This window comes from Apis mellifera, linkage group LG13 (assembly GCF_003254395.2).
Source record: "Apis mellifera strain DH4 linkage group LG13, Amel_HAv3.1, whole genome shotgun sequence".
Lineage (NCBI taxonomy): Eukaryota > Metazoa > Arthropoda > Insecta > Hymenoptera > Apidae > Apis > Apis mellifera.
The window spans coordinates 1,671,169-2,247,073 of NC_037650.1; the positions used below are offsets into that span (position 1 = coordinate 1,671,169).

Genomic DNA, 575,905 nt, shown 5'->3' on the forward strand with positions numbered 1-575,905 from the left:
GTTATATGTTATATATTATTTTATTACAAATAAATTATATCTAACTTTATTATTTGTGATTAAAATCTATATCAAAGTATCTTATAATACAACATTCTTCGTGAAAAAATAAATTCAAAAAAATAGAATAAAATTTTTTCGTTTTTCTAAAATTTCATTTTTAAGTAAATAATATTTGAAAATTTTTCAATATACTTTTAAATATATATGTATAATTTATCAGTTTTGTTGATAAACTGGGAAATTCTATTTTCTTTTATCTCATGGTGAAATCATACTTTCTCCTTTTTTGTGAATTCTTTTCATTTTAATTTTCAACATTATATATTATAATGAATATTTTCACATTAAAGAGTTGCATTTCATGAAATATAAATCGAAATATTTCTCATTTCGCACTAACAATCTATGCAAAATAATATTAAAATATTTATATTTCATATTTGATTCGCATATTTATGAAATAAATCGTGGTAATTATTTATAAAAAGGAGCCTCAATTTCAATTTTATTAAATTTTGAATATATTATAAAATGAGAATAACATGCATTTTGATCTAAAGCGTTGAATGATTATGATTCAAAAATTTGAGTAAAAAGAGAATGAAATTAATTTGTAAAGTGATCATATAGTCAAGTTAGATTAGGTTTTTCAAGACACAATTTTCTAATTATATGAACAAAAAAAAATCGAACGAATAAACTTTCATTTTGATTAATCAATTATATTATATATAATTAAGAAAAATTTAAATTATTTATTTAAAAATTCAATCTAACTTAATTTTATTATAATTATAATTATAATTTTATGCAAATATATATGCAATTCTATTTTCAAACATTTATATTTAAATAGAAAATATTAAATATTCAAGTAACATAAGAAATATTCTTTTTGCTACAACTTTTAAAGTCATCTCATGTTTTGAACAAAGTACATATTACGCATTTAACTCTTCCTTTTATAACATATCTAAAATTTAATAAAATGTTTCATTTTATAATTTTTAAAATAATATATTTATAATAATATAAATATATAATATCACAATATAATTTAATAAATAATAAAATGTTTTATTTTATAATTTTTAAAATAATATTTAAATATATAATATTTCAATAAAATAATATTAGATTTAAAATAATTTGTTTAAAAAAATTTTTTTTATTATTTGCAAGGTTTTGATTATCATGATTTAAGAAATATATTTGATCTGATTTATTTTTCACTAATATTAAAATACACATATTCTACTTATTAAATATTTTCTTGCAAAATTTATTAATTAATAAGAATAAAAAATTAATAAATTGATTATATTATAAATTACTGTTTTAAAATTATAATGAATATTAAAATATTATAATGAATGAAATAAAATAATCAAATAACTTGACAATTTTTTAATAGAAAAAAGTAATTTTTCTGATTATAATAGAAATCATTTCAATTATTTTTCAAATATTTTAATCAAAGTTAATATTTTGTAAAATATTAGAATAATAAATATTTTAAAGAAATAGAACTTTGACACTAGGATATATTTATTTAATATTAAAATATAATTGTAAATATAATCAAGTTCGATCACTATTAAAAAAAAATGAAAACTTTAAAAAAAAAAATATAGGATTTTTACTATTAATAAAAAATAAAATGAATTTTTAGAATAATTTAAAATTTTAATAATAATGTCATTTCAACTATGTCTAACTATAGATTGATATGAAATATATATATGAAATCAATCCTAAATTGTATATGTATAACTATATTCGCTTCATTTAATCATGTTATTGAAGAATTAATTATATTTTCTTTGCATCCACATATGAAAATTAAAAAAAATACTTTTATCACTTTAAAGCAGTTATATATTTATAAATAAATTATTCGATAAAAAAGATAAAAATGTAGAAAATTTTAAATCTTTATATTTAAAGTTAAATTTAAATATTTAAAATAAAAGTTTAATAATTGATCGTATGACAACTCATTCATGCGATCATATTCATTTTGTTTTCATTTATCGAACGAAGTAAGTGCTTAAATTATTTCAAAGAAATTGGATGAAGTATAAAATGTCATGAAGAATATATACACTTCGAATAATTATTAGCTACTAACTTTACATATTTAATTTAAACAGAGACAAAAATCATTAATTATTATGATTGACCTACTTATTTGCTGTATAATCGATTGTTTTTACATATATTGGAAATTTACTAAATAAATTATTATCATAATGCTTCCGATATATTCTTTGAATAAAATATATATCATCGAAACACGATTTTGATACTTACCTTGATGATTATACAAATTTGTTTCATTTTCAAAATGATAAATATAAATCAGAATGATTTTGCATACAAAACTAAGGTAAAAAAAAAAAAATCTTTTCGACTAAATTAATACAAGTAATGTTTATTAATTTCTTTCATTATAATGATATACAGATTGTTTTGTAAGATGATTATAATAATTAAATAAAATGTTAACATGAAAAAATAAGTCAAAAACAAATAAAATTTTTTTCATTGCAAACTTTATTTTTGAATGAAAAGTTTAAAAAAATTTTAACTACAAATAAATTAAATACAACTAAATATTTCTCGATTATAAATACAAATGAATTAAATTATTCTATGTAAAAATAAATAAAAAAATATAAAATGAAATTATATTGTTCAAGTTCTTTTTAAGAAAATCGAGATTGAATGTATACAATTAGAAGAATTATATATAATCAGCGAATTTTGAAATTCAAATTTATTTTTAAATGAAAAAAATTTATTCTATATTTTTTGCTTATTTTTATTTAAATTATCATTAATTCATTCTAATCAAGAAATAATTAATTTTAGTTGAAATTTGAAAAATTTTTTAACTTGTTTTATTCAAAAACGACGTTTCAAATGAAAAAATTTTATTCTATATTTTCGATTTATCTTTTCATATAGAATCTGTTTGATTATATTACCAATTAAAGAATTTCGTATATTTATTAATATATTTGAACATCTTTAAAAGATTAATTGCCAAAACAAACACATAAATGAATAAAAAAAATACAATACAATACAATAAAATATCAACAAAAATATCAACTAATGTTTTTATTAAATTATATAAATAATTTAGTTAGAAAAAATCAGATATATATAGAAACACCAGAGACACCATTTTATCTTTCTTACATTATCATTTCACTTCGATTCCTTCTTCTTTTAACTTAAATTCACCTAATTTAAATTGTTAATAATTTAATAAATAAGTTTCGAATGATATTTTTTTATAACAAATTTTGTTTGTTTTGATTTTTAGAATCAATTCTTCAAAAATACCTTACGAATATATTAATAATTTATAAAAAATATTTAATTGAAATGTAATAAATAAAATTGAAATAATAATTTTTTAAAATTAAAAATAATTATTTGAAGCAATATTTGATATAATATTGATGAATTCGCATTAATAATTATATTAAAAATGATTTTTACAATTATTACTTAATAAAGAAAATAAGTAAAAAAATATAGAAAAAGAAATATATTCAAAAAATAAATTTTTTATATTTATTGATTAATGAACTTAGATAAATATTAATCAATAGCTCACTCTATGATATGTAAACACAAATTGTAAGATATAATTGCAATTGCTTAGTGGATATGAAAATAACATTCAAATATTTTATTGCATGCACAATAAAATAAAATATATATTTTAATTAATTATTTCAAATTCATATTTAAGAAATATAATTTTAAATATAAATTTAAATATAAATATAAATTTAAATAAAATGTAAATATAAATTAAAATATTAAAATATTAAATATATTTATATATTTTAAATAATATTAATTAAAATATTTACTTATAATATATAATTAAAATATTTATATATAAAATGAAATAAATAATTTTAATAATATTTTATTTTGAATAAGAACAATTTATCTTTTCAATATAATCATATCTGTTTAACAAATATATACTTCTATTTCTTATTTTAAGTATTATTAAGAACTGATTATAATATGTAATTTATCTGCAACATTAAATCACGTAATATTATAGTGGAATGTACACTGTTGATATCATATGATTCATGGAGCAGCATAAATTAACTTGTTTTACTCATTTTTAGTTAACAGATTAATAAGTATAACATGTATATAATTATTAGATAATGATAAAAATATGAAAAAGCAGCCAAAAAAATAAATTGCATGTGCAGAAATATACAGACTATTAATTTTCAGTACTTTCTTTTTTTTTTTTGTAAATTGTATTTCAGAAAATAATGAAAAAGAAAATGTTTTATTGATTCATATATACAATACGATGAATACAATACGATTAAATTTTTTTTAAATTTACGATGAAATTACAATGATTTTCACACATTGATAGATATTATATTTTTTAATATTATACTTTATTATTTATGATTGTTCAACAAATTTAATATCATATAGAAAACAATATACTTTTTTCCATTTTTCTTTAAAATCTATTATTTACAAAAAGTATATTGAAAAATAAAAATCTAAATATTCATCATAAATAATCATCATTATAGAGACTATATTTATTTGTTTATAAAATATTTGTTTCTAATATATATTCATTGTATAATCAAAATATTTATTTTTTAATATATAATAAAACTGTCATTATAATAAATAAAAGTATATTATAAATTTTATTTATTTAATATATAATTTTTTTTAATAAATGATAAATGAAATAATAGTGAAAATTAACATTATAAAAATATTCAGATAATAAACAAATTAAATAAATTTTATAGTTATTTTTTAATATTATTTATAAATATTATATATTAGTAATAAAATAAATAAAATAATGATTTATTAATAATAAGTAAATAATTATTGTGTAAATTTTTGAGATGTTAAATTTCATCATTATTTATTATTTAATATATAAAAATCTATATCCATTTGTATTTTTACTAAAACGAATGTTTTTACGAATATATTATAAAATAACAATATAAAAAAGAAATATATTATAATATAAAATAATCTGTTGTACATTATGATATAATATAATGTCACTATATATATATCAAAAACAAAGTAATACATTTCGATATCCAAGTGGATTAAATCATATCAAATATCAATCAATGATTAAATTATATCAGTCGTTACTTTAATGTTATATTATCGTTATTTTAATGTATACATCGAGATATACATTAAAGATTCCAAGAAAAATAAATCAACAAAAAACAGTGGCATATACCGATTTGCGTCATAATCGATTACTAATGACTAGTAATGAGTGAATGACTCTGTAGAATCTATCATGTTGCGAAGAAATTGTCTTGGAGTGCGTTCAAGTAAATAAGAAAGAAACTGAAATAAAATGATGGATAGATAATGCTAGATAACCAGTGAGAATAAATAAACGCCAGATATCTTTGGAATTGCCAAACGAATCTTATCAACTACATGTAACGATTGCACAGTTTTATTGTTTTTACCGTAAAAACTTAACACTTCAAAGATTATTGATGATTTGCGAAAACAATACAGTTGCGTTATTAGAACAAATTACGATTATTATTTCTTTAGAAAGTAATACGATTGTATTTATATCTCAATAATTATTATATATTATTGGATATATATATGTGTGTATATATATATATATATATATATATATATATATATCAATACTATTGGATCTATTTATTTTCTATACACATTTGAAAATTATTTGAAATATTTGTGATTTTATCATAGTTCCATAAAATATAAATATTTATATTATTTATGATCTTCATTAGATTATATATGATTAAATATGTATAGTTGATAAGATAAAGTAATAAATATATTACTTATTCTTGTAATGCTATTCCTAAGCATTAATAAATAGAATATCGTCAAAACTACGCAATTTATATTAAATCAATCTAATAGCGTGTCGTGAATAATATTCTGCTTATTGTTCCTTTATATGAGACGTCAATGAAACATATTTAATGCTATATTATTTATGAATAAAACAAGATAATATTTTTTAATGATTCATTTCTTTATTTAATACAAATTTCTTTTTTTATTCATAAAACATAATAATTGAAATAAAAAATGACTTTTAATAAAATCTATTGAAACTAAAAAGATCTACTATAAAACTTTACCTATACTGTTATTCTAACTATAAAAAAAAATTTAATAACACGTTTAATTTACTATTTATATAACAATCATTAAAAAATAAAAATAAAAATAAAAATTAACTTTTATAAGAATATTACGACAAAGACAATTTATAGAAATTTTTTAGAAATATTTTTTACTAAAAATTAATATATCTATAAACAAACGATTTGTATGTACATAATATAATATAATGTACGTAAGTTTTGATTGATTGATTATGAATTGTCATATATCAATATTTCCCAATCGACACATTTCAAAACTAGTTATGTTTTGCCATTATAATTTTTAAGGTAAAAAATTTTATTTATTTAAAATGATAACATTTAAAATACAAATTTTGAAATTTGTTATAGTTTATCATTTATTTAAAAAGAATATTTTCAAAATATAACTACAAAATATAAAGTTTATAATATCAATCAAAGATTTAAATATTTAACTAATATTATTAAAGATAATAAACTTAACTAATAATATATAACTTAAAAAATTGATCGATTTGTCAATGAATCATATTTTTAATTAATTACAAATATTAATAAATATTAAGAAAAATTTTAATAGAATTTTAATAAAATTCTTGTAAACACGTAAGACACTTTTGTAATACACTAATATATCAGTTAACAAACATTCGTATTAAATTAAATATAATTTAAAGAAATCTATAAGAAACATTTTAAAACTATATACTATATAATATACTGATATAAATATATATATATATATATATATATATATCATATACTGATATGTTATAAATAATAAACAATATAATTAATATTATTAATCTATATAATAATATTTATGATAATATATATACTAAATTAAAGATAATTTAAAAAAAATCTATTTTAAAAAAATATATTTCACTAAAAGTAAATATAATATTTATAAATCATTATAGAATATAGAACGAATGTCATTATTAAAATTGAATTAATAAATTATTATAGATATAAATATAAAGATTATAATGAAATAAAAATTATAATAAAATGATAGTTTGTTATTTACAATAATTTTTTGTTATGAAATAATTGAAAGAATATGCTTCAACAGAAACACACTTTTTATACAATATATGATGAATAATATACATATATTTAATATAATATTTTTATTTTTAAGATATTTTTAATTTATGTATGTTAGATGTAAATGAACAAGTAACACATAATAAATATATATAGTATTTCAAAATTTTTATGCATATATATATAAAATTATTCTATTTTTTATTATATAAATTCTATTTTTAAATTTATTATTAATAAAATACAATATAAAATAAAATGTTTATTTATATAATTATATAAATTAATATGCCAGTATAGCATTAATAATGATTTATTTCAAAGATAATATATAAAAAAATGATAAAAAAATATATAAAAAATGCAAGCTAGAAATATAAATTCTTTTTAATTATAATAAAAAGAAAAATGACAAAAATTAATCTAAAAAATTCATTAAATAAATTTCACAATGATAATCGAGAAATACACAGGATAGTATATGTTGTCATTCGATTCGTATGTTTTTTATTTTTATTAATATTTTATTAATATTATTAATATTTATTAATATTTTAATATTTCAATATTAAATAAATATTAAATATTAAATATTTAATAATATTAAATAAATATTTTAATATTTATTTAATATTTAATTTATTAATATTTTATTAATTATTAATATTTATTTAATATTTATTATCTTATTTATAAGATTTATTTAAAAACAAAATAAAAGAATTTTTTATTTTTTAATGAAATTATCATAATAATTTCAAAATCATAAATCATTTTATGATCAAATATTAGAATATTTCTCTATAAAATATATAAAAAAATAATATAAGTATATAAATAAATCTATTAATTAATAATAAATATTTATAAAAATATCGTATTATTGAAAATATTGAATTTTAAACTAAACCAATAAATGAATTATAAATTTTAAATATTAAAACAAGTATTATATATGTAGTAAATAACGAAAAATAATGCAACAATGGAAAGCAAATATTTTTTTCTATTTAAAATACTTTATTATTTTAATTATTTTTTTAGAATTTTAATAAATTTGTTGAAGATATATTTTACATATCTAAATACTTATATATAATTTAGAAAAGATTTGAGAATGAATGGAATTTATTTTAAATTAGAATAATAACTAGTTAAATAAAATATTAATTATAAAATTAAAAATACAAAAATACAAAATTAAAAATTAACAAGTATAATTTATTATGAAATTTCTAGAAAATACGAAGTACTTAGTTACATTCTAGATGTACTTACATCATATGTGTAATATATATTTATGTAATGTCAATCTGAAGAAAAAAATATTAACATTCATTCGATTATCTATTAGAAAAAGATTTTTATAATGTAGTTAATTTAATTAAGATTAAATCATTAATGTAGTATACATTAATAATTTAACTTTATTCTAAACATATGTTTATTGTATTTTTGAACATTTATTAATTTTATATATTAATAAATATAATATACATCAGATTAATTACATAATATTAGCCTATGTATATATTAGCCATATATTAGCCTATTCAGATTTCATTTTACAATTAAAAAAAAAAATTTAACTTACGTATTTTTATATATAATTTAGTTTTTTTAGTTTCATTTTTAACTATTATTTATAAATTTCAAAATAATCTTATAATTGAATCTAAAAATTAAAATAAAAAAAACAGTATTCTTAATTTCATTAAACTGAATATCAATATAAATATAAATAAAATAAATTTTTTCATAATGTCAAATAATATATTTTCCATCTTTTTAAAAATATTCCATTTAATATAAACGTTTGACAAAATGTTTCAAATTATTTATTTTTAATTTAATAGATCCATAAATTTATTGAATATAATACCAACTTGAATAAAATGAAGATAACGATATTTATTATAATTACATGATTGCAATTTAAAGCAGATCTATGAATTACTATTTTCATTTCCAATAAAACGTCTCATTTCAAATAAATTATTCCTGAATAAATTATTATTAACAAATTTAGTTTAATATTCTATGACAATTTGAAAATTTCATATATATCGAACTTCTTCATAATTTCCATCGATTAATTAATTAATCGAAAATAAAAGAGCAAGGCTGAAGACAAACGTATCGAGATGTATTCGCAGTTATGCCGCATTCACACTATAGTTCGAAGAATTGATTACAATTATTCACGAATTGTTTAAAGATTCTATTTTCAGAACTATTATCAAAAGTATTGTATTTATATTAAAATTGACAAACAATTGTAATCAATACATAATAAATGAATCTAATACATAAGCAGTATTAGATTCATTGAAATTTTTATACCGCAACTCTATTGTAATTCACGAACGTTTGATTACAGTTATTGGTTATTCACGAATTGTTTGGAAGTAATTTTTAAATAGAAAAAGTATTGTATTCACTTCTATTCTTTGATAATAATTCCTAAACATAATCAAATATAGCCAATTATTCGTGAATTACAATATAAATACGATATAAGAATTTTATTAAATCTAATATGGATATGCACTAAAACTGTTGGCAAATTTTAATGAATACAATATTTCGCAAATAATTCTTAAATACAGTTGTAACCAAATATTTGTGAATTGCAATATAAACACAAGTATAAAGATTTCAACGAATTTAATGCTGCATCTACATTGACTAGAATTTTAATGTAAACACAATATTTCTATTGTTTAATTAAATTAAAAACAATTCTAATTAATGCATATGCAACTAGTTTTGTTAAAATTCTTATGTCACATTCATTACAATTTACAACAATTCGTGAATTTGCAGATTAGTTTAGATTACTGCGAACAAATAGACAATATTAAATATATCAAATAATTTTTTTAAGCTCAAATTGTATGTGAACGTATTATTTTATTTTTAACAAATTTTTTAACAATCACATTGTTGTCAGCAAACAAACTAATAGTTTGCAACTACTTGTTCGTAAACTTTTATGAATACAATATTTCTGTATTGGCAAACTGTTTGTGAATAACTCGGATTAGCTAATATGGACACGGCATTATGGAACGTATCTCTATCTTCGTTTTGTCTCGTTGGCAACGCGATAACGCATCTGTGTGACGAATGCTCGTGATCGTTCTGGAGAATCCTCTTCGTGACCTTACCGCTGTTTTGCAAGTAAAAATCTTCAAAATAATTTCATATACTTATATACACATATGTATATTAATTTAGTAACATTCATTCAGAATTTTTCAAAATCAACTATGATTTTATAAAGTTATAATTTAAAATAATAAATTCAATAAAAATATGTAAAATTCATATGTTACATAAATTAAATGTTAAAGGGTAATAACAGGTAATATTAATGTATTTGATTTGTTAATTTAATTATCAAAAATTTAACTTAAAAGTTAAAATTAATATTATATGCATTAATATATGCATATTCTGTTAAAAAATTAGTCAATGCACTTATTGATAAAAATTAATAAAAAAATTAATGTGAAATTTTATATATATTTTATGCATAATATTATTATATTGTTACAATATATTTTGATATATTTCTTTTAAAAAAGAATATTCTATTGGAGCTTTGTATTTATATTATACAATAATATAATATATATTTATAATATATAATATATATTTATATTATATATTAATTGTATTTATATTATATTTGTAAAATTTTTATTGTTTGTAAAATTTATCATTGTTTATTATTCAACAAGAAATAAATTAATAAATTACTTAATTGTTTATTTAATGCAATGATAGATCTATGTAATTCATTTTTTTATTTTCTATGAAAACCTATTAAAAGTATTTACGTTGAAAATTGACTGGTTTAAAAAATATTTTAACTTTAATTATGTATTTTTTTATCGTTTTTCATATCTTTCATATGCTAAAATGTGCAAATTTAGAATTTGTTAAGCTAATTAATACATATATTTGTTAAGCTAATCAATTTTTAATATAAATATATTTTCAGAAAACAAAAAAATAAATCGATTAGCGTGTAAGCGATTTTTATTACTGAATCAAACATATAACTCAATCAATGCCTCATGAAATTTTATTTTATTTTAAAATATAATTTTTATTTAAATATAATTCTCAATTTAAATTTTTAATAAATATTTTTAATTTTCTATCATTTAAAATTTACTAAACTATATGAGAACCTCTGTATATATAACTACTTATTTGGCTTATAGAGAAATATAGTTGACATAATCTTATACGAAACATAAAATCATAGTATAAATACAAAAAATGTTTATACTTTGTTTTTATTATTTTATCCTTCTGAATTAATTTTTTATCATCTGATAATATATTAATTTATAAAAAATTATAGGAAATTGCTTTTGAAAAATAAAATTTAAACGTTAACAAGTAAAAAAGTAAAAAAGTTAATTTATAAACACAAGTATATATAAATGTTTGCTTATATGTTACGTAATGCAATTCTTTATCGATATTTGTTTTATTTCATATGAAAGAATTGTATCCTTGTTTCAACTATTTTCTTGTATAAATTAGCTATATAAAAAAGAAAATAAATCCCGAAATCGATTCAAATTTTTAACGAAAAATATAAATATAAAAATGAAAATCCATTTAAAAATTTTTATTTTTAAAAATTATTAAACTTTCAAGCTTCCGAAAATTATTTCTTTCCAGTTGATACTCTCCACTAGTTATTCTCATTATAGTGTTCACTTGCGAAAAATATTTTTGAAATTTTTACTTTTAAATATATTTGCATCTATAGATGTGTTTTTTCAAATTCATTTAAAGAATAAAACTTTCAGAAATTATTCTTTTTTAATATATATTATATTAAAAATGAAAGTCACTATCAATCACATTTCATTACAGAATTTATTTGTGAAAGATACTCTTGAGAGATTTTTATTTTAAAATATTATTCGATGTGTTTCATACGCAAAACTGAACAGTTGACTTTCGTGGAATTCGTTCGATAATAGAGGCGTGAGATTCGTGTGCAATACGACGTATCGTATCGAAGGTTCTTGCGAATTTAAACTGTGTGTTGACTCGTGCACGGCGAACGTGTGTTTTCGCCTGACTCATCGCGAACACATGGGCGAGTAAAATATTTGGTACGTAGGCACTCGAATTGGAGAGGAAAAAAGATGCGAAAAACGTGATTCACTGACCGCATAATATACTATATGGTATATAGATATTGAAAACCGTCGAAACGTTAAGAACGCAGCAAATAAAAAAGTATACTTCAAACTTATCGCCGCGAAATACTTTGCCAACTTTTCTTTCCTTTATAACAACAATTTGTTATATATTTTTGATTGAACGATTATTTTTTTATTATTGATCTTTAACTTATATAACAACTTATTTAGTTTAGTAATAATATAAATTTATATTATTCTGATTAATATACTATTAAAAAAACATCATTAAAAACATGTGTGACATGCAAGTATAACACATTAAATAATTATTTTTTTATTATTAATATGCATATATTTTTATTATCAATTTTATTTTTTATTTTTATAAAATTTTATAAATAATTTATAATTATTAAGAATATTAAAAATATTTCATTTAAAATATTTTTTAATTAAGATAGAAGATAAGAAATAATTATTTAATAGAATTTTACTGAATCACTAAATAAAAAATAAAATTCTAGAAAATATACTAATATATTTTAAATTGACATAAATTAAACTAAATTAATTTGAAATAAATATTTAAATAAGATAAATAAGATAGATTTTGAAATTATTATTAAAAATAATAATTTTTATTAAAATAATTAGAAATATATAAGTTCAGATATTTATAATAGATTTTAATTTACAATATAAATAATAATAAAATTTTTTGATAAAAATTATTTATTAAGAAAAGATATGTAAGATATTGAATAATTATAGTTATAAGTTATAAATGTAAATTTATTAATTATTTTTAAATAATCAATTTAAATATGATTCAAAAATAGTTCATTTAAAGTTATCAAATTGAATAATATTTATTTAATTATTATTTATCTTCTAATATTTTTATCATATTTATCATATTTTTATATATATACATATATAATATTTAAACATATATATAGATGTCAACATTCATATTTTTTTCTTAAACTTTTGTTTTTAATAATAATAATATAAATTAATAATATTTAATTTAATAAAATTAATAATATAACTATATAACTATAATATACTTCAAAAAACCATGTTGTTAAAAAAAATTAATATTAAAAAATGCATACATATATATTTATATATATATATATAATAAATATTTATATATAAATAATAAAGGATGTAAAAATTGAATTATTCAGATGAGAAAATGTCCAAGAATCTTAATAATTGATCACAAAATAATTTAAGATTGAATCATTTACAAGATAAATTCTGTTCTACAACTTTAAAATATCTGATAACATAGCAGTTACACAGCAATGATACATACTGGTATTTGTTACATAATAAACAATAATTGAAGTTTTATACAATACTATATTAATTGAGATGGGGAAAAAGATTTTTGAAATAAATAAATAGAAATAAATATTTTTATTTAATATTTAATTATTTATTACATTTTTATTTTTTTATTAATTTTTATTTTTCTTTATTTAATTTTTGATTAAATTTAATTATCTATTATATTTTTATTCTTATTTATTCGAATGATATAAGATTTTACAAATAAAATTTTTTTCAAAATAATAATCAAATATACATTAAAAAATAGTATTTCAAATATATTTTTTAATATCAATTTATAAAAATATTTTTATTATTTTAAAATAAATATTTATTAAAATGTAAAGAAATAATATTTTAAATAATAATAAAAACAGTTACAAATATAACTAAATATAATTTTTTTTATTATTTTTTACATCATTATAATTTATTGAAGTGATTGTTAAAGATGTTATTGTATAATTATATTTATATATAATTATTTATATTGTTATAATTATATATAATTATATTGAATATTGTGTATTCTATGTATTGAAGATTATTGTATTGTATATTCTGCATATATAATATAATAAAAAAAATTTTCAATAATAACTCAAATTAATAATCAATTTTCAACATGTAAAAAAATAAAAAATAGGTAATAAAGAATATAATTATTAATATAAAGGATATAATTATTTTTGATATATATTGTGTTTTAATTAAATGAAAATAAATATTTTATTTACATTTAATCCGAATGTAAATAATAAATAGTATTTCCATGATTTCAACATTAGATGAAATAGTATTTTCAAATAATATTTACTTAGTAAAAATATTTTAGTTTTCTATTTGTTTTAACTTATTTTATCTAACTTTGAGATTAATCAATTTCATGTAAAATATTAATTTAATTGTTCCAATTTTTGTATAAAAATTTAACTATAAATGTAAATATTAATATAAATATTAATTTTAATTTGTTCCAATTTTATTATAATAATTATATATTGATTTTCATTTTAATATTATATAGATATCTGAAGAAAATTAAATTTTTAAAATTATTTAGTTTTATAATTTATATACTTAAATAATAGATATTCATTATCCAAACAATATAATTAAAATATAGCTATATGTGTAATAATTAATTATTTTTAATAATTTTAAATTTAATATAAAAAACAATCATAATCATTCGATTATTTAAAAGATTAAATTATCCAATTTTTTTAATACTAATTAGTTCAATTAATAGACTTTCTGTATTTTGTAAATAAATTGTAAAATAATTATTTTGACATTTATTTTCACATAAATGAATTTTATATTATTAATACTAAAACGAATTAATTTTCTTATGTTTATTATTCTAATTAGACAACTACTATTATAAATACCCAAATCTAATATACATTGCATATTTCAAATAACTAATCAAATAACTAAATTAAATGTAAATTAAACCTAAAAATAATTTTTTATATATTTTTTATATTAAAATTATAATATATTTCTTTAACATAAATAAATTTATAATATTAACATTGTTTTAAATAGACAAATACATATTATTATAAAGTTATGAACATTTAAATTTGATTAAAATAAATAATTTTTATATTAACATCAAATAAAAACAAAATCCTTAAAACTTAAATTATAGAAATATATTATATATTATATATTATATATTATATATATAATATATATAATATATATATATATATATATATATATATATATATATATATATAAATATATATATATATTTATATTTCTAATATATAAATATATTATATATTAGAAATATAAATATATATTAAAATGAAGGCATCGATATATTTTCAACCAATAGAGTAAGTAAGTATTTCATATCCAATCAATCGATTAGATGTCCAATTTTATCGATAAGTGTCTCATGCGTATTTCAAACCTTTATTTGAGGTTATAAAGCAGGTAATTCCCTGAAGAAGGATAGAAGAGAGACAGGTGTAGAAAAGGTATGAAAGAATCCGTTTCACCTGCGGTTTCCACGCTTCAAGGTCCCTTCTCTGCTGGAGCATAGGTGGTTGATCGCCAGTTAGTTCAATATAACATATAACAGGTAGCAGTGTTAATTGACGAGTATTCGATATACTTATGTAAGCAATAAAAAGTGAGAAGAAATTCGATTTTATCTTTGATATATCTTCAAATAATGGCTGTCGAAAATCGAAATATACGAATACGTGGAAAATTCGAACATTTAATAAGAGCATTCCTTGGGAAATGGGAATGCTGTAAATGTCTTTATTCTTGATTCCAAGCAAACAACTTTTGTAATCATTAGATCATCGACAGTAGGTCAGAATTTTTCAACTATGCTCTTTTCCACAAAGAGGGTGTTACGTATTCAGAGCACGATGTTGAATGTGATAGTGCGATTTTAAATCGAATTTCAGACAGAGCAAGATAGTGGAATCTATTATCGGTTGAAATTCTCCTTAGAAAGATGCTCAGATGCTTAAAGAGGCGTTTATGAAAAATAAAGTAAAAAAAGTTAAAATGGAATTGAAAAAGAAAAAAATATTCTACGATGAATTATTTCAAATTTTTGAATAAATATATTTATATTTATATTTTTTAATATCTTGTTTTATCTTCGAAATATTTAAAAATTTTATCATGATGTATTATTTATACATACAAATATATATGTAATATTTATATATGTATATATATCTAATTATATTTTTCATTAAAATTTAATTTTTTAATTATCATAAAATACATATCTTTATGTGTATTTTATGATAAAATTAAAAAAATTAATAATCAATTTCTTGATAAATTTTTTTTCTTGATTAATGATTGATTAATATAAATTTATATAAAAATTTTTATTGATATATATTTAGTACATAAATTATTGTTTAACATTAACAAAACAAAAAAAAATTATCATTAAACATTAAAAAAAAAATAAAAAAAAATTTTACAAAATATGTTACAAAATATGATTTATATTCAAAATAAGAAATTATTTATAATACAATTTTTGCAAAAGTATTTTTTATTTGATATCCCTATATTTTGATATTTATGTAAAATATTTTAATTTGATATATTAAATTAGATTAGTACTTAAAATACTTAAAGTACTTTTTATTAATAAACGAAATTACTTTTTATTATTTTTTTTTTTAGAATATTTTATCATTTCTTTTTAATTATTTTTAATTATATTTTTTTTCATTTTGTTATGATATAATATAACTATAATATTATAGTTATTATTTTTTATTTAAATAAATAAATAGTTTATATTTTTGTTCATTCTTTTTATGATGTGATTATGTGAAACTATGAAATTAATAAGAAATTGGAATAAGTTAAATATAAAATAATAAATTTCTTTAAAGATACTACAAAGAAAAAATTATTAATTAATTTATATTTAAAATAATAATATAAATAAAAATATTTGTTATATTAACATATTTTTATATTTTTTATGATGACAAATATGAATACATCAAAATAAATTACTACGATGAAATTAATATTATATATATTATATATATTATATTATTATTATAATAATATTATTATAATTAATATTAAAGTATTTAACGAAAGAAAATAAAATTATCGAGCCGAAGTTGAGAGTGAAAAAAGAAGAAAATGGACGAGAAAATCCGGCGAAAAAGCAGAACGAAAGTTCGGGAAAGTAGATAGAACGAGAAAAGTTGATGGAAAAGTGGAAAGCCATCGTGAGAAATCATTGTGAAAAGAGGACGAAAGAGCGAAGAGAAAGCAGGTGATAAACGTGGAAAAAAAAATGATAAAAGAAGTATGCGTAAAAAGATAGAGAAAGAAAGAAAGAGCATAAAAACAGGAATCAGGATATGATGGAGAGAAGTGGAAAGAAAAGAAAGGACAAAGAAGAAAGGATGGTTGAAGATGAGAAGGGGAAGAGAAAAACTGGTCGCTGTACTACCTATATATATGTGTATGTGTGAAAAAGAGAGAAAGAGAGAGATATTATACTACGTGAAAAAAAAGAAAGAAAAAGAAGAGACGAAGGAAGACCTCGACCGATGATTGTCGAGCCGACGTAAACTGAACCGTGAAACGTATACGTATAGAAGTCGAGTAGACTTGTGTAAAGGCACGTAACCAACCAGCTAACCAACCAGTCAAGCCAGAGACGTGGGTCTGTACTTGATCGGAGTTCCGGAGGAGTCCGACTGTTGTTCGTCCGAGACGCTAGGACATTCCACGAAATGCCCTGCTGTTCTACTCCTCCCTGCACTTTCCCCCTCCTTTGCTTTTTCCTTTACGCCTCTCCTGATTTCCACTCGCTGCTCCAACGTCCTACGATCCGTAAGGAATACTTACTCTACTCCAGTAGTGTAGTGATGGGATCGATCCGTTATAATAATACCATTAGATATTTTTTGAAAAATATTTGTTTAATAATTTAACATTCTATTGCGTTTTATTATCTTTTTCGAATTCGATAATGTTTTAAATTCATTTTTTAGATCATTTAAACACGATATAATTGTAAAAGAATTTTATTAATGTTGATAATTTTATTTCTATATTAAATAAAATTGATTAAAATATATATGTATATGTTAGAAGATTCGCAGAATCTGATATAAATTATATTTAAATTAATATATTGTAAACGTTAAATAATTAAAATGTTAAATATTGCGTGATTAAAAAAAATAAAAATAAAAAAGAATTAAAAAATGATATATATTAATAAATAAAGATTCATATGCTATAAACATTAAACGATAATATTATTGTTGTTTAATTCAAAAAGAATCAATAAATGTTCAAAAAAATTCGATTGCAAATTGATTTCATCGCTACATAAAGCGTGCACGATCTGTGCATCATATGGCAGTTACTTTTATACATGTGGATCTTCTACATACGCATACAAATTCTTTGCAACTGAACGTAGCTTTCTTCATATTCTACTACTACAAATGCATACTGCTTATTGTTTCTTTTACAGGCCCGTACACTCATCGTTGTTTACATCAAAAAATTGTGAAAGTTGCCCTTTCATTTTTCACGAAAACAGATATAGTTTTTTGTATTAGCTATTTACAAAATTAATTAGTATTACATTATATATAAAAATATTTTCTATTAATTTATATATAAAACAGTTTTTATTAATTAAAAATCAATTAAAAATAATTTATATAATTATTATTTATTCTTTTTATCTTGTTAAATTTTTCAAATATCTGTTTCAATTAGCAATAAATATTTATCGAATTTATATTTTTGAAACTTGCAACTTTTTATATAATTAAGATAATATTCAAATTATTATAATTTAATATACTAAATTTCAAATATTTCATTAAAAACATATATAATGATATATAAATGTATAATATTTACATACATGTATATATAATTTGTTTTTAATGTTTTTGATAAGAAAATTTTCAAAAAATTTCAAAAGAATAATTTTATTATGTTAATAAAATAAAAAAAATAAATAAAAGAAAATAATAATTTCTTCTTAAATTATTCTAAATTATTATATCTAGCAATTTATTTGTTAAAATAAATTTCATCAAAAATCTATATATTATTTGTGAAAAAGATTTTAAAAAATACATATATAAAATTCCAAAAAAATTATAAAAGCAAATGAACAATTGAAAAGAATATAATTTGTGTATTTGTATAAATATAATTTCTATATACTAATAAAGTTTGTATGCATATGTAGTCAAAGAACAATATATTTCAATATCAAGTATTTACAATATTAATAATTTAAAAAATAAAAATTAATAAATAATGCTATGGAATAAGAAAATACATCGAATAATTTTTTTCATGTTAATTTTTATATTTATTAAACTTTTCAGTACAACATATTAGATATTTTTGTGATAATATAATTAAAAACTACATAATACAATTAGCAGTTAAAATATCATTATTAACACTTTTACAAATTTTATTAACAATTTTAATAATTAAACAAAAAATAGTATAATTAATTATATCACATAATCATAGATAAATTTTCAGTTATATATATTTATTATATATATATATATACAAAGTATTAAAAAAATAGCTTATAATATTCATCAAAAGCAAAAAATATTCAATCAACATAGATTTTGCAATCAATTTTTTTGACATAAAATCGATTATCATTAACGAACATTTAATATCATGAATGATTTTATTTGCAATACAATATACGTAAACAGAGCGATACATTTAAAAGTTTACTAGTTTAAATTCAAAATTGTCAATTATTAATTAATATTACTAATATTAATTAATATTAACAGAAATCACTTCATACAAACAAAAACAAAAATTATTCATTAAAACATCTTATAAAATTTCAAAATTAAAATACTAAAATGTTTAAATTTTGCACATTGTTATGTATTATTATTCGGCACCTATATTTAACACTATTACTATTTAATATCTTGTTTATTTAAATTAAACTTCATATACTTTCCGTATACATAACTGTATACAATTATAATTTTCATTATTTATTACAATTAGCATTATTTATTATTCAAATATTATTAATTTCAATTCACTTCATTAATAAGTTAATTCATTTTGTTAATAAATTATCATCATAAATAAAATACAGCAACATTAGAAAGTCTTATCGTTTATCTTTTCCATTTCCTGCTCACTTTCATGATTAGTATTTTCTTCCGATCATTCTTTCCGAGAAACGGATGCTTCGTAGAGGTCAACTCCCTGAAGGCCGTCCTTCCGGGACTGGCAGACGCGTGAGAAGAAGGTTGTATGTATTTGTTAGATAGCAGCTACTCCCTGTACAAGTCTCGAACAGGGACGATGAAACATAGTTGAAGCGACACCTTAGAAGACTGCGTTTGTCCTTGGCTTTACCGATCCGAAATAGATAAGGTAGATTATCACAAAGATTTTCTATTTGCCAGTTATTCTCTCTTCTCATATTAGTATTTATAGCGACGTATTTGAATATATTTTATATGTATTTGAATACAATGTCAGAGAATTTTTTCATTTCTTTCTCATATTTTTTGCGTTATTATGAAAATATAGAATTAAAATAAGAATAGAACAGGATATTAGTAAATTTATCGAAATATCACTTTCTCACGAATTTCAACTAAAATTTTTTATGATGTATATATAATGAAAAAATAAACAAATTTGTTATTGAATTACAATGATTTTAAAAAAAATTTTTAAAGAAATTTGATATGATATAATCCATTGATTTAATCCAGATAATATAATAAAAAACAAAATTACGCTGGCACAAATTTTTTCTATATTTCTTTTACAGTTATTGAAAAGCAAACTTTTTGATTTATTTTTTTATATTGAATTTTAAATTATTTTATATATTTTTTATATTATATTTTATATATTATAGCAAAGTGGTTAAAAAAAATTCTATTTGAATTCATAAAAGCGTAAACTGTTTAATAAGTTTTTTCATTTTTCTTTTTAAAGTCATTTGTCATATTTTTTTTATTTTTTTCGTTGTACATATGTATATAACAAAGTATTTAAAAAAGTCCATTCATGATGGAAGTAATATTTTAATAAATTCATTGTATATATAATATATATTATAACAAAAACGTGTATAATAAAAATTGTATTTATTTTTCAATAGAAATTTATAAAAATATAATTTTTTATGATTAAAAATATAAATTATTATAAATATTTTCATTAAAATTAGTAGCTGATAAAAGATTAATAGAATAATATAATGTATTAGAATAATATAATATAATTAATAGAATAATAGATTGATGAATAACTTTTAAAATTTAAAAATTTAAATAATTAATAATATTATTTTAATATTAAAAAAATTTGATTATTTAAATAATCGATTATTTATACATATGATAAATATTTAATTATAAATATATATTTGCATTCTGGAATAATATTTAATAACGATTAATTTGTTTTTTATAATTTTCTTACTAATTATATATTTCTTTATATAATAAGCATTCATATTTAAAAATTGTTTAATTTCTAATTGTCTTATAACAATTCAGTAAATTTGATTTTTCCTAATTGATTATTTGTTGATTATTTGAAAAACTATTTGTTTAATCAAATTTGTCTTCGAATAATTCGAATAATTAACGTTCTATACAATAATTTAATATTATATAAATAAATTAATCACAAATCTCATTTATAATCTTAAATCTCATATAATTTACGCAATAACGCCAAAAAAATTTAATGACATGTAAAAATATGTATGAAATTGAAGTATTTTCTTGATTTTTCATTTAGTATATAAATCTATAATTAAAAGTCTCATTAACGTTTTCGAATATGAAATATAGATCAGAGAGAGTATATAGACTGCGTTCCTAAAGATTTTAACTTATATATCCGTAACTGCTTCTCCGAAGACTTTCTGATGCTGGTCAGTGTTAATGTCTATCCACATATTTTTTCCACGTTTTATTACAATACAAAAGAATGAAATTTCAGATATTATGAAATATATTGCGTAACGCATAGTTTAAAGTAACGCATAATAAATTAAAAAAAAAACCGCTTAAAATTTAGTATTTAACTCTATAATTAAAATAAATTATGAATTATATAAAATTAAAGTACATAAATGTTTAATATTATAACTCAAGTAAATAAATAATTATTAACGAATCTTTAAATAATAAAACAAAATATAAATATTGTCGAAATTTGAGGAGAATATTATTTATAAAGATATTATTGTATTTTTTAATAAATTACAATTTCTTTATATAACATTTAAATTGTTATAAAAATATTATATAATAATTATAAAAATATTATATTATAATTAATTATAAAGTATATTTTTCTCAGTATAATTATCACAATATTTATATATGTATATATTTATAATATATAATTATTAATTATTAATTATAAATATATTATTATATATTTTAAAATTAACGAAAGATAAACATATAATAAAAATTTATTAATTATTTAAAATACACATTAAAATATAAATTATATCTGAAATATTAAAAATTATAAGTAATTGACTACATTTTCAAATTGGCATTTTTCTGAATGTAATTGCATATTACTAAACAGCTGTAAATCTGAGAAATCGACTGAAAAGTTCGAACGTGGAGTATTAACCTATCGCAGAAAACCCGTTATAACTCACGAACAGTATACATATATACATATACATATACTGAGAGCATTTCGAAAGAGTGAATGCGTGTGGATAGGACTTTATGCTCGTCTGAACGTCGAATCCGTCCCCTGTCGTCCCACCAGGATCCCCCACTCTGATGGTTTGAGTCCATCCCTTCAGTGGCTCGGCAGTGCGCGTTCGATACACGGAATCGCCTCGTGGTTCTCGGAAGGCAGTAGACTGTCGTCAGCCACGCCAGACGGCGCACTGCTCGCACGCTCATTGCTCTCTCGTCAGAGATACTCGCCCACTGGTTCACCCACGGCTGCTGTTACCTCGCTCTCGCGACCTCCCTCTCTCTCTCTTTCTCTCTCTGTTGCTGGCAGCAGCACACTCGACTTAGCGGGCCGCCAGTTACGCAATAATAACAACGCCGTCAGGAGGTGTAGCATGCGCTGTGCCACCTATACGCCGACGAACGACCCTGGAACGATGAGCTGCCGGTCCGTCGTCGTCGCCGCCGCTTCTGCTATTACTGCTGCTGCGATCACTTGTTGAAAACCCAATAGGAGAGCGCGCATCCGTATTGCAAAGCAGTCGTACTATACGAGCATCTTTGTTTAGGTGGGAAGAGATTGTGGTGATAGTAGTAGTAGTGGTGGTAGTGGTGGTGGTGTCGACCAACAAGAGCGTGGAAAGTGCGTGTAGTGTTATTGAACAGGAATTATCTTACAGGAAGAGTGATGAGTAGTAACGTAGTAGACACGGCAGAAAGCGGATTGATTCTGTGCCGAGTGAGTGGCGCGGATCAAATGTTCGATACGCGACACGCGCTTCGAGATCCTACCTTACGGTGGATCGAATCAATTTCGTGCCGTTTGAATCAAGGATGAATAAACGAGGAATCGCAATGCTTATAGTGTATCACAATTATTCGCTCAAAGCATCATTGTCTTTGTTATCTGTTGAGCGAAGATTCGTCGAAACGCAGAAATTGACTTCTATAAGTCTCTACCACAAAAAATTCATGTGAAAAAGAAAAAGAAAATTCCGTGATGGATACTTGTTGAATCATTGACTGAAATCGTATCGTTATATTCTTGGGACCCATGTGACAAAAGGAAGAGGAATGACATAAGAAAGATATATCGTTGGAGAAAAACACGAGGTGCACGTTCGAGAGAAGTACACGAAGTGGTAAGTACACGAAATATGTCGCGATTAGGCGCCAATGACGTCAGACAAGAGTCGTGGAGCCGTGTAAGTCGTAAGAGGAATTCGTTTGTGGAGTTTGCGGTGCGTTTACCGACACGTTCACGTCGATGTGTTCGTTATATTACTGCTGGCGATAGTAATCGTAGTAGTAACGACAACAGTATCTGTCAGAATAGTATTGGTGCTGGTAAGAGTTGTGTAGTGGTTTCGGTATCAGTGTTGCCGAACAGAAGAGTGGTGGGGCTAAAGGAGAACCCGTGTGGAATTGCTGCGTGGTCCGTCGTGGTAGCCAATTATATTTTCTACGTGTGTGCTACGCGGGCAATGACTAACTGCTCGCCGTTAAGTGTGTTAGTAGGAGATATCGTCGACGGACTCGTTTCTGCGTTGGTGTTACCGTCTACGTCAGCACCGGTCGGACGGGATTTGCATAGCAAACAGATTGACGCGCTAGTAAGTGGATAACGAGAGAGGAGTCGCGACTTTGTGTCCCACCGCGTACCAAAGAGAAAAGGATAGTGCATGTCTCTCTGTGCTGCTCTCATGTTTCTGTAAGAAAGAAAGAGCGAGGAGAGTAGAGCCGCAGTAGAGACGCAGACGACGGGGCAAATGTGGAGCTTAAAATAGAAGAGTGACTTCGGCTTAAGTACGCGCCAGGGGGACAGGCAAATAAAGAGTAACCGAAGGGTGTCTTCTTTCCGATTTTCTTCCAAGGAAATCATTACTGTGGTTCTGTGATACGTTACTCTAATATGTTTGGTATTATTGCAATCGTGGTCATATAAGAAGACAAAAGACAGAGATAGTATATTTATATGTACAGAAAGTTTTTCATTTACATCCTGTGTAAAAATAGTAAATGAAGACTAATCTTGAAAAGACGACGATTGGTTATCGTATCAGAAATTTTGGTAGTGAGTGTTCTGTGATAACGTAGTGCGAATTGAAGAATGGAAAAAAGCAAAGTGTGATTCTTCATTCATTTTTGTCAGCCTGACATTTTTAATTTGAGTAAAAACGGATTATCGTAACCGACAAACTGAAGGCGTCTGCATCTCGGTCTCTCCTATAATGGATCGTGACTCGCGTTCGTATTCCTGCGGAGGCTGCGAGAGGACCGAGGTCCGAGCTATGCCGATGGAGTAACAAGTGAGCGGCGAAGCGGCGTTGCCATGACGACAGGTGAACCATGAGCTATACTCCTCTCTCCTATCTCTCGTTCTCTTTCTTTCGCTCTGTTTTTCTCGCTTCTTATCCAGTCTTTCCTTTCCTTCAGTCTTTCCTTTTCTTATCTTGTTTTTCTCTCCTTTTCTCTTCTATACCTGCCCGCGCGCGTGTACGAATCCTTTCCTCTCTTGGAATCTCCTATTTGTTCTCTTTCTTCTTGTCTCTATCTCCATCTCTGTCTTCGTTCGTGTTCCACCTCCCTTGTAACTTCCCGTTTGCCGACCCTCTTAGAATCTATCCCTCTCTTTTTATCCCTTCTCTCTTCCTATCTTTCTTTCTTTCGTTCTTTGGCCGATTCTCGCAATTGTCCCTCTTTTCGTCTCTGACCCCGTATACTTACGAGATACGGCGCGACAACAGTGCCGTCTGTCTTCTTTCTTCTCAGTATAAACCGCATTTATCTACCTGTCTCCGCTTCATGGCCTTTCTTCCCCCTCTTGATTCTCTGTCCTCTTCTCATATTCAAGCTCAGTTTCTTTCTTTTTCCTCAACGGTCTTCCCTCGTACGTATTTCCCACTCCTCGAAGGAACCGTGTAATCTCTCGCGCTCTCTTGCACTCGCTTACGCTTGGTGAGCACTCGGTGAACGCCGTTGTAGCATGCCTAACGCGTAGGCCGCGCGATATTCCAAGTACGCTTGGCTATTTTCATGCTACGCCAGAAAGATACCTAGCGACGCGCCACGCTTGTAGGTGACACGACACCGACGACTGATCGTCGACTGTATAAAATCGAAATCGGACAATTAGAATGACTAACCTAGGAATTATTGAAATTCTTTATTTGTTTAATTAAATAATTTAGGAAAGAATATCAAATTACTCATTATTTTTCCCCTTTTTAATTATTAGTTATTTTTTAATTATTATTTCAATATTTTTTTAACTATATTGCATCTATAAATGTTATATATTAAATCATTACTTAAAAATAAAAAATATTAAGTCATTATACCATTTCAATGAATTATATAAAAATGTTATACATATTTTTTTATATATATACAAGTATATATGAATAATTTATTCGTTGGAGATATTAAATAATATCTTTTTTATAGTATTTATCAATATTTTATATATCTATGAATATTTTATAAAATCTATGAATATTATTTTTTAAATATAAATATATAAAAACTTTTCACTACTTATTTTAACATTGATATTTTCATTTTTAGTTTTTTAGAGCATTTTTTGTTATATTTTAGTTAGAAGATTCATATATAAAATATTTGGAGTAAATTGATTATATTTAATATAAATATATATATATATATATATATACATACATATTTAGTATATACAATAATTTATTAAGTGTTTTAATTACTATAAATATATGCATTTATAAAATATACATATGTATATATATATATATATATATATATATATTTTAGTAAACAAAATTATAAAATATTTTAAAATTTACTAGAAATTTATTATACTTCTTAAATATATATATATATATAAATTAAAACTACTTATTTTTAATATCATAAATTAAACAAATATTAAATAAATTATTGATTTTAATAAAAATGATATATTTTTTTATTTAAATAAAATTATAATATTAATATTAAAAATAAATAAAAAGATAATTAAACGAAAATATCAAATTTTTTTTAATAATATTAATAAAATCGATGGATTTATTTTGAATCAATTTGATCAGACGAATTTTTTTAATATAAATTTTAAGCTTATTCATGCACAAAATTACTGCTTTCAACTTTTAAATATCATTACTTATTATCTTCTGCTAAATTTTTTTCATAAATTCTTTATATTAATCTTATACCTAATTAATATATTTTCAAAATTCAAATAGTTTTTTATTATTCTAATTATATATATATGAAGAACTGCTTTATTATACTGAAAAATGAAAATTATTTTTTAGCTATTTAAGTAGTGAATTTATTCTTCGATTAACGTTTTGACACTTTTTTATTTACATTACAATGGTATTAAAACTACTCTTCTTGTATTTTTTACACTTCTTTTTTAAGTGTATAGTTATTATATTATTCTATATTATTATTATTATTATTATTATTATTATTATTATTATTATTATTATTATTATTATTATTATTATTATTATTATAGTTATTATATTATTTTATATATTAATAAGAATTAAATGAATATTTTACAATTAATTTCATCAATGTATATAAATATTTTCAATATACTATATATCACAAATAGATGTTTATTTGATTCCAGCGAATTATCTTGAACTGTTTAATCTGAGTATACATATTGCTGCACAAAATTATTTTGAGCTTATTACATTTTATAATTATTTTAACTAATAAATAATTATTGAAAATAAATTAAATATTTATTATATATTATAGTGTTGTTTATAGTCTTAGATTATAATAGGATTCTTCTTACAATATAAAAAATAAATATAAAGTAAATATGCAAAAATATTTCAGATTCATTAAATTTAAAGGAATATTATTTTTAAATATTTATTTATTTTTTTTATTATAGAAATAATTCTATTATTATTTAAGATTGTAAATAAAAATATATTATATAATTTGCAATAAATATTTGTAAATTTTTTTTTTTTAATAATTATTCATTGAATAAAATAATTATAAAAGTGAGTTTATAATTTTTGATATATATTACATTAGATTTTTTTATTTTTTTTTTATATTTTTTTTTAATTTTAATGGAAATAATTTCACGTTAAGTTATTTTTAAGGAAAATATTTGCTCAATCAGAATAGTAAAAATATCGTATTATATATAACTGAGAATTTTTATATTTTTATATTTCCAGTTAATGTTATATATTGAGATAATTAATAAAGAATTCAATTGAATTCTTTTGATATTGATCGAAACATCAGAATAATATATTTTATATTAAGCATGAGAATAGATCGAAAGTGTTTAATTAAAACTTAATTTTGCTGGAACATGTCCCATTCAAACAAACAAACAAACTGAGACACATGCCAATATTTAAAACTGGTAACATAAAATTTTTTTCTATATTTCTAAAATGAAAGAAATCAGATTAGAAGTTGAAAAAATGAATATATATACACAATATAAATAAAATTATGAAATGAAACTACTTTTATTTTATTATTTTATTTTATAATATATCATTTTATATTTTCATTGTTAAAATAACATTCTGTGAATGCAAACAATCGTATTTAGTTTTTAGGTATTTGATTTTAAATATTTAAAATATTCATTTATTCATTCAAATATTTAAATCATGAAAGATATGTGATGAAATACTGGGAAATACAATTTATTCATTTTGCGTTTGAATATTTTGCAATTTTTGTCATTTATTTGTATATACGTATTTGATTGACAGTAATGTCAATCATATGTAATTTATAACTTAAATTATTGCACTGAAGTGCGTCATATATTTCATAATAATATACTTTTGGTTTGATATAAATAATGTAATATATATTATTTGAATAATAATAATTTTTTTTACTAAAATTTTATGAAAATTGTCTAATTTTCAGTCATAAAATTATTAAAAAACATTATTAAAAACAAAATTATACAGTAATATACAAATATAAATTTTTCAATTTATATAATATTAATCAATTTATATAATAACAATATCAAAAATTATTATTTATACATATTCAAAATTATAAATACATATCCAAAATATTGTTTTCAATTCTCAATGTAAGATTATGTTGTTAAATCACGAGAAAAGTTTTCTCTCAGCAGTTCAATATTGAAGACGCAAATAATATAATATGTATATGTCGCAGATTTTCTAAGAAGAAATTCCATTGATATTTATAGGTTTGAAAATTTTTTTTATAATGAAAGTTCAATTTTATATAAATTCGAGATAAAATTAATTTAAAATGAAAAAATATTATTAATTTGATGATATTGCGATTTTAACATATAATGAATGATTAAATTATTATGAACACTTCGAAATTACTAATTATTTGAAGTTAATAATGAATTTGAATTGTAATATCTAATATTGTAAAAAGTATTTTTACAATATTTTATGGTAACAGTCTAAATATGAAATACACAAGTAAAATATATTTTATATTTTTTTTATTTGCAATTGTAACCAAAACTATGATTTCAATTAACATTTGACAATGAAAAATTTTTTCATTATCTTTTCACATTTAATCTTGCAAATTGCAATTTATTTAAAATTTTAAAATATTAGATTCGTATTTGATTCTAACAAATTTGCTACTTAAAGTTGCTATAATATGTTAAAAATGAAAATATATTTAATAACAAAAAAAATATTTAGAATTTATATGTTTTTAATTTTATTCTTGATTGAAATTCAAATAAATTGTAATTTTATAGAATTCATAATAATATTATCAATCATTGGTGTGAAGATATTATTATTTCAGAAATTTATGTATTACACATACACAAAATTTATTGATTTATTAAAAAATTTTGATTAATCTTGATTATAATTATTCATTATAGAATCAATTAAATTTAAATCAATTATTAGTAATTTCAATGGAATTTTTGTGATGTTTTTGATGCGTCGTGTTTTTAAGAAATTTAAAAAAAAAAATTCGGGAATGAAATTGGGAAAACAGTTGCGAAATGTTGGCCTAGATTCAAATCTTATTTCACACAGGTACACATATGAATGATTTAAGAAATCTAGTTTTATCTTTAAAATATTATTGAATATATACTATATATACTTAATAAAAGTTTAAAATTTATTTATAATTTAAAAGTAAAATTTGAAAAATTAATTCACTCGTTTTTTTTAGTTATTTTTTTTACTTTTTAAAAGTGAAATTCTAATATTAACAAATTTTTCAATAGAAAATTTTAATTAACCTTTGTTACTTTTTAATTCTAAATAAGTTTAATAGGTTTAATAATTAATATAATGAAAAAATATAATAATAATATTGTTATATTTAGTGTTTTTTATTATAACTTTAACTTTAACTTTGATTAAAATTTATTAAAATATTTTAACAAAATTTTAATTGTTTTTTAAAAATTTAAAAATTATTAAATGAAATAAAATATTGGAATCTAATTAGTAATAGAATATATTACGTAAAAGATAATTAATAGTATTTTTATTCTAATAAAATGTTATAACTGAGGATCTTCTAATAAGAAAAAATCAAATTAATTTTGAACATTATTAAAACTAAGATTACAAAAATTAATAAAATTATTATTTTAGATCAAAAAGAAAATAGTAAATGCTAAAATTAAAGAAATTACTAAATATTAAAATAAGTAAAACTTAAGTGAAAGAAATATATATTTAATATGTAACATTTTAATTTAATATTTATAATATTATATAATAATTAATAGTCATTGAATTAAAAAGTTTTTTCAATTTTGAAATTATTTTTAATTTGCATTGAAATTAACAATTAAAGAAACACAAAATACTGATTTATTGTTTTATTAATAAAAAATTTCATGTTAAATGTAAAAAGATGTAAAAATGTAGAAATTCAAATTTGCATTTGATAAAATGATAAAATAAGGGCAAGTCAAAATTTCTTAACATCTGTATTTAATTTATATATAATGTAGAATTTTTTTTTTAAATGTATTATATAATAATCCAAAAATGTCAAAAATTTCAATCCGCTCTCACTTCAGTTATAAAGTTTTGAATTTTAGCATTAAAAGTTTGAATTTTAGCATTAAAAGTTAAAAGCATAAAAAGTAAGTGCTTCAATTCAATTAAAATGTAAAATGACAGTTATCTTTGACAAGACAATTAAATATATAACTATATTTAATCTGGTGGTCAAATTTGCTTTAATAGCTAGAGTTCCATGTCGAATATCTGGAAAATTTAGTTATGCGAATTGTACATTCGTTCAGTGATACCATAAAGTAGTTACAGCCATATAATAAGCTTAAAAGCACTTGAATGCACTCGCTTTTCTCGTTCAAACTGTATTTTCGATTTTCGATTTTAACTTTGATGGCTTCAATGACATAATTTTTTTTCAATTGATGATTTTTCAATGACGTAATTTTTCAATTAAAAATAATATTAAAATTGCGTTAAAAAAAATATTGCATGTAAAATTGTTTTTCTTCAAAATATAAATTATTACTTTTATCTGTCTTCTTCTCTTATCTTTTACATTATCTTAATGCAAATATTATTTAGCGTATTATATATTCTTATTTCAAAATGATTATTTTACATATATATAAATAATATTATTATATCCACATGTATATAATATTAATATATACACATGTATATTATTATATACGCATATATATTATATTAATATAATAATATAATATAATAATATACACATGTATATTATTATATACACAGATATATATATATGTATATATAATATAACTTATATGTATTTTTCACATAAGAACATTATACATTATAATTATATGCTTATGTGCGTTTAATAAGTTAAATTCTCTTTCTTCAGAAAAAATCACAATGTTTATAAAGAAATCAAGAATATGTACATTTATATATCTTAATTTTTTTTATGTTAATATTACTGTATAATATAAACAAGAATTCAGAAAAAATAATATTATTATTAATAATTATTTATTATTTTAAGTAGATATTAAGAAATAATTTTATGTATTATGTAATAGAGTTTATAAACTAAGGAATTGAATAGAAAGAATGAATCATTAAGATATTTCTCATCATATTCTTATTCTAGTAATAAAATTATTATCTTATCGATAAAATATTAATAAATAAAATTATTATCTTATTTTTAAATCTAATTAAAAAATTATATAATTTTAATTTAGTTATATATAATTCTTCCTAATAAAATATAAATAATTTTAATAAAAAAAATTATATTTTTATTTTATTTTATTTTATTTTATTCACATCAATTGAAAATTAAAAATAAAAATAGGAGGAAAAAATAATGATAATATATAAAAAAAAATTTGTATCACTTTAGTTTTCATTTAATAATTTATTTCATAAAGTATAATTGATATATATTTTGAAATTTTTATGATATTCGTATTTTCTACGAAAATATGTGTTACAAGTAAATATAAAAGAATATAGCGAAATTTTTTGACATAAATTTCTAATTCCTAGCTAAAAAATATATATTAAAAATATGTATTAAAAATTTATAGAATCAATGGAAAATCATACATTGTACTTTAAAGATAACGATATGTTTGTGATATGACATTGTATTTCATTGCAAATCAAGATTAGATTAATCACTGTTATTTGTCACTGCGTAATTTATATTTAAAATCTTAATAAATGAAGAATTATATGAATTATATGAAAAATTTTTATAACTTTTCATTTAAAAAAAATGTTGAAGAAAAAAGCTAATAATCTTAGATTAAAATATTCGTTCAATGGATTGATATTTTGATTAACAAGTTAAAGTTTAATTAAATTTAAAAAGAAATCTCTTTTTTTTCTAACATATTATATCTAATAATTCTTACTTTAATTCCTTCTTTGTAACATATAATAATACTTAATACTTTTAAGATTGAAATATTTAGGATAATTTTACATTGAAATTTATAAATATAAATGATATATTGATTTTATTGATTAAATCAAACAAATTATTTATAAATATATATTAAAAATATTTTTTTTATTTAATTATATTATACTTAATATTTTTTTTAATATAAAAGATATTATCCAAAAAAATAAAAATTATCCAATATTAATACGGAGTTAAAAATAATTGAATAATATTGAAACAAGCATAAGAAAAAAGTTTAGATATGAAAGAATAAATAAGAAAATAATTAATTTTAATATTGTTTGAAATATTTATAATATATAGGAATATGGATGACATTAATATCATGCGATAGTAGAAAAAATAGTTTTTTTTCTTCTTCAATAATTATATATTTATTTCTTCGAATATTGTAATCGATTTTATAAATCATTCTAGTTAATAAAAAGAACAGTTAAAGATGTTTTCCATCATAATAATAATGAATAAACTGTGAGTAAACAATGAATGATTCTTGGTTGTGAATGTCCTACGATATGCTATGCTTAGGACTTGTGACCTAATCACCCATTCACATACATATGTATAGTATTCTATCATTACCGTGCAATGAATGCTATTATGATGAGAAACTAAGAATGCCATGTGAAATTCATTAATAAGAATACAATATTCTATCAGTTTTTAATTTTTAATTTATTTTTTTTTTATAAATATTTTTAGAAATGTAAACTTACAATTACAAAAATATAGTATTCTATATAAATATAATATATAGTATTTCAACATTGAAACGAAATAATAATAAAATGAATAGATGAATGAATAAGTGAAATAAATTTTTGCAAAAAAAATAATCGAATTCTTCACATTCCTATTTACTGAATTATTATAAATTATTAATTTCACACTAATATGAAATAAAAATAAAAATTTTATATAATATTTTTTCATATTTTATTTTTAAATAAAAATAAAAAAATAAGTATTTATTTAAATAATTATTTTTATAATATAAAATATGTGAGAAAGAAATAATAAAATTGTTAGAAGAATCAATAATAGAAATAAAAATATAATATTTATTTATATGTATATATATTATATATATATAAAATTTATGAATTATCGTTATTTTTTATTTCTTTACTTTTATATATTTTTATTGTAATTAATAAAACATTAAAGAATAAGACTAAAATAAAAACAAAAAATATTTAAGAATTTTATTTTATTCAAATATTAAAAATATATAATAAAATAGTGAAATATATAGAAATTATTTATTTATGGCAAAGATACAAAACAAGCAATTCTATTTTTAAGTTGTGCTTTATCTTTGGAGCATCTTCAATGTTCAGTAGCAATCTGCCAGCTTGAGTATTAAGACTGTCAATTATGAATATTTCTTAGTAAAACCACTTACATTATTGTGATATTTACATTCTTAAAAGCACGTAAGTTAGAAAAATTCTCTGCAGTAATATCCATTTTTTATTTATCTTATTATTCTTTTATGACATATTAATTTTCAAAAAGTATTTTCAATTCTTTAGAAACATTGTTTAAACAAAAAGATGCTTTTGTCTTTTTAATTTTATACTGATAAAAATGATATTATTAAGTATTATTAAGTAATTATAAGACATTACTAAAATTTAACGATAATAATAAAATTTAATATTTTAATAAAATTTTTTTTATTTTATTTATTATTATTATTATATCCATTAAATTTATCATTATTAAAAAAAATTATTTCAAAAACAATATTAAATTTAAAAAAATTCCATTTTTCATTCAATTTTCCTAATAATAAAATCAATAAAAATTTGTAATTCATTTAAACTACTTTTAACTAAACTAATTTAGAAAATATGTAAAATAAAATAATTATTTTGAGGAAGAAAAAATTATCATATTATTAATAATATCATATCATATTATTAAATTATCATTAATATTACATTATAATTTGTATAGAGAATAAAACATTCGCAATGAATTATGAAAGTCATGCATTCCAGATTGCGCGATGTGCTCGAAATCGCGACTCGAGAATGCTCGTAATAATAGGTAGCGAAGTGATCCGTAGCTCTTAAAAACAACAGGGGATTCCGTGGACACATGGCCGTGAACGGCCTAGGGCACATAGACGACGTACGGGGTGCGTGACCTAATATCATCCGTTCACCGCTCTATTGGAGCAACGCGGCGCAAGTCGAACCGATGCGAATTTACGCCGAGTTTACTGCTTCTCTTCTTGGAAAGGGATCTATCGGAGAGGGAAACGAGGAGTGAAGAGCGAGAGTGCGAGTGTGGTGAGGTGAGGATCGGGTGGGGAAAAGTTGGGGGTTTCCTCGTGGCTGGCAAGGCGAGCGGAGCCGAGTCAAGTCGAGTATTGTCGACTCACGGAGACACAGCGGGGGAACTGACAACCGTCTCCGAGTATGCTCGGTTGTTGGTAAGACGCTCGCGGGGAGGGTGTTGGCGCTTCGTCTAAACAGCGTTGTGGGATGGTGAGGAGAATGTAGTTGATCAGACCGAGGGACGTGGAAGGACGCTTCGTCAGACAAGCGAGCCCAATCCTATGTGTGACTCACTTGCTTGCGGCGGGAATCTCCCGCTTCTCTACCGATGGCAGCACTATACGAATTACTATCATCACAATTGTCTTGAAATGCTTTATTTTATCGTTACTCTTCAATTATAAAACTTTATTTATACGAATGAAATTTTAATGGATTACACGAACTTTAACTAAATTATCTTATAACTTTATATATATTACTATCTTCCATCATTTCATTAATATGAATGTTTTTGCAACATAATATGATTGCAAATATATTTTATATTTTTTATAAATGAAAAATTAATTCGTTAAACATTAAACAACTATTATATTTGTAAAATTGTTTTCATTTGTAATTTTTGGTATGTTATTATGTATTTTAGAAAAATATTATAACTAATAAGAATACTTACATTTCTATTTATATGACGATAAAACGAATTTATTTGTTTGTTTTCTATTGTACAGTAATGTAAGTATTTAAATTAAAACAATTTATATTACCTTATAAATTAAATATATAATAATAAACAAAATATGTTTAAACATATTTTTTATAAGTTATACAATTTTGTAAAGATATTACAGTATGCCTCAGTAATTAATATAATTTTACATGAAAAATAACTAATATAGTTAAATAGAATATTTAAGTCTTAATTCGACTAAATTATTTGAAGACAAAAAAAAGAATGCTTATCGGTAAGCAGTGATTCATTCCAATGCTTCTCGTCCATAAATAAGTTGCAGACTGCTGTAGCTTATACATATTTTTTCTTAGCTTATGCAGAAACGGAGTAAAAATCTTCCACGTATTTCTAATTTTAATTGGTATGAAAAGTTTTTCAATCCGAACAAAGTTTTTGACACGAATAAATAATTAATGAATTTGATAAAGGTGTTTTTTTTTACTTTTGATTTATTTACATAAATATAATTATTTTATATTGATTTTAATTTTTGATATTATATTTTATAATTCTAAATTAGATATCAGAAATTTCAAGGAAGTATATTTATGAATAAGAAAACATTTGATAAATATTATAAACCAAAAAATAATACTAATAACATGTCAATATTTTCATTTAATTTTATTTTGAATTTTTTATTTATACAGAAAATTTATATTGAAATTATCTTTAAAATATATGAACAAGTATGTCTATAAATAAATATAAATATAACACAATATAAATATATCTATAAATGTTAATAATATGATCCACGAAATATTATTTTTTTTTTATAAGTAACTGAATGGAGAAGTACATTTAAAAAATGGAATAAATTAAAATAATCGTTCTTAAATATATGTATATAATTATATTTCTAAATGTAAATAGTAAATTTAATTAATTTTTCGTTATAATTATATGTCTGTTACGTTTATTATTAAAATTTTATATAAATTAAAAAAAAAAGTATTTCAAAACAATTTTATAAACTTTAATAAGTTGATATTACAAAAATATTAATAAGATATTTCATATAAAAAAATAAAATATAAAAATTGTCTTCTTAATGTTCTAAAGAAAATAAATAAAAAGATTAGAACTATTTCTTTTCTTTTTGATTTTAAAAAATGTTAAAATTAATCTATATTTACGATGATTTCAATTTATAAAAATATAAAAATTACAATTGCAATTTTGAAACGCTTTATAAATTTGTAGTAAAATAAAATTAGAAGATACTATTTAATGAGAAAATTATTTACGAAATATTTTATAAATATATTTTCTATGAATAGATTTTATACTTTCTTATTTTAAAAAAAGAATATTTTTATTTTTAAAATCTAAGAAGCATATAAAATTTATATTTATGCAATTACATTGGTATTTTTTTTATTCAAAATACTTTAGAAAATTATTCCAAATTATAAATTTAAAATGTTCATTTTGATTTCTGATTGATATTTGATTGTCATTGAACTCTTCCAACTTTTATCAACGTCGTCCCTGCGTCCTTATTTATCATTGGTGTGTCCCGCTTTTTTAACCTTTAACCCATTAACGGTTCAACGTCGATGGTAACTGAAGAGATTTTATTCTGTCTGTTACGCTATGTACCAATCAACAGTCAACTTTTGTGGCAATTTAATGATAAGTTGAGTTAGATGGAAATTTTTAGAATACTTTTTAAAATATATCCGAAACTCAAATACAAAAATTTAATTTTTAGATAATAAATAAAATATTATAAAATAATATAATAAATATATAATAAAATATTTTTTTTATTTAATATTAAAAAAAATTTATATAATGTTGTATTTAAATAGCAAAGTATCAAATTTGTTTCTAATTGTTTACAAAATTATGGCTTTTGGAAAAATTTATGACAGAGAAAAATAAGAAAATAATTTTAGAAAATTTTAAATATATTTTGTTTTTATATTATATTATATTATATTACATTTATATAAATATTATTTCTATATTATGCAAATTGTTATATCATTATGTTAAACTTTTTTATTTAATGCATATTCTTTGAATGTATTATATAAGTCACTGAAGTATTCAATATATTTTTGAAAAATTGTGTATGAATAAAAAAATAGCAATTCGATATCAATTTTTGATATTTTATTTTGAAATGATAATTATTTGAGAAAAATTTAATATAATGAATGATAAAAAATCATGTCAAGAATTAAATATAAAATAGAAATTGGATACTTTCTGGACAAATTGTATTATTTATACTATTTAACATATTTAGAAACACATTTGTACTATTTACAGAAAATTAAATATAATAAAATAGTATACATTATAAGTTATAATATTTATAAATAACAATATAAGTATATGGTATTATACATGTATTATTATTACCTACTACATTTATATTAAAATAAAAATAAGAATAAAAATGTTTATTTAAATGATATTAGTTTTCTATGTATTATCATTTATATTTAAATATATTTTATTACAATATAATTATAAATAAAAAAATATATTTATATAATTATAATAGTTATAATAATATATTAATTGTAATATATTATATCTATTATAATATAATAAATAAAACTCGTCTTTCTTGATTTATAAATTTTATAAATTAAATTTTTTTCTTAATTATATTAATATATTTCGTCTAATTATTTGTTTAAATTAAATATTAAATATCAGTTATAGTATAACGACAAAAAATTCTTTTTTTATTTTTTTTTATAAACTTTATATTCTGAATTTCAATTAATTACTTCAAACTTTTTAATAAAATCATCACTTTATCGCTCTAAAAATAACTATTTAAAAGAAAACATCATAACTTTTTATTAGATATATAAATAAAATGTAAATTATAAATAAGATTTTAATCTATTCTAGTTTTATCGAACAATTATTTAAAAGCATGATTCGTCCATATTCTATGCGACCGCGTTTGTAATGATTGATCTTGCAGCCAATAATGACATGGCCGAGTTCTTGGTTTAATCGAAGTTAAAGTCTGATTTGTAACTTATCTGATCTATAGTTATGAATATTTATATATCATCATATATGATATAAATATTTAAATATATTTAATTAATTTTTGATTAGTCAGAAATATTAGAATTATAAGAATAATAAGAATATATTCCTTTGTATAAAAAAATATCAATTCCTTCAATTTTGTTAATCTAATAAAAATAATTATATTAAAAATATATTTTTTAAAGAAATAATACTCATTTAATCATTTGTGATGATTGCATTTTTTTTACAAAAGAAACATTTTTTGCAATGAGATTCGCTATTTCTATATCTCTGAAAGATAAAAAAACATAAGAATTCAATTTTAATTCTAATATATAGACTTTATATTAAAAACTTTATATTATTTGATTTAAGAAAAAAAATTATCGTAAAACATACTAAATCTATTTTTAGTAATTTCAACGAAATTTATATATATTTTATCGTTTATTTTGTGTCGAAAGCATTCACACTCTATCTTTGTAGATTGGTTATGATATATGAATTTGTAAATGCGTAAACTATAATTGTATAATATATAAATTTTCATTTTATCAATATAAATTTTTAATATATATATTTTTATTAACAATATTTTGTGTAATAAAAATATTTAAATTTTTTTTCGAATATAATTTATTATATAATAATTCTGTAATATTTTTTCTCATTAATTTATTATATTTTATTTCTTTTTTGATTGTTATTGTTATTGTTATTGTTATTGTTATTGTTATTGTTATTGTTATTTAATTATATATTCACACAAACAAAAAAAAATCAAAAATAATTTATATATTAATTTTATATTTTAAGTTTATGTATTATATTTTATATTATAAAAAATACAAGTTTTTAATAAAAAAAATATACCTTTGAATGTATATTGATTATTTTCCATTAGAAAATTAATATAATAATAACTAAAGGAAAAAAGATTAATAGATCTGATATGATTGATTCTTGAATTTTATAGTATTATATTTTTTAAATTCGTGTATTTTATAGTATTAAAGAAAATTTACATTTTAAAAATTTAGAGAGATATATATATAAGGACATATATAATAAATAATATAATATAATATAATAAATATAATATAATAAAATAAAAATATTATAAGTAATAAACTTGAAATTGAAATTATCTTTTATAATAAAAAAGTTATTTGCTAATTAATTAATCTCATTTGATAAAAATTTCTGATAAAATTTTTTCAATCAGTTTTTTAAAAAATAATGACTTGATATTTTTATATCATTTTCTAACTAAAATTCATCCTTTCCGAGAATATCCTTCTGTGATAACAATTAAATTTTGAAATAGAACGAATTTAAAAAATTTACAAGAATTATCTTTTTTATTTCTTTATTTTATCAAGTTCTTATAATTGAATTTTAAATCAATTATTCTGTAAATGGTGGTACAGCAATATCGAGATTTTTTAAAAATCTTCTAATTTATGACATGTCTATACATATTGATAATAAATTTAAATATATTTTAAATATATAATAATTTATAATGTATTAATATAATGTATTAATATAATTTATAATTTATAATATATTAACAAATAAATTTTCTAAGATAATAATTCTCATTTTTTTTTTAATTATCAATCGTAATATTCAAATTATTTAAAATTTAAAAATATAATATAGTTTATTGCAACTAGAGAACAATAAATAATGTAATGCATAAATATTTATACAAAAATATAAACAGACTAAAAGAAGACACGAAAAATATTTCTTCTATTCTCTTAAGGCTAAATAAATAAGTGATACAATTAATTATAATTGTATTTTTATAGAAAATAAGAAGCATATTATAAATAAATTAGAAAATTAATAAGATTTAAATTTTTTAAATATTTTGAAAAAGGAATACTTTCAAATAGAAAATTTATGATAAATTCGAATTTTCTATGAATACTTCAGAAAAAAATACTTTCCTAAATCTAATATTAGTCAAAGATTTGAATATTATATATTTTTGATTCTTTTTTTTACTTTTACATATTTTTCATTTATTTAAAATTAATTTTTTTAATTATCTTTAAAAATAATTATTATAATTCTCATGTATGATTTAATTAATAAAAATAAATAAAATAAAATAATATTATTCTATTTATTTTAAAATATTGTAATAATTTTCATATTTTATATTTTATACAAAATTATATTTTAAATCAAATATTATTTTCCAATAATTGTAAATAGAAAAATTAAAATAAAATTTTAGAATTCTGTTTACTACATATCTATATAATTTTTTACAATTTATTATAAAATTCAATGATAGTTTTTTGATTTTCATAATTCAATTATTTATAGAAGATTCGATTCTGAAATTCGAAATCAACTTATGAGAATATTTTGTAAATATTAAAATAAATTATTATTTTTTATTTTATTTTTAGTAAATTTCTTAAAAAAATAATATTTGATTCTTATAAAATCTTTCCATTGGATTTTATATTATTTTTATAATTATATATGGAACTTAATTGTATTATTATTTATTAATATTATATTTAGTTTTATTTTCATATATAAAAAAACAATTTTAATAAATAAAATATTTATTATAATTAATTTTTATGGAATTTTTTAATCCTTTAATTTTAATATTCAAATTTTTTCTTTAACTTTTAATTAAAATGTTAAAATTAAAAATTTTTAATATAATAAATCATATTAATAAAACTAAATACGATATATCATTCAAAAACATATCGATTCATTTTAATACCATATAGCTTTTTTCAGGAAATTTAGAATATAAGTTTTCAAATTTAATTTCAATTGAAAAATAAAAAATAATTATTTGCAAATTTAATTTACAATTAATTGAAGTAGGCTTTCAATTTTATAGTCTCAAATATTTAATTGTATTAATCTAATTCTAATCAGATAAATAAGAAATAATCAGTAGAAATAAGAAATAAATAGTAATAATAAAATATCATAGTAATAATAAAGAAATAATTTCATCTGCATATTAATACTATGATATAAAAGATATAAAAGGTTTTTAAAAATATTTGAAATATAATTATAAAATATAAAGTTAGATTAACATAATCATTTTTTTTGTCTTTCTATGAAATTTCATTTTTCTTATTTTCCCTACATTATATATATTATATGATACAATAAAACATCAATTATCTGAATTAGAAAACAAATTCAGATAATTAATCAGAATAAAATTTATAATTAAAAGGATAAAATTTATATTGATATATTATCAATAAAGTTAGTTTAAAAATAAATAAATTAAAAATTTATTAATAATTAAAATAAACAATGAAAAATTAAATAATTTTTAAATACAAAAGTTTATTATATAAAAGAATATATGTAAGAAGAATGCATTATAAAAAGAAATTGTTTTTAAATAAACTTAAGACGTGTTCCAAATGTATTTGTTTAAATATATATTCATCATTTCAATAATAGATTTTCAAATCAACGTTTTATTATTGAATTTATACAAATCAATGAAAAACATAAATAATTAAATGATATATATATATTTATTTTGGCTATGTATAAGATATGGTCATAAATGTTAAAGAATTAATGAAATACAAAACATTTACAATTTACAATTAGAAGAAGTACTGACATTGTAAAATGCGAAAGAGATTCATGACATCATTGCAATTATCATTTAACACATATTGTTTCTCACATTTATGTTAAAAGAATTGCAAATCATAGTCGATAAATATTTTAATATGTTTTAATATAAAAACAAAATTCTTTCTCATTTTAATTTTTGAAATCTATATTGGATTCTTTTTTATAAATATTAAATTATTTAAAAAATTATAATTCTAGAGAATATAATTAAGAAACATTATAATTTTGGAATTAAAAGGATAAAAGGATTTATTAAATTAATGATTATATATATTATATATAAGTATACATATTGCTATTTCAGTGAAAAAATATAAATTTTGAGATAAATATATTGTTGTTAAAAATACATAATCTTTTTACTATAAAAGTTTCATAATTTTTTTAATATCTTTGGCTATATTATAAAATATTATAAAATATTTTCTTATTTAAAACATATTCTCATTATTTAATTAGAAATTTTTCTAAATGAAATTAGTTTTTTTTTCTCTTAAAAATTCACTTTTTTGAAATTGTATCATTATTAAACAGTTATATATTCATAGTTAATGCCAATAGTTGAATATAATCTATTGCATTATTTAATCTGACGTTTTGCTAATTCATTAGTACAAATATTATTAAAGTACAAGTGTTATAAATTATGAAACATGTGCATAAATTTTTTATCTTATACATTTCTGTTCAGAAGTTTTATAACGTCATCTACTTCTAATCAAACTTCAGCCTTGGTATAACTTCATGAATTTTAATTTTATGCTTTTCTTGGTAAAATTTTGAACGTGTCAACTTTTTCTATTATAAGAAATATTACAATTATTATATTATAAAATATTATTAAAGTATTAAAATTATATAACAGTTATTTTTTTTTTCAGTTTTTAACAAAACATCACAAATATTTTAAAACTTTTAAGCAAAAATATAATTATATAAAATAATTTCAAGATACGTTATAGTATAAAGATAAAGAAAAAATTGTTAAATACAAGTTTTTTATATAAATCTTTAATACTTATTATTTGCAAACAAAAAGTATTGTAAAAGGAAACTTTTATCTCATAACAAGTAATAGATTAGAATAATAAAAATTATTTGAGGAAAATGGCTTTCATTGCCTGTGAAAAATTTAACAAAATTTTATTAAATATACATAAAAAAAAAAAAATGAAAGAAAAAATATAATCTTATCAATTAAATATATTCAAAATATATTACTAATTTTTATAAAAGCGAGAAAAAGTTTAGGAATTGTTAATTTGATGAATGGATATATTATAGAAAAAAGAAATTTCGAATATTTAATTATATTTAAATATTTATGTAACTGTCAAATCATCACAAAACTTTGAGAATCTAATATTAAAGATTATGTTTGTTGGATAAAGATAAATCAGGAAATCATAAATGCTCTTCTTCTTAAAAATCTTCTATTTATTTTCTGTAGAACAAGTATCTTTTCTTATTATAAAACAAATAAAAAATTAACATATCACTTTCAGAAATAAATAATTTTTTTTTATATACATATTTTTGTTTTTTTTTTTCATAAAAATTCTTTTTCAATTAAACTGTGCAAATTAAAGTTTATCGATATAAAATATTAATTATAAAATATTACTATGTTTATCGATATAATTTAAATTGTATTTTTTGAAAAAGAAAATATATTATAATAAAATAATAATATATAATTAGTTAAATATTATTAACATACAAGTTAATACAATTAATTTATTATTAACATATAAAAATTGTGAATAGATTTTTGAAAATTGATATTTAACTTTTAAAGCATTTGCAAATTAAATATTTTTGAATTGTATTCATTATTGTTAATAATCACTTAAATCAATTTTTTTTAGCATACTTTAGCATACTTGATAATAAGAATGGATTTGATAGATATCAATGATTTATGAAAACTTTGGATATATTTTATGTTTTTCCATGAATCTTTTTTGTTACAAACCAAAAATTCTGTTTAACCAATATTATATCTATTTTTTAATTTTTAATATATTTTCTTTTAATTTAATTTTTTTTAAACATATATATATATATTAATTTTATGAACAATTTTTTTCAATTTGTTTGAAATTGATAAAAATAAATTTATATCTTTATAGTAAAATCTTTGTAGTAATTTACTTGTAGTAAATTTTGAGAGAGATATTGTTGCAGCTTTTAACGTATCTAATATGGCATAAAACGATTAACAAATTACAAAGACCGACCATTGGATAACTGTACAATGTACAGTAGTCTGAACAGACTTATTCATGGTTCGTAATTGATCGTTTTGTCATGCGAGTTACGCTTAATTTCTTGAACTGAAACGTTATCTCGACTGCAACCTTCGTGTGTCACTGGTACTCACTATCCAATGACGTGTTTTACTCTCTTATCAATTTCATACTAATTCTGGCGCAGTGATTCCACGCTTGCCGCCAGAATTATTAGATTGGAATAATTGAAAGTTGAATGACTTGTATAATAAACGGTTCCATTATTGATCCAACAATTGAACATTGCTAATTGATCGTGTTTTTATTGTTACAGTTATAATTATTTTACCGAGAATACTACTATATTGCTGACTTTAATATTTTAATTCTTTTATTCAATATTATGATATAATGCTTTAATTACTTATTAAATATTAAATTTTGATAAATTATATTTTTTTTTTTTACAAAAGTATCACAAAAAGTGATACTTCTTTTTTTATTATTAATATAGTTATTAATAAAAAAATAAATATTTGAAAGAATTAAAATTGAAATTATATTATTATTATTTTTGTTATTGGAATCGTTGTTCTGTTAGATTACATATGAAATAATCAATTTCAGAAATCCATAAAACTGTTCAAAAATAAATGATTAAATATATTACATTTCAATTTAAAATTATAATGAATTATTAAAATTTAAAATTTCAATATCAAATTTGAATATTTTATTTAAAATTCATGTAATATGTAAAAAATGCCTAGTATATATTAATAGAATTTTTGAAAAGATTACATTAAAGAATGAAATGATTTTTACTGTTTCCGATTAACAAATATAATTATAAAAAATAAATAAAGGAATTTTTAATAATAATCAATTAAATTAATCATTTTGATTATAATAATTTTAATTTTGATTTTTGATGAACATGTATTGAATTTATTGAGACTTAGATTACTAATATTAAATTTAGTATTAAATTATAATATTATTATTTATTAATATTATTCAATAAATCTATAAATTTTATATTAAGGATTCATGAATGATAAATATGTTTTAAAGATTTTCACGTATTGTGAAAATCATATAAAAAATTTAGAAAAATATACAAATATAATATATTTTTAATATATCTTAATTTTTATAAATAATATTAAAAAATACGAGTTACAAACAAATCAATTAATGTGATAGTAAAAAAATATGATTGCAAAGTATTGATATTAATATTAATATCATTTTGCCAAAATGATATTTATATCAATTAACGATAATTAATTAATTAATATTTATATTAATTTATATTAATTAATTATTTTATATTTAAAAAACTATAATTATTTTGAATAAATTTTGGATATTGATATTTTGATTAAAAAATTTTTATTAGAAATTAATATTGTATATTTTATATTAATATTTATTGATATTATTTAGATTTAAATATCAATTTTTAGATAAGTAATAAATATTTTTATATTTAATAATATATATTTTAAATATTTTTTCATTTTTAAATAAATTTTAAATAAATAATAAACCATAATAAATGTCAAAGTGTGTTATCAGTTTAAGTAAATAAAAATTTTTATTCTAAAAATTATGATATATAAAAATCTAATTAGTTTTAAAATATATTTAAGATATATCGTTAATCCATAAAATCAGGAAAATACTGATAAAAGACATAGTTTAAGTATATAAATATTTTTTATATTTGATATACATAAAAATATACATATAGATAAAAAAAATCATAAAAAAAAATATATCATCAGAGAAAACATAAAAATCATATAATTTATATTATTTTTATTTCTTATACTAAATATAAGATATATAAAATATAAAAATATAAAAATATAAAAAGATATATAAAATATAAAAAATAGAGATTTTTATACGATATTTAATTACAATAATTAATTGTAGTAAATAATTTCATAATCAAAAATGTGCACAAATAAAAAAAAAACAAAAAATTGCTATTACATTATAAAGATATTCTTGTATATGAATGGAAATATCCTTGTTACGAAGTTAAATATAATGTTTCTGATTATTGATAATATTCCAATATGACAAAAGATTTCAAAGAAATATATACAAATTTGATTCAAATTTAATAAGAATATTTAATCAATGATATTATTTTAAAATAAGGACATTGAGAAATATACCAGACAATAAAAAATAATAAAGACAATAAAGACAATTAAACATGAAAAACTATTATATTGCGGATTTACAAGTGCACTAATCAGTTTCTATAGGAAAAATAACATAGTGTTCATTATATACATATATTGTTTCGATTCTAAATTCATATGTATTTTGAATTGTGATTGTAAAATTATTTATTGTTATAATCAATTTTTATAAGATGGAAATAAAATATTTTGTTTAAAAAAAAAATGATTAGAAGAAAATTTTTAGATTTTATTTTCGGAAAAATTGAATTCGATATTTTTTCAAGTACAAACAACAAACGAAATTCGTTAATTCTCGATTGAATACAAATAAATTATCAATAGAAGATTATTTATATATAAAAGTAAATGAAATAAAGAAATATGTAAATTTTTAAATTTTTTGTTTTTGAGAATTCGAGATTGAACATATAACACGAAGCAATTATAAAATCTTATGAACGAATTTTCAAATTCGATTTTCTCAAAAATTTTATTTAAAAGTTTTAAATTAAATAATTTTTTAAATAATTTTTATTTTACATTTTTCAATATAATTAATAATAAATTTTTAAATAAGCTTCGAAAAATACGCAATAATCGAAATCAAAACTTTGTTTCATTTACGAGCATGTGATTCGAAATTTTTAATTTTCAACTTATGACCAGCTCAAATGGCATTGATTTTATTGATTTAACGATAACCACGTATGTCTGACCGATAACATGATAGACATATTCTATGCGACTGAGAACTAGGAATAAAAAGTTTTGCTTCGAGATACTAAAAAATTTTCGAATTACATAAATTTTATTATGATCAATATATCACACTATACAATTAAAATATGTTCAAATTTTTAAATATTTAATTAATATTTAAAATATAAAATTATGTAGACAAGATATATAAATATATTTCTAAAATATTAATATTTTATTTATTATAATATACATAATAATTTTCTTCGTGATTTTCTGTATTGTTTTTTATATATATCTGAAAAAATTAATTATAGGCTAAAATCGGCCGTTTTATCACAAGATATAATGGAATATATATCAATTTATATAGTCATTAAAAATATCGATTGAAACTTATATATTAAATTATAAGTAATTGAAATTAAGATAGCAATTTTATTTTATTTTAATCTCGCTTCATCTAATATAAAGTTCAATTGCTTATAACTTAATAAATAAGTTAATTTCAATTTTTAAACATTAATTTTTTTATTTATTTTAGTTTTTAGAAATTCTCTATCTTCCAAAAGTGTTCTAGTATTAGTATTAATATCTTATATATATATCAAAAATTATATATTTCACATATGTATTTCATATATTGGAAAAAAAATATTTTTTTACAAATATGAATAATCATGAATAATCATATCATCAATGAATAATCATATTACTATTTTTTTATTTTTCCTATTTTTCTTAGTTTAATTTTCTTTATTTTTTTTAATTTCTTATTTTCTTTATTTTCTTTATTTCTTTAATTTTCTTAATTTTTTAAGTTTATTTTATTGTATCAGATTATTGTATATTACATAAAATTTTGAGAATATATTGTTCCTTAAGCACCCTCAAGTGTCAATTGCATTTAATTTAGTGATTGCATCTTATAATATAAACAGACGTAAGCGAAATATATTTCAAATAATCCTATTTATTATGCGATTTTGATAAAAATAATTTTTTTTTTATAGTGTCAAATGTTTATATTACTACTGTTTTTCACAAGATCTAGATAAAATTTATTTCAAACGATAACTTAAAAATTATAAAAATAATTTAATGATTAGTGTTTTAATGATTTTTTTTTTCATTTTTTTAAACATAATTCTGTAATGATGCAAAATATAATACATTTTAAATATAAATTTAATATTACAAAATGCTTAAATTTTAATTTTATTATTTAAAATATTTTCAAATTGTATTCAAAATTCAACAAATAAATTCAATATAGTAGTAATAATTTTTTTATAAATAAAACTTACTAATAAAATTATATTATATATAACAAAAAATTGTTCAAAATCTTATTCTCTATAATATATTTAAAAATCATTATATTTCAAAATCCGAGAACATTACATATAATAAATTTAATCAATATAATATTTTCAAATAATAAAGAATATTTAGAATACCAATTTAAAAATAAAAATAAAAATACTTAGAAGTAAAAATTATTGTTGAAATTGGAAAGAAATAAAATTATATGAATAAAAAAAATTAATAAATTATATTTCAAACTTTAAATAACATTAAAAAATGTAAAATATTTGAAATTTTGGTTTAATTAAAAAATGGCATAAAATAAAAATTTCATTAAGATAAAAATAATTGTAAAAATAATAATTTGGAATAGCATTTCTTTCGCAAATTACTTTCACTCAAAATTAAGTTAAAAATCAATATTTATTAAAATTATTAATAAATAAATCTCTTGCTAAAGTTATTCTATAACATTTTCAAATAATAATATTGGTTTACGAAAATATTTCAATCTTCTAGAATTTTCAACTTATTTTAATATTTCAGCTTTTTTTCTTATTTATCTCTCTCACGTGTTCCTTCTTTTTGTTGCTCCTTAATAGAAGAAATGAAACATGAAAGAACGCTATAAGGAAGCAATGTTTGTAAGAGATGATCGGCTGGAAAGTCTAAGTGGAATGGAGGGACATGAGGTCAGGGAATGAACTATCGAGATAGAGAGCAAACAATAATAACAGCAATACATCAAGAAAATGCTAGCGGCGCTCGTAGAGCATCAACAAACGCTGCATCAAAGCTTTATTCGGTTCAGTGGCCATCTAAGTATGTAGTTGTAAAACGACGTACTCGGTTCATCCTCGGCCATGACTTAAACGAGATTAATCGATGAACGCGCTCGTTTTCACGTTTTCTGTTATAGATAAGATGTTTGATCGAGGAATAGAAGAGATACACAATATATTTCAATGAATAAAATTTAAAAATTCGATGTGTAAAATGAGAAATTTTTATAAATAAAATTTTTATAAATAATATGAAATATTATAATAAATATAATAAATATTATAATGAATAATAATAATAAATTAAAAATATCGATAATAAATATTGGTAAATATTTACAAAAAGCTACCAAGTATCCAATCTTGATGATTTTTTAATATATTGTCATTATACTGAATGTTATGAAATTGTGATTTTATTTGGTAATTGTTGTTTATAAAAACATAGTATTGTTTATTAAAAAGGTATTAACATAATCATAATAAAGATACTAATATAATCCAAATTCAATAAACTAAAAAATCAGAAATTAAATTGTTTATTTGACATCAATTAATTTATACTAATTCTAAGTTCAATAAAAATTTTTAAGCTAAATCAAAATTAATAATTCATTCAACTATTATCTCTTAACTGCATTCACTGTTATCAATTTAATGATTTATATTGATTATTTTAATTTGACTACTGTGAGCCAGTTATATTATAAAATTGCATAAAACCAATTTGATCTAATCTAATCTAATTTTTTAAAAAATTTTTTCTATTAATAATTTTTTAATGAACAATTGTCAAATTTTACAACATAATTAGAATCGTATAAGACTTACGATCTTGATATATTAAAAACATATTAAAATATATTAAACATATTAAAAAATCATCAAGAAATCATCTGAAAGTGCCCTTTTAAGATTATATAATAATTATATAAATATTAATGATAAATAATAAATAAAATATTATTAATAAAATATAATTTGTAATATTATGCAAATAATATTATATAAATGTAATTTTATATTTTATCTTTGATATGTTAATTTCTTGTTACAATTAAATTTATAATAATTTATGATTAATTTTTTTAAATATTAATATAAAAAATAATTACTGCACATTATATAAATAAGAATATTTTAATAAATTTAAGAAAGAATAAAATTACAATATAGATTTTTATATATTATTCACGTTCTGTATTCCAAAATTTTTTCTGGAATATACATAAAAAATAAATTTTTATTTTTTCAAAATAATACTTTTACTTTTTCTTTTAAGAATATTTTCAAGAAAATTCTCAAAATTTTTTATGATTAATATTAATTTTTATTTAAATGGCAAATCATTTATTTAACATATATACATGACATTTCATTTAACTTTAAAGAAATATATGATGATTCTCTGAAAAATTTAAAATTTGATTCACTTAATAACATTTTATAGAAATAAGTTATGAAGTGTTGTTGATTTTTATTATTAGTAAAAAAACTTGTTTTCTAGTACATATTATACTAAGTTTCGAATTATCTATATATAAAATGATTTAATTCTAAACTAAAATTTTTTAAAATTATTTCTGATTTTCATAATTTGATAATAAAATTCTTATCCCTGAGTGATTCAATAACAAATATGTCAAATAAGAATAATTTAGTTAAATTTAAAAATTTTTTAAACAGAAAATAAAAAAAATTTATAAAATAAAAAGATATTTAGTATTAACATAAGGATTAAATAATAACACACAAATATACATAATGATTGATTTAAAATCCATGATGCAAAATCATTTTATGATTCAAAATAAGACAAGTATCGAATATAAATTTTTTTTAAAGAAATCGATTTTGAGGGAATCAATTTTGAAATTTTTTAAATGATAAAAAATCAATCAATACACGTACACGTATCAAGATTTCAAATTTAATTATATTATATTATATAATTATAATAATAGAAATATGTAAAATAAGATAAAAGTAAATATTAGATTATAATATTATATTATTATAATTATATTAATAAATAAATAATAATAATATTATATTATTATATAATAATAATATTAAAATTAAAATTAAAATAAGACATAAAAATAGATATAATAAACAAATAAAATAAAAATAGACATAAAACCTAACGAAATCAGAATGTATATTATTTTAAAATTAACGTGCAGAAAATTGCATAGATTTTTTTTTCTTCTTAATTGTATGAATATTTAATTTTGTACGATATTATATATAATATAATAATATATTTAAGTATGTTATAAATAAATTAATAATCATCATTATCATTAAAGAAAATTTTAGAATCATTTCTTTAAAAAAAATATATATAATATGTAATATATTTATAATTATAGATATATATATATATATTTTTTAAATTAATATTTATATAAAAATTAATACTAATAATAAATAAATTATATTATATTATACAATTAGTATCTATTAAATCTATTTAAAATATCTTTTAAATATCTATTAAATCTATTTAAAATCTATTTAAAATATTTTGATAATTCACAATATTAATTCCATATTAATTTTATATAATTAATTATATAATGAAAAAATTTAAATTAATATAGAATTAATATAAAATATATTTATTTATATATAATATAAATATATATTTATTTTATAGAATACAGTATATATTGTGTGTCTCAAAAATGTTTGGATATCTGTAAAATAGAGATTGAAGAAATTTTAAGCAATTTTTCTTTGCATAAATCTTTATTTATGATTTTAATAAATTAAAAACAAGACTTTAACAATTTGTTAACGAATTATTAACAAAACGATATAACGAACGATATGTCAATCATAGAGCGTGTAACTGTAATCGAATCGTGACAATAGCTTAGATACTTTTAGACTAAATTATCATCATGTTAATTTATATAATATTATCAAGAAAAGATTTAATATAAATAGAACTTTAATAGTAATAAGATTATATATTTTCACTTTTAAAATTAAATATTTTCTTTTTTATCTTATTTTTATTTATCATATTTTGTACTATCATAATATTCACTGTTAAAATAAAAATTTGATAAAAATTAAAGTAATTTAATATTAAAAAATTCTAATTTTTGAAATCATTCCAATTAAATAAAAAAATTAATAAAACTTTAGAGATTGCTTGCCAAGATAAAAAATGTGAAATGAATTTTATAATATTATAAAAAAAAATCTCTTCTTTTGTCTCAAATAAATGATGATACTGATACTAGATTTAAATTTCTTATTTGAAAAAATAAAATCTCTATTCATACAGTGAGATCTTCATCAAACAAAATTTCGTTTAATTTAAATCGTATTGTTTCACGTTTCTGGACTCGACATGAAAAATGTTTGAATGTTTTATACGACAAATTATAGGCCATCGAAACTCGTGGATTGGCGTTTATTTTGAATAAGAACAAAACGAATCGTGACCTAATATTGCCGCGCAGATGCAACTGCGAAAACGCGAGTTGTAATATTTGTGAACGCAAAATGGTAAATGGATTAGACCCCGTTTGGACGATATAACGAATGTATGCTGTAAACCAGGTTGTTATTTTGAAAGATATATCTTAGTACTATAGATAGGTCAAATTTATTTCAGTATATATTTCATGAATTGGATAAGATGATCTTTCGGTTATTTTCGATCAGCTTACTGATACTAGTTGAAAATAATCGAAAGACTATTGATTTTTGGATTCTTAGCTATTGCTTCAAAGATTTCATAAATTTTATATTTGTAAGTTATTATGCTCCTTGATTTGATCTTCAGAGTTCTTGTTAAAATAAATATTTTGTTTACTTTCAATATACTCACAGTATAATTCAATGTTTCTTTATTAATTAGAAATTTTTTTGAAAATGAAATGTTAAATGTAAAACAATTTCAAAAATAATATAATAATAAAAATAATGAAAAATAATAACGAAAAAAAAAGTTTATGTGAATCAATTATTGTAAATTTTAAAAGAAGTATCAAGTACTCAGTACCCAAAATATCAATGTATTCTATGCATTAGATATAATATTGTAAAATAAGGTTTTATTTATTAATTGAAAGATTTTTCACATTTATTATTATTTAATTGATCATTTATTTTTTAATTTTTATTAAATTTAAAGTATTAAATTTATTTCTGAATTAATTAAATATTCAATATTATAAAAATTTATATTAATAATTTTCAATATTCTGAACATTTTATGAAAATAATATATAATTTTCATTTACTAAAATGTAAAAATATCCAATTTTTTGAACTTTTAAATAATTTTTAAGTTTATAAAGATTTACAGAAAAATTTTATCAAAATGAGTATCATAAATTTAATAAATTCTTTTATTAAATAAAAAAAGAAATAAAAAATGAAAATTTTAGTTTAATTAAACAAATTAAAAATTAAATCAATTATTTTATATTAATTATTTTATAATATTACAATTTATTATATAAAAAAGAATAATTGCAATAATCAGTTAAAACTCAATCAATAATCGATATAAATATCTCAAATAAATTAAAATTACCTCTCAATAATATAACGTATAAGAGAAATTTGATTTGAATTTTATTTTTGATTAATATCAATAAATTAGTCATATATTGATTCGAAATTTTCATCTATTTCATTGATTTAAAGATTTCATTAATTTTATGATATACTTGTACAATACAAAATAATTTTTATTTACTTATTTTTAAACTTTGATTATACTTCGAATATTTTAACCCTTTAACCCTTGGCATATCAGTTATAGATCGAATGATCAACATTTATCAAGCAGATCCTTAAATGACCTTAGTTTTTTTTATTTTTATGTTGTAAAATTAATCTATAGAAATCAAGAAAAAATGAAGAAATTCCAATAAGATTCAAACTATAAGCAAGCCATTCTCTAATCTCTATACTCTGCATATACATATTGCTCATAATGAAGAAGAAATTAAGATTATACAAGAATTTTCTAATAATAAAATTCTTAATTTTTAATTTTTCAAATTCAATCTTCAGCAATCTTCATATTTTAAATAAATAAATTAAATAAAATATTACAAATATTTTTCAATAATTTAAATTATTTTTCTAATTATCTAAAAATCAAAAATCTGAACATAGAACATAACAAATAGAATTTATTTTTATGTTAATTTTTTATCATTTTATCATTTTTATCATAGAATTTCTTATCATTTTCATATTTTAAAATTTTTTGGAATGAAAAAATTTTAAATATAAAATTCTTAAGAATTAATCTTAATTAAAAATTTAAGAATTAATCTAATTAATTTAATTAAAATTATATAAAAAATTTATATACTAAATATTATTATGTAATTGAATATAAAAATTATTGTTTATAAGTAGTAAACACATATTGCAAATTTGAATGCATCTCTATTTAATATTATTAAAATTTTAAAAAATTCTTATAATATTTAGAAGAATAATTATTTTCTAAGTTGTGTCATCTAAATTATTTTATTTTGAATTCATTGTATAATGAAAATTCAATTTACCGAATTAATTAGTGTCAAATAAATCGAATAATCGAATGATTAAAATTATGATTAAAATTATTGATAATTGAATTCATATATATGTTTTAATTATTACATATTTATATTTTTTTAATTTTTTTATAGTTCTTTTATATAAATTTTATATAGATTTTCTTTTAGTATTAATAATAATATTTAGTTTTTGGATAATTGAAATTCTATTGTAATTCCATTACAATGTTAAATATAATCTTTGAAAAATGATCATGAAAAATCTTGAAGTATTGAAGTAATTTTTAGATCATATTAATTCACTATCACTTATATTCACTAAAGAAAATTGATCAATATTTCATTTCAATGTCTTTTGTAGATCTCATTTTTACTTCATAAAATTTTTATAACGGAACACGTTGTAATATAAAATTTTATATAAATATTAATAAATAATACGAAAATATCTCATGAAAGATGCTATCATGCACAAATATTTCATGCATTTCATAATAATATTTTCATAATGATAGAGATAATGTTAAAAAAGTATTTATCTGTGAAAGTGTTTAAGATAGAATTCTTAATTTTATTAAATATGTTTTTAACAGATTTTGTTTATTTTAAATTTATCATTTCAATAAAATCATATCATAAAATGAAAATATTTAAAAAAAAAAAGAAAACGTAGATTTAGAAGAATTAGCATTAAAAGTAATAATTTTATATGAACAAATAGATTAATTAATTTTAAATTATTTTTTAAAAAATAATTTTTTGAAATCGATGTTATATATCATTTATGATTTGTATTATTTTAATAAAATTAAAATATATTTTAATAAATTATATATTAATAAATAATTAACAGATATTCGTTTGTTTTAAATATAAAGTAAACAAAAATTTTTTTAATTATTAATTATTATTTTTATAATTTTCGAACTTTAATGAAAAATTTAGTTTATTAACAAAATCAAATCCATTCACATTTGAATTTTATTTACTGATGATCAAAAGTTGATCAAAATTATATTAAGTCTGTGATAAAAAATAATTTATTTCAAATTTACATATAAGTTAAAAATAATTAGTTAAAATGAAAGAATTCTATTTCTACTCTAAATTTTTTCGCATATTTTTATTTGAATTTTTTTTTTAGCTCTTTTTTCTTTTTTTCTATTGTTTTTGTTTTTTATTAAATTTTTATTTCTTGGAATATTATTGATTCTCACCACCTCTTTTTTGAAAAGAAAAAATTTAAATTTGAAATTGAAAAAAAGAAATCTAAATTATATTTAACATATTTTATTTATTATAAAATAAAAAAATAAATTTTATTCTATTTACTGGAAAATTTTCATAATTTGATTTTTACAATATTCTTGGAAATACTTTATCTTCAATTTTTTATTTCCATCTTTTTAATTTTATTTTTTTTTTAAATACAATTGTAAGTACAATATATATTTACCTCAGTCACTTCACTACTACATAACAATGGTATTAGTATAAAGATAATGATTTTCTTAATAATAGTCTTTCATTGAAAAAGTTTCATTGAACAAATATTAGATAGAATATTTTATCCAAATACTTAACTCAAATATATTGATTGACATCGTATTAAATGAATTTAATAGTAAAATTTATAATTTTTTTTAATATATTGTTATTGTTATAGACATTTCTGTTATTATATTGCATTATTTCGTTTTTTTGTTATTTGTTTATAATATGTTACAAAATTATAGACAAATATTCAATGTAATTATAAATATATATATAACAATAGAAAGTGACGAATTAATTTACATTTTCCATTTAAAAAATTAAAATTAGATGCAGATAAAAATTAAAAGATTAAAGAATATAACAAGTCAAAAATTTTTATTTAGATTTTATTATATGCAAAATGATTGATTTCTATAAATAATATCACTTATTAGAGCATCAATAGAAAAGTGTAGATATGTTAATGGTTTTATATAGAAACAACAGAAACTGAAAATAATAAGAAAATAAATTTTCTTTATTATATTTCATTTACATTTAGGAGAATATTATATTGAATAATTTTTGATGATCTATAATAGTATAATTTATTCCATTTCACTATTGATATCATTGGTACTTCTTTAATCTTCGAAGAAATCTATCTTTATAACTGTTTGTACTTCTAAATTTCTGTTTAGCATTTCTTCAACAAATCTGATTATTTGCATTTTAAAATTATTTAATAAAATTTCAAAATTAACAAAGTTATCACTGTGATTGATAAATGAATATAATTTGAATCCGATATCTCTTTAATCGTTCATCACCTAAACTAATTTAACTTAATCTAAACTTAAACGAAATTTCCACAAAAATATGCATATCATTGAATTCATTCTTTCAATAAAAACTTATAAAATCTATCATCTTTTATAAAATGAAATGAAACCGAAATAATTATAAAATTATTATTTTTTTCTAATTTAATATTCAATCTTTGAAATTTGATTTCAGTTTTTGTATAAATGATAAATATATAATTCAATAGAAATTCATTAAAATGAAAAACAAAATGATCTTTTAACTTTCAACAATTCATATAACAAGTCTTTCATTTTTTTTCAATGGGATAAAACCGAGTTTTATTCAATAAAATCAATAGAGGAAGAGAGTTAATGTTTTAAATAGGGACCATAAACAAATGAACATAAAATATCCTGGATGTAATAATTTCCTATTAATATTAGACGTGATTGTAGAAGTGAATTTGTAAGAATGAACCAACTCAACTGATTCTGATATAAGAATGGACTCGTTGTAGTTTCATTCATTTCTCGGGATTTCTTGTCGGACAATCCAATAAAGTTGCGAGCGTTGGATAATTCCAGAGACCGTTTATCTGTTTATAAAGAGGCTTCTGCGTATTCAATGAATCTGTTATCCATACAGTTTGCAAAATTCCACTTATTATTTCCTCTGAAACAGTATTGATCTCCTTATCGCCATTCGTTAAATTTGTTCATCATATATTTATTATTATTTTCTTTTTTAAAATTGATTTTTTTACAAAATTTTACTTCTAATAATTTGCTAAATCTATTATCATAAAAATAAACTTATTAAATTAAATAATTCTCTTTTATTTTATGTGGGAAAAAAAATTTTATTGCACAAATAAAGCACTTTAATTCACCAATAAAAAATATATTCATAACATAGAAATATATATGTACATTAAATAAAAAGAAACATAAAAATTAATAATAATATAAAATGACATTTTATGTGGAAAAAAATAAGAAATATTCATTTATCAAACCCATTTTTTGATTATCTAATTAATATTCAAATATTTACTTTATTCCATATTCATTGTACAATACATATAACTCTATTATTTTATTGCAAATTTACATTAATCGGAAATAAAAAGTGACATTCCTTGTTTCTTATCAATTGAAGGTGAACATTTTCCTGTTTTATGTTTTTTCTTTGTTATTTTTTCTTATCATTTTCCGTCATAAAAATTATTATCTAAAATTTTTATCATATATTTCAATTTTATTCATATATTTTGCTATTTTATTAATTTGCATAATTTAAATATTAATTAACAATTAATTATTTTCTAAGTATTTTTCTTATATATATAAAAATACGATATCAACATATTGTAATAATATTAAAACTATTTATTCGAAATATTATTATTCAATAATATTATTTTTATATTTCAATGATATACGCATTTCAAAATAATATTCGATGAATTAATATTAAAAACAATATATTATAATATATATATTTGAAATTTGCTATATATTCACATGTAACTATTATTCGAAAGAAAATTTGATTTGCCAAATTTTGTATCATTCGAAGAAATATAAGTATTTATCTTTTATTAAAATTTTTAATTTATCTGCTTTTACAAAAATTTGTTTTCCCTAGCTTTTTAAATTCTAAATTTCTCACATTTGTGAAACCATATATGCAACAATATATGTATATGATAATAGTAAAATGATTGGAAATATACTCGTATCAAAGCGCATTTTCTTCTCGTGGAAAATAAAGGGATGATTATTCGATGGAAAATAGATGGAGGACGTAAGAGGTTTGCATCGCAACGAGTTCTCCGCGAAATGCTTCCGGCGACGAAGCAGGTTGGCTCGTCTTTTGCCCAGTCTCTCTTATTCTCTTCTCGAGTTCCCAGTATCGTCCGTTGCCATGTATAAATAGCGTGTTCCAAAATTATCGGGCATTTCAATGATCAGTACCGTGGAAAATGAAGTCGTCGAAGGTAAGTCTCACAGGTCGTAATGTCTCAATTCATGATAGAAACATGCAGAAATAGAAATGAAATTTTTTTCTTCGCATTCCATCCGATCTTTTCGGGTTCTTTCGAATTCTTTCAGGTTATTTCAGATTCTTATTTCGGATCCATACAAATATAGTATATACATATATATATATAGTAGTTATTAACTATTATTAACACACGTATATAAAAAATATATTTATTTTTATCAAAGATAATTGTTTACATTATTTAGTCAGAAATTTATGCAATTTTAAGCAAAAACATAGAAAAGAGATTTTATATAGATCACTTGTATTTGGGAGAAAATTTCAAATAATAATTTCGAAATAAATATTTTAAGTTATGTTAATTATTATTTATATAAAAATAATATATTTCAATTCGATCATTAAATTTATATTTATTTAAATAATTAAATAATTAAAAAACTTTGAGGCAAGGCGAATAATTAACTATTTCAAATAAAATTAATTATTATTTGATAATGTATTTCAATTATATTTTTCATTTGAATAATTAAAAATAATTTAAAACAAAGCAAATATTTAAAATAAAAATAAAAATATTATTTCTTCAAATATTAATTATTCCTTAATCGAAAATTTATCTCTAAAATATTAAGAATGAATATTGAATAATATATAATCATAGTAAACTTATAATAATATTAATAAAAAATTGTAAAATATTTATAGTAAATAATTAATGAATAACAAAATAAATAACTTATTTCATGAAATATTAATTGTAAATATATTAATTTTGTATAAAACATAATTAAAAATATTCTATTATTTCATAGATGATTAAAATTAATATTCATCGAATATCAAATTTTAGTATCTTGTAATAAACTAATATTTGATAGAGTCTAATAATTTATATTTGTATAACAATTCACAAAGATTTTTTTACGACTTAATTTTTCATAAAATCATTATCATTAAAAAATATGATTAAATAATTCCTAAACAAAATGATAAAGATCAAATTTTGTTTTATTTTTTTAATTATTTCGAAATTTGTAAACTTTTTTGTGAGTCATATTGTCTACAAAATTATCATATTAATAATTGATTATATTTTATTTCTTTCAATTCTAACATATACGATGTTTTATTATACAATAACTTCTTCATAATATAAAAAATTAATATATAAGTATTTGTTAATCGATTTAAATTAAAAATGAATATATTTCTATATAAGTAAAAAATGAATATATTTATTTTGATCAGAATAATATTGCAAACTTTGTAAGATTAACCAATTTCGTATAAAACAAATAAATAAATAATTTTGTATAAAGATATTTTTAAAATTCTTGAAATGCAATTTAAAATAAATAAATAACAAATTCTCCTAAAAAATTTATTATATTTATAATTTTTATATTTTTATTTTTTTTTTTATATTATTAATTAAAATAACAGAAATAATATATATAAGTATTAACAATTGATTATAATTGATTCTTTGTAATTAATTCTGTGTAATTATGATCAAATGTTTCTAAAATGTTTGATTTTTAAATTCCAAAAAAGTTACAAAATTTATTTAAAAATGAATATATTCAAAAATTTTTCTTCGAAACAGATTATTGCTACAAATAATTTTGATGATCGGTTGGTCGCAAGCCTAATGTAAACCATTAAATTGGTTAAGAATAAAATGAGTTTTTACTTAATTTTAATTTGAATTAAAATTAAACTTAGAATTAATTAATTGAAACAAAAAATTTTTTAGTTTATATTAAATTAGATTAGGTTAATAGTATTTTAATAAACAACGACTACTTTTAATAAACACTTCATAATAGTATTCAATGTAATGATTTTAATATGTTAAAAATTATTCAGAAATAATATAATAAATTCATATGTTAAAAATCATCCAGATTTTTGGATGAGGATGGTATTTTTTTGTATATTTATTTGTATATTATTTTTTGTATATATATCATACGTCGAAACATAATATAAATCGAATGATAAATTTTTATGTAAATAATCAATTTAAAGATTTCAAATAAATATTAAAACATTACCCATATTGTTTGAATATTATTTTTATCAAGAGAATTATATTAATTCATTAGTATTTCTCTTTTTAAAAAGACAAATTGAAAATTATAAAAACTTAAATTAAATATCGATTATTTGTTTCATTTTATTTGTTTCAGAAGAAACTTCATCTATCCATTTAATCTTTTTAGAAAAATTAAAATATTTTCAAAATAAAAATTATAGAAATTTAAATTTATTTTTATTATTTAATCTGAAAAATTTGAGATATATAAAAAAATTTATTTAAAAAAGAAAACAAGGACGGAAATAAACTTACAATTATTTATTGAAATGATTAATTTCTAAGATTTTCTTATAATAAAAAAATTTTTATATTTTCATTATACTTAATTATACAATCGAATAAAATCATTACATTTTATATTATTGATTAGATTTATAATTTTAATATTTTTTTTAATATAAAAAAAAATCGAATTAATATTTTATAAACTTCGATATATGAAAAATTATTACTCGGAATGTATATTTATTCATTAATAATATAATTTAATATAATTAAATAATTTAATATAATATAATTAAAATAAAAACTATTAAAATAGTTGCAATTAAATATATTATTTATTGAATATACATAAATTTTTATACAATGAACTATAAATTAAATGGCTATATATGATCATTATATAATGATCATATAACTATAAATTTAACATTATACAAATATAAACGAAATAGTTTATTCATAATAGAAAAATAGTAATGAGGTTAATAAATATATTTAATTATATATTTAATATTTAATAAATATATTTAATAAATACAATATATGACATTGAAAAATTTTTTTATTTTTTATTTTTTTTTTCTTTTAAAGTAATTTTCAAACAATTTAATATCTATCTCTCAGTCATATTCACATAAAACTTATAGAAAGACAAAAAACATACGATACTCTATTGTTTTTTTTATCTTTCATATAGTAAATTTTATGAAATTCAAGTTATATCTTGTAAATTAATAATTTTGACATAAGTTAATATCTTAGTACTTTTTTCTTTTTTTCGAAAATAAAAGAAATTATATTATTCTTTTTAAGAAATTAAATTTATTTTTAAAAAAAATTTATCTTCATAATAATATATCACACTGATATGTCAATTTATAAAAAAATTATCAATAATAATATATTACTTATAATAATGTATAATAATCAACAATGCATTTTTTTATACCAAATAATTTTTAAGAATATTTTTTTCATAACATTTCTTTCTTATAATACATTTTATTTGTATTTAGATAAAATAAACATTGTATAGAGATGATAATCTTTCACATAGTTTCTGAATTTTTATTAATATAAGCTATTATGTTTCATCAACAATTATTAATATTATACATTACACGTACGTTAAAATAGTTTTTTATTAATCCAAATAGATTTGAATTTATGAATATTATAATCAACATTGTATAACGAAGTATTATATCATTTTAGCAAATTGTGTTATCTTATCAAAAAAAAAAACTTTAAATTATAATTAATATTGAAAAAGAAAAAGAAAGAAAGACAATACTTTCATAGAATACAGAATATATATTAAATATTCAATATTGGAGGAAAACAGCGTTCTTCTAATTTTAAGAATGACATCGCGATTCAATGTAAGATAATTTGATAATAGTATCGTTAGAAACTGTGAAAACACAAAGCAATAATAATTATCAAATAATAAAAAGATATGAAAAAATCTTTTGACAAGGCAAAAAGAATGCACATAGGATTTCACCTAATCCCAAATAAAATGACGTATAGATAAAATAAATGATGTATAATAAATTGATGCATAATTAATATATGTATATTGTATGCAAATTATTACATCATCATATAAATAATTTAATTTAAAATTTCCGCAGTTTCAATTGCGAAAAATTTATTATTGCGTAAATTATTGAAATAAAATCAAATCATAATACAAATGGAATTTATATTAAATTTAAATGTTAATTAAATGTTGGAACATAACAATCTTGAAGTAAACATTAATAAAATTTAAGAAAGACTTCATTCGTTAAAACGAAATTGGATTATATATAAGAAAAGCAGTATCAAAAATCGTTATTAATATATCATATTATCATACTACATTCTTTTATATCAACGAATCATCATTTTTTATTTTAATCATTTTGTTCAATAAAATTATTTGAATTTTATTTTAATTTATAATTAATTTATAATTTAATATGTAATTAATTAGATAATTTTATTACAATGGCAAAGATAAAATATTTTTTTTAAGAAAGAATTTATAATAGAATCTTTATTATTTAAGTATTTTAATATCAAATGTTTTACTAATCAAAAATTTAAATATTCAAACTTGTATATATCTATTCAACAATATAACCAATTTTCCTTATCACAACAATGAAAATAAAATTTAATTAATTGATATTAATGTTCACATAATATATAAAACATGTGAACTATTGAAGTGAAATCAAAAATTAAAAAGAGGTAAGAGCATTATGGATTTGTAAAAGTATATAATTTGTAAAAGTATATAACATTGAGAAAGCCATAACTATTAGCATTAAAAAATAGAATAACTAAAATGAAAAATTATTTACAAAGTGTATGTTTGAAAATTATATATTAATAAAAATTTGTGTAATTTAACAATTAAAAAGAAATGTAATAGAGATATAATGTTTATTAACATATAATAAATTTTGTTTTATATCATTATCTCAATTTCAATATAAATTAGTTGACTTCATTTTTTATATAAAAAAAATTTTATATAAAGTGATAAATCTTAAAATAATGTATCTTTATATATTCTGCATGAAAAGAATAATCCAATGATACATATGTTTTGGATGGAAATTTCAAATTTGAATTAAATTAGATTAGATGATGAATAGAAAGATATTTTGACGAATAAGGATATTTAAAATTAAAAATATACTTTAAATTATGTTTGTTATTACTAATTCGAATTAATAATTGTGAAAATGATACAAATACTCAGACAATTGAAACTAATTGGAGAGACTTGTTAAATAGAAATTTAAAAATGAAAAAAACCATAGAAAATAAATTTCCTATTGTTGAAGAAGTATAAATCAATGAATAAAATGGAATATATTTATTTAAGTAATTATTATTATATTATTAAACTATCAAAAAACAATATTCTTCTATCTAAACTTAAGTAAAATATAATAAAGAAAATTTTTTTTTTAATTTTCTGTAATTTCCGTTATTTTTTAATATATTTACAATTTATTCTTTATGATATTCTAACAAATGATATCTTATTCATAACAATTGTTTACATATAATGAAATTTAGTTGAATATGTTAGGAAATTTAAATTAACTATCAATAAAAAATACATTTATTTTTATAAAGAAAAATTTCATTAATCTATTCACTTCATTATTGCATTTTTAAGAAAATAAGATGGAAATTATATAAATTTATATTTTTACTTTCTTCCTCTATTTCCTATATGTCCTATAAATCGATCACTTCAGATAATTCATAATAATCAATAATATATATTAAGGGATCGTTTACTTTGTGCATAATGAAATTTAGTTAATAAATATATTATTTTCTTCAAAATATAAAAAAAAAATCGTGATCCGATCAATCCAAATCAAAAAATTCCTTTATTCAAACAAACGATCTTGTCTCTTCACTTCAAATGACGTTCTATTATATTTGGAAAATAAATTATAAATTAAAATTAAACATTAAGTATTATGACTTTTTTTATTGAAATTAACTTTTTAAATATTACTAATGAAATAACCTATTTTATGAAATAACAATAAAAAATAAAATTAAAAAATAATAAATAATAAAAATAATAAAATTTTTATGAAATAATAATAAAAAAGCAAAGAATTAATAATCGAATATCAATCAATTAATATGGATATTAATTAAAATTAAAATAACAGGTATTAATAATAAGATATTAGCAATATTCGATAAGATGATAGTCGTTTGAAAATTGAATAATTCTTAATAGATTTAAAGGCATATAAAAATCTGGTTTAACGAGTTTCGATAAGTTATGAATTGAAATTCCAATGAAGGAAAGTTCTTGAATAAACAAAATTCTGAATTGTTGAACTTGACTTTTTCCATTTTTATAATGCAACAAAATGTATAAATTAATGATGAATGACCTTTCAGGTCTTGAATATTAAGTGAACTGATAATTACGCGTCAAATGCGTTTGCGTATTGTTTTTACTCGAAATAATTAAGACTTATTTCGATAGCAATCGATAATATTCAGGATAAATTTGAGTAAATTTCATTTCAAATTGAAATAAAATATAACAATTTGAGATGATAAACCAATTCAATTCAGTTTTTTTTATTTAAATATGATAATCGAAAAATTAAATAAATAATTTTTAAATTATTTTTTTATTATTGTTAATTATTATTTTCAGATAAAATAATAAATAATTCAGATTTTAATATTAATAATTAAAACTTTATATAGGATAAATAATATAACAATTTTCAAATAATTCATAAATTATTTATTTTATGAAATTTTCATGTGAAAATTATATATTTTAGAAAAGAATATAATACATGTTAAATATTATTAAATATTATTAATTTTTTTACAGTGAATATATGTCAACTATTTCTTTTAAATGGAATCATAAAGTTTTTAATAAATTAATCAATATAGATTATTACAGTATTATTATAAAAACTAATCCAATTATGATAAAAAAAATATTATTTTAACTTGAATTTTTTTTAAAACTTATTATAAAGAAAAAAAACATATAAATATTCCATTGTTTATCTATTGTTTTCCTTGTCTTATATGATAAGTTTATAAACCAATCAAACAGAATTAATTAACAAAATTTAAATAGATAACAGAAAAGAAATAATTAAAATTTTCAAAATATTTTAAATTGAGAAAATTTTGTAAATTGTAATTGATAGATGAATTGTAAGATATTTAAGAAAAACGAATAAGAAGCTCAATAAAATAATAAAGTAATGAAATAATAAAATCGACAGAATTTTTAATATAAATATCAATTTTCTTTTTCTTTATCTTTTTAAGTAAAATTTTATCAGATTTTATTCATAACATTTAGCTAGAATTAATTAAATATGTATTATTATCATTTAATGAATCTTATTTCTAATGCAAAAAAAATAATTATATATTTTTATTTCAATATTAAACTGAATAAATTTCAATAAAAACTTTTGCTTTATTCTTTGCTATAATATTATCGTAAAATAGATTTGTTAACATAAATTCGAATTAAAAAATAATCATAAAGTATCATACATCTATTAAAAATATTCATAAGCAATGAAGCATCGAATGAATATTCTTATCGTGCTTCCACGTTATACGCTTGTTTGTTTCATCGTTTGTTTCATCATTGTATATTTGCGACATATTTTAATGAATACGTCACTGACCAATAATAAATTATAACTATTTATGCGTCCTATTTTTCTACATCGGTATAACTTATATATGTTTCAGATTTAAATATTATATATTTAAATAAAGTATTCGAGATTCATTATTATTATAAATATCATAATAATATAAATTCATAAATATCATTTTTCTTAGTTTATATAATATTATGATATAATAATTTTGAAATAATTACGCAATAATTTATTTGAACGAAAAAATAATATATTTTATTTTAAATTATTTTATACATTTGAATACGAAATAAGATATATTTATTTTTTAATTTTATTTTTCATTTAAATAAATATCTTTAGAAATTTCTGATTTTGTTATCAAATATATTAAAAATATAAATTGAGAATAATTTTTATAAAAAACTACTAGTTTCATTATTCAAAATATATATGTACATTAAATATTTAAAATTGCAAATTATTTGTTATTTCTATCTTAGAGAGAAAAAATGAGAAAGAGAATATTAATAGAAATATAAAGTTATTTAAAAATAATTTAATTATACAAAATAAATTTATTTTTTACACTATTTTACAAAACAATTTAATAAATTATAATTACATCACCAAAAGAATTATTATTTTTATATTGTTATAATTTATCTTCTTTATTTCATTTTCATTTTTTAAAATTATTTACAAATATTCATTTTTGCGTATGAAATTATTTTATTTTTCATAGAATAACAAAATATAAATAAAATTCTATATGTAAAAATATTTTCTAAACATTTGTAAAGAATGTTTTATTGAAAAATGAAACTTAAAAAAAAAAATTAAACTTCGTTCAATATCGTGAAAAACATGCAATATAGTAAGGATTAATAATTTACTGCTGTTTTCAGAATATCATAACAAATTTTTTCTTACATATTTCTTAGAATTTCCTACTCTTCACGTTTGTAAGCTATTAGTCTATTCAACACATATGATTCATTATGATGTTCCTGGTAGAATGATTCTCGGAACAATCTAGTTGATTCGCAGTGCAGTATTGGAAAATAGTTGGGATCTGTTCGTGAATCACGCTTCCCAATGTACAATATTTCTTTGTTTCCGGTTTGCATGTGATTCGCGTAATTCTCTTTGTCATTTCCTCTATTCCTTCTACCATATGAACATTATTATTTCTTTAATAATATTTAATATTTTCTTATTATTTTTAATTTCAAAGATTTTTACATAAGTGTACGAAATTTTTTAGATCGAATATTAATTTGAGACAGTAAAATTTTTGTGTGTTTATATTTTCTTTCTTATGTGTTTTTATATTTTCACATAAAGTGAAAATAATATAAAAATGGCAGTGGTAATTGCCATCAGAATTCAGTAGTTAGAAATAATTTATATGAAATTGTGAATTTTTAGCGATTTTTTGTTAATTATATCGTCATATTGAATTTTTAACTACTAATCTACTTAGTGCACCAAAATCAAATTGTTCTTTGGATAAAGAATTTAATTTTATTATATTATAAAATTGAACCATGTGGTGACGAAAATTAAATATTTGCAATTCAATATTCGCAAGTAACTAAATGCAAAAAAAAAAAAAATAAAACAACGAAGATCTTATATATTGCAATATTGCAATAATTTTTTAATATTAATATTGTATATTAATATTAATATTAGTATTAGTATTGTAATATTAATATTAGTATTGTATTAATTGAATTTGAAATTAAATATTTTAAATAATAAATAATTATATATTGATTTTTTGATTGAAAGATAATTTGAATTTAGCATAATGTTTCTATCTAAATGAATTGAACAAAAGTTCAATATAATGACATTTAAAAATTCTTAAAAATTCGCGAATTCGTATGCAAATAACTTTTGGATATCTGAATTTTGCTCATTAAAATTCATTTTAATATTTTGCAAGTCAAAATCTAAAAAAAAAGAAACATTAAAAAAAAGTTGAAAAATTCCAAATTTAAAATTCAACTTTATTTATACTACTATAGATAAAAAAGTTTGTTTTCTATATAAAATTCTGTTGATAGTATTTTCCATTATTATAGTATTCATGATTTCATTTCTATAATTTTTATGCAATGATAGTTTTTTGAAAAACATACATACATACTTATTTTTAGTTAGATGTTAAAAATATATATGATATTATTATCTCAATAATCTTCAAAATATTTTTTTAATTTGATTCATTCTTCTTTTAAAAGATTACAAAACATCTTATACATAACATATCATTATCATCATTATATTAACACAAAGTATCACAAAACTTGAATAGAGAACGCTATTAATTGCTCAGTCTAATAGAAAAATATTATTGCAATACTGTTAATATCAGAGAAACAAAAATTTCATGAATTCTTTGTGCATAATAGAAGATATGAAAATTAACAATCATTTATGAATCGAAAATGCATTTTTTACCTCAAGAAAAGCAAAAACCAGTTTTTCTAACTAAATACGCATCATTTGCTTTTTCCAGAGACTCACACTGTGGCGATGACAGACCCACAGTTGGCAAATAACAACAATAACAACAACAACAACAATAATAATAATAACAATAACAACAATAACGATGGCGAGCCAAAGTACCTGCACAAGAAGTTCAAAAAAATCGCGACGACTGAGGTTACATCGAGGGTGGAGCCAAAGAAGGACGCTGTGGTCAACAACGGTTCTCCAGAGCCAGCCAAGAGAAAGGACTTGGAGAAAGATTCTAGAGAATCGCCGAAAGACTCGATCAAGATCGAGATCTCCCCAGAACCAGTGGATGGAGAACCGACCGAATCGAGAAAAAATGGCTATGTGTGTCCTTATTGCAGACTATCGTGCGCGAAACCTAGTGTTCTGCAAAAACACATCAGAGCTCACACAAATGAAAGGCCGTACCCTTGTGTGCCTTGCGGATTCGCGTTCAAGACTAAATCGAATCTTTACAAGCACTGTAGATCCCGCGCTCACGCCCTCAAGATGGAAGGTGGTGATGCCAGCAAGGTACTAATTAATTTTCGATTTCACATAACGATCTCATATCGCATTTTTTTAAGTATTCGAGGAATATTAATCTTCTAATTAATTCTATTTTGTTACTTACGAGCAAAGTTATAAACATAATATGAATAGACATTCTTTTTATTATTATTGTAGATGACAATAATTTTTTTCATTGTCACTGCTACATTAAGAAATATATCATATAACTAGGCTTCCAAGATGAGAATTTTGTTTATGAGACTTGATTACTTGACTTGTTAAATTTTAAGAAAAGAATTATTTCCAAAAACATAGTTATAATTTTATAAAAATATTATATTCCTCTTAAAAATAACAATTTTTTTTTTAATTCATTTTTCTTTATTATAATAGTACTGAGACAAATTAAAATGTTCAAATATAATTGAAAGACAATATATATTATATATGTATATAATTGATATTATTATTTATTATATAATGACATAATAGAAATGTTTTATATATTTTATATCAAAAATTATATTAAATATCATTTCGTTCATTGTTCCAAAAGAAACAATTTTCGTTTTATTCATAAATTTTTGATAAATTTGATAAAATTTATTGTATCGGCAAATATGAGGAAAAATCCAAGATAGGTATATTAAAAATATAAAAATAGATATATCAAAAATTTTATAATATAAATTCCTTTCAATATAATTATATGTAGAGTATTATATAATAGATAATATATATAAAATATGTCTAAAATAAATGCACATTCATTATGCATGCAATATAAAAAATTTTTATAAAACTTTTTTTTTTAGTCCAATTTTTATATTTAAATATACAGAAAATAAAATAAAACATTTATCCAATTGCACCATTTTCATAATTTTCATAAATTTCATAAATTTCATAATTCTAATTATTATTTTTATGGAAATATTATTTTTAAAAACTTTAATATTTCTATCATCATCTCTATTAACGCTACTATCATAGCATAACTCGCTTTTGTCCTTGAAACGTTCAGTTACAACAATATGTATCTTGAACTTTGTGAAGTATCTTATACTTAAATGTTATATCATCAGAAAACATCTAATTAATTTCCAAATAATCTAATATAAATAAATATATTCATTAAAATAAAATTTCTGCATAAAAAAAATATACCATTATTTTCTTAGGTATCGGAGGATTCGGATATAAGTTTGTCCGATAGCGCGAGCAACGGTACTGGCACACCACCTCCTCCTCCGTCATCGACACCTACGATGACCGTGACTAATGTGAAAACAATTAAAACCGGAAAAATTTACAAGCCAAAATTTCACACGGCCCTTCAGTGTGCCAATAACGATATCGAAACGTCTTCCCTCTCCTCCACTTCTTCCACGAACAGTTCTTCCTCGACGATAGCTATAACCATGCCGAAACCGAATCCGGAACAAGTCCAGGAACACATCGATAAAATTATCACGGATAATCAGACGATCGTCGTCGCAGTGGATCCGCGATTACACAAACTGGTTCAAAGACAGCAGAGTCTCGTGGAGACAAAACAATCTGTCGATCAACCATTGAATCTCTCCTCCGCAAAGGAATCTTCGAGGAAACGATGCTATAGCGAGAGCTTCGTTCAGGAAAGCAAGGATTGTCCGAATGATTCGGAGGGCAATTCCATAATTAAGGATCTCCTGCTGAAAAATCAAAACTCGTGTCAAGAGAGAACAGCGGAGAACGAAAATTATTTTTGCCCCTCTTGCGACATCCCTTATTCGGGTATCGATGTTCTCGACGTTCATCACAGGTACTATTGGAACGGTAGTGCGAGTCCCCGAAGAGAGTATCAACTGGAGATCGAGAAAGGGGAATCCGATTTCGATTCAAAGTCTTCCGATTATTACAACTTGCAACCTCTTCCTTCTCCTGGTCCCCTTCTGGGTAATACAAGACTAGTCGACACGTACGTGCCACCTGTGAAGAAACAGAGGCCGGAATCCGTACCAACTACATTGCGATCTCTCGAGGAGCTGAGCAAATATCCACGGCCAAACTCGTTACAGATGTTTGGGGGTGAGGTGAGAATACTGGACAACACTGGCGAGACCAAAACGATGAGGATCGAGCCACGTCAAACTAATTCTCCAACAAATGAGCAAGCCGTAAACAGTAAATGCGTCACTTCGGAGACTGCTTCGATCGTGGTCAGATCTGGTCTCCATTCGGGTGGCACGATGGTGTACAAACCACCGGGCACGCCGGCCAGCATCCCGAGTTCCTCCATATCTTTGCCCAACATGCCGAAAATGTTGGCGCCGATCATACCAAACATATCAACTCCGAATATGCCGAGTATACCTTCCGTAGATTTAATCGCGAAAACGGACAAAGTTGAAGCGAAGTTGACAAAAAATGGTGACGTGCCGCTTAAGGAAGAAACAAAACCGAACAAATTTTTGAGACCAACTTCGTTACCGTTGAAACCTGGTACGTTCACGCCTAAGAAGCATCACGGTATCACTCCAACGGCGAATACGCTTCCGCTCATAAGCCCGGAAACCCCGCGGCCGAAGAAATCCTACGGGCAGCTTTACTTGAACGGGCACGCTTATACATATCTTGGCCTGAAATGTTCGACTAGGGTGTTTTATTGCACTCTGAACAGACCCCAGCCGATGTATGTCACGCAACAACACGGTTTATCTATGTACTCGAATTGGGAGATATGCAAAGAAGCGCCACCTGATGTTGATATGGCGCATTACGATTCGAGGCACAGACCGCTTAATTATACAACTGCGTGGAAAAAACAGGAGGATATTTTGACACATTCCTCGCATAGGCCGACCACGCCGACTAGTTCGGACAGTGATATGCAAGATAAAGCGAAGAGAGTGAAGATATTCGATGGGGGCTTCGAAAGCAATGAAGATTATACGTACGTTAGAGGTAGAGGTAAGGGAATCGAAATAATACTTTTTGCACTTGTCTATGAGTTAACATGTAATAATGTGCTTATATTTTTTATTCAAATAATAATTTTAATAATTATTGCAAATACAGTTATCGAAGATGAAACTGATAGTATAATAAATTTTTAGTACGTAACGTTATATTTTTATTTACTAATAAATGAACACTTTATCAAATCTATATAGTTTTCAAGGATATTGCATCTTGAGCATTTTTCCATTTTTTATTGAAGAATGAAATATAATATTAATAATAAAATAAACTGACTTTATGTCTTAATATCTTTGTCTTTTTAACTATTTTTATGGCCTTTAATAAATTCACTTTTCTTTTTTTTTCTATTTGTTTATAATTATTTAAATATTAGCAAATCTAATTATTTTTTTAATTTTATTGATATTATTATATATTTTAGATTTAAATATTTTAAGATTTAAATAATATGACACTGATATGAATTGAATTTAAATATTATTTAATTTTATTTATTATTTAATTATTTAATTTAAATGTCATAAAAACTAAATATAAATTTGAAAGTAGAAACATTTTTTTAATATTGCTGAGATTAAAAATATTAATAATTTATATTAATTTATATTTAATTAAAAAGATTTTTATAATTAAATGATTAATTATATAAATTATAATTAAAAGATTATATGCATGACTAAACATCCACAATTTAATTTAAAATAAAAATTGAAAACATCACAAAAATAATGATTATCAAGATTGTAATATTATTTAAATCAAGTAATCTGTTTCATATTTTAAAGAATGGTCAAAATTAATATTAATATTTGTTAGTATATGTTTATAAACATCAAAATTCAATTATATATAATAATTATATATATTAATTATATAATAAGTAATTATACAAATAAAATAAATACACTTATCATAGTTCTTGACTTTTTTTTTTGATTATAATTAATATTTGATATTTTTTTATTTAATTATTTATTTTTAAATACTTATTAATTAAATATTTGAAAACAATGATTAATTCCAAAAAATATCTATATTTATCTTTTCATTTTTAAAAATTTTCATTTCTTATTCAATGTCTCGATCTGAAATTGGGATAAATCGAAATAGTTTCTTCTTTTATATTTTTAATTTAAAATAACAATATAAATATTTTACGTATACTATATCTGCAATAAATCTTAAATCAAATATAATATTGAAAAATATTGAAAAAATATTGGACCATAAAATATTTAAATAATTTATGCAAATATCAAAAATATTATAAATTAAAATATTAATAAAAACATTAAAATATTAATATTATATTTTATTACAGTTTGAACGAGAAAATTGAACGAAATATTATTATTATATTTTACCATATATAATATTTAATATTTATTGCCATATTCAAAATACCAACGACTGATATTTGCATTTATGTGTGTTCCTACTGCGATATGCATTTATATGTATATTTTATAAGTAATTTTTTTTTTCAAATAACATATCATTATTCCTCATGGTTAAAAGTTTTAACTTATTTTATTATGTAAGGTCGAGGTCGCTATGTTTGTGAAGAATGTGGCATACGTTGTAAAAAACCATCCATGTTAAAGAAACATATCAGAACACATACGGACGTAAGGCCATACACGTGTAAACATTGTGCTTTTAGGTAAGTCATTTTTTTTAAATTTTTCTTTTTTATCTCTTTTTAATTACATTTATATATACTTTAATATATTGAACAGTTAAAATTTTTTTTTATTTTACATATGTATGATAATAATATTAATATAAATTATATTTAATAATGCTCAAATTTTTTTGATTTTTAAATATTTTAATATTTTAAATTACATTTTTTGTAATTATATATTCTTTTTATAATCAAATATGATATGTATCATGTACTTTTTTTATGATATGCAATGAAATATTTAATAATTATATTTTCATTCTTTTAAAATGTTCTAATAAAAAAAATCTAATTTCAGTATTAATTATTTCTATAATTCTATTATTTTAAAAATAAATATTTTTTATAAAATATTAGCAAATATATTTCTAAAAGAAAATTTTTTTTATTTTGAAATTTTAAATTCAAATTTATGTACAGCTATATAAAATTTAAGTTAAATTGATCCAGCAATTTTTTCCTATATATGTATATTTTTTAGAATGATTCTTCGAGAAAAATCTATTTATATATAGTTCTGATAACAAACTTCTAACAAACTTATTTTTTACATTATAATTTCGTTTATTAAGCCTAAATTATCTATGGAATATTTTAAAAATGTTAGTTTTGAATTAAATTAAAGAAAATATTTTTATTTTTTTTTTTTATTTTATGAAATATGTAATTTTTAAAATATATATAGTTATAAATATATATATATTGTATATTTTGAAATATTACATAAAACGAGACATATAAGATGTACAAAAATGTAAAAAAGAATTATCATCTTATAAATATTTTTTATTTTTATTATAATTATAACTTTACGTGTTTCAAAACTATGAAAATTCAGTATAAAATTTTATGTGAAAATAGATAATACAAATACTATAATGTATATGTATTGAAATACAAAATATCACATATAATTATATCGGTTGATAAGTAAAAAAACAAAAGATATTTGTCAAGCGATAATCTTTTATGTATTTGCCATTTTTTAGTAATTTTATCAAATATTTACATGTATAAAGTTATATATATAAAGACATATTGCAGAAAATTCATTTAATAATATTTTAATTCATTATAATTATTTTAATATTATTTGCGATTTTTATTATAAAAAAAAATGTTTATTTTTATCTAAAAAAATCTATTATAAAAAATAAAAATTGATTTTAAAATTTCGAAAAATACAAATATTATAAAAATCAAAAAATTTATTTAAATCAACGATATTCATCTAAATTAATGTTTTCGAATCTTGAAACTTCTGAAGAACAAATTCTTTTTATATAATCAAATAAACTTTAATATATTTTCATAATTATATAAAATAAGAATATTTCCAATGAGAAAAAGCAAATATATATATTATTCATTTTTAGAGATAAATCAAAGAGAATATTAGTGAAATGTTAAAAATAGCAAATATAAGATGTTCAACTTTCGCATGACACAGGTTCATTTTGATCCATTGATATTCGTTATTCTGACTTTTGTTTTAAAATAAAAGTAATCAAAATACATTGCATTTCTTTAACAATTTTTTCAATTAATCTAAAACGAATAACATATATAAGATGAATTTTTATATAATTATAATACATAAATAATAATAGTATAATAATAACATTAGTAATTAATCGAAACATAATGATTTTCATGATAACAGAGAGTGAAAATGAAATATGAAATCTCAATTTCGATAATTCGTACATTCGAAAGATACAGATATTTCATATATAATAAATTGTATTACTAAATGCTTGTGCTAATGCTAAATTTAGCATTTAAGTTATACGAAATATTAAAGTTATCAAAAAAATGTTTTAAGAAAAATAGTTGATTCAAAAGGAATTATTTATTGTATTATATTGTATAAATAATTTTTGAAAAATATTTATAAAAAGATAAATATTTCGATGATTTTTTAATTGTTAAGAAATTACATTGAGTGAAAATTTTAATTAGTTATTAATTTATTTAATCTAATCCAAAATCACAAGTCAGGTTTTAAATAAATTTTTATCTAACATCATCATTTATGTTAATTTTGAGTTTAATTTCATTTCAAATAAAACTTCATTTAATTGTTAGACAATTTAATTATTTATATTGAAATTAGAATATTTTTCTTAATTTTAGACGACTGGTCATCAATTATCTATAACAATAAACTTGATTAAAACTGTGAGTAAAGTGTGACCTAATCTAAAATCTAATTTAAAAAATTAATTTAAACTGTTTCGAAGAAAAGTTTTTATTAATAACTTTTTAATGAACAAATAAAATTTTCATAACTCAGCTTGATGACCTTGATAATATATTAAAAAATCATCAAGATCAAAGGATATTTTTTTTGTAAATAACTCAATTTTTTATTTACAAAATAAATTCTTTCAAATTAATAACATTTCTAAAAAATTAATAAAATCAAATTATGTGTCACTAGCATAATGATTGGATTATATATATAAAAGCAAAAACAAATTGATATTTCTTTATGAAGAATATATAGATAAATTGATTAATATATTCAAAGTGATGATTCTTTTAAAAAAAAAATTGATTTTGAAATCTTTCCTATTATAGTAATATAATTACTTAAATCTTTTACTTATATATCCTTAAAACCTTTTGATCAAATTTTGTGATGTCTTTATTTCTTTGTTTAATTCTTCGTGAAATATTTAATTATAACAAAGTATATATAATTATAAGATATCTTCTATATAAATTTCATTAATAATTAGAATCTGTATCTTTTTAAAAATGTATGAATTTCAAAGTTACGATTTTTTATGTTTATATATGTCCCTGTCTATGACATCCACAAAATTTCATGGATATCTATCGAAATGACATTCATGAATGCTAATAAAATCTGTTCTTCTGTACATTCTTTCATTTTTTCGAATGGAATGCAATATTACTTTTCAATCAATCCATGTATAGTATAATATCTATAGTTCACATATCTTACAAATATTTCTTCTCTTTTTTCACGAACAGCTTTAAAACCAAAGGCAATCTCACGAAGCATATGAAGTCGAAAGCTCATTACAAAAAATGCGTGGAATTAGGCGTTGTCCCAGTACCTACAGCAGTCTGCGATGAAAACATCGATAAAGACGCTATAGCCCGGTTAGCAGCAGGTGGCAATATCGAGGAGTCCTCGGAGGAAGAGGAAGAGAGCGAAGGAGAGGAGAGCGAGGAATCGAGGAGCGAGGAGCAAGAAGCTGCACAGAGTTTGCTAAGTCTGTCGCAACGTAATACGAATAGATATCCAGGATTATTACCATTTGGACGACCTACGACTTATCCTTACACTCTCACCTTCCCGACAACTTCCACATTCGCAAGCGTATCCACCACGATAAGCAACAATACTTGTCTGACTAGCCAATCTGTCACTATGCAAAAAACCACTCTCGTTCGAAACGAATTGTCCCAACGCTACTATTTTTCGAGTCGAATCGGGCCCGAAGACTCGAGGACGAGCGTAATCCAATCATCGAAGAAAGAAGAATGCCCTGATGTCGAAGTGAACGAGATCGTCGATATCGATTCAGCAAATAGTTTGCCGCAGCCCATAGATCTGACAACGAAGCCAGCCTTGCAAACATTGCCCTCTTCCATACCGCAAAGAGCCAGACCAGCAGACATTTTAACTCCCGTTTCGGAACCGGTCTTGTTACAAACGATCGTTCAAACTATGGAAAGACTGCCGATACAGGGGAGAGAGTGGAAACCGGATGCCGAGGGACACATGTTGCAAGCGTATCTCACTGAAAGGCATGTTATGGATAGCAAGATTAAACAACAGTATCGGGTGGGGAACATTAAGAAACAAGTGAAGGAGAGGGATATTTATCCGCAACAAAACTCTCCGAAATCGAGAAGCATTGAATTAATGGAAAGTATTCCAGCAACGACTTATACAGATTCCACCAAGATGCAAATGCAGGCAGTGATAGATTCCAGAATCAAGCATACATCGAAACATACCGCGGAAAATATCGGTTTAACGAGTCCTGTCAATTCGAAATTGAATCACGACATACGTTTGAGCCAAGATATGCCTTCCTCGAATAACATGGAGACTGCCAGACCAGTCAACATAGATAACAGACCTCCGAGCAGAGATATGATTTTATTGTCGGATAACAGACACCATGCCCAATCTCAAGAATCGAGAGTTAATTTTGAAAAGTTGCCATTAATGATGCACGAATCCTCTAAAATACATGAAGTCTCGAGACCGCAGAACATTGATATGAGAAACATGGATCGTATTGAAATGAATCATACGGATATAACGAAACAAAGCATTGCGGAAAGTATTAAACATACAGTTGCGCGGAAAATGGTTGTTGGAGGGCCAGGCTTCAGATCACCCTTTCCTAATGCATCAACCACCAAACCACAAGCTGAATTCTTGCAGCCTTCGAATGGACCTGCCCCTAATTACGTCAGGTGAGTGATATTTCATATATTGATTCGATTATATTTTATTAACTTTACAATAATTTCGATTAATTTTAGAAAGACTATTGCAAACTTATAAACAATAGATAAAAAATAGAGAAAACAAAAAAAATAGAAAAAAATATATTTAATTATTGATTTTTCTATGCGAATTCTAAATTTAAAATTGATAATAATTAATAATTAATAATTTTTTGAGAAAACGTACATTAAACATATTTAAAAGCATATTTAAAAACTGCAAGATCCTTCATTGTATAATACACAATATATAATAATTTAATTAATAATTATAAAATAACAAAAAATTGATTCATTTTTCAGTATTTTTAATAAAAACCAATATATATAATAATATATGATATAATGATCAAAAATTTTTAAATATTTTAAAAATATGAAAAAATATATGCAAATTTAATTTAAAAATTAATTAATCGAAGAAATTCCGATTCATTCACTATTCTTTGATACTATTAACATAGTAATTTACGATGAAAGAACTGAATCTACCGAATGTAGTTACAGTGTGACTGAGGATGGAAGAAGCGTGTGCGGAATTTGTAATAAGGTGTTCAGCAAACCTAGTCAGTTACGGTTGCATATCAACATTCATTACTTCGAGAGACCATTTAGATGTGAAAGTTGCGCTGTCTCTTTTCGAACCAAGGGTCATTTGACAAAACATGAGAGATCTGTTTCTCACCATAATAAGGTAATCAATTTTTTTCATTTGAATATTAATTATTTTATTTATATATAATAATAAATTGTTTTAATTAATTTATATATTTCTTGTAGATTTTTAGCCTATAATTATTAATATGATTAAATTTATGCAATGCTTTGATCATTCATATAATTTTAGAAATAGACGAATATTTTTATTAAAATATTTCAGTATATATATTTATCATTGGATTTGATAACTATTTTAAATCTAATTTATTATTCATTTAATTATCACTTGATGAATGAATTTAAGAATAAAAATAAATATAAAGAAGAAGAAAAAATTATCTTAAAGAAATCTATGCATATATTTATTTATTTATTATGATTCAAAATTATTTTATATTTATCTATATAATACATACTAATTTACATTTGTTTTTATATAATTACTAACTATTATTTTTTGTGATTAATTATATATTAAAAATGATATTGTTATTTTATTGTTCAATAAATACTTAAAATTAATATTTTTGATACAATTAAACTGTTCTTCTTTTTAACAATAAATATTATTAATATTTATTATATCAAATTGATATTTATATTTTTCGAAAGTTTTTTATTAAATTTATTTAGAGATTGTTATATTAAATAAAAAATTAATAATATATAATATTATAATATAATATAATATAATATAATATAATATAATATAATATAATATAATATAATATAATATAATATATATTATATAATATATAATATATAATATATAATATATAATATATAATATATATAAAACATTAATAATAATAATTGATCTCTTATTTAATTAATTTTTTTATTTTTCTTTTTAAATTTTATTAACAATATATTGTTTTAAATGAATATTTTATTCATATATTGTGTCTTAATTTATTGATTAAATTTCAATAAATCGTACTTGGAAAATTATATAAATTTTTAAGAATAATTGATATTAAGATTTAAGATATAATCATCTTCTTATCTTTTTTCTGATTATTTAATAATAAATAATCTCTATTATTTTTATTAACTTCTATTTTTATTTTTATTAATTATAAATTTAATTAACTTTTATATTTTTATTAAAATATTTTACATGAAAAATTTCATAATTATATCTGTTTTCAAAAAATATTATATATATATATAAATTTTAATTTATAAAAATTATAGTAAAAAACAACTGAAAAGATTTCTTCGTCACAATTAAAATTAATTATTTTTTTGCAACTTAATATTGATTTAACAAATATATTATAATATTTTATATAATATTTTATTATAATATTTTTAAATAAAATTAATTGTCTTTACTTTTGAAAATTATATAACATAAACAATTATTTTGATTCTATAGTATTTATAAAAGTAAATAAAAAATATTTAATTAATTGAAAAAGAATTGTTAATTATCGACGAAACAATATTTAATAATAATTTTAATTAAAAAATAAATATAAAATCAAGAAAATAGTAAAATCAAAATAAATATTAGTAACAGCATCTACAAAATAAAATATAATAGAATAAAATAGAATAAACTACAATTTTAATATTAATCGTTATTGCTTCCATATGTACAAGTATATTTTTAAAAATCTAAAATACATTGGATTTTATAATTTGTTTGATTGCATAATTGAATTGTTATAGGTTAGTATGACTTCTACATTCGGAGCTGCAACTACCAGCAATCCTAGACCATTCAAATGTACTGACTGTAAAATAGCATTCAGAATACACGGTCACTTAGCAAAACATCTTCGTAGCAAAATGCATATTATGAAATTAGAATGTTTAGGAAAATTACCGTTCGGAACATATGCTGAAATGGAAAGATCTGGTATCAATTTAAATGATATTGATACTACTGACTGTGATAATAGTCTTACTAGTCTTCAGGTAAGCAAAAAAAAATTTTTTTAAAAATTCTCAAAAATTTTATATTTATGTATAATATTCTATTAAATATAATGAGATATTAATAAAAAATATTATTATTTAAATTCATATTTCGTTGAAAAAATTTTTAGAATAAAAATAAATTATTTTTATTTTAATATAATAATTATAAAAAATTCAAACTTAAAAAATATATATACATATAATATGAAAGATTACTATGAATAATGTTATATTATACTATATTATATAAAAATTATTTTTATTTCGTTATATATAATACTATCAGTTTAATACTATCAATTCTGATATTAATCTCTTTCAACAGATGCTGGCTCAAAGACTTTGTGAAAAAGATCCTACTAAAATTGGACAATGGGATCCTGAAACAATTCCAAGTCAAATGATCAGCGGTGGTGAAACTTCATCGGACGAGGGTGAGCCTGTGCCACAACACATGATGCATCCAGATCCTGTGAAAGTGACAGACGCGGACATGTCTCGATAGTATCATGTGCCAATCTCGAAAGAAGATTCGAAATTTGATATTCGCCATACAAATCTTCAGTTTAGTTAACAGAGACGCGAGTACGGTATGAAAGGCTAAATCAATCTACATTTCTCATGATATGAGAACAGAACGAAATCATGCAATCATACAAGTGCCAACTTTATACGGTGTCTTGCGTATTATGAAAAAGTTAAAAGTACATTTGCTTTGTTGAACATAATATCAAATCAGATTCTAGTACAAATATCCAAGGGAGTAGAAACAAAACTTTGGACAAGTGTAGAGACAAGAAAGAATACTCAAAAAAGAACTATGAAGAAATTTGTAGTCAAGAAAGATTACAAAAAATAATCGAAGACTCATAGTGCCAAAATAATGCAGCGGACAATATAGACAATCTGCGGTGAAATTATTTCAAAAGAACTCGTTGCCGTAATCGATAAAATAGTTATAAATAGTAACAAAATATTATCTCTTTTCGAAGGAAATTTATTAAAAATGTCATTAATTATTAATAGTGTTTATTGATAAAAATTGAAGCAAATGTTTCCAATATGCTAAAAATGCAATTTAAATAAATTAAATATTATGTGATGTACAGCAAATATTATCAAAAAAAATTATTATTATTATTATAATGAAATTCTGATTTATTTAATATTTATTCAATGCGCCAAAGTACATAATAAATGCATATCTTTAAAATGAAAATAAAACAAAATTTTATTATTTTTAACATTCTGATGAATAAATTTTTTCTTTTCACCAAATTATATAATTCAAAAAGTAATATCTAATGATTCAAAAATTTTTAATCGATACTACCTCTTGAAATTTTAACAATTATATTAAATTAAAAAAAAATATTGTTTTTTGATTACTCTTTAGTTTCTAATTAGAAAGTTCTTTCTAAACCTAATTATTATAAAATATATTAATTTGAACTTGTTTAGTTGTAAAAATAAACAGAAAGAATAAATAACATTTGTTTATTTAACGAGCAGGATATTTTCTGTACATTTATATTAAATTGAAGTAAAATTTCATATTTAAGTTAAAATGTTATATTTTAATTATATTTTCTATAAATAGCATTATTCATTTTACTTTGCTTCAATCTCTCAAAAAATTTTTTTAAATGTACATATATAACCAAGTTTTCAATATTTAATATAGTTATATATGTACATAATAATAAATATATATTGTACAGATTTATAACCAATACCACATGTATCACACAGTGTACCAAAATAATGATTTATTTAAATGTCATTCTTAGATTTAAAAAAATATGAAATTAATTTAATTTTATATGAGTTTCAAAAATTTATGAAAAATCATATTATTATATATTCTATTAAAAAAGCAATTATAAATAGAAATTAAATGAAATTGTTTAAATTTTCGATTAGATATAAAATAATAATATATATATAATATATTCGTTTAAAGAAATTATACTAATATATAAATTATTTATATATTTTATATATAATTATTTATATATTTATATATTTATATATTTTAAAATTAAAAAATTTCTGGAATCTGAACATATGTTTATTTATAATATAATTTAATAATTATTTTTTCATTTGTTTAATTTTTTTTCATTATTACAAAAATGAAACAATTCTCTAAAATATATTATAACACCTTTCTTTCATTTATATATATATATTGTTTTTAATACTTTAAATAATTAATTAAAAGAATAATTCTAACTTTTATAATTCTAGCTATTTCTAAAATTCTAACTATATTTTATCTTAAAATATCTCTTAAGAAATATGTGATTCTTTGGAACTCTTATTAATTGAATACAAAATGATTATAAAAATACTTTTATAACATAACTTATCATAAATTAATTAAAAGCAGAAAAGAAATGATTTAAAAGTTAAAAATTTAGTAAATAACTTTTATTTATGAAAATAAACATTTTCATTCAATCTCTAATTATAAACTCTTATGTCTAATATTTCATATTTTTAATTAATATCATACTTTATATTATTAATTAATAAAATAAATACATTTATCATAAAATTGTTCAAAATTCTTAATAAGTATAATAAAAATAATAATGTGCCAAATATTTATTAACATACAATATTATAATTTTAATATTTTATTTAATTATTATGAATATCATTTTTAAATAACAAAATATAAATTATTAAAATTTTATTTGAAAAATTTTGGTACACATGTGAGGAGATACAATTACAGAGTAAAGCGGACATTCTAACTCATTGATAAGGAACATAGGAACAAGTTCTATTTTAGTAAGTGTTGTTTACATTGCTATGATGTTCCAGATAAATAGTCTTTTATTATTGCTTATATTTTTGAAAAAGTAAATTTATACATATTACTGTTATTTCCAACATTTATAACATAAATATTATGCACTACAATTAAAACTATATCCAAATAGTACAATTTGAAAAAAAATAATTCTAAAATATTGTTTTGATTAATTTATTCAAAAAAACATTTACAATTTTTTCAAAAATTTCTTAAAAGTTATTATATAAATATATCATTTATATTGTTTTAAATTGGAAAAATAATTATTTATGTAATCTACTACAAAATATGAAATATAGAAAATAATAATTTATAATTTAATCATTTAAACCTTAAAATTTATTAAATTTGTAACTTAAATATTATGCTATTGAATATTTGTATTTACATAGATATCTATTTTTTTTTATATTATTTTCCTACAATTTACAAATTCATATTTTAATTAAAATAGTTTAATTTATTATTTTCTTTATTTTTGATTTTTATTATTGTATCTAAATAAAAAAACAAATTAAAAATGAAAATAAAAAATTTATCTAAATTTAATTTACTGAAAAAATTGTCAAATGCCAACATTTATGTTTATTCTTGCAGTTTACATTTTAATATAATTTTATTTTATGATAAAATATTTTTTCATTATTATGAAGGAAACTGTCTTTTTCTTCATAATTATATTGTTATAAGACCATAACATATTTATAAACAAAATATACATTTAATTTTAATTTAAAAAACTATAAGAGAAATTTGTAATTTTTTCCTGTTTATCTTTTATAGAAAATTATCAATATGAGATAACCTTCTCAATATCTTGTCCTTAATTATATATTTAATGAATGTGTAAGAGCAAACGTTAATTATATTAATAAATTCAAATAAATAGAATATGATCGTTTATAATGCTCACCTTTTATATATGTATTTTCATGGTTCTTATAACACTATTGAGAGTTAAGATTGTAAAATTATAATTTACATTAATTTAATAAAACTAACAATTATTTATTATTAAAACTTATCCCTTTTTTAAATGGTTATGTTTCAAAGCTAAGATATAAGGAAATCTTGGCTTAAGATCTAATATAATTTCCTTCGAAAATTGATAAAGTATAATTTATAGGAGTATAGTTCATTTAGTAAAAGATAATATTTATATAGTAGTGTTGTATCAATATAAGGTGCAATGGACTGGTATGTGATTCTGTATTTAAAGTGCAACTGTTGCGTTCAACGTTAAAGAGTATTCTAATATTAAAAATTAATATTATATCTAATTATTAATACATGAATCATATATATACATATATTTGTATAATACTAGTATGATCAATTATGAGAATTATTGTTGACATAAGAGAAAAATATGTTTGTATATATTTATGTATAATATAATGAAATCATTTTAGTCTTCATGTTAAGAAGTTCATAATTGGGAACAGAATCGGTTATTCAGATTATTTATAAAACATAATTTTAATGAATCATTATATATGTATATTCTTTATTTTTTTACTTATTTTGAATTTTTTATTTTTAAAACAGAATTAGGTAAAATATATTAAATATATTTAAATCTTCTTAAATACACATTTATTTATTTTTTTATTAATAATTATTATTGTTTTTAATTATATTAATTATATTATATTTTGTATAACAACAAAAATATTATTAATTCAAAAACTGTATTTTAATATGCACAATCAAAATAAAACAATTTATTATCAATATCAACAAAAATTAAATTGAATTTTTATAATATAATAAATAATAATTTAATAATAATTTATTCCTAATTCTGTTTAATAATTGATTAAAAATAATATATTCTTATGTTTAATTCAATTTAATTGTTGATCAGATTATTATCAAACTGAATAACCGATTTTTTGATTTTGCTTAAAATATTTAAGCAGTATATACCTTCCATAAGCGACAGCTATTTACTGTATCTTATAACTATTTACATAATACATAAAGCCCAGTTTTTATACATGTCCCTTATAATATGTCCCTCAAGCACAACTTGTCTTTCCTATTGCATAATCAAATTTTGATTATCACAATTTGTACCTATATGTGCTTGAGACAAAATAGGAAATGAATTGAATGATCGCACAATCATATATATGAGGTCCAGTTGAAATATCGCCAAAAATATCAATATGGTATAGTTTGACATAGTATTTGATGTATATTCATTCTAATACAAACCAATTAAATCATGTATGAATTTTTAAAGTGTGCATGTATGTATGTCCACAATGCCAAGCCAACAATATTTATATTTTGAAGACATAATAAGATAAACAAAATACAACTTTTTCATTAAAAATATAAAATAAATAATATTTAATAAATAATATTAAAAAAAAATTCCATTAAAGAAAGAAATTTTGGAATACAGCTAAAGCCAAATTTCAAATAGTTTAATGTTCATCTTTGAACTATATCTCATGTGATAATTAAGATAGTTCTTTCAAAATATTATTCTCAATATATTTTCGAAATAATTATTTTTTGTAAAAGTATCAAAAATTTTAAGAAGCATATATAACAGAAAATCCTTTACATATCAAATCTATTAATTTAGATCTAAGAAATCATAAATATCTACTTTTTGTCATTTATGTACGTACAGTATAATAAACAATTTGATCTAACAAGAGAAGAATTTTAACTGATCGTCTTCAATTTTATTGCTTTTGTACAATATTATAGATTTTTGATAATTATAATACATGTAAAATATTAGAAATAATTATTCAATAATTTTAAAAATATAAATAATTTTTTACTAAATTTATAATTTTATTTATAATTACGTCATAATTTTAAATTGTAATTATCATATATATATATATATATATTCGGAACATAAGAAATTTCAATACATTATAATAAATAATTGTTTATTATATTTATATTTCTTTCTTTCTTTAATTAATCTAAAAAAATTACTTGATATTGAAAAATATTTTGCAGAATGCTATTCATACAATATCATATTTATATAAATTGGTGATGATGAATTGATAATGGATGGAATGAAATTAAATTAATTCAGCGAATTAATTCATTTGAAAACTTATTTTAAATTTATATTATTAATATTTACATATATTATTATATTAATCTATATACTATTGTACAAAAGCATGTTAAAATCGAAGTTGGGGTTCTTCCCTCGTAAGATAAACTTGTATCCTATTAAAAAACAAACATTGCAAGTATGTTAAATAACATATTTTTTCTATTGTAGTTTGCAAATATTTTTAGATAATTTATACGTAAGTATTATGTAATATACAATTTATGTAAGTTCCCTTTGTGTTAATACACAAACAAGAAATTTTTATAGAATTAATACATGAAATTCAAGTTCGTTATATTATCATTCATACAACTAATCTGATAAAATACAAATCTTATTTTAAAATAAATTAGATTACAAAATACATAAACATAAATCAATAAAGAATTTTAGAATATTTCTGTACATATTTGGTACATATAATATTGTATGCAAAGTATTTATCATTTATAGTAATTAGTGTCATTGAAATTATTATATCAAAAATGTAATTTTTTTTAAAAAAATTTAGCAAATTATCACATTATTAATTTTAAAATCATATTTACAAAAAAAAAATATATATTTAAAAAAAAATTATATATTAAACATTGGTTAAAAAAAATTAAATTAAATCACTACATATTATTAAATATTAACAAATATACAATCCAAATAAAAAAATATTTGACTCAATGTTTGTGCCTAGATATTTTATAAATAATATTATTTATTAAAAATTTCTAAAGAAATAAGAATTTAAAAAAACATTTTGAAAAAAAATAGTTTATTATGTTTTATGTATTAAAAAAAAAAAATTATAAACTAGTTACAAATTTTTCCTATTTTTATATCTATTAAAAAAACAAAAAAAAATTAGCTATTAACTTAATATTAATAAATTATAGTTTGAATGGTATTATTTTTTTTTAAAAACAAACAATAAATTTTTTAAAATTCATTAATTTAACACAAAGAATAAGTTCTTTTATTGTTTGTTTATTTGTTATTACTATGTTTAATAATATATTTTTTAAATAAAGGAAAGGAATACTATAAATGATAAAATGCTTTGTTTTGTATATTATCATTATCGCTATACATTATCGACTAGTCGCAATTTAGAATTTAAAATAATATATTTAGTATAAATTCATATGCACATAATTATAACTATGAACTATTTAATTATTATAATTTTGAAAATATGGACATATTATTGAACATAATGATCAATGAAATATATTAAATGAATTAAATGTATACACGATAAATAACTTTTATCCAAGACTTTTATTCATTTTTAATAAAATGAATTTTGACATATAAATATTTATTTTAAAAACCGAATCTTTTTAAAGATCATTTATAATGTAATATTTTAATAATTATTGCGTCAATCATGATATCTAAAAAAAAAATTCGGTGAATATTTTTTTTATACAATTTTCTTACAATAAAAAATATATCTAATATTTTCTTTCCTTATAGTAATCCTCTCAATAATCTAATATTCATTTGATTCGATAATTTCTGTGATAATAATACTTTTTGATCATTAAGTTTGATCGCCAAATTCGATCTCCTGATTTATCTTTAGTAATCTGATTGGTCGCGACTGCTCGATAATGCAAAATTTATATAACTTTTATAAAAAGTTGGCTTGGCTCCTTCCAAAATCAGTATTAAAAAATCGTAAAACAAACAGGTTTTAAATTTATATATTTTTGATTAGATTATTTTTTTCAACGAGATCTTTCAAAATTATTAAGAAAAAAATGATTTTTATTTTATTTCGAATATATAAAAGAAATTTGTTTATGTTCATAAATGATTTAAATTTTATGAATATTGTTGACAGTAATACTTATAAACAGTTGGTAAACTAATATTTTATGTATATTATTAAGATTTTATAGATACTTTTCCAGGCACATAATTTAAATTATGCTTATATAAAAACTATGTATTATATTTTATAGTTAGAAATGCTACAATAATGAAACATTTTAAATTCAAAAATTTATTAGCAAAAAAGTATTTTAATAGAGGCCAATTAAGCTTCTGCTAGTAAATATCATAATATAATGGGACCGTATTAAAACTTTATACAATATATATAAAAATATGTCGGCTTTTATGAAATGTGAGAATGCTAACATTTTGCTAGTATTGCCATCAGTTTTCTTCCTGATTCTGTGACTCTGTTGAACTACTGATAAAAATGTAATTTATTTATTGTAAATAAAAACATATATTGCTTAAAATGTTTTATATTATGTGATTTGCATTAATATATAATTTATAAAATTTTGGTAAATAAAATAAAAAAATAAATTTCTTAAATTTATCAAGAAAAACTATGAAAAATATTTGAATCAATATATTTCAATCATGGTCATTTTTTAAGATAATATTACAAATTATAATAGTACAATTTTATGAATTCCATGGATTGGGAATAAATATATACTTAATTTACTATAATTGTGTGTATTATTTTATTAAAAACTATTTAATCCTTACATTTATCGTGCATCAAATACAACAACTAAATATTTATTAAGGAAAATTAATTATTATATTTATAATTATACATAAAATTATATATTATAAATAATGTAAATAATATAATATACGAATTTATTACCAACAATATTTAATAATTTTTAATATTTTTTTATTTAGAAAAGGATACGTCTTTTAGTTCGTTTTTTGTACATGATTCTATATCCACATTCTCTGCATCGAATAGGATCTCTTGGTCGTATTTCATTATCATGATGGCATTCTACAAACACAAAAAAAGAGTTAAAAATCATTATTGTAAAAGTATAATTCTTCTTTTAAATTTCATTTTTTTTTTAGGTTTTATAAAATATTTTTAAATAAGTAATAATTAAAATTTGTTCTAATTAAGATTAATTAAAAAGTTTTTTCTGATTTTTTTAATAATATCCAATATTAAAAAAAGGATCAAACATTTTATATATAAAAATTAAATATTCATTAAGATTATTTATATCGATTCGAGTTAAGTTTCAAACCTAATAAAAAAATTATAGTTAATGACAAAAAATTATATCTATAAAAAATAATATTAAATTTATATATAATAATAATTTATCATATAAAAAATAATTATTTTTGGTTTTTTCCTTTTTTCTTCATCCAATATTGTTTATACTGTTTTTGTATTATCATTAATTATTTGCAAATTTTTTGTAATTTTTTATTTATTTTTCTAATTTACCAATTAAATTTTTATTATATTAATATATAGTGTTATTTTTTATTTTTTTATTTTATTTTATCTTTTACATATTTAAAAAATTTCTTTTTCGTTTTTTTCTCCAATTATTTTCATTATTGTATTATTAAATTTAAAAATTTTTTTATTTTCTTTTTCATTTCTATTTTTTCTTTTTTTTTAATTTTGAAATATTTAAATAATAAATTTTTAATATTATTCTATATTATTATTTTATTTTCTATATTATTACATATATTTTGTATATTTCTGATCATTTTTTTATTTATATCTATTTAATTTTTCATTGTGTTCTATCTTTATTTTTTATATATTGAATATATTGAATATAACATATTTTTTAAAATTATTTATTTATATTATATTTTATAATTAATTAAATAATTATTTTAAAAATATAAGAAATGAACAAAATATAATAATAATATAAAAAATTATCTAATGTGTCAAGATAGAAATAAAATACAAAATTTAAGATTAAATAAAAAAATATATAAATTACATAAAATTGATTAAATAATTTCATTTTTTAAATAAAAATAAATTTTCTTAAAATAAAAAATATGTAATGTTATTAAAAATTAAATAATGTTTTATTAATACATATATATATATATATATATATATATATATATATATATATATATATTAATATAATATGCTGTTATCAATATTTGTTTAAATACAATAAAAACTTGATAAATATATACTATATCTTTATTGATATTAAAATTTAATTCAATTATATAAATCATATAGTAAAAAAATAATATTTACATAAAGTTCATATTTATTTTAAAAATTATATATAAAATTATATATTGTTACTTAATTGTTATTTAATTGCAACATATAAAATGTGAGGTTAAAATGTCTATCTATTTGTTTTTACACATACCTCCACAAATATATACCATAGCTTGTTTTGGCGTTGATTCTGACTTGCTAGATTCCATTTTTATAAGCTTTCAATTTGTTCATAAAAAAAGTTTTAATATTTTTGACTACAAATATAATAACATCCTCCTGTACGACATATTCTTATGCGATATACGATTCACTAAACCACGTGACTGTATCTTTCTTTCTGATTGGTAATTTGTTGAGTAAACACGAAACAAGTATAAAAAAGTTATGACAATTTTTCAACATAATAATCAACAGGAGTGTAACTTCTGTAGTATCAAACAAATAATTTAGTAGTAAAATGGATATTATATATAGCAATATTATTGTATTATGACGAATATTTTTACTTGTTTTTTCAATTGAAAACAACAAAACAGATCCAAATTGAAATCCTATGATAAATTTCATCAGCATCGAGCTTTAAGCTCTAGTCGGCAATCCTAGATGTGATCGATTGAGTTCTAAAATAACTGCAAAATATAACAGCAGAAATCAAATTCATTTTTGTTCATATCAAATTTAAATTATTCACTGTAGCGGCAAATATTTTTTATTGATTTTATTTTATTTTTCCAATGATCAATGTCTTTTATATGTGGAATAATTCATTGTTGAATAAAAAAAATTCATTTTTGTCATTTATTTTAGAAGAGAAAATATTACTTTTGTAAGTAATTTTTCTATATATAATTTAAATATTCATTAATTCATAAATGATTTCCAATAAATTTATTATTTGAAAGATAAAATGAATATCTATATATCATATTTTTTAAAAATGAGAAAAATATAAAGAATTTTATATTTTATTGCCAGAATTTTTAAGAAATAGAAATAATTTGATATTTATTTTTGAATGAATATTGAATACTTTAGCAAAATTCTAAAATATTTTAAATACGATATTATATTATATATTATATATTAAAAAGAAATAATATATTATATATTAAAAAGAAATAATATATTATATATTAAAAAGAAATAATATATTTTTATAAATATTTTTATATTTGATTTATAATAAAATAAAGAGAATAAAATAAATAAATAAAAATATGTGAATAGAGTATGTATAAATAAGTTTTTTTTTAATGAAGTAAAAGTTATTAAAAGTTATATATGCTTACATTATAACTTAAAATATAATAGGAATTAGTAAAATAATTAGTAAATTAGTAAAATTAATTTTTCTATGATTTGTTCTATGAAGTTTATTTATTTATTTATTTTTTTAATATTTTCAAATATTTTTTATTTTTTTATAATTCAATATAATTAAACATAGATTTTATTCTAGTAAATCCAATATCTAATTTACCTGAAGTGATTTTATTTCAATTGTTATGTTTAGATTACATATTCAAATGAAATATTGTATTTAGATTGTAATATTATTATTCATTTTATTATAATATATTTTACATTTATTCATATTTATATTAAATAATTATAGGATTAAGAACTGATATAATAAAAATAATGATTTAATAATTTAATGATACAATATAAATGAATTTAATAATACAATATAAATACAATATAAAAAAAATTTTGTTAAAAAAATCACTAATATATGTATTTAAATATATTTATTTTATCAATATGAATATATTTAAATGATCAATATTTTATTTTTTGATCATTAATTTGTAAATCTTTTTTTGACTTTCAATATTTCCCTTCTGTATGAAATTTTTTTTATTTCCTTCTGAATGTTTTATGAAAAATTAATTTTTATATTAATTTTTCTATGATTTGTTCTATGGAATTTATTTTTATTTATTTTTTTTTAGTTTTCTAATAACGATTTGTGATATTTTTGAATATTTGTATATTTTATTCTCATAAATACTCAATTAGATTTAAATTAGATAATTATAAAGCTACTTTAGTATACGTTTGCTTATATTAAATAATATTTATTCTTTTTTATTTGGATTTTTATTATTTTGACTGTATCAAATTCCAAAAATTATGTGTTTGTTCATATAAGTTCTTACAAAATTCTTGCAAAATCATTTTCTTATTTATTAATTTTATTTAATCGTTACCTGGAAAATTAATTTGTAATTTATTTTTAATTCATTAAAAAATATTTCTCCAGCATGCAATTAACTTATTACAGTTGAAGATATGTAATTAATATAAATCTTTAGAATATATTTTTTAAATTTCCATTAAACTCGGATAAAAAAATTTGTAAAAAACAATTTTTACTATTTTCTTTACAATTGTGAGAAATTTCGTTCAAGATTTTTTTAGATATCTCTTTTTATGTTGTGTTTATGTTGCATAATATATTATCTAATAAATATTATCTAATAAACTAATTTTTTTAATATCACAAAATAATTCAATAAATTAAATTTTAAAAAAATTATCATCTTTTAATGTGCCAATATTTTTTGATATCATTATACATAAATTTTGAAATAAATTCGACAATATTCGTTTAAGTTAAAGAAAATTCGTTGCAAAGATATGTAAAAAAAAAGGTCACAAAAATTTAAACTTAAAAGCGGTTTAGAAGCGAACAGTGTTTACATTGAATTTATATAATGTATGTTGATATGAGAAATGACGAACTCAGTTCGTATTAAGACATCGTTTTAATAAGTTTGGTGTGTTAATTATGTTAATTATAATTATTAGAATATAGACAATATATTCAAAAAAATTTTAAACACAAGTGCAAGTGAAAATAAAAATTAAAAGTTTACAAAAAAAAAAAAGAAACTCTTACAAAAAATAGCTAATTTCTTTAATAGAAGTAAAAGAACAATTTAGTATTAAAAAATGGAATAATATAAGAAGTTTTGCAAATATCTTAAAACTCATCCGAGTAAAGATCGAAAAAATAATTATACGTAAAATAAAAATGATTTCAATTATATCAGTTCTAAAACGTGAATTATTATTTGAATTTTACTTGAGAGATATTTTTCAGGATAATAATATTTTATAAGGTGAAACATTTTATAATTTAAAATTTTATTTATCTTATATAAAGTTATATTCAAAAAAAAATGAAAAAATATTGAAACTTTAAACATATTCCAAAAAAAATTGAAAAAAATTGATGCATATATAATCCATTAATATTTACATGTACTAAAAGTTTCATTGAAAATAAAAAAATAAAAGTTTTGTAATATATAGTCCAAATATTTCTATAAAATACATCATCACAAATTAATAATATTAATTCTATTGAATATTTTTTTATTTAAATATTAAAGAAATAAAAAATTAAATAATTATAAATGTAAAATATCATTAAAATAAATAATTGTTAAAATATGAAATATAAACATAAATCATGCAGAAATTAATGTATAAGAAAAGTAGTGTATAATAGAAAACCGTTTTAGAAATTTTAGAAATTTGAAATGTCTTTATTGATTTTCTTTAACTTTAATCAATATTATCGAAGTTTATATATTATATAAATATAAAATGTATTTTATTTAATTTATTTTATTTATTATATTTAAAATTATATTTTACTATAGTTAGTATTATTATTTTAAAAATCAACATATTTTTATTGTTTAATGTTTCGAATATTCAAATATTTCATGAGCCAATAGGTAATAATAATTCGTGAGCTTTTCATATTTTTCTAGTAATTAAAATAATTCACATTTTTTTAAATATCATAGAAAATATTTTGACTTCCATTTCGTCGGATATAATATTCACATTCAGTAAAGAAAAAAAATTTTTTATAACTTTTTTTATTTTTATTATTTACTATTTTTTTCTATTCAAAATCTTTTCGAAATAAATGGATAAAAATCCACTACATCTCAAATTACGAATAGTTTTATCTAACAAAAAAATAAATAATATTCAGTGTAGTAATTTGTAGCAGAAACGGCACAATACAAACAAAATTTTTTGATACAAAACAAAGTATATTGGATAGTTTGAATTTTTTTTTTTTATTTTTTTTATTGGAAAATTAAAATTACATATTCTTATTTCAATACATTAATTATTTAATGTATTCTATTCAAATTACATATTTAAAATATAATAAATATTATATATTATATAATAATATATAATATTATAATATAATTAACATTAATATTATATAATATAATAAATTATTTAAAAAATAATTTATTTATTTACCGATTAATTATTATACTAAATGTTAATATATTTGATCTTTAGAGGATTTAATCTAGAGAAAAACGAATATAAAAATTGATATACAAAAATATTAGATAAAATGAGGAAATAAATAATAAATAATACGATAATAATATAATAAAAACAAAACGATCTTTTTGTTTCGCTTCATCTAATAAAAACTTTTATTAGTTGTAATTTAATAAATAAATCTTAACTAGTATTTTTGTATATTAACTTTTGTGTTTGTTTTTAGAAATTTATCACGTTTGTCTAGATTAAAAGAATGTCTTCGAAAGATGTTCTATATTTAAATCCTTGTATAAAATAACTAAATCAAAATTGAATATTGATTATTTCAATTTTTGTCTATTGTATACTTAAATTATAATTGAACTAATATATGTATATATATAATAAATATATACACTATATATATGTAATAGTATATAATAGATTGTGATATTTTGATATAATTCTTAAACTTTAAAGAATATTGAAATGAAATTTTTATTAAAAAATAATTCGTATTAGAATATATTAAATTCCTTATAAGATAACTAGATCAACATTGAATATTGATTATTTAATTTTTGCAATTCCATTGCATGTTCCAATATTCGAAATATAGTAATACATAGTGATTCAGATTGTAGAATTTAGTGACATTTTGATGGAGAAGAATATTTTGATGTTTAGAAGAAGAATATTTAGATTTTAAAGAATATCGAAATGAAATTTTCATTAAAAAATATTTAAAATAAAAATTATTTTTTGATTATATATAATGTAATATATATGTATATATTTATAATATAGAAATGATAAATATTATATATAATATTATATATATAATTTTGTATATAATATTGTATATGATATAAACGATATGATGTATATGATATTATACATAATCAGAAAATGATTATTTTTTAATATATTTTTTTAATATATATTTATATGATATATATATATATATATATATATATATATATATATATATATATGAAAATAAAAAATAATGCTATTATTGTATTCAATAGGTATTGTTAAATATAAAAAATATTATATATCATTATATTTCAATTATATTATATCATTATATTATATGATTAAATAATGAATTTTTCAATGATAAAATTCAGTATCTTTAGTTAATTTTACTATTAAGAATTCAAAAATTTTCATTTTTTTTTTATATAAATTTATTCTTACTATGAATGAGAGCTTATGAATAAAATCAATTAATAAAATGTATCTTCGTAATTTTTAAAATTTTTTTATTGTTTCTATTTTTAAATTTTTTTAAATTTTTGTTTTTTTTTATTCTTGCGATAATTGTCAAATGGAAAATAATGTACATCTTTTGTTTTAATCATGAAAAGGGAATTTGACATTGTAATAATGATTAATAAAATATCTTATTGTATACCGAGTATATTTTTCGAATTTTTTATAATTAATTTATTTTATAAAAAGGAAAAATTATTAATATTGTGAAACTTTTTAATTGATCAATCCTTGTTATCTTTGTTAAGAATTTTGCATTTTTAAAGAATCACTTAGTAGCATCCTTTGTTAAATGAGCTTCATTTATTTCACAACAATAAAAAAGTTTTTTTTTTTTTAAGTTGTTTTTGAATTCTTAAATTTTTCGAATTTATATTCAATTTGCTTTTTTCTTCCAATTGAATCTTCTTTATTCAAATTTGCATTTTATTTTTTAAAACATGTTACATGATATATATAATTACTGCGGGAAATATGTTGAAATGTACCAAAAATATGATTTTTATTCATGCAAATAAAAATATTTAAGTAATATAGAGTAAATATTAATTACCAGTATATAACTATATATGTAAATATATATTATAATATAAATTATATAGATTACTTATATTTGCTATTTTATTATTATTATTTACATTTACACATACTACAAGATATTATTAATTATTAAATACAGAATGATTTATTAGATACAGACATAAAAATCATTTATATTAATTTAATGTTGAAAATACATTCATAAAATCAATTTTCCTTTTGTAATATCATATCTTTACAGAAGAAAATTATTGCTTCTTTTGTTGCATATCTTGTGATTTATGAACATTTTGTATTTTTTAAAATTTTTAATTTATTAATTAAATAAGAAATATATATCATATGAATGAATCAATAATCTGGAATGAGTTATAATAATTTCAATACAAATACAATTTTCTTCAAATCAAAAAAATTGTACATTTTTAAATTTGTTTGACAATCTTAAAAATTAATTTAAAAAATTTTTTATTGTTCATGTATAATTGAAGCATTAATTTTAAAAATGTCTTATGTATTTTTTGTGTTAATTTTTCTGATTTTAACACAATATAAACACATTTGTATATGTAATTTATTTTTTTTTTTTTTATTAATTGATTATAATATTAATTATAATATTATATTAATATTTCCGATAGATTTTCACATATAGAATATGAAATTTGAAATTTTTTGTTTATAAAGAAAATCTTTTTTTCTTTAATTGTTAATGATTTTTCAAAGATAAATTATACATTTTATTCATTATTTATGTATTTTTAGTTATTTATATTTTTGTAGTTATTATATATTTTGAAGTAAATTACGAATTTCATGAATTTTATCATTTTATGAAACTTTGCTTTTATTGTTCATCAAAATATATAATTTCTTTTTAAAGAGATGTACTTTGTTATCTTTTTTTAATGTGATATTCCTTTTAAATATTGAAAAAAGCTTTAAGTTGCAAAACATTTGATTAATTTTGATTGATTTTAGTCAGAATCCATTGCTGAAGATGACGTGCAGTAACTTGCTAGATATTTAGACGAACTTCTTTAAAACAATAATAAATCCATTGATCAATGATATTTTTTTATCGATATTATCTCTTTTTCTCTAATTTCTAGTGTATCTTTTTAAAAATTTGATATTTTTGATATTGATTGGATCATCATTGAAAATGACGTGATAACTTGCTAGATATTTAAACAAGCTTTTTTGAATTGATTATAAATCCATTAATTAATGATATTTTTTTTTAAAAATCGTCTCTTTTTGTCTAATTTTCTTAATCATTTTTCTTTTTTAAAAATTTAGTACTTTTTGATTAAAAATTATCCAAAGAATAGATGACGAAGAAGAATTTTACATTCTAATGGAATGTTATCTTTGTTAATGTTTTTTTCTTTCTATAGATTCAAATCATTCGTTCTCTATAAAATCTTCGTATGCATGTTTTCATGATTCGTTTCATTACTACCAATAAGATATTCTTTTATAATTATTTTATATTGTATTTATCGAGTATGTCATCAATATTTTCATAAATTTGTTCATTTAACACTATTTTTATTGCAAATATCAGAAATCAGAACAAATGACTTCATCAGCAAGTAAGTTTTCTTTTCAAAGAAATTATTTCGAATAAAATTTTGAAGTATTATTTAATTAAAGTATTTTTATTTACATTAAAGTATCATTTAATTGTTGTTCTTAATAATAACATTATTATTTTATTATATTTTTATAAATTTCATTAAAGTTCATTTAACACTATTTTCAACATCAGAAATCACAACAAATAACTTCATCAGCAAGTAAGTTTTCTTTTCAAAAAAATTGTTTTTTTTTCTGACACATCAAAATATCATTTAATTTGCTTTTCAATAATAGCATTATTGAAAAATTATTTAAAATGGAAATTAAAATTCATTTATATAATATTCATTTGTTAATGATAAATTCTTTTCAAAATATTTTTTATTATACAAGATTTCAAATTGCAAATTTCGAATTTTCGAAATCTTGAATATTATTCTTAATTCCCTATATTATTTATGTTTAAAACATAATAATGCATCAACTTGTGAAAAATTCATTATTGGATATTAGACATATTATCCTGAGACACCATACATTCTTGCAAAAGAAAGCCATTGTCTTCTTTGCATATCTTGCGATTTACGTAACATTTTATACTTTTTTAAACAAATTTTTAATTTATTAATAAAAATACACATTGAATGTGATTATCATATGAATGTGATTATGTGGTTCATCAAATGAACCAATGATTTGGAAATAGCAATAACAATTTCAATGATGCAAATGCAATTTCCTTTATCATTTCAAACAAATCATATATTTTCAAATTTATTTAATCATTCTAAAAATTAATAGGAAAAATTTTTAGTTATTTACATTTTCATAATTTTAATTAATTTTTTTGAATACGATATAAACATTCTATTATATTCTATTCTATTATAATTTCTATTATTTTTTTCTTATCAATTTCTCGAAAATTTTAGATAGATTCTTGCATCCAAGAATATGTAATTGACAATTTATATATTTGAAATTATTATTCCATATTTTGTAAAAGCCTTTAAAAATAATAATTTTTCTTTTTTATTTATAAAGAAAATCTTTTCTCTTTTAGTTATTAATGATTATTCAAAGATAGATTAATAAAAGATAGATAATTAATAAAGATAGATAATATACTATTCGATTTATATTAATTATATAGTTTATATCAAAGTCCGAATGAATTTTATCATTTTATGAAATTTTTCAAGTTTTATTATTTCATCTAAACTTATAAGTTTTTTTTATGAAATGCATTTTATTATCTTCCTTTGAAAAATTCAGAATGCAATACTTTTTTTTTAAAGTATAACATTCTTTGAAAAGAAGTTTTAAATTTAAAATTGTTTGAATGTTAGAATCTGATCAGACTTTACTGCTAACGACATCAGATAGTATTTTATTAAATGTTTAAATGAGTTTCTTTATGATCATAGATCCTTTCATCGTTTTATTTTTTTCAAAATTTTTTTTCTTTCTTCTCTAATTTGCTTTTTTAGAGCATACCACTTTTTCTTTTTTAAAAATTTGATATTTGACTCCAGTAATTAGAATTTTTTTAAAGAATGGATGACATAAATAACAAATTTAATTTTATATCTTAATAGAAGATTATCCAAATAACTTTTTTTTCTGCAAGATCATTGTAGTGTAAAATTTTGTAGTGTAAAATATTTCTTTATGTATTATATGTCTTCATATCCTATTCATTATTATCAATAACATTTTTCATTGATTATTTTATATTTTATATTTTATATTTTATATTTATCGAATATATCATCAATATTTTTTTTAAATATTATGTTTATCCACTATTATATATCAAAAATTATAGCGATTAAATTCATGAAACTTCATTAGCAATTAAATTTTTGTTTTGAAAAATTTTTTTGATCAAAACTGAATCAAAAATCTTCTAATTGTTGTTGAAATTTTTAATAATATAATTATTGTTTCACTGACAACTGAATAAAATAGTGATGACGAATAACAATTATTCGCTAATAAAAATAAGATCTATATATAATATTGTGTAATGTCTGTTTTGTGATTGTATCCATTTTATGCAAGATCATTATACAAAACATATACATAATATTTATATATAATCAGAAATTATCTAGAATGCATGCAAGAAAATCTTAGTTCTAAATCAGATGTAAAAGAAGTTTTCAATTAAAGACTTAATATGATGAAAAAGAAGAAGAGAAAGAAATAAGGCAGCAAAAATAAAAAATAGAAAATTTAGCATATATTAAATGTAATATGACAAAACTGAAAAGAAAAAAATTTATACGAGTTTATTAGAATTAAGAGATCACAAACAAAATTTTCATGAATACTTTATAATGACTTACGTTTATAATTATTTTATATTGTTTTACTCGATGAACATCAGATATTCAAATGATATACTGGAAAACTTCTTTTGTGCGAAAAAAATGATTGAGATTGTTTATGAATAATTTATATTTTTTTTAGAAATTAAAATATATATTATATTTTTTTTATAAAATATAAAAAACATAATTATATTATTATAAAAAATTTTATTTGACAAAATAGATAATAGTTAAATGATAATTAAAAAATGTAATAATAATAATCTATTTAATAACTGCGATTCTGTATTTGATGTTATTATCAATATCATTAACATCGAATCATATGTATAGCATTCACTTTGGTTGTTTAAAAAAATTTACAGATTTACAATTTACAAATTTAAGAAATATTTATCTTATAATTTTATATTATAATTTCATAATATATAAATATATAATATATAATAATAAATTTATAATATATAAATATAAATATATAATATATAAATTTTATAATATAATTTTTAATTTTTATTTGCAAATATTTTATTTTTTGTTATATATAGATAATAGGAAAACAAATTTTTTAATGTTTCATGTATATGATCTAGAATCTTGGATATAGATTTTTTTTTTAAGAATATATTTCATTAATTTTGGAATATCTTTTTCTGATATATTTTAATTGCTGTAAATAAATTTCTTTTTTTTTTCTATTGATGTTGATAAGTTTAGATGTATTTTAATTCACTTGAGATGATTATTAATTTTTAATGGATCATCATCAATTTCTATAATTCTATGCGAATCATCTATTATAATTTAATCATTACTTTCAAAAGTAAGAAAGGTATTAGATATTGTTTTTTTTTTAAATAAGTGAATTTAAATTTCAATAAAAATCATATGTTTCATGTTGTAACGTTGTACTTTATATATAAAAAAATTTGGTATGATTTTTTTTTATATATTTTTATTTATCTTTTTTTTTATATATTCTTAATTTTGTATCTTTGAAATTTTAATTTAAACTTATTGCGAAGTATTTATATAATATTTAATGAAATATAATATTTACACAATAGTTCATTTAATGAGAAATATTTCTTCAACCAGTTGCATCGGTTAAACCTTTGGACATTCTATTTGTATAATTACAATTATAATATTAATACAAATTTCAGTTAATAACTGAATAACTGAAAAACACTTAATAACTGAAATTTGTATTAATGAAACAAAATGAAACAGAAATAGAATAAAATTATTCTGTTTTCATTTCACCATTGTTTATTCTTATTTTGCTTCATCTATTAATGCGAATTTAAATTATTTATAATTTAATAAATAAGCCTTTTCATTTTAATATTTTTGTATAAATATTAATTTTTGTATTTATTTTTATTTTTAGAATCAATCCAAAAATATACCATGAATATATTAATCTTTTGAATGATTCTCAAAAATTTTGTATAAATTGTAAGTCGTTATTAGATCGATTTGATTTTCTTATAGGTTCAATCTGTCTTATGAAGTTTAATTCGTTTTGTCAGAAATATTGCACAATTCTTATTCAATATTGATTTCTTCATTATTAACTATTCTATATTTCTCTAGCATGCTTTACTTCATGTAATTGTAAATATAGTCTTACTTCTCCATATTTCTTGATAAAAAAAAATAAAAAAAAAATAAACAAGAAATTAAGAGTTTATATAATTGTATGAAATATACTCAAATATATAATATATATAATAAAATAAAATATAATAGGAAAAATGATTAAATAGGGCATATTGGAATAAAAATGAATGGAGAAGTTGCCTAAAAGCTGATATAAACTCCTAATTTTCTTTCATATTTTAAGGAATGTAGAATTCAGAAGTGGAAGAACAGTTGTATGTTGCTCCCGAATTGTCAATTCCATAGACAGACATTATGTATTTTCGCCTTTTAATTGAATTGAGTAAATATTTCTTAATTTATAATTTATAATTTTCTACAAAAATTTAATTCGAGTGTTAGCTATGCAGGAATATCTAATTCTTACATTAGGTATGCTTTTTAAGGAAGTTGAAGCATTATGATATAATATAAATATTTTGATAAATATTTTGGATTTCTTTATGTGCAACCAAGTATTATGCATTGCATTAATTTAGTTATGTATTATTATGTATTAAGAATTCCATATACTGTTTTTTAGTATATTTTTAATTTGTACATAAAAATATGATTAAATATGATTAAAGAAATATGATATACATCATATGATTAAATCATTGGCGTATACTTGCAGTATACAAGTGCACAATTTAATGATACAAGTACAATTTTCTTCATTATCGGTAAATTATCGTTAACTATATTTCTAAATTTATTTGACTATTTCAAGAAATGATTAATTAAGAAGAAATTTTTCATTTCAAATTGTTCATATGATTTTGAACACGATATAAATATATTTTCATATTTTAATCTATCTATTTTTTTTCTTGTTAACAGGTTCAAAATTTTCGGATCAAAGATAATTTATTTGTTTTGTATTAATTATTAATTATATATTAACTATTAATTTTATATTAAATTAATAATTAATGAACTTTATTATTGTAGGAAAAATTTCATTTTTTATTTCTTTGTTATTTCATCCAAATTTTCTTGGTGAAGTGTACTTCGTTATTTTTCTTTATTGAATGCTTTTCTTAAGTCTACTGTTCACTGAAAAGAAATTTTAAAATAAAAATTTCAGTTAATATTCAATCAATTATAGATTTATAGATTAATGATGTTTTTCCGAAAGTCATCTTTTTTTTAATTTTTTCTAGTGTATCATTTTTTTTTTTAAATTTGACGCATTTGGATTACACTGATTGTAAGTATCATGATTAATGATAACCAGCATGATTAACGGATTTGATTTTATTGAAATATTTTTTTACATTATATTTTACATTATATATATATTATATTAAAATATTTTTTCTTTTTACAAATTCAAATCATTCGTTTTGTATAGAATCTTCATATATATATACTTTTTAATATATTTTTATGATTCAATTCATTATTGTCACAAAATATTTCTCTATTCATCGAACATATTTTAAAAATTTGTTTGTCGATATTTTTAGAAATTTATTCACTAATTATTATAGAAATCAAATCAGCAGATGATCTCATTAATAATTAAATTTTTATTATGAAAGATCTATTACGAATGTATCAAAGTATTCTTTAATTATTGCTATTGATTTTCAATAGAATTATTCTTTAATTGACAATTACCTGCGAAATATTAAAATCCATTTATATATAATCGAAAACATTTTATCATGTATAAATCAATTTTTACATGAATACAAAACTAAGATTTTATATATAAACAACTTTCTTTTAGAATAATTTATTGTCTAAAATTTTATTTATTTATATTTTAGACAATATTTTATTTATTTATATTTTTCTATAATTTATTAATGAAATTTTCTGATCTTTTGTTAAATATGAAAAAACCCGTAAAAATTTCAGTATTTTAATTGCTATTGCATTGATATCTTTCTTAAAAATGATCTTTCTTTCTTTATATTTTTAATATATATTTAATATATATTTTTAATATATCCATTGGGATTATTTTTCTGAATTATTATGATATGTTGTTATGATAGCAGTTCTTAGCATTCGATACCATCTTTTAGTTAATCTATTCTAAAGTTTGAATTATATTCCATGATGCTAATTTTTAATTTCTAATTTTTTTATTTTTAATTTTATTTATCCTAAAAGTTTCATTAATGACACGAATAAATTTTAAATTGCATAACTTGATCTATGATATTAATAGTGTTTCAAATTTTAAAATTCAATTACTATAAATCAATTGTTATTATTTCAGCTAATTTGTTATAAGAATAGTTTCAGATAATAAATATATTGATATATTTATAAATATATCAAAATTTTTTTGGAGGAAATAAATAATATATAAATGGTCAAATCTTCTTCTATATAATAATATAGAAGAAGATTTGTTCTGTTTTGCCAACATGCGAAACAAGTATTCCTTCTTAAAATTATCGAAAAAAAGTTTTAAATTTAAAATCATTTGATTGATATTGATTCTAACTCTCATTAGAGTCTACTATTAAGGACAACGATCTTATCTTAATAGATATTTAAATGAACAATGAATTAATCATATATTCATTAATTGATGATATATTTTATTTTATTTATTTTTTTTTTTTTTTTTTTGAAAAGTGTCCGTTTTTCTCTAATCATTTTTTTCAGCATATCAAATTATTTTGCTTTTTAAAAATTTAATAATTTTTTGTTTTTGGATCTCGGTGATCATTTGCAAATTTAAAAGACTAAAAGATAATAACGAGTAAAAGTAATCATTTTAATTTTATATATTAATGGAACATTATCCAAATATCTTTTTTTTTTCTACAGATTCAATTTTTCTATAATTTTAATATTTTTCAAAATTCCTCGATTAAAATAACAATTATAAAATAATATATAAATAATTGTATACCTTGTCTTTTTAATCAGATAATGCTGTATTGTTAATCGGTAAAATGAATTGATAGCACGAAATGAAAGTTCTTATATTTTTAAATATATAATATATAGTACAAAATGTTCATACAAAATCAATCTGTCAAAAATCTGAAATTCTTTTCATTCTTATTCATTATTGATAAAACGTTTGTATATTTTTAAATGCTCTAAGATTTTTTGATTTTTTTATAATTAACAATAACAATTTATGATTTTTTTTCTTATAAGCTTTCATGTATTTCATTGAAGATCTACAAGATATTAATATAATATTAAATCTTATTTTTATATGAGTTTGTGATTATGACATATATAAAATATTGTAAACTAAATATTTATTTATTTTTTTTTAATTTTTTCCAGAAATAAGAATGGACTGAACAAAGTCAAAATCATTGTGTTCATATAAAGGCATAAATATATGATAATATATGATTTCAAATATTCTCAATTTCTTTTAATAATATTATAATCTTTTAATAATTTAATAATTTTTTCTTTTAATATTATATAATATAATATTATAATTATAATATAATTATAATATAATTTGATGGATATTTTTTTATAACTTTTTTTTTCTCATGATGATCCTGAGAAAGTGCTCTTCTTAATTAAAATTAAGAGAGAAAATGATTCCTTAATGCACTAAAAAGGCAATGAGCTTATGCTAATGTCTTCAGTATGTTCTAATTTAATTTTTCTTTTCTTCTTTTTGAGTCATCACATCTTTATAGAAGAAATATTATTATGTAACATTTCTTACTTACGCAATTTTGTAATTTTTTAAAACAATTTTAATTTGTCGATTGAATATTATATGATATTCATCTAGAATACATGATCATATGATTGAACCAACCGAAGTTTGCAGATAATAACAATTTTAATGGTACAAATGCCATTTTTTTTATTATTAACAAATAAATTATAATAGATAGTATTTCTAAATTTGATTATTTCAAGAATTGATTAATTGAAAAGAAATTTTTCATTGATGATTTTAGAAATGTTTTATATATATTTTTATATTACTTTATCTGATTTTTAATATGATACAAATATATTTTTATATTTTATTATTAACTCATCTATTTTTTTTTTTGTCAATTGATCCAAAATTTTTGGTAATTTCTCGCATAAAGAGGAATATGCAGAATAATAGTTTATTACAATATTATTATTGTAAACAGAATTCATATGAATAAATCTTTGAAATATTTTTTTTGTTTATATGTTATAACATCCTTCTTTTTTAAAAAGAAATAATGCTTTTGATTGCGACGATTGCAAATTCTCTGAGCAATGAATAATGGAATAACGGATAATAATGGATTGATTTTACATTCTTTATTATACTTCAATAAAACATTATGTAAACATCTTTTTTTTTTTTTGCAAATTCAGATCATTCGTTCACTATAAAATCTTTATATATTATTTACTATATCTTTATAATTCAATACTATCAATAAAATATTTCTTTGTAATTATTGTATATATATATATATATATATATATATATATATATATATATATATATATTGAATATATAATTGAAATTTGTTTATTGATATTTTCACAATTTGTCATTATGTCATTGTTATAATACAACAAATAGGTCCATCAGCAATTAAAGTTTTCGTTTTAAAAGAAATCTTTCGAATATATCAAAACATCTTTTAATTGTTGCTATTTTAATAATAAAAATTATTAAAACTTTTATTATATTATTGATTGTAACATAACAAAGCTTCATCAGCAATTAAAGTTTTTGTTTTAAAAGAACTCTTTCGAACATATCAAAACATGTTTTTGCTATTTTAATAATATATAGAAATTATTAAAATTTTTTATTATATTATTATTGATTGACAATCACTCACGAAATATTAAAATTCATTTATACATATATATTAATTATTTTCAATTAAGGATTAGCTATCAATAATATTTTTGAAAAAAAGAAATGAAACAGTAAAAGAATAAAAGACAACTTACATCTATTATGACGAAATCATAAAAAGAAAAGAATTTTCACTTTACAAATAATTAAGAGATTTCAAACAGCGGATATTCATAATGGAAAATATCTATTTTTGCAAAAAAGCGATTGTCTGCTTATAATACATATAATTTATAAAAAATAGATGCAAATAAAACAATATTTATCATAAAAAATTTTATTTAACAAAATAATAATTTAATCATAATTAGAAAAAAGAATATGACAATAGTAATCGTTTTAATGATTGCGATTCTGAATTTGATGTTGTTAAAAATGTTAATATCAATATATTGCATATATTCATTTGTTAGTTATATTCGAAAATGGAAGAATCTGATAAATGGCTGATTTTGTTGATAATCAGAACAATATTATTTAAAATTAAATAATTTAATTAAATAATCTTTTCGATTGTATGCTCAATATAATATTATTTTTAACTCAAATGTATTTAGATAACGAAGAAAATTTTCTATATTTATTAATTAAATACATAATTTACTAATTAATAAAATTTGATAATAAATTAAAAATTAATATTCATATTTTTATTTATACTTTCTTTTTTTTTTTTAACGATATTAAAATATATATCCAGTTTATATTATTTTTCTATTCTTCTATATTATTCTATATTATTTTTCTATTTTTCTATCTTTTTATATAAATTCTTAAAATTATTTTATCAAACAATAAAATCAGAATTTAAATATTTTTCATATATATTATTTAGAAAACAATTTCACAAAAGAAAGCAATTTGTTGTCTAATTGATGATAAAAAAAACAATATTTTTAAACAATTATTCCATGCCTTAATAACCGATTGAATTTTAAGAAGATGCGATCATTATATTATTTGATTATCAATTGGAATTGTGATTTAAATACAAATATAAATACGTTGTATCTTATAAATACATCTGAAAAAAAATATATAGGATGATTGAAAAAGAGAAAAAGATTTTAATGGATTATAATACTTAGAGAAATAAGAAAATTTATTATTCAATTAATTGTCCTTAAGTCTATTCTTAAATCTTTATCTATTATTTATGAAAAAAACTTTAACATGTTAGCTTTTTCACAACACATTTAATTTAAATATAGAAATTTATTTAGAAATATATTAGCTTAAAATTAGTATAAGATTATTATTAATATCAAAAATTACTTTATAAATATAAAAAAATATAAATTTTTAATATTTATTTAATATCGAATATAGAATGCATCCTTAATTTTTTTAAAACAACAATTGTATTTCTTCTGCAAATGACTAATTTTTATTTTTTAATGATTATTATGATGAAAAATGAAAAAATATTATACAAATATTTTTTCTTTGCATGCCACAGTTAAAATAATATATGTATCAATAGTCTTTTAAAATGGGTTATTTTTATTTCAACAGATTATTAGAGTAAAATTATTTCAATTATATTTTATGAACAAAAAAACAATATATGTATGTATCAAAATGAAATGAATCAATATAGAAAATATTCTATATTATTTTATTTATAAATTATATTTATTTATAAATTATATTTATTTATAAATTATATTTATTTATAAATTAACGTGAAACATAGAGCAACATTCTGATTTACAATATAGTATTGCATTAATTTAATATAAATTGCGTAGTTTTAATAATATTCTTTTTATTAATTTATTAATTTATTAATATTTATTAGTATTATGTATAAAATAGTAGTATACTTATTAGAATAAGTAATATATTTATTATTCCATTTTATAGAAATATTTATATTTTATAGAAAATGTGATAAAATTAAAAAAAATAACTTAAAAATAATTTTGAAATACGTATATGTATAATATATGATATAAGTAAACTCAATAAAATTAAAATAAATTAAAATTATTAAAATATAAATATTCTTAATAATGTTGAAATTTTTATGAAATATAAATATATCCATGGAATATAAATATATCTAATTAAATATTGTTGAATGTAAAAATGTATTTTATGTATTAACTTTGTCAATAAGAAAATCTTTAATCTATAATTTATACGCAGAAAAATATTTCACATTTTAATTTCAAAATTCATCAACGTATATACGAGTTCCATATAATACATATATATGCTAACTTTAGATGATTATAATCTATAATCTATATCTATATCTATATTCTAATTAATAAAGAAGACAATTAGATATTCTTAAAAAAAAATCCAGAAATAAGCATTTGAAATATTTCAAAGATATCATCATTTATTTATTTCTTATTTAATTCTTCATGAATAATTATTATATTCATATCATTTTCAACGAATATAAGCCTAAAATTTCTGAAGAAACTTTTATCAATGATTACTGAATCAAAATAAAAATAGTGAAAGCATACAATTTGGAAGTAGTGTTAATTCACAAATCATTCTCTTGTAACTATAGAGAAAAGCACACATTCTTTAGTACGATGTCTTTTGATGTCTATATTCCTGCTTTTTTTCATCATATTGATTCTTAATTCTTTCTCTCTTCTTTCTTTCTATTTGTATTAAATCTCTCATTTAAAAATTATGAAAAATCTATTGCATTTTAGCATTGAAAGCTTGTTGCAATTTTGTTTCCAAGCATACATTTTTATAGCATCTTTTAGATGCTTTATATTTTTTTGAATAAAAGGTCTTCCTTGAGAATGCTTAATAGGACACTATATCAAAAAAAGAATTCATCGTTGAATATATTTCAATTATATTTATTATTTTCATTAGTTATGATGCTCTCTATTTTTTTTTTAAATCTATATTTTTTTAATAATTTATAAAATGTATCATTTTGAAATTAAGTAGCATTGTTATTGATTATTTAAAAAATTTTTTCTATTATTGAAAATTCGTTATGATAGAAAAATTGATTATTTATTATGAATTACCAATCTTTGCATAGAAATCCTATTTCTTTTTTAAATTGTTTCTATATTCTATATATATATATTGTTTTTTTCATTCCAAATTTTTTTGAAAACATATGTACGTATTGATAATTCATTTTTTAATGTATTTTTAGTTTTTTCTAAGAAAAATGCAAAATATTCTGTAATTGGTAATACAATTAAACGAAAAAAAATTCGAAATGTGAAAAAATAAATTGAAAATATAGAATAAAAATTTTCGATAATAAAATAAGAAAAATTTTTAAATAAAATTAAATTATATATTTATATAAAATATTATTTTCGATTAGATATGAATGAACTATCGATTATTTTACAAAAATAAGCAAAAAAAAAAAATATATAGTATAAAATTTTATTAAATTCTTGTTTTTAAGAAAATTAAGACTGAATATATATAATTAAGAAATAATTGAAATTTTTCAAATAAAAAAAATTTATTTTACATTTTTTGCTTATTTCTACATATTGAATAATCAGTTATCGAAAATTTATCCATATTTAATCAAAAAATAGTTAATTGCATATTTTTGATTTATTTTTTCACTTAAAATTATTTTCTGTCTTGCACTAGTTTGCATTAGTTTTAAATATACAAATATCTTGTATATCTCTGTTCGTCAGATTCAACGTGGCCTAAATAATTGTTAAATATTCCTTTTTCATTTAGAATAATTTACTTCCATGCTTTGACGAATTCATAATGCACATGCAATCTTTATTTTTGCGGATTTCTTATTTTTATCTGGCTTCTATTATATATCTGTTTTGCCCAAGAAAATGAAAGAAATCGTAATTCTCATTGATTAAATTTTTTACCTGTTCAACTTCTTTATTATTAAAATATTTGAAAAATAAAAATTTAGAATTCTTATTAACTCATTTGTTTGCAATGAGACAAATTAGATTTTTTTAGAAGTTAGTTTGATCAGATCTTGATTTTAACGATGGAATAATTGAGATAAAATCTTTGCATATTTATATTGCACATTGCATATCTTTTGCTCTCGCGATGTACCTGAAAGTCATAAAGTCATTATATATCAAAAAGTGTTAATAGCATAATCAATAACTGATTTTGAATAAATGATATATATATTACGGTAGTGAAATTAAAATTTGAGAAGAGAATAATTACATTATCCTAAAAGATATGATTTCACAACTAGGGTAGAAGATAATAGACTTTTTCTGAAGAGATGGAAAAACCAAATATTCCTTCAATTTCAATAGAAAAGAAATCTATCACAAAAAATTTAATCGGTTGCGTTTCATTATAAATTAATGATTATTTTTTTGATTACTTAATCGCTAATAAAATTGTATTTTAATGATGATTCGATAAAATTAAGTTCCTCATTATAAGTTCTATAGATGCAATAAGTTGAGAAGAGACAAAATCAATATGAATCATTACATTTTTTACTCACGCATTAAACTTGCGATTTTCATTTAGAAAATTGTTTGGACACTTTTTGTTTCTTCTTCTTATTACGTTTTAGTTTTGGACAGAAATTCAAATTTTGTTTCCTAGATTGTATTGTAATTATATTTCTTTTTTTTTTTCAAAATTTTTAAATGTTATGATGCGAAGTTTTACAATATGGGCAAAATAATAAGAAATGTTGACACGGAGAATTCACAGAATAGGAGGCAATAATAGATAATCGCATGATTATAATAAAATGATAGTGATCTTCAATAATTGAAATCGGCTATCATCATATCAGCGCTTGACTATTATGTAATTTAATTTTTCTTTTCTTTCAATTTTTTAAAATAAACTTGAATAATTTTTTTCTCGTCATCACAATCTCTATTCACACGATTGAGTATTCATATTTCCTTTTCGTGTTTGAATATACGTGAATTTCTGCGTGAATATGAATATAAATATACAATAATATAAATTTCTAATCTTCTTTCAGAATGAGATGAGAGTATCCAAGAGAAAATTGGCATGTAACTGTTTTAAAGCAAAAAATAAATTTTGATATTTTCTTTTGAGTTTTCTTGGATTCTTTTTCTTTTTTTAAAATTTTAAAAATATTTTTAAATAACTTTTTGAAGTTATATTTATTTCTGATTGGATATTATAAAAAATATAAGAAATTTAATACGAATAAAATGAATTGCTTTTTACTAAGTATATCGAATTTGTTTTGATTAATATTCATTGATGATAAAATTGTACAAAAGTAAAACAGTAATGAACATAAGATAAACTAAAACTAATAGAATCAAAAGCATGAAATATTTTTAATATAATTAATATTTGAATAACAAATGAAGAAATATTGAACACGAAAAATAATTCATGTAACAAATATTCAAACAAATTTTCGTTACCTACTTACCAAATAGAATGAAATTTAATAAAAATATAAAAATATAGATTTAAATGACATAAAAAATGACATTATTTCACTTGTAAATTTAAACGATTTTAATAAATTTAATTATATATAATAAATATAAATATACATAAAATATATAGTAAATACAAATATAAATTAAATAGTAAACATAAATTATATACAACAAAATGAATAAAAAATAAAAATGCTTAAAATATTTTGCTGTTCACTCTCGTACGGTCCTGTATCAACTGAATGTAATTAGAAAAATTTAGTCGAAAGTTTATTTGTGATATAGCATAAACCTTTGAAATATCTATAATCTTAAGAGTTATTTACAAGAGTTTATAAACACTCCTTGATAATGAATGTGACCGATAGAAAATGATTTTTGCATGATTATACAAAAGAAAACATACTGAGAATATTTCAATTTAAAAAACTTTGGCATTATTTAAGATTCAAAAAATATTTCTTTTTCAATCAATTGTTACATTATTGTATACATTATAAATATTACATTAATATAAATAAGTTAAAAGTCATTTTATAATATTTCTTTTTTATAAATCTTTTTTTTTAATCTGTTTTTTTAATCTTTTTTATAAATTTTTTTTTTAATCTGAAAAGGTATTGTTTTTTGTTTTTTCAATTCTCGTATAATATAATATATTATCTACTTTTTCCAATAAAATATTTCTTTTCAGTATTTCAATATATTTATAATATTTCTTCTACAATTGATAAAATTAAAATTCTATTAATCGCTTTTTTAATTAAATTTTGCAATTCATTGAATGATAAAGTAAATATATTATTTTTTCTTATTTATTTATTTATTTTTCATTTTTAGCTCAAAGAAATTCTATTGAATAAAATTATAATAAATATTATAAACAATCTTAATATAAAAAATCCATATAATTCGAAATTTATGTACTATTTATATGTGGTATATTATAGATATTATTTCTAATAAACCGATTTATGAAATTATTTTCTTATAAATCAATCTATTAAATATCGTCTTGATGTATTTCGTTAATGATTCATCTACTTATATACAAAAATATTAAGAATATTATCCACATTGGATATAATATAGAATATAAATATCGATTTAATATAAAATAGAATATATATATATAAAGTTTCCAAATTACAATTTCAGATATAATTTTTTTTTTATATTACGAAAGATAGAAATACTATGTATTTCATCTTTTTTTAATTTTATAAATTTTAACACAATTTTTTTGGAGTGTTTAAGAATATTTATATAATCAATATCATAGTTTTAATATTTGTATCAAAAATGAAAAATCCTATAATAGTAGTAATTATCTATCGGTAAGGAAATTAAGTCTCTTTTAATTTTCATCAATTCAATACAAGTATTTATATTATTTAAATATTGTATTTTTTTATATTTTTACTAAATGATAATAATTTTACTAATATGATAAATATATTTCATGTTTTTTTAAAATATTTTAGTTTTGATAACATTTCATTTATTTATTAGTTTTAGAAGTATTTTAAATTATTCAATTTTTCAAAGTGAATCGCATTGTAATATGCTTCTATTTAATATAACAATGATAGTAAAAATAATGTGATAAAAATGAAGGAATTAACCTATTAACTGATTTGATAATTTCAATTTGTTTAATTCAATTAATTTTATTTTCCTTTGCAAAAACTTTCGTTAATAAAAATATAAAAATATAGATTTAAATGACATAAAAAATGACATAATTTCACTTGTAAATTTAAACGATTTTAATAAATTTAATTATATATAATAAATATAAAAATATTTATAATATTTATTATATATTTTAAATAGAAAAAGATTTTAAGAAGAGGATATTAAGAAAATGAGATATTAATAAAAAAAACATCGGCCAATCACAAAGCGTGTATATAGAGTAGATTATTCGACATGCTGTTGTTAAACAAACAAATTTAAGCAACATGTATCGAAAAAAATATATTGAATGTAAATATTTTTTATCGGAAAAAAAATTATCGAATTTATTCCTTATTCAAAATGATTAATGAAAAATAATATTATAAAATGAATAGAAATTAATAATGAATAAATTATTCATTCTAATAAATGAACAATACATTACATTAGAAAATTATTAAATTAAAAAACAATTCAACGAATAAATAGATAAAATCAATCATTCATTGAAAACTCAAACTTTTGTTTTGGATATTTTTCTTTAACATTAACAAACGAATTAATTTTTAATAAATTTACACGTAACATGAAATTGATTACTAATGAAACATTGTCGAAAAATAACATAATATATCATCGCCATAATGATTCGAATACTAAATCCTAATTGAACAAAATTATTATTTTTTTTTTTTTTAGACTTATATAGAAATTTAATTTTTAGAAAACAAATCTGTTTTTTATTATAATTTATTATTTTACTAATAATATTAAATAACATTAAAATATAACAAAATAAATATATAAAAAAATAAAAGATATATGATTTAAAAAAAAAAGAAAAAAAAATAATCAATAAATATTTAAACAGAAACGAATAGAACAAAAAAATTATAGTTTTCTAAAATATAAATTATAATTAAAAATATAATTATTTAAAATACGCTAATTTATTTAAATCTGAAAAATATTCCGTGGATTCTGATGATTTTTCATTTTCATCAATGTTAATAGTTATTTTTTTATTTAATGAATTGAATCTTTTTTTTTTAATATTTCAGAAATTATTTATTAATGGATCTAATCTTATTAATAACATTGTTAGTAGATCAAAATTGGTATCTAATCTTTTCTTGTATATTAAAATTAATTTTAACGTGTAGTATAATTTCGCAAATTTTTGCGAATTAAATATATCATTAAAGAAAGTAAAAAGTTTCTATTTTTCATTTAATCAATATATTTTTATTGCGTGAAATAATATGGAGCTTATAATAAATTATTGACAAATCATTATTATGTAAATTTTTACTATGAATTAACTTTAAATTAAATTTAATAAAGTTAATAACTTACAGAAAAAAGCAAACTTATTAATAATTCATATTTAATTTAAATTAAAATAAATATCTTGAGATTATATCCATTATAAAGTAAAAATTTTTTAATCAATTTATAGAATATTTTTGTCGATCTATTAAAATGTGGTCAATCAGTTATCGATTAATTGTCTGTCTATAAATCCTATTTTGCTTAATCTATAAACACTTCAAAAGAGGATTTAAGATTTTAATGCGTAAGTTAGTAAGTTTAAGTTTTGATATATAGTTATTAAATATTACATTAAACTAAATTATTTTTTTTTCAAATTAATTTAAAAATTTTGTTCAAGTAATACTTAAACCGTTATGTGTCAAATCAATGTATCTATCGTTTTTTTTATTGCACAGTCATCACTTGTAAAAAGAAAATTGAAACTTGGAATTATTCTTATGTTAAAAATATAACATAATATAATAATATGACAGATTTTTCTCTATTAAATGATCTATTATCGATTTCCTATCGCAGCAACGCAAGTTTCTGCGCGCCTTGTCAACATCACATTGAACACATTATAGTATTTTGATATTTGTTATTATAGTGTATATTTTTACAATCTATATTTTTAAGAATAATCAATTTATAAAATATGATGCATCATTATCCGATTAATATTATAAATAAAATGAAAATATTGGTTATTAAATAAATATTTTTTAAATTAATTGATTACTTTTATACTTATCTCATGTGGCTAATGTTGCACTAACATCTTCTTCTACCGTCGACAAAACATTGTCAACAGTCATCTTTTCTGTCTGCTGTGTCCCTATTATTCATTATTTATGCATTAATAGCCAATGTCTGAAACTTTTTATTAATGTAATTTAGATATATAATTTTTTATATCATTAAGCTACACCGTCGTGTTTTTATTACATTAGATAATAATGTTAAAATACTCATTGCTAATACATGCTAATTATACTATAATAATCCGCACATTGTTTATGGTTATGTTTCTATGGGCATTAGATTATCCATATGCAATATCTGAAACTCTTTTATTATTAGTGCGATATAATTGGATGTAATTCTTAATATAGCTTAATATCATTAAGCTGCACCGTCGTGTTTCCATTACATTGTGGTTAACATGTTAAAAATATAATCATTCGCATGGTAATTGTACATTATGATAACTCGCACATTATTAACAATCATTACTTCTGTCCATCAAACTCTTGCGAATATTACACTATCCATGTTGTATACAATGCTCGAAACTCCTTATAATAATGTGATAAAAATGTAATTCTGATATAGTTGAACTACATTGTTTGTACAATTTGTATTATATAATTTAATTTGTAATAAAAATGATTTATTACAAATTGTTAATGTTCTAATTAAAAGATTCAAATACAAAATCAGTGTGTAAATGAAAATACATATGAATTTATTAAGTTTGCAAGTTGACAAAATTCATTCGAGAATGAAAAAAATCAAGAGTTAAAAAAACTCTGATTTTTGTTAAATTCATAAGAATAATAGATCAAAAAATTATAAATAATTTAGATGAAATTCCTAATTCTGTGATAGACCATAAGAAAAATTTCAATTAGGCTAGGAAGCTTAATTCTTGCAATTTTGAATTTGTATTCATTGTTGGTTAAAGATAACTCAAGACTATGAAAAAACTCAAAGATTTATGATACAGTAGTCACTATTGAAATATGCAAACAGTTGAAGGCTAAAAACTGTTTATAAATTATGAATTAAATTCTACGCATTAGCACACAGATTTTTAAAAATGACAATCAATCTTACTGTATCGTAAACGTTTGTAATTTAATTAAGTCTAACATATTAAATAAATTTTTTATAAAAACTATTGAATTTATTTTATAACTAAAGTAAAAAAAATTCACTGCATCATATTGCAGATATTTGATAACAAAATGAATTATCTCACCATATTTGATGCATGGATTCAAGAAAAAAATCTTCTTGTATTTTTTTCACTTTCACCAACATATTTCTTTCAAATAAGTGCTTCCTCATATTGAGTGAACGTTTTTACTTTTAATAATTTTGTGAAAATTCTTAAAATGAAGAAAAAAATCATTTCTAAGAAAAAAGAAATGTGAAGACTTTTTTTTAGAAATTTGAACATAAAAATGACAATATTGATATTGTGATAATAAAATGTAGAATGCATATAATATCGTCATTGTTGAGTGAATTAGAAATGGAGTATAATAAATGGAATAATGAAATAAATCAAATAAAAGAAAAAGATATGAATTGATCTGAATTTGGTTCAGTAAGAAATAATGAACAATTCAAAAATGATGCTGATATAATAATTTTTCCAGATAATTTTCAAAGTATTGTGGATGTGATATCTTGGCAATGATTTATTTTCGGAAATAATTGTTTTCGGAATAAATCGTTATAAAAATGCAAATAGCCTAATATAATAAAATATATAACAAATATAATTCTATTCATAGATTGAAATATCCCAGAAATAAAAGTATTTGTTCTTGCAATAATGAACTTAGTTAGCAAAAATAAGATAAAAATAAGATAGTTATTGATTCACAAATTTTTATAAGTTGCTATAAGCAAAGATTAATTTTTGCAAATTCGTATTTTTCTCTAAATACGATTATTTATCTAAATATAAAATTGGGAGAAAAGATTTCAATTTCAAATTTACAATCTTAGTAAAATTATAAAATGTGATATCCTGAATGAAATAAAAGTTTATAAATCGAAAACAGATATATTTGTAATTTTATTTCAAAAAGAGTATCATCATGAAACAAATGACTCCATATATATACGAATGGCATCATCTATAATATATAATAGTATAATTTTGTATTATTATCGAAAAAATAATATTTTATGGAATAATAAGAACAAGTTGAGAAATATCGAATTTTTAAAAAAATATAAAATTGAAATGTGAAGAAACATATTACAAACAAAGAGAAGAAATTATGATACAGATATGGAAAAATGAAAAATCATAATTCAAATGATTTCATAATATATAATACAAAACATAAATTCTAACAAAACTGATTACAACATATTATCTTTAGAAAAAATTCTAAAATGGCTTAAAAAAGTGTTTTTATATCTTTCTCATTGTGCTTTATTCAACTTATTTTGTATTTTTTAAAAACTTAGTGCACAGTCAAAAAAAAAAAATTTCATTTCAATTCAGATTTCTGCTGAATATAACTAGTTAGAAGGAATATAATAATATAATTACTTTGATATAATTCTGATATTGAAGATGTTATAGAACCATTGGATCAATCATCAACTTTCACCACTTTTATTCACCAGAAAGATTTACGAGAAAAATTAAACAACACAAACTTGTAAAAATTTTTAGCAAAAATAGAAATATATCTCTACTCACATAATATAGAAACGTCAAGAAACTTCTTACATAAGTTATAAATATTGAAATAGTGAAATTCTACATTTTGAGAAATAGCGTATGTAAGCATATACAGAAAAAATATTAACATTAGATAAAATAGTACAAAAAATGATACATTTTTTATTTTAGTAAAAATTGAGAACTTTTGATAAATATATATCAAAAGTGTCAATTATGATATGAAAAAGTATTCTACTTTTTTTTTTTGAAAAATATTTTTTTGAAAAATATTATTTAATTAAAAAGTTATAACAGATTTTTCTAATGTAATATGATCAAAATAAAAGATACAAAATTACCTCGCAATCAAATAAAGCGCTCTTCCAATGTGTTAATAAAATGTACTTAACACTTCATATCAGATCATATATTATGAATTATTGTGAGAGATAAAACAATCTCGTATACATATAGTCACATATACTGTATCTTCATCAATACAATCAATTGCTCATCATCAAAGTGGGAAAATATTTATCATTTTACTCGTGCAAACCAATATGCAAACCAGAAATTTTGAGATTAGAGATTCCAATTCACGCATCCATCAATGGATTACAAACATAAAAAGAAAAGTGTTTAGTGTTAAAATATAACACTACAGAAAAAAAATTAAAAAAAAAAAGTAATAAATTCAATTCTTCTATTGAATACAAGAAATTGATCAGAATTGATAAACACGTTCAATGAAGTGAATAATATATAATGCCTAATGTACGTGTTATTTTTTGTGACGTTTTATCTGTTAATGTTATGCAATTTTGTCAAGAGTTAATTGAATATTAAGGAAGAATACGAAGAAGAAAAGAGGAAGAAGAAGAAAAAGAAGACATAGTAATATTTTTCAAAATTTAAATTGAATTCGGTGAGTGATTAACTTTATCTACTCCACAATGAGTACACAATTATTTTAATTTTATCTTTTTACTCATTGAATTATTTTTTTTAATTTAATATAGGCTGTAATTTATGATTCATTTTCTTATTCCAAATATATTATTATTATTTATTGTTTATTTATTAAAAAAGTTTTATATTTATGTAAAAAATTCATATAAAAAAATTTATTAAAAAAGTTTTATATTTTAATATTATTTATTATTTTGCATTATTCATTTTGAATCACAATTTTTTTTTATTCGTTCATCTACAAATAACAACTAATGAATTTATTTATGAATAATATAATTTTTTAAAGTATAATTGAATAAAAACATATTTGTTATATTCAATAAACTTTTTCCGACACATATTGATTGAACTTGTTTAATCGAGTTTGATTATACATATCTAATACTATCGTCATAGATTGAATAATTTTCGTAAATGGCCAATATTTTTTATTAAAAATAATTTAAAGCTAAAATAAAAGTTTTTGCAAAGGAAAATGTTATTTGAAATTATCTTAGGAATCATCAGTTAATTAATTCTCTCGTTTTTGGGACACTAAAAAACTTAATATCCATTTCATGTCAAACAAAACAATATCTTTCATTTCTATTTTTCCAACTATATCAAATGCATTTTCGAATTTATTTAATAATAATAATTTTAAATAATAAATTTTATAATATGAAATATATAAATATACTTATATGTTTATAACATATGAAATTTTTTTTAATAAAAATCGGATAATTTTATACGAAAGGATAATTTTAATCTAGTTATATAATAAAAAAAATTATTTTTCAAATTTCTCAAATTTATATAAAGCAAATTAAAATTCGATTAAAAACTAGTAATTCAAAAATGAATAGAATAATCATGTTTATCTATGTATAAATGATATAATTCGGAATAAAGACATTCTTTAAAATATTCATAACCTAGAAATTGAGCAAAAAAAATGCAAAGAATAAAATATAACAAAAATTGATGTAGAGCATTGATTTTGTACAAAATTTGTACTGTTTTGCTTAATATGAATTTTTATATTTAATATATATTTTTTTATGATGTTATATTTATATATAATTATTTTATTAAAATACATTATTTTCATTTATGTTTTTATTGTGATAAACATAATAACAAAAAAAAACTTTTATTTCTTTTATTTTAATAGCTTTTCGTTTGTCGATATTATACTTATATACACGATATTTATATCATACTATAGTATTTTGCTTTCTATTTTCGTCAGTATTCATTTATGATGAAAAAGATATCCGAAAATAATTTAAAAATTTAATCGAATTTTAATTTTCTAGATACAAAACTTTGAAAATATTTTTTCACAAATTAATAGATTTTAACAAATATATTTTAAAAAGGACAATTTTAATATTAGAAATGTATGAAATCGAAAATTATGAATTTTTAAAAATACTTTATTTCACGAACTATATTAACTAATTCATATTGATTCCTGTCATTATTCAATGAAAAAAATTTGTCTCCATTTTTCCCATATGGCGCCATATTTTACATATTATTGATATCTGATAATATTGATTTCTATAAACCGATATTTACTTAATAAACCAATATTTATTTAATGTTTTGCAAACTTAATTGTTGACTATCATACGGTGATCTAATCTAAAATATAATTTATCCTAATCTAATTATGGATAATTAACATGTTTGTTAATTCATATATATAATGTAATATATATAATGTAATATAATACATATAAATTAATAATATTGTTACAAGCGTTGATAGCCACAGTATGGAATGAATTTTATGTTCAATGAACATGAAATAACAATACTGAAAATGACATTAATTATCATTGACATCCAAAATATAAATTTAAATCATTTCGAGCAAAACGAACGTGTTTCTCTCTATTGCTTATAAAAATATTATTTTATTTAATAAATTTATTAGTTTTGTCAAAAATCCTTAATGAGACTTAATGAGACTTTAAATATTTTAACTATTATGAAAATTATAAATAAAAATATATTATGGAAGAATGAATGCCAATCAAATGCAACTAATATATATTTTATTTGTTTTTATTTTATTTCATAATATACAAATATAAAATTCAAATAAAAACATAGCATGTTTATTTATAAATATATTTTTCTGTAATGACGGTTTATATAATTATATTCTGTATCAATTCTGTATTACAATTGCCCTATTTTCTCTATCACTAAAAATCTAACTCAATTCTCTTGTGATGAATTTCTATAAAATTATTTCCACTTATGTGTATATAATACTGCTATATTAGGCAAAGACACATTATGTGACACAATTACTTTTATTAGTATTGGTGGAAATCTAGTCACGTGACATATTTACATAAATGAGGATAATATAAGTAATAATATAAGTAATAATATAGTAATAATGATATATTTTCTTTCTATCGCAAAAGAATATAATAAGAATATCTTGCGATTATTCAATATATTTTTATTTATATGTTTATATGAAGAAGAGATGATTATATGAAGATGTTTATTTTGCTGAAAATAAGTATCACAAAGTGATAGAGAAGCAAAAAAGATCCTTAGTTTGAATCTAATTCCATTTTTGGGAATTATGCTTTGGCCTCTTGATATCATATGCTAAAAAACTTCTCTTAAAAATCATGAATTTAGAAAGATTTTATTATATAAATAAAATAGTTATTTTCATAATTATGAAGTTAATATATCTTATTGTTTGTTATTACCTTTCTCTGTTGCGAATTGGTATATATATCCATGTTGACAAATAGCGCTCTAAGAAACAAAAGTACGTGTAAAAATAGTTTATCTTCTATTCTGATTAATCAGATCTATATTCCTTCTGTAAGATTTCTATCTATCAATGAACAATATCTTTTTCGATCAGTCACTGCACCTATCCAATCAATTGCAAGCGTATATTAGTCTTAATTTTTAAATTTGATGAAGGAAATGCTATAACATATATAATGTTACTTTCTCTTTAGTTAGTTTTTTCTTCTCATTAGTTCTAGGACATAGTCAGATTTTATGTATTTAGTTTTTTTCAACAATTTATAAAATAATATATGAATTCAATATATTTAAATTTATTTGCATATATATGTCTTAGTTAATTTATTTCAAATAAGTGCTAAAATATGCATTGTATAAAAAAATTATACAAAAGTGGAAAAACACATTATATAATACTTATATTTTTTTTTATAGGTGGAGGCTGAAGATTTGAAGATTTGAAAATCAACCTGGTTTTTTTTATAAATGAAATGGCATTTTTTGTATCATGAATCAATCAAATATTGAATCAAATATGAATGAAAATGTGAATATTCTCATATTTTTTAATAGTTACGAAATAATTTTTCATAATATGGATTTATTATCTAGAAAAAATTAGATAATCGAACTTACTTCTATACAATGCATTTATATATCAACAGAAATTTATTATTTATTACAATCATTTTTATTGTCTTATATTTATTTATCTTCAAATTAAAAAATATGTTATAGTGCATAAATATTTACTTAAGGTACGCAAGTATAGGATATATAAAAAAAAATAAAGAAAAATTAAATGTAAAATTTAAATAAAAAATACAAAATTATACTTTAATTAATTAATCTTAATATAAAATATTTTTTTAAAGTTCATAAATATTGTACATAATGAAAAATCATAAATTTATCAAACAATTTATATATAAAACTATTCGAATTATAGTTATTATATTTATAAATTAATTAAATTATTGTTATATAAAATTAAAATTTAAAATTCTTAACTTAATATTTAGTAAAATATTTAAATCTAATTATAATTTCTAAACAATTTAATATTAATTTCACTAATTTCTATTAAATCTAATAATGTCTTTTTTCCATTGTTGTAGTCTGGAACAAATGATTGGTCATCTATATTTTTGTTTTTGAGTATATGTGTAAGAATTTATATTTTGTAGCTTACACATTCTATGTTCCATTTCATATAAACGTATTGAAAGTTACTTTCGTGGAACATGAATTACTGAAATTACAGAAGAAAATATAAATTAGAAATAGAAATTAGAAATGATGGAACAAAATAATAGTACACTTAAAATATTTGAACGTAAATTTCTTGTTAGCTATTCAGTTACTTATGAAAGAAAAAGAATTTGAATAGAATCCCAAATATCATTATACCATACATTTTTTTCATTTTTATTCAGAAATGAATAGAGAAAAGTCTTTGAATTAAAGTGAAATTGAGAAAATTCTATTATTATCTATTATTAAATTGTATTATATTCGAAAAAGTATTCAATATCAAAAATTGCGAAATTCATGAATAAAAATCATAAAGTTATTCAAAACTTATTGAAAGATATTGATAATTACAGAAAAAAAGTCAATTAAATGATCACGATCATTAAGAGACCATGAAAAAAGAGCTAATTTACGTATAATTTCTAATTTCAAAGATATAATAATATAAATCGTTAAGACGCCAAGTATTGCATAAAAAATTAAAGCATGTTTCTTTTTTAATATCTGAATATAAAGAAAAGATGCATATTTAAAAGAAATATTGGAGATAAGTGATATTCAATAATGAGAAGAAATTTAATTTGGATAGTTCAGATGATTTATATTATCAATACAAGAAAGAAGGAATCCATTTGGCAAATGGAATTTGAGCCGAAATTAAATTCCATGAAAAAATATATTAATTAATATTAAACATATAATAGAAACATATATTAATATTTTATTTCAGATCGTATGAATAGTAAACAAAAAATATATTGATTTAATCGATGAATAATCGAGCTAAACATGATATTCAAATTACATGAAAAGATATATATATATATCTCTAAATTTATTTTCTGTTTATATTTCTTTTTCTAACTTCAGTGATTCATGTTCGATAAAAGTGATTTTCAATATATTCATATTGACAGAATAAAATAGAATATGCAAGTTATACAAAATATATAAATTCTTACATATATACTCAGAAGTACATAAAAATATAGGATGGATTATTATTTTGTTTCGAATTATGCAAATTATTATTTCTTTTTGTGACATATTTTTCTTTTTTGTTTATGATATATGGTATATGAATTTGAAAATGCAATACAAACAAATTATGCAAAACTTTGTTTCTAAAAAATTCTAAAAAATCTTAAAAAAAAAATATTTAAAAAGTAATAAAGATTTTTAAAGTATTTTTTATCTTTATTGCGATTTTTTATATTTCTTTTTATTATTCAATTGAAAATATTTTATAATTTGTTAATTATTTAACAAATTATATTTGAAATGAATTAATAATTTATACGATTGTTAGTATATTATATCATGAATATTATCTTGGAACTTACTCCATAAATTGCCATTAATTTTTATATAGGATATAAAAATATTTATTTTTATTGGATATTTAAAATTGTCATCAGTAGAAATGTTTTATTATTTCTTCATTTAATCATTTCATTTCTATCATTTTTATCGATGCAAAAAAAAAAAATAAGTGAATAATATTTCCAATTGTCTCGATTTTAATTTATCTACAAGCAAATTCATTTCAATTTTGATATAATTTTTTTTTTCATTTTTTTCTTTACAATTTAACACGAATTGTTTTACAAATTTTATTAACATTTGAATCTACAAACAAATTCATTTCAAATTCAAAATATGTAATTTTATTTTTTTTCTTCTTTATTTAATTTGACAGGGGTTGTGTTAATGTTTTGTTGCATTAATAGTTTATTGGATTTATAGCAAACCCACTTCAATTCTGAAGAATATAATTCTTTTTTATTTTTTATTTTTTTTCTGGAATTCAAGAGGAATTGTATTGTATGTTGTTTTGGAAACATCTTCCAAAATAAATTTATTTCATTCATTATATTATATAAATAATCAACAATATATTATATAAATTATCATTTCTAATTTGATTATTTATTCATTATTTCATTGAATAAATTTTTCTGCAGCATATTTATCGTTATCAATGACGGTGGATATGATGGATATATTTTATAATTCTCAGATCTTTTTTAAATAACTTTTTTAAATCACTAAATCACTTTTAAAAGATTTATATATTGATTTGACAGTCATAAAACCGTCATCTTTTTCTTTTCTTTAATAAAATGTCCAAAAACTAATTATACAATTGATTATTCAAATCATTAGATATATATATGTATTTTTCTCATTAATTTGAAATCCTTTACAAATTGACAAAGCTTTTTGTCGAATTGTTCTTCTTATTCTTTTTATCACGTTCTTTTTGTCATATGTTCATGTCAAATTCTTCATTATATAATCTATATAATTTATTCATATTAGTCTATATAAGTTATATAGTCTATATAATTTATTTATAATCCAATCGCATATAGAATATTTAATCGAAAAAAATTATTTTAGCATTATTTATAGATTCGAGATCATAATGTAATATTATTAAATTCGTCTGTAACATAATAAAATCAAAAATGCATTTTACCATTTAAAGAATCAAAATAATCTTGATTTTCTGTTGAAACAAATTTTTTCTAAAATTTTAAATATTTATAAATATTTTTAACTTCTACTCAAAATATTTTTTTTTGCAAATTGTCTGCAGAAATTTAAGAAATTGTGATGATAATAGAATATTTATATAAAAAAAAAATTAGAAAAAATTATTTTTTATATGTAAATTACATGTACATATTGAAATAATATATATTTTAAAAATATTTGTAAATTATTATCATTATTATAATTATCTGAAAATACATCTGAAATTTTGATCATTATAACTTTTTGATATTAAATTAGTTAATTTTTAAAAATGAGATTTAAATATAGAAATAATGTTTTGAATATCCGAAAATTCTTTTGAATATACTATTGATTTTCTTTTTCTCATTACTGACAAAATGAATTAAATAAACTCAATAAAAATTTATAAATAACATATTAATGATTTGCTCTTTTACATAATTTTGCTTATACATAAATAAAAATATTTGTTTTTCACTTCTACAACATCTTCTCAAAAAACAAAATAGCATTTTTGATGACGAGGTCCATCAATTAATATTTTATAATATATGGAGCTTATAGCCACAAATATAATTTGAACATATATTTCTGTAATATCTTTGACAATATTTTTTTTTATTATTTATTATATATTTTTTATATTCCTTTGAAATTATTTTTATAATTTATCATTTGAAATTTATAAATTAATTTTATATTAATTATATTATTTAATATTAATTTTTATTATGATCGATGACAATTCGAAAAAAATATTCTATTACTTTTTTTCATTATTTGTATTTTCAAAATAAAAATTTTTTCTAAAATTTAAATTCTTCCTGAATCTTTTCTTTTTTGTTTTTTTTTAAATTTTTTTTAGTTTTTGATTTTGTTTATGACAATTTTTTTATGACAATTTATAATATAAATGTAATAGATATTTAAATGTAATAGATTTTTAGATATTTCGTATATGTCAATTATTACATTAATAACGAATAAATATATAATAATTTATATAATAACTAATAATTTTTTATATCAGTCATTATGAATAGTATAATATATTTAATTAATATTAATTTACTTTTTTTAATTTTAAATTTTCTTAACTTTACTTTTGCTTGTGCATAATTAACTTCTTCATTTGTAATATTGCCCGATTACAACAATATTGCATATTTTTGCTAATTAATTTATTTTTGCTCATATATAATTAACTTCTTCATTTATAATATTTATCATTTATCGATCAATTCTTTAACAAATATTATCTGAATTGATCGATAATATTGAAAAGATTAAGTTATACTTTTTTCATTTAAGGAATAAATTAATATATTATTATAATAATAATATTAAAGAATTTTAAAACATATTTGCATTTTTTATTTTGAATTATTTTATATTTTTTATTTTCTACTAAAATTTAATATATTTTCTATAGATGTTAATAAATTATAACTATATGGTTTAATAAATCGTATAAATGTTATTTACAGATTTTTTGTCTCTTATATTTACATAAATCACCAAAAGATTTTATTAGTCGTCTAAATTGAAATTTTATAATTAATATTTCTATTGCTTCTTGAATCTAATTTTATGATTTATATTTTATTTTAAAAGTTTTTTCGTTATAACTTACAAACAATTATGTGCATTTGAAATCAAATTTTATATAAGATATTTTATATTGAAACACTTGACGTTAGATTAATATTTTAGATAATTTTTTAAGTAATCTAATTTTTTATTAATATTTTTATAATATTTTTGTTCTTGCATTTTCATCATTATTTTAAATAATTGTTTTTACATTATTAATTTAATGTCAGAACATTACATCAAGAAACTTACTGACACTTTGATATTCTTTCTACTACTAAAAGTGATTCAATTTTTTTGAAACACGAAAGCTTTGTCACATGACGTATTTCTGTTTAATATAATGTAATTCTTCTCATATGGAAATTCATACATACTCAATATGTATCTCAATATGTATTGTATATTTTGATAGCCAAAGGAGAGGAGAAAAAAAAGAATATGTATTAATCACTTTTTATTACTAGAAAATTCTTTCATCATTTACAATCATGAATATTTCCTTCTCTTGATTAAGTTGCTTCTTCTCGATTATGTATCATCTGGTCGACAATTAAGTTCCATTGTACAGTCATAGATATACAGGGAATTATTGTATATGTATAAAAATATGTATAAAAATGATTCGTTTAATAAAAAATTTCAAAAATAATTTTTGAAAAGGGAAGGAAAATAAAACAAATATCTATTATAAATATATTTATTGAAATATATATAGTAATAATCAAAAAAAAAAATATGAAAAAAAAATAAATTTATCTAAATATGAAAAAAATAAAATTATAAAAATTCAGTGAAATTAAAATGTTATTAAAATATAAATGTTGAGTTTATTAATTGAGTTTAATAATTAATATTATATTTAATTATAATATATAATACTAATAATTAATATTTTGTTGGATGCTTGATATGCATGCAATCTTTTTGATATTAGTTTGATAATTTAATCTTTTTGATAATTTTATATTTATTAGTTTTTCCATAAAATCAGGTTCGAATTGTTTCCATACTTCTATTAATTTTTTTTAAATCATTTTTAATTGAAATCGTATATTTTTAATTGATAATATTAATTGATTTCCAATATTTTCTGTAACATTTATATGACTGAATAATTGGGAAAATGTATTAATCATGAATTATACAATATTTTATTACATTTTAACGATATATTTAGAACTATTTTTGTTATAAAATTGTTGTAAAATGAAATTATTTAAAATTTTCAATTTTTTAATACTATTTTTCAAATCCTTTTTCAAAATATTTAAATAATCATATTTATTCATATTTTCTTAAATTATCCATTTCAGTTCTAAATATATATATATTCCTAGAATTTTAGTAACTCACTGCCACAATCCTAAAACTACAGCGCACTCTTGCACGGTACCATCAATATTATATGGCGCAATATTCGTGGCAATTGGTGTCGCATATTATGCTCATTGCCCAAAATGCACATTTCGTTTACATAAATACGTAATAATTCGGAGATATAAATGTAATTAAATATAATTAAATGTAAAAAAAAAATTTTAATTCATAATATGTTAAAATTTTAACTCAAATAAATTTTAAAAAAACAAATTTTATTTTAACATAATTTAATAAAGATAATATAAATCATTAAATAATCAATGTGTGAATAATATATTCTGAAAAATGGATTAATACATAAATCCATATCATGTTCTTAGTATTGGTATTTATTTTTTCGGATATTATATTTATAAATATACACAATATTTTTGAATTTAATTTTTTTTTTTAATTCGAATTAAAATATGCTTAAAAAATATTCAATGAGACGTAATAGATTGTTACTATTTCTTTTTTATCATTTCTTGGTATTTGTTTTAAGTTCGTATATATTTTTTATATATTATATTTTTTTCATTAATTCTAAATGAAAACTTGAAAAATGTATTCTTTTTTCTGATATATATTTAAATTCCAAATATTTAATAAAAAAAAAATTTATACCATTTATAACTTTTTCTTGCACTGAATAGTACCAATAATTATATGAATCTTCTCAACAATAAAACGATTATAATTTTGCATACCTTAACTTTTTATCGATAATTTGTTCCATAATGAATTTTCTATGTATCTACAATATAATGCAAATTGTTCAACATCTAAACTTCTCTTATACTGCCATATATAGTAAATTTTTTCGATCAAAATGATATTTCATTTTTTTATAATTTGTCTTGCATAAGCATTTGATTCAAATATAATGTAATGAACAAAATTGGGTTTGTATTATTGATATGTAAAGTTCCGAGATAATTTTTCGTTAAAAAATCACTATATTACTGAATTTATTCAAGTTTTCTTGATATACAGAAATTTCTCTTTCAAAACTTGAATATACAAATCTAAAATATATTTAGTTCTACAATCACATGCAATAAAGAACTTTATATTAAATCAATTGCTTTTAATGGAAAAATTCTTTAAATCATAAGCGATTTTTAATTTTTTCGCATACTGGTTCGAATAATAGAAACTGGACAAAATTATTTCTTTCTTATTTTGAACTTATATGAAGATTTAATTTTAAAAAAAAAATAATGTTTTTTATTAATAAATTCCAAATATTCATTAATAAATGTATAATAAAAATATGATTAAATATATACAAAATATATAAAAAAAATTTAATATTGCAATTAGCATAGAATAAAAAAAAAAATACTCCATTTATTTCGCGTTTTATAAGATCATTACTTTTCTTTTTAAAATATAAATTTTACAAATATCTAATGGAATTGGATTATGATAAAATATATTCGATTTATTATATAATTTTATCGATATAAAAAAAATTATAAATAGAAATTCATCATTTCTTTTAACAGATTTGACTTTTTGTTTATATGTACTATATCCTGAACTTCCATCGACCCTTTCCTTTAGTATTAATATATAATGTCAGAATCTCATCAGCATTTATAGATTTTTATTCCAAAACTTTTTTTTTAAATTCTTTATTTCTTTTGCAATAGATGCTGTGTTATTAATCAGATTAGCAGTATTTTTTTGATTTGTTATATAGTTACTTCTACAGCAAAAGTTATTTTCTTAATGGAATTTTCATTTATAACTTTTGTTATTTTATTATATTTATAATAAAAGTTATATATATATATATATATATATATATATATATATATATATATATATATATATAACTTTTATTATTATATTTTTTACTTTTATATGATGATTCTTCAAAAAATTTAAAATCTTACTCTATAAATTATCCGATAAATATGAATCAAATATGGACCTACAATAATAATTTAATTTTACATTCCGAATTTTTCAATTTTGTTGCCAACAATTCTCTACTATTTTAGGTACTTTATTTGAAATTTACTTCAAAGAACAGTTCCTTAATTGCTATTTATTTTAACAATTTTGCTTACTAATTATATTAAATATAGTTTTTAAATTTTGTTACTTTATATTGTAGAATTTATTAATATTAATATTTATTTTTAATTTAAAAATAAGACATTTTAACTCCTTATCTTCGATTATAATTCCATAAACAACAAGAATATCGATTACACGTCGAACCATTTCATGCTTTGACTGAGCATTTGAAATTATTCAAAATCCATCATGTCTTTTGATATGTAAATCTATGTATAAAGTACAATTAATTTTATTTTGCAAGGTATTTAATAAATAACTATTATCAAATGATGATTCAACAAGAAAAATTTATTATCTTGAAGTGAATAATAAATCATAAAATAATATTTTTATTACAATTTCTAAATAAACACATATTTTAAATTATCATTAATATCTTGATAAAACTTACAAAAATTTAATAATCTTTAAGCGTGTTATTTTTTAAAGCATTTTTTTCATTAACGATTCATCGATAACAATGTTCTCTTGAATTGTATATACTTCTTTAAATTTTTGATTCAAAAAATTTATCATAGATTTTATTTTACATAATTTATCTATATTGTTAGCTAAATTATTATCTATAAAATGTAGAGATCTACTTATTTGCAAAAATCTTTTGAATGACATTGTTTTTCTAAAAATTGGAGTTTCTATAACTGCTTTTATAGACCAATTCATTTGAATTATTTAATTTCAATCATTGGTTTTTTAATTTCAACCATTGTTATACATAATACAAAATATATTTTGATTTGATCATAATTTACAGAAAATTAAATTTCATTTATTTTTAATCTTTTATTTTTATTATTTTATTATTTGATTTGCGTATCGATTCATTTCCATGACAATATTTTCTCAAAATATATTATCAAATATTATATTAAAAAATTTAATTCTTTTTTTGCTTTCACCTAATTGACTTAAAATTGTTATTTTTGTGCCAAAAATCTTCGTATAGTTCCAGATTTTTATTTCATTAGCTTCCTCTTTTCAAATCCATAATAGATTATTGATGATTTTCATCGTTGGTATTTTCGTAATAGAGGAACTAAAATATCACTACTTTCAATATTACCATTTAAAATATTTGTAAAATCACTTCTTGCGATATTAGCAAAACTTTCATTGTCATCAACAATGTTTAATATTCTTTTTGACATTTTTAAAGCTATTTTTTTAATATCTTTTAAGAAAATATATCTGTATATCCGAATGTCAAACAAATTAGTAAGCATATGTCACATGTAGCCCGATCGTTGTACCACGTCTCTCACAAGATATTGTAAGTTATAAGGAGTTAAATAAATAAAGGAAAAACGAAATATATATAAAAATCCATTTTATTTAGATTTTATAATTTTCAATATATGTATCTTTCGAAATAATTTCCAGGATGTAAACTTGATTTTCTTTTGCATATTTCACAAAAAAAATTGATCTTTCTTCTTCCTCCAAATATTTTTCAGTTTGATAAGTTTGATAAGTTTAATAAGGAATAAAATTATTATAAGGAATAAAATTATTCCATAAATTTTGAATTTAAGTAATTCAAATAGTTACTTATCTTCTGTTTTTTGTTTTTGCATTTCAATCCAATGTCGAAATTGTTTTTAAATGAAGAAGAAAATTTGAAAAAACCTTTTTAAAATTTTAGCAAAGGGATTCTTTTATTGAAAGCTCGAGACCAATATGACTGTAAATCTGGTAATATAGGTAACCCTTTTATAAGATAGATTGAGAAAATGTCGTGTTATGAGAGTCCAGAGCCAGTACAAAAAGAGGAATTATGTTTAAAAACTTATTAAAAACATTTTTTTTTTAATTCTATATAACTTAATTTTTATTAGAAATATAAATGTATGTATAACACAAAACGAAAAGAAAAAATAATATTATTTTCATTTAATGCGATCTTAATTTAATAAATTTCTTCCTCATCATTGTTCAGTAATTAAACGAGAAGAATTTTTTCGATTGAACGATATCACTTTCAGTTTCAGAACCTTTTTTTTCATTTAAATGTTTTGCACCTTCTATACTCTTTAAAAAATTTGTAATTTTGGATTGTTCGCTAGATCTTATAAAGTCATTATAGATTTCATAATATGGAAATAGATAATTTTGCAGCTCTCTTTTGAATTTTCGGCTTTCTTTTTCAGCGGATCATTTTTCATCTGCATTCAAGAAAAATGATTTAAAATTTTCAGCTAAGCTTAGGCTTTCCTGTAATTTTTTTAGTGTTAAATTATTAACTTCACAATCTTTGTTGTTCTCAAAATTGATTTGATTTACAATTTCGGATTCCATTTCCATCAAATCCGCTTTGTCAACTTTTTTTTTCACTAATAAATCTTGAACTTCTGCATTTTTTTTTCATCAAAATCCAGTTTTGTCGGCATTGAAAACGTGATCTGCTGTATTCTTGCTCTTCTATAATGTTTTGAATTATTTCTGGAATTTTTATGTCCCCATAGCTTCATGATCAACCGATGCAGATTCTCCTTGAATTTTTATGCTATGAATTCCAAAACGCTTTTTAAATTTTTCGAACCAATCTTTACTTGCCATAAAATCTTTGGTTGACAGAGGATTCTCCATGTTCTTTAAAGTGTTTGTAAATTTTAAGTATTTTAAATTTTTTTTAATGATATTATATACCATCTAATAGAATTCTTTTTTAACAGCTATCATCAATCCAATTGCTGAATGCTTTTTCCATTTTCTTAATTATTAACATTCAAGGAGCTGCATATTTTATAGATGTCGAAGATCCTGCACTTCTTATTTCTTTTTCATTTTTCTTAATAATCCAGACTGTTGCTTCATTTAAATTAAGACTTTCCAATGTAAGATGTTTTTTCTCTTTTTAAAAGACGATTTGTATCTTTATTTCTAAAGAAATAAATTTCCTCTTGTTTTTTATCTTTATTAGATATGGTTTAGAATCGGAAATTAATTTTTCAAAAATTGTAATAAATTGTAAAATTCATGGCAAGCTTGTAATAACTATTTTGAATAAATTGTAAAAATTAAAGGAAATTTATCTGTTTTTAATTTCTGACTTCGTTCTTTTAGTTGAAATGTATGTATTGAAGAATTTCCATGAACTTGTTTCTGAGCATTATTTGTGAAAAGAAATCGGTTCTCCATTTCTTAAATTATAAATATGAAGTTTTGCTTCTCGAGCACAAAATCGCTAGAAAAACTCGTAATTGTAACTTTATAATTGATCAATCATCTTTTTTCGAAACTTTACTTACGAAACTAAATGCTAAGCTTCCAAATAGCATTTTTTTTTTTTATAAAACATAAAATATTAAAATTATCTCTCACGTAGATCTCTTGTTTCATAAAATAATAAAATTCATTTACAAAAATCATTTCTTTTCTTTGCAAAGGGATTCTTTTCACTATTGAAGGGATTATTTGTTATCATATTACGATTATAAACAACTAATTCAAACTTGTTTGATCATTTATTGCTAAATATTTATTGCTAAATAGGCTTCATTTGCTTGGTGTTGTTTTTTCTTATTCATTGTTATTTCATTTTTTTTATTATTTCGCAATAATAATTTGTATAAATTAATCTATCAAACTGACAGATTTTCGTAAAAATATACAATATTTAGAAATAATATAGGTCCAGAGAAAACGAGAAATATATTTGTTGCATTATATCATTAAAAACCAATATGTAATGTCTAAAGAATAATATTTGTATATTCAGAATTTTTAAGCATAAAATCGAAAATTCGTCAAATTGACGGGTTCCATAAATCTACTGTTAAAACCTTTATTTGAAATTTACTTCAAAGGACAGCTCCTTAATTGCTATTTATTTTAACAATTTTGTTTACTAATTATATTAAATATATCTCTCAAACTTTGTTGTAATTTATACTTGCGGAATTTATATTTATTTTTAACTTAAAAATAACACACTTTAACTTCTTACTTTACAATTTAAGTTCCAATAGAGTGTGTTATAAATAACAAGAATGTCGGTTACACGTCGAATTTCATGCTTTGACTGAGCATTTGAAATTATTCAAAATCCATCATGTCTTTTGATATGTAAATCTATGTATAAAGTACAATTAATTTTATTTTGCAAGATGTTTAATAAATAATTATTATCAAATGATCATTGAACAAAAAAAATTTATTATCTTGAAGTGAATAATAAATCATAGAATAATATTTTTATTATAATTTCTAAATAAACACATATTTTAAATTATTAAAAATTTTTAAATTATCATTAATATCTTGATAAAATTTACAAAAATTTAATAATCTTCGATCTGTGATATTTTTCAAAGCATATTGGTATATGTAACTTTACATGTTTTGCACTCCCACGTTGTTTCGCTTTTTTTATATTTTGTATAAACTTTATAAACTTTTGCTGATTTTGATTTTGATGATGTTGGATCTATATGTTTTGAAAAATGACTTCAATGTTTCGCATGCAGTTTTTCTAATAAATCCGTTCGATAATCATTCTTTTCGTTTATACTCTGATATATTTTTTACTAATAATTCCGCTATTTTAATTCTATATTCAACATAAATTTGTTTTTTGCTATTATTTTGTTGAATAAAACATAAGAATTAAACAAAGCAATATCAAACAGGTAAAAGAAAATTTTTCAGTATCCTTTCATATATTTCCTCATCGTAGGAAAGCATGCTAACATTTGGTTTTGCCGATCAATTCCAATCATTCCCTTATTATACTCAATGACACATTTTTGTTTTGAATTGATTATATTTGAATTGTTACAATTGAATTGATCATTTATCTTTCCATTTCAATGTCAGTATGTCATTGCAGCTTCTTATTCTACATTCCTTTTTAATTTTATTTATTACATTTATACAAAAATGTTTTGACATATTATGTTTGAGTACACTATTCCAACAACATTAGTTTTATTATTAATTAAAGTTTTGAACAGTTTTGATAAAGAATATATACCAGTTGTCTAAATATAAAGTATGTAATACTTTTATGTAATATTGATTGTAATAGTTCTTTAACCATACTTTCGAATACACTGTCATTAGAATTTATTTTATCACTATCAGTATATATATATTTTAATATTTAATTATTTTATAAAGTTATAGCAATAATCCGATTTATGACTCACATAATTTATTTGCAAAAATCTTTTGAACAGCAATATTTTTCCAATTTTAAAATATTTATAAGATCACTTTTTGCAATATTAATAAAACTTTCATTTTCATTGTCATCAACAATGTTTAATATTCTTTTAACAACAATTTTAAAGGTATTTTTTTAATATCTTTCAAGAAAATATATTTGTACGTACGAATATCAATAAAATTGATATATTGATAAATAGTAAATGTTTGTTACGTGTAGCTCGATAGTAGACCACATCTTTCACATGCGTTATTTAGGTTTGGCCCAATCGACTTACTATGTCTCACACTCAATATTGTAAGTTAAAAAGTTAAATAAATAAAGGAAAAACGAAATATATATAAAAATTCGTTTTATTTAGATTTTGTAATTTTCAATGTATGTATCTTTCGAAATAATTTCTAGGATGCAAACTTGATTTTCTTTTGCATATTTCACAAAAAAAATTTCTTCTTCCTCTAAATATTTTTCGATTTAAACAATTTTTTTGTTTTCTTTCTGGACATAAGAAAATAAAATGAGGCTTTCCATCTAAACGATCATTTTCGTCACTTATTCCAGGTCTTTTCAATTTTATATTTAGAACTCTAGAATCACACAATAAGTCCCAACAAAATGTTTTCGCGAAATTTTCTGTGGATCATTGGTTTTCTTCCTCTTTTTTTAATTTTTTCTTTATATAAAATATAAACGTTCACTAAAGATTCGAAAAATTTCAAATCTTGTTCTATTTCTTTAATATTATTGGAATATCTTGTCTTGAAAACAACAAATGATTCATTAATATATAAGTTTTAATAAAATATTATATTATATAAGATTATATTAAAATCAAAACGTGGCTCATCTTTAATGTCGAAATTGTCGGAATTTTGAAAACCAGTTTTGACATTGGCGTACTGTTAATACATCTTCTCCATAGACTTTATATAACTTTTTTTCTTGTTTAAATAATATTCTTATCTTCTTTTACAGAAAAAATAATAATATGTCAAAAATGCTTTTTTTGGTCTTGCATCTTTATCACACACAACTGCACAGAATCAAACGAATTTTTCTTATAAATAAATCATGAAATTATCCAACCAACTCTCAAAATATAAAATAACAACACGGTTTAGAATGAACTTAGAATGGTTGGATAAACATTCAACTAGTTATATTCGTGTGAAGAAACAAAATTACTTTCCGAACAATCCAATAGTTTACAATTTTCACTCATTTTAAATTTTTAAAGAATTCTAGGTATATAATTTCAAACCTTTCAGAAAATTTTTTAAAGAATAATATCAATTTATATTCATAGTAATTTGCAAAATTCATAAAATTTATAATATTTTTCTTAAATTATTATTCTATGATAGTCAAAATTTAAAATTCAAGTTCAAAAAACGAAAGATGAATAAATATGGTTTCAAATGTTCGAGTTATTCCTTCTATTATATTTGATACGGAATTTATAAGAGGCGCTGCTATGCATAAATTAATTCACAATATTGTCGGCTATTAGAAGCGAAAGAATTAAAAGCATTTATAATAATTTTTTAATTATCTTTTTTCTTTAAATTTTTTCTTCTCTTGTCATTTTCTTCTCTTTGAAGTCTTTTGGCAATTGATAGTTTCCTTTTATTATATTAAAAACCAATTTTTTGTTTTTCAATAATAATTTTGCAATAGATGTGCTATTTAAATAATTATTTTGATAAATATGAAATTAAAAATTAAGAAAAAATAAAATGTATATTATAATTTTGATATATCGTTTTTTTGTTTATTCCAAAATTCTAAAATGTTTTTTTTTTCAATCTAATCGTAAATGCTGTTAGTTCTAACCTATTTCTGAAACTATGATATATAATAATAATATCATACAAATGCTGTTAGTTCTAACCTATTTCTGGAACTATGATATATAATAATAATACCATAAAAATTAATTTATTACGAAGTTCTATTCTAAACGGATCAAGGGCAAAGTTTATATGCTAATGAACGTTTACGTTTATTATTTGATCACAACGTTCTAAAGTTTTGTTTGTTTTAGATTATAAGATTCTAGGATAGGAAGGAAGATTCTAAGATATAAAGTTTTGATATTTAAGAAGTTCTAAAATTACAAAAATTTCGAAATTCAAACAGTTTTGAAGTTCGAAATTTCTTTCAAAAGCTCGTACCTTCTTCTTTCATGTTTATCTCGAGAAATCGCGTATCTTCGATGCGGTACACAAACGACCAATAACATTATGGACCAGTCTTCTAATTGAGCAATCCAAGGAAATCCTAGAATCAAATTAAGAGGCTATTCCAACTCTACAGAGTTCTGCAAAAAACATTTCTCTATTTCCAGGAAACTGTTCCTGGAAACAGAGAAATGTTTGCAATAATTCTTCTCAAACAGGATGATGCTGATTATCGTTGAGATTGATATGGATGGAAAATATTGTTTCAAGATCACGTTCACACTTTAGTCCCGCCGCAGTCTTTCTAATAAATATACAATTCCAAGGATTTTCCAAATTCTTCTCTTAAAAATGACATTATCGTTGCAGTATCATCCTGTACCATCTGTTCAATGTTTTAGATGTTCTCCAAATTTTCTCAATATATTCATATAATATATTTATATAATATATTCATATATAATATATAATATAATATCACATGTTTATTAAAACTATTGTTTTTTATTACATACTAACTTTTTTATTACCTGTGCAACATCGTTTACCTCAAATTCATCTTCAATTACAATTGAAGAATATTTAATTATTGTTGAGAGCGTTTTGATTACATGTTATCATTGTGATTTCAATGATTCTATTTCAATTTAATGATGCAAAGCCTAAGTTTGTAGTTAGGTTTGTAGTAATAAGGTTAGTTAAAAAGTTAAAATAATGGTGCGAAATGATCTATTAATGCGAAAAAAATTATTAATAAATAAGTGACTATATTGACGTTTTTGGTTAATTCTGTTCGAGATCGTTTAATTAAAATGTCGTGATTGGTGATATTTATTTCTTTTTTAATCAATCGAAGTTTTTTTTCATATTCTGCATTTTCTTTTATTTTTGTATATTTTCTCTAACTATTTTCTCTAACTATTGTATAGAAAAAATCATCACATAACTTGTTCTAAAACATAGAAATGTTTCGTTTTTTCTAATCTTCATAAAATTGAAGCATATTTTAGTGAATTTAATATTTATATTATTAATATTAATATTTATTAATATTAACAATATTTTTCTTTGCATTTTAATTTTATTCGTCCTCTGCTATGTCAGAATTATCACTGCTTAATATAGTTGCTTGTTTTGCACATTTATGAATTATATATGAAAGTAACTACTTTCACTTAAATTTAAATAAGCAATGGTACGAATATTTTGCTGATCATTATTTTCACTTGAATAATCCATTAGATTTTCATTTTTGTTGTTATAAGAATTATTTCTATTTTTCTATATCAATTTTCAAGAAATTTTCAAGAAACTTCATCTATCAAATATTTTTGTTATACTCCTTCTTGATCTTTATCCATGGATTCAAAATAGGAAACAGCATTCTCATTAATATGGTTCTGAATTCAGTCTCATGAAATCCAGCGTCAACATCCAGATGATAATTTTCAATACTACATCAAAAGAAAGTTCAAAATCATCAAAAAATACATTAAGAAAGTTTTCGTCATCAGTATTGAGTCATTAAACTGCATTTCTGCCTTACAGAACTCTGAAAACAACAGCATTATTCATTATTATATTGACATATATCCTGAAAAAATTAAATTTTACCATGAAATTGATCATTTTTTATTTTTAAATTTATCCAAGTTTATTATTTATTTTAATTTATTATTAGATTTCAGCACAGAATTTATTCGAGAATGCGATTATTGAATGAACACAATTGCATCTTTCTCTCACTAAAAGTGATTCAATTCCTCTGCGACGAATTTTTAGAGGAAAATACATAATGTCACATTATACCTACTATAGCTGTTAAATTAAACAGAGATATGTTACGTAATCAAGCTTTTCACCAAGCCTAAGAGGATTGAGCCATCTTTAATGATAGAGAGGATAGCATACTTATTTATTCAGCAATTTTGATACGATAAAAACTTATCTTTACTTAAAAAAAAAATTTTTTTCAAAAATCAATTTTTAAATCTTAAATAAAAAATCGAATAGTATAGAATCGATTCAAAAGATCCAATCAAAATCGATTTTTTTATTACAATTTATTATAATTTTTATTATAATTTATTATAATCGAATCGAATCAGAATCAAACATTCTTAATAGATTATTTCTATAGAATTGTAGAAAACATAGAAATCGTATTGTATTTATTTCTAGTATAAAATTACTTTTATTGTTTATTAAAATTTAATAGATATGTTTATGAAAATTTAATAATATATTTCTCTTTGTGAAATTCAATATATATTATATTTAATATATACAGATAAATGAGATGTAGAAAAATAAAATTGGTATTTTTAATAAAATTGTTAAATTTTTATTTTGCTCTATGAATTGATAATAAAATTGTTGAAATAAAATTTTAATAAATTTTGGTTTCTAAGTATAATTTTTACTATTATTCAAATTTATATAATGTATCACAATCATTTCTGGATACATTTTACAAATTTCAATGAAAAAAACTATCAAATATGTCTCATTTTACATCAATTTAAAAATCTGGTAATGAATATCAGCAGCTTATTGAAAAAATAAGTATGTCTATTTATATAAAAAAATTTCGAAAAATAATTCGACTCTTTTCAAAAATAAAAAATTTCTTAAATATATTTTACGAATTTATCGAATGGACTGAGGAAAAAATAAAATAACTTGTTTGATTTCTACTAAGAACTACTAAGAACTACTAAGAGCAAATTTTCTTTCAATTATCTTTTAATTTTATTTTTAATATTTAAAATATTTAATGCATTAATAATGTTTGTAGTTAATTTAATTTATTAATTTATTTATTAATTCATAATGTTTAGTTTATTAATTTATATAATAGTATTTAATAGTATTTATTTTTATTTTAATATTTATAAAATTTTTATAGTCTTTTGTGTATTTATTTTTATATTTACATTTTTAATTTTTTGTATAATAATTTATTTTTTAGTGATAGTTTTTACTGTAAAAGTATATAATAAATATATTAATATTATGAAACCTCACAAAAAAAGTAATATGGTTAGAAAAATCTTTAAAAAAGAAACACAAAATCTTCAACATATATTGAAGATATGATTTTTGTGATTATACCAATAAGGAAAAAAATAATATTTGAAATAAAAAAAAGAGCATTCAAAATCTGAAAAAGAGTAACTATTCTTTCCAGGTGAAACATGATCTTATAAAGTTGACAAAAAACTTTATTTTGAAAAAAAAAATGATGCCTATTGATCCAAAATTGTTACGGCCAAATTAGAGAAAAAATAAATTTCCTATGAAAAATTCATAGTTTATATAATATATTATATAAAAAGCATAGATTATAAATAAGAAAACCACAAAAAGTAGTAGAAAAACATTGATTAAAAGACTGAATATCGTTATTTGAAAAAGAAAAATATTTAAAGAAAGAGCAAAGATAGAAATAAAATAAATAAAACAAAGAATAAAATAGAAATATTATATATATCGATGAAACATAGATAAATAACACAATGAATGTTAAATGTAAAAATAAATGTAAAAATAATAAATAATAAGTATTGGCAAAGCGAGGAAATGATTATATTAAAAAATATAAATTCTACTCAGATCGTAACTTTATTCCAATTGAATTATCTTAGTTAAGATTTATGTAATAAACTAATTCTAATCGGTTCTTCTTGATATTTTAAAACAATTATAAATCTACAATCTCCATTTTATGAAGCAGTAAAAGCAGATTTGATTATAGAGAAGAAATATACTTGGCTATATGCTGTAATGAAATAATTAAATTATAAAATTATAATATATTAAAATTATTAATATTATATATGTGACTTTATTCCAATTGAACTATTTTAGACAAAATTTATATAATGAGCCGATACTAATATTAACGTTAGCTCTTGATTTTTTAAAACAATTATAAATCTACCTATGTATACATATACACATTCTACGTATAAAACATTAAAAACAGATTATAGAAAAGAAGAATATTTGGCTATATGCTGTGAAAAACTTAAATTGTAAAATCATAATATTATATTAAAATTAATAATCTATCTATAATTTTATTCCAATTGAGCTATCCTAGATTAAAATTAAACAATGTTTTCGTAAAAAAATAATCTAATAATGTTGTAATTCATAGAGTTAGGAAATTTAATAAATAGAACGATCAAAAATATTAATTTTTCAATTATTTTGAACACAAGATGATTGAGAAAAATTTTCTATATTTGAATTTATTGGAAAAACTATTAAGAAGAATTAAATAGATAATTATTCAGAAAATTTATTTTACTTTTTAATTTTTTAAAAATTGGTATTAATGTAATGTTAAGTTTTAATTAGAGATTATAATTTTAAATATATTTTTTTACTTCTTTTGTTTTTCTACTTTTTTTTAATCTTTTATTACATTTCCAAAGAAAATCATATTATCTATCTGATAGAATTAGAAAAAACATTCTGTATCAATTGTTGTCACCAAACAAAACAATTCCACTATAATTAAAAATTAAAAAAAATTTTTTTTAAATAATTGATAGAAACAAAAGGTGAACAAAAAGGCCAATGAGCTCTGCTATGACAACAATACGTTTCTTTGGAAAGTTGACAAAAATTGTTGCAATTTGGATGGAATATTTTAATGCATTATATAATTCGAATATTACACCTAATTAATGCCACTAAAAAAATCAGATTTAAACTCTTGCCAAAATCAATTTTTTTATTAACAAGTTTTCATTTCTTTTTTACAAAATTTTCCAGTTACTAAAATTATAAAAGAATTTTATCAATAAAAACAACATATACAATGCTCAGTTTATAATGATTTCCTTAAATATCTCGAAAAATATTTAGTAAAAAAATAAAAAATATTTCAGATAAAAGTTAATATAAAAAAATATATTATACAATGTTGATAATTTCTCTGGACAAAAAAAAATTATATGAAGATTAATTTTAATTTTTTAAATGAAATGATTATATTAATCGATGCAATTTAATATATTAATTTAAAATTCAAAAATTTATTATATAAAAAGCAAAAAATACTATTCATGCTCTTTTTATTTTTATATAATAAATTTTATGTTATATATATTTCAAGTTATCTGTTTCAATATTTTTTAAACTGAAGATTTTTCGACATAAATAACTTAATATTTTTTTCTAATCAATAATCAATAATGAAATAATCAATTGCACTAATTAATTCAATAAAAATTACATAATTCCATTTAAAAAAATTAAAATTGATTTTCATATAATCTTTAAGTATCAATTTTTAAAAATTATTAACACTACATAATGTATTTCTTTATACCAAATAATTGTTTGTATTATATTTTTCAAGATATTTAACGAATCACAATAAATCGGACATATTGTATATAATTCATATAATATAATTCTAAATTCATAATTAAAAAACAATGAATTTTGCAACTTAATATCTAGACGAGAATAACTATAGAAGTGATGTCAGTATAATTTTGATAATAATAAGTCATTATTTAAAATCAGTATGATGAGATATAATATCTAAAGTGAAATCAATATATTAGCGAAAATTAAAATAAATAAATACAAAATAGTAAAACTATAAAATGAAAATATATTTTAGAATTATCAATTTATAAATTTGTATTTTTATTATTGTATTCTTGTATTTCTATTATATATATATTATTACATAAATTATATTTTAATATTGATAATGCATATTTTAAAGCAGAAAACAATTTTCTATTTTCAATACTCACTTGAATTTGTGATACTATAAAGCAATTTCAGTTAATGAACACAATTCTGGTATATGGCTTTATTATTCATTCTAAAATTTTAAATATTAGAATATAATTTGAAATCTAATCACAGATGCTCTTCAAATGTTTTCAATATATTGATATATATTGCATGGTTATCATAATTATCTTTTACTATTTTCTTTTAATAATTTCAACAACGTCTATTTCAATTTCATCTTCAATTGTAATTGAAGTACTTGATATAATATAAAATAATATTTTTTATTCTTCCAGAAGTTTATTATTTCTAAGTATATACACAATTAATTTTTAATTCATTTGCTCTTTATTCAATGCTATGTATCATATATATCGAGAAATCTGACTATCTAAGGAAACATTATTATTGTACAATTTGTTGTTGATTTAAAATTACATTGTATATCAAGAAATATATATATATATATTTGCTAAGAAAACATTAATGTTAAATAAATTCTTTTTTCGAAATTTCATGACTTCAACAAATTTTTCTGTTATTTGATATTTTTATTTTCATATTCAATTTATTTCATATTTTAAAATTTCCAATAAGAAATTTTCTTATAATTTTTTGACCGAAATTAAATGTATTATGTCGCCTATTTACATTTGTAGATATAAATAATAATCTTTATTTTGTAATTTATAAATAACATTCATTTAACTCTAGAGATATGTTAACATATTTAATATATAATATTAAATGCAAATTTTGAATACGTTTAGTAATTTATAATTGATTTGCTTCTGCATTGCTTTTTAAAAAATTTTAATAATTACATTCTTTTTTTACATATTTTCTTAACTTTAATTATTGTTGCAATAATTTTTTGTATTTTTTAATACACAACAATATATGTGCAGTACAATGCACAGATCTAATTCAATGTTTTGGATCAAAAATTTTTTTTTAATATGCTATTACTTTACGCTCATTAGATTAATAAATTTTTATATTCATCATCGATTTCAAAAAATTGGAATCATTCATTTGTTAATATTCCTCTTCTTTCTATCGTAAATTGTAAAATAATTATAAACAAAAATTGTTTTATCGATGTTGTGAGAGAAAATCAGTATTCTTTATATAAATAAAATACGAGATTAATGACATTCTAGCAGTCGCAATATCACATTTTTTTTTTATTTACAAATATATTATTCTAATTTCGCTATTACAACAATATCATATATATCGCTTTTAAATCTTTAAGTCTAAAAATATTAGGAAAATTATATCAATTATAAAAAAATATTAAGAAAACTGAAAAAAAATATAAATTGATATATTGGTTTATTCCTATATCATATATCATATCGATATTTCAATATACTTCAATTTCTATAAGGATTATGTAAGTATAACTGAAATATAAATAATATCGGTAATTTTATATTTCGATAATTATTCTTTTATAATTCTCTTAAGGAAATCATACATTTGAAGTATCAAAAATAAGTTCGTCTATCCAAATCTTATAAAACATGATTTTATGAGTTAAAAAACAATAATTTCCTCGTTGATATTTGCTTACTCCGTTAGTGGAGAAAGTATCACTTTTATGAATATTGATTTTGATGAATGGAACCTCATTCGATCAAATTAAATCGATCTTATCGATTAAAAATGAAGTCTCAGATAAATGAAACAATTTCTTTAGACTCATTCAACTTAACTACACATTCTATAAGAAATAGGCTAGAATCTTCTTCTAAGATGCAATAAATTTTGTATTTGAAAGACTGCACGAACGAAAAAATTCATAATTGATATGTAGCAGAGTATCATAAAAAAATCTGTCTTCCTAAGAAAATAAAAAATGTTTATCATTATGAAATATCGAAAAAAAATAGAAACAATTCATGATGAAAACTCGAAATATATTGTACGTAACAATAATATTGTAACAAATAATTTGAAAAGAGGAATGTAAAATCAAAAAAGGAACAGCTTCTTCATGGATACAGGAAATGAATCTTTGTGCATTTAAATATACAGGGGTACATCAGTCTCATCAATAACTAGAATTCGGAAAAAAAATTTAATTTAGAAAAAAAAAAAGATCATTATATAAAACGTTTATCAATTCAAGAGGAAAAAACTTATAAAAACCAAGAAAGAAATAATAAGAAAACAACAAATTTCATTGTTATGATTTTACAAGTTAATAATAAGAAATATTATTTACGAATTTTATGCGATAAATAAAATCACATTCATAGCTATTATTAAATTAATGATAATGCGTGAAAAAATAGAAATATTTTTAAAACATACTTTAAATTATTTAGTAATATTGTATAGATAGAAAAAAAATAATAATGTTAAAGAAATTTTGATTAAAAGGCCAAATAGCTTGACGATCTAAATATTTAAAATACGTATTACAGGAATCAAAATAGAAATATAATTTACATTGATAAGACATGGATCCATAATACATTGAGTTTTAACAAATGTTGGTAATAAAATAAAAATACAAAGATATTTTTAAAAAATATCAGTTTTTTATATTAATATAATCTAAATCAATAACAAAAAAACAAGATTATTTTTACAGAATATAGATATAATAGAGAATATAGATAAATATATGCTATATTATATGGATATATAATATAGCATATTTTGAAAAATGATAAACGAATAAACATTAAGAACATTAAAAAACAGTTTGTCATATCGATTTGTAATTGCAATGTCAAAGAAAGAAACGTTGCAAAATTAATTTTTAAATATCGAAAAATAAATTAGATTTGAAATTATCTTCTGATTAAATGAATTCAGATAATTTGGAAAAATAGATAAACGAAAAATTAATATCATTATCTATTACAATCGATTATCAATGTATTATCAATATCTTATTATTCCAATTAAATAAGATCTCTAAAAAATAAATATTTCACAAAAAAAATATGATCACATAGTTAATAAAAAATAATATTTCATACATAAAAGATATCAGTGGAAATAGTTGTTTTAATTAATAGACAAAAATATAAATAAATTTAAAAAAAAATCGAAAGAGTTTATAAATTTGAAAGAATTTGATGTTGTAATTGCCAATATATATATAATCTAAATCCAAATAAATTATTTTGTGCTTAGATAAAAAAACATTTAAGAAAATATCTCTACATTATTAAGTGATGAACTACAACAATTCATTATTATATATTCATTATTATTATAAACAAATTGAAATTGAAAATAAAAAAATAATGGAGAAAACATAGAATAATAAAAGATATAATAGATAATCTTAGAAACAATTTGAAACATGAATATAATTTGTAATATTCTAATAAAAATGAAAATAGCATTAAACAAATTATTTTTTTTATAGAATAACTTAAGGATGATACAGCTAAAATGGACCATTCATTTTCTGTTATGTTATTAATATCATACATAGATGTTGAAAAATTCTCATTTCGAATAAATCACATGTTCCATAAGAAAACTCTAATCAAGTTACTGTATTTATTTTTTTATATAAGATATAAAATTTTTTATATATTTTTTTTATAAATATTTATTTTTATTGTTATATATATATATATATATTTATATATATTTATATTTATTTTTATTGTTATATATATATATATATTTTTATGTATATTTATATATATATTTATATTTATTTTTTGTATTCAATTTTATGTATTAAATATTCTCATAAATATATATGAGCAATCATTTAATGTTCGGATTGATTCATTCTACTTTAATTATTCTAATTAAGTATTTCAAACAGTATTTCGATTCAAGATAAATTATTTTATATTTTACATTTATTTTATTCTATTATTAAATTATATGTGTATTACATTCGATCTGTATAATATATTATTCAATATATTATATATCATTAAATATTTATTATATATTTATAAATTAATTATATTGCTAATATATTAAATATAAATTATTTGTTTTTATTTTAAAATAAATTTTGATTTATAAATTAAATCATTGTTATAAAATTATGATATAATTGTTCAATATAATATAATATAATATATTGATTATAGAAAGAAGAAATAAAAAATCTTTAATATTATAATGATACTTAAAAATACCCTGAATTCTATGTCTACATTTTACAGACAACTAATAGCTTACAACTATTGCTTCGGCTATATTAGATAAAAGCGTATCAAAATTGCTTTTACAATTTTTTTATCTAAAATTAAATTACATTTTTAATAGATTTATATTATATATATATTCCATGTGAATAAGACTATAAATATACAATAATATAGATTCCTTCAGAGGAATACAAATATGAGAAATGTCTAGGAATAGGAAAAACATATGCGACTCATAAATGGCCAATTGTTCAATATTGATAAATCACGTCCAAATAACTTTATCTATCAATATATCGGTTCCTCTTTTTCATTCCATATTCTCTTATTATGTTTATACAAATATATTCGGCAAATATATTATTCACTGTTAGAAAAAACTCTCGCGGAAGAAATGTAATATTTAATTGATCAAAATGGAACGTCTATTTTCACACGCATTTTTATTTTTAATTAGAAATGCAATCTCTTATCTGACTTTTCAATTGGAAATAGTTATTTTATTTGTACAATAGAATTCCTTTTTTCACGATTTTGAATATTCAAGGAAAATCTTCCGTAACATGTGATATCAAAAGATTAAACATGTTGTTTTCAAGAGTGATCAAAAATGAGAATAGATAATCATAGCGAAAGATTTTCTTTTCTCTGTTGTTTCATCAGAGATTTCAGCAGTGAATGATATGTGTGACCAATATTGACAAATAGCACACTAAAAATAAAAACTGCGTATAATAAACATTTCTCTTTTAGTTTGACCAATCAGAACCGTAATAAATAATACATAAAATTGGCATATATATGTATATATTTTAAATATAATAAATTATTATAATAATTTTTATTTTAAATATAATAAATATATATATTTAATATATATTTTATATATTTTTAAACAATTAACTTCAATAACAAAACCAGCAATCTTCTTATTCATTAAATTATTGTAATTGTTTTGAATTTTTTTTTTTTTAATTCCATTTTTGTTCCTTTATATATTTGATGATTTTTACTAGAGCTATAAAAAGTTTTGATGTATTGATAATAAATTTAAAGAATATAATAGCACAAAAGCATAAACTATCTTTTAAAATTTTATTATTATCTATTAAATTTTTTATTTATTATTTATTCAATTATTGAGTCTTTAGTAAATGTAAACAATTGACAAAAAAAGTTTTGATCAATTTATATAAAAGAATTTATTTTATTTATATTTATACAATATTTTGAAATCAAAGTTATTTTCTATTATTTGAGATTTATATAATTTGCAAATCTTACACGTTTGCTATTCCTACATTTTAAGAAATTCTAAATTTATTAAATTTAATAACTATAGTCTTTTAATTCTTTCCTATTTTTTGGATAGAAATATTTTAGATAAAAATAAATATAATATGAAATAATAATTAGAATAAATATTCTAGTTATATTTAACAAATGAAATATATATTTTGAAATAAAAAATTTTAATTTTTCTTTATTTTAATTCATTTCAGAATTCCTTACATTCTAATGGAAATAATTTCCCAAAAATATGGAATCATTCGTAACTGGAAATTCTTGAGGTAATTTCAAATATTATTTTATTTATTTTCCTTTGCAAAAATTTCTATCTTTGTTTCAAAAAAGTGAATAAAAAAAACTTCGTGCTTTTAATATCTTTTGTCTATCCTATTCTGCATCTTTCTATGCAATTCGACGAAAAAAGTCAAATTGCTTGATTTTTTACTTTTTTTGAAGATAAAATTTTTGTGGATAGAAACCATCTAAAAAATTATCAATTGAATCAAAAATCTGTAATTCTAAAATTACATAATCAGCTAATTAAAATTACTTATCTGAACTTGAAAATTCTAAAATGGATTTTTCTCAAAAATAGCAAAGTTATCGACTATACAAATTTGGCGTGGCACTTATGATATATAACTTTCAACAACATCTATTATATCTGGCATAATAAATATTCTAAATATTATTTTTCATCACATATTTAAAATTGTATTGAATACAATATCCATTATATATTTTGAATATTTAAATATTATACATATTTAATATATTATATTTGCTATTATTTATTTTTATTCTATTATTCATATTCTCCTTGTCGTATGATAAGTTTTATAAACTTCAATAACATTTCTTAAACTGAAGATTTTACATAAATAATTTGTTATTTCTTGTAATTAATTGTTTTTTAAAATACTAATATAATAAATAATACTAATAATACTAATATAATATAATAAATAATACTAATGTAATACTAATATAATAAATAACTAATATAATAAGTTATATATTCTATTTAAAAAATTAAAATTGACCTTCACACAATTTTTTATATATAACTTTTATATATAAAAGAATTATTAATAATAAAATTTTGTTTGAAACATAAGTTTTCATATCATTCATATTTTTCGAAATATTTGAGCTATTTAAAATTATCAGATTATTTTTTTTAAAACTTCGAAAAGCATTAAAAATATTTAAATGAAAAATTTTTTAATTCAAAAAGATTTTTAACTTATTCTTTTATTTAAAACTAATAGTTTCTATCAGCAAAAAATTTAAAATTAAGATGAGAACAAGTTATAAATAATAGTGATAAATATATTTAATATTAAAGATAAATATAATTTTAATTTTATAAAAAGAAAAAATTTCACATTTCTCATATAATTCAATATTTCTGATTAAAATCATAAAAATGAAAAGCTATTTTTATGCAAGAATCGAATTATTCAAGCTATTTATGTATTATATTTTAAATTATTTTATATTTTATTTGTATTAATATGTTTTACTTATATTTCATTTTCAGATATCATAATTGGCAATTCATAAAGCCAAAAAAAGAAGATCGCTAACACCATGAAAGTGACTAGAAAAGGAAACATATAGAACATTTTCATGTATTTATTTTGTAATTTATTTTATTTATTTATTTACTTTGTAAATTATTTTCTTTCTAAATTGACAATGATATGAATATGGGACATTTAACGTGGGTAAATTAGTTATTGATAATAAATAAATAATAATTATTTTATTTAAACAAAAAATTGATTTATTTACAAATTTTCAATTTTTTATTTAAATAAGTTATTATTAAGTTATATTAGAAACGATGTGATGATCAATAATTAATTTATCGACAACAAAATTCACTATCTGTATTTGATATGGTAAAGTAAAAATTATTTTTATGTTTAATATATATATATATATGTATATATAATATATATATAGTATATATATAATGATATTATATATATCTAATGTGTCTAAATCTAAATCCGATTTACAAAATGCTACAAAATTAAGTAGGCATTAAATTTGAAAAAGAAAGATTTTAGTAGAATTTTAATGGATAACATTAAAAATCTTTTCTATAATAATATTTTATGCAATTTTCACAACATAAGAATGTATAAACTATTTTTTATCAAAAAAAGAAAAAAAATATATATATATAGATATATATATAGTTCTGGCAACTTTTTCCATATTGAATATCAAATGATTAATTTACCAATGACTGTGAACAACATAACATAGTAAACATTTTCAATCTTATTATTTCTATCTTTTTTACTTTATCCAAATTCTATTTAAATATAAATTATATTACAATAATAACCCGGATAAATTCATTACTATAGTTGTATTTTCTTAATTTATTATACAAAATCCGTTATGCCAATTAGAGTTGCTGAATGAAAACAATATATTATTTTTTTTATTAAATATGGCATTTCTCTGTTGCGAATTTCCGCGTGAAAAGAATACATAGCATCATATTATCTCTATTATTTTTGCACTAGCTCATCTCACATGACTAGTTGCTGCTCTACTTTCAATCAAAACCAAGTATTATATCATATAATATGATATAATATGCTTAATAAGCATATATTTATAATAAGCATATCATATATTTAATATAGCAATATGGTTATGAAAATAATGTGACTCTGACATATAATCTCTTTTTACTAAAATTAGCCACAGAAGAAATAAATCAACATACAATTCTAGATGGAAACTAGACAATTCGCGATTCGCGATTCTACTAAGCAATTCTATGAAGTAAAGGAGAAGAAAAAATTAAGAAATATATTATTACGTATACGTATTATTATGTACACGTATATTATTTAGTCATGCGAAGCAAATTGTAAGAGAATATCGAATAGTTAATAATGAAAAAATTCAAATAGTAGGAGAGGAAATTGTTTGGGTTTGAAATATATTAAATCTGGATAACTCGCAACTCTTCTGAAGTCTTCCCATTACATTCCTTGAAGTATTGAAGAAGAATAGAAAAAAAAATTAGAAATCCATATAATTGTACAGATATATATTTACAGTTGTATAAAATGGATAATTGGAGATTCACTATGTACGATTTCTCTTCCTATCCTTAATTTGTTCTATTATAATTCTTGCAGGATTAGAGGGAATACAAGTTATTATATATATATATATATTAATTATATATTCATAATCATATAAAGCAAAGCAATATTAAATAAAACAATATTTTGCAAAAATTTTTTCTATGGTTTTCTTAACGAGTTATTAACAAAAATACTAGATAATCAATCTAGTCGAGCGATGATAGTTAGCATTAACTACATTTCGTCGATCAAACATGAATTTAGTCTAAACAATACATCTCGAAATTAAATATTATATTTATTTATTCATTGTTCATGATATAATTTGATATAATTTTTTATCGATAAAGAAAATATGTTATATTCAAAATATATTTTTTTCGAGATATGTTTCTTAAATTTGTTTATAGCTTAATTGATATTCGAGAAATGATTAGATATCGTGAGAATTGTGATTCTTTTATTTTATTTTCTCTTTTAAAAAACTCTTTTAAAAAATTTGCGAATTGCTAGTTACATAGCCTTAATATAAGACAAAGCGAGGAGAATATGGAATAGTTAATAATGAGGAAATTGATATATTAATATAATATTAATGTACGAAGTTATAAAACGACGATGGGGAAGAAGTTATCCAAATTTGGTTTATATATATCGGTTTATATATATTTTATATATGGTTTATATATATTTGGTTTATATATTGTTGAAAAAATCGTTTATAATCATCCATCATATTGCGAGCTTTCACTCTATGAGTGAGCTTTAAAGAAAGATGCAAAAAAAGATATTCTTTTCTTAATATTCAAATTTAGATCGCAATATAGAGAAAATTGATATTTAAATTGATATTTAAATTGATCAAATAAAATAAATAATTATGAAAAAAAATATAGAAATTAAAAAATGATATAAATGTAGAGAAGAATAAATATATATATAGTGTACTTTTCGATAGCAATTTCTTATAAAAAGTAATTTAAAAAAGTAACAAGAATATAAGAAAAAAGCTTTCTAATATTAAGATAATATTAATGATGATTGCTCGAAGAAAGCAATCGCACACATTTTATTTTAACGTTTATGTTGGTGTAATTTTTTTTTTTTTTTTTAACGAAAGAAGAAATTATTCAATGCATTATATTTTACTCTATGCAATAAAATGCAGGCATTCTTAAGTTTCATCTTTCAAGTTTTATCAAAATCATTTGTTGATTCAATGTAATTGAAATTTATTAATTAATTAAAATAGCAAATTTAAATGATTTTGACTAGAAATTATTGTATTTTTATTTAATAAAAAATACATTAACTTTTATTCATGTAAATAAATTATTTATAATTTTGAAGATTTTCAAATAAGAAAATTTTTGCAAAAATCTCAATAATTTGAAGAATATCCGTTCGTAATTCTAATCCAAACAAGTGTACTGTTTCTAATTTATATTTATTTTTCCAAATTTATTATTGAATTCACTAAAAATTAATTGCATTTTTTTTTTCAATAGATAAACACATATACTTGAAATGTTACTAATTTTATTTTAAATCATAAATACATAATGTAATAACTGACAAGATTCAAATTGTCTATATTACAATAATATTCAAATATTCGTTTTTTATGATAAGAAGTTTATTATGAAATTGAAAATAAACAAGAATATTGTTTCAAGAATTGATCAAGATCGATTAATCATCACATGTATTAAATATTAGATTTAAAATTTAAAACGTGATAAAAATATAAGACTTCTAAATTATTTAAAAATATATAAAATCAAATTTTGACAAAATGAAATGTAAATTTGCAATAATGTAATTGTAAGCATGAAGAAATGTTCTTTCCGCTATATATTGCTTATTATACAAATTGCATGAAATAGATTATATTTCAAATTATTAATTTTTGAAACTCTCAATAATCTATTTGATAATTTCAACAACAAATATAGCTCGTGTAATTCTATTCCAAACAAGTGCATCATCTCTAATTTATATTTATTCCAAATTCATTATTGGATTAATCAAAATGTAATTACATTTTTTGCTGATCATTCATGTTTGATTATACAGTAATAATATTTAAGAATTCGTTTTTACGATTAAGAGACTGAAAATTGAAAATAAGAAAGAATATTGTTGTTTCAAGGATTAAATTCAAAATCAATTAATTATTATACATAGAATATTTTGAAATTTACAGGACAGATTTAGATTATGATTTAAAATGTGATAAAAATATGATACAAGCAACTCATAAATTATTACAAATACATATAAAATATTTTTACAAAATGAAATGAAATTTTGCAATATATATACAGGAAATGTTTTTTTTTTACTGTATAATAAAAAATTAATCATAATTATAATTTATATTATGATAAAAATAATTTACAAATCATCTGAAAAATATATAAAATTAAAATAAAAGCTAGGAACGAAAAAATATTTGAAAAAATATTTCTTCCATTACATATTTCCTAAAAATTGCATGAAAACTATATTGCATACTGCTAATTTTTGTGAAATCTTCATAATTCTGTTTAATAATTTGAAATATAAATTTATAATGTGAAATAAAATATAAATTTATAATGTGAATAGAAAAAAAAATATTAAGAGAAATGTTTTTTCCGCTATATATATTACTTATTGTATAAATTACATGAAAATTACAATTTTATTTTAAATCACAAATTAACAATGTAATCTGACAATTGATGGTTCAAGTTTTGTTTATATAACAATGATATTCAAATATTCATTTTTATGATAAAAGACTTGTTAATTGAAAACAACCGAGAATATTGTTGTTTCAAGAATTAAAATCGAAATCAATCATCAAATATATTAGATGATATTAAATATTTTGAAATTCAGAACATGATAAAAATAAAAACAAATTATCTGAAAAAAATTAAATAATTTTGACAAAATGAAATATAAGTTTACAATGCATTTTTTCATTTTATATATTAATTACAAATTGCATAAAAAGTATTATATTAATTTTTGTAAAAATTTTAATAATCTCTTTGATAAATATATATACTCAAATAATTCTATTTTAACTAAGAGTATCATTTTTTATTTATGTCTGTTTCAAATTCATTATTGACCAAATAGTAAATTGCTATAATTCATTTTTTAAATCATAAATTCATTATATATTCTGATAATTAATTGTTCAAGATTTATTTATGCAGCAAATGCTGATATTCAGTTGATCATATTTTTTAAGATGAGAGATTTATTTATTTGGAAACAATCAAATCATTCATTGTTTCAAATCAAAATATCAAATATTAAAGAATTCTTACAAGTCTTTTACAAAATTGCAGCCCATGACAAAAGTATAAGTAATATAAGTATGGCAAAAAAAAAAAAAGAATTACTATTCAAAACTTTATTTTGAAATGAGAAAAGAAATTTATTTATTTTTTTATTTGATTGTTTATATTTATTTAAAAATGTTAAGAACAATTTATATTTATTTCCAAATTAATAATCCTTGATTATTTTCGTATATCTTTTTATGGAATTTAAATACAATATGGTACAATATATAAAAATAAGAATCAAAAGCAATTTACAAATTATTTGAAAAGCATATAAAAACGTATTAATAATTTTGGTAAGTTGCGATATAAGTTTGCAATATAAATATATAATATAGGCGTTTCTGCTACGTTAAATAAAAGCATATCATAATAAGCCAAAACCAAGCGCGTCACGGGACAAGCGTGCCTAATGTGACGAGAGTGGGGATAAATGTGACGTCACGTATTTTCTTCCTATAGAAATTCATTGCAAAGAAATTTTTAATAATAGAAGAATAGTAGCTCATTCGACAACTCTGTAACCAATTACATGTGTAAATTTATATTAGATATATTAGATACATTTATATTAGATCTAAAATAATGATGGCTTTCCCCACTCACATTTTAAAAAAAGGGTGGATTCTATATTATTGTATATTTATATTCATATTAACACGGATAAAGATAAGAAAATATAAAATATTAGAGAATCGATATACTGATAGTAAGAATCGCAAAGCAATAATGGAACATATCATACAAGCTTGATTTATATAAATAGCCGGAATTCTAAATTGAAATATAATTCTGTATTATTATTATTATATAAAAATACGCGAATATGCCATGCTTTGTCAAAACAATTCTAATTAATCTTTTCTACAACGGAAACATTCCATAACATTCTATAATTATAACTCTATAACAAATATTTTTTAATTAAAATTAATTTGTTATAATTAAAAAGTATAATTAATAAGTATATTTAATTGGTTTTCAATAATTTCTTTTAGTTTAAAAACTTCGTTTTACTAACATTACGACAATCAATAAATGCAATCATGCAATTTTGATATAATGTAGAATAAAATGTATTTCAATTCTTAAAATGCATGATATCAGAAATCTCTCAATTTAACTATCAAGAAAAATATGATATCCTTTGTTTCTATATACGTACATAAACTATAATTAAACAATATCGAATAATATTTAAATATATTAATTATATTAATTATATATATTAATTATATATATTAATTATAATATAAAACAGTTGAATTGACTATACATAGCTAAATTTGTTTGTTAAAAATTTATTTATTGAAAATGAATGTGTAATTTATTAAATAGAATATTGTAATTTATTAAATAATGATTGTCAAAATTCATTCAATAATTATTATTAATTTTTAACACAAGATACAATGTAATTGGATCAACAGCTGAAATACTCTCTACTTATAAGAGTTATAAAAATTCAAAATTTATAAAAATAATGTTACATTATGTATTTATATATTTTTTATGAAAAACAAATATATACATATATTTATAATAATATATGTTATATTCAATATTCAATACAATATTCATACAATATTCAATCAGATGAAGAATAACTTATAAAAATATGTTTAAATAGTTTTAAAAATAATTGTAAATCATTGCATTAAATATTTAGAAAGTTACACAGAAACTTCCTGAATATAAGATTCAGCTTCGATTTTTGATCCATGCAATCCCACAAATTAACTTTTTTTCTCCTATACAATATTATTAATAGTAATAATTTCAAAATTCTTTAATGTTTATTAACATTTTGATACAAAATTTATCCGGAAAACTCTTGGAATAATGTTTTTTTTAAAGATATTAATCGAATTTTTAAATTGATAACATATAAAACAGTTACATTCACGCTTTAGTAGTTTGCTATATGATTGTGTTTCGTTTTATCTATAGTTAATATCATATATTTTATTGCAAAAAAATTTTTAATTTCATAATTAAACAATATGTTCTAAATCTATCTAAATTTTGCTTTGAAACAATTCATGATCAATTCATTCAATTCATGGAAACAAGTTCAAAAATAAGAAAAAAAAAATTCGGATAATATGAAAAATAGAGTTGTGCTTAATAGCTAAAAGATTGAATGTAAAGATCATTTAAAATCCTATTATTACTAATATATTTTGTAAATTAAAATCTCCGCGTTAGAAAATAATAGTGGAGTTTCGTGGTTAAATACTCTTCGACAAGATTCGATAAGGGAAAACATCTGTTTAGATATTTATAGGATATCAAATCTCCATTTTAGTGGATAACGTAGAAATTATTGAAAGAATATATATATAACAAAAAATAAATTCAATACGATATTATATATGCATTATAATATTATCTATAAAATTATTATATCGTGAAATTCCAAGATAAAGTTCAAGAATGTCGCCCAACTTTGTCAACTACTAATTGTCATGCAGCAGTACTTATCGAAGAAAAATAAAAATCATGTAAGAAATAATTGAAATGATAATTTAAAGTTTTCATCGCATTCTTCTCTTCTAAAAGATCTAACATTGCTTTATTTCAATCATTACAAGGAAAAAATTTAATAATAATAATGTGGCGTTCAATTTTTTTATGTAAAACTTCATTTAATTAAAAGATTTTAATCTTTTTTTAATTAAAAGATAATAATTTTTATTAAAATAATAATAAACAATTAATAAAAAAAAAATTTAATAATGTGGTGTTTAATTTTTTTATGTAAAACTTCTTTTAATTAAAAGATAATTTTTTTTGAAATGATATTAAACAATTAATAAAGAAAAAAATTTAATAATGTGGTGTTTAATTTTTTTATGTAAAACTTTTTTTAATCAAAAGACAAAAATTTTTATTCGAATGATAAACATCTGTTATTACAAGGAAAAAATTTAATAATAATAATGTGGTGTTTAATTTTTTTATGTAGAACTTTTTTGAATTAAAAAATAATTTTTATTAAAATAATATTAAACAATTAATAAAGAAAAAATTTATTAATGTGGTGTTTAATTTTTTTATGTAAAACTTTTTTTAATTAAAAGATAATTTTTATTAAAATAATAATAAACAATTAATAAAGAAAAAATTTAATAATGTGGTGTTTAATTTTTTTATGTAAAACTTCTTTTAATCAAAAGACAAAAATTTTTATTCGAATGATAAACATTTGTTATTACAAGGAAAAAATTTAATAATAATAATGTGGTGTTTAATTTTTTTATGTAGAACGTCTTTGAATTAAAAAATAATTTTTATTAAAATAATATGAAACAATTAATAAAGAAAAAATTTAATAATGTGATGTTCAATTTTTTTATGTAAAACTTTTTTTAATTGAAAGACAATTGTTATTCGAATGATAAAGAATTATAAAGAAAAAATTTAATAATAATAATATGGTGTTCAATTTTTTTATGTAAAACTTTTTTTAATTAATTATTTTTATTAAAAAATAATTAAAAAAATTAATTAAAAAATGATATTAAACAATAAAAAAAATTTAATGTGGTGTTTAATTTTTTTATGTAAAATTTCTTTTAATTAAAAAAGAAAAATTTTTAAATGTATTAAACCATTACATTACAAGGAAAAAATTTAGTAATAATGTAGTATTTAATTTTTTTATGTAAAACTTTTTTCAATCATAGATAAAAACTTTCATTCAAATAATATTAAATAATTATATTACATGAAAAAAATAAAGAAATTAATAATAATATAGTGTTTAATATTTTTATGTAAAATTTCTTTTAATCAAAAGACAATTTTTATTCGAATGATAAAGAATTATAAAGAAAAAATTTAATAATAATAATATGGTGTTTAATTTTTTTATGTAGAACTTCTTTTAATTAATAATTTTTATTAAAAAATAATTAAAAAATTTAATTAAAAAATAATATTAAACAATTAATAAAGAAAAAATTTAATAATGTGATATTTAATTTTTTTATGTAAATCTTTTAATCAAAAGACAAAAACTTTTATTCGAATGATAAACAATTACAAGGAAAAAATTTAATAATGATAATATGGTGTTTAATTTTTTTATGTAGAACTTCTTTTAATTAAAAAATAATAATTTTTATTCAAATATTAAACAATTAATAAAAAAAATTTAATGTAGTGTTTAATTTTTTTATGTAAAATTTTTTTTAATTAAAAAAAGAAAATTTTTTAAATGTATTAAACATTACAAGAAAAAAATTTAATAATAATGTAGTATTTAATTTTTTCATGTAAAACTTTTTTCAATCACAGATAAAAACTTTCATTCAAATAACATTAAATAATTATATTACATAAAAAAAAATAAAGAATTTAATAATAATATAGTGTTTAATTTTTTTATGTAAAATTTCTTTTAATCAAAAGACAAAAACTTTTATTTAAATGATTATTTAAACCATTATATCACAGGAAAAAAATTTAAAAATAATATAGTACTATAGTAATTTTTTCGTATAAAAGTTTTTTTAATCAAAAAACAAAAAGTTTTATTCAAATGAAATTAAATAATTACAAAACATTTTTCATTGAAATCGGAAATTGTTATAAATAATAATAGGAGTAATAAAAAGGAGAATTATAATTGATTATGATAATGAGAATTGATTGATAATGAGAATCGGAAAACCAGTTAAAGATTAAACCAATTAAACTCTTGGAAGGAAAAAATCATAGCACAAAATAAGAAAAGAGAAAAAAGAAAAACAAAAAATGAATGAAAAAAGAAGGGAAAATACAAAAGATAAGATTAGATTAAAATAAAAAAAAAAATAACGATAAAAACAATTATATTTTAAAAAATGAAGAGAGAAATTAACAAAAAAAAATATTTTGCTTTAGTTACTTTATAATAAAAAAAGAATACTTTATAATAAGAAGAAAATAAAAATGGTATCAAAAAGGATTTGATTAAAAACAAACAATATAAAAAAAAATATAGAAGAAAAATTAAGTTAATGTACATGAAAATATATTTTTGCCTATTTAAACATCTATCTCTCCTTATTTTCACAATTTTTGAAAATCTTGTAATCATGTACAAGCATATTCAATTAAATATCAAATATCGAATATTAATATCTCATACTTCTCTAATTCTCATAATTCTTCTCCTCCGCTCATTTATAAATTATTAATGCTAAAATTACCGGACACAAATATACCTTTCTATCATTAAAAATAACTCAATCATCTATAATAATTTTCTATAATAAAAAAATACATGACATCACATTATTTCCACCACCACTGCTAGATTATAGAGAGATACATCAGGTGATTAGATTTCTACCAATATCGTATCGTATTACTGTTTACTGCAACAATAATATAATCTGACATCACGTATTCTTTTCATGCAGAAATTTGCTATACAATATTGTATTCTAATGAACAATAATTATAATTATATCGATATTGATCTTATGTTGAACTATTAATACAAATCGAATTAAAAATTGAAAGAAGTTCCTGATGGCAGATATTGGTTTTAAATAAAAAAAAATAATTATAAAATAGTAATGACATTCAAAATAGATTTGTGAATATTTTCAATAATATTTATATTGTTCATAAAAAGAAGTCTCGCGAGACCGCACAGAAGCCAAGAATCCTTTGCGAGGATTGTTTACTCCTACTTTTAATATTCTTAAAAATCATGTTTTTTGATATGATATGATACATTAGGCTAGAAATTTTCTTCTAGAATCCTTCTATTCGAATTCAAAATCGAAATAAATAGAAAAATTTTATTATACAAATAAAATGTAATTATTTTCAATTACGAAGTCATATAAAAAGTTACATCTTATCATTTTCAATAGATTTATTATCCTTCTTTGTTATATAATCTGATTACTATGTGTTGTTGACAAATACATTAGAAACAAAAATGCATAATAAATGATGAAAATATATATTCTCTCTCATTTTGATCGAATATTCTTCTTCTGATCAGTACTCTTTCCAGCAGAATTTTTTTCCAACTATGAACGATATCGAATGTGCACAAAAGAAAATATCATATAAAATAGAAAATCTTTATAACGCGTCATCGTTTTCGAATATATTAAATGAATAACGAACTTAATGTGCTTGTTTGAATTTCAGATATATATTATCGAATTGTTTCTTATTAATCATATGGTATATTATTTATTGATCGCGAACATATTATTATACATTTTCAAAATTTATAAATTTTTAAATTTGGTTATTTATTTATTAATATCAATGCTTGTGACATTATGACACAATTCAAAATAAATTTTAAAAAGTCTCTTCTTTAAAATATTAAATATAAGTTTTATTAATTATTATATACAATTTAATTTTATTTTAATTTTTTATTAATTAACTATTATGATAAACTTTTATTATATTTTTGATAAATTTATATAAAAATAGAAACATAATATTAAGCTTTATATTTGATAAAAGTAAATTTGAAATTTTTTGAGTTCTGTCATTGTTAACTACTACAATGTTATATTGACTTCTTCCGGATTTTATATTAATATTATATAATATATTTCCTTAAGAAAAAATGCTTTTTGTTACCAAATTTATTATCGTAAAATTTTTTCTTACTTAAATTTGAATTGCTGATTCAAGAAACATTTTGTCAATAAAAAAATAAATATAATATAAAAAAGTTGATTAATAAGAATTTTATTTATTCAATAATAAAATTTTTATTTATTTAAATAATAAATTATAGTGCATATTTTCACACATAGAACAAGATTCTTTTGTTTTTTAATAACTTTTTCTATCAGCATAATTTGTATTTTATATAGAAATATTTTCTATCTTCAAATATTTGATAAATTTGATATATTCATAAATAAAATATGAACAATAATAGATGAATTTCTTATATATCTTTCTGCTTTCTATTTATTTATTAAATAATAAATTTGTTAATATAATAAATGACAATTTTCGGAATATGTCTGGAATAAATGGAGTTTTCTTATGTTTCAAATATATGTATCTTTAGTGGTTAAATAAAACTATTGCTATTAAGAAAGCTGTTTTTGAAGCTATGAGAATTTATACTTTTGTAGCTTTCAGAAGGAAATGAATATCAGACAAATCCATGATAAAAAGAAAATATTGTTTCTCAAATCTTCAATGCTGACTTCCAATACTTTGTTGTAAATCATAGTTTCTTCGTTTGTATATATTGTCAACATCCACATGTTATATAACATTTTTTTCATATGTTTTGAACTTCAATAATATATATTATTTTAAATTTTAATTATTGCTTCGTATAAAGAAAATAGTACATCTCATTGTCAAGACTAATGAAATGCGGTTGCCATTCGTGGAAATGAAGTATAAAAGATTATTGTTATCATCCGTGTAGATAGAATATTAGAACATAGTTATAAATTTATGAAATTAATAATAATTGATACTGAACTTGAAAAAATTTTCAAGATCACAGATATCTTTCAATATATAGTTGATTAATATTATTTTCATTGTTTCCATTGGTGAAATTCATTTCTGCGGCAAATGCTTGTTGCAAATATTCTAGAATGATAACATCTTGGAAATTTTATTAGTCAATTATGGAAATTTGCTTACAGATGACATTAGCAAATATTCTTTTTTTAATAAATTATTTGATAAATTACCATATTATTCATAATATATTATCCATAATGAAGACATAAAATAATAAATGAATTTTTTATTTATCTTTCTGCTTTCCATATATTTATTCCATGGATGATAAAATTTTTGATATAAGAAATGATTATTTTAATATGTAAGAAATATCTTCTTCATTTTAAAAAAATATTTTTTCAAATGAAAAGTCAAAAGTTATTTTGTCGTTGGATTTAAATTTATGTAAAATATAGTAATCATCACTTGAAATATTTTTGAAATTGTAATAGACTTTTTTAATAGTTTAATTTTTCGATAGTATTTCACATCGATGTCAAAATGAATCAATATTTGTGATTTTTTCATCAAATGGTAGAAATTTGATATCTCTTATTCACATCTTATTATTCTATATCCTCTGTAACTTCCATTTAATATCCATTTAATATTAATTTGATAAATTGTTAAAATTTGTATTTTATGGTTATGCAAGTCTTTGTTTTAACTTCTAATCAGAAGTTTCTTGAATATGTTATATTGTTTATTACTGCTCCATATTTATTGTCAATAAATTTCTTCATATACTAATATCTATCTTCACATTAAATCTTCTTCATACTAAGAGTTTCATCATTCTGGTAATTATAAAAAGTTGTTGAAAAAAAATCAAAATTCATTGAAGATGTTTTTTAATTAACTTCACAATAAAAACACCTATAGATATAGCAATACAATTTGAATTTCATTAAAAAATATTTTTTATATATGGAACATCATATAATCATATCATAACAATTATTGACAACTTTATATATTCCATAATTTAATAGCTTTTGTAATAAATAAAAACATTGTGTATTTATAAAATATTGAAATTATATATTATTCGATTAATCAGTTCTTATTGTTTTATATCTTTATCCTTATATACTTATATTTTTTTTATCAATCAATAATAAATTTTTTTTAATTTGAATTATTAAAATTAAAATTAATATTCAAGTGATATGATTATTAATATTTTTATATATTTTAATATAAATAAAAAGTATTTAGAATTTGTTTTAATTGCACATTTTACTGTAATGATTATTATTATTACTTATGGATATTATTGGATTATTAATATAATATCAAATATTTCATCATTACAGATAATCATTACAAATAATTAAAATTATATGATAATTATATTATAAATGATATATTCATTTATCAACAATTATATTTTTTTTTTTAGAGAGAATATATTTCATCATCTTTTTTTATTACAATTTTATCAAATTTATCATTGATATATCATGGATTATAATTGTTTCAACATTTATTATAATTATTTGCCTTGATTTTATATTATAATTAATATTTATTTATTTTATCATAAATGATATCATTTTTATCATGTTCTAAGTATGAAAACAATTTAAAGTATATTTTTTTTTTCAACATATTACAATCATTATTTGCATTTTTGTTGCATTCTAGTTTATAATAAATCCACAATTCTTTGTATATCATATAAAATATAACTTCTTTTTTCTGACAAAAGATACAAATCATTGACAAATATTTCTTGAATTTTACAATAATTTATATTCATATAATAATATTATAATATAATATTATAATATAATATAATAATATTACAATAATTATAATAATTTAGAAATTTGATGTTATAATATTAATTCAGAAAATAAAAATTTTTCTTTTTTTTTTTTTTCACATTTCATACACATTTTATCGTTCATTTGTTATAATAATAACAATTCAAAAACTACAATTTTCTTGTTTTATGGAAACGATCATTTTTTTTCACTTTCTTTTTACTTTTCATTGCTAAAGTTTTTATTAGAGTAAACTTTGAAAGAACTTCCATTTTAGAATTTTAATATGTTTTTTGCGTTCTAAAAAATATTTCACTGTTTTCTATAAAATCATGATTTTTGTGTCATTATTGCAGCAAATTATAGTAAAATTCTATTTAACGCTGATTCGATATAATATGATTTTTTCCAAATTTTAAACTTCAAAAAATGAAAAATAACGAAAAAAACAATGACATCCTAGGCAACAATCCAAAAACTGAAATGATAATAAAAACATATATACTCCTTTCTTTTTTTCTTTCACAAACAATAAAATCTTGAAAATGGTTTAATTGAAAAAAAAAATTAGACATATTCATAAAAAAAATCATGAGCATCTTCAATTAATTCAATTTGATTTTGTAGATAACGTTATTTTATTCCGTATTATTTTATTCCTTTTTATTCGTATATTTTCTACTTTTTATGAAACTATTTTTAACTATTATTAACTATCTACTTTTTATACTTTTTATAAAACTTTTTATAAAAATTCTAAATATTCCATGAATCGATATAACGCAGTTCTTATCATCAATTAGATGATAGTAAAAAATAAAAAATTTCAAGAAATCCATAATTTTCGATAATAAATAAATTTTTTGTTTGTATATCTATATATATATTTTTTTAGAAAGTAAAATAAAGATAATTTAAAATTAAAGTAAAAGTTCCTTTTTTAATTATCTTTCCTTATTAATGCTATTTATGTATTATATGTTAAGATAACCTCATTTAATATTTTGTTTTCTGAAAATATATTTTCTCTATATAAATATTAATCAAGATATTACAATAAAAAATGTTTTATAAAAATTTTTTAATATATCATCATGAATTTTTTAATAAATCTCGTGTAGAATTTATTTGACAGATAAAATTGTTAAGATTATGATAACATAAATAATACAATAATATAATTCATTATCTACAAATATGAGTTTTTTATTTATCTAAAATTAATGGATAATTGAAAAAATAAATAATAAATTTTAAAAATAAATCTATTCTTTTGATCCTAAATCTTTTAAATAAAAAAAGATCAAAAGAAATTATATGCTGGATTTTGTTTTAATTGTAACATCACACATGTTTTACATGATTCCAAAATGATAAATTTAATTTCTTAATCAAACTCCTTAGATTTATTTATAACAGAGACAATTCGTAACAAAAATTGTTTATATTGAACACAAAATTCAAACAAGTGAATTACAAAATTTAATTAACAAAATTACAAAAAAATTTACTTCATTTTGTAAATGTACAACTAATAAAAGTATTGTCAATAGATAAATAAGTATGTTAAGCAAAATCTTTACTATTTATCATAACAATTGTTAAATTTGTTAAAGAATTATTGCGTTATTCAAACATAATTTATGAAAATTAGGGAATATAATATTCCCATGATAAATGTGAAAATTTTTAAACTGATTTTTATATTTATGATAATACATTTTGTTTTTTTGTTAACACTTTGTCAACAATAATAATCAAAGTAAAAACAAAGAGCAATATATGATGACTTAAATTTTGCTATGTGACTTTTTTTATATCGATTATGTATTTTTAAGAAAAAAAGAAAAAAATAATAGTCCATTCAATGCAAAAAATGATTTTGAAAGTTCGAAAATGAAAATTTTGATTTGAAAAATGCATTTGGTGCTGGATGTATGAAAAATTCTAATAAATTCAAATTTAAAATAAAAATTTAATTGATGATAATGAGAGAGACAGATGTCTCAATTTCACTCCAATGAATTTTCACAAGAGAATACGTGACGTCATATTATCCTCAGTGCCACTGTATAATATATAGAATACATCACATGATACGATATAATGCTTGGTTTTGGTGAAAGCCTAGTCACCTAACATAGTTTTAACGTAGTGGCAGTAGAGATAATATATTATCATGTATTCTTTTCCTATAAAAATTCATTTAAATTCGCTTAAAAGAAATTGAGAAACAATTGTTATTGTTCATTAAAAAGAAGTTTCATAAGACTGGAATAAGAGATCAATTTTGGCTTTGAACCATGTGTTTAGTATGACAGAAAATTTGTCTTGAATATTCAAAATTTTGAATAGAAAAATTCTATATAAATAAAATATTCAATTATAAAGTAATTATTTTCAATTATAAAGTCATGTTGTAACATACATTTTTAAATCTTTTTTCTATTACATAATTAGATTAATATGTATATCCATGTTAACAAATAGCAAAATACGTATGAAAGCAAGCATTCCACTTTAACGAATTAGATTAAATTCCTTTCGTGAGATTTTTTTCAACAGTGAACAATAGATAATTGTCTGGCAATTCTGGTTTTATTTTTAGTTTTCTTTTATATTTTATTATATTTCTTTAATTTCTTATATTTTTTTCCTATTTTGATTATTTTATGATTCATGTTTTTTTTATAAAATATAATATTCACGCATAATTCTGCAATGTATTTATTACAATATATAAACTTCAACAAAAACTGAAAGAAGTTATTCGTCGAGAAATATTCTAAGAAATCATTCAATTTCAGAGTTCCAGACAGAATTGTTTCCAACAATTGATATAAAAAAAAAAAATATTATTTGAATGTCATTTTTCAAACTTAATTTTTGTTCGATTATATATTATATTATGTATATCTAAGTGGCCAACATATTTTCAACATAAAAATAAAATATGAATTTTATTAGTTAAAATAATTATTTATTATTACATTAATTAAAATAATTTAAAAATTATTACATTTTTTTTTCCTGATTTGTTAGAAGATTCATGCTTAAATTCTGTTCATATTTGATTTTACTTCATGATCATATTTGCATTCTGATTTGAATCCATTTTGTTTCAGTCATATTTATTCTTTTGTTAATTATTTCTTTGATCAATCTTCAATAAATTATCGTATCTTTTAATTTAGCTTCCAATTTATATTTCATACGAGTTCGATTATTATTATTAAAAGTTTTCTTTGCCGATTCGTTTGATTGCACATTATTATCATTACCTTAGAATACTGATGAGAATTATAAATAAATAAATATAATTGGTTTTGTATCTCTATTATTTAAGTTGAAAAGAAATGATCAAATTTTTCTTGGATTTTTCTTCGTTCAAATTTCATCGGATTATTCATTCAAAGAATTATTAAATCAGATTTCCAAAAATTCCACTGGATGATATATGAATAATTAATAGAGAATTAGAAAAATTTTGAATGTGATAATAGAAAATGAAAACACATAAATATTTGCCTGAGCGAATGTTAAGTTCTACAATAATTATGCCTCAACATAAAAATCTGTTTCTAGATGAATATTTCATAGCTAGAAATGAATTAGTTCGATTGTTAAGTTTCAGTGTTCAAATTAATAAAATTTTACATCATTTTATATCTATTGGCTCAGATTCAATATTTGCAGCATCATAGAATGATTTTTAAAAGAAATTTGACACTTGATGTCAAATTTTGATGTGAAATCTGAGAATTGATAGCGAAACTCGTTACATTGATTTTTAATTCATTGAATTTGTATAATAAAGTACTAAGAAAACAATATTGTTATTTTTGTTGAATATTTTTGTGCAAAAATATTTCGTGTGCTAGCATGAGATGTGAGAAATATAGAAAAATTGTTTGGAATGAGAGGAAAAATTAGAGTGCATAAAACAATTATGAAAAAAAAATATATAAAATAAATATAAATAAATATAAATAAAAAAAAATTGAATGGTTCAATATATCATCTATTTATTATCTATTAATAATCATATTTTTTTCTGCGATGCAATAGTGCATGTATATTTTACAGTTGCTTTATTATTTCAAATAAAAACGTTCCTTCTCCTCTTTTTTCTTTTCTATTTGTCTTGTTAGTTTACGCAAAAAAGGATTGGAGAACAAATTATAAATTTAAAAAGAAACATACAAAATGCAAATTGTATTTCGATGCAAACAAAAAATATATAAGATCAATTCTGATCTAAAATCAGAATCAAATAGATTCAATGATCTTCAAAGAACTCTTCTTCCGAAAAAACTCGCGTCTGCGAACATCCTTTCTTTTAAGATTAATTACTGATAAAGCGAAGCTCTATCGAAGTTAATAGTTTCCAAATAGCATTATCAATTTTAAAATAATTATTAGGAAGAAGAGAACCCAGCGTATCTAACAGAATGTAATGGAAACTGCAATGAAAATATGATCACTGATGAATTTTCCATTAATAATTTTTAAGAATAATGGAATACTAGAATCAAATACAGATTACCGCTTTTATAAATAGTATAAATAATAATCCAAATTTAGAAATTCATGCTTTAGATGAATTCTATGAATTTTAGAAATTCATATTTTTAAATTCTATGAATTCAATATCAATTCTATGAATTGACCTGTTAATAATTTATGTCCGAATTCTCTTTTGTCCGCATTCCTAAATATAAGAAAGATATCACTTGGAATGAAAGAAACGAAAATATCACTGATGAATTTTCCATTAATAATTTTTAAGAATAATAGAACATCAGAATCAAATACAGATTGCCGCTTTTATAAATAGTATAAATAATAATCCAAATTTAGAAATTCATACTTTAAATGAATTCTATGAATTTTAGAAATTCATGGTTTTGAATTCTATGCATTCAATATCAATTCTATGAATTGACCTGTTAATAATTTATGTCCGAATTCTCTTTTGTTCGCGTTTCTGAATATAAACATATTACTTGGATTGAAAGAAACGAAAATATCACTGATGAATTTTCCATTAATAATTTTTAAGAATAATAGAACATCAGAATCAAATACAGATTGCCGCTTTTATAAATAATATAAATAATAATCCAAATTTAGAAATTCATGCTTTAAATGAATTCTATGAATTTTAGAAATTCATGGTTTTGAATTCTATGCATTCAATATCAATTCTATGAATTGACCTGTTAATAATTTATGTCCGAATTCTCTTTTGTTCGCGTTTCTGAATATAAACATATCACTTGGATTAAAAGAAACGAAAATATCACTGATGAATTTTCCATTAATAATTTTTAAGAATAATAGAACATCAGAATCAAATACAGATTGCCGCTTTTATAAATAATATAAATAATAATCCAAATTTAGAAATTCATGCTTTAAATGAATTTTATGAATTTTAGAAATTCATAGAAATGGTTTTGAATTCTATGCATTCAATATCAATTCTATGAATTGACCTGTTAATAATTTATGTCCGAATTCTCTTTTATCCGCGTTCCTGAATATAAGCAAATCACTTGGATTGAAAGAAAATATCACTAATGAATTTTCCATTAATAATTTTTAAGAATAATAGAACACCAGAATCAAATATAGATTGCCGCTGTTATAAATAGTATAAATAATAATTCAAATTTAAAAATTCATGCTTTAGATGAATTCTATTATTTTAGAAATTTATAGATATACAATTTTAAAAATTCATGGTTTTGAATTCTGTGCATTCAATATCAATTCTATGAATTGACCTGTTAATAATTCATGTCCGAATTCTCTTTTGTCTGCGTTCCTGAATATAAGCATATCACTTGGATTGAAAGAAACGAAAATATCACTGATGAATTTCCCATTAATAATTTTTAAGAATAATAGAACACCAGAATCAAATATAGATTGCCGCTGTTATAAATAGTATAAATAATAATTCAAATTTAAAAATTCATGCTTTAGATGAATTCTATTATTTTAGAAATTTATAGATATACAATTTTAAAAATTCATGGTTTTGAATTCTATGCATTCAATATCAATTCTATGAATTGACCTGTTAATAATTCATGTCCGAATTCTCTTTTATCCGCGTTCCTGAATATAAGCAAATCACTTGGATTGAAAGAAAATATCACTAATGAATTTTCCATTAATAATTTTTAAAAATAATAGAACACCAGAATCAAATATAGATTGCCGCTGTTATAAATAGTATAAATAATAATTCAAATTTAAAAATTCATGCTTTAGATGAATTCTATTATTTTAGAAATTTATAGATATACAATTTTAAAAATTCATGGTTTTGAATTCTGTGCATTCAATATCAATTCTATGAATTGACCTGTTAATAATTCATGTCCGAATTCTCTTTTGTCTGCGTTCCTGAATATAAGCATATCACTTGGATTGAAAGAAACGAAAATATCACTGATGAATTTCCCATTAATAATTTTTAAGAATAATAGAACACCAGAATCAAATACAGATTGCCGCTGTTTTAAATAGTATAAATAATAATTCAAATTTAAAAATTCATGCTTTAGATGAATTCTATTATTTTAGAAATTTATAGATATACAATTTTAAAAATTCATGGTTTTGAATTCTATGCATTCAATATCAATTCTATGAATTGACCTGTTAATAATTCATGTCCGAATTCTCTTTTGTCCGCGTTCCTGAATATAAGCATATCACTTGGATTGCTTGTGGCGAAATCTCTACGTTTTAATGGATTTTTATTCTAGGAGAATTTCAAATTTGAAGTGAATTTGAAATGAAAAGACGAACAAATGCTTGAGATGAGATCAAAGCTAAGGTCTTGATTGCTTCATTGAAGAAATGTATTAATTTTTCTTTCTACTGATTACTTTTCAAGTGCAATATTAAATCCATAATCAACAAATCATTCTTTTCAGAGGATTTCTTAGAAGTATATAACATACGTTCTATCATAAATGACTTAGATAGAGTCACAATGAACGATGAATCCTACACTTCCGGACAAAATAATAGCATATGTGTGCTTTAATTTCTCGAAAGTGATTTAAAATTTTCCAAAGATAATTAATGTAACATGAATGTTACGATGCACGGAGAAGGCATCTATTAGTAAACAGGATTATATTCGGTAAGATTCATACTATGCAGAAGAAATGTAAATATACAGGAGGCGAAATGATAGCACACTTAGAGTTTATATTGTTAATATTCAATACCGCATAATCTTCCAAGCAATTAATATCGAAGTTCTCATTCTGTATGTTTGTCTCAACATGGGCCGTGGGAAGAAATTAAGTGAATCGAAAATTACGCGGATCCTGGAGTTAAACAAACAAAATTTTACTATTAGTAAAATTTCGAAAATTGTATATATATATATATATATATATATATATATATATATATATATATATATATATTGTAATTAAATTTCGATGATTGTGCTATCATTTCGTCTCCTGTATATTTACATTTCTTCTGTATATTACAAATCCTACCGAATATAATCCTATTTACTAATAGATTCCTTCTTCGTGCATCGTCACATTCATGTTACATTAATTACCTTTGGAAAATTTTAAATCACTTTCGAGAAATTAAAGATAGCACACATGTGCTATCATTTTGTCCGGGAGTGTACTTAAGAGAAATATATCAAATTATGCCATAAATTAATAGAAATATATCATAATATATGTATAAAACAATCATACATACCATGCATAATAATTCATTTCACAATATTTTAGAATATATTCTGATATCTTGTATAGTAATAAATGTTTTCATACAAAAGAAAAGAAGTTACATTCGTAACTCAAATTTCTTATTTGAAAATCGTACGCTCTGTTTGAATTCTAGAAAATTCAGATTTTAAACAAAAATCTCACTAAAAAAACTTTACATTGAGCATAAATTCATTTCCTAAATTTTACCCTAATTTTTGAATGCAAATAGGATGATGAAAAAAAATAAATAAAATTCTTGTTTTGAGAAATTTTTAAGAAATAATCAAATATCAAGACTTTAACTTATTTCTTATTTAAATAATTACACTTTATCGAATATACATAAATTATATAACTACATTATATTATTATTAAACATTATTTCATATTAAATTTCAGTCTCAGTTTTTCTCATTTGTATGAAAATCGAGAAATTATTGTTTTGTTATCGAATCAAAACTTAATGTCATTTCAATATTTTTTTGAACAACAAGCATTTATCTGACGACTTAAGTAATCTAGATATGATGATAAATCACTAATGATCTAGATCTAGATCACTACTACTCTATAGATTACAATGAACAATTGTACATCATCAATTAAGATTACCAGACAGATATACTAACTTTTCTAGTTTTTTTCTATACGTTTTTTTTATCTAAAATACACGATATTACATTATTCACATTGCCAGTGCTTTAGATAACATTAGATAAAATCACACAATACGATGTTTGTTATTGGCTTGATCACGTGACACATGTAAATCGAATGTAAATCGAATTAAAAACATAATCGAATAAAATGGATAATATTTTACGTATATAAAATAAAATTTTTTATTTTATTTACACAGAAAAAAATGTTGTAATTATTTTTTAACTAATCTAATATATTGTTGCGAGTATTTAAAGATTACAATGTAACACATTATGGTCAACGCGATTCGCGATACACGAAATAAGAAAATCGATTATTCGATCGAAAATTTTGATTAGATATTAAAAATATTTGGATACGTAATTTCAAATATTATATATAATACAATAAATAAATGTTTATAGATAAATAAATCATGGAAAATGTTTTTTTAATAATATACATATGTATTTTCTTTGATATATAAAGTTTGTTCAATTTTATATATATATTTATATATATATATATATATATGATATCTAATTCAGTAAATCCATAGGGGTATACCTTTGCCGCTCGAAGTTTATTTTATATCAATAATTTTAATATTACAAAGCTATTACTATGATTTTCTGTAATATATTTCTGTTTATTTCTGACAGTCATTAGTTTATTCACGCATTTTGATCTTTCTTATTCTTATATCTTTATATGATCTTTCCTATTATTATATGTTAGTTTACTTCTTTCAACTAATATTAACAATTCTGTATTTGTTTGATTAACAATTTCATAATCTAAAAAAAATATTATTTATAATCGGTTTTTCTTTCTTTTTTTTTTTTTTTTGTATATAGTACAGAGAAATGAAATGAAAAATTTTTAATTTAATTTTATTTTATTGAAAGAGATAATAAGATATAAATAATAGAATATAAAAGGATATCCTGCCGTAAAGAAAATAATATTTTAAGAAATAAAGATAAAATTAGTATCAGAAAAATAAAAAACGAATCAATTAATTGAGAAAATTAAATATTAAAAAAAAAAGTACATTATTGATAAATTGGCATCCAGAAAAATATAAGTTCGAATCAGATGCATTCTTAATTGCCTGAACTCATGACATTTATTAACTATATCTATCATATATCGAAATATTTAAAAATTATCATTTATCAAAAAAATACAAAATACAAATACATTCTCCAGGAATATTTTATTTAAAAGAAATATTTTATTAGATGAAATCCTAAGAAATGAAATGTTATATTATTATGAGTGTAATGACAAATAAAGTTATTGTTAAATTCAATTGTTTAATCCATGATTTAAAATTAAGAAATAGAAAAAAGAGATCTTATTCTGAAATTATTTAGGAATAATATAGGCAGGACTATAATAGAAAGGATTACAGTTTTTCTATAGGTTGATCAATGAAAACACATGCATGAAAATATCAACAACATCAAACTTTAAATTCGCAAATATATTTATAAATGAAGAAATTGTAAATAAAAACGTTATATCCTAATGGTATATAATAAAGAAATGGAATAAATAGAATAATAGAATAAATAGAATAAAAAGAATTAATAGAATAAAAATAATATCTAATTAGATTCAATTGAATAACAAGTTTGAAAAATTTCTGTAAGATCAAGTATTGAAGTATTTCATCGAACATAATATTATTAAACATTTTTTCTCAATTTTTTCATTTATATGAAAAATGAAAAAAAAAAATTAGATTTTTACTTTATCGAAATCAAAATTTAACATCATTTCAATATTCCTTTCAGGATCATTCGTCTGATGGCTCAAAAATTACCCGTAGATATCGCGACCACTACAGTGAGCAATTGTACATCCTGACCAGAGTTGACACAAGAAAAGTATGCTATTCTAAAAAGAAGACATGACGTCATATTACCTCCCATTGATATTGCTATATTAGACAGAGGCACATCATGATGACATGATGTAAGACTTGATATTGGCGCAAGCTTCACGTGACGCACTTGTATTTAATGTAGCAAATATTGAACATAATATAATACAGGCTTTATAGAACTTTTCATAATTTGGTATCCCTTTCTTGTGAAGTATGAAAAGAGAATTGAAAATATTATATATTATTGTATATATTTGCAGTATATATTGGCAGTGAAACAAAATATGATAGATGAAAGAATATGGAATCCATTAATAGTAATGAAACTGATATATGAAATGATGATAAAAAAAATTATCTAATTCAAACATTGACAAAATGAAAATCTATAATGAAAAGAAATCAAAGATAATTTTTGATAAATGTATAATTGGCAGAATAATAATTTATATTGGATAAGAAGTTAATAAGATTGCAATTTTTCTAACAATTGAAAAAGTTTATGCAGCACTTTTATAAAATGAATTGATATTTTTATATAAATCATTTCAGATATAACAATTAGATATAATATCAGTTTAAATAATATAATATAAATTAATATAATATAATTATAGTATAATATAATATAATTAATATAATATAGTATATAATGTGGTTTATGCACGACGTAACATCAATACATTTTTAGCATTTATACATGTCAGCTATATCTCTAAATTTGAATCCATTAGATTTTTCTCATATGAAACTATTTAAAAAATTTATTATACGATATAATAATGAAGATGATTTGCGAATAAGAATTATTAAAAAATATGTTATAACATATAATATATTATATATTACTTACTAATATATTATTTAATGTATTATTTAATACACAAGAAAAAAAAAGAATATTATTCAATATTATAATATAATATTGAAGAAAATAAAAAAAACATAAAGATAATTACTATAATGAAGTTACAAAAGATAGATTGATAGTTGATGAAGAATTGAATTTCTAATGATTTGTTCTGATAAGAATAAAATATAATAATGGAATTTAAGAATCACATCATTAAGAAAATATCAATAGAAAGATAAAAGATATTCATATTTGCTCTTATCAATAATAGTCAAAACTTTTTTCTTATCATGAAAAATAATGATTTTATTTAATATAGATTTAATTGTACTATTTTTATTCATATCTTGATTCTATGCAATAATCAACTTCATTATTTTGCAACTGCAAAATATACTAATATGACAGATCATAACAGAATTCAAAATGAAAAATGGTTGGAACAAAAAATATATAAAAAGAAAAAAATTGAATTATTTGAAATACGAGATAAAGTAAATATTAAAAGAACATTTACTTATAAGAAAGCAACAAATGAAAAATAAAAACATATATGTACAACAAATATTATATTTTAAAAAATTAATTTATATTTGAATTGCAATTTAATAAATCATAATTTGACAAGTAATATTTTTTATAGTTAAAAAAGAAATATGTACATATCCGACATTTTATAAAAAGTAATTTTCTGATCTTAGAATTTAAAAATACAGTACCAAAAATTTATTATCACGATAAAGAAATTAATAGTATCAATAATGATAGTGCTAAATTGAATTTATATCAAAGATTAAAAAATTTAAAGAATTTATTATTATACTATTTAAAGAATAATTTAATGGAAAAACAAATATGAAAGCTGAATTAATGAATGAAAATAAATTTGATATTTTTTGTAATTGTGTAAAAACACAAAGTATTAAATAAATTACAAACTATTTTTTTTAGAAATTTTAGATATAATACGTATCTGAAAAAAGCTATCACGAGAAAAATACCTAACATCATTTATATAAGCATTTATTCCAATTATTTATGAAGCAACAAGAATCTTTCAATAGTTTAAGCAAATGATTAACAACCTCAAAAAACTGCACTTGCTAGAAACTTTTTATTATCGTCTTTTGAAGATAGCATTGCTAATAAACATGACGTGCATTTTTGTCCAAAAAAAAATGTAAAAAATAAAATGATTTAATAATAAAAACACCGCATGAAATGTAAAGTTTTAATTTTCCAAATTTGACCAACTGATAACTCACAAATTAAATACAATTCTTTTTCTGAACTCATCTATTACACTTCGAGCTTAGAAGTCTATTTTGACATAATTGCAATCATATGATAAGAATATGGAATGGTTAATAATACAAGAACCAGCATATTAGTGAATACATAGTCATGAAAAAAAAGTTGCTTAATATATATAATTCATAGAAAAAATTAGAATGAATATAAATAAACATGTTAATCAATGATGAATTTTAACAAGATCTCAATTTTAAAAGACTGAGACTTTAATCGCATTTACAATCAAAATTTGACAATCAAATAAATTTCATTAGCACCCATTTTCATTAATTTCAATGCAAAATTAAAAATTATAATATTATATCTTATTAATCTTATAAAATAAATATTTTATAAAATAAATTAATAGTTTATGAAAAATACTAAATGAATATCAGATATATCTAGAAGATATCGATTAAACAGAGATTGTAAATTGTAAATTGAAAATTGTAAATTGAATTCCTCAGCATTTCAAAAAATGAAGACATGTTCGAATAATAATGTGTTGTAATAAAAAATAATTAATAAATGTCTAAAAACTAAAATACTACTGATTTAAAATTTTCTATCATAAATTCAGTCATTATTGTTCTATACTAATTTTTATTTTTATCAAAATTCAAAATTTATTTAATTTTATTTTTCCATTCTATTTGAATTTTTTCAAATAGTCAACCTGTATTTATTATTAAAAAAAAATTATATAAATGACATTCCATTTATTTAAAATTGTTAATTACTATATCTATAACTTCAGTTTAAGTTATGATTACGTAAAACATAACTAAGATTTTTTCTATATAATATTTTTAATTTTTTTTTCAAAGCATAATAGTAGTTAGTACATTAAATTTGATTATAATAATCATATGCGAAATTAAAATCAGTGTTTGTTCGCCGATTTTAACTTCTTTTTTTTTATTTTATACAAATATTCATTTTCATAAAGTAACACATTTCGTTTTTACAAAATAAAAAAAATATTTCTTTCAAAAGGATAAAATAATTGAATCTATCAAAGTATGAAAATATATTTGAATAATAACATATTATATAAAATAAAATAAAATATCATTTGAGAAATATATCATAAAATGAAAACATTATCGACATTAAGTTTGATGAGAAGAATATTAAGAAAATATTAAGAATATAAGAAAATTAAACAAATTAAATTAATCAAATTTATAGAAAATCAAATATCTAAATATATATACATAAAAGGATGTAATCATTAAAGGATATAATCATTTAAAGAATAAAATTTTTTTTTTATTATACTTTCTGTTTCTTATTTATATATTATAATTTTAATATATTTTTATTATTTATTATATCTTTATAATATTAAACAAATGATAGCAACAATATTTAATTAAGAATTGTATAAAATATTCCATAATTTGTTAGCTTAGCAAAAACGTTCAGAATGAAAATCGGATTTATCTGGAAGATATTAATTAAAAGAAATGTTAATAGATATTAACATTAATATTATAAAAAGTTATAAATTGAATTCTTTGAAAAAAATGAAAATAATATATTGTAATATAATAAAGTTGTAAATAAATGTACAGAATTGTAAATAAAACTTTTTGGGAAATTCACACAACTAAAATTTTAATAATTTTATATTATCTATAATGCAATTATATTATCTATAATGCCGAATCTATAATGCGACATTCTATTATTTATGTACCAAAATCTAGGAAAAGAAGATAAAATTTTAGAAATTACTAACCAAAGAAGAAGATCTTAGAAAAGAAGATTGCATTTTACAGATTATCGATTAGATAGAAAGATCTCGGAAAGATAGATCGCATTTTAGAAATTATCAATCAAACAGAAAAATCTCTTTCCAATATATCGAAATATATAATGAAGACATACCAAAAGAACTCATTGTTAAATAGTATATTTAATCTGTATATTATTTAATATATTAAATATCAATAATATATTGATATTTAAGTAAGCCATTTTAAAATCTGATGCAATGAATAACTGAATAATATATTAACTCGAAAATAAGAATTATCGTAAACAGAAATAATAATAGCTATATCAAGATAAAATAAAAACAAATTTCATACTTTGAGTAATGTTTAAATTGAGAAATGTATAATATCATAAGTAATATAACAAAAAATTTATAACATCATTAAAAAATATCGGATATTATTAATATAACTTTCAAATGTAATAAAAGTTATTACAGGATTAACTGAAGAAAACTTGAACTATCAGAGTTAAATTATCGTATTAAGTGTTAAATGATTCAAGCATTTATAGATAAATCTTGATATTTATAGATAAATGCGGAAAAAATAATAATAATAAAAATGATCCCAATAATTCATTTTGGAGTTATATTAAACATCAAAATAATATAATACAAGAAAATGCAATTAATATTATATACAAATATATTAAAGGAATTAAATAATTGTTTTATAAATATATTTTAAAAATATAAATTTTTTTAGTTTTTTTTTCTGAGATTACCTGAAGATAACTTTATTATTATTATTATTTTTTATATTATTTATTTTAAAGATTTTATAAATAATTTTTTATAAATAATCATATTTATTAGAATCATCATCATTTCAAAATGAAATATATCTGTTTATTAACTATCAACAAAAGAAATAATAAAAAAAATATGTAATATAATGATTATAAATATTATTATGATGTTGCAATATTGTACAACATTGATATTATAATGCATCATGAAAAGTGAACATATGATTACATACATATTCTAATCTGGATACGCTAAGAATACTAATTATACCCATTAAAATCCCAAATTTATATTAAATCAAACAAATATTTTTTGTTTTTTTTTTTTTTACTTCTTATATATGTTATTATCTTTTTTATTAATAAAAATTTTTTATAAAATATTTAAAAACTTGTTAAATATTAATCAGAACAACAAAAGTCAATTATTATGTATTAATAAAATGAGAAAAATAAACTACTGTATGTAATTATTATTTATTATAAGTTTATTAACTGTTTATTAATTGCTCATACTACATGCTCAATTTTTAAATATTATTTTTCAAATATTGTAAAACATATTGCATTCTAGATACTATAAGGTTACATAAAATAATATTATGTTTTAATTTATCATATTTTTATTTATTAATAAATAAATTATATAAATTTATTTATATAAAGTATATAAATTTAAATATTTAATATTTTCAGTATTGAAAATATTGATGAAAAGCTTATTAAAAAAAAAACGAAAATTTTGTATAAATTTGTCTCTATTTATATATTAATTAGTTATTATCATTATAAAACATATTAAATAACATAACAATAACTTATAAAACATTGTTTATAATAACTTTAAGATTTAGAATTGTAGTTTTAATTATGGATTCATATAAATAAAAACATTTATAAAATTATTAATTATTATTAAGTGATTGAATTTATATATAAAATTTAATAAATTTAATAAAAATTTAATAATTAATAAATAGCTATATACATATTTCATATTATAGAAATATATATGTAATTTCTTTATTTTTATTTTTCTTCAATATTTTTTAAGCTTTTTGACAATCATTAAAAAAATTATATTAAGTCATATTGATAAATTAAAATATTTTTTTAAAATTATTTTCAAAGTATAAACATAAAATATTTTTATTTCATAAATATAAATTAAATATCTAATTTTATTGAAAAAAATAAATTTATATTTTTATAAAAAAATATATCTTTAATTTAATAATATATTATATGTTCGAATATTTAAAAATAAAAAGAGAACACATTAATTAATCCTCACTTATGTGTAGTTTTTATGAGTAGTTTTATTCTATTTTTTATTTTATTCTATGAAATTCAACATTAATATATTCTATAATCTTTTTTTAAAAGTAAAAATTATTTAATCCAATAATATTATATATATAATATATAAGTATTATAAAATATTCTTAAAACTGATTAAAACATAATAATCAAATTTAATTTATAATTGAAAATTTGGATTATTCTTGCAAATATAATTATAATTTGAATCCATTAAGATATAATTAATGTTTATCATAATTTTATACTTACAAAATACTTTGAAAATTAAAACTGAAATAAATAATTAACTCTGTAAATAGACTGAAATAATACATATAGGTTATAGATTTTTTCATTACATTAATCTTCTTATTTATTTTTCTATTAAAATATTTTATAAAAATTTTGTAATGAAAAATTAATTAAAATGGAAAGGAATTTATATTAATAAAAAAAAAATATATAAAGACTTGCCTTATTTAGAATCAAATTTGAATATTAAAAATTGAAGACATCAGAATTTTTGATATCCTAAAAAATTATTGCAAATTAAATAAATTACATAAAAAAATTATATAATTAATATTCAAAATTAAAATATAATATTTTATATTTTAAATATTTTATAATTAAAATAATGAAATCAATTTTTTAATATAATATAAATATATAAAAACTATTTTTTAAGTAAATTTTATATATATATATATATATATATATAATATAAATATAAGATAACAATATATATAACAATATATATATATATATATATATATATAAACACTAAACTAAAACACATATATTAAAAATTTTATTAAAACAAATAATAAATTTGGTGTTCTTATGATATATGCTATAAGAAATTAAACTGAACTCTATGAATGAAAAATAATAACTTATACTAATATATTTTATAATATTAAAATATTTTTCGAATTCACTATTAAATTTAAAAACAAAAAAATATTATATATCTATTTAAAATTTAAGGATTAATAAAATTAAAATTAAAATTAAAAGAAGGAATAATATATAATGAATTATTGAATATATTTTATATTTATAATATAGAAAACAAAAATAAATAAACAAAAACAATTTGTTTTTATACTTTTTAATGTTATATTTTAAAGAACTGTAATGGAATTGGAATATAAATATAAATATTGATAAAAAAATAAATATAATAATATTTAATGATAATTTGAAAAAAAATTTACTATCATTTTGATTTATTCTATATTCATTATTAATAAAAAAAATATGATGTCTTAATAAGTTTATTGTTACTTTACATTATTTTTTTTTCATTATTTCATTATAATCTACCAGAAGAATATAACAAAAGCACAATCTATATTTTTAATATTAATGATCTATCTATTTAAAATTTTAATTCATTTATTTAAATAAAAAATCATATTTATATATTAATATTATATATATAAAATCATTTTTTTATATTCATATTTAATTTATATAATTTATCATATGACTTTGTTATCTAATATCTTTTTAATTAAATATTGATTCAACTGATGAAAAATTTTCTTAATAAAAATTGAAAAATTTAAATGATTTTTAATAAAATGATTTTTATAAGTAAAATATAGAATATTCTATTTCTTAGATATATAGAAAAATTATTGATCGTACTCCTTCATTATTGAATATAGCAAAATAATAATTTATTACATTATTAATAATTATTGCTTATTTTAAATACTCAATGATTAATGTAATTAAAATATATTTCATTATTTATATAATATGCTTTATTTATTATTAAAACTAAATTATTGAAAGTAAACAGAAATTAGATATTTTAGTCGTTAATTCAGTTATTCTATCAATGAAATAATATATATCAATAAAATAATCAAAACAATCAATATCAATGAGACAAATATATTTGTATTATTTCTTAGATAAATTAAATTATATTAAAATAAATTATTAATTATTTAGAAAATAAATACTGATTACATATAATGAATAATGGCATTAAAAAATTTATAAAAAAATATTTATTAATATTTTGATTTTTAAATTTATAAAAAGAAAAAAAACACTATTATATTTAAAAATTCCAACTATATGTTTTACATATATATATATATATATATATATATATATATATATATATATATATATACACTTATATTTTAAATATTATTATATTGTTATAAACTAACAATTCAATAATGTAAAATAAAAAACAGGATAATCTGTTTAAAAAATAATCCACAAAATTATATAATATATATAAAAAAAATTTTTTATTATTATTATAGAAAAAAACTAAAACTTAGAAAAATAAATAAAGACTCATTATTTTAATATTTAATAACATATATTAATAAAATTAATAATTGCTATCAGAATGTATTCAAAAAAATAAATAATTACAATATTCCTAATGATAATAAAAATAATAATCGTGAATAAATATTTTCTTTTTTAAGAATTGATATTAAAAAATTATATAAAAAAGGTACATATGGATGTTATATTTTTTAACATTTATATTATATATTTTTTTCATCATATGTTCAAAATTACGACCTTTATTAAATATTTGTAAGTAAAATTAAATTTTATCAACAATTCTATAATTTTCTAAGCTTTTTAAAATATATTATTTTTAAATAAAATTTAATTTAAATAAAATTAATAAGTATCTTTTAATTTTATAGATTTTTATATATGTAAATACATAATTTTATGCATACATATATAAATTTATTTATAATAATATATATAATAAAAATAATATATAAAATATAATAAATAACAAATATTTACCTCAAATAAATTAATGATTAATATGTAATGTTATACATTTTTGCGAACACGTGCATTCATATGTATATCCATTTCTTCTTTTTAAAATTTCTAATAATCAAATATATATATATAATACATTCTTATTCGTATACTTCATTTAGCACATATTACATTATAAAATATATATTACATTATAATATTAAATAATATTTTAATATAAAATCACATATGAATATTGAATATAATATAATACGAAACACACAGTTCCGCAATTCAACTATGAATAACATTTGAACTCTTATAAAATCAGTTACGTTACTATACTTACACAAATTTATACTGTTCGTTGATTGGTTACCATAGAATTTTATATGAGATATGCGCACTATACTGCGCAGAAATCTTGCTACCATAATTCAGTATGGAATGAATTGTTCAAAATTGCAGTGTAACATTTTTTCATTCCTAAACAAATTATTCAATAATATTAATTATATCTGTTACTAGAAATACGTATTATGAAGGCCTCAGGATGTATATATATTACATTCTGTTTTAAAATTCTTTTAGAAAGAAACAACTGTAAATATTAATCATTCTTTTTTTGAAAATTTAATCTTTTTTTTGAAAATTTTAAACAATCATTAAATGAAATCTTTGAATAAAATTTATTAAATGGAATTATTTATAAATAAGGAATACATAATTTCTTCTAGAATAAAGAATATGAGACTGTTGGTTATAGTCGAGATTAAAATCGATACCAATGATTGTTTATTTTTAATCTTGTAAACGTTCGAAAATCAAAAATAATAAATATTAATGTCATAAAATGATGAATAGTTTAAAATTAAAAATTTTTCTATTTGTTCATTTATCATTTTAAAAATTATATTAATGTATTTTTGATGAAAATATATATATATATATAATAAATATATATATATATATATATATATATATATATATATATATATTTTAAATATATATTTTTAGCATTTGTATCAATATAATATGAATAATAAAATTTACAATCTCTAAATAGTATGTATATTAATACTATTATATATATTTTAATTATAAAAATTTTAGCGATATCACATCCAAAGATTAAATTATATCATATTTTTTTGCAATTTTAAATAAATAAAAATTAGAATTCAACATAAAAATTTTTACTATATTATTATTAAATAATATTTATTAATTATTAATAAATATTTATATAAATATAATATATATTTATATAAATAATATATATATAAATATAATATAAATGTTAAAATATATAAAATAAAAAATATATTATATTTATATTATATTTATATTTAAAATATAATATATTATATTATATTATATTATATTATATTATATTATATTATATTATAAATACTTATTATATTATAAATTTTAACATTATCTATCTATCTATATAAACTATTCATTAAAAACCAAAACTCAAAAATATGTATGATTAATTTAAATTTATAAAAAATTAGGAATAAACAAGATCAACTGTTAGTTTATATTTTTATAATTATTTGTTAAATTAAAAAAAGTTAAACAAATAACAATGTTAATAAGTAGTAAAAAAAATTTTTCAAAATTATTAAATTAACTAAATAATATTACAGAATTTTTAGCATTTAAAAATGATATCAATAGTAATTCAAAAATTTCTTCGAACTAATTATGAAATTTGAAATAATATTAACATTAATAAAATTAAATAATTTTCATTAAATGGGTATAGATTATATAGTGTATATAGTAGATTATATAATAAATATATTATATTATATCATTTATGTATTATATATATGATCGCTATACGTACTTTATGTTTATATACACATTTTTCTTTGTAACTCTTTAAATTATCGTTTCACATGCAAAAACTCATAATTCGTGATGAACAGTTTGCAAACAATAAGAGACAGTAAAAGCAATTATTGATTATGATAGTAATTCGTGAAAAACTTGTACATAGAAGCTTGCGAATAAAGATTTACGAAATGTTAATAATGTTAATATATATATATATGTATATTTACATATGTATATTTGTAAAGTACAAGGTCGATTCTAAAGTCCAAAATAAATAAAAGTTCATATACAAAATTGTCAGTTGAGATTTATACTGATAAAATTATATGTAATAATATTTATAATTTTTAATATTCTTCTTGCAATTTAATTTCTGATTTATCCAAATTACATATATATCTATATAAAATATTTTTTATTTAATAATATAGAAAATCATATATTAATATTTTATTATAAATTTGATATACATTATATATTTTTTTTACAAATTTGATTCATTTATGTAAAAAATGTGACTCAAAAAATAATAGCATATAAAAAAATGGATTATATGAATTTTTTTTTTAAAAAGGAAATGATATTTTTATGTCCTGAATCTGAATTTAGTCGCAAAAATTATTTATCATATTAAATTTACGAGATAAAAGTTATTGATTTTTATCATATTATTATATGTTATATTCAAAATTATTCTAAAGAAAATAATTTTTTTTTAATATTTTTGCTAATTACAATGATACAGTATATATACGCTTGTAAAATCTAATTTGATTTATTATCATAGAAAGAATCTCTTTTATCAAAATATCATAGTTATTATGTATATATATATTTGAAATTATTCCATTTAATCTACTATGACAAAAAAAGAATTTATAAAGATTCTAGCTTATTTTTTTAAAGTAAAAAATTAATGAAATCTATATTTATATTTCAAACATTTCAATGAACTATTTCAAAGCAATAAATCTTGGCAAAAAAGAATTTTGTGATGATAAATCAAATTACAATATAATAAAATACTTTATGTAATAAATCTATATTTAAAAATAATTATAAATATGAATATTCTATCACAATTATATATATATATATATATATATATATATATTATAATCATGAATATTCTAATTATTTTTATTATATTATTTAATATATATGAATTTTTACATATTATAATAGAACAAATAACTTGTTAATTTTTAATTTTTAATGAAAATTTTATTAAAAACAAAATATAACGATATATTTTTTTATTGTGATATTAATTATATTAAGTATTGATTAATATACAATGATTTATGATGATGTATCTTTGAACAAACTAATTAGCATATTAAAAATAAAAATCTAAAATTGTCTTCATTAAAATAATAATGAATAAGATTTTATTGATATTTCATATTTCTTAAAAAAATTATTTCTTATTATTATATTTCTCTAAGTTTCTTGTTTTCAGTCTTTTTATTGTCAACAACAAATATAGACTTAAAACTAAAACAAAATCTAAATAATCTAAATCTAAAATTTCTCACATTATATTGTTTCAATATAGGCAAAATAGTTTTATTAATTGGAGATATTTTCATCAAGAAACGATGAAAAGTTTTTTGTTATTACTTCAATATATATGTACATATATATATATAGCTTACGATATTATTTGGATTTTTGTAGCAATATAAATAATAAACAGCATAAATATACTCAATAAAAAATTTTGAAATTGTTATAATTTTGTAAAACAAAATCATATAATAATCAATCTGAATTCATTTTAATGAAATCTCTATTTTTACAGTCCTGAATTGAATTTCACAATAATTTTTTTTTTTTATATTTTTACATCACATAACAAATAAACATATTTTTCTTTTTAAAAATTTAAAAATTTTATTAGCTGTTAAAATTATTGATAAATTTTTGATTGAATTTATAAAAAAAATTAAAAATTTTGAAGATAAAATTTCTCTTTTAATAATAATTTCTTAACTTATTGTGCAATTTTTTTTAAATTATTAAATTTAAATATAGAAAAAAATGAAATTTTAACATTTTTTTAAAAAATATTTAAATATTTTAATTTTTATTTTTAAACATAACCAAGATTAAATATTAATTCGAACACAAATTAACAAAATAAAAAAATCTTTTTAAATAAATTATTAATCAGCGGATTTCGAAATGATAATAACTTCTATATTATATTTACTTATAATTATTATTTATTATTTTAGAAATATTAGCGTATTATCCTAACGTCCTTTATTTGAGAATAAATATCGACAGTAACACAAGCGATGGACAACATTGTACAGGTCAATAAGAACTACTTATTTATATATTAACGTTGATATATATTTGAGTACATTAGCTTAATATATAAAGAAAAAGATATCAATATCTAAAAATAATATTTATTATTTAAAATTTTGATACATATCAATATCTACTATTAAGTCCAATAATTAATTTTATTTAGTATTGAATCATTCGAATATTATCAATATTTAATATCAATATAATAATGAATATTAAAAAATATAAAATTTATTATTTTAGTGTTATTTTAGTGTTATTTTAATATTATTTTCAACAAATATATTATGTTATCGAATAACGTAGAATAAAAAAGATTATAATAATATTCTTCCTGTGAGAAAAAAGTTAAAGAAAAAAATTTGAATCTTTCATGAACTATTGTTCTTAATATTTTGAAAAGAAAATTTTCACTTATTTCAACTAATACTGTAATCTTATCCTGCTGAATATAAATTAATATTACATTGAAATATAACTTTTAAATCAAAAATCTTTTTAAATATTGTTTTTAATGTAAAATAAAGTTATTTGTAAAAACTGACATTATATTTTTTAATATCATTTAATTTTTTAAATTCATATTAAAATTTTATGATATATATAATATATAATATTATAAAATTAAATTGAAAAAATTAAATGATATTAAAAAATATAATGTCAACTTTTATAAATTTTAAGAATATTAACATTTTTCTAATATCACTATCAGTCTTCTTTCTAAAAGATAATTTTCTATAAATATGTTACTTAATGTTTTATATATTAGATGATTGATAAAATTTTGATAAATAAAATGAAAATTATATTATAAAGTTTAATAAAATAGAATAATTATAAATTTTATTAAAAGCTATGAAAAATATTTCAATCAATATCATTATAATTCTTTAAAATAATATCATAAGTATAAAAATATAATTTATATAATTTATAATAAATTATGTCAGGAATAAATATTTTATTAAAAATTAATTCTTATATTTATCTCAATAAATATCAAATTTTATCAAATAATTATTAAATATTCATAAGGAAAATAAATGTTTTTTATATATAATTTCATATCTTTTCTACTTTTACCTGGATCTTTTGCTTATTTCATTATCAAAGTAATATTCCACAAATAGAGTAAAAAGAATTGTATAAAACGTAATATATAAAAATTAATATTATATGCTATTTTCGTAATAAAAAAAATTTACAATATTCTAAGTGATTTTAGAATTTTTCATTCTAATATTAATCTAAAAATAGAAATGATCTATTAATCTCAGTTTCTGAAAAATACGAGATTTTGTAAAATATATGTATGATTTTATTTAAAAATAAAGTGTTAAATGAAAATTAAACATGTTTAGAATTTCATTTTAAATAATAAAGGAGAATTGTTTGAATATATAAGTATCAAACTCATCTATAACATTTTATATTTTTATCTAGTTTTAAAAAGCTATTTTTATAAAAATTTGTACAAATAATTTTAATACATTTAATAACATTTTTATATTTTTATAAAAGAATTATACAATATTGAATCTCTAGATATTTTTGAAGAAATCGAGTAAATAATTTTAATACATTTAATAATATTTTTATATTTTTATAAAATATTTATTTTGTAAGAATTTGTTAAGCAATATTGAATTTTTAGACATTTTTGAAAAGAAAACTATTCAAAAAAAGAGTTAAAACAATTTTAATATCATAAAATGCATTATAAAATTAATAAATAGCTTTATTTCTTAAAATAAAAGATATATTTAAATAAATTTAATAAGTTTTATAAAATGTTAATATTTAAGACAATATAATATACTGATATTTATTTAAATAAATAATATAAAAATTTGAAATATAATAAATTCATTTATGTATTCATTAATATTGTAATTCAATTTATGTAAATTATATAATTGAAGAAAATAAAAAGAATAAATATTTATATAAGATTCATTTTTATTTTTTAAAAATAATATATATATATCATAAATTGTTTTACTTTTGATTTTGATTCTATTTTTATTATATTTTTATCAAAAAATTTACATATGATAAAATTTGTATGAAAATTTGAATATTTCAAACAATTTAGAAGTACACGTAAGTATAGAATGTAGAATTTAGATAAAGAAATACTAGATAAAATCTCATAGATAAAAAAATTTGTATAAAAATTTATATCAAACTATTTAGAAGTACATATATATATATATATATATATATATATAAATAGAATGTAGACCAAATGTAGACAACTAATTATATTAATTATACTTAAACAATTATAGAAAATGATAATATTACTATGTAAAGTATATTGATATTAGTATATTTCTCTTAATTAAAATAAAATCTTTGAATCTTAAATAAAAAATATATATTACTTACAATTTTATTTCTTTTTAATTTTTAAATTTTTTATTTACAAATATGATTTAATTTAATATTTTAAAATAGAATGAAATAGTGCTTATAATCAGATATTTTTATGATTTTGAACAATTTATTATTTTTAATATTCTTTGAAATATTTCTTTTATAATAATATATAGAATTTTAAAAATAAATAAATAAATTAATAAAAAAAAAATATATTGAATTTTCTGTAATTTTCTACAATATATTTTAAATATAAAATAAAACATTTTTAATTTTGAATCTATATATTTGCACTTCTATTAATTTAGATAAGAATGTAAAATTGGCATTAGAATAATAAATAATAAATTATAAATAAATAAATTATAGTTTATATATATTTAAATATAAATATCATGATAATAGCATAATATATATTTAAATGTATTAATGATTTAAATTTTTAAAGAAACTACATGATAAATTTTTGAACAAAAACAATTTTTTATTTTATAACATTCTATAATAATACTTTATATTTAAAAATCTGAGAAAATATGTATTTTTTTAAATTTATTAAGTTCATATCATAAAATTTATTTGATTAAAATTATGAAATGAATTGATTTACGGAATAACTTGTGTATAAAAATTTGATATATAATATGTCATATAAATAATATTTATTTTTTGAATATTTGATCAGATTCAAAATGTTTTATTTAAAAAACTGTAAAATAAAAATTCATAATTTTTTGATAATAAAAATAATTTTGCTTTAATAGATAATTATCTTATATATAAAAGAAAAATAAAATCATATTCATTTAATTAATATTTTCAAAAATAAAAACAAAATTATTTTTGCATTTATTTTGTTATATGATATAATTGTTATATAATGCAAGATATTAAAAGCATATTTTATTATATTATGCAAAATCAAATGTTGTTTCAATTAAGGAAGTCGTAAATCTTTTAATATAATTTTTATAAAGAAATATATTTCAATCTATTGCTTATATTTATAAGCAAATTTTGAAAAAACTATAGAACTTTTTCACAAATTTTATTTATAATATAAACTTTAGAACTCTTTTAAAAAATATTTTCATTATAAATTCTAATGAAATATATAAAAAAAAAGTTCTTGAAAATAATAGTTTTAAAAATAAAATTTTAAATAAAAACATAAAAATAAAAATTTTTTATATTTACAATAGCAAATAAATTCCTCGCCAATATCAAATATGCAATAAATAATATTATAATGATATTAAAAAACATATATCATTTTTTTATAAATATATTGATAATTATAATTATGTTATGTAAATATAATAATGTTATCTTAATAAATTATTTGTATAACTATTTTATAATATATATATTGTAATATAATTAATATCTATTAGTTTTATTATAAATTTATTTTAATATATTTTAATAAATAATTTTTTGTTTCCATAAAATTTTTATTATACTATTGATTCTAAAATATTATAAGAATATTTTTTAAAAAAATTTTTATAGAATGATAACATTATTTTCCACATAAATTTTGTAAAAACACAATATTTTCTTAAATAAAATATACAAGAAAATTTAAAAATTAAAAAATGAATTTTTTTTAAATTATAATAACTATTTATTTCGATCTTTGCAAGACAATTTATTCTATATTTTACTTGCAATTTTATATTAAAATATAGTTTTAATTCTAACCACTATGAATGTGATAATCTTATTCTTCTACTGAATCGATAATGTTGAGAGTGACATTAAAATGATAAAGATATTTTGAAGTTTTCTATCCAAAAATAATATTATAAAATGAAAAAATTGTTATACTTAGATTTTATTATGTTTAATGTTTATATAATAAATATTTGTTTTTATATAAAATATTATTAATCTTTGATGGAAATTAAATTTAAATTTCATTATAGATAATAGAAATATGATTACATTCCGTTTACATATCATCATATATATACTTTATAGTTATCAAAGTTATTATATGTTGATAAAAATGGTAACATTAATAAAATTTTATTTCAATAATGTCGATAAATGATGATTTTTTGTGACTATAAAATAATTGATAATCAACATAATTTGTCTTTTTTTTTTTTATATTATCTTTGAAAAATTAAAAATTATTTTTATGAAAAAAATCGTCTTTAAAATTTAATATGTTATAATAATTTCAATTCATTTCATTTTTTTTATTGTAATATGTATTTATTATAATATTAATATGAAATAAAACATAAATAATTTATATTGTATTAAATCTTTTTTTTTATTTTATGCGACAAAGTAACCAGAAATGAAAAATATTTAAGCTTAACATATTAATATTTAAAATTAAATATTTTTTTTTATAAAAATAATATTAATAAATCATTGAAATTCTATAACATTTTTCAAATAATATAAAAATATAAAAAAATATATTTATATAATGATATTAAATAATATATATGAATTAATATAATTTTTGTCAATTCATGGATTTAGATACATTATATTCAAAATAATTTTTTGTATTTATTAATAATATTCTTATTATATTATAATAAAAGATAAAAAATATGTTATAATAAATATTATAACATATATTATTGTAGGATTTATATATCCATTTATATATTATTTATATATATAATTAATATATCATTTGTATAATAATTTTATAATTTTTAATATATAAAAAAAAATTAAATATTTTTTTTATTTTATCAAAATAAATATTAATTAATAGAAAGAAAAAATATAGTAAAAAAGATTTAAGATAATAAATTTCAATTTCTGTATGCGCGCTCGAAAGAGAAACGAGAAATCAAGAGGTCTCCCCAGCAACAGAATTTAATAAGTCCAGCAACAGCCACTAGAGGTGATAGCATCGCTAACGCGGTTGAGATGTTCGAACCAATGGTAGCACTTGGCAACGAACGGCGGGATCAGTCAGGTTAGCCCATTGGTCGGGCAATCGCCAAGGGAGCTACGGTGGGACAACGGATAAACAGATTTCAAAGTTTCGAAGTGCTTGCAATGTGGTGCGTAGTAAGCCGCTGAAACGTCAACGAGGTGAAACGTATTCAAACTATTTTGTTTCGTTTCCTGTGACAAATCATAGGAAAGAAATTTAATATGTTTTTTATTCGGAAACAGTTCGTAATTGTGTTTAAGAAGAGGTAGTTCCACCGGTATTTGTTGAAACAGATTCTCTCCTTAAAAAGCACGGAGATGGATGAGGTAGAAAACGTAAATATTACCGAAACACCTCGCATCACGATAAATGCGAGCAGTCGCAATTCTCATGATAGTGTCGATAGTGGTTACTTGACTCTTCTTTCACCGCCACCATCACCGTCAGTGCCTTCATCTTCGTTTATAGCCTCCGAACCCATCGAGGAAGATGTGGAAATGAAACTAGTCATCGTGCCTCAGAGCACACCCCAGGTAACTACTTCACCTAGACGGAAGACACCACCACCACCTCCACGTATTGTTATCTCGCCGACCTGTAGAAAAGCTAGTCCCGCTATTAGTTCGGCAGACAATCAGAAATTAAGCAAGCTCTCTATCACGTATCTTGCTGCTATCAAACCAAAGAGGTTGGATTTCAGTCATCGCGTCATATCTGCTGCTTTACATCATAGTAGAGCTACTCCAGATTATACAGGTAGAGAAACGGTGGATATATTGGCACTTCTTGGAGACAAAAGCAATCATTGGAGAATAGTTTCTAAAATATTATCTTTTCTTGGACCTCAGGATCTTTGTTCTATTAGTATGGTGTCTAAAACATGGAGGAGAATCTGTTTCAGTGATTCTAGGGCCAATGTGAGAAGACTGACTCATATAATACTCAGACAGAATGCTAAAGAGAATTTAAAATTAATTAAAAAATCAAAAATAGAAGGAGACATTCAAAGCAGTCCTAGAAGTAGATACGCTAGAAAAGGGTACTTATTAGAAGTGCAAAATCTTCTTCAAGTACAAGGAAATAAACGGCCACCTAGCAGTCCACCTGTTTCTCCAAGCAAAGTAAAATTCCACTCTTTTGTCAAGGTAAGTAAATTTTTTATTTTTTTCAAGTATATTTAAATTAGTAATTAGATAGTAGTTATAATGAAATTAAGATATCAAGTATATATTATAAATATATATTATAAAAAATATTGTATAAAAGAATTTATGAAATAGTATAAATAATTATACAAGATTATACAAAACATAACTTCAAAATTGTATAAGTTAGATATTACTCTAATATATAGTATATATTAGAATAAACTTTTATCAAATATGATTTTTATTTTACACAAAATAAACAATAGATAAAATTAGATAAATATATTAAAATTATTTAATGTTTTTTTCTGTAGAGTTAAATACTAAATTTTACTTGTTTATAAAATTATTTTTTACAAATAAACTTTTATTTTATAAAAAATAAATTTAATTCTATAATATAAAATTAAATTAAATAACTAGTTCATTAACCTATTTGTACGAACGTGAGAAAAGTGTGGTGTTACTACATAATGTATAATGCGCAAACGTTGCGTATTTAAACGATACACAAAGTTTCTGTCTGAGGATCGTATTCGATCCCTGTAAAGAGAGAATTATATGTTCTATACTAACAAGGGAGTTATATTCTTCTCTCTTATCATAAAACTTATCCTAACGGTTAGATATTTGAGCATTACAGCCAAATTTTAATGATAATTTATTACATTTTTATTATTAAAAATTGAAATTATCAAAAAAATATTTCAATTAAAATTTGCTGTTATATACCTATTATTAATTTAGGAAAAATATAATTATCATTTTAATTTTAGATAAAAATTTAAATTCATACTATTATTGAAATATATGCGAACACTATTATTGATTTTTAATGAGTTATAATTAAATTTCAAGAAATTTCATTCTTGTCATATTACAGCTATTGCTAATAGAATAATGATACAACAAAATTGTTTTAAATATATTTTTGAAATTTTATAAAAATATTTTATCCTGAGAAGCTTTTCATTATTAATTTATTTAATTTCAATATATATGCAATATATATATGTTGTAATATATATTCTTAAATTGAAAAAAAGACTTTTGAAATCAATTTAAAAAATCAGCAAATATATCGAAAATACTATTAATTTTAATGTATAATGTAAATTTCTAATTTTTTACCTCTAAAAAATTTTCAATTATTTGCTATTAATTTGCTATTTATACATTTTAATAAAATTAAAATAGTGTTAATTTTAATCTTTAATTAAAATATCCGCATATTTATCTGCGGAAATTATATTGTGGTCTGTGATATGTTATACGTGTTGTAGTTAATATGATTGTTTGCAAGCTAAAGGTATCGTAATTAGAAGTGAAAATAAGCATATATATATATATATATATTCTAAACATATATACTAATGTATTTTGATCTTTTTTGAATAATAAACGATCTACATCATCTTTGCAATTTCGATTAACGAGAAAACTGTAATGTGACGAAGAGATATCGGATATGAAATATCGTCAGATATATTTAAACCTGTAATTAGGTTGCTTATATTTCTTTTTCTTTCGTCATCATTATACTGATCTGAGGTTATGTTTTTACGAACAGAATTTTTTTAAAGAATAATTATGTGGATAGTAATCGACTAGAATCGACCCAGTCTAGAATTTTTTTTAATAATCCTATGTGAGGTAGTATATATCTTAGCGGCGGTAATTTGCACATGAGTGAACGAACGAATTCGAATTAAACAACATAATTGTTTCGTTGGTGAAATCATCTGTTTGACATTGATTTATTGTAATTTCTTCTTTGAAATGCCGCTTGCTCGTCAACCACAACGGTAGATATGTTCAACCCTGAAAAATTACCCTCTCGCAATGGATGACCTTCTTGGAACGTATGTATAACAAATTTTGCATTCTTTAGAGCTAATTTGATAGCATTGAGATGCAAAGTACATATACATATATTTCTTGTTATAAAATTTAATCAAAGTTATTATATGATTTATTATAATTTATATAAAATATAAATTATATTTTGTTTTTATAGAATATATTATATTAATTTATATTAATAGATTTTTTTCATGTATAAAGAATCTAGTATCCTAGAAATATTCATTTTAATAATATTTACAAAATATGGTAAATTTATTAATATAATAAATTTTATAATCTTTTCCTAAAATCTACAAATATTTATGAATATATTGGTTCCTCTTTGGAAATTGTTTCTTATTTTTCAAAAGATTTTAATCTTAATATTCTGCGGATTATATTTTATATTGGCTGCATTGTGAATGTTTTATTAGTATTTCTATTGTTTCTTTACTTCTTTTTAAAAGCACATTTTACACGCTCAGTTATTATTGATAAAATGAAAGTGCACTTATCTTTTATTGTTTACCTTAATATATACCTTAATATATACCTGAAAATTGTGATATGATCTTTTGTATGTAACGATATATTTAGATCTATGTATACTATATTTTGCTTTGCATCTTTGATACAATATTAAAATTCCTATATAAATATATTATAATTATATGTGTCTTATATTTATTATTTATTAATTAAGAAGCAAAACAATTGAAAAATAAAAAAAAATACAGTAAACTTATATATAATATAAAAAACTTATATATAATATAAAAGTATATATAATTAACAGTATAATATAAAATATACATTCAATTTATTTGATATTTGCTCTTTTTTTTCATTATACAATGTAATTTAATTAAATTTATATTTTATTCCATTATATATAAACAATAATTTTTATTTATGTATATGTTTTATTTATGTATAAAATCATAAATATCTTTTATATAGGTATATAAATTGAATAAATATCAATTTTTATTTGTATGCGGAAATTTTATAATTAATATCTTATATATTATTATATATAAAATGATTAATTTGATTATAGCGATAATCCTAATGATACGAATGACATTCTGGGTTATTTCTAAAATTCTGCTACAATATACTTTTAAAATAAATTTTTCCATTAAAATTATATTAACACAAATTATACTATTATTAAAATAGAATGCTTGAAAAAAATTAATTATTTTTTATTGATTCAGATTTCCAATTGGTCACATTAAAATTAAAAATATTTAAAATTTTTTTCTATTTCTAATAATTTATAAAATTTTTTTAATTTTTTAACAAATTATTAATAATAGAAATTTTTTATTAAAAATTTATATTTGTTTACATAATAAAAATCAAACGATAACGAATTCCCAGAATAAATATTGTAACAAAATCGTAAATATTACATTTTTTTTTTACAAAAATTTTAATTTTGTAACGAAAAATATTTTATTTTTTTGATCAATATACTTATTATTATTATTTTAAAAATGATTGTTTCTTTATAGCAAATGTAGTCATTAAATATTAATAAAAATTAAAATTAATAGAATAGAGAATATATAAATAATTAAAAATATTTTTATTTTTCAACAAAATCTTTTTCTAACAATATATATATATATAAAACATTTTCGAATTATCGAATTCAGATTATGCAAACGGATTTTCCATTTATTATATTATTCCTCGTCAAAGTGCTAGGTAATTCCATTCCAGGGGAGAGAAAGCGCATACAGACTCGTTTCCCTTCATTCATAGGGGCGAGCACGTTAATAATAACGTGTCTATTCCGTACTTCGGAGTAGTATGCCAACTACCTGCCATTAGCACCTTCAGCTTTCGCTGGTGTATATTTCTTCTCGCTTTAAATTACGATAGCGGTAGATTAGAGAGGGTAGACGCTTTGTTATCACTGTGCGAGTAACAAAAGCTCTCGCGCATGATGGCATGCGGCACTTCAAGGTCTTTTGTGTTGCACGCATCGCGATAACAAAGTATTCATTAGCTTGTTTATCAAACGAATTACCATTTCATACCGCAAATTAATTTGTTGCAATCTTAAACAGTCATCTGACTTAACGTCAATTGGTAAATTTTTTCACGGTATCAAATATTTTTTGTCGCCCAATATTTGATAACTATTGTATAGACGTAAATATTAATATGACATATATATATATATATATATATATATATATATATATATATATTTCTTATATTATGTTGCAATGTTAAAATATAAACATGAATAACATAATGATACAATGGAACGTCGGTTATTTGAAGATTCAAATGACTGATTGTTTGAGTAGGATAAGTATGTATATATTTAAATGTGTGTATTTAATACTATTAATTATATTCTAGAATAAATGTTTTAAAAATGATTAAATTATTTTTTGTGATACATTATATACGTATTTTTTCATATAATAAATATCTATTTGAAAATTATTTAATTTTTATTTTGTTTCATGATATTTATCCATAAAATTGATTCTTTCTGACTGATTATCCTGAAAATTTACGAATTATTTATTTTTATAAATTATCCTCAATAAACTGTAAATTTGATCGGTATGAGAAATGAAAATCATATAAAAGAAATATAATTGCATATGAAAAAATGTGAAAACCTTATAAGTAGTAATCTAACGATATTTTTAAAAAAATCATGTCAATTATAATTTTATAATATAAATTTTTCCCTTATCAAGATTAATTCTAATTTACAATTTATAATTAAAGATTATTATTTATTTTTCATAAAGAAAATGATATTTTAATTCAAAAATATAAATGAAAGAAAATATTGCATATATTATTAATTAAATTTTATTTGTTATTTCGTAACAAATATGATATAAAGCAGAAATTAACATTAAATCATTTACATTAATTGAAAAATTTTTTATCACATTAATGAGAAAATAATAAATAATATTCTAATTTTAGCAATTCAATGATTCGAATGTTACATCAAAACAAATGAATATTATTTTGAATATCTCTCATTAATAACAATCAATTAAATTAATCGAATCAATTAATTGTAATAATTTTAACCTTGCTGTTCAATAAGAAGAAGACATCAAATTATTCAGCTAAACTTTGATTAATATCATTTTCAATGAAATCATTATTATCAATAGATTTATTAATAAAATGTGAATGTTTATGTAAAATTTAAATACAATATGCATCTATAAAATGACATATAAAAAATAGCTAAAAAATATTCAAAATATGCATAATGATATAATATATGTTATAATGTCATTTCATTTTTTTTATCATATCATAATCAAAAATACAAATATATCAAATCTTCATTATTACAATTATTATAATAATTAGTTTATTTTTTTATTTTTTTTTTTTTTAAATCATAAAATAAATCAAAATGAATTTTATTCCATAAGTGCGCAAAAAAACTTTCGTATCGTATAAAACGTTCATTAAACGAAAGAATAGAAAGAGATAATCACTACAATTACTAATAACAACAATCATTATGAAAGATTACTTCAATTATAATAATATGATTTGAATTCACAATCATATTGTCAAAATTAACAATACAAAACTTAATATTCTCATATTTCATATTCGTATCTTTTCCTTTAATGTTCTTGTTACGAATAACGAGATAATCGTTCGAAACGAGACGTAATATCTTATTAATCTAATCGATTTTGCATAATTGACAAGAAACTGGCGCTACCGCGGCTCCCTTCCAAGATGATCCCGATCTAACCGCGAACCCCTCATATAAATATAATTCGCACTTTCTCGAGGGTGGCGCGTGTTAACATTTTCATGCGAATATACACGAACTCCTATACCTTCAATAAAGTGAGTTGTGGGGCCGATATATCACAAGGGGAGAAGCTCTCCCTTCTTTCCGCATCACAGACGCAACGAATCTTTACCTTTGGAGGGCAAGCCGACGTTAGCCCTCGGGCAAAAACCGGCCGCAGAGAACAATGCGAATATATTACAGTATTCGATGCTAAAACAAAGAGGAGAGCTACTCTTCTCTTTGTCTTTTACGAGGATTACATCGAGATGCGACACGCCAAACCACCCGTGGTTAACCGAGACTTAGTTCCACGAAAATCTCTGGCTAAACACTTTTTTCTCTTGCATCCTCCGAAAATTTCTATCTCCGTGCTACATAACAGCACAATCGAACGTTTCTATCGATAGAGATGCTCGATTTGTTTTTATAATGGAATATATCGGGCTAATAAATTCTCTTATTTTATATCGCAAGTACGAATGTATATGTGTATATAGTAATATCGAATCAACATGGCTAAAGTTGTAAATGAATTTTAAAATGAATTTTGATTAAAATAATTTAAAAATCTTGTTGAATAATTTCATGTAATTTTTGTTATAATTCTCAATATTATAGATGCATAAATATTTGTATTGAAAATTATTAATAAATATTTATTCAATAAGAATAAATTTTTTTTTTATTCTTGCAATGTTTTCCAATTTTTTTCATTATGATCATTTATTCTTTTAATCTTTTAATAAATTTTATGATAATAAATGTTCTTATAATAAATATGCTGTATAAACTTCAATTTTAATTTAAAATGGAAAAGAAACATATGAATCTGCAATAATTTCAGAATAATAGCTTGTAATATTTTATGTATCCAGTGTGGCTATTTTTTTAGTATTTATGTAGCTTCGCATTTTTTTTTCTGAGAACAAAAGGTAGTTTCGTTACTAATGCGATATTTCTACTATCTATATTACTGTTAGTTATACAATATGTACAAAATACTAGGCAAATTGATTTTTCTCAATACTGAAATCCAAAATTTTACTCATAAAAAATTAAATATTTATTTTTTAGCTAAATAACTATAATAATATATGAAAATAAATTATAACAATTGAATGATACAATTGAATTAAAATGAATCTGATTCAATTTGGATTATTATTATTTAAATAATAATAAATTGATATCACAATATTTTCATAAGTTATTTGAGGATAGAAATTTACTATTTTTATCTAGATTTTTGAGAATTCGAAAAGTTTCTTGACCCGTTCCTTAAAAATACCATTTATAATTATTATATTTTTTAAATTCGTTTATTTCGAAATATCTTCTATGTCTTTTATAATTAATTTCTTTAATTTCTTATAAAAATAAATTATTTTTTAATTTTTATTATCTGTATTTATGTATAAATAAATTTTCGGTTATTCAGATATTTTTTTTATTTCATATTTCTTCTAAGCAATTAAAAATTCATAGTATGTCACTACGAATATATTGTAAGTACAATAAGTCTTTGAATAATACGAATTTAAACAACGTGGAAGTAGTCTATTCAAATTGTTTTTATTCTCTATAGTAGAATAATCCATAACTCATAAATTATAATCATCAGTAGTAAAAAAAAAGTTGAAGGTCCATTTACTAATAAATTCACTATGACCAGAAAATCGTTCCAGACGTGCTGTGTGTATTCATTTATATTCTCAATATTCTCAATTATTTGATGAATAAATAGCTTAAGTAATGTATAATAATGTATGTATAAGTAAAATGTATGTATTTTTTTTTTCCTTATAATTTTCTCGAATGTATTGAAATCTTCATTATTCGAATTAATAGAGAGAAGAAGAATTAATAAGAAAATTTTCGGATCACATCATGGATACTTAATTAAGATAATATAAACAATTTTTATTTAAAATTTATATTTTAATAAGAATTCTATACTCTTTTATCTGTTAAAATTCACAATTTTTTAAATATATAAACGAAATGTTCTATATATTTTGCAAATAATTTTTAATAAATATTTACAAAAAGATACTATTTCTTGACTTCATTAATTGATGATTTTTTTAATATGTTGTCAAAATCATTACATTGAATATTATTTTTGGCAATTTTTATTAAAAAAATATAAATATACATTTTTTATTACGCAATGAATGGATATTCTTTTGTTTATCAAGAATTAATTATATATTAGATTCATTCGAAAATAATAAATTAATAACTTATACAGACATAATTGGATTATCTTCGACCCAGTTGTCTTTATTACGAAATTAGATAAGTTTGTATCTACTATAGTATAGATGGAATATAACTATTCAATTTCTTATTTTGAAATTTAAAAATTTTTTTTATTAATCTGAAGATTGAATCATTATCGTGAATCATTATTTAAATATTTTATATCGTGGATCGTTTTGGTTTCTTTCAACCTTGGATAGCCCTTGCATGATACCATAGAAATTTCTTCTCGCGGTAAGAAATTGACATCAATCCCTTTACAATCGAGATGGTTTAAAATATACATATTTTTTTTCTTATTTTCGTAAGGATTCGTTACCTTAGGACTTGGGAAGATATCGTGAGAATTTTTCAAAGTGTAAACCTATACTCCAGAAAGACTCGTCGCTCTCGTTTCGTTCTGTTCCAAAAGGACATAAAAGCTTCGTTGTCTGTTCTCGCAGATACGTTAGTTGGTTAAAGAAAATGTGCAATTAAATAATTGCTTGGTCGTTGATCCGTTATGGTTGGTAAGCAATGAAACAGCTTGGAATAATCGTTTCCTTAAAGTCGCTCGAGAACGAAAGACAGTTCTAGGGAAAGGAAGGAAAGAAGGAAGGAAGGAAGGAAGAAAGGAAGGAAGAAAAGAATTGTCCCATAATTAGCAACGGCTAGCGAGAGCCGTTGAGTGGTTGTATAGACTAACAGTTGGTGCGGCCAATTTCCTGTCGTAAGGAAATTTCCTTCCAGATCCTTTTTCCGGTGGGTGCTTTGAAATTTTAATCGGTCATTGTTTCAAACGGTTTTATTTTATGGATTTTATCCGTTTTTTTTTTCGCTTAGTGGGAACGAAACATAATGCATATATTATATATATATATATTTTTAAATTCCGTAAAATAATTCAAAAATAAGTAATTAAATGTTAACGATTATACATCAATTTAAATTTAAAACTGGATAATCCAATACGTTGATTATTTTATTAATTATTATAAAAAACAAATTATGTATTATAATAAATATACCATACTTCAATAGGAAATTCGAGTATTTTTTAAGTTATATATCTTAAAATTCAACATAATGTGTAAGAAATCTTAACATTAATGAAATTTTCGAAAAAAGATTGATAGCATTGATAGGAAAAACAATCTTCAATTATACAAATTATAATTGATAAATATAATCATAAAGAAATAAGCAAGTATTAATAACAATTAATTAAATCAACCAAATCAATTAATTATAATAATTTTAATTTTGTTTTTCAATAGATGAAATATATGATGAAATATATATAATTTGTTGAGTCAAAATTTGATTAATATTATCTTTGAATTGTAGAATTGTTTTCAACTTATTGAAATTTTCGAATAAAAAAAATTTAACAAATGAAAATTGAATTCTCGAATACGAATTATTTATTGTATAAATGTATAAACTTAATCATAAAATTGATAAAAAACGATTAACTTTCGTGAATAAGCTCATAGTTGAAAAATTAAGCGGTCTATATATATTGAAATATATTGCGATGCATCAATTTAAGAGATAAGTTAATGGCTCATATAAAACATCATTCTTCTTCTAAATATACAATTGAGTAATATTTGCACATTGCGTGAGTTATTAACTTAAACCCATCACTTGAATCGATTCATGATAGTAATGTGTTTCAAGATATATAGGGGTCTTGCGTCTTATGTTACTTGATACTAAAGCGGCTTACAAATACTGAAACATATTGCATCGACTCAAGCGATGGGTTTAAGTTAATAGTTCATACATTGAAAGTAATATAGTCATAGCATCGTATGAGTTATTGACTTAAACGCATCACTTGAATCGATGCATGTACCGCAATATGTTTCAATGTTTATAAATGATTTAACAATTGAAAAAAACAATATCGAAGATTGCTTTCCGACATCTTGTAACATATATAAATGGCTCACAAAATTATTCGAACGTTTTTTTATTCTTTCATGAAACGTTGATAAACGATTTTTAATAAAATTTCATGATTATATGAAGCACAGTGAATATTTTTTATTAAAAATTTTTCGATTTTTTCTGAAAAAAAAAATTAATAGAATTGCAATCTTATAGAATTATACTACTCAATTATGGAGATTATAGTTTTGAGTTATCGAGATTCGAATATAAAATAAATGCCAAAGAAAGTTTACGGGAATTGGTAAAAACCGTTGATTTTTTTTCTGAAATTTTCTGCCGGAGTGCAACGGTGCTGCAGCACCATTATCACGTGCACATATTGACCCAGTAGTACAGAACACCTGGCCAGGTGTACGTCTCTCTGTGCTTCATGAAGCGTAAAGTGGTATGGTGGTAACGGTCGGGGAGAGAGATCTTTTTATACGAGTTCGAGTAAAATGGAAATCGTGAATGAGTTTCTCACACACATGATTCAGTTTATATAGTAGATGATCGCAGTTAATATAAATTCGTAAGATGACACACTTATATAATATTCGTTTTAATTTAGCTTCGGATATACGTATGTTTCATTTCAATTAGAAACATAATTGTATGATCGTTTCGTACCGCGATGATTAATATTTGTCAATCCATGTATCATTTTATATGATTTTATGTATCATTTTAAGCATTATGATATATATATATATATATATATAAATATATGAAAAAAGTATACAATATTTATTTGATTTATATAATAAAAATTAATTTACATACAATTTTTTACAATATAATTTACATTTAATAATATACATTTTTAATATAAATTATACTACATACAATATACTACATACTATATTACAAATATTTATATATTTATATATACATATTTCATTTCTTTAAATATTCTCAATTATATTATGTTTTTTTTATATTTCTTATTATTTCAGTTATAGAAGTTGAATTCTTTTTTTATAAAGTCATTTAACAAAATATTTATCTATAATATTGATCGAACATTACTTTATTAACAATTTTCTAAATTAAAAAATATAATTCATACAAAATTAAAATTAAATAAATTTTATTATAATTTTATTATATATATTATAAATAAATATATATTAAATATTAATTTATAAAATCATTAAAGAATTATTATAGAATCAATTTTCTTTTGTTTTATATGATATATTAATTAATAAATATAAATAATAAATATAAAAAATATTAATAATTAATATTTTTCTTATGGTATAATGTATCATATTCATAATTGAGTTGAAAATTAAAAAATATAATATAATAATTTTTCAATAAATAAATTTTAATTTTTTTAAAAATAATTTATTTTTTTTATCGTTACATATTATGAAAAATAATAAAAACTATGCAAAATTGAAAAATAACTTTTAATATTTATTTTAAATGTTTCAATCATAAATATTTTTTAAAAATCGATTTTTAGATCTATTCTATTTTGAATGATATTTTTATAAATTTCTCTAATATTAATGAAATCGATTTTACGAATTGTTACAATGATTCTTAAATAAATTAATATTTACTTAATTTTGATTAATTATGCGAATCATATTTAATTTAAAAAATGTGAATTTGCAATATTTATATAGCGTATTTGAGATGTGTAACATGTAAAGGAATTATTATTTTTATATTATTTTGATAAAAATATTTCAACGTCAATCTTCGTTCAATATGAATCAGTAATGTAAATATTATATCAGGCGATGTTCAGATGAATTAATTTGTAAAAAATTTGCGTGTCTCGTTGGTAGTAACTAGTAACGAAGAAGTAATACAAAGAAATAATTATGCATTCATGAAATTCAAGAAGGATGCACATTTGTAAGCGAGACGTAAGCACCATCCGACACGCGGCACTGTTCCTGCAACCCAATGAAACTTCTATCGTTTACAAAAAGGATAAGTCTCGTCAAATGGTTAGAAGGGTTTCGCAGAATTTCTTGAGAATATATCAGGGGAAGTTTACACTGTCCCTATATTCACAATTCGATAACGAAGCTTATTGCTGTTTAACTACGATGGGAAAATGTCATAAATCATAAATAATCTAGCTCCCTAGATAGATAACATGTTTAAAATATAAATTTTATTTCGAATAAAAATTTAAAAAATAACGATTTGAAATACTTTCACACGTTTAAAATATAAATTTTATTTCGAATAAAAATTTAAAAAATAACGATTTGAAAGTTAGTTTATTATTACATTTCGGTTGGTTTATTATTATCATTAATAATTTTAAAAAAGTTTTTTATTTTATGTTAAAACTAAATAATAATAATAATAACTCAAATACTTTATCTTATTCATAATAGATATTATATTTTGTATACATATCATTTTATAAAATGTAAATCAGAATTATAAAGATATTTATTCTCAAAATTGTTCTCGTTTCAATTGTTTTTGAATAATATAAATAATCACGAAAATATTTTGGTACATTGGGTATCCAGTATATTTTGTGAAAATTATATATCGATTTAAAAAGATCAATTTAATAAATTTTTATTATATATAGATATTTTATTGTTATTTTATTTAACGATTGGCATAAATATTTAATAAAAAAAATAAAATGCATAAAAATCATATATTAAAAATTAAATATGTATAAAATATTCAGAAAATTGATATTTTTGAAAACAATTATAAATATAAGCAAATACTGATATAATATTGAAAATTATAATAATTGCATTAAAAACAAATTATTTCAGAAAACATAAATAAATTTAAATGTAAGTAATTAAATTGCTTTTTTAATGCTATTATATTATATTAAGTAGAATAAAATTGATGTTTTTATTTTATATTTTATTTGATTAAAACGATAAAAAATATCAAATTTATTTTTAATTCTAATAAATTTATATTAAATTTTGAATTTAATGCAACATTTAATGCAAATATTTTCAGTATTGTATTTTTGTAATAAAATTTTATATAAATTTCATATTATAAATATATATTTAAATATTTCTGAAATAATATATATTTATAATATAAATACATATATACATATAAAAATATATAAAAATATAAATTTCGTCAAATTTCTGCGTGTATTTAATAAGCTTCGTGGAATAATATATTTTGTATTTTTAAAATTAAATATAATGAAAAAAGCAAATATTTCTTCAAATATATATATAAAAAAAAAATGAAATAATTTTAAAATTAACCATAAAGTATAATTTTTATATGAAGAGACTATTATATTTGGAATCCATAAGTCAAAACGAGTGAAGCCAACGAATCAACTTGAGAAGAATTGTTATACATCAAATTATCGAAAAAAACATTGGCGATTTCGCAAAATCTCCTAATTAAATGGGGAAATACAAAAAAAAAAAAAAAATTAAAAGGATCCATTGAATGTTCCGTAGTTGGCAGTCGTATGGTCGAAAGATCGATCGCTATCGGTATTGTGATCTCGGTCTCTGTTCTTTCGAGCGGTCAGTGGCGCACACGTATATATACATATATATATACATATATATATATTTATATATATACACATACACACACACATATATATATATACACAGGATGTGGAGGATTGAGCGAGTGCAGAACTCGAAGCGTTAAGGGGTGATGGCAGTAGGGCTGCGCACAGGGCTGCTGCTGGTATGCGTGTAACGAGCGGCGAGCTCTGGTCCCACGATTCTCGGAGCAAGAGCCGCGCAAAAAGACTAGGAATGCCTCGATACCTCGATAAACGCATTAAATCGCGTGGGGAGCCATCGACTGGACGCCTGTTCCGAACCTATCCCCTTTACTCCCTTTCAATACAGACTTCCGTTAAAGGAGCTCGCGCAGTAACCCGTTCCCGAAAATTTCAAGAAACGTTTCTCTCTTTACCTTTACCTTCTTTCCTCCGTTTTTTCATCACATTTTAAGATTTTTAACGCTCATCTTTTTTTTTCAATTAAAGTAAGTCAATAGTCTGTCGGAATCTTTATTATCTGAAATAATAGAATGAAGACAAAACAATTCGAATAAAATTTTTCTTAGATAATGAAAATTAAATATAATTCTTTTTAATATTATATAGGATATATCTTTCGTCATTAATTCGTTTTTGAAAAAAAGAATGTAGAATCAATTTTTTTTGAATTGTGAAATTATATTAATGAAAAAAAGTAATTTTTCAATATCGAATCAGGTCAATATATAAATAACTAAAAATTTAAATTTATTTTTATTCAGAAGATGTGATAGAAAATGAATCAAATAGTAAAAAATTGTTTTGTTACGAATATTTCGAAAAAATGTATATATATATATTATGTGATCTTATTATATATAATGTAAACGTGTAAATTTCAAATTGAATTTTACTACTATTTTAATACTATTTAATAATATTTTAATACTATTGTTACGAATATAAATAAATATCAGATAATATATAATTCGAATAATAAAATATTCAATTAGTAAAATATTTAAGATAATTGAAATTCTATAATGATAATAATATATTATTAAATATTCTAAAAAAATTTGATAAATTCAAAATTAAAAAATTTTTACTTTATGTAAAAAAGTGTATTATAATTTTTTTTATAAAAAATATCGGTTATTTTTGATTCAACGAGAAAGATAGTTAATATTAAATCAATATTGAAAGATAAAATAAAATTTTATCAGTTTCACGTTTGAGAATTGCAATTCGGTGCAATCTGCAATTATAGGGCATCGACCTCTTGTGGTTTCGGGTTTCCAAGAACAAATTTCGGGAAAAAAGAATATGTCTGCGCCTCGATAAACGCAGTAAATTGCATGAGGAGGTACACCTGCAGTTGATTGCTTTCGGTTCACTGCCGGCAGAAAATTTATAAAGATGCTGCAAGTTTAAAAACTTTAATTCAATATTAACTAATTTCACGTATTAAAAAAATTTTTTTTTAACTAAAACTTTTAGATTTTTTATTTTTTATTTCACAATTTAAACGAAATTTATTAACAAATTTATTTTATAATAATATTTTTAGATATGTAGATAAATATTTAGATGTTTCATAGGTTAGATATTTTTCGAAGATTTTTAAATAAAATCGATTTTGACATAATTTCTTTAGTTCTTTTATTAATTATTTTATTATAATTTGATTATAACTATATAATTTTTTGTAATATTTTTGTAATATTTTTATATTTTTATCGAATTATTAAAAATAAACAAATTTAAATAAAATCAATAATAAGATGTAGAAATTGTATAAAAAAATTCAAGATTTTTAAAATAATAAAATTTTTTTTTAAAAATTAATTATCAACTTTTTAAAAATAAATAAGTTAATTCTTTCAAAAAATTAATTATTGCTGAATCATTAGTGCATAATTTAATTTCGTTTTCAATATTTAAAATTATACAATTATGCATAAGAATATTATAGAAGAATTAATACAATACAAAATGATTATTAAAATAGAATATTTTATTTATTTATATCGATTTTGTTATTACAAAGTAGTTTATTTTTACGTAATAATATAATTTATTTTTTTTAAACGCTAATGTTTATTATTTCGATTTAAATAATTTTTCAGTTTTGAAAAAGAAAAAAAAAGTATGTCAAAAATATAAATAATTAATACTAAATACTGTAATAATATATAAGAATTGTTAACGAAACAATTAAAAGTATATAAGCGATTTATAAATGTATCCTTAGTAATTTCCACATGGAACTAACAGATGTCTTGGCATCTGCAATATAATCAGACAAAAAAAATGAAAAAATATGACAAAGCGCACCTGCCAGTGATAAATCGCAATTCTGCAAACATTTAAGTAAATAATCTGCTAGTAAAGCTTAACTTTGAAATTTTTAGTTTTGTTTAAGAACTCAAATTTTTTAATTTATTTTATAAATATTTTAATAATGTATTTTATAAATATTCAATACATCATAATTATAATTATCATAATATCTTAAAGAAACCATTTAGTAAAGAATAGCAAAAATTTTTAAAATGTTTACTAGATAATATAATACTATATATATATATATATATATATAATAATACTTAAAACTATAATTTTTCATTATATAAATTTTGTACTAAAATAGTTTCTATAATAGTTAAGATTAGTAATTATACGATATTATAAAAATTCAAAGATATTTTCAATTTTAGTATAGGTGTCAAATAAGAAAGAAGCATTCTTACTTAGTTTTTGAATTTGCAACAATATTCAGGTAGCAGACTCTGAAAGAGCTGTAGCGTGACTATTGGAATACTTAAATATGTCTACTTAAATATATTCTTTGGAAACTTGTTGAAATGAAAACTATCTTCCAATAGAATTTTATTTTTATACAACAGTTCTTAATCTTTTCAGAATATGTACAACTAAAATCTAAAATTTGAAAATTCCTTAAGGTATAAATATATTAAAATTTAAAATATAATGAGTTCTTAAACATAAAAGATTATTTTATTATACAATTGAGAAACTGAAATTATGGGAAAACAAATTCTAATTTTATTTGAATTATTAGAATTATTTAGAATTAATATATTTTATATGATAATATTGAAAATAAACTTTTAAATAAAAAAATTTATACTATACTATACGTAATTTAGCTATCTCTGCTATATCATAATGATTCGATTAGAAAAACAAAGTTACAATTTTTGAACTTCACAATTTTTTGTTATAATATAATAAATTTCCTAAATTTTGTAATACACGTATTAAATAATACACGTATTATTAATAATAATTCTTTAAAGAAAATATTAAATTTTTGTCAAAATTTATGTCAAAATTATTAATTTAGATGATATTTTAATTTAAATATTGCAAAATAAAGAATTAATATGATATGATGTTTATTTTTTTAATTTTTTAAATGAACTTATTATTTGTTGTTTTTTATATTAAAAATAAATATTAAAATGATACAATAATAATATTATTTTTAATATATTTTTAATTTATACAATTTAATAGTTATTTTTAATTATTTAGTTATTTAAAATTATTGATAAAAATTTAAAATATATTATCATATTAATGATATTATAATTATATTATAATTATATTCGTTATAACATAATAAAAAAAATTATATTTTTCACAAATTATGTATGACAATATTATGTTATATAATTTATAATATATTTAAAATATTTAAATATTCATATTGTTATCTATTTAATATTTTTTATCATAAAGTTTTTTTAAAATTTTTATTCAAATATAATGTCAGACTATATTTTATTCTTTGCGTTATATGAATTATATTACGTATAACTATCATCTCTCGTTTTTACTAATGAATGAATGAATTTCTTCCAATATATTCTATTTTTTGTTTGCAATATAGAAAATATTATTTATATTATATTATTTACTGATAGCTACAATTCTATTATATTATTTCATTGATATATTATTATTTTAATAATGATAAATTATAATTATACATTTATATATAATTAGGTAGATATAATTTTACATTTTTAAAATTAAATTCTTCAACATATAATATTGAAAAAAATAAATTAATTGAACTTCTGTTAAGTAAGTATATTTATCTGAATATAAATTTCTATCATTGAAACGAAAGTTAATAGAAAGTGAAGGGTGAATCAGTGAACTTTCATCATATAAATTATTTGTTCTCCAATAAATCTCGATAAGTAAAATTTTATCTGATCATGAGAAATAATGCATTTTCAATATATTGTAATAGCATAATATTTATTAAAATTAAAAATACACAAAAATACATTTGGAGATAAGAACTAATAATTTATAATTATATAATTTTTAATTATTAAAAAATTTAGTATATATTTATAAATAAAAAATTATTGAAACAGAATTAACATAACAATAAATGTTAAGTAAATACGTATGTAAATATTAATATATTCATTATATTAAAATAGAAATTAAAAAATTTTCATATATACATGTATATATAGAGAGAGAATTTTGAGTTTTCTTCTATTTTTTATATTTTTGTTAATAATAAATAATTCTATCCTTTTAATGTGTATCATTATTCATTTATAAATTTTGAATAAAAAATTGAAATTCCAATTATTTTCTGTTATCGATATCTTAACGCTATTATTGATATTTATTATATCATAATTCATATATAATATATTCGAATTAATGGAATATATAATCTCATTGTAATATTTTAAAATATTAAATATAATATATAAAATATATTAAAAAATAATTTTTATTATGTAAGAAATCACTCAAAGACAGATATTTATCGAAAAAAAAAATTTTTTTCTAAATATCTTAAGGAAATATCTTAAAAAATATTTTTAAAAATAATTTTGTTATATTTAACTTATCTAACTTATCCAACTTTTCAAATTAATTTATGTAATTTTTTTTTATTATATATTTTTTTTTTAAAGATAGTAAGTAAAGATAACACTGATGATTACATATAATTTATTGATATAATTAATAAAATATATAAAAATAATTAATATTGAAAAAATTTAAATATATTTATAATTTAATAATTTAATATTATTTTAAATAATTCAACATGATCTTTATAATATAGATCTATATTATATTTATCTCATGTAATTAAATAATTGGTATATATATTTATAAGTATTTTTAATATTATTTATAATTAATTTTATTTTATTAATATCAATATTTCTTACTATTTTTGTAAAAAACAGAAATTGAAAATACTAAATAAAATAAAAAAAAATAAAATAAATAGAAACTATAATAATATATAATATTTATTTTATATATATATATATATATCTATTATAATGTAATATTATAAATTTTTATTTAAAATTATTATTTTTTCTGAAACATATTTAATTGTCTAAAAAAAAAAATAAATTATATATAATATTTATTCGATTTATACGAATAATAATTATTTAACATGTCTTTATAATAATAGTTGTATAACAATTTTTTATGTAAAAAATTACTGTATATTTTATTAAAGATTTTATCATTTGTGAAAGAACTTGTCGTAATTATGCAACTGAGGCAATAGTAAAAGTGAGAAAAGATTCGAACGAAAGATTTGGCCTGGGGCGAGGGACGACAATTTCCGGTGGAGATACGAATTGAGTTCCTACTCTAATCTCCGAGGATTTTATCTCGCGTAGTAACAAGCAAGAGATCGCGTATGTTACTGCTGAAACCCTTTAACCCTTCTGTGAACAGATAGCATTAACTGCAACGTAAGGATAACTCGACGTAAAAGTAACGCATATAAATTTAGTGCATACTTCTGCAAACTTTTGCGAAGACTGCATATACTGTGGGGCTGCATATTTATGCAACGTCTCGCAGAGATTTGTCTTTCCTTTCTAATACTTCTCTTTCATATATTTGTTAAATTTCAAATAATTTATTATAATATAATATTAACATATATATATTTTAAAACATTAAAAATTTTAAGTATAATAATGTAAAATTAACTAATATTATTTTCAGTAGAATTTAAAGAAAATGTATATATGTTCATTACTTTGAAAAAATAAATAAATAAATATTTTTATTTTACATAAAATTATAATTAATATGAGTAAAAGTGAGCTATTAAATATTTCAATAATTTATACATTATTGCATTATCTGAAAATTCAATTTATTTATAAATATATAGGTATGTATTTAATCCAATATAATGATTAAATAATTGACTTATAATTGAATTATATAATTGAATTATATAATTTAATTTTTAGTTTAATTTTTTTTTTTAATTTGTACTTTTGAAATGAATAAAAATTATTTAAAAGGAAAAATAAAAATTTAAATGCACAAAGCGTATGTTTAGAAGTATCTTCTCCGTCGACTTCCGCTAGTTATTGATGATGTGGCAAGCAGAGAATTCAAGAATATAGTCAAGAGAAGAAGGATAGAAAGATAGGGATCGTTGCTACTAATCTTTAATGTAACATCTGCTTAAAATTTGAACGTAGATACATATCTTAGTTTTATAAAAATTTTTAAATATAATCAATATTAAATAAGATAAGAATATATCTCTGCCTATGTTTTTATGTTTATAAACATAAATAATATTATAAAATTCGTTTACTATTTTAGTTTATTATTTATCATTTTGCACGTTCATTATAGATTTGAATTATTAGTATCAATGCTAGAATTAATTAAATATAATAAAAAAAAATAAAAAGTGAATCAAAATAAATCAAATATTATTTTATTTTCTTAAAAACAAATCAAAACGTGCATACTATTACTATATATTTTAAAATTATATTTTAATATTAAATATATTTTAAAATTTAATATATTATATATAATTATTTTATATTGTTATAACATAATTTTTAAATTTTAATACATTTCTGTAAATTATGTTCAAATATAAGAAAGATTAATGAATAAGAAAAAAATTTTTATTGAATTTATATTACTAAAATTAAAAAGATTAAGATATAATGATTTAAATTCAAGTGTAGCTTTTTCCATAGCTTCTTTTTCTTAGATTCTTCTATCATTGATTATCCTTGAAAAAATTCAAGAGAATCGAAGAAAGAAGAAGGAAAGCCAATAACTAAGAGAATGAGAAAGAGAAAAATATAGGGTTGTTGATGTTCAGGGCGGAGGGATAGAGACGCAGGAATGTACGACAGCTGCCCCTATATTCTGTGGGTTTGCTTTTGAAACCCTGGCGACGGTCTCTAACGAAAGATAGTAATCCAATATGCTGCTTGGGAATAAAAAAAGTGCAGCTGTATCTTATTTAAATAAATTTTTTATAAATGTAAAATTAATACATTCTTTTATCTTACATCCGATTATTATTTAAGAATACAATTATTGAAAATTAATTTATACATATTTACGCATTTTATAATTAATTAAACAATTTTTGATTATTTATGAACTAATTATTAATGAAATTTGTTTTAAATTATTTTAAATGATAATCATTTTTTAATTGAAAAAAGCTATTTTGTAAATTATTTAATCTAGTAAAATTATTTTTTAATTTTAATTTATTTAAATAGTAATATAATAGTTATTTCTACATAATAAATTTCTTTATAAATATACAAAATAATTTTAAATGGATTATAAGTTTGTAGTGAAAATTCAAAAGTTATTTCTAAAAGTAAATAACTATTTGCAACTATTTTTATAATAAATAAATGATATTTTATTAAAGATATAAATATTATTAATATTTAACAATTGTAATATTAAACATTGTATTTGTTGTTTATTATTTATTACATTTAATAAATACAGACTATTTGAGAAAGTGGTGGTTAGAAAGGCTCGACAGGGTCGAAAGAGACGATGGAGAACTGAGCATGAAAGAGAACATAAAGAGAGAAATCTCCCCTGTTTAGAATGATAAACCTCGCCAGTGGAGCGGCAGCTGTGCTCAGAAAATGTTTTTGTCCACCATTTTCTCTTTCTCTTTTCATTTGCATCGTCACTTTACTATTCCTCTTTACATATAAACATATTCTTATCGAAAAGTTAGTTAATCCGTTTCTAATCAGTTTAAGATGAATGGTTATTGTGAAACATTTTGTATATTATCTATTCCATATTTCGAAATATTTTAACTAGTAAATAATAACTTATTTATTTAATTAATTATTAATAATTTAATTTAATTTGTTCTATAAGATTCAACAAAATATGAACAATATATTTTTTTGTAGAATATGTTTTTCAAGGTTTTCAGGAAACAGTTGTCAGTATACCTTGAATGAATGTTAACAATACCAAGTTTCTTACGCGTTTTATTTCACTCGACGCACACGTGCGTGCGCATACATATTTGCGTGCTAAATAACGAAAATGCCTTGCAGATGACGAATCAATTTAAGATGAAACTGACACTGCATTTATTTTTTTGTAAAAAGTTCGTAACAATTATAAATATATATTAGTTTATATAATTTCATTTCGTATATTATCAAAATATTTTAGTTTCAAAATTTATTAAATTATAATGTATATAATGTATATGTTTGTTTTTAGATAACACATATTAATGAAATTTAATTTTTTATTATATATATATATATGATAATCTTTATCTTTGAAAATTGAAAAGAAGGAATTCATTCATATTTTGAATTAACAAATATTAGGAATTGGAGTGTTAGATATTCTTGAAAAATAATTTTAACTGCATCTACGATGCAACTACAAATATCAAATGTGATAAGCATGATAATATAGGGATATGAGTTTGATAACAAGAAATATCTTCTTATCATCCCATAATAAAGATTGCGTTGAAAGATAATGAGATCATTAGAAATAGAGGAAAAAAAAAATAGATGAAAAAAAAAAGTGTTATTTATGAATATATAAAATATAGATATAATTCATAAATCGCTTTAATATTAAAATCCGTTAACAATCTGTTTTTTCATACATGTTTAAAATCTTTTTATAAATTTTGAAAAGGAATTTTTTTTAAAAATTATTATTGAAAAATTTAAAAGAGCAATGGTATCATTAATTTATATTATTTAGAATAATTAATAATATTTTAAATCTTTATTTTTGATATTTTATTTTTCTGTAGTAAAGATGTAATAAAGATAAAAATGCGTTAAAAGTTTTGTAAATTTGAAATAATAATTTTTAAATATTTAATTTATTTAATTTATTATATTATTAACCATGTGAATCAATTTATTGAAGAATAAAAGGACTATGTAAAGACAACTTACTTATAAACTTATGTAAAGATAAATAAAATAGATATCATTGTTGATAAATTATTTATTTTATTAATATAATATCTATATTTACTGACTTATGAAATTTATTAATATTTTAAAAATATATACAAATATATAACTTTATAATTTATAATTTAATTATTTTTATCTCAAATCATATGGTTTGCTATTAATGAATTAAAAATTTTATATTTTATACATTGAGAAAATACTGTCTGTTATATACTTTTCATTATGAACAATATTATTTTTTGTTTCATATAATTCTAATTATAATTTGTATAAATACTTAAAAATCTAAATATTTTATTTCTTTTAATTTAATTTCTTTGAAATTTCTTTGAAAGATTTTTTATGTTGGAGAAAAATGCGTATAAGTAATAAATAAAAATTTATTTATGATTCATCACTGTATTATTTCTATAATTTTATCGTTGTCAGTGTGCAATAATTTGTTGCCTCTTTATACAAAATTTCATGTTTCTTTTCCAAGAAAGCGAAAGGTCTCTATGGAAATATTTATCCGGTCTAACAGGTAGAAAAATCTAATGCCAGTTAGCGTGCACGAGCAGGATCCGGATGGACTACAAGCACCGGTTAGATCTATCGGTCGTTGCTTTTACCAGTTCGATCAATTTTGCTAGTCTCTGACGTCACTAACCATATGATTGCTGAGTCACACATGGACTCCTAAGAGCCCTTTGCATCCTGGACCAAAGCCAAGAACCTCGATTCATGTTTTTCTTGTTAACCCTGCAGTTTCTAACTGGACAAGAATGAAAAGAAAAGTGAAAGTTAAATCTAATATAAAAGTTAGATTTTAAAAATCTTTGTATTTTCTTTGAATCAAAAATTTTTTATATTTTTGTTCTCTTTATTCATTAGGTTTTTTTTTTAGAAAAATTTATATTTTATAACGAATATATAAAAAACATATTAAAAGAAATATTTTCTAAATTTATACATATAATTATAAATTTATTCCAATTTTTTTTTATTATATTATATCTATATGATTTTATGATTATTATATGATATAATATTATATGATTCTCTCATAACTTAACTTTTTAATGCTTTTATTGTTTCAAATTGTTTATTACATTAAATATTTCTGATTAAGTCATGCAAATCATTTTCCAAGATATTGAATAAGATAAATTAAAATATCTATATATCAATATAATTAAATTATTAAATGCTTTTGGAGTATATATATATATATATATATATATATATATATATATATATAATACATTTATCTAATTATTTTCTTTCTTAATTTAATATACTTTTTACTATTTACATAGTTTTGATAAATGCTTTGTTATGATATCCAATTTTTTGGCTGAATTTTTTTTAAACATATTGATGATTTAAAGTTTTTTCTTTTTGAATAAATAATAATTATATTTATATTATTATAAATATTTGAAGCATTTCTTTGAATTAATAGTTCTATTAGTTTTTTGTATATTTTTATCTTTGTACAATTGAATGGCGCGAAAAAAATTTTATGCATTTATGCAATATGTAATAAATATGATTTATTTTATTTTTAATTTATTTTCTTTCTGAATATATATATTATTTTGTTATATATATATTATTTGCAAAATTGATATTATATGTTTTATTTTCTAATAATAGTCTATTAATAATTTTAAATGAATTCAAATGAATTGTCATGTTTACACTATATAATAAAATTTTTTTGGGATATTATATTTTAGTCATAATATAAAATTAATATTTAAATAAAAACAATATAATTTGCATCTACAATAACAAACAGACATATATAAGAACAATATATAATTTACAATATAATTAAAATTATAATTACATATATATTTATTTTTTTATTCATTGTAAACATATTTAAAAATTATTCTAACATTTAATTATTTGTAATTCTATATTTATAGTTTGTATTTTGATTTTCTTTAACTAATGCAATCATTTCTATATAGATTTTCCTATTTTTTTTCTCCTTTGAGTCCTTTATATATACTTATTCTCTCTCTCTCGTTTCTTTATCATCTTTCCTTATCCATACCCTTTTCCTCCAAGAGAGATTTTGTCAGGCACTCTTTCTGCGTTCGTTTATATTTCTATCTTTCTTCGACGCCCGGCCCATACCCTCTCACTTTCTCGATTCAAAGTGTTTCGTCCTCCCCCTCTACCTTCTTTCTGTTTCGCTGGCATGCCTTCCGTCCTCTCCAGCCTCGTGTGTGGACGACGAGCTTCTCGCAATCCTTAAGAGCGAAAGAGAAAACGGTCCTTGTTGCTATGCAGCGGAGGAAAGAAAGAGAGGGAGGGATCCGTGAGAGGGAAAGAGAAAAGGAAACCGAAACGACCAGGAGGGCGACCGCTATGATTATTATTCGCAGGCCGAATAACCAGTGCGACCCTCCGGGAAAGAAGCCGCGTGCTTCGCCGTGTGTTCGTTCTTGCTCGGCCGCTTTTTTCACTCCCTCTCATTCTCTTTCCCAAGTCTCTCTCTCTCCCATATCCTTTCTTTCTTCCTCCTATTATTCAGTTATCGGTTGCCAATGTGTGGCCTCTTATGGGGTACACAAAATTGCGAGCATTGAAATCGCTCTAGCGATCATTCAATTTATTCGAAACTTTTGAAATTTTTGACAATTGTAATTTATTTCTTATTAATAATTTATTTCATTATCCTTGATTATATCATTATCAAGTTCTTTATTACAAATTTTATATTCACTAGTAAAATTTTATAGGGACATATATATATATATATATATATATATATATATATATACATATAATATTTTGATACACGAAACTTTTAATTTGTTATTATTTATATAAAAAAATGATGATTATTATTGTTTAACTATTGATGATTATTATTATTGTTTAATTATTGATGACTATGTATAAATTATGTATGATTATTGATATTTTTATTGTTATAATATAATTAAAATTAAAAATTTAGAAGATAATTTTCTTCGTTTATTTTTATATTTAATATTATAGTCAATCAAAAGAGAATAATTATAAATATTATATGATTTTGAAATATATAAATTAATGTTATAATATTTTTCATCTTCGAAAGACCACCAGTACTTATTTCAAATTGTAACATATCGAATTGTAACATATCTTGCTCTGTTTATATATCGCTGAAGAATGAGCTTAGATCTTGGTGATAGGGAAAAATAAAGATAGAATGAACAGACACGAGCTTTGAGTTGGCACATCGACCAAGCTAGACACCAGGGACCCTGATGACGTAACGTTGTTTACTTTTAAGCCTTCCCTTGGCAACAGGTCGCTTTCCATGGATCCAAGATGAAAGGATTGAAAGAGATTATAGAAGGAGAAAGAGAGAAAGAAATTAGCACGTGATATTATTAGTAACAAATATAAGCAAAATGTATTAAATAAACAATAATTAGATAATTATTGATGAAAATTATAAATTAATATGATAGTATTTTATTATTTTATTAAACAATTAAAATTTTATTCAATTGATAAAAATTATAGATTAACCATAATATTATTTTGAATATTTTATATTTATTGAAAAGTTATAAAAAAATAATAAAAATTTGATTACAATAAGCATTATAAAAAAATTTTAAATCAAAGAATTAATGGATATAAGTTTAATGGTTATTTTGAAAAATTAGGTATGATACTTGGATGTGATATTTGTATGCTGATGTGTTTGTATAAAATGGCACATTTCCAAAAGTGAAAGTTCGTTCAAACGTGTGAAAGAATTTCAATTCTCCTTAAAATTATATCTTATATTTTTGTTTTATTTCTTAATATTTAATATTTCTTAACGATATGTTTTTTATTAATACTTTCGAAAATCATTTTAATTGTTTAACTAAAAATAAAGCAATACTTTAAAATCATTTAATATATATAATTATAACGTTTGAAACACGTTTCACTTGAATTCTAGTTGTTATCCTTGAAAGCATTTTTTTCTATATTATTTATATTAGGAAGTATTTTTAAATTCTTATAATACATACCTTGATCTTAATAAATTTTTTCTTTGCTTTTTTAGCAACAAGATATCCAATTTTTCCAATCCAATCTGAAAAAAATAGAAAAGATAAATGTACTTAAATGAAATGCTATTAAATTTTATTTATGGATAGTAGTCATTTTAAAGATTAATTTAATTATTTATCATATCAAGTTCATTAAGTTTATCAAAGTTTATATAAATATTTTCATTATTTGTTAACATTTTAAAAAAATATAATTCATTTTTTTTTATTATTCTGATTGAATCTATATTATCTATTATAACTTAGTTATTCTTTCAAATACTGATTTAATTTTAAAAAATATAATTTTTCTTTTCACGTGCTAGTATTTACAATAGATTTTATGAATAAAATTTATTTTTATAAAATGCTATAGTACTAAGAATTATTTTAATTCATTATATTATATATTGCAAAAATATTATATAATACAAATAAATAAATCAATTTCAAAGTTCAAGAAATAACAGTAATATTTATAAATAAGATTGTATTAAATATAAAGATATTTATACTATTTTCAAAACATTTAGATAAATGCAGTGTCATTTGATATTGTTTGTATTGCCACGCAGTCTCTTGTTCCTAATTTTATACTTATAACACACGCGATATCTTTTGGTAGGATACAGTGTTACTTGGAATTAACATACTTAAATTTGTTAAATATTATCAATTCAATTAAATCTTGAAGAACTTAATAACATAATGACATATATTATATTGTCTTTATTTAAGAATAAAATTTTTTATTCAAATTAATTATCAATAAATAATAAATAAATGAAATTAAAAAAAAAGAAAAAAATTAATTAAATTTTTCTATTTCTTAAAATGTGAATTATTTTTTAATCTATTGTTAGCTGATAGATCATTAAAATCCATAGACCATTTTAATCCAATCGATATCTAAATTTGTCAATGAAAATATTAATCATTATTTTTAGGAAATTTATAAATTTATAAATTTATAAAATTTATAAATTTTATAGGAAATATTTTTATAAAATATTTGCTAATTATAATAAAAATATTTCAGTTTATTATTATAACAAATTAAAGTCGAATATTTGGTGCATATCTTTTTTCAAAAACCGGAAGGTACCTATAATTGTACATTTAAAGCGACTTGACAGAAGACAGTGCTATTACACGACTGGTTTTATCGGAAAGGGGATATCCTTCCCGTAAGAACGATTAACGTTCCAACGAGCGTCCATGAGACTATAAACCGATTTCTCACGGACTTCGAGTCAGCTATTCGCGTCTCTCGGATTCCAAACTCCTCCTCTACGCCTTCGGTCTTGCACGACCTAGACAACACGCGGCAACCAACTCCGTGTGTAGGATAGAATGTGCTTTGAACGTCCTTGACTTCTCCGCTTCGGTAAACCGATGTGCAGTGGATGCACCGTTGCAACGGTTTTGTTGCCTCGTTTTCCGTTACAGTTTTTGATTAATTCAATAGCACGAGGTATTTAAATCTGTTTTTCTCGGACGCTCATGCGGAAAGAATGAAGAACTTTTTGAATTTTTACATTACATGCATTGCAATTAATGTTATTGAACATATACATGTATATCTTTATTTTAATTTATTTTAGTGAAATAATTAATTCTAAATTTTTCAAAAATTTTTGAAACTTTAGAATATTGAAATGCATTTTAGAATTTTATTCTTAAAAAAAAAATAAGGTATATATAGATTTTAATTCCTTTTTAATTCCTTTTTAATTCTTTCATATAATTCATCTTGAGATATAGGTTGTAAAGTTAATCTAAGAAAAAATATTTTAATTACTGCATCTAAAATAAAATTGCAATATATATATTCATTAAATTCTAACAAAAATGATATCTATCATTCAAATTCAATTAATGAAAACATTCTTTATGGATTTTTCCCCAATTATATATTATTATATATTATAAATAAAATTATATATTATAAATAAAACTCACTAATTATATAGCATGCAATGAATAATTAATTAAAGAAAATTTAAATTTATTAAATAAAAATAGAAAAAAAGAATTGAAATAAATATATGCATATTGACTTAAAATTTTGAAGAAGCTATTCTTTTTATTTATAATCTTTTGAATAATAACCATAATAATTTAATTTTTTAATTGTTTGGATTTGGATTTATTGTAGAATCTATATATTCATTGCGAATAATAATGAAAAAATTAACTGTAATATCTTACGTATATTTAATGCGATTAATGAATGTGAATGAAGTGCGATATACTGAACCACCCATTAAAGTAGTTAAGTTATTCGCTTCACGAATCGAGACCCCATAAAAGTGTTACAACGCATTTCACTACTGTACAATTATAAGGCAACAGGCAATCATTTCGAAGATAATAGTCGTGTACGAGTTTATGTTTATGTTATACGAATTGTTTCTTGTTCTTACAAGAATACTTACCTGCCTACTAATGAGAAACGAGAAAAATTAATATACATAGACAAATATGCAATGATCGAAATTATATTGTTATATTTCTTTTTTTTTATATACTTTTCACTTAAAATAAAACTAAAAAACGTTGATTTCATTTCATCAATTAACTCTTTTTTGTCTTTTGATAATTTTTATTACTTTAAATTATTACTTTTATAATTATATTTCTATCTTTTATTTTAATTCATAAATTGGTTCTTTGATTTTTCTTCTTGCAATTAATTATAATTCGTCATAAAAATAATATATTTTCTCGTATTTTTCATTATAGCCAAGAATTTTATTGTAAATATAAAATTATTCAAGAATGAAATTATGCTCGAGAATGAAATATTTTATAAAAATATTTTATGAATTATTGAAAATATCTCCATATCTTTCTGTGATAAAAAAATATTATTAATAAAAATTATGATAATATATTATTAATATTATATTAATATTATGATAATAAATATTATCATAAGATTATAATTAAATATAAGGTAAAATATAAAGGTTAAATATTTTACAAATTGTTATATCATAAAAAGAAATGCAGAAACGGAATAGTACTATTCAATTGGTAAATTTAAAGTTATTTACACATAAAAATAAATTATATGCATGGTAACAGAGGAAAGGAAATGAGATGAGATACAGGGACTCCTCGTGGTTTTATCGATCAATGAACGTCCTTGCATGGCGTGAAGACACCCAAGGTCGAATCTTGGCTTGATGCGTTAGAAATTTTCAATTTAATTTCATTCCATAAAATATTTTATAAAATATATTTCAATACTTTTTATTTAATTAATTTTTATATTTAAGTGTATAGAATGTCATTCATTTTGTTTATTTATTACTGAAATTTAATAATAATTCTATTCAAAATATTTTTTTTATCCTATTCAATTAAAGAATTTGTAACAACAAATGCTTTTTTATAGGGAGTTTGGAAAATAATAAAAATAAATATATTATTAATTAAAAATTTTCGACAAAAAATTAATTGTGTCTAAACATAATAAAAACTTTTTCATAGATGTTTAAAATAAAAAATAGTGTGTTGAAACAAAGAATATTTATAATTGAAAAAACCAAGTATGATACTGATTTTAAAACAATGTTTTTCTATTTTTTTTAGCATATTTTATAACTTTATAATAAAATTCTTACGGCATATTATAATCATTAGAATGAAAATTTGTAATTACTTAGAATATATAAAAAAGTACCACTAAATTATTTATAATATTAATATATACATCTTAAATATAACAACAATATTTTATTAATCGATTTATGCATAGATCGTATTTCTCAACATTTATCGTTTATTTATTTATTGTTTATTCTCTTTAAAAAAAAAATGAAGGAATAAATACTATCCGTACCGTAATGAATATTTCACGCTATTTGTACATACCGTGTACTCACGGTAAATAAGTGTTGCCGCCTTGATTGAAAAAGATAATTGAAAAGCAAGTGAAACGATCGTAAATAAAGTGTTTTGAAACTGGTCGCGTGCTCGAATACCAGATGGTAGTGTAGATAACGTGCAAATACTATTTACCTGTACAACATCATTAAAGAAAACAAGAAGTTTAGTTAATAGTTGTAATTGAGAGATGTATCGGGTAAGATAGTACCGGTACTTGCAGCGCATAACTACCCAACGGTGTTAGAGCTGTGGCGCTAGTGGTAGATAAAACCGGCCGAGCTTAATCGCGTCCAGTGCTCGATAACTTTTACCTGAGTGCGCGGCTCCTTCGACATCCGGTTTGTTCGTTCATTCATCGCTTGTTTTCTCAATGGAACGTCTCTAGGTCTTGGTGTACGTAGGTAACTCGGTCAACGGGTCTTCCTTCTCTCTCTCTCTCTCTCTCTCTCTCTCTCTCTCTCTCTCTCTCTCTCTCTCTTTCTCTCTCTCTCTCTCCGATTGATTACGCTAGGCTAACAAGATAATGCATACTGTATGCACAACAAGATTTATTAACTCGTTTAAGTAAGATGCATGCGATACATAGAATGAAATTGTGTATCGCTGATCAAGATTCGTTTAAATAATAAATTTAGCGCGATTGAATTAACAGTGTAAATTGGTATGGAAAGTTAGATTAAGTTTGACTTGTAGATATGCTTTTCTCAAAAATAATGCGATTTATAAATAATTGATAGTACAAAGAAAATAAAAATGATTTTATACGTGTGTGAAAAATATAGGTCGAAAATATAGAATACAATTATTTTTTTAAAAAGAATCCTATCGAGAAAAAATCAAATTTGAAAATTTTCGAAAATAAATTTTAGTTAATTCTCGTTTGAATACGAATATATATTATAGTCTATAAATTGTATACAATATAAAAGTAAGTAAAAAATACAATAAAATTTTGTTAAATTCGCGTTTTTAAAAAAATAAAAATTAATATATAGATTCCGTAATAATGTATAATCGAATTTACAAATTTGATTTTTCAAAAATAAGATTTTAAATGAAAAAATTTATTTCATATTTTTGACTTGTTTCTGTTTATAAAATCATCTTTCCATATACTTTAAACACAAAATATTATACTATATCATTTTATTGATATTTTTTTACATAATATGTTAAAAAAAAGAAAAAATGGCTAAATAATATAATATATTATTAATAACATTAAATTTTGTTAATTTTTATATAATTATGTTTTTAAGTCCATTCAAATTTTGTATTTTGATACAGAATTTATTTGATTAAACAATCTGTAGAGTCTGCAAAGATATATATTCTTATATATATATATATTCTTTATAATAGCAATATCGGTATGATCTTTATTTCAAGTTTCACACGAAATATACAAAAGCTAACATTCCAAGTAATAAAAAGTGCAAAAAAATGTATTTTATGCTTATCGAAGGAGATGTAATTAGTGTTACCTTAGAGAACGGGCCGGATCTTTCACTTCGTTGTAGGTAATGAAAGCAAAGGTGGCCCGATCTGCTAACAGGTATGAGGGCAAAGTTCACGGCTAACGACGATCCGATAATGAGGTAGAGATAAAGTTAAGGTGGGTGTTCCTTCAGTTCCTGTCAGGTTCGGAAGACCATACCTCGTGTTAAGGTTTAGACTTAAGAAATTTACTTGTGGAACAAAGAGTGAAAAGGGAAATCAATGCAGAATACAAGCTAGTACAAGTATAAACCGTTAACTGTATCGTTAATTCATTAAATTGGGATTTCAATTTTCATTTTTAATTGTTATACGAAACCAATCAAATTAGAATTTATGAAGAGAATTTAATTAATGTAAATAGATAAATTATAAATCATAACAAATTCATAATTTCTAATAAACTATATTATTTTAATTGAATTTTTTTTAGACAAGCTAATGTATTTTTTTAAGAAGAGATTACATTAGTTTGCACAAAAAAAAATATACATAATAATATTTTGATCGTGTAATTTAAATTCTAGTTCTTTTTAAATCATATTTCTATATATTATTCATCGATATGTTTTTCAATAAATTTAATTTAAAAAATATAATTTTTTTATCGCTTGAAATAAATTCGAAGAAAAAATAATACTCGTTTGTTCATGCATCTCGTTTGATTAATTTTAAAAAATTTTTGAATCAAAATATCTATTAAATTAATAATTTTTAAATATATATAATATTAATATTTTTTTATAAAGAATGTCTAATTGCATTGATGAATATATTAAAAAATATATAATTCTATTTAAAAAAACAAAATTAATTTTCATATAATCTCTATTAACATTTATTCATCAAAAAATTAATAACATCAGAATATTCAATGTTTATCTGAACATTTTTCATTACGAATAATAATGAGAAAACCAAGATGTTTGAAAATAAGACACCCTATATATTCAAATATTTAAATACTTACAAGTTCAATAATTCTAGCGTTAAAATTAACTTTAAAATAGGAAAATTAGAAACACCGGTTATGACATTCGAAGGTAAATATAAAATTAAGTGGTTTAAACTGAAAGTTTACACGATAAACAATAAATTAATAGCTATAAATTCTTAATAAGATAAAGATAACGTATACTCGAGTAATTCGAAGGAACGTTTCAACCTGTTATTTATCTCTTTTGTCCCAACTCAGAACCCTCCACGTTAATTTAGATAAAGCCTATTGCAGCGGTATAAGAAGGGACGCGGCGCAAACGTTGTAAATTTTTCTTGTACGCGGTCCTTTTACTTGTCAAGTATTCTGTAAGTACAGTTCGAGGTTTATGGATTAGCAATTTACCGTCGTAAAACATAGCTCGTGTTCGGGTAAGGATTTACTGGTTATTTCGTAGCGCGAGGAGGACGTATTCACGTACTAATGCCACCTTCTATTCGTATTTCTCGTTGTTGGGTCAGGTGAGAACTCGACCCTAACGCGTACCGAGAACCGGTGAATTGTTTTGGGAACATTTACTTTGAAATTTTTACCGCTTTATTGTTGAGGCACGTTCGCCGTTCCACAGCCCTTCGCTCTTATGTTTATTCCTTGTATCAATTATATGCCTGAAACGTAATGCAAATGTTTTTAAACGTAACAATAATAAAATTTTAATTATATTTCTGTATACGTACAGTCAGTCACGAAAGTATTCAGTACATCTTATACGAATTCAGCTCATAAGTTGTGTGTACATAACATCAAAAACAAAAAAATCTAAAACATTATTGAAATGGAATAATATAATTAAATTTAATTAGAATTAATATGTTTAATAATGCGAGAAATTATTAGAATAAACGAAGGATTCACTGATAATTAAAAAATTATTAATTAATAAATTTCTGTGTACGAAAATTTATTTAACATTTTTATTATATTTGTTTTTTTATTTTATTTTAATTGTTGAAAAATGGATCTATGTTTCTTTTTTTCATTGATAATAAATGTTATGTTTCTATAATATAATTACATAAAAGATATTTCTCTTCTTTTTGAGAAATATTTATAAACATTGTAAATATGTAAATGATGATAAAAGATTATATTATATCATTCATATATTTAATCTTCAAAGCAATTTTTTTTATTAACGATTTTTTTTATTAACTTTAGGGCAGGACAAAATCAAATTAAAAATTTTTTTTAAATATAAGTTCATAATAATATATGAAATAGACGAAAATATTAATTTATAAAATATTTTGATGCTTATAAGTTTGATTCTTCCAGTTAAATTCTTTTATATCTTATATTTATATTTTATAATTTTATAACAAATATTTTCAACTAAAACTATATACAAAAATGATAAAAATTTAATTTAATTGATTTCACGTATTCAAGATTTTTCATCGAAAAATAAATTACTATATATAATCTATTATGCTCTATATTATATTATAAATTTTTTTTATTAAAATTAAATTTTTCAAAATATGTAAATTTTTTAAAGATATACATACTTTTGCGATTGATTGTATACTTTTTTTGATTCCATAAGAATATTATAAAAATATATTTTTAATCTTTTATATTGATTTTTTTGATATTATTATATTGATTTATTTATTTTGTTAAAATATTTTTTACATTCATAATTCATTTTTATATTCATAATTCATTTTTTAAGAATTATAATATATATTTTAAAATTAAAAAAATAATTGAAAATTATTGAAAATTTAAATAATATATGTATATATATATATACATATATATATATATATATATATATATATATATATATATAAGTAAAAAATATATATAAAATATGTATAATATTATTTTTCTGACTATCTCATTGAAACATTTAAGTAGTATCCACAGACATGTATATACTTCCACAGAACATTACTAATATGAATGTTAAAGTTTAGAAGGAAACATTTTAACTTCAAATTTTGCTAATTGCTTTAGAATATTAAGAGACCGGAAAAGAAATTTGTGAAGGTGTGAACATTAGAACCGTGAAGCATAAATGTTATATTTGCAAATGTTTTTCAGAAAAAATGTTACACCTCGATATATATATATATATATAAAACATTTTTCATGTATATGTATATACATATATATATTATATACGTGTATATATATATATATATATATATATATATATATATATGTACACGTATGCATATACAGCATGATCACAAATGTTTGTATTTATGTTCGTACACGCTTAATTATAGAGCCGTGAAAGCATTCGAAGCATAAATGGCAGGTGTGAACCAAAGTTATGCGAATCATTTAAGGAGAAATACAAATAATAGTTTAGTTAATTCAGTTGTTAAAATATTTCCTTTCGATCGTTTAAGAATCATGTTAAAAATATTTTATGTTAATCATAAAAATTACGCTTATTTTATATTGTGAAATAACATATATTTTTAAATCAAAAGTTTGGCTATTATAAGAATGATGGATATGTGATTTCAAAATTTATATAATTTCGAACGATTATGAAATCGATTTCATACAAGAATAATACAATAATATATTATAATAAATAATTTTTTATTTAAAATTCAATAATACAATGCTAATTTTTTCAATATTTTAAAAGTTTTGTTATATGCAATCGTAATTAAAATTTATTTCGCGATTTCAAATGATTTAATTTAAAAATTTTATCTATATAATTTTATTTCATTTCATGTTATGTGATATTTGAAAAATTTCATGGATTTTTAATTCCCCGTTTTAAATAATTGCTGATTATAATAATTAATAGATTTATATAATTATTTAGTTGATATACAATATATTAATATTAAAACTTTTCATAAAATGCAAAAAAATTATTATCGACAAGCCGTATTCATGTCAGGGTTTCGTTGTTCTCTCTTAAGTCCTTGCTTGTATTAATCCTTTTCGTTTAGTATGACGCCCACTCACTTCCGTTCAAAATAAACATTCTTGAACGTTATGTTTGCATGTATGATTAAATTGGATTTTGTAGCAAAGATAAATCAGTTTTATTTTAGAAACACGATAATTGATAATAATTGAAATTTGTTATAATTTAATAAAGATTAATTTATAATATTTTATATTCAAACACGAAATTAACAATATGTTTTCGTTTAAAAAAATTGTTAAGAACAATATATTGTTATAATTTGATAATTTTTTTACATTTGAAAATCTTTTAAAAGATTTATTTTGTATTATATTATTAAGATGAATATAAAAGAAAAAAATATTGATAAATAGAAAAAAATTTATTAAAAAAAACCTATCTAGATATTGTTATTTAAAGTGATAGATAAGAAAAAATTTTCACAATATTTTTAAATATTCACATATTTTAATATTAAAAAAATGAAAAATTCAAAAAATTGAAAAAAACAAAATATATAAATATATTGTGTTAAATAAGATGATAGAAAATAATGAGATTTTTTCTACTAAAATATAATACATATAATTCAATTCAAAAAACTTTGACTTCAAGTGATTTTAAAATCTATTTTTAAAAATAAAAAAGAATTAAATTTATTTAAAAATATAAAATTATATAAAATTAATTTAATTTTATATCTAATTTTATTTATTTAATTATTTCTTATTTTAATAATTTTTATTTTAAATATTTTTTTTTTCAAATGAATTTTTTTTATATTATTGTTATGTAATTATTTTTTTATTAAGATATTTAAAAACTTTTCACAATTACATTGTATATTAATTTTTTACTATCAAAATTATACTTTTAATATATATATATATATATATATATATATATATATATATATATATATATATTGTTTTATTTAATCAAGTTTGTTTTAAAATAATTAATATTATTATAGAATTAGTCATTATTACAGATAATTATATAAAAATCGAGTTTTCTTGCTTTTCTTTAATATACAATAATAAAATATTCAAAATAATTAAATATATCTTAATCAATTATATGTAATGTGAAAAAAATTAAATATTAAAAAATTAATTAAAACAAATTATATATTTGTCTACAATTTAATGATTATTTTTTCTAAATAGCAAATATTAATAATTCACAAAGTTCTACACATGCTCTCAAAATCAATATATACAAATTTTGTAATACAACTATCGAAAAAATAGTATTGCGAAAATACAGTATTGCGAATGGTATCTTTTACATAAGGTACATTAGAATACAAATGTGTCCACTTAAAAGTGTTCCGACAATGTAATACAAAGTAATATCATCACATCATGAACTCTTTTTTATATCTGCATTAGTAGTGAGCAAAATTACTGTAATTTATATTTAATTCATATCTCGTCTATTGAATTATTTACATAACTATAAAATAAAAATACAAATACATGAGAAAAAAAATTAATATCTTGTGTATACAGTTCAAAATGATTGTTTTCATTGTGAAATCACATCTCATATTTCATGACAAAAGTTGACATTTTATTAAATATTATTACTGTTCATACTTTTATTCTGTTTATTCATTCAGTCATACTATTTTTCTTTTTTTTTTTTTTACACGATCTTTTTTCACAAACGAATTATATTGACCGGTTTCTCTTTTCTCAACTGTGAAACACATTATTGAAAATTGCTTCGAATTGGCGGAGCTGCATTCTTCTTTACCGGTTCGTTGACCAATAGCAAAACATTCCGTTAGGTAGCGCTCCTTCGAGGTTTGCCAATCTCTCTCTTTCTATCTCTCTCTGGATTGCCGAAAAGGTACAGAAAAGAACTGTCGCGTCAGTGCCACCATCGAGTAGTTCTCCCCATTGCGGTCGCTTGTTGTTAACGAGCAACGAGAAAGCGACGGACGTGCTCTCCTCGCCCAAGAACCGTGGAGAAAGAGAGACCGACAGAAATAAAAGAAGAAGAGAAGATTGATATTACCGAAAGCTAGAACGACGCAGACCAAAGACCAAAAGAGAGGGAGAGGCTGAGAGCAGGTCCTGTTGCCGGGCCCCTGTTGCTACGCGGTTATGGTGCATCGTGCTGAATTCGCAACGAGACTTTTTCGTGATATTGCGTTGAATAATGTATGTCTAATAGACGCGTGGCCCTGGTTAGCAATGATTTTGACACTACCAGACACCTTTCTATCAGAGGGACGACATTTATCCATTTTGCGCAGGATAAATGGATGGCCTTGAACAGGTCACGTCATCCAAACAAGAGATACTATCCTGCATCCTGAACCTTGTCGCTCACTCGATCGATTGCTAACTGCGTAGATTCGACATTCTCCGCTTCTCTTCTTTCATTTCGCCCGACCTTTCGATTGCTCTTTTCATTATATTAAGATCTTTCGATGATCTTTTGACAAATTTATTTTAGAAACAGTGCTAAATAAGTAATAATTTATTTTAATTAGAGTTGTATGTGAATGTTATTCAAATAATGGATTTAAAAAATAATTGTTTAAACATATTATTTTTGTTTATGATATTTTATTGCTTATTTTGAAATATATTTATAATAAATAAAAAATATTTGGTTATTAAAATAATTTTTCATGTTATATTTTGTATCAATAAGTATTTTTTGATGTAATTTTTTAAATAATCTTTAATTTTATTGTATTAATTGGAAATATAAATTCTATCATCTATCTCTGTGTTATATTCATATATTTATTATTCAAGAATTATTGAAATAAAATAATATCGTAAAATAATTCAATTTTATTACTAAAATGAATATTAAATACAAAATGATTCGTTGTAATGAGAAAAAAAGTTATTTTTAATTTATTAACTTCGGTTTAATTACGAAATTATTTTTTAAAAAATAATTTTTATTTAACTTATGTTCAGAAACAATTAAAATGTTTCATTGTTACAAGTTATTAGAGATTTTATTTAATTTTATAATTTTGTAGATTTGTCAAATAAATATCATTTTTTTTTTTACATAAAAAATAAATTTAATTAGGCAAAATCTCGTTTGTAATGAATACATTACAAATATAAACATGAATATATATATATATATATATATATATATATATATATATATATATGGCATATTAATGATATTCGCCGTAAAAAATTATACGAATTTTTAACCATATGATTATGTTAAGATAATAAAAATGATGAGTTTGCAAATTATTTTTTTTTGGAAATGACGTGAGAATTGACCACCATAATGGTATGAAAAAAAAAACAATATGCAAGTTTCGATTAGTTAAAATTCCAAGAAGAGAATGATGAAACATATATAAATAATTTCATCATCAATTTTGAAAATTGAAATTAATAAATTAATTAATTTCAATTAAATTGTTATATTATACATTATCATAAGTATGTTTTATTTTTTAATATTTTTAATATTTTTAAAATTACAATATATCAAATTAGAAATATTGAAATAGTAAATTCTTCTGTTGATACTTTATAATTACAATTTTATTTACTTTTAAAAACAAAAGATTATAATTAATAACATTTTACTTTTAACTTATAATCATTAAAATTATTATAGATAAACTATACTATATTGATACTATAATAAAATACAATACAATATAATATAGTAAATAATAGATGTTTTTAAGATATTGAAGTAAAATTTGATCATGTAATTTTCTAATTATATGATATTATAAAGGATTCAATAGATAATCACATTGTTAGAATTTATTCATTATTATAACATTTCAAGTATTTATTGAATAAAACAATTAAAGAAGAACAAAATCAATTGAATTCTTGTAGTCTGAATGAACTAACGAATCAACATGGTTTTCCCGCGCGTTCACGCACGCGTCTTCCTTGAAATCTCTTCAAGGCCAAGCAGATCTTAATGAATGGTAAAGAAACGTTTTATTGGCAATCTATTTAACCTTCGTGCAGTAAAAGTGGAAACAAGCACAGAAAACGATACGTGATAAAATTTAATGTTAAAATATTTTTATTTTGCGCATTAAAATTAAAAAAAATTTTATTAAAAAAAAAAATGTAAGAACTATGTAAAAAAATGACGATTTTTATTTTATCAATTTAATCTAAATTTAGTTGATATTATTAATATATATTTTTTCTGAAAATTAAATTTCTATATTAAAACGATAAAAGGATATCTTGGCCAAATGATAAGATCTTAGGATAATCTAAAAATCCCAGGATAAATAATAATAAATAATAAATAATAATAGTAGGATAAATAATCCTATTATAGAGATCAAAATGAATTGCCATCGTATCAATTTAAGATCAATTAAAAAATTCTAAAAAATTAATTACAAAATAATAAAAACAGAGTAATAAAAAAGAAATGGCCATTAAAGTTGAAATTTCATTTGTTGGACAATTGTACCGAAAATTGTGCGCGAAAAATTTCTTCTTCGTTACGGTCCACGGAATACGGAGAAAGAAAAAGAGAGACAAAATAAGAAACGCCCTCTTCTCTCCCCGAAAAAAGAAAAACGCGCAAGTTCTTCGAAAGGAAAAAAAAAAGAAGAATATGAAGAAGAAGAAAAGAGCAAAACTCGAAGACAGAACTTTCGCGCTCTCACGTCCACGTGCTGCTGTTGTTGTTGTTATTGCTGTCCTCGTCTTCGTCGTCTGATCGCCTTTGCCATCCCCTTTCTATACTCGATTTCTCCTCTTTTTCTTTCCTCGTAGACGTTTTTCTGTCCTCCTTCTCCACGATGCGTTTCCTTTTCCGTTCTCTTATTTCTGTCTCTCCTTCCAGCCTTTCCTCCCCACTCTTTGCCGATTGGCGTCACGAAAGCCGCGTTGGCGTCACTGGTGGTGGGGATCCCGATTAACGGACTCTAATTGCATAGCAACAGTGAGGCCGAGATAATGATACATCTGACGTGCGTTGCCGGCGGGCATCTGGCCCACTTCGAAACCGAACGATCCCGGGCCCATGCATGTTCACGCTGTTCCCGCGTGTTTGTGCGCGCAAACTCCTCTCGCACGCAACTCGCGTCTGGAAATTCAAGTCGCCAACTTTTGGCGCGAACCTCTCCGGGGAACCCTTCACCGATATCCCAACTTTTAACCTCTGTTCATGCTTTCAAAATACGTATTACATAGTATGTAGTATATATGTAATATATGATGAATATTATTTCATTATTTAAGATTTAATTTTGCGAATTTTATTTTAAATTTTGTCATTTATTTTTTTCATCTTTAATATGTTTTTTTATATTGGAAAATAATGAATATTATAATTTTTAATCAGAAACAAAAATATTATAATTTTTTTATCTATATTTTTAGCTTTAAATAAGTGACTTTTTTTAATGAAAAATATATACATTTTATGCTAAAATTTATATGCTAAAATAAAATTAATGTATTTCTTAAATAAAGACGTATATTATTTCGGATAATAAATTTATAATTTAAAAAATTAATATAGAAAAAAATAATTTCACAAAATAATTAAAAATTGATTGTAAAAAAGCATTATTTGAAATTATTTTAGTTCATTTCTATTATTAATTAATTTAATAATAGAAATGTTACAAAATTTCTTTTTAAAAATATCCTTTTATATTATAATAATTATAATTAATTAAATAAAGATATAAATTATAATAATTAATTAACTAAGTCTACATATATCTAAGATATATAATGACTGTATAATGATTAATAACTTGATTGAATTTTGATTTTTTATAAAATATTCTAATTTTTATTACATTTTCTTGTTTATCAATGTAATTTATTCTTTATCCATTCAAGATAAATATTTCGCACAAATATTTTTTTTCTCTGAGAAGAGAGAAAAATGGTAATCGAACTTGGAAAAAGAATACAAGAATACAAGAAACGTCTCTTGCCCATATATCTTCGTAATTACCTTAACCATGTTTCTTTAAAATTCTTTTATTCTTTATTTTCAAAGGACGAACATTTGGATCTTTTTTTTTTTTAAATTCTCGCACATAGATTTTTACCTGTACATTCAAAGTTATCGATGGGTGTATACCTGTCTACAGTAGTGATGTACCTTGGGTCTTTTTGTCCCGGAACCCAAGACCCTTCCTTTTGGTCGGACACTGTTTCGATTGGCCTGAAAAAAATTCTTTTTCGCTTGATAGAAATCGTGCATTTCGGCGAAGGACCAAACTGTATCGCGTTACCTACTCTCTGTCAATTTCTATCTATTCAAAAATGACTCATTTTATATTTATCTTTAATGATCTTTGAATGAGAGAAATTTTAATTTTATTTTTATCTTAACACAAAATAAAACATTAACAAATTATGCGAAATAAAAATTTTTAATTGTCAATTTTCAAATTTTAATGTTTAATCTTTGAATTTTTTAATTCTTTATTTTTAATAGAAAAATAAGTTAATATTTATATAATTTTTATGTACTGTAATGTTATATTCATCATTGAATAAAAGAAAAGATTTTTTGATGTTACGCAGAGATATTTGTATTTCAACGCAAAATAAAATATTTACAAATTATGTGAAATAAAAATTCATAGTTTTAATTTGTAAATTGAAAATTATTTTGAAAATTTTTTAATTTTTTAGTTTTTTCAATTCAGAAAGAGATTAATATTTATATTTTGTATAATTTTAAATATGTACTTCAATATTTATATTTTTGTCTGAAAGAATACTGTAAAATTATAGACATTAAGTTAAAAATAATAGGAAAAAATATCAGAATGTTTGACTTGTATATTAGATGTTACATGGAAGTACTTGAATGATAATTACAGAGAAAGAAATAGGAGGCAATTGTGCGCGAAGACTAGACTGAATGATACATCTTGTTTGGTTTCTAAGCGCGTCTGTTAGGAATGACCTGCTCGACACAACCTCGAGTCAATCTCTTAAATTTCATCTGTCACTTTCGGCGAGAATCAGAATGTATAATTCATTAGGATTGATAGGTAATTTCTATTAATCTCTTTTTCATTAAACTAATGGGATTTTAATTATACTTTCTTCTTTGAATGAATGTTATATGAATTAAATTAAAGAATCTCTTGTAATCCATTAAAGTTTATTAATTCACATAATACAGTAGAAATACCATAGGCTGAATTATAATTCATAAGATATAACTCATTTTTTATGTTTTTTGCATATATTAAAATTTTTTAATATGACTTTCAAATCTTTATATCTTGTAATAATAATTATGCCATAATAAGAAAATAGTATTTAAATTTTTTAAGATTCTTTAACATGACTGAAAATATACGCCTTGATGTTTTACATGAAGACTCGTTAAACGGTCATCACTCGTTGACATTGGGCGTTCCTTTGAACGACCTTGACGTCTTTGGTATCTGAGTGAATCGATTAACTAATTATAAACGATAAAAGTAACGTACTGTGAAGGACGAGGTCAAGGTACCTGTATTGTATGTCTATTGCCTTCGATTATTTTCGAAGGTAATAAGACATAACGAACTGCCTTTTCTGCCATTATATATAGTAAAGTAAAAATGTGTGTGACACTTCTATATATTATATATTCAATTAGAAGCATTACTGACGATATAAAATTTTTAATTTTTAATAAATGAATAATTAAATACGATATTTAAAATTATATTATAAAAATAAAAAATATGTATTCAAATAAAATTCAAATAGAAAAAAAAATCGAATATATTGAAATAATCTCATTGATGTAATTCATAAATACTATAAAATATCTTCGTGTAGAAATTTATATAATTAAAATAATACAAGTTCTTAAAAATTTTGTTTTTCATTTTATTTAAAATATAAAATTTAGTTATCTTATGTAATTTATCATAAATAGTTGTTTAACATAAAAGAAAATAATAAAAATTATTAAAATTTAAATATTTTATTTAATGAATATTTACTTATAATTTATTTATAATTATAATTTTACTTTATAACAAGGAATATAATCTATAACATTTTGATAATTTTATATTTTGATTTCATTTCATTGATATTCTCAATATTGAATTATCAAAAATTTAAAAATTAAATTCAACATATGAGAATATTTATTTTTACATTATTTTTACATATGTTTAATATTACGGTACACATGATTTTATACTGTATTAACTAATCGAGAATAACTTAACAACAATCGAAAGTCTTATTTCTTTTTCCTTGGAGAAGAAAGCATTTTGTTGCAGACTCTGGGAACATCTGGTAGGCGGAACCTATATCTAAAGGGATGGTTGTTATCGAAGGTGTTGCAGATTTAATACCTCCTGCGTTCTCTTCGCTTGTCGATTACAAATTACTTTAATTTATTTTTGAATAAATTTTTTAACACTTTGAACACTTTTTTTTTAATATTAATTATGAATATTATGATATTTTAATGTTTTAATTATGATATTTTAATGTTAATTATAACATGATGATATTTTTGAGAATATATTATATTTAAATAAATTAAATAATTTAAATAATTTAAATAAAATAAAAAATAAATATATGTGAAGCTAATATAAGATTTTTTAATTGCAAATATAAATAATAGCGAATTGTTAGCTCCAAATTTTTTATGTTTTAATTTTTCATTTTTCAATCTCTTTAAAAGCATTTGATCAATCTTGTGATCTTATTTCATATGGAAATGAAGAGATTAAAGTATGAAATTTGATACTTGAATTAATACTTATATCATAATATTAGCATAATTTTTGTATTGGCTAAATTCAAAATTAAAGAAAAAAAAATAAATTCTAGATAAAAATATAACAATTTAAAATATAACAATTTATTATTAAGTTTATTTTTTAATTAATAATTTAAAATCAATTATAAGAATTAAATTGTAAAAATTGTTTTATTATTTTAAATGTAATATTTATTTGTTCTCAAAATTATTCGTTAAATATAAAAAAATTATTATCATACTTCAAATATTACTATATATCATAAATATTTAATAAATATCAAATTTTTTAATTCGAGAAAAAAATTACATTATTAAATTTTATGTAATAAAAAAAATATTTGAATAATTCAAATGCTAAAAACTAAAGATGGCTAAAAACCTGATTTTTAGATTCGTGAAAGTCGAATCCGAAACATTTCGAGGCCTCGAAATTCAAGACTATCAATATCGGAAATGAATTTCTCCCCTTTTATTTTATCAAAAATTAAAATAATAATAAATTTCAATTTCTGGAATTTTGCAAAATTTTTTACATTTATAAATAATATATAATCAATTAACAATGAATAATTATGATATTTTTTTTCAATCATCAATCATGTTATTGATTTGAATAAAATTAAATTTTTATATTTTATTTTTTTTCCATATTTTTCCATAAACTATTGTGTATTATGAATTAAAATATAAATTCTAAAATTTAAATTCAAATTTATTTTTGTTCGTATAAATAAAAATAAAAATATAATAAATAGATTAATATGCAAATATATACATATTTTTTATATATATATATATTTTATTTATTTTATATAAATGATAAATATATTTTTTATTCGTACGAATAATTGAATATGTATGTATGAATATTGAATTAATTATTTGTATGTATAATTGAATATTATATACAAATTTAATTAAATTCTATAAACTTTTTATTAAAATATAATATTAAAAATTGAAAAAATAGATAATTTATCTGTAATAGGAATAGAATGAATTCCAAGATGATATTGAATATATATTCATTCATATCTTGTAGAAAAATTTTTTTTTTATTTTCCAACTTTTTCAGATAAACAATAGCAATTTATTAGAAAATCATGAGAATTACGCTTTTATACAATATTATAATGTTATATAAATAAATTTATATAATAAAATTATTAATATATAATTATTGAAATAATTGCATAATTTGACATATATTTTAAATATATGATATATTTTTAATATATTAATTAAATATTTGAATTTGTTTTAGCTCTATGAAAATTCTCAATCATAGCACTCTCATTAGTTATAATATTTTATAATGTTATATTAATTATTCTTTACTTTTAAAAATTTCCAATCATCAAAATATCTATATTACATTTATTAGTTTTATTGAATCAACCAGCAAATTTAATGTATGGATAACAATAGTATTTTCATTTTATTTTATTTCAATAAATTATCTGGCTTTGTTTTTTCATTCTTTTTTTCTGATTTTTGAAATTTATCAGATTTTTTGATCCTTGTATCAAAGTTCCATGTATCCATATTCATTTCTTGTATCCTTAATTTATTATTGTTGATAAGTTTTTGAATCTATTCTTTTACATATTTTATTTCTAAATTTTTATATAATTTTTCCTTATTAAGGAATAATTATTATTATTTTTAAAACTTTATTTTGAAATTTATATATAATATTTTTAATTTGTTTAACTTCTTTTAACACAAAGTTGAATATCTACATCCATATTGAAATAATCGCAATTTTATAGCAACAATTTTATAACAATTTTATTTTGTAGTAAAAAAAGAGATTTATATTCGGTATATAATTTTCTCATTTTAAAAACAGTTTGAATTACCAAGAATTTCGAAATTTCTAATGTTCTATTTTATTTTTAAAAGCATATTTAAACTATTTTCTGAGCGATGGTGGTACGAAATTTGAAGCGATAAAGCAACGGATGAGATAAAAATCGGGATTTATTGGAATATAGGGGCACAGATAACAAAAAAAAATCTCGAGCAATCGTAAACTAGGAAACTTGCGTGCCGGTTGATAGGATTAACTGAACCGAGATCTAATTTGATGACGGAATCAGAGTCCGAAACTCGATACTCTCATAGTAGTACGTTTAATGGGGATATTGAATTACCGGTACACCTTAATTCGATGTGATAGGCGAAAAAACTGAAATAAATGGTCTGAAATTTTGAAAGCCTCCGGTCACGCCAATCTACAGGTACTGGATTTCTAAAATTCATCTCAAGACACTTTTTCATCGTCCTTGTTTCGTAAAATCGATTGAAATCTACTGGTGAAAATATTCGAAAACATTTATTTTGAATGTGTGTTTTTCGTATTCTATTTTAACGGAAATAGACTATGTTCATATATTATGATAAGAGAGATATATTTCATGTGCACATATAAACATTTACTAACGGAGATGTAGTACTTCTAAACAAGCTTAATAAATTTAGAATCACGATTAAGAAATGATTTTATCTCGGTTGAGCAACGATCGTTATCTAGATGAAGTTTTATTAACGTTATTAATTTCTGACGAAATATTATAAATAGAGTATTATAAATAATAGACAATAAATATTTATGCATTTATGCAAAATTTGAACATAAAAATAGAAAAACCTATAATATCCAAAAAGACACAAAATATGTAGCACGCATTATTAAATTTGAGAAATAAAGAAAATCTTTATTTAAATCATTTCTTCATCATATTCATAAAAGATTTTTATTTTGCATAAAAATATGCAATTTTCGAATTATTTTTGGAAATAAGAAGTAAAAGTATAGAATTAAAAGTAAGTATAAATAAATTTGTATATTATATATATATATATATATATATATATATATATCAATTTAAGATATATCAAATCTTGAATTAATAAATATTATAAATAAATATGTAATATTATATATGTATATATGATTAATTTATGTAATTTGTGATATTTTTATTTTAAATTTCTTTTGAATTAAATTGTTGTAAATTAAAATATTTTAAAATAATATATATCATATTTATGAATGTATAAAATTTAATCTAATATAATAATATATAATTATATATGATTAAAATATTATAGATTTTCTTTGAGAAACTATAAATATTTTATTAACTAATATAATTTTTATTTATAAACATAAAGAACAAATAAAAATTTTTCAAAATTTTTTTATCGATTAAATATTTGAGGATAAAGTTACACCATTATATATTATTAATTCGTTAAAAATTTGTCGGGTACATTTTTGATAGAATAATTAGCATAAGAATTGGTCTCGTTTATCAAGACTGACTTCTTTGCATATACGAAACATTTATTTCCATTCTTATTTTTCACGCTCTATCTTCCATTAACACATTACAATCCTTGAGATGTTATCTTGACATCTTTATTAATTTTGCAACCCTTATTCTAGAAATCGAAATAATAAAATGATAAAAAAATTTCAAAAAAATAAAATAGTTATGAAAACAAGAAAGAAAATTAATTATTTGATATCATAAGATGTATTATATTATGCAATATAAGAAAAAGTATAAATATTTTAATAGAATATTTAGAATATTGGAAACAATAAACTGTATCAATTAATGTATTAAAAATTTTCATTTAAAAAAAATGTATATCACTTTTATATGATCTTTATGATTACATTTGTTTACAAAAAAATATTATAATATTACGTAATTCTTTGTACTAAATAATTTTTCTAATAATATTTTTTATTTTCACTCTTTTAAGATATATTTTTATATTTCAATATTATAAAAAAGGAGTATTACAAAAAATTATTACAAAAAAATACTGTTTTAAGTATCAATTTAAATATTTTTATTGTAATAATGAAAAAAATGAATTCTAAAATATGATTAAATTATTTTTAAAAAGAAATAATGAAAAATAAAAATCATGATAATATTAATTTTTAATTTATTTATTTGTTAAATGAAAACAATTTATTGTAATTTCATAATAATTTTATATTCATATTCATAATTTTAATTTTTTTATTTTACCATATATAGTAAAAAAGTTAAATTTAAAAAAATTAATTTTTTTAATTTAATAAAAAAAATTAATAAAAAAAAAGTTAAAAAAAGGGGGAAAAATGTATATGTTGAAAAAAAATATTTAAAACGAAGTATACATCAAAGAAAACGATGATTTTTATTCCGGAAACGTAGAATTTTTCGTTGTCTGCATTCAAAATTTTATCTATTTTACTATATTGAATGGTTATATTCTATTTCTAACATTTTATCAAATTTTCTACTTTGTTAGCTACTCTATACACAATATAGTTCTTGTAATCCAATATCGCAGGAAAACAGTCACATTTCGACGAAAAAATAACAAGAACAGTTGCGATCAAATACAATGACACGCTTGTTTCAATATTGTAGCGTAGCGACATTTACATTCGTAGGCAAGAATTTTTATCTTGGTTCCACGAAATTGTAGGACGGTCCTTTGTGTAGATCTGTTCTCGCAACCCTTTTTTTTCATGGCTATCTAACTATCTGTAGTAGAAAGAAATTTTTTTCAACTCGGTCAATCGTTATATAGAACTGTTTTCGAATATTTATCTTTTCTCTCAGGAAGTTCGGTATCTTCAAATATCTTATTACAACATTTAAATATTTTAACGAAAAAATAACAAAATATATAATTGAAACTTCTCAAAATATTTTTGTTAATAATTTTTCTACTATAAATTTTTTCTCGTTTCCTATATTATTTTTGTACGTTATTTTGATTTTATTATATATTAATAATAATTATATAATAACTTTATATTATGTTGATTCAATTTATATCAATTCAGATATGATTACAGATTATGATTTCTAATGAATTTCATAATTATACATTTTTTTTATCTAGTTTTGTAAATCTGTATGTAATTTTTTTATAAAAAAATTTTGTTGCAATTTCAATAACTTTCATTGATTCAAAATTTTAGTTATTTTCCTAATTATTATAAGTATTCTATGCCTTTGAAAATAGTCAATTTTTTACACAAAGTATCTATTTGTGGCGTAATCTTCATCATCTTCTTTCATCAATTATAAATAAATTAATGAATTTATATTATTAATACCTAAATTTATATTAGGTATATAGCAATAATAATTTCTTTTCATTATTCTTTTGTCTTTGTTTTTTCATTTGCATTTGTGCATACAAAAAGTACAATTTTTCTAGTTACGTATACATTTTAATTCGTTTTAATTCGTTTTAATTATGTATATGTTCAATTTTGTGAATGACTGTACACTTACGAAATGTGTAATTAAGAACACATTTCGTTTTAATCTTCCTCTATATTATAACTGTCGAAAAGAATTCTACGTTTAAGTTGCAGGAAGTGTGTGTAAGAGACTACACTTAGGGGAGCTTCGTTACGACATAGCTTTTGTAGATATATAACTATACCACACAATGTTGCGCCAGCCGACTGTTATATTGTAAGCAAAGGGCTTTGGGTAGAAGTGTACCCTACCATCATTTTCTACATTTTCGAGCGCGGTTGCCACAGGCGAGTAGACGCTACAACCGACAGACTGTGTTGGAAGAAAATATTACCACGCTTTCAAATTTTAATCTCATATGGACCTTTCCGTAGAATTCGTTTCCTCCAATTAGTTTCTACTATATTTTACAAAGAGCACTATCTGTCATCACTGTTACGTTGAACATTATAAAAATTAAAAAATATATTTCAAATATTAATTTAAAGAAAAAATTAGTTTTCGTGCAATTTTAAAATTTGAATGTTTATTTGAATGTTGAAATTTTTTTTTTTATAAGATTTAATATTTTGTATTTTTGTGCATTGTAATGTATTTTTCTCTTTAAAAGATTCGTTAATAAATTTTTATCAAAATTTGAATATCAGAAAAAGATAATGTAAACTTTTATTTATTTATGACATGATTTTTCAATATTATTAATTAAATGAATTTTATGATTTATAATTAAATATTTAAATTATGAACTTGATTTTGTATATCATTATATTTAAAATAATTAATTTTTGATTTTTTATATTTTAATGAAATCATAAAAAATCTACGCAAAATTTTACTTAAAATGAAAATAAAAAATTTTAAAAATAAAAGTTTTTAAAATAATATTTTTTTTTAATTTTGTATTAAATAACTTGGTGTAAGTAAAAGTTACTTTATTTTTATCTCAATATAAATTAAATTATTTTAAAATAATATTTTAGTTTAATTTAATAGACATTTCCAAATAAAATAACAATTTTAAATATTAAATATTGTATTTGAATCACATATATTTTTCCATATATTTGAATTATAAAAAATAAAATTTATTTTACAACTTGTTAATATTTTTTTTTCCAAATTATTTTCATTTTACTAATTTTTTAATAAAAAGTAGCTAATATATATAAAAGATTATGAATGATATTTATACTTTTGATACAGTTAACATAATAAGAATTATTTATAAATTTATTTTAGGAAATTAAAAATAAAATATATGTAAATTAAAAATAAAATAAAAAATTTTCTTTTATAATAAAATAATAATTAAAGAAACGATTCAATTTCTCAATTTATTTTAGACAAATATAAATATAATCAAATAAAATATTATTTTAATGATCAAGTATTAATGATTTTTCAATGAAATCATAAAAAATCTACGTGAAATTATTTTTTATTTAAAAAATAATTTTATTCATTAATATTTAAACAATCTGTTTAACAATATGTAATACATTTATATGATATATTAAAAATTTTTGAAAATACCTTAAGTTACGCATAAAATGTCATGTAAATTATCATTAGGAAAAAAAATTCATAGGTATAAAATAATTCATCGTATCGGATCCTTTTGTAACGAAATAAGAAAGAGATAACATCACATATGGTGATCTGTGTCTTAACCTGCGAGACCCACTCCTTTCCCGCCAGAAATTCTGGCGCCAACGTTTTGACGCTACTTTCGGATTTGTCCAGGTCGGTCGGAATCCGCTTGGTTGCTAGGCAGGAAAATTCGAATGGCACAGCTGTGAGTCGTGAATAACATTTGGCCGAAACTTGTGCGATGTTTTGTGTTGCAGTTGAAGTGGGGAAAAGGACATTCGCCTGATAACCTTCGATTTTGTCTCGCATACTCGATTGCTTAAATTTTCTCACGCATTTTCTGCTGTGCTAATTAGCAATGCACGACAGATGCTTGCCAGCTCGCTTCGACAACGTTGTTTGTTGTTCGTGACGCTATGCTGAATTCTGAACGCATGCAATCCATGCGTCTGTTTATCGTGAATGGCTTCTTGTCTTTAGAAATTTCATTGATCATCTGTTTATTTCTTAAATTTCATTGATTATCTGTTTATTTCTTCGTTTAATCTAAGAATTTTTTCAAAAATTTAGTTTAATATTATAAATTTTGTTACATATAATATATATTTTCATAAATATCGTTTTTAATTTTATTTGTGCAAATAAATTATGATTATGATAATTAATTTTGCTAATAATTAATTTTACTATTAAATTTTTATTTAATTATTTAATATCATTTAATGTTTTGCAATTAAATGAGGTTATATTATTATTTAATATATTTGTTTTTATATTTAAACATAACCTAATTATTAATTAATTATCTTATGTTTAATTATATAAGTAATTTTAGATTTAATTGTTTGCAAAAATGCATACATAAATCTTATTGTAATCTTCATGGAATACTCCTTTCACTTTATGATATTGCAATAAGTTATTCTAATATGAATAAAAAAGTATAATATTTAACATAACTAATGCGATTCATTATTTATTTTCGTTAAAAAGACTACAAGATATCAGTTTTCTTTTTTTCTAATTTATATTTTTAATAATTAAGTAAATAGGAAATGCCAGTTGTTATCGAAAAATAGATAATAAGAGACATTTCAGATAATATAGGAGCAACACTAATGGATTTTTTTCACACTTAAGATTTATTTTAATTTTTTGTTCTTATTATATATTATATGTTAGTTTGATAATAGATAAGTATATTTTTTTTATGCATGATATCATGATATGAAACTGTTTTTCTTGAAATAATATAAAATTTGTTTGTATCACAGTAGGTAAAGTAGTATGTTTTGTTATCAATCTATATTGTTTTTTAATATATTAAATAAAAATTAGGAATTTATATTTGTAAATAAATAATTTGTAAAATTTCAAAGGCATGTAATATTGAAATTATTTAATTAGAATTATTGATAAAAGTTAATATCAATCGAATTTTCAGGATTTAAATTTTTTTCAGTTTAATTTATTGTATTTTTTATATTGAGAATATTTTTCATTTTTGATAATTTTTATATATTTCTTAGAAATTTGATATAGATTTGATTTTTAGCACATCTAAATATTTTAAAAATAATTTAATTTAAAATTAAACTTCAAGAAATAATATGTTCTTTTTATTAGAAAAATTTTTAAAATGAAAAATTACAGATAAATTACAGAAAAATTACAGATAAAAATATTTTAATTATATTAGGAAATTTTATTTTTGTGTGGAAAAAAAAATATAGAAATTTCACTAGTACCATCTCATTATTTTACCGACTATAGTGTCGATAAAAAACAAATCTACTATTTCCACGAGTAATTTAAATGTTACCATCCGTAACAAATTTTATTTTTTTATAAATCTTACTTACAGAAAAAATTTTGGTAATAAAATTTAAAATAAAAATTTTAAATAATTGATATATTCTTTTATATAGTTTAAATTAATAAAGATTATTAATAAAATTAATAAAGATTATTAATTTAATAATATATAAAAATTTTATATTATTAAAGAATTCAATAGAAATAAAAAATTATAAACAAAAGATAAATTTATGATAATATTAATTTATGTTAATATCGTATCGATAATAATATTTTTAAAGAAATTATGTTTTTTATATTTCATTATTATATATTTTTTATATTTTATCAAATCAGAGAAATAAGATTTAATATTATTATTTCTTATAATATGAATAATAAAAAATGAATACGATATTTTTTTCTAATATAATAAACACATTATTTTAATATTGAGTTTTTTCGGAAAAATAAATAAATAATAAAATATTTTTTTATAGAATATTAAATATAATAATATGTATATAAAAAATAATTGATTAAATAAATAAATATGTAATTATAAATTGTTTTAATTATTTTTTTATGCAATTTTTTTTACAGGCTAGTCGTACACTCGCTCCTTGGGAACATTTGTTACCGTGCCCAAAATGTTCGTTTCCTTGTCACGTGGACGGCGAGAAGAACGTAGGAACGTGTTCAAGACAAGGTTGTTCGATGGAATTTTGCACCTCCTGTTCATCAAGACCACATACTGGTCCTTGTAAGACACCCCTGTTAGCAACGCCGACGAAGAGGAATAAACGGCTGGTCATTGGCTCGAAGCAGAGCAAACGGAATCTCAGGAGATTATAAACATTTTCGTTATTATATGTCGAAAATGTTTTTGTTTTAATTTTATCATTTTTCTCGATAAAGTAATTCTTCTCGATAATAATCTTTAAAAATGGAGAGAACATCGAGAATTGTAAGAAATATAATTTCGGGATTATTTTATATTTGTTATGATACGCAGTGTTTTGGAAGTGTGAAATGAACATCGTTAATTTAAATGGTTCGACCAATAAAATGAATTTTTAAATTTGTATGTTATAAAACTTTAAAAAAGAACTATAAGAAAAAAAAATATTTTAATCTAATATAGTTTTAAATATATTTCATAAATGACCGTTACATTTTTACAAATAATCATTTTCATTTATAAATTATGATTTATAAATGAAAATAATTAGACGATTATTGATAATTTTAAAATCAAACTGTATCGATTTCGAACCATTTACGATGTCCGTTTAATCAGATAAGTATATGGAGGAGAGAGGTATCTTTTAGAGGAGGAAAAAAACTCTCAGCACTAATTACTTTTTTTTATTTAAAAAAAAAATCGAAATTTAAAAACTCACCTTTTTATTAATTTCATGGTAAATTATTGGAAGGTTTATGAAATTTTAAGAAACTATTATTTGTTCAAATTTCTTAGAGTTCATAAATTCAAACTTAAGAAATTAAACATCATTTTTTTAAGAATCATAAATTCGCAACGTGATTGAATGTTACCTTTTATACGATCAAAAGAATTTTTACGTGGCTCTTAAATTAATTGAATTGGTAGTGAAACGTTTCAACGTTTCTCTCAATATTTTGTTCGGCAAATCGAGATGAAGAGAAAGGGGCCGAAAATTGTCGATTAAGAAGACAAAAAACGCAGAAAGAGAGAAAAAGAGAAAATATGAGAAAGAATATGAGAACCAAGTCGTAAAACTTTTAAGGGCATAGGCCGACACTTTGCGTTGACCACTTTTTACCCAGTCAAACCCACCGTGTTTCACGACCTGATGAAGCTAGCAGAGAGGTTAGTTAAAAACAAAGTTGTGTCTTTTTGACCGACTGGTCTTCTTTGTTACGCGAACGCTCTCTTATAAGATGATAACCGTTGACGTCGGGTGTTATTTACGATGTGATGTGTCTCAAGCTTCTAATTTCTCTTTGATTAAGTCTTGGTTAATTGGTGCGTTTTCTGTTCGCTAATTTCTGAGTTGTGGAATTTCAAGTCGACAACTTACAATGCAATCGAATCGCGGTAAAAACATCGACTGAAATAGATCGTCGAAAGAAGAATGAACGATCATTGAATTTTAATGAAATGAAACGTTAAGTGTCGGCAGAATTTTAACGTTCGTAAAAAGGAAATATATTTTTGTTCGTGTCTTGTTTTTAAAGATATATCGATTCAATGAAGGACAAAATGGTTTTTTTAATTTTAATCTTTTGACCAAGTTTCTCAATAATTTTAATTTTAATATATTATTAATGCGGATAATGCATTCCCTATTTTAATCTCTTAATTTTGATTAAGTTATTTCAGTCTGTCTCTTATTTTATTTTATTAATATCACGAAATTTATTTGACAATAATATGAAATAAATTTAAAATGTCCAAATATAATCAATATTTCTTAAAAAAAAAAAAAAAAGAAAGAAATATTTATTTTTATTTATTGGAAATTTTCTGCTCATGATTAAATTTTTAATATGAGTTTTATTCATTGGAAATTAATGACCACGTGTGAGCAAAATGTACTTCGTGCAATTTAAATATCGTCTTTTGTTCGTTGAATCGTAATTTCGATACATTTTCTTTTTCTCTCTTATTGGTTATTCCCCTCTTAAGGTGTGACCCTCTCTCCAAAGGGAACAAAGAAAATTTGTTTCACGTGTGTACGTATTGCTCCTAGTCTCATAAACTGCGAGATCAAAAAGAGGATTGCCATGACTCGTAGAAAGGGTCGCTCAAAAAGTATTATTGAAGTATGTCTAGCTCTATAGTAAGATAAAAGTTGTGTAAGTATGAATGGAAAGAGGAAATGTACAGTACTAGAAACTAGAGAATGTGAGTCAAGTATCGGGAGATAAAAAAGGGTGGTAATGACAAAAACTTTTTCAACGAGAACATCTCTTATCAATAATATAATAATCATCCTTTCGTTTATATAATAATCAAGTTCAATATTGGTGATTAATCGACAAATTCCTAACATTTGCTAAATTTGCTAACATTTAAACAAATCTTAAAGTGTTATTTATATATTTATACGTATATTTTATTGATATTGATATTCAATTTTTCCAAAATTACTATTATTAAATTTAACGATAGAATCTCAAGTTATATTTCTTCCAACAGAGTATATTATTTCTTTTTTCGAATAAAGTTTCTGTCAATATTGCGCCCAAGGTTTCAACATTTGAACCGGTACAAAAACGAGAATACACTTTTGTGCCATTTGTAATTTACGCCATAAGAATTGCCATAATGTATCTTGTTTTTTTAATTAATTTTTATGCGAAAGAAAAGACAGAGGGATGTGTCATGTTATAAGAATAAAATCAGGTAGATGCTTCTCTCTTTTTTTTCACATCTTAAGAGCCATACTTTATTTTTTACGTTGTTTCTAGTGTGCTAGTATGCCACGTTGATTCCGTACGTTCGTTTTAAAGTTTGAATGTCCACTTTCTTTTATTTAATTAGTTTTTTTCGTTTCTTTTTCGTTTGAATGTTATTTTTGTACCGGTGTATGCTGGACCGCAAAAGACTGCATGTAAATAACCAGCGTATAGTAATATATTCGTGTTCGGTTAAATTTCGTGATTGATATTCATAATTTCATTTTTAATTGATCTTTTCAAACAATGAAATGAAAATTTTATTTTTTGCGGAACCATGACATATATATTGGTAAAATATTTTCTTCATTTTATTCATTTTGTATACAATAAAAAAGAAACATGAAAACAATAAAGAAAATATTTTATTAAGAAATTGATATTTATATAAATAAAAAATTTGTTTAATTGTAATAAGATATCTTATTTTTCATTGTATGAACATTTAGAAATTTTAATCAAATAAAATTATATTGTAACTTTCATCATCAGTAAAGTGTTTAAATATCGATTACGAAATTTATATTTTGTAAAGAAAAAAAAAAAAAAAAAAGAAAAAGTTATTAATATGTCTCTCTAAGCGAAAATCCAAATAATTTCTATGAAATGTCGTGAAAAGATCTGTGTTTCATTAATTCTACATGTTCAATTAATATCTTATTATTTTGTATATGTAAATGCTCTCTATTTATTGCAGAAATGTATATAAAACTTTATGCCGTGAATTTAAAAAATTCGTAATGTGCCAAAATTATAGCTCTTTATTTTAATTAGTAGAATATAGTGAATTTATTAAAATTTTATTGATATTTAATAATAAACTAAAATTAAAATTTTGCATTATTTTTTTTTACTGATTAAATTAATTCTAATAATTTTGAATTATAGAATAAAATTTATATTATTTTATTTTCAAAATAAATAAATATTTTAAATTTATTAATTATTGTCATAATTAAAAAAAAAAGATTTTATAATTTTATATTTTTATTAGATATTTAAGAATTTTAAATTTAGAATTATATGATTCAAAAGTTTATATTTACTTTCATTTTTCTACCTTATTCTTTTATCAAAACGATGGTTTTATAGAAGAAATTAATACAACATATTCAAGAGATCAAATACTTTATTAAAAAAATATAAGAAATCAAATATTCACATTCTATTAAACAAAACAGGTTTGATGGTTTTGTTTAATATATGCTGAATTTTTTATTTTTCTTATAATTATTTAATGAAGTATTTTTATTTATATGTAACTTCATATAAATTTGTGAAGAAATTCCTTTTGAACATGTTGAATCAATTTAAAACATTCTTTATAGAATAGTTTAAACAATTTTTCAAAACTTTAAATTTTTATAAAAAAATTTTAATTTTACGGTGTAGTATAATATTTAGTATATAATAGCTCATATATATGTAAATATACATTTATCTTTTAATATAAATATATAAATTTTTGTATTTTAATCGCAATGATTAATTTTATATAGAATATATTAAAATAAGTTCATATTAACAGTTAAAAAAAAGAATATAAAAATTAAAGAATAAATTAAGGCAACCGAATAGGTTGATTTAGAATGAAAAAAATAAAATTGTTTTGTCTTTATTATGTATATATAAAAAGTAAATTAGAAAATTATTCAATAAAAGAATTCATTATTTTTTAGACATTTTTCTAATAATTCACGGCATAAGTTTTTTTTAAATCGTTTCTAAATTATTTAGTATACAAGAAATAATAAATTATTTCTTCAGTTGTTTAAATAATTTTGCATGAAGAATTTTTTGTTAAATTATTCACAATTTTCTTTGTCCAAAGTTAGTTAAAATGAAACATCATTATAGAAGAACATGGGCACAACGAACACGCACGACATTTCTGTGATATGGGACAATATCATTCCAGTGTATGTAATGTTTTTACTCTAATGATCAATGATACACACGCTCAAAGACTTAATCAAAAAAATCGAATGTATTGTATGTACATATTGTATATATTGTTCATAAATATTTGTAGGTCAACTGATGAAAATTCGATTAATTATATAGTATTTTGTGTACTGTCGCCTCGAAAACGGTAAAAATATAATAATTGAACGATATGGTAATATGAAATAAGAGTTCAGTGCGTTTTAAAATCAAGCTAGAAGGATGCCAAAATTTTTTCGAACGAGGCTGCAGCATTATTTTTTTATGTATACCAGAGAATTATTTAAAATTTGTAACATACCTGAAATTCAAGTTGTATACTCTCGGCAGGATCTCAGTAACTCAAAAGTAATCTGTATAAAATGGTGGCCTTCAATACTGTGCAAATATGTGTCCGAGATATATAATTGAATTAAGATTAGTGATTAATGATTTAATTATTCTTTATTGTTAATATAAGAAAAAAAAAATAATGTGCCTTATATTGAAGTTGCTTTGAAAATAGATTTTACGATATTCTTTTTATATTAACTTACTTGTTATTTTGTATCAATGATGATTGTTATGATATGAATTTAATCATCAATAAAATGATAATTAAATTGTTCAATTGCTAATCTTAATTTAATACTATAAATATATATTACTTTTTGGAGGATTGATAAAAATGCGAAATTTCACATTGAATGAAATAAAAATATGCAAAGAAAATTTAATGAAATAAAAATATATTTTCTTAAAATAATCGAAATTCGAAATTGTAAAAAATATCGGAAAAATGAATTACATTAATCTAAGTGATTTTTATAAACAGAAACGAATGTATCAAGAAAGTAAATTAATCATCCTTCAAAAAGTCAAACATTTGCTCTCTTATTTATCAATTTATATTATTATAGACATTTGGAAAAAGAATGTATGAAATATTTTTTTATAAACGGGTGTATCTTTAGGTCCGTTCCGTTGAATGTTTAAACGTTACCAAGATCCAAAATATGTAAAGTGCCAACATAATTATAATTTTTCGTTATATCGTAACATGAAAAATAAAAGAGATTTTTTTGGTATTCTTTTAATATCTCAATTTAAAGATAATAGTATAACGAAATAAATAAATAATAATTTTATATTATACAATACACATTTATTTTAAAAATTTTTTAATTTTGAAAATAATATAATAATTTATATATAAATTATAAACAAAATAAATAATCGATGCAATTAATAAGAATATTTAATAGAAAAAATTCCAAAAATTTGAAAATTGATTTTATGCTTATAATAAAACATTTAAACAAAATTTCAAATAAAAAAAATTTGTTTTAATGCAATTATTTTTTGTTATATTTATTGTATAACTGTGTAAATAACAGTTTGAAATATAAATGATATATAAATATAAAATATATTATGCAAAAAAATGATGTGATTGCAAAATTCAATTTTTTTTATTTTTTACAAATATCTCTTTTATTATTTCTGGCGAATACACAGATTTCATCTGTGAATTTCAATACTCAGGAAATACTTTGACAATAACTACACTCGTTTTAGAATAAGCTACTTATTTTTAATAAGAATAAGCTACTTTTACTTATTTTTAAAATAAAGTATTTTTAACAAAAAATAAAATCTTAGCGTCTAGAGGGACGGTACCAAATAAAAGAGCATTGTTAATGCAATAAGTTAAGAGGTTTATGTTTCCTTAGCGAATATATTGTCTTAGCAAGTAATTTACGTATTTTTTTTATTTCCTATAATTATTGTTTCTCGAGAATAAATTAATTCGAGAATGCTCAATATTTTTTTCTTTTTTCTTTTTTTGTACTATTATAGTTCTGAATATGTTGAATAAGTTAAATTATATTCGGTATTGTTTGATTAGAAGATTATTAGCATAGTCGGGTTGTCTTGATAAAATTTTGTAAGCCCATTCAGGGCAGGTTCCTGTATTATTTTGTCAATTGAAATATAGTTAATTAATTATTTATCAATGTCTTTATCTTTTCTGATTTTTAAACATTTTATTTTAGCATAATTTTAAATATTAAAATTCTAAATTTTTCTTTTCTCCTTTCCAATATATCCTTTGCAAAGTGAAATTCTAAATTTAAACAGAATTTTTAATTTGAAAACATCTCTTAAGGATATAAAGAAAGAAATTTGAGCTATATTGTATTATAAGAAAACAATTGATAAAAATATATGATCAATATTTATCAAATTTCATTTTACATGATATTAATCTATATTTTATATTACAAAATATATAGAATGTTAATATATATTCATGGAATCTTGATGGAAGATTGATTTAAAAAGTTAAAACAATTAAAAAAATTGGTACAAAAATTTTGATTAAGATTTACCTATTAGTCATAAGAGTTATAAAAAATTAATTTGTGAAATAGAAATAAGATAAAATGAAAGATAGCGTTGTTTCACTTTATCTCAATTTCACTTCATTTACTGCATTCGTTAGTTAAAATTGTTTGCAAATTATTATGCATGAACTATTTACAAGCTATTCGAACAATGCGAATATTATATCTATCATCGCGAACAATGAAAATATTATATCTATACTAAAACTTGCAATAGTTTCAATAAATATAAATATAAACGCAATATTATCATACTTATACATATGTGTATATATATATATATATATATATATATATATATATATATATATAAACAAAGTTAAAATGTGAATATTTTTTTCAGATATTGTAACTTAAAAATATAAAATAAGTAATTTTATATAGGAATAAAATAAATTATTTTTAAATCATTTTTTACAAAATAAACAATATTTTTTTTTTTAAATAAAAACTATTGTGTAATTATTTTTTCCAATATTCTAATTAAATAATGCTAGGAATTTTATAAGTGTTAATAACTTCGGTATACTTATTTGTAAAATCAATTAAAACATAAGCATTAGTTTTGTAATTCAATTCAATTTCATTTTTTATAAATTGTTATGTCATTATATTTATATTTTAAAATTTTAAATGAGAATAATTTAGAACATGTTTTGGTTTGAATATAAAAATCTTTGTATATATTTATTTACAATATTAACAAATTATATTTTAAATCATTAAAAATTTCCATAATAATCTAAAAATAATAGCAAGAAAAATTGCTAGGATTGCTGCTATCCTATATTTTGATGGTTTCATTTCCATTGGTATCCCAGATATAGTTCCCTTTGGTAAAAATGGTTTTAATGCAGGTGATGTACCTTCTGTTATTGGTTCTCCCTTCATAGAATATTTTGTCGTTTCTACTATCTTCACTCTAATCATCTTTCCTAAATATTCTTCTTTTAATGGTATTAAAACCTGTTCATAAAATTTATTGTGTCCAACATAATGTTTTTTATCATGGGATATTTCAGTAACTAATACATCTTGGATGAGTTCTATTCTGTTATCATATGGAGAATAAGATTGAAAGAATTCTGACAATCTTTTAGTTCTTTTCTTCACATCTTGCGTTGGTATTTTTGGCATTCGAGCAGCCGGTGTACCCGGTCTAGGAAAAAATTGATTAATGAACAAACTAGGGAACTTATATTTTTCGCAAAGTTTCATCGTCTGTTCAAAATCTTTCTCCGTTTCAGTTGGGAAACCACAAATTATATCTGTCGCTATAGTTAATCCAGGAACACGTTCTTGCAGAAAATTAATAACTCGTTCAAAATCGGCACAAGTATATTCTCGTTTCATATCAGCTAATACTTGATCGCTTCCAGATTGAACTGGAACATGAAGGAAGCTGTAAACTTTCGGATGCTTTAAAATTTTGCTCATTTCTTCCAGATGCTCCAGAATATACGGTGGATTAGTCATTCCAATGCGAATTCTACAACCATTAGGTATCACTTCGATGAGTTTCCATAATAATTCAGGTAAACTCGAACCTATATCTCTGCCATAAGTTCCTGTATCTTCGGATGTTAACCATAATTCGCAAACGCCTTCCCTGAACGCCTGTTTTGCACGATCAATAATTTCCTCAGGAGGATAACTTCCCAATTCACCTCTTGCGTGTTTTGTTTTACAATAAGTACACTGATTCAAACAGCCTGTATTTATAGCTATGATCTCGATTAATGGATTCCTTCGAACTTTGGGTAAACTTAAAGAAGCACCGCCGATCTTTTTACCAGCTTCTTTTTTTTGTTGCAGAAACCGTACGGTGTTTCCTTTTAGAGTTTCTTCGACTACTTCAACCACACGATCGATTTGTTGCACGCCTATCATACTTAATCCTTGTAAAAAAGATGATTTTGGAGCGCCTTGTGGTACACATCTGGAAATAATAATTATTTTTATTTGTTTTTTTAATTTTATGAATTAGATTTTTAAATTTTTGTTTATGAAACAAACAAATGATTAAGAAAAGAAATTAATAAGTGTAAATAAAGAAAAAAAATTTTTAATTTTATTTCTTAATAATAAAATCTTAAATTAAATTCAATAAATTTATTTTTATAATATATATATTATATATATTATATTATAATATATATTTAAATAATTTTTAGATTATATAAATTTTTTTTTCGCTTTTCATTAATGCAATTTTTATACTTATATTAATAAAATATTTAATCATTATTTCATAATTGAAATAAAAATTCTTTGTTAATTAATTTAATATTTCTCTTTAATAACTTCGTAGTTTAATATTTATCATTTTATTTTAGTTTTTTATTATTTTATCATTAAAGAGAATTTATAATTTTAAATGACATTGAATAATTGACATAGATTTGAAATTAAAGAATAAATTCAAAATATAAAATCTCAATTTCGAGAATTAAAAATAAAAAAAATAACTTAATTGTTTTAAATATTTCTTATATATATTGTAGCAGAAAAAATTTAGATAAAAATTGAATGGTATAGATAGTATAATTTAATATTAATAATTTTGTTATAAATAGGAATATATAGAAATCTTTATTTTGTAATTATATAATATCTTGAACGCATTAATTAATATATCATGAAGTTTTTTTTTATAGAAAATAGTTTTTTATGTGAATCTATTTTTATGAAACATTATTATTTTATAGATATTTTAATTTGAATATTAAAATTTTAATTCGTAAAATATATTGTATAAAAAATAGGGAAAAATCACTTCCCATAATCTTTGTTTTTTTTATATGATAAGTTTTTCTAAAATTCGAGTTAAAATATTTTCTAAATTAATAATTTTTTATAAAAAATAGATTATTATTTTTCTATAGAAAACATTGCGCTATATTAATATTAATATTAATATTAAAAATTTTTAATTGATGATTTTATATTTTTTGTTTTGATTATTGAAAACATAAAAATGTTTACATAATTAATAATGTATTTTATTAAAATAAAAATATAAATATAATATATATATATCTATTTATTTTCATATCAATTTAATTATAATAATTTATATGTAAAATAAATATTCAGATACTATAATAATTAATAATTTTAAAAATTTTGTTTTATAAAAATGAACAAAATACAGAAAAAAAAATTATTAAATTATTATTTAAATTAAATTAAATTAGTAATGATTATTATTTTTCTTAATTGTTATTAGAGAAATTTAAGAATATTAAAATTATAAAGAATTTAGAATGTTTATGTGTAAATTTTAATTTTTTCAGAAAACAATATTGAAAATTGTGATTTTATATTATATAATTTTATTTTTATTATTTTATTTTCTTTCTATTATTGTAATATTATAATGAACTTTTTCTAGTTCATGAATTATAATGATAATGATAAACATATATACATAACAAATATTCTTAATTAAATATTCTTAAATTAAAAATTAAAAAAATTATTAATATTCTGAATTGTGAAAAATTAATTAAATGTAATATATTAATATATGATTTAAATTTTCCTATATAAATGTAAAATTTTTATAAGATAATGAAAGAAAATTATAATTTTAAGATACAAAAAAGTTTTCATACCCAGCAACTACAACATGTTTTCCTATTTTTTTTCCAGCTTCGATTTCATTTCTAAAATGATCCTCTGCTGGACTTTTTACTGTACAAGAATTTAAAAGCCATAAATCTGCTTTATATTTATTTTCTGTTAATTTATAACCATAGGCAGCAAGTTGACCTGCCATATATTCACTATCAGAATTATTATGAGTACATCCCCAAGTTTTCACATAAATTGTTTGTGTTCCTGGTATAATACTATTAAAAATTGGAGGTTGTGGTATTTCTTCAATTATTTGTTTTCGCTTAGAACGAACAGTAATATTTTTTCTTGAACTATATCGTTCTTTAGGTGTAATATCTTGTGATGATATTAAATCTTCTATATCTTCAATAATATCTTTACACGGAATTGACATTTTTTATAGAAACTAAGTTACATATGATATTTATAGGTTATAATAACACGTTAGCAGTTTAATTTAATCTTAATAATTTTATTTGAATTTCATTCTTTATTTTAATAATAAAATAAATAAAAGAAAATAAATAACAAAAATAGAATAAATAAAAATATATTTAAGAAAAACTTTTTAAATATTTCGTAGGTTATGTTTTAGAATTTCAAGTTAACACGTGAAAATATGAAGTCATTCAATGTTGTTTCAATTCTATGGTTAAGATGCAAGAAAAATCTACTATACCGACACAAGAAATTACTAGGCTTGCAGGCTAATTCACAATATAATTATTATTATAATTCACAATATAATTATTTATTAGGCATATAAAAAAAATATATATCAAGTCTTGAAATAATTACACCGAATAATGTGTATGATTATTTTTTTATTGTGTTTAATAATATGATATTTTCTGAATTGATTAATTTGATTGCGACATTCGTATCAAGCCTAATATTGTATTTTAAGTGTCCAATTGGACTGGATGATGAAAACATCAACATATATTAAATTTAAATTAGCTTTCAGTTAAAAATTTTATATTTTAAGTAAATGATTTTATTTTTTTTTGCTTATATGTAACTCATCTTTTTATTTTTTCATATTTTGAGGTTGTAATCTCACTTATTTATTGTATTGATAATAATTATCAATCAATATGATAAATTATTATTATTAATTGTATTAATTAATTAATTAATGATAATGAAAATATTAATTAATTCTAATAATCAATTAATTATTTAATCAAATTATTATATTGAAAAGTGATTATAATTAAGGAAAATTTTAAATAAGAATTAAAATATTTCTATAGGCAAATATTATTTGAAGATACTAACTTTATTTAATATCTAAATCATGAACAAGTATTATTTATTATTTACATGAATTTGATGTAAATAAAATATTTATTTTTTGTTTAATTAAAATACAATAAAATATTTTTATTTTTCATTCATAAATATGAAAATTTTATTCTATTTACATATATTTTATTTTTTATTCATTTTTTAATTATTGAAAATAAATTTTTAATAACGTTACATTATATATGTTTATGTAATAATTTTATTCTATTATAATAATTTTAAAATTAAAAATTTTTTGATGTTGTTTTATTTATTTAATGTATTATTATTTGAAATATTATATTTTTATACATATTTCAATATAATATAATTCATTTCAAAATAATATTTTCATGAAAATTTATTTGTAAAAATTTGTATCACTCGAAAATATGTTTATTTTTATTTATCTGTTTCTAATTTCTATAAAAAATCTATATTTTTCAGCCTTGAAAGTGACTTTGAGTCTAATTTTGCCTCTTTATTGGTCTAAATTTCGCTTTTCTATAACAGTTCTAATCCAGCCTGAGGACAAGTGAAAAAAAAGAACGTAATGAAACATAAAAAGAAAACGAAACTTCATATAGAAGAAATATCAGTTATCGGACATAAAAGACTGCTTTCCATCTTCGCAACTGTAAAAGCTTGAAAAGATAAAAGCTCTAGATAGAATCGTTGAGTGAAAGAAATTATATATTCTCTATAGTAATACATAAGAATTCCGATTTGGCCATATTTTTTTATGGCATGTTCTTTTTGAGCGATTTAAAAAGAGAAAATTGGATAATATAATTATAATATAATTATGAATATTTCAAATAATAATGAATTATATGCATTCAAATTTCAAATAAAAATATTTTATAATTGTATAAAGTGATTATATAATTGCATATGATTTTATTTTTAATATATTTTTTATTTAATAAAAATATTATTTGTAAACTTTACTTTAATAAAAATGAAAAATAAAAAATTTTCTTATTACGAAATTAAAGAGAGAGACCACATATTTTGATTGTTATTATTTTTATAAAACATTGATAATAGAATTTCATAAATAAAATTCAAAGTAATTATATAAATTTTATCAGATTATTAAGATAGATTAATTTTCAAAAAATCTTATAAAAAAATTAAATTTCTTATTCTTATTTTTGATATTAGTAATGCGATTAAGTTATCTAAAAACAATTTTGTATAATATTGAATATAATTTTATTAATACTTTGATATTGATATAGAATTTATACTAAATTGATGGATTAAATTAATTGTCAGTTTGAATAATAATATTACAATTAATTATTGCTAAATAATTTTTAATAAAGAAAAAGCGAAATAATACTATGATTTTTTAATGATATATTAACACAGGACTATAGTTCAGAAGTTTATATAATATTAAAATTGTGCAAAGAATATACTGAATTATCTTCTATCTATTATATCTATTATATACTATCTATTATATTGACTAATGAGATATATGGTAATGGCGACATCTGTTAAAGAATATATTAGAATGAGATCATTAGCGACGTCTACAGGAATTTTTTTTCTCAAAGAATTTGATATCAGTTTTTCATTAACAATGCCAGCATTGCAATAGAGTATTATAAAAATAAATAGTTTTATATATATATATATATATATATATATATAAATGTCTACATTTTTGTTTTTATTGTCTTTACATTTTTTTCTTTCTATATTTATTAGATATAAAATTTATTAATATATATTTATTTATTAGTATATTTATAGTATAAAATTAGTATAAAAAATTATTAGTATAAAATTTTGAAATTATCCTGTTTTTGATATTTCTGACGTATAATTCATATATTTTCTAACAATGATACAACTAGACTCATTATCGAGAAAATTTTATATTTCATTTTAAATATATCTGAATATTTAAGTATTTAAGAACTGAATATTAACTAAAATTTCAACAAATATTTATATAGAATTCTATTATACAATTAAATAAACCTTTAAAAAATTTTTTTTTTTAGTTTTTTGTTATCGTATTTAAAAATTATAAAATCTATAAAATAAAAGTATCATTAGATTTTTTTTATTATCAAAAAAATACAGAAAGTAATTAAAAATCCATTTATAAGAGACTTATCTATTTATAACAAAAACTTATCTCTGTCATAAAGTAATAAATTGTTACAATTAGAAAAAGTAACAGAATGAACTATTCTATTAGTTTATATTATAGTTTTTTGTTGTGATTAACTCATATTCTATTTGTCCTATATATAAATACAAACTTTTAAAATTTAAAATATTACAAGAATATTAATTTTATTTTTCGATATTGATCAATAATTAATATTTATTTTATTAATTGATCAATATTTTTTTTATTTTAAATCTTTATATATAATGACATATTAATTTCGAATATTATCACATTTATGAATAATTATTGATCTATATTAATATTTATTGATTAATTATTATTGATATATTTATTTTACGTTCTGTTATACCGTACCTGCAAATATAATAAAATAGTTATTTAATAAGTCAAGTTTTTTTTTAATTATTAAATTTCGAAAAATTTTTTGCATAATATATTTGAATGTCACTATTTTCTATTGTAAAAAGCAAATGACTTTTTGGCGATTATCTAAAAAGAAATAAGATGGGCGTTTCTTATGCTTATAGAAAATCTATCCTAATAGCTTTTTCGATAACTATGAAAATCATTATTTATCTTTTTTGAAAATTCATTTTTGAATAGATTGAAATGGAAAAATAAAAAATAAAATATTTTCTGATAATAAAAAAATTTTTAATTTTGTAAAAAATTAATATAATACAATTTTTTAATTTAGATTTAGTGTATAAAAGTTAGTTTCTGTAATTATATAACATTAATTTTTGTAGAAGAACATAGAATTAATATTTTGATTTTTTAAAATTATTTATTAAACATTATTTTTTATTTTTTAACTTCTTATTTTATTATATTAATTAAATGTAATATTTTTTTTAATCTAGTTTGTTTTTAATTATAACATTAAATAAAATTATATTTATTAGTATTGTAGAAATGATAAATTTTTTTATCTATTATCTATATATCAAAGAATATAATATATAAAATCTATATATCAAAGAAAAAAAAAATATATCTATATAATATATAATCTATATATCAAAGAATATAAGTATATAAATAATTAAAATAATTAATAATTAGAATGAAAAAAAATTGATGTTTAAAATGTTTAAATTAAGTTGTAATATTTATAATAATTATGATAGTTTATGATAGTAATGTTTTTATGATAATTAATTATTATCAGCATTTTTTTTTTCATTATCAATAATAATTATCAATCAATAATTAGCAATTTAATATAGTAATATAGTAATATGGATTAGGAATAAATATTAAATATATTAAATATAGATATATATTTATATAGTATATATATTTATATAATATATAGAAATATATTAAATAGATTAAATATAAAAATTTTTATATATAATATACAAATATATACAATTGTTTTTTCTTTATAAAAAAATTTTTTTAAATTATAAGTTTTTAATTTAAGATTTATAATGAAAAAGAATTTATTCTATTTAAATTATTTAATAATTTAGGAATATATGTAAAATAAAAAAAAGATTTTATTTCAATAGAATTAAAATATTATTAAATTTAATTTATTATCATATTTCAATGAGAAATGTGGATAAAGAAAAACTTTGATTCTGTAAATAATTCGAAACTTAATATTTGATCAGATTTGCGAATAAATATAAAAGAAATTTGCATTAAATATTAAATTTCATATACATAATGAATAATAATTCATATATATATAGTATACATATATATATTAATATATATATATATATATTAATATATAATATATATATATATATTAATATATATATATGTATATACTATATATATAATATATATAGTATATCAGTAAATTTTTTATTAAGATATTGCAAATCATTTAATATTAATAATAATCATTAAAATTATTATTTTCATTAATTTTATAAATTTTTATTTAATATAATATTAATAATTTAATTTTTGTTTTCAAAAAATAATTTTTTTTCTATATATAAATAATTTTAAATAAAAAAATTTGAATTAAATTTGAAATAGATTAAAAAAAATGATTTCGTATATTAAAATATATATCAATGAAATTAATATAAGATTATATTAAAATATATATATATTATTATAAATAAATATATATAAAAATATTTATCAATAAAATTATAATATGAGACTATACAAGAAAAATCATGTTGTTTCGAATTATTTGTCGCGATCAATGCAATATGATAACTTTATAGCTTGTGATTGGCTAATGATTTCAATAATTTAATAAAGAATAAGAAATTATTCTTATTAGTTTCAGTTATTTATGAATATTACATATATAATACTAAAATCACAAATAATAAGATTAGTATTAGCTGCTAGATGCTAAATAATTTTGCAGGTTTTCGTATTGAGATCCATATCTATATAAAAATAAATGTTTACAGCAATTCTGAGATAGATTTTTTTATATATGAAAAAAAAGATGCATTATTTTTAATGTTATTCTGTTTATAATGTTCTCTGAAAAAAATATAAATTTATCATAATATGTCATAAATATAATATTTTTTAAATTTTAAATGATTAATATAATTATTTTACTTATAAAATTAAATTATAAATAATAGCATAGCAAATAAGATATAACATATTTTTGCATATATTCTGAAATAAATGTACAATAATAAAAAATAAAATTTAAAATAAAAAAATATTAAATATTTACTAAAAATAAAATTGTAAAAAAATAAAAAATTTTATTTTCTATTTCTTCTCTCTTTATTTTCTTATGAAATATATTTATATTCAAATTGATACAATTTTTCTTTGAAAATATGCATTTGCATATATCTGTGATCTATTAATGAGTTTATAAGTTTATTTTTTCAGTAATTCTATTTTTTTTTCCAAGAATATTTTTTAATCATTTATTTGTATCACATTATATCTATGTTCAATGAATTTTGTATATTGTTTAATTGTATTTAATTATAAAATAAAAAGTTCCAATTATATATTTTATTTAGAAGATTTTGATAATTTGAAACAATAATTAATTATCAATTTATATTTTTATATTTGTTATAAATTTCATTATGCAATATAAAAATATATAAATATATATATAAAAATATAATGCAATAATATATATAATATACAAAAATTTGTTTTAATTTTAAAATAGGATCATAATTAAAAAAAAATTTAATGCGAATACAAATAATTTCAATAAAAAAAATAAATAAAAAGTAAAATTAACAAAAATATAATTAAAAACGAGTAAATAATATATTAATAGAATATTAACAGGATATTTATAGAAATAAGTTCTAATTCATTGAATTTAATTTATAAATTTATTTGTAATTATCTTTAATGTTATAATAATTTATATTATGTTGGACAATAATGAAATTAATGTTCAATGGTTATGTTAATTATTTGAAAATTTTCTCTTTGTTGTGGATTATAGGATATTCATTCAGAAAATAGAATTAATAATAATGATCATATTAATTATTATTAAATTATTGTTGAATTTATAATTAAAATTATACTTAAAAGAAATTAAAGTTTTAAGAAGTTTAAAACAAAAATAATAATCTTAATTTTTATTAAAGAAAATTATAAATATAAGTTAAATTCATTTGAGATTTTTGCAGTAAAAGAAATTCACAACCTTATTACGTTTAATATATAATATTTAAAAGAATTTTACTTCCTTTGGCGAAGATAATAAAAAATAAGCAATTTATTACAAATTTTGAATTCATCTTCATTATCTGTTCATTATCTCTTAAAAATGCAGTTTCAAAATTCTTTCTTTATTACTATTATTTAACAGAAATTATATTTTAAAAATATAAAAATATTTGATGAATAAAACAAAATTATTAAATTAATTTATTGCTTATTGTTACAAAAATCATTTTTTTTTAATATTTTGATGCAAATCAAAAATATTTTTGAAAAATAAAATAAAAATTGAAAGAAAGATATAATAATTTAATAAATAATAATTATTGTGCAAAAAAATATATTTTTTTAATTAATATCTTCTTTTTTTTATGTTAAGTCAAAATAATGATTCTATAAACAATTTTTAAACATTTTTTCAAAATTATTATAAGTGAATTGAATATTAAAAGTTAATTTGTATTTGTAATTAAATGATTTTTTTGTTATTTCATAAAATAAGTTATTTATTATTCTTTTATTTAATTTTAATGAATACAAGAGATTCCTTAATATACAATGTCTTAACACGATTGCAATGGGACTGCATTGTTCCGTAGTAAACAATTGATGAAAGTCGTAAATCTTGGTTTCGATTTTTTATAATACCAATATTATAGTTTCACGTTAATATTCTCTATAATCGATTAATTGTAAAAATATTTATGTTTGATGATTAAATTAAATGAATCTTGATTTTAATCAATATTTTTTTAGTAAAATTTAATTTCATATAAGAATGTAAAATTGAGTTAATTATATGCTTGGAATTGTATTTATTCAAGATTTGAAACGATCTAGAATTTGAAATCTGATGATTCTTTAGAAAAAAATGTTAAAAGAAATGTAAAAAGAAATTTTGAAAAAATCAAATTAGCTGGAAGAATTTTCAAGAAATCACATTGATTGTCTAATATTTTCAAAAGTTGCAAGGATGATGGTCAATTATGAAGATAAAATCTTATATATTCTTAGCGATAAAATCATATCTAAAGTTGACGATAATTTTCAGCTATAGAAATGCTCAAGATCCTTAAGTGATACGAAATTCTTACTCAATGATCATGATAGGCAATGACTTTATATTTTAATATATTAATTCAAATAATACAAAGTTGGAAAAATTAAAAACTAAAAATATATCTTGTGATCATAGTCATTGATTTTAAATGCTAGCTCTAAAAACGAATAAAGGAAGTGTTAAATGGTTTCATAAGATTATTGTATTATATATATTATAAATATATCAGAATTTATTAGATATTTAATGATCTAAAATATAAAAATATAGAAATATAAAAATATTAAACATAAACATAAACATAAAAATTTAAAAGCATAAAGATGTAAAAATATAAAGAAATAAAAATGGAGATATAATTCAAAATTCTGACTTGATTTTATAAACTGCCTATCGCGAATAATTTTTATTTATATTTATATATACATTTAATATTTACTATTGGTTATTGAATTAGTTAATGAAATTAACACTATTGCTTATTTTCTATAATCATTATTATTACACATTATTATTAATTATACTATTGGATACAAAAAGAATCAGTGACAATAGTAAATTTCTATATTCTAAATTAATATATAAAATATATTGTAAATTTTTTGAAAATACAATAATTTACAGGGCATATTTATATATTTTTATAAAAAAATTTTATAAAAAACATAAAATTTAATAATTTTATACAAAAAAGTGAATGTTCTGAGACTCTTCTTACATCCAATATATAGTTTAATATTTATTTTGAATATTATTTATGAAATAATTAAGAAATATTATTAAATAATCAAGTCCTTAATTTATATTCAATTAAAAAATATAACATTATTTGAAACATATATTCTTTATTTTTTTATATTATTATTTATTTATTCATTTGAAATATACAATTAGTAATCGATATTATTTTATATTATTTGAAATAATTATTTTTAAATTAGATTTCATTTTATTTTGTGTATGATGATAAATTTTGTAATGAAATATTTTTATCAATAATGAATAGGAAAAAGAAATTTAATACTCCATGGAAAGTGAAAATTTCAAGTTTAGATTAGGTTAGATTAGATTAGATGATGAATGAAAAAGATATTTGAAGATTAAAAACACAATTCACAATTATTAATCATTAGTCATAATTTTCTTAATTTGAATCTGATGCAACTATTTAAATAATTAAAGAAATCATGCTGGAAAGATATTAAACAGAAATTTAGAAATGCAAATATCTGTAAAAATAAGTTTCCTCAATGCTTGAGAAAATATCAATGGATCAAATAATTCAATAACAATGAAATAGATTCGTTCAAGAGACTAGTATAAATCATCAAAAAATAATATCCTCCTATATAAATCTTAGTGAAATATAACAAAAGAAAACTTGATTTCTAATTTTCTATAATTTCTGCTATTTTTCATTACTGGTATTATTATTTACATTTCTTTATTGATGCTCTAACGAATGATAAAAAAACATCAAATTCTTTTTATACTTAATCAAATAAAAAACATAATAAATATTATTTATTAACTATTATTAATCCACATTATTTAAAATAATTACTTTTAAATTGTTATGTTAAAATAGATTTATATTCATCGCTATTCGTTCATTTGTTGCGATTTAACTAATTAAAATTTTAATGTTTGTTTGTTAATTATGCAAAGAATGAATGAATATCGGGACGAAAAAGTTGTGAAAACATTTATTCTCATGATTTTTCCTTAACCAAGTATTTGAAACGAATTAAAGGATCGAAGAAAGGATAAAGAAAGTTTTGCCAAGTTTCACATAGTGAATGTAAGCATCTGTCTCACGAATAGAGAGAAAAGGAGAAGTTAGGACTTGCGCGTTGGCTGGCGTTCTGTTTAGCTTGCTCCTCGACGAATATCTCTAGTTTCTCAGTCACGTGGAGAACTTCCGCGGCTTCGGTTCTTCTTGTTCTCTATTTTTCGTTTCACATTCTTCAAGTTCGAGTTTTTCCGTGTTACGTTTAATGACATCGAGTGATATTCGTTTAATTGGAGAGAAGAAAGAAGCTGTGATATCAAACAACAGGCGGATTCAGACGAAAGTAAGAAATGAAAATTTTTCAAATTTTTTTGAGCGTTTTATTTGAATCTATTATTGCGATAATGTAGATTTTTGATTTTTATTTTGAACTTCATATTTCATATTTTTTATTTTATGAATCGTGTGATTTTTGAAAAAATTTACCGATAAAATAAAAATATTTGAGCGTTTTTAATATATTAAAGCTCAATAGTGTTGAATTTAAAATTTTTTACTATAAAGTTATTTTATTATATTAGTTAATTACTGAATAAATATTTTAGAAAGTATTTATTTTCATATATTCAAAAATGTTATTAAAAAAAAAAGAATGATTTAATGAAAAAAAAATTAATTAGTTTAAAATTAATTAATAAAATTTATTTTGTCAATGATAAAAAATCAAAGATGAGTTGAAATCTGATTTTTAAATTTGCGAAATTTATATCCGAAATTTTCTGAAATTTTGAAATTCAAAATTCTTTTTTAAAGTATTAGTAAAATTTTAACAAGTTTTGCAATTCTTTTTGTTTTTTTCCTTAGTTAATTAATAATATTAACTAATAATAATCAGTTTGTAAATAATTAGTGAAACCAAAATTAAAATGAATCTAAGATTTAAATATAAATAAATTTCATTCTTGTAATTATATTCTGTTATACATACTTAATATTTCATATATAAATACAAATAGAAATTATTTTTTATTCGAATTTTCGAATTATAAAAATAAAGTAAAAAATTTGGAGATTCGAAAAATTAAAATAATATTGAATCTTCAATATTTTAAATATTTCATATTTTATTTTTTTTATTTTATTTTATTCTATTTTGTTCTATTATTTTATTTACTTTATTTTGTATGAAAAGATATAATTTTTATTGTGATTCTTGACTGACGATTATACGAACGAAGAAGCCTTTGAAAAAGCAAGTTTTACCTTAATAACTTAAAATGCGAAATACATTCATATATTAATATTATTGTATTTATTAATAAATATATATTTATTATGTATTGATTAAATAGATTGTATTAAATTAATATATTTTTAATATTTTATATTAAATTAATACCTTTTTATTCAAATTTCGTCATGAAAAAGTATGAATATCTAAATTTTAATTTTTAATGTTTTACATAACTTTTCATTTTTATAGTTAATAATAAAATAATTTCAAATATTTGTAATAATAGATATTTTATATTTTTATTAAAATAAATAATTTTGGTTATGAATTTTAATAAAATAGTTTAAATAGGATTATAAATTATTAAATTTTATTTTTATTATATTTTTATTAATTTTTTTTATAAAAATATTAAAATATTTGTGATTTTTATATAATAGTATAATATTGCAAAAAAAGAAATAAAAATATTAATGAAATTAAATAAGCAATATCGTAAATATTAATATAAAATTAGAAACATTTAAAATTATTATATGTATATTTAAAAATATCAAGTATTAATAGATAATATTCTGGGTAATATTATTTAAAATTAGAAATAATATTTGCATATAAATATTTTTTTAATTATGCTAGATATAATAATTTTCAAATAATAATTATTTTTATATTAAATATTTATTATTTGAAATATTTATTATGACTATAAATTATTATATAATATGTATTATATACTTTTGAATTATATGCTTTTAATATTTAATTTGAAATAATTGAAATAAATACTTTTTTATTATACGTGTAATGATACGTGAAATATTTAAATAAGAAGCATATTATGATATTACAATATTACAATATTAAATGCATCTTATTTAAATATATATTTAAATGCAAACATAAAATTTAAAAATTTAAAAATTAATGTTTATTAATGTATTACATATTATAATTGTATATATAAAATTTAAAAATTAATGTATTACTAATGTATTATATGTTATAAAACATAAAGTTAATATTTACATAATATTCATGTAAAATTTATAAGTCAAAGTATATATTACAATTTATTCTTTTATTTTTTCTTTTCTATATTTTATTTTTTTATTTTTCAATATTTTAGTATTTACTTTTCTCATTAAATAATAGTTATAAATATTATATATTTGAAATGTAATTATATATATGTAATAATATACATATTATAAGTATATATTATTCCAAATAATTATTTTTAATGTTTTGAAAAATTATTATTTTAATAAATAATTTTATATATTACATTTCAAATAAATGTTTGCTATAAATGTTTTTATTGCTATGATATATGATATAAACAGTACTACAATAAAAGAATTTGAATACTTTAATAGTTTAAACATTTTTATTTTTTTTTATATTTTAAAAAAATAGTTAATGAATTTATTTTTAATGAAACTTTGTGAATATATAATGAATTACATATAAATCAACTATTTTATTTATTAAAATAATATTTTAAAACAGTTTTCATTTCTTCAAATATAATTTTATAATTATAAAAAAATAAATAAAAATTTTGAATTGGAAAATTTCAAAATTTAGTATTCTTATATTATTTCTATATCACTTTATTGTAAAAAAAATCCCATACAGAACATAAAAAAAAGAAACTTTTATGTAATTAATTTCATTTTTTTCAAAGAAAATTTTTATTCAAGGAAAATATTATTTTTGTATAAGTTATTATATTTTATATTTGTAAAGTATAAACTACATAAATTAATTAAAATCGGAATTTTTTGATTTTGTAAAAATTTCTATATAATAATGTTTCAATATTTTCCTAAGTTTTAAAATTATTATTGTTATTAGATTGCCGATAGTTTTTATGTAATTATGAAAAAATTAAATATACAAAAATATAGCAAATGCATAATATATAAAAATACACAAATTATTCAATTAAATAATAATATTTAAAAAATAAAATTTTTATTTAAGTTTTATTTTTCTAGTTATGTTTATAAAAACTTCAATTTACATAAATATTAATTTTCAATCTAATTATTATATTTCAATAAAATTATTTCAAGAAATATGCATTTGTTTTTAAAATTTAATAAGTATTTATAATGATCTCTAAATTTCCAATATTTTAAAATTATTAAGATCCTTCAATGTTTTAAAATTATTTATTAACAACAATGATGTTTTATAAAATTTATATTTTATCATTTATTGATAATTTGTTTATTAATTAATAGTTAATTTTTAATTGATGTGATACGGGTCAGATCGTTGTTATAAATATTTTCTTCATACTTTTCATATTTTTCATGCAAGAGTATGTTTCTTTTCTTTGTGACTTTATTTAAGTACATTAAATTAAAGCTAGTTGTCATTCTTTCATAAAAAAATATTATGAGTTTTTATTTACACTCCGTTATGAAAAAAAAAAAAAAGAAAAAAAATTCAGGTTATTCTAACCCATATCACACTTATACGAGAAAAATCCATCATATCACTTAAGAATTAATATTTTGAAGTTTAAAAAACTAAATTTATTATATTTTGTATTATTTTGTATTATATTTGTAATAAATCTTATATATAATAAATTTTATATTTTATAATAAATTTTAAATTTCTTTTGAAATAAAATTATCAATATTATTATCGATAAATGTCTATAATATCAATATAATATTATTATTTGATATTGATAATATCATTATTGATAATTTAATATCATTAAAATATCGATAATAGTTATTAGAATTCTTACTTTTGATAAAGTTGTTATTAAAAATTAACGATTATTTATAAATTAACAATATTTTATTGAGTTTTTAAATTTAAAATATTATTAAGATATCAACATATAATAGCTTAAATATATTACAATATAATTTTTCAGTAAATTCTACTTATTTTTATTATAAATTATTTTTATTACAAAATTATAATATTTTTATATTGCGTTAATAATAATTTTCAAAAAGGAAAAATTCCATTCACTATATTTATGACATTATATTAATTATTATATTATAATGATGATATTTTAATAATATTATTGATATATCAAAAACTATCAATAAGATATTAATAAAATATTGATAACTGATAATTCTATTTTGAAAATACAAAAGAAAAACATATTTATTTGTATAATTTTGATTTGAAAATTTTTTCTTATTAAAATCGTTTAGCTTCATATTTCATATTATTAGCAATTGGGATTTCTGTGACATAGTTAAATGATATGAAAGCGCACTAGCGAACGAACGGTGTGTAAGAAAGGTTTTATATCTCCTTGTTCTTGGAAAAATTCCTATTTCCCTAGGTGTGAATTTTATATTTGCAGTATTCTCAAAGATCGTAATCTTTGAAAATATTCCAAGAGTTTTGAAAATATTTAAGAGTTTTGTTATATTTATATACGAGAATTCTGTTTCTGTTGAATTGCTAAAATAAAAAATATTCGAATTTTTTCATAAATACATTCTGCGACAAAACTGTAAAACTATTAAACCTATGATTTTTAATATTCTCAAAATTAATGCAAATTTTATATATTTATATAAATATATCTTTTTAATAGAAAATATAAAACAATTTTTTTTTAATAATAAAAAGAAGAAAATCATAATTTATATTTTTTTTGAGAAATTTACTTCTTTATGAAAAATGATTGTGATAAAAATATAAAATAGATTTGATAAAAGAATGAAATTTTGTTTGAGAATAGAATAATTTCTTATATATTCTGGTATATTAAATCTGAATACCATACGACCATAAAAATTGTATATTAGATTAGGTTTAAAAAATAAAAAGATAAGAAATTATTTACGCTATATAATTAAAGAAAATAATACTTTTTTTTAAATATTTTTATCGATTATATCGTATTATTTCCCTTATAAAATGACTTATAATAATAATAATCATTATAGATTTTTCTTTTTACGAGATATAACATTTTAAAGATATTTTAATCCACTGATGATAAAAAGACAGTTTTTCGAAAATTTGAAAAAATTTTTTTCGTAATAAAAGAAATATATTAAAAAATATATATTATAGAACGAATGTAAATAATAAACTTATATATAATAAATAAAAATTATGAATTTTTCAAAAATCAAGACAATATTTTTCAAAAATAAATTTTTATTCATTTATACGTATTAAAAAAAAAAACCATAAAAAAAATATTTAATAATGATGATGATAAATCAAAATCGATTTTATGAGAAAAAGATAATGCTATATGATGCAGTTAATAAAAATATTGAAAAAAAAAATTATTTTTTTTTTGACTATATATTATAAATATATTAAAAATTAATATTTTTTATTCATTTTAAAATCTTCTAAAGCTATCGTGATAAATAATTTAGTATATTTCAGATTGATCATATGAAAATACGTAAAAAATTATTCCATTCTAAAACAAAATTTTTTCAATCATGTATTTTTTCTTATAATGTTGTTATATCTATTTTTCATACAAATAAGTCAAATTTATAGGAAAGAATTGATCCTCTTCTGTGATTATTATTAAAAAATAAAAATAATTTATATGAATATATACAAGATGTTCTAAAAATATGTTCTGAAAATATAATTGGAGATTTTTGAGATATTTTCAGGCAATTTTCTTCTTTTTGTAAAAATTTTCGTTTTGATTTTATTAATGAGTTATTAATAAAAAAATATTGACCAAATCATAGAGGATGTAGATTAATTAAATCACAATGCTAGTGTTGGATATAAATCACTGTTAAGTTCGAACGAATAAATCCATTCATTATATATCGAAACAAGTATATTAACTAAATTATATTGAATCATATCTAATTCATATACAATGAATGAATAAATAAAAAAATAAAATGAATAAATCAAATTTATCAAATAAATAATATAAAAAAAAAATGATACATAAAATTTGGGCATAAAAAAATATTTGTATAAATTGTTCTCTTAATTGTATTAAACGTTAATTTAATAATAATAATTTATTTTATTTTATATTAAAATCAATATTTAATTTAAGTAACTAATATCGATTTGTATCAATTTTTTTTCTTTTTCTACAATATATCATAATATAAAATAATATTACATATAAATGAAAATTACTTCAATATGATATTAAAAATTGATGAGAATACCCGATTAGTGATATGTTAATTATTGATAAATATGAAAATAATTGTAAAACTGTTTCAATTTTCGATATTTAATATAAAATAAATAAATAAGATATAAATAAGATATATAAATAAAATAAATAGAATAGAATAGAGTTTAATTTAATTTAAACATTACAAAATAATAATTAAACATAAACAAAATAATATTTTCAAATAGTATTTAATTTAAGTTAAATAAAAATATTAAATTTATTTTTATGAAGATATTTCAATTTTTGTTTTAAACTATTTCAAATTTTTCTCATATTTGTGCCAAAATTTTTCTGCTTGTAAAATGGCAAAAAATATAAGAAAATCTAAAATGGCTACGCATACTGATGATACTTGAATTGAGTGTGAAATATATGGAAAACATTTTTTCCATTTTTCTTAAAAAAAATTCATGACACAACTATATGCGTCAACCGCCATAAAATAAGAAATCCTTATGATGCATATATTTACAACATTTACATTGAATGTATTAAAATAGAAAAAAGAATATGTATTTCGATTATTGAAATAAATATTTTCTTCATTTTATATGTTCAATAAAATATTTAAAAATTATTCTGATGAAATTCTATTCATTAAGTAATTGTGAGTATATAGTTGTATTTGCATATTCTAAAATGGATAAAAAAATATTTTTCATAAAAACTCGTTTATTAATTAAAAAGTGAGAAAGACAAGTTTTGCTTTTTTTTTGCATTATTCTATTTTTTATTTTTCTAATTAAATAATAATAAATAATAATAAAAAAATTAATATTTAAAATAATCAATAAAAGTTTATATACTTAAAATGTTAAATTAAATAATTTTTTTTCAGAAAATTTTTTGAGGATGAAATCAATTCTCAAAACTTCAATATTCTTTTATATTTCGAATACAATTTTATCTAAAAATATTTTTTAGACAATAGGCATAATGAAGAACTATGAAAAATTTGAACATTTTATATATTTAATATTTTTTATTTTTATTTCGTATTATTAAATAAATTTTTTTTAAATTGTATTTAAAAAAAAAATGAAAAAATGAGAAAAAAAAATTCAATCTTTAAGATTTTATTCCATTATTTTATTATATAGAATAATATTTTATTCGTATATATAGTATTAATATTAGAATATTTTTGGAAAATTAATTCTAGAGATCAAAACAAACACAAAAGTACAAATTACAATTATTATTTTTGATTTTTAATTTATTTATTGATAAGGAAAGTAAATGTTTATTTTGTTTCACATGATAAGTTTTAAAAAATTCAAAGATATTTTGTAAGTTACAAAATATCTCTTAAACTTATAATTTTTTACTATAAATAGTTTAATAATTTTTTATAGAATTATAGATTATAAAAATCTGCATCAAAAATCTAAATGCATTACTTCTTAAAATTTAATACATGATTCTTTCATATATTTTCTATATGTCCATTTTGAAAAAAATTAATAAATTATAATAATAAATTGTATTTAATTTTTATATGAAATATTTTTTTATGAAACAAATAATTTATAAATTATTCAAAATAATTGTGTTATTAAAATTCACTCCAAATATAAAAAATACATTAGATCATAATTGTCATATTGCAATGTTTATTTATTTAAGACTTTTTAAACTTTTAAAATATGGTGATACTTATTTAATACATTATAGATATAACTCGTAAAATCGTATAAACAATTCTAAACTTTAATTTACAAATGTTTTTTGATTTTTTAAATGTATATCTACTTTTTGTTTTTATTATACAGTGTTCTGTAGATTAAACACATTTTTAAGTATTTGGTTACATAAATATCATTTAATCGATCGTATTTATGTCTCTTAAAATTAGGAATCGAAGAGTTTCATTTTATATTTACATTACGCTACGATAAATTCCAATGCTTTCAAAATTTGTGGATATTGTGTAAAGTTGGCAAACGTTGAGATATAATCGATAGAAGTCATAAAATTTAATGAATCAGTATTGATATTGAACAATATTAATAGAAACGAATCATTAGAAAGTTTATGTAAAAATATAAATATAAAGTTTGTGAAATAATTTTTATGGATGAATAATTGACTTCAAATAAACATATTTATAAAAAGTATTTTAAAATATTGGAAATAATTTTATTAAAATGAAAAATGAAAATTTTTTTTTTCCCAAAAAGTTATTGATTTTGTTTTATCAATTTCTCTAATTACATTTCGATTTATTTTTCATTATTTTGAAAATTATTTTATCAATCATTTATAAAAAGATATATAAATAAAAAATTTTGCTGTAATATTTGTTTTCTTCATAATTTTAGAATCATATTTCTTTTTTACCTAATAATAACTTCTTTATATAATTAATTATTTCTTTATCTATTATTGAATTTTTTAAAAAATTATTTTTTTAGAAGTCAGAACTTTATATCTATAAGTTAAATTTATTCATCAAAAAGAATTTTTTATTAATTAGATAATAATATTTAGATAATAATAGAAAGAAAAAAAAGAAAAATCGTGTATATTTATTGAATTTTATTTTTACATTTATTAATCATTTATTTTCATAGTTTTTTTAAAAAATTAAATTTTTATGCAAATTTCTGACCTATTTACATTATTTTTTCTAATTTAACATAACATATTCAAATTTAATTGCTTGCTTGTTAAATAAAAATAAATACCATAAACTCATGATTAAATTACATTATTTAATATTATATATTTTTTTATTTATGTTTTTATTTTTCTTCTTTCTAATATTTTCTTGTTTCTATTATAGGAAATTGTATAATATTTTGAAAAATAAGAATATTACTGCCATAACATTGGTGAGGATGAAATAAAAAATTCGAATAATGTTTCCTTTCCTCTGAAATATGTATTTCTGTTTTATTGTTTGAATTTTCAATACTTTTAAACAATGGATTCTCTTCGGCATTCTAAATCAATATTCAATATCTAGCTAACGTACACGATAGACACAAAAGTGCAGTTATGATATATAGTTAATATATGTATATTCATTCTATAGAATAAATTTCTAATAAAATAAAAGATGTCGATTAAACAATTTGATTACAATTGTGCATATTCATACATATATATATATATAAACATATATAACAATAAATAATAATAATATAGTAATAATAATAGTATAGTAACAACAATAGTATAATAATTTTAACTAAAAATAATTTATTTTTTAAATATAAATTAAACTTTTATGAATAATAAAAAAAAATGTTTCCTATATATAAGATATTAATTTTATTATTTGTTATTAGTGAAAGTACATATATACACTTGCAATATAAATTATTTGAATTTTCTAATTTTAAAGTCTTAAGGATTCAAAGTTCAAGATTTCAATTCAAAGAGATCTAACGTTTATAGCTACAACTGCGACTCGAAGAAGGATTTAAAGTTTAGAATTTGAAGCTTATTTAATTAGAATTAACGTTATTAGAATATTAGAATATTAAAAGTAGATTTTATTAGAAATGACTTAATTAAAGTTATCTTTAATTAATTTATTAGAGTCTAAGATTTAGTGTGCAAAAAATTTCCGTTTCGATTTTTTTTAATGAATTAATTAAAAATAAATCTTATTTTTTTTTATTTATAAAAATTTTTCCAATAATTTTTCGAATAGTGCAAATAATAATCATTCTTCCTTATACTGCTTGTATTTGTGATTTTCTTTGGATTTTTTTAATACTACACCAACGAATGCTCTGAATATTCGTATATCAACTTTTCGAGCAATTTCTTATAATATTGAACAAGAATTGAATGCGTAGTAATATTACTTGTTTTTCGTGGTTTAACATTGTCGATCTTCCACTGTTCTAATTTTTTTATAATTAAAAATTTTCATATTTTGAAATAAATTTTACACAGAATAGTTCACAATTGTTTCATATTATAACTTATAACTCACATGAAAAACAAAAAGATAAATGGTTTAAAATATATTATATATTGATGATCATATTTTATTTTTGCTGATACAATAATGCATTTTGCATTATTGTTTTAAATGAAATGAAAATCTTTTTTTTTATATTTCCATTCCTCTTGTCTATGTAAAAAAATATTAAATGCATATATGTATATAAAATATAAAATATCTTGAAAAAATTGTCTTTATTCAAGATATTCAAAATATTTTATTTAATTATTCAAAATATTTTATAATTAATAATGATGTAATTTTTTATTATATTAATTATATCATTATTTATAAATATTATTAATATTATTAAATATTAAATATTTTTATCTAATAAAATTTAATATAATTTTCGAATCATATATCCTGATCCTGAGATCAGGATTATGTTCAAAATTGAGTAATATATTAATTAATTAAATGATTTTAAATAAAAAATATTAAAAATAATTATTTAAATACTTTTATTTAAATAAGATAATATTTCAAAATTTATTTTATTTCTCTTTATTTTTATTTCATTTTTATTTTATAAAAATATTTAAAAATACATATTTAATTGGAATAATATTTTTTTTGAATGTGAATGAATTATTAGAAATAATTATTAATTTGAAATAATATTTTATATATATATAAATTATTTTAATTACAAAGTTTACTTCAAATTCTTAAACTTATAATGGAGAATTACTTTAAATATTACTTTAAATATTATTTTTTAAAAGTTACTATTAAAGAAAAGAAGCACAAAAAATAAATATTAGTTTTAATTAAAATAAATATATTCATGAAGTAAATATATGAATATATTAATAAATAATTCATAATGTTTATTTAATATCCATTAATATTTATTTATTTATTTTGATTATTTGTTTTTACAATATATACATTTCAAACAAAAAATCAAAAATAGCTTTACTGTGGCTTTATAATTGATCTTAACTCAACAATTATTTTACTGAGATTTTTTAATAAAAAATACATAATTGAAATACATAATTCATATACATAAAAGAATTAAATAAATAATTCAAATAATATTTTCATTAATATTAAAATAATTAAAATTATTGTATATAATGAAATAAATATTTTGAATAATATAATTCAATTAATGCGAAATTAAATAATTATTTCATATTAATCAATGTACAATACATTTTAGAAAATTTTTTTTGAAAATATTTCTATTTTTTATATTTTAAATATTATTTTATGTAATATTCGTAGCATATCTATTATGAAATACTAGAGTAAAATTTTATATTTGTTAAAGCGATGTGATAACAAAGTGAATACTATTCATATACGATAAATTAAATTTTGATTCATCCGACTAAAAAATTTTTTGTCAAATTTTATTTTAAGTGATTCTGGGAGAATATTAGACAAATATTAATATCATTTTTTTTCTTCATATTTTCAAAACACAATTATAAATTTGTATAAAATGTATTGAATGTAAATTCAATTTTATTGTATAAATTCTGCTTCCATTGAAATAAACTACTCGTTATATCATGCTTTTTAAAATATATCTGTAATTTTCAGAACTTGATTTTTTAATTGTCATGTATGGATTCCATGAATTCAATCTGAAATTACAAAAGTTTTTGTTGCTATTTTTAACTGCTAAATATAATGAGATGTGAAACAATCAAAAAAATTAAAAAGTTAAAAATTTTCATAAGATGAAAAATAAATGTATGTATATATTAAAAGTAAAATAAAAGTGAAAAATTTTATAATTATTTTATGAAAAAATTTATTTAATTATATTTGCAAATTCTTGACATTTTTATATCAGAAAATTATACAAGATACTATCATATTCCTCATTTCATTATCATATCCATCCATTTTTAAAAAATCGATTAAAAGAAAGTTAAAACAAGCATAAAAGTTGGTATTAAAGTCGGTATTATAGTTAAGTTATCAAGTTATATATAATTTAATTTTACATCAAATGAAGTGAGATAGAGTGAGACGATTCTATTTCTATCCTCCATTTTATTTTATCTAATGCAAACTTTAATTGCTTAATTGATCTGATTTTATATATATTTTTATATCAAATTTTGTTATTTGTTTATTTTAATCTCTTTATTAAAATTATTTTTATATCTTTTTATTAAAATTAAAATATTAAAAATAATTAAAAATGACTAAAAGTAAACTATAAAAAGAATTAAGAAATTATTAAAGTGTGTATAATATCAAATGCTTTATCTTTTTTTGCAAAATTATTAATATAATATAATTAAATTTAAATTTAATTTTATTAGAAAATTATTAATAGTGTATATAAACCAATTGTTATTATAGTTAATAAGAATGGTATGAAATAATAATAATTTAAATTTCTTTTCATTTGAAGAAAATTTTTTTATTAAGAAAGTATTTAAATCAATTAAACAATATGTTAAGAATAAATATTTATATTTATATTTAATATTTTCTATTAAATGAAAATACAAATATATTTAATTTTTGCCTATAATTTTCAAAATTAAAATAATATGGCTTATATCACTCTTTATATAAATAATTAATTATATTTAAGGAATATGAGAGATACGTTTCATTTAATAAATAAAATATAATAATGCTATAATATAAATATTAAATTTATAGAAATATAAAAAAAAAAAAATAATTTTTATTTTTTCTCAGAAAGAAATATTTTGAAAAAAATAATGAAAACCTTAGTTGAATATACACATAATAATTTGACGCAAATCAACATATAGAAAAACAATTATATATAGAAATATTTATAAAATATTAAATAGGAATGATTTCAAATAATATATATTTTATCACAAATATTTTTTTTATCCGCCAGTGAAATATTTTTTTTCCAATTATAATTTATTTTTCACTTCTTTTATAATATACAAAATTTAAATTATTTTTTTTTATATTTATCATATCATGTCAATTTAATATTTCCATGTATTTACATGCGTATTTATAAATAAAAATGTACATTTACATTTCAAAAATTATTTTAATATTTTTAATAATTTTCATGTTATATTTGTTAAAATATTTTTATCAAACATTTTTAAAGAATAATATAATATTTTTAATATTTAAAATTCACATTTTCTTATTATCCCTATATATATCCCTATATATATATTTCTATGATGGAGTTTCTAGTATCTGATAATAAAGGAAAATATAACTGTTAAAAGAATTTTCATATAATAGAATATTCCTCTTTTCTTATGATTATTATACTATATATATATATATATTTTAAAAAAATTAATATAATAACAATTGCAAAAAGTAATATGTGATATAAATAAAATATTTTTTTTTTCAAAAGATGATTTATGGATTCTTTATTTTTCTTACTACTAAATTACTTTTTAATATATTAAATATTGATTATATTTTACAATTTTCCTTTTTCAAACCATTTTAATATTTTTTCTATATGTTTTAAAATATGAATCTAAATCATATGATTATTATTTTCATCTTTTGTTGCAGTTTTGTCGTCTTCTTCTTGTTCACTATGACAATTTAAATTAGTATTAATATGATATAATAATAAAGTCTTAATACATGTTATTAATAGTTTCTATAATGAAATGTTCAAATATTAAAAATTATTCAAATAAGTTTTCGATATTAGAGATCATATTTTATTTTATATTTACAATAATTTACATTTTAAAAAATTATAGTATTATTAATATATTAGTATTTTTAATCAACTTCATATTGTATCTATCAAATTTTTTTTTCATAGATAACTTTTAAAGAGAAATATATTCTCATCTTAATATTCTAAATATATTTGTATATTTTGTATCCATAATATATTTTACATTTCAAAAATTATAATAACTTTAAATTACTTTAAATAATCAATAAATAACAAAATAATAAAGAATTTAATTTTAAATTAAAGTTATAATAATTTTTAATAAATTGTGTATTGTAAGTTTAGGGATAACATTTTTGGAGGATATAGTATATCTATTTTATAAGCATTGTTAAATATGAATATTATCAAGCACGTTGTAACCCTTCATTATTCCCTTACCATTTTCTCTCGTTTCATTATCAATAATGGCTTTCTCGATCAGTGGTTCCTAGAGTTACGTACATGTATGTGCATCGCGTGCAACCAGTTAATCGAAATATTCGTTATAAAAATTTAGTTTTAATCGATCGAGAAAGGTAATACTATTAATATCGTTTGGGTTATCGTTATTTTGAAGTTTTATTTCAATCAAGGTTGATATAACAAAGTGGATGTAACAAAATATCATTTTTAAATATATTCATACGATTGTGTAAAATAATAAACTTATGTATATGTATGGAATAATTATTTTTCTTTTGAAAACATTTATTATATTTATATATATTATTTATATATAGATTAATTATACATATATTTTATTTATAATACATCAGTGAAAATGATTTTAAATTGATCAAATAAAAATATCGATTTTAAAATAATAACAGATTTTGTTAACATTGAAATTTTTTCGTTTGTATTATTTTGTAAGTGAAGATAAAATCAAGTAGAGAATAAAATCTAGTTTTTTATTTTTTCTCATTTTTGATTTTAAAAAAAATATAAAACGAAAAAATTTTTGTTTAAATAAAAGATATAAAATAATGATAATTGACAATAATGTAATATGCAAAAATAATTAAAGAATAATAATAATGTTATTAATATTATTTTTGTATCATTTAAATGATGTTTGAAACATAAAATTTAGTTTTAATCGATCGACTATAGATATAGATAAATTATAGATATAGATATAGATAAATAAATTATAGATTATATTTATATATACAAACATTTAACTATAGATTTGTATTGTATAAAAAAAATATTTTTTTATTCTAATAGTTCAAAATATTTATTATTACATTATTTATTACATTACATATCATTGCGTCTGAGTAAATTTTAAAATAAAAAGAAATATATTTTAAATATATTGAAAAAGCAAGGGAATTACGAAGAAAAAGAAGGATATATTTCTCGTTCAATCTTATATATCAGAAACATGTAAATTTAAACTTATTAATCAATTAATACAATGCAATTATATATATATGCAGAAAAATATAAAGATTATTCAAAATGGAAAATTGAAATAATTATATTAAAATGAAAATGTTTTATATATATATAATAATAATAATAATAAATTTAAAAATTTTATTTTTTATAAATAAAAGAATAATTTAAAAAAAACAAAAAATAATAATATTGTTTTGCTTAAATATTTAATTATAATTATTAAAAATTATTATATTTTTTTTAAATATGTATATTTTAAATAAAACTTTATTTGAAAGAAAAATTTTATTTGAAAAACTTGTCTTCTATTACAAAGTTCTACAAAATTTAAGATTTAAAGTGCACAAATATTACTAATTAAATATTACTAATTAATAAAATTATTACTAATTAAATAACTATTATTAATTAATTATTAATTAACTAATTAAATAAATATATTACAATATTATATCGAAACTTATACAATACGAAATTTAATTAATTTCATACAAAAATACATTCGTAAAGTTAATTATTTACTTAAGGAAAATAATTGCGGCGAATAAATTAAAAATATATATATAGTTTTAAAAAAGAATTATTATTGATGTAACAAAATATGTAAAAATATTATTACAAAATAATAATACTATAAATTAGCTAGATTTTGTATCAAATATTGTATCAAAATATTGTATCAAATATTGTATCAAATATAAATGTACACCTTATTATAATATCAATAGCTATTAAATTATATTGTTAGATTAATTATAATTATAAAAATATATGATTTGACATAAAAAAATTATTAAATTAAACAAAATTGTTAATAAAACATCCATTGTTCCAGATTAGATAATGATGTATGTAATAAATTTATATGTATAGATATTTACATACATTTTTTGCATATTTTATATATAATATAACATATAAATTGTCATTTTAACAATAATATGGCGAGGAATATAGTTTATAATTCAATCGATAATTGATATAATTTAAACAGATTAAATTTTGTAAATTATCAATATCTTTAATATATATATTTTTCTTTCAATCACATACATTTTTGAAAAATGTTTTTTGTGATAAAATTTCTCTTGAAACTCAAGAAAAGGAACTCAAATGATATCCTAAAAAAAAGTGATAGAGAGAGTGTTATGAAACTAGCAATCTACAATCCAGCAATTTACAAACGGGTGAAAAGGACATTTGGATATTGAAACCATAAAACACGAAACGCCCCGAATCTTGAACAGAGTTTCACAAGAACATTGCTTTGAGGAATAGAAATTCTGGAGTAAATGTATGTATCCTGTTTTCAAGAGGATACTATCAATTTGGAAAAAAATTGAAATTTTCAATTTTTATTGATATTCTACAAACTTTTTGAATAAAGTATATTTTACTCGAATGTTCTACTCAATATATTATACTTAATATATTGCTTTAGAAAATAAATAAAAAATATTCGGATAAAGAGATTCATCGAACGAAATGAAAATTTTTATTTTTTTTATATAAATTTTTATCGTGGAAGAGATGAGAAACATAATGACATAATAACATAAATGAAAGTAACATAAATAATTTAAAATTTATTATAGCTATTATTTTGGATATATAATGCAAAATTAAAATTAAAATATATATATTCCTAACAATATCCTCAATATACAAATAGACAATAAACATAAATAATAAACAAATTATATTAAAATTAATTAAAAATACAATAAAACTAAAATAATCTAAAATAATTCAAATTAAATTTTTTTTATTATATTAAAATTTTGATTTAAATATTCCGCATAATGATATTCCGTAAATGATATTTTTTGATATTTAATTTAAGTACCTTTTTGAGTACAATATTGATCTTTATTTAATAGTCTCACTAATGCAAATTTGCAATCAAAGTTCAAACGCATGGTTCAGAAGATAATTATAATATGGTCAGTCAAGACCAATTGTAATGTTATAACCAATAGAGAATATTACCAAAAATTGGAGCAATATATTGAGTGCAAATTTAGATATATCAAAAAATATGAAATCATGATTATAAAATAAAATAATTCTTAATTTAGTAAAAAATCTTGTGATTTTTAATTACTTTTTAATTTTTTTAATATCTAAATAAAAGACTTTTTACTATTATAATAAAAAATAATAAAATATAAATATAATAATAAAATATTATAATAATGTGTAATTATTAAAATTTGCTATTGAATTAAATTTTTAGTCTTTAAATTTTAAAAATACAAAAAAATGTTAAAAATTATGAGTGTCTCTAATTTTTGCAACCAAATCTTTTTTTTTTAATATTTTAATATTAAAATTTTTCGATTTCAATTTTTTTATTAATATAATTTGAATATTAAATATTATAAATTGAAACTTGATGTGTGTGTGTGTTATAAATTGTGACTCAATAATATTAAAGAACTAAACATTTTTCTTGAAAATATAATAGTTTTTATGTAATCGTAATCCACAGTCAAATTATTTTGTTCGTGCCTATTATTTAACAAAAATTGAAATGATATTTATCTTTTGTTTCTTGTATTTTTATCATAATGCATATTAATTATTATATAAAAAATAATTGTTTAATTTTGATTAATATAATATGTTTTCAGTTAAGTTTTACCAGGATAAGATAAATGGAATATTTCATATAATTTTACGTATAAATATATATGTTAATATTAATAATATTTCACGGAAACATAAATATTTTTTAAATGTTCTTCACATTTCAGATTCATAAAAAACAAAAAATAAAAAACAATTGATTTTAATTGAATTTCTCTTGATTTTATTATAAATATTATCTGTAAAAATATAAATAAAAAAATATAAATAAAAAAAAATTGTTTTAATGTAAGATTTTTGTGCATTTCTAAACGATATCTTCGCTATAGCCCTAAATATGATTACTAATGATTGACAGAATTCTGGAAGAAAAATATTTAGAATGAAGATCTTAAGAGAAACTTATTGCATTTAATCAAGATACTTTACTCGATACTTTATTCAATTCAGTAGATATCCATTTTTATACACAATAAAAGACAGTCTTTAGAAGATTGGAATTCTTCCAATTAACTGATTGGTTTGTGGATTTTGTAAGGAAAATAATGAAAATATAGAGGAACAAAGTCTATATGTTGTATTTGATACCATCAAAATGTTAGTATAATGAAATTGTATGCATTGATTTTGATAACGATTAATATAACAAGTTAATAATAATGTAAATATATAATGAAATAATTAAATAATGCGAACAAAATAATATAAAGATAAATATAACATAAAATAAATAGTATTAAAATAAAAATAATTTTTTTTCTTTAATTGAAAGATGGTAATTTTTTTTATTGTGATAGCTCTTATCTTCTAGTTTTCAAATCAAACTAATTAATATTCACTTGAATATTTTTTCAAAAGATTAAATATTTTGCTTGACAATATGAAAAAATAAATAAAATACATTACATTTATACGAAACATATTAGGGTTTATGAAATTTCTCACGTCAATTTTACAGAAAAGGAAAGAATGTTTAGGTTATACATGAAATACGAAACAATAAAAATCTGTGAAATGTATATATGCATTACTGACAAATGTTTTATGAATACATGTATAAAAATAAATACCTTAAAATTGTTTTTTTCAAATTTAAATGATTATTATTTATATTATTTAATTTCAAAAAAAAAAATAAATCGATATTAGTAACAATTTCAACAAAAAAACAGTTTATCCAATTTTTTATTATGTATATCTGATTTTTTTATATTATTAATTATTATGAACATTTCTTTTTAACATTTCATATTTATTAATTTAGTATATTATATGATTATTATATGATATTTCATATATTTTTAAAAATATTATTTAAAATTATCATGAAATTATTTAAAAAAAATAAAAAAATTGAAACTTTTTATTTTATTTCTCAGTGATATTCTGTTAAAAAAAATTTACATATGTAATTTAAAAAATTTTAAAAGAAAAAAATAAAATTTTTTATATTTTATATTTTAAATAAATATCATAATTAATCCTGGAAATGAATAATTATTTTTATTTTTAAATGATAAAAGATTAATGATGAAAGAAAATGATTAAAATTAATAAATTTTTAATAATATCTAAACTTTTGTATTTCATTTCATAAAAGATTCTTGAATTTCAAATGATTTTACATATAATTGAATATAATACAATTGAATATAATATATAATTCTATCATTTGAATACTTTGCTTTTCTATTTTTTAATAAAATATCTTGCTATTGTATTTTATTTTCAAATCGTTATAAAATAAAATAATAAAATAATAATAAAATAATAATTAAAAATAGATTTTGAGTTATTTTTTTTTAATAATATTTGTATATTTTTATATATAACTTGTGATAAAATTTAATAAAATTCAAACATTTTTATAGCCAATGATATATTTATTTATTATATTTATTATATATTTATTATATATATTTTTATATATAACCAGTGATAAAATTTAATAAAATTCAAATATTTTTGTAGCCAATGATATATTTATTTATTATATTTATTATATATTTATTATATATATTTTATATATTTATATAAAATATATTTTATATAAAATATATTTCTGTAAAATATAATAATATAATATTAAATTAAAATAAATGAATACTAGAAGCCATTAATTAAAAATGATAGTAGCGATTTTAAAAAATTCTAAAAAATATTTAATTTTTTTTTAGGAAGAATATTACAATTAATTCTCATAAAAGATCTTTAGTAATTGATTTTCTATTATTATTATATGAAGTATAATCTTTTATTAATTGAATCTATTATGGATCCAATATATAATATTTTTAAAGTTTTTAAGAATAATCTAATTTATAAAAAGAAATTCTTTTTATAATACATATATATATATATATATATATATATATATATATATATATATATATATATATATATATATATATATATATATATATATATGACAAAATGAATAATATTTGAATAAGATTTAAAAATTCTTTTTTAGTATGTTTTATATTGAAGTTTTATGACATGTAATATTAGCTGTGCTTTTCATATATTCCCAAGAAAAACTTATAATATGATCTTGTAATGATCTTGTCATATAATGCGTTTGCTTCCATACTTCATATTTCATGAAGTGATATAAAGATGAAAAAAAATATATGGCAAATTGTGAATCGCAAATTTTAATCTTTATTAGATTTTTCATGAAATATTAAGAAGTACAATATGTTTTCCATGAGCTGCAAATACTATTTGTATATAATATACATATATTTAAGTACCTTAATATAAATTTTTTTTTCGCAATCTTTTCTTAAAGAGTATTGATACAATAGATTGATAAATTTCTACTATTCTACTTCTATTTTTTTTCCAATAAAATATTTTCAATTAAATATAACATAAAATTTATTAAAAATATTATTTTTGAAATATAAAATGCTGTGATATAAATATACAAGATATAATATATACATTTTAATATTTTTGAACAGATATTTCGTAAAATATATGAAATATATGAAATATATGAAAAAATTTTAAATTTTAAAATTGTAAAATTTTAGTCAAGTTGTGTTGCTGTTTATTCGATTTATTTATAATGATCTTGGGAAAGTTCACGTAGATCAATTTTGAATTTAAATTTTAAATTAGAATCTATTTAGATTTTAAGTTAGAATTTATCCTAAGAATCGTTTATGTATAAATTAAGCTTAGATAATGTTTCAATGCCAGCAATAATAATAAAATGAAAAATATAGGTTCTAATTTATTAATTTAAAAATCCCATTGATTTATAGAATTTTTAATTTTATAATAAAAATTTTTTATAGGATTATTTTAATTTTATTGTAAATAAGCGTATTATTTTCTTCAAAATAATTTATATAAAAAAAGTCTGTGTTTTATTATTTGAAAATTTGGATAGTCTTGTCTCCTTACTAGTAGAAATAGAAATATAGTTGTAGTTATTTTTCAAATAATAAAAATTTTATTATAGTTGACAAAAAATAATTAATGAAACTTTTGGAAATTGTTATTATATTATACATTCATAAAAAAATAAACATTATTTTTTAACATATTCTGTAACAAATATATTTTTATTTCCATGTATATCTGTTTTTATGTATTGATTATTGTATATTGATTATATATTGATATATGTCTGTTTTGTATATATTGAAATTACTAAACTAAGTTTTGTTCTTTTATTGAATCTTCTTGTATTTATATATATAATATAATTTTTTTTCTTTTTCTATTATATTTAATATTTTTATGTTTAATATTTATAGTATACAATTACATTTTAAAAATTATAATTATATTTAATGAATTTGTTATATTATGTTTGGTAAAAACTTTTTTATTTTCACATATAGAGAATAATAGAAATTATTTAAGATAAAAATCTATTTATAAAAATACAAAAATATTAAAATATAATATAATTAATATTATTAATTTATAATTAATTATCTTATAATTAATATTAAAATATTAAAAATATTAAATATAAACAAACAAAATAAATATAATATTTCTCTATAATATTATTATATCTATAATATCTATAATTTTAAATAGTAATTCATATAAATATTATATAAAACATGAATTTTAAAGATAAAAATTCAAATCAATTAAATAAAGATTAATAATTTTGAAATTTTGTTTTAATATTTAATTTTTTAATAAAAATAAAAATATTATAATTGATAACATAATAAAATTATAATAATATGAATTATTATATTATCAATTATTAAGAATAATAGTAAATTTTTATCCTTAATTCAAAATTATTTTTTCATAAATAAAAAATATTATTTGCCAAAGATAAAAGTTATTATTATAAATTACTGAAAAAAGATATATAAAATTAAGAAAATAATAATCTTAAAATGATTTTGAATGGTTTAAAAAATTTATTGACCAAATTCAATTTAAGTATTATTACAGAAGATAACTTTTTCTCGCAATTAGAATTTATGAATAACATAAAAAAGAATTTTATTCCGTTTTGTTTCGTTCCACTTTGATATGCGGCGTCTCGTTAATATTGAAGCACTCTGGTTCGCAAAGTACATAAATGCAGTAAATTTTGACACTCGAATCACGGAGAATTACCGCGAGGATAAATTATCTCAAACTATTCGTCTGCATCAAATCTTTAAACTAATAAGATAAAAAATATGAATAAATTAATAATTATGAAATAAAATTAAAAAATAATTAAACTTTTAGTTTTAATTTCAATTCAAAAATAAAATATTCATTTTACTATATAGAAAAATTTATAATTTAGAATTTCTAATCATCTTGAAACTTGAAAAATATTTCTAATTGTAAAGTTTTTACATCTTGCTTAACAGCAATTGATATATTTTAATCTCATCTTCAGAATATTATCTTTCATGAAAATGAATGTACATATGAATAACAATAGGTATTGATTAATGGACACTTTGATTAATGTTAATTAATATTGATTTATGCACAATTTAGACACAACTAGTTAGATGAAATCAATTAATTGAATAGATCAATTATAATCTGGAAATTATTATTATCAAAAATTCATAAATTTTATATATAATATAAAGTTCTTCAATCCAATTAAATTTTAACAATACTATAATTGCAAAATATATATGTGTCTCATTGAAATCAATTATCTTGAATATTGAATGTGTATATGAAATATTTTAAATTTTGAATAAAAATTGAATAATTTCTGTGAGTTTCTGATTTGATATTGATATGAATAATTTTGTTGTGAATGTAAAGAAAACAATATAGAATTATACAAATTTAATACAAAATTAAAGATAATAGAATTTCGAACTAATTAGTAATCGAATAATTGAATTTTTCAGAAAATCGAAAGATTGAAATTGAGTGAATGTGTTTTATACAAAAATTAATAATTTATTATGTTTTGATTATTACATATTTATATTTCATTCATTTTTTTTTGAATTTATGATATCTTTTTGATATATTTGAACTATCAAATAAATTTTTTATAAAATTTGTTGCCAATATTATTCGAATAATCGTTTAATTAATCAAAATCTTATCGTATATAGAGAATGTTAATATATTTTGAAACTTTGAAAAATAATTTTAAAAGTCAAGACAAACAAAGAAGTTAGTATAAATATTAATAGATATTTATTTTATTAAATATATATATAATTTTAAATTACTTCATAAATTATTTAACAATTGCATTAGATGAAATAAGACATAAATATAGTGAAACAGTTCTATCTCCGTCACATTTCATTCTCATTCCTTATCTCTGCTTCGCTACATTTAACGCAAACTTAAACTGTTAATAAATCAACCGACATTTTTGTATATCCGCTTTTTTGTTTGTTTTATTTTCTAGAATCAATAAAAAATATTGTGTATATTATATATCTATCTATTATATATCTATAATTATATAATTATATATCTATATTTATATAATTGTTCGCAATATTATAATAGATTATTAAATATATGAATACATGTCGAATATTTTTTCGATTGAAGTATGATATGTGTATATGAAGTAGCTGATGCTTGTATTTCTATTGATATATTTTTCTTCACGATTGTATTAGTGCAATTACAAATACTGTATGCGTGTCTATAATAGAACTGGGTCTCTCACAATAGGTAATCGTGTCAGAGTGTTACATATATATCATATACGATGTATTATTACAAACTATCTATTTGTATCTGGCAGTCAAAATATGATCTCTTCACAATGAAACTTTTTTTACCAGAGAGATTCGTGTCTTCAAAAAATCCCTTTCTAGTTCAATTAGGAAGATTACAATTTCCCGATGATAATAACCAATAATATCGCAATTAGTGCCTGACTTGCAACACCCACAAATTAGAGGAAAATTCCTCGAATTAGAATGATATTGATTGTCGTGACAGCTTGGAGTATGTCATCCTTGGAATTGAGTTCCGCTCCAGGCTGAATGGATGTCAAAAATATATAATTATAAGTATCGATTAAACTTTCGAAAACGACAGTCTTCTCAAATAACATTATATTTTTAGGCTTAATAGAGGTCTGCGAATGATAATAACAGAGAAAATTTTGTACATAAGAAATTTCTCCGAATAAATTGTTTATAAATTCCGCGAGCAATAAATGGTCGCTAACAATAATAATATATATTAAATTATATTATATAAATATATGATGTACATTTGGATTGAATTGAAATCATATATTCTATATTTTTTATTTTTCATCTATATTTTTGTAGAATGTTGAATTGATGAAAATGAATTTTTGTAAAAATGTTATTAATTATGAATTACAGATTGAACAAAGTATTTAATTTATTTGAAAACGTTATTAATATCTCGAAAAATATAGATCATAAAATATAAATAAATGTTATTATTATATTATCATTATTATTCAACGTTTAATAAATTAATTTAAATTATGATTGTCCACAATATAAAATTCTATTTTTTTCATTAAAGTTCGATAGCTACGAATAATTTCGTGATATATGATATTCAATTCTAAAGTTCTTCAATAGTACTAACTCTTTATATAAGAGGGCTGAATATTTGTATAGCAAGATACGAGAAGTTGAGAAAATCTATGTACATATTGCCATTCATCTGAGTGTATTAGATTTTATGGATTATTTAAAGCATTTATACTTTATACTTTTATACTTTTACAGTATAATAAATTATTATTTGAAATTGTAAAATATAGATATTAAATTGAAAAAAGTTAGAATTATTTATGTGATTATTTTTTAATATTGAAAAAAACTTATTTTTAAACTTCCAGATATTGTATGTAAAAGTTCTTGTAAATTAATATTTGAAATAAAACTATTGAATATGTTTCTAAACATATTTCTTGTTTGTTTAATCCTTATAATATTTTAATAAATAGAAATAATAAAATATAATATAATAACATAACAAAAATAAGAATTATAGAGAAATAAGAATTAAAAAAATAATAAAAATAAGAAAATAAGAATTAGAAAATATAATAAAATATAATATGACAAATTAATAAAAATAATATTTTTTTTTAAATAAGTATTTTCCGATTTCTATTCATTAGAGAATAATTTATATATTAAATAAATAATTTTATTATAATATAAATTATATTATAATAAATTGTATTATAAATAAATATAGAAATTATAATCATGAATAAATATTATATATTAAATGAAAAATTATTATAAACTATATTAAAGAGAAAATACATTTGATAATACTTTCTTAATTTTTTTAAATTTATTAAAATAAAATATAAAATAAAATAATAATATAAATCTTTTGAATTTAATATTTTTATTATAAATTTATCTAGCACAATATAATTTCTTTTAAAATTGAATTAAATAAGTCTTGAAATGTAAATGATTTTTATTAAATCACATATATATTAATTATTTATTACTATAAAATAATCATATAAATTATTATTTTTTTAAATATGAAACTTAAAATTTTAATATATTTTTAAATCGTTTATTAATTAATAATTGATTCTTTAATTATTTCTTAAAATATAATGAATTTTTTGTTTTCAATTAATTCATGATTGAGTAAAATAAGAAAAAATTCTTTAATTTTTAAAAATTTTTAAAAATTTTGATAAAACGAAATGATTAATTAAATATTCTTCATTACAGGGGAAAGATTATCATAATTTTTTAAATTCAGATTTTACAGTATTTTTAGAAATTTTGTCAGATTTTTTTAGAATTTGCATGTATATAAAAATATTGATAGTTTAGACAAATTGGAATTTTATTATTTACTAAAGATTATATTTATATATTTATATATATATATTTATTCCAATATTTATAATTTTATTTATAAGTGAATATTAAAAAAATAATATTATATAATTATTAAAAAATTAATTATTTATTAATTATTATCTGTAATATTTTCAATAGATAATTACTTTACATTTTAATTTTTAAGATAGATTATATTTCACAATATTGTGTTAATTATAATTATAATTTAATTTTCTAATAAATATAAATATATTGTTATATAATATTATACAATTCTGTTATTTTTAAATGTACTATATTTTTATACATGTATCTATGCATGTGTATTATTCTTATATGATTAGCCAGAATATATATCTGATATATGAAGGATATCTTAATAATGATAATAAAGAAACAAAAAATTATTTTTACATAAAAAAAAAGAAAAGAATATATAAAATAAAATTTTTTCACTTAAAATTTTTAAATTCTTTTAAGTTAAACATTTAATTTAGTATTTCCAAAATATGAATATAATTTAAATATGTGCAATTTAATTTATATAATATTTATATAATTATTATACATTATTATATGATATAAATATAATTTAAATAACTGATTTTATTTAAAATATATTCTAGTATAAGTATAAAATATAAAAAAAATTAAAAATCAAGTCTTTTATATCTGAAAAATAATAAGATAATTTTTTTTTATATAATTAAAAAGATTTATGTGGCCAATTATATCCTTTCAGCCATACCAGATTGTATTTACGACTTAAGAGATTTAATTATAGAAGATATTTTAGTCTGTTCAACATTTACTTTCAATACTTTTCTTTTGAAATGTTCTTTTTCGTTTAATAAAACAAATGAATTACTTTAATGGTTTTTCATTGGAAGAAGAATTGTAACAGTTTTCTCTTTCTAATTTTATTTTATTTTATCAATCATTGCGATAATTTCTTTTTTCTCTTTCAATAAATATTTCGCATTATTGATTATTAATTATCTATATTTTTTTATTCATAAATGTAATTATTTTATTTTATGATAAAAATCAAAAAAATTAATTTCATAATTTTAAAAATCAAAAACATATATTGTATTTGTTTATGAAAAATTAATTTATTTATAAAAATTTTAATAATGTGAAATTAAAATAAATAATTCTTATTGTAAATTTCAAGTTTATGATTAATTTAACAATAAATATTTTCTATAATTTCTATCATTTTAAAAATAAAATGTATAAAATGTATAAAATATATAAAATTCAAAATATATCACGATATTATTTTTTTTAATAGCAAAATTTTTGGATCGAAAAACTTGGTTAGGAATTTTTTTAATTTTAATTTATAACTTATTTTGAAACTTTAATTCTTTTCTAATGAATGTAATGTGCATTTATTTTGCAATATATTTTAATTTCACATTATTTTTTAAGATTTGTCATTAATCTAATAAAGAAAAATTTTGAATAAATTACACATTAATATTTAATTTATAATAAAATTATAATAATAAAAATATTCTTTTAGAAATTTAATTTTTATAATTTTATATGAAATCAATCTAGATTTTTGTATTCAAGATTACTGCAAGATCATAATGTTCGTTACATCATTAAAAAAATAATCAAAGTAATTTTGGTTTTTTATCGAAAAATGTTTTTGGAAATTTTTATTATTACATTTTTCTGAAAATTGAATATTAATTTATTTTTGTTAGAAACATTTCTCTGTTTAATAAAAAATTCAGAAAAAATTACGATTATTATAATAAATATATTAATTCAATACAATAAATAAAAAACCAATAATTTATATTCATAATTGAATGATAGATTATAGTTCTTCCACATTTTTTTTGTCATAAATAAAATAAAAATAAAACAATAAAAATAAATTCAAAAAACTATTGTATATATTATTAGTTTATTATAAAATTTTTTCTATTATTTTATGAAATTTTATTATATAAATATTATATAAATATTTAAATAATATAATAAAAATATATAAAATATAAATATATATAAATATATATTATAAAAATATTATATCTATTATATTTTTCATTATTCTATAAATAAAAATAATTTTTATCTTTAATTTATTTAATATCAAAAATTAATAAATATCTATAATAATATAATAATCTAATTTAATAACTTATCTCAATTTTGACAATCGATTTAATTTGTTTTTTAAATTTTATTTCATTTTATTTCACTAATAAGATTTATAATAAGATTTAAATTGGCGGAGTTTGAAAAAATATAGTATTTTTTATTATTATTTATATTTTTTTATTATTATTTATATGTGATAGAAACATAATCTACTGTTGATACAAAGCGTATAAATAACAAATTTCAAGCATAAATATAACCTGATTCAAATTAATTTATATTTTATTATTGACTTTTTTATATTGCCACGAATTTTGATTAAATTAAACGAAAAAGTAATAATTATAAAAAATAATAAAAATATGATATTTTTTTAAACTCTATCGAAAAAATTGAATTTTAGTGATAAAATAAATATTTTAAAATATCAATATGAATCAATATTAGGAAAAATCACTAAATTAAACAAAATCCAAAATTTACGAGAGAAGTTAAATTAAATTAAATTTAGATTAGATTTTATTAATTTTATAAATTACAAATATTTCATATTTTTATTAATTTGCCATTTGCATTTTTTTTTATTAATAAAAACATAATTAAGAATATGATTTCAATTAATATATTAAAATTCATTAATATTTTAAAAACGATTAATAATATAACTTACATTATTTATTTCTTTAAAAATTACAAAATAAAAATAAATTTATTTTTATAAGAAATTTTACTTTTATATGAAATTTTAGTTTTAAAATTTACTTTTATAAAAATTTTTTGTTATAATTAAAACAAATATTTGTATAGGAGATCTTTTAGAGTCATAATATTTGAATTCTTATCAAAACTATCATACTCTATATAAGTTTTAATATTTCATTTCCATCTTATATTCAATCTTTTATAAAATCTCTAATTTTCGTAATAAAAATCATTTTTAATATCATTTTTCAATTTTGTTCTAAATATTATTTTTCTTAAAATATAAAATAATTCATCTAAAAAAAAAATTTGTATTTCAAATCTGTTTCATTCCTTTTGAGTCACTTCGAATAATGAAACTTCTACTTTTTACTGAAGAACATCTTTTGGAAGGAATCATATGCGAGAGATAGTTTTATGTTTCATATCGCGTCGTGACTATTAAAGAAGCATATTGCCATGAACATATATGCATATTGCCAGAACACGTTCTCGACATTTAAAAACAACCAGAACATCCTGGCCATTTCTTTTTATCATTGAGCATTTTTTATGTTTGAACTATAGTCAATTGCAAAAATATTTATTTATTTATCTTTATTTTATAAAAAAAATTATGTATTTTGAAAAATCTTTAATTATTTAAAAAAGTATTATGATTTTGATATTAGTATTATGATTATTTTAATATAAAACGATGTCAAAGTTAGCATTCTGAGTAGTGTTGTAAAGATTTTACTTGGCTAAATCGTTGTTCATTAAAAAATTTATTTTATTAACAAACATTTTCGAAATAGTTAAAATCAAATTTGAAATCAGATTAATTTTAATCAATTTTATTATTAAAGATAATTGATAGTAAATTAAAAAAAAAAAATAACTCAAATCCAATGTAAACTATTAAATTAATATATATAATATAATATATATAATATATAAATAATTAGAATTTTTATTTGATTTTCATTTAAAATGAAATTAAATTAAAAACATTTGAATATTTGATAATTTAATATTTTATTTTATTTTTTACTATTATGAAGTTATATTTTAAAAAACGAAAATAATACTGAAAGTTTAAATATCAATTTTCTCCTCGAATGATATTGATAAGAAAGTTATTCACAATGTTTTCTATAAAATAAAATTATTGTAGAATTTGATAATATAGTTTATTAATTGAATTTGTGAATACTTTTGCGATTAATTATGAAGAGGAACAATCAATAAACATATAAATTAAGTGTCAAATCATGTAAAAACATATGAAATTTTTCTTTATCATATTACATTATTTTAATATGAATATAATATATTTTCTTATTGCATTTTTCAAATCTTTTATATTAGAGATTTTTTATTTTAGAGATGAAATAAAATTTTGAAACAACTTTCTGAAGTCAAAATTGAAAAAAGTCATTAAATTAAGTAATTACCTTCATTTATTTAATAGATAATATATATGTTAGTCTTAAAAGTATAAAAGTAGTATAAAAGTAGTATAAAAAATAATATAGAAATATTGAATTTTCTAGTAAAATTAATCAGTAAAAATCAATTCTAATAAAAATAATCAATTTTGTTTTTCGAAATTATTTATTTAAATAATTCAATTAATTTATCAATTATATTCTCGATAATAAAATTATAAAAAAAAACCAAACTCCAAGTTCTAAATATAAAATTGTATCTAAATATCTAATTGCATCTGTATTTAAATATAAAATTGAATGGAATTGTACATTTAATTGATTTATAAATGATTTGAATATTGATTTCAAGTTAAATTAATAATTAGTCTTTTATTTTCAATTTTCTATTTTAAAAAAAAAATAGATATATGCTATAATATTTTATATAACAAGAAATAAATTTTCTTATTCTAAAGATTGAAATTCTGTTTTATAAAACAGAAAACAATTCTGATTAATAGGAATAGGTATTTTAAAAAAAATTCTATGATAATATTGTCAAATTCAAAAAAAATTAATAAACATAATATATATAAATAAATATATAATATATAGATATTAATATATGTTAATATACTAATATAATTGTGAAACATCTTTGAAACATCTCTAATAAAATAAAATTTAATTGAAATTTGAAATTGAACATATTTATAATATATACAATATATTATTTAAACGAAATCAAAAATATTTAAGAAAAAAGGTATAGAATTATAGAATTCGCAAAATTATATAATATTGGAAAATCTATAATCATTAAAAAATATATAATAAAAAATTATTTATACAATGCATATTTTTTATATATTATAAAATTTATGTAATTTTACAATAATGAAATTATAGAATTTCTAAGTTTATAATAGGAACTATTTTTTATATTATTATTTTAATTTTATTATAATTTCGTTGTAATTTCGTAATTTTTTTTAAAATATAGAATAATTCTTATAAGAAAAATTCGTTTAAAAATTCCCTGATCTAAACAGTTTTGTCTCTCTATTTTAGTTCTATGGAAATAATATAATAATAGAGATTCTATTGTATTCATCGTCGTTCAATTATAGTATAAATAACGACTTCGATAAAAAAATGTTTTAGACCTAAATTGAATAGTTTTGAGGCAAATATAAAATTAATATTAAATTATATATAAATAGTTACCTATTCATGTTACTATACTATTCATCTTAAACATTATTAAGATTTTTTTCTTATATCTTGTCATCTTACTTATCTTTTAAAATGCATGTAGTATATATAGTAAATGCATGTAAAATGCATATAGTAATGCTATTTTTTGTTTTTTAATTCTCTTGAACTCATTCATAAAATCTTAAAGTATTTTTTAAAAATATTAATATTTGAGAATATTATCAATTGATTAGATTTATTTTGGAACATAGTAATAAAAAATAGTTCAGTATAATAATAATATAATATAATGGAATTTTATCTTCATAACTTAAATTTCATAATAATAATATAAAAAGTATTTTAAGCAAATCTTTAAAACTTGCTATCAAACATATATTGAATTTTTGGTGTTGTATTTACATACTTACTTAGATAGAATCTTTTGCTAAATCTTCAGAAATAATAATAAATCTTCATTGAATATATATATATATATATTCAATAAATATATATTCCATTGTTTAATATCTAGCAAAATTTATTTTGTTGCTTATTATTCTATTTTTATTACTAGATATTAAGTTAGATTAAATTTATAATATTTAACTATTAAAATATTTTTAAATATTCCATTTAATTTTCAATTTTCTCTTTTTATCTTTTAAAATTTTTTTTTAATTTTTCAAGAATTAAAAATATTTTAAAAAATATAATTTCTTAATAATAGGACAAAAAGTTATACAGAATTTTTATTAGAATAAAAGTTAAGTAAATTTTTTTAGATTTAAAAAAGATTTAATAATAAAATATTAATATTATATATAATAATAAAAAAAATATATATATGTAGTTGATTAAATAAGATTTAATATAATTATACTTTTTTTATTATAATAAAAATAAACTTATAAAATTTAATAAATTAATTAATTAAATATTGTCCATGTGAACTATATTAATTATATTCTCAAAAATAAGTAAATAAAATGATCTCTAGATATCTCTGGAATAAATCTCTAGATTTATATATATATATATATATATATATATATATAATCTCTAGATATATAATAACACTTACAAAGAAATATATCATCTTTTAAAATTCCATAGCATCTGCATTAGCCTCTGCATGCTGGAACTGAATCATATTTTGTTTTTTATGACAACTAAAAAGTTTGGCACAGAAATGCAGAAACATTTTAACTTTGGCAATCAAACAACTACGGAATATAAAATGCGAGGATCACGTTTTACAAAAGCTTTAGGAATATAATTTAAGAGCATATGATAATTATTGTAATATATATAATTATTGTAATATATAAATTAATAACGAAGTTAAAGAAATTAGATTAATAATATATTGTACACAATAAAAGCAATATATTGTACAAATATTTGATGTTTTATTTAAAAATTTAATAAATAGATATTTATTAAATTTATATTATATTATATAGATTATTTTATTTTATTTTATTTTATTTGAACTATATTATTAAAGCTTATTTTTATGTTTATATGTAAAAGTTTTACAAGATAAAATTTTGTTATAAATTATTATTTATAAGATATTGATAAAAAAATAATAATAAATAACATTAATATATAATAGTAATAATAATAATAATAAAAAAATAGAAAATATAAAAATAATTTTTTTATTTAAAAAAGATAGATATTCATTTTTGATTTAAAAAAGTAATATTTCTATACATATATACATATATATATATATTTCTATTTTTGCTGTAAAATAGAAATGAAGTGACTTAATGAATTATTTGTTGAATAATATTTAATTTTATATACGAAATTTTGTCAAAATTTTATTTTGCAAAAATTTTTTAAAATTATTACTTTATGATATTATTATTATTTATTATGATTGTAAATAAAAAAAATAATATTGAAAAATATTTCAAAATTAATAATTGTATATTCTTTTTAATTTATATACAAAAATATTATGATAATTCATAATATTGATAATTCATAATGATAATTTGTTATAAATGTTTATATTCAAGACAATATACTTTAGATAAAATAAAAAATATGAAAGTTTCTAAAATTGCGTAATAAAATGTAATAATTTTGTTAAGTTTATAATAATTTAACATTTTTATTTTGATAAAAAATAATATATTGTTAAAAGAAATATAAAACATATTCATATATTCTTATCTATTATCAAGAGATCATTTTAATATCATTTTAAAAAGGAAGTAAATGATATTCTGGCTCGTTTACTTGAATGGTTCATTTATATCACTTGAATCGACAACAGGGTTATATATGAAGGAACATCGATTATTCTTGATTCGCCTATCTTCTGTGGAGGGCATTGATTTATCAATATTTGTAGGTATAACTAGAAATTCTGCCAGTAACATTATATCTTCTTTTCAATACATTTCATTTGAATTTTTTATATCCCAATAAGTAGTTTATACTCCTTATTTTTTTCACGTAATTTATTATTCTTTAAGATGGAATAAAAAATAAAAAAAATTCTTATTTGCTATATATATATATATATTTCAATAATTACTTTTTATAATAATATTATTTTAATTAAATTTAAAAGATTAGAATCAAATTGTTTTCGATAGAAAATAAAATAATTAAAATCTAAATTTAATAAAATATTTTTTTAAATATTACAAACCATTTAAAAATTATTATTTCTATTGATTTTATTATATTTTTCAATTAATTATTTAATTTTTATTTTAAAAAATAATTTTATATAGAAATAATTTTGAATGAAAAAATTTGAATTAGATTTGGAATATATTAAAAGAAATAATCATTTTGCAAAAATTGCTAATTTATTTATTTACGTTGTGAATATTAGCTTAAATATTTATATTAAAATACCAATAAATTTATAATATAAAAATTAGAATTTATAATAAAAAAAAAAATTAAAATTTCAAAAAAGTTTTTAAAATTTCAAAAATTTTTAAAGTATTACATAATAATTTAAATCTTGAAAATAGTGAAAAATTTCGAAAAAAAAATATCAAAAGTTATACATTAAATTTATTTATTTATTAAAAAAAAAGTTTATTAAATAATAAAAAGAAGTATTATTAAAATAAAGGCAATGACAAAATCTCAGAATATAAGTCAAAATCAAATTTTTATTTTATAAAAATAATCATTTTTATTTTTGATTATTTTTAAATAAATTTTGAATATTCTATTTATTAATTTTTTTATATAAAGTAATATCAATGTCAATAAAAATTCATTAAAAATGGTTAATTTTTAGTTTTATAATTATTTACAAACAATGTTTTATTTCAAGATATATTTCATTACATTTTCTAAAGCTTAAATTAATAATTTAATAAATAATTCTCAGCCAATTTTTAATATCAATTTCTATATTTGTTTTGCTCATTAAAATCAACTCTCCAAAGATGTTCTACGAATATATTAATATTCTATATAAATAAAATCAAATATCGTCATACTTATTTTCTTTGAAAATTCTTAGTTAATAAATACATTTATATTTTATATACATATATATATATATATATAAGTATTTACTTGTACAATTGATACAATTTATCCTTATATATATATTGATACAATTTATCCGAAATTGGAAAAATGTCTTCTAAACTTGACAAATGGATTTTAATCAAATTGTAAATACTGAATTGTATTCAGCGAATGAACATTTATATCACACTAAAAGAAGCATGTAGGAATTCTAAAATGAATTTTATACGATAAGTCTCAAACAGAACAATAAATTGCTTACTAAGAAAACAACGCGTTTAAGATAGAAATATTAATGAAAAAAATATTTTATCGAATGTTTTAGCAAAATAAATTTAACAAAATAACAAAATTTTAAGAAATTATGCTATAAAATATAAAAACTTTATAAACAACAATTAAATAAACAATATATGATGCAAATTCTTGATTTAAATAATAAATGTATATCTTATTTTATATAAATATTTGAAATAACATATCTGTAATCAAAATCAAAAAATTTTTTTTTAATTTTAATTAAAAAAAAATGTATATATATATATATATATATATATATATATATATATATATACACATATACTATTTTTCTTTTATAGTTTTTTACTTTTTAGAATAAAATAAAAATACATTTATATTATATAAGATATTAATATATTCAATACTTTTAGAGAGTTGATTATAACGATTAAAACAACGATTAAAATCAATACAAAAGTTGGTAAAAATGTCGATCGAGATTTATTTAATTAAATTGAAATATTTATTAAATTTTTAAGATTTTTATTTACTAAATCGAAACTTTTTTATTAAATAAGAAATTGAACTTTAATAATAGCTTTATCTTCGTCACATTCTCGCTTTATTTAACTTATAACTTAATGTACATAATATCTATATTATATATATACAAACTGTTTTTTTATTATATTAGCTATCAATGTGCCATAAATTCTCTCCAATTCTTCCATAAAACTCTTAGTACAGTTATACAAAAATTAGTTTTTAAGTTCTCGAGGATGGATGCGAAACTGGAATCTTGAACTTTGGAAGAAAGTTGGACTTCATCATTGCCAAATTCTATTTGCTATAACAGTGTTTCTCATTTTTTTTCGATTAACTACTTTAAAAATTAGTTAAATTGTTATTTAAAATATTAAATTAAATTTAATTTAATTAAATTATACACTATTGCACATCATTATTAAAATAAAAATTTAATTATTAAAATGAATTTTATTTAAAATGCTAGCATATATATTAGTTTTTATTTATTTGAAAAGCAAAAAATATATAAAAATATTTATAATATTAATACATTTAAAGATTAAATTGTTTTTGAAATACAAAAATTATAAGTTCTAAGAGAGGATGTGTAATGGATATATAATTGTAAATAATTTAAATTTTTAGTTTTTTTTGTATGCATTTCAAGTGAGATATTAATTGATAATTAAATTGTTACTTTTTGAAATCAAGTTTATATCAAATTTACAATATTCGAGAATTTTTTTAATTTAATTAAACTTATTTTTTATAATATTTTGCATAAAAATTAACATTGAATAATGTTTGAATATTTATAATTTTTAAAAAAATAAAAGAAATCTTAAATTAAAATTACATTAAATTTTAACATTAATATAGTTAAAATTTATTCATCATATTCTATCGAAAAACGAAAAAGAAATTAAGAAAGTAAGAAAATGAGTGTTTAATAATCCAAAGTAATTTAATATAACTTATTTTCTTATCTTATTTTAATATGTAATAATTTATTAACTTTTATTTCTATTATTTTTTATTTATGAAATTATTCTTCTTTTTATTCTTTATCTATTTATCATTTATCTATTTTTGAATATTAATATATAATTTTTGAATATATAAAAGTATTAAGTTATGAACAATTTAAGTTTACATACAATCAACGTAATAAAATAGAGATTAAATGAAATAATCTATTTTTACAATATTATTTACAAATATTAAGTAATTTTTTATATGTGCGTGTGTGGTATAATTTTGATAAAATTTTTAAAACTATTTTCTAATAAAATTTTCACAATATTGGTATATTATGATACGTCGATTGAATATTATTTCTAGTATTTGACAAATGTTCCTTAGAACATTAGTGCAAACTTTATTACTTGTATTCTTCGAAATTATGAAAACAATATATATAGTAAAATCTATTGTTAATTTTGGATTTTAATAATTTCAAAAATTTTTTTCTAAATCAAAAATATTTAAATATGATATTGAAAACATTGAGAACCACTGTTCTATATATTACTATAGCTGAGACGGAAAATAATTATTTCTCCATTTCAGTAATAACAGGTTAAAGATACACAAAAATAAATACTTAATTTATGCTAATGCAGAATATTTCGAGTTTTCTGCAAAAAATAATCGCTTATTTAATAATAGTTTAATTTAGAAACAAAATTTATATTATATTGTGTAATTACAATTCTAATTGTAAACTTTTAATAGATCATAATTTAACTTATATTTCGTATTTATTTAAACTAGTGAATTTTAGAATATGGAATTATAATTAATGTATTATTAATGTTAATTTATGTTAGATAAAATGATATTTTCTAAAATGAAATTAGAAATAAAACATATACAAAATATATAAAAATAATATAATATAAAAATATAAAATAATATAAAAAATATTTATAAAAAATATTTTTCATATAAAATATTTTAATACAAAAATATTACATGGATATTTTAATAAAAAAAAAATTTTTAAATATAGACATTAAATATTTAAATTCGTACATTAGCAATAGTGACCAATAAAATATAAATTTTCTTTTTATAAGAAAAATATGCTGTATATATATATATTTTTTTTTCTTTGAAGTAAAATAAAAATATTATAAACTATTTTTCATTTTTTTTATTTTTAAATCTTAAATTAATTTCTTTAAATATATGAGATTCTAAAAGATCCAAAAGACAAAAATATACAATTTGATAATGAAATTTTAAAGTTTTCATATAATAATAAATATAAGTATTGTGTAAATAAATTAAGTTTTCTTTTGGAGGTCATAGTAAATATATATTTATATTTATATAATAATTTATATTTATAATTTGACAATATATCGACTTCTTGTTATCATTGTTAAGCAAAACTTGTCAAATATTTGCAGCGATGCGTGTTCTTATTTTTTGATGCGTAAAACGCGATCTATTACTCACGAATGGACATACACGAATGATTGAATGTCAACAAATTATAATCGGTATTGCCAATTTGAATTCATATAAAAAATCTGATAAAAGATAAAAATAAGAAAATGATCTAGATGTGAGTCTTTCTAATAAAATTAAATTGAAAATCAAATTTTTTTGATTAGCATTATTGTATAAATTTTAACTTTAATAATTATTTAGAATTATATGTTTTCGAAAAAAATTAAAAATACATTTATAAAATATTCATTGATATTTTGATAATATCAATATATTAGTAGAATATATCGATACTTTTACTATGTCCGTTTTTATCTAATGAATTGATATCTTTAGTAATATTAGGATTACGTTTTTTTTGTTTTTTCTTGTTAAGAAATATATACAATATTTTTTCCTTATTTAGATCTTAAGTGAAACATATTTATAATTTGGGATTAATCTTTGTGTCTAAATCTATTATTTTTATTATATATATATATATATTTTACTCAAAATTATTTATTATGTGTGGTTACATGTATTAGAAAAAAAAAAATTATTTCTTAAAATAGACTTAATATTAATAAAGAAAAGAAAATGATTGGTAAATAAAAATTTTTTTTTAATAATTTGAAAGAAAACATAAGTAATTTATTTAAAAGTAATTTATTATTTCATTATTATTTATTATTTTATTTCAAATAAAATGTATTCAATTCTATATATATATATATATTTATATATATATATATATATTATATATATATATATATCTATATATATATTTTTCTCTATTTTGTTTTTTATTTGAATAATAAAAGTTTTTATATGAATAATATTTCACAAGTAATTTTAATATAAAATTGAAACAAAAAAGAAATATATACATTATCGATAGTTTAAAAAAATTTTTTTTTAATAAAATTTTTCAAAAAAAAAAAAGAAAAATGAAATTTTTGAAAGAAATATGCAAAAATATTAGTTTCATTGTTAAAAATAATTTAAATTAATTATTAATAAAAATTTGCAAAATAAAAGTTATATCTTAAATTTCTTGAGAAAAAGTTTCTCTGAATTTTAGCAAAAGATTAGAAATGCTGTTACAAGTAACCGAATGAGTAAAACAAAAGAGCTTTTTCTCATGATGAAGTTAAAGCAGTCACGAAAGTTCCTTTCCATTTGTTCCGGATAAATTTGGTAAGTTTGATTTCATGAAACTTTTTCTGATATAAAAAAAATAAATTTTTTTTAATTTAATAAAAAATTTTTTAATTTAATAAAAAATAATTTTTTTAAAACATATTAAATAAAAATTAGGTGAATTTTAACAAAAATTTTAAATATTTATAGAATATAGAATATTTTATATACAACAAATCATAAGAAAATATGTATTTGTATGACAAACAAATGCTTATTAATATTTCTCGATTTATTATTTATAAACATTGTTTATTACATCAACTTCAAATGTTTAAAAGAAATATTTTTTTTTTTACAAATAAACAATATTTTAAAAAATAATTTAAAAAAAATATGAATAATTTTTGAAATATTATAAATTCTTTTTTTTTTATTAAATCAAACAAAATTAATAATTAGATTTATACTTCTTTAAATAATAAATTGTTAGAAATTCAAATATGAAAAGAATATTATTTTGTTATTATCTGAATACTTGTGATAATTTAGAGTTTCTTTCATTCATTCCTTCGTTATAAAATTGCTTTTATCGGCATTCGTCTACAAAATGGCATCGAATTCCAATCGATGAACCATCTGCTGTTCTAAAATAATAAATACCACGTTCTATTGTTTATATGACGTGATTCAATCTGATTCTATGTGATCGAACATGACTTCAACCTTTATGCGAGAAATTGATCTTGTTCCTTGAAGAGACTTCGATCGATAATCGAAATCTCATTACACGTTGATGTATTCTGATGAAATCTATCTCGTTATTAATTAGAGATTTATGTATATACATATTATATATAATTATATTACATACAAATAAAATAATAAATATTATAATGAATAAAATTATAATATAATAAAATAAATATAGTATAAATTAAAAAAAAATTATTATATAACATAAATATAGTATAGTAATAAATATTATATTAATGAAATTATTATATAATATAAATAAATGAATTTTCATGGATTTAAAGTATTTCGTACAAAATATATCGTACAAAATTATTATTTTAAATTATATAGAATACATACGCACAACTAATGTATTTTTTATTTTTTTATTTTATTATGAATATTTAACTTGAAGCTGTTTTTTATTAAATTTTTTTCTTCATATTTTATAATTTTCTCTTACGATATACAAAAACTTAAATGAAGCTCGATTTGATATTTAACCGATTGTTTTAATTCCATGCATATAGCTAGCAGTTGTAAATAGATTGCTAAAGTTTAGAATCACATTTTGCATATTCAAGAGGTAAAAGCTAGTACGTATTATATGTGCAAGGTTTGTATGTGACCGAATAATAATATGTACAAATGAGTATAAAATAATTCTTCAAAAAAATAAGAAAAAAAAAAATAGAATAGATTAAATTTGAAAATAGAATTAAAAATAAAATTAAAAATAAAACATTTTTTTCAATCATTTTTTTTTATTTTCTGTGATATATAAAAAATATAATGTGTTAAAAACTTGATATTATAATTAAATTTTAACATTTGAATAAAAAATGGAGAACATAGTGAAAAATACAAATTTCTTATTTAAGAATAAATAAAATTTTTTTATTTATTAGAATTTAAATATTCTTATTTAAAAATAAATCAAATTTTTCTTCGAAAGAATTTAATACAATTAACATAAAAATAAATAAACATGAAAGTTTATTTTGAATTTCTTAATATTGTCGAATTGTTTTATTATATATTTATAATATTTTATTTAAAATAATTTTTGAAGAATGTAATTAAAAATCAAAAAATGAAATAATTCTAATTTATTATACCTATTAATAAATTTACTTATTTTCTTGTATTAATAAATCTGACAATATTTATTATTAATATATTTATTATTTTATTAAATATTGGAAAATTTTAAATATGTTATAGATTAATGATTTAATTATAAAAATTATCTAAATATAAAGTAATTTTTCAGATAATGATATAATTTTTCCATAATCTATTTATAATAAAAAATAAAACAATTTTAATTTTTGAAATTTGTTATTAAGATATATTCAAATAAAACTTACAATTAACTTGTAAGTTTTCAAAAGAGATATCATTTGATATATTTAAGTGATTTTTTTTTTTTTTAGATAAAAGTAAAGAGTATATACGAAGATTAATCTATTTTTTATCGATGCAATTAATTATTTTTAATAAAAAGAAAAAAAAATTACTTATGAAAAATTTTAATCGAAAAATAATTTGATTTTGCTGATGCTTTCGAGTTCTAAAAGCATTAAGTAAAAATTCAACATAATGTCATATAATTCACAAATGTTTCTAAAAATACAAAACTTTACACAAATAATTTTTTAAATCATTCAAAAATTAAAATTGTTATTTTTAAAATTCATAAAAAAAAATAAATATTTTTTTAGAATTCAGTCAAGAACAGTACTATTTATAAATAATAAAAAGTCATCAAAACATTTAAATCCATCGAATAATTTACTAAAATTCAGAAAATATTAATTTGTATTTTATAAATTATGAATAATATGATAATCCAGTTTGGAGTTTATATCGAAATTTGAGGCATTTTAGTTTCAAAGGCTAATTTCCTGTCGTAACAATAACTAATTATAAGAGTTAGTATGGTTGTTTTAGGTTAGTTTACCGAACAGACTCGAATAGCAAACAAGTAATTACATATTCAAAATTATGAATTATAATGAATCCTGTTGTAAGTTAATTTAAACTTTCTTGATAATTTAAAAAAAAAAAACATGATATCAAGAAAATAAGTGACTATATTTTAGTACTTTTTATTTTATTATTGTCATTATATTTTTGGTGTTCTATTAATCTTGATGATAAAAAAGTAAAGTAAGTCACATAAATTTTTTTTTAATTAAAATACAGTATTAATCGATTTAAAGAAAGAATAAATAGCCCCAAGATAAATCGAGATCTAACTAGTTTAATAGGATAATCAAGTTTTGGAAGGAAATAATTAAAAATACATTTTTTTATACAACTTGGTTTTCCTTACAACTCATGTTTTAAAATAAAATATTATAATTAAACTTAATACGTATTAGCTAAACAATTATCTAACAACTATCAATTTCAAAATATGATAAAGAGAAATCTTATGCGAAAAATTAAGTATAAAAATAGAAGTTAGAAAGAAGAATAGAAAATTGATATAAAAATATATTTGAGAATAAAATTCTTGGGAATTATTATCGTCAGATTAGATTAAGTTAGATTATTTACTTTTATCAATGGATATTGCATTGAGAATGAAAATTATTATCAAATAATCATTCTCAATATAGTATCTTATAATGAAATAACTTCCGATAACAACTTTCGAGAATTTTACTTTTAAATGTATTCATTAGTAAACAAAAGAAACTGGACAATTAAGATTCTGAATAATACTAAAACGGCTAATGGAGATTGCCAATGTAATTAAAATCGTCTTTTTATAATATTCTAAAATTATTTGCATCTGATATTTCAAAAATTTAAATAATATAATTTGATAGGTTGAAACTATGAGAGTATAAGAAATCTATCTATTGCAAAAATGATTAGTTGAAATGACAGTTTAAAATAGATGCATCTGAATGAATAGTTTGACTATTAAAAAGATAATTCTCTCATAAAAGTAAAAATAAATCAATATTTAAATCTTTTTTTTTATCAGGCAAATATAAATTTTAATAAAAAAACATGTATATAAAGATAGAATTTAAACAAACAATTATTTTAGAAAGTTTAAAATTATATTTTTTATTTTGCATATCAAAATATTAATAATTTTATATTAATATTAGTTATAGTTATAGTTATATTATAATAATATTAAATAAAAAATTTTTATAAAATTTTGAAAATAAAAATTATATTTTTTATAATCATCAATCGAATTTCAAATATAAAAATAAAAAATTTGATATTTATAAAAATATAATTTTAACACAATACAAATTATATTTAAATATTAAATAAATATTAAATTAATATTTAAATAATAAATATTAATAAATATTATAAGTGACTTATTTTGTATATTTCTTTATTGTTTCTTTCTTATTCCATTTTCATAATTATTTTTATCTCTGTATTTTTTTTTCTTTTTAGATTTTCTTATTTTTATTTCCTTTTCATTTTTCTCATTCTTTTTTTTTTTTTTTCCTAAACTTTGCAATTCCACATATTCTCTAATCTCTCAATTATCGAAAAACTTTAGAATTTTTCTTAAAAAAGTTTTCTTCACTGAAAGTTTTTTCACATACAATAGTCCGGCTTGTTTTCTCGGAATCCTTAGTTCGACTTTTCTTCTTTGAAGATGTACGTAATATAATAAAGAAGTACCTTACGTCTTTATGAGTATCTAGAGAAGTTGACTTTTATTACATTCTTTTGATTTCAAAAAGTGTTTCTGGCGAATTTAAAATGGAAATCAAATTTCACAATTGTTTGTTACGAATTATTTTTTTGAAATATTTTTTAAAATATAAATATAAATTTAAATGGTATAACAAATTTGGATATAAAAACAAAATTGGATTAACTGAAAATAAATTTTTATTCAAATAATAATTATTAAAGTAAATTTTTTTAAAATTTTTATTTTAGTTTTTTACTTAAGGTCATCTTGAGTAATATTATTTGAAATATAAATTATATCTGCATATCGGAATTATAATAAAACGATAGTCATCATCGAATATTATCTGCTCTATCACATGATATGATTAAAATATCAGCAAGAATTGATGGATTTTAGATGTTTTTTCAAATTTGATCATTATTTTAATATGTTATTAAATGTTATATATAATAATAACTATTTATATTATATTTTTCATAAGAGTTTATAAAATCATTTGAGAAAAACAATTGAAGAATTATTATTGTAAAAATATCAAATTTCAAAATTGAAAAATTGCAATAGTTTTTAAAATTTATTTTTTTAAAAATTGTGGATTCTGGAAAAAAATGTTTACAGATTCATATTTAATACATATTTATAAGAAACGTATATTGAAAGTATACTCACGTGTACTCGAAGATTCGAAAAATTTAAATTTGTCAAATGATGTTATCAATATTATTTATAATTATCATTATATTAATATTATTCAATATTGAATATTTAATATTTATAAATTTTTTAAGAATATATTTCGTATTTTATAATATTGTAAATAATTTCATTATTTTATTTAATTTGATAAAATAAATATTTTTAATATAAGTAAATATAATTCTAGGTTTATACCTTTTAATTTATAAAATAAATTACAGTAAAAATAAATTATAATAAAAATAAAAATAAAAAAAATAAATTAATCAAAATATTATAAAATTCAAAACTCGAGCATAATATTTTAATTAATAATTAAATGAAATTAATTTTTTATATCATATGTGATATATTCATATATCAGATGATATTCTTGATATAAAATGTTTTTCAACTTTTACATCATGTGCATGATCATAATTGAGAAAAATATATAAATATATAATATATATAATATATAAAATATAATATATATATATATATATATAATAAAATATATAAATATATAAAGAGAAATAAATATTTTATTATTTTTTTCGAATATGTGATTCAAAATTTTGAAAAAACAGGAATTTAATTTAATTTTTAAGATTAGAAAATACTTATCTAAGACGAGTAACAATATTAGAATTTATTAAGCGTTTCCAATTTCTAGTCAATGTGATCTTTGTATGCATATCCAATCACACTTCAATTTCCATTTTCATGAAACATGCTAAATTGTTCGCAACAAATATAGCAAAAATCATTTTAATCGTTATTAATATTTCCAGATTCGTTTAATTCATTTTTTTCTTGAACATTAATCTTTATTTTTTAATTCTTATTACAAAATAATTTATTAACAATAATTAAAAAATAAAATAAATTCAAAAATAAAATAATTTAGAATAAGAAATAATTTAAAATAAGAAAATAATTTAATAATTTATATATAGACAGTTAATATATTCGTGAAACACTTTTGGAATGTCAATTCTAAAAGTTAAAATAAATATAAATTAATACACAAATATAAAAATTGAGTATTATTTGTTAAATCAATTTAATATTATTTATATATAATATTATTTATTAATCGATTAAAACTTATTTATTAAAATGTAAATAATTTAAATTTGCATTAGATGAAGTGAGAAGGAAACAGACAGAATGATCTCACTTTATTTGTATCTTGTTTCATTTACAATACAAATTTCAATTTATTATAAGTTAATAAATAAATTTCGATAAATATATATATATATATTTTTGTATATCAACTTTTACATTTGTTATTAGTCTTTAGAATTGATGAAACAATTTCAAAATTATTAACATTTTGTATATATAAGATTGTAATATAAAATATTTACGTAATATAAGATAAACGAAATAAAGACAAAGAGAAATGGCGTTGTGATAAAATTATGAAGATAAAATTATGCTCTAATGCAAATTTAAATTACATAATTTAGTAAATAAACTTTTAATAAATAAATTGTTTAATTGTTTAATAAATAAATCGATATTTTTCTATTTTATTATTTTGATTTCTAAAGATATTCTAAAGATATATTTCTAAAGATATTCCACGAATATATTTTATGCACATTTTTGGTACATCTTTTCTAATTTTGATGATAAATATTTGAGTATGATAGTTAGCTAACGATTTTTTTTTCATTTAATTATGGAAATAAATATTAATATTATAATATTGTATAATTTTGTGCAAGTTTTTACTGATATTCCATTCTAAAAAAAATATAAAACATTATATATATATAATATTTATTTTATTAAACGTTAAAATTAAAAATTAGAAAAGGAAATAAAATTTTAATAATAAAAAAATTACATAACACATATACATAAAATATAAATAATATGAGTTAATATGTAACATTCTTTGATTGAAAGATCGTTTGATTTTTGTAAGCTTTTACACGCTACTTTTCGCTTACAAAAGCTCATAATATCGATTCTATTCTATTCCTACTTCGTGTTGCTGACAATGGAAGAGATCTATCGATAAAGCAGGCTCATTGATGTTTTATTCTTACTCTCTGAATCTTTTTCAAAAGCTCAATTAGAAATCATTCTTTTGTTTTGAAAAGATTAAATAATCTATAAGATAAATAAAAGACATGAAATTATATTTGCATAAAATTTGCTTAAAATGTATAAAAAAGAATAATGTACTTAAATATAATAAATATTAAATATTAACTATTTATTTTTTAATTTTTCATTTTATTTATAAATAATTATTACTTTTGAGATAATTAATAAATTTAATATTTAATTATTGAAATTTTTATTTGAAATTGAACACATAAAATAACTTTGTACGTTATAAAAAGAAAAAAAATGTCTTTAAAAGAAATTTTCTTTTCTAATAATAATAAAAATTTCTATAATCTTTAAGATTCTTATTAATTTAATATGATCATTTTTCTTTCTATCATTAATACATACTTAATATTATGTTTAATAGAAAGATTAAAAGCAATTTTTCATTATTAAAAAATAATCATATAATTTTAATTTTTTCGTTTCATAATTTTCCTGTAACATTTGTTATAAAATATATAATATATAGGGCAACTTGAATTTATTTTATATATTTTTATTCTTTATAAATGAAATATATAAAAAATTAAAAAGTTTGAAAAATTTGAAAAGTATAAAATAGAATAAATTGGATTTACTTATATTTTTCAAACTATTTGAATATTATATTTGCTATTTTATTATTATATTATATTAATAACAATTTAAGTTATCATAATCAACAAAAAGAACTACTGTCATGAAAATAATAATAAAAATATATCTTTATATTTTAAAATATTTATAACATTGAAAAAAACATTAAAATGATTTGAAAAACAAATATTAGAATAGAATATCAATCAATATTTGATTAAAAACTTTATGTGATTTAGTAATGTTTTATAAGAAATAATCCATTTATGAAATCCATAAATAATTAAAGAATATTTATATTATTTTTTAAAATTATAATTTTATTCTTTATAATTATTGTTATTGTATTATTCTTCTTGCATATAATATTTTGTATATTTTGTATATTTTTATATAAATACTTAATATAATAATCATGAGAAAAGATAAATGTTTGATATAAAAATTTGTTTAATTGAACAATCATCTTTATTATTTGTATTTATCTGATATATATCTAGTATTCTATTATTCTAGAGGAATACTAAAAGTTCTAATATGTACAATATTATTTAGAATAATGAGACAAAATTAATCATAGCACATGAAATTTTCTTATAAATTTATTTTTTTAGAAAATTTTTATTAAAAGATTATTTCATATTTTAAAAAAAATAATACGCTTGTTATGAAAATTATAAATCCTTTTTTTATATTTTTTTAAATATTTTATAATTTTTCATATGAAGGAATATGTACTTTGCAAATAATTTTTTATTTCATTCTTTTATTTTTAATGTCAATAATGGATTTTTCAATATTATATATTTTTGCCAATTTTCTCGTCATTCTTCTTTCATCATTTTCTAATTTTTAAAAATTTAGTTTTGATTTTGTTTTATTAGTTAACATTAGTTGCAGGTATATATTATGCAAACTTATTTAATGTCAATTTCAAATTAAATTTTATTTATTATTAATTACTGTAATACTATAAACATTACTGCAATAAGGAAAAACACTTATGTACATTGAACAAAAATAATTCAGCTAATTCAAATTCAAATAATGAGTGATCAAATTTTACTACATAGTAGAAATTATGTTAACAAATCAACACATTTATGTAAATCAAAACAAAATATCGGATAAGTAAAATACATTATTATTAATATAATTTTTTTTACAGTAAGATTTATGTGTATACTGTAAATATTATAATTTATTATTTTTTTTCTTTACAGTAGTAAAATATATAATTATTCTAATATTTTTTTAAACTATTCAAAATATAAAAATCTTATACAATAATATAAATATATTTTTAAGATTTTATTCTCATATATTTTTAAAATTGCTATGTTTAATATTTGCTGTAGAAAATAAAGTATAAGTCAAACGAAGATTAAATCGAAATGTGCAACAAATCAGATTTTATGGTTGGCTGCGCAATACCTTTATTTATTGCCTTATTGATATCTAATATATAATATTAGAAAATAAAATTAAAAATTTTTATAGATTCAATACGAAAATAAAGTTGAAATCAAATTATAAATAATTTTTTGAAAAATAAAATTATTTCATTAAAATTAGCTATATAATATTGAAATTCAAAATCATTATTATTAAAAAAACAAAAGGATGAAATTCAAAATTAATTATAAAGTTACACATTTATTTATATATTTTAAAATTTATATAATTTAATAACTATTAATAATAATTAAAAAATATAAGATCTTTAATTTTTATAATAAAAATTATTTCATTATTTCATTATTTCAATTATTATTTCATTATTATTTATTATTTTTATTATTTTATAATAAAAATTATTTCATTATTTCATTACTTCAATTATTATTTCATTATCAAAAATTATTTCATTATTTCATTACTTCAATTTTTTTATATTTTTTGTTGTAATTTTTCTTAAAATATAAAATAATTCTTTAAAAGAAAATCTGTGTTCTATTATTCGAAAACTCTCTTATCTGAAAAATTTTATCTGTTTTATTTATTAATAAAAGATTTATTGTAGTATTTTGTAAATAAATATCATATGAATTCATTTATATTGTTAGATTATTATAATTTAAATAAAATAATTTAGATAAATATATTCTTAATAAAGATTTTTTTTTATTATTTTTATTAATACAATAATAAGATTCATACATATATAATTACGGATTTTATTCATTATAATTAGTCTAATACATAAAATTTATGTTGAATTATCTTCTAGTAAAATACGTAATGTAGTAAAGATGGAGAAGGCATTGGAGAGATACTGAAATTTTATAAATTCGTTATTATAAATTCATTCATATGTTATTATAAAAACTTAAATATCAGAAAATATTAGATTTTTTCCAGCAAATCTTAAGATTTATCAATTTCGAAACAAGCAATTAATACATATAATGAGCAAACCAATTAAAAAACTACTTTTTTATAAATTGACATAAAAATATATCAAATATATATTATTCATATTATATAAGTATAATATTAAATTGATAATCTATTTAAATATTTCATAAAAATTATCATATTTTATTAATATTATTTATAGCAAAGAATATAAAAATAAAATATGGAACAATTCTTGAACGAAACGATATTATAATCGATATTATAATAAATTGATTTCATAATATATTTCGAATTTATTTTGGCATTGGTAAATTAATCTTAGGATTTGCTAGACATAGTTTAAATTAATCTAACATTGTCTGATGTTCGATAGTTTTTAAAGTAAGATATAATATTCTATTTTAAATTTTAAATTTATATCGCAAAGAATATTTGAAAAATAGCCTTACTGAACAATAATAACGTAAAGTAAGTTCTGGTACTATACAGCTGATAGAAAACGTTATTGGTTTTTGATATATCAATACGTTAAGTAAATATTTTCGCATTTCTAATGTCTGTTCATACCATGATAACTCGTATACGCTTTTCGATATATTTATGCTCTGTGAAATTGTTAATTGTATTTACAAAATATTCATAAATTATAAAGTATATAAATAATAAAGTATAACAATAATTTACCATATTCTTCACATAGTCAGCTGGCCATGCGTATATATAGATCTCCGTCATTATGGTAACACATATGATTATAAATTGCATTTTCACAATTAATGGTACATTCTGTTTACAATTTGTATGTTCAATTCATATAATATACAATATGCAAAATATTACTTAGTGTCACTTACCATAAGTAAAATAATGCAGGAAATAATCAAAGCAAATGTTGTTATTGTTATATTATAAAGTACTATATAACGAAAACATTTGATTACTTCTTTCGCGTAACTAGATGAAGAATAAGATGAAAATTAGATGAACATATAGCGTGACTTATGAAAATATTTAAATACTATCTTACAAGGAATTTCACATAATTTTAAAATTCTAATTAAAATAAAAATTAATAGACATGGAAAGTATAACAAATTATATACGGAAATAATTTTTTTTATTGAACAGAAAATTTAAATAAATATTAGTTGTTATTACTTATAAAAAGGTATCAGTCTTTGATCTCAATGATTTTTTTTAATATTGTTAATAAAGTCATTATACTAAATAATATTTTGAAAAGTAATACTAAAGAATATTTTATGTTCATTAAGAAATTATGAGTAAAAACAATTATATATATACGATATATACATATTATATATAAAATTTTTGCGAATATTTGGAAAAAATCCATCATAATATAAATTGTTCAAAATGATGATCTTTAAAATATATTTCAAAATCATTTAAATCGAAAAGTTTTGTCATTTTTTATTTATCAAGAAAACAATTGTCATATGTACGATTTTATATACTTATAATTTTATTAAAAATAAAAAATTGATCATTAATATTTCATTAAAAAATAAGAAAATATTCAAATATTTTCACGAATCACTGTAAATACATTATTCTGTTATATTATATTTACCTCCTTAATTGTACTTGTTTCTTAACACAAGCAATCACCATATCAATATCTGTACATTTCTGGAATTCCACGATCAAACATTCGAATCTTGCGACGGTAAACCAAAGTAAAAGTGCTCCGAATACGCTTGCGCATACATTTGCAGAGCATTGATAGCCAACTAAAGATTGATGTATATATATAATGATAGTTACCAACGAATGGTTAACATGGAAAGGATATTCTGCGTCAAATGGAAAAGAAATCGGCAGTATTATAGGTCCTAGCATAAAAGCTGTTGAAGTCAAATATGAAAATATTATGGAACTTCCATAAAATATCTTGCATTTTTCGATATATTTAGAAAAGATTTCTATTTCGTTTTGTTGCGCTTCTTTGACACATTTCATCATTTCTCCAACAACACGCTGCAATCAGTAGTTAAAGTATAACAAATGATAGATATTTATTTACAAATATAATCCGTAGATTAATTTTTTTAATTTTTAAAAATTTGATATTCGATGCTTTTCGAAATTTAAAAAGTTTCGATTCTTCGAATTCTCTTCGAAAATAAAAGTAAACAATAATTTATTTATAAATATTATAATATTTAGTAATATAATAATTATAATATTATTATATATATTAATATAAAATATTACGATATTATTTATAAATATTTTTTATAATTATAAATAACTTAGAAGAATTTTATGATTGGATTACAAATTTTTGCAATAAGTTCATATAATAAGTTTAGATATGTATCCTTTTGTTCAAAATATACTTATACGTGAAATTTAATAATATTATGTCAGAAAAATCTTGATAATATACTTAATTAAATATGATCGATTATTAAAAATATGAATATTGCAGAGAGAATTATAATCAGAATATTTATAAGCATACAAGAAATGAATTATAAAATTTATTAATATTATCATAAATATAATGAATCGAATATTTTAAATTGGAATATTTTTTTAACAGTTTTTTTCAATTATAAAAATTGTTAAAAAGTTTTGTTAAGAAGAAAATATTTTAGCACTATCTTTTTAATTTTAAATTTTTAGAAATAAAATTTTGTTTTTATAAAATGATTTATTTTATTGGAAAAATAATAAAAAAATAATCTTGTTGTGAAAAATTTTATAGAAATATAAAAATTTGTCTGAACTATCTAATAATATTGTGTTGTGAAATTTTAAAATAAAAATTATTCATTATTTGTTATTTGAAAGAATATGATAAAAGAAGTATACAAATAAATGAAAAAAAGATATAGAAGATAAAAAAAAATTAATAGAAAAAATCTAATATATAAATTTTTTTTTCATAATTAAATAAAATTCGAACGAAAACAGATGATTCTGTATACAACTATAATTCAATATATATTTGTTGTAAACAAATAAAATTATTTTATCCAAACATATTCAATCTTTTTTTTATTCATCATGTATATATCAATATTAAATATTAATATCAATATTATCAATATTAAATATACATAATGTTAATATACAATAATATCAACATACTACTAATAATAATTAAATATCTGAAAAAAGCTGAATAATAACTTACTTGTAATGAATTGTGTTTGATGAAGCAAACAAGAGTTTGGACAATAAGTTGAGTAACACCTATTGATATACAGATGCATTTAGAGATATGTATGACATCGTCATTGTGCAAATAAATTGAATACAACAAAGGTAGAAGCATTATGCAGGCGCTAACCATGGTACTGATTTGTAAAACTTTGAAACCAAAAATTTGATTTCTACTACTATTGAGAGGATATGGCCAACAGAAACATATAGCCACACTGAACCGAATAATATCTATAATTTTCTCTGGTGTCGCTTTTTTCAACATAATTTCAAAATACAATGTGCTTTGTGAATCGAATGAAAAAGAATAAAATAGAATGATACGTGTAAATTGTTGGGTGGCAGAATACTATTACATTACTTCGAAAACAAATGGAATAATTGCAGACATTGTCTGTTAATAAAATTGTTCTGTATGCATAAAAAATTTAATAAATCATAAATTGAACACAGTATAATACTTTGAAGTGAAATAATCTGGGAAATAATTTTTGCACTGAAATCAGAGATAATATCTGAGTCGAAGATAATAATTATTGGTTGCATTATATATTGGCGCGATCTATGGTATTGAACAGGTGCAGAGGGAAAATATCACGCAATACTTATGAATATACATATGTTTGAGAAATATGTTTTTCAGTCAGTCGATACGTAAATCGCGTAATCGTTTTTCTTTTATTTTTTGACTTCCTTTTTAAGATATGTACGATAAATCGCAGTGAATGATTAGATATGTAATTAGATTATATCTAGATTATATATAGCAACATTTGTTCATTGCACTGTTTAAATTTAATGTAATTAATCTTTGCTACTGACATTTAAAGAAAATGTTGTTGTCCCAAGTATTTATCACTTTATAATAAATATATATAATTTTTCTATTATAATTTTTATTAATCGAGGAGAAAGTTTTAAAATAATCAAAACAAATGATAAAAACAAAATGTTGCAGATCAGTGCCAGTTCAGTGATAATTCGTCGTTGTCTATAATATTTTAAAGTATCTTTATTGAAAATAAATAAAATATTATGCATTCAAAGAAAATTGAATATGCATTATAATATATAGATAGTAATATATAATAAAAGAATTATATATTGAATATACTTATATAAAAATATGATACAATTTAATATACAATGTTTTCCATTTATATTATATTTGTACAATTTATTAATTATTTATATAATTGTTGATCCCAGAGTAAAGGTAAGTTAAACTAAATATATTTACATATATATTTATATATATTATATAAATATATTTACATAAAATGTTATTAATATCATTTTCGTATACAAAAATTACATTTTTTGTGTAATATAAATTACATTTATACAAAAATTAGTATATAAAAATGTCGATTAAGGCTTTTTTTTTATGAAAAATTAAAGTTTGAGATGAAATTATAGAGTTGCTCTATTTCTGTTTTTTGCTTCATGTAATATAAATTTTATTCCTTTAAATCTGCGGAATATAAAAATAAAATATAAAATAATTCTCGAGTGATAAATATCATAATGATCAAAGTTACAATCAATACGATTATATGATCAACTACGAATATATATCGTAATTCATTGTAAATAATAATTGATATTTATAATTTTATTTCAAAAATAATTTTATATTTTATTTTTACATTTTACGATAATGAATACAATTTTGAAAATTACTTATTATGTATAATATATATCAATATTTGTCATAGGTAAAAGGATATAAATCAAACGAAGATTTAGTTAAAACACAAATCAAATTTTATTTGATTGATTATACAATAGTTTTATTTATTATTTTATCGATATTTAAAATAAAATTAGAAAATTACATTTATTCCATAAATTTAAATTTAAAATTGAAACATTTGAAATTAAATTATAATTTTTTATAAGATGAAATTGTTTCATAGAGTTCGATTATATTTATAATATTGAAATTTTATAATCATTGGCATTAATCACAGAAAAATAAAATTGAAAATTTCTTACAAATAATTCATCCATATGTATTATATTTAAAAATTTATGCAATTTAACAGTGAACATGTATATATTATCCCTAATTTTTACAATAAAAATCTTTTTTATATCATAATTTTGTTATAGATAACCGTTTTATTTTCTTCAAAATATAGAATAATTTATTTAAGAAAAATCTGCGTTCTATTATCCAAAAATCTTTTATCTGAACAATATCTCTATTATCTTGGATAATGGAAATTCTACTGTACATATGACACGATGCGATGTTTGGTTTTGGAGGAAGCTTGGTCACGTAACCTCTGTCTAATCTAGTAATAACAGTGAGGATAATGTGATCTCACACGTTCTCCTCCTGTAGAAACTCGTACTTTAATTCTCTCGGAGGAGAATTAAAATAAATTACATTTAATGGTAAAAGAAATAGCATATTACCCATGATGATGATTAATAAATAATTATTATAGCATATGTATATACATTAATTATAATTTATTACTTTAGTATTTAATTAATCGTTTAAGATAATTTTTATAATGATTATAATTTTTATAATTACCTGTATTCATTCTTCGCTTAATATATAATAAAAAGAATTGAGATCGATAAATTGATTTGCTCCATCCACTTACTTATTTCAATAATTACTTATTTCAATCAATTAAAGAAGTTTTATTATATTCAAATTATTTTATAGTATCAATATATTTTTAATTAAAAAAGTTTTATTTTTATTTTGTAATATATCACAATTCTAAATTAAATTCTAACTGATTTTTACAATATATTGTATCATACATAAATGTTAGTATATTTAATTACAATTATTTGTATGTGCCAAATATAAATCGGATAATAAAGTTTTGAATAATAGAAAATTCAATTAAGAAGGATTTGGATAATAAATTTTAATGTGATGTTAAAAACAAATATTTGGAAAATATAAATATATTATATTCTAAAACAATTAATATTATTTTATATTTCAAATTTATTAATCATTCTAAAAATTATTATATATTTTATTAATTTTTCTAAAACTATATGTATTTATTTGATTTGCTTTTTCAATAACATTTAATTCAATAATTCATTTGGCTAATATTATCTTTTGACTTATTAGTTGCAGTAAGTTCTTCTTTCGTATAATTCATAAAATTGGCCAACTTTTTTTTATTATTAAAAAATAATTATATAATTTTAATTTTTTTATCTAATAATACTTTATGAATCTAATGAATATCATACGATCTAATAAATATTATAATAAATATATAAATATTATCTCTTATATATATAGTTAAATAATTACAATTTAGATAAAATATTCTTAAAAGGAATATTGAATTCTTTATTTTCCTTATTTTCATTAAAACAATAACATATTCATATAACTACGGATTTTCATTAATCTAATATTAAAAATACATTTATCTTCTATATGTAATGCAGCAAAGATATACAATCAATCATAAAACAATTTTCTCATGAATTGCAATAGAAATTTGCAATATTTCGGTTTTATATCTTAAGATTTGCTGGATTTAATCTAATCTAATCTAACATTTTCTATTTGGATTTTTACACAACATATAATATTCTATTTTTGATTTATATTGCAAAAAATATTTGAATCATGATATTAATTTGTAAAACTTTGAAAATTTTGATTTCTATTATTGAGAGAAACATGATCAACAGAAACAAATCAACAGAATCAATAGCCACACTGAACTGAATAATATCGATAATTTTCTCTGGTGTTTTCGCTTTTTTCAATATAATTTCAAAGGATAGTGTGCTTTGTGAATCGAACGAAAAAGAATTAAAGACTAGATTAGAATGATACGTGATCGTTGAGTGGCAGAATATTATCTATTATATTACTTCGAAAACAATGATTGCAGACATTGCCTGTCAATAAAATTATTCTATGCATAAAGAATTTAATAAATCATACTTTCAATACAATATAATATTTTGAAGTGAAATAATCTGAGAAATAATTTTTGCACTGAAATCAAAGATAATAAATGGTCGAAGATAATTATTGGTTGCATTATACATTGGCGCAATCTGTGATATTAAACAGGTGTAGAGGAAAAATATCACGCTTATAAACATACATGATTATATTTATATTTTGAGAAATATCATTTTTAAATAGTCAATAATCATAAATTGCACATTTTTTTTTTTATTTTTTGACTTCTTTTTAAGATATGTACATTACGATAAATTACGATATATTACAATGAATGGTAAGATAAGTAGATGTAATATTCTTATTCATTGTACCATGTATATAAAAAATACTAAAAAAATTGTAATATATCGTAATGCCATTAATGAATTTATAATTGTGTATATAATATATAAATTTATATCTATATAATATATAATAAATCTCTAATGGAAAATTTATCATAAATTAAAATACGATATGCATTATATACAGCATATCCGATTTATCTCGAATTATCAAATATTTTGAAAAAATATTTTAATGAATAACTGAAAAAATATTTTAGACATTTTGGATATAAAGAGATAATGTTAATATTATTAATATTAACAATATTAATAATTTTTCTAGATTAATATAAAAATCATTTAAAAATCAATTTTAAGTTTTTAAGTAAAATTATCTAATTTTTATTGTATTAATCAATAAACAATAATTCTAAATTGAAAATTTTTCATAAATAGTATATTAATACTTTTTTTATAGGAAATAACAAGTTATACAATAAAAATTATTCATATAGTTCCGTTCAAAAAATTAAAATTGACTTTTATATGAACTTCATCTATAGAAAATTTATTAATACTAATTATTAATTTTTTAATTTTTATGAAACAACGTTTATCTAAAATGTTTTTTCATCAAATATTTATCATTCATATTTTTCGAAATATTTGTGATTCAACATTCACATAAATTAGACTTCTGTATGTAAAATTTGGATTACAAAAAGCAACTAGTGCATAATATATATATATATATATATATATGTTGCATATAATAGATAATTAATTAATAGTTATTATACACTGAATATTATGTATAAATTATTATATATTAATTATGTTTATTATTTTTAATAAAAATACAAATCATCAAATTTAAAATATAGTTTTAAATTTATATATTAATTCCAAAATAGCAAATGTAAAATGGTAAATATGAAATATCTATACATCTAATAAAATATTAATATATTCGTGGAACATTTTTGGAGAATCGAAGGAACAATAAAATAAACACAAAAATTGCTATATAAAAATGTCAGAAATGGCTTATTTATTAAATTATACGCAATTGAAATTTGCATTAAATGAAGCAGAAAACGAAGACGAAAATAGAATAAGATTCGTTTCCTGTAACGTTATTTCTTCGGATCGATGGAATGCGTAAATAAAAATATAAAATAGCTCAACCGGATTTACAGTAATCAAAGTTATAATGATATCAGTATCATATTTAGTATCTATATTGTAATTTTGATTATTGTAATTTATTTTTATTCAAACATTTGTGTTATCCAAGAATTATTTTATATTTTATTTTTGTATTCTGATCCATGGAATACTTAATTAATTATATATATACATATATATATATATATATAATTATTTGATATTATTATTATGATATATTATATAATTATATATATATATATATATATATATATATATATATATATATATATATATATTGAGATATTTCAAAATATATATATATATATTGAGATATTTCAAAATTTATGAGAAAATAATTTTTTTTAATCCACCATTTTATACATTTTAGATGTTATAATATTTATAGAAATAATGAATACGCACATATTTTTATGAATGAATATGAAATTAGATAAAATTTTATGCAATAGAATCTTTTTAATTATCTCATAAGAATCTAATGATTAACTTATAAGAAAATTATTCAGGATAATGTTTTTGATAATATATGTACATAAATGTCAAAATTAAAGTGATGGAACTTATTTTTTCTATAATGTATAATTATTCAAAAAATTTATATGTATTAATATTTAAATTAAAAAATCACATGAATTTTAAATATTTGTAGAATTATTTCTTGATGTATATTAATTGAAACTCTTTTTCAAATGCTTTAAATTTTTTGTTTTGAAGTATTTATGTTTTAGCTTATGCAAAATTTATATATATGCATGATAATCTTTCACTATTATAGTATTGTATACTCTCTTTTATTGTTTTTTTTGTTCCACTAATTTCTTCATTTTCATTTATTCTCTATTTTTAAATAATTTTAATAATGTATATGCACGTTTTCATTGTCATATCGCATATTATTATAATATATATTTTATTTTCATTATAAGATACATACATACTTATAGATAATAAATAAGATAATATATGTATACAGAATATTTTTTCATTATATATTCCTGCATTTTTCTCGAAAATATTTAAAAATATATATGTATATATCATTATATATCAGATTTTACATACATATACAAAGTATTTTGTAATTGATAATATAATAAAATGTTATATAGGTGATTCTACGGAAAAATAAATCAAATGATTGTTTCCATACATACTTTATTTTCATACATAAAATAAATATTGGTTGATAATTCATTTATATCTAATTAAAAAATATTACTAAAATATTAAAAAAAATTATATAATATTACATAATAATATAATATAATATAAGAATTATAATATTATAGTGTTATGGAATTATATATATATTATACAATATAATATTATGTAATATTTTTTTAAATATTATTAATATTTTTAATAATTTATAATATTAAAAAATTAAAAATATTAAAAATATTAAAAAATAAGTTGTGAAATGATTTAATCAAAAGTAACAGCAAGAAAGAATATATTTAATAAAAGAAATAGAATAAGCTATGTTATACAAATGTATGTTATATATATATAGATGAATTGTATCGATGCCTTTGTTTTACTGTCCTGAGCTCACTATATCGTGTTGCACAGCGGTTCAAAAATAAAAAAAATAAACAAAATAGAATCGAATAGCGATCGCATCTAGTGATACCACAATTCACACATAAATATGTCCGTACCTTTCTATATATAAACTCAATAATAAATATTGGAATACAATTTTAGTTTTGTTTGAAAATTTTTCAAATTTGTTTTAATCGAACTGAAACTATCGAATGAAAAAAATTTCATTCTATATTTTCGATTTATTTTGTCACATTGAATTATTTCTTTATATAGTTCTGTCATCGCAACTAGACATCCTGTATATAAATTTTCTGTCGTGTGAATGTTCTATTACCTACATGAATAATACATTTTCTACTGGAATATTCTAGAGTAAATCCGGAATAGTTCGAACATCGGAATAGAGTATTAATATTTTAAAAGCGAAGCAAGGAAGGATTCCATATCTCATTTACATAAAGCAAATAAATAAATTAATCTAAGTTGATCTTGCACTCATCTCAAAATGAATTCTATCTAAATACGAATCTAAATTATGCATATATTATGTTATTCTGAAAGTTTTTGATCGAGTAGTGAGTTAGTGATAATTAGAAGTGATAAAAATTATAAGCTAAAATCATTATTACAATTATAATAAAATATTACAATTATATAAAAATATTTTGCTGTATATAAATTTTGAATTAAGTTTAATAAATGTATTGATTTATTTATATTTATTTTATTTACATAATAAATTATGTAAATAAAAGTTTATTAATTTAAATTTAAAAAAAAAATAAAATTATTTTTTTTTAACTATATATTATTTTTACTGAAATGAAACGAAAACATAGAATAAAATTTGATTATATAAAGCTTCCTAAATCATTTTGAAAATTTTTCAAATAAGTATAAGTGAAATTAGTTAATTCTTGATTGTATATAGAATAAAATTTTATTGCTTAAATTTTTGTATTTAAAAAAATCAAAATTAAATATATATATATATATATTTATATATATATATATATATATATATATATATATATAAGAATCGATATATTTTCAAATTTCAATTTTTTTGAAAATTTATTTTTAAATGAAAAAATTTTTTTTTTTGCTTATTTTCACATTTGGAATTTTCTACTAACAATTTATTTGTATACTATAAAGAATTACTAATTGAAAAAATTTTAAATTTGATTTACTCAAAAATGGATCATTTGGATGGATTTTTTCATCGCACAATTTCATTATTTTTGATTTTCGTTTTATTTTGAGTTATAGAATCTTCCTGACATCAGTTTTATCATGAATTATGGATTATCTTATATATCTTCTATTATTCTTTATTAGATTCTACATATTCCATGAAATATTCGCGCATTTTCATATATTAAGAAGGAATGAGTTTAATAATAGATTTAGGTGACACGTATTTTGTTTTTCTTTTCTCTTTTTCTTCCTTCTACTTTCTTTGTTTTTCTTTCCTTTCATTATAGCGCCACAGCATCATGACACCATTGATTGGCACAGTGATATCACGTTGTTGTAAGCAATATTCTACGTTTTCCAATAAAGAAAGAGTTAGAATATTTTCTTTACGCAGACTTAATTAAAGTACTCTTATTTTATATAAATATGTATATTTATATGTATTGAATAAATTCAATGTGATATATTTTATTAAAAATAAAATAACAAATATATCTGAGCTGAAAATTCGAGTTTCTTTGAAAAATTTATATCATATTTATTGATAAAAACAGAAAAAAAGCTTCATTCGATTAAAAAATATATTTATATATCGTATATTTATAAAATTAAAACACTCCAAATTTATTATCAAATCGTTAGTATTTAATATATTTCCTTTTTTTAATTGATTTTATTTCTTTATTATATATTTATTGGTTTTTTTATTTATAAAAATTTAAAATTTCGACAATAGAAATAAAAAAAATGATTTATAATAATTTATATATAATTTCTCAAATATAATATTTATGTATATATATATATATATATATATATATAAATTGTAAATCTTTTTGCAAATTTTTAGTACATACAGAAATCATTGAGATACATTTATTTCATTTATCACAATTCATTGAAATGTATTTGATTGAATTAATATTATTTAAATTATTCTCAATTCGACAAAGCAAAATATAAATCTCTAATCTTTTTCAAAATGTGTCGTTATGTTTTTCCCAATAACATAAATCTTTAAGAAAATATGTGATTATTGTGAATCAATTTGATTGTTGTTCAGAGTAATTAATATTGAAACTTTTTTACAATTTCATGAGATGAAAAAAGACATTATATTATGAAAAAAAACAAGTATATTTATTTTAAATCATAAAAAATTGATAAAACAAAAAAGGTAAAAAAAAATACGATTTTCATTATTTTCTTTTAATTTCAATTCTTCGCAATCAAATAAAATCTTTTTTAAAATCTTTTTTATATATATTTTTTCAGTAGTAAACTTTCTTTAGTTCTTAAAATAGCTCCAATTATTATCAAATATAAAAAAGTTATCTTGTTTTAAAAAATGTGTACTTTTTGAAATCATTATTAATACATAAAACAGCGAGCACTATGATTTGAAAAATAATCGCTTCGTGACCCGAATGTTTCGAGAAGAGAACATCTGGTGAATCTTGTTGGCAAGTTTATAACATGTATATAGAGAAAAAGTGGCTATTTTTAAAACCAGAATTTGCATATTCCTAGTAATAAAAAAATTCATCTTTTATAACAATAAAAATTATCGCATCTTTCCTTCTCAATATTCCAAGATATTATAAGGTATTATAAATCTAATATTTTGCAAAGAATTATTTTTATATCGTAATAAGTTTAATAATAAGTTTTTATATTATAAAGTAATAACATGAAATTATTTTTCTTTTTTAAAGATATATTTCAGAGAACTTGGCTCAAAAGTAAATTTAAAAAATCAATAATAATTTAGTTGATAGATTCATATAATAGATTCAATCATCTCTAGTGATGATTTTGGTATTGTTTTAGTTACTTTGGATTAATTTTTCTATCAAAGACATATATTAACTATTATGTTTTTCAAATATAACGTATAAGAGCTTTTAATGTTTAATAAGTGATTGTCATAAAAATTATATAAACATGAATTAAAATTAGAGTATTGTAATGTTAATGCCTAATAAAAATTATTTTATCTAAAATTCAATAATAAATAACAAAATATATATAGAATTTAGAGAATATATACAAAATAATATTTCGAGTATACATCTTTTCGAATGTCTCCGAAATCATGCGATTGATTGATGATATATAAAAATAAATCAAAATGAAAATTATAAATTTTATAAATTATAATTCTTATTATTGAAAAAAAATTAAATTATTATCTAATATATTATAATATAATTAATATTAAATTATTATTTTGAAAACATATTATTAGTTTTTCAAATATTTATAATTAGTTCTATATAAAGTTCTTTTTTTATACAAATGAAAAGAAAAGAAAAGAAAAAAATAAGTTTATTTTTTGTATAAATATATATAATTTTATAGAGTTCATAAAGAATTATTAAAAATAAAAAAATAAAAAAATTCTTTGAATTTTATTGAAGAAAAATTCTTCTTTGGAATGAAAATAATTTAAAATTAATTTGATAAATAATTTTTGTTACTGTATGAAATACAAGTGAATCATTAGTGAAATTAATGTCACCGCCAGTTTACCACTTTGCCGAGAAATTATTCTACTGAATAAGATACTGAACTGTCACGTCCCGAATTCCATGGTAAAGAAACATAAACTGGATACCTGCTCCTATTCCTAGCCGCTGATTATAGCCATGTATATTATTTATTATATTTACATTATAGAGCCAAGGGAATAATTAAGAAGGTTGAAAAGCTGTGGGATGAAAAATAAAGATGTATCATCTTGGGATTAGTTAGATACATCTGTAATATTGCAAATAACGATTTTTGCCTTAAATGTGGAGAGTTTGATATTTTTGAGTGGAATGAAAAATTGTAAAACTATTTTTTAATAATGAAAAAATGTTGGTTTTTTTTATTTCTTAATATTTAAGTATAATTTTAACTTTTTTAACTTTATTTTTAATTAAGATTTAATTTTTTTCGTGCAAAGTAAGATGTAAATGTAATTTTTAACACAAATACTTAAATTGTAGATTTAAGATTCATAAGATTTTTTGAAATCTAGATTAAACTAAATTTAAATTTCATTAAGTAATAAATATTTTATTTAATCTTTCAGATTTTGTGTGCAAAAGGAGATTTTTAGTAAAATTAATTTTTGAAATCGGAAACAATTTTTGAATTTTTTAATTTTTAAAAACAAATAATTTTTTTTATTTTTTTTTTTTTTAAATCGTTAAATTTTTATCATATTTTGAATATGTGAGATAATAATCAAAATCCAATTCTTGCGAATTAAATTTTCATTAATCGATTTAAAATATAATTCAAATTTTTTCATCTAAAATTATTTGTCGAAAACAAATTAAAAGATTAGATTATTCTTAATTATTCATCCATTATAAAATTCTATAAAATTCTATAAAATTATGTATATTCCTAATTTATTTACAATTTATATATACATAATTTTATAACTTATTAATAATATAATTTTTTCATAAAAAGAAATATTGTATTTACAATTAGAAAATATTTAATGAGTTCTAGCTTATTTTTTTTACAAAAGAATTAATAATCATTTTGTTCAATTTCATTCTAATATCATTCAATATCTTTTTGTAATTCTAAAATCAATGACTATGAGAATTAATAAAACTATATTTTTAGAAATTTTTGAATTTGAATTTTATTATAAAAATTTCTAAAATTTTAATAAGATCTCTTGAATGTTGAATATTTCATATTTATATCAATTTTGTACAAGTTTTGCTCTACATCTTAATTATATTGAAACGTAATCAACGCCAAATACATGTCTAAATTAGACAGAATCGTATTCATGTTTAACTGTTTGCTCAATATATCATAGTAGAATTAATTCTCTTGCATCAAGAGCATTAGAATAATTCTAATTATATCAAATGTGTTTGTTATTTTTATCGTTCATATTAATTTTAATATTGTAATTTTTGTAATAATATTTTTTGTGATATTGTAATAATGAATTTCTTAATAAATTTAGCATTTAATCAAAACCTTTTTGTTACAAATACTGATTATTAATATCAATGTATTAATGTACAGAGTATATAAATTATATCTATTTCTCAATGAAAATCTAAAATAAAAAATGATTCGTGCAAAAATAATACTTGAAAATCAAAATCAATTTTTTTTCTTTGCATTATATTTTATTCGTCATAAGAATAAAAAGTTTCAAAAGAATTATGAATCGCTGCAATTGTTTCTTTGAAAAAAATATTAAATAATTTCATTAGTTTTTGTCCATTATTTCCATTTTATTTATAATTTATTTACATTTTTCAATACTTTCAATTTCAAAAAACAAAAAAGAATTAATATCTCAATGTTTATTAATTATATATTTTTTAATAATAAAGTTTTGATAACAAAGTTTGATGATAATTATATTCCTCGTGACCTAATTAAGAGTATTTCGACAAGCATTAAAATGTCAACAGCCCAGAATCCAGACCAGTGGTGCGTTTAGTCCATTGTTCAAGATGAAAGGCACATGCTCAACTACTGCCCATTATTTACTTCCTCTTCATTTACAACCAGTTGTCCAATATTAATTTGGCGGGTAACATCCATGATAGAATCGTGTACCAATAAGGTCAATTCAGAATTTACAAGCAAGAGGTGTAAGCTATCTATACGATTCGACAACGTTATAGATGGCGACACTGTTATCATACGTGTTCAATCAGATGAAAACAATAATTCATCATTATATTATGAATATGGTGAAATTTCGAAAGATTATCGTTATGAATAGATTGTGTTATTTTAGATAACATAATTTAATAAATTATATAATGTGATTCGAAAGAAGCAAGATTTGATTTAGCTATGGAAACTTTTTAACTCGTATATTTTTGTTTATAACATAGATTAAAAAAAGTAGAAAAGTTTTCATATTATAAGTTTTTATATATGATAGAGATAAAAAGAAATTCTTAAAAATAAAAGTTTTAGTTTGAATAGGATTTTGAAATATGAAGAATTTTTCTATTACAGGAACTGATATTTTGGTTATTTATAATAAAAATATTCTCTACTATTATAAGAAATTTGTAATGAATATTGAATTATGAAATTTGATATTGATGAATTGAATGAAATTATTATTTGATAAATAACAACATATTTGGAAAAAAAATAGAATAATAATATGATATTATCACACTGTCATTTTGTTTCATTTAATATAAATTTAAATTGCTTATAACTTAATAAATAAAAATCAATATAGACTTAATTATTCTAAATTTTCGAATTATTTTTTAAAATTACTTGAGAAATAATTTATTTTTGAAATGACATCTCTTTCATCCTTAAATTCAGCCTCTAAATTTTTTTATTGATTATTTTTATTTGATAAGATATATTATTTGATAAGATTATTTATATTTGATAAGATATTGCTTATATTTATTAACTATTAATATTTATAACTAATATTTAATAAAGATATTAATATCTCTAATCTTTTCAGAAAAAATACAAACATATATTGGTAATACTTTATTTATTTCATTTTATAGAATATAAATCACAATTAACTTAGCGAATTAATATGATTTAGCTTAAAAACTAATTCTTTTATATGATCATCATTGAATAATTTATTAAATTCAAAGATAAAAGTCTTATAAAAATGCATAATATATTTCTAAAATTTATATTTATAAAGCAATAATATTAGAAAAAATAAATTAAATTTCTAATATTATGAGAATAGATATTTCTGAAAATATTTATAAAATATGAAAAGGAATAATAAAATTAAGTAAAAAGATTTTTTATTTGATAAATTTATTTCCTATTTCAAAAAAAGATTTTTATTTGATTCTATTTTCTGTTAATAATAAAAGATTAATTGATAGTGTATTAAATATTTTAAAAATTTAAAATTTTTATGTTTGTAAAAAATGGAAAATATGGTCCTCACTTATAGACTTAAAATTTTACCATCAAAACATGCCATGTATGCAGAAAATTATGTGCGACCGAATTCTTAGAATTGTTGAAAAAAAAAACAATAGTGAATCAATATTAGAACGCGTTACTCGACTATTTTACAATCAAATAAAAAATTGAAATTTAATTTCAAATTTTTAAATAATTTAAATCAATTAAATAAAAAAGAAGATTAAATAAATAAAGTTTTTAAACAAACATAGAAAAAAAATAAATGTCAAAAATCCATTACTTACATAACTTATTTATTAACGTTCAACTATCAATTTGTTTTTTCACTATATTTCTTTAGGAGAAAAGTTTAAATTTTAAATTAAATTATAAATTAATTTTTTTTATAACTATTTTATATTATATAATTTAACATTTTCATGCATTATATTTTTCATATTTATTCCATAGCATTTTATATAAATTATAGTATTTTTAAAAAATTTCATATATTATTACATTTGATCAAAATTTTTATCACAAAATAGAATAAACTAAACTAAGAAACAATTTTAAAAAAATATTGAAAAAATATTTATAAGAAAGATAATAATCATATTATTACAAAATTCTATAGATTACATTGAAATATAAGATGATCATTTTTGATTTTGATTTCATGATTTTCTGGAAAGATAATCATATAATCATAATATTTTTTATATCTCATAAATAAATAATATATATATATGAATTTTATATGAAAATATAGAATGTTAGATTTATTTATTTTTATTTTTATTTTCTTAAAGATTTAAACATGATTTAAAAATGAAATGAAATAGATGAAAAAATTATTTTTTCTAAATAATATATTTATTCATATAAATTTTTTTTGAAATTTCAAGATAAGCTTTGATTTTTTAAATGGAATACTATAAATTTTTTAATATCACATGAAAATGTACTTCAAAATAAGTCTTAAATTAAAATCATATATAAAATCAAAATTAAATTTAGTAATTCAATTATTTTCGTAATATTCATTAATTTGCTTAGATTATACAAGATTTATTTTTTATATTGTAATATTAATAATTATTATGTATATTTTTGTTTCAATTACAAATAATAAATAAGTTTATAAAAGATTAATATTGATGAATAAAAATAATAAAAATAACATTTTTAAACATTATAAAGTTTTATTAATAAGACAAATTAATAAATAAAATATTAAGAAATGAATATTTAATTGAAAATAAATAATTAAATTATTTTTTCATCTCTTGTATAATCTTAACTATTATGGCACACATTTGAATTTGTTTTGAAACATACTTCCATGCAATTTTAAAAAAAAACTTATAACATTTCATTTAAAAAATTAAAGATTATTTATTGAAATCTCCAAAAAAAAATTAGAATAAAAATTATATAAATCATTAGATTATTTACAAAAGACAATTTTTTCCTCTATCATTTTCTTCTTATATTTACTATTTAATAATAATGCGAACAGTATTAATATTTCATTTTTCATCATAAATTATATATATTTTATTATTTATGTAATCCATGGCATGAGCACAAAGTTGATTAAAATAAGCTGAATATTGTTAAAAACAAATATTGCGAAATTTCGTAATTCATAAATTGTATAGCCAAAAATATCGATATCTCCGTAATTAACGCAGATAAAATCAAATTGATTCCCATTAAAATATTCCTCTTTTATTTAATAAACTGATTTCAAGTTTAAATCACCAAATATATATTTTGAAAATTAAATATTTTATATAATAAAATTGGAAAATAATATTTATGATGAAAGTTTTTCTTTTTTTTTAGTTTTTTTTCCACTATTTTGCTATTTTTTTTTTTTTTTTTTTGCATTCTAAGAGACATTAAAAATTTAAGTGAGAATTAAATTTAGTTAAAATAAAATTTTGTTTTTTGAGAAATGCTGAAACTTTAAATTCTTAATTTTCTCATGGATATTTCATTAAAAATATATTTCTGAACACATGTATTATATTGAAAATATAATTATAATGAATTCATGAAATATTTAAAAAAAAAGTATAAAGATTATTTTATTATAAATATCTTTATTCAATTTTTATTTTTCTAGATTCTTCTTATTATTATATATATATATATATATATATATATAATTCTTGCTAAAATTGGATGATCATCTCTAAAGTTAAAAATATATCGAAGATGAATTCACTTTTTAAAGTCGTGATTCTTAAAAAATTAATATTTATCATTTTTTTCCTTTTTCTCTTTGTTTACAAAAAAATAAGTTAAAAAAATATATATATGCAAAATATTTTCTGAATTAATAATTTTCTACTATAAATAATATAATATAAGTCTTTTTTAATGAATAATTATCTGAATTGATTAATGTTAAATATATATATATATATATATATATATATATATATATATATATATATATATATTGTATATATGATACAATTAAAAAAAAAAATAGTTTATATTCTATTTCAATTTTTTATAAGTAAATCTATATATCGCTTTGCATGATAATAGCACAATTTATTTTAACTTACTTCAAAAGTACATTATGTTTCTATTTTTATATAAATTTATCAAGAATCAATTAATTAATAATTAATAAAATCTGTATAACAATATAATAATATAATAATTAGTAATATCTGTATTTAGTATTTTCAAAAATATAAATTGTAAAAATTTTTAAAAAATTCTAAAATTTAAACATTCAAAAATTTATATTTTGAGTTGTCAATGCAAGCAGCAATATAGATATATCTATAAAAAAATTGATAACATCAATTCATATATCTCCGGATACAATGGAATTTTTTATAAATGTATAAAATATTCTTTTTTTATAAATATAAATAATTCGAAGTAAAAAGTTATTCGAAATTTTACTTAGCTTGTATATCGAAATTTGATTTAGCTTGTATATTTTTAAAAAGTGAAATATTCTGTTTGCAATATGTTAGAAACAGTATAAATATAATAAATACAGTATAAAAATAATAAAGATAAATCTAAATAGATATTGTTTTCAATCTATGAACAGTTTTGTATTTAACTGTGTACAGTTAAACGAATCTGGTGTCATCAGCAAATCCAATATTACGACAAGAAAACCTGACGTTATGTAATCGAAAATTATATGCAATTTGCAATTTATTATACGTTGATATTTTCAAAATAACAATTAAATTATTCTTAAATTGTAACATTCATTTTCATTTACTTTTGATATATATAAGTACTTTTGATATATATAAGTATTTTTAAAAATATTTAAAAATATATACAAAGTGTCTGTTTTATTTAAATACAAAATAATACATAGTGTAATATATAATCTTGTTCCAAAAAAAAAATTTTTATAGAAATTTGTTGTAATATTAAAAGTTTTTCCTAAATGATAGAAATTATATACTCAATTTTAATTTTTTTAATGGAATTATGTAATTTATTCATTTTTAATGCCATTAATCGATGCAATTGTATTTTTTATAGAAAAAATATTGAAATATTTATAAAGAAATGAAAATTATAAATGATATACTTTTTTAAAAAAATGAAGAATTATTTTTCAATTGACACATTCGTTGACAAAATCGTTGAATTACACAAATATTTATTTTTATTTTTTTTAAATAAATTATTTATTTATTTATTTTTGATATATGAAAATTTTTTAATGTCTCTTTATAACTCATTTCAATATTTATGTTAAAAAATAATTATTTCAGAAGATTGTAACTTGAAGTTCAAAGAATGGAAGACAAGGAGAACATAAGCAGTAAAATATCTAGAGTATCGTATATTCTTTGTAATAAGTTTAATAAAATTTAAATTATTTAAAATAAATATTTAATATATTTAAATATTTAATATATCAATACTAAATTTTTCATAAATAACTTAATACTTTTTTTTTATAGAATAGAAAATAACAAATAAAAAATAAAAATTATATTTCCATTAAAAAAAATTAACTTTTATATAATCTCTATGTGTTCAAAAACTTAATAATATATCTTTATATTGTATATTATTGTATTATTGTATATTAATAATGTATCTTTTTATTCCAAATAATTTTTGTAAAAAAACTTTTAAATAAAACAGACACATTGTTAAACCAATTATATGCAAATTACAATTTCTTTTATTAATTATTATTAATATTTAATAAATTTTTAAAAATAAAATAACGCAATAATATATTAATTATGCAATAAAATATATTAATATAACATATTAATTAATAAAATTCACAATCTAATCCATATTGATTTTGATTACTTTTTTGAAAGTTTTTTTAAATCCTTCAAAATTTTCCTTTGTATGTCGTATTAACTGTGATTTTTTTTTAATTGAAAGTCATATAATGTTATATTGTTTTGTAAATCAATATTCTTCATTCTGTTAATATTTTTCTGATATATAGTATTCTATAGTATTCTAAAAATTTGAATAAATATTTAAAAGTGTAAGAGAATAGAAAAAAATTCGTTTATTTTAATCACATTTCTATGAAGAAATTTGTATTAATTTTATATTAATTAATTTTTATTGATTTATTTTTTATTGACATCCTTTTCTTTTTATTATTTAATTAATTATATAAATTTTGTTTTAAATTATTGAATTTAATTCTAAGATAAATAATATAATCTATATAATAGATTTATATAGATTTTTATTTATATTATGTTTATATTTATATATTATACAATAACATTTTATTTGTTCATTTTACATTTGATATTTAATACTTTGTTAATATTTTACTAGATATGTAATATATTCGTAAATCAATTCTAGGCTAAAATATTCACAAAATTTGATATAAAAAAATATTAAATTATAAGTAATTCAAGTTTGCACTAAATGCAACAAGATAGAGATAGAGTAAATTTGAATGCAAGATATATATGTATATATCCATATCTTTATGATGATGATCTCCATCTACTTCTGCTTTGCTTCATCTGATACAAACTTAAATTGCTTATAACTTAAATGAATAATAAATATATCTTAATCGACAATTTTGTCTATTATTTTTTTATGTTTGTTTTGATCTTTAGAATCGATTTTCCAAAATATCTTATAAATATAAATTTCAATATATAGATATAATTCTATATATAGAACATTTAGTGTTCGAAAATTTAAGACATAATTTATTTTTCAGATCAAAATAAAAGAAAAATCAAAGATAAAAAAATTGCATTTAAAAAATTGATGAAAATAATTCTAATTGGCAATAAATATTTCTTCATAAATCTAAACTCATTTCTAAATAAACTTAAACTCAAACAATATTGAGCACAATGATTTTCAAACTCAACAATGGAGTTTATTAATCAACAATATTTTCTACAGGAATTACATATATAAATTATTAATGCAGTATCAGACAATTATTTAAAATAATATTTACATAGAATATTTTATATTTATATTATTATTTTTATTTACTTTTTTATTTTATTAGAAATCACAAAAAATAGATCATTATAATCTCGCGAAAATTCATAATCAAAGTTTCGATTTTTCGCATAAAAAGTGCATAAAAGTACTTAAACAGTTATTAAGAGTTTTATTAAGAGTTTTTCATAAAATAATGGAAATCATATCATTGGAGTTATTGCTTTATTATATCTCGATATTTCAATTGATTGCTAACGACAGTGCAGAAATTAAGAATAAATCTGCTTTGTGACCTACATTTTTTCTCGGAAATATGCATATTCTTCTAGAATTTTTCATCTTCTCGTCACTTGTCTGGTTTGAAATTGATGAAAGTAATGAAATGTAAGAAAAATATTGAAGTGATGAGTGATGAATTAAAAATTACTCTTTTTTCTTTATCGATCTCAAAATTGAAAATCGTATTAGGATAAATAAGAAACTGTCTTATTATAAAGAACAAAAGTTCATGCTTTTCATGATTTTTTATTGGTCAATTAAAAGTCTTCAAATTAATAACTTCGAAGTTATAGCGATTTAAAGTTTAATCTAATCTTAAAATAATCTTAAAAATAATTATATAAAAATATACATATGTTTATTTATGAAAGAATATTGCTTATAATAAATTTATTAATGGTATATTAATTGATTTAATATTCTCTAAATTGAGTTAAATGTTTTTTTTCTTTGAAATTTGATCTTCATTTAATCGACTTGTATTTAATTTGTATCTAATTATGTTAATTAATTGATATTTTTGTAAAGATTTTTCAATCTTCTTTTTCACGATTTATATGAAATAAATTATATCTGTAAATATAAATTAATTTTAAAAACCATTGTGTTATCTATTATATTCATTCATGAAAAAAAATTTTTTGTTATCAAGAATATTTTCATTGATTTTAAATTATCAACAAAATAAAAAACAAAGTTTAAAAATGCAACTTATTTATTCTTTCATTTTATTTGTATAAATTTCGAAGATTATTTTTTTATATGTGTACATATATGAATAAGTCGAAGATAATTTACTAAAAAGAAATATACAAAAAAATCAAATCTTATTATTTTAAAAAATCTTTGAAATCATATTTGATAAAATAAATTTTAAAAATAATTAAATAATTTTATTCTATATATATTAATATAATATATTAATATAAGATATATTAATATCTCATAATGAACAATATTATATATTGTGTAATGAAATCACATAAAAATAATAAAAAAAAATATTTAGTGGTTTCGAGTTTAGTAAACTAAAAACTTTAACATATATCGTACTTACATTTTTGGTCATTAAAAAATTCTTTCGTCAATATTTTACTAATGTAATTCTCTTCTAATGTAATTCTTCTCTATTCGTTTTATCGTGACTAGTTAACTTTATTATTAATTTTCATTAGATTTAAAAGCATTTATTATTTCATTCAATTTCCTTATTAGTGTTTATTTTTGGATATATAAAAATATAAAAATTATATAATTAAAATGAGTAATTTTTGTAATTTTATTGCTAATTCAATAATCTAATTCATTCACATTTTCTTTAGTGATTTTTGATGTTCATGTGAATTAATCCATCACATATTTGTCAATTCTTGGGCTTCTATTGTTAGCCATAAACCAGATTATTCGATTCAACACTACGATCCCAGCTTATCTATAAACCACGTAACCACGTTTGACTAATACCCATCTTATGTAGTCATGATAGAAGATTCTTATATATTCGAATTTGTCAAACATCATTTGGAACTAAAAATAAAAAATATAAAAAAAGAATTTTCAACTTTATAAAATTTTTATAAGATCAATATTTATAATTATACGTTGTCAGTTAATAAATAAATTACATTAACTTTTATTTTTAAAGAATATCTTATATCTCTGGAAGTTGGCTATATAAAAATAATATTGGTATTTTTGTATAATAAATTTTAATTTATGCTCTTTAAATTAAAATTTCTTTTCTATCGATAAACTCATCATAGATCTTTTGATGATCTACTGATTTTTTGTTTCTCTTGTTTTATCTTTTATCCTTTCTTTATCTTTTATATATGTTGATCTTGCTTCATTCTTCTCTATCTTCCTTCTTTTTCATCCTTATCTTTTCCTTATAAATGAAAATTAATCTAATATAGTCTAAGCTATAACCCATTAATTTTTTTCTTTATTGTTTAAATTAAGTTACAGGCGTATAATATAATTATTGTAATAATTTATGCCATAAACATAATAAGATAATCTATGTCATAAACATATCCTTTCTTTTTCACTTCATTTTTCGTTCTTGTTTCCCTTCTGATCTTATAATATATATATCTGATTTAAATTATAAACTATAAATTATAGTTTAAAATATATACATATATGAAAATATTATAAGTAAATAATTATCGCATTGTTTTAATCAATAAAAATTTATTTTTCATATCTTATTTTCCATCTAATGAATATTAAATTATATAATCTGTTATTGTAATTATTCAGAACAGTAAAAACTGTTTTTTTTTTTGAAAATACATCATATTTTAGAGCACAGTTGAAAGATTCGCACCAGTAAAAAGAGGAGAACGATATTTCTCTTTTCTAAAGCGCCAGACAGGATGTTGTTGCCTGAAGCGATTCTGAACAGAAAACATTTTGACCAAGCAATTCGTGTCAACATTACAAAAAGTACGGCAACATATCATACAACGAATGAAAAATTTCGAATTGAAGAATACTGCCATTGAAAGCTAAAGACTTATAAAAACTATCGTCGAATCATCTTTACATAACAATATAAAGAAGAAAAACAATCTATCATCACTACAGCTATTTGTTTTGAACTAGAGATAAAAATATCTATAATTAAATTGTTTTCGTTGAATCAAAAATAATTATTTATAAATAATTATTGATTCATATTATTTTTCATTTCATTATATAGTAACTCTAAAATTTTTATTATTGGTATATCTTTTAAAATACAATATTTTTTTTTATTAAAATTGAATTTAGTAGATTCAACTTGAATTGCTTTGAAAAATTAAATTAATTTTTTCCATTTAAAAAAATGTAAAAAAAAATTCAAAAAATTATTACTTATTGAAATCGCAAAAAAAAAAAATAGTAAATGTCATTTTTTCAAATTTTTTTTCTGTTTTTAATAAAAAGAAAAAATATATATCGTAGATTTATGTCAGTTATATATATACGAAAAATTTCATCGAAATAAATTAACATTGCTATGAACTGCAGTATTAAAGATAATGAAAATCACAAGTTATAATATAATTTTTTTAAAATCTAAAATTTTTTATTTTTTTTAATGACTATTATTTATTTCTTAACTTATTTCAATAAAATTTTTAGCATTTTATTTAGCATACACATAACTGACATAAATTTTTAAAATATTTTTTTTAAAGTTTCATTACAAATTTAAAAAGTCTTAAAAATCCATCTTTGTTATATTTTTCTGATAATTTTAACAAATTTGCAATTTTTTCAAAAATTTTTTACATTTCGTAAATTAACCTTCAAGCTAATCTCAAGTTAACTATTCAAAACAACTTAAATTATTAAATCCAATTTTAAAAAAATTATTTGTATTTTAAAAAATGGATACTTTTTGAAGTCATTATATTTTATTATAATTAAATGAAATAAATTTAAATAATATTTTTAAATAATATTTGTTTTGTTTCTCATTATTTTTCCAAATTTTATATTTTTTTTTCAGTTGTGCAAATTCCATTGCTTTATCTTTATTTTTACAAAAATGCATTTATATAAATAATCTATTAATAATATTCTTGCTCAAAAATATAATAATATAATATATATATATATATATATATATTGATACTAGAAAATATAAGATTTGTGCAAAATGTGAAAATTCTTCTTTTAATTATTTTCTTCAAAGAGAATGCATGACGTTTTTACATACACGACATGGGCACAGTTTTTTATACAAAACTAAAGAAATTTTTATGACGTATATAAATATAAATTTGCATGAAAGATAAATATATAATATGAATTTTTCTTATCATTATTTTTTCTTTTATTTAAATTATTTTAAATTTAATTAATAATAAGTTATTTAATAAATGTGATCATATGTGTCAAAATGATTAAAAAGTATCACTCATTAATAGTCACTTAGGAATAAATTTATTACAATTAGTTAATTATTTTACATTAGATTACATTATGCTGATAAAATTGCATAATGCTTAATCATTATAAAAAAGGAAGTAAACAAAATAATACTTAATTTTTTTATTTAAATTATTAAAATTATATTATAACTTGTGATTTTCAAATTTTATTTAAAATTTTAATAATTTTAATAAATTTTAATAATTAAAATTTATAAATTTTTAAAAATTGTTATATATATAAATATATAAATATATAATAATTATAATAATCCAATATTCATAATATATATTATAATAATTATTTATAATAATTATATATATTTATAATATTTATAATAAATAAAATACAGATTTATAAAAAATAAAAAAAATATGAAATTAAATATAAAATCATTTCATATTAATGTATATATTTAATTAATTTTCATTATATGATAATATTATTAATTAGAAATAAAATAATGTATATAATCTAAATTTAAAGTTGCATTCTTTCTATAGACAGAAATAAAAAATAATGTAATAATTTCTAGACTTTTTTATATTAACTATATTCATATGTATACATATATATTATTCATTATTGTTATAGAATTTATGTGATAAAATCAGAGACTTCTTTTTCTTAAAAAATTAAAGGAACAATATAAAAAAATTAAATTTTTCAAAAAATGTAGCTATAAATTTTGAAAATACAATGTTATATGTATCTTTTAAATACAGAAATTTATTTCAAGGAAAAGCATCATAAATTTTTCTTTTTATTTATCGAAATATAATAAATATTTCACATAATAAAATGACAGCATAATAGTTTTATCACATTATAAAATAAAGTGTATTGTAAAATTTTTAATAAGAGAACTTATATTTTTACGACAATAGATGACATTTATTACTTATCTATAGATTATATAGTTATAAATTTATCAAATATCAGTGAAATTGCTATAATTCCAAAAAATATAAATCTACTAATTTAATATATTTAAATAATAATAAATTTTCTTCAACATTTGAAAAAAAACAATTTTTCTTGTTTATTTTTTATAAAAATTTACATATTTTTAATTTTATTAAAAAAATAAATTCTAAATTTATTTATTTATGTTTATTTCTATTTTAAAAATATAATTATAGTTATGTTTATTTCTATTTTAAAAAATTATTTAATTTTTAATTATATTAATAATTTATTAGGCTTATTTAAATATAATATAAATTAAAAAATACATTTGAAAAAGAAAAAAATTACAAAATAGTATGCAATTTAGAATTGGCACAATTACGGATCGATCTGGCTTTCGAAGGACATTATTTTATTGTTCCTTTATGTGCTTTTATATGGGACGATCATTCTGTTAAAATGTCTTGAAAGCTTTGAATTATGACGTACGTGTTTTTATTCTATTCTAAGGTGACAAAATTTCTTGCTAAATTTATAAAAAATTAAATACTTATATTTCTATTTATTATTTAACATTATATATAATTATTAATTTATAATATAATATAATAATTATAATATATCATAATTATTTATTATTAAATACTTATATTTCTATTAAATCAACTTTATTTGTTATCTAAATCACATAATATAAAACGAATATTAAATTAAAAAAAATATTATTTAAAAAAAATGTTAATCTATAAAATAATAATTTTTCTCATACGTAATCTAGAATCTTTTCTCAATGTACTGAAATAAAATGCTTATATAATTATATAACAATATAATACTTATTATTCACTTTAAATGATTTCGTTTATCAATTGTTATAAGAAAAGAATTCATAAATACGATTTTAATGATATCTGTTAAATAAAATCTGTAAATAAATTTTGAGATTTCTTTTATAATTGCTTGATATTTTTCCCCCAATTAGTAATGTTTAAAAAAAATGAAATAAATATTATTATTAAAATAATACGAGTGATAGCATCCCTATAATGTGATAGAATGATAATTTCAATTAGTAATTAGTGTGGATACTATCATGCATTTCCATATTAATTCATTTGCTCATCAGCAACCACAATCTTGTGGTTATATAGTTCTAAAGTAGTGAATTATGTATCTATGTGAATTATGTAATTATGTAATAGTAGTAAATTATGTAATATTATTTAATTTTATCTTTAAATTACGTATAGATAAATCTAAATTTTTGCTTATTGTATTTTAATTTTTATTTTTAATTCATCTTTGAATATAAAGAAAAAAAATGTTATGTTTCTATTCGTCTATTGTTGAAATAATTTTTTTTTATATATAATAATTGGCAGTGAGAGTAATAAATTTAATATTTAATATTTAATTATAAGATTTTTATTTTGTTAAAATTTTTATTTAAGAAAAATCATAAAAATTTTTTATAATTTTCGAGAAAAATTGAATTAATACAAAGATTAAGTAAATATCAAATTTTTTCTCTTACGTAGTTTCTAATTAAAAAAATTTATTCTTTGAGAGAATGAGGATTCACTAAATTGAATTCAATAATGAGAATATATGATTTTTCATATTTCAATTTTTAAAAAATTTTTCTTTCTAACGATAAAATATAAAATTATCAATTTTATTATTATTTTTAAGATTTTTAAGAGCATCATATTATTTTATATATTTTATATATTATTTTATATTATTATTATATGAATAAATTATTTTTTATTTATAATTGAAATTTCTATATTAAAATTTACTTCTTTAATAGCAAAAATAAATACTGTTCGATTTTTATTTTAAATTTTATCAATTGTTTTTATTGATTTTAATACATAATTAATACATAAAATTTTGTTTTTTTACAAATCAAATTAAAAAAAATGAAATTTATTGTTAAAAAAATATCAAGTTTATATATATATATATTTTATATAATAATATGCTCAGAAATATCATTCAATAACATTTAAAAAATTATATTATAATAAATTAATTTTTTAAAAATATGTATTTTTTAAAAATAAATTACGTACAGTTTATGATTTAGATTCAATTTTTATAAATGAATTTGCTCATTGTTACGTAAATTAAATTCATAATTATACTAGATATAAAAAGAAAATATATATATGCAGAGTGTTACTTTTATGGAATACTTTTGGAGGATTAATTCTAGAGATCAAAATAAAAATATCAATTGAGCTTTTGTTTATTAAATTATAAGCAATTTAAGTTTATGTTAGATGAAATGAGATGAAAATAGAGTGAAACTATTCTGTCTCCATTGCACTTCATTTCTCGCTTTTTGTAATACGAAATTTATAATTTAATAAATAAATTTTAATCAACATCTGAACGTACATTATCCTCTCTATCATTAAAAATAGCTCCTATTTTTATAGTGAATTTCCAACAAAAGCAGAATATATGACACATTATCCCTACTTTTATTGCTAAATTAAACAGAAATCACATGATCAGGTTTCTGCCAAATCCAAGCGTCGCATCGTATCACGTGATGTGCCTCTGTCTAATATAACAATGGAAGTGGGGATAATGTAACGTCACGTATTCTCTTCCTGCGGAAATTCGCCGGAATTGAGTCATTTTTAATGATGGAGCGGGCAATCCTGACCAGCATGTTTCAGTTATGTTATACTGAATTTATCCTCTAACGTAGATAAAAAATTCTAAAATGTAAACCTAATACCTATATATTAATATCATGAATTATATCTGTTTCATATTTCAATTGAAATATGAATATTGTAGAATTTTCCATTTAAAGAGATCAGTATATCTGTAATATAATAGATAAAATTTCAGTTAATCCATAGATTTGAATTCTTTTTTTTCGATTTCTCTTATTCTAGTTAAAAGTTTATTCAAAATGGAAATATTTACACAAGACTGTAAATAAAAATCAGGAAAATGATAATGAAAATAAGATAAATGATGAAAAAATGAACTTAAATAATATGAATAATACACATATAAAAACAATTAAGAAAAAATATTTCTGCACAATATTATAATAAAAATAGAAGAAAAGATATTTAAAGAGCAATTAATTAAAACACATTAAAATAATGCTTGCAATAAATATTTTAGATATAATTATTAGAAAAAAATTCAAAAATTCATTAAATTTTAAATTTTTATATTTATAATATTTTAAATTATAGTTTTAATAATACTATTTTTTTATGAAAAGATTGAAAATCTTTAGTTTATGCAATACTATTATATATTGAATTAGATATCTGAAATCATATCCTATTATTTATACAATAAAATAAACAATTAAACCTATGTAATAAATAGGCAGAAATATTTTTAAGAAGTAAAGATAATAACAGAATATTTCTTTTGTAGAAATATTTTAATAATAGAAAAATTACTATATATTGTTTTCCAGTAATTTAATATTTTAATGATACTAATTTTTATATTTATTTCGATCTCTAGAATAGATGATTTATACAATAAAATAAACAATTAAGCTTATGTAATAAATAGGCAGAAATATTTTTAAGAAATAAAGATAATAACAGAATATTTCTTTTATAGAAATATTTTAATAATAGAGAAATTATTATATTGTTTTCCAATAATTCTAATTTAATGTTTTAATGATACTAATTTTTATATTTATTTCAATCTTTAGAATAGATGTTCCAAAAATATCAATATCTTACATATCTGTGAAAAAATATGAATATTATTTTTATTATTATTATCAATGGTTAAATCAAGAAAACGATTGCTCATTATTTTCCTACTCCAGCAAAATTCAAGTGAAACGAGCATTCTTTTACCATTCATTGATTGCCAGATGGTGGAGATGAACGTATCCAAATATTCTATGAATGCTTGCTCGATTCTGAAATATAAAAAGAATGAGCGATTTCACGATTTTATCTATCGTTTTTTTGTTTTTTCTTTTGTTAAGTCATAAATTATGATAAAATTTGTAATTATTATTTTTTCTTTAGATATCATTATCACAAGTATAATTGAACAGAACCGAAATGGAAATGATTAATGAGCATTCTAGTTCTATTTTCCACGAATATTCATTCGTGATGAAGAATCTCTTCTGTTGGAAACGAGTTTATGAACAAGATGAATTGTAATCGTTTACACGAATGAATGTTCTTTCGTTTTACGTTTTTAATGTATTCATTATAATGATATTTAATTATTTACTTATATTTTTTATTTATTATTAACTCTATTCATCGATACTAAATTTTTGTCGATGCTCTTTGGATGAAATTCAATACTTATTGTTGTAATTGTTATGGCAATTCTCATTTCAATTATACAAATGTTTACTATTGAATGAAAATAAATACGTAATATAATAGGTTGAGAGCTTTTTCATATTGTTTTGTTTGGGTTTTGTCATCCGAAGAATGAGAATAAATGTCGGTTGATCGATTGATATGATGCTCCTTTTCCACGTCATTTTATCGTTTTTTTTTTTTTTCTTTTCGTCATGCATTTTTGATGCCACGTATCGATATGAGTAAAAAACGAGCATTAAGCCGCGTCCTTATTGGCGTTGGCACTTCTCAACTAGCATTGACTGCTGTTGCTGAACAATTCAACCTATGGACTTTGCCAACATTTTTGGCCTTTTCATTTCATCGATATAATGAATTTTGGTCTTCATTGTCAATTTTGATAATTTTTGAATATATATGGATACATATTATTATATATTTATAAAAAAAATTCTATGTAATAGTAGCAATCTTTTTCTGCAAATATCTCAAAAATTAAAATTGACAGTTATACACAGGAAAAATCTGTTCAAAAAGTATTAAAATTAACGAGGAAATATTTTTTTCTTGATAATTATTAACATCACATAAAAAACAAACAAAAATTCGTGACAATGAGAATTGTTAAATTGTTAAAATTAATAATTGTAAAAAAGAAGAAAAACAATTAAAAAACGAAGATTTTGAGTACATTATAATTTACATATAATCTACATAAAAATGAAAATTGACTTTATTATATAAAGCTTTGATCTCGAACGACATCAATACTTAATTTCAAGAATAGATTAAGCGGATTCAGAAACGGTGAATAAAATCTGATTATGTTGTTAAATATACTTCACTGCTAGTTTCGACATGGCTTCAACATCAATCGATTAATCGATCGGCATTCCATTCGACTTTTCAAATTAAGTCAACACACAAATTACAAGATCGCAAATGTTAATGCAATTGAGATATGATTTTATACTGATTGATAATTAACTTAATTTATTTTCAATCGGACATAACGAAAATCAAATAACGAAAATCGAGCAATGTAAGAAAAAATATTTATGCATATATATAATTTAAAAATGAGATAAAAATAGATTTTATAATTGAATTCACTTATCTAAATTTGAACTTGGAAATAAGCAATAGAGATAACATATTATGTGAATTTAATTAATTATGCAAATTGCTTATTATTTTCATTAGATTCATACATAGAGTGTTAATATATTTTTTTTATGCATTTTTGAAAAATCATTCTTAGATGTAGAAAAAAAAAAGAAAAAAATTGAATATATAAAATGTCAGCTAAGTTTATTTATTTACAAGTAATTTAAATTTGTGTTAATAAAACGAGACAGAAATAGAATAAGATAATTTCATCACATGCTGCATCGTTCCATTTCGTTTCTGCCTTGCTTCATCTAACTTGCTTGCAAACTTAAATTGCTTATAACTTAATAACTGAGTTTCAACCAAAATTTTTGTATAAAGGAAAAAATTTATAATGTAGAATCCTGTAATTTGTTTTTCCCCATTTTTTTTTCAAAAATTAGTCCATAAAATAATTTAAATCTGGCTAATTTAATTCTTTTACATTCTTTTTTTTATATTTAAAATAAATCAAAACAAACATGCAAATTAGTATACAAAAATATCGATTAAGATTTATTTATTGAGCTAGCAATTAAACTTTTAAATGAAATGAGAATAGGAACAAAAAAATGATTCTATCTTTATTGTACCATTGTATCATTTCCATCTTTTTTTTAATTCAAAATTTATTTACATAATAAATAAATTATTCTGATATAAAAAATATATTATTAATTTCTTTATTAAAAGAATTTAGGAAAATTTTTAAATAAAATAAGCAATAGTTTATTCAAAATTATTCTTGCTTCAAACAGTTCCTGAGAAAGATATATATATGTATAAAATATATATATATTATAATAAATCTTATAAATAAATGATCTAGTAGTAATTTAAAAAAAAAATCATATAAAATGAACTAAATAAATACATAATTATTTCAAGTATCTAATCAAATAAAAAATATATTATTTTATACAATGTTATTATATATTATATATATTATAACGATATTTTTTGAAAAAGATTCTTTAATATCATTAATATTTGAGTCTGTATTTTATATATAATTTATATTAAAATTTTTTTATAAAAAGAAATTTCTTGTTGAATATTTAAATATATGAAAGAACGTGCCAAGAATATAAATCTATCTTCAAGATGACAAACTCCATTCTGAGGTAGTCACACGAAAACGGTGAACTTGAGAAAGTTCTTTTTTGTGCTCATCTTTCTCAAGATTCGCCAATAATTTGTGAAATGTAAGTTGTCCATGACACAAAGTCACGAAGAATTAAATAGATAAGGTGTTTCATTTAACAAAAAAGATTAAAAATATTTAAAGTTGTTTAGTTCAAAAAGAATCATCATATTACGCAAACAATTTTTTTGTTGATTAAATAATACTGAAAAATTTCAATTTTATTCTTTTATTATATGGAATTATATAATTTTGAAACATTACAGTATAATTAATCAATTTATTTGCATTATTAATATTTCCAATGAATAAGAAAATTATAATCTAAATTTTGTTTTATTATATAAATTTTATATAAAATATTAAACATTATATTTCATTATATAAAAATTGTCTTATTTTAATCTTAATCTTATAATAATCTTAATCTTATAATTCAAAAAATTATTAGTTTAGGAGATATTTTAAATTAAAGATTTTATGTTACAACTTAGGAGATATTTTAAATTAAAGATTTTATATTACAACTTGTAACATTTACTACATGAAAAATAAAAAGGAATGATAATGAATAATAAAATAGTAAGTATATTATTTATATTTTTTTTATTTTTCATATAGTAAGTTAAATTTTATTTTTTTTAAATTTAAATATCTTAAATCAGTTTTTAAATATATTAATATATTTTTAAAAAATGCCTACATGAATAATCATATATAATTGTATTTAAAGAAATAAAGTTGATTTTGTTTGCATGATATGATGTATTTTTTTCAATTTCAATTAAAATATTTTTTTAACTTTAATCTCTTATAAGATATTCAATTGATTTAATTAAGTAAAATATCTTGTTATGCAATTAATCATCATTTTTATTATGTTATTATAATTCCTTTTTTTTCTATTTACTTTTTTTTAAAGTTATTAAACTTAATTGTTCAAAAAGTTTTTTAAAATTTTTTCTAAACAAATAAGTCAATAAATTTTTCTACTATATTTTTTATTTTAATTTTTTGTAATTTAATCGATAGCGAATATATAAATAGAATATTATGATTTTTATTGTAACATATTTCACACAACTCGACAAATCTACATAATGTTGATTAATGTTTTCTATTAACTTTTTAATAAACTGAAAAAGAAAAAATAATTTGAAATTATCTCAGAAATCTCCAGTTAATTATTTTTCTATATTTTTAAACGAACATGGGACTTCTGTACATATATTATATATATTTTTAATAAAGAAATTATTCGAATATAATATATATGAATATAACATATAATATTCATGTATTAACAAAAATGAAGAAATTACTTGAAATATTTCAAACAAATATTTAAACATTAAATATTAATATTAAGATTATATTAAACGTTAATATTAATTTTAATATTCCATCTACTTTATATTCATGTTCATAGTCGAAAGGTCCAATTTTTTTCAAAGTGACGGAAGACCCTCTTTTTTGTAGATGATCGTCCTTTATCATATGTTTCTACTCGCGTCGCAGAGGTTTTGCGAGTTTCATGATATGATCTCATATGCATGCAACATGTAAGTTCATTCTTGTTCATCGATCTCATTCATTTTGATATTCCACGAAAATTTTGAAACATGTTAAAACGCACATTGTAGCGCACAGTGATCTGAAAAAAGATAATCTGTAGCTAAAATTTAATTTTTCAATTTTCATATTTGAAAAATCCAAAATTATATGTTTCTCAGATTCAGTCTATGATTCAAATATATATATATTATATATATATATATATATATATATATATATATATATATATATATATATATATATATATATTATAATATATATTAATTTCAATAAAACATCATTGTAATATATTATTTTTAAAATGATATGAATTTAATTTTGATTGGAAACACGTATGCAAAATAATACATTCATTCTCGGTTCCAATAATGTCTCAGCATACAATACAACTGCCTATTCAACTGACATATCTGATGTCTATGTTTACAAGTCAACAGTAATTAATAGATCCATTAATTCAGATGTCCATTGTAGTCCATATATATGTTTAGTCTATAGTCTGAAGAATAAGATTAGGATATATCAATTATTATTGAGCAATGTGTCGAAATCTTAGAAATCATAGAAATATTGTAAGTATCAATATGATTATATTAGGTTTCTATGTTTGTGCAATAGTATACTCTTTATTGGAAATCAATAAAACAATGAAATCAAATTACAAAATTTATTTTATGATAAGAAGGCTCTAAAAATACATTTATTATTTTATACAATACTCATTTGCTCATTTTATATAATATTATTAATGAATAATTATTGTATAATGCAATATATGCATATACACATTAATGCATATATTATTCTCCTATTATGTATATCTCGTTTCAATGTATGTTATGTTGTTAAATTAATTTATCAATGAATATTGTAACTTCTAACTATAATAATAATATATGATATATAATACAAATACCAGAGATTTATTAGATATTAGAAATATTATAATTTAAATATGCATATTCTATGTGAAATTAATTTTTACAGATAAATGTCAAATAACTTTATTAAATATAGAAAAATAGTTATAATATAATACTTGAAATTCAAATTATAATATAATAATTGCAAGTTATCTATTATCTTGTTAATATTTATTATTAATATCTAACATTCTAAATATTCGTTAATATTTGTATATTTTTTGTATAATTGTATATTTCTTCATGTATAAATGTCTTTCTTACATACATATTGTATATAAACATGTGGAATTATAAATTCAAATTTCTATATAAAATTATTATTACGAATGTTTTAAAATGTTAGTAATTAATTTTTTAATTAAAAATTTTTTATATTATATTCTATATTTTTACCGATAGTATTTTATAATTTTATAATTTTCGAAAAGTGAATTTACAGTTTGAAATTTTAATGTTCTTATACATTCTTATTAAATTAGAGAAATTCACATTCATTTTCTCTGAAATAATTCTTGTTATATCAGTATTACAATAAATAAACAATTTGTAGAACTATCTTACTCTGTCTCTTATTACTATTAAAAAATAATCATTGAATTATGAATAGAATTTCATTATTATTAGAAGATAATCATCAATATTCTATATATAAATTTTATTCTATTATATAAGTATATTGATAAAAAGTACATATTGCTCTATATTTTCGATTTATTTATCTTTTTTTTTTTTTTTTGGATTATTAATTCTAAAATATTTGTATAAAATATGGTACCAAGATAATTAGTATATGCAGATAGATGATCTGTGATTTTAATGCAGAAATGAAAAAAGATAAAAATTATTCCAAAATTTAATTTTTAGAAAAATTGTATTTTTCGTATTTAAAAAAAGAATATATTCTTCGTTGTAACTTTTTGATTACATAAAATGGAAATATATTTCAAATATATTTCAATATTATATTTAATAATAGTCCATCTGAAAATAAAAAGAATAATATCATCATATTTAAGAAAAAAAAATAAATAAAAATAATATCATTTCTATCAGAAGATTTATCTTTAAAATTCTTTATACTTTAAAAGGTTTGAAAGGCTTCTTCTATATTCTATTATTATGAAACTATTCTGTAGTAGTCTGGTTGATATTTATAGTTTCTAAAATTTTATTATGTAAAAAATATATTTTTTATATCTTTTTTTTTTAAGAGATAAAGATATTTTTTTAATTTTATAGTTTTTTATTTCTTTAATTAAATAATAGAAGCATTTCATCAAATATTTTACTTTTCTTTAATGACTCCTAAAAAAAAATATGGTATATCAAGCAAGATATTTCATTTAGATATGTCAGCAACTTTTAGAGTCCTTCTTTATTACGTTATAAAATCAGACCTTGTAAAATTTTATGGAAACTATTAATTTGTATATGACATTTCATATTAAACTTTTCCTTATAGACGTTTTTATATATTTTGTAGTACAATATGATACAATAATATTATACAATTTTAATATAATGTATATACATATATTATATATATTTAATTGCAAAAATTAAATTGAATAATTAATTTGTTTTCAATGAAAATGTAAAGATTTAATATATAACATATAATATAAAAAATTATATGATTATTATTTACGATATTATTTATTTTATTTAAATTTATTTTTATATTAAACTTTTTATATTAAACTAACTACTTTAAAGAAATTCTTACTCTTAGTTTTACATGTACAAGATCAATTTTAGAAATTAAAAGAAATTAATATACAAAAATATTAATTATTTATTAAATTATGAACAATTTATTATTAGTATTTAATATTAGTATAGTTCGTATTAGAAATGGAGTGCAACAGGACAAAGCGATTTCCGCTTCGTTTCATTGGTTGTTCTAATTGCTGATTGCAAACTTAAATTGCTTATAATTTAATCTTCTGAGGAACATTATAAAATATCAAAAATATTACTTTCAAAGCAGTGATTGTCAAGTAAAATAAAATATCATTAGTGTTTTGAGTTTTTTTTGTTTTTATTATTAAAAAATTTTGTGAGAAAGAGTTTTTCAATAAATTTTTCTTCTTTTTTTATTTATAATAATTTTATTTATAATAATAGTATTTAAATAAAAACTAAATATATACAATATGTATCAATGTTCCTGAAAAAATTAATAAATAAAATTCTTTCATGATTTATTACAATTTTTTTGATATAATAAGATGATTGATAAGATACTTATTGAGACATAATATTCTATTAGATACAATATTATTAATTTTATTTTGAAAACTAAATTCAAACTATTTTTATAATTATATTTCATTTGTAATTTATTTTCAGATTTACTATTTATTTATTTTTATCGTAATATTGTATTTTATTATTATTAAAAATAAAATCCACTTCAAAATTATTTTTATCGACATTCTATATTTACATGTATATATATAATTTTATATAACATATAAAATTTGTATAATCTTTAATCATAATTAACATCGATTTTTAATGTAAATTGAAAATTCGTATGAGTTATATCTTGTCAATAAAAAATTTTAATATCGTAGCAATTTTAATTAATTCTTTTATGATTTTTAATTTAAAAAATAAAATTTACTATTTATTTAAATATATTTTGTAATCAAATTCAAATCTTATTATTAATAATGATATCATTATTATTCATTAAATTCATTTAATTAAATTTGTCTTATATATTTTCAATTTTTTAAATATTACAATTCATCGATGAAAATTATATTTATGTTAAATTCATTTTTTAAGATCATTATTTATCGATATATTCGATAATGTTTTAAAACAAAACTTATCTTCTAAATAATTAAATTAAAATTTTACTTGCATTTATCAATTGCAATTTTCATCCTTACATTGATTTAATAATATTTGTAAATATGATATCAGATGTTGAATAAGAATACATAAATATAATACATTAGAAAATATTCATATGGAAATTTATAGTAGTAAGATCTTCGCTTGAAAAATATTTACAGATATGTATTTATCTATTGTAAAGATAAGAAACAAAATTCCTATAACCCAGATTTCTATATTTGCATTGAATTTTATACACTTTATTTTGCTAATTTTATATTACTACATTACATGACATTACATTACATTCTTTAAAAAATATTATATTGAAAATAATATTATATAAATATTATTAAAACATTATAATGATCAAATATATATTATAAAAATCAAAAAGTTGTTGAAATTCTTATTTACATTATTATTTGATAATGAGCTTAATAATATATATCAAGATCATAAAAATCGATGAAATATATATACTAATTAAATTAGTTTTTAAATTCTTCTGCAATTGATAAATAAAGCAATGAGCATTTATCTTATTTCTATTATGTATTAATTAATTAAAACTATGGCTATAGAAGATTTATAAATAAAAAGAATAGTAATTGAAAGTTTGGAAATCGGTGAAACTTCAGAAATTGTAAAATACATATATTATTAAAAAATAATTCAATGTGACTATTTTCTATGATAATTATTTCTTATCTCATTATCAATGAAAATACTTACAAAATAATTACTTATTTTAAATTTCAATATACGATAGAACCTTTATTATTGTAACATTGATTATCTAAATAGCTTAATATCCGAACGTACTATTAATTGAATATTCTATTATTGAATATCGAACTATTATGTATCTTATTATATATACTGAATTATTATGTATCTTATCTATATTGAGCAATCTAAATAGATGCTCTTCCTTATCACGTATAATATTCAACATATCTTGTTTGACATATGTTGCTTGGATTTATTCGCCTATGTTTACTATTGTAGCTCGACTAGGCTATGTGCCGTGATTATTTTTGTTAATAAGTCGTTACACAAAACCGTGATGAAAGTTTTTGCAAAGGAAAATTTTGTTTGAAATTACTTCAAGACTATCCAATTTATGGATGTTCCAACATTTTTGGAACATCCTATATAATAAACATAGAAATGTAAATATGTACTTAATGTTAATTATGAAAATGAAATTGCTTAAGAAAATTAAAAAACAGTGATGACAAAGATTTATATTATAAAGATCTATATCTTATATAAGTAAAGTTTCATTATTTTATTTGTATATATAAGTCCAATTCATTTATTATTAATTTAATCACAGAAAAAAGTTGAATAATTCAAAATAATTAAGAATAAAATAAAAATTCAATTTTGATAATTGCTTTTTTTTAAAAAAAATCAATGATAATATAACACGAGCGTAAAACACTTTGGTGAATGAATTGGTTTTCGCCTGAATCCTCCTTTAATACTTAACCAAGTAGAGTATCAATGTAAGTAAGTATTTTCTCGTTTCTAATCAGTACAGAAGTAAAGTAAAGTAAGAAAACTTTATCCAATAAAAAAAACTACTTATCTAAATCTAAAATCTAGAAATCTAGAAATGATTTAATCGCATCAATTATTTAATAAAAAGTATTCATATATGAGGAAGAAGATTTTAATAAAATTGAAAAACACTTGAAAAAAAAATATATTTTTATGTAATAAACAACGCTTCGCTCTTCAATATAAACGTGTTTAAAACTTTCAAGGATGCAATGTAATTTCTTTGAATTGACTACGCTATTCTTTAGATGGAAAAAAATGTCATGTTACAAAAAAACGTTTTTATTCGAAGGGAATAGACAGAGATGTAGGAAGGATAAGAGGAAGCTGACGATGCCTTGATGTAATTATCTTCGCTTCGTCCTTTTCTCACACAAATTCCTCGCTCTTTATCCAATGTCTATCGAGCTTTTAGCGGCAACTAAGCCTTCATCCTGGAAATACGAGACTTCGGGATTCACTAGACGTTTCCTTTCTCACGGTTAAGTGGGTTGTTCCAACCCTTAACGAAACAAAGAAATACAATATTTATAACGACAAAAGATTATTTTGAAATATTGAAGATAATATTTTTCCTTTGTTTTCTTCAAACATAGAAATATCATAAAGATCTTATATCGTCAAGAAAATTGACTTAAATTAAATATTTTGATTTTAATGAGTTGTTTTTGCATATGTACATATATAATATGATAAATAAATTGCAGATTTTATATAAATTTTGTATTTTGGATATTTTTAATCAGAAAGCATATGCACACATGCTTGTATATATTCGTACGTATGTTAAATATTTCATATATTTGATTATATGAGTAATTATAAATAAAATATTATGTTACATTTAAATAAATAAGTAATATATTTTAATAATATAATAAAATAATATAATAAAATAATAATATCAGAAAATTTGAACAGATACATAATTTGTATTGTTAAATTGTATTTATATAATCAATGATGATTACTATTATTAATTAGAATTTCTCGATACACGTAAATAACAATATCATAGAAAATGAAATTATTATATTCTAATTATTTTATTTTGAAAATAGGTAGTAGAATATTTTTATGAGGATAGAAGCATATATTTCAAGATTCGATAACTTTCAAGAATGTGATGTAATTTTTTTGGATTAACTATGCTGTTCTTTAGACTGAAAAAAATATCACATTAAAATTCGTATCAAACATTATAAGCCACGATAAAGAGATTGAGAATTTATTCTTAACAGATTTAATATAAAAATTCATAAATTGTAATTTACAGAATGTATCTGATAATTGCGGCAAATAAATTCAGGAGAAAATAAATGCAGTTATAAGAATCAGAAATATGTAAAATCGCATATAAACATCGCACAAACATATTAACATTAAAAAAGAGTATGATTATGTATCATAAAAATATTGATGCAAATATAAATATAGCATCACATCTTGTATTACAGAATTCATTTTCAATATATAAATTATCATTTGATTGAGTAAGAATTTAAGTTCCATAAATATGAAGAAATTATTTGTGATTTTGTATATTGTAATGTCAATTGGAAATTCATCATAAATAAATATTAATCAAAATAAAATATCCATTATACCAATTCAGATAATGTTATAAATGCAATGCACTTATATTGAACATTTTTGTATATTCATATTTTTCGTGCATATTCGCATGTTTTAAGAGCATAAGTTTCACATGCTTTTTGCATATTTTACGTGCCTAAAAATTCGCAAACTAATGATGAATAATTATATGCAGCAATTTTTTTTTGGCGAAAAAGTTTGTGCAAAAAATCAATCATCAAAATTTCATTTAGAAATATTTTTTTTTATGAAGGAAAAATTTATCATTGAAAATATTTCTTCATTGACACCATTCAAATTATATTATTTTTCAAAATGTGAAAAACTTGTTTGTTTAGATAAAATATTATGATATTAAATTGTGATATTATTAACAATTATTATGATATTAAAAATTTATATATTATAAAAATATTATAAAAATATTAATATAAAGCAATAAAAATCAAATAAATGTTAATTAATAAATACTAATAATCATAATTCTGATAACTAATAATGAAAGAAGTTTCAAAAATTACATTATTATTATTTACATTATTTGTCTCATTTATATTTTTAATAAATTGTAAATGTGAAAGATAAAAAATAAAATAAAATAAAATAAACGAACAATTTGAAATACGATAAATAATGTTCAATATGAATTGAAAAAACTATACTAATAAAAGATTCTGTAGACAAGTCTGTAAATAGGTTGTATAAATTGATCTCTAAATATCTATTTTTTTATATTACAAATTGAAGAATCATAACTGTTTACATCCCCTATTAGAATGATAACTACAAATTTTAATGTAAATATATATTACATGTTTTATATATTTTATATAAACAATACATTAAGTAAACATGTTTTACAATTTTTTTTCTGATATTAATTTTTAGATTATAGAATTAGACATATCTCCAATGACAATTTTCATTTGAGCGCAATGGATAAAGAAAATTGAAAAAAAAATTGAAAAAATGGGTATCACACCAACTGACAGAAAATCGAAAATTGTTTGGAATATGAAAATATTTTTACAAAAAAAAAAAAAAGATATCGAAACAATAGAAATCCATTTTTGAATAGAATTATAACTGTGATGAGAAATAAATACGAATCGTACATAACCTGAACAATAGTTTAATGAAATCATCATTACGATCGAAAAAATTTATGGTGACTGTATATGATCTTTAAAGATAATAATTAATTCATTATTCTTTTCTGAAACGAGATATAGCAACAGCATCCTACTGCTAAGAAATTGATATCATGCAGAAATTGATTAGGAAACAGCCCGTATTAGTCCAATAAATATGGACTTGTTCTTCTGCAGGACAATGCTCGACTGCATACATCATAAATCATGTACAAAAATTAGCTGAATTAAAATATGAAATCGTAATCCATCCATCATACTTACTTATTTCCATACTCACTTATTTCGCCATTTAGTTGTTTTTAAAAAATAAAATATTCGATACTGAAGAAACTTTAATCGTAGCATTCGAAAAATTTCTTCACATTAAAATGAGTTTTATAAAATTTTATATAAATGGAAATATCAATTGGAATCTCGTTAAGAAAAGATCATTAAAACCAATGACTCGCTTTTGATTGAATAAAGATTATTTTTTTTCTGATGAACAGAAACAATTTTATGTAGTGCGACTTAATACTTATGTACAATCATGTATATAAAATTTTAGATGCAATGAACAAATAAAGAAAAATTAATATTGTATTGTATATCAAATTTGCAAGAATGTAGAATCTAGTGAAAAATGCATATTTCAAAAACTATTTTCAATGTGTTAGTTAAATGCAAACGAATTTGATGTGGAATTAAGAATCTTCTGAGAATGAACGAAATGCTAATGAATCTCATGCAAAATCAAACGGGTCAAAGAGGTTGAAAATTCATGAAGGAACCATTTACGAAATCGATGTATCACTAAAGGATAGAAATGAATTTGACAGATAGTCAAAAATTAAATTAAAGAAAATTTATAGATAAACTCAAGATTTTTATTTGAAATAAAAAATAATGAATATAACAAAAAATAATTATTTTTAAAAAAATAAATGAAATTATATTTAGATTGAATTTCATTTTGAAACATCATTTTTTTTTCTAAATTCTTTTTATATTTTCTGATAGTCTTTGATGTATAATTAATTAATTAGTTAATTAGTTTACTAATTAAGTTAAATTAAATTAAGTTAAAATATGTAATGTAACATTTATAAATATTTGGAGGCATTTTTGATGTACATTTTCGACAATTTGTATTATTAGAAAACATTTATAAATACATATGTAACCGGAGAAAGAGAAATTTTAAATGTCAGATACAAAATCTCATTGAAATTCATATAATATTGGAATAAATAATCAAACTTTCATAAAACTAATACAACTTTTAAAGAGATATAAATACTTTGCTAATAGAGAAACTTGAAAACATTGCAAGAAATAACCGTTTTGCATTGATAGATAATAAGGAGGAAACATAGGAATAAAAATTTTTTTTTTGTTATTCGTAATTCTCACAAGTTAAAATTGCTTTCTAACAAAATAATTAAAATTTCTTAGAATTTAAATTAATAAATTTTTTAAAATGTTACAATCATTTGAAATTATCATAATTTACGGAAATTACTATAATTTATTATTCTAATTTTAAAATAGTAATGTATTTTTTATAGCAAATAATATGATATTATGTAATGTAATATTATGTAAAAATAAAATTTTTAAATGAAAAAATTTGAAAAATATTTATTAGGTTAAAAAAAATTATCATTTTGCAAAAGCACTTAATTTATATAATTTCGTTTATGTATTAACATAATTTCACATATTTATTCTAGAATATTAATAATTTTATAATATAAAATTAAAAGAAATACAATTATATATATAATATTAATTTATAATCATCATATCATAAATAATCATATATCGTTAATCATTATTTGTAATATATTATAAATAATTTTTGTAATCATCGTTAAAGAAATAAACAAATTATTAAATATGATATCTAATTATACATATGTAATATTGTTTTGAAATAATTATATATATATATATATATATATATATATATATATATTATAAAATTTTCTATATAAAATTTTTTACATTTTTTTGTTTTGATATGAAAATGAAAATCATTTTTTAAAAGTAAGTTTTAAAAGTATTTTTTTTTTATACTTTCAGAAGAGCGTAGAATTTTTTTGCTTATCAGTGTGGAGGGGAGAAATCGATTTAAAAAACAACATGTCACATTTTCACTGGACAAACATCAGGATGTTAATCAAAATGGTACGTGTATTAATAATTGTTAATATAGAGGATGATTTAATGTAAAGTATAGTTAATTTAGCAGAAATTAAATCAATGTTTTTAATTTTACGTTACGCATTTTTTATAATCCACATTGTTAATTTAAATTCTTATAAATAATATTAATTACATATTTTTTCTTATACCTACTTCATAAGTCCTCTTCTAATGAGATAACAATATTTACTTTTTATTTTACTTTACATTAATAAAATATATATATTATTTAAGTTTAGGTTTTATTTAATATTAATTTTAAGTTTTCAATTAAATTTTAAAAAAATATATTATTATTAAACATTTATTATTAGACAATATTTATTTTATATATAATTATAGATATTTAAAAATTTAAGAAATAATTTTACAAACCAAAATACAAAAATCAAAAAATTTTATTTTCGCCTTCTTTTATAGCCGAATCTTTATAGCTTTATAACTATAATATAAACGCGAGCAAACTTTTCTTTGTGAATGTAGGGCAGCTCAAACAATGCAGAATACAATGATTTTCAAATCCAACAACACACAAAACAATAACTAACCTTCGATATTGTGTTCTTGTCTTTTTTATGACTTATGTGCAATCAATAATATGAAGTATTAAAATAATATTTATAAAGATCACTTCGTATACACATTTATTATTGTTTATATTATATATTATATTATAAAAACATGAAATTCAATAAATTTAAGTTTTTATATTTATATTTTATTTCCATAATAGATTATTTTTGCAATCTTACAATACAATGAATACAAATAAAACTTTGATTTTTTTATATGAAAAAATAAAAAGAAGCTCTAAATTTTAACATCAAAAATCATTCAAAAAATAGAAAAAAAAACCATACTATTGAAATCATATCTTGTTTCATTCGAATATCTTGATTAATGATACAAGATATTCATTCTAGATACAAAATATTCATAATGCTAAAAATATAAAAATGGATAAATCCTATTATCTAATTTTTTTTTATGCACATATTATTCTAAAAATTTTATCTGTAACTTATGTGTTTCTGATTGATCAATGAAAATCCATGTGTGCGACTCTCACTGACCAAAAAAACGCAGATAGTAAATGATTAAGAAAAATGATCATTTCCTTTTCACGAGTATCTCGAAACTCATATTGAGATAAATGAAAAAATTTTTAAAAAAGCAAAATTTCACGTTTTTTATAAACTTTTATTCATCGATTAAAAATAATTATCTTTGGAATTATATAATATAATAATATTCAAAATATACGGTTAAATTTTTTCTAACCTTAATAGAATTTATTCAAGTTTTAAAATAAATTATATGATAGATATATTTATTTTTGAAAAAATTAAATTATTTGTAACGAAGTACAAATGATATATTGAAGACTTTGAATTAATTTAAACGATATCTTAAGTTTTGTATTTAAAGTTAAAGTTTGTTTCTTTGTTTAATCTATTTGATTTGAGTTTAATTAAGTTAAATAATTGAAGAGACTTTATAAATTCCACAAGAAAAATCTTCGAATCGTAATCGAATTTTCTATATTTCATATAAAATAAAGTGAAGTAAATATTAGATTAAATATCCATTCCTTTAAGAAAATTTGCTCGTACTCGTAGTTATTTTCGCCGATTTTTAATTGTTGTGTTTTTAATTTAATTAAAAAATAAAACCAAAAGTTTTTTATTTTTGACTTTCATCTTATTTTAGCTTAAATTAATAATCATTTTTAAAATTTTGAACATTCGTATTTATATTATTTATATTTATTCATATTATTTGTATTTATATTATTCAAATATGCAAAACATATATAATATAAAAAATATGTATTTACATAAAAATTATATAATTAAGGAAAATAAATATACAAATATAATATTTAATATTATAATATTTAATATAATATTTAAATATTATAAAAATAATATAATATTCTTCTCTGTTACAAATATATATAATATTCTTTATTTATGTTTTAGCTAATTATGTTTTTTTTTTCAAATACATATGATTTTAACATATGATTTTTTTATTGTTAGTTCATATATTCTACTTATATTTGTATGAAATTATTTAAATTAATTATTATATTAGTATTATATTATTATCGAATTCTATATTATTATCTAAAATTAATGAAGTCTTTCATAATTGATTATGCACTAGATTAAAAGTGACCATGATTATTGACTGTTAACTCAATCACTAATTGAGATCATTCAGGTTACTAATTATCATTGAACAATATCATTTAAATCGTTATAATAATTGTAAATCTATTTTGACATTATAATACCAATTTAAATTTTAATATTTTAAATAACTTTTGATATTTAACAATTATATTATTTATGGTATTATGTTAAAAATTAAATTAAATTAATGATAATGATTCGTGAAAATTGATAATCGAAAAGTGATTAAATCTATTTTATATAAAAAATTATAAATATAAATAACATAATATATTTGTTTATATATATTTTAATTTATTTTATTTTATTTTACTTAAATATTAATATTTATATCAATAAATAGAGATATAGAACAAATATAAATATGAAAATTTTAAATTATTTTATTGTTATTTTGGTTGATTATAAAAGAACAAAACAAATCAAGAAATTACAAAAATTGATTAATTGATGATTAATTCTTTATTACAGATAGATGTGTTATTCTATCTTCGTCTTGTTTCAACCTAATTTAAATTATTTAATTTAATAAATAAGCTTTAATCGATTAATTTTGTATAATTTTATGTTTGTTTTGATTTCTATCGTTCACAAATATACTTCAATATATACTTATATATTATCAAAAATTAAAAAACAATAAATCGTTTAGGAATTTATTTATATTTCTCATTCTCTGAAATGAATAGATTAAAAATAACAAAGCAAGATATATCAATAATTTATATATAATCAACAATCTATATATAATTTATGTTATAGATATAATTACTAATTAAATATAATATTATTTCTTTATTTAAAATTCAATTGATGATAGTTAAACATTATCTTTTTAAAACTGTTTTACATTAAGCAATTTTTAACTGAATAATTGTTAATCAATTTTAAATTATTAATCCATGTAAAGATAATTGTTATAAAGTTGAAATATTCAATCAAAAGTAGTCCATTTACTTATTTTTCATCGATCTTCATGTTTGAACAAAAAAATATAAAATATAAATTGTTCAATTTAAATAGAGCTTAAAGTGCAGACAAGTGATTTTTTATTGTGTGATATTTGTATATTTGTTTTTTTATATTTTCAATCTTTTCAAGTAGAAAAACAAGAAAAAACATACAGTCACATTACACAGTTCGTATGCATAAAAGAAATGATAATATAAAAATAGATAATGTAAAAAAAAATAATTTAAAATGTAAGTATAGATAAAAAATAATAATTTAATCTTTTCGCATTATTGATGTTTTTGCATTTAGCTATATTCAAAAGATGATCTATAAAAATTAACGTCTATCTATATTATGAGCAAATTCGACAATAGCGAATTCTTATAAGTGCCATTGTATCATAACAAAGCATTTTTAATAAATAATTAAAAAATAAAGATTTATTACTGGATTAATTTTTAAAAAAATTGAAAAAACTCTCAAACACTATTTTTATTTAATCTATCTAATATTTAAACGAAATAATTTCAAGATTCTTTTCTATTATCGATATTAAATGTATACAATTGGATTTTAATTGTTAATAATATTATTTCATTTTAAATAATGATTTTTTTTTATTAATTGTAAGCATTTAATTAATATTATATGAAAATATGATATACGATAATTTTTATGACACGATAATTCATTAATACAATGATCGATTTCATTGCTGCGAAAGAATTAAAATAAATAACATAGTTATTTACAAGAATGCCTTATGTATAACAAATATCTCATAATCAATGCAAGATAATATTTATTTATATAAATATTATCTTTTTTTCATATTTCTAGATCTTCAAAATTTGTATCGTTAGATTTTTTCGTTTCATGATAAACATTTTTGAAATTTTATATGTGCCTATATCTCAAAAATAATATATTTTCGAAAATGTTGAATGCAAAAATTTCATAGCTTCAAGGAGAGAGAAATATAACAGCATAACATATCTATTTGATTTGTTAGATGTGTTCAAAATGAGTTTAATGAGTTTAATAATCAATTTCTTTCTTTAAAATAGAAGCAATTTTTTATTATATCAATAAAAATAGAAACTTTTATATTTTACATTTTTTTATTACATTTTAATTCAAATAGATTAATAAAACAATATTTTTTTAATTTCTATAATAGAAAATAAAAAAATCATTATTAAATTTATTTAATTTCTTAATAATATTAATATTATTATATATTGTATTATTTTAATAATATTTTTGCACCATAATTTTAATAATGATTTAAAAATGCTTTGTTATCTAATAATAATCGCATTTCTAGCTTGATCTAAACAATAAAAAAAATTATTGAATTATAGATTAAATTAAGATAGATTTCATTTATGAAAATTTATTTATATAATTCATCGTAATATTAATTATTTAATATTAATTATTTTCTTTAATTAAAAATTATATTAATTTAACTATTACATATATTTAAAAATACATATATATAACTTCATTATAATTTAATTAAATTATAATTAAATTTCTTAAATTTTTAATTCATTTGGAAGAAATGACGTATCAACTATCAAAATAACATAACAATAACATATTTATTAAAAAATAGAATAATCATTTATAAATCTAAAATAATTTTATCAAAATATTTAATTTTTTATAAATATGTCGAAAATTAAGATTAAGTGATAATAATATGCGTTATTCTAAATGATGAGCTTGACAATATATTTCAAGGATAATCGGTGAAGAGATTATATTTCTAAATAATCACAATTTTTATTACACAAAGAAACTTTGCTTTATAAATTTTTCTATCACATTTTTGTTTTTTTTAAATTTTTTAAAAACCTTCAATTATAATATATTATTTTGTTTTCATTTGTTTAGGGCACGTAACAAAAATCGAACTGGAGCTGGAGGAAGCTCCAGACGACATGATCCTCGTTGGATCGATGCCATCCGAATTGAACGTCACCGGTAAAATTAATTCGACCTATCCGGATGGTGAGTTGAAAAATCTCACAAAAGACTAGTAACCCTGTAATTTGAAAGTCACGGATGGTTCACAATTCATCTCCCTATTTTAAACCGAAGAATTCGAAAAGATTAAAGGAACAATTGAATCTTTAAACTTCACCATGAAACGATCCACTTTTTCCAATTTTTATTGATCCACCACGTTTTAATCAAACGGACGTATCATCAATTCTCATTTTCATAGACAATTTGAAGCGTATTGCGCAAAATATTTTAAGAGGGCTAATTATAAATATTTTGAAATTAAATATTTATAATTTGATTGAGAATTAGAAATTAAATATCTGTGTTGATTATAGATTGAATAAAATTAAATACTACTTAAGCTGATTATAAATTAAGAATTAAATATTGATATTAAAATAATAATTTTTATTTACTAATTATTTACTAATTTATTAAAATATTAATATTTAATATGAAAAATTTAGAAAGAGATTTATTATAAGAAATATTAATCATTCAAGAAATAGAATAATGTAAAAATTTTAACAAAATGGAATTTAAATTGTTAATAAAAAAATAGAGATAATGAATAATTTGAAATAATTTAATATATATTAATTTAAAAACATAATTATAAAATTTAGAAATAATATTCTTTTTTATATTATTTTTTATATTATTTATTATTTATTTATTATTTTTATATTATTGAAAACAAAATAATTGAACAAATTAATTGAAAACAAAATAAGATTTCAAATCTTATATATGGGATATCATTTTATCAAAAATATATGTATTTCATTCAAAATGTGTATGATGTATTTAAATGGGAATAATAAATATCTAAAAAATCTATAAGAAGTTTGTTCGCAAAATCAAATGAAAATCGATGTCATATGTTAAAAATCGATCTCTTTATCATATATATAAAGTATTATTTCATATTATTCATAAATATATATATTGTTATTACATATTATATAAAATAATACTTTTATTTTGCTTAAAGTGAAATAAATTCTTTCTATTATATTAATATATAATATATTTCGCAGTTAATATAATAAATAAATAAAGAATAATTTGAGAAATTATTTTAAAATAAATATTATATATTATAATATATTATATATATATTAATATAATAGAAAGAGTTTATTTCACTCAAGGAAAATAAAAGTAAAAAATAAAAAAATAATAAAAATTTGAGGAAAAAGAATTGAATTTACATTAATTATCAAATATGTCAATATGTCAATATGTGTAAAATTTTGATATCTCATATTTTTATTATATTTCAATCTTTTATATATATATCTATTAAAATTATGATACTTTTAAAAACTTTTAAAAACATTTTAAAAACTTTTGTAATCAGTATGCTAATGAGCAAAACGAACAAGTCTTTACTATTTCTGGTTACATAAAATGAAAGCTTGGTTTGCATACTAAATAAGTAGCACATAGCTGAATTATACAATTTGATTCTCTTTTGTAAATGCAACAGAATGTGTGTGTGTGAATTCATATAGTTATAATTAATTTGTGTGTGTGTGTGTGTGTGTGTGTGTGTGTGTATTAAAATAAAATATAAAAAAAGATTTTTTTCATTTCATGATTTCTAAAAATAAGCAAAAGAAATCATTTATATAATCTGTTAAAATCTAAATTCGATCAACAAATTTTTTAAAATATTGCAAATTATTTAAAAATATTATTTTCATTGATTTTATATATTTTTTGCTTGATAAAATTTTTTGTTTTCCAATAATATAATTTTTATTTTTAGCAAATTAAAAAATAATTGCATATTTATATTTTTTATTCTCACTTTACAATTGCATTTTTCTTTATATTTTATAATTGTTTTTACTTTTTGTTCACAATATAAGTATTGCGCTTATTGAGATTTGTGAAGAGTTTATTTGGGAAAATTCCTCATATCAAAGTCCTTTCTGTTATTATTATTCGCAAATCTCTTTCAAATCTAAATATAAATAAGGATCTGTCATTTTTAAGAGTTTAATTGACACTTGTTAATTGTATATTTTTGTCATGCTTCGATTGAACCGATCCTAAGGATGACATATTTTAGACATGGTTGATAATTAATATCATTCTAATTTGAGAAATTTTTCTCTAATTTGAGGGTGTCACAAGCCAAGCGCTAACTATATTATTCATTATTATCAATTGCTCCACCGGAAACTCGAGATTCTCCCAATTGAATTTTCTAAGAGCACGAGTTTCACTTGTAAAGAAATTCTCATTGTGGAAAGATCGCACTCTGACCGGACACGACAATTAGATAGTTTCTTTATAATCACGCATCTGATCGTCGGATACGATGTACTATGATATTGAGAGAGATCTAATTTTCTTATAAACACTGTACTTCTAACTATTTATAACTTCTAACTATATCATACAATCTTACTTATTTTTAACAAATATATCACTTGTTAAGATATTTGTCGAAAGTCAGTCTACAAACATTTATCTATTATATAGCTTCCATCTATCAATATCATTACAATATTAATATGCAGGCATGAACACTATTTTTTAATTGTTATATCAAATAAAAATAATTAATGTAAAAATTTGAAAATCTCTACTAATATTATAAAACAAAAATTGTTCTAATTAATTGTTATGAAGCAGTGATTGATTACTTTATTAAAGTAATTATACAAATGTAATTACACAAATATCATATAAATTAATTTATATTTAATATATATATATTTAATATAATATATATTTAATATAAATATCGACAATTCAGAATCAAATAAAAAAATATCACCCAACTTTTCTTTAACTATTTAACTTATACATTCAAACAATTATTGAAAAAACATGGTCGAATTCGTTTTAAGATAAAGTTTGAAAAACTTTTAACCAACATTGATATTGCATTTCAAATTAAATTTCTTGCATTTAAAAATATAACGCTGTAAAATTTGAAACTTTTCTTTTTGCATATAAATTTTTCTTGAAAATTAGTTTTATAAACTTTTCTTAAAAATGTTTACAAAAACTTTTAATTTGTATTCTGGTTCGTTTCCATTGCTATAAATTTTTGTTATTTTTTTTTTTAATTAAATTTTAATCAAATTTTTACATGCATAAAAACTAACCATTAACATTATTAATTTTAAATATGGCAATGACATAATTTGAAGTCTTTCATGTCATGAAATACTAAAAATTATAAATACAAAGCATACATCCTGTTTTGTTTTTTTTTTTTGCATAGTTAATTTTTTAGTTTAAAAAATATCTGAAAATATTAAATGAATTTTCTTAGAATTTTTTTCATGCTTCAAAATGTACAAAAATTATATAGAATATAATAAATCTCTACTAATATTATAAAACAAAAATTGTTCTAATTAATTGTTATGAAGCAATGATTGATTACTTTATTAAAGTAATTATACAAATGTAATTACACAAATATCATATATATATTTATTATACTTAATATGCCATCATAATTTGAAAAAACAATATATTGTTTTATTGCTGGATTAAATTGTATATAAAGAGAACAAAATAACTTGATCAGTTGAAATAGATTTTTTCTGTACATGAAATAAAGTAAATGAAAAAAAATTTAAAAATAACAAATATATGAAATTCAATTTTTTAAATAGAATCATATATTTTTTAATATATTCATTGATTAACAATCTTTCAATATTTTCTGTAATAAAGTATTAATCTATGTATGATAAGAAATCATTAGTTAAAAGATATTTGAATTTATAAAACTTGATATATGAAAGACTAAAAAAAACTATAAATAAACATTAAAAACAAAAAGTATAAATAAACATTTTGCCTCCTTGTCTTGAATATAATAAATTTTATAAAATTTAAGTTATTAAATATAGTGTTATTAAATCTTCTAATCTAATAATTTTTCAATATGAATAGTTTCTTATAGAAAATAATAGATTGCATCAATTAATGTATTAAAAATTATATGATTCCATCTAAAAAAAATTAATAATATTAGAATATACACATTCTCAAAATCAATCAAATTTTACTCAAAATGTTCTTTAATATCAAAAAAACAAACAAGATATTCCAGATAATCTAATTATTTTGTTCATTCTGTATATACATAATATTAATGATTTATGAATCATGTTTAAAAAGCTAACTCTAAATGCCAAAAAATAGAAATCGCATACAAAAGTATCAAATGAGATACATTTATAATACTTATCTATTAGATTTACACTATATAATACTTATTTATTATTAATATATAATTAATTATTAATGAGATTTTAAATTATTTATTTATTTATTAAATTACGTTAGGTAGAATGAGGAGCAAACAAGGAATGAAGATAGAGCTGTTTCATCTGTCTTGTTTCATCTAACGAAAACTTAAACTGCTTATAAATATATAAATAAAAGTTTCATTGACTGACATTTTTATATTTTAATTTTTGTGCTTGTCTCTAAAATTCACAAATATATTAATAGTCATATAATTAACAACATATAATTAATAAATTTCCAATATTATTATAAAATTATATAAATAATAATTTATAAATAATTTTTGATATTTATTAATTAATCAAATTCAAATTTTAAATATTATTATAATTTATTAGATAATTTTTATTCACTATTAAATATCACAAATATAATAAAAAAATTTCATCTCTACATTTCGTTCTGTCTAATATATAATATGTAGTTAGAAAAATACAATTCGACTTATCTTTAAAGAATGTTTTTATGCTAGATATTAAATTATGATCTAAAGAATTATTTAATTTTTACTAATCTGCAAAATTCTTGATATTAAAATTATCAAAATTCATTTGTTGAAATTATTTTTTTTTTCTGCTTATGTTGCCTCCTTTGGACATTTCGTACATCTATTATAATGTAATATTAGATTTATGTATACAATGGAACGCGTCAATGAGGTAGTCTAAATTGGCTGAGCACATCGTATTCATTGATTCAGGAAGATCCTATTGAGCAAGTAGCTCTTATTGTATGTGCATAATGTACGAGTCCTTTGATGCCACCACATTTCTTGTTTGTTAGAATATTTGGTTGCAGTTATATCATTTAATAGAATAAACAGATATTGGAGCAAAAATCATTGCAGCATATGCTAAAATCAATTTGAAAGTAATAAGAGATATTTGGATATATTGTTATAAAAATATTCAAATTTATTCAAATCTATACAAAATAAATATTATTTAACTCATAAATGGTATACATACATATATATAGGATGTCTCTGAAAAAGATTATTTAAATTTCTTCTTTGTTTTTAATGTTTTATTTAAAATATACATATGTGAACTATTTATATATAATTTTAATGACTTTTTAAAAATCTTAAATGAATTATAATAATTAAAATAAAATTTTTATATATATGTATCTGAAATTCTTCATAACATATCCAAATGATGTTCGAGAATCTATTAATATTTTATAAATAACATGTAAATTTATGATATTCAAATGAGAATCAGATTTAAAATATTTAACACATTATTATAATAGAAAAGAGTATCAATCGATTTATAGTTCTTCTAGTTCTTCTTCAACTTTCACTTTTCTCATACTAAATATTATTATTTTTTTTTCTGAAATGATAAAAATAAGAATTTTGTATAAAATATAAAAATTTTACATATTCTACAAATACTCATATTAACCAAAAAATGATATCAGTTATGATTTTCAACATTTTTCGTATTTTTAGTGGATTTAATACTAATATTTATTAACTACTATTATTAATTATTTTTATTAATAATTTTTAATTAATATTATAATAAATTTATAATACTATTTCTAATTTATTTAGTACGATAAAAAGCTTTCGTAATTTTTATACATATCATTAAAATCTTTTTAACATGGTTGTAATATATATATATATATATATATATATATATATATATATATATACATATCATTAAAATCTTTTTAACATGGTTGTAATATATATATATATATATATATATATATATATATATATATATATATATATATATATATATTTAATATTTAATATATATTTAATAATAATAATATATATATATATTATTAAAAATCTTATAGAATATTTTTATCCATATTTTCAATTTGTTAGCAAATGAAATTAAATTAAAAAATATTCATTTATCCTTCTTTTTATTTTTCTTTTTTCCGCAAAAAAATTTTTAAAATTCCGAAGAATTGAATATTGAATACAAAGATATACATGTATAATATATGGAATCCAAAAAAATAAATCAATTATTTTATTTGATATGTCAAATAATAATTAAATAACAATATTCTATTTTAATAAATAAATATATTTTTATTAACATTATTATTAATTTAGATTTAAAAATTTATTAATTGCACGAGTATATACTAATATTAAATAACAATTATTCAAATTCTACAAATCTAACTTTATTAAATTATCAATTCTTAATTATCTTAAAATTTCAGAAAAATAATTTTCTTTTATTAAGTTCTATATTATATTATATATTTCTTTATAATTTTAATTTTTTATTTTAAAATATAACAAAAATCTTGATATTGCACGATTCTTCTCTACAAATGATCAACCAACCAAGTTATTAAATAATTTATGAAGACTATTATATTACTTTTAGAAAAGTAAGCATTTTGACATAATTTTTATGTTTCTTTAGAAGCAATGTTTCTTTAGAACTTTTTTTTTTTAATGAGCACTATGATCAATTTTAAATAAAGGTTTGAAGATACTTCTTCAAGTACAAGAACTTTTCATTAGCGATTATAGAGCAAGATGAACAATGTAGATCAGTATTTCATACAAAATGGGATTAATTTCGAAAAATCTTTTATAAAATTTATTTTTTACGTAAATCTTCATTTTAAAAAGAGAGGGTAATAAATAAATTGTGGAAATATGAAATGATGATTGTGGAAATATGAATGATGATAAAGAAAATGCAAAAGAATCAAAGAATAAAAACACTTGTAAATCTTAAAATAAATATAAAATTTTATATTTATTTTTCAAATTTATATGAACTTTAATTTTTGTAAGATTATTTTAATCGTTTTAAAGAATATATTGTATAAGAATTGCATTTCTTATACAAATTGCTATATATAGCTAATTTATTGATGATTGTTATTAGGTAAAATGATATTAAAATATGATGTATAAATTCTTTTTTTTTTTTTAGAGGGATAATTTTTATTCCAACAAAGTATTACAAAATCACATCAACTATATTTCATAGTAGAACGAAGAAAATATTTGTATTGAATGTAATGAAAATATTACATACTATTTTATTTATAAGTAATATGATATATTTTAGACACTATAGTAGCATTATAGCTATTGCATTGATCTAATATAAATCTAATTTTGATAATATCCTATTTATTATAATGCTTAATACTGTTTATTCGATATCAAATGAAATATATATATATATATATATATATATAGATTATATATATATATATATATGTATACATATCCAAAATAAGCATAAGCAAAAATACAAAACGTTCTATTAAGTACTAATACAATGAATAAAACGCTTCTATTTCTTTATCCAAAAATTTTTATTTTTTTTTTTTTGTGTTTTTATTAAAGATTAAATATTCAAATACTAATTCTTTTAATTTTTTCTCACTTATGATTATAACTACTCTTTTCTGCTTATCTAGGTCATGGTTAATCTATTTTAATGTTTAATCATAATTGACTTATTTCACTTACTACATATAGCTATATGTAGCATTATGTCTGTTTTACTTCAATATATTTGATCTATTTTACTTGCTATATATAGCTAATTATGTCTGTTTTATTTCAATATATCTGATTATAACTGTTCACTGTTTATCTAATTATGGTTGATAAATTCAATACACGTTATACGTGCAAATAAAACATGAAATCTTTTTATATCAAGGAACAGAATTGATAATTCATAAAAATTCATATTTTAAATATAAAATATTCCAAGATATTTATTAAAATCAATATTTTTTATATCATTTTTTTAATTTAATCTCATTATAAAAAATTGTTTTATTGTTATCGTTTGAATTTAAAAATAAAAATAAGATGTTTTTTTCATGTTTCTTTAGAACTTGCATATTCGTGCATCTGACATGAGAGAAACGATAAAATATCTTTTTATAGATTCCCAATAAAAGCTTTGTACTTGTTATATTGTTCAAAATACACAGTAAATTATATTTAAATTTTATCGAATATTTATACAGAATATTAATATATTCATAGAAGATTTGATTATAAAAATTGATAGAAAGATAATTTTTTATAAAATAAGTAATAAATATATAATAATAAAAAATAATAAAGTATAAACAATTGAAATTAGTTAAAAATTGGAATTAGATAAAAGCAAGATAAATTTATTATATTCTATTTTTGTCTTATTTTATCATTTAATGCAAAATTCAATTGATTATAATAACTTAATAAATAAATTTTGATTTTGATTTCTAGAATCTTCAAAAATGTTCCACAAATATTAACACATTAATTTATATTATTAATATTTGAAATTGTAACTTTTGAAATTTTTCTCTAAATAAATCAAATTGTAATTAATAATTCAACTAAATTAAATAATATGATTTTATATTTCATATTTGTCTTTTTTGCTTATTTATATATATGATCGTTTTATATAACATTATATTTTATTTATTGAAAATAATATATAACATAATTAATTAAATATTCCTATATATTTTGCAATTTTTATCGATGTTTTATTGATTAATATATCAATATATAGCTTTTGATATTTCTTTTTTCAAGAAATTGCTAACATATCGATTGAATCATGGGCTATAAATAATAAACTTTTATTATTTATTAAATTTCATGAAATTTCATACAAATTAAAAAAGATTTTGTTAAAAGAAATATCAAAATATACATATATAACAAGTGAAATTATCTTATATAATATATTTATAAAATTTTTGCTTTCTATTTATTTTTTTTATCATGTGTGTATTTTAAATTCAAAAGTTTTTTTTATCACATTTACTATTAAAATTGTAATTTTATGAAAGGATATTTTAAGTTTTAAAAACTAAAGCTCCAAAAATCTAAAAACTGAAGTAAGATTACTATAATATATATATTATTCCTGTATATTAGGATCATATAGTCTTTATATAAAAGGATTCTTCTAAAACTTAGCATTCTATTTCAGTATATTCACTTCTTAAAACTATGTTGAAATCAATATTAAACAATTTTATAAAATATTTATAGATTAAAATATTAAAATAATATAGAGCTGAAAATAGAATTAAAAGAGATGAAAAAAGCAGGAATATTTTGTTCAAGATTTATCGACAGAGTCATCAATGAATTTTTCTATGTGAATATCTGATTGGATTCAAAATGCATATTTATAATACTTAGCTATCCGAGAACTCGATATCTTCAATTATATTTTTGATCCAATTTATCCAAATTTTTCCAAAATTAAGATTCGAATAATTGAATATCCGAATTTTCAAACATTCCACGATTTTTAGATATTTCGAATATATGCTCAAGTCTGAATGATTCTATTCAATTATTTCCAAATTTATTCAAATACTTACACATACGCTTTATATACGCTTTGAATTGTCTGTTCAGTAGTATAGTAGTTAATCAAAAGTATGCATTCATTTATTTATCATAATTTTTTAATAAACTATGTATATTAAAAATTATATATATAAATTTTTATTAAAAATATTCTTTCATTATTTGATTAATTGTTATTTTATGTTACATTGGGAAATTAAAAAGATTATGCAAAATAATTAAAGTTCAAAATATTTTTAATGTATGTAAACTACTATGCTAGATTGTTAATTTTTAACGAATTTATTACTTTATATATACATATAATAAATAATAATATAATATATAAATAATATATAGTATATAAATATAATATATAAATATATATATATATTTATATATTTCTTTTTATCAATTTGTATTTATATAATAAATTTAAAATAACAAAAAATAATATTATTTGGTATTCCGGTACAGGTGCAGTTATAGTCAGAGCAGAAGAGGCTTTGATAGTTATTTTGGTTCTTCTTCTTTGGGCTGCAGCAATTGCATTATTCTTCAATCGATGGGGAAAAATCAGAATGTTAGAGCCATATCAACCGAAATTTCAACAACAACATAGATCAAGTTGTACCACAATTGAACAAAATCAACTTCAGGTAAAATACATTATATTTTATTTTCGATTAAAAAGAAAATCATAGTATTTAAAATATATTTTTTTTAAGAAAAATAAAATAATTCTCAGTTCATTTAGTAAAATCAATGCGAATATATAGACATATATAGAATATATATAGATATACTCTTTTTATATTTGATTAATAAAAATCAATAATATAAGATAAATCAAATTTTTGGCGAGTATGTCTTAAAAATATCTCTTTTTCTGTTTTTTTTTTTTTTTTTTTTAATGGAATTGCATATTAATTTTTTTTATCTTAGATAATTTAAATAATTTATATTAACGCTTATTATTAATATTTTACATTTCTGATTCTATTTTCTCTTTTGCATGGCATTATCTCTTACCTGGAGTTTAATTGTCATCTGTTATATGGACAGAGAAAATTTGTAGATTTGAAATATTTGCATCTAAGGGATAGAGTAAATAAAATTAAAATATCAACTTCTAAAATTCAATTTAAATAAAAATTAATTAATAATTGCGTTCTGCAAGCAGTTATGAGAATTTATGTTATCAACATTAAATTATATTTAATATTCGATAAATTTAAATTTCAATCTAATCTGAATTTAAAATTAAATCTGAATTTCAAAATTTAAACAAAATTTAATTGCCAAAGATTCAGATTAAAGAAAATAATATATATATACATGCAATATAAATATATTTCGAATTAAATACCTAAATCTAATGAAGTTTTAAATTTATCTTAATTCAATTCTATTCTAAAAGTAATATAATATACAATGTCGAAACTATTTTGTGTATTTGAGATCAATAGCAAATGTATGAATAGGACTTTAATAACATGTTTCAAATTATATTTTGTTAATATATTAAGCGAGACAATGTAAACATTCATAACTTGTTATTAATTCCTTGAAATACTATAATGAAACTAATATTCTAATTTAAATTTAATTAAATCTAACATTGTTTTTCGATTGTAATTAGTTTTAAATTAACTTGAAATTAATATCTAATCTAGTTTATTATTTATATTCATTTATCATAATTTATTTTTATATAATAAAACTAATTAATTTTGAACAAAAAGATTTCTTCATTCTTTTTCCTCCATTTTTCTTCTTTCCTTTCTTCCATCTTTATCGATCTCTCGAAAAGAAACCAGTTTTTGATTAAGTATTTTTTTAATTAACATGTTTTTAACAATATTTTCGATCTATAAAAAAATCTATACGATTTTATCATCAATTATATAAGTTGTTACACTTGTTACACTAACTTTCTCTTATAATCTTCAATATCTAAATCATGCAGGATATTTAAATAATAAAAATGAAATAATAAATGATATTCTTAAAAGATACAGTAAAGGTCATTGAATTTTTGTAACTCGTATTATATATATGTATATTTCATAGACAAATGCTTATGTATGTATTGGCTTTCACTACAGATAATGCATTTCCGCTACACTTTTTTTCTAAAGAGACCCGCACACGATCAATAATATTGACAAGTATTTTGATAAGTACTATCAATAATATTGATTGCGGTCTCGAAAATATTGAAAAGAATTGTCGATATTATTTTTAATATAATCCTGTACAGATCTCTTTAAAGAAGATTTATAGTTGCATAAATATTATTATAAATATTATAAATATTATTTATATTATAAATATTATAAATATTATAAATATTATAAATATTATTATATTGTTATATCAGCTCAGAAAATTCACTATCATTATTTTTCTCTCATTTATTTTTAAGAATTAATCGATACAAGATACAATTAAAGCTGATTTTAATATATTAAAAATTATTGATGATTATTTATTATAGAAGAATAAAATTGATTTATATATATATGACCATCGTGAGGAGAACGTTAAGTTGTAACTTTTTTCATGTCATGCAATTTTTGAAACAAAACTTTTTATGTAAGTTATTCGAGAAGACATTTATCCTGCTTAACATCAGATGGTACTTATTGTTGAAAAGAAAATTATACTTTGAATATTATGAACTTTTAATAAAGTTTAAGCTAGTAACAACCTCAAACTTTTAGACAATGGTAAATGTTGAATACATTGAATTCAATGCACGATATAAAAGAAGAATATAGAATCTTTCACAAAATATGAGTTATTTTTATCGAAAAATTTTTAATTAAAAGATATTTTAATTTATCATATTACTTATAAAAATTATCATATAAAATTTTATTAAATTAGTTATTATATAAAAAATAAAAAAAACATAAATAGTATACATATATATAGTATACATATAAATAGTATAATATATTATTTCATGTATTTCTTATTTATACGGTAAGTTTTTTACAAGTTCAAGATTTTTTTAAATTAAATATTTTTTTACATAAATAGCTTATTTATTCTTAGTATTTTTTTTATAAGAAATAATAATCTGCATCAATTAGTACAATAAAAATTATATAATTTAAAAAATTAAAATTGACTTTCATATGATTTCTGTATTTCTATATCTCTATCTAAAAAAATTAAAATTTTTTTAAAAATTCTTTTCTTAAAAAATATTTCACTGTATTTCGATAAAATATACATTCTTATTTATCAAGTTATAATAAACTTTTTTTTAGAATAATTAAATTCAATTACTCATTGCAATCTCTTATCATTATTACTCTCTTGTCTCATCGTGATCCATTTATATCAAATTCGGTAAAAATTAAATATAAATTCTCTTATATATATAAATACGTTTAATTAATAAATAAATACGTTTTAATTAAAGTATTTTTTAGGATGTCATAAATAAAGATAATTTTGTTTAAAAAAGTAAAAGAGTGCGCATACATGAAATATTGCGAATCATATTATTGCTGCCAATTACTTCACAAAAAAATAAATAAAATATAGAATTTCATAAATATATAAACTAATGCAAGTTTTGAAAAATATATAACTGATAAAATTTTATATATAATTCTATACTATACTATATACTAGATTTTATCTCATGTCAATGATGAATTATTATGACACATGAGTATACTCAGGGGATATTCCACCAAAGTTAAATATTAATTTTAATTAAATCCGATATATTATTTATTTTCTTACAATCGCAAACATATAATTACTTTCTAACATAAAATATTATATTGATTTTTTTACAAAAAATTCTTTTCAAAAAAAAATTTTATTCTAGGATCAAACAATAATAAAAATAATAAAAATTTATGATTATATCTTATGAATCATTTTCATTGCAACAAAAAACAATAGAAATAATTATAAGTAAAGGAATTTGAAATAAATTAAAGAAAATTATTATTAGCAGTTAAAATTATTAATAGTAGAAATTTCTGATTTTATAAAAAAAACAATAAATTTATATCATAATAATTAATGTAATAAGTGAATATAAATAATATAATAAGTGAATATAATTACAGTGAATAATTCACAATGTTATTTGAAATAATTATGTTATGTTATGAGAATCATCTTGTTATTTCAAAAAATGATTATGCTAAAAGATTTATTTATGATTTATGTATTATGCTATTTATTTATTTATACTTTATATTATACTATATATACATATATTTATGAACAATTAGATAATTGCATCTATGGAAATTGAATTATATATATAACTGTACAATGTAAATTTTTATTTTTATAATATTTTATACAGAATATTTTTATAAAATTTTAAATGATAAATTTTATTATTTAATTTACAATTAATTGTAAATTTTTTAATTTTTCATAGATTTCTTTTTTTCATCGGAATAAAAAACAAGTTAAATTAACATTTTAAAATGTGCAAGTAAAAAAATTATATATATTATAAATTTATACTTATATTATAATAAAAAAATCTAATAAATATATTTATTACAAAATTTATTTCAAAAATATATGTAATTATATTTTATTTTAAAACGATCCAGGATCAGTTTTCAGAATATTATTTCTTTGCTCTCAATAGATATAAAAAGAGAGCAATAAATGTTATGCGGAGACACAGAGGAAACGGAAATCGTCTCGTTCGTATCTCATACCGCAAAAGACGACAACCAATCGGTTACCAGCCGAGAAATTATATAGGAGGTCAATTCTCGTGACTCCTGCAATCTCCAATCCACAGCTTCGTACCAGGCTTTTCTAATATAACCCTAGAAGAATCGTGTATCGTGTTGCTTCTGGAATTGGCGGTTCTAGAAATCTAGAAACCCATATACCAAGATTTATACCGATGAAACACATCCAATGGAAATACGTACAATCGTATTTTCTTTCTTCGGCTTTTCTCGTATTTTTACGTTTGATATTTATGATCGAGTTTTCGATCATACCTTTATTACGTCTTTTTTTTCTAAAATTATGTTTAATATTTCGAAATTTCGAAATTTTATTTAATTAGCATATAATATAAAAATATGTATGATATAGAATATTCTAAATATATTATCTTAAAATAATGCAATTTATTTGTATGTATGTAAAAAATAAATTATATGTATAAAATAAATTATGTGAAATAATTTGTTTTTTAATGGGATATCACTTTAATACATTAAAAACAAAAATTAATATTAAAGAATTCATTGAACAAACAAATTTTTAAATAACATGATATTTTATTTCTTATATAACGATTATTATGATGTAATTAAAATTAAAAATGAAATTAAAAATGAAATTAAATATTAAAAAAATATTTTTTCTTTTTTTTATCATGATTAGAATTGAAAAGATATTATAATAAAATTATTTTTTATTCCAATTATATTTTATGAACAAAAAAAATATTCTATATTTTATATTTATAAATAATATAGCATATTTCATAAAGTAATATTATAGATAATATTGATTTAATATAAATTTTAATAATATCCTTTTTATTAATGTTACTTAAAAACAATATCACTAGGATAAATATTCTACTTTATCAATTGTATCATATAAAATCTAATAAAAATTATAGATAATACGAATTATAAAATCTAATAAAAATTTACATTTTTATAAAATTATACGAAATTTATTATTAAAATTAAATTTTGAAAATAAATTTCAAAAATATAAATATATACAATATTGTTAAATATTATAAATATTCCTAGTAATGTTGAAATAGGATATAAACATATATTCAATAATTATTAATCATTAATTATTATTAATATATAATTGTTAGAAAGATTAAAAAAATCAATTGTTGAAAACATTATGAAACGAATTAAAATTTTGTCTCAATTTTGTCTTTATTAAAAAATAGTTTTTGCAAATAATATTACTATTAATTATTTGAAAATATGTATCTATAAATAAATAAATACATTATTATTTTTTTTATTAAAATTATAATTTGGAATAACTTAATATCTTAAAATAATATATAATATTAATTTCGAAATAATCATAATTGATTGTGTTAAGACTTTATCAGGTTTATAATATATACACAGCATTTAATCGATTTCAAAAGATCCAAAGATCAAACAAAATATATTGTTTTTCGGCGAAATGTGTTTCCCAATATACCATTGTAACATTGCCTCATCTAGTTTTTTGATAGAAATTGCTACATCATATAATCTTTTAAAACTGAAATTATTCAATCCATCAAAACAACATTTTTTACTTTATTTGTATTTGATTATCCCATAAATAAAATCATTTGAAAAATAATCATAAAAAAAATATTATCACTTATATATTTAATATATATAAATATATATTTACATTTTCAATTTCTTGATTTTACTGTGATTTACTTATATTATGAAATAGTAATTATAATATAGAAATAATTATTTTTATTTAAATAATTATTTATATATATATATCTTATATACATATATATATATATAAATGTTAATAATTAATAATGTTTAATAATGTTTATTAAAGAAAAAAATTTGATAATTATATAAAAAAATAACACTTTATTATTTTTAATAAAATAATACTTTATTAATTTCAATAATTCTGAAATATATTGTTAGACAACTTTTCTCTCTATATATAATTATACTGTACAATCTTAATTATACGATAAAAGAAATATATGAAAAAATATTTTTAATTTTACATATATACATATATATATATATATATTTTAACGATTTGATTTTTAGGTTGAAATTTAAGATAAATTTAGATTAGTATAATTTAGTGAATTTATACTCTAATTTTGATATTTTGGTTTTATTTATTTCTTCACGAAACATACCACTAGCATAATTTTAAAGCATAATGATAAATTTTTTAAAATTACATTAGTCATTATGTCCTATTATATCCTATTGAAGGGATATTATCTATCTATAAAATACGAATATATGATGAATGATCAATGAATATAAATTATTGTAGCATATAATATATTTTTATATTATAAACTGAATTTTTAATATTTAAATTTGAATGCCAATACTAAATCAATAAAAGATGACAATTCCATTTTTCCATGAATTAATATTGATCAGCATAAATAAAAAAACGACATTATGAGATAAAACTGCTTATTTATATATTAAAATCAAATTATAATATATAAATTAATTTAAATCCAATATTTTAATCCATAAAATATGAAAAAATTAATGGTACATGTAAACTTTGATTTTGCAACGTGATACGTATATTTAATTCCATTTTTGATCTTGTTTATGTTTAAAATAATCATGACTAATGTACTTCATCAATGGATTTTATAGGATAGATGAGAAAATAAACAAACTAAAGACATTTGAGCACATTTCTTGTTTCTAAAAGGAGAATTTAAAATTCTTCAAGGAAAATTTATAAATAACATTTTATTTCAAATATTTAAATTTTATTAGATATAGTAATAATATAAATTATAATGAATGAACTATATAGAATATAGAAAGTTAGTAAGAACTAATTTTTTTTATATGTTATACATTATTAAAACTTTAATTGTATATATAATTAATTTCAAAATCATATAGTTATACATAAAAATAATTACAATTAATATTATTATTATTATTTTAAAAAATAATATTTATTTCTTTGTGAATAATTCATGGATTTTTTCTAATTTTCATTTTCTTTTTTATAATATAAAAAGTTTTAATTAGATTTTTTTCATTTATTTCATATCATACACACACAAATACACACACACACACACACACATATATATATATTTTTAATAAATTTTGTTTGATTATGTTATATTATGCTTGATCGAAAATTTTTTTAGAATCAAATAAAAAGATAATTGTTCCTATTTTTAGCAATTATATAATATCATATATTTAATTTTATCTAAAGATCATATTATAACTAAAAAATCGTAGAATAAAAATTATTTTTGCGTAGAATAAAATATTTTTAATTACAAATGCAATGAAATATTTTTTTTTCTGCCACTAGCCATTATCAATAAGATAAATTTATTTCAGTTACTTATGATGAGAAAAATTTATTTCGATTGATGATAACAATTATCAATGAGAAAAATTCTATTTTGGTCGGATATATTTATTACATTTCGATCATTCATAACTCATAATAGTTATATTATTATATATTATTATATTCAATTAATTATAATTTTATCATAATTAATATATTATTTTTATTTGAATTTATAATATCATTTTATAAATTCATTTTAATAAAAATTTCGTTGTATTATTGAAGTGTCTTATTCTATTTTTATCTACTATAATTTATACTACGTCATTAATGATGATTATTATTATTAATAATTTAAATCAAAAATTGCCACTATTTACAATATAAAATAAAAAGTTAAAAATTTGTCTCCTATCATATATATATATTGTATATACATGATTATACATTGTATAATATATATTATATATATAATATAGATTGAATTTTTAAGAATTTTTATTTCAAGATTAGACACAGAAAATTTGAGGAATTATTATTTTTTTAAATTCATTTTAAATTCGAGTTATTTTTATTTATTAATGATAATTATAATAAAATAACATTGCAAATATAAAAAATTTATATACATTATTATGTTTGTTATAAAAAAGCATTAAAACTTCATTATAATCTCTATCATTTTTTTCAAAAGTTTATTATTTTCGAGAAAAACATTGATCCAATGCAGGCGAAACATGAGAGGCTATAAAGCTTTATAAGTTTATCCTCTTTCTCATAAAAACTATTTCTGCCTTACTAAGGTTTATTGCAAGTACTTGAGATCCGTACCATTCTTTTATTCTTCTCTCAAAAATAAAAGAATATCTGTTTATTGAAATTGCTGTATCATCCACATAACTTGCATACGAAGCTTCCTATAGTTATCCTTTTCACCAGAATTCAAAATGAGAATAGTCTTTAACATCAAAATGCTAATTCTATTTGATTAAATATTGAATCATAATTATACATAATTTTTCAATACAATTAATTTCTTATTTAATATATAATACTAATTCTTAATAATAATTAATAATCCAAAATAACAATTCTTTCTAATTCTAATACTTTGTTGATACTTTTATGTCTGTTCATTAATTATGTTTATTTAATCTTAATTATATTTATTTTGTTATTGTTTGTTATTGTTTGTTCAATTACAAACACTAATTCAGTTTATCAATACAACAACTAACTCATATGAAAGCGATCAATAAATTGATTCAACAACCCATTCATGCTGTGACTTACGAACATTCTGACTTCCAACTAAATTCAATACTATTCCAAATCTCCAATGTGCATTTTGTATCCATCGATATCATGAACATCCATACAAAACAAATTACAAAATACTTATACTTTTAAAAGAGATTAATGTTAACAAAATATGAAATTTGAAGTTAATATATTCGTAGAATATCTTTGAAAAATTGATTTTAAAAGCCAAAAAAAACACAAAAGTTGATATACAAAAATACTGATTGAGATTTATTTATGACATTATAATTAATAATTGATTATGAAAGATAAAACGAGACGGAGATAATGAATGAGACTGTAATATGATGGAGATAAAATCAAACTTCCTTTCGTCTAACAAACTTCAATTGCTTATAATTTAATAAATAAATTTTTTTATATATCAATTTTTTATATTTATTTTTACTTCTAGAAATTGAATTTTCAAAAATTTTCAAAAATCGAATATATCAACGTCTTATTATATTAAGTAAAAAAATTACATATATTTATATTAATATATTTTATTGTATTGATTTATTTGAAAAATATTTAATAAAAGATTGATAAAATAATTTTATTTTTACAATTATCTTTAAATTCCATTCTTAATTTCTAAAAATATCTTCTTTTATGAACAATCAGTTCAAAAAAATTCAATTTTTATGAACTTTCAATATGAAACTAAATATATATAATATATATAATATAAAATCATTGCGAAAATTACTTGAAATTTTTAAATGATTGAACATTTTGAATATTCAATAAATCTTGATTTTTAAAATTTAGTTGATAAAGGTAGTATTTTACACAACGGTATTTACACATACATCTATGAACACGAAAGGGGTTGGAACTGCCATGTATGTGCTTGATAAATGTGAAATATCGGTAAAGTTCTATATTCTTGTGTGATATCTCTGATCTCTGCAATGCGTTTCATTAAAACTGTAGTTATCGTAACAAAGCAACATTTTAATTGGTTTTATTCTGACAGAGAATTAAATACTAAGAATCAAGAAAATTAAGAAATATTATATATAAATATGATTCCTTTTTTTTATTTTATTCTAAATAATGACTTTTAAATGTATTTTATACATTAATTTAATTGTAATGTGTTTTTTAATTGTAAATTAAATTATAAATTTAACATATAAAAGACAAGGAAAAAATATTCTCATATTTATTTTTTCATTTTACGTTTTATATAGTAAACTTTATATAGTAGAAAATAATTAATAATATTGTATAAACTAGTAAATAATTATTAATGATAATAATAAATAAATAATATATATAATATAATAAATAAGTAAATATATAATAAATAATTATAATATATGTTTATTTATTAATGATGAATATTTGATAATACACAAATAATTTATATAATCAAATATTAAAGAAACATAAGAGATTATGTATGTTGTATATTATCTCAGAATATATATATGTCACAATATTAATATTAATATAAATTATTATATATAAAAGAAAAAAAACAAGATAACATTTTCCATTGAAAAATATAATAAAAAAAAAATATAAAAAATTGTTATTAGAAAAATTTATATATCACAAATTTATATAGTATTTAATATGATATAATCTTTTCAATAATATGATAAAAAAAAAAAAATTTTCAATAATATGATATATAATAATTAAAAAAATAATTTCACGTGCTAATTAGATATGAAACAAGATTTTTAAATATAAAATGATGTCCTAAGTTACAACTTGAACTTATATAATATTGTAAGATAATATTCTACACAATATACTCTATACATTACATTAAATAATTAATAATATATATTTTCTTTGTCACATAATATTAAAATATTCATTAAACAAAAAAATTTTCAGTTAAAACATTGGAAATATATTAAAATAATGTATCGCAATATATAAATTTAGATGATAATATTTAAAATAAAAAATACAAATATTTATATTTAATTGTATTACACATGATTAATTTGAAATATTACTTTAATTAATGATTATACTTATTATATTTGAAATTTTTTAATAGATTAATTGATTTAATATAAATCTTTAAATATTATTGCATTTCAATTAGTAAATAACTATTTGTAATTTTCTGTTTAAAAGAAATCCAATATTCTTAATATGTTATCATTAAAAAGCATAAAGACATAATGTGATTTGAAAACAATTTAAAATACAAACACAATCGATATTTTTTTATATTCTAATATCTCATTCTAAGCAAAAATAAAATTTAATTTTTATTGTTAAATTAATAATAAAAACAATTTAAAAACATCATGTATAAAAATATTTTCAAAACAATTTTAATGTATTATTATACGATGATCATTAAATGTGATTTTTATAGTCTATATAACTTAAAATTAATTTATTATTATTGATTAATCGAATTTTACATTTATTTATTATACGTATTATATATTTTTAATTATTATTGTGAAAATTTAAAAATTAATATTTTAATAGTTATAAAAATAAATTATGAAATCTTAGTTTAAATACATAAAATGTTATCCAATGACTTGATTCAACCAAGGAAATTTTTAGTATATATACGTTCTATTCGTGTTCTGCGAAGCTTGGATAATATATTACTCCTACATGTATCAACTGAATTACGTACATTCATACTCTTTTTAGTTGAATAGTTCAAATGACGTCTCAGCAAAGATTTGTCAACAATTTTTCTTCACTTTCCATCGAGAATCCTCTTCAATATAACAGAGTTATATAAAAATATATTATATTTGAATTATAATAAATTTTAAAATAACAAAACAACAAAAAGAGACTTATTTTTAACAAAATAAGTGTATTAATATTGATTAATCAGTTTTAATTAGCAATTTTTAAATTTGATCTCAATGTTTTTAATTTATTCATTTTTATTTATAATAAATTTGTATAAAATTTTTATTTATAATTTTTGTGTTAAATAATCGAAGATATTTTATAGATTTGAAAAAAGAAATTTTCAAATTACAGTAATTTTTTCTTATGATGTATGAGAAAAGTACTATACTGTGGTATACTGTGCTATGTTGAATCATTTTTTTTTTAGGATCGTTATATTCTTTATTTTACCCCATATTCGTTCGTGCAGAAAGGTTAGCTCACGTTCAAAGCAATCAATTTCTAATTATCAATAAGAAAACAAAAAATTTTTTTTTATTCCCAATTTTCATCTTATATTAATTTCAAAAATCATATCTTAAATTTTATAATACAATCGAATACAGAATACAAAAATACATAGATCATTCTAAAATTCTTTTCTTCAATCGAATGAAGAATTACCAAAAGCCGATTCTACTCTATTCCTCCTATTAATATTAAACGTGATTTAATTTTTCTCCGATGAAATTCCGCACGAATGACATATATTATTCCTATTGCCGCTACTAAATTACATCATGTGACCAAACTTCTGTCAAATCCAAGCATCGTATCGTGTCATGTAACGTGCCTCTGTCTAATCTAACGGTAACAGTGGAGATAATGTAGCGTCACATATTCTCTTCGTGCAGAAAAATTCCGCAGAGGAGAATTGAGTCACGTTTAGTGCTGGTAAAGATAGCAACGTTTAATCAGGAACGAAATCGATATTTGATAAATTATTAATTTTCTTTGTTCGCAGAATCGGCGCACATTCTCGAAATGCAATATACTCTGCAGCGATTATCCAACGGGGCATGAATTGAATTATGCTTCGGGTCAAACGCGGCCGAGGCAGAACAGCGTGTTCATTGGTTCCAGTACATCTTTGCTCCCAGGTGGTCAAGGTACACCGCGACGCACGAAAAGCGCGTTCGATCTCCAATTCTTGGTGTTTTCCGAGAATAATACTGTGCCGGATTCCTCCATTGAGTCGGATACGCAAAGAAACTTTAAACAGATCAGTGAATCCACGAAATTGTTGCAACGCGAGCGAAAGGCCAGCATCTGCCAAACATCGGACAGAGCCTCAGATGCTAAGCCCTTGTTCCAGAGGGACAGAGGGATGAGTATCTGTCAGCTCGATAGTTCCCCGAAATCGTGGCAACGAGATCGTGGGATGAGCATCTGCCAATTTGACAGGATGGATGTTCTTGCCAGACCGCTTCAAAGAGATCGCGGAGGAAGTATCTGCCATTTTGACAGAATGGATGTGTTGGCCAGACCGTTGCAGAGAGATCGCATAGGTAGCGCTTATCACTTCGACAGAACAGACGTACTGGCCAGACCTAATTTTTCCCTTGGCAAGTCGTTGCTGAGAGAAAGACGCGTCAGCATGTGTAACTTTCTGGAAAAGGACGAGGAAACCGTGAGAGCTATTCAGATGGAACGGCGTTTGAGCAGCAGTAACATTGAGAAAATCGTAAAGGAAGATGCATCGATCGAGGAAGGAAGGAACGAGCAGAAGGGAAGACAGGAGACATTCGCTAAATGCATGTCCAAAGAAAAAAAAGATACCTCTTATCAATTGGATCAACCATGTTGCAGCAAAACGGCCGACGCTATATTTGGATACAAGGCTACTTGTGTGTAGCAACGTAAAATTATAATATGAATTTTATTATGGAAGAATAATTTATATAACTATAATTTTCAAGAAAAAAATATTTTTGAGTTATATCGCAAGAACGACATTTTTGACAATGATTTAATACGTATGTAACAAATCAATTATATCTTCTGTGAATATAAATTTCATCTCATGTAGTTTAAAAACAATGGGCATTTTTATAAATATTTTCGGTCAACATAAACAAAAATGAGTGATCTTCTATAATGTTGCTAATAATATCTTCATTGAAATGATAAAATCATATAAAATCACGTTGGTGAATGATTTTCTTTTTTAATATCTTTATTTGTTACTATGAATTGTAAATTATTTACTATATATTTTATTTATATATTGAGAATTTATTTAAAAATATATATTTTTAAAAATAAAATAAAACATTTTCTAAAATATCAAATATTATGTTTCATATAAATAGAAGATAACTCACATTTATAAGCATACTTAGTTATTTGAATCACAAGGTCGACAGAGACAATATGCTACCTCCTTTATCACTAAATATGGCTCAATTTCACATAAGAATTTTTACATAAAAAGAATATATGACATCACATTATCCTCACTACTACAGAAATATATCACATGATCAAGCTTGTATCAAAACCAAGCATTGCATTATCACGTGACATATCTCTGCCTAATTTAACAATAATGAAAATAACATCATATATTCTCTGTATTGGAAGGAAATTGAGCCCCTTCTAATGATAAAGGAAATAGCATATGGTAATGTACATATATGTGATGCTCACGGATAACCACTGATATAACAAGAATCACATATATATAATATGCAAATGATAATTTGAAAAATATAGAAAAATTTAATAAAATTCATTTTAAATAGTTAACAATTATCATTATTTATCATCAAAGAAAAAAAATTACATTTTTACAAATTCTCATGATTTTTTAATATAAAACTAATTAAATTGATTATGTTTAATACAATGATTTCAAATTTAAGGTTTCAATTCTATAACAGTTTTAGTATTCACTTGTAACCAAAAATGCCCATAATCCTTTGATTTAAACAAAAAAATATTATATTATACATATTATGATTATTATTATTCTGAAAATAATGCAAATAAATTCAGTTTATTTATTATTATTTTTAACAAATGATACATTCAATAAATTTTTAAAATTAAGTTAATGCATTGTTTATATAAATATAAAAATGAAACAACATTATTAAGATTTTACAAAAATAGTAAAAAAGAAAATTTACATAAATTTAATTTGATAAAAAAAATAATGATTGATTGATAAATTATTCTAGTAAATGATTGAAATGTTCGGGCAATAGTTTAAAAATAATTTAAATAATATTTTAAATTAAAATTGTACAAAAAAAAATAAATTATGATAAAAAAAAATTATGATGAAAAATATGAATTAGTATAAAGTTCAAAACAAAAATTTAGATTGAAGAAATAATTTTTTTTCGAATAAAACATCTTGAATTTTAATTATTGAAAAGAAATATAAAGAAATATAAAGATATATTAATAGTAAAAAGAATTATATTTTTTGCGAATGAATAATACAATTAAGATAAAAACTGAAAACATTTCTTCAATAGTAAATAATTATAAATCACATCACTTCCTATATATTTTTTTTAGAAAAAAACATTTTCCTTTTTCTATTATTTTTGAAATAGAAATTAAATGAAACAAAAATTAAGTGTTAATTAACAATGTCAATAAAATATATTTATAAAAATGAATTTTTCAATAAATTCAAGAAATAATTAATAGTAATTAATGAACAAAATATAAGAAAAACAAATAATTTTTATGAGTTTTATAAATTTTTTCAAAATAACAAATGTACACGTATGTTATAAACGTACATATAAGTACATAATGTTATAATATTTTTTGATATATTTGTATTTATGTAAAAATTATTTTATAATTTCATATAATAATATAATGTGTATAACTATTTATTAATCATTATGTATAACTATTTATTAATCATTATTCATCGTAAATTGAATGTTGCAATTAATTATTGATTTAACAAATTCGTAATTTTGATTATATAATTTTTTTATCCTGATGTGATATAGGCCTCTCGATAAGATCTCCTACAGAAAAATCGTAGAAGATTTTTAATGAAAAAAAAGAGAGAAACAAATCTTCCCTGCATTATATACAAGATTAAATCCTTAGAAAGTATAATATCAAAATAGATCTTTTCGCAAATTAAAATTTTTATTTTATTATAGAGAACGTAAATGGGTACAACTATGTTATTAAGCTGGTTTATATAAAATAATGAATTAGATAAGAAATTAAAATAATATCTAACCACGAATATTAATCTAAATTGAATCAGACAATTTTGAATTTATTTACGTAAGAAATGAGAAATTAATGATTCAAAAGTGTTATTTTGTTTTTATTATTTATTATATTATTTTTATTATTTTTATTCTATTTTTTTAATGATAATAATAATTAAAATCAAATTATAAATATTGATTTAATACAACTTATTGATATATGGTATCATATTATGTTTCATTGAATTAAATTTTGCCGAATTTGCGCGGGAGAATACCACATCATATTAATTGTTACATTAGATAAAAGCATGTGATCAAATTTCTGTCAATGACAAATGTCGCATGATATCATGCGATGTATCTTTGTCTCAAGTTTATTTTAAATATAGATATTATTATATTTAATTTCCGATTGAATAATATTGTATTATTTGTATAAAATTTAATTTTATATACGAAAATAATGAAATATATATAAATAAAAAATAGAATTTTTTCACTGTGCAATTGATTTTCGAAAAAATAAAAATTGAAAATTTGAAAATGAAATAAGTGGATACATGATCACATTTGATCACATCTCTTATATTTTGATTTTCTCAAAGACAATTTAAGAAAATTTAAGAAAAAAATATTCTATACTTTCTTTTTTATGCAATTATTAGAATATTTCTACTAATAATTTACATATATTCAGTCAAAACACATCATTTGTTGTATCTGACAAATTTTCAAACTCGATTTTCTTGAAAATGAAGCTTCAAATGAATATTCAAATTCAAATGAATAAATCAAAAAATAAAGATTTTTTTTTTTTTTTTTACATTATCGAATCATCAATTACTATCCAATATATTCTACAATTTTTTCTTAAATTTCAGATTAGTAAAAAACTGTAATTAATTAATAATTTTCATCAACAAACAAAATTTTGCCTGATATAAATCATATTTGATGTATATTATATTATTTTTATTTGTTATCTATTTATATCTGTTCTATAAAATGCAGTATATAGGCTATTTATATTACTATAATAAATTAATATAATAAATAATAAAATTTTTTTCATAAATTAAAAAAAGTCAATATTTTTCAAGATTTTGGATTTAGATTATAATTTTAAAAACGAAACTTCGTATAAATATTAATTCAAAAATGTCTGATTCAATACAAAATAGTTTTATAAAAAAATATATTTTATGAAATATTATACTTAACTCTTTCGGTCATATATCATATTTTGTGATTGTGCAAAAAAATTATCTCAATAAATTTACACAAAAAATTATTTGAAATTGTATAGTGCCATGTACTGAATTTTGAAAAACATGCGCATTGTCAGTGAAAAATGAAAATTTCATATCCTTTTCACAATTAAACCAAATATTTTCTAATGCAAATACCGAAAGAGTTAAACCAGACCAGTGATAACATTATAAGAAGTTAATAGATAAATTTGTAAAAAAAGATGCGAACTATTTTTTCAGGAATTACAATTCTTAGAAAATTCTTATAAGAATAGACAAGAAATATATATTTACATTAACACATAATTATAGTTTTGAAGACTATTTAGATATAAAGAGTGTTCTATCAAAAACGACGTTGAAATCAATAGAAAAAAAATAATAATTACATTACAAATATTTAAAAAAAAAAAAGTTTAACGGGTCAGTTATTTTATTATTTTATAAATTGTTTTCAAAATGCTTATGTTACATGCATTTAAAATTACATCGTATATAATAAATTACGCAGAAAAACCATTGCAATTTGTATGCTAATTGCAAAGAAATATCTGCATCTTTAGTATTTTTAAATACAAAATAAGATATAAGAAAATAATTAGTTATAATTCATATTATCAATTTAATAGACTGAAATTTTCATTTATTTTTCAAACTTTTATTCATTCCAATCATTGTCTATTTAAAAAATTTTTTTTATTATCATTTTCATTTTAAAAAATGAAAAATTTAAAAAATCAATGAAAACTTTTTAATTTATTAATATAGCAAATCTATGTAAATGATAGAACATATCAAATAAAATTGATAATAATGCATTTCTATTATTAATTTTAAAAATTCATATAAAAAATAATTTATCAATAAGATATATAGGATATTAATATATTCGTGAAATAATCTTTAAAGAATTGATTTTAAATTTTAAACAAAAATTGATATATAAAAATGTAGATTGAATCTTACTTATTAAATAATAATTTTAAGTTTCTATTAGATGAAATAAAGATTAAAAATATCTCATTCTATCTCTGTTCCTCTTCATCCAATATAAATTTCAATTATTCTTAATTTAATAAATCTTAATTGATATTTTTGTATACTAACTTTTATATTTATTTTGATCTTTAGAATCCATTCTTCAAAAATATTCCACGAATATCTTAATTAATATCTTAATTAATATCTTCTATAAATGTATCAAGAAAATAGATGGTCAAAATGTAGATTCTTTGAATTGCATAGAATTATTTTAATAAAAATTATATTAATCAATGGGTTCGAAGAAGACTAATTATCTGATTTATAAATTTTCCTGAAAATATACATTATTAATAAATTGTATATTATGTATTGTTACGTAAATATTATAGATATAAGTATTCCAATAACATTATTAAAAACGTTTAAAAATCGAATTTATTATTGAATGTGAAAAATTTTTAATAAGAAATTTTTGAATACCTTCTTTTTTTAAAATATCATTATGAGGAATTTATCTATTGCAGAATCATTTTCAACATCAATTTTTGTAAATTTTAAATATTTATAAAAAAATTTTTACGAACATATTACGAAGAGAAATAATTTTTAGATTCATGATTTTATATAACATTTTCCTTATTCCTCATTTTTTTATTTACAGTTGAATACGTATCAAAGTTTCTTTTATAAAGGCCATCTATTTTCTCGACACTTTGTACTACTTATATATGTGACAATTCCACGAAGCAAATATAACACGTATGGAACAAATATCAATTATGTTGGAAAAAATAAAAATTCAAATCTTCATTTTTATGAATAATAATATCAAAGAAAAATTTTCATATTATAATGAAAAAATTATCTATAATATATTCAGATAATAGTACATATATTATCATCAATCTAAAATAATAATTATCACATTATCTGAAAATAATTATTTTAAAAAATAAATCGTTTATTCAAGATATTTCTTTAAATCATACAAATTAATTTCGATATTCGATCAAAATATAAATAATTCATGATAAATTAAAATTATTTTTTCACATACATATTAATTTTTGTATACATATAATAAGCAAATAAATGAAATAAATTTCTTTATCATATATTCATTCGTTTTTTATTTGTTATTCTGTATATTATAATTTTATAATAATTATAATAATAGAAAAAAATATTTCGATCATGCATGATAATTTTAATAATTTTGTTAATTCAACATTTACATATATATATATATATATATATATATATATATATATGATGTATATAACATATTCATATATATCAAATTTTTTTATTATATTTTTTTATTTATAATATGATTGATAACAATTGATAATAAGATAAAATTCAATAAATATTCTATCAAAAATGTTAAATTATTTTTAAATCAGATTTTTTTATATAAAAAAATATCGAATCAAGTTTGATTAAAATAAACTATTTTTCTTTCTTATTTATCTTTGATAATTTATAATTTAAATAAATTGGTATTAACTTAATTAGAGGTAAGTAAATAAACATGTTATTTTGTTAACAAATTGACTGACAATTAATGTGTAAATATACATATAATATATACATTATTGCAAACAAAAAGGAGATAGTGATATTTCCTTTTCTTTATTTATATGATTACTTCATTAATGATTTTGAGCATAATATTGGAAGGTATTAAAAAAATGAAATTAACATTTAAATAAATGATTAAGCTATTTTCTCCATTATACGAAATAATATTCATCTAAAATGTTTTCTTATTATTAAAAATAAGTAGTTTTTTTTTAACATATTTTTATATATATAAAATTCCTAATTTTTTCGATAAATATAAGTGATAAATATATAATATGTATGCAAAGTGCAATTAATAATTATGTAAAAAAATTATGTAAAAACAAATATGAAAAGATTCATTATATAAAGAAAATAGTAAGAAAAAAATATGAAATAAAATTAAATATTTAAATGAATAAAAATATTGATAATGTTATGATTCAAATGTTATAAGCATGAAATTATTCATTTGATAGATTATTCATCCATTTCTCTATTAATTACAATTTAACGAAAATTAAAAAAAAAAATTTAAAAAGAAACGAAATGTTCAATGTGAATAAATTTTGTACACTGACATATAAATACTGATGTAGAGAGAGGTAATGGGGTAATATATAATTAGCCTGTTTATTCTTAGAACAATTGGAATCTAAGTGCAATAACCTCGGAAGAAATCATTGACCAATAATTACAGAATTATATTTATAGAATATAGCTTGAATTATTGATTGTAAATATAAGATAAATATATATATAAGTAAATATATAGTATATATAATTTTAAAAATTCTGAAATAATAATAATATTTTCGACATAAATTTTAGATTATTTAAAATTTTAATATTAATTTGTTCTTTTTAATTGTTTTTTATTTTAGTTTAGAAAATTTAATAAAATCATAACTTTTGCACTAATTTATTATTTATGAAAGATAACATAAGTGATAAAGTTATTTAAATTCAAATATAACTTTTACGTAATATTAAAATTGTATAGCTAATGATATATTAATTTACATATATTCATAATTAATTTTACATATATTCATAATTAATTATTTATATTATTTATATTATATAATTATTTAATTATATATATAAAACTAATTAATTTTTTTAAGTGCATATCATTAACATATTATTAACATATTTTAATCATTATTTTGAAAAAAAGTAACTTGTGTCATATACTAATCAAAAATTTACAATTTGAATAAATCTTCAAAGAAGATATGTATTTATGATTTTTTATAAATAAAATTCATCATCAATAAAAAAAATAATATTAATGATGTTATACTTAATCATAAACAAAATAATATTAATCCTATAAACATAAAATTTGATAAAAATAAAGTATTTTATATAATATATATTATATAGTAATATAGTAAATATATATTATATAGTACATAACATTTTAAGATTATTAGATAAAATTATTAATAATTTGTAAACTTGAAAACATATCCATTTTAAATAGATAATAGATAGATAAAGCTATAGTTTATTATGGTATATTAATTTTTAAATTCATTTAAATATTCCTTAAATTAAATTCTTATTTATAATATAATATTAAACATTGAAAAAATGCTATACTATCATAATATAATACCTTATAATTTGTTATATTAATTATGTAATTATCTTATATAAATTAGATATATATTTAATATTATAAATTTTTATAATATTTATAAGCACTTTGTATATTAAAAGCTAAAAATAATGAAATGGCTAAAATCATAAAGAAGAAATTTCAATCTTCAAATATATGTAGATTCAATCATAAAAAAAATTTTCGTACAAACATTTGCAAACTTGCAAAATTTTTGAAAGGAGAAATTATGCTTTTTTCTTCTCTACTACATTACAACAGAAAATATAATAGAAAAACATTAAGAATAAATTCCAAAAGAAACTTTTTATACACACTTTAAAGTAAACTTTAATTGATTGTTATATGATTTTTTTCATTTCTTTTCAAAGTTATATAAATATTAGCGATTTTTAATAAAATTCAAATGTCTGTTGATTTATGAACAGAGATGTGTATGTATACTATCAATATTGATGATAAATCCTACTAAAACTACCCTATTCACTTTTATTAATTTATCAATAAATATTATTTACAAACTCTTCAAAAATATAATATACAATGTTTTTCGAAAACATAAACTTTTTCACCAAATAACTCTTATTTATATATGATAGATTTATAGTATAAGATCCTTAACTTATAAATATATAAAAATGATAAAAGTTCAGAAAGTTCATTTGTAAAAATATTAATTATTATATTCCCTTTAATGGTTTACAATATCAGAACAATATTAAATCACATTATGTAAATTTTTATCAATTTTTAACTTCTTTTCGAGCTTAATGTTTCTTGACCCGGCTCCTTTTAGCATTCTATGATTCATTCATATTAATATCGCACTTAACATCATTGGAATCATGAGAAAACATTTTTTAATAGTCAAAGAAAAGTGTTTTACATATGTATTTTGCATATGTCCCAAATAAAAAAATATTATTAGGAAATATTCTTTCATCTATAATATAATACATATAATTTATTTTAGAAATATATATTTGCGTATGTAATAAATTGCGTATATAATAAGAGACAAAGAGTAGAAAAAAATTAAAAAACTAATCTCTTTCGAATCCACAGAATATAAAAATAAAATATAAAATGACACTTGGATAATTAAATTTATCGAAGTTATAACGATAGCGATATAAATTTCATTAGTATAGCAAGTTTGTGTAACTTCATCACTACATGATTTTCATTACTATGCCAGTTCCTTCATTATTAACCATTGACTGTGAATATGCATATAGAATGATCCACAATGAAGTCAAAAAGATTTTATGATTCAAAATAAAAAGAAAATATAGGATAAATTTTTTTTTATATGAAACTTTGTTTTTGAATAAATCAAATTTCATTTGAAAATTTTTCAAATGAATAATTTAAATGAAATAAAATAATTTTTGGTTGAATTCAAATAAATTATTAATTTTTATATTAATGTAATTATTAATATAAAAATATTAATAGATGATTATTTTCTATGAAAAAATAAAATAAAATAAAATTTGATTCTTAAATCCTTATTTTTGAAAAAGTCAAAACTGAGCATATACTATCAAAAAATCGATGAATATTCAAATTTTCTAGAAAATTAATTTTTAAACGAAAAAAATATATTGTATATTTTTTGTTTTTTTTCATATTTAAAAATTTTTATTAATAATTCATCATATGCTGTAAGGAATTAACTAATTTCATTTGTACTTGAGAAATTTTTATTCGAAAATGAATTGTTCTTATACAATTTCATTTTTAATTTTGTATTAAAAATTATGTGTCTTAAATAATCGATTGTAATTGAAATTAAAATTAATATACTAATAATATACTAATATACTAATGATATTATAAATACAGAATAATATATTTAAATATAGAAAAATTATTATTACTTTGCGATAATTCAAATTTTTTTACAATCTTTTTATAGAAAAGTTTATTTACGCTTGTTCACATCGAATACATTTTATTCAGTTAGCTTTTGTAAGCTTCATGAATAATACATATCTTTTTCTTTACGATGAATTCATATCTTGATTTTGTCTATATTCTATATACGATAGCGAACTATTTTATAACAAACATTATTTCAGATTTCTTCTATTATTTAAATCTCCAAAATAAACGATATGTATATTTTAATAATGTAAAAAAATACAGCATCCTTTGCGATATTTAAATATTTAAATATTTCCATTACTTTTAATTTTTTGAAAAAAATATTCAGAACAAAATTACATTATTTCAAGAGGAAAATTCGATCATGATGGAAAGATTTTTTTCTCTTTTTTATAAATTTTCAGCATTATCAATGATTTCATTCCAATTATTTCTAAAATTTCTATATCTAAAAAATAAATATTAAATAAATATTATATTACAATTAATGAATTATCATATATTGTAATTATCATTATTATATTTTAACTATAATTAACATTAAGTGTTAATTAATATTTTTTCATGATGTTATTAAATTATCCTATATATTAAAATACATATTCTATAAAATTATTCTGTCAGCATTAATATCAACATTATTACATTATTAAATATTAAAATATATATATATAGGTATATATGTATATTTATATACATATATAATTATTATATTAATATATTTGTAGAACATCTTCGTTTAAATTCTAAAATTCAAAACAAACACAGAAAATAATATACAAAAATATGGATTAAAATTTACTATTTGTTATAAATAATTTAAATTCGCGTTAAATAAAGCGAAATGAAAATAAAATATAACAGCGATAAACAAAGGTAGAAAGATCTCATTCTATTTCCATCTTGCTTCGTCTAAATTATAATTTAATAAATAAGCCTTAACCGATATGTTATGTTTTAATCTGTAAAATTGATCTTTTATGTATGTTTTTATGTATCAACTTTTATGTTTTAATCTGTAAAATTGATCTTTTAAAAATATTTTATGAATATATTATAATATATTTATATGTATCTATTTTTTTTTCAATAAAGATTAAAAGATTTCTAGCTTTTTTTTAAATTATTCATAAGATTTATATTATTAATTTATAAATCAAATTGCTCAATTTTAATCATTTATTTTATTCGATTTAATTTATACAGTTTTGAATGACTTGAGACAAATAAAATAATTTGTTTGATTAATCAAAAATTGCTTATAAATATATCTTTAACGAACAATATTTTATTTAAACAACATTAAAACGATGAATTGTAGATTGTTTTAATATCGATAATTTTAGCTTTAACATAATAAAATAATATATGTTATAGCAATTTTATAATTTTCAGACAATGATTTAAAAATTTAAAAGTTAAATGTATATTTACACATTAAATATATTGGTCAATAAATCTATAACATAAAATACGATTTTAAATAGACCATATTGAGAAATAATAATATTTCCTTCTTTTTCTATTATCTATTTCAAGTATAAAGTCATAATTTGTAACTTAAACAAATGTTGAAACATTATTTGAATTATATAAAATTATTTTTTTCTTTATAACTGGTAATCAAAGGATGTATTATTTTAAATCAATATAAAATCTACGTCGTTTTTGAAAGATATGTTATATGTAAATCTTAAGAAAAAAAAATTTATCTTTAAATAATCTGTCTATCTCTTTAATTAATTTTTCTCTTCTACTCTTTACTCTTAAATACAGTAAATATTTATAACTGCAAAATTTATCTTCTATACAATTTCAAAAGATTTATTCTCATCATTGAATAGGATATCTCTTAAAATGTTTTGAAACTCAATATGCGATAAATGTAACTTGATCTAATTGTTGAGATCAAATATCAGCGAAAATTCTATTAAGATTTTTTTTAATGCATTTGATAGATTTTTATGAAAATTTTCTTTTATTTATTTATAAAATTTATTTATTGAATAAGAAATAAAGAACAAAAGTTAATTCTATTATTCGTTACAAATACGCAAATATGATTCACATTACAGTAAAATTATATAAATCTATCAAAGATTTGTTATTCACTTCTATAAATTTTACATTAAATATTACAATTTAGAAACTTTACAAACAAAATAATAACTTGTACTTAACTTAAATTAATTCTTTATTTATTATTATACAATATATTATATTGTATAATTATATATTATATTCAATGATACAAATCATAAATATATGTTCAATATATTATATGTATAAATTTATATATATAAATAAAATGACCTTCATCGATAGGATAATAGACTCTCAGACAATAGAAACTCGATTAAAAATTGAATTAAGTACTACTACTAAACTTTATAAACTAATAAACTAATAAATTAAACTGATACCTAGTTTATAAACTAATAAACTAAAATTTGTAAACAAAATTCCACTATATAAGTTAATTTTAATTAAATTTTTTATTATAGACAATTAATGGCTAATCAAATTAAGAAAACTTAATGTAAATCATTAAATTATTTAACAGTTAAATAAGTTTATTTAATTTCGAGATGAAATTAAATTTAGAATTAATATAAATTGATTGATGTTAAATAAAAATTTATTGAATTTCTGATTTCATGATATTAAGTTTATATATTTTTTGATAAAGAATGACTTAATCTAATTACTAATCTTAAGTATTTTTGTTAATAATTTGTTAATAATAATAAACGATCACCAAATAAAACCTTCAATGTTATTCAATGTGATGAGTTTTATAATATAAGAAATCATTGAAAATCTTATCTTTTTTATAAATGTTTATCCTTATTTATATCAGATTAAAGATTTTAAAAATATGTTCATAAAAGTTTTTTTTCTAAAAAGATCAAAAATAAAAAATTTTATATGTTATATCGTACTATTGTTGCATTGCAATATTCTTTTTACAAAGATTTTTTTCTTAAACAAAAGATGTAAAAAATTTTAAATTTCAATTGAATTATGTTATTAAAAAAATCAATATGAACAAATTTATTTTAAATAAGTTTTGATTTCAAATTTTTTGCAATTATAAAATACATATTTACTGTATATATACTATAGATTTTAGAAATGTATTTAATATTATATATTTTATCTCTTTTCTATTTATTTTCTCTTATCTAAACAATGTTTAGACAATTTACTAATTTATTCTTCGAAAGTGACCAGTAATTCTATGTAGTTACTATATATATATATACACATATGTTTATATAAATAGAAATATAGATATAGAATTATATATTAAAATATTTGATAAAATATGGAATTGCATTGTGCATGTTTATATATAATATAAGTCAAGATATTGCAAAATAATAAATTAAATTGTCAAAAAGAATTATCTACTATCTTAGATTTGAAGATTTTTAACATAATATAACTCTTATTTAATTAAATATTCAAATCATAATATGCGAAATTTTATTATTATATATATGTCTTTGTAATAGTATGAACTTGTAATAGTCGATTATTTTTTAATATAAACATTAAAACAAATAAATAGCTAAAAAAACATATATATTTTATTTATTTAATATATGTAATGTTATAGATAGTAAACAATAAACTATAACATTAAAATTATAAAGATTATAAAAAAAAATTATAAAAATTATAAAAAATATAAAAATTCAGAAATTATATTAATTTTATATAAAAAACATATATATATATATATTATACTAATATTATAAAAACCGCCATAGAATAAGAAATCTATGTGCCGTGTATGTTTACGTCATCCATATTCAATATGGCAAAATTATATGGCATTGTATTGCGTTTATACGTAATTCAAAAAAACTTCGAATATATATTATGAAAAAATAAAGAATATTAAAGACATTGAAGATATGCATTTATTAATAAACACATTTATAAATCTGTTCATAATCGTATCATTAACTATAAACAAAACATTCATGTATTAATATACAACGGTCTCAATTAATGGCTGATAATCAATCATGAACAGGAATGAATTTATGAAACGCTTTATCACTATAATTTTTTTTTTACAGTATTTTTGTTTGCTTCTTATTTTCTTGATTATCATTTATCTATTTCTGTATTTATTATATTATATTAGTTTTGTTATTTTATATTTAATTTTATATTTATTTATTATATATGTTCTCAATATAAATTAATATTTAAATATATTAATATTAAATATATCATAAATATAAATATATAACATTATGGCAATTATAATAACTGCCATTTATATCTTTACAAAAAAAATAAAAAATATATTTTCATTTAATTTTCTTTTTTTTTAAATTCTTTTAAAATTCTTTTAAAATTTTTTTAAATTCTTTTCAAAATTCTTTTTCAAAATTCGCTCGTATTTAATGATTTATCAAAGCGATTACACAGGTAATCAAATTTAATTTTTCAGCAATAGAAAAAGTAAAAGTACGAAACTTCTGGAAGTATAGACAATTATAGATACTTTATAGATTTTTACATGAAAAATGTTATCATAATTGATTTACATCCCATAAGTGTTTATTTTCAATTGACACAATTCATTGAAAGTTTATATCAATCTATTTCTTTCGTAATCTATTTCTCATTACTCTTAATGGAATATAAAAATTGTAAACAAAACTTGACTCATTTTATTTTAAAAAAATAATAATTCTTTTTATATTTCCAATATTTATATTTATATTGATTACTATATATTTAAAATTCAATTCTGCATATTTTTATTAACAATTATATTTACAATTCTATTTAGATTCAAATACTTATAAACTTATAAACTTATAAATCATTATAAAGAAAAAAATTAACAAGACTCGCTTAATTTTAATTGTACAAAAACTCGTGGAGAATAGATGGACTTAAATCGATGAGAAAGTTTTTTCTGTGATCATCCTTTTGTGGAAGTCCATAAAACCTAATGACCTTCAATCCATCTGACCGCATATATCTTCTACTATCATCCATCACTCAGCTACACTCTTCCTCTTGTAACAAATATATCAATATGGACTAAGAATTCCTGTTAAAATCCAAGGATAAGTTTCTGATAAATTGCCTCAACAATTCAAGAAATATTTCTAATGCTAAATTTCATGTCCCAAAAAAATGTGTTGCCAAAAGTACTTTTAGCTAGTCTTTTTTGACAATAAAATCCTGTCACGTATTAAATATTAATTGTTTCTGCTTTTATTAGAAAAAATCCTTTACTATTATTCTATATATGAAAATATCGTTTTATCAATCTTTTCCAAACTCTGAAATTAGATCTTATATTTTTTTTACAATTCTAAGTTGGTTACCGAATTTCTACGGATTCTCAAAGATATCATTATTATTATTTTACAATTAGATTCAAAAATATATATATATCTATATATCTATATATATATATATATATATATAGATATATATCTTATTTAAATATTTTATAAAAATGGAAAAATTATATTGTGATATATCTATGATGAATATCTTGAAGGCTTCATTTTTTTAAACGTTATTTTTTTTTTAAATTTTCAAAGTTATCAGTTTTTTTTAAATAACTATATATTTAAAAAATATATATTTTTTTTTATTATACACTACATATTATAATTATAATTTTTCGTCATCTATTTTATTATTATTATCTATTATATATTATTATATAATTCAATACTGATAATATGATATGTATAATAATGAAATCCTAATTTCTTGATTTTTGATCTCTTGATAATGTATTTTATCGTGATCAATCGATAATACTTAATAAGCCTAAAAAATTAATTTGAAAATTCTCAAAATTAAAATTCTGCATAAAAAATATTTCAAAATTATTTTAATTTTAATAAAATTGAATAATAATAATAAAACAAAAATAATAATAATAATAATAACACTGAAATAGAATAATAACATAGATAATTTTTGAAAAAAAAATAGAAGATTGATATAGAGATTTATACATATATGTATAGATAAATTTAATTACCTAATATTAATAAAAAGAATTAACAATAATAAACTGAGATTAAATTTAAACTGAGATTTTGTTTATCAATAGCAATAATTATTGTTTTCATTATATAGTTTTCATTCTTATTAAAATAAAAACGATAAATATTCAAAATTGTTTTTCAAATAATTGTAAAAGTTTGTAAAAGTATTATTATTCTCTTAATGCATGAATTTTGATTCTATTTAATTTCTCCCACATAACTGTAATCGTTTATGATAACAATGAATAATTACACTTTTGTGACTATTCATTTAAGACGTTATTGCCTGAGTATAATATACGTTTATTAAATATATATATATATTTAATAGAAGTATTTCAAAATATGCATTTTATATAATCAATAAGAAGCTAATATAAATGCATTTAGCTTATTGTAAAAGATAGTTTGTCATGACTCATATATAACTGAATTAAAATGTAAGCTTCTTCTAAAGCTTCTTTAAAAGAAATAAAAACTGATTATTAAATATCAATGATAAGTATATTAGCAATATTTAAATAATAAAAAATGAAAAAACTCAATCAAATTAATTTTATCAAAACAAAAATTTATTTTTCTATATATATATATATTATAATATTTATATGTTATATATTATATAATATTTATATATTTTTATATTTCTAAACGTATTTTTTATTTTTTTGTTTGTGACAAAAAAATATTTGTGCGTAATGTGTCATATCATCATATCTATAAGATATATATTTTATATATATTTCCATATTTTATATATATCTTATATATGTCTTATATATATTATATCATATATATATATATATATATATATATATATATATATATGACATATAGTATTTACAAATATATATATATATATATATATATATATATATATATATATATATTTGTAAATACTATATGTCAATATATCAAGTTTAACTGAAAACATTCAAGTATCTATAAAAATACAAATGATATGAAAAAAATGTCTCAAACAAAAGTTGTTATAAAAAGATATATTAATATATAGTATTAATATTTTGAAAAAGTATTTAATTCTATTATTGTTTAATTAAAACTCAAAAAAAAAAAGAAATACACTATTTAAATATGCATTATATGTAAAAAACGATAATAAGAAAATTAAACGTAAAAATTTATTTACAAATAAATTAAAATAAATATAAATCTTTATAAAATATCTCGGGAAATGCAAATAATAATAATGAAATTTACACGAAACATAGATAATATTTATTTTATTTTATTTATTTCACTAAATATTGTATTATTCATACAAATACTATATTAATAATATTTATTAAATTCATTAAAATAATTGTATATTTTATAACTTAAAAAATTTAAAACGATTAAAATTATATTACGTCTATATCCTTTTATAATCTATTTTTGATTAACTTTCTGATTCTAATAGAAATGAAAAGCAAGATATCCAATATTTAAGACACCATCATCGCGAACTAATGGATTTGGAACGAAATGCAATCAACGATTACATGATGTTTTAAATCCCAGAGATTTTTCTCAAATCTTTCTGCTAATTCGAAACGAAAAAGATAAAAGGTAAAAAAAATCAATTTAATATATTTCAAGATATCAGAAAAATATATGATTACAATCGTATCATATTATATATAATGTTAAAATATTAATTTAGAAAATAGTTAATTAAATATATTATTAATAAAGTTAAAATATTATATTTTAATTTATTGAACATCGGTTTTTAATGTTGTATTGCTTTTTTTTCATATTTTTAAAGTTCATTTTTCATTATTAATTCAAAAGTTCGTTTTTCATTTTCAGTTCTTTTGAATAAGACACTTTTAAATATTAAATTTAGAATTAAATATTTAAAATAATTGAATTTATTTTACATTTTATGTCATAATCTTATACATAATTAAATTTTTCTATGTATTATTTCCTTTAATTTATTTCCATTCGATAATTTATTTCCATTAAAATGTAAACATTTAGAAGAAATATACATTAAAAAATTAAAAATATAAAATTAAAATTAAAATAGAAATAAAAAATAAATTGAAAAATCTTATCTATTCTAATCTACGAAATAAATAACAAATAAAAATTATTTTACATGAATATCAAAATATTTGTAACCACTATGCTCATTATATGTATATTTAAAAAGATTTATTCTAGTCATCCAAATCAAAAATGAACTTAATAGATAACATACTGATATAACAATAGCTTCTCTTCCATTTATAATAACAACAAACGAATAAACGTATAAAATACTCACGAAAAAATGTATAAAATCACATTCGCAAATAAAATTTGCGTATATTTTTTGTATATTTTATATGCAACTTTAAATTGTATATGAAATCGAACACGGTGCCTATTGTTACATAGTCACAGATTAATGATCCCATCCAATGAATCTCGATGGAAAAAATCATGTGCATCAATATTAATAATAATACAAATAGTTTTTTGTAAATTCCAAACAAAACAAATATGAATTAATATATAATAAATATTAAAAATAAAATAAATATGAAATATTTGAATTTTATAATTTTCAATATTTAATTTAATTCTATAATTCATTAGCGTAAAAAATATAGTTATATTAAAATATTTTAAATATTAGTTATAACTACAGTTAGTTATACGATTTTAATTATATTAAATATTTCAATTTATTTTATATAAAAATATATAATATAATTATAAAATAATCATAAATTAAAAAGATCAATAATGATCAATTGAAAATAATATTAATAGAAAATAAAAGTTTTAATTTACATTAAATTAAAAGTGCAAAAAAAATCTTATATTATTTTAAAACAATAACTTATACATATATTTTAATATTTATATTTCATATACATATACGTATACATATACATATAATATTATACATATACATATTATATATATATATATATATATATATATAATATAATATAATTTTATTATTTATTATAATATTTCAGAATAATTTATAGATTTTTTTTTAAATATTTATTATATATATTTATTATATATTTATTATATTTATTATTTTTTTTTAATATTTTTTTATAAATATGGTTATCATTCTAAAATGAACTTTTTATTTTTACTAAAATATATTTTATGTTTTTTATTTTAATATTTTTTTTTAGCAAATTAATAAAAAATTTTAAAAATTTTAAATTATAAAATATTAATAATATAAAATTTAATTTCAATTTTAACCATTTTTAAGATTTTCATTTTAAGAAGTAAAATTTAATAAAAAAAAATATGTATTCAATAAAAAAATACAAATATAAAGTAATTTTTTAGTATTTATTTGTACAAAAGTTATAAAACTTAAAAATATTTTGAATACACATTAAATGTTATTTTTTTCATCTTTTAAATACATCTATGGACGGATAGCGCAAACGAGCAATCAGCTCTATAAAAATTTGATTTTTAAATAACTTAATGTATATTATTTGTATTGATTGATTGTATAACGTAAATATATTATACTTGATATAAATGATATCAAGATTTAAATAATAAAATAAAATCAATATTGATAAATTAATAACATATTACTGTTTTATATATAAATGTCATTATTTTATTATAAAACAGACTTTTGTTATGATATTATTAATGTCACATATACTACAATACTTCTTGAAAATTTGTAACAAAATTTTAATTTAATCATTTAATAATATATATATATTTCATTATAACAAGACAATTATTTTATTTTCGTAAAAAAAAAAAAAAGTCGAATATGACAGTAAAATTCCATATCCACAATTAAAATTTTAAAAATTTGCATTCAAATATCTAATTTATATATGATATATCTACATAATCCGATACCAATTAAAACTAATAATTAAAACTTTATAATATTTTCATAATATATATATACACATATATATTACTCATGAATTTCGGTATCCATAGAAGCTTTTGAATTTTTTGCAGATATGAAGATTTTACTGTATTAAATTATTTTTATTGTTTTATATTTATATGAATTAATTATTAATTATATACATAACTATATCGCATATCTTTAAAGTATTAATCATATAACATTTCTTTTTGAAAAACTTATGATTTAATATATCATTTTAATATGTGCTACATTTGTAAAAATAAATCTTTGATGTTCGAACAGACAAATAACTATACATAAGAATATAAACTTTTTTTATACAAGCAAAATACATTTTTTTTGTATTTACTTGAAAAAGTATATGTTCGTATGTTATTTTATGACACTAATTTTGTCTATATAGATTATATATATAATTTATAGATAATTTCTTTAAATCTGGATTTTTTCTAATCTATCATTTCAAATATAAAATAATAGTGTTCAAAGATATTGTGAAGGCACTATTTATGAAAATTTTACAATTTTTCAAGTTGTAAATGTCTAATTTAAATAAAGCTTTGTTATAGAACAATAATACTTATGACTTCTCTAGAAATAACTTAATGCTGGCACAACTTCATAAATGGAACAAAAAAATTGAAAATAATTTTTCAAATAAAATTAAAAATAAAGAGAGATTCAAACAAAATCATCGAAAATTGATGATTATGAAAAAAATTTGAATTTCTAAAATTTATTAAAATTAAAAAAGATCATTATTTTTAATATCAATTTAAATTTAAATAGAAATTAATTTTGTTACAAAATGTAAAAATATTTTATTGATGTGCCTTACTTGAAAAAACTCGGTCTCTACTATATTTCATTTGTACTTAATAATTCTTTGCCTCTTAGAACACATTGCTTTAACTATAGTTTTGAATTTTTTAAAAACTATATATAGAATAATACTTAAAAATATTTACATAAATTCATATTCATTGATTAATGATATGAATAAAAACACGTGATGAGTTTTAAATTATATAAAATCTAAATTATTGCAATGTTATAAAATATATAAAAATATGTTTTCTTCTTTACTTTTTTACTCGTTTTCTAAATATAAGATTTCCAATATACGTTAACAAATCACACATGGACGGCTTTTTTCATAAATGATTTGATAAAATGTTAATATGATAAATAGAAAATAAGTACAAATAAAATTAACTGAAATTATATCAATTACTTTTATACGTGTACTTATATCTTTTTTTATATATTGCTTTAGTTTTGCATCAAAATAAATTAATTATTTAATTAACAGACTTAATACTAGAACTACCAAATCAGTCAAATTAATTATTTTTACAATTAATAAAAATAATATATGTAAAAAGGTTAATATTGATTTTTATTCAGACAAAAATGTAATTATATATATCGAATTATTTTTATAATTCAATTTTAATTATACTATACTATACTATTTATGCGATATTATGTATAGTATATTTAAATATATAATATATCTTATAAAGTAGTAGTTCTAGTATTAAAGACATAAAATAAAAATCGAAAAAATATGACAATGTCGAATAAAGTATAAACATAAAGCTATTCGCTTTTCTTCATTTCTTTTATCAAATTATCATCTGTTAAGTAATAAAATTAACTTATACTAAATTCTTGTGTGCGAAAATATCTTATTACAATAACTAAAAGAGAAACAATATATAGAAAACCTGATGATGTAGCTAACATCGTTGCAGTATTATAAATCGGGCAGTAAGGACATTGAGAACTACCACAAACTTCGCAAATATTTAGTGTATAAGTGGGCAGGGCATCAAATATAGTTTCATTGAAACGTTCTGAAAAAAAAAATATAATGAATAATAATTTAAAAAAATTATTATATTTTATATAAAGTATTCATAATTAATTATATTCACCTGGAGCATAATAATCATAAACTCTGATAGGAAGATATCGCGACATATTTGCAACTGGAAACCATCTTTCTATAGTAAAATTCACGCACGTTTCTTCTTGATCCAAGTAATCAAAATAAAAGAGAACTTTCTTTTCCTGGAATCGTGCTCTTTGAAGATTTCTCACTTGTTTTGATCTGATATATGTATCTAAAGTTTGTTGTTGAATTATATATCCTGTTGGAATAGTTACATCCAAGACTGCCATACCAGAACGCGAAGATTCATTTGTATTTATCCATCTAAAAAAATTTTTCGCAAAAATTAATAAAATAAATTTGTATTTGTATTACAGTATTTAAATATTAATAATTGAAGTACTTTTGACAACTGAGATATGAAATGTGAGATTGATTTCTGCCATGGAAATTTGCTCTGGTCATTAGATCAAAAGATCTCATAGGTGGTTGTGTTTGGAATTTTGCAATATCTACATTATACTGAACAGACATTTGCAAAATTGCATATCCAGCACCTTTTGCTTGTACCCTTACTGTTCCCCAAGCTTCTGGTATCTACAATAATAGAATTTAATATTAATATTAAATACAGAAATATATTTAATTTTTAAGTATGAACTTACCTCAATAGTTTGAAGCCTTGCAAGATTATTATCATTGACAAACAATGTCTTAGTCTGTCCTGGAAGAGCTGTAGCTTCTACAGTAACAGTCAATGAACTAACATCTCGAATTCTTGACCTGACTGTATAATCCATTAATGCTTTCATTGCCCATGCAGTATCTTGCGTAGAAGCCCAACCACCATCTGTCAATCTTTGAGCATTTAACCATTTTACTATAGGCTCTATCATTATTTCTTGTCGAGCAACATGCACCAAAAGAGCATAGGCAGTAGTTTCAATGTTTTCTGAATCATACATATATGGTAAACGTGGTAGAAGAAATGGTTTCTGATTTTCTAACTTATAAGGTGGAAGAGGCACTTGTTCTCTACCCCAATATGTTAATCCTCCTTCTCTACGAGCATGTCTAGCTAATATATTAAATGCTTGTCCTGCAGTAGAGGCTTTTGCCAATAATAAAGCATACGACACTATCGCTATTTCATAAGGTTTTCCACGTTCCTCTAATAACTTTAAATTTCTTTCTAACCATTTCACTGCACCTACAGCACTTACAGCAACTTGTGTTCCTAGTCCTTCAGGTAAATCCTTCACACTTTGCAATGTGATTAGAACATGAGCTGTAAGGCTGATATTTCTATGAGTTATTACATCATACTCATAATTTAAAGAGCTGTTCATCTTACGATCGGGTAACCATGTAACTTCATAGAATGATCCCTCAGGTGTTTGATATTTCAATAACCAAGACACTGCTTGAGCTATTACTTCGGGATCAATATAGAGATAATTCTCCCATTCATAAAAACGTGCTTCTTGTAAAACACGAGCACAATATGCTGTTAACCAAACACTTGGTGAAGATTGATTCCAATCACTACGAAATAAGCTAAAAGATCCATCAGGATTCATAAAAGAAAGTTGTCTTTGATAGCCAATATTCATATAATAAAAACTTTCTTTCTCTTGCGTTCTATTACGTTGATTAACTAAACGCATGTATAAAGTTGTGTACAAATTAGCGGCAAAACTAAACATATTTTGTTCCGCAGAATCCATAGGAAGATTCATGAGACTTGTAGCATTAACAGGCATAGTAGGGAAAATCGGACCAACGACATCTCCGACTAAACTTATCATTGCCTTATTTGAACCAAACACATAATAACGATTTTCATCGTATGGTATAATAGGTGTTTCTGTAATGTTGACATGCATATATTGAAATACGTAAGCGCGATTACTAAGATCAAGTAAAATAGACTGATGTCTATATTGAGGAAGACCATCAGCTTCTACATGCAAATTACGCGTAACTGAATCTCTTCCAATTACAGTAGTAGCATAGATATGTACTTTGATATCTCCAAGTCTTGTTGGTACAATAGGTAAATAAACAATGGCAGCATCCTGAGCAGGAATCCAAATAAAGAATTGATGTTCACCAAAAGATGTACGTGGTTTATACGATTGTACAATACCATTATCTTCAACATGAACAAATTTATAATCCTTGGAATCAACTAGAACTACTACAGCTTCTATATTATGACACAAGTAATTAAAAACAGAGACACGGATACCGATTTGTTCCCCTTGTTTGCTGTGAGTAGGCATTTCAACATTAATATAAAATGGTAAGACTCCCATATATCCAATGGCTTTTGGTAACATACCAAAACCCATACTTGGAGACATACTAAACGCCATAACCATCCAATGGACTGGTCTTCTTGGCACATCTATATTGAAAATATGTCTACCATGAGGTCCTATATTAATATCTTTCCATAACCAAACATTTTCATATTGTCTTTTTAATCTGTTAAATCGCCATTTTCTAAATAATGCAATATCTGTAGCATTTTTAAATTCGCAAGCTGCTTCATCAGTACCATCATCACAATCATATACTCCATCACATTTTTTATCTAATATGTAACATCTTCCAGAAAGACATTCTCCATATCCTTGAGTTACATTACAATTATCAGGTCTTCGATAAATGAAAGCATCTGTGAAAACTATTAATCCTACATATTCAAATGTTCTATTGGCATCTATACCAAAAGTCGATGATGGAAAGTAAACAATTTCATCTGGATCACCTTCGTGATATAACCAAGTATGGGAATGAGTTCCATTTGTATCTTCATCAAAATGTGCCATTTTTGATATGACATTAGCATATGTTAATTCATTTCCAGCTTGCATGGTAAAAAATGATCTATCTATACCTGAAAGACCAACATATGCTCCTGGTTCTCCATAAATAGCTATTTCAACATTTTCACCTGTTCTAGCTTTTTTATTATTAATAAATACAGTGAAATTATTGCGTGAAATACCATTTACGGAAAAGGTTAAAGAGTCAGCTACTACATTACCATATTGTCCAATATGATATACAACTGCAGTTGCAACAGGTGCCATTTCTGCACTTAGAGGAACAGCAAATGTTTTTATATTATTCTCCATAATATTTTGTCCTGTTAAAAGTATAATTCCTTTTGCCATGATGAGATAATTAAAAGTATCAATATAAAAATTTGTTTGAACATGAAATATAATATATTCGCCAACTTTAGGTTTCTCTGTAGATGTTGAAATTTTTATATGTTGTTGGTTTGGTGATTCATGTGCCAATAACAATAATTCAGTTTGTGTTCTAAATCCTTCTCCATCAGTTAGATAAGCAAAAACTTTCATAGAAGAAATATCATTAAGAATTTGTTGTGCTTGATCTGCATTATGATCAAGTCCAAGTTGTTTTCTTAAATCAATTCTCGTAGACCAAATGCCTTCATTGTCTTGCAAATGTTTTAAATATTGAGTTTCTAGCGTTCTGTGACCACCTGCTTTCATTTCGATATCCGCGCGAATTTCCATTACAGCTTCTTTCAATTGCGTTGGTCTCAATGCCGAATCATCGTGGAATGATGCTACTAAATTTAAAATAAATGGCATTGTGGGTTTGAAAACTTGTGGCGATCCACCTAAAAATCGTATCTTTGTAGTGGAATTAAAAATTCGAGCCATAGAATAACCCGAGATTATTTCATCTAAAAATCTTTCGCCAACCGTTGCAGTTACAGTAATTTCTACTCCATTTGCAGTTGGAACATAATTTAATAATTCTGACATTGGATATCGAAAATGATAAGTTCCATTAAAAAATCTTAATACAGGAATCTTATTTTCTAAATAACTTGATACTTTCAACCATGCAGGATAATATTCATCAAAATAAAAATATCTTTCTACAGGTTCAGTAGATTCTGTATATGCCCTATCTAATGATCTAACATGTGCTTTTAAAGTTAAATTTCCTCTTACTGGTGCACCACTAGTATAATTTGCTTGAACTGTGCCATATATGTATGGATCATTATCAAAAAAAAATGCTGGCATTGTAACATTAACTTCAAAACGTGTTTGATAATATTCTTCAACTAAAAAAGTTTTCTCTTCTATTTGATTTTGTGCTATTACTTGTATAATCCATTCTCCAAAAACAGGTTGATCAGAAAGTTGATATGATAAGGATACTGTTCCTAAATTGCTTTGTCTACTTAACCATCGTCTCATTATTCTTCTATATGGATCTAACATATATATATCTGTAGGATTATTGAATGCTTTAAGTTCTGTATCTATTGGTATAGTTCTAAATCTCACAGTTTCTCTTTGCATATATACTGGTTTGTCTAACTGGATAAAAATTGTCATTGATCGTTGTGAAAATATAAGTTTGGTTTCATTTAAAAATGCTTGACCACCAGTTAAACTATTATATGTTCCTTCCACTCTTAATTTATATTCTCCATTGACAGATGTAGATGGTAATCTCATCATTAAAGTTTCTGGAATTCCTTCTTTTACTTCTTGAAAATTTGCAGCTATTTCTACTCCATTTCTTTGAATGGATGCACGTATCATCATTGGTAATGCACTATATAAAACATTTACATCTAATCGGTAAATTTGTCCTGGCCTAACCATTCGAGATGCAACCACAAAGTAGGTACTGTAAACATAATTATTCAAAAATACTTTGGAATTTATATATTTTTAATTTAAAATATCTTTATTTAATTAATTGTTTGGTTAAATTGTTATAAAATAATATTTAATTTTGTTTATATTATTTAATATCTTTATATTATTTTATGATTAGAATCTAAAAATATCAATCTTAATTTAATGAATTGTAATAATATAATATAACATCAAAGTAACATAAAATATGCAAAAAGTGCTAACTTTATATAATTTATTTTAATCAATAAAATCTAATAATTAAAAAATATTTTTTAATCAAAGCAATCAAAAAATACAAAACATTAATTTTTAATCTCGAAAAACAGTTTAAATTAATTGTTATATTTATAATTAATATAAATAAATCAATTAAATAATTGATAAAATCAATTAAATAATTAGTTTTAAAATGATTAAAAATAATGAAATTGATTTTTTGATAAATTCATTAACAAATTAACATATAAATTATATATATAAATTATAAATATATCAATACTCTATTGTTTAATTATTATCTGTAAAACTTACGCTTCTTTTATTATAATATTGTCATTTGGATTTCTAGAATTTCGTAAGCCAAATCCAGTTTGATTATTATCCAGTCCATTCCAAAACTCTGCGTTTCCGCAAGCAAACATTAATAAAATCCAGATCCACATGTTCTATAATACACGAAAACCAATTATGTTTTTATAACATTTCACAACAAATGAAATAATTAATTTTTATATTAAAATTAAAAAAAACTCCATTAAAATTAAAACTAGAAAAGAAATCGTACGATATACTGTAATTAACTAGCGGTCAACGCCCAAAATACACATTTACCAATTACTATTTCATTCCCATTTAACTTGCATGAATACATAGTGTTATGTTATGTCACTATGTATCATTGTGGCTCCCCATAGCGTGAATGTGATGTATTATGCTATAAAAATTTTGAGCGGTAAATATGAGTTATATTTGAAACAAAAAACAAGAATTTTGAAGATAGAATATTAATTATGTCAAAAAACGTTATATAAATTAACTGTATGGATAAATTGTTGGATAAATGGATAAATTAATTAAGTATTATAATAATAAATATTTAATCACTTATATTTTTATCAATTTACATATTTAATCTTACTGTTACGAGATAAAATATAATATTATATAAAATATTTATTTTTATATAAACAAATAACAATCAAATTTATTCTATTTTTATTATTATTGTATAACGTATTATAATAATCACTTATAATGATGCACAAAACGATTAAATTTTATATATAATTTATATAAATTATGAAACTTAATTATAAAATTCGTTGTTTTAAATTAAATTTATTTATTTAATAAAATTCAAAATTATTTCACTAGCTTATTTAATTGAAGTTTTGAAGAATTTAAGTTTAATTAAATTATTATATTTCGATTATAAACTGTATGGACATAGTTTATTTTAATAGATAGACACAAGTTAAACTTAATAAAGTTACACTTAATAAATTACTTTTACGACAATATAACAAAGATTACTAAAAAAATTTCCCTATTAAAATTTCCCTAAAGAAAAGATATCTCATATATGTCATACATATATGTCACTTTTTCATTAAAAAGTTAATATCTATGTAAAACATATTACATATTATAGTGTTGCCACATCTAGTTAACGATGAGTATTTTCATTCTATTGCCATTCTTTTTCTAATATAAGTTTGAATTGTTTATAATTCTAAAAATAAGTATTATAATAATATATACATATAAATTTTTTTTATTCAATATTCTTTTTTTTGTAAATATCTTGTATTATTATCATAAACTTGGTTATCAAATGAATGATTTTTTGATACATAATTTTATGTTTTTTATTAATTTTTTTATTAAAAAAAAAAATGTATTGTATTTTGTCGGAAGTTATTCATCTACATTGAGTCATAAAATTAACAATATCGACATGCGAAATAAAAAAAAAATTCACGATTGCTTTTAGAAATATATATCTTTAACTTATTTGCATTGTAATAATGAACAAGTTATAAATTTCATTGAAGAGCATCTTTTGAGTTTTCTTAATTCGATTTTACATATTTTTTTTTTTACATATGAACATCTCTGAAGGATATACTTTATATCCATCTTGAGAAATTGACGAGAAATATCTTTCGTAGATAAACCAGAATCTGATTTACCAGTAGAGTAAAATAGATAATATTTGAAACTCTCAAAATATTTTAAATAATTTAAAAAATTTTTTTTAACTTATTGTGTTTTTAGAATATTCAAAATTTCTTTCACATGTTAATTATATATAATTTATCTTATTGTTTTCTTTAAAATATCTTTATAATAAAATTTACTTTCCAAATTAGAAAAACTAAGCATTCAAAAATGTCTTTTTATTTTTGCTAAAAAATACAAAAATGAATATGTATTCAATTATGGTATAAAAAATTTTTTACCTCTTTTATTTCCTAACTATAATAATTCATATTTTAATTACTTTTAATAATACAAAAGGATCAAAAAATATGCATATATTAAAATATGTTTAATGAAAAGGAAGCAACAGATTTATTATAAAATTATTTAATATAAATATTGATGGAACAATTGCACTATTTTCCTTTAATATTACAACTAACTATAGTCTATATAAAAACACAAAATGAAGAATTAAAAAATATTGACAAGAAGTTTAATATTTACAATTATTTAAGCAAGTGTAAAAAAAAAGCGGAGGAAGTTTAAATTTTCAAAACGATTAATGATTATATAATGCAATATAAAACAATATTTACAATTTAGAATATTATTCTAAATATAATCAAACAAAAAGAAAATGAAAATAATACTTTCAAAATATTAAAAGTTTTATTGTTAGTTACAAATATTAAAAGTTATTTTGCTTCTAAAAATATATTGCTGAATAGTATTGTAGCACATATTGCTACAAAGATATTTTTAAAATTAATAATTAATGAAAATAAAGTAAACTCTGCAATTAAATTGTTAAAATAATATTAAATGATTAATTCAGAAAAAGAAACATTTTCTATGCACTGATTAATATAGCAAATAATGCAGATAAAATTTAAAAAAAGAATATTAAAAGATAAGAAAAGAAAATTTAAAAAAAAAATTTTTAATTTTTTGATAAAGTAAATACATATTCATCTCAATATAATTCATATCAATCTCAATATAAATCATGCAATTTTGATTTAACAAAATATAATATTGGTGAAAAAATTATATATAAAACGATTTTATCATCAAACTAAAAGAAATTGCATTCAGTAAATTTGAAATATTTGTAATAACCAACGAAATATATTATTTAATGTTATTGAAAATAATGAACATATATTGAAAATATATTTAAAAGTTTTAATATTTTAATATTATAAAAAAAAATTTCTTCTAACAGAAGCTTTTCTTCATTAATATCAATATTGCTTATTTATTATTATTATTATTGATTTTTTTTATTCTTATTTCCTATTATCCTTAATGTTAAAGATATTTTTTTAAAAAGAATTTTAAATTCTGTAAGCATACTTTATTTTGTTTAAAAAAATACTTTTGTTTCTTAAATTATACGTAATTTTTGTATACATATTTTATATACATATCTTATATCTATATAATATTTATAATATATTTATAATATGATATTATGATATATATGATATAAAATATTTGATATATTATTATTATGTTATTATATATATTTTGGTATTTTTCCAAGTGATATCATATAAATGAATTGCAATGTTCACATATCATCAATTACCTTCTTTCTTATTGATTTTAATTTATATTGTAAGGGATATTTTGTTTTTTTTTTTATTTATAGTTACATTTAATTTTCAATTCATATTAAATTTTAAGAACAAAAAATTTTTAATAATAGTATTGATAATTGGTATTATTAAATTTTATTGTTGTATATACGCATTTGTGTATATATCAGTATATGATTGCCATTTTTCAATCAAAATTATATGAATATAAATAACGAATTAATCAATATTATTTATCCATTTATTATTTATCCATAATGAATTGGCTTCGAAATTGAAAAATTATAATTACGAAATAATTATAATTTGTAATTATAGTTAATCAATGAGAGAGAAGAGGAAATGTATATAAATATAAAATTTTATTTTAATCATTATTTTTCAAAATATTAAAAATTTTTATAAATTATAATTATAAATATAATATAATTATTTTGATAACATTGATAAGCGAGATACCATTAAAAGTTGTTCGATCCCTCTGCAGTAACTTTTCAGGAGAATACATGATGTCACATCATCCCTACTATCCTAATTGTTATTCACATTACATAAAGATAGATTACATGAAACAAACTTTCGCTAAAGTGAAGCATTTTCATTAATTTTGTTTAATGTAATAATGAGAGTAATAATGTAACATGTATTTTTTTTCTGGAAATTTGTCAAAGAAATAATTGAATTGAATAAATTTTTAGTGATAGAAAAGGTACCACGTTCGTCCGTCAATTATACTTGTGAATAATATTCTATAGTTTTAATATTGATTATTAAATATGAAAATAAAAAAACTATTTATAGCATTATAGAGTAGTAAAACGGAATCACATCTCAAGATTACTAGATATAAAACTTTATATTTTTTAATTTAAAAGGAAAAAATTAACTTATAAGGAAAGAATATAGAAAAGAAAAAATAAGAAAAGAAACATAATATACTATTGTTACACTATCAATTATGTAAAATATGTAAAATATATAAAGTGTTTTCATATAATAGTAAATTCACGATTTTGTTATCATTGCTTAATTATTGAATAATTGATATTGAATTTGGCACTATATGTTACAAAAAAAAAAGACAAAATTATAATATTTTATATCGCATGAAGAAATATTTTAACATACATATCATTTTTTCTTTTTTGATATTATCAAATCAGAGTTTAATATCAGATTTAAAATATTTAAAGTTTCATCTTATAACTCTGCTCTTATCAATCAAGAGAAAATGAATAAAATAGCCAAGCCACTAACACGTCACATAATGAAACATATTATGTTCATAGAATGTCTTCACAATATTGACATTTTGTTATCAATTGATAATAAATATATTAGATATTAGATATCTTATTAGATAAGTTTTCTGATATTATAATAATAATAAAATAGATAGATAATTTCAATAGTTCAATAATTAATTGTATTTGCAATATTGCAATATTTGTCTTCTAAAAAGTTGTCTTCTTCTAAAAAGTTGTACAAAAGTTGTTCTTGTAAAAGTTATACATGAATCATATAATTTACATGAATAAAGTGTTTAAAGTAAAAAAAAAAATATAAACAAAGTAAGTAAAAGTATAGAAAAATTTATGTTTATCTTTTTCAATAATTTTTCTTTTTCGATTATAAAGAATGCAAATATATTGGAGATATTTTTGGAAGATCAATTTTATTTCATAAATCAAAATAAATAAAAAAATTCAAATTTATTCTTTAAGTTATAAACAATTTAAATTCCCATTTTAATAATAGATATTCGAATCTCAATTTCAAAATATTTTGAAGTTTTTAAGATTAATTTATAACAATGCATTCATTTTCATTCTATTTCTCTTTTTTAAAAATTTTAATAAGTCTTATAAAAATTGTTGGTTTTGAGAAATTTAAGAATTTTTATAGCATTTTTCGTATATAGTAGAACCAAGTATAGAAAACACAAAAGAATAAAAAAGAAAAAGATTCAAATGTAGAAATAATAAAAAAATAGATCCATAATTAACAAATTATCAGATTTATCTCTGATCTGTTTTCTTTATAGTCCTGACATTCGAACTTTTTTATTTATTTTGCTATTCTTTTTTATGTTTATATATATTTATATATTCTGATTATATTCTGATTATATACAAAAATATGCTGTTGAAAATCTTAAAATCAATTTGCAAAATTTATCAAAACTTCCAAAAATTTTAAGCTTGAAATTGCAATTGAATTTGAACTAAACTAAACCTCTTCTCGCTATCTCCGTTTTACTTCGTTTAACTTATCGTTTTTAATTAAAAATCTTACTATTTATAATTTAATATTAAATATAATTATATATACAAATTAATATAATTAATATTTTTATATATCAATTCTAACAAATTTTGTATGCTAATATATTTTGGTATTTAAGATTAATATTCCAAAAATATACGAATATATTATTTTATTGTATTATTCCATTAAAAAATAATTTTTTTTCTTTCTATTGAGATGAGAATATAGCGATTCATTTAAAAACAAAAAACAATAATTTGAATAATTATAAAAAATTTAATAAAAAATTGAATCAATATGTTAATAATTATAAAAATAATACAAAATATATTCTAATAATTATTTGTTTATTTTTATAGATTAATATTGCAAAAATGTTATATAAAAAAGTTATATTAGATCTATTTAGTTTAGTAAAAAATATGCGTGACTATAATAATAAATATGAAAATAGAGTTCACGTTTTAGAACACTCGGATCAATTCCAAATAAATAAAACTTCTAAACAACCAGAGTCTAATCAAAATACGAAAAAACAAAATGAACGAAAGAAACAAAATAACGCAATGCATGGTTATGTCTATCAAACAAAACTGTTAATGTTATTCTTCTATCGCATTCAACGTCGTTATTCATTTCGCTTAGGTACAGAAATAGCAGAAGCTACTGCATTTGATGATTTAGTACTTGAATACATTAAAGATAACAAAAAAATTTATCGTCTATTACAAGCTAAACACAAATTGAAAGAATATTATAAAATAACAGAACATGAATTATTATCAAAAAAAGGTGATTACAGTTTAATTAAGTATTTCTTTTCTTATCAAAAACTTAAAAATGACAAATTTTTTAAGAATAGCACGATAAAAGATATTATCATTTATACTAATATTGATTTGGATTTTGAAAATTTGAAAAATGCAAATATTGAATTTGAGAAAATAGAAGATGAAGATGATATTTTGGATATGAAATTCATCGAAAAGCAACCCGCACGTTATATGTTTAAAAATAATATAGCTTCTTTATTAAAGGATAAAATAGAGAAATATAATAAAGAAAATATAACAGAGAAGAATATTAATTATGAAATTGATGAAATAAAAGATTTTCTAAATCATCTTGTATTTGCTGTTAATCAGCCTAATCAAGAAGAATTAGGTAATATTATTCAGAAGGAGATCGGTGAGGAATTTAATATTACCAAAATGGAAATTGTATACAATAGATTCTTTATAAAAATGTTGAATTGGATGTTGGATCCAGAAAAAGATAGATTTCTTTCCTACGAAGAAGGAAAGAAATTTTTCGAAGAAAAAATCAAATTTTCTGTTTTTTTTCAGTTAAAGAATCTAATATTTTCATTTTCTGGAAGAATCGAACAATTGTTTAATTTACATGAAATACAAAATAAAAATGAAAACGAAATAGAACAAAATATTAGTTGTGTCAATGATCTTGGAGGAATAAATAAAAATGAGTTAATTAGAAAAAATATTGAAGAATATAATAACGAATATGATGATAAAGTGATATGGACAAATGGTGAAACTTATGAAGTTTTTCCTATGAATTCTTCTTCTATGAGTAAATTGGCTGAAAAATACAAAAGTGAATATGAATTTGATTATGACATAGAAAATTTTTCACCTCCTCTATTCCTTAAGTATAATAAATTGCATATTTTAATTATTTCCTGTAATACAAAATGGCCAAAAAATATATATGCATTAGATACGTTTAATAAAACGTTAGATATGTTTAATAAAAAGGAAGCAATAGAATTTATTATAAAATTATTTAATATAGATGATAATACAAAAAAAAATAATATTAAAGAATATTATAAATTAATGAAGCACTATTTTTTGTTAGCATTACAACAAGTTATAATCTTTATAAATAGACAAAATAAAAAACTAAAAAGTATTACTACGGAATTTAATATTCATAATTATTTAAATGAGAAAAAAGATATAAATAAAAAGCAAAGAAATTTAAATTTTCAAAATTTAATAATAATTAAAATAGATTATATTAAAATAAAAGATTATATTAAAATAATATTTAACATTTGGAATATTACTCTAGATATAATAGAACAAATGATAATAATCCTTTGGAAATATTGGATATCGCTTTTTATTTTGCTTTTGAAGATATATTTATAAATTAATAAATGATAAAAATAGTAATAGAAATATGTTTTGCAATTGAATTATTAAAATATATTCAAATTAATTTAAATTTAATGAAAAGTATATAGTAATATAGTAATATAGATAAATTAAAAATTAAAAATTATATAATTATATAAATTAAAATTAAAAATTTAAATATTGAAGAAAAAATATTAATAAAAACTTTAAAATTATTTGTTGAAACTGATATATGTTTAAGCTGTATTATGTAAAGATAATAAAAAAATTTTACAATACCTATTTTGAATTACTCGACGAAATATAATACATTATATAATACATTTTATTTATATTTTCATCGAATAATTCTAAATTATATAAATATAATACAATAAGCAAGATATTTTTATGTATCAATATATATCATTTCTGAACTTCTTGATAATTAAACCTTGATTCTTAATAATAAAACAGATATAATGAAGCATATTCATTAAAGCATAATATAAAAATTTACAAATATTGGATACAACATCATAAAAAAATACCACGATTCTTCCTACATTGATAACAAAAAATGATATGGAATTAATAATAATAAATTTAAAATAAAGTAAATTCAAAAAAGCTATTTCTATCTTTTTAAAAATTTTAAATTTAAACATTTATAACATTAATGTAACAAAATCTATATAATATTTTAATGATAATTGATAATTTTAATATTAATATTATATAATATCCTTTAGTATTATTTTTATTTATTCATTTTATTATTTATTATACTTAATCGTAAAGATAAAGAAAGATGTTTGTAAAAATGTTTGTGAATTTTAAAATATATTTTATACTTTATACTTATACTTTATACTTTATACTTTATAAATATATATATTTTATATTGTATTTTATAAAAACGTATAATAAAGACTCTTATATTTTAAATATTATTGTAATTTTTTTATACGCATTTTATGTAAATATATTCTGGAGATAAGTTAATGCATAATCTAAATAAGAAGGATAAAATAAATGGTATTATTATTATTTCAAAAACTAAAATATTTGAGGAAGAAATTTTGTACATAGATTTAATCTAATGTCTTGTCGATGTCTTATTTGATAAGATAACAATTAGACATACGATTACATATACGAATAGAGCAAGATCTGGAAAGTATAAAAGATACGATAGAACGTCCCAATCAAACTATAACAACTTTTCTCTTATAATCAATGCAACAAATTGATGACCTTAAAAAAAGAGCTCATAGTAGACTAAATCTTTCCAATTCCAATAAATGAAAATAAAAGAACTTTCTTCGGGTAAAGTCCAGGTTTCGCAACAATTAAAGGTTTATTGTCCTTAAATCAAGTGCGTTTTCGATGCACATTTTGATACAAAATCCAAGTCTCATCTCCAGTGACAAGTCTCTTTAAAAAACAATTTCTTTCATATCGCTGGAAAAGGAAATCACACGTAGAGACGCGGTCGTTCGTATGGAACCAAAACACACATCGATTGATATATTATATCTTGGTCAGGTGATTATATTTCCTGGAAATATTAGTGTTATCCACTATCTCTTGCACACTATATCGCAAATTTTCAATGAGCATGGCCTTGATAAAGTCTGTATTCGTCATTGTTGGGCGTTGTCTTCATCAAGTCAAAATTATCACCTTTAAATCTCTTAAACCAATTGCGGATGATCATAATAGTTGTAGCACTATTCCCGTAAACAGTACAAATCTCGTTTACAATATCATTTGCACTATCACCTTTTTTAAAACAATAAAGCATAATATGCCGCAAATGCTTTTTTTTTGCTATTCATATTGATGTAGAGAAAATTTTTAAAAGAGATTGTGCCAACGAAACGTTCTTTAAAAGAGTTCTGAGATGACTGAAACCAATGTCATAAATGGCTAATAAATAAGTCTGCATGCATGTGCATATAAAAATAAGCAGTTAAAGTCATTTCTAGCGTAGTGCGAAAGAAACTTACAAGATACTTTAATATATTAATATATGAAAAATTGGTAAATTAAAAAAAAAATGAACTTGAGGATCAAAATTCTGACTGATTTAAATATATAATAAAATAAATCTATAAATCTGTTTTTTGCATTATTTCAAACATTTCATAAATGCGAATGAAGTGTATATTTTATACATCATTTAATGGATTTTATACTCTTTTAATGAATTTATTGATATATCTGTTCAATCAAAAGCGAAAATATTCAATGAGTAAACAAAATTGTCACAATATATTCTAAATTCTTCTAATATGCAAATATCAACAGTGGAATTAATTTATTTAGAATGTTTGAGAAAATAAAACAAAATTATGATATTTTAAATAAAATATTATATTTTTATTATTATATTTTTAAATAAAATAAAATTATGATATTTTTTTCAAGTTTTTTGAATTGAAATTTTATTTTAGATTTATAAAATAAATCTTTTGAACAACGTAAATCTTGTTGATTACATGACTAAATTTTCATTGTTGTATCATATCATATGATGTTTCTCTGTTTAATGTAGCAATGAAAATATGATATCACGTTTTCTCCTATGGAAATTTACACAAACTTGAACTTTTAACACGAATTGTAATTGAATTTTATTTCTTAAGAAAAATCTGAACAACTGATATGAATTTTTTTCTCCACTCTTGTGAATTATGAAAGAAGATGTGAATTATGAGGGAAGTATGTACTTATTTTATATTCGCGATCATACGAGATAAATAAGGAAATATGAGGAATGATGGATGACATTAGAGAAGAAATCGTAAAATGGATTTCATAAATTGTTCATCTTAAAATACAATTAGATCAAACATAAAAATGAAATGAAACTATGAAACTATTTAAAATCAAATAGTCAAAAATATTTTATAAATATATTAATATTCTATAATTTAGGGCTCACTGCTTTTCTCATTAATTTTGGATTTTCTCGTTACATTTCTTGAGACATAAAAGAAGATTGAAGGGGAGATTAGGATATTATTATATCTATATTATATATGTATATTCTCAATTAAAACAAAACAAAATAGTAGGGAGATGTGGAATAATTAAATGTGAAGAAATAGTCATACTGATAATCAAATAAAAACAAGGAAAAAGTTGTTCAGGCCTAATATAATTCAGGTCTAATATAATTAATTAAAATTGTCTTAAGTTGCGTATAAAGAGATATAAAATCGTTGCAAATATTGTATTTCAATAATTATAAAGATATAAAGATATAATAATTTTTAGAAATTGATCAATTTATATCCAAATTTGTTCATAATTAATATAAATTATATATATATATATAAATAATATAAATTATAAATATATAATATAAATTATATATATATATATATATATATATATATATATAATATATATAATATAAAAATTAATTTAATTGTATCATTATACTGAATACACAATTGAAGTATTAAAAATATATGAAATTTGTATTAAATACATCTAATATTTAATAATATTTTTTTTGTTTTTTCCATGTATTTTAAAACAAATATTCTTTTATTATATATTATAATTTTATTTATTATCAATTCATGTCAAATGGAAAAATACAATTTGGTGAAGAGATATAGTAATATATGTACAAATTACTGATACAAATTCTATCTATCTATTGCACCGTCTCTTGTTTAAAATTGAAATGCAACATGTATAATATATAAGTACAAATTTTATATTAAATGTTGAATAATTAAATTTTTTTTATATTGTGAATTAAATCGATACACTAATATCTTAATTCTGTATAAAAACTATCAGTCATTTTTCTTCAATAATAGTTAATTTGCGCAATATTCCTCGTAATTAAATTATATAATATATTTAAAATATATTGTCAAGGATATAAATTATATCTATATCTTATAAAATTATTTATTAATTAGGCAGTTAAATATATATTTATAATGATCACTGATTGATTATTTAACAATATAATCTATATATAATCTATATATAATCTTGATTTATGAAATCGTAAAATAATTTATAATATAAATCTTTTCAACTAATATGAAAATATTCTACTTAAAAATATAAAATAATATTTGGCATATTTCCAATAAAATTTCTTTTTTAATTATAAAAAATATTTATGTCCTTGTCAATACATTCTAAAATTTTTTGATTTTTTTCAGATCAATGATTTTACTCTTCGTAAAATTTTTTCTCGTTTTGAAGAATATTCTCAAAGCGAAAATGATTATTTTCATTAATTTTATGATCTACTAATTTTGTACATTATTCATTTTAAAATATTTGGTCCATAATAAAAAATTTAACATAAAAAATACAAATTTTGTTTTTAGTATTTCTTATGATTAATTCCAAGATTTAAAATATTTATTCTATAATTTAATTTCTATTTTCCATGAAATTTTTAAAAAGTTACGTATAAATATATATATGAATGTGAAATATATAAACATATAAATGGCCTCTTTATTTATAATTATGGCACTGGAAAAATTCTTTTTTTTTTTTTTATTTTTCATATATTTTTTAATCATTTTTAAAAAAGATGATAAATCATTTAGTCTTCATAACCTAAAAATTATTCATATTCTATTTTTTAACTTTTTTTATATTCATTCATTCAATGATGGCAATATTTTGTTTATCGTTGTATATCTTATAATAGATAAGATTTAAAAAAATATTTATAATTAAAAATTATTACAATTAAAGTTGCTTAATAAAATAGCCTTAATAATAGCTCTTTCTAAATTTCTGCAATTGAATCTTTTTTTTTGAAAAAAAAATTTACATAAAATTTATCACGATCAAACATTTTTTGTGTAAAATTATTAATAGTAAAATTTTAAACTCAATAAGAAAAAGAAACATAATCTACAAAGATAAATATATCTACAATACGAAATTTAGCTTACTCGATCTAGTATCAAAATACAAAACAGAACATTGACAAGCATTTCATTTTCAAAATTCAAGTTAGTCACAAAGACATATACTATCAATCAACTATTGCTTGCATTCGCTCAAGAAGTACATTGTTTGTAACGTTGCGCCTTCTGCTCGATTTCTGCCAAATGTTTTTCCATTTCCCCAGTTAACGAGTCAACCTGATCCATCAAGTCGGACAACATCCTCTCATTATCTCTATATACACTCTCCATACCGTCCAAATCCTTAGATTTCGTCGAGGTATCAGCAGTCAGTTCTGAGGCCTTCTGAAGAAGCTTTTTCGCCCTCAATATATTTCCATTACTTTTATTCATTCTTGAATCCAACAATTCATCCGCATTTTTATATTCCATGGCTAGCTCTTTCGTCTTGATATCAACATTCTGCGCTTCCTCGGCAATTTTACGGGCTTCAACACTAATTTCTTGATTCAAAACGAAATCATTCCTTACCGATTGAGTTTGTAATTGTTTCAATCGAGCATCCAAAGAATCAACAGTCTGAGTAGTGCTATTTGCCTGCATCTGAGCACCTTTGGTCACCTCTGCTATCTCTTCCAAATCTTTTTCAGATCTACTAACGTCACGTTCGGCTTGGTTGATCGCTTCCTGAGCACGAGTTTGAGCTTTTTTGGCGTCATTTAACAAAACTACCACTACATTGGCCAATACTTGCTTCTCGATCGCGTCTTCTTTCATTTTAGTTGCTCGGTTTTTCAATTGTTCGGCTAGGTAAAGATCGTCTTTGGTATCCGCGAGAATTTTATCAGAATCAGTCAAGGAACCAACAATACTCTTAATACGATCGGCCAATTCTTTGATTTCATCGGGTTTCAATTGGATGTTCTTGGCCAGTACTTCATTTGCTAAATCTCTGACCATAGCAGGAGTCGGTTGATCTTCATCCAAAGTACTGCGAATTCGCTTATTTATATCGGAAAGATCTTTGCTCACATTGTCAGTTAGATTGCGAGCTTTTAAAGCGTAATTGAAAGCATCTTGAGCATTTGATCTGGCAGCTATTGCATCCCGTTTCACTTGACTCATCTGAATAACCAAAATTTTTTAAATATTATTTTGATGATTAAACTTATATAAATAATAATAGTTCATATAAAAATTTAATTATTACATAAATCTTTGTACAAAAAATTACTTAATAAAACAAAGAAATCTTTTGTTACATATTTGTGAAAATTAAATTGAGATTATTATCTAACAACTAATTCAAAAATAAATATTTATATGTTTAAACAATTAAATAGATAAATTAAATAATTGTTACTTCGATTTCGAATACTACGGTAGCAAATTTTGATTATAATACATTTTTTTATTAAGAAAATTATTATAAGAATTTCAAGTTATAAAAGATTATTTTATTTTATTTTCTTTCACTTTATTTTTCAATATATATATTTATATATTTATTGTTTAAAACATATTTTATTTTCTTTTTCTCTAATTTAAAATCAAGAATAATAAATCATAGTTTTAAAATAAATATTAATAAACATAATTCTTTTTAAAACAGAAATATATAGTGAAGTTAAAAATTTATAATAATTTTAGTTTTTTGTCAAGCAAATTTGTCAAATAAAATTGAATAAAAAACAATAAAACTTACATTGCGAAGCAATTGTTCAGCCTCATCTTTATGACTTTTGATCTTAGCAGCTTGTTTTTTAGCTACATCTAAAGCTTGAGTGGCTTTTGTCATGGCACCCGCATCACAGGATAAACCGCCACAAAAACCACAGCCAGCGCCACCACACACACTACTACAATCAGTCACATTATCTCCACACATTTCTAAATTTAATTCAGGCATAATATTATTGAATATTTTCAATTTTTCGTTTATTTTATTCAACGATTCCTGATTCTTTTCTTGAGCCTCTTCCACAAAACCTCGATTCTTAGCTAATAAACTTTCGGTATGTTTAACGAATCTTTCCGCATCGGTCAGAACATTACTAGTATCGTTTGCCATTTTTTCTGCTTGCCTAGATTGTTCTGCCATTTGTTGTGTAACATTGAGAGCACCTTGTACATTTTCTTCTTGCAATCTCGTCGCGTTTTCCTTGAGATCTGCAGCAGCTTGATGTAAACTATTTGTTCTGTTCTTCAAATTCTTAAGAGCAGCATCACCCAGATTCACCCTTTGGCTAACATTCTCTACAAGATTGTTCACTTCTTCTAATTTCTTAGTCGACGTAGACACATTGTTGTTCAATTCTATGGCCAAATCATTCAATTCATCTAAATCTTGGCTTCTAATAGAAGCATTACTGATCAATGCTTGCACTTGATCCAAAGATTCGACCATATCATCGAATTCTTGACTATAGACACCAGTCGTTCCAATCTTTTGTATCTTCGATGCCTCTTCAATCACGAGATTTGTCTTATTTCTTAAACCAGTTAATGTTAAATCCCAATTGTCAAAACACTCGCCGCAAGGATTACATTGAGGTGCATATCCATAATAGCCACGATCGCATTGATCACATTTTTCGCCACCTATTCCTTTATGACAAATACATGTCCCAGTTTCTCTGTCGCACTGCTGGCTGGCAGAGCCGGTTAAATCGCAATCGCATGGATAACATTCGACGTTTGGATTGCCCCAGAAATTTGTTTGACACTCGTTACAACGTCTCCCTCCGAAACCTGGTCTGCATTCGCAAGTACCATCGTATGGATTGCAACTATAAATAAATAATTAAAATTTAAATAATTTTTAAAAATTGACATTTTTGATTTCTGTTTCGTTTCTTTTCTTTTTTCCATAATTTTAATTTTATTTATTTACCAAGTTTATATTTATTACGTTCACTTTCAAAGACACACAAATATCACAAGTATAATAATACAAGAAATTAATTTATATATATATTATACACATTATGTTATAATTATGTATATATTATATTTATATTATTTTTTATTTCTTTCAAATATTATTAATTATCACAAAATTTATTTATTTCTTTAAGCGACATTTATTAAATTAAAAATATAATATACAAACCTATCGGAGACACTTCCAACAGCATCGCATTCACAAGGATCACAACCTTGGCCACTAGCAATCCTCCAATGATTTTCTTCACAAGAATCGCATAGTAAACCGATCACATGAGGTAAGCAAGGACATTGTCCTGTTCGATGATCACAAGGTCCAGCATTTCTATCTGTACCCAAAACATCACACTGGCAATCCTGACAATCTTGTTCAAGAGCGTTTCCGTAAAATCCTGGTTTGCATATCTGACAGTTTGATCCATCAGTGTTGTACAAACATTGTAGGCAACGTCCAGTATGAGGATCACAATTTCCAGCTAGACGAAGGTCCGTATTGTTATTGCAGTTACAAAACTCACAGCTGCCACCAGGAATCTCAGGATGGCCAAAGTAATTTTCCGCACAGCTTTCGCAACGAGGACCGGTGTATCCGTCGAAACATTCGCAAATCACATCATGAGTCACAGAATCCAAAGAGCAACTCTCAGCATAAGAATGACCAGAATCTATAGTTCCTATAATTTTAAATGAATTTATAGAAAAATAAAATAAACTATTTAAATTTTATGAAAATGATCTGAATTATTAATTGGAAATCTAAACCAAACTGTTTTTATAAAAATATACATAAATTGAAAGTATAAATCATTTTAATAATTATTCAAAACAAATGATCTCATCGATTCTGAAATATTATTGTTATCAATAATCATTGTGAATTTTAGATAATTTTTCGATATATATTTTCATCTTCATCACTATTCAATTTTAATTTCTGAGATATTCATGAAAAATTTTTATTAAATTTTAGATTATAATTGATCCTATACATACATCATATTCTACTTTTTACTGAATATATATTATTCTTTATATTTAAATATTTAATATGTATTTTTTTCTACGTGATATTTTGTCAATAATCTACAAATTTATTGACAAATACATATAAAATGTTAAAATCATTACAGATGAGGAAAAAAATTTAATGATAATGAAATTATATGTACATAATTTTTAAATGTATGTAATAATTAAGTTGATAAGTTGATACAATTTTATTTTTAATCGAATAGAAAATAATTGTAAATTAATATCATAATGAATTACATAAAGTGCAAATCAATAAAATCTAATTTAATCTTTTCTTTTTTTTATTTATTTTTTTTATTATTAAATAATAGAAATAAAGCTCATTACAAAGCGCCTAAATAAAAAAATCTATTCATAATCTAAAGGATTTTTTAAAAATATTTTGATTATAATTAAGATTATAAGTATAAAAAAGTTTTTCAAAATATTGATTTATACAACATATAAATCGGAATCTTTTTTCTAAATAATTATAATAATAAAATAACTTATTCATATTCAGCGAGTAAAATCTATAAGAAATGCCATTGAAAATTATAAAATCAAATTCGTATATGAATAATATGATGATTGTATATAAATAATGAATGATTAAAAAAAAAGTTGTTATTATTTTTTTCATACCTGGACAAGGACACGCTCTACATGGAATGTCCACACCGATCCTAGGATCACCATAATATGTCTCAATGCATCGATCACAATTGTGTCCAGTAGTATAATCTCGGCAATTGATACACGCACCAGTCTTGGAATCACAACTTTCAGCATGACCATTGCACTCGCATCGTTGACAATGAGGGAAGTTCCAAAAGCCAGGTTCACATTGACCGCACGTTCTTCCATAAGTATTCGGTCGACACTTGCATCGTCCTGTTTCAACATCGCAAAAATTGTCCAGCGCTCCTACACCATCGCAATCACAAGATATACAACCCTCTGGGCCGAAGCCATAAGTTCCAGGCGCGCAACGATCACAGCGTCTGCCGACAACGTTTGGTTTACACGGACAAATACCTCCGTAACTCTCACAGAGTAAACTGTGGGATCCAGTTGGATTACATTCACAAGCTGAAATAGAAAAGCAATGAGTTGATAAATGACTTTATATTAATATAAGGTATTTATTAAATTTAAAGTAATTTAGAAAAATATATATATTATTTATTTTCTAAAATCAAAACATATTTAGAATTAACTAGAATTAAAGTTTAAAAATGCTTTAAATTAATATGTTATGCAGAAAAATATGAATAAAATATATGTAGTTTATTCTAAAGATAACTGAAATTGAAAGGATGAATATTAACATTAAATATTTACATATTAGATAAATAGGATTTGAATAAATAAATTTTTATAAATGCAATATAGGGATTGAAACAATTAATAATTGAAATGAAATAGTTATTTTAAAAATTACACACAAATATCTGTGATTCATTTCATCCATAGCATTTATCTCTCATAAATTTATCTTATATTTTATTGAATTAAAAGATAAATTGATATTTTTAATATTAAAATTTTTATATTATTTTTAAATTGATGTGTTTATTGTGTTACATTCTCTTTTGTGGATATTTCAAATAAAATACAAATTAAATATTTATTTTTTTAAATAAAAGAAATTATAATTGTTTAAAATAAAAATTTTTAAATGTTACTATATATATCATATAAAGAGCAATAATATATTATCATATCAATTTTAATTTAATTTAATTTAAATAAAAATTATTACAAATCTTTCTCAGAAATCAATAACATTAACAAATACAAGAAATTAATTTTTTGCATTGCAACAAATTTTTTAAAATTGACTAATTTTAAATTTTTATATATCTGTAATATTTTAGTGGTATTAAAATTTTTAAATTTTGATGATAGCTATTTATGAAAAAAAATTGAGAAACTGATTAAAAAAAAGAATTGATAAATTATAAATAACATAACAGATTGATGAAATTGAAAATTCGTTTTCTACTTACAATGTGCACCGTCGTAAACATAATAACCAATACTGTTTTGATATTGTCTACAAATTTCCGGAATATTATCCCACTCTGTGTTAATATCATTAAAGAATTCACTACAATGATATCTTTCGTATTCTTGTCGACGAAGTTCACCAATTCCAGAAGTTTTGAAGAAAGGAATAGCATCTATTCTCGGCCTCAGAACAATCTGAATAAATTTGAAATTGATACAAATCAGATTAATCAAATTTCTACTTATAGTATAAAAAAATTAATTTTATTGATTAAATAAATATTCAATAAATAAAAACTAAATCAAATTATAAATTAAAAACCAAATACTTAAAATTAATTTCATTTCAAATATTATGTTAATATATTACGTTACTCACAGAATCAACTAAGATGGAAGCAGAAGGTGTATCAATATGATTATTAAATTTACGAAATTGCAATAAGATATTATATCGTTTTCCTGCTTCCAAGCAAATGGATGGTTGTACAACAACACTCCTCGATCTTAAAGGAAGTTGCGCATATAATTGATCATACTCTGGTCTCCATTCAGCACAAGGACCATTAGGATCCACTGGTCCATCTCTTTCAATGATTATTTGGACATTTTCCCAGGATCCTACCTGAATAGGTTCATATCGTACGATAATATCGTACCATAAACTCTTACGAATATCATCAATCGTGAAATTTAAGATTGAACCCTCAAGTGCCTTCATAAATCCGGTACCAGTCCAAGTACTGTTTCTTCCATCGCGATAAGGTTCTCTGATCACTACTTGGCAGTTCTATAACGATAATCAATGAATTATTTATTTATTCTACGAGTTATTTATTTATTTATTTATTCGATAAAAGTAAAAAATAATAATAAGAATAATAATATTATTTTTTAATATTTTAAAAAATATATTTTAATTAATCTTAAGAAGTTTTTAATATTTAATTTTTTTAAATAATTTTGTAAAAATTATATTTACATTTTAAAAAGAAAATTATATTATGTTTCGACAATTTTCCACCTTATTTATTTTCATAACAAAAAAAACCAAAAAAAAAAAAAAACAATTACATCAGTAGCTCTCGATAATTCACCCTCGTAAATCAAAAAGTCCAACGATCCAGTATAGTAACTTTGTTCAGGTTGATTACAAGTTCTGCCACTAACGTGGGGTCTGCAACGACACTGACCAGTAATCACATCACAAGAATTCTCATAGGAACCACCAGGATCGCAATCACAAGGTTTACAACCATCCGGATCTTCCGAGAGACCCCAAAATTCTGGGAGACATTGGTTACAATCACGAGCAGTGACGAAACGTTTACAAGTACATTCGCCAGTGACCATATTACATCCACGATTATCGATAGTGCCCAGAGTATTACAGGTACATGCTAGAAAAATAATGATTAATTTTTGCTTTTTTTTTCAATAAAATGTAAGAAAAAAATCATAATATAGAATAGTATGTCATTATAAATTTTTGTTTTAAAATTAAAATAAAAACGCTGCAAATAAGAATGATAAAATGTAAAATTTCATATAAAATTTCTGTTTTTAATGATACTGATTATATCATTAAGAAATAAATTTCTGCATTTTTGTATTTAAAATAATTTTTTTTTATATACATCAAAAGAAAAAAATAGAAAATAATAGAAAATAATATCCACTTCGTTTTAGAATTGTAATTATTGATTTATCAATATGTTATTGATATCTTAGTTATATATTGATAATATCTAATATATTTTTTTTTACAAATAAGTAAGAATGATTAGAATTCTTATTTTTTCTTATTCAAAATTATTATTAAAATATATAAAAAATGTTAATAAATTGTAAACTAAATAGGATTTATTGAAAAATTATATTATAGTTTACTTCACTCATTTCTATTCATGTCTAGTGATATATCTTTTATAAAAATATATCTTTTATATTTTTTTCTTTTATAAAAGAAATATTTTATAAAATTTAATTATACTGATCTAAGATAAGTTTAATAAGTAATATAAAAACTATAATATTTTTTAAAATAACTTTTATGTAATTTAATACATTCAATGTGGATGATATAAATATACATATACATCATAGAAATTTCTATGATATTTGATATGTCATGGAATTTTTTAAGAAATACCAAAAACAAAAAAAAGTTTTTTGATTTTCTTTTTGTACATGCATTCAGTTCAGTCAAAAATGTGTATTCTTAATTTAGATTTCATTATATTTTTTATTATTTTTATAATTGTTTTTATATTTATCAAAAATCAATATCTATTATCAGAAATCCTCAATTTTTGATACCGCATTGAATGTGAAAATTAAACAAAAAGAAAATTCGAATCAAAATGTTTACAAATCGATACCTTGACATCCCTCAGGATTTTCAGGATCAAAGTTCCAATAACCATATTTACAACGATTACAACGACGACCTTCCACGTTTGCTTTACAATGGCAACGTCCAGATTCATCTCCACTAAGAAGATCAGTTCTCGAATCACATATACCATCATCCAAAGAACCACCAAGATCACAGTCACAAGCTGCAGAAAAATAATAAATAAATTTTTTAATCTATTATAATTTGAAACATATATTAAAAAGAAAAATATAAATAATTAAAACAAGAAATTTTTTCTTTGACTTTTGAAAAAAATATCAATATCATTTAAATAAAATTGAAATTATAAAATATACATAACTTTTGTTATATTAATTTTATACAAATGATTTATTTAATAGCTATTCATTCTATAATAATATTAAACAAGATAAATGATCTTTCTAATAAACTAAATAATTTCATAAATAAACTAATATTATATTATTAATAAATATCATAAATTCAAGTTGATAATTATTAATGTGTTGATTGTATTAATAAATTCTTTTGCACAAATTTTATAATTTTATAGTTTTATAATAAATAAAATTTTATAAATAAATAAAAAAAAAATCCTATTATGAATCCTGTCATAAATTATGATTATGGAAAGACATTTAGCAATAAATATATACAAATAACTTAGAAAACAACAAGAATTTTTCATTCTGTTAAGAAATAAGTTTCTAATTTCTTCTTGTAAAAAATTATATATTAAAAATATTTGATAAAAGATATTTATAAATAAATTTATTTAATCTTAATCTTTTAAGTATAAATTGAAAATTTCAAAAAAATAAAACAAAATCTATTGAAATTTTTTGATTGTAATAATAACAACTTACGTAGACATGCCTCGGAATCAGATATATCTTTCGTGACATCGTGATAGTAAAATGGTTTGCACAATTCGCAGTTTTGACCTCTGGTATTGTGTTGACAATCATCACAAACACCACCAGAAACTCTTCCAGATCTTTCGTAGACAGTTTCATCGAAATGACAGGAATTCGTATGATTATTACAATTGCAAGGTCTACAAGCGTTCGTCTGTTTTCCAACTGCAGGTTTCCAGGGAAGATCATTGTAGAAATCTTGACATTTTTCACAATTTAATCCCGTGGTATTATGAGTGCACTCGCATCTGCCGTGCACCATGTTTTCTTCATTAGCAACTCCAGGAAGTGGAAGACATCTGGAAGCATGGCCATAGCAGGAACAGGATCCACGGATCACCATGTTTTGAATTGCATAATAATATTTTTCTCGAATTTCTGCGCGATTATCAAGAAGATCGTCTCCTAATGTGTGTAGTCTGGTCATATTTATGCGGAGATTGGTGATTTTTAGGAGATTTTGTACTTCCTTCGAATAGGGATTGTCTATTTCTAAGTTTTGGGGCAAGACCCTGAAAATAAACAAATATAATTTATTCTATTTGCATTTATTTAGATTTTATATAACAAATAATTAAGAAAATTTTATTATTTTTTTATAATAGAAATATGATAGAGATATCTAATTAATTTTTATGGATAAATATGTATAGATCATATGAAAATTACAAAAATTTTTTTAAATAAAATTGTAGAATTTGTTAAAATACTAAGGATTGTAATGCAATTTGTTATTTTCAGTTAAAAAATACTTTATGTCGAAAAAATCTAAAATCTAAAAAACTTTAATTTGAATTTTGTAAAATTTATTGCATAAAAGATAAGAAATAAATAGAGCCTGATATTCGTCTATTTTTTTATATCAAAATAATACTCACATCAAAATTTTATGTCAATAACAATACAGCAAAAATGATTTTATTAATAACATTTGGATAATATTCAATATATTAGTTATTTGTACATGTAGTATATAATATATGATGTTGAGAATTTTTTATTAATATCATAAATAATAATTGAATGAAACTAAAATTTTATATTTGGAATTTATCCTATCTCTTATCAAAATTTTATGTTGAATATATAAACTTTTTGAAATTACAATCAAAATTACAACAATAAATAATTTTTAAAAAAATTTCAAAAAAATATAAATAGATACTTTTCAAAATAAAAACTAACAAATTCTTTACGCGAAAAATAATATTCATTTATCATTAAAATAATTATCTTTTTTTTATTTTCGGTTTGATCGTACAAATCTAAATTATCATCAACACAATTTTACAACAATTTTTTAAAAAATATCAATATAATTACAATAAATTAAAATATAATATTAATTAATAGAATAAAGTTAAAAAATAAATTAATCAGAATCAAGAAAGCATATTAGAATTACTTATCGTTTCATAAAAAATCATAACTACCATTACAAGAAGTAACAAATTCATCATTGTAAAATTCATCGATAAAACATCATAAAATTCTGAATCATGAAATGCATCGTTGTGTATTTATTTTGATTATCGTTATTTACATACCTGAAGATAACATCGCCCCCTGTAGATGGCGCCACGCCGGAATATCTCGATTCGCAGATAACATCTGTCAGTTTTTGAGGTGGTCCCGTAGAAGCATGTGGAAAATACTGTTCGCAATTATGCGCGAAATATCGATATACTTGCCATGTTTTACCAAAATCGTACGATCTTTCAATTAACATTGACGCAGGTCTAAATGTCTTGAAGCGGATGATGATATGGGTGAAATGAAATTCAGCTTCGAGATCGAAGCGTATCGTAACGTTTTCTACCCCATTTTCCGCTTGCCACCAATTTTTAGACCAACTGTTGGATTAAATTAAAGGGAAATTAAGAAGAATTATAACAATCGTAATATATAGAATGAGTCTTGTAATGTGATCATTTGAAATAACTCATAAATTTGTTTTATGAAAATATATTTTATAAAGTAATGATGTAGATTAACTTTTTTCTATATATCCTATATATATATTTTCCTATACATAATAAACAAATTCTTATAAATTCCTATAAACAAATTTTTTTAATTTTTGAGATATTTGCAAAAAATGTTTATTCAAATTAGCATTCAATATTATAAAAAATTAACTTAATCTAAATTCTATTTTAATTTATTCAAAAGTGACTTCGATCTTTCTCGTTCATGTATACATAACATAATAAATAAATATTATAAACAATATTTTTAATTTAAGAAGAAATCTTAAGAAATTAGCATTAAATATAATATAACATAATGATTAATATATTTTTACAAATATTTTAAAAACTAAAAGAACTCTATATATTGTATGAAAAAAATTGTTCAGAAAAAAATAAACTTAGTTATATATCAAGATCATTGAAATCAGTTCTACTCAATTGTATTTCTTTTATACAAAAATTATATGCTGTAAAAAGAAATAAAATTTGGAAATAAAAAAATACAAAAAAAAAAAATAATTTTTCTAAAAATAGACAGAGAGAAGAAATCGATCAATTGAAGATCGATTTTATTTTTTTAATAAAATTATGTATTTTTTAACTGATATAGATATAGATTATTATTTTTATTATCCTTATTAAATTGTATATATATATGAAAAATAAAGAATACGCAAAATTCTTCGTGTGTTTTTGTTTTGCATTTTACAAAATTCAAATTAAAATATCTTCTAAACTAATAATTTTTTATAATGAATAGGTTTTTACAGAAAATAATAATCTACATTTATTATTAATGTACTAAAAAATACATAATTTCGCTAAAAAATAAAGCTGATCTTTATATATCTTATATTTTCATTTATAAAAAAATTAATAACAGAAAATTATATTTCTTTTTATCATTTATAACTTTTGTATAAAATATTTTTTCATATAAGAAATAATTTATGAGTTATTTCAAATGATTATATTACGTGCTCAACTCGTACAATTAATTGTTTTTACTTTGAAGACAATTTGATGTTTATTTCATTGCTGTATTATTATTTTAATTTGATGGCAGTGAAAACTTTTGATTTAAATATAATGAAAATAGGTAAATTTAATGAATTTTAAACACTTCTATGAAATTATTAAATTAAATGTATCCAAAAAAAAATCTGAAAATATGAATAGATATTACATAGAAATTTTTTTTTTAATTTTTTTAAAATATAAAAGATTGAATATATTCAATTTTTACTAACTCAGTAACAATATTTTCAATATTGTGTTGTTGCTTCGGCATCGATGCATCACAAAAGAAACATTTCTTTCGATCCTTCAAATGCGAAACAATACAGTATCTTTCTGGTCCCTTAAGTCCACAAGTAGAGGACGCACTCAATCGATCTTTTCGACCGATTAATAGATTTCCTGTTGAGGGATAACACGAACTCTGCTCGCAAGGATGCCTTTTTCGTGCTGGACCTAAAGACAACGAAATGAAAGAAGAAAAAAAACAAAAATGTATTCACGAAAAATACATTAAGTTAGCCATTATTTTAATTTTCTTTAACTGATATCATTACTGGCAATTATAAATTAACTATCAATTTATTATTATATACATTATGTTAACAAAATCCCCAGGAACCAAGAATTAGTGATCGAAAATATAATATCTAGGATATCCAATAGTATCACCTCATCAATTAGATTAAGAAGATACGAAGAAAGAAATTAATATTATTCTTACTGAGCTTTTATTTTGAAAAAAGAAACTATTTTACTATTTTATTAAAGAGACAGAGGAAAAGAGAAAACATATTATATCCTTGAATTACACAAAGCAATCTATGTTAGATAAATAAATCATATACGAAGTTTTAGTTTTATTAAACCAAAATTATTAAACAGCAGATATCATTGATATATTAATTGTACATTTATACTGGTTTAATTATAAATCTTATTTTGTTCTGTAAAAACAAGAATAAGTTTTAAATGAGCAACATTATCATGCTGGTTTTAATCGAGTGTGAAACCAGCAAGAATGCGCTACCTCTTGGGTTCGGAATGCTCAGCTTTGGCCAATAATGGCGCTCTTCGATCACCTCCGATATATCCCCTCTCTGGATTGATCCTATAACATCCTCATTTTTATCTCTGCTTATATCATTTTTATCTCTGCTAATATCTATGTTTATAACAATGAGCAATAAGATATTCATATATTTGCAAGACCTTTGAAGAATCGATTCTAAAATCCAAAATAAAATATCAAAACAAATCCAAAAGTTGATATATAAATATTTATAAAAATATTTCTTTTATTAAATTATAAGCAATTAAAATTTAAAAAAAGTAAAACAGAAAGAGAATACTCTGTTTCCATCATATTGCTGTTATATATTGTTGCCATGTCATTTGATCTAATGCAAATTTTATTGTTTATAATTTAATAAATAAGCTAAATTATAAATGAAAATAAATAATTTCTTGGAAATTTTTGAAATGAGATTTTTTAAAATTTTTTAAATAAGAATTTTTTTAACTAGATCGCAATCTTTCTAAGATTAATAAATATTTTTGTATATATTTTTGTAATTTTTGTTTTAATGTCTAGAATCAATCTTCCAAAAATGTCGCACGAATACATTTATATTTTGTATTATTCTATGCAAAAATCGATCAACAAGGTTTAACTGATTATTATTGAAATAATTTCAAGCTATATTTTTTTTTTTTTTTGTAAAAAGTTTTGTTCTCGCAAAAATTTTTCTTTATTAACGAATTTTCAATGAAAAATATTGATCAATCATACGCTCTACGATTGACTAATGTTTTTCGTTAATAAAACTCAATAAAACGAAAATTTTTACAAAAAAAAAAAGTTGTTTAAAATCATTTAAACAATCATCAATTGATTGAATTTTTGAGACAATTTGTATATCTTTTCATAAAAATTTGAAATTTATTTAATCTAATTAATAAAATATTATATAATTAATAAAATAAATATAGTTTTAATATGTTTAATATTTCCTTTTATGATAGAGCTTAAATATCCTGAATGTTTTCTGAATATTAAATTGCATTACTTAATAAACTTACTAATAAACTTATGATCAGGTAATTATGATTTATTATATAGATGGGAATTTGAAATTTTGAAACAAAACATCAAATTTTCAAATCTCGAAACTTTTCTTGCTATTTTTGTAATTTGAAATCCTCTAAATCCAAATAAAAAATAATTTATTCAGATAAATAATTTTACGGCAATATGAAGCCACTTTTATTTATTTAATAATTTAATTGAATTTTTGTTTAGATTTTAAATTTATTTTTATTAAAATAATTTTATTAATTTATTATAATAATATACTAATAATATACTAATAATGAGTATGACAAAACTATTTAAAATTTTTCCATAGAAAAAAAATATTTTTTAAAATATAATTATAACATGTTTCTGTGTTATATTTTTTAATATATTTTTACTATAAGTAAATATAATTATTAAGATTATATGAAATTATTATTAAATGAAATTTGAAATAAATTCAAAAATATAAATGAAAATTTTAAATTATTTATTATAAATATAAAATAGAAAAATATAAAGAAAATTAAAAAATATAAAGAAGAAAAATATTAAAAATAGATTTAAAAATATCAATATTTATTTATATAATAATATAAATTAACTATGTAAATATATAGAATCTTAAGTAAATTTAAAGTATGTATTTAATTAAATATTTTATAACTATTATGTATATTTTTGAATTTGTTTTAAACTTCACCCATATAATTTCGATAGTTATAATTTACTTATAATTAATATTATAATATTAATAACATTTTAAAAAGTTGTGTATAATTATATTCATATGATTTTAACACACAGTTTAAATATTTAAATTATAAAAAAAAATATATCATAAAAATTTAATTTTTTGTAACAAAATAACTATTGTTATTATTAATTAATTATAAATCCAATTTTGAAAAATTTCAGAATTCAAATTTATTAATAATTTTTTACAAAAGAGATATTATTTAATTTAGATTAGAAAAGGAATTTTGAATTTCGAAAATTTTACAAATCTAAGAAGAAAATTTAAAATCAAAAAATTTTACAATTTCATGTAAATAAAATTAATATTAATTATTATTTTTTTATTTTTCTAAAATATTGAAAAAAAGTAACTTACCTCTATGTACAGGTCTTTCTCTGGAATATTGCGGATCAGCTGAATCTAAAAAGAAAAATAATTTAATTAAAAAAATTGAAAATAAATATGCATGTTTTTTCTTTCATAGGAATTTGAATCTATTAATTAATTTGTATTGAAAATTCCAAGTTTATGTGAAAGAAGTAAGATGTAAGAAGAATTCTAAAAATATAAAGAATATCTAATTTTATTATCTTCTTTTTATTTACAATTTTTTCTTTTTTTCGAAAATTAACATGGATAAGAAATTTAAGATAAATTGAATAAATTGAATATATTAAATAAATTGAAAATCAGAATAAATTGAATAATTCAGTTATATATTAATTTTTAATTTTTTTATATTATTATTTTAAAAAATTATTTTAAATTGAATGAACAAATGATATTATTTTTTTTTATTAATTAAATATGTTTTAACGTTTGATAGAAAACCGATGATTATTATATTATTATTAATTTCTCGAAAGAAATTTTAAACGAAACCGGAATTGTGCAGTTATCAAATAGTTCTTACTATAATATATAGCGGTTGGGGCTATCGCAAGAAACAACCGGATGTTTATGATGTATCTTTTGTGGAAATCACCGTTAAAAATAAATAAAAACTCTTATATTTAATAAGATTTATAAAATTTTTATTATTATTATCGAATTCAAATAATTGATTATTATTATTTTTTTATTATTATATTATTTGTTATGAATACTAAGTTCTTATTTTATATCATATGTAAATATTTTACGATAACAGAACAAAATTTTATTTTTAGAAAAGTATTTCATTATAATGAATATCTTATCATTTCATATTTTTCACTTTATAATATTCAATATTTCTTATTTTTTATTTTGTTTCAGAAATGAAATTTTTAGATTTAAAAAATCAAAATATTATATAATCTGTAAAGAAAATCTTACTCTTTAATAAATAAAATTTTATTAAAACAAAAATGAAATGAAAATTTATGTGTTAATGCTTTTCAGTGCTTTTCTTTTTTTATATAATAAAAAATAAATTATTGAAAAATTATAATATGACAAAAAATTCAAATGTTCTAATATAGGATTATTATTATTTTACAAAATTGTTGAGTTAATATAGCGATTATAGATATTTTCCATTTTTTAAATGTATATATAATATGCAAATTATAGAATAAAATACAAAATATAGAAAATTTTACAAGATAATTTTTAGTGAATTAATAACGATGCGAAACGTCTTTTAATCTTCTTGTTTTAAATTTTTAGAATGCTTAGATTTTAGAAACTGAAATAAACTTGAGAAATTCAAAAGAAAGGGGTCGACGGGTCGAATCCCTATCTAATCGTAATGGATAAAACTACATCCTAAGACCAGTGAATGGAAAGCATGACGTGATCAAAAATAGATGAATTTCAACTAGTTACGTATTTCATTTTAACAAAATGTTTTTTTTTATTCAATAAAAATTAAATATTATTTTAAATATTCGAAAACAAAAAATGCGAAATATATTAAAAAAATATATTTTTATTTTTTTTTATTAATTATAAAAAAATCTAAATTCATAAAGATAATAATAAATTCATATAAAAATTTTTATTCTAATCTATTTTAAATTAATCATCATTAGTAATCTTATTCATGTAAGCAATAAAATTTTAGAAATGATATAATTCTAAATACTAAAAGAAATTATCAATAACTGAGATATGTTATTGATTAATTGACACATTGTTAATAAAATGTATTAATAAATAATACTTACTTAATACAATTGTTATTGCAAATAACAATATTGCCAAAATTGCTTGAACTGATATTCGAGACATTTTCTTTCTTCTTCTTTAGCTGTTTAAATTTTTAAATCCGATTTAATCTGAAATTTGAAAAAAAAATTTTTATAAATAAAATCTTATATTTTATAACATTCTATAAAAAAATAAAGAATTTGAAAATTTCTTAATGAAAATTTTAATAAAATCTAATATATAAAATCTTATCTATCAAATTAATAAATAAATATATATTTTATACAAATAATGAATTAATAAATATTTTTAATTTGAAATTATTATAATTAATTTTTTGTTAAGTTAATATTTTTTTGAAAATTCAATGAATCACTTAGCTTACAAAAATATAATAATAATCTAAATAAATAAAACTCTACAAATATTTAAAGTTTTTACTTTAAATTTAAAAAATATTTCACAAAAAAAATTTCTATAAGCATCAAGAATTTTATAATGCACTATTATATTGTATTACATTATAAATCATTTAAGTATTTATCGTTTATTTTTTTTACGATACGATGAATCACCATGATTATATTGATAGTGTGATACAATATTACTTTTCATTTTATTTTGTAACATAAAATAAAATAAAAACTGGAATTTTCTTATTGAAATTTCTTAATGAAATTTCATTATTTTAATTTCGATCATTTTTAATATAAATTATTTTAATGAAATTTTAAATTCTGAACGTAATTCTCCTACATTAAGAGATTAAAAACAATAAATAAAATCCAATATATAGCTTATTTATAATGCATCGTGGTATTTGGTGAAAGAATTTGAATTAAAAATAAAACACTTATCATTTATAGATGTACTAACTATTATTATATTTTTGTATTTTAATTATTTATTTCTATATTTTAATTATTTAATATTTGCCTATAAAAATCGTTATAAATGAAATCCGGTTTTATAAATGTTTATCGCACATATAGTTCAGTGACCAAACTAATGCTTGTGTAGATCTGGAACGTCTGATAAATTGCTAGTCGTTTATATTGAAACAAAAAATGCGAAAAATTTGTAATGTATATTTTCGTAATAAGATGTTTCATAATTAAAAAAATATTTTTATTTCAAAATTGAGTAATTTTGATGACTTAATGTAATTTGATTATTAATTTTTTTAATTAGAATAATTAGAATAATTTTTTAAGATTATTAGATAATTAGAAATTAAAAAATACATATTTATATTTTATAATAAAATATAGTTGTCTTTTAATTAGAAATTAAAAAATATATATTTATATTTTATAATAAAATATAGTTGTCTTTTATACTCAAGATAATATGTATATTATATATATTTAAAATAATATATAATCTCATATTAATATTGTATTTTAATGTATTTTATTTCATAAAAAAATTATTAATACTATTCAATTCTTACTTCAAAATAAGAAGCTAATAAAATAACTAAATTCTCTTAGAATAATATAATATAAAATTAAAATTCAAAATTCTAAAACTTAAATACAAACTTAAATGCAATTAAACTAATTTACACAATTAATGTAAAAACAATTATGAATTAAAATAACATTCAATTACAATAATTCATATACTCACTTAGTTCGATATTTTTTATTCCAAGTATCAAATTTTCAAATCAAAATCCATTTAAAATTTTGCTAATGAACAAAATCTTCAAAAATCTAATCAAAATCAGACACACTCATGCACATATATATATATATATATATATATATATATATATATATATATATATATATATATATATATATGTGTATATATATATACATATAAATTACACATGAACTTCCAATCATATCAATCAATCTTCCATCGCATCCTTGTTCCTTGTCAATAGAAAAACAAAAAAGGAGCATTGTTTCACATGTAATTAAGCTTGAAAACAAGCATAAACAAATTACAACTGTGCTTGAAAACGCAGCGACATCAAGTATGAGAAACGAGAATAACAGGAACGAACGGCGAGAAACTTCTTACCTAACTCGATGTGCCTCCCTTGAGAATGTATCTCGTGCCATGAGCAGATAGACGGCTGGATCCACAATTATGATCGAACGAAACAAATAGATCAATCGAAAACCGATGATCTAAAACACATTCGATTTCCGCGATGCACCGTGCCGATCACTAGATAAAAAATGTATGGGAGAGAGAGGCAACCGTCGTGTGGACGCCTCTTATGACGCGTCTCTCTCGCGTCTCTCTGTTAAGGAGAACCTCCGACAGCGACCAGTGCCGTACAAAGAATAAGGTCCTTTCCTGTCAGCTTGTGACGAGGGTACTGACGCAGTCGAGAGACAAAGTGAAGTTCTTAAATCTGAGTAGAGGAACATGTGCGGGGGCGACCAGAAGAAAAAATTTTATAGAGAATTAACCGTTTGCAGTTTTAACGGAAGAAACTGTCCTTTCATTTATTTTTATTAATTTGATGAATTGATATATTAAGAAAGTTTGAACGAAAGATAAAATAGAAAGAAATTGAATGAAATAGTCATCATATTTTATTATATTGATAATTTTAAGAATTGCTATTGAAAAAAATGTTAAATTTTTAATGAATTTAAGGAATTTTTTTATGAAAGATTCAAAGATTTTTTTTAAAACTATTTAAAAAATGTTGTAAAAAATTAATATTTATCAAAATAAATTTTATATATATATATATTATATATATATTTTATATATATATATTTTTTTTATATTATATATATATATATATATTATAATATTATATTAACATATGTATATAGTAGATAGAAATATAAAAAAACTTGGAAAATTAGGAAAATGATAGAAAAACAAAATAAAGTGAAAAAAAAGAAAATAAAATGAAAAATATAGAAGATAAATAAATGGGTATCATATTTTATACATTTTTTTTAAATATTAGAAATTATTTAAAAATATTTAAAATATTAAGATTTCAAAATTTTTCAAAACTTCAAAACTCATAATTTCTACTTTGTTTATTATGAGTTGCTAATTTTATTCTTCAATCTTTTGATAATATTAAACATGAATTTTTATAATTGTATTGTACAAATAAAAATTCAATAAAGAAAGTAATGATCACAGTACAATAAACCATTGTATATAAACTTAATGGCTAGTATAACATGTTTAATGCAATTCGTATGTATAGTTGCATTAATATTTCGTTTTGAAAATATAAAGTTTTTGTATTAAATTATATATAGTCATATATAATTATAGTATTATATTTTTCATATAAAAAAAATTATAGAAATATGAAAAATTTAAAATCTATTTGATATTATATAACAAAATTTATAATAATATCAATATATAATATCAATTATAATACTTTTATAATAAAATAAGTTTATTCATGATATATAATATTATATATATTAAATATATATTTTACAATTAAAAAATATTTTCCATATAATTCATATCACGATATTCTTTTACATCAGATAGTACACATGTGCAGCACACTTGTATTCGTTTTTCTTTACCTCTCCTCACTTTTGTTTATAGCCAATATTGTTAAATATCTCGATCCTTCTTCAACTATAATAAAAAATTTTTTCTATGAAAATAATTTGATATAATATCTTCTGAGATTAATTTTGACTGAAATAGAATAATCATGAGCATTTACGAAAATGATTAGGATAGTTTTTGACTATTTAACCACGTTTCTTATTGAGATTTAAGATACATTATATTCATACATTGTATATTTTTCAATAATTTCAAAAGAAATATTTTTTAACAATAATAATTTTTCACTTCATTGCATTCTTTTTATTTTTAGATTTTAAGATTTACTTTTAATCTTATTATTGATTAATCATAGAGAGAAAAGTTTAATTAGATAGTTTAATAAAAGTTTAATAAAAATTTAATAAAAATCTAAAAAAAATGAATTAACATAAATATATACATAACAAAATGAAAATCTAAAAACTAATCTTGAATCTTCTATTAATGAAATAAATAATTCATTTAATTTGATTTTCGTAATCAATTTCATTAAAGATAAAATAATATGTTTCAATTTATTATTAAAAATATAACTTTTCAAAATTTTCAATTCATAATAAATTGTTTTTTCTTTTTGCTTTCAAAAAATTCTTAAATTTTTATTATTCATATTATATTTCATTATTCAATTCATATATATGAAATTGCAATTATATAAAATAACAAAATATTACGATAATTAAATGATATAGATTAAGCATTGAATATTATATTTATATTATGTTATATATGCGTATAAAACCTTAATTTTAATTTTTTTTTGCATTTTTTCTATTATTTAAATACTTATAAAAATATTTTTTTGATTTAAATATTTGTTATAAATATTAAAAAAATATTAATTTTACTAATTTTTGCAAAAATTTATTTTTCATAATTTATTCTTAAAATATTTTTGTTATAGTTATTTTTAATATTATTTTTTTTAATATAGAATCCTCATATACAAGAAATGCGACAAGCGAATATAATCACCAAAAAGGAAGGAAGAGTAGTGTAGGTAGTCTTATCGCTATAACGTATCCCGGTTATGATAGCGTAATATACTATTGTCTGTTTATTTTTGCTTTTTCTCTTTAGTATATCTTTTTCTCTATGACAGAATTATTTAAAATCTGATGATACTGCTTCATTTAAAATCATCTAGTAAATTTTATATTATTAATATTAAATTTAATAATAATTTTAAAAATTATTTTTGAGAGTTTTTGTGATTGTTTAAATTTTTTGAATATAATAATGTTTTTTTTAATGAAATTACTTTTTATCAATATATTTAGTTAAATATAATATCAAAATAATATTTATTTATTGCTGATTATAATTATACATATGTATATATATATGTATATATATATATATATGTATATATATATATATGTATATATATATGTATATATATATATGTATATATATATGTATATATATATGTATATATATATATATATGTATGTATATATATATATATATGTATATATATATATATATATATTAATTTCTATAAAGAAAAAAAACTTTATTTAAGAATTTTCGTTTATTTAGCAATTTTATAAAATGTAAAAAATAATTTTAGAAATACACAAAACATATATGATTGAATATAGCTATTCAATAGATTTACTAAGTAAATCTATATAAGCATTTGCTATCAAATCTTCGCTTTTTATGTCTAACTTAGACATTAAATCCTGAGCAATCTTCTCACCACTTTCTATGTCTTGATCATCATTTAAAATTACCTAAAATAATAATACTAACATATTATTTTTTATTTATTATTATATTATAATTTACGATACTACAAACCTCTAATTCCAAAAAATTTCCTAAACCTTCAACATCATCAATATGTACACGAGTTTGATCAATCATGTATAGTTTTCTAGTTTTTTTTACAATTCCTACAGAACCATTTGATTCATTTAAAATATTTGCAATACCACTACAAGCATTTTCATCCAAAGCTACTTTTTCATAATCACAAAGCTTTGGACCAAATACATTAGATCTTTTATAGTAAATTAATTCTCCTGAGCCATCCTATATATAAAAAAATATTTCTCTCATAGTATCTTATTAACAGTTGTTGAAATAATAATTATTTTTATAACAATTATTTTTCTATATTTTATTATAGTATTAAAGATGCTACTTTTAAATAATCTTATTATTCTATTCTAATTCTAATTTTATTATTATTTTCTTTTTAATAATGATGAGAGTATCTATTGTCTAATTGGTTATGGATGTCATAAAAAAAGGAAAAGAAATACATAGATATAGAAATTGAAACTATATTGCATATTTCTTTATTAAATAAATTTTTATATAATTAACATTTTTATTTGAAAGTAACATTATTTTATCTTAATAAATTTTATAACAATATACAGTTAAGCTAAACAACATTTATAAGAAAATATTTTTAACAATTGTCTATAAAATTAAAAGTATTTCTTACTTCAAATTTTCGTAATTTTAATCTTCCTTCTGCTACCTTGAAAAAAGTATCGTGTTGTTTCATGATGATACCATTGTCTTTAGTTAATTGCACAATTCGAGATATCTTAAGCTCTGGATTATCAATTTTTGCTTTTATTTCTATATTACGCATTGTTAACTTATATCTAATTTTTAATTAATTATAACTATTTTATAATTAATCATTCAATAACTTTTTTATAGCAATAAATTATGTTTTTATACCAATCACTCACGAATATTATTGTTTAATTGATTTTCTTATATTATTTTTACATACCACAGATAAAGTATAAGATAGATTTATTTCATTATTCAACATAAATCGACAACACATATTTTTATCATCTCCAATGAATTAATTCTTCTCTCTATAATTCCATAATAAATTATAGAGGGCGACAAAAAACACTTGATCGATATTTTAGAACATTTACCACAAAGTCCCGTCAGATGTCATGTGCAATCTATCCATATGGTTTACAGTTTATAATTTATATCATAGACTACATATAAAGAGTAAATCAATCAGTTTATGGACTTTCGAGAAACAAACTTAACTGCTATACCGACATTGATTTGAACCGTCTACTCACGAATGACGGTTATGAAGGAATAGTTATTAAAATATTAATAAAAACTAAATGAAATACAATATATATTTATAGTAAACAGTATTATTCGATAAAGAAATGATTATCATGCAAGTCTTATCGAGAGAACGAAATTATAATGATAAACACAAAAAATATTGATTAATAATACTGATAATAAATACTATTAGAATAAAATTAGAATACTATTAAAATTCCGTTTAATAGTTTCTTAAATAATAATATTCGCAATTTGATTTCTTTAACCTGCTACTATCTTTTTCAATAAATATTCACAAAAATGATAAATTATTATTAAATTCAAGAAATTCAAGAAAATTCAAGAAATTATTTTCAAAATAAAAATTTTAGTTTTTTTTTTAAATAATTAATTAATCTCAAAAAATATAAAAATTAAAAATTAATTAATTTTTCTTCTTAAAAACATAAATATAAGAAAATATGAGAAATATAAATATATTATTTAAACTATAATTCTATATAGTATTATTCACGATATTTGGGGAAGAGAAGGAAGAGGAGGAGTCAAATATAAAAGTTTCAAAAATTTATTGGTTTTCAAGATATTAATAAAAAGCTTTATATTAATATTTTATATTAATAAAAAGCAATATATTGAAAAATGCATATGTAGATATTGCTATGTAATATGTGATATTACTATGTTTTATTATACTAATTACTACAATATATTACTATATATTGAATGACTTTTATTCAAATATTATTAACATAACTGTGTTAGCTATTGTTAAATGTGACTGTAAATGTGGAATACAAAAATCTGATCATTCGTATAAAAATAAACGATATGCTAAGGAAAAATCCAAAGATCTTATAAAATATATAAAAATAGTATTAACAGATTATAAATAATAAAATGATTATAAATAATGAAAAAAAATACATCGAAGAAAATTAAAAGGAAAATTAGACTTATTTATATACATATAAAAGAAATCCTATAGTAGCAATTTTTTTTTCAAATATCTTGAAAATTAAAATTGAACGATGGTAATACAAGGTAATATAAAATAATGGTAAAATAAAAAAAAAATTTATTTAAAATGTTGATTTTTGCAATATATCCAAAAATCATTAAAATTATTGAGGATTTTTCTATTTCGAATAATTATTATCAACAATAATTATTATTAAAAAATTCAAGAAATTTCACTAATATAAATTTCTCTTTCTGCTTCTCATTAAATTTTAGATAATTTCAGACAATTGATTATTTCATTTTTATTGTTTTAAAATATGTATCATTTATTTGATTCACTATGGTATTTATAATTTCCACGGAAATGAACACCCGCTAATTCTGTATTCTGTTAATAATAATAGAAAAATGGTAATAGAACATTAAATTTCATAACACATAAAAATTTAGATGAAAATATACGATTGATCTACTTCTATATTTAATTAACATCTATATATTGTATCGATTCTATAGTTTTCTATTTTATCGATACAGAACAAATGGAATATGACAATACCGATAGATTTCAGATATTCCACTTGCTCATGTCCTCCTGTTTATAACGAGATATACTGAGACTGATGAAAATGCTTTTGACACAACATAATTACTGAAAGACAAGAATGTCGAAGAATAATTCAATGAAGAAGTAGAAAGAAGGCAAAATTAGAAATCAATGAATTTCTTTCATTCGTCTTTTATTTAGAATCATTTTTGAATGTTAAAAGATTTCTAATCAATTCCATTCTTTTTTAAAGAATTCGCATCTTATAAAATTTACTCAGATACCCATGTTATCTAGAAAATACTTCTATTTAGATTAAAAATTTCTCGGTCATATCTATCAGATATATACATATTAATCAAATAATTTATTAGAAAAACTACCGATTTACCTGAAAATTGGAAACTATTGTATCAGGCAGTCAGAAGAAGATTCAAAGTGCTATACTAATAACAATAATCCTTTTGATTCCCACAGGATCTCCTGTGGAGGTGGAATATTCTCGATGAGTAAAGTGACGCTGAATTGCGCGCCTATTTCACAGGATAACAAGCTTGACGGAGGTTCTTTCTAAATAACTCTTGGCTCATGTTGCACAATCAAATCATTGAATTTTACAAATAACAAACGTTTAATTTTAAAAATAAATCATTTAATCAATTGAAATGGTACGTACAAAAGTATGTGTAATAAAATATATATATAGTGTACATTTTAGATTTTTATTTTTGATTATTAACTAAAACTAAATATGAAGAGGACTATAAATATAATATAATATATATATAAATATTAACAAATTCTTCTTTGTTATTTTAATAAGATTTCAAATAAAATATTTTTATAATTTATGTAAAAAAATATATTAATAATTTTTCTTTTATGAAAAGTAGTTTTTAATTATTTTATATTTATTATTATTAGATATTTTATTCATTAGATTTTAATTCATATTATTAGACTTTTTGTTTATTCGCTATCGTTAAACATTGCAATTTAAACATTCAATTTTTTTATTATTAATAAATATTAGTCATTGTTAATAAATATTAATAATAGATAAATTTAAAAAATTAAAATAAATTAATAAATTACTAAAATTACTAATTCATATAATAAATTATATGATATATACTTTTGGATTATAAAATCATGTTACATTATTAATTGATTTTAGATTTAATAGAATTAATAATTAATAATTCAGATTTAATAATTAATAAAAATATTAATATTTTTTATAGAAACAATGATAAAGTCATAGTCAAAAATGTTTTATAAATATTTTATTTTTTGTTTCAATTCTTCTAGTAATTAAGTACAACAAATTTAAATAGAAATATATTTATATATTAATATAATATAATAATAATTATCTAAAATTTTTTAAAATATTTTTAAAATAATTATTTGATATGTAACATATTGAATATAAAAATTAAGATAAAGATATTAAAATAATATTATATTCAATAATTTAGATATATAAAGATTTATTTTGAATATTTTAAAGATATAGATATAAAATATTATTAAATAACTTTTTTATTTATTTATTTATTCGTATTTTTTAATAATAAATCATTTTTAAACTCTTATAAGAAAGAACATTCGAATTAATCAATACTTTAAATTGAAATGAAAAATCACTTTATAAACATTTCAGTTAATATCCGATTAGCTAACTATAAATACTTTCTTGATACATATATATTTATACTATTCCATTAAAATTCAGCTCCAAATACTAATGATTAAATACGATTAAAATTAATATGTTAATCTTTTCTATAATTGTATTATAGTTATTATTTTTTTGTTTTTTTATTATTGTGAATCGATTTTTGTGGATAATTGCTTTAAGATAAATAAAGATTTGCATATTTATATAATCTGTGTTTCAAGAAAATGAAATGAATTCTCGTGAGGACGTCTTTGAGGGAAGAAAAGGAATAGGCGGTAACTTATCAGGAATTTAGGCTCACCGAAGGTATCCTAAGGGAACTGAGTAGTAAAGCGCATGCTTCATAGACAGTAAGGGTTGTTACCCCTGAATAAAGACAGCATGCCAGATTGTGTAGAGATGTTTCGTGATATAGATCACAGGAGAATATACAATACGATATACTTTCTAATTCAAAAATCATATGATATTATCATGTACAATATATTGGAAACATTACGTATCGTATACAAAATAAATTAATTGATGAGTTGTACTATTATAATCATGAATTGATTATCACATCATTTTTTCTTCTAAATTCTTTGTATAGTTGAATCTCTGCTCGAAAAGAGCAAATTTATTTTTAACAGTTTTTAAATTATTACTAAAACATAATATAAAAAACGATAAAAAACGAACAATTGATAATATATTGATTTTGGATTGTTTTATACATTATATATATTAAAGATGCAAATTATGTTTTGTGCAAAAATATAAACTCAGATTTCTCTTTTTTATATCTAATAGAAAACAATATATTTGATTAATAAAACAACAATAAATTAATAAATTACATATGTTTTAATATATATTATTGATTAAAATTTTTTTAAATTTTTTTATAATTACAAATTGAAAACAGTTTTAAATTTGAAAATTTATCAAGATTTAAATTAGATTAAAACTTATCAATTCAATAATTATTAATTACTATTTACAATAATTATTAATTATTACAATTTTTTATTTAAAGTTGTTATATTTTCTTTATTCTAAAATAAATTGTTATAAATATGTATATATATATATGTATATATATATACATATATATATATTATATGTATATATATATGTATATATATATGTATATATATATACATATATATATATTATATGTATATATATATGTATATATATATATGTATATATATATACATATATATATATTATATGTATATATAATGTTCCTCATTTATTGTAAACTCTTTAATTGAAATACAGATTTATTTTTGGTAATTTTTTAATTATTATATATATAATATATATATGATCATATTTAATTAAAACTTTTAGTATTAAATAAATTTATTTTTTTTATAAAAAAAGAAAATTTTTGAATCAAAATATGTTAAAAGTATATAAGATTTTATTTTTTTTTATTTTTTTCAAATACATTATATATATATATATATATATATATACATATATATGAGGTTTTGATGATAATATTATTTTATTCTCGATATAACGATAAAATCTTTGAAGAATAAGATAAAAATAATAATAATATAAAGAATAATTAAAAGAAAAAAAAATTTATTTTAATAATAACAATCAAAAAAAGATTATTCATAAAATAATTGTATATCTTGCGAAAAAGAAAAAAATATAATAATTTTTATTTGAAAAGAGATAGAAAAAAGATTTAAAAAATGCGAAAAAGATATCAAAATGCAAGAATATAATGATCGAGACTGTAATTGATATTTGTTTATTGATAAAATAATTAAAAAATAACCAAAAAAATTATTTATAATGATTATTATAAATTAATATTAATAAATAAAAAATAATGTAAAAGAATTAATGATAAAAATTAATATGTTATTAATATGATCGGAAATAAAATTCTTTTATATTTAGAGTTATAATAAAACAATAAAAGTTATATTGAAGTTAGATTAAAAAGATTAAAAAACTTATCAACAATTATACAATTTATGGATGATAAAATTATTATAAACACTTCGAAATTAATAATTATTTAAAATTTGTCAAAAAGAAATTTTTATTATATGTAATTATTAAAACTTATTATAACAAACTTACTAAACTATTATAAAATTTACTAAAACTTACTATAACAAACTTAGCTAGAGATTCCTGAAATAATTAATTCTTTTGAAAAAAATGAAAAATATGAAAAATTCTAGAAATCAAAATAAACATAGAAATTAATATATAAAAATAATCATTAAAACTTATTTTTTAAATCACAAGTAATTAAATTTTGCATTATAAATAAAGCGAAAACTTATTTTTTAAATTACAAGTAATTAAATTTTGTATTATAAATAAAGTGAAATGAATATCAAAATATTTGATAATAAGTAACAAAGAATTAAAGAATGTATATATATATGTAAGTAAATAAGTATATAAATACTAATCCGAGAGAGTTTTGAAAAAACAAATGCATATATTACATATATAGATGGGGCTTTAGACTTGTTTAAACTCTTCTGCTTTCGTCGCACTAGGATCTTCTTCAGTGATAGTCGAGCTTGGAATCTATCTTTTCAGTGACTCAACAGTATACGTTCGATATATAAAATCGCTTTATACTTCTCGCAAAATAATAAACTGTCGTCGTTTATGACAGCGCATTTACTCGCTTACTGTTCTTTCATCAAAAATAGTCGCTTACTGGTTCATTTATAATTGCTATTAACTCTCTCTCACGCCATTTCACTGTTTTTCACCTCAGCTGTTGAAGTGGTACACTCTGCTTAGCGAGCCGTCAGTTACATAACAATAATAATGCTGTCAGAATGAACAATACATGCACGCGCTGTTCCACTTATATATCAACGACAATTTTGGAACATTGAGTTGCTGTTTGTCGTTTTTATTGTGATTACTCATTGAAAAATAAAAAAACGTGCATCTATTTGAAAACGAAATCATACTAGACAATTATTTTCTTTTGGAAAGAGATTGTGATGATAGTATTAGTAATAATAAGTAATAATAATAATAATAATAAGTAATAATAATAATAATAATAATAATAATAATAATAATAAGTAATAATAATATAATAAGTAATAAGTAATAATAATAATAAGTAATAATAATAATCAAACAGAAATATAAAAAATTCGCGCAGTATTATCAAGCAGGAATTATGTTGGAGGAAAAATGATGAATAGTAATGATTGAGTCAATGTGAGTGGCGCGAATCAAAAGCTCAATATATATATGCGTTTCGAGATTCTTTATAGTGAATCACATCAATTTCTTGTATAAATAAAATAAAAATAAACGAGTAAAAGATTATAAAAGTATATTATATTATAATAACGCGCTCGAAGCGTCATTATTTTGTAGTAAATGAAGATTTATCGAAGTGAGAAAATCGATTTCTGTAACTTCGATTGCAAAAAATTTACAAAAAAAAAAAAAGAAAATGTTATGGTGACAATCTATTGAACCGAAACAATTGAAATCATATTATAAAAAATCGCGCAAAAAAAGAGAAAAGAAAGATATAAAAAAGATCTATCATTGAAAAAAAGCACGAGATATATATTCGAGAAAACTATGCAAAATGATGAATACATGAAATCATAATTAGATACCAAGCATGACGTCAAGCAAGAATCGTAGAACCATGTAAGAGAAATTGATATGTAGAATTTTGTAGTAAGTTTAACAATGAGAATTTAATTGATTATATTAATAACAAATTAATCATAGTATATAATAATATTAGTATTATAATAGCATTAGTATTGATAAGAATTATATAGTGATTTCAGTATCAGTGTTAATAAAGAGTGGAGAGCTAAAAGAAGATCCATGTGGAATTTTTATGACTTATCATTCTACATAGTCAATTATATTTTCTATGCATATATTATGTGAGCAATGACTAATTATTTGCCGTTAAGTGTATTAGTGAAAGATATCGTCAGACTTATTTGCGTTAGTATTATCTACGTCAGCACCGGTTGCTTAGGATTTACATAGCAAACAGATTGACGTGTTAATAAGTGTATAAAAGAGAAATCGCGATTTTGTGTTTTATCACATACTAGTTATATCACATATATTCGTTATATACATAGCGAGAAAAAGATAGAGCATATGTAAGTCTTTTTTTGTTACTTCTGTAAAAAAGAAAGAGAGAAGAGAATAGAACAAGATATGTAGATAATAAAGCAAATGTAATAAAGAACTTAAAATAGAAAGATGACTTCGATTTAAATTTCGCCTCAAGGAAATAAACAAATGAAGAGGAATCGAAGAGATTTTCTTTTTTTTTCAAGGAAATTATTGTGATATGTTTCTATAAGTCTGATAGTGTCATGCTTATGATTGTATAACGCAAAAAGAGGTAAGAAAAATAATATATATATATATACATATAGGATATTACTAAATATCAAATAGTTTTGAAAGATTCATTTTAAATATCATAAAAATGATAATGTTATACAAAAATATTAAATGAAATTTAACTATTGAATTATAAATAATTTAATTTTGTACTAGAAATAATTTTATGTAGACGAAGTATTATTATTAATCGATTACATATTTTAATTAAAAGATAAAACATTATACATATTTACATATTTTTTTACTTTTTATAAAATTTTTTTTATTAAAATCATTAAACATCATACCATCAATTTAAACGAATAGTTATGTAAGTCAAGAAATCAGTTGATGAACTATTCTTTCTTTCAATGATTCTCATTCTGAAGATATTGAATTGAAAACAAATGATATTCGAATTAAAATTCAATACATATCAATATTTCATTTTATCATATTTATTTATTAAAGACTAGTATATATTGTATATAATGTATATATTTTTTCATTTGATTAAAAGTACACAAAGTAAAATATTATGATATAATTGGCATAGATATAGCAAATCTTTTAATACTCTGATTAGTCTATATAATATATATATATATATATATATGTATATATGTATATGTATATGTATATGTATATGTATAATTACGATTATTCGTTCGATGTAAATTGATTTAATTGAACAAAAATAATTTATAAAAATAATAATCAGTGTTAATATTGTCAATTGTCTATGGCGGCTGAGAAAAAGTCTGATTTAACTAATAACTTTAGAAATATTATTTTAATGAATTTATTTTGTATTTATTATATACATTACTTTAAAATAATTTAATTGCTAATTTATGTATATATTTGTAAGAAATCTATTTGCATTGTATTAGTAATTATATTCATTAAGAATAATAAATATTATTATTGAATTGATACTTTTACTAAAATTTATATAAATATAGATAAATGTATATAATAGTAAATTTTTATTAATATTATAATAAAATAATGTCAAAATAAGATATAAAATATTCTTTAAAGGATCGAAATTATAATGATCAAAGTTACAACGGTACAGCCAATTAAATATGATGCTATATTATAATTTTGTAATTTTGTAATATAAATAAAAATAGAAAATATAGAAAGTGCAGCATAATATAAATATTTCGAATGTTAATATTCTAAAAAATTTTTGAGAAGAATTTTAGAATCTCCGAGATTTAACTTCTTTATATTAACTAATATTTATATCTTATCTTATACTAAATTGTTTTTGTTAATAACTTTTTAATGACTGCTAAATAAATTGTTGTAAATTGTATCACAACACTATTTACTATGATGACTTTAATAACATATTAAAAAATCATTGAAGACTTTAATGATATTTTGTATTTATCCAATTTTGCCATAAACTGTTCGCAATTGTTTTTTTTCAAAAAATCTATCATTGCTGGCGCAGCGATCGCAAATAGCAGTATGGACGCTGCATAAAAATTTCTGAATCTGAATACTGCATTTATATTGATTAGAATTGTTTTTGTTCACAAAGCTCATGAAAAAAAAACTAAAAAAGGCTTAATAAATTTCGATAGTTGTAAAAAAGTTTGCAAACATCTCTAACCAATATAGATATATCATAAAATGTATGAAGAATTTTATCTCTTATTGTTCTGTGAAAATAATTCGAATAAATAATTCGTAATTAAAAAATTGGTTGAATAACTTTATATATTATATAATTTTTATTTATATATCTTTATCTATCAAAGCATTTCTTTTCATATAAATAAAATAAGGAAATGATTACGTGTTAGAAAATAAATATATCATTATTTTTATCGCAATATGTTTTTTGCAAAATGATTCTAAAAAAAGCATTAAATTGACTTGTGTTTTGTCTAGTTTTGTTTTCCTCTTGAATTCACAAGATCGTCTGTCACTATATATAAATAGCATTCCAAAATTATCAGACATTTCATAGATTAGTATTGTAAACAAAAACGTGGCTAAAGATAAATCCCACTGATTACAATATCTCGATTCGCAAAGAAAACACATACTAATCAAAACAAAATTTTTTCCTTGTTTTTTGAATAATCATTCACATTATTAAATGCAATAATATCTATATAATTTATTAATATAAATATATTAATAATAAATAAATATAAATTAATATATAAAATATTTATTTATAAAAAATACTTATAATATATAAAATATTTCTTATCACGAATAACGATTTAACAATCAACCTAGTCAAAATTTTATTGCAATCTTATGGATATAAGTATAGAATAAAATTAAGCTTCATTCAGACTGGGAAATATCATTTTGATAGTATATCTAATGTTTTATATTATTTAAATGTTGACAGAAGATGTATAAAGTGCATTGTTTTCAGACAATATCTACATTTAAATTTTTAGCATATAATATTATATTTTTAGCATATAGTATATCTGAATAAGATTATTGTGAATTATAAAATATATCTGTTTTTCAATTTATAGAAAAAGAAACAAAAAACTATTAAACGATTGTGGAAATATGGATTTTTAGTCAAAACTTATCGGTATAAATCAAGATTTTTGATGTCTTATCATGTCTCAATGTCTTATCACTTGAAAAGAATTTTGCAAAAAGAAAAATGTAAAGATTTTCAAGAAATCATAAATTTACAATCTATGCTTTGTATTCACGAAGAATATGAAATTCTTTAAGAATTAAATATTCATATTTTATTATTATATTTATATATTTATATTATTATTTTATATATAATTATATTATTTTATTATTATTATCATATTTCTTCATTTCAAAGACATTAATGAAAAGAAAAAATAAAAAAAAAAATGAAAAAATAAAAATAATTTCTTATTTCATGATGCTCATGATCATAATGCTATCATGATAATATTTTGATTAAAATATTTGATTAAAATTTACTTTGTAATGTCAAATTTTTTAATTCTTTTGAATGTAATAATATACATTATAAAGAATTTTTTTTTTCAAATATTCAATTTAATAGAATTTTAATATTTCATAGCACATATGCGAAATTAAATCGACAATATACATATATACATATGTATATTTATATATATATATATATAAAAAATGTATATAAGAAAGTTAAAGACAAATTTTATGTAATAAATAAAAAAAAATAAAAAAGTCTTATAATAAATATGAATTTAAAAATTTTAGAGTTATTTTTCTTAGTAGAACATATTTCTATAGTATATATTTAATATATATATTAGTATTAGTATTAGTTTATTTATTCATTTATTTTAATACTTCGGTATGTTTTTTTCATAAAAGCATGTTAAATCCAATGGATTTTTATTTGTAGGAATTTAAAAATTCTTGGCCAAAAAATTAAAATCATTCGCGATTCTTAATATTTTTCTTATGTGTTTTTAGTATATTTAATAATTTTTATTAACTATTAAAATTTTATTAATTACTAAAAAATATAGCCAGAAATAGAATGTGGTGATATAACAAAGACAGAACAGTTTATTTTCGTCTTTAATTATGTAACATAATAAATAAATTTCAATATTTTATATTAACTTTTATCTTTTTGTTTATAGAATTATCTCTTTAAATATCTCATGAATATATTAATAATATATCTAATATAATAATATATCTAAATTTATATACATTTTCTTCTTTTTTAAATATATGTATTTAATCTATCATTTAATCTATTCTATCGTATTTTTGCCATTATTGCCATTTTTATTTCTCGAGTGAAATCTAGTATCTTTCCATCATTTTCTTTACTTTTTTTTTATCTTTAAAAATTTTAACAAAACATTCAAAGTATTTAAAGAAAAATCAACGATTTTATTCGTTTCTCGTAATATTTTTAATTTAATTCTAAATTTTTCAATCATTAATTTTTGTATCGTTAATTATTTCTAGAAATTACATACACTGTGGCGATGACAGATCCACAATTGACAAATAACAACAACAACAATAATAACAACAACAATAACGATGGCGAACAAAATTACTTGCATAAAAAATTTAAAAAAATCGCAACGACCGAGCTTATATTGACAATAGAACCGAAGAAGAACATCAATATCAACACCTCAGAGCCAACGAAAGAAAAGATTCGAAAAAGGACTTCAGAGAATCGTCAAAAGACTCGATCGAGATCTCCCTGGAAAAAGAATCAACAATCGAGGAAAAACGGTTATGTATGCCCTTATTGCAGATTATCGTGTGCAAAACCAAGTGTTCTACAAAAACACATCAGAGTTCATACAAATGAGAGACTGTACCTTTGTATGCCTTACGGATTCGTGTTCAAGACTAAGTCGAATTTCTACAAACATTGCAGATCTCGCACTCAAAATAGAAGATGATAACGCTAGCAAGGTACATGAATTCTGATTAATTCACTGGTTTTTATGATTTTAATAATAATATCTCTTTTATATATAAATAAATATTAAATCATCCTATACGATGCAGAATTTTTAAACGAGAGAGATGAATAGAAAAGAAAATTATATAGAACAAATAAATCTTTGATACTTAAACGAAATGAAACTTAATATATTTAAAAAATATTATTCAATCTATCGTCTTTTCAAGAAAGATAAATAAATAGACGTTTATAAATAATAGAATAAAAATAATTGTGGAATATTCGTATCTTTAAAGAATCGATTATAAAAATCATTATAAAAATATGAGATGATAATAACACAACAAAAATATTTTAAATTATCAATATTGTCAATATTTTAAATATATTATACTTCATCTATTATTTTGATATATGTTTATTTATTTAAATCTTTTTATACTTATATATACAATTTATAAAATTTCTCTAATTTAAGAAAGATTTAGATAAAATTCATCTCGTAATATTATATATGTATATCATACATTTATAGTATTATATTATTAATAAAAAATATTATAAAATCATCTGTTAGATTTTTTAATATAATTTATATTTTAATGTTAATATAATTATTTATAATTTAGTTATTTATAATTTTATTTTATTTATTTTATTTTATTTTATTTTATTTATTAATTTTATTTATTTTAGTTATTTATAATTTTAATATAATTTTGTGGTATTGTAATAAATAGCAAAATATATCATTTTTATAGAATGAATGTTTATCCAATTGTTTTATATCATAAATTATATTATAATTTGATAAATAATATCAAAATGAAATTGAATATGAAATATATTTTAAAACATTAATATTCATATCTATATTGCATTATATTTAATGTTTATTCTATGTTAATATATTATTAATGTTTATAAATTATTATGTTAAAATACATTATTAACTCATTTAAATTTTGTATAATAAAATAGTCAATATATTAAAAATAGAAAATGATAATAAATAATAATTAAAAAAATAATATTTGTTATCGTACTTCATTTATTTAATGATTTATTTATATAATGATGAAATACTTTGAATCACTTTTATTTGAATCTACATAATATATTGCAAATCATTTTGAATAATTCAAAAATATAAAATTCTTCAATATCTTCAAACGTACAATGGAAATTTTGATAATTTTTATAAATTTTAAAAATTTTGAATGTTTTGATAATATTTCTCATATAATGAAACATAGGAAAAAAATAATAAATAAATAAGAAAATAATGAAATAATAAAAAAGATATATATAAATACTATAAAGATATATATAAATTTATATCATCAATTTATTTTTTTATCATATCAATACTTCTTTCCTTTTATTCGCTATCTTTTTTTATGTTTGACTTAATTCTATTATATATACTATGTATAATATATGTATGTATATATATCATGAGAAATGATCAAATCCTTTAAAATTATCAAAACCTTCAAAAGTTTCAAAGCTTTAAAGCTAATTACATTTGAAATAATTCAAATCTTAGTTTTTGAAAATTTCAAATGTTTCGAAATTGAAATTCGAATATTCATATCTATCTTTATTATCATATCCAATATATTTATATAGTATTACACCAGAATATACAATACTATACATTTGTACAGTATATTACAATAAATATAAATATACAATATTAATTCATATTTCATATTATTAAAATTTTTATTTTTTAAAAAATATTTGTTGATAGAATTTTCTGTATAGACAAATGCATATTCAATCATTTTTACAGATATTGGAGGATTCAGACATAAATTTGTCCGACAGCATGAGCAATGATATCAGCACAATATCATCCCATTTATCTTCTACAATGACAAACTTAAAAATTATTATATATACTAAAGCTGGAAAAATTTACAAGCCAAAATTTCACACAGCATTACAATATGCCAATAATAATATTGAAACATCTTTCCTCTCCTTCACTTCTACGAATAATTTTTCTTCGATGACAGTTATTGTTGTGCCAAAATCAAATCCGGAGTATCAAATACAAAAACATATTAATAAAATTATCACGGACAATCATATAATCATCGATACAATGGATCCACGATTACACAAATTGATCCAAAGACAACAAAGTCTCGTGGAAACGAAGCAAATCATCGATCAACCGTTGAATCTCTCTTCTACGAAAAAATCTTTGAGGAAACGATGTTATAGCGGGAGCTTCGTTCAACAATGCAAAGTTTGTCCTAACGAATCAAAACATGGTTCTATAATCAAAAATCTTTTATTGAAAAATCAAAATTCGTGTCAGAAAAGTAAAGTTAAGAATAAAAATTGTTATTGTTCCTCTTTTGACGTATCGCATTCGAGCATCGATGTTCTCGATATCCATCGTAAATATTATCGGAATAGTAGAAGAAAATATCAATTGGAAATCAAGAAAGGAGAATCCGATTTAAATTCAAAGTCTTCCTATTATTACACCAATTCACAATCTCTCTCTTCTTCTGATTCTCTTCTATGCAATACACGATTAATTGACACGTATATATCGCCTGTGAAGAAACATAGATCAGAATTCGTACCGAGTACGTTACAATCTTTCGAGGAATTGTATATAAATTCGTTACAAATGTTCGGCGAAGAAGTTAAAATATTGAATAATACTGGTGAAAATAAGACAATGAGAATCGAAACACAATCAATAAATTCTCAAACAGATGAAGAGATCGTGAGCAATAAATTCATTACTTCTGAGACTGCTTCGATAGTTGTCAGATCAGATTTCCATTCAGGTGGCACTATGATATACAAATTTCACCAATTTTCACTTCGAGTTCCTTCATATCTTTGTCAAATGTGCCGAAAATATTGACTCCTATCATACCAATTATCTCAACTTCGAATATATCAAATACAATAAAATCTATAAATTTAACAAAAACAAAAAAGTCTAAAACAAAGTTGATGAAAAACAGCGACGTCGTCTAAAGAAAAGACCAAGCCAAATAAGTTTTTGAGATCCATTTCAATATCGTTGAAACCCGGCATGTTCATAACCAAGAAACATCGGAGAATCATTCCTACGGCAAACATGCTTCCGCTTATAAATCCGGAAACTCCACGATCGAAAAAATCTTATGGACAGTTTTATCTGAACGGACATGCTTATACATATCTTGGCCTGAAATGTTTAACTAAGGTATTCTATTGCACTCTGAACAAACCGCAGCCAATGTATATCACGCAACAACACGGTTTATCCATATACTCGAATTGGAAAATATGTAAAGAAGCGCCACCAGACGTTGACATGATGCATTATAATTCGAGGCATAGATTGATTAATTATACGATTGCGTGGAAAAAACAAGAGGATATTCTAACACATTCCTCGCACAGATCTATTACACCAATTAGTTCGAACAATGGTTTGAATAACGATACGCATGAAAAACCAAGAAGAGTCAAGAAAAATGAGAGCTTGAGAAAAATTTGGAATGAAGTTTATAAATATGTTAAAGAAAAAGATAAAGAAATATTATCATTTTTGTCTATTATGTTTTTTCTATAGAAAAAAATACTTAGAATTTTTCTTTTAAACAAGATATTATAAATTCTCATGATTAAATTTCTCTTGATGAGTATTTGTTTATTGCATAAGAGATCCAGCCACTAAATCACAAACAAAGTTCTTGCAATCATTAAATGCGTTTGCATCTAATTACGTCAAGTCATATTTAGGATTTTATTTAATAAATTGTTTAAAATAAATTATTAAAACATTAATCTTATAACAATTTAGATTGTTATTCTATTTTTTATATATAAATTATATGATAAAAATCATCAATAATATTTATCGTATAAAATAAAGGATAAAAATCAAAATTAAATATATTTAAAATTAAGTAAAAATATTCAATTTTAATCAAAATTATTAATTATAACTTGATGATATCAATATTCATGGTTTTTTAATATTCATATTGCAATTCTTATTTTATATTTTAATAAAAAATTAAAAAAAATTAGCCGGATTATTATAAATATATTATTAATATAAATATAATATCATTATTATAGAAAAAAGAAAGGAAATGGATATCTATTTTATTGATTTTATTAATAATTTTAAAAATTATTATTTTTTGTATTTAAGATATAACTTTTTTTGAAAATATAATTTTTTAATAATAAAATTGGAATTTTATAATTTTTTACTTTTCATTTCAATAATTAAAAGATATTAATTAATTTTAATTATTATAAACAGAAAATAAAAAAAAACAATAAGAAATTCAACTTTGCATATTTTAAATCATATTTAACAAAATTTTGTTATAATTAATATATTTCTAAAGCTTGAGAAAAATATGTTAAAATCTTTATCAATACATTTGATTTTTTAATTTTTATTTTAATTTTATATTGAAATCTTTCTTAAAATACTAAAAGTTTTCATATTTATAGAAAAAAATATGTAAAATAATATAAAAGAAACCATTGTTTTAATTTTTTTCTTCAAATTGAATATTGAAAAAAAAAAATAAATTCATTTCTATATATAAAAATTAAAAAATCAAAAAATATATTGATTTTCTTAGATTTTTATTGAATTATTTATACTTGGATACTTTGTGTAAAAATATAATTTTCTTTTACTTTTACGATATCATGTTGATTTTTCTCTAAAATATTTCTATATTAAAAAAAGAAAAAAAAATTTCATTCATTTTCGAAAATTTTATAAAATGAAATTATGTACATATGTACAATTTAACTTTAACACAATTTATATTTTAATATATGTATTTATCTAATATACATGTTTTTATAGTTAACAAGACGGTACATCAATTTGTAATATTTAGAAATAATAAGACAATAAAAAAGTAATACTCTGTTTTAAATACATACACACATATATATGAATACCTCATTTATTAAACACAATATAAATATAATAATATAATATAATATAATAATATAAATACAAATATAAATATAATAATTATACATTAAAAATGTATAATGTTCATATATATAATCATATATAATTATAATTAATTATAATTAATCAATTATAATTAAAAAATAAAGCCGAAAATACAATCACTTTATTCTTGAATTTTGCATTGAAAAATTAACTTTTAAAATTTTATTAATTAGAATTTATTAATTTAAGATTTAAATTAATTTTTAAAATAAAGATTCATTTATATATATATTTTAAAAATTACTTAAAATAAAAAAAATTACTTACATAGTTCGATTATATAATTGCACTTATTGTCGAAATTGATTTAATGATAACTCATTCTTCTATTAATAGTATAATGAAATGATGATAAAAAAATCAACTACAACAATTTTTTGTTGTAAAGAAAGTTTTATTTCTAAAAAAAAAATTGCTTTCAAAAATTTTATAGAAACATTTCATTTTGTAAAATTTTCGACAAAAGAAAACCATTTTTATTTTTTTTTTTTTGTATAAAAGTATTTTCATAAAAATATACAATATGAAAATATAAAATAAAAATAATGATTTTATCTTTTAAATCCAAATTAATTAATAATACTATAATTTTTTAATTGAATAATTAAAAAAAAAAATAATTTAAAAAAATTGAATAATTTATTTTTAAGAATTAATTGTTTCTAATTATTATAACTGTTTTATTTTATTATACATTATTTTTATACATACTTTTTACATATAATATACATATTTTTAATATAAATATGAAAAATATTTTATATAAAGTAATTTAATATAAAGTAGTAAAATATATGAGAAAGTATATAAAAATTAAAAATTTTATATGTAATTTTAAAATATTGCTATTAATTAATTGCACAAAGATATTCCAATTCATTCACAATTTCTTTGATATCTTTAATAATAATATTTATATAATTTAAAAAAAATATGAAAAAACTGAATTTACTGAATATAAGTACAGTGTAACTAACATTCATTACTTCGAGAAACTACTTAAATATGAATGAATATGAAAAAAATTACTTTATTTCTTTTCGAACTAAACGTCATTTGACTAAACATGAAAAATGTTTCTCACCATAATAAGGTAATTATTTTTTCATCTGAATACTAATTTCTTTTTTTTATATTAATAAACAGTTTAATAATCTTATTTATTATTATTAATTCTTTACACTAATATCCTTAAAAAATGATTCTATCATCTATTAATTAGTTCATATAAAAATTCGAATGAATATTCAAAATTAAAAAATTGTAATAAATATATTTTTCTATTATTTATAGACATAAGGATTTTATAAAGAATTTTTAGAAATTATAAGACTTTTTTAAAAAAATTATTAGAAATTTTATTATTGATATATTTTATATAATTATATAAAATTATATATATATATAATTATATATTTTTTATAATTATTACCCATATTTTAAAATATTTTTCCTGTGAAATCACAACTCATATTTTATTTTAAAAAATATTTTTTATAATATTAATATTAAAAAATTAAAATAAATAATAATAGTAATAAATTTAAATAATAATAATAAAATTTTTCTTAATATAAAATGTGAGATTTATTTTCATATAAGTTTTAAAAGCTTTTATTATTCTTTTAATAATAAAATTTAAAAAATTTTTCAAATGCAAAGAAGTAATGAACAATAACATAAAAATGAACAAAATCAGATTCTCATTTTAATTTTTATTATATAACTTTCATTAATTTTATTTTAAATTTTTATTTTAATTTATTAGATTATATTGTTCTGTTATAGAATAATATGACTTCTACATTTGGAGTTGCAACCACCAGCAACTAAGCCATTCAAATGTATTGATTATAAAATAATGCATAGTCACTTAGTATTTTTGTAACAAAATGCATATTATGAAATTAGAATGTTTAGGAAAACTACTGTTTGGATTTTATACTAAAATAGAAAAATATGGCATCAATCTGGATAATATTGATATTACTGACTGTGATAATAATCTTATTAATCTTCAGGTAAGCAATACATTCAAAAATTTTCTCAGACTTCACAATATTTAAAATATATAGATATATATTCTATTAAATGATAAGATATTAATCAAAACTTGTTTGTATTTCATTAAAAAATTCTTTTGTAGAATAAACAATCTTTATATATATAATAAATGTTGTATAACAAATTTAAACTTAAAAAAAAAAAATATGTAAAGATAATGAATGAGATTAAATTTTATAGATAAATTATTTTAATTATTATGTAAAATATATATATATATATATTGCTAATATAAATCAAAATTTAAAATTATCATTAATTTTTTTTAACAGATGGTGGCAGAAAAATTTTTTGAAAAAGATATTAAAAGAAGTCAATGAAATTTTGAAATTCCAAATCAAATGATAAAAAATCAGCAGAAGATGTAATATAGAAAAAAGCAGATATTCTAATTCATTTATATAATAATTTTATTTTTGTTTTTATAAATATTATTTATTATAAAGTTTCAATTAATAATTTTATTATTGTTGAATTTATTTAATAATTTATTTAATATTGTTTAGTATAAGATATTTATTGCTGTTAATTAAATATTTTTTGAACATTTATAAAAAATTTGAAAGAATAAAAATTTGAAAGAATGCATATAAATTTATGCATTTAAAAGAATGCATAAAAATATATAAAATATCCAAAATATGATAAAATTAAAATTATTAATTATTAATATTATATTTAATTGATAAAATTTCTGTGCTTTTAACTTCTTTTTTTTTTATTTATATAAATAAAAAAATATTTTACATACACATTCTCAATTATGTCAATATTAATAATAACATTATTAACATTGATATAATAACAATGTAACTTTTAAAAGAAATTAAATAATTTAAAATATAAAATAATTAAATCAAAATAACAATTATTTTGAAAAAAGTATTTAAAGAATTAAGAAGAAAAATATATTATAAGAAAAAAAATGAAAATAAAGATTGAATAAAAATATTTTAAATACATAATTTAAAATAAATGAGATTTTAAAAAATTTTAAAGAAAAAATTTTTATTATATTTTAGTATTAAAAAAAAAATTAAAAAATAAAAAAATATTAAAAAAATAATTTCGAAAATTCTAAGTTATTGAAATATAAAATATATAAAATTATGATAAAGAACAAAAAATGGATCAAAAATTCAAAATTTTAGCAGGTATTTATTAATTTCTAACAAAAAAAACTTATTACTGGCAAAATTAAAGGCAAACAACAAGAAACATCAGATTCATTCTGTATCTCGTATGATAACATATCTATAATATAAATAACCTATGACTATTTGCACTCTATCGATAAAATCATGATACAAACTAATACTCGATTTTGCTACTACGTGGCGTATATATTCAAGAATTTTATATAAGATTGGAAATCTTTTAATACGCCATTTTAAAGTGCAGTGTCATCAGCGCGCCGTATAACGTAAATTAACCGCGTGTAGAGTTTTAATATATTTATCAAAACAAAAAAGGCAAAAAATTTTTAAAGCATGTCAGGAGGAGCACTTTTTGGAAATAATGCTTCACGCAGTACTCCTAAAAATTTAGTTGAATTTAAAGCAGGAAAAATGACTATGAAAGGAAAGATGGTTTATCCAGATATTCGAAAAGGCCAACTTTACGTTTATCAATCTGACGATTCATTAATGCATTTTTGTTGGAAAGATCGTGTATCAGGATATGTTGAAGATGTAAAAAATATTATTATTTTTAAAATTTATTATAATTTAAAAATAATAACAAATTTTATTATTTATATTTATATATATGCATATACATTATAAATTATTTTTTTCTATATATAATTTTTTTATAGGATTTAATTATTTTTCCTGATGATTGTGAATTTAAACATGTTCCTCAGTGTAAAACTGGAAGAGTGTATCTTTTACGATTCAAGTCATCCAACAAAAAATTTTTTGTTTGGCTCCAGGTAAAAAATAATTTTTAATAATAATATTATTAGAATTATGATATTTTTATTATTATTATTATTATTATTATTATTATTTATATTATTATAATATAAATATATATATACATATATATTTTTAATAATAAAAGGACTAAAAAAAAAAAACTTATAAAAATTTAAATATATAAAAAGATTATCTTTAAAATAAAAAAAATAATAAGAAAATTATAAGTGTATTATCTTAGTGTTAATAAATTATTTTTGAATTAAAATTTTTTAATTCAAAATAAAATATAGTATATTTTTATTGCTTTCATAATTCATTAAATTTATTTTTTTTATTAACAAAATTATATATTTTATTATAAATTAATAATTAAAATTAAAAAGTTTAATAATCAATATTTGTATTAAATATAAAATGTACTTAAAAATTTATGTTGTATATAATAAAATTAAAATTACATTTGTTAATAAATATCATGATATGCTAGAAAACATTTTAATGATAAATATTAATTATAAAAAATGTAATAATAAAAATAGGTTATAGAATTACAGAAATATATTGTATAAATATATATTATATATATTATATATAATATAATTTCATAATAATTTTTATTATATATAATAATATATATAATTTTATATATATTATAAATAATAATAATAAAATTATTATATTTATAATAATTTATAAAAATATATATAATATATAAGCATTTTATATCTTTTATATTAAATTATGTATTAATTTTTCAAATTTTAATAAAACATTTTCATAATCAATTAATATTTAATTATACAGGATCTTAAAACAGATAAAGATGAAGAATATTGTAGAAAAATTAATGAAGTTCTAAATAATCCACCAACTCCTGGATCTCAAAGAAGTGGCAGTACAAATCCAGAAGGGGATCTTCAAAATTTATTGAATAATATGTCACAACAACAATTAATGCAGTTATTTGGTGGTGTAGGTCAAATTGGTTTAGGTAGTTTATTGGGTACAATGAATAGACCTCAAGGTGTGCAAAGTACTAGAGCTTCTACAACAACAGCATCAACTCGAGTTACTACAAATACTTCAAGACCTACTACACAAATGGTATCTTCATCAGCATCTGCTAATGATTCTCCTAAAACTAATGGTAAGCATATTTATTATGTAAATAATTTACAATGATTTACACGCATTTTTCATTTAGGTGATAATAAATCATCATCACGAACATCAGATACATCAACATCTGGATCAACAACAAATACAAATAATAAAATTCAACTTAGTGATTTACAAAACTTTTTATCAGAAATTCCAACAACTACAGGAACAGAATCTGTTGTTCAGGTAATATCTTTTTTCATAAATTTATTTAATTATTATTTTCATTAAATTTCAGCTTTTCAAAAACATTATTATTATAAAACTGTTATATTTTAATATAAATATTTAATATTTAGATATAACTTTAATTCTACCAATATTCTACAAATATTATTCTTCTTATTAATTTACTATATAATAATATAAAAAATACAAAAGTAATACATATTTTTTTAAAAAATTTATTTTATATACACAATAGCTTTTGTAGGCACACTTATTTTTTTTATATATTTATAAGAATTAAACTTTTTATTATATTATCTTATATTATCTTAAATATTTAAACAGATTCTAATAGTTTATTTTAAAAAAAAAATAATTTTATTATTATTTAATATTTCTTTAAAATATAAAATATTAATATTACATAGATTTCATTTTAACTTAATCAGTGAAATATCTCTAAAATTAAGTTATACCAAAAAAATATTTTAAACAAAACTAGAATTCAAAAAAATTTAATATTGATATTTTCTTGACATTGAATTGAAATCATTTATTTATCGCATAAAATTTACTTTTTTTAAATAAAATTTTATTTTTTGTGACAAATTTTGATTGTCGGATAAAAACAAATATTTTTTCTTATCGATTTTTCAATTTAACTTTTTATTTTTAAAATATATAAATGGTTTTTTGAAATTCTTTTTTCCAATATTGATTACATTATTATTCATTGTTTTATTGTTATATTAATATTGTTTCAATGATATGATGACATATCTCATTGATTAGTATCATATTTCCATCAATCATCAAATATCATGATATCATGATATTGATTGTTTTACTAGTTTTAAGAAAGAATCCTTTCACTAATTAGAAAATGATAATTAAAATTTAAAATTTTTATATTTTTTGTAAATCATGAATTTATATTTATCACGAGAATATATGATGGAAAACTTTTTGTAATATAATTTACTAAAATTCAACAATATAACAAATTTTAATTTTTTAGCTCATTATGTGAAAATTAATTCTTAAATCAAATATTTCAAAAAACAGTTAAAAAAAACAATCAAATCGAAAAATCGATAAGAACAAAAAGTAAAAAAAAGTATTTTTTTATTAAAGAAATCTGTTATTAAAAAAAAAAATTCTTATTTAAACAATTAAATTTATTGCAATATATAATTTAACTTAAGTTAATATCAAAATCAAACGTATCTTAAATAAATTAAATAATTTTGAAAATAATTTTTTAATTTAAATTTTAATTTAAATTTTTAATTTTTTATAAATATAAAAAAAATTCATTTTTTATTATATTCTTTAATAAGTAATAATTTTTTAAATAATAAAAATTCAATAAATTTTTAATATATAAGAATTATTTAGTTTTTTAAGTTATTTTATAATATATAAAAATTATGTGAAAATTTTTAACATTATTTAATTTAAATATTTAAATATATTTTATTCCTATCTATTTTGTCTGAATTTTTATTTTTTTTTTTATTATATTTTCTATTATTTATACATTTTTTGAATATATTGAAATAATTAAAAAATAATTTAAAAATTTGTATATTAATACAATATAAGTAAAAATACATTAACAAAAAATTACAATTATACTTAATTAACGAAATAATATAAAGAAATATATAAAAAAATATATAAAATAATAAAATAACAAAACATAAATATAAATATATAAACATAAATATGATCATATAATAAAATTTAAAAAAATATTCATTTATGTTTCATTTTCATTAAAAAAAATATATTTGAATAATAATTTAATAATAATTTAAATTTTCATTGTTTTAGCATATATTTTAATATTTTAATAACATATATTATAATATTTATTTTATATAATACAATTATATATATATATATATATATATATATATATATATATATCATTGTAATTTTCTCTTAATATTTATCATATCATATATTATCATATACATATACGTATATGATATATAAAAGATATAAAAAATATATATATATTTATTTTATTATTTATATTGTTATAATGAATTTGATTCATATAAGATATATTTTATTTTTTCTTATGATAAAAAATTTCTTCATATGTGATATAAAAATTATATGATTATAATCTTAAATTTATTTATGTATCAATATTTTAATTTACACATACATATATATAGATTAGGCGCCATCCACGTAAGCATGCGCGTGCACACTGAACTTCATATCACGTAATTTACGAAATATAATACATATTTTATATTATTTAATTATATTTTTTAATTATATTTTTTATATTGTATAATTATATTTTATTCAACAATAACAATGATTAAATAGTATTTACTATAATATGTAATCTATATCTTATTATAATTATATCTTTTTTTACAGCTGTTATCATTATCAGGAACAAAATGGTATTCTTGATAACGTGCTTGAAATGATATTTCATTGTTTAATAATTTAAAATTATTTTCCTAAACAGCTCTTCAAAGACTACTCTGTTATATGTTATTTTTTACACGACGAAATTGATTTGATATAAATTTTGTGAAAATGTGAATTAATAAATTTGAAGGCCAGGTAGTAACAAAAATTTTATATAATTTATTTTATATATTTATACAAATAACTATATGTAGTTTTTCTTTTTTAGTTGCAAAAATTAACACATATGTCATGTAATTATAAACATTATATATTTTTTTTTCTTTAATTTATAAAATATTTTATTTATTTTTTTAATAATAATACATTTTTTTATTTTTAATTGTAATTGTAAAATTCCCAATTTATTTTAATTAGATGATCGATATTAATATTATTTATAAAACTTAAATATACTACTTAATGTATAATTTATACAAATGTTATATTTGTCTTTACTAGTTTTTTACTAAAACTAATATGATTTTAATTCTATTAATTCAAATAAAAAATTTATTAAATTTATTCAATTTATCAAATTTATTAAATAATACATAATAGAATAATTGTTTACACAGCTTTTATATGTTTTAATTTTTATTTTATTGTTTGTATGCTATATTTTCTTTATTATAATATTATAACAAAATCAAAAAATAAAATAAATCAGTAAATAAATAATATTTATTAAGTATTATAAATTTTAAATTTTAGCTGTGTAACGTATAAATTTTTATCATTTCATAGAATCAAATGGTATCAGCAGTAACTGAAACGCTATATAAAGTGACAAAACTAATACTACTCGTATAAAGTCAAGAGACAGAGGCATGGTTCTTTCGTTATTTAATATTTTTTTCCACATGAACTTTTCCTGGCTGTCGGAGACTCTCGCCCTACTGAGCAGTTGGGGAAGTTTCTCTGGGATTATTTGTTGTTTTCGGCCACCTACAGCACAGCTTATTGTCCGGCAGAGGGGAGTAGCAACTGAGCTGACCAATGCCATCCCTGCGGCGATTTCTGCAACGGAAAACTTGGAGCGTGCAATGAGCCCGCACTTACCACCAGGGGATCACCTGTGTACCACGCTAGTGTCTCCCCAGTTCTCCCAGGCGCTATCAATGTTCTGGTCTGCTTTGCAGTCAGGCCAGGCGGGACCTGTCATCCGTCAATTTGGCTTGGGCCCAGATGCTGTCAATGCTGCAGCCAGTGGAAACATTGAAGAATTCGTCACTGCCCTCGAGTCAGAAGCTAAAAGTGGCCAAGAACAAACACAGCAAGGACAGGAGGACAAAAATACTAAACAAGCTCCACCAACATCTAGTCCTGATAAGAAAGGTGATGATGATGAAGGATTAGATTTAGATTAAAAACAGAACTTAACAAGTCTGATTTTCACTTATATTTTCATTTAGAAGATATACAATATGTATCACATTATAATCACGTTTATGTGTAATAAATAATTCCTAAAAGAATGATGTACTTTGTTATAATATAATAACATTTTCATATCCTTGTAATTGTAAATACTAAATATATAAAAATTTTTAAATACTAAGTTCAATAAAATTTGTATAATAATAAAATGTTAATAAATAAGTAAAATAAAACAAAAATTATCTTAAAATTAATGAGTTTTTTATTTTATAATATATTTATAATATTTATAATATTTTATTTTATAATTATATTTAACTAATATTATTAATAATGTAATGAATTGATGAATGTAATATTTGTAATATTAATCTGTTCATATATAATATATAATATTTACATACATTTATAGTGTATATTATACAAATCTAAAATTTTAGTCTATAATTATTGTTTTATCAATTTTTTAAAAATTATATTTTAAATTTGTAATTAAATATATATATGATATATTATATTATTTAATATATTGTTTTTCAGTTAAATATTTTTAAATAGCATGTAATTATATTTTAACACAAACAAATACATAAATAAAAGACATAAAATTTTTCAAATTTATATGTTCATATAATTTTCATTTTTTATAATATTTAATCGCGGGAATATAATTAACCAATAGAGAGATACTATTTACGACGCATAAATATGTTATTGGCTGACATCGATAATCGATATAGAAAATTAAACATAGTTACTAGTATCATGCTACACAAAATTTCGCAACTTATACAAAAAAATGATTTTTTTATGAATTCAGTATTTCTTATTTAGGCCTTCAAATATATAATATAATTATATTAATATCTTATATTAATAAGTTTATTTTTTTATATCATAAAGATTGGCACAATGTATATAATCCATGTTGTCAGACATTTGTATGGTTAATTTACAGAGTTTCTCATTGGTCTGTCGATTATGACATCATCCAGGATCGGCTCAAAATAAGAAATTATATATTTTAGATATAAAATTTATATTTTATTTATAAATAATAGTTATTTGATAAATAATAAAGTATAAATATTTTTAGTTACACAAAAATTGCAATAAATTAAATTATCGATTTTAATGCATATTTTTGTAATAAAATAATATTAAAATAAAATATACTTTAATGATATTATAATTAAACATTTCAATTATAATTTAAATATTTTGATTATACAAAAATTACAATTTTTTTCATTATAAATATAAAAAATTATATATTGTTTAAGAATAACTGATTATTAGTTAAAAAATATTTGTGATATATTAAAATAAAAATGAAAAAGCAAAAATATTTAATTTATATTATATATATTATTATATATATATATTATAGATATATTATATACAGTTTAACTACATACAACAAGTAAATAAATTTGAAAGCCATCATATATGCATCATTGTTTGTAAACAAATTTATGAGACAATGATACCTCATTCTATTTACTTGTTACAATCCTGACCATATGAGCATTCGCAATAACTGGTGAATCGAACAAGTAGTGGGGTCTTTCTCGCGGATGTTGATTACTGTTTTGGTGAATGTCGCTAAAACTTACCCGGTAAACTTATAAAAAACATATTGCGTTTATGAAGCATAAAATATAAAAGTGCATTACAATTATTTACAACAAAAGTTAGAGTATTTCGATATTAGTGTCATTATAAAATAAGTGCGGATATCGCGATAAAATATTATTGTTTTGTGAATCTACTAGCATAAGAGAGATAAGGAGAGTGTAGAGTGTATGCGAGTGCATTTAACATACTCACACAATTGGTATATTCGGCATGTTCGTGTACAATGGCAACCTTGACACTTGGTGATCGTTTTTGGCGGCTTCGTCCCGCTTCTACTGAAATCGTGTTTGGTAGGATCGCGTCGCGAGTGAAAGCAGCAGTGGCCATTCTGTAAAATCTTTAAGAGTTTGGCAGTAAAGAATCATTAAAACATTTCGCGCTTCAGATTATAATATCTCATTATTCTGTTTATTTTCGTGATTGTAGTTTCGTTCGTGAAAATGTTCGTATAAACTATTGTTCTTAAAGGAAACATATCACACAACAAAATCACATCAAATATTTTGCGCATATATTGGAAATTAAGAGAAATAAACAGTTAAGGTTAGAAAATAATAAAAATAAATAAATAGATCATATTATATTTAATAAATTATATTATATTTAATATTTAAAGTATATATTTCAAGAAGATTTTATTTATACAAAATTTATATTTATTAATTCTTTCTTATAACGTTTTGTATAATTGGTACGATCTAATACAATCTAATTTTTTTATTTGTTGCTAGCAATGAAAATAAAATATACTACAATAATTGTATCGATATATTGTATATATATGATCCTGAATTGTATGTACATGTAAACATATGTGAAAGTAAAATAATTTTTATTTTCAAGTAAATTTAAAAAAATTTGTGAATTTATCTCATGGAAAAACCAAATTGCTTCATTAAATTACAAAAAAATTATTAAAAAAAAAAAAAAACAATATTTTTTCTTTACATACACTTTTTAAGAATAAGAAAATAATATTAATTAAAGTTTTGAACTATTGCATGTATGGAAACATTTTTATGAAATAATTCTTTTTTTTTATTTTTTATTAATGCAAAATTTGTATATATTTTTTATATAAAACGTATATTTAAAATATATGTAAAAAAATATATTTAAAATATATTTAAAATAATGAGAAATAATGAATTATTGTATAGATCGAAGAAATATTTTTGCTTTTATAATGTATTTGCGATTTAATATAAATCTCTTACCCTTTCTGAGTTTTTAATTTTTGATAAATTAATATGCGCAGAATTTAAAAAAATTTTCATATTAACTTATAAAATTTTTAATCAATAAGAATAAAAATTAATAACATCGTTGTTGTTAATATGTTTCATTCAAATTTGATGATTTGTTTTATATTTTAGCTGTATATATGTAAACATTAGTGGCTGTTTAAAGAATTGATGTATTTTAAATTAATATAATTGTTATTGATATCTATTGTGAATATAAATCAAATATAATATAATTTTCTTACACAACTTTTGAATATATATAATACTTGATTTTTTTCATCATTCTGAAAATACGTATTTGTTATACAACATGAAAAATAAATTTATAAATTACGTGATATATATATTTTTATATAGGTAATTAATTATTATTATGTGTAATAAATTATTGTTATATATTTCATCACGGAAGATATATCTTTTTACAGTGCTATATATAAAATAACTATTACGTAGTTCATACATAAAACATCACGTGAAGTTAATAAAAAAAAATAAAAAAGGACAATGTTTATGTGAATATCAAGAGTGCTCGACTATTTTACATATTATAAATCAAATACTACTTCTATAAAATAGGTGAGTTTTTAAATTGTATTGATATATTTAATTGTACTTATATTTCGTATTAGCAATTTAATCAATATTATAGTAGTTTAATTTATTTAAAAATAATAAAGCTATAAGAAAAATAAAAATAATAAAATCGTTAAAAATAGAAAAATTAAACAATATAAGGATTATATAGCATAAGTACATCTATATAAAAGATAGATTATATGTTCTATATGAAGAAGAGTGAGAAGAAGAATAAAGAGGTAAGAAATAAATTGTATGCGTATGCATCATAACATATTTATATTTAATTTTAATTTAAATTAAAAATATTTATAGTATTTTCAATTTATGTTATTAAATAAAAAAATTGATAATATTAACATATACATAATAAATATATAATTTAAATATATAATTATAAAAACTTTAAATAATTATGAATTAAAATTATAAATGTCATTTTATTATTAAAAATTATTATTATTAAATTATATATTATAAATTATTAAATTATTATTAAATTTTTTATTAAAATCTAAATAGAGATACTAATATCTATATATTAATATTATATATTATAACTTATATTTTTATATTTTTATAATATAATTTTAAGTATAATTAAATTTATTGAATTTTCTTAAATTATTTAATTGTTCAATTTATTCCGTTGATTATATAAAATTATAATAATAATAATCAATAATAATAAATATAATAATATAAAATTATAATTTATGAAGTAATTTATAATTTATATTAATTTTTTTTATTGTAATCGCACACAGGTATGTATAGAGAAATATGTAGGGGACGGGGGGGGGGGGGGAGAAAGAGAGAGAGAGAGAGAGAGAGAGAGAGAGAGAGAGAGAGAGAGAGAGAGAGAGAGAGAGAGAGAATGAATGAATTCACATGTACATATAAAGAATATAAATTTAGAAAAAATGGCTTAAATAAATTTAATTTATTAATATTTCCAATTAATTAATATCTAATTATTTTTAATGTGACAGATTTTAAAATAAAAAATGAATATGTAATATTAAATTGCATTTAGAATTTCTTTCTATTCTCTTGTTTAAACACGACGTAAACTGCTATCTTTAAAGATTTTTTTATCTTACAAAAAAAAAAATTGTTTGTATAAAATATCATTTCATTAATTACAATAGTTTGTTTTTCCTTTTATATTTATATAAAATTTTTATATATGTATATTATACGATAGAATTATAATACAAAATACAAGAAAATTGTACTTCAATAAAATTTTGTTTTATTTTTCATTCATATTATTATTTATTTATATAATTATTTAAAATTGTATTTAATAATTAATAAAAACATTTTTTTATCTACAACATATTTGATTATAAATTCTTTATTAATTTTATTAATCATTGACATTAAAAAATCGTATTCTATATATAATATATATTTCATATATATAAAAAAAGAATTAATTTTGAGTAAAAAAATTAAATTTTGTTATTTAATTTATTTATTTTTAATTTATTATTTTTAATTAATTTAAAAAATTATTAAATTGTAAATATACATATGTAATATCTTACAAATAAATTTTTTTAATTAATATTAAATAAAAATTGTTATAAAAATAAAGGAAAATATAAAAATAACAAATTGAAAACAATATTTTAATATAAATAAATATAAATATAAATTTATACAATGTATCATGAAAAGAATAAAATAAAGAAAAAGACAAAAATTTTTATAATAAAGCAATAACAGAAACTTGATTAAATTTTTAAAAACATAAAATATATTATTTTTAAATAATTTGACAGTTTTCAATATTAATTTAATGATTTAAAAAAATAATAATTATACAGATATATGTTTCAATATGATAATGTAAATATATATTGTAAGAAATTTTTTAAAAAATAAATATATATATATGTGTGATCAAAGCATGAAAATTATGATCTCTAGTTTTACTTTCATTTATTTTATAAAAAATATTGTTTTTTTATATTTTTATATTTTATCATTGTTTTATCACAATGTTTTTTTTTATATAACTTTTAATTCTAAATAATTTTTTCACAAAATTAAAAATACAAATAAATTATATATATATATATATTTACTGAAAACAATTATATTTTGATAATTATAAAAAATATAAAAGTAATTAAATATAAAAGTATTGGTTAAAATTATAGATGTCTCATAATTTTATTGCTAAATATATTTTATGATAGACTTAATGATATGAAATATATATAGATATATTCTTATATATTGTGTTATGTTATATATATATATATAGATATCAAAAGTAGGAGGGTTAGACATTATATTCGTATTTCATTAATTTTTTATTATTAAATATTAAACAATTTTTATTACATTAAAAATTTCACATTAAAAATATGAATTGTTTAATGTTTACTAAAATTATAAAAATATAATTATAAAATTTTCGCAGTGTAAATATTAATTTCAGAGTGTATCTTTACAACACATAAAATTAATGAATTATGATAAAAAGAATATTATATAATTACTAAATGAATATTTCAAGTAATTGAAAATATGTTCAAATTACATAATATTTTATATAAAATATTAATTAATTACAATATATTTTGTAATAAATTGTTTTAGTTGCAAGAAAAATTCTATAGATCTTTGTATTTACAATTTATAGAAAATACAGAAAAATTATAATTATTACAATCTTAACAAATTTTAATATATATAATGTATATAACTAAATGTAAATTAATATTTTTTCTATATGAATATGAATTACATTTTTTTGTAAACAACATGATACATTTATTCTACAGGTTTCAATGTAATAAATCTTGAAAGAATAAATGCAACTAAAAATGTTCCTGCTACAAAACAGGCAACAAAAATATACCATGTTTCTTCATCAAATACATCAGTAAAAGCTGGAACTTGATTATAAAGTGTGTCAATCAGTTTCATGTTATAATTTTTATTATTTGAAGTATGACTTGCCATTTTAAAAATAAATTATTTCTTATGCTGTAAAAATTCAATGTTTTTTAAAATTTGATTAGGAAGAAAAAAAATAAATAACCAAATTATATTATTACAAAAAAAAATCACTTCTTTTTAATTTAATCTTCAGACGGAGACAAAGATGTGATGTGTTTGTTGTAAAGTTCCAAAAGATTTAAAGATGTCAAGTTTGCACATTTGCATACTATTTTATCACCAGATACTAAAAGATATGAAAATATCAAATTTGTTTCTAAAGAGATTTTTTAAAATTTAATTGTAATTTTAGTTATTGTATTTACTTTATACCATATTATTTATTTTTAAAATATTATGAAAATATAATTAAGTTCTGAATATAATTATAAATTTTTTTATATCAAATCTTTATATTAAAAATAAAAATAATATAAATTAATTAAGTATTTTTAAGTAAAAAATTATTGTAATACTCACACAAATTAAACGTAATTACGGGTTCAGATAAATCAGAAACAATGCATGGTTTTACAATGCAACGTGGATTTGTTGCAATAATCTTTGGAGTTGTAATGTGAAACAGAAAATCTCTGTAAATACAATATATATAGAAATATTTATTATAATAAATAATATCAAATCATTTTTTAAATTCAACTTTTTTTTTATAGTTAAATATTATTATTAACATAACATGTTTCATAATGAAAAAGTATTTAATTTATTTTATATATTTGAATATTGAACATTTTTGCATTATCTTTTATTTTTTATTCTATTTTCAGAAAAAATGGCACAATTAAAGCAACAACTCCCACTTCAAATGCCAGATTTAAGTAGTCTTCGTATAACTACAGCTGTTTCTATGCTTGGTAAAGCATATGGATGTGGACAATGTAGTGGTAAGTTCTTTAATTAAGAATTTTTTTGAATAAAAAATGTAATAATTATAAAGTGATTAAAGTATTAAGTATTTATCACATGTTAAAAATTTAATACAAAAAATATCATATCAATAGTTTAAGAATCCAAAATATTTATATAAATATAAAGAAAAAAAATTTAAATAAGAAAAAAAAATTTTAAATAAATATCAATTAAACAAAAATTTGTCTTTTTTTTATTTAATTTTTAATAATTAAAATTCTATAATATACAATTCATGTAAAGTATTTCCATTAAACTTGAAGGTAACACTGAATTTTTTCATATTTTTCTAATTTTTTGTAAACAACTTGATATAATGATTTGTAAATAATAAAAAAACTTGATTTTTTTAAATAAAATAATATCGATATTTATATTCGTACTTTCAAATAAATATGTTCATCTAAAACTTTTTTTAATTATTCATTTATTTAAAATAAAAATAAATTATATTTATTAATAAAATTTAGATTCACTTTATAAGATAGAATTACTAATTAGAATAGATTTAGAAGAAAAATAACAAAATATAAATAACTTATATTAATATTTTATATTCATAATATTAATTCATTATAAAAGCGCATTGTAACAAAATTAGTATCAATCAATATTTAGAAATAATTAATAAAAAAATTAGTGAAATACAAGCAAAATAATAGAAATAATTATGTAAATATTTTATATAATTATAAATATTAGAAATTTTTAATTTTAAATTCAATCATGAAAGAAATTTTTTATATAAAGTCATAAAAATGTTTTAGATAGATATGTTAAAATTATAAATAAAAATATATACTTTTTATATAAATATAAAGTGTAAATATTTAGATATTATTCTGTTAAAAAAATTTAAAAAAATCTTTTAATTCAATATATTATCAATGATATAACTATAATAATATTATTATAACAAATCAAATAAATCGTTATTTTTAATAGTTTTATAACATACAGTACAATCGGATATAATACCTTGTGTAATTGCATTTAAAATTCAATTATAACTCAATCTTTTTGAATTGTATAAAAAATAAAAAATTATATTTCACGTTTATGCCAATTTTCAATATAAATATTCAAAGCTTACTTAATTTTCATATCATAACTTTCATTATAATAATACTAATCACTGAAATTTTCTAAAAATACTAATGTCGTCTGCTAGTTACTAGAAATTTCATATTGCACATGCGTACAATATTGACGTCATTAAACTAACCAACTTTCTACAATAAGCGTAATCGTTACTTATTGAAATAATATTTGTAATTATAAAAAAAATTATTATATAAAATATTTTCAAAATGAAACATTTTAAATAAAAGATAAAAAAATAACGCAAGTTTTATATTACGAAAATAATTTAAAATATATCAATTAAATTAACTATTAATTTATATATATATATATATATATATAAAATTATAATGTAATATTTTTTTAATATAAAATTAAAATAAGAAATATTATATACTATGATTAATTTTTACTAAAATATATATATAAATAGCAAACAAAATTTTATTGTACTAACCTTGCTTCCAAGGCTTTATCATGAAAGGGATCGAATTTTATATCAATTGATTTAACTGGTTTTAAAGATAAAGTTCTCAAATGCTTTGCTATTGCACTTATTATTCCTTTTGAACGTGTACGAGTTCCATTGAAAGGGATCGACATTTCGGAAATCGAGCACGCAATCGCATGCAGTACATATCACCAACAGTAGCAATCTAGGGGATATAGTTTGATGCAGTGTAACCAATATAACCAAAAATTATTTATTATTAAACTAAAATTATTATAAAAATACGGTATATTAAAATAAAATAAAATATAACAAATTTTATTATTTTATTATATTTGAAACACTCAATTTTTTAATAATTTTGAAATATTGTAATAATGTAATATTGGAAATGTTACTAACATACATTATATTATTGATGTTTTATAAATTTGTCGTATATTATATATGTTTATATAATATTTACTAATATGTTATTATTCAAAAATTGAAAATTAAAATAATTTAAAAAATAATGATACTAAGAATTATTAATTATCGTTTTATTATTTATACTCTGATTGGTCAAGATAAGATCAATCGAAATCAAGTTGGTGGCAGCCATTGCAGGAGGCAGTCTCGTTCGCAGTGTGTATTGTGGAGAAGTGTGTTGTGTGGTCAGTGGGTTTTGTGTTAAATTTTTTACTTATTTATTAGTGGTTATCTGGTCTTTTTCACCGTCAGCTGCAAAAATGTATCCTGTAGGGCAGCGTGAGTATCTTGCTGCGATTATTTTTTTTTTATAACATTTTAAAATATTTCAAAATAGGCTTTTATGTATTTCTAAGCAAGAACAGAATTTCAATGCTTGACGAAATCTGATCCTTTGTTTTCATTTGATTACTTTGAAGTAGTCAGAATCCTTTGGATTTATGCATATGCTAATACAATTCTTTCATAGCAATAAGTTGAAGTTTAAGAAATCGAGGAAAATTTAAAATATGACCTCGAGTGAACCTCGTTCAACAGGCACAATGTGTCGTCACTCTGATCCGTCAATGCACGGATAATGTATGAGCACATATGTATATAAATCTATTACTAATGTATTTTCATTACTTATAATATTTTTAATATATTATTTTATTATTATATTAAAATAAATTAAATTAAAAATGAGAACATTCAATATTTTTATATAATAATGTAACTACTTTTTTTTATTCTTACTGTGTTATTGATATTTTTGAATTTTATTATTAATTTATATTTATATAAGATCTTCATAAATGATTCTTGTATATCTATTTGTAATTTTTATTATATTTTTTCTTAATTGATATTATATTTTTAATTTACTGAATATGAATTATTTAATACTATATGTTATAACAAAAAAATCAGTGAAACAATATTAAGTTTTTTAAATATTATATTGATACTAAAAAATAATAAATAATTTCTGAATCAATATTTTTTTTATTATATGTTCTAAATTAAAAATTATTTTATAAATATTTAAAATTATAAATATTTCTATTGATATATTTAAAAATCTTTATTTATATTCTTCAATTAAATCTATAAATTAAAATACATTATTTTTTATTAATAGTTTGTGAAAATAATAAATTTTAATAGATTTTTATAATATAATTTTGAACATTTATTAAAATTATTCTTAATTCAAAATATATTAATTTTTTACTAATTTAAATTATTTTAAAGAGAAATTATTTTTATAAATTTATTATATATAATAATATATATAAAATATATATATATAAAATAAAAAAAATATTTTAAGTAAATAATATTATTTAATATATCAATGATTATTCAATTAATAAATTAGTTAAATAATAAAATATTGATATTTTATTCTATTTAAAAAAGGCAAGATTAAAAAAAAGTAGAAATTTTTCAAAATTAATTGCATTTAAACTGATTAATCATTTAAATTAATTTTTTTTTTCTTATTTAATTTAGAAAAAAAAAGTAAGCTGATATTTACAATTTAAAAAAAATAGTTTATATTGCTTTGTATATATATACAAGATATATTTAATAATTCAGAAAATAATATTTAATTAAGAAAAATTATAATTCTATTCCAGATGAAATTGAAAAAAAAAATGATGTAGAAAAATTATACATTGTTATTATATTCTATCATATGAATATAATAATTGCAATATGTAATTTGCATTTTTATAAAAATATGTTATTCAATTTTAATATTAATATTTATAAAAAATGCATAACTAAAATATATAATTACAATATAAATATTCTTTCATATATTTTTTGTTTTACTTTTTTTTATTTATATTTTCATTTAAAAATTACATATTTTATAGCGAATATTTACTTATTTAATTTTGTTTTTTTAAAGAATATATCTTATATATATTCTTTTATATTCTTCTAAAAAAGTTCAATCAAGTAAATGTGATAACTAAAGTCACTGAAGATACTAGGTTGCATAGAAATGTTTTAAAAAATAAAGCTCACTTATAATTTAGATAATTAAATATAATTTCAGATAATTAGATAACATAAAAAAAATTATAGATAATTGTTTAAATATGTTGCATATCTGATGTAATAAACAATATCAAAAAATTTGTGAAAATATTTAAAATGTAATGAAGCACTTTGTGCACTTGTGCATTTATTAAAGAAACGTTTAAAATTAATCTTTATCTTGAAAAGTATTTTTGAAATTGAAATAAATTTTCAATGATTTTTTTTACGTATTTTATATATTTTATTTTATCATTTTATATATAAAATGATGCAAAGAATAAATTTATACCAAAAAAAAAAATAATAAATTTGCATTTATATTGATATGTCTGTAAAAAAATTTATATAGTATATAATTTATCATTATATAATATATAATTTAAGAATAATAGAATATGTTAAATAGAATAAAATTTTCTTGTTTTTTGTTGTCTTTTCTTTTCTCTTGCAGTTTAAATAGAATTCTAGTTAGTAAAGATATCCCGTGTAAGATATTCCATATAAAAAGTAAAACACTTTTTAATCATTAATCAATAAATTCATTTCCTTTAGAGAATTATGAAATGTAATAAATGTAATAAAATTTATTTGAAATATATTTTTTTTATTTTATAAAGTTAAAAAGTTATAGCAAATAATACTCTTCTCAACAATAATTTCAAACTTATATTTTTTTATAAAATACTTATAAAAAAATTCTATAATTTTATAATATTTCATTTTAAAAATATATTAAAAATTTAAAATATAATATTGTTTAATATATTAATTCATTTCATGTTATTATATTTCCAAATGTTTTTAATGTAAATATATATAGTATTTATAATTATAAATTATTCAATTAAATATTTAATATATTAATATTTAATTAAATATATTATTTTATTTCAGCTCCCCCACCTGGACCCACAACAAGTTCTTCTGTTGGAGCAGCTGGAGCAACTGGAAGCAGTGTTGTAGCTTCTAGTTCTTTAGGGCTTGTTTCCACACAACAAACACACACTCCTCCTCAACCTCCTGAACTGCCAAGTAAGATTTTAAAAATTAGTTTAACAGAAAAAAACTTAGTTGATTTTAATCAGTATATTAAAGTGGATATCAAAAATATGTCAAAAAGTATTTATTTTAAACTCATTTATAATAATTTTACTTTCAATTAATCAATAGTATACGAAACTTATATTCTGTTGTTATATTTTTTATGAATTATAAAATTAAAAAACGGATATTATTATCACATTTTTATTTATATATAATTTTATATCATTAGAAATCAATATTTCTTATAATATAATAATAAGATTATTATTATTATAATATAAACTATATAAATTTATTTGAATAGAATATAAAATTTAATGGAATATTTAAATTTTTTTTTATTGAATCATAATTATTATTTAATAGAATTATATACATCATATTTTCTATTTATTTAATAGAGTTAATAATAACTAGATGTAAAAACTTGATATGTTATATGATAAATTATTTTTAATCAAAACGAGAATAAATCAAATAAAATTCTATTTAAATATAATGGAATATTATTAATTATAATTTATTTAAAATATTTATGTAAAATATATATATTTTTTTCTATAAAAAATAATTATTACTAAAATAGTACAAATACTCAGATAAAAGATAAAAATATTAAGGAAATTCTCTAATATTATATATATTGATATCCAATATATCCAATATATCCAATATTATGTATCTTCTGTACTAAATTTAAACAATCATGAATGATGATAGTATAAAATTGTTTTTATTTTTTGTTGTTACTTTGATATATAAAAAAATTAATTAAATATATTTGTTTTATTATCAATTTATGTAATTGAATATCATATTTATTATGATTTGAATAATTATATATATATGTGTGTATATATACATATATATATATATATATATATATATTGTATACATGTAATATATATTGCATACATATATTATATGTATGTAATTATACATGTACATTATTTTTGACTAAAATGAGCATTAAAGCTAGAAACAGTCAAAATATACTTTTCAAATATACTTTTTGTCTCTGTATTATGTTACTAGTAATTCGTTTCGGAATTTTGTATAGTAATTAATTAATAATCAATAATAAATAATCAATAATTTTTTTTGTATTTATAAATAAAAAAAAATTAAATCTGTTTTAATATATACAATGAATAAATACAAATTTTTTTAAATGAAGTATAAAGTATAAGAAGTATAAAATTGGGCTGACAATTTTTTTTTTAGACATTCAAGTTGCTTTGTTGATTTTAATATTAGTAATTATTAGCATAGAAATTATCTCTAATTAAGTTTTTGAAAATATGGATCAAAATAAATTCAGATTATGCATCAAGAGTTAACTATAAATACTGAATTAAAAATACTAAAATATGTAAGATTCACATAATTTTTTTCTAAAAGACAAGTTAAGTTACAAAATTAATCTAAATTGATGTATTATTATTTTAATTATGAAGAAATGATTAGTTATAAGAAATGATTTTGTTTTAATATTATTTAAATATTTTATAGGTAACTACAATAATTATCTATAATTATCTATAATTAAATAGAGAATAAACTTAAGAAAACAAGTTAATCTTAATAATAATATAAGTTAATTTTGAAACAAAAAAAAAGAATCTTATCAAATATATATTTATAGTGTTTTCATGTCCTCGGAGACCAAATATAGGACGTGAAGGCAGGCCAATTGTCTTAAGAGCTAATCACTTCCAAATAACAATGCCACGTGGTTATGTGCACCATTATGATATTAATATTCAACCTGATAAATGTCCTCGTAAAGTTAATAGAGAAATAATAGAAACAATGGTTCATGCATATACCAAAATATTTGGAACTCTTAAACCTGTATTTGATGGAAGAAATAATTTATATACAAGGGACCCCTTGCCTATTGGTACTGATAAAATAGAATTAGAAGTAAGTATAATAAAAAACAAGACATATATTTTTTTCTTTTAAGATTTATTTTTTAATATTAATTTTTTAGGTAACACTGCCTGGTGAGGGTAAAGATAGAGTTTTCAGAGTTGTGATAAAGTGGTTGGCTCAAGTTTCACTATTTGCATTAGAAGAAGCTTTAGAAGGACGAACAAGACAAATTCCATATGATGCTATACTTGCTTTAGATGTTGTAATGAGGCATTTACCATCTATGACATATACTCCAGTAGGTAGATCATTCTTTAGTACACCAGATGGATATTATCATCCATTAGGTGGTGGAAGAGAAGTTTGGTTTGGTTTTCATCAATCAGTTAGGCCATCTCAATGGAAAATGATGTTAAATATTGATGGTAAATATATAAGATATATTAAAAAATCCAGTTAAAATATAATATAATATAAAAATAATTTTTATGTATATTTAATTATCTTATAGTATCTGCAACTGCATTTTATAAAGCACAACCTGTCATAGAATTTATGTGTGAAGTATTAGACATTCGAGATATAGGAGACCAAAAAAGACCTTTAACAGATTCTCAACGAGTTAAATTTACCAAAGAAATTAAAGGACTTAAAATTGAAATCACACATTGTGGAACAATGAGACGAAAATACAGAGTGTGTAATGTTACACGTAAACCTGCTCAAATGCAATCGTGAGTATACTTAAAAGTAATCATAATTTATATATAATGTATATATTTATAATATTTGTGAAAATTTTAGATTCCCGTTACAATTAGAAAATGGACAAACAGTTGAATGTACAGTTGCAAAATATTTCTTAGATAAGTATAAAATGAAGTTACGTCATCCATATCTTCCATGTCTTCAAGTTGGACAGGAACATAAACATACATATTTGCCACTTGAGGTTTGTTTTTAGTAATTTTGTCCAATTAATTTTAAAACATTTATAATATTTGTTTTCATTGAATATTTTTAAATTATTATATATAAATAACATAACATAAATTTCTTAGCAAAAATAATAGAAAAAAATGTATTAATCTTTCATTCTTTTTGCTATATGATAAATAATGTTAATTTATTCTCAACATATTACTGAAAAATTCTTCAAAATTGCAAAGAAGAGTATTTTTTTGTTTATCATTACACGATGCTATATGATCTTATAGATGAAATTTTAATGTATCTTTTTTTTAATGTTTAAAAAATTTAAAATTTAATGTATATTTTTACAGTTATATTAGATTTATCAAAAATAATTAAGTAGATACATTTCTTTCAAAAAAATTTTTTAAAAAATTTTTAATATATACTTATTTATATGTCAAAATTTATTAATAATTTTCTTAATATGTATTTTTATTCTTAAATGATATTCTTACATAAATTGTTTCTAAATATAATATGTAAATATAATTAATTTGAATTATAATCAAATGTAATTAATTATAATAGTTATTAATTGCATATTTAATCCAATCTTTGGGAAGTTGCAATAAATCTTAAAGATAGAAATTGATATTATTTTTAACATATTTTTATGATAATAATCTTCCAAAAATTAAATTCATTATATTGTTTTATTATTTGATCTTTGAAAATAAGCTATACTTGATTGTTATTATAAATGAATTAATTAGAAGATTAATTAATTATAATTATAAAATATATAAAATCAAGAATGAAAGAATAGAATAAATAAAAAATTTAGATAATGATTTTAAAAATGATTTTAAAGATTGAAATAAATAGGAATATTAACATAAAAAAATATCTATTGAAGTTTATTTTCCAACTTATAAGTGATATAATTTTACTTTTTAAAATTAAACTAATTCTATCTTCATCATATTCTTCTGTCTGTTCTATCACATCTATTCTGTTTAATGTAAAATTAAATTGGTTATGATTTAATAAATAAACTTCAATTGATATTTTTGCATACCAACTTTTGTATTTGTTTTATTCAAGAATTATTAAATATAATTTAATTTATAATTGATATTATAATTATAATTTTTATTTATATTTAAATTTATTTTTTTATTTTGTTCAACTACTTTATATACTCTTATACACAGAATTATATATAAAATATATATGTAAAACATCTTTTGACATATTTATTTTAGATATTGAACAAATTCAAAAATTTGTATACAAAACTAATCGAGCTTTATTAAGTTAAAATCAATTTAAATTATTTTATTTCTATATTTTTTATTTCATCTCCATTTCACTTTATTTAACTTCATTTAATAAATTTTAATTATTTATAATATAATAAATTAACTTTAATTGACATTTCTATATATCAACTTTTTGTTTGTTTTAATCTCTAAATTCGATCTTTCAAATATCGATCTGTCTTTATATATTAATATCCTGTTATATATTAATATATTAATATATTAGAAATTTTTTTGATAAATATAATGCTTTATAATTATACATTTATATAAAATTATATATTTATTATATAATTATATAAGTATTATTATATATATAATTTTTAAGTATTCTATATATATGTTAATAGGTCTGCAATATTGTTGCTGGGCAACGTTGTATCAAAAAATTGACTGATATGCAGACTTCTACTATGATAAAAGCTACAGCTCGTTCTGCTCCAGATCGCGAAAGAGAAATAAATAATTTAGTTAGAAGAGCTGATTTTAATAATGATTCATACGTTCAAGAATTTGGTTTGACAATATCAAATAATATGATGGAAGTTAGAGGTCGTGTTCTACCTCCACCCAAACTTCAGTACGGAGGGCGCGTAAGTTCCCTCAGTGGACAGGTGAGAAACTTCCAACTTAATCAGTCAGGTCTAGACAAATCACACATTTGCAAAAGTTCTTATTTTTTTGGGAAATTTAAAAAGTTATTTGCTTATGTACTTGAAAATATAAAAATAAAATTCTTGCAATTATCATATAGTTTATAATGAAAATTTTTAATTTCTTTTTAATATTTTTATAAATTTTTTTTATTAAAATAAGAATCTTAATAAATATGATTTTAATGAAAATATTAATTAAATATGATGGAATGAAATTTTTTTCAAAAATAGTAATACGTTTAGGTTTAGTTTTTTCTATTAAAATATACTTAAAATTTAATAAAATGAAATTGTGCCAAATGAATGCATGAGTTTTAGACCTGGTTGATTTTGATGTGGACTGTCATTGTAATGAAAACAAATTATTTTTATAAAAAACAAAAGCAATATAATTATTATTTCATAAACATTATTCTTTAAAAAGAAATTTAGTCTTTTATTTAATATAATTTGTATTACATTTACAGTCCAATATCTTAATTACTATTTGATGCTCAGTTTTGTTCCATGTAGTAATGAAATAAAATAGATTCTTATTTATTTTGATTTATGATCTTAGTTTTTTTATATACTTTTATTTACATTATTTTTATAAATAATATTTATATAACTTTTTGAATTAAAAAAAAATAAAAATAAAATAATGATTGCATGGATTATATAGAAACACTGGTGCATCTTTCTTATTTATTTATTATGATTTAAAATGTATATTATGATATTCAGTGATATATATCTTTTTTTCTTTTCTTTTTTTTTTTTTTTTTTTTTTTTTTGCTAAAGACAAAACAACAAGCTATACCTAATGGTGGTGTTTGGGACATGCGTGGAAAACAATTTTTCACGGGTGTGGAAATTAGAGTTTGGGCAATTGCCTGCTTTGCTCCACAAAGAACTGTGCGAGATGACGCAATACGTAATTTTATAGCACAATTACAAAGAATAAGCAATGATGCTGGAATGCCAATTATTGGGCAACCATGTTTTTGTAAATATGCTACTGGCCCAGATCAAGTAGAGCCCATGTTTAGATATTTAAAAGCAACATTTTCATCATTGCAACTTGTTTGTGTTATATTACCTGGAAAAACGCCTGTATATGGTAATTATATATGTTATATTTTACATAATATAATAAAATACAATAAATTTTCATATAATGTTGTATTTATATAATATATAAAATATAAAAATGCAATTCCATATTATTCTCGATAAATTAGTTTTATAATAGATATTTTTTATTAAAAATATTCATATATAAATTATTATATATATATAATATATATATAATAATATTGTATATAATTTGTTATATAGAATTCAATATAATTATAATTCTATATTCTATAATATATATAATGAAATATAAGATTATATGATATATATAGTATTGATAATATATTATTTTACATATATTATATTCTATTTGCTTACAGCTGAAGTTAAAAGAGTAGGAGATACATTATTGGGTATGGCAACGCAATGTGTACAAGCAAAAAATGTTAATAAAACATCACCACAAACGCTATCAAATTTATGTTTGAAAATTAACGTAAAATTAGGTGGTATTAATAGTATTCTAGTACCCACTATTAGACCAAAAGTATTTGATGAACCTGTTATATTTTTTGGAGCTGATGTGACTCATCCACCTGCTGGAGATAATAAAAAACCTAGCATAGCTGCAGTAGTTGCCAGTATGGATGCTCATCCATCTCGATATGCAGCTACTGTTAGAGTTCAACAACATAGACAAGAAATTATTCAGGAACTTAGTTCAATGGTGAGGTAAGTAAATTATTTTATAAATATATATAATTTAATAATAAATTAATTTATTTAACTTAAAAATATATATATATATGATTCTTAAAAATTTTGCGTAATATGAAATATATTTAATAATAATTTAATATTTTTATTATAATTTTATTATAATTTAATATAAAAAAATATTATATGAGCTAACAAATATTTTGAACAAATTAAACTTTTATAAATAAACAAAAACCTTTAAAGATTTTAAAACCAATTTAATTTTTTGAAATAATAAAACAAATTAATAAATAAATAATAATAAAATAAGATATTTAATTTTTAGATAATTAAAGATATTATATTAACCCTCGGTCACTGGATGCTTGAGCAGCGACGCGGGGTTCAAATGCCGTCATTTTGATCTATACTGAAAATTGTAAAACATATGTAGTTTATACTTTTTACCTATTAAGTAAGAAACAAAAAAATGAAAACTGGTTAGGAAGAATCATTATTAATGAATTTTATTTTAAACAATTAATATTTTTTTAAATTTTTTTAAGAATTGAATATCTTTTTTACAATTCAACGTATATAATAAATTTAATTGTAAAGAAAAAATTCCTTTCATATACATAAGAAATTTTATATAAATTTTATTAATTTTAACATGAAATAGATATTGTATCTAAATAAAAATAATTATATATTAATTTTTTTTAAGGGAACTTCTTCTTATGTTTTACAAAAGTACTGGAGGATATAAACCGCTTAGGATAATTCTTTATCGTGATGGTGTCTCAGAGGGTCAATTTCTTCATGTTCTGCAACACGAGCTAACTGCCATTCGCGAAGCTTGTATTAAACTTGAAGCTGAATATAGACCTGGTATAACATTTGTTGTCGTCCAAAAGAGACATCACACTCGCTTATTTTGTTCAGAAAAAAGAGATCAAAGCGGTAAAAGCGGAAATATACCAGCGGGTACGACAGTTGATGTTTGTATAACGCATCCAACTGAATTTGATTTTTATTTATGTAGTCATCAAGGTATCCAGGTAAAAAATTTTAATTAAATGTTTTTCTTTATTCTATTTATATGTATATTTATTAATACAAATAATACATTTACTTGTATTACATTAGGGCACATCACGACCATCACATTATCATGTTTTATGGGATGATAATCGTTTTGAAAGTGATGAATTACAATCTCTAACCTATCAATTATGTCACACGTATGTCAGATGTACGAGATCTGTTAGTATACCTGCACCTGCATATTATGCTCATCTTGTAGCATTCCGAGCCAGATATCATTTGGTAGAAAAAGAGCATGATAGGTAAGTAAAAATACCATATGATTCTTTTCTTTTAATTATAAGATAATAATTAATAGCAATAAAAAATGATAACATTTATTTTATTGAACATTGAAAACTTAACATACATAATAATTTGAAAATTAAAATTTTGAGATAAATTAAATATTTTGAGATAAAAAATTTATTGTGTATCTGGAATAAAAAATCATTCATTTTAACTAAATTTAGTATAAAAAAATATTAAAATTTACATAATTATGTTTTTGATAAGAAGTATAATTTATAAATTTCCATTTAAAAAAGAAATAATTTAAATTCTAATTTTTTTTTAAGATTATAAATTAAATTTAATAATATAATAAATTAATACATAATTCAATTAAATTGAAAAATAATTGTATGAAAAATTTATATAGTATTTTTTAATTTTTTAAATTTATATTTTTAGAATATATTTTCAGAAATATAAAAAAAAAACATACATATTTGTTGATGCTCTTTATTAATCAATTTTTTTGTTGAATAAAAATATTATCGAAGAATATACATACATACACATGCGCGCGTATAAATTCAAATTAATCAATTTGCTTGTTTAATTTTCGAAAAATTATTATTGAAATATGTGTGTGTGTGTGTGTATATATATACATACATACATACATACATACATACATACATACATACATACATACATACATACATACATACATACATAATCAACATTTAAATTCAAATTTATTAATTAATTTGCTTGCTTATTATTATTTTTTATAAGAAACTAGAAAAAATTTTTTTTATTTTATTACTTTTATATTATTTAAGTAAATAATTTTTATTAGTGTATCATTATGAAGAATGATCTTATTTTCTATTTATAAATACTATTGTATTTTTTAATTATATAGAATCTTTAATTATATATAAAAAATTCATGAAATAATTTTTTGTATATAAAAATATATAAAAAAATTCATAAATTTAAAATTAATCATTTTTTTTTTTTTTTTGCAGTGGAGAAGGATCTCACCAATCTGGCTGCAGTGAAGACAGAACACCAGGTGCAATGGCAAGAGCTATCACAGTTCATGCAAATACAAAACGGGTTATGTATTTTGCATAATTCTCTTTTGAATTGTTCTTATACACATGCAATTGATACAAAAAATAATAATCATCATATCTTATGAAGATATTTCTAGACTATTTAAATATTAGATAATCTTCTTGAGTGGTCAATTTTTTTTTGCTTATTTTTATAATCGAATATGTCGAAAATATACCTAAAATATGTCAAATAATTTTTTATTAAGCTTGGTTTTTTCCTTTTTTTATGTTCTATTTAATATATTGTCGATTAGGTTTTAGGCAAATTTTCTAACATTTTAGTAAGTAGGTATTAAAAGAGGTGCTTTTAGTTAATCATGTTTTAGATTGATGCAGCTTGACCGGTGTGTCGTTTTGCGATAAAGATCACACGAATAAATAATATAAGAAATCAGCTGCCGTGGATATTACGCTTATTTCTTTTTTTTAGAGGTTAAATTTCCTCTAGCATTTGTAGAATACAAAAATATCACATTAAAACATAAATTCATGATTGTATAAATCGCTTTGCAAGACTGTTATCTTGTTGTTTATATGTAGTTATATCATTTGATCAGTCATTTTTTATATATATATATAAAAAAAAAGAAAAAAAAGAAAAAAAAAATTAGATTTTCAAGTCATATGAGGATAAAATATTAGCATGTATAGCCTATCTTCATGCTTAGCATATTTGTTATTATGCAACTATAATTCTATCTTATGACACTATGATTCTTTATAAATATCATATCTTTTATGTCTATCATATTTATCATAAGCATTAAAAAATTTGGCCACATCAAGTAATGAATTGTCAATCAAGAAAATATATCTAATTTAATATTAAGTAAATTGAAAATCCAAAAGTACATGTTTTATTCTATTTGGTTTAATTGCACAGGTACTATTTTTTGCATGTGAAACGAGAATTATGATATAGCTTGAACTGTGGTACTTTATTCATATCAACTATACATTAACATAACATTTTGACAAAGGTAAATGAATACATACCTTTTATCTGGTGTTTCAAATACGCAACATTATCTCTTCAGGCAAAACAAGTACTTTTAAGTGAAATCTTTATGGCATTAGATTCGGGTTGATAACTAACGCCCCATCAACGCAGAAAATAATTCAAATAAGAATAGAATAGGGATAATTCAACTAATGCAAAATAAATCAGAAATATAATGTGAAATTATTAGGATAAGATTTGTTTTATTTGTTATAAAACAAAAATTTTAAGGTCCTCAAGTTTTATTTAAAAAAATTCATCGTTTATGATTCATCTACAAATTGAATCTATTTAAAAGGAACAATAATCTTAATTGATACAATAATTGTATTAAGAGCCTTGCAAGTAATTACAATCTAGAGGCAATAGATAGGATAATAAAATGTATAAATATGTATTGATGCCGTGCCCCATAAATTGTTTATTATATATTGTTAGAATCATTAATACACTAAAAAAAATTTTTATGATTTTCATTGTTTTACACATAAAATTTAAATATTACGCAATCTTTTAAAATTATAATTTTATTTTATTTAATAAAAAACAGTATTAATAATCACTAAATATCATATCATTAAATGATTGAATAAAATAAAAGATTGTGAAATTCAAGTTCTTGATAAATATATTCAAATGAAATTTTACAAATTTGATTTAATGTAAAAAAAACAATTTATAAATAGACAATAAAAACAAAAATTTTAGTCTAATGTTTGATATTTTAATAAAGATTCTAAACAAAATAAGAGAAAAATCGTTTTAAAACTATTAATATTAGTAAAATTTGGATAATAGTGTAAGTTGATATTTAAAATTTGTAGAACTTTGTGCATTAATGATTCTAATTTTAGATTTACAAGTGATACAATGTTAATATTATCTTGGAAAGTATGAAAAGGACCTTAATCTATCAATAATATTTATTCTAGTTATAAATTTAAGTCCATAATGTAGACTATCACTTATAACATTTAATACCTAGTTTCTGACTTTGTGACAGATTAGGTAACTTGTTATGTATGGTTTGAGTAAAAGAGTGTAATTCTTGAATACTGTTTACAAGAACAGTTAGGCAGATGAATCAATTTCAAACAATTGAAGGCAGCAGATAAGCAAATGCAAATATTAAAATCGGTATGCAAATTGAAAAAAAATTGCAATTTCCGATTAATGATTAAAAAAATAAACAAAAATTTATTGTCCGAAAGGGTGTGAAGGTACCAAAATATAGAATGCGAAAATAATGCTTAAATAATGATGAATTACGAATCCATTTTAATCGTAATAAGGTCGACGATTAGAATTAAGTCAATCTAACTATTGCAGAACATTGCAGTGTAAATATATATATTCGGTGCGCAAGTAAATACCAAAATTGAAAAGATATCGAAGAAATAACAAACTAAAACATTGTCATGAAATCATATAATTCAAGAAAAGCATTCATTATTCAATTACTCACATTTCATATCTCAAAATAAATAATTCGTTACGTAGTGATATTTTTCCTTCAAAGTTTGTGATGGCATTTGATATTTTCCTGCGCCCGATCAAAAACTAGCCTCCATTTGTAAATATACCTCAGTAATTTATCTATACATCACTATCCCATTTAGTAAATAATGCTCGATGGGCAATAGGTGGAATGGTTACAAAGATTTTTGTAATTTTTATTTTAATTAGATGAATTAAGATATTAGTTATATATATATAAATATATATATATATATATTGTTTATTGATCTTTTAAATCTCGTATAAAAAATTGCACTGAAAAGAAAAAAATACCGATTGGAGTTCAGTTTTGATAATATACATGAATTTATGCAGCGCGTCGTAAACTTGTACCTAAAAAAAGCACGTGGCAATTTAAAAAAAATCTTCAAAGAAACGGGTTTATGAAATAAACATTACTTAGTGCGTAATAAAAATAACCGGGTCTATTCACAAAGCAGAAGAGTTTACTTCCTACCACGAGTCCCAGACATTTTAATATAAGGCAAATAATTTATATTTGTATATCTATATTATAAATATTATGTATGTATATATGTGTGCATATATATATATATCTTAGCATACATATATATATGCATATGTGAAGATTAACTGTATTGCATTTGTTAACAAATGCCGTGTGCAAAGAATACATATGAATTATGCAACAATTCCAGGAATAAGATGACGTTAAACATCCTTGTATTTCGAAGAGCTTTACGGGTTACATCGTAATTAATTATATTTGCAAGTGATCAATTTTCATAATTAATTAATAAGCTATATTATCTTTAAAAAAGATATCTATTATTCTCAAAAGGTTATAATCGTCAGTGTTTTTAAGTGGCGTTCATCGATAAACTTAATAAAAATTAAGCAAATCGATTTCTATAAATTATGAATTATTAATGCAATTTTGAATGTTTATTAAATCATTTTACAGTATTAATATTAATTCATTATCGACTCCACTGTAATATTATCTCAGCACAAAATTATGTAGATAAATTGCGATTCTTTGTTTTTAGTGTTTGTAAGTGACTCGCAAAGCGCCACCAAAGACCTTGACGTTGCAATATTATGATTTTCAACAAGTTTTATTTAGATTTATAATAAAGAGGAAAATGTATTAATGAGATTAATACGATGTTAAACGGATATTGGTCAAATTTCAGGAAATGCAACTAAGAATATATAATACACAACTTTAGATAAATAGAAACTAGTATAACTAGTGATGAACAAAATATTAGTACAGATAATATTTCGTTATGAAATTTACAATAGTTTCGAAAAATATTTCTTTCAATGAAATATATTATAAATCATGAATATGTTAAATAATTATTCAATTACAAAAATAACAGAATATATATCAGGAACTATTAAAAAAAAAAATATTATGATTCTTATTTTGTATTGTAATTTGTTAAATTATTTTGTTTAATATTTTATATGAAACTTTTTTATTATTATTTTTTCAAATCATTTGTACACAAAATATTGTTCAAATATAATATAATATAATACAATATAAGCAATATGCTTTGAATTGTTACTAATATATGTTAAAAGTAATAATTTTTTTTCAAATTTAATTTTCTCATATTTCTGTACAAGTTTAAAATATCGAAAAAAATATATTTACATCACATTTTTATAGTACATCAATCAAAGATGTTTGAAAATCTCTATTTTCTCATTCTATTAATAAAATATTGAATAGTTAAACAATTATTCAATAATTTTTTAAGGCTAATTTAATATTAAGTTCTTAATATTATTAAAAATTACATTGAAAAATATTTTAAATATTTTTGTTATATTAATATTCAAGATCTTCATATGTTTTATTCATATGCAATTCTTTACAAATTTTGTTGAATTACGATATTTTTAAAGATTTTTAAATTTGATAAGCTATTCTTCTTACTTATTTAATATCAACCATTTCTTACGATATTTTCTTACATTACAAACTTTCCTTCCCTGTTTTATTTTTATTTTTTTTTTTTTTTTTTTTTTTAGTAATTTATATATACTCAAAATATTCATTATTTAATTTTTGATGTTAATAATTTAATTACACTTTTGATTATTAGTTTATATTAATTATTCTCAGTACAATTAAATAAGATTTTCTTTATTTATGCAAATATAATGTTTCTGGTGCTTTTTTCAGCTTTATTTATTTTTCTTATTTATGTATTTCTTACTTTTTTCATGATTTTACTAATTATTTAAAATTATTAGTTTAAATCTTGAAATTTCGGAAATAAATTTTCTGTAATTATCATTTGTATTTTAGTAAAAATAATTTCCTATATATAATTCATTATTTTTTGTTAATCTACAGTTATTTAACATGAATATTTAATTGATAATCTCGAAAATTATATATTTGGAGAATTTTATAAGCATAATTATATATAATTTTTCTCCATTTTTTCACAATTATCGATAATTTTATTGTTACAAACAACAATAAAATTGCATTACTTGTGTTAATATTTTTGTTCATCACTCTATATTTACATGCAAAAAGAAAGAAAAAAAAAAAATCAATAGTTTCGTATAGCACTTAAAGAATTTCTATAATATTTTTACAATACTTTTTCTTTCTCTTTTGCTTTTCCTACGAAGTTTTAACCACTAGCCGTTACTTTTTTTCCGCAAATGTGTGAAAGAAATAATGATTTCTTTCTCTGCGAAAGCGTCAAGAATTTACTGTAGCATAAGTTTATTTCACTTAAGCACTAAAAAACGTACATATGTAAAAGCGCTTAAGGGTATAGATGTGAAAAACTGTCAGCTTTAAGAATGTCAGAATCTTGAAAAAAAATTCAGTGATGGCGTTCCCAATGAATTTTATTAATCCAAGCATCATGATATAGTATCGTAGTTTTTAGGATTGTCTAGTTAATTCCGTTTTGAAATGCGAATGTGTTGTACCTACCAATACCGCCGAATTGAATACAAACGAATAAGCATTGAAATAAGGGAATATTTGAGTAAAAATGATCATTAATGATGATAATAATTAGCCGACTGTAAAAGTAACGCTTTATAGGCTAAGCTATACTTGTGTAATTTCTTGTCGAGCGTGCTCTGATTTCTTGTCTACACGCGCTTTTTCATCACTGATCTCAGAGGATGTTTGCGCACCTTTTATTATGTTGCTATGTATATGTTAGAGCACGAGCTCTCTCCCTTTTTACTAATGAGCTCGAGCACCTTAATTATTATAAGGAAAGGTTTATGCAAATTTGTGATTTCAATGTAAATTACAACCAAATACGTTCGCTGTTTGTAGGAAGTCATTCGGACGACTTTCATTCTACCGTTAACAAAAATATCGATACGCAGATTTGCAGATTTTTGTAAAGTTTCATTAGCGATCAATGTTTCACATTCAGATTTATTATTTCCATCAAATTGTATTTAATGCAAAAGTGATGTGAATTTCTTTAGAAGAGATTAATCATGAGAGCAATTTTTATATAAAAATACATAAAATGTTTTGTGTAATTAAAATTATTTTTAGTTATTTAATCACAAAATGCGAATATATTTAACATGAACAAATATTTTGCTGTAAATTTAGTTAAAGAGAAGACATTTTTTTTTTTTTCTTTTTGTTTTAATATTTTTTTTTTTAAAGAATCAATAAAATTTAGTTACATTATAATTGACAATTGACAAACATTTGCACACTGACATAAATGTTAAAAAAAAATATACAATATTTTTTTTCAATTTTAATTAAATATTCACTTATTACAATTTCAATAAATAATGTGGCAGATATTATATATCCATATGATTGATCGATTGAAACGAAAATTGCATTTACTTTTGTGCTAATCCAGTGATATATTATGAACGTTTGATGCATAATTTTTTATGGAGACCTGATTTCATAAGTTAATGAGAAGCAATGTATGTGCCGAGTATATCGCGGATGTAAAAATTGTGCGAAAAAAGGAATAAATTACAAGCGAATAAATCGAAAAAGTGCCAAAAAAAAAAAACAATTATATTGGAATGCGTTATATTAAAAGCTGATTTTATCGAAAAGTATTGCTGATAAGCAAAGAATGCAAATAAGAGAAATAAGTAATATAAATCTTGCCATTGAAGTTTGAATTGGCAAATTTCTATTTGTAGCCAAAATATTGTAGCGAAGACGTGACATCAATTATTTATTTTCGAACAAATTAGAAAATTTTTTAAATAAATCTATTGAACTTTGAAAATTTACAAATTTTCTTTAAAGTTTTATATTACGTCTCATATTATACGTGCGAACTATTTTAGTTTCAAATGTTTTTTATACAAGAATGTAAAAGTGAGAAAAACATTCGAATGCTATTGTACCTGTTGGATTTCGAAAAAAAAAAAAAAAAAGAAGAAGAAAATACAAATCCAAAAAATATGTCTCGGTATTAATGTTTGTATGATTGTCAATGCTATTTTAAAATAATTATATACTATATTATTTTTATTACAATAATTTCTTAGCTCCAATACTACTTTAAATATATATTATATGTATTTATTTGTTCATATATGTTAATTATTTATTTTCTTAAATGATAGAAATTTCCACAAATTATAGAATAGATAATTTTTTTTATATATTCTTTAATTTCTTTAATCGAAATATATTAATTTATTAATTTTAGAATGAGATTAGATAGAATGATTTAGAATGAGAATTAAATTTTTCACAACGATTAAAATTTTTTATTGTTTTTTTTTTATTCTAATACACATGCGAGATAATAAAGTAAATAATTATATCGCCAAAAAAGTAAAATAAAAAATTTTTTTATTGAATATTTGCTTATACATTTTGTTGAAAATAATTTGAAAGAGAAAAACAAGAAATACGAGAAATACAATGTAATCGAAATAATTGTGAGATTATTAGAAAAATGTCGTCCGTCCTACAAACTGCCTTGTTCAATTAAATTTGACATCCCACCGGATGAAAAAAAAAAAAAAAAAGAGTTGTATAAATCTTCCTTAATATCTACAAGTGCCTGGCGCTTTACTTGCGCGTGTTTGACGTGGCAAATAATAAGTTTGAATTTATTGCGAGTAAAGATTTTCAAAATTTTAAAGAGGATGAAAGTGCGCGGGAGAAAAAGAGAGAGAAAAAAGAGAACATCATAATAATAAAAAAAAAAAAAACAGTATGCGTGTGAAAGTGTGAAAGTTAGAGCGAAAGCGATAGAAACGTTTAATATCGAATATATAAAAAGTGAAAAAAATCTTAAAAATCGAGGTGACCATTTTCTGAGTTTCATAGTTGGACATCCAGCCTTCACGTACAATAAAAAAATTTAAATTTTGCACAATACAACTATTACGTATTCAAACTTTTATATAATATGTATGTGACGTGTTGTATGAGTTGCATATTATTATATAATGCAATGACGCCTCTCGTTAACCCTCTATAATCTATATAAAATTCATGCGAATAATCTAAGAATTTTTTTATTTCTGAAATTTCTGTAAATATTGTTATATACCGTAGTCATATTATACGATCCTTGTTGTAAAAATAGAACAATTTTTTTCGTATAAATGAATCATACTATAATATTAAGAAATAGAATCGTAATAAAAAAAAAAAAAATCGATCTATCGAACTAGATTTTAAAAGCAATTGATGACGGTGAAATTAAAATATTCATATGTAATCATACTCGAATGCTTCTTTTTGTAGGTTTAGATCTCGAAAGTTATAAGCGGAATATGTGTAAATTTATAAACGAAGACATTTAGAAATGATCTTGTTGAAGAATTTTAAAACGTTGGAGTCGTGAATACGTGAAATATTTCATATTAAGGAATTTCATGATTGTATAACGATCACTGTTAAAAAGATAATTCTCTGTACAGAAAATTTTTGGAGATATTTTTAAATAACAAGGTTCGAAAAATTGAAATTCAAGATCATTTCGAAAATTTCTTCTATTGCATAATTTTTAGAAACGATAATTCAAAGAGGAAGCATTTGCAATTTGCATTTGCAAGCATTTTACGTTTACAAACATTATATATATATATCATTTTATCATCCTTCATCTTTAAACGCGTTAGACAATTTTAAGAGTATTCTTCAGAGATAATTTGTCAGATACGAATCGCATGAAATGCATGAAAATCATAGATTTGTAGAGGGTTCAGATACGTATAATATGAAATAGCTGTATTAACGTCATGGATTCTAACATTACATAATAAATGCAATTTGAAATTAATTCTTTTGCGCTTTAACTTTCTCATCTTTTTCTTTTCTATCATTTTACATCTGATATAATTATATTTGAATATAATTATAGTTGAATTTGTTTCATTCCTAATAATAATAACAATAATAATAATAATAATAATAATAATGACAACAACAATAATAATAATAATAAATAAATAAGTTCATTAATAAATTTATTTTACACACATTGTACCTTGAAAATTTATATATATTTATATAAAAACATGATTCTCAGAATTTGAAGCTTTTAGAACAGCGATAAATAAATATCTTCGTGATAATACATGTATATATGTGTGTGTGCAAAGAAAATCACGAAGAATAATGGACAAATGCGCTTTATATAAAAATCAAAATTATGATATAAAGATTAAAGGATCGTATTCTGCGATGGGGGATGGTCACCTTAAAGATAATGCGCTTGGGAAATATGAAAACTCATCGCAAAGACATGTCGAAGAAATGCGACTGAAAACAAAGCGCTTATATTTAGGTGAATAGATATTTGTTAAAAGGCGTGTTGCTAGTTTACCATCGGTTGCACACTTGTGAAAGTATGTACTTAATTTATCTGTTAAAAAAAGTCTTATCAAAATGCCGGGAAAAATGTTATTTATTAATCGTAAGATAGAAATATGTCAACATCTATCTCTATATACACGTGAATGCATAAAGACATACATATAGTATAGGATATATTTATAAATGTTTAACAAATAATTTTTAATATTAATAACTTTAGTGTTTTTTGCGTGCCATGGATGATTAAATTTCATTTGTGACACGCATTATTTTAAGTTTCCGCATCGATTTTAATTTTTTTATTGTTTTAATTTTTCATCATTCGATAAATTAAATTAATCAATATGGATAATCAATATCTTATAAGTATATCTTAAGTATATTTCTTTCTTTCTTGTAGATATATTTCATTTATATAAAAATTACACTTTTACCTCATTTCATCATTTTATATTTATATTACTATAATGTATATAGACAATTTAAGATAAGGACAAAAAGCCTATGATTCTAAAATCATGTATGTCTCAATATACATATAAGTCAATGTATTTAATATAAATTAATAATTATACTTTTCTTTTACTTTTTTTTTATTATTAATCATTAATTACGAACAATATGAACAAAAGTAATATTTGTCGAATAAAAATAAAAATATGTTGCGTAATGAATAGAATACAAGAGAAAGAAGTAAAAGAAATTAAAGAATGAAATTCTTCAACTAAAGAATAGTTGTAAGAATAATAAAAAATAATGTGGTTAAATTAATAACAAAAATCATCATGCGTTAGTATGCTCTTGTATAATTTCAGCGATATGCCATATCTAATTTTAATATTGTAATACTTTTAAGAAATAGTCAATCACGATACGTTTCTCTTTATATGTGTATTCGAAAATTAAAGAATCTCTCTACACATCCATTATTTCTGCAAATAATATTAATTACAAGAATAATATAGCATCCTAAAATTAATAAAAAAACTTGTAAATTTAAATACATATAATGTTTCAACTTGTAAAATGTTTTATGTATCTTGAAAATTAAGTTCAATTTTTTTTTTTTTAAATCCTAGCAATCCTTAATTTTTTGAAGTTAATTAATAATCAATTTTATATTTATTATGTATTTTTTAATAAGAAAGTAATGATTTAATAATAAAACGTTATGATAAAAAGAAATAACAAATTTTTAATATATTTTAGATATTAATTATATAAAATAAATTCATGCAAAAAAAAAAAAGAAAAAATAAACAATAAAATTTAATAATTAGATTTATAAAAATAATATAATAAGTGAAAACAATATTATATTTATTGATCAATATTTATTGATTAATTAATTTATCGTATAAGAATAAACTATATTAATATATAATTCATACATTCATATAATTTATCTGATAAAAATTCATATAATAGATAAATATTAAAAATAAAAATTGTAATTTTCTTACTGTTGTAGAATTTTCATTATTCGAATTAATAGAAAAACAATTATTTGGATAAAAAAAAATTTTTCAAATAAAACATTTGTATTTCTTTGTAATAATTATTTTGTATTTCGGAAAGACTAATAATAATAACATAAATACAATATAAATATTAATATTTTTTAAAATTTAATTTTTCTTATAAATCTCTTTTATTTTTTGCCATTAAATTATAAATTTTTTTTTTAAATTTGCTTTTAAATCGTAACAATTTTTAATATGTTATTATGTTACTTATTATTTGTCTCAAATAATTCAAAAATTCTTTTATTAATATAATAAACTCATAGAAATATTTGGATAAATAAAATAAATCACTTAATTCTATTTTCTATTAATAAAAAAATCGCAAAATGAAAAAAATATTAACATACAATATTTGGAATAATATACGTAAATCTTGTATTATTAAAACACAAGATTTTTTATTAAAAAAAAATTTAATTCTGAAGAAAAATAAGAATTATAGATATTTCACATTGAGCATTTATTATGTAAATAAAAAAATAGAAAGTATTAGAATTATTAAATAGAAAGTATTAGAAAATTATTATATTGCTTAATGTATTAGTTATTTCTATAATAATTTTGAAATTTACTATTAATAATAGATCCAAAAAAATTTATTAAAAAAAAAATGAACAATATTTTCTGAATATGGATAAAAATTGATTTTTTACATTTTTAATTCAATATATATAAAAACAAATACAATTTTATGTTGCATATATCGTTTTTATTATAATAATTTTTAATATACATCTATCATAATAATATATTTTTAAAAAATCAATACTTTATTATTTTGTTACTTTGAATACAATATATATAATATATATTATAATAACATTATAATATATATTATATATTACAATATTATAATACTTTGAATACAATATATATACTTAAAATGAATTAAATGGAGAACTTCGTAATTTAAGAATTTAAATAATATTTAAAATTAATCTTTAAGTAATAATTTTAATGAAAAATGTTTCAGATAAAAATTAAATTTCAAAGGAATCATAGGAATTATTTTAAATTTAGAAATTCTCTCTAATTTTTTAAATAATAATTAAAATTTTTTTCATAAAAGTAAATGAGTAATAATAAAATAAATTCGAATAGAAAATTAATTTATATAATTTACAATTATGTATAATTATTAAGTAATTTTTAATCAAATTTTACTAAAACTTCAAATGCTTCAAATGTTTGATTATTAAAAAAATAAAAATTTAATTTTCATTCATTTTGAGATTTAAAAAAATACAAAGTATAGAAAAAATTATTTACTATATGATCAAGTTGAAATAATAAAAATTTTATATAATCTGAAATATATTTTAATAAAATCATTATTTATGAAACAATCAATATATTTTTATAACAAGCTTCTTAACAATGAAATTAAAATTAAATCGTAAGATATTTTCCAAATAATTTTTTAATATTTTATATTATTTGATACTTATAATATTTATTATATTTATAAAAAATTGTAACTCGAATTGATTTGTAGAATAAAAAATATAATTTTTATTTTAAAAAAAGAATAATTTATGTTTTTTGTGTAATTTATAATTATATTAAATTATTTAATATTATATTTTCGTCTTAAATATTTTTTTATTATAAATTTATTATATTTATAATATAATATATATTTATATTTATATTTATAATATATATTATTATTATATATAATCAAAATGATTCTAATTACATTCTTCAATTTGCATATTATAATATATATTTCATTTTTTTATATAATATTAAAATATAGAAATAAATATAAAATAAACATTTATGAATAATTATAAATATTTACAGGTTTATTTATTATATTATACATATATGTATATATAATAGCTCAGATTGAAAATTATTCATTATGTTTATTTCGTACATATAATAATATAAAATATAATAAATAACTTCATAAATATATAATACTAGTAATCGATTGATAATTTATTACTTGATAAATATAAAAAATAATACGAAGTTCTTATAATAATAAACGCAGAATCTCTTATAAAAATGAATGAAATGTAGAGTAATAAAAATTATTCATCTATAATGTTTGAGAAATTAATTTATAGATTTTTTACAAATTTATTTCATGATATATCATGATTATTTCGAAGAAAAAATATAAATTTTTCATTTATAAAAATTTCAGCTCAAAATCATCTTGAGATCATATTTATATTTTGTAATAATACTAAGAAATGGAACTAAATGAGACATTCTGTATATGTAGAGACATGATTGATTCTATAAAAGCTTTTTTTAAATATTTATTTTTTAAATTATAGGTTCAAAATTAAATTAAAAATAAGAATAAAAAATAAAACTAGAAATAAAAATAAATTTATTCAGCAAAATTATATCTTCAATATAATTGTACAGTATTTTGTATTTTTAAATAAAAAAATATGTGTTAACATTAAAATTGATTTTTTTAATTCAAATTAAATAAAATTCAATTTATATAACAATAAAATATCTTAAAATTAATTCCAATTTTATATATATATGAAATAATTTTTATATTTAATTAAATATTAATTATTATTATTTAATACTATTTAATACTTTTACTATTTTATTTTATTATTTTATATATATATAAAATATGTATAAAAAAATTATTAGAATATATATGTATATATATACGTACAAAAAATTATTATTATTCAATTGAATGAAATTATTATTATTAAATTAAATTGATTTGAGATTAATTTATAAAAAAAAAAAATTCATATATATAGTTGATAAAATATTAAATAATAATAAAATTTATATAATTTATATCATAAAATTATTTCCAAATTTATTTTTCATAAATTATATTATATTCTTGCATAAAAAATTGATTTATTATATTCTTGTATAAATTGAATATCATTTTAAAATTGATGTTCAAATTAATGTTTATTACTTTCAGTATGACATATAATCATAACCACGTGTTGTGACAGTGATAAATTGAATTTAAGAGTTTTATGAGAATAATAGTATTAACTAATAATTAAATTTAATTGGGTCAAAATTATAAAATTTGTACAGATATATACATATCACGGTAATGTTTGAAAATAATATATTATAAATATATATAAGAATATTACAATATAACCTATATACTTGCCGGTTACATTGTTTATTTATAAATCATAAATTATAAATAATTTATAAATTTTTTATTTGTGTATATTATAGTTATTATGTTTATATAATTTTATATTTATTATATTTAGATTTGTAATATAATGTTATTTTCTATGAATTAGTATCAAAATTTGTTAAATTATAAAATTTGTCTTTTAACATTATTTAATTAATATTTTATATATTATTTGCAAGTACTTTTTTATTATTATATTTTTATAGATGCTTAAATATCATGAACCAGTATCAGCATTTGCAATGTATGCTATGAAACGCAAAAATACAGAATCATCATCGAATTCAAAAAAATTAAAAAGAAAACATAGTTCTTTTCAAGATAAAAAAGTAGTTTCAATCGGTGATACAAAATTTAAAATACAAGAAAAGACAAAACAAATATCCATGCATAAAAATATTCAAGGAACAAATAAAGTTTCAATAAATAAAATTCCAAATATAAATAAAAAAAAGAATTTAATATCTAAAAAAACTAATTCATCTATAATTTCTAAGAAAAATAAATTAATTAAAAAACCAATACATAAAAGACAAAATAAGAATATAATCTTAATTTCTGGTTCAAAGAAAGTTGAACCAAAGAAAAAATTAAAAAATTCTGTTTTAATGGTGAATAGAGCTCTTGCAAAAATGAAACAAATTAAACAAAAACAAATTAAAAAAACAAGAGTAATAAAAAGGACCATTCAAGAAACTACTTATTCTAATTGTGAAACATCTGAAGAAAATCATGAGAATCCTGTAAAAACAAGTCGTTCAATGTTTGAATGGTTAATATATCCTATGAAAATAGAGGAGTTTTTTGAGTGAGTTCAAAGTAGTTAAATTTTTCTAAACTTTATGTGTTTATAAGTCTAAATGTTAATAAGGAATATATTTGTTATTTTCTTCTAGAAAGAATTGGGAGAAAACACCTGTTCATATAAAAAGGAATTTTCCTAAATATTATAAATTACTTATGTCTACTCCAATGTTGGATAAAATATTAAGAGAGTCCTATATTTTATTTACAAAAAATATTGATATTACTTCATATGAAAATGGTGTAAGGGAAACTCATAATCCAATTGGTCGTGCAGTTCCAACTGTTGTTTGGGATTATTATATGAATGGATGTTCTGTTCGAATGTTAAATCCACAAACATATATACCAAAATTACATTCATTAAATGGTATTTATTTTTCTGAAATAAATAATTATTTTTCAAGTAAAAATATCAAAATGATTTTAATGATTTTAATATTTTTAAATATATTTTCTATATAATTCATTATTATTAAGATTAATAAAATTTATTTATTATTTTCAGCTACACTTCAAGAATTCTTTGGTTGTTTTATTGGTGCAAATTCTTATTTAACACCACCTAATAGTCAAGGTTTTGCACCACATTATGATGATATTGAAGCTTTTATATTACAAATTGAAGGTAAAAAGAGATGGAGATTATATAAACCACGAAATCAGAATGAATATTTGCCAAGGTATTCTTCAGAAAATTTTTCACAATTTGAGATTGGAGAACCTATATTAGATACAATTGTAAATGAAGGAGATTTATTATATTTTCCACGAGGAACAATTCATCAAGGTGAAACTATCGATAATACACATAGTCTTCATATTACATTAAGTGTTTATCAGAAAAATAGTTGGGGTGATTTTTTGGAAAAATTACTTCCAAATGCATTAACAGCTGCTATAAAAGAAAACTATGAATTTCGAAAAGGATTACCTATTGATTATTTAAGATATTGTGGATATGTACATTCTGAGATTCAAAATAATTCCAAAGATAAATTCAAGGAAAAAATAAAACATTTACTTAATAAATTAATAGATTACATTGATATTGATGAAGCTGCAGATTTAATGGCAAAAAATCATATTCATGATTTTTTACCACCTGTTCTTTCTGAAAGCGAACGGGAATGTTCTGTTACTCAAGATGGTGAAAAAATGATTGAAAATGGAATTGTTAACAATAGAGTAGAAATAGAACCTGATACTAGATTTCGGTTAGCAAGATCTCATTGTATAAGGTATGATTCAATACAAATTAGCGATGTTTATAATTTTGAATTTTGAATTCATCATTATATAAAATTAATTTTTTCACAATCATACAATTTAAAAATCATATGCAAAAAATTATAAAATTATATAATTTTTTAATATTTATATTTTATTTTTATATTTTTTTTTAGATTTATATTCATAATTTTAATTAAATTTATATATTTGATATAAATATTATTTTTATTATAGATTAATTAAAGAAGATGAATCATTTAAAATATATTATTCAAGTGAAAATTCTAAAGAATATCATGAATATGAATCACAATTTTTAGAAGTTAGTGAAGAATTTATACCTGCTATTCGAAAAATGATATTGCAATATCCTAATTTTATACGTGTAGAAGACTTGCCAATTAATGGTGAAGACAATAAGGTAATATAATAAATACAGAAATATAATAATTATTTTAAAGTAACATTATAATATATTATTATTATATAATTACATTATTTTTATATGATAAATTAATATTCTATAAATTATTTCTATTTCATAGATACAAATAGTCAAAGATCTTTGGGAAAAATGTCTTATAGTAACAGATAATCCATTATGTATATTGGAATAATCATATATTTTAAGTAATTTGTACAAAAATTAAAAAAAAAATAAATATTGAAAGTCAAAGTTCTTAAAAGTATTATTATTAACTTAATTTTAATACTTTATAAAAAGAATAATAGATATATAATATAATTATATATAATAAATATATAAGTATATAAAATAATTTGATATAATAATATAAAATATATAAAAATAATATAAACTAATATTATAACATAAAATATATTGCTAAAATATATTGCTATATAGGATTCATATATTTATACAAAATTACACATATCATAATAATTGTAAGGATTTTTTAATATGAATAAAATATTAGTAAAATATAATTAGTAAAAATAGAAAATTATATTGCGATTTATTGATTATAATTTTAGAAACGAGTAATATATAATAAGTTATTGTATAGTATATGAAAAATATGAATATGAATGAATATAAAAAAATATATATAGTTAAAAATATTTATATTATTCTTTCTTTTATAATAATATTATCATTTAAAAATATTGTATGAAAGCAAAAATTAATTTTCATAAAACTTTGGATGTAGATTGAATTATTTGAATATAGAATAAAATATCCAAGGCACAATTTTTTGATATTTTGAAAAAATTATTTTGAACAAAATTGACTTACAATGTTTTTTGTTTTTAATAATAAAATAATAGATCACAAATAATGATCTTAAATTTACAAATAATTGCACTAATTTAAAATATATAATATATTATATATAAATACAATATTATAATATTTATCACATAAGTTATTGTAATTTTTATCTGATTTGGAATGTAATTATTTTTAAAAATTTATTTAGAAGATAAACTTTTTTTAAAAAAAGCTGAGTATACAATTACTTAGATAATAATATTTTCTCATCAAAAAAAAAAAAAAAAAAAACGAATAAAATAAATAACTTGCTCTATCACATAAAAATTGCTTGTATTAAAATTTTTAGTTTTTGTACATTTTAATAGAAGACAATTATTATAAATAAATTGAATTTAAAAAAAAATTTGTTTCACATAAATTTTAAACATAAATTTATGTGTTATACAGAATTTTGCAATACATTTTATTTATTAAGAATTTTTTGAATTAAATATATTTTTATTTGTCCGATTTGTTATTTCGTTTTGCTTGAGCAATGTGGTCTCTTTGTCTTCCAAGAACATATTCGATATATCCAATGTATCCATCATGATCCACGTCATCTTCTCTGAGTACTCTATCCACAAGTTCTTCATAACAGAAACAAATATTACTTTTTATTCTATATTATATTTATATCTACATAAATTTTAATTTAATTACAAATGTTTAATTGAAATTATTTAATAAAATTTAATAATTGTTTTGATATTTTATTTATTTTCATATATTATCTAAAGTATATTTGCTAAAAGATACAAATTATTTTATAATATTTAAAAAAAAAAAATAATTTAAAAGATACTAAATGGAAAATATCTTAAAAAAATGTATTATAATGTTTATAAATGTATAATATTATGTATTATATTTTATGTTACTTTAGGATTATTACATACAACAATTTTTCATATAAGATTTTTTTTTAATCGCATTTAAATGTAAATTAAAAAATTTTTGTTGTAATCAAAAAATATTAGAATTTCATACATTTAAAATACTATTTTTCTTTTTTTCTATTTAAAAAAATAAAATTTAATTATATATTATTTTTACAATATTTACATAATTAATTTTGTTTAGATATCATAATAATTTTAGATATACAAACAAATAAAAATTTTGTTTAAAAAATTTTGTTAAAAAATTTAAAATAATTTTTATATTTACTATAGAGAGAAAGAAACAAATATTTATAAAATTTTTTAGAATACTTACAAAATTTATGTATTACACAGAATTTTGCAATATATTTTATTTATTGAAATTATTTTGAAAAAATTAAAGAGAATAATTACGTTTAATAAATATCCAGCAATATGTAAAACATAAATCTTTAAACATATAAACCTAAATTTTTAGATGTAATAAAAAAGAAAAATATTATATTATAGTATTATTATATTATAATATATATTAATATATACTATAATATTTAATATATAATGTATACTATATGTATATAATATATACTATATTTTAATATATACTACAATAATACTTTAATATTATAATAGATGGAATTGTGTAATAGATAAATCTGAATTTTAAGAATCTGAATTATCTTTATAATTTAATGTTAAAAAAAAGTAATATTGAATATTTATTTACATATTAATAAATTTAAAGAATATCAAGAATATTTTATTTAAAAATGGAATATAAAAAGAAATACATATCGAAATAGATAATATTAAATATTCAAATTAAATTATATTATTTTAATTTTATTTTAATTTGAAAATAATTTTGTATATAAATATACGATGAATGAAAATTTTCTTTTTTTTTATTTTTTAATTGGTTATTGAAAAAATTATATATAATTTATTGTATACAATTAATTTACATACCTACGATCCAGGGCAAATCATCTTCATAATCCATAGTTTTCATGTTTTCGTTTGAATTTTCACGTTCAGCATTGGCAAGTCTGTTTTCGTGAAATGTATGTTGAATCGCGTAAAGAATTTCTAATCCGTCCAATTTGGCATTATTGTCGATATCGTGAACTCTACGATTAATATAGCAATTGAAATTGATTTATAATATATATATTATAATAATATATATATTTATAATAATATATATATTGATTTATAATTTATAATATATGGTTATTAACATTGCTTTATTCAATCAATATATTCAGTCAATAATTTTTATAATGTGTAATTACTTTTTTTTCATAAATACTTTTTAATGATTTATATATATATATATATATATATATATATATATATATATATATGTGTATATGAATTCTTTGATAAGATAAAAAGTTTTCATGAGATAAAAAATTATTATATTTAATAGAAAAAATAAAACATACATTTTTGATTATATAAATATTATAAATTTTATACAACATCAATAGTTGTTTAAAATTGAACTTATTATTCAATATTTAAAATACAAAAAATTTTCTTATCATAAGATATCAGATATACTATTTTTAAAAAATTTATAACATATAATGAAAAATAAAGATATTATTTATAATTTATTAATATGAACGTACTTAAAATAGTGGAATTCTATCTCCTGTTCAGTCATATTTGAAAAGTCCAATTGGTCCGCCATTGACCCTATGTCTTCTTTTAAGTGGCTGGAATTTCGTTTTTATATTTCGAATTTCTGTAGCATTATAGATCAAATAAAAAGTATGAATAATGCAAATTATACTGATACTAAATAATTAATGATAAATATAATATATTTCATGCATATTTTAATCGCATAATTGATAACTTTTGATGCGTTTTTAGATATTTGATTATAAGATGATAATAAGCAAAAATTATAATATTTTAGTAATTATATGCATACTTAATAAATTTTCAAAATTATTTTTTTTAAATAATTTTTCAAATTTAAAAAATATCAAATTTTTTACTTATTTTCATATAAAAATTTTCTTTAATTATATATTAAGAATTTGGAAATTTATTAAATGTGTTTTATAAAATATATAAGCTGTATCTTCATTAAAGCAACAAGGACATATTTTTATTGAAGTAAAATATGAAGAAACAATATTTGAATAAACAATAAATAATAAAAATAAACAATAAAAACAAATACTTATATAATCTTAGGCATTTTGTTGCTTGATTTACAAGATATTACCATCATAATGCGATTTATACAAAGTGTTAATATATTCGTCATACATCCTTGCAGGGTTGATCCAAAAAAATTGATCAAATACAAAAATGTCAAATTAAAAAATATATTTTACTAATAATGTATTTAATATATCAATATATATAATAATATAATGTATTAATATATATAATATATAATATAATTAATAATAAATATAATTCATTTTTTTTCAATATATTCAAATGTTTTTAATTGTTTTTATTAATTTTGATGATTGATTCTTGCTATCGATTTTTTCATTATTTCATACTTAATATTATTCCATTCAATTTGTAAAAATTTTTACAAACGTATTTTTAATTTTGAATACTTACTGTTCTTAAATTTGTTTCTATAAATGATTCCATAGTATATTACTTAAGAATTATATAGAATTATAAATATTATTTTATAATAATTTACATTGTATCTCAATTCATAGATATAGTGACAAATTTTCACTTATTTCTGAATATTGATATATGATTATTTAAAATTTTTGAAATACTATCATTGAACAATAATTATTAATTTAACCAAAAAGTTATAAAAAATATGAAAATTTAATAAATGTCAAAAATTTCGAATATTATTAATTTAGTAATAAATCATCATTGATTTAACTTCATTTTTTTTTTACCATTGATAATAATAAATATTGCTATAATTATAAAGAGCAAGTTATCATTCACAACCTAGAATTATTTGCTTACATATGAATAACTCTAGTAATGAACATAATTTTAAAATCAAAATTTATGTTTTTTATATTATGTTAGATTTTAGTATGGACAAAATATTTTCACAATTTAGTATTTGTTGCATATTTTTTAAAAATAAAAGTAATAATAACATATAGCAAAAAGATCTTCATCGTTGTTTCAACGAGGATACAGCTTTAGGCATTACATTTTGTACAAGAGCCAGATGAAAATATCTACAATAAAGACTTTTTAGATGGGAAGTTAGTAATTTATTCTTATTTTTGTAAAAATTTTTTTTAAAAAAGAAATCCAATGCAGTTAAATTAAATTTGAAAAACATGAAGGATATTTAATAATAAAATAAACAAGGAATTAAATTGAGAAAAAATATGAATATTTTATCAAAGGAAATAAAGAATTCTATAACAATGGAATAAATAAAAAACTAATGATAAATACAAATCTAATGAATACAAATAAAAAATTATTTCTATGTTATGTGCACATAAATATTCAAAAAATCATTACAGAAAATTATGATTAATGAATATTATATTTATAATTTTTTTTATAATATCTAATAAATATATATAAATAATAATAAAAAACAATAATATTAAATATTATAGTATAATAATTTACTAAATATTACAATATATACATGAGAAACAAATTTTTTATTTAAGAAAACTAAAATTTTATATTATTTAGAATTTTAAATAGAAAAGTATTTTTTAATATAAAAATCAGAGTTTTTAATTAAATATTTTGTTATTTTATTTAATATTCATAGATATAAGAAAAAGTGTCTGAATATTAAATTAAATATCATCAAAAAACAATAAATTTATTGTCATATTCTTTTATTATATGCAGAATAAAATATTATTATTTTATTCTTTACATTTCTTTATATTTACTATTTTACTAAAAGAGTTACGAAAGTTCATGATTACACAAATATTGAATAGAACTTAATAAAAGAGTGTTCAATACTAATATTTAATAAAAATACATAAATCAAAAAATCATATAAGTAATAATCTGGGATATTATTCTCAGAATTGTATATATTAAAATTTATATATTTTTAATATTAAATTAAAATTATTTTTTTGTTCATTACAGAATTCAAATATCTTATATATTTAATCTCTAAAAAATATATTATAATTTAATTAAAATAATTTTTTTTTAAATTTACTTTTCTTCAATTGTTATTAATGAATAAAATTTAATTAATTCAAAAAAAAAAAAAAAGAAATCATAAGAAACAAACTTTTCAAGGAATTTAAATCTATTTAAACTATATTTAATGATCCTTCTTTTTTGTCATAAAATAAAATTATAAAATTATGAACAACAAATAATAAAGTGAAATAAATATATATTTAATTAAAATAGTACTCAAGTAATAATTTAAATATTAACTAACGTAGCATCCTGTAGTAATTCTGTATCTTGCGTTATTTTTACATCTTTCTGTGGAGCGTAATGATGATGAGAAACTGCGCTTCGCGGATGATGTGGTCCACGTAAACCAGTCGAAAATCCGATGCATAAACCAATCATAATTGTAGTTATCATTTGTCTGAAACAATTTAATAATTAATAAATAACATATATATATATAATTATCTTACATTATCTATTAATTTTGACATATTTTTGAAATTTATTAAAATTGAAAAATATTATTAATTCAATTAATTCAAAAATATTTAACGAAAAAAAAAATTCAAAACGAAAATAAAATATCATTTTCATTTGTAAAATTTTCATCAAGGTAGTTCAAAGATGAAGATTTTATTTTTATAATTAAAAATTTTATTATTAAGAAATAAATTTATTAAATTAATTGATTATTTATTATAATAAAAATAAATAAATAATATGCATGTATATAGTTAATAAATGTCAAACTGTTAAATAATATGAGATATATATAATAAATAATAATAAATAGAAAAAAATATTACACGAATATTATATACATATAAATCGAAAAATAAAAAAATGCAAAAAACTGGATGACATTTTGTGATATTTCTTACAATGCTCAATAACAATAGGACCTGCTGAGACACGGTGATCGTCTACGTTGCCCTAGCATTGTCCACTGTCACTTGTAGGGGTTGAACACCCCTTGGCTAGCGACAGATGGACGGTAGAGGGGGTCCTAGTAATTATTATGCGATTACCCACAAGCCCATTGATTTAGATTGGACCCCGGGGGGCGCAGTGCACGATGCTCTGGGCCCGTCTTCAAATTTGCTACACATCACTCGTCAAGAACTTTGCAATCATTTAAAACCCTATGAAACGTGTACTGATAATCTGTAAAGTGATATCTCTTCTTTTTTCTTAGTACATTTAGTTTCTAAGAAATTATAATTTAATTATAATAATTTTTGTTTTAAATTTAATTTTTTTCAACTATTACTATTCACATTTGAAAAAAAAATTCTTGAGAATTGTAATAGAGAGTTATTTTTCATTTTAAAGAACATTGCATTAAAAGTGATGATTATTCGATATTAATTCTTATATTTAATAAATTTAATAATTCAAGTGAGCTAATTATAATATTGATTAAGAATAAAAAATTTACGATATTTATCGTAAATTTAATAAGTTTCTAATAAGTTTCTATCGGTAATAAGATAAGTTTCTTAGTAAAAAAGAAATTTAATTATGAAAGATTTAATAGAAAATATGAATGTTTTTTTTTCAAATTATAAAAAACATTCCATATATTTTTTTTTCTATTTCAATATTGAAGACATATTAACATATTAATTTTCAAATATTCCTTTCTTATAATATCAATTTTGTATTTAAAGTCATATAAATTTGCTATTATTAATAAACAAAATATACTTGAATATCCCGTTGAAAAAAATTCAAATTTTTTATTTGCATTTAATTTGGTATAAAAAAACTTATATGCAATATTAAACATTATAAAAATTTAAAAATAATATAAAACAATATAACGTATAAAAATTCATTTTACATATAAAAAATTGATTTTAAAATGTATTCATTAATTATTTTCTATAATTATTTTTTTATAATTAGTAACAATTATATATATATAAATATTTATAGTAGAATTAATTTTTTTTTCTATCAATTTAAATTAAAACAAGACAATAATATTAATTATTAACAAACAAATATTATTTTAATTAAATCAAACAAGAATAAAGATTATAATTAAATAATTAAAATCATTACCTGAATAAATAATTTTATATTTCACTTATAAAAATATTTTTCTTACTTTACAATATATATTTTATTATATTTTACAATATATTTAATATATTTTATATAATAAATTATTATTTTAAAATTTAGTACTTTTTAATTTTCTGTTAGAAAGATAAATAAATTAATTCTTATAAAAATAAGTTATAAAAAAAAAATTTCAAAAAAAAAATACTTGTATAGTTTATATGTACATATATATATATATACATATATATGTTTGTATGTATTTTATAAGTATTTTTTATATGTTGAATTATATTTTTTGAACTAAATTTAATATCGTAATAAATATGTAATAAATTTGAAAAAATAAATAAAATAAATAATGTTAAGAAAAGACAAATAATATGATAATTAAATATTTTCTTTATCAAAATTTAAAAATTAATATAAAGATCAATCTAATATAAAAAAATATATACATATTACTTATTATATGCATAATATTTAATAATTTAAAAAATTAGTTAAGAAAAATGTTTTGATATCTTAATGAAATCTAACGAATGAAGATCTTGAAATAATTTTTTTCAAATAAGTAAAAGTGATAGTAAGGGAAGAGCAAACAAAAGTATCATTTTTAGTCATGTTTACACTCAAATCGAACACTCGTGAATATTTGTGTAAAGAACAAATGAAGATAGGTGTTAAAAGACACGCGAGATTGACAGGAATCCAGGGTACTTAGGAATCAATTTTATATAGGCTTACGGTGGTCGAGTGAAAATGCATATGTTGAGGGGGCCTCAAGGGGCTTTCGATGCAAGTGGACCCCCCCCGGGGTACACACCCCAGTTGGAACAGAACACCCTCGATTCCCCCTCCTCACTTTGGTGTCGAAATCTATAAATAATTTATATCATTTGGTCCATTCACTGAAAGAGCCCATATGTACCTGTGTCGCCTTACAGGGGACCTAGATTTTTTTCCCCGGAATATCGCTTGAATCAAAAATCTCAATCGAGATATATATATGTAATATATGTATTCAAATACTATTGTATTCATTAATATTATTGTATTCATTAATGGATAAAAAAAAACAATATTAATTCAATTTTCATCATTGACTTAATGTTTAATAAAGATGTGTTTCTATTAACTTGCGATATTTTTTGCGAACGATTCTCTGATATATGTAAATATGTTTGAGATAATGATAATTATCGATATATTATAGATAATTTATTAATAATTTTTGATAATATATTTTGATAATATTATTGAGACATTGTAAATAGATGGTGAGATATAAATGACCAAAATATTTTTTCTTATTCAAAATTATTATTAAAATACTTAAAAATATTATTTATGTCATTACTTACTTGTTGATAAGTTTCAATAAAAATAAGCTTTATTAAAAAATTATATTGCTGTTTACTTTAGCTATTTCTACTCGTGACTATCTTAACAATATTTTGAATATATCAAAAAATTAATATCTCTAATAATAACAAAATTAAATTTTATCTATTATAAATATCTTGATATTTTAATGATATCATCAATATATCGAATTATTAGTTATTATTGATAATCATAATTCTAAGATAGGAAATAAATAATAAATTGAATAATTACTTGCAATAATTGTTTTTTAAAGAATGCAATATCGTTTAAATTTTAATATGCAATCTTAATTATTGAATTTTTAATTGAATGAATAATACAGAAATCAAATTTCATTGTATTTTATTTAATTCATAAATAGTTAATTTATTGATTCTACATTTAATGCTAAAATTATATTATTAAAAAATTTTTAAAACAGAGTTAATTAGTTTGATTTTTGAATAATTTAAATATAAATCAAGGATTATTAATTATAAATATTTTATAAATATAAATCTTTTAGAATCTTCTTAAAAAAGAATGAAAAAAATGTACGAATTGGACGGAAACCATATTTGATTAATAACAAATAAAATTATTCAATTTCATTGTAATTAAATTTTTGCTTTAAAAAAAAAAATAAATCAAACAAAAATTAATATGGTGTACCTGGTGATATGAAATATTGATGATTGATTCATTGAAATGAAATAAAATTAAAATGACTTTTACAAAATAATAAATTCAATTTATATTGACAGGATTGATAAATATTTTTAAATATTGAATATATTTGATATTAATAGTTAATTACATTGTCAATTTATTTCTGTCTCTTATCATAATTTATTGCGATAACAATATATATTTTTATTATTATATTTTTCCATAATTTTCCAATTTATATATATTTTTCTTTTATTTACATTCATAAAGAATATACTTTAACTGGAATATTAAATTTGGCTTTGTTATCATATAAAAGCAATTTGTATCTCTCAAAGCAAGTTTTATAGATTAAAAAAAAAAAACTTGTTCAAGTTATTGTAGAATAATATATGTATTATATAAAATAATCCATATAAAAAATATTTTTCATTTGTTTATCAAGATTTAAATATTCTCATATTGAAAAAAAATGAAAATCAATATATTAAATAATGTGAATTGTTTATATTAAAGCGAAAAAAATAAAGAATGAAAGATTAATTTACATTTAAATGTGAAAAATAATATAATATAATAATGTAATAATGTTTTGACATTTCTTTTATTTTGACATTTGTTAAAAATATTTTTAATATAATAAAATCTAATAAAAATTTATAAATAAAAAAATTTTACTTATAATTATTTATTTAGAATTATTTTTTAAAAATTTAGTCATTAGAAGAATAAAATTATTATTCTTTCGATTATTAAATATTTTTATATATTTAATCATTATATTTATCTAAAAAGAAATGAACGTATATTTTGCGAATAAATTTTCAAATAACCCGCCCTCTATCTCTCAAAGTTCAATATTCATAGATATCTCGAAACATATTCTCGAATCGAAGAAATTAGAACCTATTTTGCTCCAGATTAGGTTATTCTAACCTAACCTTAATTCGAGATTGGTACCGATGTTTTTTAGTCAACTTGAATTGTGCGAATTTGATACATATAAAGAAATTAATAAATTGTATCATTTACCTGGATTTAACGATCGACTGTTGAATTATTTATCTTGTAATATAAGTCGAACTTCCGTTCGATTTTTTTTGGTCGATCTTTTCAATAATGTTTTCAACTGGATTTTCTCTTCTGTAACGCGCGTGACATTTATCGACGTTCTTCATGGAGTTTGCGTATTTGAAGAGTTGCTCGTTATACTGTTCGTTCATAAAGCGGGATATTTTGCTTTTGAATTTTAAAGAAATTGATTCATTTGTATATTTTGAAAATCGAAAAAATATTAATTACAACTATATCTTGAAATAAATCTATATCTTGAAATATATTCAGAGAAAACAATGCAAATAACTGATTTTTTAGAGATCATTAAATCATTTAGATTGTTACATAACATGAAATGACCGATTTTATAAATATATAAAATTATTTAAAATACAATAGTTTAAATATACAATTAAGTAATATTTATTATTATGTGTGTACTTAACTATATGTTTAAAGTTAAATAAATATATATATAAAATTTGGATAATTTTATTATTATTGTTTTATTGTAAAAAGAAAAAAAATGTATATTTCAATATCAAATTCGAATAAAAATATTTAGTAATGGATCTTTATAAAATCATGTTAAAAGAATAAACAATTTTTTTTTTGTAAAAAATTTATATTAATAAAGATAGAAAAAAAATGAAGTTAAATAATTATTTTCAATTTCAAAATTAAGAATCATTTCATTTACAAAAATTTAATAGAATATTTTATGTAAATATTTTACAAATAATATGAATATAAATGTTTATAAATTTTTTTAAGAAATTGTTTTTATGATAAATACATATAAAATTACTTAATAGTACAGATGAAGTAAATATGTTTAATTATTATTAGAATTATAAACTTTAAAAAGTATATAAAATTATTTGTATTTAGTATTATATTTATAAACAGCATTGATATTTAATATAATAATTAATAATATAATATTTTTTGATTAAAAATGATTAAAATTATGTTTTAAATATTTTTTCTAAAACTTCATTTTGTTAGATAAACGAATTAAGTAAAACTGAAATATTTTATTTTAATTTTAAATAGACATATGAATTGAATAAACTCGAAATATAAATCTTATGTTAAAATTTATTTTAAAATGAAATAATTGAATTAGAAAGTGAATTTTTATACAGTTTAAAAAAATATCATATTTTTATAAACAAAATATATATTAGATTAATTTACTTTATATTATTCCAAAAATAATTTTATACATTATTTATATTTTGATTATATATAAATATAGATGTTTTTTTTATTATATATTCTATCTTTTAATAAAATATGAATGCAATAAATTATTTTTTTTTTACGTCTTTTTATTGTTTATTTTTATAAAATAAATGCGATTTAGATACTTAATTTAAATTTCCTATTAAATTACTATAATTTAATATTTATGGATATACTTTTATCAAGTAAAAAAAAAAAGAAAAGAAATTCTTATTTGTTCTTTATTCTTTATTTTTATTATTTTATTATTTCATTTTCAAGTTAGGATTTAAATTTAATTTAAAAATGATATTTTAAAAATAAATTAATGTAAAAAATGAAATTTAATTTGGACAAATATTTTTAAATAATTCAGCACTTTTTACATTGAGTTAGATGCACTTTGCTATATAAATTGCATTATATTCTGGTTTTCTATGATAGTTCATTTTTTCCTAAAATTGTCAGATACGCCGAAATCCATCAAGATAAAAAATTGGCTGAAAATGAATATAGGCTTTCCTTATTCGTTTTTTTTTACTGATGATTCTATTAAATTTCCAATAACAAAAATGTTGATATTTCATCGTCAAACTATTCACTTTTATTCAAAAAAATATTTGAATTTTTCTATATCGAGTTGAAAAAAATGCAATAATTATTAAAAAAATTTATTTTGTTTATTTATTGTACGCAGAAGCAAAAAAATAATAGATAAATTTATTGTATTTTGTAATATAATATATATTGAAAATTAAAAGATTAAAAAAATTATTGTTTTTATTATTTAAAAATAAAAATTATATATAATTATCAGTTCAATAATCAAAAATTTTATAAAAAAGAAGAGTAAATAGATAAAGTCGATAAATTAAAAAAAAAATTCTTTATTTTAGATTAACTCTTCTGTTTCATTTTGAAAATATAAACAAACAAATTTTCATTTTTTTATTTATTTATTACATTTTTACATTTATTTCTTTATATTATTATATTTAATAAAGATATTTTTCAAAATATAATAAATAAACAAATGCAAACATTACAGTTATTTCTATAATTAAAGTGATGAATATATATAGATATAATATTTGCCTACAGGAGAAAAGAATTTTTGGTAAATAAATGATAACATAAATAAATAAATGAAAAAATGAAAACTTTTGATTTTTTTTTTGCACAATTTTCTGCAAAATGCATCAAAAATGAAACTTTATCGATTTCTTATATATTCTCGCAGTTTTGACATTTTTATTAACAATATTTTCGATATATGTAAATTAATATGCAGATTTATAATACATATGATACGATATAATGAAAAAAATGTCTAAGTTTTTTATATCCTACTCATCAAACAATTATAAGCAATTATTATCTCTCAATTTTTGAATTTTTAAATTGGAATGAAAAAAATATTTCTATAAACCGAACATAAATAGATTAATATTTTCATAAACGAATTTTTTAAGATCAAATTTTTTTATACGTTCAAAATTAGATATATGATTCCATTTAAAGAAATGTAATTGATCTTGAAATCTCTTTTACTATTCGATCTAAATAATATTTGTTAAAACAATTTTTTGATAATTTTAAAATAATTTTGTAAAATGTTCGACCGTGTCCAGTTAAACGAAACATCCTATATATATTCATATTTGTATCGTAATTAACTAATTAACTCGAATAAAAATTATATGAATTGACAATCTGCCGTGTATGTATTTCGTTCCTTCGAAATGAAATGATATCACGTATAATAATCGTAACAAGCAAAATAACTTCATTAAAAGCATTTGTTGCAAATGACATTGCGTGTGTGCGTGTAAAACAAAAGAAATCGGTTTGACCATTTCGAGAGACATGCAAAATCAAGAGCTTTGAGAATTTAAATTTAAATGGTAATATTCTTTTATCATTTTGAAAAGACATTCTATAATATGTAATATCGTGTAATGAAATAATTACAATAATTATTTTCACGAATAATATTTATTAATAAAATTTTATTCATTAAATAATTCAATTTTTTGTATCCTTCTAGATAATTGTGAAATTTTGCTGTCATTAATTTGCATGTGCAAATTATACGATGGAGTATTTCGTATATTTGTGAAATGTTATTCTTTACCTTTTTTTTTTTTTAATTCTTTAAAATTTAAATTTAAGTATCGAGTTAAACGAAATCAATTCAAAAAATTTACGTATCAAGAGAGTTGCTAAGATTCAAAAAGTTCGATATAAAAAACGTTTAAAACTGCACAAAGATCAATTTGAATAATTTTATTAACCTCTCAACATTAAAACAATTTGAATCATATTTAAATAACATAAAAAAATTTTTTAAAAAATATTCATTTGCGAAAAATCTAAATTATCCTGTTTGGTCCTTTCTATTAATTTTAGATTTGATCTAATCAATTATCTTTAAACGATTGATTGTCAGTCGATTTATTATTTTTTTAAAATTTATTTTTCACTTTAAGTTTTTTGCTTTAATATTATTATATTTCCTTTATTAATGTTCTTTATTAATTTTATAATTATATATATATATATTAATTATTTTTGCAATTATATATATTGCAGATATACGATATTACATTAGATATATATATCTAATTTTTATCATTATAATATAATCATATATGTATATATATTATTCATTTATAAGAAACTTTCAATAAAAGAATGATAAATAATAAATATATTATATTTTTGCCAAATAATTATTTTTCTAAAAATTTTAAATTATTTTTTTCTAAAAATGCTTAAATATGAAAATATCTTATTTTTTTTTCTGTTGTCGATTATTTTTGTAAATCATATATTGTTATGTCAAGTGAGATTTTTTTCCACTGACTGCTTTTATATATATTTCATTTTAAAAAAAAACAAAGAGTTTTATTATATATTATTACATCATATTGGCAAGCGTTTTATATAAAAATAAAATTAATTTGTAAATAGCAGTATTTTTTATGCACGATTCTGAATCTTCATAGATAGCGAAATGTTTCAAATCAATTTTTTATTTCAAACTTTCTGATGAAATATTTCGTATACTAATGAAAAATACACGAGATACCTCGTCCATCGTAGCATCGTATAGATGGCGTTATGATGGCGAGATATCTCGTTCACATCATCGTATCTATGACATAGAGTAGAAATATCTTACTCTTTTTAAACAACGAAAGAATTAACAATCATATATGTATATGATACATTTTTAATAATATATTTTGATAAATATACATTTTGATGAAGAAATTTTTTTTGTAAAATACATACAGTGATAGGATTTATTAAATAAATAAATCAATTGTTCGAAAATTAAAAAAGATAAAGAGAAAATAAAAGACAAAAGAAATAAAAACAAGTTATAATGTTAAATAACTAAAAAACTTGTATCGTTCTTTTTAGAAGTAAAAAAATGTACAAATATATATCTTATAAGAATTTTTTTTGAAAATAAACAAGAGAAAAGTGACAAAAAAAATTTGTATCTTTTATAAATAATATATTGATTCATATAAATTTTTTGTGATTGCATCTTTTTTAAGATAAGACAAGATCAAAAGTAAGACAAATAATTCGATCATTTTGTAAATTGTATTCAATTACATATACTGTATAATAAAATAAAAAAATATTAAATAAAACATGTGTATTTTGATGTGTATTAAGATATAAAATTGTGTGAGAAATTATACTTACAATTATATATTTTTACGTTCATACTTACAAGTTTTTTAAAAACATAATAGAGACTGCATAAGAAGCAAGTGAAAAGAATTTTCCTAGATCACTACTTAACTATATAATGCAAATATATATAATAAAAAGAGAGGTTAGAAAATAAATAAAGTACAGAAAATATAAAAGAATATTCTCTAATAAATAGAACGTAATAATAATTAATAATATATAATAATTATAAAATAAACTTATAGAATAATGTGATGTGCGCGTGGAAAATAAACTGATCTTGGATAAAAAGTGATCAGGAAAAGATACGAAAACTGGACTTAACGAATGGAAATATAGAATCGTTTGAATATATGGAGGAATAAGAAAGCAAAAAAATATGGCATAACAGTGTTCAAAGGAAAGTAGAAAGGAGAAAAAAAAAGGAAAAAAAAAAAAATGATTGAAGGTTGGATGAGCAAAGGAAAATGAAAAACCGGAGAAGGGGGGAAGATACAGAGTGGAAAAAGTACGCGAAAATGGAGACAGTGAAGAAAACAGAGGATTGGACGTTACGTGTGCAAGGATTAAACTCGAAAAAAAAAAAAAAGAAAACGAAAAAAAAAGAAGAGAAACGGGGAAAAGGGGATGAAATAGAGAGGACCGAGTTTTGAAAGTAGGAAGGAAAGTAGAAAGGGAAGTAGATGTTCGTGAATCGGGAAAAGAGAATGAAGGAGAATAGTATGGTACGTATACATGTTCGAGGAGAAGCGAAAAGAGAGAACTAGAGAGAGAGCGAGAGAGAGAGAAATTATAGAGAAGAACGAGGAGGAGAAGGTGCGTGCACGTGTATATGTGACGGAGAGAAAGAGTCAGGAAAGAGAGACAGACAGAAAGAGAGAGAGAGAAGTGAGAAACGAAGAGAGAACACGAGGGAGAGAGAAAGGGAGAGAAACAAGGTACACGGATGGGTCTCTGGTTGCCATGGTGACCACCGTCGCCTAAAGCTATGCTTTTATTGATTCCAAGCCGCAAACAATGTACAGGAGTGGATGTTTCGCTCTGTTCTCTCTCTATCCGTCTGGATAGTGAGGTATTAACGTTCCCCGAAATACCGATACTTATGAGCACGTGCCCTAGAAAAGCAGGGTCACGCGAAGAGTCTTTCCATTAATTTGCAGGAGACAGATGCTTTATAATTATATCTATCTTTCTGTTGAATTCAAATTTCTAGTTTTATGTTTAGAATGGTTCGATTCTGGCAACCTTTTACATGTTCGAATTTTGATTCAAGTCAAGTAGAGGATTGCCAAATTAAGAGGCCCTAACAAAGAGCCTGAGAAATTTATGAAGCCTCTTTATACAAAATGTTCATAATCCGAGAAAAAAATATTTCGAAGAGAAGTTGGACAATTTTCAATCGATGCCAAATTGCAATATTTAAAATTATTTTAATTAAAAATATTTTTTTAGATAAAATAATTACTTTGCTTTTTTCTTAAATGACAATATATTTTTAATCTTATAACATTGTTGCTGATGTAAAGAATTTAATAATATAAATTGTAATTAGAGATTGTAAGATAAAATGTTGTTTTTTGTAAAAAGTTCAGAAAAATTCTGTGGTGTCCTCTTATCTCCGATGCTTATTTTGTTTATTAATTAATCTACTATTAAAATAGAGATAAAAATACAAACATAAGATAATATGAGACAAGATTTTGATCATAATGATGGAATTTTTGACATAAGGTTAAGGTTTGAACAAAATGAAGATGATCTCTTTTTATAATAATTGGTATCGTATATATATATATGTTTTTTTTCACAATAGGAAGTTTTTGTATTTCAATGAAATTCTTTATCTAATTTGAAGAAACTAAAAAATGTAACTTATTTTGCATTAATCATAATTTCAGATATTAATGGAGATTTGAATATTATATTTGAGTGTGATGTAATGGCAACAAGTAAAATGATGAATAAATAATAATATGAGATACTTGGAATTTATTAATAAATAATAAAATTTCAGTCATTCATCTAATTTAAAAAAAACAAATTTAAAAAGAGAAAAAACTTTTCTTCATTTATTTATAGTTATTCTGTTTATACTATTTATATCAAAAGACAAAAAGAAATTTAGTAATAATATTTTTTAATTACAAGAAATGGTATATTATATATAATGCTTAATTAAAATTTGATTTGTTATTATATCTATTGAATTTATTGATAATTTACATGATTTGTATACGCAGAAGAAATTTAATTTTAAGCATTTATTGGATAATACTTAATTTCTGATAAATATTAGAAGACTATGTTAAAAGATAATAAAATGTAAAAAGATAATACTTTTTAGCCATTAATTTTAATCATTAATTTATATATTTTAATGATATTCAAAACAATCTAAGAAAAATATACTTTTAATCTGTTTAACCATAAAGATTAATGCTCAAATCAAATATCTTAAAATCTTAAAATCAGAAGATCAAGTTGAAAAAATCGATAAGAATAAAAAGTATTTATTTCTTACTAAATTAATCATAAATTTCTATTAAAAAGAAAAGTTAATCGTAGGATAACTTTATGATCTTGGCACAATGTCAAGACAACTTTAAATATATATTTTTCTAAAATTTTTGTTTAACGTGTTCAATGGAGATGACGTGAACATATTATGGAAATTTCTTATTCTATAGTGATTGACGCATATAGTTGCGTTATGATCTTTCTCAAGAAATGATGAAAACAAAGATGACAAATTTTCTATATAATCTTTTCTTTCGCAAACGCTTTCATGTATACATATATCATTATCAGTGTTCAAAGCCATTTTTTACATTTCGTTCCATTTTTTGCAGTTTTTTTTTTTTTGTATTTATCAAAAATCAATATCCACCGAGGACATTCTTCGATTTTTGATATTTCATCAAAAATATCAAAACATTTATTTCGACAAAGTTTAATTTCCAGATACATCAAGATAATCCAAGTTAAATTTAAATAATTTCTAAGTTAAAGCATTGAAACACCGTGCATACGATATAATTATTTTGTTTTATATAAAAAAAAAAAAAAAAAAAAAAATAGAAGAATGTACGAATATCACTATCAAAAAGGAATTTTTTTTGAAATGGGTAATCTGTCTCACAGGATTGTTGTTTGCCCGCGGTGCACCGAAAAATCAAATCTTTTCTCTTTATCCGTAACCACCTATTCAAAATCGAATCAATAACAATGAGTGGAACTACTGATGCGAAAGTCAGATCGCGATTGAGTTTTCTACCCGATTACAACGAGCGGGACCTCCTATCGTGATATCTGGATGAACTGTACCGCCTAGGGAATGCGTTTCGTCCGATAGAAACGTGTTCCTTCGATCTGCAAAACAGCTTGCATTATATCCATTGGTTATTGGTTAAAGCTCAATCAATAGGATGATTTTGAAAAAAAAAAAATTGAATGATATTAAAATATTCAAACGTTATTCAATATTATTTATGTAGAAAATAATCGCGATATTTAAATATTATTCCAATTATATTATGTTGTTACACGATTATCGTTACATGATTGGTGTCAGAAATGTGTAAAATAATTCAGAATTAAGCGACTAAATATAGTGTTAAATAATATTTGTTGCATGCCAATTTAAAGTTTAACGATTGATCGTAACTTGAATAACATTTCGTATTGTTTTGTTGAATGAAAAAGTAAATTATATATTGTGATAAACTATCCTTAAAAATTGAATTCGAGTGTTTTTCTCATATAGATTTAAAATTCGATATATAATATAAAAAAATACGTAAAATTTTTGGATATTTTTAAAAAAATTATGTATATTAAAAGAAAGAAATTTATCATTGAAAATTAAAAAATTTTAATATTAAAAATAAGATTACATTAAAAATTGCAAATATAAACATAAGATTTTAAGATATAAATCAAGAAATTAATTAACAACAATAAATTAAATATTTTAATTATAGATATTATTAATACTGTAATATATTTATAAAATCAAATTTTGATTAATTATTTTCAATGAAACTATTAATATTAAAATTTAAAATTAAATTATATTTTATAATAACTTAAATAAGTGCTTAATTTAACCTAATTTAATTTAAGCAAACTTAATCTTATTTAATTTAATTCTAAATATCGATTATTCAGTTATCCAAATGATCCATTATTCGAATATAGAATAAATAATGTATCTATATATTTAAATTAGCTAACAATGTATATGTATGATAAAATGATTAATTTATTTTTGTAATTCATTTCTATGTTTATAATAAATATTTATATTTTAAAATTATATAATATCTAGTTATTTTATATTCTCAAATTTGGCTCTTCTTGATTGGTCATTCGAAAATTTCTTATTTGATTTGTTTCTTAATTAATTCAGATAATTAATGATTTATCTTATAATTACTTAAATTTGCATCAAATTTGTATTGTTAATTTTATAAAGCTTTTAGATCTATGGAATTTTCACTTTATTATTTTTATTTTTATTTTTCTAATTGCAAAAAAAAAATCCTAGGTAATTCAATCGTTTTTTTTTATTTCAATAATTTATATCATTTTCATTAAATTTTCTAATGTGAACAACATGGATTTTGTTAATGAAAAATAAAATATAAATTTTCTTTATAGGAAAATGATAATTATAATACATATTTTATCTGTTTAAATGAGAATTTTTAAAAAAATTTCAAATATCTAAGTAAAGATAAATAAAACATAGAATAATCCTTCTTATTTGATTTATTTTATTATTATTTTATTATTACAAATTGGTTATATATTGGTTTATATATTCTTCAATAATTTTTTCTAATCATAAAAATTTTTAAAATATTTAATAGTATAATTTAATGAATGAGATTTGATGCAATTATGATAAACAATTAAATTTTTTATTTATTCTATAGATATAATATCACAGGAAATATAACTAAAGTAAATATTTGATCATCAATTACTATTAAAATTCTCTTGGACATGAAATTGATATTTGAATATAATCTCAGATCTAACACCAACATTTAATCGATTTAATCGATAATAATATTTAATTAACATGATAAGCATTCATGTGTATCAAACAAAATTATAATTAAATTTTGATAAAAAAATAACAATTGATAATATTTTTAATTACAATTTTTAACGATTAATTTTTTTCAATGAGAAGAATATTTAATAAATACAATTAAAAAATTGGTAATCAATATTTTCATATAAAATATGATGTAAATGTCAATGAACAAATATGTCATTATTCGAATGTCAATGAAATGGAATTTGTATGGAAATATTATACAAATATACTGAAAATACTTGTATAATAAACAAGTATTGAATCTATATCAGCATACATTAGTATCGCGACTAATAATTTTCCAATAAATTTTGCTATCGTTAATTTATTTTTGATTATATTTGTCATTATTAAAATCTTATTTTATTATCCTGCATAATTATTTTTATGTTATTTTAAAATAATATACTTTTCTCTATAATAAATATTATAATTGAACTTAATAATTGTATTACTAATAAATATATAACATATGTAAAATAAATAATTTTTATCTATTATATTGATACTTTTCAATCATTAATTGAATAAATATAATAGTTCACTAATAAAACAAAAATAAATGGCAATGGAACAAGATAAAACATAATTAGAATTATGTAATTATATTTAAGAATAATCTAGAAAGAAAGAAATCTGAAGAAAATGAAGATATTGAAGATAAAAAATAAAATAAAAAAAATATAACTGATATAAATTACGTTTTTAATTATGTTTAAAAATAATTAACAAAGAAAAAGAATCTTAAAATAATCAAAGGAAAGTACCATCACATATAAATATTTATATAAAATAATATTCTTTAATATGATATTCTGTTTAACATCAGATTAACTGAATTAATTATTTAACGAAGCTTAAGTTATTTATTTCAAAAACAAAATATAAAAATAGTTTCAAGTTTTCTCATAACATTTATAGGTTATGTTAAAAAATAATTAACAAAGAAAAAAATCTTAAAATTTATCATAATTATTTCATATTCAAATGTTTATATAAAATAATATTTCATTCGATACGTTAAATTGAATTAATTATTCAATGAAGTTTATGGATTTCAAAAATAAAATGTAAAGACAGTTTTAAACTTCTTCGATATAATATTTTTAGGTTATGTTGCTTTTTAAAATTTTTCATTTGCACATATAAAAACATTTGACACGAACTTAAGGATTAAGTTTCCATGTTTCTCCATAACTTTTCAGATTACTTCCGCGGATGATTTGAAAGCCGCTTGGAACGTGCTTGCTAGTTTGAACGTAATACCATTTAAAGCTTAATTAAATGTCAGAGGACGAAGTTAATTAAAGATTTAAAAAGTCGTTCAGAAGGTATCTACCTCATTGACTACGTAAATACCAAGTTGTTCTTCAACTTCCACTGAATTTCCATTTTTTCCATCCACCTTTTGTTACGCATTAACACTTTATTTAAATTTACGTATATTACGTAATTTAAATTATTTGTTATCCATTATTCTAATAATGGATAAATAATAATATTTTTCTTTTTGATAATTGTGTAATAAGTTTGAAACTGTTTTAAAAATGGAGATGTATCGACATTTGTATTATCTCGTGTAAATAAAATTATAAAATTATGAAATTAAAAGTTTCAGATATATAATTATCTTGATCATATAAAAGTAATTTAATTAATAAAAATAATGTTTAGTTAACAAATAATGATTTAATTCTAGTTCCATATTAATTTTCAATTCATTCATTATAGTTAGTTAATATCTATACAAGATATTAATTAATATCTATTAATAACTTTTTCATTTAATTACTTTTTTATTTAATTAATAACTTTGATCATTTTGAATATCTTTATTACTTTTAAAGATATGCAAAGATTTTTTTAGAGAAATTATATAATATCAGGAAGGTAATAATATAATAGTAATTTACTTAATTTTTTTAAAACTGATGGAAATTTTAAAGTAACATTTCATGTTTTTAAACGAATACTACATTTTTTTTAACAAATTTGTTTTCATACAATTTCAATATTCTTTAAGTTTCAGAATTATTCAAAGCAGACTTATAAAGAGATATAAGAGATATTTGAAGCAATAGTTATTCATATGATTATACTTTCATTAAAAATATTAAATATTAAATTTTAAGTGACGTTTCAGAATTTATAGAACATATAAACAGATACATAGAACACATGCCACGTTGTACTACATTGATTTACATATTTTTGAAAATATCAAAATTTTTATTCGATACATCTTTATTTAAAATATATTTTATTTAGTAAAATCAATATTGTAAATTATAACTTACATATTGGATGCGATGATTTTGTATAAATAATAAATAAAGAAAAATATCCACAATTTTATATGTATGATATAGATTTGCATTTTTCAGCTAAATGCGTAGTGTGCATTTTTCAACTAAAATGTGAATTTTATATTAAAATATGAATTCGAAAATATATATTCACATATTATAATATTTTTTGATTTCTAATTTAAAAAATTGATTTGAAAATTTCAAAAATTTAAAAAATTTCAACATGATAAATTGCAATTGCAATAGAATGCAATAGAATTACTTATAAAATAATTAATACAATAAAATAATTAATTATATAATATTTATTTATTCAAGATAAACGTTATAAAAAGTTTATGGACAATTTTATAAAAAGAAATTAATTTGAAAAAACTAAAAATTATAAAATGAAAATAAGCTACAAGAAACAATTACATTATTCTGAAAGGAGATTCCATCAGTAGAGTATGATGAATTAATAATTGTCACAATATATAAAAAGAAATGTCATAAAATAATAGGTAATATAAATAATTAAGAAAATAAAATTTATCTTTTATGAACTTACAATGAATGAGTATATATCTTTTTCCAAAATTTCTGTTGGACAAATATTTTTTCTAATTATTATATTTCATTGTTCTTTCTTTGATAAAAAAGAAAAATTATTTTTTTTGAATTTATCACATATCAAATTTATCTAACATTCTTATATATTTTACATTTATATCACAGCATTTTAGAATTTAAAAACTAGAATTTTTTTAAATAATTTCATATTATTGGTTTTGAAAAATTATTCATCAAGTATATAGTATATATGAAAGTTTCTTTTTGTTTCATAAAATTCATACTATATAATATACTTTAGTTTACCTATCAACTTAAAAAAAAAAGAAAAATGATTAAAAATGAAAATCATTAAAATTTATTAATTCAATTATTTTCTTTCCACATAATTATACTTTAACATTATAATTTTGATTAAAACTTTAACAAAATTTTACAACTTATCACTACAAAATATTTGTAACAAAATCATTAGTAAAATTTCATACGTGAATTTATTACAAATTACGAGTTTATTTTATATAATTGAATTAATTTATCTGCAATAAAAGTTTAGATAAAATAATAATAATAATAACAACGATACAATTCCTATGATACTCGAATGGCTAATTCCCTTTAAGTATTCCTCGAATGATAGAATTTCATTTTGATGAAATTGTTTACCCGGTCGCAAAAGCTTGGTTGGCGCGTTGGCCCTACCTGTTGACCCACGCGTTGAAACTTTGCTCGACCGGTAACAAGCAAATCCTGCGGACTCCGCGGTGTTTTTTTCCGGCTGCCAGAAATCAGGTCACGCGTTTTTCATACAAGTATTTCGCCGGTTAAAGCCACTTTTTCTCTTCTCTCTCTTTTTTTTTCTCCTTCCTTTTTTTTTTTTTTCCCCATTTCGGGCCAGCCGCTCGATTGAGGTGTGTCGCATTCTGACGCATGAAAATGGCCCAAAGGGATGCGCCAGCCATGATCGATGCTCCATCCGATCGGAGACTACCGAAACTGCCCGTCAAATAATATATTCATAGCTTCCGGATGGTTGAACGCGACTCTCGAAATCCTCCTCCCCTCCCTCTATACCGGCCTCACCCTCTGCAACCACCCTCCATTCCGCGTATCACCCTGCGCTGCATCCGCACGCAAATCGACTGTCGAATAATTATCGAAAATACACGGTTGAACAGCTTACTTTTCTCTCTTTGTCTCTCTCTCTCTCTCTCCATCTTTTTCCATTCTCTTTTTTCATTTGGTCTCTTCTTCCTCTTTCTCTCTCTTTCTCTCTTCTTTTGCAATAGCAGTTGGTTTTGGCGAATCGGTAGAAATTAAAAAAAAAAAAAAAAAAAGAAAAGAAAGAAATTTCGAATGAAAAATGAACGGTGAAAGAGGAACGAAAATTCTATGAATCTATTTCTGAAATTTAATAATTTAAAGAAATTGTTTTTTTGAAAATTTTTAGAAAAGAAGTGGAAAGGCATAGAATGAAAGTAATTTTGAACAGGATTGGTACTTTGTTGATACATGTCTATATATATAAAAAGAAAATTAGTTATATGAATATAATTATCTCTAGTGTAAATTAATTACAGAAAAGTTTTAGTGTAATAATATTCTTAAGAGAGTAATGGAGTAAAAAAAAGATTCAAAGTAATACTTTGATTTTGAAATACGATAATTTAAAAATCATTATATTTGCGCTAAAAATTTTCTATATATAAAATTTTTATATAATTATTTGACATTATCGAAATATTATTAAAACTGCTTTGCTTCATATCGAAATAGAAACGAAGTTATTAATTAAAATTCGAAATCGAAGAAATCTCTCTGTAGCCATAGTTACGTTAGATTAATTAAAAATAATTAAAAATTATTTTTATCAACTATTACACTATTGTAATACTTTATTTAATATATATTATCTGTATATATTTATGAGAAAGTAGCTAGAAAAAGTTTAATAATATCTGAAAATAAACGCATATAAATTAATAGCATCGATATTTTTTGAAGTTATTTTTTTTTTCACGTAATATAACTCTTATCATGGATAATATATACAATAGATACATTATATTTTATTTGATTTATTTGATTGTTATTGATATTTTATATAATATATTTCATTATTTCAATATCATTTCAATATCAAACAATCCATTGCATATCTATTGTTTAAATAAATATAATGTAGAATATAATATAATATAATAATATATATAATATAATAATATATATAATATATATAATATTATAATCAATAGTTAAACATAGTGTATCGTTTATATCCTCTTTATGAAAATCATTTATTATTTGTTCTTGCTTCTATTCTTATACTTTTGAGATAAATCGAATGAATATAATAAAATAATCGTAATATAACAAAATTGATCCAAATATTCGTCGATAAATTTCTCGAACGAACGAATATAGATCGCATTTCTATTGTAATAGTAAATTTTATAGGATTGGAGTAGATACTATAAATGCGGACATGTCGCAATAAAAGATGAAATAAAGTGCATTGTTTCATTCAAAATCAATCCCCTCTGAATGTACTTAATTCGATAAAAGCGTGCACATTGATGTAGATTTTACAATTTCGTAATAACATTATGCTGAAAATCATTCAAGAACAGTATACTGTTAAAGAGAAAGATACACATATACACACATACATACATACATACATGTATATATTTATTAACAAAATGAATCATGTAATTAATTATTCTATGTTATTTCACATGTAGAATTTATATAAAATCTGTTTTGCTTTTGAAAAATGGTTATCCGATTTAATAATTTAATTTTTTTTCAATAATTATTATCTAATTATTACGAGGCAATATTGATTGTATTATTTATAAAAATTAATTAACATAAAATGAACGTATCATTAAAATTTCAACGATACGTTTTAATTCTAACGTGACATAAATGTCTTTAGATTATCAGTTTTAAATGATAGAATCGAAATATTATTTCACATAGTAAATTTCAATACTCTTTCGAATGACTTATAATTTAATTGATATAAATGATTATGATTATTATATTCTTCATTAGATATTCATTATTCTGTCATTGAAAAACAAATTATCGAATCTTCTAAAATTTAATGTCATGAAGTTTTATTATTTTTTTAGATATTTTTAATTTACACGGAATGACTCTATAAATTAGAATTATTTTTAAAAATTTTTTTCTTATATCATTATTGAATTTGACGTTTATTTGTTTAAATGTGTTCGTAATTTTTTACGATTAATGATTATTTCCAAATCTTAGAAGAATCAAAGAATCAAAGACATGAAGATTAAAATACTATGAAATTTCAATTATTGAAATTCTTTAAACTTAAGATTTAGATTTATAATTAAATTAATAATTAAGATCTTAATTTTTTGAGCTTGTAAAAAATCGAATATTTATTTTTTTATTTATTATTTATTTATTTTTTATTTTTTGAATGAATTTATGGATTGATTTATAACTAAATTAACTTGATGGCGAAATCATGCTAATTAAAAAGAAAATCTTTAGAAAGTTTAAATGTAATTTAATAATTGTATTTAAATTAGAATAAATTCGTCACTTTTATAAATTATTTATATTTGTATAAATAATTTTATATAAATTTTTATACTATTTATATATATTTATATTATAATTTATATATTTTAAATTATTTTTTAGTCTTAAATTAAGAATCATAATTTAATGGGAAATTTCAAGGTTTGAAAAGTCGAAACTTTTTAAAAAGTTTTAACTACCTCTAATATACACGTATATTACATTAAATCTTTTTTACTTCATATATTAAATATTACAAAATTAAAAATAAATAATCTTTTTTTACAAAAATTCAAATCTTTATATATTTCAATATTTTTAATATTATCAAACATTTTAAGATTATTATTATATTAATTTAAAATTTTTTTAAGTTTATTAATTATCATTAACTTTTTTAATTATTTTTAATTGATTTAATTATGATTTAATTATAATCATAAAAAAATTTTTCATTTCCAAAAAAAGAAAAAAAATTAGATCAAGGAATAAAGAACATAAGCAATAACTTTTATATAAAATAACCTTACATATTTCTGATATTATTATTTCTTTCTATAATAATAATAATAATAATAATATTAATAATATTCAAACTGTATTCATCCAGCTTTAAACATAATGAACATTATTCGATAGTACATTTACTTTTTAATAATTTAATGAATTCCATACGTAATAAATCGAAATATGAATTTCACTTACAAACAGACTATTTATTTCCACGTGATACGTTCACACTCTCAATTTCCCTCCTTCATTAAATTCACGTAAGAGGTCGATGGAGATGGGGCAAAGTATTCCATAAACGTTCACCCTCCTCTTTTTTTTCTTTCCTTTTTTTCGCCCCGATTCACGATGCCACTTCTTCGTCGCATCGAGGTAAGTGCAAAATTATTTAGAAAATATTTTCTTAACCGCGTTATCCTGAAAGCTGACCCCCCCTCCCCCCCACGTGCGTGCGTGAAAAGAGGGATGCGTGCCAGGCGAAAAGAATTGGTAATGCTGCATCGCGGTTTTTCGACTTTCGTCGCGGCTCCTCTGCACCCTTCCGCTTTTTTTTTTTTTCTTTTCTCATCTCCCCCTTAAACGGCGACCTTTCGTTGTGCACGGCGAAAACCGCCGGGTCTCAAAATAATCTTTCGAAGGATAACCACCAATCTCCGGCAAAGTTAACACGAACGACGTTTATAATCACCTAGTCGAGGGATAAGTAACTGTGGGGTTAAAGCGTGTTAATCTTCTTGCGGTTTGGCAAAGTTTCACGAGAAGTAAAGGTTCGTTCGATATACATATTGAAAAATTCGTTTTCGCATGAGTAGATCGCGGATTAAAGAGGGCGGGGAAAGAAATAATTTTGTATTTGTTACTATTATTGAAAAGTGTTAATCCTAAATTGAAATTGAAATTTTTCTTGCCTTTAAAGGAAATGGAGCGTGTTTGGAATAGCATTTTGATCGAGAAAAAATTATTGCAAAGAATTGGGAACAAATATGAAATTATGTGAAATTAAAAAATACAAAATATTTGAAAGTTTGGTTTAATTAAAAAATGATGAAAAATAAGAATTTCGTTAAAAATAATTTGGATTATTCAATATTATTAAAATTGTATTCACTTTATAAAATAAAAAAAAAATGATTGTTAAAGTTATTTCTTTTTGTTAAATCTTTTGTAATTTAATCAAATACAAAAACGTAATATAGAGATTATAACATTAAACAAATATTGATTTCCAGTTTTAATCTCTAATAAAATTTACTCTCCATTACAATAATAATCAATCAATTGTTTTTTAAAAATTGAATATAGCCAATCTATAATCAATTATAATTCTGTAAGTTAATTGATATCTTCTCGTTATTTATTAATCTGAATAATATTTTTGGAATATTCTAAATTATTTTCAAATTAGCACTCCAAATATCGAATCTAAAATTTTATATCACATTTTATATTCTCGGAATATTTATAAAATTCATAAGTATAAAATTATAAATTCGAAATTATAAAATTTAAATGAATAGATTAAATGATTTTTTTTAAAGTTTTAATCATATTTTAATTGTGATTTCAACTTGTTAAAATTGAATACTTACTGAAAAACTTCTGAAAATTGATTTTATTATTTTTATTCTTCTGGAGATTTCTGTAAATCAGAAATATTAAAATTATTAATTTTATTATTATTTAACAAGTCTCTTAATTTCTTAGATATTAAACAAATCTTATCTAATCTAACTTAACACTTAAATTATTTAATATAAAAAAAAATTTGAACTGTTTTTATGCCATTGTAGGAAAATAAATTTTATAGGAAAACAAAGATTATTTTATCATAGATTCAGTAATCTCGATTGTAATTATTTTAACTGATAGTTAAAATAATTAAAATAAATGACAATTATAATTAAATCTTAATCCCATGATTCATGTTATACAATTTATTCAATTTTACTTTGAATAAATCATTGATTCCCTAGTTCCTGTTTTGTATTTCATTTGATGTAATTTATCCATCTATATACAACATATTCGAATTCTTGTCTCTCTTTATTTTCATTACACTGCAGTAAAATATTATATATAATATACAAAAATCTTTAAATCGCGTATAAAAATTTTATTTTTTTCTAAAGAGATTTTCTTTTTTCTTTACTAAATACTTATTTGTTCTCGAATATCAACGAATTTAAATCTCGAACCATAAAAGACATTTAGAGATTGATTTTATTTTATTCTAAATACAATTATATTTTTTTAAATGCATGAATTGATGAAGTTAGTTATTTTTTATATAAATATATTAATTTTTTTATATTGTACAAAAGTATGTATGTATAACATAAAAAATTATTAAGTCACTTATTTCAAAAAATCATTTAAATTTTAAAGAAATATTTTAACCTATTGTAAAATTTAATTGTTTAATATTATTTTAAAATTTTATTATTGTAAAACTTATCGTATGATTGATATTCTTTTGTTTATATTTCTTTCTTTGCCTTATATATCATTGTTTAATATTAATAGTAACATAATTTAAAAAATATAAAGTTTAAAAGAAAGATTTTAAAAATTTTTAAAATTAAATTTTTTAAAATTAAATTAAAGACATCCTTATTAATTATTATTGTTAATTATTATATATAATTATTACTTAATTATTGTGTTTATTAAATTATCAATGCCAAATATCATATATCAAATTTTATAAAATTTAAATTCATCTTTTAAATTATTGAATTAGTTATAATCTTAATTATAATATCTTGAGAATAAAAATATATAACATAGTTCTATTTGAAAAAAATCTTGAAATCTTAAAAAATATATTTTTCTATTTTTTTAAAAAAAAATCATTAAAATAAATTTGAATATCATGATATTTTACTTTTATCAAAAATGTTATTTTGATAATGATCAATAAGATATTTCGACAAATAATTTGAATTTTAATATGATATTTTAAAATATATTAAACGTTTCAGAATAAATTTTAATAAACTTCTTTTGCAATTTACGATTATTAGTTTATAAAAGTAAATAATATCCACATAAATTTAAACATTGATTTGAAATTATTGACGTCATTCTAATTTGTAGGAAAATCGAATTCTAAAATTTAGTTTAAAATAGATCCACATAATAATAGAAAAATTCTATTAAAACATATAAAATGTCAAAATATAATTTATCATTGCCCTTAGAATATGAATATATTAAACAGTTCTAAAAGTGAGATTTGAAGGCAATGAATATTTTCTCTTGTAAAATATCATTTTAAATATAAATTAGAAACGTCATTATAAAATATTTTCAAAGCAGCAGAAATTTCAAATTTTATGAAACAACTTTTTCGAAACATAAATTATTTAATAATGTTAAAAATATAAACATGTTAAAAAAATATCAACATATAAAAATTAAAAAACATACTTTTTCTTTTTTTAAAATGTCAATATTAAACATTGCCAATATCAAACATTACTAAATCTCTGGAATTTTTTTTTTTTTACAACGCCATATTTCTAAACTACAATATATAATCTTATGTTATATCTGTAATCTTCGATTAGTATTAAGTGTATCTTTTCGTTAGTATTCGAAATTTGTATAATAGGACAGAATCGATCGATTCTCTTCTCTTTTTTCTTCTTTCATTAAAGCAACAAACCGATTTCGATACGCTCTTATCTACGTAGCTTCATATTTTACAGCAGTACTCGTGTACGTCCTTTACACACCTTTTCCATTCCACGTACTTTTAAACCATCCTCTCTCTGGAACCCCTACCACTCCGATGCTTTTTACGGCGCGCTTTTCTCTTATTTTGAACCTCTCGTTGCTTCGGCCAAGAGTTTCTAGTCAGCGTTACGTAGAAAACGTTGAATTTGTTCGAGAGCTTTTTCTCAAAAAAGTAGTCGTAGAGAAGGCCGAGAGATATGGAAGGAAAATGTCAAACAAATTTATCGTGTCCCTTAAACTTTAAATTGTTAAAAAAGAGAGAAAAAAAAAGAAAGAAAAGAAGGAAAGGATTTTTTATTTATTTTATTCCGCTGAATTATAGATTAATATTATTAATGAAATTTTCTAAATCGCAAATTAATTGTGTCGTAACCTAACCTATATAATAATATGTTTGGTAATAAAACAAATGAAGTTTCACAAATGAATTTTATAAGGTTAAATTTAAGAGGTACGGTCAGTCACAAAAGTTTTCGTGACCTAAGATGTAACCTAACCTAACTTTACGTAAGTTATATAATTATAAGTTTGGTAATAAAACAAATGAAGTTTCACGAGATTTTATGAGATAAAATTTAAGAGGCATAGTATCATAAAAGTCTTTATACACTATCTACATTTACAAAAAAATTTAAATATTTTGAGAATCTGAGAAATTTTAACAAAAATCTGTAACAATTTATTTTTCGACAAAAAATCTCTTTTGATTTTTGAAATCAATTCTTAAACTATTATTTCTCTTTTGATTTTTGAAATCAATTCTTAAACTATTATTTCTTTCAAATTTTGCACATAATTCATTATTTTTCATATATATACAATATTTTATATAAAACAGATTTGATTAGTTGAATTCGAATAAGATTTATGAAGAATTTTGTGATTGATTATAAATTTATAATTTATAATTTATTAAATCATTAATATATAAGAATTTCGTGAAACATGACTAATTAAAATAATTTTTAAATTATTTGTTTTATGAAAAAATATTTCATATAAAAATTTAAAGAAAAATATAATGAACTATTATAACATTTACATGGAAAGCATACAAAGATCAAATTTGTTTTTTTCAATAGAATTATAGTATTTTTTAATAAATTAATCTCTCTTTAAAGATCATTATTCTCTAAAAACTATTAAGTCATTTATAATAAAAAATTATTGTTTTAAAATATATATTTTAATTTGAATTTGTAAAATCATATGAAGGAAAAAGAAAATGAAAAGCAATATATTTTTGTTTATGCTTTCTCTATCTATTACTTTGTTTGTTGCTTTGTACATTTTATTTCACAGTTTTTATAAAATAATAATTTTATTTCTCGTATGAACATAATAATGTGATGTAATTATTAATTGAAAATTGCATAGAATTTTATATTTCATAATTATTATCATATTTAATATATATATGTATATATGTATATATTATCAAAAAATATACCTATTATAAATATTTTAAGAAACAATACTTATTTTATTACAAATAATCACCAATTATTAATTTTATTTATTATAAATTAAATACTTTTATAAAAATAATTTTATCAAAATATAAAGGTCATTTTATCATTTTAAATATCACGCTGAAAATCAAACTGTTTTATATGCGCGTATAGACGAGCAAACGTTGATTGATATCAGTTTCATCCATAAGTTTCGATCAAAATATCTTCATCGAATACTTAATTACTTTGATATCGCTATCTTGTAGATGGCTTGCTCTAACAGCCATGTATATTATATACAAGGAAGACTTATGATGGGGTTCCAATTTGCCGCGGGGCGCCGTCAGGCTGCGTTTAACAACTTTTTAATGGAGGCTTGGCGACCATCACCCCGTCGCCAACGTTGAAACATTAATTCTAACGGGTGTCTTAAAAATAACTCGCTTTCGCATCTATTGTTTGTTCATCGATTTTTAATAACAGATTTTCGATTTTTACGTACTCGTTTCAAAAATTGCAAATATCCTTTTTTAATTAATTTTCATTATTGCAAAAATTATATTGGTAAAATAAAGTAACAAGTTTTTGCAGAATTAAAATAAGAGATAATGATAAATTAAGTATCGTTCATTTCTTACAATAAAATATTATGTTGTTATATTATATTATAAATATATGCTTTTTCTTATTATTATATAGATGACATGAAAAATGTTATGTCTTTTATACATGAAATTTTTATTTATTTTAATATAAACAAATTTGCAATTTATCATTATTTATTTTATTATCTTAATCATTTGTTATATCAATTTAATCATTTATGTTAATTGAATTAAATTAAATAAGTAACAATCATTTTATCTTTAGTTCTTTTATTTTTTATAACTATTCAATATAAATTTTTCAATAAATTTTTCTTCTCATATTTATAAATACTTTCGTTAAAATTCCGTAAAAAATATTCTTATATTCTTATAAAACTTTTTTTTATTCTTACTTATATAAGGATGAAATGAAATTTTTGTTTGATATTCATGACTTTTAATAGGGAACAAAAGTTGCCTTTTTCAAGCAGTTAAAATCTGAATATGAATGAACAATTTTTTAAGATGCTGGAAATGAAAAATTATTTTCATTATTAATTTTATAAATTTTTGTTTATAAATTTGCAGTAATTTAATTCTTAGAGGATTTTTTTTTCTAAAAAAAATAATAATTTTAAATAAAAAAATTTAGATTGAATTTGAAATTATTTAAATTAAAGAATATTATTTCACAAGAATTCTTAATTTGTTCATTTACATATTATTATAATTAATTTTTTTAATTATTAAATTAAAAATATTATTAAATATTAAATATTATTTATATTTTCATTTTGAAATATAATTAAACTTAATATAATCGATAATGTAATAAAAATTAAAATAACAATATATATAATAATATAATATCAAACAAATATTTAAAAAAAATTAGAAATTAAAACTTCAAGCCTTTGCTTTCATTTAAAAAATAATTTTTATAACAATTTTTTTTTCACATATTAAATCTATAAGATTAAAGATAAATTCTTATCAATTCAAAAAATAATTATACAATTTTGATTTTTTTCACTCATATTATATCAATTATATTCCTATATTGATAAAAATCAGTTTTTTAAAAATTAAAGTTGATCATTTTATTTCACAGTGAAAATAAATTTTTCATTATTATTATTATTATTATTTCATTATCTATATTTAAATATTACATTATTCATCTTTTATTATCGATTTTGTATTTTTATTACATTATGTTGACATATACATTAAATAGAATAATGTATAAAATGTAAAAAATTTTGTAACACATATATATTTTTTATTCTCTTTTTGGAATGACTTTAATCACAACATATATATATACATCGTAATAACTTAAAGAGTTAAGAAACGAATTTATTTGTATAGGATGTTTTATTCGATTTGACATCTTGATTTTGTTACTATTATTATTAAGAGAAAAATATCTATTTCAATTGTTATTAATTTTTTCATGACGATGCGTAAAAGTCATATGAAAATCAATTTTGTTTTTTTAAATGAAATTATATATTATATTATATAATTATATATTATATATTTTTTTATAATACATTAATCGATGGAATTCAATAATCTTTATAAAAAAAAATCAATTTATATAAATCTAAAACTAATTAGTTTACGTGAATTAACAGATATTATTCAATTTGTATATATATTCAATTTGAATTTTGTAAAATTTATCGTACAAAAGACAAGGAACGCATAAAGTGACATTCGTCTGTTCATACTTTCCTTATCCTTCGTGCAATAAATTTCACAAAATTCAAATTGAAATAAACTGTTATACTGAATAATTTTTAAGCATATATCAATGCCTTTTTTTACGAAAAATGTCGAGCTGCATCGTGATTCCATTAAAAAAAAAAAAAAAAAGAACAAAATTAAATCACGAAAGAATTCATATAAATAATATCCTTTTTTTCCACAACTTTTATCCGATGAATTTTCCCCTATGAATAATAATAATAATTACTATAATATTATTATTATATATATAATAATAATATCGAGAAAATCAAGCTGTTAAAATCAAGCGAGACACCCTGTACATTTATTTCTCATCCTCCGAGACGAATAGATTGACGAACTAACATAAGAAGATGTAACATCGATAAGCAACGATAAACTTTCCTTTCGAATATTTGTTGGAGTAAAAGATAAAAAAAAAAAAAAAAAAAAAAAAAGAAAGAAAGAAAAGAAAAAAAGAAAAGAAGAAGAAGAAGAAAAAATACAAAGAAACTCAGTTTGTTTTTCAACTTTTTCCCCAGTACAAATATATTTCCATTACATTTCTCCGACCAAATAACACGGAAAATCGGTTCGAATGTTCGTCTCGTCTCTATACGACGACTATTCCATTTACAAGCCTAGGGAATCATAGCTGTCCACGGCTCGCCGCTTCGAACGAACCAATCGATTTTTCGCTCACGCACGCACGCACGCACGCACGTACGCACGCATGCACGCATGCACGTAATACTCACGCAGGCAGCCAAGGCACAGACACGCGGAGGCACACATTCGGGCCGAGCCATTGCTCCAAGCCCTCGCAGAGTCAACTCAACCACCCCCGCCTCCACGACAATTCTCCACCCCTGATAAGCGTCCACCTTCCCTCTATCGCCCCTATCGAGCCCTCACCCCTCCACCAAATCCAGACCTGGATGCCGTAGTTTCGGAACCCTGGCCTATCTATCCTCTCCCCCCCTCCTCTCTCTCTCTCTCCTCCCTCCCCTCCCCTCTCTACTACAGAGATTCTTCAGCATATCGGCCGCTCTCTATCGCCCCACCTGACTGCTGTAACTCGATGGAAAGCGGGCAAACTCTGTTTCCAACGATATCGTATGTTTTTCGCGCGAGAAGAGAATTTAAACGCGGTTTTTAATGACGCGTGGACAAAATTAAGTAGCGTGTAAATAGGCTACGTATGATTTATACGAAAGTTTGAAAATTCAATGTAATGTGTATGTAATTGTACGTAATGTTTAATATATATAAGTAAGTAAAAATATAGATATAGATATATATAGGAATGAAGCGTACATTGTGATGTTTGAAAAGAAGCAGATTTACGTTAGAAACTTATTTTGTAAGAATAGAAATTTTTCCTAATTTTTTTCAAAACGAAATATTTTGATTCAGGGATTTTTTATGATTCATCAAGTCATTTGATGCGCGGCTATGAAAGAGCAATTTATAATCCAATCGATTGATAATATTGTAGTTGGTTTATTTTTAATAAATTTAGGATATATATGCGTTTTTGAAAAATTAAAGGAAGGATGGATATCAATGAAAAATATAAATGAATGAGAAGAATTTTTTGAGACAATCTAATATTTTTATTATATCTTTGAAATTTTATAAATAAATATAAGAAAATATATGTTTCAAATGTATATTTGAATGCTATGATAAATATCGTTTTGAAATAAATGTGTGATGCTTTTACACAGTAAGTAATTTATTACAATATTAATATTAATCAAAATTTGATTAAAACAAATTTGATTACATCTTGTCTATCGAAAAGCAAAATTAAATTGATTAATTTAATTAATTGTTTATTCTTTATAATCATATTTATCAAATGTAATTTTTTACATGAATGGAAAATTGTTTTTTTTTTTTCTTTAATGCAATTTCTTTCGAAAAAGTTTTATCAACGTTAACAGCAATTTTTTATATACGTTATGGTGAATTTTAAATATGTATAAGAAATATCGAATTTCAATCGAAGAAGGTATAGTTCATTAAAATGCACAATTTGTATTTCATTACCTCAATTTAAAGTTATTGGTTTGAAATAATATTCAAGTTGTATTCACCCTGTTTGAATGTGCTACATTTAATCATTTATTTTTTTGAATAATTTTATGAATTTGTGAAATCGGTCATTTCACAACAATTTAATATTTAAGTTTCATTTCCCTATTTATATTCATAAAAATTTCATATTTGCATAAACATTCACAATCTGAATAATTGGGATTCTCTCTCTCTCTCTCTCTCTCTTTCCTTATAAAATATAAATTGATTTATATGGCGTAATATTATATTTCATTGTAAAATCGTGACGAATGCGATCAACGGCCGAAATTAAATCATTTTCTTCTTTTTATTTTTAAACGTATAAGTAAAAATTGCACGTAAAAAAAAAAAGTTTATTATCGAATCGTTGTTGTATGAGAATAATAAGTAATTAGATATTTTATACGTTATTCAATAATGGTATAACTTTTATCGATTCAGTGTGGAAAATAGTAGTTTAAAATCGTATTAAACAGTTTCAAATATTGGGTAAATTTACAAGGCAATATATACTGCGGATCTAATCATAATTCTGGAAAATTATATCAGAAATAGCTATGTTTTGTAATTTTTTTTTTTTATTAAAAATATATAATTCAACTCAATCTTATCGTTTATCTTATCAATCTTATAAAATAAAAATCTTATCAACCGTAAAAAAAAATTAAGTAATGTATTTTTTCAAATTTTTTTTACTGTTCTTTTTAAAAAAAAAAATCATTGATATTATTGATTTCGATCTCTTCGTTTCGTTATATTCTTTGAACTCTAAATTGTGAATATCAAGATATATCTCCATCCTCCTAGGAAGAAAAAATTTCATTCATAATAAAAATAATACAATTTCACGAAAATAATATCGAAATATCTCATTGCAACGATAAAACTTCAATTTCAATTGTTGAAAAATCCACATATTTTACACACACAAATCATTTCAAATTGTAATCATTACTAATTGATATTTTTATATTTATATAATTAATCTAAATTTTTTAAATCTATAATAAATTTTTTGTCATATGTTTTTTTAACATAACTTTATATTGAATTTATTATTTATAACTTTTTATTATTTATATTCGAAACAATCGAAAAAATAAGTTTCATACTTTAAATTAATAAAATATTATTTAATTATATATTACATATACAACTAGAAAATTCTAAATAATTTAATTATATTTATATTTAACTATACTTTTATTTTCAATTTCAAAATAACTTATCCTATCCATCTCACCCATATTTCCCCTCTCCTCCAACCACTTTCGAATTTAACCTACCAACCTGTCCACCAAAAAATCGGGATGATCCCAAAAATGGGATACGAGCTATTTGGAAACGATTTTCCGCGATAAAAAGTTAAGGAAATAATTCTCCCCGTACCTGGCCCATATATATAGATTCAGCCCCGAGTGAAACTCCTCTCTTTCCAGTATCGTTCTGGCGTCCCTCGTTCTCCTGGTCCACCCTTTCCACCCTCCGCCCTTCTCCACCTCCCTACCCTTCTCTCCTCCCCCGCGTTCTCCGTTCCCTAACCTCCAGCACAGCATCCGCGTTCTGGAGCTGTTCTCGCAGCTCTCTCGTAATCGCATTTGACGTCGCTACGTTTTTGTTTCAGAGCTGTACGTGACGCTTCCGCCCATGAGGGCTCTTGGCAAAACACGCGAGCGAGGGGAAAAGAAAAGAGGAGAAAAGAAAGGAAAAGAAAACGGGGGAAGGAGAGGAAGGGAGGAGGAGGAGGAGGAAGGGAGGCGAATCGAAGGCGGAGGAGAATGATGATGGGGAAAAGGGGGGGAGGGGGAGGAGGAGGGAGGGTTGAAGTTGAAGTAAGAAGACTAAGGGACACAGGGATTCGTTCGAGGATCGAGAGATCGAATCGAGAGTCTTCTCTCCTCGAGATGCGACCCCTTTTCGTGTTCGTTGTGAAAGAAAATTCTTCTTCCTCCTCTTTTTCTTCTTCTTCGAGGATTTTTTTTTCTTTTTCGCCTCTTTTTCTTTTTCTTTTTCTCTTTCTTTTTCGAAATACGCTTCGTTTTTCCGTTTTAGATTCCGCTTTATCGAATTTCTCTTTCTTCACCCCCGTGTTTTTCGGTTGAAATGACTTTAGAACGGTGAAGTGGAGGAAGAGGAGGGAGAGAGAGGAGGGAGAGGAGGAGGAGGAGGAGGAGGGCAGGATGGAACGAGGAAGAAAAGAATCGAACGCTTGTTTGATTCTGCTTCAACACACGTCAGGTCCAACCTTTGTATTTTTCCCCGATAACGAATCGCGCAAATATCAAGGAACACGGGCATTCTATTGGATTAATCGAGTTTCTCTTTTGTCGAACTTTGTATTATGATTCTGGATTGTGCTTAGAACGATTTTAGTAACCGTGTTGGGAATATCAATTGATCGGATGATTTGGTATCAATGTTTAAATCACCAATAGATTCAATATCGATGAACTTCAGACGGACTTCTTATCAATTTGGAGAAATTTTTCTTTTATCTGGTCAATTGGATATAAATAAGAATTCTTAAACAGTAATAAAATTCTCGTTATTAAATTTTCCATATTAATTTTGTAAAATATTATTTAACTATACAATTATGTGTAGTTAATAAGTTAATAATTATATTTAAAAGATTTATTCTTCTTATTTTTATTTATTTTTTTTTTTAAATAAACTTCACTTTTAATCTTGAGTCATCTTCCTTTTTAATAATAACATTTGTTACAAACTTTATAATATTCAATGTATTCAATAAACTCAATTTAGAATTATTATAATTAAATAGATATTTATAGATATAGTATAATATTAGATTGATATGTCAATAATTGTTTGAACATATAAATAATGTTGTGTATGTAATATAATATATACAGATTGTAATACAAAGATGTATGTGAATTTCTTTATAATTTTAAAATATATCTTATCAAAGACAAATATTTGTCTAGATATTTTTAACACAAGTCAAAAGTGCATTTGCAAAAGAAGAAATAGATTTATTTTTACATTTACAAACATGGAAATTTTCGAAAACATTTTCAAAAAATTTTGACTTATAAAATTTTCAATTCAAAACCAAAGAACTTTTTTAACAATAATGTCTTTAAATAACATCGAGTAAAACAAATCTTAATCTCAAAATGAAAAATAAAAAATTTATTTATTTTTTACACAATAAAAATTATCACTCAATTGTCTACCAATCAATCTGTTGTCTAATATTTGTTACGAACTTGACAATGTTCAATACATCTAGACTTTACTTAATGCACAATTTAGAATCATTATGTTCCTTTTTTTTTTTTATATAGGACGCAATATTCTGATTGGACGATATTTTATGTTGACCAAAAGGAACCAAAATATCTCAATAATATACTGATTATACCTTTGGAAATGGTAAGTGTGGCATTTTAACACATAAGGGAACGTTTAAATTGAACAAAAGTCTGACTATTATCGAAAAGTCAGAGAGAGAGAGAGAGAGAGAGAGAGAGAGAGAGAGAGAGAGAGAGAGTTAAGCGGCACGTGCTTGCTAATTTGTTCCCTGCACGTGTCACCGATAAAACCGCGTCAAAATATTGCTCACAATTTGAATAGGCCAATTATGAAGATAGAAACTAAAACACGCCCATCTTTTGAAAAAAAAAAAAAAAAAAAAAAAAAGAAAAAGAAAGAGCGTTCGTTTAAAGTATCGTTTTAATTTCAGTTCATTATATTACTCATCTGCATATAAATAAAGAACGCTTGTGTGCGCTATAGAAAATCGTTGAATCGATTATTTACTTACACAAAGAAATTCACTTAGTTGTTACTTAATTAAAATAAGCATTAAAAAGCATTTTCATTTTATTTTTCAGGATATGTTGAAATTTTACATTTTCTTTTTTTTTTTTTTTTAAAAATAAAGTGAAAAAAATTTTTATAGAAGGGAATATAGTTTAAGAAAAATCGATTTTATTTATTATAAGAAAATAATAAAAGTATAAATTTTTCGAATATTTCGAAAATATATAATCGTTAAATACCGGAAAGTGAGAATTATAGAAAAAATATGTACAATTTATAATTAAAAAATAACTAATAATTATTAGTTTGTAAATTATCCTAAAAATCTGTACAATGTTTTATAATCTGTATAATGTATCTATTAATTACCAAATACTTTATTTAATTCATTATTTTATTACATCATAATAAATAAAGTAAAATATCTTATTTAATTCGAAAACTGATAAATCGTTGATAATATGATCAAACACAATCGTTTTATTTATTTATTTATTTTAGATTTATGAAAAAAAAAGAATAGAAAAAAATAAAACAATTAAATTTTATAAATACATCAATATTTTTTTTCTCTCTCTCGTTTATTAATTTCTATCTGTCTCTGAAGAAGATATCCCCAACAATAAATATATATATATATATTTAGAGATGTTTCCATTACTTCTGTTACGGGCCACTTCAAATGCAAATCAGTTCGATCAAACGAAACGGAAAGCGAAAGTTTGTGCCCGGTGTTTGAACGTCTTTGACAGACATTCATCTAAACGGAGACGACACGTACGATCCCAGAAGAGGTATGTACTGCGCGTAGATCAAAGCCAGTGAATTTTCGATGCACCGATCGAGGGTGCAGGGGCATTCTGAAAAGGGGGTGCACACCACCATATCGACAGGGCGTGGTCGAAATCTGTCACACTAGCCGCGAACAAACCTGATGCCCTGTCACCAATAGTATAGAATTTCTTTCGATTATTGCGCTTCTCTTCGAAGATAAATATCGAATTTTTTAATGCAAAACATTTGTGACAGAAATTATGATCGCGAAAAACAATTGGAAAGTAAGGAATAATTATTAGTTATTTAGGAACAATATGTATATGTTATAAAATTTCTTGTCAATATCAGTCAATGGAATTTTTTTCTCCGGATTATTGTATTACAAATTTTTTAATAAAAAATTTTCAGACGGAATGATCGTGGAAAAATCTAATTTTTGATTGAAAAACAAAGAATGGTTGCTTTGAAAATAAATTGAAAATATTATTGTCGAAATGTACGATCAGAGTATTATTTTTTAATCGTTTTTAATTATTTTTAACCATTCCTATTAAAATTTGTGTATTTATTTAACGAGTTTCGTAGAAAATTAACGATGTGTTTGATATTTTTGTATTAATTATAAGATTTAATATAACGTAATAATTTATGAAAATATATAGAACGTATAAAGAAAATTCGATTTTACGATGAAAATAAATTTCTGAGACAAATAATGGAAATTATTAATTTTTATAAGGGATTAAAACTCGAGCGAGTCGAATGCAACGATTCGCACATTTCTGGTGCAACAACCCACGTGAACTTTCAAAATGAATGTATTTACGATAGGTAGATACTCATCATTCGGGGAAATGAGTGGGTGGTTCCTCCATATGGACAAAAAATGATTATGGTTCGAAGCAAGGTACGATTTTTATCAACGATTGATGAGATATTTTAACATCAAGAGAATATTCTCAAATTGCGCAAATTTTTCTATCTTTTATTTTTCTCATTTAAAACGTAAAAATGAATTAAAGAAAATTACGAAATTAATTTTGCAATAAATCATTCATAAAAAAAAAGCTTCGTTTTTTTAAATTAAATTAAACAATTACTCAAATTACTTGAAAATTAATACTTAAGGTTGAATTAATGGTTCGATAGTTTTTTTATTTTTTTCTTTTTATTCGCTGATAAATTAATAAATAAATGAATTATTAAAATTATAAATATAACAATATTTTTAAGTAAGCTCAATGAATCTTCAAATTTGATTTTTTTCAATTTCGATTATAAAATTATTATTATTATCTTTATTTATGTATAAGACTTACAACTGATTTTAATAAAATCAATTTAATAAAAGCAAAATTTGATAAATTTAGATATGTAAAATGTAGACAAAATTTGACAATATTTCTACTTAAATTATTTATATATATCATTTATGTATATTTAAAGATTACTCTGTTCAATTATGGAATTATGATAAAAATTGTATTTTATATTTTTGACTCATTTTTAAGAATTCTGTATATATAAAATTATATAAATATTATTCAATATCTATAGATATTATAAGAACATTTTTCCTTACAGATTATCATTTATTGCACTCATTATTTACAATAACTTATTTACAATAAAAAAATTCTCATTAAATATAAAAATTATATAAATTAATATAACAAAGATTTTTGTCAAAAAGATTCATTTTTATACAATGAGTATCAATTTTTTTAAACAATACCTACATCATCTCTTTTCCTTTTAAATTAATGTTATTGGACACCACGTACTTCATAGTTACCACGATATCTTTTACAGAGAACGATAATTTCCTCAGAGAGAGAAAATTATCATGAAAAGATAATCAGATTTAATCTTCGCTTTTGCATCTTATCGATGAAATAGGGTATAGTTGGCCACCCTTGATGTAGTACAAGCTGCATATGGTACACGTAGACCGTAAAGTCGGCTTTCCAATCCGTAAGATCCGATCTAATCTAAGCGGTCTACCCCTTGTAAATTAAATCGGTGAAACGGCGACTATGCACAAACAGCGGTTTGACGTTATATAGAAATCCACATGGAATTCAATGTTAAAAATAGTAGAAACTACTTACATGTACCATCCAAATTTATATATATTTCTCTCTCTCTCTCTATATATATATATATATATATATATTTCTATTCTTTTTTTTTTTTTGATTGTATAATAAAATAATAATAAATATAGAATATCAATTTATAAAAATTGTAATTCTGTTTAAATATAGACAAATTTTATTTAAAACTGAAATAATGACAAATAATTGTCGAATAATTCACAATTATATAGTTATAACAAATAATTTATGCTATTCTAATTACGATTTAAATTATTTAAAGACAATTTGAAAAGCAAGAACTTAATTAAATGAAAGTACTTAATTAACGAATTTATATGATTAATTAAACTATAATTTAATAAGTTGCTATCGTTATACATAATCTTGTAGCTGATGCGATACAAAACTAAGAAAATAAGAAAAATATAGAGTAAATATCAGAATCGTATAAAAAAAAAAAAAAATTTATTTCTTATAATACATTTCTCATATCATTATTATTAATTGTGACTAAAATTTCTAAATCTGTTTTTTACACTATTTCAATTTTACAAGTAGGCAAGTATTTTCTTCAAAACAAGATAGAATAATTTATTTAAGAAAAATCCGTGCTCCTTATCCTCTTAATTCGGATAATAGATAATTCTATTGTTTCTAATAATTACAAATTCAATTACCTCATAATTTTTATCTCGTATCTCATTTTATCCTCATTCGATATTTCAAAAAAACATTTCTTCAATAATTCCTCGAACGAAAAAGTACCATTTTAAAATTCATATCCAAAAACAAAATATTTTATTTTCAAAGTTTATCCTTAGAATCCTCCCATCGACTTCTGATCCGTCCAAATATCGCTCGCTTGTTATCACCAAGGCACTGTTCCCCCGTGAAAAAGAAAGAAAGAAAGAAAGAAAAAAATTTCCACGTATTCATGGCACAATAACGTTTCACTCTATTTAATAGAGCTGTTATGCACACGGACCGTGTATCGCATCAACGTAACGTAATTCGGTTACATAGTTATATTGAATATTTTAGCCGCAACTTCCTCCTCTTCCTCCCTGCCTCTCCTTCCCCCTCTCCCTCCCTCCCTCCCTCCGCGCTTTGTTTTACCGCCTACAATTCCGATGATGAAAATTTTCAGGAAAGCTCGCCCACACGCGTCTCGCACGTCTGAAATGTGGAACGTCAATAAACGCCGCGCGTTTTGTCAACGCGGCACAAAAGACCAAGGTATATGTCACGGGTTGAAGGCCAGCAATTTCATCTCTTTGAATCAGAACATTTTGAAAACAGAACGCCCATCTAGCGCGTGTCGCGTCCCGTTCTCCAAGGCTGCAATTTTAGCCGACAATAGGCCGAAAAGTCGGCCAATTCGGGGCCGAGAATCTGCCCCCATTGGGGTTTCTTTTTTTTCTCTCTCTCTCTTTTTCATTCTGATTGATAATTATTCTTCATTCGCTTCCTTATTCGCTTGCATATTCTCATGGCTCAAAGGAAAGATTCGTTTCGATGATTTTTTTTTTTTTTTCTTTATCTCCTCTGCTCGAACGATTTTGTCGTTAAAGTTGTCCATTTTCAGAATATATGTTTATAAAATTAAAATCGTTAGTTGAGTTAGCGATTAAGTTTGGTGGGTGATGATTGAATAATATTTATGGCACGTTGTAAGTTTAAATTCGGACCAGAGGGATCAGAGATCGATGGTGGATCGTTTTCGAGCTATATATCTGTATTGGATTCGTGTTAAGTATTAAGGGCGTGTGACAAAGATTTTCAAGATTTTCTGTGTGACTTTACAGGACTTTACAGTACAAGAAGAAAATTATGATATTTTTTTAAGTAAACAATATACGTTTGGAAATTATATGATTCATTTGAAAATTAAAATTAATTTGTAAATTAGAATTGATTCGATGTTGTTGGCGGATTGGATAAATTGGATAAATTATTCAGGAAATAATATCTCTTTAATTTTTTAATATGTCATCGAGATCATCGCACAAGATTGTTTTTTTTATAAACAAAAAAAAATAAATTAGTAATAATAATAATAATACACAATCAATTAGAAAATTAATTTTTTTAAAAATTTGTTCTTTTTTATTAATTATTAATATTAATTTAAATAATGAAATTAATTTATTCTTATTAAAAAATCGACTATATAAATTTAACAATTTAAAGATATTAATTTAAATTTAAAGATATGTGAAGATAATGAAGTAAATAAATATTGGTTGGATAGAAATAAGTAAAATTTCTTTCTATTATTTATGATTTTTAATAGCAAAAATTGTTTTCTATAATGATATTTCTGTCGAGAATTTAATTATCAATTTATTCAAACGTCGCAAACTGTTTAAAAACTATTATCTTTTATTAATTTCATAAATTTTATCAATATATATTTTTCAATTTAATTTTATTACAGTATTTCTTTCGATAGAGTAAATTTGAAATAATGAAGAAAATTGAATATCATGGAAAATTACCATTTTCACAAATTTCTTAATTTATTTATTTATCTATTGTAAACAAAAAGTTTTAAATTATTTCATTTTAAAATGTCAATAAAATAGTAAATAATATATTATAATAAAACTATATAAAAAAATATCGTAATCAATAATATAATTAAAATAAGAATTAAAAAAATAAGTTGACAGTGTGATGAAGACAAGGCTCTCAACCTATTTCTGTCTCATTTTATCTAAGATAAACTTAAATTGCTTATAACTTAATAAATAAGTTTCAATCAATATTTTGTATAGCAACTTTTTCGTTTTTGTTTCAGCCTTTAGAATCGATACCATTTTCTGATAAAATATAGAATAATAAAAAAAAAATATATTTATAAAATTTTATATAACAGAATTTTCTAAACTTAATAATTAACAAAATAAGTTCGAATAAAAAGAACTTTTGGAACTTTTTTTTTTAGATAAATTATTCTATATTTCAAGAAAAATAATAATAAACGTTTGTTTATGACAAAATTAGAATTTTTTTAATCATTAGTAATATTTAATATATAAAATTGAATAGAATTGCACTCGAACTATCGAAGTCTCTTTTTCCAATATCTCAAATTGTTTCAAAGCGAGAAGATACATTTTCAATGCATATCTCTTTTACTATTCCGATATTAGAATTTAAAATATTGTTAACAATATCCTTCTCGTTATAGCTTTTATCGATTTGAAGCCACTGTGTGAGTGTCATCGTATTCTCCATACATTCTATGCAATATCGCGATAGATTTTTTTTCCCAGAAGTGTTCTATTTATTGATTTTTTCCAATTTCATGAAACGAAAATTTCCTTTGTGTTTATTTTTATTTAGAAAGATAGTTTATAATTCGTATAATGGAATATTTAGTTAATAGAATATTTGGATAATAGAGTTTCTAAATTGTTAAACGTGCCAACATATTATATGAAAAATAAATGAGAAGATTAACGATAAATTCATTAAATTGTTATTTATAAGAACACTTCAAATCCCACATTAGATATACGTAATTTATTATATAGAATATCTCTGAAAATATAATAAGCTTCAAGCTCATTATTATTTTGGTGTAGTAATAATACATGATAAATAAAATAAATAATAATAAATAACAATAATATAATAAATAATAATCGAAAAAAAAGAATAATATTTTTTCCATTTAAAGTCTCGTTTTCAAATAAATTAAGTTTGAATATTTTTCAAATACAAGTGAAATTAGATGCAAATGAATTATTGATAAATAATTAGTGTGGAAATAAGCAAAAAAAAAAAATGAGGAATAAAATTTTATCGTTTATTTTTAAATTTAATTTTTCGAAAATTTTAATTCTTAAATGAAAAAAAATTTATGCTATTTTATTTTCACACATAGAATTGATCTCTTGTCAATAATTCATTCATATTTATATAATCGAGAACTATTTCATTTGTATTTGAAAGTTTTTCAAACTTGATTTAAATACTTGAAAAAAAAAGAAGGTTCTTTAAACTTTAAAAATGTTAAACTTTAAAAATACTCTTTCTTTTCGAATTTATTTTTGTAATCATTCGATTGTTTATATTTTAAAATACTCTTAAAATACGTAAAATTGGCTTCTAACAAATTGAATATCCTATTACATAAGAGTCGATAACAATGCATTGAAACAAAGTAATAATCATTTTGAACATCTATTGTGAAGGTAAACAGATACAAAATAACAATGCAAAGTTTATTGTGTCTTGTGAACAATGGAATATATATTTGTACGAACCTTTTTCATTTCATCTTTAAGTATTTAAAAATTAGTATTTGAATATTATCCATTGATATCACTTGTGCTCAATTAGTTTTAATTAATATATTTTTGATTTTTTTAATTTATTGTTTTTGAAATTCTATAAATTAATTGAGATACTTGTAAGAAATGATTTCAATCTTAATCAAGAGTTCTAGAATTCTATAATTTGATTAAATGGAAATAAGTAGAATATAATTGCAATATATTATAGATAATACATTATATTAATAATTCTACATTATTTATGTATTTATATTAATCGTTTTTAAATTTACTGAATAATAATAATAATTAAATTAGTTACATATAATAATTAAGATTATGTGTACTAAATTGAACAACAATTGAAAGATTTTTATATAGCATTGCATAAATATCTATCCATGTTTATACAATAGATAGTTGAAATTATATTAAATTGATTTTTGATCTTGAATCATAAAAAATAACTTTATATAGATATTTATATAAAAATTTAAGACATTTTTATATTTAAGAATTTATATATTCTATAAGAATAAAAAAATTTATATTTTTTTAATTTTATCATATTTGGTTATTATAACACTTATATAATAATCAAGCTTGCATAAATACGAGTGAACGCTTTTATGAACTTATTGTATTCTGGATCTATACAATCTGTTTTCGATTAACTCATTGTATGAGATAATTTTAATCACAATACATGTTGCGTTTCCAAATTTTAATGAGAAACCCTTAAATCGATTAACACAAAAGAATCCTACTTCTTTGTAGATTTATTTGTATTCTCAGATTCATCTAAAATGAATCAAAAGTAAATTTGATTTTTTTGTATTTAATTAAATCCACAAATTCGAGATTTTTATTAAAAAATTGAAAACGTGCAACACACGTGAATAATGAAATTATTGTATATAATGTGTTGATTAAAAACAGATCGTGTGGATTCATAATATGGATACGTTTATTCGTGTTTATATTACTAATTTCCATCATTTTAGAATTTGAAAAAAAAAAGATTTCTTTTTTTCAAATTTCTTATATCTTTCAATAAACATTGTTCGAATTTTTTCGAGAATTGCTTTAGTTATTAAAATACATTTCAAGTGTTAGTAAGATAACAATTCAAAATTATTACAATGAATAGAAATTTCACGTTTTAAAATTTTTTACGAAATTATAACAATTTATAAAATATCGATAATTTTTTATCGAGTGTCGATTCACTTGTGCTCTTTATTCTATATAATAATACAAATAGTAAAGTAAAATACACAAATACATTTTTAATTGTTTTCAATAAAGGATACAATAGAATCTGTTATCCAACTATTCTCATATTCGAACATTCTATTAACCAAATATTCTGTTATCTGAATTGCACATTATCTCTTTTCATAACAATGTAAACAATGAAAATTTAATTTAAGTTAGATTATAAGATACATTTATACAGGTAGATACAATTAGCATTATGTTCTATATTAGTGTTATGTTTCGTTATACAATTAAAAAATTTGTACAATTTGGCTGTTTCTAAAAAAGACACGATATTGACACTGATTTTATAATAAAAACTATTTTTTACATCGTTATATTTTATATCAATTTTATCGTAAATAAGTGTTGTTTCTCTTGAAATATAAAAGAATTTATCAAAAAAAAATTTATTTTCTGTTATGCCTATTTCCAAAATATTATTATATTACCATCTTATTTTCTTATTAATTCTAATATTCTCCCTAATTTTAGATATTTCAAAATACAGTTTTAATGCATGATTTAAAAGCTAAACATTATAATGATGATAAATTATATCCAAATTGAATTCAAAAAATAGAAAATTGAATTGTACTATAATTTCACGTTATTTTAACTAATTAGTATAAATTATTTTAATATACTTACGTATTGAAACCAATTCAATACTGAAAAAATAATACTTGCTATAAGAGAAAGAATGGAAAGAACATAAAAATACACTAAGAAATTTCTTCCTTTTCTCGAATATTAATTTACAAATATAAATATCTAAAAATAATTTCCACTCTCGTGCTACTATGATTCTCATTTTATGATTCTTAATTATCCTAATTCTTGATTAAAAAATAAAAATAAATTCGATCGATCTATCGTAATTTCAAATTAAAAAACGATCCACGTTCTCAGATGTGCCCGCCACTCTGGTTCGTGGATTCCTTCCATGGAGGAATCCACATAGAGGAACCCTTCGATTCGTCAACTTGACGCCCTCCTCGTTCGACCCTCGCCTTCGAAAACGAGGCGACAGGGTTTCGTTGCCCGAGGGTGGGCTCGAGAAGAAGCATGCAGTCGAAGAGGAAGGGCCGCCATAAAGGAGAAACGCAAAGTTTCAAGAGCTTCAGCGTCTTCAAAGTTTCTCGAAGTTGAGCAAAAAACTTGGTCATCGTTCTCGTCGCGATACCAAGAATCAGTTCATTACTTGTGTTGCTCGTATTTAGGTCATTCGTCTTATCGTTCCTTTTTTTCGCGATCGTTTTCGTCAATTTCGAAGAATAGTGAATTTTACTATTGCGAAAAGTTGAATGTTTTTGATTCACGAAGATAAATTTATTAGAAAACTTTGAAATGATAAATACGATTCAAATTCTGTTTTTATTAATCTATTATCTTTCAAAGATTGTTTTATCTTCAATCCATGTGCGATATATTTGCAAATTTAGTTTTCCAGAACCATTGTTCTAAAAAATTGCTTAATTATTAAAACGACAAAACTATTACTATTAATAAGTTTGTATATTTTAGCATATTGAAATGTTTTTTTTAAATGTAAATATAAATATTATAGTACGATAAAGTAAAAAAACAGGTATAAGAATTATAGAAGTAATAATTTCATATTCTAATAAATTATTTGTATGTTACAATATAAAACTTGCGTGATATAAAAATTAATTATTAGCCATTTGCATTTATCAATATAGTTAAGAACTTATTAAAAAAGTAAGTAATTATTCTTTCTTTTTCTTATTACCTAAACTAATTTCTTAAAATTATCATCTCAACAATTTAAAATTATGATAAAACAAAATATACGACACGATGATTAAAATTCAACGTAGAATACTTTTAATAAAAAAGATTTGCTTTTCCTTCAACGTACGTTGAGTTAAAATTCATAAATTATTGATTGGAACGATCGATGAAGCCACAAATTTGATCAAATCTTACTGTAAAACTAGTTTTTTAATTATTTCAAATCCGAAAATACCCTTTCATCTGTAGACAAGAACTTGATCTACCTGTTATTTACATGCTGTTTAAATTAAGATCGATAATGATAAATTTCAAATAAAAGAAAAAGGAAAGATAGAAAATGCTTGATATTCAAAAAGAAAGGTAATATTCATAAAGAGGAATATTTCGATACATTGAATCGAAATGAAAAATCTGAAACACCACCACCATTACCACCATCACCGTATCACCATCATCACCATAATTTGATATTTAATGAAACACGATATTAAAACATCGGACATGGATTAAACGGCGCGACGAGTTAACGGAGAAATAAAGGGTGAAAAACTTATTCCGAAGTGGACAAAGAAGCAAAGAATCGGATAGTAGGAGGGACAAAGAAAAAGGGGACAAAGAGTAAGGGCGGAAGATTCATGGACGACGCATAGATTCCAAGAGAGAGAAAGACAGAGAGAGAGAAAAGAACGACTCGTTCATGGAATTACAAATCATCGAAAAGCCGTGCGGGACGAGTTTTCCACAAAGACAAGTAGAAATTCGCTGAAAAAAAGACCGTATTCTATTCGTTACAAGCTCGCGGCGAAAGCAACTCGTAGGCAAACGATGCACGCGGCCGTGAAACGAACGGTTTCTCGACTGGCGCACATATACATATACATATA

The 575,905-nt window shown here is 19.8% G+C and overlaps 15 protein-coding genes and 4 long non-coding RNA genes across 30 annotated transcripts; 10 read left to right on the top strand and 9 right to left on the bottom strand.

The window, feature by feature from the left end:
- Nucleotides 1–24,918: 24,918 nt before the first annotated feature.
- On the top strand, nucleotides 24,919–82,824 carry LOC552030. Its single transcript, XM_006572115.3, has 8 exons — nucleotides 24,919–25,364; nucleotides 69,745–70,259; nucleotides 71,420–73,190; nucleotides 74,745–74,865; nucleotides 77,893–79,356; nucleotides 79,891–80,083; nucleotides 81,727–81,975; nucleotides 82,304–82,824. Exons 1-8 carry the CDS (start codon nucleotides 25,355–25,357, stop codon nucleotides 82,481–82,483), a joined length of 4,503 nt encoding a protein of 1,500 aa, XP_006572178.1. The 5' UTR covers nucleotides 24,919–25,354; the 3' UTR covers nucleotides 82,484–82,824.
- Nucleotides 82,825–90,358: 7,534 nt separating this feature from the next.
- LOC727025 (DNA-directed RNA polymerases I, II, and III subunit RPABC4) lies at nucleotides 90,359–92,271 on the bottom strand. The gene is made up of 3 exons (XM_001122738.5): nucleotides 92,051–92,271; nucleotides 90,580–90,672; nucleotides 90,359–90,432 (listed from the first exon to the last, which is right to left on the bottom strand). The coding sequence occupies exons 1-3, from the start codon at nucleotides 92,106–92,108 to the stop codon at nucleotides 90,410–90,412; spliced, it is 174 nt and encodes a 57-aa protein (XP_001122738.2). The 5' UTR covers nucleotides 92,109–92,271; the 3' UTR covers nucleotides 90,359–90,409.
- A 47,461-nt stretch (nucleotides 92,272–139,732) lies between these two features.
- On the bottom strand, nucleotides 139,733–188,358 carry LOC113219197. Of its 2 annotated transcripts, XR_003305960.1 has the most exons (4): nucleotides 188,003–188,343; nucleotides 186,494–186,630; nucleotides 186,184–186,273; nucleotides 139,733–141,700 (listed from the first exon to the last, which is right to left on the bottom strand). It is a non-coding gene; the product is annotated as an uncharacterized LOC113219197 (long non-coding RNA). The 2 variants fall into 2 exon arrangements; XR_003305959.1 differs by having other exon boundaries at nucleotides 186,184–186,630; nucleotides 188,003–188,358.
- On the top strand, nucleotides 151,562–177,920 carry LOC102656149. The gene is made up of 3 exons (XR_412358.3): nucleotides 151,562–151,630; nucleotides 152,893–152,983; nucleotides 177,304–177,920. It is a non-coding gene; the product is annotated as an uncharacterized LOC102656149 (long non-coding RNA).
- A 7,252-nt stretch (nucleotides 188,359–195,610) lies between the features above and the next one.
- Nucleotides 195,611–252,485, top strand: LOC100577752 (F-box only protein 43-like). Of its 2 annotated transcripts, XM_026444707.1 has the most exons (3): nucleotides 195,611–196,758; nucleotides 198,571–198,623; nucleotides 250,748–250,965. In XM_026444707.1, the coding sequence occupies exons 1-3, from the start codon at nucleotides 195,931–195,933 to the stop codon at nucleotides 250,833–250,835; spliced, it is 969 nt and encodes a 322-aa protein (XP_026300492.1). In that variant the 5' UTR covers nucleotides 195,611–195,930; the 3' UTR covers nucleotides 250,836–250,965. The 2 variants fall into 2 exon arrangements, with proteins under 2 accessions (XP_026300492.1, XP_016772904.2); XM_016917415.2 differs by lacking the exon at nucleotides 198,571–198,623 and having other exon boundaries at nucleotides 195,614–196,758; nucleotides 250,748–252,485.
- Nucleotides 252,486–258,582: 6,097 nt separating this feature from the next.
- On the bottom strand, nucleotides 258,583–262,156 carry LOC413250 (threonylcarbamoyladenosine tRNA methylthiotransferase). Its single transcript, XM_396696.6, has 2 exons — nucleotides 261,537–262,156; nucleotides 258,583–259,858 (listed from the first exon to the last, which is right to left on the bottom strand). Exons 1-2 carry the CDS (start codon nucleotides 261,932–261,934, stop codon nucleotides 258,634–258,636), a joined length of 1,623 nt encoding a protein of 540 aa, XP_396696.4. The 5' UTR covers nucleotides 261,935–262,156; the 3' UTR covers nucleotides 258,583–258,633.
- A 9,430-nt stretch (nucleotides 262,157–271,586) lies between these two features.
- LOC727444 lies at nucleotides 271,587–396,549 on the top strand. The gene is made up of 5 exons (XM_026444727.1): nucleotides 271,587–271,768; nucleotides 367,466–367,570; nucleotides 372,643–372,759; nucleotides 382,853–383,034; nucleotides 395,376–396,549. The coding sequence occupies exons 3-5, from the start codon at nucleotides 372,690–372,692 to the stop codon at nucleotides 396,264–396,266; spliced, it is 1,143 nt and encodes a 380-aa protein (XP_026300512.1). The 5' UTR covers nucleotides 271,587–271,768; nucleotides 367,466–367,570; nucleotides 372,643–372,689; the 3' UTR covers nucleotides 396,267–396,549.
- LOC102654782 lies at nucleotides 321,052–324,794 on the bottom strand. Its single transcript, XM_026444728.1, has 6 exons — nucleotides 324,416–324,794; nucleotides 322,844–323,250; nucleotides 322,104–322,203; nucleotides 321,934–322,035; nucleotides 321,699–321,854; nucleotides 321,052–321,163 (listed from the first exon to the last, which is right to left on the bottom strand). Exons 1-6 carry the CDS (start codon nucleotides 324,707–324,709, stop codon nucleotides 321,098–321,100), a joined length of 1,125 nt encoding a protein of 374 aa, XP_026300513.1. The 5' UTR covers nucleotides 324,710–324,794; the 3' UTR covers nucleotides 321,052–321,097.
- A 20,803-nt stretch (nucleotides 396,550–417,352) lies between the features above and the next one.
- LOC413980 (CD109 antigen) lies at nucleotides 417,353–423,393 on the bottom strand. 2 transcript variants are annotated; one of them, XM_006571765.3, is made up of 6 exons: nucleotides 423,289–423,393; nucleotides 422,989–423,122; nucleotides 418,414–422,443; nucleotides 418,152–418,345; nucleotides 417,792–418,072; nucleotides 417,353–417,710 (listed from the first exon to the last, which is right to left on the bottom strand). In XM_006571765.3, the coding sequence occupies exons 2-6, from the start codon at nucleotides 423,117–423,119 to the stop codon at nucleotides 417,508–417,510; spliced, it is 4,839 nt and encodes a 1,612-aa protein (XP_006571828.2). In that variant the 5' UTR covers nucleotides 423,120–423,122; nucleotides 423,289–423,393; the 3' UTR covers nucleotides 417,353–417,507. The 2 variants fall into 2 exon arrangements, with proteins under 2 accessions (XP_006571828.2, XP_397416.4); XM_397416.6 differs by having other exon boundaries at nucleotides 423,242–423,339.
- Nucleotides 423,394–427,693: 4,300 nt separating this feature from the next.
- LOC107965746 lies at nucleotides 427,694–430,495 on the top strand (the record flags this gene model as incomplete). The annotated part of the gene is made up of 2 exons (XM_026444640.1): nucleotides 427,694–427,834; nucleotides 428,891–430,495. A coding segment is annotated over exon 2 (1,590 nt), but the record flags the coding sequence as incomplete, so codon positions are not given.
- Nucleotides 430,496–435,596: 5,101 nt separating this feature from the next.
- Nucleotides 435,597–455,107, bottom strand: LOC726736 (laminin subunit beta-1). Of its 2 annotated transcripts, XM_006571766.3 has the most exons (15): nucleotides 454,820–455,107; nucleotides 452,803–452,913; nucleotides 451,028–451,072; nucleotides 448,867–448,947; nucleotides 448,070–448,292; nucleotides 446,394–446,699; nucleotides 444,796–445,358; nucleotides 443,931–444,110; nucleotides 442,624–442,949; nucleotides 441,929–442,339; nucleotides 441,549–441,744; nucleotides 440,182–440,628; nucleotides 438,692–439,199; nucleotides 437,285–438,368; nucleotides 435,597–436,704 (listed from the first exon to the last, which is right to left on the bottom strand). In XM_006571766.3, the coding sequence occupies exons 2-15, from the start codon at nucleotides 452,864–452,866 to the stop codon at nucleotides 435,733–435,735; spliced, it is 5,406 nt and encodes a 1,801-aa protein (XP_006571829.1). In that variant the 5' UTR covers nucleotides 452,867–452,913; nucleotides 454,820–455,107; the 3' UTR covers nucleotides 435,597–435,732. The 2 variants fall into 2 exon arrangements, with proteins under 2 accessions (XP_006571829.1, XP_001122457.2); XM_001122457.5 differs by lacking the exon at nucleotides 448,867–448,947.
- A 2,764-nt stretch (nucleotides 455,108–457,871) lies between these two features.
- Nucleotides 457,872–459,164, bottom strand: LOC727631. The gene is made up of 3 exons (XR_001706384.2): nucleotides 458,817–459,164; nucleotides 458,162–458,395; nucleotides 457,872–458,094 (listed from the first exon to the last, which is right to left on the bottom strand). It is a non-coding gene; the product is annotated as an uncharacterized LOC727631 (long non-coding RNA).
- Nucleotides 459,165–465,704: 6,540 nt separating this feature from the next.
- Nucleotides 465,705–467,008, top strand: LOC113219198. Its single transcript, XR_003305962.1, has 2 exons — nucleotides 465,705–466,314; nucleotides 466,422–467,008. It is a non-coding gene; the product is annotated as an uncharacterized LOC113219198 (long non-coding RNA).
- A 2,373-nt stretch (nucleotides 467,009–469,381) lies between these two features.
- On the top strand, nucleotides 469,382–478,438 carry LOC107964024 (hybrid signal transduction histidine kinase L-like). Its single transcript, XM_016917195.2, is given in 9 exon segments — nucleotides 469,382–469,457; nucleotides 470,947–471,129; nucleotides 471,132–471,204; nucleotides 471,206–471,379; nucleotides 471,381–471,411; nucleotides 473,202–474,237; nucleotides 474,240–474,392; nucleotides 474,394–474,954; nucleotides 478,212–478,438. Coding segments are annotated over 9 exon segments (2,292 nt in total). The 3' UTR covers nucleotides 478,217–478,438.
- A 1,421-nt stretch (nucleotides 478,439–479,859) lies between these two features.
- Nucleotides 479,860–485,658, top strand: LOC413299 (proteasomal ubiquitin receptor ADRM1). Of its 2 annotated transcripts, none has more exons than XM_006571769.3 (5): nucleotides 479,860–480,178; nucleotides 480,304–480,420; nucleotides 481,214–481,556; nucleotides 481,614–481,756; nucleotides 485,320–485,658. In XM_006571769.3, the coding sequence occupies exons 1-5, from the start codon at nucleotides 479,978–479,980 to the stop codon at nucleotides 485,545–485,547; spliced, it is 1,032 nt and encodes a 343-aa protein (XP_006571832.1). In that variant the 5' UTR covers nucleotides 479,860–479,977; the 3' UTR covers nucleotides 485,548–485,658. The 2 variants fall into 2 exon arrangements, with proteins under 2 accessions (XP_006571832.1, XP_396744.4); XM_396744.7 differs by having other exon boundaries at nucleotides 479,861–480,178; nucleotides 485,152–485,658.
- Nucleotides 485,659–486,984: 1,326 nt separating this feature from the next.
- Nucleotides 486,985–510,109, top strand: LOC552062 (protein argonaute-2). 4 transcript variants are annotated; one of them, XM_006571770.3, is made up of 14 exons: nucleotides 486,985–487,738; nucleotides 488,871–489,021; nucleotides 492,768–492,884; nucleotides 497,846–497,983; nucleotides 499,641–499,921; nucleotides 499,992–500,298; nucleotides 500,385–500,607; nucleotides 500,678–500,825; nucleotides 502,461–502,724; nucleotides 503,550–503,868; nucleotides 504,206–504,557; nucleotides 505,252–505,585; nucleotides 505,674–505,873; nucleotides 506,870–510,109. In XM_006571770.3, exons 3-14 carry the CDS (start codon nucleotides 492,773–492,775, stop codon nucleotides 506,976–506,978), a joined length of 2,787 nt encoding a protein of 928 aa, XP_006571833.1. In that variant the 5' UTR covers nucleotides 486,985–487,738; nucleotides 488,871–489,021; nucleotides 492,768–492,772; the 3' UTR covers nucleotides 506,979–510,109. The 4 variants fall into 4 exon arrangements, with proteins under 4 accessions (XP_006571833.1, XP_006571834.1, XP_026300412.1 ...); XM_006571771.3 differs by having other exon boundaries at nucleotides 486,985–487,637; XM_026444627.1 differs by lacking the exon at nucleotides 486,985–487,738 and having other exon boundaries at nucleotides 488,855–489,021.
- LOC725918 (39S ribosomal protein L53, mitochondrial) lies at nucleotides 492,071–494,657 on the bottom strand. Its single transcript, XM_016917190.2, has 3 exons — nucleotides 494,450–494,657; nucleotides 492,460–492,572; nucleotides 492,071–492,226 (listed from the first exon to the last, which is right to left on the bottom strand). The coding sequence occupies exons 1-3, from the start codon at nucleotides 494,593–494,595 to the stop codon at nucleotides 492,123–492,125; spliced, it is 363 nt and encodes a 120-aa protein (XP_016772679.1). The 5' UTR covers nucleotides 494,596–494,657; the 3' UTR covers nucleotides 492,071–492,122.
- A 10,601-nt stretch (nucleotides 510,110–520,710) lies between the features above and the next one.
- LOC411568 (ribosomal oxygenase 1) lies at nucleotides 520,711–562,700 on the top strand. Of its 2 annotated transcripts, none has more exons than XM_016917193.2 (6): nucleotides 520,711–520,866; nucleotides 521,175–521,776; nucleotides 521,865–522,142; nucleotides 522,281–523,013; nucleotides 523,240–523,426; nucleotides 562,674–562,700. In XM_016917193.2, the coding sequence occupies exons 2-6, from the start codon at nucleotides 521,175–521,177 to the stop codon at nucleotides 562,683–562,685; spliced, it is 1,812 nt and encodes a 603-aa protein (XP_016772682.2). In that variant the 5' UTR covers nucleotides 520,711–520,866; the 3' UTR covers nucleotides 562,686–562,700. The 2 variants fall into 2 exon arrangements, with proteins under 2 accessions (XP_016772682.2, XP_395039.6); XM_395039.7 differs by lacking the exon at nucleotides 562,674–562,700 and adding an exon at nucleotides 523,551–523,684.
- LOC100579055 (multiple coagulation factor deficiency protein 2 homolog) lies at nucleotides 524,674–534,598 on the bottom strand. Of its 3 annotated transcripts, none has more exons than XM_026444713.1 (6): nucleotides 534,442–534,598; nucleotides 530,187–530,447; nucleotides 529,568–529,723; nucleotides 526,803–526,889; nucleotides 526,135–526,295; nucleotides 524,674–524,871 (listed from the first exon to the last, which is right to left on the bottom strand). In XM_026444713.1, exons 3-6 carry the CDS (start codon nucleotides 529,717–529,719, stop codon nucleotides 524,741–524,743), a joined length of 531 nt encoding a protein of 176 aa, XP_026300498.1. In that variant the 5' UTR covers nucleotides 529,720–529,723; nucleotides 530,187–530,447; nucleotides 534,442–534,598; the 3' UTR covers nucleotides 524,674–524,740. The 3 variants fall into 3 exon arrangements, with proteins under 3 accessions (XP_026300498.1, XP_026300497.1, XP_003251801.1); XM_026444712.1 differs by having other exon boundaries at nucleotides 530,187–530,469; XM_003251753.4 differs by lacking the exon at nucleotides 530,187–530,447 and having other exon boundaries at nucleotides 524,675–524,871; nucleotides 534,442–534,596.
- Nucleotides 562,701–575,905: the final 13,205 nt, after the last annotated feature.

What these genes read in the sequence shown, in the direction of transcription:
- LOC552030 (XM_006572115.3), top strand. An exon ending in AAGGTGGTGATGCCAGCAAG is followed by an intron (nt 70,260 to 71,419) that starts GTACTAATTAAT and finishes TTATTTTCTTAG; the next exon opens with GTATCGGAGGATTCGGATAT. An exon ending in CCTGCCCCTAATTACGTCAG is followed by an intron (nt 79,357 to 79,890) that starts GTGAGTGATATT and finishes TACCGAATGTAG; the next exon opens with TTACAGTGTGACTGAGGATG.
- LOC727025 (XM_001122738.5), bottom strand. Translation starts at nt 92,108, where the DNA reads ATGGAATCTAGCAAGTCAGAATCAACGCCAAAACAAGCTATGGTATAT. An exon ending in TATGGTATATATTTGTGGAG is followed by an intron (nt 90,673 to 92,050) that starts GTATGTGTAAAA and finishes TTGTGTTTGTAG; the next exon opens with AATGCCATCATGATAATGAA. An exon ending in CAAAAAACGAACTAAAAGAC is followed by an intron (nt 90,433 to 90,579) that starts GTATCCTTTTCT and finishes ATAAATATTTAG; the next exon opens with TTGTTGTATTTGATGCACGA.
- LOC100577752 (XM_016917415.2), top strand. Translation starts at nt 195,931, where the DNA reads ATGGATGAGGTAGAAAACGTAAATATTACCGAAACACCTCGCATCACG. An exon ending in AATTCCACTCTTTTGTCAAG is followed by an intron (nt 196,759 to 250,747) that starts GTAAGTAAATTT and finishes TTTTTTTTACAG; the next exon opens with GCTAGTCGTACACTCGCTCC.
- LOC413250 (XM_396696.6), bottom strand. Translation starts at nt 261,934, where the DNA reads ATGTCAATTCCGTGTAAAGATATTATTGAAGATATAGAAGATTTAATA. An exon ending in AAACATGTTGTAGTTGCTGG is followed by an intron (nt 259,859 to 261,536) that starts GTATGAAAACTT and finishes TATTATTTCCAG; the next exon opens with ATGTGTACCACAAGGCGCTC.
- LOC102654782 (XM_026444728.1), bottom strand. Translation starts at nt 324,709, where the DNA reads ATGTTGAAAAAAGCGACACCAGAGAAAATTATAGATATTATTCGGTTC. An exon ending in CCTGCATTATTTTACTTATG is followed by an intron (nt 322,036 to 322,103) that starts GTAAGTGACACT and finishes AATTGTAAACAG; the next exon opens with AATGTACCATTAATTGTGAA. An exon ending in CTGACTATGTGAAGAATATG is followed by an intron (nt 321,855 to 321,933) that starts GTAAATTATTGT and finishes ACAATTTCACAG; the next exon opens with AGCATAAATATATCGAAAAG.
- LOC727444 (XM_026444727.1), top strand. Translation starts at nt 372,690, where the DNA reads ATGATCCTCGTTGGATCGATGCCATCCGAATTGAACGTCACCGGTAAA. An exon ending in TAATTCGACCTATCCGGATG is followed by an intron (nt 372,760 to 382,852) that starts GTGAGTTGAAAA and finishes ATTCCGGTACAG; the next exon opens with GTGCAGTTATAGTCAGAGCA. An exon ending in TTGAACAAAATCAACTTCAG is followed by an intron (nt 383,035 to 395,375) that starts GTAAAATACATT and finishes CTTTGTTCGCAG; the next exon opens with AATCGGCGCACATTCTCGAA.
- LOC413980 (XM_006571765.3), bottom strand. Translation starts at nt 423,119, where the DNA reads ATGTGGATCTGGATTTTATTAATGTTTGCTTGCGGAAACGCAGAGTTT. An exon ending in TCATATCTCAGTTGTCAAAA is followed by an intron (nt 418,073 to 418,151) that starts GTACTTCAATTA and finishes AAATTTTTTTAG; the next exon opens with ATGGATAAATACAAATGAAT. An exon ending in TTATGATTATTATGCTCCAG is followed by an intron (nt 417,711 to 417,791) that starts GTGAATATAATT and finishes TTTTTTTTTCAG; the next exon opens with AACGTTTCAATGAAACTATA.
- LOC726736 (XM_006571766.3), bottom strand. Translation starts at nt 452,866, where the DNA reads ATGTCTCGAATATCAGTTCAAGCAATTTTGGCAATATTGTTATTTGCA. An exon ending in GAGCATTCCGAACCCAAGAG is followed by an intron (nt 448,293 to 448,866) that starts GTAGCGCATTCT and finishes CGTTGTCTTTAG; the next exon opens with GTCCAGCACGAAAAAGGCAT. An exon ending in ATTGAAAATATTGTTACTGA is followed by an intron (nt 446,700 to 448,069) that starts GTTAGTAAAAAT and finishes TTAATCCAACAG; the next exon opens with TTGGTCTAAAAATTGGTGGC.
- LOC413299 (XM_396744.7), top strand. Translation starts at nt 479,978, where the DNA reads ATGTCAGGAGGAGCACTTTTTGGAAATAATGCTTCACGCAGTACTCCT. An exon ending in TGATTCTCCTAAAACTAATG is followed by an intron (nt 481,557 to 481,613) that starts GTAAGCATATTT and finishes TTTTTCATTTAG; the next exon opens with GTGATAATAAATCATCATCA. An exon ending in GAACAGAATCTGTTGTTCAG is followed by an intron (nt 481,757 to 485,151) that starts GTAATATCTTTT and finishes ATTGTCCGGCAG; the next exon opens with AGGGGAGTAGCAACTGAGCT.
- LOC552062 (XM_006571770.3), top strand. Translation starts at nt 492,773, where the DNA reads ATGGCACAATTAAAGCAACAACTCCCACTTCAAATGCCAGATTTAAGT. An exon ending in AATGATGTTAAATATTGATG is followed by an intron (nt 500,299 to 500,384) that starts GTAAATATATAA and finishes ATTATCTTATAG; the next exon opens with TATCTGCAACTGCATTTTAT. An exon ending in GTAGTCATCAAGGTATCCAG is followed by an intron (nt 505,586 to 505,673) that starts GTAAAAAATTTT and finishes GTATTACATTAG; the next exon opens with GGCACATCACGACCATCACA.
- LOC725918 (XM_016917190.2), bottom strand. Translation starts at nt 494,595, where the DNA reads ATGTCGATCCCTTTCAATGGAACTCGTACACGTTCAAAAGGAATAATA. An exon ending in GATAAAGCCTTGGAAGCAAG is followed by an intron (nt 492,573 to 494,449) that starts GTTAGTACAATA and finishes TTGTATTTACAG; the next exon opens with AGATTTTCTGTTTCACATTA. An exon ending in CGTAATTACGTTTAATTTGT is followed by an intron (nt 492,227 to 492,459) that starts GTGAGTATTACA and finishes CATATCTTTTAG; the next exon opens with TATCTGGTGATAAAATAGTA.
- LOC411568 (XM_395039.7), top strand. Translation starts at nt 521,175, where the DNA reads ATGCTTAAATATCATGAACCAGTATCAGCATTTGCAATGTATGCTATG. An exon ending in AAAATAGAGGAGTTTTTTGA is followed by an intron (nt 521,777 to 521,864) that starts GTGAGTTCAAAG and finishes ATTTTCTTCTAG; the next exon opens with AAAGAATTGGGAGAAAACAC. An exon ending in TTAATGGTGAAGACAATAAG is followed by an intron (nt 523,427 to 523,550) that starts GTAATATAATAA and finishes TCTATTTCATAG; the next exon opens with ATACAAATAGTCAAAGATCT.
- LOC100579055 (XM_026444713.1), bottom strand. Translation starts at nt 529,719, where the DNA reads ATGATAACTACAATTATGATTGGTTTATGCATCGGATTTTCGACTGGT. An exon ending in GAATTACTACAGGATGCTAC is followed by an intron (nt 526,890 to 529,567) that starts GTTAGTTAATAT and finishes ACGAAATTCCAG; the next exon opens with CCACTTAAAAGAAGACATAG. An exon ending in TGATTTGCCCTGGATCGTAG is followed by an intron (nt 524,872 to 526,134) that starts GTATGTAAATTA and finishes TCTGTTATGAAG; the next exon opens with AACTTGTGGATAGAGTACTC.